The sequence below is a fragment of the Sturnira hondurensis genome, unplaced genomic scaffold (assembly GCF_014824575.4).
Source record: "Sturnira hondurensis isolate 20B ecotype Veracruz unplaced genomic scaffold, ASM1482457v3 Scaffold0006013, whole genome shotgun sequence".
Lineage (NCBI taxonomy): Eukaryota > Metazoa > Chordata > Mammalia > Chiroptera > Phyllostomidae > Sturnira > Sturnira hondurensis.
This window is the reverse complement of record NW_028078644.1, coordinates 1-519,471: the sequence shown is the minus strand read 5'-3', so window position 1 is coordinate 519,471 and position 519,471 is coordinate 1. Positions and strand designations below refer to the sequence as shown.

The 519,471-nt window shown below is 46.4% G+C and overlaps 7 protein-coding genes and 1 long non-coding RNA gene across 27 annotated transcripts; 6 read left to right on the top strand and 2 right to left on the bottom strand.

Moving 5' to 3' along the window:
- Positions 1-35,912: 35,912 nt before the first annotated feature.
- Positions 35,913-39,493, bottom strand: LOC118988152 (uncharacterized). Its single transcript, XR_005066722.1, has 3 exons — positions 38,842-39,493; positions 38,382-38,760; positions 35,913-36,977 (listed from the first exon to the last, which is right to left on the bottom strand). It is a non-coding gene; the product is annotated as an uncharacterized LOC118988152 (long non-coding RNA).
- On the top strand, positions 38,097-141,953 carry PTPN3 (protein tyrosine phosphatase non-receptor type 3). Of its 11 annotated transcripts, XM_037047565.1 has the most exons (28): positions 38,097-38,188; positions 41,305-41,379; positions 68,163-68,314; positions 73,603-73,710; positions 73,784-73,829; positions 75,609-75,687; positions 80,228-80,272; positions 82,495-82,547; positions 88,465-88,585; positions 89,679-89,766; positions 92,489-92,577; positions 93,691-93,754; positions 96,926-97,098; positions 100,095-100,229; positions 102,216-102,392; positions 111,000-111,186; positions 111,351-111,428; positions 112,505-112,561; positions 113,824-113,980; positions 116,340-116,500; positions 126,122-126,212; positions 126,497-126,558; positions 128,702-128,848; positions 134,887-135,015; positions 135,904-136,049; positions 136,555-136,690; positions 138,383-139,425; positions 139,458-141,953. In XM_037047565.1, the coding sequence occupies exons 3-27, from the start codon at positions 68,180-68,182 to the stop codon at positions 138,458-138,460; spliced, it is 2,742 nt and encodes a 913-aa protein (XP_036903460.1). In that variant the 5' UTR covers positions 38,097-38,188; positions 41,305-41,379; positions 68,163-68,179; the 3' UTR covers positions 138,461-139,425; positions 139,458-141,953. The 11 variants fall into 11 exon arrangements, with proteins under 11 accessions (XP_036903460.1, XP_036903459.1, XP_036903462.1 ...); XM_037047564.1 differs by lacking the exon at positions 41,305-41,379; XM_037047567.1 differs by lacking the exons at positions 38,097-38,188; positions 41,305-41,379 and adding an exon at positions 38,671-38,742.
- Positions 141,954-185,553: 43,600 nt separating this feature from the next.
- Positions 185,554-301,380, top strand: EPB41L4B (erythrocyte membrane protein band 4.1 like 4B). 4 transcript variants are annotated; one of them, XM_037047558.1, is made up of 26 exons: positions 185,554-185,874; positions 216,900-217,004; positions 226,466-226,508; positions 227,367-227,451; positions 229,376-229,420; positions 231,237-231,289; positions 236,279-236,399; positions 237,395-237,482; positions 237,641-237,729; positions 238,024-238,093; positions 238,191-238,360; positions 240,375-240,484; positions 241,968-241,998; positions 245,406-245,439; positions 249,407-249,471; positions 266,085-266,311; positions 268,351-268,469; positions 273,703-273,828; positions 274,864-274,931; positions 277,727-277,825; positions 283,089-283,275; positions 285,608-285,685; positions 291,955-292,071; positions 294,412-294,480; positions 300,087-300,232; positions 301,208-301,380. In XM_037047558.1, the coding sequence occupies exons 1-26, from the start codon at positions 185,569-185,571 to the stop codon at positions 301,275-301,277; spliced, it is 2,721 nt and encodes a 906-aa protein (XP_036903453.1). In that variant the 5' UTR covers positions 185,554-185,568; the 3' UTR covers positions 301,278-301,380. The 4 variants fall into 4 exon arrangements, with proteins under 4 accessions (XP_036903453.1, XP_036903452.1, XP_036903454.1 ...); XM_037047557.1 differs by having other exon boundaries at positions 283,080-283,275; XM_037047559.1 differs by lacking the exon at positions 291,955-292,071 and having other exon boundaries at positions 283,080-283,275.
- A 6,251-nt stretch (positions 301,381-307,631) lies between these two features.
- FRRS1L (ferric chelate reductase 1 like) lies at positions 307,632-336,769 on the top strand. Its single transcript, XM_037047556.1, has 5 exons — positions 307,632-307,953; positions 321,740-321,824; positions 324,318-324,456; positions 328,017-328,263; positions 330,990-336,769. Exons 1-5 carry the CDS (start codon positions 307,716-307,718, stop codon positions 331,160-331,162), a joined length of 882 nt encoding a protein of 293 aa, XP_036903451.1. The 5' UTR covers positions 307,632-307,715; the 3' UTR covers positions 331,163-336,769.
- A 4,271-nt stretch (positions 336,770-341,040) lies between these two features.
- Positions 341,041-426,356, top strand: TMEM245 (transmembrane protein 245). Of its 5 annotated transcripts, XR_005066721.1 has the most exons (19): positions 341,042-341,671; positions 354,297-354,414; positions 355,971-356,072; positions 362,195-362,311; positions 365,064-365,276; positions 367,768-367,937; positions 370,675-370,698; positions 375,491-375,595; positions 380,067-380,149; positions 383,208-383,298; positions 389,747-389,845; positions 390,796-390,927; positions 393,643-393,765; positions 393,895-394,040; positions 406,891-406,991; positions 408,351-408,525; positions 410,243-410,437; positions 422,899-423,311; positions 424,903-424,915. XR_005066721.1 is itself a non-coding variant. In XM_037047554.1 (18 exons), the coding sequence occupies exons 1-18, from the start codon at positions 341,093-341,095 to the stop codon at positions 418,005-418,007; spliced, it is 2,643 nt and encodes an 880-aa protein (XP_036903449.1). In that variant the 5' UTR covers positions 341,041-341,092; the 3' UTR covers positions 418,008-418,244. The 5 variants fall into 5 exon arrangements, 4 of the variants coding, with proteins under 4 accessions (XP_036903449.1, XP_036903446.1, XP_036903450.1 ...); XM_037047554.1 differs by lacking the exons at positions 422,899-423,311; positions 424,903-424,915 and adding an exon at positions 417,938-418,244 and having other exon boundaries at positions 341,041-341,671; XM_037047551.1 differs by having other exon boundaries at positions 422,899-426,356.
- Positions 426,357-429,438: 3,082 nt separating this feature from the next.
- CTNNAL1 (catenin alpha like 1) lies at positions 429,439-479,699 on the top strand. Its single transcript, XM_037047550.1, has 19 exons — positions 429,439-429,672; positions 441,299-441,488; positions 444,940-445,127; positions 446,791-446,910; positions 449,060-449,149; positions 450,203-450,373; positions 453,619-453,819; positions 456,195-456,281; positions 459,857-460,015; positions 461,761-461,853; positions 465,453-465,603; positions 469,783-469,820; positions 472,254-472,304; positions 472,399-472,553; positions 473,693-473,741; positions 476,763-476,819; positions 476,962-477,075; positions 477,730-477,813; positions 478,785-479,699. The coding sequence occupies exons 1-19, from the start codon at positions 429,532-429,534 to the stop codon at positions 478,848-478,850; spliced, it is 2,205 nt and encodes a 734-aa protein (XP_036903445.1). The 5' UTR covers positions 429,439-429,531; the 3' UTR covers positions 478,851-479,699.
- Positions 479,700-483,701: 4,002 nt separating this feature from the next.
- On the bottom strand, positions 483,702-488,981 carry ABITRAM (actin binding transcription modulator). Its single transcript, XM_037047549.1, has 6 exons — positions 488,811-488,981; positions 487,682-487,733; positions 486,856-486,985; positions 484,812-484,888; positions 484,668-484,737; positions 483,702-484,575 (listed from the first exon to the last, which is right to left on the bottom strand). Exons 1-6 carry the CDS (start codon positions 488,887-488,889, stop codon positions 484,438-484,440), a joined length of 546 nt encoding a protein of 181 aa, XP_036903444.1. The 5' UTR covers positions 488,890-488,981; the 3' UTR covers positions 483,702-484,437.
- Positions 488,982-489,110: 129 nt separating this feature from the next.
- LOC118988143 (elongator complex protein 1-like) lies at positions 489,111-517,848 on the top strand. 3 transcript variants are annotated; one of them, XM_037047547.1, is made up of 16 exons: positions 489,111-489,448; positions 492,480-492,671; positions 494,629-494,781; positions 496,459-496,540; positions 497,749-497,829; positions 500,687-500,772; positions 502,589-502,685; positions 503,025-503,115; positions 504,176-504,299; positions 505,211-505,304; positions 507,559-507,789; positions 508,913-509,083; positions 512,646-512,745; positions 514,602-514,910; positions 517,139-517,245; positions 517,533-517,848. In XM_037047547.1, the coding sequence occupies exons 2-16, from the start codon at positions 492,522-492,524 to the stop codon at positions 517,670-517,672; spliced, it is 2,016 nt and encodes a 671-aa protein (XP_036903442.1). In that variant the 5' UTR covers positions 489,111-489,448; positions 492,480-492,521; the 3' UTR covers positions 517,673-517,848. The 3 variants fall into 3 exon arrangements, with proteins under 3 accessions (XP_036903442.1, XP_036903443.1, XP_036903441.1); XM_037047548.1 differs by having other exon boundaries at positions 489,111-489,449; positions 492,511-492,671; positions 514,602-514,778; positions 517,133-517,245; XM_037047546.1 differs by having other exon boundaries at positions 489,111-489,449; positions 492,511-492,671.
- The last annotated feature ends 1,623 nt before the right edge of the window (positions 517,849-519,471 follow it).

The window sequence follows — 519,471 nt, the reverse complement described above, 5'->3', positions numbered from 1 at the left end:
TGCAGACATCACGGAGCGCACTTGCACCTGAGTCAGGCACAAGAGAACACAAGGTAAACAGAAGCATGAGGCTGCTGCTGGCACAACACGGCGTACTGATCTACAGCCAACTTTATAAGTAGCAAGAGTACATGCTAAAATAGCAATAAAAAGTGTAGTAAATATATAAACCAGTAACTGAGCTGTTCATTACCATGATCAACTATTATATACTGTACATAATTGTACGCACTATATTTTTAAACCACTGGCAGGGCAGTGGGTTTATCGATGTCAGCATCACCACAGGACACAAAATATCTTGTACTACAGCATTAAGACAGCTACGACATTACTGGGCAATAGAAATTTTCAGCTCCATTATGTTATGGGACCATCATCATACATGTGGTTCTTCACTGACCAAAACTTTGTTACGTGGTACATGACTAAAGAGGAAAAAGAAATACACTCAAACTTATCAAAGTCTTAGATTGGAAAAGTCACTATTGCAGCCAGCCAGCCAGCCAGCCAAAGAGCCACTGTCCATCCATCCATTCATCATCCAACTATCTATCCATTCAACCAACAATGAATGAATCCACCCATTCATCCAAACATCTACCTAGCCATTCAATAAACATCTATCTTTACTCTGCTCTGGATTTGTGCCAAGTGCTGTGTCTATAAACACAGGAGAACTTGGGCCTCATTTTTAATGTGAGAAAATATAAAGGTCTTCAGAGGGAGGCAGATAAATAATCAAAATAATGCCACAAAGGTCAAAGGTGCTGGAACAAAAGTGTGTGTTTCATGACACCATGAAGAAAATAATAGAGTAGGATGACAGTGTGTTAAACTTAAGTGCAGAGTAGAGATGACACCTGAGCTAGAGAGGAAGGAGGTACTGGGCAGAAAAAAGGCAGATGGGATGGAGGTGGAAAGTTAGGTCAACGAGCACCAAGGCCTGAACCACCATTGGCCTTTAGAGCAAGGTAAGTGGTAGAAGTTGTCAAAATGTGATGTCAGGATGAGGTCAGGGGTTCAACAGAACCCCATGTAACTAGATGGCAGGCCAGGGCCCATCAGACGATTGTAATCAGGGATGAAATCCAACCTAAATTTAAGTTTTTTTAAAAATTTTGTCAACAGTAGTATAGAGGATGGATATGGAGGTGGTGTATTTTTCAGCCTACGGTCAGGTGTACCTGTTTTCATCAGATATATCTAATGCTTTGGTGCCCTGGTGAACTCCAAAGAGCTCAAAGCCCTGGAGTCAAAGGATCTCAACCAAAGTCCATGCTCTGTCAATTTCTGGTTATGAGATATCAAGCAGTTCATTTAACTAGTTTGAGCCTCAATTTCCTCAACTGTAAAATGAGATAATAACTCACTGTATGAGTTTCTTACAAGGACTGAACAAAATAAATTGTATGACAGTATCTAGTAAACTTCACATAACCAAACAATGTGTTGTTTTGTCCTGAAGGGCATTTTTGTCAAGGTATTATCAAATCAAAATTATAATGATATTTCATGTGTGATGTGTAACATGGCATTTGGAGATAAGAGTGGGTTGTTTGAGGTAGCGAGATGGACCAGATAGAGGAAGGCTGGGCATTAAATTTTAAACAGACCCAGATGACAGGCCATCATTGGGCTATAGGAAAAGGCTAGACATATGAGTCCAAACCAGAAGATCAGGAAGAGAAAAGGCAGAAGCAGGAAGTAAGCACCACAAGCCAATGTCCAAACCAAGTACAAGGTCCAGGTGCCCATCTAGGCAGCAGGAAGCGATGATCAGCCAAGACCCAAGTGGAAATCACAAGGCAAGAGAGCTAAGCCACTAGGGTAGGTTGCATGAAAAGAGTTTGACAACACCTACGAAGACTTGGGTTTGTTTGTTCAATGAACATGTATCTAGTACCAACTACATTTTAGGGTCTAGGAATACAAAGTTAAATAAGTGAAGGAGCTATCAGTCCAATGGGAAAGACAGATAATTCTAGTACAACCTGATAAGAGAAACAATAAGGGGGAAACATGAAGTATCTTTGGAGCAACAGGAGGGGCATCTAATCCAGGCAAGCTTGTGTCAGGGCCAATTCTGGAAAAAGTAATGACTGAGTGGGGGTCTTAAAGAAGGAATCAGAGCTAACCAGGTAAACCAGATGCAGATGGAGGGTGAGGGCACTCCGGGCAACAGAAACAGCGTGATGGATGGCAGGGCAGCAAGAAGTAGGAAATGTAAGCAGTCTACGACGTGCTGAGCCATCAATCAGGGATGACAGGCAGGGCAGGGTAGCTGCAGGTGACAGGAGAGGAAGCTGAGGGCTTGATGAGAAAGCTCCCTGAGCCAGGCTAGGAAAACTGGGCCTTCATCCTACAGGCCGTAGGGAGCCATGGAAACAGGTGATTGATAGAACAAGAAGAGGAATGCTGAAACCAAGTTGCTATGACTGAGGGGACAAAGCGAAGGACTTGGATACAGAGGAAGTGGTGGACCAGGAAGACGCAAAGGAACAAGGCAGGAATCTGCATTAGGAGTTTCCAAAGAAACAGAATATATATTTAAAATTTTATTATAAGAAATTGGCAAAAAAAAAAGAAATTGACTCACATAATTATGGAAACTGAAGAGACACAGACCTGCAGCTTAGAAGCTAGAGACCCAGAAGAGCTGATGGCATCGGTCCAGTCCGTGTCTGACAGCCTGAAAACCAAGAGAACCCATGGTGCAAGTCCCATTTCAGGTCTGAGTCCAAAGGCAGGAGGAGATGGATGTCCTAGCTCAATGACAAGCAAACAGAGTGAACCCTCCCTTACTCCACATTTTGCTCTATCAGGTCTTCGGTGGGTTAGAGGAGACCCATCCACATTGAGGCGGACCATGTGCTCCACCAAGTTCACCAATTCAAATGTTAAACTCATTCAGAAATGTCCTCACAGAAACCCCCAGAATAAGGTTTAACCAAATAGCTGGGTACTCTGTCGCCCAATCACAATGACACATAAAACTTAACTACCACAGAAGCATTGCCAGAATCACGATCACACAACAGAGCAGCTCCGGCTGCTGATGGGCTTGGGTGCTGAACCTCTGTCCTAATATGTGCAATGAGGCCAAATGGGAAGAGGACCAGGGCCTGGGGAGGGAGCAAGGGGTTGGGAGTAGACAACCAAGCTACTGGAAATTGTGATTAAGACATAAATCGATATTTATTGACAGAGAAACACGTCCACTACATAGAGTCATGTGAAAGGACTAATAGGTGGCATTTCACAACATGTGTGAAATGACTTCATTTAAAGGCATGCGTGTGTGTGCTCATGTGGGTGGATGCGTACACACAGAGGAAAGTCTGGAAGAACAAACACAAGTATGTTAATTGCAGGTTTTCTCTGGGTGTTGGAATTTCAGATGACTTTCACTTTCTTCATTATATCTTTCAGAATGACCTTTTTTTAATTGTCACAATGGTCATGGATTACCGTCATAATAAAAAAAATCAATAAAGCTATTTCCGTTTTGGAAAAAAAAACATATTTAAAACTCCAAATGAGAATCTGGCCAAGTCACCCTTGGTTGTCACTCTTGGATGATTCCTCCTTGATCAAGCTCCTTGACAGAGCCCACAGGGTCTCCTGTGCCCTGGCTGCTACTGTGGGAATATTGGCTAGTTATTGGCTCCAGACCACTATTCTGGAGCTCAGTCCATTGAGCTCCCCACCTCACGCTCCGCCACCACTGAGCCAGCACATTGCTGTCTGCCTCTACGGATTGTTAGTTCTCCTTTCCCTCGGCAACTCTCCCCTTCCCCTCCTAATTCTTTTCTCCTCTTCCTAATGACTGATTATTCTCCACAAGACTCGGTCTAGGCATCTCTGCTTCCGGAAGCCGCAGCTTGGTCTCCTCAGTCTGACTCTAGTGTAACTACCCTCTCGGCCGTCTGCCTATTTCTGCTGCGTACCTCTGCCTCAGCACCGCCACGCTGGACTGAGCTTGTCTGTGGGGGGTGTGTCTGTCTTTCTCCACCACGGGGGGGATGATCTCTTTCCTCTCTCTCTCTCTGGGGGCTCTGGCCCATGGCCATACTCAAAATTTGGGGGTGGACTAAACAGATGGATTTTTTTTTTTTTTGGTGATCTGTAAGAACTGGGATCCAGGTTGCAATTTATAGTAACAGTCAACAGTGGGCCAACGAAGACTTAGAAAGGGAAGATGTTTCTACTCTAATTCACAGTAGTAGCCCTCCTCTCCTCTCCTCTCTTTCTTCTCCTGTGTTGTCTCCCGCTTTCCTTTCCTCTTCCCTCTCGCAAGGCTGCACACACCTTCTTCCTTTTATTTCTAGACTGTTTCTCAAATTTGGGGGCACAAAAGAATTGCCTTGGAAGCCTGCTAAATGCAGAACACCAGGCCCTGGCCACAGTCCTGATTTCTTAGGTCAGGAATGAGATCCGAGAATCTGCATCTGGTGTGGTTTTTTTTTTCTCATTTGTAAGGCAAACTGTTTAATCATCTATTCAATTATTCCACAAGCCTTATTCCACAACTGTAAGCCTTCTTACAGTTGAGGAAGTTGAGGCTCAAACTAGTTAAATGAACTGTTTTTTAGTTTTACTTATTAAATTATAATTGACATTTAATGTTATTTTATATTAGTTTTAGGAACACAGAATGGTGGTTAGACATTTATATAATTTACAAAAATGATCCCCTCAATAAGCCTAGTACTCACTTGGTACTATACATAGTTGTTAAAATATTATTTTTTTAAGATTTCATTTTGTTTATTTTTAGGTAGAGGGGAAGGGAGAGAGAACAGGAGGGAAACATCATTGTGCAGTTGCCTCTCGAGCGCCCCCAACTGGGGACCTGGCCTGCAACCCAGGCATGTGCCCTGACTGGGAATCAAACCACTGTTGTTTGGTTCACAGGCTTGCGCTCAATCCACTGAGCTACACCAACCAGGGCTATTTGGTTCTTTAGATTCCACATATAAGTGAAATCATATGGTATCTGCCATTCTCTGTCTGACTTATTTCACTGAGCGTAATACCATCTAGATCCACCCATATTGTCACAAATGCTAAGAATTCAAGGACCTGCATCTTAACACCAGAGGATTTTGATCCCACTTTGAAAAGCACTAACTTACAAAATGCAGGGTTTTTCATTTTCTTTGTCTACTAACATTCTCCAAGGGAGGTGTGAATGGTGTTCCCTACAACAATCTCCATTTCCCCATCACTATTCCTGATCCTGCAAACTCAAATCTAGCTCATTGATTCAGACCTCACGCATGTTCTGCATGGTTTGAGATGTGCGCCGTGGCTAAGTAACATCTTCCCCAGTCTTTCATGCACCTGACTCACAAGCCTGATGACTTTGTCTCATTACTTATGTAAGAACAATAATTATCACCATCATCAAAGCCACAATAACTGCCATATCTTAAGTTCCTACTATGTACCAGACACTGAAAAATACTTTACTAGCATTATCTCATTCAATAAAGCAATTGTATGAGGCAGATACTATCCTATGCCCAGTATCCCAAAGAGGAAGCTGAGATCAGGGAGGTTATACCCAAGGTCATGATCTTGTTAAGTGGTGGACTCATTTGAACCCAAACTGACCTAACTGAAAATTCCATGGTCTACACACGGAGGCTCCCAATTTGTTCTCCTACCAAAGATTTCCAATAATAATAATAATAACAAAATAATAATAATAACAATAATAATAATATACTGCATTACTCTTTCTTTACTTCAAAATTAATTCCATAAGGATCTAAGATTTAAAAATAGAAAGGTGATATGGGGTGGGGGATAAATGATAATGGGAGAAATAAAATAAAAAATAGTTTTAAAGAAGTAAAAAGATGAAACTTAGAACATATCAGAAAACTCACGGGACCCAACAATGTGGATAAAACCCATGGCAGCTTACCACTCTCTGAGCTCTAAATACAACAAAAACTTTGTAAAAGATAGCAGAAACAACTACCTGGAAACTCTAAAAAGTAAACAAAAGCAGAGAGAGAAGGGGAATGAAGACATGGAGCCGCAGGCTGTCCAGGAGTAAGCGTTTCAGGGTCTGCCCCTTTTCCCTTGGGCCTCAGAATGGAAGACAAGCTCAGAAAGATGGAAAATAGACATGTTTCTGCCTCCAGGAGTAGGAAGGAAGGTCCAAGAGAGAATTTAATTGAAGTTCTAGAAAAATAAAGCTGGCTTTGCTTGACAGATCTGAATTTTGAGGCCACAAAATTCACCCTCGCTACAAATGTTTGTCAACTAAACGAATGAACGAATCGTGCTGGGGGTGGGTCAGTGGAATTGTAAAGCTATAAGCTCTTGGTAGAACAGTCTCGGCTATTCCCCAAGAAAGATTAATTGCTAAAAAGAGTGTCTGCTTTCTAGTTCTGGATTGGCCACTTATTATCTGTGGCTCCTTGAGTAGGTTGCAAGGCTCTTTGGGACTCAGTTTTCTTATCTGTAAAATGGGTCTGGTGATACCTGTCCTGCCCTCCTCACAATGTTATCGTGAGAACCAAATGAGGCAACCTACCTGAAGGTACTTTGTATAGGATCGTAATAAGAGCATGTGGATCGCCCCCATTCTGTGACTCAAAAAGCAAGAGAAAAGTAAATGAACTCAGCAATCAGAGTTCTGAGGTACCCTTCCTGCCAACCAAAAGGTTCTTCTAGAATTGGCAGGGAAGAGCAACTCCGTTGCCTCTGGAACCACATCCAGGCTAACTGAAGTCTACCAAGGAGTGCATGGTCAGCATCAGCAGGGCACGCTTCGTTCTCAGGGCACAGACAGATTTCTTCTCATTGTGAAATGGTCTGTCTGCTGTGCAACAACAAATTAAGCTCTGGGTGACTATTCCCGTAAAACATGTCCTGTGCTCAGCACTGCTATTATGGGGTGGATAGACACGGCAATGAATCAATTAAAACTCTGACACACTAAATGGAGCTGGAAGACCTGTTTCACAGGTTTCCCCAGAGGAGAATAATCATGTTGCATTATACGTTGGAATCCGATCACGGCGAGATTTCTGAGTCAAGTTTCTTTACAAGGTGGACTTTAGCTTTTTTAAATCATATGTGAAGGGCTTCTTAAAGGATTACAGCAGTGGATTTTCCATTTGTCCAACAGCATTATGGTGGAGCAAGAGGGATTACCATCGGGCGAGCATCCTTCGGAAAACTGTGAGTTCCCTTTAAAAAGCCATGTAAAGGGAGGGTGAGAATATGGCAATGTTTAAATGTATAGTAGTAAGCAAGTGAAATCAGAGGGATATTACAACTAAATTTCCTCTTTATTTTATAATAGGGTTCTGCCATCAAAAGGGGCAGGCATGGCTTAGGCTCTGTTTTAAAGGAAGTTCTAGAATTTCAAGAAAAGCCTCACCCAGAAAATGAATGAGAGAGTTAACAGTGGAATGTGAATGATGTTTGTGGTTGCACTGCTTACACTGTGCTTCTCTGCCGGCAAGGAGGAAGGTTAATGATAGAAACAGTGCATTTTTCTGGGCTAACTCGGACATCTGTGTAAACCGTCTTCAGCCTCAGTGCCTGAATGACTTCTGTGCCTCAACCTGAATAAATAGAAAAGACTTTGAGGTTCGTGCTGTGTCCTTTCAAAAACGTCACCTACAAATGAGCTGCAGCAGAAATAAAGAAGTGAGGAAGGCCACAGCAAGACAGGCGTCAGCAGTGGTCATTTTGGAGGGATGCGTTATGGCCTGTTGGAGTGATAGGCGTGTCAGGAAATGGTCTGGGGGACACAGCTGACCCCCAAATTCTGCAGGCTAATTCAAAAGCAAAGAACTAGAGAGCAAAGAAAACATGAGGGTGGATTGTAAATGTCACGCTTTCAAGATGTTCCAGGGTGAACGTGGAGGGGAGGGAGAGATAGAACCGAGACTCAGAAAGTAAGGACAAGGCTAGGCCTGCCCGCGGATATGTTCAGCTTCTGTACAGAGCAGGACGTTTTCAGAGGAAATGCTGTCATGTTGCAGGAATCTGTTCAGTTAGGAAAGTTCTGTTCATGAAGTCAACCTGCGACACCTTTTTAAGGAAGAGGAGGCGAGAAGGAGGTTAGGGGATTCCCTTTTTAACTAAGTGCACAAGTCACTGTAATTTTTCACACAGACCTTCTGTTCTTCTCTTGTTTAATTTGCATCTAAATCCTTAAACTTTTCTTCATTGCTTAGAAAAATACTTCTTTGCAGAATATTATGCACGTGTGTAAGTTAATGCTTTCTTAATCTTTGTAGAACAGAGGTCTCTCAGAGCTACCAAGGGGCACTTAAAATGTGCTAGGACCTTGAAGTCTTGGGGTTCTGCCAAGGTCCTTGGGGCTGCAGGGACAGAAGGTGGCCTACATTCTGGTTGGTGCCCTGCCCTGCATTCTGCCCTTGCCCTTAACCCTCTCCCTCCAAAAGCGTACCCCAGCCACACTGGGCTTTCACCTGTGCATTCATATTTTTAAAAAGTTCCCATTGCTTAAAGCAAATGAAGAGCTTGCCTGTCACTAAAGGGTTTAACCTTTTTGTAGAGAGGAATTTAACTCCCCGAGAATTAGAATGAGTTCAAGATAAACCAGCGATAGAAGCCAAGTGTGCAAGTCCCTAGTTCTACCACACCGGTCTTCCTTTCCCTTTGTTCAGAGGAGAGGGAAGGGTCTTCTCTGCCTCACTCACCCACTGCCTCCACTTAGCTCGACACTCATATTCAAAGCCCTCCCATAGCCACCACTTTTTCCTGGAGGTAAAACTGTGTGTAATCTCTGTGTAGTCGATCGAATTCCACAAACTTGCTGAGACTTTCTCTGGCCCTGACCCAGGTCTTGTAGATTCAGGGATGAATGAGATAGACATAACTGCTGCTCTCAGATAGACATATAGTTTGTTTTACTTCAAGGGCATATTATAATTGTACTAAGACAGAAATTCTCTATTGTAGCACTGAAATACAAAAGAAAGGTGGGGGAAAGAGTTGGGTGGTTCCTCAAAACATTAAACATAAAATCACTCTATGTCCTAGCAATTTCGCTCCTAGATATATCCCTCTCAGAAATTGAAAATAGGAATTCAGATAACTATGTGTACACACATGCACCGTTCACAATACTCAAAAGGCAGAAATAATCCAAATGTCAGTAAACGGATGAATGGATAAAGCAAATCACGGTATATCCGTACAATGGAATATTATTCAGACATCAACAGGCAGGGATTCTTAATACTACCACCACTCCGATGAACCTCAAAAATATTACATTACACAGAAGGAGCCCATTTATTATATGATTGCATACAATGATCAGGATATCTGAAATATATCCACAGTGACAGAAAGCAGATCGGTGGTTGCCAGAAGCCAAGGGGAGGGAGGGGGAGGGAGTGACTGCTTAATGGGCACACGTTTTCCTTTTGGGGTGATGAAGATGTTCTGAAACGAGACACTAGGGATGGTCGCACAACATCGCAAGTGCAGTGAATGCCACCTGAAGGTTCCGGTGAAAATGGGATTGTATGTTCTGTGAATAAGCAGAGAGCTCCGAAGAGGCTGGGGGAGAGCCAGGAAGTGACTTACAGAACCACTGAAGCATCAGCGCCTGCAAGCCTGAAAGGTCTTTGGACTTGTTCTGGGAGAGGTGGGATAGCTTATGAGGATTGTTAGGCAGGAGAACGACTTGTTCAGGTCTATGTTTTAGGCTGGACACTTTGAGCAGAGGGCTGACTGCAGTGGGGAGGGCCTGGGTCCGGGGGACCTGGACACTGCTGGCCACTGCTGGCCACTGCTGGCCGCTGCTGGCCCAGTGAGACATCATAAGAATTGCACCAGGGTACAAAATACCTGCCTGGTCATGTTCGGCGGAGTCACTGTAACCATCTCCCACTAAAGCTGGACTCAGAAATAATAGCCGGGGCGCAAAACAACAGCCATAACTCTTTTTAAATCAGTTTCTAAAACAGTATAAGCTCCTATTTCTGCACCAGCTTTGACACCCAACACAGTTCTTAGAGGAAAAGTAACCTGCTCCCTCTTTCTCTGAAGAGTATTCATAAAGATGTGTTTTTGAACAAATACGGAGTCCTTCACCAAGGAAGAAGGCCCGGTGTTAATGAGAGCCAGCCACAGTCCGAATACAAGGTTAGAAAAGGAGCTGTGACCTGAAAGTAATGTCTGTTTCCTGAGTCTCCATCCGGGCCACAGTTGAATGTCAAGAAATGCTGCAACTTTTCAAAAGTAGCCAGTGGAACTAGTTTCTACAGAGAATAAAAATTGGAACGAAACCAGAATGAAAATCTGACCTGCTCCACATTGATCTAAATACTAAATTCAAGGTAACCTGTGGCAACCATGCAAAAGCTATCAAACCAATCTGAGGACGGAATTCAAACGCTCCGGACCTCGTAGTCAGTGTATCGGTCAGTCAGCTACCCAACACTTGTCTTTGTAGAACAGCCGACTGTTCTGAGGAAGACCCCAGAACCGAGGGGTTTCCAGAACTTGGGACACTCAGCACTAACACCAGAACACTTGGGTTCCTGGCTTGCACCTCCACCTCCTCCATAACCCTGTCCAAAATCCCACCTTCAGTGTAAGATCAGGTTCATTTGGACAAGAGGAGTAGGGAAAAGATGGGCAACCTTTGGCATCCGTAATGTGGGAAGAAGTGCATTTGAAGAACAAGGATGCATTTCACATGAGTTCTCAGACCCACAGCTCGGACCTGGGTGTCGTGACAATGGCGTGGCTTTCAGGCAGGCTGCAAGGGAATGTTTTTCACCTTCCAGGTCATTCACTCAACTAACACCTGCTGAGGTCCTCCCATCGACCAGGCCTGGGATCGAGTGTTGGGATCCAGAGGTGAAGATGTGCCAGCCTGGCCCCAACCGACATCCACGGGCTAGAGGCCCTAGTAGAGGAGATGCACAACCCAATCTAACACAATTAATAGTTAGAGCTCCCAGTTCTCACGAGCCAGACATTTATATCCATTATCTGTCATTCCTACAACTATACCTAAAGTAGGTATTATTATCCTCACTCTAAAAGTAAAAAACAAAGTAAAAAGTGAAGCTCAGCCCTGGCCAACATGGCTCAGTTGGTTGTAGCGTTGTCCCTTAACCAAAAGGTTGCAGGTTAGACCCCTGGTCCAAGTGTGGGCACACGTGACTCCCCACCCCCAGACCAGATGTGAAGGATTCCCACCCCACCAGGTGCAGATCCCCAGTCGGGAACGCCCACACCCACGGGAGGCGACCAACTGATGCCTCTCCCATCGATGTATCCCTCTCCCTTCCTCTTTCTCTAAAAGCAATGGAAAAAAGAAGTCCTCAGATGAGGATACATTTTTTTCTAATTGAAGCTCAAAGAACTTGTCCAAAATCACCCAGGAGCAGTGGCAGAGGCAGGCTGTAAGCCAAGGTTTTGAACAAGGTCCCCTTGATTCCAAAAACTCCGCCTACTCTATTCCCAGGACCCTTGCAGCATGATCCGGGTTAAGATCAAAGTCCTTGAGATTTCTGCACTTACTCCAGCTTGTCTGAGCCTTTCGTCAGAGAGCAACTACATCGACACTCTGAATAGGGAACAGAATTGCCAGGGTGTCAACGTTCATGCTAATGACAGGGGCGCGGTGGGGTGGGAAATAGCTGGGTAACTAGCAGATAACTGGAAACTGCTATTAGAGGCGAGATCAAGGTGGCCTACAGAGAAGAAAATACCAGGCTTCGTGACATTGGATTTGGCACTGATACCCTTGAATAAGGCAGCAAAAGCACAAGCAACAAAAAAAAAGAAAATAGACAAATTGGATTGCATCAAAATGAAAAACTGACAAAGTGAAAAGGCAGCCAACAGAATGAGGGGAATATTTTCACGTTACATATCCAATAAGGTATTAATATTCAGAATATATAAAGAACTACTAAAACTCAATGACAAAAAAATAACACCACAATTCAAAAATGAGCAGACACAAATGTCCTATAAGCACATGAAAAATTCTCAACATCATTAAACATTAGGAAAGTGAAAATCAAAACCACAATGGGATATCACTTCACATCCATTAGGCTGGCTATCATCAAAAAAATAAAATGAAAGCAAAAAAGAAAAGAAAAGAACAAGTATTGGCAAGGATGTGGAGAAACTGGAACCCCTGAGCACTGCTGGAAATGCGAAATAGTGCAGCCACTATGGAAAAGAGTAAGGCAGTTCTCGGAACACTGGAAATGGAACCACCTGATGACCCAGCAATTCCAATTCTGGCCATACACCCAAAAGAATCGAAGGCAGGAACCTGAAGAAACATTTGCACACACACACGCATGCTTTACAGCAAGATTATTCACAACAGCCAAAAAGTGGAAGCAACCCAGATGTCCCCTGAAGGATGAATGGGTAAAGAAAATGCAGGATGCACATATAATAGAATATTATTCAGCCTTTAAAAAGGAAGGAAATTCTGGCACATGCTCCAAAATGAATGAACCTTGAAGACGTTAAGTGAAATAAGCCAGTCACAAAGCAACAAATACTGCATAATTCCACTCATATAAGGTACATAGAGTAGGAACATTCACACGGACAGAAAGGAGAACGGTGGATGCCAGCGCACGGGTGGGGGGGCGAAGGACAGGGTCAGGAATGAGAGTTGGTATTTAATGGGTACAAAGCTTCAGTGTGGGAAGAGGAAAAAAATCTGGGCATGGATAGTGGTGATTCTTCCACAACGATGTGAATGTGCTTAACGCCACTAAACTACATACTAAAAATGGTAAATTTTGCTTTGTATATATTTTTAAATGGCATACAGAGCAATGCATCTACAGACCTCAAGTTCCATGTAAAATTCCTTTTAACGGCAGGGAAAAAAGTTTGTAAAAATCCATTAGCTAGAGAGCCATTTCATTGGTGAGGAGTTTCAGTTTTGCAAGATGAAAATAGTCCTACAGATACACGGTGACCGGGGTCTCACAACAGTGTGAATGCATTTGACACTGCTGAGCAATGCACTCAAAAGTAGGTAAGATGGTAAATTTCATATTGTATGTAAATTACAATGAAAACACCAGAAAGGAAGGAGGGGTGCTGTGTACCCACCATAAAATACGAGGAATTTCTGGATGCTAGGAAGCAGATGGAGTTGGACTGCCAGTCAAGTAGGAAGGAAGAAACTTCAGCTTACACCCAGGCACATCTCGGAAATACTGTGGGTTTAGCTGCAGACCACCACAGTGAGGCAAGTCGCAGGCATGCCTCAGCGATACTGCAGGCAGGGTCCGGGGCTACTTCAATAAAGGGAGTATCAAAATAAAGTTTGTCATCATCTTTGTGCTAGCAGAGAGCCTTACATTCCATTTCTTTTAAAAAAAATGCACACCTGTGAAGTGCAATAAAGCAAAGTGCAATAACACAACGAGGTATGCTGGTACTTGCAAGAATCCCTCTGTGAAAAATTGCCGAGGAAAAGAAAGAGTGATTGTCCGGGAAATTAAGTAGGGTGCTCCGTCAGAGTGGGCTTCAGTGTCAGCTGGAGGGCGGGCTCAAGCACAGATCACTGCCCCGCCCCCCCCCACCCCGAGTTTCCGATTGCTGAGGCTTTGCATTTCTGATAAGTCTCCAGGTGGTGCTAATGCTGCTGGTTCAGGGGTTTCGAGTTAAGCACCACTTTGAGAAGTAGCTAGACCTGCTGGCCCTTCCCCCACTTCTCAAGGAGAGACCCCCAGCAGCATCTCTCTCAGGTGCAAGTCCTGAGAATCTGTGGCCCCAGATTTCTACAAAACTCGAGGTTTGGAGACGAGGAATCTCCATCCTGAAGCGACCAGTGCAGAGCCTCCACTGTGACAGGAGGCAGTGACTGGGACCACACCAAACTCCGTCAGAGCTTACCAGGCATCCCCAAACTCAGAGAGAGGAGGAGGCAGCCAAGAATTGCCAAATACTGCAGGAGAAAAGCATCGATGTTAAGAATGAGGATTCATTCAGAAGGAAGTAGAATTAACCAAAGTAAGAGATGCTAAACTACGCACCACTAATACTCTCAGGTAGACTCTATAATAGACACCCACACGCACCAGGAAGGCGGAGGAGAAGAAAAAGAAGGGAAGAAGAGGCTGTTATAAACACACATATATATATATTTGAATATTTTAGGCATTATATATATATGTACATATGTATACATAGTCCATCAATATCAGTAGCATAGATCACTGAATTTTTATATTTGCATACGCCTTTGAAACCACACCCAGACCAAAATAAACACATCCAGCCCCACAGCAGGCTCCCTTCCCTGTCAGTAGCCCCCAAATGTCATCAGCAGTAGGCCCTTGGTCACGCAGGTGTTGGGTATCCTTGAAAAGCCCCTCCAGGTGATGTGCATGGGCAGCCAAGCCTGAGAACTACTTGGCTAAAGACTACATAATTTTGGCAGGTGGGGGGCAGCTTTTCTTAAAATTGTGAACAAGAGACACTGCAGGAAGCTACTAAAAAGGAAAAAATAATCCTACACAACCCTTGCACTCTTTCACAGCAAGCGTCCTCCTTGTCCACAGGCAGACGTATTTTTGCACAACTGTATTCACCGTGGTGATGCAACTTCACTTTTACTCTTGTACTTACCGTTCCCTGTAAACTTCTTGCTGATATCCCTACATGGGGAGGCAGTTTAGGGTAGTGGTCCGGAGTTCGAGTTTTTCAGGTACGCACTGGGCTCTCTGGAAAACTCCGTCAGGTGAGCTAGTCACGTGAACCTTCTGGGGAGGTTCGCGCCAGAAGTCAGGAACAGCGGGGCCTCGGGTTTACCCAGAGGGCTGGCGCTTGTAAAGCTGCAGCCACAGCGCAGACTCCAGGCTTTCCATCAGGGGAACTGTTCACATTGTTGGAATAAGTAGGACTATCCACCCAAAGGGATGACTTTCTAGGTCAGCAAATGTAAACAGACAAAAGGCTGGGAGAGGAGAGAGAGGACCCCCTTCACGCCCAGCTGCAAGGACTCAGGCTCCCTGAGGGAGTGGCGGCTAGCAGAAGTGGCTGTGCGTGTGTGTGTGTGTGTGTGTGTGTGTGTGTGGTAAAGAGCTGGGAGTCTAGGCCTGTGTGGGGTGGAGCTACCACAGTGGAGCACAATTCTGGGGGGTGGAAGGACTCAAGGCGCCTGTTTCAACGGTCGCCCCACAACAGCCGTACAAGCCGTGGAGAATGGAACGTACAGGCCACTGAGCAAATTCTCTTGCCTTCTCCCCTTGAGGCTGGAAAACCAGGCTGACTGCCAGGAGGACTGAGGGAACGTTCCTGGGGGTCCCTGCCTTGTCACGGAAGGTCAGGCCCTGTGGAAGGAAGAAACGCATTCTTGTGTCACAGGACAGGAGTATCGGGCCATTTAATTTGACTGTAAAATATAATAAGAGTAATATAAACGTACAGAGAAGTACTATTCCAGGCACTTCCATTCATTTAACTAAATTAAATCATGTAATCACCATGACAATCTCATGACCCAAGTATTGTTAGCCTCCTTTCACAGAGGCAGAAACAGAGGCATCGGGCAGTTAAGTGCACTTGCCCAAGGTCCCACTGCACATGCTAAGTTCAGAACTGAACACCCAGACACCTTGCTCCTAACCACCAGTGTACCCCAAGCAGGCGAAATGAGACATATTAGTTATATTACAATTAATTTTGAATGGGCTTCATGAAATACCTTTTTTTTGTATTTTTTAAGTTAGTATTTTTTAGTACTTTCTGTTTCTAGCTGCAGTAACCATCTTCATGCATACAGCTTTTCACTTCTGTTTAATGAGTGGCATTACTCAGTCCAAGGAGATAAGCAAGGACGCAGGCGTTGAGGGGCGCCCAACCTGCCTCCCCAGGTGATGGTGTCACCGCCAAGGTGTGAATATACCACTTTCACCATCACCTCCAGTAGCACGGGTGGAAGTCTTTGTGCAAGTTAATACATGTTTATAAAAATATGTTCTTTTAATTATGGTGAATTCTATTTTATTTTAATATTTGATTAAATTTATTTGTTTTATTTTTTATTCTTACTTTTTTAAGATTTAATTTATTTTTATTTTTAAAGAGAGGAAAAGGGAGGGAGGGAAACATCAGTGTGTGGTTGCCTCTCATGGGGCCCCTACAGGGGACCTAGCCTGAAATGCAGGTGTGTGCCCTGACTGGGAACTGAACCTGTGACCTTTTGGTTTGTAACCTGCGTTCAATCCATGGAGCTATACCAGCCAGGGCCTATAAAAATGTTTTTTAATTTAATAGCTACAAAAGTTGGAAATTGGCACCACCAAGCTCTGCTTGTAGGAGTTTCCCTCACTGAAAGCTCCTTCACTCACCTCACCTGAAGTTCAACATTTATCTTCCATCAGGCCAGGCCCTGGACTTCCAAATCATCAGGGACTCTACGAGGTGAAGGGCTCACAGTTTATGCCTTTCATCTACAGCATGCAACGAATGCCACAATATTCTGGCTAGGTTTTCTTTTCCATTTTACCAGTTGGCTTTCCTGCATGAGTTGGAATGACCTTGAAGCCAGGCACGCTGTCCCGTGGTCACTGACATTCGTGCTTCTCTAACTTTATGTGTCTCCAACGTACTTGGAGATCTTGTTAAAATGAAGATTCTGATTCAGTGGGTCAAGGGCAGGGCCTGAGAGGCTAACCCACTCCAGGCGATGCTAATGCTGCTGATCCTGAGACCCTCAGAAGCCTTCATTTCTCAGTTAGACCAACAGGCAGCAAAAAAAAAAAAAAAGCCCAGAGAATCGCCTTCAGAACCTTCTAATGTCAGCTCTGCCCTGGGCAGCCTCCAGGACCCTGGTACAGTCGAGCCCTCTCTGAGCCTCAATGTCCCCATCTGTACAATGAAAGGACCAGACTGGACACGCTCTGCGTCTCTGCTGTGGTTTTCATTTCCAGCTTGGATTTCTTTAGTCCATTTACACTATTTTCACATAACGTTTATTCAACGAACAACATGAGCACCTTTTCCAACACTGGGAAGCAGAGGCTGAACAAAATAGACATCACCTCTGCTTTTGAGAGAGCTCGGGCCTCCCAGGAAAGACAAGCAAGTTAGAGTCAGAAAATAGGAAGAGCACAGGGTGCTATGGGGGCAAATAACAAAGGGATGCCACCCAGACCAATGGGAATCTGAGGAGACTTGCCAAAGGGCATCGGTCCTAAACTGGCCCCTAAGGATGAGAGGCATGACCCAGGGGAAGTTGGATGAGGGAAATGGGCCTGGATTCCGGGCAGAGGGGAAGGCATGGCAAAGGCCCAGGGCCGGAAAGAGAAGCTGAGAGAGGTTCGTGCAGGCAGACCCTGGAGCAGAGTGGTGACAGGGGCAGGAGATGCCACCAAGTCCTGAAGGTTGTGGAGCCTGAGTGCCATGGACTTGGATGTTCTCCTAAGGGCAATGGAAGCTCTTGAAATGCCTAAAAAAATAATCAGAACAGACCTGAATTTTGTGAAGTCATTGTTTTAAAGCCTCAATATGTAGGTTAGACTAGAGGAGACAGATCGGATGAGGAAAGAAACCAGTAAAAAGACTTGCAAGAGTCCAGGTAACAAATAATAAACACCCAGACTGAGGCCATAGCAGTGGGAAACAGGAGTGCTGGGTGTTCAAGACAGGCCTACGAGGTGGAATTGACTGGCCTCACTTGAATGTGGAGGTGGGGTGAGGAGGTATAAAAAAGTACATACATCTTAGTGGTTTACAATAACAAACATTTATTTCTTGCACATGGGTCTGTGGGTCAGTGAGGCTCAATCTAGCTCAATGGGGCTCAACTCCAGGCTACAGGTCTGAGGGGACCCACATCTGTCCCATTCAGGGGCCCAGGCTGAAGGAACAGGAGCCACCTGTGACATGCTGCTCTATCTGTGACACAATGGATGGCAGGAGCCCCAGGAAGAGCAGAAACACAGATGCCTCCTAGCACAACACCACTGGAGTCTCTATGAGGAACAGCCACCCGGCCATTCCTTCGGTTAAAGTAAGACCTGTGAACAAGCCTGAGGTCGGTGGAGTGCGGAACTAGACTCTGCTCTGAGGCAGAGAAGGGAGAATATTTGCTCAGCTGTAATGCAGTCGGCCCCGAGGAATTAAACCCAAGCTCCAGGTAGATGGTGGAGCCATTCACTGAAATAAGGAGCATGTTTAGACAAACATGTGTTTGGATAGGGGTGTGGAGAGAAAGTGGATTCCTTCTACAGACGTACTGCATGGAGTTACCACTAAGACGTTCACACAGAGTGTCAATGAAGCAGTTGGATCAGTGGTCCACAGCTCAGGAGAAAGGTAAGGGCTCCAGATTCATCCATGAGTCATTAGCACAGGCTTGGTCATGAGAAAGGATGAGATCACCCCCAGGAGAATCTGCAGTTGGAAACAGTGCAGACCGAGCACAGGGCACTCAGAAACTTCAAGGAATGGTTCTTGGAAGGAAGGCCTTCAAGAGAGATGGAGTTTCAGCCAAAGACAGAACAAGAACACTGAGTCCTGGAAGCCCAGGGGCAGGAGTATCTCCAGAAAAGGGCAATGGGCGAGAGTGCCAAACACTGGGAAAGTCCAGCGGGTCCAGTGAAGGACACAGATCTCCATAGAGTTGGGCCATCGAGAGCCAGACTCGAAGACAGCAAACAGATGGCTCTCTCTCTCAAAGGAACTCGACCACCTGCCTCCTGCCTCTGCTTCCGGAACAAGGAAGGCCTGAGGAGACGTATCTACCAGTCCTCTCAAATGAGGTTTATGTAAGCCTTTTAGCAAAGTACAACGCACATGCAGAAAGATGCACAAATCGCAAGGGCACCTGAGAGTAACGCTCAGTGCGTTTTCTCAAGATGAACACATCCCAGTGCCTGAGCCCTGAGCAGCACCCCAAAAGCCTTCCTTTTGCCCCCTTCACAAAACCCCTTCACCCACTCCGACTTCAAAGATGCCAGTGTGAGATCAGCTGAGAGCTTGACTGTTCCGAACTCAGCAGCACTTCCCCCCTCACTGCTCCTACCACCCCTACCTTCCTCCAGGGGGCTGGCCGTCTCTTCTGTTTCATTCATTCTTCCCTCCATTCATCAACCATTTAGTAAACTTGAGTCGAGGGCCTCTGTGTCACACACTCTATTAGGGGCCAAGGAGAGAACACAAAGGTGAGCAACATCAGGCCTCACGCTTTAAAAGACAGACATGTCAACAGGCCCATTACCATACAATGCGGGAACTGTAATAACAGAGGCAGTGCTGTGTGTGGGGGTGCAGGGAGTGTGGGCGCGCATGCACTCGGGAACAAGCACTTCAGAAAACAACTGAAATTATGTGGGCAGGATCCGCAGAACTTCTAAGTCTCGGATGGGTTGGAACAGGGTTGGCTTTTGCGATATGTCATGGACTTCTGTGGTTGCTCTTGGTTACTCGCCACTTATTTCAGGCTCAGGTTGCCTTCCAATCTAATAAACCACTCCACTGACAGTGCTGTAACTGGACAGTAGAGGGCGCTAAAACACTGTGCATGGTACACACTGCCTGGTGCTTCCCCATCGGAAAGGAAACATTTTCAAGAAAGCTCTGGAAGGAGATAAATGAAACCCAGACAGGGGAAGAGATGTGCCCAGGATCACAGAGCTGCTCAGCAGCAGAGGAAGCTCATTGCACCAGGCCCATGAAATTTACTCTGTAATGGCCTAAATTTTCCAAAGCTCTAAGTTTGTATAATTTAGGATGCTTCTAGAAACATTCTTTAAAAAAAAAAAGAAGAAGAAGAATCTTTTTTTAAAGAATCTCTTCTTTACTCTTTTTAAAAAAATTAGTGTGCTCGTTTTTGCCATGTGCAGGCATATTTCTCTCTGTAAATGTCTTACAAGCCCAACACTGGGCAGGCCTTTCTCTTTCTTCCCAAACCTGATGTTAGACCTCAGGTTCTGGAAGATGTCTGGGTGTGAACACAAGCGCTGCCTCTTTTTCTCGGTATCCACGTGACCTTGGATACGCATCTTAACCACTTCAAATCCCGGGGCCTGAGCGGTCACATCAGGAGACAAGTACACACAGAGCCTCACAAGGCCGTGGTCAGGACTCAGTGAGTTGGTGCAAAGGAAAAGCTCTGAACAATTCCTGGCAAGAAGTGGCGGGCACTGTGATTCTGAAGCTCCTGGCTGAGCAGCACTGGCCTGCTGCGCCCGGTGCTGTGCCCTGGGTTGAGAAGCCCAGCTGTGTATCCCCCAGTCCTCGGAATCAACAGGTCTGTTTGGTTTCGCATTCCGGCTCTGCCCTGGCACCTACAGGCGGTGTGATCATGAGTAAGTGCCTGACTGCCCTGGGCCACAGTTTCCTCATTCCTCAAATAACACTGATAATTCGCTGCTATTGTTATTACTATATCTTCTAATGCAGCAAGAATTCCTTCAGTTCAACAAATATCTCCTGACACCCTATTATGCCCTAGACCCAGGGCAGGGTACTCAAGAGAAAGAGACAGGTAAAAGCCACGAGCTTGAGGATCTGGTAGTCAATGGGACAGATGCGATAGCGATCATACAAAGTACCAAAGACTATGATGAACACAAGAGAAGGAGCGTTAGTTAGGGAGGTCCAGGGAGTCTTCCTGGAGGAGGTGAAATCTCAGCTGGCTTTTGAGGGATGCATAAGAGTTTGCCAGACTCATCTCTCTTCAAAATCAGTGGAAATAGTTTGTGGAGTCAATGAGCACCAGATGAGGAGTCTTTGGCACATTCCAGCCAGAGCTTTTCTTTCGTTTCAACCTCATGGACCCCAGGCCCATTACTCCATGGGGTCTCCCTCTTTTCTTTCAGACACCCTCTGAGGGCGGCAGGGGTGGTGAATGGGGCCTACTTTAGAAAGCAAGGAGCCTAAACTATGGCAGCAAAGAGAGGGTGGAAGGCCCACAGATCCCTTGGACGGGGGCACCTTGACTAGCACCTGTCCCAGAGGAGCCTTGCACAGCCCGAGGCTCTGCTGACCCCTCTGCCTGCCAGCAGAGCCGCACGAAGATCCCGGCCTCTGTCTCACCTGCTGGGAAGCCGCCCCCAGCACTGGCGTTCACATCTGCGTGACCCTGTGTCTGCCTGAATCGCTCTCGCTCTTTCTCTGCCTGCTCAAATTCCACCCGCCACCTTCTGTGGGAACCTCTGCTGGCTGCCACTCCAGGCCTCCTCTGTGTTACCCTGAGTTACCCCATCATCACCCTATATTCTGGGCCTCTCCCTCCCAATAAGCAGGAACCCTCTGCAGGGTGGTCCTAGGCCCGGATCACTCTTTGTATTCCCAGCTCCTGGCACAGAGCCAGGCTCAGAGGACCTCACTCGGTAAATGTTTGCCAAATTGAGCTGAACAGAATGGAGCACAGAATTTCTGGCTCTTTGCAGGCAATGATTTTGTCCCCCCGTCTTGGCAGGTAGCAGAAGGCACACTCAAAGAGGTCATCGGAGGGAATGTAATGAACAAAAAGATTTGGAGGTCTGGATAGGGTTAAAGGAAATGAAGACAATGATGCACCCAGAGACTAGCTGCTGTGGGGAGCCGTCCCCCTCCGCCTGAGGGGCAAAGGCAGGGAGCTAGTGCAGACCCTGGTGAGAGTCACGGCCAGTGGAGAGGCCCAGCAGGAGCGATGGATGCAGCTAGAGCCAAACCACAGCCTGGCAGGGCAGCCAGACAATCAGAGCCCACCCCTCTCCTCCCATCCAAGTCCTGCTGTTGCCTCCCACCGGCTGAACCCAAACAGAAGCCAGAGATGGAAGGAGCCCAGATGGTGCTGGCCACAGAAGGCAGCTTCCCTAAGTGCAGGGCAGAGTGAGGGAAGGTAGAGAGATCTGCATGGAGGAATGCGGCCCATCCAGCACAAGTGGTTTTCCTAAACGCGGTCCATTTTGCATCCGCGTCAGGACCACTTCAGGGGCTTGGTTCAAAAACAGACTCCTGGGCTCTGGCCTAGACCCACTAAACCAAAATGTCTGGGGTGCCTGGGGATCTGCAGTCTCAGGAAGTTCCCCCAGGTGATTAAAGAAATCACTTGAGGGTCTTCAGAAAGTATGTAATGATGGGGATTCTGAACTTGGTTCATTCATAATTTGAACCTATAGAATCACTTGAGGTCTGGGGGCTGACTACGTTGGTGCTCCATCTATGACTTCCAAAGGACCTGGGGACAACATTCATCCATCCATGCACCCATCCAACATCACTGAGCCTGTGCCAACATCCCAGCCCTGTGTTGGGTTGTGGCAAATGAAGGTGAACAAGGATGCTCTCTGCCTGGGATTTCCTAGAATAACCTCTTAGGTGACACACAGGGATCCTTCTGGGGCTCCAAAAGTCACCCCTACCATGTGGGCATGACTGTTTAGTGCTTCTGCAAGCACCAGCTCTAGGCAGGCAAAGTAACAAACCAAACCCATAATTTCAACCTCAGTCACATGCTAATGACACCCAGATACATCTCTCCTGAGTCTGGGTGTATAGCTGCCTGCAAGACACCCACGTGCAGGCCCCACGGTCCCCCTTGATCCACAAGACTCTAAAGGGACTCACCTTCCATCCCCCACCTCCACAGCTCCCAGCCTCAGCGAAGGGTCTCAACACCTGCCCGTAGTTTAAGCGGAAACCTGGGAGCCATTGTTGCCATCTCTCTCCCCCTCCCTCAGCGACCAGGTCCATCCATGCAGCCTCCTACCTCTCCCGTCCCTTCACGTCGCCTGCATCTTCCCTCTTTTCACTGCAGTCATCTGACAAACTTTCCGGTTGCCAACTCATTGCTGCCAGAGGGATCTTTTAAAAATGCAAAACACGAACGGGTCACTCCCCTGCTTACAGCCTTCAGTGCTCCCCAGGGCCCTCAGGACCTAGTCTAGACTCCTGACTGCAGCACACCGGGTTGCCCCGTGATTCTACCTCATTGCCCACCACTTCTCACCCCCTTCCCTGCCCTTACGCCCTCTCTCACCCTCCTTCTCTGGCCCTTGTGCCCTTGAAAATTTTATGCTTGTTTATCTTCTTCCCAGAATGTTCTTCCCTTCTGTACCTGCCAACTGATCCTTCCCTATCAACTCATCTCAAGTCTCATCTTATCCTTACAATCTTCTGACCCACCAAAATGGATTCGTCTGTGCTTCTTGGGATCGTGTGCTTATTTCTCTGATACATTACATCTCAGCGCCTTGGAATAGTCTATGTGTCTCCCCTGTTACTCTGGGATCTTTATAAAGACGAGAATCAGTGATGCCTGACTCGCCTTTATATCCCAGTGCCCGGCAGAGTGCCTTTCAGTCAAGTGAGTGGGTGAGTGGGGACGTGAACATATCAACTGAACTAGTAACAGTCTCTGGCGTGGAAAGGGTCTTCTTCCAAGGGAGGACCCAGGGCATACTGCCTCGTTGAATTCACCAATTTTGACAGTCCCATCCGGTTCCACAGCTGGTGGAGTACACCACACACTGTCCTGGGCTCTCTGCCAGCCCAGCGTTCAAGGACAGTCTCTGGCCTCAGGACGTCCTGATGGTAGGGGGGACATTGTCTTTGTTAGTCTCTTTCAGGTTGCCAGAAGAAAGACATAGGTTACTTAGATACCGATGTAAATGTCTAGACTAAGAAACTTCCACATGGAAGGGTTTCTTGTGAGGAAGTAGGGGAATATGAGACCCTCCCACCCCCAGCAGCAGCCTAGTCCCTCTGGAACATACCTCCAAAGCAAGGATGTCAAGTAGCTCTCATGGAGGATAGTACTAGAGTTCTTTGTATCTGTCAGCTGTTACCCCGAAAATGCCGTATAACAAACAGCCCTCCAAAACAACACCCATGTATTCACAGGTTGGGTCTACTTCGTATTTTTCTCATTCTTCTGGGCCCAGGCAGGCTACCTGGGGCAGTCCTTTTTGTGGCAGAAGCAATAGGGACAGGCTCAATCACGGCATACTTCAAGCCTCTAATTCCATCCCATCCGCTAACACCCCATCCACCAAAGCAAGTCATGTGGCCATACCCCAAACTGAGCAGAGTGAAGTCTATCTACTTCTAGTGTAAGGAACTTCAAGGTCATGTGGCAAAGAGCATGGATGCAGGCAGGAGAGAAGAACTGAGGCCAATGCAAGCTGCATCATCTCACACTCCCCACTTTTCAGAATTGACATCATCATAAAAGCAGGTATCTATAGCTCCATTTTTTGACTCCTGACATATAAAAATCATAAAATCAAGGACTTCACACTTTCCGCAGAACCTACAGCTATGCATGGCATATAATTGGCACTGACTTATATTTGTTGAATGGACAAATGCCTCTTGCTGCTTCCCCCTCACATACTCACTTCCCAAGAGGTGGCATCTGATTGGATAGGTCTGTTACCATCAAACATGGTACGGACTAAGGAGTTTGAACTTTATTCAGTAAGTGAGTCCTGGGAACCACCGTGAGTTTTCAAGCAGAGGAGTAACTTGCTCAACCATGTGCTTTAGCGACATTAACCTGTTACCAGTGTTCCAAGGGGGAGAAAAATGAGAGGGAGCTGGGAGACCAACGGCCAAGCTACTTGCAAGAGTTCTACTGAGAGCTGAGGCGGTCCTGAGACAGCAGAGGGAGTTTGGGAAGGATGTGAGGAAACGGTGGCAGTACAAGGGAGAGAACACCTCATCCCCTTAGTTGGCAAGAGGGAGGGAAGTCTTGATGCTTGGAACCCAGGCGACTGAGCATGTGGTCAATGGATAAAGAGCAGGCGGAGCTGTTCTCTTAGTCTGGGCTTAGTTCAGTTTGGGGTCTTGCAGAACATCCAGCTGGAGGCATCTAGCTGGCATCCAAGATTCAGAACTAGTCTCAGAAGAGTTTCTCATCAATACCTCAAACCATTCATTTATATCACATTTACATGTATTACACTGTTACACTTACTACATTTATACACAATACCCACTAGGCAAACTCTTCTAAACCTGCTGGATACCCCCACCAGCTAGAGATCAAGATAGCAGCTTGTTGGGAGTTGTTTGATTTTCATAAGTCTCTGCCTGGAGAAGAAGAGGGCAAAGGACATAACAGGAAATCAGATTCACAGAGACACCCGAACACTGCCAGGCTCCAGCACCTTTCTTTCCCTAGAAATTTAACCCCGCCCAAGACATTGAACCCACAAACCTTTATCCATCCCTTCTCTGTACCAGACCCTGTGCCCAAGGCCTGGGGGACCTGGGGATGAACAAGGACACACCCCTGCCCTTGAGGTCAGGGAGGGGGTGAAGACTTATGGATTCAGATAACTACAAGCAAGTAATACAGGGGTGTGGATAAATGTTCCATGGGCATTAAAGACCGGAGCTTGCCCTGGCTGGTGTGGCTCAGCAGATTGAGCGCTGGCCCGCGAACCAAAAGGTTACAGGTTTGATTCCCCATAAGGGCACATGCCTGGGTTGTGGGCCAGGTCCCCAGTTGGAGGGGGTGTGAGAGGCAGCCACTTGATGTATCTCTCATACACCAATGTTTCTCTCCCTCTCTTTCTCCCTCCCTTCCCCTCTCTCTAAAAACAAAAATAAATACTTTTTTTTTAAAAAAACAGGGGCTGGTTGGTTCTGTCTGACTAGAGGGTGGAAGATAGCAACAGACACCAAACATTTGGGAGAGGTCCGGGTGGATGGGAATGGACAGCAATGAAGAACTTTCCCGATATAGTGCCCAGCTGGAGCCAGGGCTGGTGACAGAGGTGGACAAGCATTCGTGTCCTGGAAGAGCTGACACCTGATGGCAGGAAGAGGAGGAGGGAGGCAGAGAAGGAGAGACCAAGGTGATTCAGGACGGAAGTCATGCAGAGCCCTGGGCACCGTGCAAAGGAGCTGCAAATGTGGCCAAGGTTTCTGGTCCTTGAAATATTTACACAGGGGGTCTTGTCAGTCTGAGACCTGCATGGCATAGATACCCTGTCTTAAGAATACAAGATAACTCATAATGAATCCTGATTGGCTGTCTAAAAATAGGTAAAATATTTGAATCCCTTGCATGGCACAGTCATGATCAAACGATGACGAATCACGTGTGTGGTGTTGTCAGTTTCAAAGTTCCATCACACGCCTCGCCTCACTCCGTCCTCACAGCACGAGAGAGGCAGGTGTGACCCGGCGTCCGGTTGACAGATGAGACGTTTCAATTTAGCTGGAGTACCTAACACATGCATCTCACAGTAGTCACGGAAGCCTTTCTTCAAAAAGCCTTAAAGATTAGCCCGGGAACGTCTGGCTAAACAGGTCCATGCCCTCCATTCTCAGGAATGAGAAAAGTGTGTTCGGTTCCCAGTGACTCTCAGAGGATTATATTGCTTGGGCCAGTGCTTTCCAAATGCCCTTCAGTCTGTGCACCAGCTGCACCCAGGAGTTTCTTCATAACACAGATCGTGAGTCTCCACCCCCAAGGCTTTGCACATTCAGTAGGTCAAGGGTAAGGACAAGGAAGTGATACGTACAAGCCTTCCAGGTGATTCTGACGCACAGCCTGCTGAAAATTGGTCCACTGGCCTTTTTCCGTCACTCGGACAACCTGAGGCCCTGACAGTGAACAGGTGCTCCACATGGCACTTGCCACAACATCACCCAGGTGGCTTCGTTGCCGTGCAGTTTCCCAGGCCCGACGCAGACTTGCCAACTCAGAGTCTCCAGAGGTGGGCCCTGGAATCCATATTTCACAAAAGCTCCCAAGATGCCCTTGTTCATTGACTGACGAATACGTCTTACGTTCTTGCTGTGTGATAGACCCCATTCCAGGCATGGGGGCGGAAAGGGGAAGACGCTCTCCTGAACACGCCCACTCACAAGCTCTTCCCTAAGGACACTCACGTCTTGGTTTTCAGCTCAGTGGAAGGCTGCGGTCTGACAGCTCCTGTCTTAAAATATTGCAGGGTTGAGTGAAGGCCATGAAGACCAATAGGAAAGATTGAAATCTCAGAGGATCCCAGCTGGGCCCCGTGGGCCAGGAATGAAAGCAGTGGGGAAATGGGAGGGTGCAAGGCAGGGGCCTCCGCGACAGGAATTTCTGTTGTGAGTCCTCAGTTACCTATTGCTGGCAACAAACCCCTCCCAAGACTTAGTGGCTGAAACCAACCTTGTGTTTTTGTTTTAATTCCCCATGATTCAATGTGTTGGCTTGTGGTTCTGCTGGTCTCCTCAGGGTTCAACAGAGACAAACTGGGACCTGTCTCTATGGTGTCCTTCATGCAGGCTTCCTCGCAGCACGGTGGGCTCAGGGTTCCAAGTGGGCCAGCCCCCAGTGCGCTGGTGCTTCGGGTCGGACCCTGGAAAGTCCCTTCCCTGAGTGTGATCAGCGTAACATTTGTTCACAGTTACTCTGGTGGTCTCTTGATCTTGGGATGCCTTTTGCGTGTCTTCTCACCTTCACCCCTGTGTTCTCCAGTTTAAATTCCCAAATGAGGGAATCCGTTTGACCTTGCTGAGCACGTTCGTGGCTCCTGAGCTTCCTGGCTCCAGGGGATCCCCAGACTCTGCAGAACTACCAGGACGAAAAGGACAACGGGGGGGCTTGTGGGTATATGAGGTTCCGTAGTTAAACCTTCTGTGGGAAAGTGGTGAGATTGCTGTGGTCAGTGCTGTAGCCACGCTGTTGTGCACACATCCTCCTATACAATACCTGGGAGCAAAGTTGGAGTTTTATATGTACTATTGGTTACACAGATTTTTAAAAGATATTTCCTTCTTATTTCCTAAGTGCTGTATGTCTGTCGTAGAAGCCCTGAAAAATACGAAGAAGAAAATTTAAATCACTAGTTGCAATAAACTGACTGGTTGTGCCCCTCTCGCCCCCCCAAATTTATGTTGAAACCTAATCCCTGATTTGGAGGCATTTGGAAGTGGGGCCTTTGGGAGGTGATAGGTCGTGAGAGTGGAGCCTTCGTGAATGAGATTAGAGCCCTTATAAAAAGGCCCCAAAGGAAACTCCCTCACTCGTTCCAGCTTGTGAAGGTAGCTCGATGACTGTCTATGAACCTGGAAGCACGTCCTCACCTATCACTCAGTCTTCCAGCACCTTGATCTTGGACTTCCCAGCCTCCACAAATATAAGAAATAAATGTTCGTTGCTTATAAGCCACCCAGTTTGGGTATTTTATTATAGCAGCCAAACAAACAAAGACGCCAGTCTTTGGGTCATCTTCACCACCATCTAGAAACAACTACTTTTTATATTTTAGTGTACTTTCTGTCGGGCTTTTCAATGCACATAAGTGTGTTTTTCTTTACAAAGTTCTGCTATGAAAACAGCTTTATGTCTTACGCTTTTCATCTAAACTGCATCACTAGCGTTGTCCCAAGTCATTACAAACTCTTTGTAAAATCGCTTTGCGTTATATAATAATCAATGGGACGTACACATTATATATTCATTCAGACCTTTATTTCTTATTTTTAGCAATGATCAACATGCTAAAATTACCCATTTCTGTTCATAAGTCTTTGTCTACATTTGGATTTTTCCAGTAGATTGGATGCACTTTTTTTTTCTTATACAGCCCAGTTTCTAAGATTACTTCACTGTTTCTTAACAAAGAGCTAAAGAGGTATTTTTCCTCCTGGATGGGATGGATGTTTTTCCCTGCTCCCTATGCCAAGGCGGGCTCCGCAGAATGGGCCTATTTCCTCCTGCTTGACAGTCCCTGTCTATCCCCGCTTCCGTTTGGGCGCACAGGACACACGGCTTTTCAGTGACTTCATGTTCCCACGGCCGTCTCATTATCCAAACCATGGAAAACTGGCTTTTGTTTTCATAACTGGCACAGACTGTGTTTGGGTCAGGAACCCAATGTTAACAGCAAAGACTGACCTCCACCCAGGGAACCTGAGAAGAAAGTAGATAACACTGTTGAAAAGTTGTTCCCTCCCATTAACTGGCATTTGAATAATGTACAAATATTATGTACATCTTTTAATGCTGCTGAACCAACTGTAACGGAAAAGAACACACCTCCCTTAGTAAGTGGAGAGACTTGGCCTGAATTGGGCAGATTAATAAGGCAATGCAATTTCAACTGAGTGTCTCACTCATTGCACTCTTAGGAAGTACCAGATTCTGTCTAGGCTCCCAGCATAAGAAGAAAGAATGGGAGAAAATTCACAGTTGAGATAGCAGACTCGCTCAATTGTATATAATGTATTAAGTGTGAATCTATCGGAATCTAAACACAGGAGGAGGGGCCTCTGAGCCGGCCTGGGCCATCGGAGAATGCTGGTTACTCAGGCTGCACAAGACTGAGAGAGGTCTGACGGCTGCCCTCCATGCATGCGTCCTGTAGTTCGAGGATAAGATATTGTCACGGGTGACAATATAAAATCGGGCCCGCTTCCCCGGTGGAGCCTGCATGTGACAGACTGCAATGAAATGGACACCATGGAGACACCAAGAAGGGTTTAGCCCTCCTCTGTTCCCCGGTCGTGTCTACGATGGATTTTACTTGCCCTGTTATTCCTTGTCCTTCTGTCAAAAACTGGATGTCGTGGGCCCCAGAGATGGTTGGGAATTAGCTCACTCAGTACTGCAGGTAGATGACAAAGGGGTGTGCCCCTGACCTGTAGACCTTCTTCCGGCACAGCTGGGTGACGCCCAGGTGTGGAAGGGCAGAGGCCATGTCCTAATTCCTTTAGTTGTTTCTGCATAGAAATGGAGAGTGCAGAGTGATATCTAGTCACAGAATTCATTATACTTTATTTGGGACACCACTCATCCCATTTCTCCTTTATCTGTCTACCTACTTTTATTTCTATCTCTTTTCTATCTACCTATGGGTGGATTAGTCATCAAGCTCTAAAGCAAAATTCCAGAAGGAATTCCAGAGCGACTTCAGATACCACACAGCTCTTCCTGCTCACTGCAGAAAGGGCAGGCATTTTTTCCGAAAGGGCGCAGAGCCCTTTGCGTACCTTGCATAGAAATAATAGTCGTAGCCCATGGCATCGGGAAGATCTCTGGCCCCTTTCAGAGGATTTTCCAAGACCCTACCTACCACCAGGGGCATATACGCTAATAACTAAATGCATGTCCAATGAAGTGAGAAGTAGAAAAGAACAGACCAAATAGACTGGGGTGTGGGGATTAGAGAGCTCATATCCAGCTGGGCTAATCCAGGAAGAAGTTGCTTGTACCTTGAACCTTAACGGATGGGTAGGATTTCAACCGGCAGAGATGGTAGATTGAGTTGTCTCAGGAGGTTGACCTGGGTGGCCTTTATCCTTCACGGGGAAGCAACAAAGAGGTTTGTGCCGGTGTTGAGGCCAGATGAGCGAGGCTGAGCTAGCTGGTAGCACCAAAGGCCAAACAGAGAAGCCTAAGAAGGTGAAGAAATGGGGAGAGAGTACAATTTTTCGATACAATAGCTGGAGAACTTCTGCCCGGAAGGGGCCACTGGGGGTGAAGGAGAGCAATATCTGCGCAGGCCTTGGTGGCCGCTGTCATCCGCTCGGGCGTCTTGGCAGGAAACCAGGGGACGGTCCTCAACCCGTACCCCCTCTGTGAAGATGACACGCTGCTTCTGGCCGAACACAGATCCCTTTAGCTCCACATGTGACTCATGTTTACAGAGGCATCGGGGGACACTCTGTTTGGACTGTGATGCGGTGACGATGTGTGCCATGGAAAAAGTGAGAAGGACGTCCCAGCAGGACGGCAGGGCGCAGTTGAGGAAATCCTGTGGTGTGTCATGCCTGCAACGCTAGAAGGTCACCAGAGCATCGGGCTGGCTGAACAGTGTCTCCGGCTCTTTAAATGTCACCAGGGCTGGAAACACAGTTTTCTCCTGGGATGTGATCAAGTTTCCAGCCTGGCAGGGACGGAATGGTCAGCCAAGCAAGAACAGGTTTCAGATGACGGTCTTTTCATGGCTGGGACTTCCGGTCGAGGACCAGGGAGACAAAGTTCTCCATCTGACCGCTCTGGTCGTTTTGTTGCCAGCTGCGTCGGTAAAGCATCATTCTCGATCCTGAGGTCACTGGAATGATTTTTCTTTCTCTTTTATCCTCATCCAAAGCCCTGTTTCCTGTCCCATCTCTCAGCTACACGCATGCCCAATAGGAGTAAGAGCTCTCGACCTGTGGCTGTTTCTTCCACAGACGTTATACAACTGCTGTGCTCTGCTCGTAGCGACAGCCTTGACTTGTCAGATAACATGGGCTTCGCACTTGGTCAGCAAAACTTAGAGGGAGCCAAGACATAAGACAAAATAATTTTTACAAAACAGTATACGTATACCATTATTCTCTTTCCAGAGAGAATTGACTTCTAAAGAGGTTACACCTCACAGAGCAGATGTAGAACCCTGCCCTGCCCCCCACTTACTCTGTTCTTCTTCCGGAGGCAATGGCCTTTCCAGTCTCCGTTTTGCGTGTACTCTATGCCCTTCAATGTGTTTATTTTAAGGTCTGCCCCTCTTAGCAAACACCACCACCCCTGTGACCACCACCATGACTACCTCCTCTCCAGTGACATGCTCAGCTTGCTCTTGGCCCCAGCAGAGTATAGTCTGATGGACGGAGTCAGAAATTCAAAGAGCAGAGAACCTGACAGCTCTCTGCTAGGGGGTCTCGTTTTTCTGTCGGGCGTGCCCTCCTTCCATCTCCTCTTCTCCTCCCCTCCAGCCCCTTGAAATGTGCACTTTCTTTAAGAAGCTAATGCTTTGGCTCTGAATTCCCATCCATCTAAGCATCAGTACTACACAGAAGACCATGACTATCTCTTGGTAGAAATTCCCATCCTCTTAGTTGAAAACTTGGACTGTGTTCCCGGTGGACCTACATTGGCAACTGTAGGACAGAAGGTATTAAAGCATCAGTGTGCCTAAGACTCCTATAGCACATTATAAAATGTAGGTTCCTGGGTCCCACCATCAGAAATTCAGAAGGTCTGTACTGAGGCCATTTTTCACAAGGACTCTTTCCTTAGTTAAACTTCAAGACATGCTGTTACCTTCAGTATTGTTCCTGACTCTTCCGCCTAGAATCTTCTGTTAAGGACCGTTGAGGGTTTCTTTTATCACTGCTGATTTTTTGAAGCCATGACCTCTGTATAACTACACTCATTGCCTGTTCTCCTTCTCTCTCTCCTCATGTTGATGGTGTGGTTGGGGGGCTCGGCAAACCTATTTTCCCTTTCAGGGAAGGCCATTGCTTGAAAAGGGTCTGCCACAGTATGGGATGCCAACTTTCTTTCTCGGCATTTCTCAGCATTTCTCTTCACTTCTGAAGCCACAGGCATCTATTGATGGGAACATCCTCAATGCATTGAGTTCCCAGAACAGGATCTCAAAGTTGCTAGACTTACATTTCCGTTTTTCAGCATCCCTATGTGGTGGTCTGTGGGTCCATCATGGCCCATTCGGTCTTGTGCTGGAAGAGAGTCTTTGAAACTCAGGTCTGTGTATCCCCGAGGGTTCGCTCAAATGTTCCTGGAGGTCTGAGAGCCCTCTGAGGTCATTGTTTCATGTTATCTTTCTATTTCTATGATAATATTAAAAATATATCTAGAGTCTGGACCACTTGGCTGACTCCCTTATAACAAAAGGCTGCTACATGATTCTGGTTCCCTTATTGAAATCTGCGCTCACTGTCAAGTTGGCATCAAGTGACCATCCGAAGGAGCAGCATTTGAACTTTTGATGTGTCGTCAGGCACATTCGGCAGCTGTTATGTGGGCTTGACTTTTGTCCAGCTCAGGCTGAAAGGCCGAGTCCTTCCTTGGGCTGGCAAAGCGGAGGACGGGAGGGCTTGGGTTCTGGCCCCGGCTAACTCTCTGGCTTCACTCTGCAGCTTTTCCCCTCGCTCCACCAGACCCCTTAATCTAGACATGCTCCCCTAAGGGCCTTGGAACTGGCGATTCCCTCTGCCCAGACTCTTGCCCCAGATATCCGCATGAACGACTCCCTTGTCTCCTTCAGGTCTTTGCTTCAGTGTTTGCTTAAATGATTCAATTTCTCAATCCTATTTAAAATTGCAACTCCCTCCCCCCTCCTCCCTATCATTCTCCCTATCACCCTTAACCCTGGTCTCTTAACGTAAACTGTGATTCATTTATTCATAATGCTTGTTGTTCAGTCTGGCTTGAATGCATACCCACAAGAGCAGAGATTGTTATTTATTTTGGTCACTGATGTCACCCAAACACTTACAGAGCTGCCCGATAGACAGTAGGTGCTTAATAAATGTCTGTTGAATGACTGAATCGACAGCAATCACCTCATCACTGCTTTTGTGCTCACGTTAAATTTAAATTTGTTCATCCGTTTTGCAGTCAGAGAACTCTTCAGCAGTGATAATTTGCGATGGAAAGACATTTTTGTTGCAATGCATAAAACTTTAGGCTTAAACATTGGTGTTTCTCAAAGTGAGACCCATGAAGTCCTGGATTCTCGGGAATGCAGGTTGAGGGACCTAGAAGTCCTGAGCTGGACTAACACTTTTCTTCAGGCTTCTGGTGTGACCACCGGCCATTTCTTCCTCTGCCTCTCCCCTGGGCCAGGAAGAGACATCCCGTTGCCATCTGCCACTGCCGGACAGGCAGGGTGAACTTCTCCCTCTGTGATAAGAACTTCTCACATTTTTGTACAGTTCCAGAGTAGCCATTTTTCCTCTCTTTACATCATTTTCTGCGGTTCATCAACTTTTAAGTTTGTTTCATTGTTCCTGATAACAAAAGAACCACAAATGATCTGGGGAACTATAAAGACATAGTAAGAAAGAGACTTGAAATTCTCCTGATTTCTAAAAGATACCTTCCCCATCTTCTTCCCTCTGTACAGGCAATACTCAGTCACCATTAGTATTTTGGTGCCGTTCTTTCCAGTCTTTTTCCCTATGTGTCTGTATTGAAATATAGGAAGCTACCAACGTTCACCCACTGTAGACCTACAAAAGGACCATTTTATATGGTTTAACCCAGTAATTCATACAGCTGAAGCCATAATAGGCAAGTATTCTTTTCACTTGTCATTATAACAGCACCACTTGCCCACGTATTTACGAATTCCTGAGCCCTTCGTGAGCTTGCATTAACAGCACAAATAATTGATGAGCATTAGCATCTCAGCTGGGAGCCCTGTGCTGTAAATCATTGGAACAGCCCTCCCAGTGACCAGACTTCCTGAGTTTTGATGTGCATGACAATCCTCAGTGATTCTTCCAGCAAACTCTTCCTGTAAATGCCCCCAGCCAATTGCCTGTGTGCTGCACTTGGCACCAGCTCTCTGCCCAAATGGCAGCTTCTGGGAATGCTGCTAATAACTGTGTTCAGCTGCTCATCTGTCGTTCCTCTTAACTTGCATGAATCTGCTCCATTACCAGTGATGCATTTTGGGTTTGTACAATTTCTTCCTTCCCAATGAAAAGACCTGCGTTGGCTTTGTGCATTTGTTATTGTTTCGTGATTTCTGGACCAGGTACAGTCTACAAGCATTATTTAAAAAAAGAGAGCTGAGTTGTTGGGTTTTTTTTTTAAGCTTTTCAGGAGTAGGAGGGCTGCTTTTAGGGCTCTGGCTTTCTCTCCACAAACATCAGACATGTTTTTATTCCCTCCATCACAGCAAAGTCCTGAGGAGTCCATGGACCGTGTGATTCCATTATACTGTGATTCTGCCCCCAAAATGGAAATATGTACTGTCCCATTGCCAGGGGCAGTAATCTGCGGGTCCTGTCTGGACTGGCCCATTATCTGAGACCTGGTAGAGTGGCCCCAATGGGCACTCTATTTGCTACAGATAGGGTTGGGTTCAACCACATACACTAAGAAGATCAAGTGTCCGTCCAAAAAACCCTCTTGCATAAGGTTTGGGAGCTTATGATACAAGGTCAACTGTCATTCTAGGTGCAACAGCTCAACAGGATGGACTTCGTTGTTTTGGCCCCAAGAATAAACTAGTAACAGGAGATTAGAACATTTCAAGGCAACCCATGGCCTGCAAACCCAGCAAAGGGTAGAGAAAAGAAGGCAGAAAAGACACAAAAATGAATACGTGGTTTATTTCATCATCAAAACATGGCAGGCCACGACACAGAGAGGCAGTATTGTAAAACCGAACACGCTGGCTTTGAGGACAGACCAGCTGGTGTTTGGGTCTTGGTGCCCTCACTTCCCAGGTGTGAACAGCTCTTGATGTGTCCCTTCTGTAAAACTGAGGTGAAACACCCACTCCGGAGAGTGACTGCAAGGATTAAGGACAGCGCACGAGTAAAGTATTGATCACACTTGGTTATTATTGTTATTGTTATTTGAATTGCAAAAAACTTTAAGAATTTTTAATTTGATCTTTTAAATTGCTCTAACTGGCAGCGCTACAAGGTGACATTAATAGCTTAAAAAGAAAACCCAACCCCACGAACCCCCAAATCAGACTATTACATATTTCCATATTTCCTTCTAAGTCTTCGTGAATGTGCAGTTTTTATCCTGTGCATTAGTGTTTTCAGCTTTTTTTTCCCTAGCATGGTGTGTAAGTTATCCCCTGTGGCAACATGGTCTAATTGTGTGTAAAAGAGTTATTATTTCAACAAATGTACCATAACCTAGTTAATCATTCCTCTATTTTTAGACACTTATTTGTTTCTGGTTTGAGGGATATTCTTTCTTTTTGTTCCTGTTTCTGTTATGGTCATTTGAAATGCACAAAATATTTAGGACTTTTTTTTCTTAGTTATGGACATTTTTAAAATTTATTTATTTATCTTTAGAGGGGAAGGAGAGAGGGAGAGAAACATCAATGTATGGTTGCCTTTCCCGCCTCCCCTGCTGGGAGTTGGCCTGCAGGGAACTGGCCTGCAACCCAGGCTGTACCCTGACTGGGAATTGAACCGCGATTCTATGGTTCGCAGGCCTGTGCTCAATCCACTGAGCTACGCCAGCCAGGGCCAGTTGTGGACATTTTTTAGTTCGATTTTGAGAACACTGTTTCAACTAATGCCTGTTAACTATGGAGAAAGAAAAGGTAGTTTCAATCTAGTTTCTTATGGAAGGCAAATTAACACAACTCCAAGAAATCGCATGCCCATTTACTGCAGGTTTTTCCTCATATGAGTGCAACATCCATTTATCGTTCCACCCATCCATGGGGCGGGGGGGGGGGGGGGGGGGGGGNGGGGGGGGGGGCGGGGATTGAATGAAATCAACGTGAATATGCAGGAGTCGAACATGTTCATGTCCTTGACTTCCTTCGATCCCCCCACACAGGCCGGATACAAGAAGTAGGTATTCGTATTATTTGAGGCACAGAGAGGTCAAGGTGCATGACCCAGGTCACCCAGCTGCTGGGAGAGGGCAGAGAACGCCTTTCGCAAACTCTGAATTCCCAGCTTTCCCACTGAGCTTCAGAAAAAAAAAATGTCTCCACACCACCACCCCTCGCCTAAGAACGGGTAGGATCGGACTGGGGCTGAAGGAACAGCGGGGTTCCATTGCCGCGGTCGCCTGCTGAGCTAGGTAGCCCCTCCTCGCCGGCGCTCAGGCGCCGCCCGGCTTCGAGCATGCCCAGTGCGCTCCCCGTCCGTCCCACTGGTACCGTCCGAGCGCCCCAGCTCCAGGTTTTTCGGACGACCAGAGGTTGGTGCGGGGCGGGGCGCGGGGCGGGGCGTGGGGCGGGTCTTCTTTCTGGGTCTCCTGGGCTCAGTCGGAATTCCCCGGACACCACTCTTCGCGGCGCGAGGTGCAGTGGAGCTATCACGGACGTGCAACGCAGGGACAGAGATCAAAGTCGGGTACCTGGTGCTGCCGGCGCCCGCCCCATAGCCTTAGGCCTACCGGCCCCCTGGACCTCAGGCATCGAGTCCGGACAGGATGTTTTCAGCCCTCTCTACATCTTTTCATTCACATCTTCATCCAACAGATAGTTTTTGAGCACCCACTGTGTGCCAGGCTCTGCTGTCGAGTGTGGGACATGGTAGCCAAGACAGGCACCATTGCAGTCCCACAGCTGAAATTCCTAAGGTGAATAATACACAATAAAAAGTAAGCAAACTAGAGGAAGTCAGTTATCGACCTCATCTGCTCCGCTGCGCTCCTTGACATTGCCTAATCGGTCCTGCGCCTTAGGGTCTTTGCACTGGCTAACCTCTCTGCGGGAAATGCTCTTTCCAATTTATCTGCGTGGCTGAAATGTCACCTCCTCGGTGTTACCTGATCTGACCATCTCATTGAAAACTGCACTCCCTCCACCCCAATTCTCCTTACCCTGTTTTTCCCTCGTAGAACTTCTCACCTTCCAATATATGATACAGCTTGCTTACTTGTACGTTATTGTCTGTCGCCTGCCTCTCCCCTCAAACTCCACCAGGGGACATGATTTTTGTCCATTTGGTCACCACGCGTAAAGAACCGGAATAGCTGATCAGTAATTATTTGTTGAATGAACTAATGGATAAATAGTGATAAATGTGAAAAAATAAAGCGAGGAAATGGAGACAACAGGAGGAGGGAACTAGTTTAGTACAGTGGTCAGGGAAGACCTCTCTCAGGAGTTCCTTTGTGCGATGAGAAGGTGGCAGCCACGTAAAAAGCTGGGCAAAGACGTCCCACAAAGAGGGAAAGGCGTGTGGAGGCTGGCCAAGTTCTGAGTGTATGTTGGAAGAAGGGTGCTCCTAGAGCTGCAGTAAGGCAGGTGTGAACTGAGGTGGAAGAGAGGAGGTAGGGGGCCCATAAATCTTCGGAAGAAGGTTTACGCCCGGAAGCTTACTAATGGAGGGCGTGAGCACTGGACTGGGAGTCAGCAGGACCCTCGGGGCAAGACTCCTCCGTATTTAGCAGATTTGTTAAGCTGACTGCTTGACTTTCCTAGGTATGAAATCTTTGAGGGCCGGGTACTTAGTAGGTGCCCAATAAATGGTTAGGGGACGAATATGTTCGTGCACGCGCGAGGGGACTCCGTGCTGCCCAGAGCCCGGCCCAAGAGGGCCAGTGGCTGGGAGGCGCGTCCCGATGAGAAAACTCCGGGCGCGGAAGCCCCGCAGGGCAGCCAGGGCGCCCGCCCCCCGCCCAGCGCGCGGGCCCGTCGCGGCCAGCCCGACCGGCGGGAGCCGCCCGCGGGCGGCACTGGGCATGCTCAGACGGCGTCCAGGTCGCGCCGTGAGCGAGCGAGCTCCTGCGCCGCCCGCAAGCGCGACCTACCTGGGCGCTCCGCGCCCCCGGATGCTGCAGGTATGGCCCGGCGCGACCCCAGCGGGCCGGGTGCAAGGCGCAGGCCGACCAGGGTCCGGGGTCGCGCTCGCTCCGCCCCGCCTCCACCCGTTCCCAGGCGCACGGGGAATGCGCGGGCGGGCTGGCGGACGCGGCAGCCCCGGGGTCTCGGCGCCACGTCGGGGCGGGGAGGGGGCGCCCCCGCCGCTCTCACCTGGCGGGGCCAGGCGGGAGCTACAGACCGGGCCGGGTGGGGCTCGCTCTCTGGCGGGTGCTGGGACGCGGCGGCGGCGGGGCGTGGGCGTGCGCTCTGACCCGGGCTTGGGCGGACACGACTGGCGGAACCCGCGCGGCCGGCGGCTCTGGAGGGCCCAGCTGCACAACGACCCCGGCCCCCGGAGGTAGAGGGGCGCACAGCTTGCTATGAGCGAGCCACTCCGGTGGTCAGACCTTCGCCCAGCTCCCAGGGCGAATTCGCCTCTCGGCTTTCAAAGATGGCATTTCCTGGGCCTGGCACGAACTCCAGCGCCAATAAGTCTATCCTGTTCCGCGGGCAATATGGATTGGTTTATCAGGTACCTGCGCGGAGACAGCTGCAGTGAGAGAGTGAATGTGAGCTCCCAGCCACCCCCACCCCGCGCCTGAAATTCCCATTTTCAGCAACCTAAACTTACTGAGAAGTTGCGGTTGCCTTAAAAATTCATAGGAAGTTGAGACAACTTGACACCTGGGTTGTCCGAGGTGGTGGAAAGAACTTGTGACTTGGAAACTGGAGACTTCTGGTCAAGTCGGTCTCCCCCCTTGGCCAGCTGGTGACCTTGAGTGGGTTGTTTAACCTCTCTGATCCTCAGTTTTCTCCCCTGCAAACAGCCGGTAATAATGCTCATCTCACTGGGTTGTTGGGTGGATTAAGTGGGATAAATTATGTGGAGGTGTTTGGCTCTATGCCCGGCACAAAGCAAGCGAGCAGTTGGCGTGATGTGAATTTAATTCGTTTAGAGACCCTCGTGGCTTCCATTTCACCAGGAAATTAGAATTAGGAAAGCATCTTCAGGGTCTAGTGACAGAGTGACAGCCCCTCTCTTTGTGCCCTGGAGAACTTCACTGAAGTCAAGGGCTTTGGAAAAACAATTTAGCTGAATTGTAATTGGAGAGCATCTTTAAAAGCAGTTTCATACATTCAGAAACTCCAGAAGTTGGCAGTTCAGCTGTACTTACAAAAGAGCCGTTTTGTGAGATCTGTCCTGCAAATGTTTAAGCATATGATGCTTGAAAATAAAGCCTAGTTAGGAAGATTTCTGTTCTAAAAAGCTTCTTAACCCAAATTTTAGTAATTATTTAGAGAGGGGTTTCCTTTAAAAAATTGTATTTGTTGATTTTGAGAGAGAAAGAAACATCAATTTGTTGTTCCGCTATGCATTTACTAGTCGATTTTTGTATATACTCCGACCAGGGATCAAACGCACAACCTTGGTGTCTAGGGTGATGCTCTCTCTGAGAACTGAACTACTTGGCCAGGGCCTCCATCAGGGTTTCTTCACCTCTTGGCTGGGGTTAGTTAATTCCTGTCGTGGGGCCTGTCCTATGCATTGTGGGATATTGAGTAACATCCCCCTGTCTCTGGCCCCTAGGTGTCAGTATCAGCCCCTCTCCCTCAGTCGTGCCAACCCAAAACACTTCTAGACATGGCCATATGTCCCCTGAGGGCCGAATATCCTGCCTGGCCTTTTAGATCCACTCCTGCTTTCTGTCATTAGCCTATTGGAGTTTGAGAATTTTGTCTTACGTTTTGACTATAATGATAACCTTTGTATAACCTTACAGAACCGCACAGAGTACATCCACATGCATCAACTCATTTAATTTTTACAACTCCCCCTTGAGGCTGGTGTTATTCCCATTTTACAGACAAGGAAATTAAGGCTTTGAGCCACTGATTACACATTCCGTGGTGTAGGCGGGATATAACGCAGGTCTTCTGGTTCCATGGGCAGGTCTTTTTGTTCTGCATCAAGCCGCCCTTTATTGTAGGAGACCTTCAAATGGATGACTTTCCTGATGATTAAATCAAGATGTAAAGTCGATTGGAAACTGGAAACCTTTCTGAGATTGACTAGTTGAACATTAACAACAGGAGGCTATTATCTGACAGAGTAGGTCGTTCTAGTTAAATATTCTAGTTTATAGTGAGCTCCCATAAATCCCACGTATAGTTAATGGAATACCAATTTGCAGAGAATTAGAGTAGAATAAAATGTGCCTACTACTGTGTATTGATCCTGAGTTGTCTCTGGTGATTTGCTATCTCCTAAAACGGATTCCTATATGCAAATTAGACATTAGCTGGGGAATGTAAAAGGTCAGGTTACTGAAGGCATTTCAGAGTGCCTGAGGCATTCTATTCAGCCAGCATTTATTAATTAAGCTGCTTCTATATGGCAGATGCAGTGCTGGCCAACACACCCCAGCAGAAACAGGGTGCAAGGGGAGACTTCTGTGTAAGGGGAGGGCGGGTCCTGGCCCAAAAGGACTGCTTGGGGCAGAAGAAAGAACCTGAGTTAACCCGGAGTCCAATTCAGGGTCCCACACTGCTTCGACACTCCTGTCTGGCTACAGCAAACTGATTGTCGAGGATGCATTGGGAGATCTCACATATGTTGTTTAACATTTCAGTGTCCTCCCTGTCCTCATTTGGCAGCTAAGGAAACAGGAAAGGTCGTGTGGCTCCCTCCAGAAGCAAGAGGGATGAATTTTGAGCTTTTGAACTGTGGGTCCAGCCTCAGGAGGGATTCCCTATTCCAAGATGGACAATTCACAAGAGAGGCTCATTTGGGGGGACTTGAAGGAACAGGAAGCCCCTCGGGGTTTTCGGCAGGTTGGGAGGGGACCAGCAATTTGTGGTCCCTCCCTCTCTACCCAGAAGAGTGCCAGTTGATCATAATCCCAGCACTCACCTCCCTTCCACCAGACAGTGGTTCCTGGACAGCAGGGCCAGTCCCATCTCTTCTCAGGGTCTGTTTCAGGGGCTGGCATGCCTAAGGCACTCTGCACTTGTCCTGGTGTTGACAGGCTGGTGGGGGCAGGGCAGCCTGCTGGTGTGCTTCCCCAGCCTCAGATCTCCTTACCAACTCTAATAGAGACAGCTCCAGATCTGGTCAGCGTCCACACTGCCCTCGCCTGGGTCCCGGCAACCACAGCCTCTGTTCTCACAGGTATCTCCTTTCATCTGCCTGAGGGGGAACTGAAGGGAGGAGGGCTTGGTAGGCGCCTGGCTGAAATCTGATCTGGTCATGGGTCCCGAACCAGTGATCTTGCATCACGTAGCTTCTGGTTGTGCCTTCAGTGAACACCAGCTGTGAGCACAGATTTAGCAGCAAATTCAGACATTTATTGAGTCTATACTATATGTCAGGCATTAGGGTTAGCGGTGAAATTCGAACCCCTGTTGTGGGAGGATTCATGGTAGAGTTGGGAAGACTGATCTGTGTATGTGATCTGTCTGTCTACCTGTCTATCTGATAACTGCTTTAAAAGAGGATAAAGCCAGATACAGAGAGGCCAGTGGTCTGATGGGCATCAGGGAACATCATAGGGAGTAGCTGGCATTTGATTTCAGCCTTGAAGGTAGAGAGAGATGGTATTCAGAGGGCAGACAGAACAGCAGGTGCAAAGGCTCAGAGGCATGTAGAGACCTTGTGTGTTTCAGGAGCAGCGACTCTTCCCCAGGTCCAGGCTTCTGAGCTTGGTTGATGCAGGACCCCCCTCCTGTAGTTAGGTGCACTCCCATCTCGGGCCTGGCCGCACTCAACCCAGGGGTAAGAGCCGGTTCTCCCCCTTTTCCTCGAATAGGAGCAACGCTTCTAGGTTGTCTTCGAGATATGAGCACCTCCTGCCCAGGATGCCTCTAGTTTCAGTTATTCCACACTGATAAAGCACTTACTGGCTGCCGGGTGCTATTCCTGAGTGCTTTCCAAATATTACCTCACTCATTTAACCTTCATAGCAGCCCTCTGACCGCGCTGCCTCCCTGGGTAGCGGCTGCTGGGTAGGCAGGTAGGGGCAGAGCTCATCTCCCCAGTCTGTGCCCCTCTGCGGGTGATGCTCCGATTGTGGTCCGCCTTCTCCTGGCTCGCCTCACGCTGTGGTGCCAGAGAACAGCGGAGGCTGAGAGTTTTGGCGAAGTGCTGACTGCCGCAGATCTTTCCCCAGCCCCGCTTCCTTCGGGGGGCCTGCAGGGGCTTCCTGGCCGCCCTTTCCCAACCAGAGATTGGGAACTGTGGTCTGAGAAAGAATGTTTGTGTTGCGTTTTTTGTGCAAGAGGAGGCCTGGGAGGTGTTGTTTGGATACTGAGAGAGTGGAATTTTTGAAACATTTCAATGGTTTATGTGGAAAGTTAGGAGAGAGGATTTGAAATTGGGATAGTCCTGGAAAATTCAGGTCCTATGATTTATGGTCAGGATACACAAACTTTTAGTAAATATTTAAGCAGTGTGTTGTTTGGAGTGAATTTTCTGCACCTCAGCCTGTTGGAGCCTCAAGAGGGGATAAACAATACCTTCTGGTCCCAGAATCTGGCGAATTCCCACAAACCCCAATTTCAAGATGGGGTCAGAAAACCGAGGCTCAGAGAGAGGAAGTGATTGTCCGAAGGGCACACCTTGTTCCTAAGTAGGACAGCTAAGATTTGAACCCACGTCTGTCCCTAGACAAGTCATTTAACTGTAAAATGAGACTAACAATAGAACCTGTGTCTTTAAAAAAAAGGATTTATTTATTTTCAGAGAGAGGGGAAGGGAAGGACAAAGAGAGGGAAAGAGACAGCAATGTGGGGTTGCCTCTCACCCCGAGCCAGGGACCTGGCTGAACCCAGGCATGTGTGCTGACTGGGAATCAAACCAGTGACCTTGCTGTTCATAGGCAGGCGCTCAGTCCACTGAGCCACACCAGCCAGGGCAGATCCTGTGTCTTTTAAATTGACTATTTTAAATAAGCTAATGGCCAAAAACCTACTAAGGCAGAACTCGAAACAAAAGGTTCTGCGCCCTTTGTAGTCAGGTGCCTGACCCTGCAGACAAGCACTTTGTCTGGAGTTCAGTGCTGAGAGTCGCGTGGGCGAGTCATGGCCCACTCCCAGGGCAGGGCTGCAGGTCCAAACTCTTAGCGCTAAAGGTATGTTCCACAGGGGCAGGATCCAGGACCAGACAGGGGCCGTGGCCAGCTGGATGCTGTGTGGATGAAAGGCATTGGTCTGCCATTGGGAGTGGGGTGTGAAGACCTGGCCCCTGTATCCCACTTTGCTCAGGTGAGTCAGCCTCAGTGTAGACCTGAGGTTCTCAGTGAGAGGGGCAGCAACCAGCTCTGTCATCCGACTCCTGACCACTGGTGGGCCTGGAGAGGGCGTGGAGACAGCCTGAACCCAGGTCTTGCCCACTTGTTCCCCCCGCCCCCTTCCTTCCCCGATCTGGTGATCGAACTTACACATGGTTTGTTTTAGAAAATTACAATTAAAATGTCAGGGAGAAAACAAAATTGGGTGTGAGAGTCTGAAGCCTTCTTCCCCCCTCCCCAGTTGATGCCTGTTTTGGGGCTTTGCTCCGTGATTGCGGGCGCCTGCCCTCACCTTCCCGGTTAGCCTGCCTGCCAGGAACGCTCATGCCACCAGCGCTGTCTCCTGTTACAGGGCTTCGCACGGTCGCAATTTTGCAGTTAATTAGTATCATTAGTTGTATTATTACCTGTCTCCCCAGTTACACTGTGAACTCCGCAAAGTCTTTCTTTAAAAAAATAATCGTCTCTGAGACTTACTGTTTTCTTTTAATTTTTTATTTTGACCTAATTCAGACTTAGAAAAGTTCCGAGAATAGAACAAAGACCTCCCGTCTGCCCTTCATCCTGATTCCCCAAATGGTACCATTTAATCACCTTTATTTTAGCCGTCTCTCTATGTGTGTATTTTACCTGAGCCATTTAAGGACTAGTTATAGGCTCTTCCTTTCCCCCCAGGTACATCAGCTCATTTCCTTAAAATGATGACATTCTCCTTTATAACTGCAGTACAGTTTTTAGAATCAAGAAATCGGTGTTGATACAGTACTATCTATAGACCTTATTCAGGTATTGCCAGCTGTCTCGATGGTATCCTTTGTGGCAAAGAAAAGCCCAGAGATGGGTTGCATCTGGTTGTCATGTCCCTTTAGTCTCCTTTATACTGGAAAGTCCCTCCGCCTTTCTTTGTCCTTCACGACTGTGAAGTCTTTGCAGAGTGCAGGCCAGTGGTTTTGTAGAATGCCCCTCTATTTATGTCTCTTTGTTTTAACTCTCCATTGGATCCCCATTGCCCCCCGAAGCATCAAATGCACTCAGTAAGTATTTGCCCAATGAGGAGACCATACGATGGAAGGAGCCGGGAGGAAGAAGCTAGTTTCTCCCATTCCCGCTCTTTTCCTTGCTGAAAGATGTTGTCATTAGTTGCAATCACACTGTGTGCAGATTTGAATCTTGCTGTTTTTATAACATAGCTTTCCCCGGAAAAGAGAGACTTCCTCAGGGGATAGTGAGCCTGCTGTCCCTGAAGGTATGCAAGCAGACACTGGGTGGTGGCTTGGCAGGGATGCCGGAGAGGGGACTGGAACATGTGACCAGGCATGGGACTCAGCCGGCATGTCCTTCCCAGCCCCTAGCAGCCTTCTCTAACTGCAGCCCTGACTTTGCAGGCCTGGGCACCCAAGAATGGGATTACTAGAATTTCTTTTCTTTTTTAAAAAATATTTTATTTATTTAGTTTTAGAGAGGAAGGGAAGGAGAGAAGGAGAGAAATATCAATGTATGGTTGCCCCTCGTGAGTCCCCTGCCGGGAACTGGCCTTCAACCCAGGCATGTGCCCTGACTGGGAATCGAACTGCTATCCTGTGGTTCGCAGGCCTGCACTCAATCCACTGAGCTACACCAGCCAGGGTGGATTACTAGAATTTCTCATCTGAACCAGAGCATTCTGAGAATAAAAAGGGCAGCTATTAATAATTGCATCTAATCTGTTAGCCTTGACTGGGACTACCCTAGGCAAATGAGGATGTGTGGTCACTCTACCCAGTGTGACTTGAGGTTGGAGGTCAGTGTAGGGAAATCAGCCCGGAAAACTTTTCCAGCAGGTTTTTACCCTTTCTACCCTTTATTCCTTTAGAGGAATTCCTACCTGGTGGAATCCTCTACCTGGATAAAGACAAAACTAATCTCCGTGGCACTGCCTGCCAGGCCCACGTTCATGGCCCTGGTCCCTCTGTGGTCGCATCCCCCTGGGCCTGCCTTGTTCCTGGTGCACCAGCCTTCTTGCAGCCCTCGCCTTACCTGCTCCTTCCTTCCACGGGACTGTGACAGCCTAAAATGTTACTTGTGCATCCAGGCTGGATGGAGAGGGAAGGACAGGGTCTGTGATAGATGCACAAAGGGGACAAGAAAGCCAGCTGAGCTTCTCGCTGACCAAATTCTAATGGAATGTAAGAGCCAGGGGGTCGGAGTGAGGTGGGGCTGGAGATTAGCATCTCCTTAGACCTCAACTTCCTTTTCCCCCTGTGGCTCACCCTTGCACCCTGTCCTTCCTGCACGAACACCCACGGCCCTCTCCCAGCCCTAGTTCTGAGACCAGGACCAAGTCACTGGCCTTTGGCAGAGTCAGGGAAGCAGGTGTCAACTTGGGACCCAGGCACAAGAGGACGAGCGTTGGATGAGCGGTAGGTGTAGACAGGGCCTTGGATACAGAGAAACCAGGCAGAAGAGCAGCCTCTGGGAATCCCGGTAACAAGGTCAATAGGGAGCCATTTATCAGGAAGCCTGGAGTGGCAGCGTTGAAGGCTCAGGCTCTCTGGTCAGAGGTGGCAAGCTCCAGGGTCCGTGTCATCTGGCACATTAACCCATTTTCTGCCTAGCAACAAATGTAAACCCTGACTTCCTGGGTTAAAGAACCCTGTAGGATGAAAATGCAAAGGTATGTCTTTCTGGGACATCCCAGTCACGTGGACTTCATAAACACGGTCCAGTCCAGTATTTTTATAACTCTACGCATCAGTGGCTGTAATGGAAAAGCCAGTTAGTGAAGGAGAGTTCTAGTTCTTAGAGTGCACGACACTACCACATACTGAACATTGGGAAGGTTCCCTAGCTGTTATATTCTGTTTTACTAGTTAAAACTGTTCTTTTCCACCCTCAGGCTCAGCTGTGTAAAAGCATTTACTTCGAGGTCACTTTTTACAGGACGGAAAGAATCGCAGAGCATCAGAACTGGAAGGGATCTCAGAGCCTTTTCCAGCTCCGTCTTTTTTCAGGTGGGGAAACCGAGGCCCAGAAAAGGGTGCGGCACACCCCAGGGCACACAGGCAATCCCAGAGCAGGGACTGGTACCTGTGTTGTACGGTTTCAGGCCCCCAGATCTCAGGTTTGTTTTCTAGATCTCATTTCAGGAAGTTTATTAGATTATATATTTCTATAATTTTGTTAACATGCTTTGGCGTTTCTCTAACTATAGAAATAAATTGTGTTGGCATTGAAGCAGTCGTGAATTTCCTGCTCTTTTATGTAGAGGCTGCTAGGTTGGGTTTTTTTTTTTTTTTTCATATAAAAAAGATGCTATGTCCTGGCTGTTGGATTTCTGTATTCTATACAAGTGTTTCTCATACTTTGGCACATTGGAATCAGCTGTTAAAACGCAGGCTGCTAGGCCCCGCCCCCAGAGTTTCTGATTCAGTGAGTTTGAATCACACTGCCCGGTGGGGCCTGAAAACGTGCGTTTCTAACAAGCACCCCAGTGATGCTGCTGGCCCAGGGGCCAGGGACTGTGCTTTGAGGTCCGCCGCGCCAGGATTAGTGATAGTTTCAGACAGTGTGACCTGCGCTTTGCAGCCAGTGGGCCTCCCTGTATTCCGTCCTCTCTTGTTACCCCCTGCCCCCAGCCTCCTCCCACCCTGCACCCACCTAACCATTTCCCTCTTTCCAGATCTCCTCCCTGTTGTCCCCACCTCTCCAGATGACCCCAGCGCCTGTGGCCCTGAGACGTCAAGGCCATCCCATGGGAGCCTCTTCACCTTTACCACTCCTTCTTCATTCTCTGGCACCTCTTGCTCCTTTCCTCCAGTCTGAGAAAAGGCGTGTTTCGGGCTCAAGCTTACCTCTCCACTTACCATTAAAGACGGTTGTCCCTTCACCTGAGGGGAAAAAGCTGCTCCAGGCCTACTCCCTTCCCTCTCACTGCCGCGCCTGCTGACAGGTGGTCTGTAGTCACCGAGAAAGCTTTGCTCCGTCCTCTTGACACAGACACACTGTTCAGTTCCCGGTGTTCAGATGTCCTGTACCTATAATGAAAGCCATGCCTTTTTAAAATTGTGCAAACACACACGTATTGTAAAACTCGCTGTGTTGACCAGTTTTAAGTGTGCGGCTTGGTGGCGTTACGTACAAAATGCAGTGCCGCCATCTCCCCGTGCAGCCACTGAACGCTTGTCATCTGGCAAGACAGACCCGTGCCCATGACACACTGACACTCCCCATCCGCCTCCCCCCGAGTCTCTGGCAGCTGCCCTTCTACTGTCTGTCTCTGAATTCAACTGCTGTGGGTACCTCACATAAGAAGAGTCATACAGTATTTGTCTTCTTGTGATTGTCTTATTTCGTGTAGCACGATTGGTGTCCTCCAGGTTCATCCCTGCTGTAGAATGTGTCGGCATTTCCTTCCCTTTGAAGGCGGAATAATGTGCCCTTGAATGTGGATGTCCAGACATCCATGGGCACTTGCTTGGGCTGCCTTCACCTTTTGGCTGCTGCAAATAGTGCCACTGTGAACATAGGTGTAGAGAAAGGGAGTTTTGATTAAAGGGGACTTGGCACGTCAGGTGAGATGTTTAGACATTTGCATAGCAGTTCCAGCTTTGTCTGCCCTTGCATCCGCCAGCCTGCTACCCCCAGGCTTCCCCACTGGCCCCATGGTTAACATCACCTTGCTGTGATGGCCAGGGACCACTCAATTGTCAAGACCATGGCCAGTTGCCCCTTCCTCATGCCAGGGCCTCTGTGATGCAGCCTCCCTCCTGCTTCCCCATCTGCCTTGGCTCATCCTCTGCTCTCTGTTCCCTTTATCCTCTGCTCTTACTGTCCCACACGCTTCCTGGGTGAAGTCACCTGATACCCTCATCAGGGGCTCAGGGGTCTGAGTCTCTAGCCCAGTCATCTCTGGGCAGTTCAGGTCCTGTGTATATCACATCTGAACACCTCCCCAGCTCCTATGCACGTCCAAAAGAGACCTCAGCACCTTCTTCCTTAAACACACCCTCTCCCTGAGTCTTCACCGTGAAATGCCAGGGCCACACCTCACTCACCCCACACCTGCACTGGACAGATCTGCCCGAGAAACCTGTCCTCCAGCCCCCCTCCTTCTCAAACTGGGCTAGTTCCTAAGCGTCTCCCTTTTATTTTCACTTTTGCTTAGTGTCCCCAACAAGGCCCTCACACCTCTACCTCCTTCACATTGCTACCAGAGAGTGTCCCCTACAAAAATGCCTAAGATCACTTCATTCTCTGCCAAGTCCATACGACCTGGCTCCATCTGGCCTTGCTTTCCCCCATCTCCACCCAAGTCCCCACACACGGAACGCACTCAGCCAGGGCTTCCCTAGTTTGGTGTGCAAATGCAGATTCCGGTTCCAGGGCTCTCACCAGCTCCCAGGTGGTGCTGAGGCTCAGACCACGTGCTGCTTAGCCAGTCTCTAGGTCTGCATTTCACAAATCAGGTTCTGCCAATGTGTTTTCAGCCTATAGATAATGCAGGAATTAAAACATTTTTGTGTTATAGTAACGTTTCTTTTTTTTAAGATTTTATTTATTTATCTTTAGAGAGGAAGGGAAGGAGAGAGGAGAGAAATATCAATGTATGGTTGCTTCTCGTGAGTCCCCTGCTGGGAACTGGCCTGCAACTCAGGCATGTGCCCTGACTGGGAATCAAACTGCAATCATGTGGTTCGCAGGCCCGTGCTCAATCCACTGAGCTACACCAGCCAGGGCACGTTTCTTGTTTTCTACAAAGTTAGTCTTAAAATTTTCAGTCATAAGGGCAGATTCGCTGTTGCAGTGATTATATGCTACTAAAAGGCATTTTTCCCAGGCTAAGGAAGGCTTCGACTTCTTTGGAATTTCCATGTAGGTCCAGGTGCACAAATGTATGGCGGCGAGGGGGCCATGAGACTGGTTTCCCTTTAGAGGGGTATGAACTCAGGGCCAGGGCTCCCTCCTGTGAGCTTCTCCAGGGCAGACGCGTCTGTTATTCTGCTCCATGCCCCAGAGCCCGGCCAGGCCTCCTCTGGCTGTTGTCTGAAGGGGAGGGCGAGTCTGGGCTTCCTTAGGGGGTGAGTGTGGAAGCACGATTTGGTGTGGGAACACTGGGTTGGAGGGGGACCCCCTGTCTATCCTCTGGGGAAGGTGCTGCCAATCACGGGAAAGGAGGGAAGGGTTCCTGGCAGCTGGGCTTTGCTGGGGGCCACGTGAGGCCATTTGGTGACTACAGCTGAGGCTTTGCTGTGGAGGTTCCGGGCTGCAGCCTGCAAGAGCAGGTGGGGCCAATGTGTATGGGAGGCTCAGAGAAGCAGGTCCCCAGTTGTGACGAATCAGGTTCGTGGGGGTGAGGGGATGGTGGATGTCAGGGGAGGATGTTGCGGCTTCTAACCGGACTGCTCCAGGAGCTTCCTCTCCTGCCCCCCCCTCCCCCGCCCCCGGCAGGTCTGAGCTCTTTTTTCAGCCTGTCACTGAAGAGGTTCTCAGTCTGGCCTCCGCCCACCTGTCCCATTGTTCTGAGCTACTTTCCCTCATTTCTTGGTCCCAGTCCAGGGACTGCTCCCCACATGAAACGCAGACAAACTTCCTCAGCTCTTCACCGCCTCGTAGAGAATTCTCTACGAGGTGGCAGCGCTTCTACTTAACCTCTTGGTGCAGGTTGTAAGCCTGGGGTCATCTGACCCCACCCCCCATGAACTCTGTGACCCCAGTTTCCTCATCTTTATACCTGGAGTGACAAGTATGTCACCCTCACTAGGGAAGGTTGCATGATGACAAGGACTTCTGGTGGCATATGGCCATCAGGAGGCGCTAGTTGCTGGTCACTACCTGCCACCTGTCCTCAAAGTAAGCTTGATGGAGGGCCATCGTGGGCACGTGTCCACAGGTGGAGTCCGCAGGTGGAGCCCAAGGTCCCTGCGGGGGAGAGAGCTGTCATTTGTGTGTGCTGCCCTGGGCAGGCGGGCTGCGAGGGTGGGGTGGTTGGGAGGTGAAGGTCAAGGGAGCTGAGGAAGAGGATGTGGAGCCAGAGGCCTAGGGGAGTTGACTAGGGGGGTGCAGAGCAGAGCCCCTCAAACTTTAATGCACATGCGAGGTGACTCAGATTCCGTAGGTCTGGGGCGAGGGCTGAGATGTTGCGTTTTTAACCTGTTGCGTTTTCAACCTGATGCCGATGCTGCTGGCTCAGAGCTGCACTTTCAATGGCATCGGCCCAGAGCGTGAGTTTTGCTGGGCAGGCTCCTGGGGCAGAGAGTGCAGAAAGAGCAACAGAAACACCACTGCACAGCTTTGCTCCCGGCTCCACGGAGGTGCATTAAAGTGGCAGGTGCTCCCAGGCACCTGGAGCCTGGTGGGTTAGATTGGCATCAGATGATGGATAATGGTGGGTGGGGCAGTATCGACCCCCTGAGGGCTTTGGGGTAAGTGTTGGGTGATTGGATTTTGCTGTGTGGTGCTCCACCTGCAAGGTCTAGCTTTTCCATTAGAATCCCCCCCCCCCAAGCTATCTCAGGCTGAGTCCCTGTCACAGCCCAGACAAGGCCCCAGCAGCCAATGGCACACGCTTGTCTTCATTGCGCTCACCACACTGAAAGGCGAGTATCCATGCGTCTCTCTGACAAGCCTGTGAGTTCCCAGAGGACAGGGACCTGAGGTGGCCTCTTCCCTCAGGACCCCAGCGCCTGCCATGGAGCCTGGCTGTAGCTGGTGCTCATTAAATGCCCGAGGAGTCAGAGAGAGGGGCAGATACCGAGTGTTCCTGGGGGAGGAAGGTGTAAAGCCCTGTGACTAAAAGCACCAAGAGCCAAGCACTGAGTTGGGGTGCCTGGGAAGGTGTCGGTGTGGATGGGGGAAGATGGTTTAAGGAGTCAGTGGGGCCTCAGGTGAAAATGCTGAGAAAGACTCCGGGAGGTGGAGTGGGGGCTGTGGAGGGGTGAGTGCTGGGGTGGGGTTGGGCGTCAGGTTTGAGGGACGGTACTGGGCCGTGTGTTCCCTGAAGGAGTGGAGGGTTCCACCGGGGAATGGGGATATCCGTCAAGAAACCACTGTGGTGGCCCAAGGCCCGAGGGCAAAGCGATTTCAGGAGAGGACAGGTGCCCACAGTTAGGCAGATGGAGAAGTTCAGCTTCGCAAGGCTGGGAGGGGGAGCCAGCAGGTTGGGGCCCAGAGCGTGGCGGTGCTTGGAGCACAATCCTAGCCGTTAGTTAGCGTGTGGAACCTCAGCCTCAGACGCCCTGTGAGGTGGGGTCAGCTGCATTTCCCTGCAGAGGAAGTGAATTCTCAAAGAGGCTCAGTGACTGGCCCAGAGCCACAGGGCTCAGGAGTGCAGGGGTCCGGCCTGGCCTGGGGGGTGTGGGCCAGGAGAGCGTCCAGTGGGTGGGGCATCCCAGCCTGGGACTGGATTTCTCAGGAAGGATGGTTGCAGACCTTGTGATGACTTCTCTTGTCAGGGCTGTGGTGGGGTTGGGAGGCCTGCTGGCCTCCAGGGCTGGGGAGGGGGGCGCTGGAGGGAGAGGAAGTAGGGTTGCCACGGCAGAATTGGGGGGGGAGGCAGCCGCGAATGAGGGGACAGCGGTGTAAGCAGATACACCCCCTGGCACCAGTGAAGCACCAGGTGCCCTGGCTTCCAGTAAAGCAGGACCTCACTTTAGGAAGTTTTGTTAGTTTGAGTTTCTTAATGCATTATTGCTCACAGATAATTTAGAAAATACGGAAAGGCGGGAAGAATAGAAAAACTAACAATTCTACTTTACAGTCTTGTAAGTTCCCTTACCTTTATGTCATAGATGTGGACATACTGCAGACACAGTTTTATAACCAGCCTTTTAAATTTACGGTTCGAGTCATTTTCCACGTCACTATGATGTCTGCACGGACATCCTGTGGCTGTTTTGTAACTTACTGTACTGGCCCCCTAAAGGTGGAAATGTGCCTTTTTGGTTGTAATTTTCAATGTTACAAATGTCTCTGGGAGGAGGATCTTTGCAAGGAAAAGGAAAACCGACAGGTCCCTAGGAATGGAACTACCAGGTCAGACCACCTTCCGGCCGAGCTGGAGAGATACGCTGGCCGGATCTCGGACACGCCTTCTCGAAGTGCCAGTGTGAGTCAGCCCTGTGCGCATTAGCTGTTCGCTCACTCATCGTGTGTGCAGTTTGCAAGCCTTGATTAAGTGCCGGTGTGGGGAGAGACTCCGTTCTCTGTGGCCAGGTCAGTGGAGCTGCCAGCATCTGGGCCACACGGGGGTGGGTAGGAGTCTCTGATCACCCACAATGTCCCAGGTGCCCGGGGCCACCTGTGGGCCCCTCTGTCACACTCAGTGACAGGGTGAGTACTGAGAGTGGTGTCCCCCGTTTTGTCCTTTCCACCCGTGCGTTCCTCAGATACTAACCGCACATCTCATGCTTGCTAGGCACCACTCCAGTCGTTAGGGTTACAGCAGTTAAGAAGTCCCTGCCTTCAAGGAATTTCACTTTAGTATTGGGAGGTAGGGACAAGGGAATTGGGAGGAGGAGGGTGGTAAACTGGTGGGTGATTAAGTCTGGTGGTGACAGGGGCTAAGGAGAAGAATAGAGTAGGGGAGGTAAGGAGTGTCGGGGAGGCCTCCCCGAGGTAGAATCTGGGCAGACTCCAGAAGAAAGTGGGGGAGCGGGAGGGCCAGCTGGAGGATGTCTGAGGGAAGGCTGGTCCATGCAGAGGAACAGGTGTGAACACCTGAGGTGGGAACCAGCTGAGTGCAACCCGAGAACAGGAAATGGGGCAGCGTGGTGGGTGCAGAGAGAGCAGGTGAGCTGCCGCGTGAGGAGGGCAGGAGGCGATCTAGGACCCAGGGATCGTTTTTTCTGTTCAGAGGTTTTGGAACTGGACAGCCATTCCTACCGTTTGAAGGAATTCAGCCTAATCTCTTAGCGGTTTGTTGCTTATCTGTAGTGGGTGGTCACTGAGGCCTGCATTTGGGCGTGAGGCCCGGGGTTTGGGAAGTCAGTGCCTCCAGGGGCCCTTGAGGGTGCCCCTCTGGGCACTGAGGGGCTTGAGCTGGGACACTGGTGAGGCTGTGCTGAGCTTTCCAGGGCTGGGCCCTCTGCCCTGTCAGCTAAGCAGGCTGGTTAGATCTTGGGTCATTTTCGTTTAACTGATAACATTGTGTGAATACAGTTGTTGCTGTAGATTTAGTTCTCAACATGTTTAGGTATTGGATTTACTACTTTGTTGCGAACAAGAGTCCTTCAGCCAGTTGTGGGTGGTCTTGTAGTTGGGGGTGGGGGTGGAGGGTATGCGCTCAGCTGTCCGTTTATCTCACTTACTGAGCACTAGGCACTGGGATGGCTGCTACGTACTCCACGGCGGTGGTTTTTAAAAGACCCAGACCCTGGCTTCACGAAGGCCATGATCTAGTGCCAGCCGGCTCTGCTGGAGAATCGTGGAGGGGAAGGGACCCTGGTCAGAAAAGACAGGGTGGTCCCTACCTCACACCATATACAAAAATCAACCCCAAATGGATCCATGACCTACGTCCAAACTGAAGCCATAAAACCCTCACTGGAACAACTGGGGTAAATCTTCACGATCAGGGTTTAGCAACAGGTTCTTGCGAATGACACCAAAGGCACGAAAGAGAAATAAATAAATTAGGCTCATCGAAATTCAGAACTTTTGTGCATCAAAGGACATTATCAAGAAAGTGAAAAGACAACCTACAGAGTAGGAGAAAATGTTTGTGAATCATATATCTGATAATGGTTTAACATTCAGAATAACACAGAGACCGCCTATGACTCAACACCCCAAATTAAGATAAACAACCCAACTTAAAAAGTGGGCAGAGGACTTGAATAGCTATTTCTTTGAAGACCTACACATGGCCAATAAGCACTTGAAAAGATGCTCAACATCCCTAGTCACTAGGGGAATGCAAATTTAGAAAATACAGAGAGGTGGAAAGAACAGAAAAACTAACAATTCTGTGTTAAAACCAGAGTAATGTATCACTTCACACCTAGGGTGATGGTCATCAAAGAATGGGGAAAAGTATTGGTGACGGTGTGGAGACGGCCCCTCTTAACATCGCTGGTGGGACTGTAAGGTGACGCAGCTTCCGTAGAAAAGTAGGGCGGGTCCTCGAAAAGTGTTAACGTAGAACCACCATGTGGTCCAACAGCTCGCCTGGGTACAGGCCCAAACAGGCTTGCACGGCGGCGTGCGTTGCAGCACTGTTCACTGGCCAGCGGGGGCAGCGAGCCAGGTGTCCAATGGATGGACAGCAAAAGGTGATCTATCCATGCCACGGCGTGTTCTTTGTCCTTAGAAGGGAGTGAAGTCCTGACACACGCTACAGCGTGGGTGCACCTTGGAGACATTAAGCTAAGGGAAACAAGCCAGATACAAAAGGACAAATACTGTGTTGTCCCACTTACAAGAAATACCTAGAATAGGCAAATTCACAGACAGGGAAAGTAGAGGTTGCCGGAGGCGGGGGGGTGGGAGGGAACGAGAAGTTATTGCTTAATGGGTACAGAGTTCCTGTTTGGAGTGATAAAAGAGTTTGGGATGTAGATAGTGGTGATGGTTGCACAACATTGTGAGTGTAACTGAAGCCGATGAATTGTACACTTACAAGTGGTTAAAATGTGATCTCTCTTACCGCGATGAAAAAGACCAGAGCGGGCAGTGTTCAGTGTCTGCCAGGAGATCGACTGTTAGGGGCCACAGGGGCCCCGCTCGGAGCCAGGCCTCCTCAGCCACGGTCCTTGCAGGCTTTCGCCAGTTCTGTCCCCGTGGGGGAGTCACGACGATGAGACGTGTCAAGTGTCATGTGTCACGGCAGATGCTCAGAGATGCTTTTCCATTCCCTTCAGTTTCGCCCTTCCCCGTGTAAAAAGGTGATTCCTCCTGGTAGAAAAGACAGAAAACAGTAAGTCCAGTGGTTTTGCCCCCGGCAGCGGTTACCTACTCATCTGTTTTGCCTTTTCCCTCCAGGCGGTGACCTACCCCACCCCCTCGGCCCCGTCTTCATCTTCGGTGCTTTCGCCCTAAAGCAGGCCTCCTCTGGGCCTCACTTAACCACTTCATGGGTTGGCGTTTGTGCATGCCCTGGGTCCCATGCCCCTCCCCTCTCTGGGCTTCCTGTGGGTTCTCTGCAAGTCTGATAAGCCCCACTCATCAGAAGCCTTGCAAATACCCCGCCATGGCTGTGATCCCATTGGGCAGGAGATTGTCAAACTGTGACCACCAAGGCCAGTGAAGTGTTTGAACTGCATGGACAAATGTTTGACCGTGGGGGAGTGGGACAGGGTGGGCTGTGTGACTGTAGAGACAGTACAAAGACAACTTTCTAAAAATCACCGCAAACAAACAAGACAGTGCTGCCATTTTTATCTGGCAGGAATGCAGCCGAGTGTGCCCCATGCGGCCGCTGGTCTGCGGGCTCCCCTCTCCTTTCTCCCTGCAGGGTCAGTCACCCTCTGGGGGTCCCAGCCAGCTTGTTTCTCCACTGCTGTGGAGGGGCGTCCTGCACTGCACCTCCTGCAACAGGTCGAAAGACCCTGAAGGTCTAGAGGCTGTGAGGCTGTCCTGGGTCCTCCCGGAGACCTAGGTTCCTGCCACACCCAGGATGTGCCCCAGTTTATCAGTTCCCCCACCCCCTGTCTGTCATGAGATCCTTGGGTGAGAGCCAGCACATCTGCCCTGAAGGTGAGCTGGAGAGAGTCTGGTTGAGCTCAAGTTCATTGAGAAGCCCGCCCCCCCACGGGGTGCAGTGCACCTGGGCCTCTTTCAGGAGCCCTTGCAGTTCTTCGGTCCCCGGATGCTGGTGCCGCAGAAGGAAGGGGCCTGGTGCTGGAGGGAGGGCTCTGAGCTGGTCACGGGGTAGGAGCGGCCTCAGGAAGGGAGGTGGCCCACTCCTGCTCTCCCGCCACTAATAATTAACCTAGGGGTGGCCGCCTGTGCAGCTGGAAGGGCCTTCACATGTCCCATGCCCTCACTCCAGCCCACACCTGTTGCCACGGTGAGAGGAAGTCACGCACTGCGTTCCCCATTTTAACTATTCTGAAATTGGTGTTTTGCAATCTGAAATACCTGTTAAACCAGTTGTCACCTTAGAACGGAGGGAATATGGTAATAAATACCTAACCCGTTACTCGGGTATCTGAAGTTGCAGAATCAATTAGGGGGAAAAACAGCTTCCTGGACCATTTCTTCCCTAAGAGGAAATTTACCAGCACCGTGAGCTGTGGGAAGTGTTTATGAAGATTATCTCAAAGGGTAAGGACATACTTTTAGTCAGTAAATTAGATATAATAGTGATCAAGTGGGGCCTTTTGCCCTCAGTGAATCACCTATAATTCACCTCCGTCCCAGTAACGGGAGCCAGTGGACTCCCTGGGCAGGTATATGATGCCCTGCATTGTGCTGAGGGTCATGACCTTATGCGGAGGTCGACTGTGTGCCTGGAGCACGGCTGTCGAGTCTCACCTACCAGTCTGTGAAATGGGAAGAGCAAGGCTGCCCTTGGCAGGATGCTCCTCACGGCAGGAAGCCTGGGAGTGGGGACAGGCCAGAGAGCAGGGGCGGGGTGGGCGGAACTGGCGGTGATAATATGGAGTCAGTGCTCACGGTAGCTGGTATGGAGGAAGTGGGCCCAGCCCTTTGCTAGGTTAGGAGCAAGGTCACTGCTCCCTAAAAGGATTTACAGATGAGTACATGGAAGCTTAGAAAGTGAATTTGTTGCCTTGAGTAGTGTAGCTCCATCGGTTGGGGCATCATCTCGTAAAACAAAGGGCCACGTGTTTGATTCCAGGTCAAGGCACATGTCTGGGTTGCAGGTTCAGTCCCCCGCTGGGGCCCTTAGAAGAGGCAAACCAATCGATGTTTCTCATATCCGTGTTTCTCTCCCTCTTTCTCTCTCCCCTTTCTAAAATCAGTAAGCATGTCCTTGAGCAAGGATTTTTTAAAAAGAAAGGGAGGAAGTGGACTTGTCCACGGTCACACAGCTGGGAGTGGCAGAGCAGAGACTGGAACCCCGGTCGGGTTTACTTCTCAGGCCTCCAACTGGCCCTGGTGTCAGTTGGCCTTTATGGAGACCCCAGGCAGCTTCCAGGCGGTGGTGTTCCTGGTCTGAGTCACGGTGGCCCCTGGAAATCAAGAAATGGCTTACATCTGTTTGTTGTGTGGTCCCAGCACGTGGAAGGCTTCCGTGCAAATGAATGCGTCCATAGCAGCAACAAGAGATATTTTCGTTCAATGATTCCTGAATACTGTTATCCTGATTAGTGTTATTTGCACAGCTTGATACCTCTTTCTTAGAGTTAATGTAGTTTCCTTTCATTCATTTCCTGAGCCCCTCTCACTGAGACCTAAAGCCCTGGAAATCTGACTAGGCTGCCTAAAAATACACTTTATCTGGGTTTCTAGAGGCGCTGGCTGGGTTTCTGTACCTGACAGAACCTGAGATGGCCCTCAGATTAAAACCTTACAGGCAGAGGGTTTTAAAGCTGGGAAGAGCCGTAGAGGCTCGAAGCTGGGAAACCCAGCAGAAAAATGATGGAGTTGTGACTTCCCAGGGCACTCGGCTGATCCCAACAGAGAGCGTGATGCCCTGTGGGGGAGGAGTTGGAAGGTGTTTTTCTGTATTTCCTTGAGATTAAATTATGGCGAGGGCTGCTGGTGGTGAGGATTGGGTTTCCCTGGCCAGGCTGCCACTGGCTTCAAGCTCCTTGGCAGGAACAGCGCTGGCGGGACGGTCCGGTTGTGAGATTCCAGGCTCTTGGCTGGGATGCGTGGCGATTAGCGCATCTCACATCTCTCAAAGTGACTTTAGCTGTTTTCTGAAGGCTTCGGCTGCTCTGAGCTGCACAGGGGTGGGGACTGGAGCCTAAGATAGAAATATCAGGGGCTGACACCCAAATGGGCGTGTCCCTTTCCTGAGGGCAAATATTAGCACAGTGTTTTTGTAAAGTTTATGCAACTTGATTCATGTCCCTGTAGAGTAAATTTATTCCATCCTGTTTTCCAGTTTGTTTGGGCCCAGTAGATCTACTCAGAGGAGAATGAAAAGACTTTAATAGTCTTTTAGGTAGAAACGGCTCCGTGTAAACCCATCCCATCGTCTATATTTGAGCTTTGTGCATTGCTTTTAGTGTGTTCACGTTATTTTGTATCCCTTGTGCCACCGTTTAATGGGCCATTTAATTTTTCCCCCAGGATTGAGGTGGGAGGTATCTGTTTAGAATTATTTCCCGGGAGAATTCCGTGTAAGAAAATCCCATTTTGAGTAGTGCTGTTCTGAGTAGGACTTACATGTACGGAAATTTAACTCTGGCACTGTTGAAACAAGTCATAATAGAATCTTGGTCCTGGAAGCTCAAAGTTCATCTGTCCTACCCTTCCAGTTTTATTGAGCTTCTCTGCATGGTTACCTCTAGTGATGGGAAGCTCCCTCTCTACCAAGGCTGCAGCAATATGGGGACAGCCTTGGCTGTTCAAAAACTGTTCCTTCTGTTTCGCTTCCTCTTCCACCCCTTGGAACTTTGGGGTCTAAGATAATCAATCTAATGATTGTAGTAAGCATAAATACCCTTGATTGGTTCCTGCTAGGTGCCAGTTAATTTGCATAGGTATTATCTTCAGTGCGTAAAGCAAGTTTGGAAAGCCAAAACAAAAATTCCCCCTTTTATAGGTAAGGAAACCGAGTCTCAGAGAGGGCGAGCAATCTCTGTAAGTTTGCACAGCTAGGGAGTGTCCAGGCTGGGCTTCCAGTGTGTGTCTCTTCCAGGTTCCATCCCTGCTGACCGTCCCACAGCCTCACGCCTTACCCTAGTTCCTGTTCTGTGTCACAACCCCTTGGGTTTTTGAAGACCCTTCAAAATCTCTTCCCTGAGATTTCCCCAGGATTTCTGTAATTCCTCAGACACTCCAAAGAAATGTGTTTCCATGGAGTTTCCTAATGTCCGTGCGTTTCTCCTCCTGTCCCTTGCACACGTTTGCACATGCCCTTTCTGGACTGCTGCTTCTACCTGGCTCATTTCCCTTTATCCCACAAAATGCCTCATGGAGCTTTTGTGAACTGGCCTGCATTCCACCCCACCTCGGCTAGGACCCTTCTCCTGTTCCCCTGGCTCATGGGCTTTCATTCCCTGCACACAGCAGGTGCTCAGGAAATGTGCTAACGAAGACTGAAATAAGCACAAACAAGATCGATGGGTCTGTGAAACTGTAGTCCTGCAGCGGGGAGGGGGGGGGGGATTTGGCCCGTTGCTTGGAGGCTGTTGGGATAGGCCGCCTGCTGCCGGGTCCTGGAAGTCCGCATCCTCGGTGTGGTTTGGTCCCATTCCTCCTCGGCCTGGCGTGTGTCTCCTCCTTCTCCCAGGAGGCAGGCTTGCTGGCCTCTAAAGTTTCCAGGTTCACCGAGTTGGCAGCTAATGGGACTTTACCAGGCGCCGTTCAAAAGACATCTTTGAGGGAGGCCGAGTCATAGCCTTTGTCACTTCTGTGCAGTCCATGCAACAATGCAAGCCACCAGAGCGTCCGCGCGCATACTGAGAGGATGTCGGGGGAGACGTGCAAGGGGTTAGCTCTGCAGCGCAGTAACTTTTTCTTAACCGTTAAAAACAGAACAAAACCCTTCTAAAAATCTTATTAAAAAGATCTCATGAGCCCTGGCTGGTGTAGCTCAGTGGATTGAGTGAGGGCCTGTGAACCAGACGATCACGGTTCAATTCCCAGTCAGGGCACACACCTGGGTTGCAGGCCAGTTCCAGGCAGGGGCCAGTTCCCAGCAGGGGATGCACAAGAAGCAGCCATACATTGATGTTTCTCTTCCTCTCTCCTTCCCTTCCCCTCTAAAGATAAATAAATAAAATATTTTTAAAAAAACATCTCATGAAAGTGGTGTTAAAAGTTAGGAGAGTGGTCACCTGTAGGGAGAAGAGTCATGTTTGGGAAGGGCCCTGAGGAGTCCTGCCAGTCTTCTGGACTGGCTTTTAGAATTTCTTAGAATTTCTGCTTCTTCCCTGTGTGTGATACTTGGAGAAAAAGGGCAGGGGGCAGGGGAGGAGATGATGACTTCTTGTACTCACAATTTTCATGTGAGTTGTCTGATCTCTTTGGAAGCAGACTGTGTGGTTAAGTCAGCTCACTCCTCATCCCAACCCTGAAAGCTCAGCTCATGGAACATAAGAGGCTGGTTTCTCTTTATAGCAACATTACCTCTTTCCCCAAACTGCCTGCGACTCCCACGGCATTCCTTGTCTTGCCCTTCAGGCAGCGCGGGGCGACTTCTTGTTACCCTCCCAGTATCAAGTATAACTTTTATTTTGTTAGTTTTGCGAGTGTCATGGTGTCGAACCTATAAATAAACCCAACTCCATAATAAGAAAACTATTTGACATTTTGAAGTTGTAGGAGACCAAGGACGCTAACAACAGGTCTCTCTTGGAATAAATGAATCCTACAAATGAATTACTCCACCCTGCCTCCCCGGGGGCTGCAGTTGGAGATCCACTCCCTGAACAAATTACAGGATCTGTAATCTGAGGGACAGACGTTTTGATGCCAGGCTTGTGCTGCTGGGGTATTGGGATTGACGGCTGCAAAATCATTTGAGTGCTGAGCTGTGCCATTAAAGTGACTGAGCATTTCCCCCCCTTTGGTGGAGGACAGTACGGAGCCAGAGTTAAAGCCCTTCATACATGCATTTTCATAAACAAAAGGTATCAAGTACTTTTATATGTGCGTACCCAAATTAAAAATAAATGTGGCGCATCAATATTTCCGTTGTTAGTCGGGATTACAGAGTTCATGAGCAAGCTTTAACCTTTAAAGATGTTGTTTAAAAATTAATTTTGTGGTTTATAGACTCAGGACAAATTAGTTGGTTGGCCCTCATGTCGAATGAGAAATAAATACGAAAATACCTGCCTTAATGATATTTTTCTAATTTAGGAAGTGTTCAGTAGTGATGTTTACATTATAAGCTAGTTTTTAAACTAAGTGTTTTTATCTTTGTTATGCAGTGTTATACGTTGGAAATTTTAAAAAAGCCAAATAAGCGGAAAAAATGGCAGAAGGAAGTATTGATAAGTTTATGGAAATTTTAGTCATGAGGAAAATTAAATTTCCTGTACCAGATTGTATGGCAATTTGCTTATTAGCTGCACATAATTTAAAATTAATAAAGTAAAATAGCATTTATGGAAGTGCCTTCTAAGTTATAGGGGCATTTCACAAATGAAAGCTAAAATCACTGATTTTTCATTCTTTGGGCTGAGCTTCATTAACCACATTTGCAAAGCCTAATAAGTCATACACAATGCACACATCTCTTTGCCTTTGCTTCCCTTGCTTATGACAACTGCAGTTGGCTCGCCCACTTCTGAGAAAGTGTGCGTAACAGGCACTGTGGTCTCTTTTTATAACTTGAATATTATGAATCGTTAAGAATTGCTGTCTGTGAAAGACCTGGACTAATTCGAAGGAACAAGCCAAGTCATTCCGGTTATATAACATGAAGTGAGAGAATCCTTCCGAACTGCTGTTGCTTCCCGTCGCTCCCTTCCTCTCCATCATGCCGGCGGTGCTAATCCAGGCACTGACATATAGACTGGAAAGGCTGTTGCCGCGACGCCGTGGGAAGCGCTCTGCCAGGACCCAGTGCTAAGCTGTAGAAACTCTGTTTAGCTCTGGGATCGACTGGTAATACAGGCAGGAAAGCTGACCTAGAGGGCTGACCTCCCGAAGCCCCTGGCGGTAGGCGTAGACGGTCAAAACCAGAAGGAGCCCTGGAGATCATCTGGCTGACTGTCTTCCGCCACAGGGTGCTTTAGACCCTCCGCTTCTGAGTCCCCTGGGGATACTTGTTACAAATGCAACTTCTGTGTGACAGCGGAAGCAAGGCACCGTCCCGGGTTGGAGTCCGGGTCAGGAGGAAAGAAGTAAAAGACATCATCAGAGCCATGTGTAAGATCGTAATATGGACGTGTGTTACTTGAGCACTTTGTCAATGTGAAATTGCCTCAGTGCAAAGACTGTACTGTGGGCACAACATGTCCTTGTCCTCGGCAGATACATGCTAAGATATTCAGCAGCAAAGGGGCATGATACTTCCAGTTTTCAGGTGTTCAGTTAGAAGCCTGGGTGGGGGTGCAGGTGAGAGGGAGAAAAGCTTAAGTGGCAGAGTGTTAACAGCTGAGTCCAGGCCAAGGCTGGGAGGGAGTTCTGTTTGCAGATTTTCTGAGGGCTCCAAATTTTTTTTTAAGTTTGAAAATGCAGTTTCCTCCGTCCTTACTAAACCCAAATCTCTGTGGGTGGTGCCAAAAATCTGTATTTTAACAAGCTCCCCAGGTGATTCTTAAGTACACCTAAGTTGTATTTAGGTCTCTGGTTGAAAAGAACGTCTCATTTGAATCACTCTCTCTCTCTCTTAACTTAGTGAAGCACGCATTCTTACACTTGGATCTAATCTTAATCTAGCGCTTGATAAATGATCAGTCCTCATCCAGATATTTGTGAGTCGTATCTTTAGAAGGAAATACCCCACTCACCTAGAGAAAAACCTAAGGAACACTCAGGCCTGGCCCTAGAACAGACCAGAGCTAGAGGCTGCCCCACGTGAGGGGTAGGCAACAATCCGGAAGTGTGGCCCATGTTTTCCCCTTGGCGTGCAGTCGGTCATGAGGGATTATGAGGCTTGGTTTGCCCCCCGGAGGTGTGGTTAACCCACGAAGCAGCCCAGCCAGGGTGTGTTTACGGTGAAAAGGAGGAAGTGGTATTGGTGTGTTGTTAGCAGCTAGAAAATAAGACATTTACTATTACATACGGGTGTCTGACGAGAAGCACACTTGAGTTGATGAGTCGCCCGTCTAGCGTGGCTGGTTGCACATGAGTGTTTGTTTGTTTTCTGTGCCAGACGTGTCCCTCTCCAGTGGGTCAGGTCTCTGCTGGGGCTCCTAAGTTCCCAAAGAAAAAGAGCTCTTCTGAGTTCACTAGGGAAGGAGAGTTAGGGAAAGGGAGGAGGGAATTGAGTCATGGGGAAGGCATTATATATTGTTGAGAGGTTTATTTCTGTTTATTTTAAAAAAATTTAAGCTGGCCTGATAAGGGAGCAAAGCTGTCCATATTTCCTTTGAAGAAGGAAGTCAGGGTGGAAGGTGGTGTGTTTTCCTCTCATGACCGCTAGGTGGCACCATTGGCCCAGGTCAGCTTGATGATTCAGGTAGAGTTATGTGTGTGGTTCACCTGTGCCCTTTACTCACAAATTAGGTGTTTATAAATCAGGACTCTTTGCTTTCTTTCATTTTTATATGGCCCTTGCACTTGAGCAAAGGAGTCTAAGTTCTTCTTTTTAAAGGGTATTAAATAACCATAACACTTTCTTTTAAAACGATCAACATTGAGTTGAGTTGCTTTCTTTCGCTAATGGAGAAGAGTGTGCTCGCCTCTCTTCTTTGTGTCTGTGGTCATGGACTTGGGAAAGAACATAGTTCCCCAGATTAGCACGTAGACCCTTAGGAAAGAAAGCATCACCTCTTCCCAGTCTGGGCTCCAGGGCCAATGCGGAGCCCAGAGGCGACCGTGGTTAAACCTTGTTACCCACCCCTGAGCCCGAGGGCTCTGGTGTGTCACGTGCCCAGGGCTTGGCGGTCTGTGGCTGCACGCTGTTGCCGCTGCTGCTGCCGCCGGGTTCACTGAGTTTGTCGAGAAGCTCAAACATATCTCTCATACCTGTAGCAACTCTCTCTTAACTTCAGCAAGTTGTCTTTATTAAAACAAATACAATTTTAAGAAACAGAACATTACACATTGGTTAGGTATTTGAAGTCAGACTTCCCTACAAAATACAGAACCTGCAGTCTGCACTTGAGGGCCTTGAAAGCTTGGTATTATTAATAGAGTGCCTTTTATTAAGTACCTAAAATATGTCCCCCGTTGTGTGGGCACTTCCCACGTGCTAATCCTCACACTCGCTGTACCTACTGGGCTTCTCCTGTGCCCAGAGTGAGATGTGGCCTATTCCTGCATTTTGCAAGTAGAGTCTTTGGAAAAAACTGTAGTCTCAGTAGAAAACCTCTGTTGTTAAGAGTATGGAACAGATTCTAAAGCTATAACCATTTGATTTTTTAAAAAACATGCAGAGGACCGGCTTGGCTGCCATGTTGTGAAATGCATCGGCCACAGCTGTAACCACTTGTGGTCGAGAGGCCCGAGTGTTCCTGGTTGGGCTGTGGCTTTGTTTAGAGTTGAGAGGCTTATAGAGGAAGCCATAGAAACCCCGAGTTCCCCAATTGCTGTGGTTCAGGAAACGGGGCAGTCAGTCAGCATCCATTGTTCTGCCTGGATTGTTTAAGATTTCATTTCCAGACAGCCTGCAAACGCTTCATGGCTTGATTATGTGCTTATTATCAGGCTTCCTCTTTTCAAAATTTGCTTTAGAAACAATTGTGGGAAGTTTGTGCAACTATCATGAAATACCTAGCTGTGATGTTGTCATTAAGTTCTAAGGCCTTTATGTAACAGAGATTGATGTGAGGAGGAAAAAATGCGTCTCTTCTGGGTTGCCGGTCTGTGGTATTTTGTCAGCGGGCTACATGGTGGTGCCGGAAAGCACCATTAACTGTGGTGACGTTCAGAGACCCACTGGTACCCACACAGGTGTTCCAGTTTGAAATCGACTTTGTTTTTTTTCCCTGTCCAGTGCCATGGTGTGATTAGGTCTCTGTGTCAGCTGTGCTGAGGACCTGCCTGACTCCCCCAGGGGTCCCCAGAGCACGGCTCAGATTCTGTGGAGCCTGTGGTCTAAGCCCCACCCTCCGGAGCACAGCCTGGAGGTGCCCCAAACATGGACTCCTCCAGCCCTCGAGTGCCCACCCTCCCTTTGAGAGCTTCCCAAAGAGAAGGCCATGGTGGGCCACACCCCAGGTGCTGAGTCACCATCTGCTCCTGGGGCCTGGACAGGCGTGTCTTTGAAAAGCTCCCCCCAGTGACTCTCCCGTGTACCTCCCACTAACTCTTCCCAGTGTGTCCTTTTTAAAAAGTTATAGCCACCTGAAGTTCTTAGACAAGGACTAAATGGTAATGAACTTGACATTTTAAATTCAGTATGGTTGAGGCATTAGGGAACAAACTTGTTTGTTGTCTTGATAACTTTGGGTATTATTCACAAAATGCATTCCCGCTTCTGATGACATTTTCATTGGAAATGGCAAGGTGGAGGTAGCAGGGTGGGTGGAATGTTATAAGCTTCAGGACAAATTTCCTTCCACTGCCAGTCCCAGGAATTTATATGATGACGTCGGCGATGACGAGATTCCCTGTTCCTTCCCCTGGAGCTCCTTAAACAGGATGGGGGATCACTGCACCCTTCTTTCTCTCTCGGATGCATCTCCTCCACAGCTCTCCTCTCCTGTGTTTTCGCTTCCTGCAGCTGCGCCTCTGTTGCTCCCTGGGGCTTGGTTCTGCCTTGTCCTCATCCCTTTCTTGCTAATGATTCCCGAGTCTGGCCCTTCCCTGGCTTGGGGTGCCGCTTGTCCAGGTATGTGTGGCCTGCCCTCACAGCATGGACCCCAGATCAGCTTCAGTGTCACCTGGGAGACCAAGAAACGCAGGCTTTAGGGCTCCACCCCGCCTGCGTGGATCCAAGTGTATATCTTAAGATCCCCAAGCCAAGGCATCCAGGTGCATGCCACCGTGTGAGGGCACTGGTGCCCGGGGCATCGCCCTCCCATCCTTCTGCCTGCCTGCTCTCTCTAATGCAAGTTTGTCTGTCATGACGGACTGCTCTTTTTCCACACTATTAATCTGGGCTTTGTGTTTCATTTCTTTTTGCCTGCCATTCATTGATTCATTCAGAAACTCACGGACTGCTTCCCAGAGCTAAGTGTTGGGGCTACAGGGAGCAAAACCAGACCTGGTTCCTACCCTCATGAAACTTACCCGAAGTGAGAGAAGCAGCTGTTAACTAATCACATTATTACTTATAAATGTGAAATTATGGGGAGCACTTCACAGAAGAGCGCCTAGAACACAGCTGGGTGGTTAGGGACTCTGGGGAGGCTTCCCTGAGGAGGTGACACCGTGCTGAGCACCAAGGTGTGGGCAGAAGTTGAACAAAAAGCAGGGATAGCTTTCCAGGCAGAAGGAACAGCATGCGTGAAGGCCCAGTTCACGATAGAAACCTTGCAGAGAATTAATGAAAAGGAACATTGCATTGCTCTTGAGTCCTTCATCTTTATCCCCTCCTCTGCCCGACCTTACCAGATTGACACCCTCATTCCTTGAGCTGGCCTCCATCCTCGGCTTCCTACCTGCACGATGCGGCCGTGTGCCCAGCTGCACACTGTTCAGGTTGTGAGTCTACCACTCACAATTGCGTTTCCTAGTTGGGCCACTTCCCTTGTTGTTTCCTGACTGTACCACGGTCAGGGCCTAACCTTGCCACTAATCCCCTGTGCATCCATGTATTCTCAAGTAAACTCGATATCGAAATATGCAACACATACACAGAGGTGTGCTCAAACCGTGTTCTCAAAGTGAAGACCGCAGTCTCATTAGCTCCCAGATCAAGAAATACAATAGTGCAATATCCCAGAAAACCCTGCGCCCCCCTCAGTCCCTGCACCCAGAAGTAACCTCCTTCCTGTTTTCTCTGAGCATGGATTGGTTGTGCCTGTGTTAAAACTTCATGTGACTGTGTTCATGCTATAGGTAATCTACTGTGTCTGGCGTCTGTTGCTCAGCCTGATTTTAGAGGAATTCGTTCCTGTCGTGTGTAACAGTCATCCCTTCACGCCCTTTGTTGTGTAGTCACGTGTGGTGTGCCCCCACCACAACTTACCCATTCTGCTCATGGGCCTTTCGGTCTTTTCCAGGTTGGGGCTACCAGGAAGATTCTTGTAGGCCTATTTTAGTGAAACAAATGGTACATTCCTTCTGTTGGGAATGTGCCTTGAAGTAGCATTGCTATGTCACAGGATACACGTAGGTTCAGTGGAGTAGATACCGCCCGACCGTGTGTACCACCAACAGCGCATGAGCATGCCAGGTGATCCGCACCCTGCTCAGCGCTTGGTTTTTCAGACTTCATTGGAGCCGTCCTGCTGGGTGTGTGGTCCTGTGGCTTTGTGGTGTTAATTTGCATTTCTCTGACAACTACCATGGCTCCTGTATTCTAATGGGTTGTTTTTTCTCTTGTTGATTCACAGGTGTAGATTTGTAAATATGTATTGCAAATATTTCTGTGGGTTGCCTTTTTATTCTTTTAAATAGTTTCTTTTAATGGGTAGAAGTTCTTAATTTTAATGAGATGGAATTTATCAGTCAATGTCTTTATATTTTAAATCATTTTCACACCACAAGTAGTTCTGTAGAACCTTAGGGGAGAGAATGCACAAATATATAAAAGAGTAAAACAAAAAATTAAAAGCTTAGAAAGATTTAAACCAGGGAGATAATAAAACACACACACAAGCCGTGTAACCTGGTGAACATGTTATAATTTTACAGTAAGTTTTGCATAGAGCTTCTTAGACGTCAGAACTCAAACAGAAGCGTGGTCCGTTATGTAGTTCTCATTGTTAGTGTCGTCCTCGTGTTGCGAAGATCAAAGCGGACAGGTGCGGGGTAGGTAGGCGGGAGGTGCACTCGTACACAACTGGTAATTTGCATGTCAGAGAGCTAACGGGTACATCTTCTGTTACAGGTTATTCAGCGATAGTTATGACCTCCCGATTACGAGCGTTGGGTGGAAGAATTAATATACGCACCTCAGAATTACCCAGAGAGAAAACTCGATCCGAAGTCGTCTGCAGCATCCGCTTTTTAGATGGCTCGGTACAGACCTTTAAAGTTAATGTAAGTTCTCCCACTTTAATTTTTTATGAGCTAATGCACCTAAGAAAGAATTTTTTCTTCCTCTTGAAAAGCAAGAGATGGAGACTATTTTAAAACGGAAGCGTGAGATCTCAGATCTTGCATGTTGAGGTTGGACTGGAAATAGCCTTAAAAACTATGCCCACGTTCTCACCTCCACCTGGACGGTCTTTCTCCCTCTCTGTTGGAATGTGAACTTGTGTGGTTCTTAGATGTTGCTTCTTCTGTGACGTTTCTGTCACCTTCCGGAGCTAGTGCTCTAGTCACTACGGTGTCCTGCAGGTGCCCTATCAGAGCCCGTGTCACACTGCGTGAGCAGTAGTCGTGTTTATTGGGGAACGTGTTGCTCTTTAAAGCGTGCGCTCCCGGAGGCCGAGACAGTGTCGTTTCCCCAGGACCTGGCACGGGGCTGGGCACACAGCTGGTGCTCATTGAATGTGCAGGCGGGCGGGTCCTCTGTCGGGGGTGGTTGTCAGTTGGCCTCACAGGAAGGCCTGCTCCCGCAAGCCCAAGTCAGGGCAGGCTTAGGAAGGAGGGTTCTGGCGTCCCTGCCAGCAGTGAGATGTGTGCGCGGTAGCCATCCCCACTGCTCCGCCCCACTCCACCCTGCTCACCATGTAGCTCATGACCTTTGCCTGCCTCTCCCATCCTCTGGCCAGTCCTAAAGGGCCCAGTCCCCGCCCTGGGCCGGCCGCCAGCCTCTGCCCCAGCCTGGAAAGTTCAATGTGTAAGGAAAGGTATCAGAGAGAGAAGGTGGGGGACAAGAATATCTAGATGCAATAAAAGGTCGTAAGACCTTAAAGGGTAACAGAGAATGACCCCTGTGTCTCCTGCCCCCTAAGAAGTTTGCCTGCTGCTGCACCCACCACGGTGGCCCTCGGAGGCTGAGCAGGAACAGGGAGAGGGTGGTTTCCGTGAAGTCCAGCATGATGGGTGCTGATCCCCCTTCTTGTCCAGACGCTGCCTCGTCTCCCTTTAGGGGACAAGACTCAGGCCAATGACTAAGGACATGGGAATTTGGGCCCCTCGGCTGGCAGAGAGTGGAAATGGGCAGGAGAGATAGGTATTCCCCAGCCTCTGCCCGCCTCGCCAATCTACTCTGCAGGCACCGAGGCGCAGGGCCCCCATCTTTGGCAGGTGGGGGACATTATTGCAGTAGAAAGACACACCCCAGCAAGGGCATGTCATTGTCTAGTCAGTTGTCTCTAGAACCGCATTAGGGGCTTAGGACACACACCAGTGGCGTGTTTACTAGGTCAGTTTGTAGGAAAACCTTGCTGTAGGGCGGCACTGCCCAGGAGGACGTTCTGCAGTGCTGGGAAGTGGTCTGGATCCACGCTGGCCCACGCGGGCGCCACCAGCCACGTGTGGCTGTTCAGCACTGGGAATGTGGCCAGAATCCCCGATGCACTGAAGTTATGTTACTAAATTAGAATGTAAGTCGTTTTCCTGTACTTGGGGTAGTGCAGCCCTTGTGAGTATTTCTTGGAGCACATCGGACCCCCTCGGGTGCTCTCTGGTGGTGGGGCATCTGCCACCCATCTGCCTGAGCATCTGCATCCTAACCACCTGCCAAGCAAGTGTCATGCGCATTGCAGTTTGGAGGACCGCTGACTTCGGGGCCTCTGTCAAGGTCATACAGACTTCCTCAGAAAGCAGCTGCTTTGGCTCACTGAACTTTCTCCTACATTCTAGTTCCTTTTAACATCATCATCTGTAGAATTTTGTGGTTGAACCAGCTCTGCACAGGTCACATGTGTCTCTTCTAGTTGCTGTATACTGACAGCTTAATTTCTGTCTGCCTCCCTGTTAAAATGTGTGCTGTCAATCTGGAGCTCCTCCTCAGCCCTGTATCTTCTTCCTGACGAGAACAGGAATGTTCATTTAAGGGATGTTTACTGAGCACCTCTGTGCCAGGCTTTGCTTCAGATACAGAGGACGCAGCACTGAATGAAACAGCAAGATCCTGTAAAGGAAATGGGCTGTAAACAAATGTATACTATGTTGGTGGTATTATGTACTTAGTGGGTGGCGAGTGCCAAGGAGGGACAAGGGGGTGGAGTTGTCATTTTGCAGAAGAGGTCAAGGAAGACCTCACCTAGAGGAAGTGAGGGAAAGAAACCTGTGCTCCCTGGAGGAAGTGTGTTCCAGGGGAAAGAAACAGCAGTGCAAAGGCCCTGAGGCAGAATCCTGTCAGTGCGTCACAGCCCAGTATGTGGAAGTAAATGCGTCAGGCACAGAATGAGCACAGAGGAGAGTGGTGAGAGAGGTCAGAGAGGTAACGGGTGTTGCAGTGGTGCGTTCTGCGGCCCTGGGTTTGTTCTGAGGGAGGCAGAAAGCACTGGTCCGTTTGGGCAGAGACCCAGCGTGAGCTGACTCGGGTGTCGCTCTGGGTGCTCTGTCGACAGCGCACCGGGGCCAGGGGCTGAGAGGCTGTCAGAACAGTCCAGGGGAGAGATGGTTGTTGGACAGCGGGTACAGTGCAGGGGACTGCGTGAACCAAGTGTGGAAGTATTTTGAAGGTGGAGATAAGGGGACTTGCTGATAGCTAGGATTTGGAATGTAGGGAAAACCTCAGGGTGACTCTAAGGTTTTGGGCCTGAGCAATGGGTAGGATGGAGTAGCAATGGACAGAGATGAGCAAGGCTGTGAGAGCAGCCGAAGTAGCCAGTCCTGTTGTGACCAGAACCATTGCATTTGAGTCGCTTGCTGCTCATCGACAAGGGACTGTGTGGACATGGGTGTGGTAGATACAGGCCCTAGTCAGGAGTTGCGAGAGCAGGCTCTAGGCTGGGATGCATGTGCAGATGTCAGCAGGACAGGGATGGTATCCGAAGCTGTGAAACTGGGTGGGATCCCCTGAGGAGTGAGCCAACAGGCGGTACGAAGGAGGTTCGCTGTTCAGAAGTTGGAGAGATGAGGAAGGAGCGCTAAAGGAGACAGGACTATCCAGGGAGGGAGGAGGAGGCCAACAGTAAGAGCCTGTGCATTCCAGGTAAGAAGGTGTTTGAGGAGGAGCGATGAGCCCTGTAGATGGGGACGAGAAAAGCACCCACCCAGAGCGGTAATCACATACGCCTCAGAGCAGAGCCTGGTCTCCCGCGGGTGCCCAGTCGTTCTGAGTCGTGGATGCCTTTGTGGTCATCACACTACTGCCAGGGCTGCTTCTCCAAGCTTGAGCAGCCTGGTCAAAGCTTACTCTACTCACCTTGAACTTGAATTTGAGGGCCTGATGGTAGTCTAGACTCTACAGTGCTTTATATTTTTCTCCCCATAGGGATTGTTCGTGCTGCCTCATGCAGACTCTTTAGCCTGGACCATGCTTTGACCAAGAGTGGGCATCTTCAGGGACACTGACCTGGATGTCAGTTGTCCTTTGCCAAGCCTAGGGAGCAGGTCGGTTGCTGACAGTGACCTGGTATAACAAAGATAACCTGTCATGGGATGGGGACTGGGCTGGGAGCCTGGTCTTGATTATAAATGGGTCCTTTATTATATTTCAGTTTCTTTTGAAAACTGGGCGAGTTGTGCAGAGCAGATATGGACCGGATGAGCTGTGCACTCCAGAAACGAGAGAGGCAGACTCGTGGGCACATGCAGGTTTCGACGTCACACGGGCCTGAGTCGGGCAGTCGGACCATTTATCTATCCACTGGCTGACTGCACCGGACACAGAGTTTCCCGGGGCCTCTGTTTGCTTGTCAGCCCAGGATGCTGGTGACGACTTTGCAGAGTTGCTGCAAAGATGAGACATGCTGTATGAAAAGTGCATGTAGTAGTAGCATGTCTGGTTCTTGTAGATGTTCAGTAGATTATAATTGTTAGTAATATAAAATAGAAAGTCATGGAAATAATAAGTTCAACCAAGGAAGCAGGCAGCTCTTGGGTGCATTGAGAGAGTGTCTCATAATTTAGGGGGAGAGAATATCTCATAGTTCAGCATATGTGCCAGTCATCTTTTCCACAGCGTCATGATTCCCTTGTGATGGAGATGTCCTGGGCAGAGGATGGAGGTGGCAGGGACAGGGCCCTCGGGCAGGAAAAGGGGATGTGTTCAGGAAATGGGCGTGTCTCATGTTCCCACACTTCAGGTCCCATGATTTGAGACCGTGCCAAAGAAGAGGCTGCAGGAGGGGGCCTGACAGTTACCTAATGTCCTCCTGGTCACTGCGACCTATTTTTCAGGTACATTATCTGCACTCAAAAGAGCTGCCTTTGCTTCTCTATCCAGTCTATTTCTGACTCATATTGTCCGGAAGTTCAATGGTTTGGCTCAAAGGATTCCTGAGAAATCAGCCCATTGAAGTAGAATTTGCAGTTTTCTGAACATCCCATGCTGTTTCCCACCCCTGTGCCTTTGTGCCGGGCTGCCCGCTTGAGATAGCTTTTCTTGGCTCCTATACCTGGAGCGAAGGGGTGTCACTCAGCCCTGTGACCCGCGCAGACCCAGGTTGGGGTTGTTTTTGCTCGACCCGAGACTGAGTTGAACGTCTGTGTTGTCCTTTTGTGTGTTCGCCCTGCCCTGAGTGTGTCAGGGCACTTGACAGCGTTTGACACACCACGTGAAAGTGGCTGCTTCCGTGGCGTGCCTCTCTGGGAGGGCAGGAGAAGGACATTTACTGTGGCTTTGTCCCCGTGCCCAGCATCATGCCTGCTGCTCCATCAACTCCCAGTGCTGAAGGTGGCCAGGCACTGCTCTGGATGTGAAGTGTGGTTGAACGTCCCCACTGGCTTCTCACTTCACAGGACGAGGAGCAGTGAGGCAGATAATCCCCCAGCACGTCACATGCCAAATCCCTTTGAGGGTATTTTGGGTGGCATTTGAGTATTCTTAGCCTCTTCCTTCACTCGGTTAGCAGAGAGCTTTTTCTTCCCAAGCACAGGGCCATGCCCCTGAGGAGCCACAGCAGCCCTGTGGGATTAGCGTTGTGCTGGGGATAATCCATGGGTGGGTCACGGAGCCTGCGATCCCCGAGTTTTCCAGTCCAGTCGTCATCACTTGGGCATCTTGGCTGAGGGGAAGAATTCTTACAATATTAAACTATACAGTCTCAAGCTGTATTTGTGTCGTTTCTCTTAGCCCTGCTTCCCGCAGGTGCGGTGTGGCCTCTGAACTTGAAATTCATGGAAGCATTTCTTATTGTGGGACGTGTGTGCACACAAAATCTCTCTGAATGTTTTTGCTCCTTTTCCCATACAATAACGATTTGTTAACCACCAGTTCGTAATTCATTTTAAAATTTTGCCCACTGGGCTTTTTTTTTCCCTAGAAACAAGATACCGGTCAAGTCCTTCTGGATATGGCACTCGGCCGCTTGTGCGTGACCGAAAAGGAGTATTTCGGGTTGCAGCATGGTGACGACGCGGTGGACTCTCCCGTGAGTGCTCTGCTTTTGGGATGTGCGGGACCTCTGCATGGTTTGGTCTTACATCTTATGTTTTCTTACCCAGCAGAGATGGTTGGAATCAAGTAAACCCATCAGGAAGCAGTTAAAAGGTGAGCGTGACCTCATTTCGCTAGAACACTCGGTGTTCAGGTATCATGACCCAGTTCTCTTCTCCAATCAGAAGGGTACCTACCACATCGGGGTACCTGGATTCCAGGTGGTCCAGGTGACGTGAGTGAGCTGACTTCTCCCTGACTTGTGAGAGAGGAGAGATGCTTCCAGACCAGCCTCCAAGGGCCCTCCCTAGCTGTGGGCAAGACAGAGAAGGGTGAAAGCAGGCAGCCAAGAGCTGGGGAACCCACGCTCTTTTTACAAGGGAAGGAGGATGGCCTTTCTTAGCCCAGTTTTAAGGGGCAGGCTAGGAAAAGACACACACACACACCTTCAGCCCTTTCCAACAGCATAGTTCCAGGCACTGGAGCCCAAGGCATAGGCAGGCGATGTCACAGATATAACACACAGTTCATCAGCCAGGGGCAGGTGCCAGCGCAGGTTAACTCCCAGGCATGTGGGCTTTCAAGGTGGCGTTCTGGTCCTCTCTATGTGCCTTGTGCCCCAGACGAACCTGGCTGACGTGCTGACAAGGGGAGAGACCATTGTAGGATAGTTTTGAGCACACGATAGGATGCTCTGGGTACACAGAGGAGGACAAGGCAGACTTGGAGGCCTGTCTGGGACATGCAGCGACAGCTTGCCGAGGTAGGGAAAGGCGCTGAAAGGGCACCCAAGGCAGTGGGGGGACTTAGCTATCCCCTGACGTGCAGCTGGTCGGCCTGCACCCAGAGTGACAGCACCACCCACTCTGGAACCAGGCATCTGCACAGAGGTGCATTCATTGGTGCGCACACACCAATGAAAGTCTTCGACACAAGGCAGAGATGCGGAGAGATGACACTGAAGAGAGGGAAGGGTGGGGCAGGAGCGAACCAAGGTAGAGGAGATGCTGAGAAGAGCCTGGTGGAGAAGACTTGAGTTTCAGAGAGCAAGTGCGTGCCGAGCACTTGGATAGGGCCAATGGGTGTTTACCGAGGAATGGGGAGGGGTGACGCTGGCGTTGCGTAGAGCGCAGATCTCGGCAACCCAATCTGAGGCTCTCCTATTGCTCTGCCTAGCAAAAGAAATGGGCTCATTTTATCTGCGCAAGCCGGCTGACTCTTGATATTGTTGCATAAGCCATCTCTGAGTCTGTTAATTATGTGATATTTGCTAGTATATTAACTCACTTTGCATTCAGAGCATGACAGTCTCCAGTATAAAAATGTTTTGAAACACGGTCTAGCAGAATCAGAAACCCCAGTGCTCCAATTTGGGGGTCAGCTGTGTGACCTAAGGCAGGTCACGCCTCTAGGTCTGTTAGTTAGTTGGCCGCTGGGCAAAAGGCTGGTGTCAGTAACAGCCTCGCCCGGTCACAGTCGTGGTGGTGTCCAAGTCAGGAATGTACGTGAAAATGTGTGAAAAGTATACAACCACTATATATGGGACGTAGCATTTCTTTGTGAATTTTGTACAGTTTGCCGATTTAAGAATGTTTTCAGTTCCTAAAACTGATCATGGAGCAGACTGCTCGAACAGCCCTGAGTCAGACATGTAATGGGAAGCAGATAATGCCTCGTTCAATGCCAATGTTGCAGAAATGTTTTACTTCTTCTAGACATGGAGGTTTCTGGACAGTCACTTAACTTAATGTACTCCTTTTTCTGAAATTAATGCTTCTATTGATGGAAAAGCTGTGATCTAGTGAAAAATGCGTCACTTATGGGAGAGTAGCAGCTTACATACCTTGACTTTTTTTACGGGAAAATTTAATTTGTTTTTAAAAAATGTTGTAGGAGGTTTACCCTGTACCCTGCATTTTCGAGTAAGATTTTTTATACCTGATCCCAACACACTGCAGCAAGAACAAACCAGGTAATCCTTTTTTTTTTTAAGTTTTCTATTTAGTGTATAAAAATGAGTAATCACTGAAACTGTACTCTGTGTGTTATCACTGGGGCCAAATCCTTCATTTGGGTATAACTGCACCAATAATTGTGATCTAAGTAAGCATTGGGGTACACAGATTGAAAGTTTAATCCGCTAATTCATGTTCAGTCTCAGGCCTGCTTCTCTAAAATCCCCGCCCCCCCGCCCCCATCTGCAGCCTCCTGCCTTGCCCCCGCCCCCACCCCCACCCCCTGCCTCTGGTGCCCCTGTGTTCAGAGAACGAAGTTCCCTTCTCCTGAGGAAGGCAGGGTTTAGAAGAGGAGCTTGTGAGACAGTCCTCTGTGGATCGTGTGGCATGGTGTCTCTGCAGGGCTGGGACTGAGGCTCTTCAGGCTAACAGGAGGTCTCGAAGCTAAGAATCCTCTCTCAGACCCCTCCCTACTTGGTAGGAGCTGGAAAGCTGGCGGGCCACTTCTCTCCTCAGTGACTCAGCCAGCCAGGGCAGGCCACCTGTGAACCAGATAAGGGAAAGAGGGCTGTGATAGGAGTTGTTTATCCCTCCGGGCTTGGTGTTTGGCGGAAGCTTTGTGCTGGCACCGGTGGGTTTCCTGGGTGGGGAGCCGTGTTTGGAATGGAGGGTGCGGGCACGGGAGAGCTGTGGCTGTGCTGTTCCAACAGGTACTGTGCAGACTCAGCCGTGCCTCTGCTGTCCCGCCTGGCAACGTCGGGCCCTTTTGTTCTTGATACTTTTTTCTTGAGTGGGGGTGGGGGGAGCTCTTCCAACAGGGATAGTGAATCGGTTCTGTGCTCTCAGTGGCCATGAGCCTGCCACCAGACGCAGATGCTGTCTTGTTTTTCTTCCTCCTTTCATTTTTTAATGGTAGTCACATGATCACATTTTAACTTACAGTGTGTTTAAAGGCCAAATATTAGTCTGTTACTCTGTTTTGCCTTCATTGGGCACCTCTTCGCCCTACAGTAGCAGACACTGGGGGTTGGCTATGTGTGCTGTGAGGTTAGACTTTAAGCCGGTGTGAGAGAGGTCCGTCACACTCGGTCAGTGACTGTGGGCAGTGCATGCGCTGGTTCGAGTTTCCTCCCCTAGTGGTCCTGTGCTCTGGTGGACTGAGGGGTAGTGTGGAGATGCTCAGCCCAGCAGGTCAGTTCATGAGCGATGGTCAGTCCATGAAGTGGTGACATTGTCTACAAGAATATGTACTTGAAATGACTCCAGGCCATTGCTAAGTATCAAGTTCTATTCAAGGGCTGCTTTAATAATGGCATGATGGGATACACGTATAAATATATAATATATATAATATACATGGGTACAGTGAGGTTTTTGATCACAACCCCACAGTAAAAGTGTATTTTGATTCATTACACAGGTACTGAATCAAACTTTTCATAAAACAGTAGTAAATGCAAAAGTACCCTAAAGTTTTTTGTTGTTCTTTTTCCTCTTGAAATGCCAGTTGTGGCCCATGAAATTGATTTTCCCACCAAGCAGTGGGTTCCAACCCCACGTGCGACTGTGCTGTCTGCACTGGTGGTTGCTGCCCCTCACCCCATCCTGTCCCCGTGGTGCTCTCCAGAGAGAGATGGGGTGGACGGTTTGCTGGGGCCAGCCCAGGGCACACGTCCCTCTCCAGCACCCCTGGGCACTGGACGTTCACTTCCATAGCCGTGGGGAAGAAGCTCGCTGCCTTCGGCACTAGCCGTGGGAATCCCTCTGCTCCACCTCCCTGGAAGGAGAGGGGAATGTGGGGAGTTCAGACAGAGGGACGGCTTGGGGGAAGCGAAGGCAGCCTCAGGCCTGCAACAGCATTCGGGGCAGGGGGAGTAGATGTGCTTGGTGGTAGAATTCCGCCGGTGAGCGGAGGCTGCAGAGGGGCGGGTTTGGGCTCAAGATGAGTAATTGTCAATTTTTGCTTTTACCTAAGTCCCATATAAACTTCAGTTTGTCCATGTGTGTCTCCTAAAGTTCGGTTCTACAGGACGGACACCCAGCCCCAGCACCCCGCCCCCCTTCCTAAGGTCGGTGGTACCCACAGGGTCTTGTGGGATATGGCTGTCACCTCCCGGGTTTGGGCACCAGATTTCAGCGCAGCAAGGGACCGTGGCAGCAGCCACCCCTGTGGTTCCTATACAGCCGTGCCAGGCTCCTACCATTAGCTTATTACATTAATTTATGTGTGTGTGTGGTGTTGGCTTGTTTTTCTTAAATGAAGAGTTTGACCTGTGTTCCTGGCACATAGTGTTTTAGGAAGCCCCAGCTCTGTAGCTTGTCCAAAAGTTAAGTTCCCTTTTAGAAATTCAGCTCTTAAGCGTCCAAGAAGGGCCCAGGGTAGTGCTTGCTGCTTTCTAGGGACCCGGGCAGGGACGCGTTTGCTGCTTTTTCTGAAGTTGAGCTCACGGTGGGGTACGGTCTGGGAGTGGTCACGGCAGTTCCGAGGACAGGCACGCCAAGCACCTCTCCTAGGTGACGTTCCTTTATTCTCACCGCCAAATAAACGTCTCCTTGATGGCGAGCCTTCCCAGCTGCCGTTTCTGATCAATTTAGATCTTTGTAAACAGAATTTCATTTCCTGGCGGACTCGGAACTAGGCTCCTGTGACACGTCCAGGAGTCTGCTAGGTTTGGGTCCCATCCCACCCTCTGACCTGCTCCCGATGAGGTCACGGGGCTTGCGCGGCGGCAGCTTTGCCGACGTTGCACGACAGTGAGCATGTGCCGGATGCCACCAAATGGTACACTTTAGAGGAGTTAAAGTGGTACGTGGTACGTTGTGTGGATTTCACTACAATGAAAAAATTGCAATGACAAAATCAGTCCCCAAAAAAAGCTTTGCCGAATGTGTGACAAGGTAGCATTTGATGAATGGTGGTGTCCAGGCTCAGGTTCTCGTTTATATCCCTAGGAAGACACCCTGATTAGCTGGGCTCATCAGCGAAAGCCCAGATCTACCATCGGATTACCTCTAATTCTCTCCCTTCTCTTCTTTCTCTCAATAGCATTGTGGGAGGAGAGAACACTTAATTCTGGTTGAATGTCAGCTTGGATAAACATAGCAACAAACTAGAAAGGACTGAGTATGTTCTCCTAGGTGGACAAGGCAGAGCTTCCAGCCTGGGATAAGCGCCAATCAGCAAATCTCGGTTATACCGTCTCTCAGTGCTGGCCTTCAACCCATGCAGGGTAGCCAGCCGATGGTAATTATAATCAAAGTAATAATAGCAGAGTTAGGAAGCTGACCCTAAGTGTTTTGTCATCAGATGCATAATAAATTTGTGGCATAGCCAGATATATTTTCGTAGCATAAGTGTCCAGGTTAAAATAAGACATGACGGATCCCACATAGCCTATCTGCACATCAGTCGCCTCGTCTGTAAGAAAACAGAGGTAGCGGTGCCTGCCTCGCAGAGCTATTGTGAGGCCGCAGTGAGACAGTAAGTTATAAAACACCGTGTGCACGGCCCAGAGCTGTGCAAGTAGGAAGTTGTAATGCCGTGGGAAGCATTCACGTCTCAAAACACCAGCACCTTAACCTTTAAACATAAATTTGAAGGAATAATGAGAATAATCTGTTTAAATTGCCAAAATTATCTCTCCCTGGCTCCTAAATTGTATTTTAAGAAGTCTCACTTTTGTCCTCCTGGCCAGACACTGGAATGTCTATCCCACTTGAGTCCAGGCTTTAAAAAAGAGTGGGACCTCGCGGCCAAGTGTCACGGGTACGCCGCATCTCTAAATTTAATGCTCTCCAGGGCCCATCCCAGCCTGCACAGCACGGCGGGGGCGGGGGGGGGGGGTGGGGCCGTTACCTGGGTGGAAGGCAGACTCACAGGACGATGGGGCACCTGTGACACCTTCCTGAGCTCCGCCCACGAGTCAGGTCCTGGGTTTTGAAGTGACGGCAGTTACAAGGAAGTGAGGAATCCGGCACGGAGGTCTTGGCAGCCTCTTGGTGCCTGTCGCACCAGTGCTGCAACACCCACAGTTCCTGGGACATGGGGAAAAAACCCAGCTGGGTGTTTGCGCCCCCGCCAAGGAGATGTCTTCACAGACCCTCCTCCCCTCAGCCACTTCATGCAGAGGGTACGTGGGTGTGCAAATGCCACGTTCAGAACAGCAGCCCCTCAAGCGTGTGGAGGCTGCCAGTGCAGAACGTCGTAGGTGCTGGTGCCCTCAGATCCCCCAAATTTGATTGGAGAGGTCCAGGCTGAAGGTGGGGCACTCACTGACCAGCTGATCCTTGATGGGCTATGTCCACCCCACCCATCCCTGCCCAGCCATCCCGAAGATGGCATGACCTGGCACGAGGCTGCTTGGAAACTGCCCCGGCCAGTCAAGACTGAGGCAGCCACAAGAGCCCTCGTTGCTGAAGGGGTGGCCTTGAAATGTGCAAAACGGTACCTGATGCTTTAGACAAAAAAAAATGTGCCTTTGTGTATTTTGTTTATCAAATGTACAAGTCATATTTCAATTTGAGCATGATGAATTAATGAAAATAATTGTTTCATAGGCATTTGTATTTCTTACAACTGAAGATGGATATCTGTGAAGGAAGGTAATGAGAATTTTGCATTCCTCTTCCCCTGTCAGTTGCCAGCCCAGCGGAACCGCTGGTTCCAATCAAATGAGCGTGCCTTGCTGGTAGCAGCACCAGATGTGGACAGGGTGGATGTTGAAAACAGCATCCTGTATAATATGCTTTGGACATCCATCCAAACTCGGTCCTGGTGTGGAGAGGCTAAGGACCAATAAAATTGGTTTCACGTTATTTCAATTCCATTACAAAAGGTACAGTTATCTTTCTGGTAAAGACCTGAGAAATATTAAAGGGAGGGAGGGGCCCCGAATGTAAAAGACTTCCCTCAGGGAGGCGGATCAGGCCTCAGTCAGGTCCCCTGAGAGCCCCGCAGTACCTGGGGAGGGTTCGGTTCCTCCCCGGGTTCGTTTCCGCTCAAACACATGAGCGCCCGCCCGTGATTCATCACTCCTTGTGTATCAGGGCCGCCTCCATGGCTGGAAAGTGGTCCTCTCATAACTCAGGAAAGGAGAGGAGATGCCAAGCCAGTGGTCGCTGAGCCGCCTCCTCCCAGTCCTGAGTCTTTTCTTGACTTGTGGGAGGAAGCGCAGCAGGGAAACTGGAGGGGACAGCCGCATCTTATTCCCGATCTCCTCCCCTTTCCTCCCGTCAGTTTAGTTCTCCGAGGTGGGTCTTCAGAAGCCTCTGCTGTGCTTCCATAGTGGGGCTTGCGGGCTGGTGGGGGCAGGGAGACCAGAGCCCATGAAGCAGTTTGGACCCATATGGGCAGTGGAGACCACAGTGTTCATAGGTTGCAGGAGAAGGAGACGCGGGTGTGGGCTGCATCTGTTAGAGGGATGTCCTCTGTTGATGGCTGAGCTGAGGGTAGAACGCAGGCTTGCAGTGTTCTTCAGCTGGTGTGTACACTATTTCTTGGAAGTGTTTTCCTTTCTGACTCAATCACAGGATGGCTTCTTCTGTCTAAACTGAACCTACTTAGCCTCTCCCTGAGTTGTTCCCCAAATCCCATTCAGCTGCTCTTCCTGTCGCAAGGACCCTGGCTTCGGTTTCGCTGAGGCCCATCTCGGTAGGAGAGCGAATGGCTGATGTTCACTCTCCCCACGGACTCTCAGGGTCCCCAGACAAACGAAGAGACAATGAGTATCCCCAGATGTGTCTCCAACCTTGGAGCGAACACTTAGAAGTTCCAATTGATACCAGAGAGGGAAGGCCACCTTCCCATGTGGCTACAGGGCCCAGTACACAGTGCAGGGATTCAAAGGGGACCCTGGCAAGCCAGCCGAATTAGTCAGAGAGGTGGCCATGACTCACATCTTCAAGGGCTGCCATGGAAACCGCATGTTTTCTCCACTTCCCATGGGGTTGCTGAGAAGAATGCTTTTAAAATCTCTCCCCACGCTGCAGGCCCTCACCCCTGCTGCAGGGTTCAGCCCTCCCCATTGCCCCCCTCCACCGGGCAGTGATCCCTGCCCCAGGTCTGCTGGCCAGGCTCCGAGGAGACCATGGAGCCCCAGGTGGAGCGGAGAAAAGGGAGCACTCAGAGGGTTTGAGGTGTGACCAGGACAGAGGTGAAAGCAGGGGCAGGAGCTGGAGGAGGCGGAAGAGTAAGTCCAGCCTGGAGTCTGGGTCCCAGGTAGGTGGTGGGAAAGCTGAGGGGTGGGCAGCCCATTCCCTGTAGATCGGAAGCTTCAGAATAGATAGACCTGGGGGTCTTAAATAACTATAACTCATTGAACAAGATAACTTAAAACTCACTGGGGCTTTAAAATTCATCATGCTTTTGTATTTTCTCCCTTTAAGAGGGTGCCACCCTTCCAGAGAGTGGGTGGTCCGGAACCCTAGCGCCAGTGGGGGGCTGGGGTGTCGGCGGAAAGCCCTGTGGATTCTCAGGTCTTTACTGGAAAGATACGACGGTTGCCCCGCGGTCCAGGAGCACAGTTTTCTCACATCTGTTCTTAGTGGTGTGAGCTGGCCTTTCTTAACCAGCCCAAACCCTCACCCGCCGTGGCCTCCAGGGTATAAGCATTAATGTATATTACTTTAAACATGAAAAAGTTTTAATTTTTAGAAATCTTTACTGTTGCACTTACCTTGACTGCCTGATGTTAGTTGTGTCATAAAACCGTTTTCATCGTGACTCACGGTGTGTTTTAGTGGTTAACTTGGGAGAGGAAAGACAGGCGGTCCGTGAGTGTTCCAGGCCCCTGTGCCTTTTTGCCAACGTGTTTTTCTCCTGACAGGTTGACCTGCCCGCTGAACTCGGCAGTGGTCCTAGCCTCCTACGCAGCACAATGTAAGTCACCGCAGGAGTGCTTCGTGCGGGCACAGATCGCTGGCCTCTCCGGTTTGACTGTGTCCCTGCCCCTCTCCCCCGGGGCTCCTGTTGTCCAGAGAGTTCCACTCGAACCCCGACTCACTCTCTCTTTTGGCTTGGGGGTGTTGGTTAGGGAAGGCAGTGAAAGGACAAAGGGGGTGGGCTGTGGCGTGAGGTTTTCTCCCAGGGGAGCGCATGAAACAGAAGACCCCCATCACGCATTACGTTTTCCAGAGGCTCGGCTCACGGTCTGTGCTTGTTCTCCGTGACAAGCCCCATGGGGTAGGTATTTACACCGGTCACCTCGCACAGACTTGGAAACCAAGGCCCACCTAAGTTACGGAATTTGCCGGAGGACGTTCCTGCTACTTGTTTGATGCCTCTCAGAATGCCACTGGGATCTTAGGAATTTATTTTTAGAGTTTCCATAGAGCTAATGGGTTATATATACTTTATTCAATAGCAGTACTGCCCAGTAGAAATGCGTATGAGTTGCATGTGTAATTTCAAAGATTTTATTTATTTTTAGACAGAGGGAAAAGGAGGGAGAAAGAAAGGGAGAGAAACATTGATGTGTGGTTGCCTCTCACACAGGCCCCCAACTAGGGACCTGGCCTCTAACCCAAGCATGTGCCCTGATTGGGAATCGAACCAGCGACCCTTTGTTTTGTGGGCCAGTACTCAATCCACTGAGCTACACCAGCCAGGGCACATTACAATTTTTTAAATCTTCTAGTAACCGTATTAAAAAAATAAAATGAAACAGATAAGATTAGTTTTAATATGCTTTAACCCAATATTTCCAAAATACTATCGTTTTAATATGTAATTAGGGTAAAAAATTATTAATTAGATATTTTACTTTTGCTGTACTTCCTCTCTGGAAACCAGTCAGATTTCACACTGCCAGCGCATCTCAGTTTGGACTGCCGCATTCCCAGTGCTCAGGAGCCGCATGGGACCAGTGGCGGCCATACTGGGCAGAAAGTCCAGACAGACTTTTCCAGCAAGGCCTGTGGAAGCTGGAGCACCGGTCTCCTCATTCAGTCAGCAGAACTTCCCTGAGCCTGTGTTTCGTGACAGCCCTGCAGCAGGTGCTACTGCACGCGGAGAAAAGGCGACCCGCCAGGTGGAGGGCGAAGTACGGCTTTGTGGTTAGTTTGCTGTGTGGCGCCAGCACAGGATGCCCACAGAAAGCTTGTGCAGAGCCGTGTGGAAGCTCAGGACTTAAGAAGGGCCCTCTACTTTCTCCTAAGCCCCACACCGTCTAGGCCTGCTACCTTCTTGGCTGACCGCATGGTAGAGAGTTGAGAAAGCAAGATGGGCCAGGCATCGAGCAGGTGTGGCTGAACTGCGCACCCTACTGAGGTCTCAGAAGAGGCAGGGTAGCAAGAGAAGGCTGATGGAGACTCCTGAGGTGGCCTGAAGTCTGCCTGCTGCCCCAGCAGCAAAGAACAGAAATGGGAGAGGCGAAGAGCAAGGTGGTGGGCCTGCAGCTTGCCTGCCGACCTGCGTAACACCAGGAAGTGGAAGACGTTTAACAGTGACCCTGCTCACTAGTGAGACAAGACCCAGTGTTAGTCTGTCTGTGTAGCCTGCCTCTCCTTCTCCCCAATGGGAAACCGAGAGGAGGTTGCTGAGGTTGGCCTGGGCGGGTTTGAAACTTCGCCTTTCCCTGAGGTATGTTGAGAATAGACCTGGCCACGTCATATCTGTGTGGGAAATGGCACATCACTGGGTGGCTCCATGTGTATGGCTCTCTTGACCTCAGGGACTCCGTGTCTGCCAGGCTGGTCAGCTGGGGTGACCACGCTTTCCCACGCCTCAGAGGGTGCTCACAGCCGGAGCTTTAGGTTCAAGGGACAGGAACACTGGAAAGGATGCACTACGCAGTCGGGCTTGATTTAAATCCCGGCTTCTGCGTTTGTCACTCACATGAATCTCGATTTTTTTCACCGTTGAGATGGAGGTGATGATGGTGATTGTGACAGTTTGCAATATGACTCCTTGGTCAAACAGCATGTGTGAAGGTGATCTACAACTACGAGCGTTTCATAGTTGGACAGTTGCTGTTAACCGAGTCCGTGAGAGCACAGACAAGCCATGTTGCCTGAGTTTTGCTTCTTCCACTTGCACCTGCGTGACCTTGAGCCCCTCCAGCCTCAGCTTCTTCATCCATCGGGTGGGGATGCCCAGAGGACCAACCTCAGAGGGTTGTAGTGAAGATGGGATGGGTTAATACGGAAATAGGCCTTAGAACGGTGCGTGGCACGTGGCAAGTGTACTATTACTGCATGTCCGTGTCTGTCTGGTAGAAAGCTTTTAGAAAGTACTGCCTGTCACAAACAAATTCTATTTGGAGTAAAATTTAAGAATAGAAAAAAATCTTATTTTAAGCTTCAGTCCTCAGGTTCCATTCCGCAAGAGACTGATGGGTTGGGGCTAAAGAAGGTTGTTAGCATCTAAAAAGTGCAGACGGGCTTCGGCGGAAATAGTAGCTCGATGGTCTTGCTAAATAATATCATGGACGTCACGCAGCCGTTTTAAGGACCAGTTCTTTATTCCTCCACCCTCAGTAAATACATTTTTTTCTGTACTCTGTAGATACACTTCTGTAGCGTTAATTTTTAGATACGAAATTGCTGGATCAAAGGGAACGCCTACATTTTATCTGGTACATTTTGCAACATTGTTCCAAGACAGGTGTCTATTATGAAGACAAGCCCTACCTACCAATGAGCAGCCAATCAGCGGTCGAAAGGCACATTTTCCTACTGGATAAGACAAGTGATCTGTGGGTGAGATACCCGAAAAGTCAATGGTGGAAGATTGCTGGCTCTTGTCAGGAGTTTACGAGGCTCGAAGAATAATGTTTTTAGAAATACGTATTTACTCCATAATGCCCTCTGAGTCTATGGCACATGTGGGTGCTGCACGAGGCTCACTGTGCACACACAGGCGGCCGGCTGCTCTACACAAGGGGGCCCGCAGCCTGCTGGGAAGGCAGGGCCAGACTGGATGATGCTGGCCCTGAGGCTGAGCACAGAGGCTGTGCTGCATCCTGACTGGGAAGGAGAGGACAGAGTCTGGAAGAGCCTCAAAGCCCAAGTGGGAGGTGGAGGAATAGCTTGAAATGCCACGCATTTGAGTTCCTGTGACATACTCTGTCTTTTTTACAAAATACAAAATATGAGCCAGAAGAATGCTTGGGACTTAAAAGACAAGTCCCTTATTTCTTTTTCTTCCTGCCATCATTAGCTTTGGCACACATCGGCTGGGCATGTGGTGTAGTAAATGTGCAGTGTGGGCTGTGCTCAGAGTCCAGCCTCTGAGTTACCAGCTGAGCGACAGTGGGCAGGTCCCTCCGTCAGTCCCAGGTCCATGATCTGTTTAATGGGGAGGGACACGTGGCCTCCCACTGGGTCGTCAGGAGCATCTCCTGCAATGATGTCCTTGAAGTCAAAGTGGGAACCACTCTGTGCCTTGCAAATCTTTGTGTGTGGCTGTTAATGTTGTTCCCCTCTAGTGGTTAGCACAGGACTCTGCACAGAGGAGCCGAGGAAGATTTGAAGGTTTCAAGGGAAAATCTTGAAGTCTTGAAACCTCCCTACAAGGAGGTTCATTGGCCCTGTGTTACGTTCAGATGTTTGTCGATGACTTGACTAAAGAGAAAACCTTGCTGTTCATCTTGGGGCTGGGACTGTTAGTGAAACAATGGATGACCAAGTCAGGATCCAAGAGGATCTTCTGAGCTAATGAAACCAACAGAGTAAAATTTAGTAGGACTCTGCAGGAGGCTCAGGAAAATCATTTGCAGCATTTGGTTGCCCTTTGGGGATGTCACCACTGTCATTGGCAAATGGCCAACAACAGCTCAGGCCTGGCAGGCAGGCTGGTGGGTGGGTAGGAGCACTGGCTGAGGTGTAGGTCACCTGGGTTCTGATCCAAAATGCTGATAAGTGGCTCTGTGATTGGGGCAAGTCCCTTCTCTGCTCTGGACCTTCATTTCTCCCCCTTTCACATGAGGGGTTTGGATGAGGGGATTCTTAAGCTTTCTCGAGCTCTCCTCATTGAAGACTCTGCCAGGGCATCTAAATCACTTCCTATAAATGCACTGCTGATCACTTCACTGTGCACAAAATCACTTGTAAGCCACACTGTGCTGACAACATACAGCCTTGACACTTCTGTCCACAGCTTAGCCTCACCTGGCTGGTTGTCACGGCCTATGGGCTACACTTAGCCACGTCCACATGCATAGGCCGCTGGGCTTTCCATCTTCCTCCCCTTCAAAAAGTGACCTTTGCAGTAGCCTGTCTACAAGTCAGTGCCAGGTACCACATCTCTGAGCACCTACTGTGTGCCTTGCCTAGGATCTAGGCCCTAAAGATTATTCAGACCCACTCCCAGCCCTCGAGGAACAGCATATGGAGGAAATAGCTCCCTTCATTACTGTGTGATCTCAAAGAGTGGCCCTTGTGTATGATAACAGTTGAGGGTCTGCAAGGCTGAGTGGATGTAAAGAGAGATACCTTGCATCTGACTTTGTGTTTGAAAGCCACCTGAGCAGCCACCTGGCTCACATCCTTCTGGGACTGGCCGTGAAGCACTGCCCTGGTCCTCCCCAGTCCAGGTCTTTGTGAAAAAGGAGTTGTGTTTGCTTTGGAAACCTGTGTTGAACGGGTGCTCCGAGAGCCTCGTGAGTCTTCAGAAGCCCCCTGGCATTGAAGCCAGCTGCAGGAAGAATTCATTAAAACCTTTGGAAAAATCATATTTTTCAGAAACAGATGAAAAATAGTCTTTTTTATTTTGTCAAGAAAATGAAATACTAGATTAATTGCCCATCAGAGCTAGAAGTTGTCTCTCTCCTGTTTTTATGCAGATGGAAACACTGAATCTTGGGGAAAGGAAGTAGGTGCTCTTGGGTGCCCGCCCAGGGTCCTCTTTCCCAGTCTCCTCCGCCGTCCAGACGCCCGGGTGGCGTGAGTCCCCAGGGCAGCCAAGAGCCCCTGCACGGGTTGAGCGCTGCCCAGCTGTCAGGAATGCGCATCACACCACAGAGCTCAGTGGGCCGTGTCTGCAGAGGACAGTCCAGGGTCCGAGGGGGCGGGGGAGCAGTGCCATCTGGACCAGGGGCCAGTCTGGGAGTTCCTCTGTGAGGCGCCCCCTTTTCTCTTCCCTCTCTGGCTGCAGGTCCCCAAAAGTATTTCTCTGACAGCCCCAATACCTGTCTTCCTTTCTTCTGACTCCCCCTGAGAATGTTTCCCTCTCCCCCAAAACTCTCCCCTCAGCCTTGCCAGGGCCTAGATCCTTCAGCCCCACCCACCCCCATTCCTCATGCCCCTCCCCCCACGGCCTCTGAACACATCTTAGTTCCCTCCCTTCTGTGCCTCCTGGATTCCAGGACTGAATCAGGATGCAGGCAGTGAGAAGGTCAGCATGGCCCCTCTCTGCCCTCCCTCGTCTTTTGGAGCAGGTGGGCCCAGGGTTCAGTGACCGCGGGGCACTGCAGGAGCCTGCCCAGTGCCTGGCATGCAGAGTGGCATTTTTCTGAGTGGGTTCTCTTCTCTACCCAGGGGTGGGGACACAGAGTGCTGTGTGGACCAGCCATGGACGAGACTAGGAAGGCCCTAGACTCAGACAGTCTCCTCCTTCCCCCTCGTGTGGCCTCAGGGACCAGGAGCGTGCGGTTGGAGCGCACGTGGGCAGGCCTCGCCCACAGGGAGAGTTCAGGGAATAAACGTGGATTCCGGAGCTAATGGGGAGCTCAGGTTCCTGTGGTGGCAGAGCCTTGGGGGAGAATATTTCCAACCTGTGTTTTTCGTCTGATGCCATAGATGCTTGTAAATCCAGACCACGTTGAAAAGGCAGTTTCCTCCTCCTTCTGTCTTGATAGCTCATTTTGGAGATCATGATCCTTGCGTTCATCAGCCGGGCTATCTTTGCGATAGTCAGTTTATACCAGATCAGAACGAAGACTTTTTAACGAAGGTGGAATCGCTCCACGAGCAGCACAGGTGAGAGGAGGGAGGGTGGCCTACTTTGGGGGCGGGGGTTGGGTGCTGTCCGTCCCACATGCCCTGTGTTGGCTGTGTTCTCCTCTCCCTTTTGTTCACGAGTCCTCTTTCAAGATGTCGGGGGTTTGTGGGCCTTTGAGCTTTATGAGGGCATGTATATCTGGCATAACTGGCCTTCTGTGAAGTGTAAAAATGCAGCAAGAGCTTAGGGCTATTTGCTGTGTTCTCTTTTAGGCTCTTGTTGAAATCGGTTAACTCCTCAAGGACAGGTCCATTTTTAAAAGACGGCCCCCCACCCTGGCCCTACCAGGCAAACCTTTTCATGGTTTACCCCATTTAATAAAATGGGCTGTTCCTCAGGTAGGATTGAATACACAGGCTGATGGACAGAAATGCTGACAGGCTGGGGCAGTCCGAAGCCCTCTCTAGCCTCAGCTCAGGAGGTTGCCTCACTCCCAGAAGGGAACCCCAGGCTTTTGCACTGACTCGGGCCAAGCTGTTTCTGCAACAGACACAGCCCACTGGGCCTCCACTTTCCTCGCCTCAGTTATGGTAGCTCCCCAGCCCCCCAAGTGGAAGGCTGGGCCTCAAGGGACCCCATGTGCTTGGGAAGGCCATAAAAGCAAAGGCCAGCCACCCGGCGTCCCTTCGAAAAGGCTCTGCCAGTCCTCTCCCAGAATTGCTCCCCAGGCAGAACCAGCGTCCTAAAATAGTACAGTGACGTTTGGGAGTTTGAGGCGGCTGCTTAAAGGGTGGATAAAGGCAGAAAGACCTCAAGAGCACCTATTAAGCAACTGGGAATAAGTAGGTCGCAAATTCCGGGAGATGACCGTCTTCTGTGTCTGAATATTGAGAGCCTGCTGAATGAGAAGTATTATTTAGTAAAGAAATGGGTGGGCTAGCTGAAGTCTTGCTCAGTGGACAAGAGGGAAAACCTGGTTTAGTAGAATATAGATTTAGATTAAGATTAGTAACATAAGGCAGTTAGTAACTTTAGAGTAATGCTCTCAGATTTTTTGAGGTTTGTATTAATTTTTAACCTGGGAGTTAACATCCTCTATTGGGTAAACTCTGGATCTCCTCTCTCCTCTAGTGGGCTGAAGCAATCGGAAGCTGAATCCTGCTTCATCAACATAGCGCGGACCCTCGACTTCTACGGAGTGGAGCTGCACAGTGGCCGGGTAGGTGCCCCGGGCACATTTTGCTTCAAAAAATGGTTTTAATTTCTGAAAATTTGAAAACATCTTCTGAAACTTTTTCATTTGCAAAACAAACAAAAAAATGCAACGAGACAAACCTCACAAAACCTTTTTTTTTTTCAGATGTTTGGAAGTTTATAAAGTAATGAGTTTTGCTGGTTATTTATTCAGTTGCTTTTTTTCATGTTTGCCTTTGTACTGAAGGCTTTATCTCAGGCGAGGGTCAGAGGATTACAAACAGGTAACTTTTGTGTGGCCCTTTTATATTACGGATGAAGAAGCCAAGAACTGTTTTCTAAGTAACACTTTAATGAGCTAAGGTTTCTACTATTTAATCTCAGCACTGCTCAAATTAGAACTAATGACACAAATAGTATTATTTTTTAAGTTATGTGATTATGGACATTCATATTTTAAGTTGGTTGTGAGTTTTTTAATAAAATTGACTAGTATCTATTATTTCTTGAGCAGTTTCTGTCTGTCACGCAGTAGTTTATTTATTTCCCATGAGGTGTTATCGTTACTCCCATTTCACAGTTGGAGAAACCGATACAGACTTTTCAAAGGGACTTAGAGCACGTAAGTAGTAGCTTCAGTGCATGACCCCAGCACTGTCTGATTGATAGCTGGCCTTTCCTCTTTCTGCCTGTAATTGGCCCACATCGTATCCAAAAGGAAGCCAATATTGGCCGAACACCTGATATGTACTGGCCATTGTTCCAGGTGTTCTCATATGAGACCATGAGGTCCCCTTTAAAAATTACAGGAACCTCATGAAGTTAGTATTCTAATTATCTTATTTTGCAGATGAGAAAACTGAAGCTCAGGAAATTTGAGGAAATGACCAAATTTTATATCTATATAATATTTTTGCAATTCATAGCAAGACACTGTTCAGTCCCAAAACTGTGGCAGACACGTTATAACATAGGGAAGAAAGTAGGAAAAAGATACTGGATCTTAGAAAATATCAACTTTGAGACTTGACCACTAAGTCCTAGTTGCAAATTATATTCTGTTGCTAGTGGAACATTGTGGAGAACTAAAGTAGGCTTGGTATCTGCCTGAATTGATCCATGTTCTCCCCAGCCCCAGTGCCCCCCACAGGGGTCCTGAGGCCAGGTGATTACCCGTCTGGCTGACAGCTCCACAGGACCAGAGGCAGCTGGGTCACCCCCAGTTATGCTGCATCAGCTGGAACCCCCTGAATCTCAGACTTGACTCCGCAGAGCTTCTCAGGAGCTCAGAGTCTGCAGTGGGCCTTGCTGCCTCTCCAGGACCGCCCTCCTCCAAGGGTGACTCAGCAGTCTCAGCTGCTCTTGGCTGTGGCTTCAGCCTCTCAGCTCAAGGCCTCGTGCTCATCTCGAGGAGAGGAGGCTGGAGGCTGCACACCAGCTCTTACATGACCTGGCTCAGAGGAGACACACTGTCACTTCTGACGTTAGCACATCAGCCAGAACTAGTCAAATGGCCCTGCCTTGTACAAGGGGAGCTGGGAGCTATGGGGATGGGCGTGGGAGTTGAGTGGTCAGTAACTGTCCATGCTGCTGGGTTGAAGTCCAGACTGACAGACCATAGAGCCAGCAGATTTGAAACCCAGGTCGCTGCCCACCCAAGCCATTCGTTTATGTCCTTGTTCTGCACTCAGTTTTTATTTTATTTGCTCATTTGTTTGTCCTGCCTGCCTAGTATTTTCCCCTATATTTTGATCCCAGGTGTCACGTTAAAATGCAACCCTGGTTTCCACCAAACAAATTTGCTTTTGCTTAAGCATGTGATTTCAGTTGGGTGCTCGTCAGTGTCTACTCCCTGGATTCTCACTATATCGGCACTGTTTTCATTGGCCAGTCTCTGATTCATCAAATTCACACCATTTTTTTAAAAAGCCGTGTCCTACGACCTTTAGTTATATTCTCTAATCTCAGCCTGGTAAACCCTTGGAGGTGGGTTCGATAATCCTTGTCGCATAAAAGGAAACATTAAGGCTCAGTAGTCCGAAATGACACAGCTAGTAAGTGCCATCCGAGTCAAACTCTGCTCTTTCCTTGTAATTACAAGTATCTGGGTAAATAGGTATATAGATAACTTAAGGGAAGGAACTGTTTTGTTTGAAAATTTTATGTACACGTACTCACCATGTTCCCAAACGGATTTAAATAGCTTAATGGAGCTGCATCTTTCTTCCGTATCTTCATTATCTACAGCAATGCCTAGCACATAGGTTCTTTATAAATGTCAAATTTACTGGATTTATAAGCAATGTTTCTGTTTTCACTGGATTTAAAGTCAGTGGATATACACTTCATTATAATAGCTAAACCTTTCCAGTGGTGAGAGTCAAGGTTTATATAAAGCTGTGCAGGGCATAAGAGCTTTCTGATTTTCATGTGATATCTACTACTAATTGGTGAAAAGGTCAAATCGAATTTTGTTTCAGTGATTCGGTGGAATGAGTGAGCTAGCCCGGTAACTTTTGAAACTGGTGAAGCAGGTCTCAGGCAGTGTGCATTCACTTTAGAAGAATCTGGTGCTGAGTACCTGGATCTTAAGTGTGTGTTGAGATGGGATTTTTGCCTCTTCACCATGACATTTTGCCTTTGAAGTTCATGCAAGTTGCTGTTTATAAAAGCGTGGGTGCTCAAGGCACCAGAGGACACGAGCCTGACCGTAACGTGCTGTGAATCTGAGGTCTTCCTCTTGACAGGATCTGCACAACTTGGATCTAATGATTGGGATTGCTTCTGGGGGCATTGCTGTGTACCGCAAATATATTTGCACGAGTTTCTACCCTTGGTAAGTACAAACTGGTTCTAATCATTCCTGCATTGTGCTTTTAAAATATGCTGAGCAAAAGTAATGTTACCTTTAATTTTAAACGTGGGGATAGAGACTTTCTCCCGAGAGTTTACCTCTGATCTCTGAATTGGATCCAGATTCAGAACTCGGGAATGTGTGTTTCCATTGGCATCCCCTCCCCACCCCCGGTCACCCTATGGTTTGAGATGCTCAGTGGAAACGTGGATGAAATGGTGTAGGGCAGGTTTTGGAGATGAGGAAGCCTGGGCACTGCATTGACCAGAAGTCAGAGAAGTTTCTCTGGGAAGGAAGTGTATTTTCAATGTGGTTGCTTAGTTATTAATTGGACTTTTACAAGGGTTCATTTCTGGTCCCAAAACTCAGGGGACCCAAGACCTGAATCCTCACCAGAGGAGTGTGTAGGAAAGGCTTCCTAGTGGAGAACATAGGAACACAGACTCTGATGCTGGCTTCAGGTATTCCTAGTTGAGCACTTAGGTGATTTTTCGGAGCCTCAGTTTCCTTGTCTGAAAACTGCATCTAATAAAACATCCTTTTCAGGACTTGGTGCAGGGCTTAGTTGAGGGACTGCTTGGAAAGCGTTCGGTAGGGGACCAGGCATATGAAAAATGCGCAGTTAATGGTGGCCTTGATTGTGTTGCTACACCAACAATCAGGAGGCTACCGGATGCACAGCTATAAATAACAAGAGTTAAGCAACTCGGCTGGGATGTGAGTCTGGGTCCGGCTGCTCTGTCTGTCCTCTTTCTGTGGCTCCACACTGCCCTCACCTGTCTTCCCCAGGCCCACACCAGCTCATGCAGAGCCGCTCGGTCACAAAAGCAGCTGACAGCAAAGAGCGTGCTGCCCGTAGCTCCTGTGATTTAAAAGCTGCATCATAATCCAGGGGCCCTTATGTGATACTCGGCTTCAGTCAGCTGCTTGGTGTTTGGCTGAGGCTGTGGGGCCGCAGTCATTTCCACACTGAAGTAAACTCCGGTCACCCCCATCAAGGACTAGAGGACTTTCACTGGGAGGCATCAGCTGCAGCCCAGCTGATCCTTGAATGCTTTCCTGTGTTTTTTTTTTCCTGTGTTTTCCTTTTTGCAGGGTGAACATCCTAAAAATTTCTTTCAAAAGGAAAAAGTTCTTTATACAACAACGCCAAAAACAGGTGAGTTATATCTATGCTTGCTTTGCTTCTCGTTTTTTAAATATACTTTATTGATTATGCTATTACAATTGTCGTGTTTTTTCTCCCCTTTGTTCCCCTCCACCTTGTACTCCCCCTCACCATCATTCCCCCACCTTAGTTCATGTCCATGGGTCATACATATAAGTTCTTTGGTTTCTTCATTTCCTATACTATTCCTAACTCCCCCTGTCTATTTTGTACCTACTAATTATGCTTCTTATTCCCTCTACCTTTCCCCCTGTTCTCCTCCCTTCCCCTCCCCACTGATAACCCTCCATGTGATCTCTATTTCTTTTCATCTATTCCTCTAGTTGTTTGCTTAGTTCATTTGTTTTTGTTTTTAGGATTTTTTTAGGTTCAATCGTTGGTAGTTGTAAGTTTGTTGTCATTTTGCTCTTTTGTGGTTTTGATCTTACTCTTTTTCTTAGATGAGCCTTTTTTAACATTTCATATAAGAAAGGTCTAGTTGATGATGGACTCCTTTAACTTGACCTTATCTGAGAAGCACTTTATCTGCCCTTCCATTCTAAATGAAAGCTTTGCTGGATAGAGCAATCTTGGATGTAGGTCCTTGCCTTTCATGACTTGGAATACTTCTTTCCAGCCCCTTCTTGCCTGCAAGGTCTCTTTTGAGAAGGCAGCTGACTGTCTGATGGGAACTCCTTTGTAGGTAACTCTCCTTTTCTCTTGCTGCTTTTAAGATTCTTCCCTGATCTTTAATCTTGGGTAATGTCCTTTGGTGTGTGCTTCCCTGGGTTCAACTTCTTTGGGACTCTCTGAGCTTCCTTGACTTCCTGGAAGTCTATTTCCTTTGCCAGATTAGGGAAGTTCTCTTTCATTATCTTTTCAAATAAGTTTTCAATTTCTTGTTCTTCCTCTTCTCCTTTTGGCACCCCTATGATTCAGAATGTTTAAAGATGTCCTGGAGGTTCCTAAGCCTCTCCTCATTTTTTTGAACTCTTGTTCCTTCATTCTGCTCTGGTTGAATGTTTATTTCTTCTTTCCGCTCCTAACCATTCATTGATTTGAGTCCCAGTTTCCTTCCCTTCACTGTTGGTTCCCTATGCATTTTTCCTTTATTTCACTTTCATAGCCTTCACTTTTTGCTCTATTTTGCAACCATATGCAACCATTTCTGGGAGCATCCTGATTACCGGTGTTTTGAACTCTGCATCTGATAAGTTGGCTATGTCTTCATCAGTTAGTTGTATTTTTTTCTGGAGCTTTGATCTTTTCTCTCATTTGGGCTATATTTTTTTATATCAGCACACCTGTTAGTAGTAAGGGGCGGAGCCTTAGGTATTCACCAGGGCGAGGCAACCCACATTTCTGCACTGTGGTGCTGTGTGCGGGGGAGGGGTCCAAGAGGGAACAGTGCTGCTTGCTCTGCTCTCTGCCAGCTTTCAGCCACTTCCTCCACTACCCACAATCAAATTGGGCCCTTCCAGTGCTGATTCCTGGATGGGTGGGTTTGTGTATGTCGGGCCCTGTAGATCTCTCCAATGAACTCTCTAATGAGGCTAGGAGTTTCTCCCGCTGCCTCAACCCCCACAGGTATTTTCAGTCAGAGGTTTTAAGACTCTCTTTTCCCTTCTGAAACCCTGGGTTGCGTGGTCTGTCTTGCTCCCTAGTTGTTCCTCTGCATTTATCTGCATGCGAATGTGGGGTCATCTGGGCTGCCCGCAGCTGCCTTGCTGCAAGTCCTCTCCACCCAGCTGCCCGTCTCCACCCCTCCTACCGGTCTGGGTGAATGTTTCTTCTTTAACTCCTTGGTTGTCAGGCTTCTATACAGTCCGATTTTCTGGCAGTTCAGGTTGTTTTTTGTTTTTAAATTTGTTACTATCCTTCTTTTGGTTGTGCGAGGAGGCAAAGTCGATCTACCCACACCCCCATCCTGGTCGCTGCTTCTCGTTTTTACTTTAGCCACCCCAGCTCCTTCCTGGGGGAGGCAGTTTGCCACACACAGAACAGAGAGGGTACTTGGCGGGAAGCAAGCAGAACGCGGAGCCTGGAGGACCTAGCAGTTTTCTGTGTAACTCACTCTGCTTGTCTGGCCGGAGAAGTAACTTGCTTTGGAGTCAGACGATGGATTCAGGTTACTTCACCTGAGCCAGCCCAAGTTACCATCTTTACAGAACTGCAGTAATGCCCACTTCTCAGGGCATCGTGAGGATTAAATGCAAGAGCACTGGTCAGAGGACCCGGCACAGGAGAGCAGCGGGAGAGTCAGCAGGGTCGGTTCCTGCCCTCGATGCGTTTCACATGCACGCCGGCCATTGCATACACCTCCTAAGAGGCTCCGGCTCCCCAAGCAGCTCAGTCGGCTTATTCACGAGGGAGAACAGCTTAGCCGCGGGGAAGCTGAGGCTTCCGCAGCTACAAAGTGCAGGGACTGGAATTCAAATCGGAGCTGTCTGCTCGTTCCACGACACCACTCTCCATCGTGTTATGCTGTGCATTTTTCACTTCCTGTCACTATGTCCATAGTGTTTCCCAGGATTTCAAAGATAGTATGTACCTAACACGGCTCCCCATCGCAGTGGAGGCTTAGAAATAGGAACAGCAAAGCCCAGAGGAAAGTAGGGCTAGAATCTGGGTCTCCTGACCACCCAGGACAAGAGTCAAGGTGGCCCAGAAATGCACGGGGTGGTAATGTAACAGGAAAACAGAAATCCTAAACTCAGGTAGGCAGAAGGTAAAGCAAATAATTACAGTGATTTTTATGTGTTAGTGCTGGATTTAACGCTGCTTCGTGGGAAGCAAGTAGAGCGATCTAAAGCATTATGAAGTTCCTGTTGTCTGAGAGGTGAAAGCTTATCTCTCCAGGGGAGAGAATGTGCCAGACAGCCCTTACGTGGTTGTTCCGAATATATCCAACCTAGAAATGTACGTGTGCTTGAGGTGAATGTGTTCACGACGGACCACAGATACTGATGAAGAGTAGGCCCTGGTGGTCCTTCCCACTAATGAGATGGCTTACAGAGCCGGCTCTCGGAGATCCCCGTAGCCCCGGGCTGCGCCCAAGGCCTTGCGAGGCCGCTTTTCTGCCATCTGTCAGTCTTCCCTGGCTGCCACCGACGTGGTAGGAAATGCTGAGACCCTGCTTCTGCACCTCTGCAGATGAAATCTCTACTCTGTTCTTCCTCCCAGACTGAATCCAGGGATCATATTGTGGCCTTCAACATGTTAAATTACCGATCTTGCAAAAACTTGTGGAAGTCCTGTGTCGAGCACCATACATTCTTTCAGGCAAAGAAGCTACTACCTCAGGAAAAGAATGCTCTGTCTCAGTACTGGACGCTGGGCTCTAGGAACCCCAAAAAGTGAGTACATCATAGTCTCTATGCTAGACTGAGATGTAAACATGTCCTGGTCACCCCTGGGTCATGGTGGTCCTCAGTCAGGGGGAGGGACGCCGTTGCCTGGAGGCCCCAGGCCCTGGAGCTAGAGCTGCTGGTGGGTGTCGGGACCGTGGCTGCAGGTCTCCCTGGGGGCAGCCGTGTCTCTTTCCGCACACACTCAGACGCTGCTCATATTCCCGTCGTTTGTTTCTGCCTTCTCAACCCTGCCGTTCTCCGAGCTCCCAGGCAGCCGAAGTTACAGCTGCTCTCACTCCCTGTCACAATCAGGAAGCACGTGGCCATGACTCAGGGTCACCGTGGTGCCTGGCACGCACTCGGGCTTCCCTGGCCTCTTGCCACTGAGACAGCCTCTCCCACAGACTGTTAATCCCCTGAGGTGCTTCATAATAATGAACAAATCAACAGCACTAAAGGTTTCCAGGGTCAACTGACTTTGGCATATGTTATATATAACAATCATGACATAACTGTAATAATTATAACTGATAATTATTTAGTGCCTACTTTGTACATGCACGCACTTAATTATATTTAATTCTTCAAATGACATTATCTACAAGAATAAGACTCAAAGCAGTTAATAAGTAGTACAGTAAAAGAAATTACACTATAAGTTTTTATCTTTTACTATAGATTAGGACTTATTCTCTAAACGAACTAACCATACAGTTTATATTTTTGTGTATTTATTTGTCCTAAAACTGTCTTCTAAGTATAAGATGTAGCAGACATTGTTCATCAGTGATTCTTACAATGTCTAGGTTGATTTTTGGTGTGAAAACATTGTTTTTGTGGGTTTTTGCATTGTTGATATGGCCATTACTACCTAACGTCCCTGCACGAGCGGGTGTCTGATGTGTGGGACTGAGTCAGACTGTCCCAGGGACCTTACCGTCCTGTTGATGACCATTAAGTAACTTTACAGAGTCAGTAAGTAGGGAGTTCCTGTTAGTGACAGTATTTTTGGTGGTGAATGCTCTCTCTTGGCTTCTTATAAACCAGGAACAAATATATTTTCAAAGGTTTTTGCTCCTGTAATACCTTCCAGTATTTCTGTCCATTCAGTCTTTCCATTGGTAAACAAGTCATGAACACAACTTTCTGGAATGTAGTATCTACTTCCGTTGGACCCAGTCCTTTGGGCCAGCTCAGAGCTGCCATAGCCAGCAACTGAGGCATGATTCTGGTGCCGAGCAGCCTGGGTTCAAATCCCGCCTGTGTCTCTTCAGTTTCAATTTACTTTGCTGCTTCGGTTTCCTCTTCTATAAAATACAGCCAGCATGGAATGGGGTGGGGGAGAGGGGATCTGGTTATCCACTGCGGCATAAAAAACTACCCTTATTTTGGTAACTTAAAGCACCAGCCATCCTATGATTTCTCAAGGGTTTGTGGGTCAGGAGATCGGGAAGGTCCTCGTCCTGAGTGATGTAGCCTGGGGTTTCTCCCTGACACGCAGCTGGTGGCTGCACTAGTCTGAGGGTCCAAGACGACTTCTCTCGCATCCCTGGTGTTGATGAAATGACTGGAGGGCTGGACTCGCCTGGCTCCCTCACCCCCTCTCTGTGGTCTCGGGGCCCCTTCACCCAGACTCCCCACAGGGCAGTTGTATTCCATACACAGAGGCTCAGGGCTCCAAGAGTCTAAGACAGAGTCTAAGGCAAGGCCCAGAACTGGCACAGCTACTCCTGGTCGTAGCAGTCGCCGGCCAGCTCGGGTTTGGGAGTCAAAGACCGTGTAACCATCTTTCATCTGCCACGGGGAGGGGCTCGGGGGCACAGGTCAGCAACGCTGGAGTTTCAGCTTCGGTGGACTGGAAAATCTCAGTCCTCCTTATCTCCATTTTATAGGTGAGGAAACTGAGGCTTACAGAGGTTCCATGACTTGGTCAGCCCCCAGAGAGACATCTGCACATTTGCACATTAGACCCCCCTGAAAAGGTCCGCATGAAGGAAACCTGTTCTGTGTTCTCTAAGCTCACAGGGCCATGGAACACTTCCCCTCCCCCCACAAAGAGGGCCTATTAATAACCTATGACATAGTCTTTGGGGAACATTAAGCCTTTGAATCGTCTAGCTTGCTTTCCTCCTCCTGATGCTGTGCTCCCAGTCGATGGCCATTTGGTTTCTGCTGGAGAGTCTCCCAGCAGGGCTGCTGGGAGCGATTCGATGAGGGTGACGACAGTATTTCTTATTGTAAATTGGTACGTTTTTGTTCTAGGGGGTGTTTTGCATTGTTTGTATCCTTTTGGTTGTTGTTGCGTGTTATTGTTGTTGGTGATTTTAGACTGCAGCAAATGTGTGGACTGTTTTAATAAGACATTGAAATACTGTTTAAAATTCAGAAATTCCAGAACTGAGTTTTCCCTAAACTGGCTGCAGACTTCATCTCCTGAAGTAACAATTTGTGTTCTGAGGGGGTCTAGTTAGCTAAGATTTAAATTCTTGGTGCAAATGAAATTCCAAAGTAACCTTCAGCGTGGCACAAAGGACAAGACCTGGTTCTCCTGTCTAAGTGAGCACGCCCCCAGGTCTTCTCTCAGAGAGTGACCCAGGTGGACGTGGCGGCCTGTGCCAAGAGGCTGACCGGAAGCGCCTGGAAAGACGGTCGGCGTGTGTACCCATGCCAGCGTGAGTCAAGTGAGAATTCCTGGGAGTGACTTGAACTGTTTTTCTATGTTATCCTGAAATTCTTTCTCACCTGGTAAGATCTGGAAGCAGCTTGGTTGCTTGCAGTAGCAAGGACAAGAAAATGTCTTCACCAGAAGCGAAGACGTGACGTACGGAAAAACCAGAACAGAAAAGAATTGCTTCTGACCCACACGCCTTTGCTCCTGCTCACCTCGGCTGGTGTCACGCAGGCCCGGGAGGGACTGTGTTGCGGACTGTTCCATTTGTGCTGTTGTCTCTTCCTTGTCGAATACGGCAGTGTAGAAAGTGAACCTGCGTCTGGTTTTTCAGGTCTGTAAGTAACCAGTATTGCAGAAAGGTGATTGGAGGGATGGTCTGGAACCCGGCCATGCGGAGATCCATGTCAGTGGAGCATTTAGAAACCAAGAGTCTGCCTTCTCGGTCCCCCCCCATTACTCCCAACTGGTATGTCCTTTTTATTTTAATCTGCACCCCCCACACTAAACTCTTTATCTTCTTCAAAACTCAGAAACTCAATACATTCCTAAACTAGAAATGGTCTACAATCAGAGTTTACATCAGCAGGTTTGGCTCTTGAACTGTTTTCCCTGAAATGCTCAAGTTGGGCCAGACGTTTTCCTTGGTGTGTAATGCTGGTGTGTTTGGGCTGCACAAACCCGAGGACCGCAGCCTCCTGCAGTGCCCCTCTTGGAATGGTAGTGCACGTGAGCCCGTGCGTGCCCTAACCAGTTCTGAAACAAGGAGCACATTTATTTTTGTTTAATCTCGTCTCTCCCATTAACATTGCTCAGAGTGAATTTGGGGGAAACTTGGTAAAGCTGCATGATGTGACTGATGTAAGGATGTGCGATCCTCAGCAACACACAGCAAATGCACTGGGGAGGGAGCCTGCCAACTTTTAAGATGACGGACTTGACCGGAAAGGAAGGAAGTGGCAGTTTGGCAAACAGGAAGGGCGCTGGGTTTGTAGCTGAAAAATCTGGACTCCGATTTTGGCTTTTCTGTTCATTAACAAGTTTCTTTACCTCTCGGGTCTCAGTCACTCCAGCTGTAAAAGGGTTATAAAAAAAAATCACCCCAAATGAAATAATGTACAAGTGCTTTGTAAGCTATAAACATAGGATGAGGTGAAATGACTATTGTTATTTTATTATAATGGTCCCCCAAAGGCATCAGGCGATTTTTGTGGATGCCTCCAAAACAGCCTGGCATCAGCAGCAGGAGGGGAAACCGATCTGGGAATATTGCCCCTGCTCCACGCTGGAATGCGAGTGTGGGTTCCTGTCCGTTTCATGAAAGACGGGCGCACCTGTGGACTCCCGAGCTGGGACTTGCTGGGACTAAGGGAAATTCTCACGGGCCTCTGGGTGAGGACCCTCCGCTGGGGCCACGTGCTCTGGCAGGGAGAACGATGGCATTTAGTGTTGGCATTTGTCTGACAGTCTCTTGGGCAGCAGTGCCAGGGACAGCAGAGGCCCAGGACAGCTTCCAGGACAGCGGGTTTGATGTTGCCACACCCTTGGCTGGGAGCTCTTACTGCTATTTATAGGTCCTCTCCTGAGGATTTACGAGCCTTTCTGCTCTACTTTGGGCACAGTGTTATTGATCATCCAGGCCCAGGAGTTTGTGGATAGTGGAGGCCCTGACAGTCCTCAGGAGAAGTGGCTAAGAAGGGGAGAGTGGAAAGACTGAGGAAAGGTAGAACTTAGCTCAGCAGGCTGGAATCGCCCACTGCAAGAGCCGATGCCCAGGTGCTGCCCCGGCCATCCTGAGGACATTGCCTCATCTGATGCATTCTCAGGAGCAGGGAGGTAGGTACAGCTAAGGCCCAGAGAGGTGGTGTGACTTGCTTAAGGCCACACAGTTACTGCTGATGTCGGAGGGAAAGGATGGTGCTGTTATGTCCTTCTAATATCACGTAAGGGATGGATTTTTACAGAGCAAACCTTTCTTCTTGGGTCAAGTGACATTCGCATGAAGGGAAATTGAAATAGGGTTTGAGTTTTGCCAAAACTGTACCTGGACTTCTGAACCCCTTGTTTATGCTGTTAAAATTAATCAGAAAAATTATCTGCTCAGGCCCCAGTATGGCCTGTTATTTATGCATTGAGAACTTGACTTCTCCTTGAAGAATGACTCACCCTAAATCAACGTTCATTGCCTTCCCAAAGGGCATAAACCAGACTCCTCTGCCTGTTTATATAAAACTGAGTTTACTGGCCTGGGGGCTGCACCACTGGGCTGAGAGTTTGGGGGCCCAGGGGGCCCTTGGTGGATTCTGGGGTAGCCATGGGTTAACTGGCTCTTAATTTCCAACAGCATCAGCCCAGGAGTCTGGTGAGAGCACAAAGTTAGATCACTGGTGTCTGATAGAAACTTTTAAGTGGAATTTGCTTCCGACGCTTCTCGCTCCACCTTTCCCCCACGCAGGCGAAGTCCCCGGCTCCGGCACGAAATCCGAAAGCCGCGGCACTCCTCCGCAGATAACCTCACCAACGAAATGACGTACATCACAGAAACCGAGGATGTGTTTTACACCTACAAGGGCTCGCTCTCCCCGAAGGACAGCGATTCCGAGGTTTCTCAGAACCAAAGCCCGCACCAAGAGTAAGTAATCGTGTTATTCTCTCTTTTTACCGGCTTGTTTGGGCTGGCGAGGCATTTGCTCTGGCCCCGGGGGCTGGGTGAGGGGAGCGCAGGGCTGGAGCCTGCAGCCAGCTCCCCAAGCTGCTTCTGCGGGGCTGAGGACAGGCGTCAGACTCTCCCTTCCCCCATGAGCAGGCAAGGTGGGTGCCTGGGGTTTAAGGCTGGACTTCCCGAGACCTCCTGCCCTCCCAGGACATGTCATCTGCTGGGACAGAACAGTCTGCTCTCCGTGAGCAAAGCCGAGTCTAAGTCACTCCGTATTCCAGAGGTGCAGGCGTATTACCCACACTGGATTTCTCTGGCTTGTCAAAGTCTTACCACTACAGGGTTCCGCATCACTAGAAATACACTGCCCCCAACCCCGTGGCTCAGTTGGTTGGGCATCGTCCCACAAAGTGAAAGGTCGCCGGTTCAATTCCCAGTCCGGGCACATGCTTGGGTTACAGGCAAGGTCCCCAGTGGGAGCTCATACGAGAGGCAGCCGATCAATATTTCTCTCTTACATCGATCTTTCTCTCCCTGTCTTCCCCCCTCGCTTCCTCTCTCCCTAAATAAGTAAGTATTAAAAAAAAGAAATATGCCTATTTCTAGCTCTCCACAGAAAGCCTTCTCAGAACCACAGTATGCCCTTAGGATTTCTGTTTTCATTTTGTCTTCAGTAAGTAGTTAGTATAAAGAAAAAAGATGCATAGAACATGTCTGATTTTTTGTTAGATTTTTGTCAAGGACGGTTTGTGTTAAATTGTTTTATGTCCCCACTGTCTCTTTTTATTTTTTTTAAATATTTATTTATTTTTAGAGGGGAAGGGAAGGAGAGGAAGAGAAACATCAATGTATGGTTGCTTCTCGTGCATCCCCTGCTGGGAAATGGTCCCTGCCGGGAACTGGCCTGCAACCCAGGCATATGCCCTGACTGGGAATCGAACCGCGATCGTCTGGTTCGCAGGCCCGTGCCCACTGTCTCTTTTTAAATTTACCAACTCCTCTCAGGGCCAGGAAAAAAGATCTCTTCTAAAATACTGGTCTGAGTTCTCTTATTATACAATAAGATGTATCTAACGCACCAGTTCTTTTTTTTTGACTTGATTACCAGGGAGCTCAGAGCTACATATTATGCTCAGTTGCATTGGCTTCCCTTAGCCCAGGTTTCTGAGAGAGTCCCTACCGTTCCTTGCCTTATTAATTTTAGGCTTAATTTGTTTTCATTTTAATGAATTCATAGTTCTGCCATCCATAGCTCTTCATTTCAGAGTAAGCTATGAAATCATCTTTTGAAGTGGCAAAGATACAGATTATCAATAAGTAAAATGACATTTTAAGCTGAAGCGGGATAGGATCAACTGTTAGGTAGTCAGCCGTAGTCATCAGTTCCCATTCTGTGACGTTCCATACTTGGCCCAAAATATAAACATAACGCCTCCCCCAAGCAGCATAGGTTAGTAAGGAGGCACTTTAGTTAATCTGTAACTTTTTACCATTGTAGCTACTGGCTTAAAGCAGCAAATGCAGCCTGGTTGTAGCCTAGGCCTCAGGGGTGAAGTGCAAACCTCGTTGCCTGCTTACGTGCGGTCGCTGCCTCTCTGCTGTCCCAGACCACAGCAAACATGGTTTCCAGCTTATCTGAGTTCTTAACACGTCTAGTGAGATAATCCCTCTTGTCCTGATTTCCTTGTGACCTGACCGTGGATGTTGCTTCTGTCGAAATGATCACTGTCTCTTGCTTTAACTGCAGCCCTGGTGGGGACATGGTGGGAGGGTGTGTGTTCCTTTGGGTGACACTGGCTTCGCAAATCCGACCACGTGAGGCTGGAGTGCAGGGATGCATGACTCGAACCAGGTGGAGTCCCCCGTGGGTGGGGTTCCGCTGCTATGCTGAGAGGAGGAAGAGGGTGTAGGGAACTGACCGGGGGGCTCTGGGAAGCCCGGCTCTGCTGTGGCTGCCATCACGCCCCGGGAACAGAACGTGCAGCGTCTAGACTGCCAGCAGCTCGGCGGGGGCCACTGGCCACGTACGGCTGTGTGAGCTGAAGTTCATTAAGATGAAATTTCAGATGCACTTCCGCAAGCCCTGCTCACCCCTCTGCATTGCACCTCAGTTCTTTCCGAAACTCCCCTGTGAGCCCTTGTACGATGTCATCCTGGGGCACTTCTGATTTTACAGCTCCATGTTAAAAGTAGCAACTAACAGTGATTCAAAAGCAGCCTTCCTTGGCGGAGCCTTGCCAGCACGCCGACGATAGACGTCTCACAAGTCGTGGTGGTGGCTGTGCCCTGCACGCGGGGTGAACAGTTGAAACTCTGCAGCGCCTCCGACCTCAGTCAGGTGGGGGGACCCCTTCTTGCTGATGGAAAGCCTCCCTCTTCTGGGCCGGCAGAGGCAGCTGGCCTCCCTGAGCGCTGGGGTGTGGGGGCTCGCCATTGCCCAACGCGAGCAGGAAAGGTTGATCTGTACTTGGTGAAAAGAAAACTGTGTGGTTAGTTCAGTGAGTATTTGCAAAATGTTTAAGAAACGTTTGACATGTTTTATATAGCAGATTTGTGTTAAGAGGCAAAAAGGATTCTGTCAGAGAAATCCGATGAATAATAGCACAGGCAGAGACGAGAGTTCCTTTTAGAAGGAAGACTCAAATGCAGTGTTCTGTACCCATTTAAGCCAGAAGAGGAAAGAGAAAGGGAGAAAATGAGCGGTGAGACATTAGCTCTTAACCTCAAGTGGCAAGGCTCGGGTCTGTGAACAGTACCTGGGCAGATGGGTCACCCACCAGTCTGTCTGCTGTGTACAGCCAGGTTTGGGGTTGTGGGTGCGAATCCTTGGCAGCTTGTTTTGCACCCAAGTGGGCTGTGCTCGTTACTCGGAAGCTTCCCTCGGCCGTTCTGTCTTCCTTTCCTTGTTTCAGAGCAAAGGCTAAAATCTGCAGAGAAGGAAGATTCCTTCATGACAGAACACCCAGACCAACCAGCCCCACCACACCCAGAGGAGTGGAGGGGCAGTGCCCTAAAGGAAAGACGAGTTGGCAGAGCAGACCTGGAGGAAAACAAGTGTGCGGGCAGACTAGGGCTGTGTGGAGGAGAATTCTGTTGTTTCTTTATCACAGTTGTCTGGGCAAGTCACCAGAGGAGACACTGCTGCCTCAGAGGGAGTCGGGCTTCGTGTTGACATGGTGCCTTGGCCCTTTGCTTGTCTCCTTCTGCAGAGCTGCCTTGTGCCACGGGCCACGGGCAGCTGGCACTTTGTATTCCAGAACGTCTGTGCACACAGTGAGAATGCCCTTACTGCCACTGCCCTTGGAAATGGTTATGATGATAGCTTTACATGTGCATTTTACCACTATTAACAATGGTTTTTTAATTTGCTTTTATAATGGCAGGCAGAATTTTTTTTTTAGCAATTTGTGTGCATTGAAGGAGACTTTGGGAATCTCCCTTTTTAGCCCCTCTTTGGCCCCTCAGCCTTGTAGGAATCCCCTAGGCCCCATCACCAGGCGTCTCTGCCAGTAACAGGCAGCTCTGCCGCAGCGTGGCAGCCTGTTCTGCTGCTGGACGGCTCGGCTGTCCAGACTGTGCAGGAAGCCACCTCCGTGGCCGTGACTGAGTGTGAGCGTTGCCGTCCCCAGATCCCTGCCTCCAGCCCCTGGGGCACCCCAGAGGGTGTCTGTCTCCAGTTCTGCCTGATGCCTCTTCTGTTCACCTCTCCTTCCACCACTCAACGGACAGAGGACAGAGAAACAGAGAGTTATGGGAAGCAGGACAGGGCCGTTGGGTAAAGTACACACCAGCCCCCAGGTGTGCACAGCAGGATACCCCCTGCTACCTCCACGCCAGGCGCCCGTGGTGTATAGTAGCCTCACGTGGTGTCTGTCTGCACACCGAGGAACCGAGCAGAAGACTCGGCTGAGTTTCGGTTACTTGTCGTCTGTGAGCAGGGCCGTGTGGTAGGTGCTGCTGCAGCCCGTGTGTTGCTGAGTTCTCATCACAGAATCCTAGCCCCACCCACTGTCCCTTGAGTTAAACAACTCCAGTTCCTTTGGCCACTCCCCACCCTGCCCCCTCTCAGTCACCATTCTCCGAGTGCAGGCTGCTTTTACTAGAGGTGGCACCCAGGTTTCATCGTAGTGACAGACAGGATCTCTAGGCCGTCCACAGAGACCAGCCAGCGACAGTGTTTCACTAAGTGTTCTGCACTCCCTCTCCCTGCACCATGCCTGCCCTTCACTTGGTTCGGGCCACTCGCATGTAGACAGATGTATGACGGAGATCCTAAACTCAGCGTGGCCCAGGCTCGGCCCCTCTGGGGCCGCACCGCAGGACTGCCCAGCTGCCACCTCTTGGAAACTTCGGCCATCCTTGACTCCTTTTCTTCCCCCTTGCTCACCATGTTGATTCTTCCCCCCCCCCCCCCCCCCCGGCACCTCTTGAACTGGACCCTCCCACATCCCCACTGCACTGTCCAGTTCATCCACCATCATCTCGGCAGGGCCTGTCGAAGTAGCCTCCACCTGTCCTGGCCTTGGTCTCTCCCCCTTCCAGACAGCCCTTGTCAAGGAAAGCAGGCTTATCTTTCCAAAATCTACGCCCAGGCATGTCACTTCCCTACTTCAGTGCCTTTCCTGTGCTTTTCCAAGGCATCATGCCTCTGCATGTATTGCTGCTTTGGCTTGTTAAATTTTATTATACTTATATTTTATATTTTTATATTGGTGTTTTGCCTAAAGTACCTTCTTCCCTCTTTACTGCCTGTTGAAACTCCTACTGAGTCTCTCCACCTCCTCTGTGAGGCCTTTCCTGGCCCCCTCCAAACCCCTGACATGGGAGCATCACCATGACAGCGTGGCCTCATTATCGTTTTATATCTTCTCTCAAACTAGGCACGAGCTCTTTGAGGGCGAGTCCTATTCACCGCTCTTTCCACCGCTTAGCAGATACTCAGTGACTAATCGGGAAGTTCTCATCCCAGAATTCAAGCACAAATCGACTGCAATTTAACCAGTGCTCTCTTGCCATTGAGGTGTCTTAATATCCGAGGGGGGCAGTGAGGGGCAGCGAGAGGACAGATGCATAACCCGTGATTCCGTTAGTGAGGACATAGAGCTCAGAAAGCAACAGGTCTTGAACCACTTACTCCTGCAGCCTCTTCTGCGCCTTCTCGAGTTAAGTTTTGGTCTTGAGCCCTTGGCGTTTATCGCAGAGATGAGAGTGTCACACGAAAGAATGTCCCCGTATCATAAGAACCCATACTTAAGACACTTTCCTTTTTGTTGCTCAATGAACCTTACACGAGGATCCATGTGAGACATTTCTCCAGGAGTTTTATTCAGAAGAAACTTAGCATTCTGAGAGAGCCCTGCCTCGGAGTCCCCCACAGCTGCAGTTTCGGCCACGGCTCAGGAATACCAGCCTCCCCAGGGAGCTGTTGGGGACTGGGGACTCCCCGGCCCACCGCAGGCCTGCATTTAGTGAGACCCCCATCCTGTTCCCAGGCACCCCGATCTTACCCGTGCCAAGAGCTGTCGAACAACCGTCTCTTTTCGCCCGAGCGTCCAGGTCACCCAGTGAATGCCGGGCTCTTTGAGGGGAACTCCACGAACCCCAGGGGCCTCGGAAAGGCGTCTTTTCTCCTTCACTCAGCATCTTCACTGAGCGCTGGCTGTGTGCCTGGCCGAGCATTAAGTGCGCTGGGAGAGGAATGGAGAGAGGACTGGGGTCTCTCCCTCCTCCAGGAGGTCAGAGTCTCCAGAGAGGAAGGTGACAGGAGACGGCACCCTGTTCTGTCACGTGGCCCCATCAGAGCCGTGGAGCCCCCACCGTGGGAGCACAGCTGCGCTGCTGTCGGCGGGTTTGAAGGGCAGAGGTCCTTGTAGCTGTCCCCGCAGGGGGGATGGAAGCATCACCCAGGACTTTTTCTCATGGGCAGTCTTGCCATTTTTAGTCTCTTTAACGTTGTTTTCCTTCAGAGAAAAGAATTCTGTCATGGCTTTCGTTTCTGAACCCTTCACGTTTACAGTTCTGAAGCACGTTTCCAGGGGTGTGTTACCTGCCTGTCAGCCTGTCTCTGCACCTTTATTCCCAGGGAGCTGGGGGAGTGAGTGGGTCACTTCCACCCTGGCTGCTCTGGATCCCGGACGGGTCCTAGACGGCCGTGACAGTCCCCCTTCTGTGTGTCCCCCCCTCTGCCTCAGGGACAGACCTCTTGCACCTGCCCCCCCTCCCCAATCACTGTCTTTCTTCCCTCCCCTACTCCTTACCCCAGGAACCCTGGTCTACCCCCCAGTGCCCCTCTCCCTTCACCCCTCCCTCCTCAGCCACTGGGTTCCCCCTCAGTAGCACCTCGTCCCGCCGCGAGGAGAGAGGAAGCCCACTTGGTCTGGCAGCTTCGCTCCTGGCATCGTGCTGTGTCCAGCTGCCACCTTCTCACTGCATCTCGTCATCTGGTGTCCTCCTCACCATCTGTCTGTCCGTTCTCCACTCCGAGTGGAACATTCCTACAGCCTACAGGGAACATCTGTGCACAGTTGATCAGCCAAAAAATACTGTCCTGTGTTTAATAAGTTGCTGTCAACAAGTAACTCCCCGACCCTGCTTAGAAAATAGTACTGGGCACATAATGACTTTGGATATACTCTTATTAGTTCTGTGGGCTGTTTTAGATAGATCGTTGTGTTCTATACTGAAAAGAAAAATACTTTAAAACCTTGGATTATGTAATTCACACATTAAAAATTTAGGAAAATAATGAATATAAAATGCATTAGAATTTTACTGAAATTTGTTCTCTTCTGCTTCGTCACCTTGCTCTTCTGTTCTTTTGTTTGCATGCTTTTCACCCTTTCCATCACTGTCACCCTCCAGAGTCTTCCAAACTTTTGAACGTGTGTATGCTGTTGGTACTTGCAACTTCTTCGTGTTAAATGTTAGGTCCACCCTGGGACTGGACACAGCATTTTCTGAACCCTCTTTGCCTTGATTCTGCCACTAGGTGGTGCTCTTGTAAACATTATAACAAGAAAGTTGCACTACTTGGGGGAATTTTTTTTTAATTTGAATTAAAGTCTCATTTATTTTTAGTCTGAAAACTTACCACTAGCATACAGCTTCAATTCCAAAATATGCTGTCTTTGAAATGCCTTCCATCCACAACACCCTTCCCTCAACTTGAAAACCGTAAGACCAAACTCTTCTGCATATGTCCATATTCCTACACTGGTCTGTAACTGAATCTTTATATTCAAGCGAATGAGAATTATTGTGACTCATGCTGTGTGAATATGATGCAGACTTTACATTTAAAGTAAGCTAATTTGAACTTTCTAGGAAACAGAGAAGCCCTAACTTAATGAAAAATTCATGAATAAGGGCTTGAAATAAAGATTCAGTAAGAGGCGGGGGCAGCTGCCTTTTGTCTCTTTCTCAGAATGTCTTCATCTTACCTCTCCCATCACTTTACCCGGCACGTAGAACACAAGGAAAGCCCCACATTCTGCGAGGCACCTTTTGCCAGGCCCGGGGCTCTGACGGTGGTCCAGTGCAGGGAGGGGTGTGATGCAGAGAAGTCGAGCGTCCGGCACTGTGATGGCTGAGATGGTTCCTCCCTGTGAGGTCTGAGACTGTGTGGTGGGGGCTCGGGAGGATGTGGGGGGCGTCTTAGGAGCAGACTCGGTGTGGCCTGGAAAGGAAAGAGGTGCTTGGGGGCTCATGTCCATCAGGCTTCTGTCTGTCAAGTGAGAGGAAAGCTGTGACCTTGGGCCACTCAGTGTCTCTTGATGACAGTTTCTTCATCTGTGGAGGGGGGGTGGACCAGATGACCATAGAGGCCCATTTAGTTCTGATGGCCTGCAGTTCTCTCAGACAGTGCCGTCCAACAAAACTTACTGCGATGGTGGGAACATTTTATGACCGTCCCACACAGGTGCCACTAGCCACATGTGACTATTGCTCATTTCTGAAATGGATAGGTACAATTCAAGAACTTTCTCATCTTTAAATTTAAGTAAATTGACTGATGGCCACCACGTTGGACAGTGCAGCTCTAAGATACAGAAGGACCTGTATTAGAGAAAAATAAAACATGCATTCTCAGCACAAGCAATAAATGGATGTCACAGGCAAATAAAGCAAACTAGGATTGATATAAATTGCCCTGGATATGCAGCATCAGTCCCATTTCCTCTGGGTAGCAAAGAGTTCTGTGAAGCATTCTGTTGGCAGGATTGAGACGGGAGGGAAGCGTTTGCAGAAGGGGTGGATTCATGCCCCTGAGTGAGCTTCAGTGGCCAGGCCTCCAGAGTGGCCGGCACGTCTCCCCGCCGCCCTTCTCGTGTGGCTGGGAAGGGAGCTGAGTTCTCAGCAGCTCCTGGGTCCGCCCGACCTTCTGCCCCTTATCCCCAAAACGAATGGTGGTGATATTTATACCAGAAGGGGACAGGGCAGCCTGTGGCCTCAGGTGTGCCAGAGCCCTGAGGTGCCCAGGGTTTGTGACCACCATGGGATGTGAGGCCTCAACAGTCAGCAACATTTGCTCCGATAAAATATTAATCCAGTTATTAAAACATCTCCTCCCCCCCGGCGATGAAGGAGTATATCGGAGAACAACCCAGCACAAAGCTGCCTGACCCGGACGTCATCCAGTTCTGTGTCTCCGTCTTCAAACGCTCCAGGCTCCTGCTCGCCGGATGGCGTGGATCAGCAGTTCTTAGAGGACTTCCACAGGGTGACCAAGGGGGGCTCCATCGAGGACTCCAGCCAGTACTACTGTGACAAGGTGCGTGAGCGCAGGTCCTGGCTGGGTGCCGAGGTAGCCAGGTGACCCACCGGCTTCCGGCGCAGAGGCACCTTGTTTAAATAGTGATGACCAACCAAAATCGTATTCTTATCAACCACTGGAGAGGGAAGTTACATAATTGACCACTGTCCCACATTTTCCAGAATGATAACGGTGATGGCTACTTGGTCTTGATCCGTATCACGCCAGATGAAGATGGAAAATTTGGATTTAATCTAAAGGTATGTTGCGTGGATTTGTAAGAAGTTTGGTGCTCTGAGGCCCACTGGAAGCATGCCACGTCCCCGAGGCTACGTGGGAACCGGGCCCATCCCCCGGAGCTGGGAGTGTTTTGATGTGGCTGTACCAGCTGCCTCATCGCAAGTGCCTGCTGTGTGCTTGGTGTTGCTAGGCACTCATTTATATCACCCTCCTGAGCTCTGAGCGGTGAGAGTAGCATTTCTAACCCATCTGATAGATGCATAGAGGGATGGGGGCCCACAGTTGGCAAGCAGATCCACCCCTGGCAGAGGAGCTGTGAGCAGAGCCCCTGAGCGTTGCTAAGCCAGCGAGAGAGAACAGCAGCGCAAGCTGCGGGGCCATTACCCTCCTTTGTCCGCCCCTAGGCAGGGCCTGCAAACTATGGCCTAGGGGCCAACCCACCTATTTTTACAAATAAAGTTTTATTGGAACGTGGCCACACCCATTCATTTACGAAGGGTTTATGACCCCCTGGGCACTAAGGTGGCAGAGTTGAGCGTTTGCAACAGAGCCCTCTGTCCCCCGAAGCCTAGCATACGTACCCTCTGGTCCTTTCCCAGAGAGTTTACGGGCCCCAACCCCAGCTCTCCGTGAGGGCAGGCAGTCTCTGCTGCCCTTCCTGCAGCTGCTGCCATGCACTCCCTTCCTGTAGCCCAGGAGCCCAGCTGATGACCTGCTCTCCAAGGTCAAAGCCCTCGCCGCAGGTGGCCTTGTCTGTGGCTTCTGTCTCGAGACTCCTCTGTCCAGCATCACTTAGGGGCTGTGCCTTTGGAGTCCTTGTGCTGGAGTGGTTTACATTTTTTTAAAGGAGCTTGCTTCCACCAAGTGCAGCTGAAGTTCACAGAACGGGGGGATGGCAGTAGGAGCGTGGAGTGGTCTTCCGGTTTGCCCACTAGACCCAGGCTCGGGGGCCTTGTTCTTCTGAAAGGTGCCGTCCCTGGGGCCGGAACAAGATGAAGTGAAGTCGCACCCCTCCCCTGTGCCAGAAAGAGCTGCGTGTCTTATTGCTGTGAACTACTCACGTGGTTTTTTTCCCCTTAATTTCACATGTTTACAGGGAGGAGTAGATCAAAAGATGCCTCTCGTGGTATCGAGGATAAACCCAGAGTCACCTGTAAGTAACCATGTTTGCTTTCCGCTAAATCTAACAGATTTCTATTTCCGTGTCCGGTTTCTCACCAGCCAGTAGCACAGTGTGTGTAAATGCATGCCTGTGGATGGAAGTTAAAAAAGGACAGAGTCCCTGTTTTCCAGAACCTTCTGCTCAGTGTGGTCCCCGTGGCTGCCGCTCTAGGGTCACATGGGAGCTCATTAGAAATGCAGAGCCTCAGGCCCCACCCCAGACTGCCTGAACCAGAATCTGCATTTTTAACAGGTTCCCTGGGTGATGGGTGTGCACATGAAAATTTAGAAGTGCTGCTCAAGAGACGGGAACTGAGGCACAGTTTGCTGTTCTGCTCACTCTGAGTGGACGCAGGGACCCTGTGTCCCCTCCCACTGCCCCGCACTCAGCCCTCTGTCTAGGCCATTTCAGCAGGTCCTGTGCTTTTTTGGAGCGGTGAGCACCAAAGGGTCACCATGCCTCCTAAAAAGGTACCAGTGGGGGGCCTTTGCTCATAAGTGGCCATTAAGCTGGCAGCTGACTTTTTCGTACTAATTGTGGCGCCTTCCAAATAAGGAGGCTTTCATTTTACCCCGTTCCGTGTGTTGCTTCTCTCCCTAGTGGTTCTTGCCTTTGGTGTTATGCTTACAAAATCCTTCTCCGTTGCAAGGTGGATAAATTTCTCTCAGCTGGGGAGTACCGTTATCTTTTTCTTTTTTTTTAAAGATTTTATTCTTTTTTAGAGAGAGCCGAAGGGAGGGAGAAAGACAGGGAGAAAAGCATCACTGTGTGGTTGCCTCTTGCAAGCCCCCCACTGGGGACCTGGCCTGCAACCCAGGCCTGTGCCCTGACTGGGAATCAAACCGACAACCCTTTGCTTCACAGGCCAGCACTCAGTCCACTGAGCCACGGCAGCCAGGGCTCGAGCACCATTTTCTAACAGCCCATCTAGAGAACAAGAGATCAGCAGCTTCCTAGTCATTACGTGACATTCACAAGTGAAGGCTGCCTGCTGTAGAGAAATGGCTTCCGTGATTTTGTCAGCCTTGTTCCAAAATGTTTCATGACTTACAGTGTGAGCAGCACTTGGTTAGAATCCTGCAACCAGCTGCCATGGCATCAGAGCAGAGGATGGAAAAATAACGACGATAATTCCTGAGGGAGAGAAGGCAAACCCGGCCGCAGCTCAGGTGTCAGGGCCCAGAGAGCATCCGCGGCCTCCCCGGAGGGCTGAGCCCTGGTAACGGGAGAAACCCGCTCTTCCCTCCCCGCAGGCGGACACCTGCATTCCTAAGCTGAACGAAGGGGATCAAATCGTGTTAATCAACGGCCGGGACATCTCCGAACACACCCATGACCAAGTGGTGATGTTCATCAAAGCCAGCCGGGAGTCCCACACCAGGGAGCTGGCCCTGGTGATCCGGAGGAAAGGTAAGGCCACTGTGGGGGCGGAGGGTTGCTGCTCTGGCCCGGCGTGGCCAACATTCGAGAAAACCGAGAACTTTCACACAGCAATCTTCATGTCTGACCTCCCTCCTGAAAAATGTGAGGTTCTGTCCACAGAGGGCCGGGCCCCTCCCGGCCAATCCTCTGGAGGTAGGCAGCGCCAACACCGCCCTTGTGTACAGGGCATGACCCCCCCAGTTCCTCCCAGACCCCACTCGGCCCACAGCAAGCACTGACATCTCTTAGCTCCCTGGCCCCGCAGGCATTTGCATTTCCAACCCTTTCTGGAAGGATCAGGTTATGTTTTATTCCTGTGGGTTGGGCTTTGTCGGAGAGGCAATAAGCAGAAGGGGACAGGGGCCTGGCTGCCTCCCAGTGGTTCTCACTCCACCTCCTACCCGTTGAGGGACCTTGAGTGAGTCTCTTGCCCGGTGTGTGTTTTGACTTCCTCCAATGTACAGTGAGGATAACCACAGTCCGCCCTGTAATGGTGCGCACACTGGAAGGCGGACCTCGAGTACTGCCTGATGCATGGTAGCTGTTTGCAGGAGGCTCCTGTTGAACACCCGCACTGTTCTTGTTGTTACTATAAAACAATAAGCCAAGTCCCTGAATGCTTCTGCCCAGCTTTACAACACTGAAGAAAAATGCTAGCAGGGTGTGACTCAAAGCCCTGGGCTTACATTTCTATTATGACCTTCACAGGTGAACGCACAGCAGCCCCCTCACCACACGAACACACTCACACTCACACTTACACGCTCACACACTCCTGCCTCCCTCTGTTCCCACTAAAACTTACCATCCAGACCTATCCGGTGTCAACCTCCTCCCCGCTCCTTTCGAGGCTTCCTCGACCCTCCAGGTCCCACCTCTCCCCGTCCCCACCAAATCCCAGCAGCCTGCTCTGCACACAGTAGGTATTCAGTTGCGGTAGAGGCTGATGTCCGTGGAGCGCCAGTGAAGTGCCTTGTACCCTGCTAATTATTTTAATAATTAACCTTTTTAATTCTCATGACGCTCTTACAGTGTCAATATTATTATCCACAAGTGAGGAGATGGGGGAAGGAAGTCACAGGAGGCTAGGTGGGCTGCCCTGCTGCTGTGTGGCTGGTAAGGCTGCAGCATGATAGGGAACGAAGGAGTCCCGAGACTGGGAGCCAGGCCCCGGCTGCGCCACGCACCAGTGGTGTGCGGGCCCTCACAGGGGCCTCGGGGTCGAGGTGCGCTCGGCCTGTCTGAGGTGAGGAAATGGATGTCCGTAGACCCTTAAAGCCACAAAGACCGTGGCTACTAGTCTTCTGTGACTAAGTTTATTTTTTAAATATTTAACTAAAAATATGAGCTGATTGAAAGAAAAATAAGTCAACAGCATAGGGAGTAGCTAATATGGCAGAAATCATGGAAGCAGCACCAGAGTTGGACTTCTCTGCAGAAGAAAGAATGTGGCCTGTAGGGTCAGGCCGGTGTGGACTGAATTCCCGTGCTCCACCCTGACAGCTCTGGGCAGCTTATTTGCCCTGAGGGTCCATTTCTGCTTCTGTACAATGGGAATCACGAGTCTAGTTCAGCGTCGTGGGGATTCAGGCCCACACATCATTCCTTTTCTGTCCTTTCCTGTTCTCTTGGAGGTAGTAAGGAGCCTGGAAAGGCTTTTGAGGAAGGGCGTGAGGTCCCCTTCTGGGTGACCCTCATGTTTCCAGTTTGGGAGATTGAAGGAGGAATGTCAGGAAGTGTTGTGCAGGCGGACGGCGTGGGGTCCTAGGTTTTTTTATTCGTGTGGAGTCTGATGTGCAGGGAGGGATCGTGGTGAAGAGGCAGGGCTGGTGCATAGAGGGAACATTAGGGCTGCACACGTTTACCTGGGAGGTTTCCACCTGAAAAGTGGCCCCGGCTGAGAGCTGGGCTGAGTTCTGGGGGCGAAGGTGACACGGACAGCATGCCGGACCTCACTGTGGTGACCGGGAAAGGGCCTGTTTTAAGGGAGCAAATGAAAAGGAACCAAGAACGGGGGTGCGGGGATGGGGTAGAAGAACCAGGTCAGAGCGAGCAAAGAGCGAACTTGTTTTCTTTTGAAACATCCTTTCCCTTTGGCAAAAGCCTCTGAGTACTAAACACCATCCCCAACTAGCCAGAATTGTACATCATTTTGTGTAATCAACACACATTGTATCATTCAGCGAGAAGCAGTGTCTTCGGTGAGCATGATTACTGTGTGCTTAATCCCTTAGTAAGGTGTTCTAAACCACCGCATTCAGGTGTCACACGTGTAATGTGGTTGGGGGGGGACTGGTCACCAGAGCTTTGCTGCACAGCCAGACGCACCCTTTCTTGCCCACTACAGCTGTCCACTCCTTTGCTGAAATCAAATCTGAAGATGAACTGAACCAGCTCTTCCCAGATGCCATTTTCCCCACGTGTCCAGAGGGTGCGGACACATTGGAGGGATCCATGGAACAGCTAAAGAAGGGCCTTGAAAGTGGGACGGTGCTGATCCAGTTCGAGGTAAGGGAGTCTGGGGGCTCCCCTGCTGCCTGGGCCCTGGGGCCTCAGTGGGCTGCTCAGGTGCTGCCGAATCAGCCCTGACACCAGGGGGCCTGTGCTCATCGTGGGGCACAGGGGCTCCCAGCGTCGGGGCAGTGGAGCGGGCCCGACAAGCAGGACATGAGGACCACAGCCCGTCTCTGCACTCTGCCTCACCTTACTCTGGTAACATTCGGTAGTCATGGAGAAATGCATCAGAAATCAAGGAGGAGGGACTCTGGAGCTATTTAGCTGCCAACGCAGAAGCTCCAGACGCTCAGCAGTAGATGGTAGTGGAGGGGCAGCATGGGTGAGTGCCCACGGATGATGAAGGAGCCCTGTCCCTGACCCCACCGGGCATCGTGTGTCATTTGCAGCAGTGTCATCCCATGGGGCATAGTGGCTCTCCCTTCCAAGTCCCCCAGAACCTCGTGAACATGAGTAATTACCAGAGTTGGATGCCTAATCACAGGGCAGCGACTATTAGCAAAAAGCACACCCAGACTTCAGAAGGCAAAGCAGGGCCAAAGAAGGCTCAGTTTTACTGATGTGATTCCTCACAGGATGAAAATAGAATGTGTTTATCAGGCAAATTTTTTTCAAGGTAGGAGAAAGCAGACTAGTTCATGCAATAAAAGATAAAAGAGCACAAAGAAGCATGAAATAGGTCGATTAAAAAATAGATCATGGTTAACGCCAGCATGCACAGTTTGGGTTCATAAATTATGAAAGACGGTCTCAGATCCAGTTCAGAAGCAGAAGTCAGCCATCCACTGTTTGTGTAAAGGAAAGAGTCACAGAAGGAGAACTAGGCAGTTTATCAAATGCATGTGACTGCACATTGATTCAGCAAAGGGTGGGCTGTGTGGATGTGGAACAGGAAGGAATGCAAAGCCTAGAGTGTTCGGTGAGAAGTTCACCTTGTGATGGCGTAAGGAACAGGGTGTAAACACAGGACGTTATTAGAGCAGCCTGTGTTGAACAACAGTAGAAAGTGAAAACTCACAAGTGAGAGGTGAAGGTAATTGATTTCGCTCCCCAGAAAATCAATAGGAGATTTTAAACTTCACAGCCGTGGCAAATACTACAGACAAATGAAACGTAAGTGCATATCTTGTGGAAATAAAATAAGGAGTAAAGGATAGTAATAATACAATTACTTGGGTAGAATTGGATAGACACGTCCTGACTATCTACAGAAAGGGAAAGAAAGCTCTTCTTTCTCGTGGCCTGCAGGAGGCTACGTAGGCTTAGATTTTCAAAGAAGAAAATGTAGTGGTTATGTTTTCTGGCCTTGCCAAAAGTTCAAAATTGAAATATATGTTTAAACACTGAAACTGCATACTTTTACACACTCTCAAAAACAATTGAAACGAGGAGACCTTAAAAGCCAGCTACAGAGTAATTCGTTTTATCCTGTTCAGTGTTTTCGGAAGCGACAGGGAAGGGGAGAGGCAATGGGCAGCCATTCGTTTTTTCAGCGGGTGTGTATCAGGTGTTCACCTCATGCCAAACCCTGGATCAAAAACACAGCGAAGGAGGGAGAAGGTAGGTTTCTGGCTCCAAGAAATTGACAGTCTAATTTCAGTGTATTTGAGGGGCTGTATCATGAATCCCAGAAACAGCTTAAGACCAAGACTGGGCAAGACTCCATTACATAGGATGTACGTTATGTAGAAACCGGAGGTGGGAAATTAAGCTCCTAAGTGTCGGGTAGCAAAGGGAAACAGGGCTGCCTGCTGTGAAAAGTACAGCAAGGAGTCCCTCCTGGTCCTGGGAGCTGTCTCCAGCTGACGGAAGTCCTTCAGCCCAGAGGGAACCGGTTGTCTTTGATCACACTGTCCACAAGGAGGCGCTGTGTGTTCTCAATAAGGAATGAGAGCAAACTTGGTCTTAACCTGTGCCCCAGAAAATCCCCTGCACTCAGGATTTACATATGGGGTCCCACGTGAGGTTTTCCTTGAACGACATTCACTGGACTATATTAAGAAGTTTTAAAATGCTTTAAAGAGAAGTACCCACCTGTCCCCCGTGTTTTTGAGTAGTATTTCTCAAAGGATAACACTCAGCCAAATGGATAGTGCCCAAAGAGCTTGTCACACTGGGCCCAGACCACAGCTCCAGAATCAGCCACGCTGGGAGGGACGTAGGTGTGGACACTCTTAACCAGATCACCGGGAGGTTTTGGCACCCGAGCTGGTCCAGAGGGTGATGGGGGAGGGGGTGGAGATCGGACCAGAAACATTGCCCCACTGCTGCCTGTCCCAAGTCTTGCCTTTATTTTGCGCTTGTAGTTGGACTATAGCATTCGAAATGGACAACAAAGAAATTTTGGGGTTGAATTTTAGTTGGGTGCACATTTACTTTTTCATTTAGTCAGTGTATTTCCTAGAAGTTAAATAGGGAAACCCTCTTTGTAAATAACAGTTGCAGAATTGCAGAATGAAGAACAGATAAAAACAGCTGCTCTGTGGTGGAGCAGGCAGGATACGTGGGCCTCTGCCTCGGTCTCCCCACACTGCCCCACGGAACCCTAGAGGGCGGAACATGATTTAACAACCACTTACCGGGGAAAGGTGTCCTGCACAGCTGCTGGAGGAGAATTCCAAAGGAAGCCAGATCAAACCAGAAACAGAGACGGAGGGAAGCCTTTAATGAGCACTGACCGTGCGCCGAGGGCTCTGTGTGCATCACCCCTCAGAGTTCTCACGGCAGCCCGTCGCATAGCTGAAGGGTCAGAGTCCAGGAGGTGAGTGCACAGTAAATGGCACCGCCTCCCTGGGACCCAGGCAGCCTCACTCCGGAGCCCGTTCTCCTAACAACCCCATAATCTTTGCAGACAACACAGTGTGTTTACACGCGAGAGTTGTCATTAGACTAGGACAACATCGGAGCAGGAAAAGATCTAAGATGCCATCTGGCCACATGGAGCCTTAAACAGGCTTGAAGTCCTGGCTCTTCCGCTCACTTCCCGTGTGGCTTCAGGCATGTCCCGTGACCTCTGTAGCCCCTTCTTCCTCGTTGGTCAGTTGGGTGTCTCACGGGTTGGTGGTAAAGGTGAGATGAGATAAATACTTAACAAATTGTCCGGCACTTGGTAAGGGCGCAGTAAAGCGTAACAACGATCATTATTTGTAAACAGAGGCTCCAAGGGTCTCCACAACATGCCCCGTCTCCGCACAGAAAGCGGTCATGTCACGTTGGGGTTGGCACCCAGGGCGTCTCAAGTTCCGGTTCTCCACGTGCTCTCCCAGTGCTGTTGGCAGGTGGGTGGCTTGGCTGATGGGGCAACATCGCAGGGGCAGGAAGCGGTGGCTGGCTCCAAGCAGACGCCCACACTCCGCACTCTACCCCCTACACCACACAGAGGGCCCAGCGGGGGACGCCGGGCCGTGATGGCCCGTGGTGACAAGCCGGTTTTCGGCACAGCTCCCTTTGAGGCTCATTTTCATTCAGGGGATTTCCCCGCTCCTCCTGTGACTTTTGATAAACAATTACGAATGTGTTCTAGAAAGCATTTGGTCCCAGCTGTAACAAAATCCCACTTAATAGTTAGCATTTCTGTGGCACTTGGAATCCGCTGAGTGTGTTTCACACATGTTGTCTCTGCTGACTCTCGCAGCAGTTCTGTGAAAGAGATACGGCCGGAATGACCGGGGCCACTCCTTCAGAGATGGGGGAAATGAGGCTCCGAGGCGAGGGGGCTTGTCCAGCATCACACTGGTGAGGGAGATCTAGGGTTAGAATCTGTGCTAAAAAGTCGAACACGTTGTCAGAACCCGCCATTGCCAAGTGTGACCAGCTCTTCACCTGACCTCCAGCGTGAGGCCTCCACTCTAGCGGCCGCTCTGCTTACCTGCCCGGTGTGAGCCATGCGGCAGCATTAGTGACCGGGCTCAGACTGCCCAGTACTCTCTGTTCAGCCAAGGTAGGGCGTTCCGCTGGTCTCACGTAAAGGAAGAAGATCTGGGGTTCACACAGCTTCAAGTTCATTATCACCTCCAGGACACTCCCTTCCTGAAGGGACTCGTCCATTCAGCCCCAGCTTCATTCTCTCCTGAGAATGACTTGTGGCTCCATCCACGCTTTCCCTGAGTCGCACAGTCTGTCAAAGGCAGGAGACGGCTCTGCACTCAGCATAGGTGTCCCTGGGTAAGCGCCAAGTGACAGTGCTGCCTTGTCCTCTGAGCTCCAGTCTCCCCACAGAGGTCCCTGTGCCCATCCTCACCCAAGACCAGGTGACTCACAGCTTCCTTGTCTAGTAAGACCTCTTTGGAGACTTGCAGGATGTGGTTGATAGGAAATGAGGGACAGGTCTCCTCCCTTCCCAGCTGGTGAGGTAGAGCAGTGGCCACAGGACTCGGTCCACCAAGGGCCACGTCACACTCAGCCCCGCCGTCCCACGCTGGCATCTTCTGTCCCCACCCAAGTCCAGAAGTCTTCTTCTGACCTCTTTTTCCTTGACTCCCTGGCTCCCGTGGTTGTGGTGAAAGTTGGTTTGGAAGGACAAAGGGAAGGGAAGACTTAATGAGAGGTTTAAATTGACACAGGTAGGAATTAGGTAAGGCCATTATTGTACCTTCAGAGTTAGAACTCACACCTTAAAAAAGTAGGCACCTAAAAAATATTCCAAACCGTTTTTTCTTTTTTGTTGTTTTTTTTTTTAGGAGCGAAAATGTTCTGTGATGTGTTTAGAATACAGGGAGCACACTGTGAGGGCTTTACATTGCAGGTACCGCCCCAGCCCACCGTCATTTATCTGTGAAAGGGACCCCACGAGACTACCTCGGTGGGCCAGGGACGGCAGCCACCTCTGGGATCCTGCACTTAAAGCCATACTATTGAAGGTCCCCAAATTACTAGCAACAATGTCAGGTCATTTCAGCAGACCTTTATGGCGAGGTAGGGAGAGGCCCCAAGTCCCCTCGAGCTAGTCTGTACCTGCTGGGCGAGGGAGAGTCCCTGGTGTCGGTGAGCTGCTCAGGAGTAGTGAATGACAGTGACTGTGAAGTGGCCCTTGGGGCCTTCGTGAAAAATCGGTCACCCTTTGCTTATGTGATTCTGTGCCACCTCTTGTCATGCCTCACTCAAGTGCCTTCTATCCTTTGTGTAAAGCAGCAAGTACCATTATTCCTTAATGCTACAAATTTCCATTAAGCACCTACTATGGGCCAGGCTCAGTGCTGACCTCCAGTTTAGGGTGGTGATCAAAACAAGCAAGGCACCCGCCCTCGTGGGGACCACAGTGCTTGATCCGGGAAGCAGACTGTCAATGGGTGTTTTGAGTCATTGCCTACGGTAGGCTCTGGGTCATTGCCAAGGCCATGAAAAGGGATCTATTTCTACTCTTTGCTCTCCTTTTCTATTTTCCCTTCAAGTGCTCCCCCCTGCTTTTTTTTTTCCTTTCTTTCCCTTTGTCTTCCCCCTCGGGTTCTCAGCCTCCAAGATTTCCAGTGGGAAGTCACCTTCATGGGATCGTACAATTGGTGCAGTGCTGTGGGCCCTGCTTGGAGACCAGCTGGGTGTCCGGAGCCCTCATCCGAGGGACGTGACTAGATTTCACGTCTTCGGCTGGGCCAGAAGTCTGACAGCAGAGTCATCTCCTGATACCCTCTCTCCCATATTACATGGCACTAAAAAAAAAAAAAACCCTGTGTCATCTCACCCATCCTGCTCATACCGCGTGGCACAGTTCCAGCTGCCGACATTCAGCCAGAGCTGGCGACACGGACATGTCAGCAAAGCTTTTTATAACGTACCTTAGTGTCACAGCTTCTTCAAACTACACTCTGATAAGATGAGAACAGAACCTTTTAGGACGTGAAAATTCATGGTTTTGAATGGAACTAAGCAGTCTCAAAACTCCCGTTGCTGTGACTCAGTCTCCGGCCTCCTGATGGCTCTCATTCTAGGGCAGAACGTAAGGGGTCTGCTCTCCCCGCCTCACTGTCAGCCCAGGACTAAGCGAAGAAAATTGTGTTTTCCCAACAAGCACTTGAAAGTGCCTTGTCTTGAGTTCTGACTAATGTCTTTGACTCCTTTTCCTCCATTCCTGGCTCTTCCAGAAAGGAGAGATCCGTGTTTCCAACAGGTCACTTTGCACTCGGCACCCCCTCCTCAGGGCCTTGTTTTCACACCCAGCCTGCAGGGCAGCTCACAGGGTCTGGAGAAGCATCAGCAAAGTAAAGGAACTTGGAAACCGGCCCTTAACCCCTTCAGGAAATAAGTGTGCGGATAGGGCTGAAGCACGTCAGTGGATGGGTGATTCGGTGTTAGCCTTGGCAAGGCAGACATAAATACGAGTGTATTGCAAACCTTCCAAAGGCCCCCCAGAATCTTAGCTTTAGTCACCCAGCTTTTTGTAAAAAATTTTTTATTTTGCTCTGGCTGGTGTAGCTCAGTGGATTGAGCACAGGCTTGCAAACCAAAGCATCACCGGTTTGATTCCCAGTCGGGGCACAAGCCTGGGTTGCAGGCTATATCCCCAGTATGGGGTGTGCTAGAGGCAACCACACATTGATGTTTCACTTCCTCTCTTTCTCCCTCCCTTCCCTTCTCTCTAAAAATAAGTAAATAAAGTTTTTAAAAATGTATTTTTCAAATTAAAAGAATATTCTATTTATTTTTAGAGAGAAGGGAAGGGAGGAGGAAAGAGAGGGAGGGAAACATCGATGGGTTGCCTCTCTCAGGCCCCCAGCTAAGGACCTGGCCTGCAACACAGGCACGTACCCTGACGGAATCAAACCAGCAACCTTTCAGTTCACGGGCCAGCACTTAATCCATTGAGCCATACCAGCCAGGGCTATTTTTCAGTTTTATATATAGATTTTTCTATACCTCTTTCTTTCACTTTAATCATTTGAATATAAAAAATAATTCACCTTGTAATAATTCAAGGAATTCAGAAATAGCCAAAGTAAAATTAATGGTCTCCTAGCCCCCATCTCCCTCAGCTTCTTTGTTATAATTTACAAATAATTTCGTGGGTATTGTTCCATACTTGTTCCAATGCTCATGCAAATATATTTTTATATGTGGATACAACTATGGGGTTACTACTGTACATATTATTCTATAACTTGCACTTTTCACTTAAAAATGGATAAATGGAGATCCTACCAAATGTGTGCTTTTAGTCAATTTTTTAATTGCATATAATTTTGTGGTACGACTGTACCATAGTTTAAGTCAGCAGTCCTTCCTCCCTGTTGGGAAATATCCAGATTTTTCTGGTAATAAAAAATTAGTTTCCTATAGACAAACTTCTCTGATATCTATCTTCGTACGTTTCTGTCAGGTGGAGCCCTGGGTGTGCACATGGAAAACATTTTAAACACCGCTGTAGTCGTGTATTTTTTTTATTTTTAGTGTTCTACAGTCTTATCAAGAGATCGTTATTCGTCCGAGATACTCACATATTTACTGTGATTAAAGCCTTTTGATAGGTCCGTGCTTTTCTGCTAGACCATCTCAAGTCGATTACATCTACATTTTTATTATTTGAAAAAAATTTTCTTTTTACTTCCAGTTTCGCTTTACGGATTGTATTTGCTTAATTAGATTTCACTTCCGTGCAGTTAATCAGAGCTGGTGTTATTTAGGGGAATTCGATTCCCACAATTTCCTCCTTTCAGAATCAAACCAAAACCTCCAATAAACCATGGTGTTTTTTTCTAGAAGGAGCTTGGAGAGTCCATTCTCCCTGAGTTCACAGGTATTTGAAGAAGTTGTCCAGTGGCTACTTGATTGTTATGAACTGAAATTATAAAGATCAGCAACTGAGCTCAGGGAAGAATGGGAATTCTACAAACATTTGGTAAACGTGTAAGATATGACACAGTTATCATTACCCCAAATCTCTGTACTAGTACTCTCCTGGTGATTTCTGTGCAACTTGTTTGTTTAATAATAATAATAAAGAACTAATAAGAGGAAAAACCAACAGAGGCTGGTTTGCCAAAAAATAATAATAAAATTTGCAGAAACATAAGGGGCAAAATAACGTTCAACCTTCCTATTCAAATTGCAAACACGTTTTAGTTGATTTTACTGACCACAATCTGCTAAACTAAGCATTCTCATATGCCCCTAGGGCAACCTGGTTATATGAATCAAAGCCTTCAAAACATGCTTTGGTGCAGTAGTTCTCTTTTGGGGAATTTATAAGAGTAAAAAGTATTAAAAACAGCCTAATAAAAAGAGAGTGAAAATTCAAATAAATTATGAGGAACTGTAAGTTATTGAGACAGTAAAAATTGTGTATAGAGAATACTTAGGATATTTAATGGCACAGGGAACTAGACACTGTATAATAACAGGCTTCAAATTATGCTAGTATTTTCCAGAACACTTCTTGTGAGATGTGAGATTCTCCATGGCCACATTAGCTTGAGAAACGCTTAGCTAATCATAATTAAATACGATTATGCACTGCAGGAGTTGTCTTCTTGGAGGGACGTACAAGATATGATGGGTTTGGTTATTTCCCAAACTTCTTCCACCTTGAAACTTTTTTAAAGTAGTATCTATTAGCTTCTTTCAAGGAGAAAGTGTTTCTTTTCTTTCCCAAGGAGAATAGCATTTCACTTTCCAGTTCAAAGTGAGAGGAATGGTTGTGTAGGAAAGACAGCTGAAGGGGGCGAGAGGAAACTTGGGAACAGGAGGGACCTGTCCTTGGCCTTGAGGGCAGTGGTTTCACTGGGGCAGCGTGTGCTCACACATCCCCGAGCTCACTGAGTTGTGTACAGTAGGTGGAGACCACCTCTCATACGTCCATCATGCCTCTGTCAGGTGGTTCCGAGGGAAAAAAGAAAACTCAAGCCTTGAGTTCAGCCTGCAGTTTGTGATCTAAGCATTTAATCTCTGCCTCTGCACTTGCAAAATAAAGATCCTATTAATATCTCACAGAGCTATTGTCAAAATCACATCAGGTGCTGTGCAAGGGCGCTAATATGTCTTGCAGGCCTGCAGAGACGGTCTCAGTTGAATTTTTTGCTAGTGATTGCATGCACGGGGAAAACCTCTTTATGTGAAGTTTACTGTATGGGAATAAATGCTTTTACTATGGAAATATACTTGAGAAATGATGAATGAAATGCTCTTGTGTTTAAGCAAAAATATATTTTTTAAGTATAAAATATATTTTACATATTTTATACTAAAAAAAATATATATATATATATATATATGGTTCACTCCACTGAATTGGAGGGAAATGTTTTTAGACTAATGTAAATGATTTCCACTTACTTTGACTCATAATTTTTTTCTTTACTTGCTTTTAGCATTTGTCAAATAATTGTCATAGAGATGAGGTTTTACTTTCTGTGATCCATTATCTGTGATTCAGACAGAAGAGAGTTTATTCCCCCTCAAAGATCCTCTTGCAAAAAAAAAAAAGATATCGAAGAGCTTAGCTTCTGAAGGGATTGTAGAATTTCTTATTGGGAGGATTTTTCTCTTAATATATGACCCATGATCCCTTTGAAACATTAATATTTTGGTACCATGCATGGCAAACTTTTACTGTTAAAGTATGTTTTCATGCCCCCTTCGTAGCTGATTTCTCTGCAATAGCCTTTTCCTTCTCTGTTTATCACACAGCAACTCTACAGAAAGAAGCCAGGTTTGGCCATCACGGTTGCAAAGCTGCCTCAAAATTTGGACAAAAACCGATATAAAGATGTGTTGCCTTGTGAGTATCCGGCATGACTGCCTCCCCCCCCACCCCACCCCCACACACACACTGAGATAATGTTTCCCTTTTTAAAACAAACTGTCTGGTATTCTGGGACGGTTTTCAGTGTGTCTGTAAACACCACCATCTTTACTGCAGCCATGGCAGACTCGGAACAGTTGGGGAATAGCGTTTATGCTAATGAGGCGAGCACTGCAGATGGGGCTGGGGACTGAACGCTTGTTTACTGGGTAGGATAAAAATAACGCTCGGAATGATCAGAAGGTTTTTTTCCCCCACAGATGACACCACCCGGGTATTATTGCAGGGAAGTGAAGATTACATTAATGCGAGCTACGTGAACGTAAGTTGGGGCCCTGGGTAATGGCTGAGAGCCCATCAGTCCTTATAACAGTCATGACCGTGGCGTGTGTGGTGCTTTGCGGCTGACGAGGTGCTTTCCTGTCTGCTCCCCTGTTTCAGCACAGCAGCCGGTGAGGGAAGGCAGAGTAGTCTCATTTTACAGAGGACAAAACTGAGGTTCAGGGAGAGTAAATAATTTGAAAAGTCACAGAGCTAACAGAAGGTGAGACCAAGACTCAGATTCCGTGTCTCTTGACTCCATCGTCCACGTGCCTCCTGTCCTCACCTGCCGGCATTCAGGTGTTTGGGTTTGGATTTGGCTGTTTGTTTTGGGTTTTTTCCCCCGCTATGTTTGCAACTCTCTGTGTTTCCCCTGCGTTGTTACTGTATACCACATCTAAAATAAGAAAAATAAAACTACCTATGTGCATAGAATCCAAAAAGATAAGGTGAAGCATTTCACACGTTGTAGAAAAAGCATTCATTTCACTATGAAAATACATCCTGGGCAACTTAGTGGACTTCTCTGAACCTCAGTTTTTTTCCTCTAAACCAGAGATTTTCTGTCAAGAGCCAGATAGTAAATATTTTGGTCTTTGCAAGCCAGAAGGCAAAATTGAGAATATTACTTGGGTACTTACACAACCATTTAAACTAAAACTAAGTAAAAATGTAAAATACCACTCTTCGCTCACAAAGCAGTGGTCAGATTTGGCCCTTAGGTCACAGTTCGCCAACTTGCCATCTAAATGTGTTCACAGATGATTTCTCAAGTTAAGTTCTCAACTTGCAGAAAAACAGCAAGCGCTTCCCTGATAAAAATGCATCTGGTCAGTGAGTCCACTTATCGCCCAGCATCTGCGGGGTTCGCTGACTCACTGAGCCTCACGGTAACAGTCCTGGGGTCCTGAAAGCAGAGCATCAGAAGTGGTGGGGACACCTGACTTGAGGCGGTAAACCCCCAGCACACAGATGATGTGTTAGAGAACTGTGCCCCTGGAACCTGTATAATTTTATTAACCAGGGTCACCCCAATAAATTCAATGAAAAAATTAAAAAGAAAGAATTGGTGGGGGCAGTGAGGCCACACAGGGCTACCTCTTCGAGTGATGGGGGAGGGGGGCAGGAGCCCCAACGCCGTGACTGAGCAAGCACGCCAAACCGTGAGTTCGGTGCCTCCGTTGCCCTTCCTGCCTGAGAGTGAGTGACTTACGCTTGGCAGGTTCTGAATGTTCCCTCGTAGAACGAGAAAGCAGAGCAGGATGGCAGAGAGACCCTGGGCATAGCTGAAACATGTTAACGTCTAACGTTCATCCACTCAAGTGGTAGCTCTGAGGTGATGGATGTGCTCATTAACTGGACTGTGGTCGTCATTTCACAATGCAAATGTGTATCAAACCGTCATGTTGTGTATCTGACGCACATACACTTTATGTGTAAATCCAGGGTGGTGGGGGGCAGGGCAGGTGGGACTGATCACCTTGGTGACAACAAGCATCGGTGGCCACACAGAGAACCAAGTGCAACAGTGGTTGGTGGTATGAGCCCATATAGTTTAGGATTTTTTTAGGGCTTTAGTCTTAATTGTTTTTTACATTCAATGTTAATTTCAGGTGTGTAGCATAGCAGTTAGGCAGCCATAGACTTTACAAAGTGTTCCCCTGGGATTTCCCGTCCCCACCGGGTACTGAACATAGTTAGCGCGGTATTGACTGTACCCCTGTGCTGTGCTTTACATCCTCATGACTCTTCTGTAACATCGGTCTGCATTTCTCAGTCCCTTCACCTTCTCCCCCACTCCCGTCTGGCAGCACTCTGTCTGAAAATACAGATGCCCAACATCGCTTAGATTTTAGGTAGGGCAGTGAAGATTATTTAAACTCTTCTGGTACCTTCTAGGTACATTTCTAATCATCACCTACTGGGTATCACAGTTTTATCTTAAATATCCAATGCTCGCACTCTTGTCAGATATTTCAAGGGTTTTTGAAAATAGCTTTTTAAAAATTTTTCTTACTGGCCGTAAATTGGTAGAGGGATTATTCTGGAGTGATGTCAGTTACCAACAGGAAGAGTCCGAGATCCACCTCCCTGTCCGCCCTGTGTCAGTCGCAGACTCTAAGGCCTTAACGATCTCTTGCCAGATGGAAGTCCCTGCTGCTGACCTTGTGAACAAGTACATTGCTGCTCAGGGACCCCTGCCACACACCTGCGCCCAGTTTTGGCAGGTCGTCTGGGATCAGAAGTTACCGCTCATCGTCATGTTGACGACTCTCACAGAGCGAGGGCGGGTAAGTGGCTTGATTTCCAATTCAAATGTGTGCATGTCACACTGTGCTCTGTGGGCACGACTCTTGGAGCTGACAAAGGGTCTTGAACGTCACCCAGCCTGGCCCCTCCAGGGCCCACAGGTTTCTGTAAGGAGCTACTGATGGACTTCTCTAATGAGGGAAAAAGCTCAGCACTCCTGCTGCCCACACGCTGGCCTTCCCCAAGCCCAACGGTGACTGGACAGCTCCTCCCGCTCCTGGTTCCAAACCACTGTTGGCAGTTCCCCTTGCCTCGCCTGCCCAGAGCCCCCACATGGCTTGTGGCCTCACCCACCGGGGCAAGTGCTGGTCCTGTGAAGAGCAGCGTGGGTGCCAGGTTCACGGTGGTAGTAAAATGTAGGAGAAATGACAGCCTCTGTCATTTTTGCAGTGGGTTTGCTTGTGTTGCCGCAAAACCCACTGCAAAAAGGGGTAAGAGGGGCTTAGTCAGGAGAGTGATGGACGCCATGCTGTGCTCGGCGGGGCGTGCCTTTTCCACCGGAACAGATCACTGATTGCATCAGAAATCAGCACGCAGCAATCCCTGTCTGGCGAATGCCCCACCTTGTGCCTGCATCTGGGTAGCGTCATTCTGAAACACGTACTCAGAAGCACATTCCAAAATCAAATATAAATTAACGTTGAGCCACCTGCTTTGATGATCCTTGTGCCATCTCCTCCCAGGCCTTTCCTCGGTCGGTTTCTAGCTCAGAATGCCAAATTGATCCCCGCTGAAAGTCAGTGCACAGGACCAGGACGGATAGTGTGTTTGAGGGGACCAGTCTGCCCTCTCACCTGGAGGAGCAGAATAAGAACTCCGTTAACTGATGGGTAGAGCCCCACAGATTCCAAAGGGCCTTTGCATGTGGTGGTCCAGGCAGAGTGCTCCCCACCTCCGCGAAGCACCCCAGTAGGTGTTCAGTCCTGGTATTTTAAAAATTGCTCCTCACAGTGCGTGAAATCCCCATTGCTTTGAACGCTCACCCCACCTGCATTTCTCACCTGGAAGACACAGAACAAGGCCTCCCTCCTTCCGTGCAGCGTCCTTTCAGGTGTCTGAAAGTGATCTTAGCCTTGTGAGAGGATTCAGGTGCAGCTTCCATGAGCCTTATGGTCAGTGGGCGTTTTCTGGGCTTTGTCTCAGTTGCCATGAGGCCAGTTTCCCTGTATGGTGCACGTGCCCTCGATCCTTGAAACCTTGCACCGCCCGCTGGCGAGGCTCAGGCCCAGTGACCTGTGTTCCAAGCATGGTTCCTCTTGAGCAAGTGTCTTAAACTCTCCGACCACCTGCTCCCTGTGTGGACGATGGAGATGACGAGAGTGCCCACCTTGGGAGGGCTGTGAAGACTGAGACAATGTACAAGAAGCTTAGAGAACTGCAGGTGGCAGGTGCCCAGCAAAAGAATTGGTGGCGTGTGTCATCTGCGTTGTCATTATCATCGTCACTGGTAGGAACCAGCCATCCGACCTGGCATTCAGAGTGCCCTTTGCAGCTCTCCTGTCGTTCTTTGTGTGGGCAATCACTGTTAGCTTCTTGTCACGGTTTTCATCAGAGTTTCCTCTCTTCACATACATCACTGTTAAAAACTGGGAAGGTCCTCACGAGGCTGTAGAGACCTGGGAGTCAGAGGTATGGAGGGCACTCTTCGGGGAGCCGTTCCTCCATCTTCTCTCCCCAGTTCAGAGGCTGTCGGAGGCTTGGCTGAGACCTCAAGGTGGTGGGTCTGTGGCATCACCTGAGCTCCTGGTCTAGAGGTTTCGTTTTTGTCTGCTTTTAATTTTTGCTTGTGTTTTGTCTTATGTGATGTTTCTAATCTTGTTTTGAATAGGGCATGGAGTCCTGGGGACATTTTTTGTCTCTCTGGAGCACTTGTGGCTCCCGTTCTGTGGTGTGGTGGGTGAGAAGGCAGACTTAGGGCCATGCATCCTGAGTTCAAACCTCAGCTCCACTGCCTCCTCCCGTGAGAGTTAGGAAAGCTGCAAAACCTCCCTGTGAAATGGAATAACGATGCCACCCAGGGTGCGGAGTGGTGGGGAACTGAATGAGTTGGTACAGGCAGCCTTCTTGGGAGAGTGCTCAGTATGCAATAGATATCACAGAGCCGTTTCCATCATTAGTAGTTCAAGTGCCACCTTAGCAGTTATTGCCGGGACTAGACTATATGTATTTTACTGTAGTGGTTTTCTTTAAATTGACTCACTTTTTTTTTTGCTTTAATAACCTTCCTTTGGATGATACATCATTTTTAAACTTTTTAATTTAAGTGTAGTTGGTATATGGTCTTACATTGGCTATTATTAGTTTCAATATAGTAATTTGACATGTTTACTACAATATAGTAATTTGACATGCTTAAACCTTTACAACATAATAACCCCACTAATTCTAGTAATCGTTTATCACTGTGTAAACTTACCACAATATTATTGACTATATTCCCCTTCCCTGAAAAGATGCATCAGTATCCCTTGTCATAAGTAGAAGGTAGTGCTATTAAGTTCTAAATAGATACGCTTGCCTCCCAGGCTCTGGAGCTGAAGTGGCTTATTGGCTCCCTCCCTTCCTCTTGAAAGGAGAGTTCAAGTTTTATGGCCGTAACATTAAAGCCATCCTGGACCCGAGCTGAGACTGTCCATGGTGCACGTGAGGAAAAGTCGTCTCACCATTGGTTCTGTGCTGCCGTATGCAGCCCTGGTCCCCTCCCGGTGCGCCACCAGGCATCCCATACTTTGCAGGCCCTGATCCGGGGCCACTCTGGTATTTCGTAGATAACAGACATCAAGTTTATTGCCTTGTCCTTTCCCAATTCTACCAGTCTCCCCACTGGAAAACTGTTGTATTTGCCTACCTATTATGTTACTTCTGGATGCCTCGATGCTCCAGGTTTTCTCGGGAACTCTCCACAGAGGTTCTGCTCTCCTCTGTCATGAGGTTTTTCATTTCATGATGCAGTTCCTCAGAGCTGACACCCGAGCCCGTGCAGGGTGCTGGGTGCCATCTCTGGGCCTGTGGTGGCCTTCTCTGTCCCCTTTCAAGTCGGCTTCCCCTTCCAGGCTGTAAAGTCATTCTTCCCCGCAGAGGAAGGGAAACCTCAGGCAGGAATGCTTAGCGACAGGTGATCTGCCCCTGGTTGCACTCCCTCCGCCTCTCCCTGGTTCTGCTCGTCCCAGCCCAGCAGAAAAGGCCCTTTATTCCACCCAGGATTCCTCACTTCCTCCCGAGGCCCTCGCAGGCCCTGCCCCGCCTGCTCTGCCCCAGTTACATCCCCCTCCTCTCTTTTGTTGGTGGCCACTCTGAACCTGAGCTCCCCTGGTCTCCCTGTGAACCAGCGGTGTCTTTGTCTCCCAGCCCTTTCTCTCTAACTGAGCCCATTCTGGCTGGTTCTCCCATGGGTCACAGCATTCCCTTCCCCGCTTCCGGCCCTGGGACCTCACCCCTTTTGTTTACTGATTATTAGAGACCTGTTCCCATTAAAATCCGGGCTGCGTGTTTCCTCCCTCTCCTGTTACAAGCTCTCAGGTGATCCCAGCCCTTCTCCCTGAGGTCCCTCATCGGGTCCTCGCCAGCATCCAGCAGTTGGTTCTTCCTGGTGTCAGGAGTCAGTCACTACAGGCCAGTTGACATCTTCAGCAGGTCCCATTTGTTTTCCCCATGTTACGCATTTAGCAGAGTGGGCTCCCTCGCAGCTATGTGGCTGGTCGGAGTCGGAGTCCCCCATCACGTCTGCCAGTGAGAGGGTCCTCCACAGCCTGGCTGCACCCCGTGGTCTCGGAGACACTCCCACTGCTTTGAGTTCTCCTTTTTTCTTTTCTACCCCAAATGTTTTTTTATTGTGTTCTCCCTTCAGGTTCATGATGTCCTCATAAAGGACGTAGAATGGTAGAGGTATAGCTTTCCAACTGCAAGTCATTTCCTCACCTTCCATCGAGGGTATTTCTTGCGGGGGGGTGGGCGGTGTGGAATGAGTGTTTACATCCATATATGCCCCAATACATGTGTCACCTGACACCAGTTTATTTCCTCTGGGAGCTTCAGTTTACTTGTATGCAAAATAGAGCCAATAATAGTTGTTTTGAGCCTTGGCTGATGTAGCTCATTGGGTTGAGCACTGGCCTGGGAACTGAAAGGTCTCTGGTTCAATTTCCAGTCAGGGCACATGCCTGGCTTGTGGGCCAGGTCCCTGGTTGGGGGTGTGCAAGAGGTAGCTGGTGTTTTTCTTGCATATCAATCTTTCTCTCCCTCTCTTCCTCTCTGCCTTCTCCTCTCTCTAAAAATGCATGAATAATATCTTTTTTAAAATGTCCATAAAAAGTACTGCTTTGTGCTTATGTGTACTGTTCAAAACAGCGGGCTTGAGCGTCATCCCTCCCCTCGGCAACCACATGAACGTGGCACCTGCCGCTCAGAGACATGAAGTAACTGGGTCGTAATCACACAGGTGGTTCCTGGGACTTACCCCCAGGGTTGAAACCCAGGACTTCCACAGACTTCGTCCTCTTCCCCCAGTGCTTTCAGCTCCAAGGAAACCTAAGATCCAAATCTGACGCAAGTGGTAAAGGGAGAGGCCAGTTCCGGTCAGATGCCCTGCAAGTCTCTAGAAACAGGCATTTGCGGCTCTGCTGCGCATGGGCTGGTCAGTTCAGAAGATAGCTTCCCATCGGTTGTTTTGTGGGCAGGACCCTTGGCAGCCTGCAGCAGAGCCCTGCAGCCCCCTCGCAGAAGAGGGGGCATAGGTAGGTGGTGGGTGTCGGCTCTGCCTTGGGTTCTGCGGACAGCAGCCCCTTCGTGTCTAAGCAAAGTCAGGAAATGGCTACTGACCAAATGCCCAGGCTTAAGGTTTACAAGTAAATTCTAACTCTGACTTCCCAGCAGCATGCTTTGATTTCAAATTGTTAAGTTCAAACTGTGACATTTGAAAATAAGAATTGAAAAGCTGTTTCCATGTTTCCATACCCTCTTCCAGCTGTAAACAAATGTAATTTTTACATTTGATGCAACTGTAGGCTTAGAGAAAAAAATATTTTGAGTGAATCAAAATTTTTGACACGCAGAACTATGATGAGATGGACAGGTTGCCCTGAATTTTGCTTCGCAGCCAGAAGCAGGAGTGTGCTCTCTATGGGAAAGTTTGCAGGTGGGGAGGTGGTGGATCTGCCAGCAGCAGGTTAGCCACAGCAGCCCGAGACCCCTAACCCCGCTGAGCCTGGGGTTTCCTCCTCTGTTGTCTGGGAATATCAGCTTCATGAGCCCTATATGAAACCATTTTGCAGGCCTAGGAGCTGCCGCTCAAATGCAAAGGGATGTTCCTCTCGGTTTAGGAATTTCTTTCATTGGATTTGTATGGAATCCCTCATCATCCCTACTCAAGCTGATCTGGGGCCCGGAGTACCAGCGGTAATAATGGGCACCGTTGACTCCATCCTTCCCCCACAGGGAGGCAGGCACTCTCCCCATCTTTCAGGTGAAGGATATGAAAATCAGAGCAGTTAGGTAGCAGGTTCGAAGCCATACTAACTCCAACAGAGTCCTATCTGACTCCCAAATGTGTGCTCTTTACCATGGTGCCTTGAGGCCTCTACCTCTGGGGTAGGGGGAGGAGTGAGGCAGAAAGAGGGTGTTGAAAGCAGAGAAGGGGGCCTGAGAGACTGGAGTGGGTTTGACTGGGGGTGGAGGCAGTGGGGGTGGACAGGTCGCTCCTAAGTCCAGGGCCTGGTGATGAAGAAGGTAAGTCTCCATACTCATCCTCTAGCTTCCAGCCCCAGACTGGATTGTGAGCTGTGGCCCGGCTCCTGGCCAGCCAAGCCCCAGCCCATGCTCCGTAAGAGGAAGGTGCATTCCTCTGTCCCCTTGGAATGGACACAGAGCAAGTCAGGCCCTCGTGAGTTCCTTTTCTCGAAGCAGGAGAACCCGGTGTGAGTGCCAGGGTCCTGGTCAAATGCCCAGCCCATCTGTCCAGTTGCCTGCTCCTGTGCACCGCCCCACAGTGGAAGTTAGCTCATACCTGGGGGTTCCCTTGCAGACCAAATGTCACCAGTACTGGCCCGATCCCCCCGACGTCGCGGAGCATGGCAACTTTCACATCCGCTGCCAGTCGGAGGACTGCACCATTGCCTATGTGTTCCGAGAAATTCTGGTCACCAACACCAAGGTGAGCAGCCCCCTGGCAGCGAGTGGCCTGGGGAGGGCGCCGTTTAGAAGCCGGCACTCAGTCAGCATCCTCAGTGGTCCCTGTAGAGCTGCCTTCCCAGTCTGCTCCATGTTCTCACCTGGTGAGCATTTCAGTAAAAGTGGAGCTCATGTTCCCAACAGCACTGTTCACAGTAGCCAACAGGGGGGACCGGCCCACGTCCATGGAGGGGTGAACGGATAAACTGAATGGGGTGTAGTCATACGATGGAATGTTATTCAGCCTTAAAAGGGGAGGAAATTCCAACGCTTCCTACAACATGGGCGAACCTTGAGGACATTATGCTAAGTGAAAGAAGCCAGACACTAAAGGACAAATACTGTATAATTCCCTTACATGAAGCGCCTGGAGTAGTGAAGGTCTTGGAGACAAAAAGAATGGTGGTTGCCCGGGCCGTGGAGAGGAGGGAATGAAGGGTTAATGTTTAAGGGGTAAATAGTGGTGGCTGATGTACAACACTGTGAATGTGCTTAAAACCACTGAGTTGTACACTCAGTACTGGTAAACTTCGTGTTATATAAATTTTGCCCATTACCGAAAAAAAAGGAAAAAGAGCTACTTACTGTATGTGGCCCTAATGGCAAAGGCAGTAGGAGCAAAAGGAAGGAGCTCCCTGTGGGCAGAAGTGGAGAAGCAGCCCATGGCGGTGGGGGGGTGGGGGGGTGTGGCCTGGGCTGAGCTTAGAGAGCGGGTGTGGGAGAGGTGAGGAGCCTAGGTGGGAGTTGGCCGGCCCGGCAGGGCTGTGCACAGTGGGCAGAAGCGGTCTGCGCAGCAGCTCCTGGCTGCAGCGGGGCTGGGTTTCCCCGCCCACTGTCTGGGTTGCCTGAGCCCCGCCCGCCTGGCCCGCAGACCGGAGAAGAGCACACGGTGACGCACCTCCAGTACGTCGCGTGGCCTGACCACGGCGTGCCCGATGACTCCTCGGACTTCCTGGAATTCGTAAGCTACGTGAGGTCCCTGAGGGTGGACGCCGAGCCAGTCCTCGTGCACTGCAGGTACCGGCCTGTTGGTTCGGGGTGTTGGTTGCTTCCGTCCCCACTCCTTGGCCTAGAGAATGATGGCAGACGTCAAGTCCACCCGAGTCCCACAAGACTGGGCAGTGCTTTTACAAGGCTCTGTTTCTCTGCTGTGACAAAGGATTCAGGGCTTTATGAAAGCGTGAACTTCCTGAGTTCAGTGCAGAGTTGAGGAAGAAAGTCCCTCTCTCACCCCCCCACCTGCCCTGAGGCAACCGGCCTTCCCCCGAGGATGTAAATAAAATGGGGGGGTGGAGTTTGTACTTAAAGGTGGGTTTCTTTCCTTAGACTTTTAAGCCCCCAGCCTCAGGCTATCAGAGGAGAGGATTTTTCTGCCCTCCGTGTGCATTTTGTACGAGTGAAGGTCAGGGGAGGAAGTCTGGGTAAATGTGGGAACTGGGGAGGAGTCGAGCTGGGCTGTGCAGAAATGCTGACTGACCACATCCCAAGTCTCTGCTCTTCTCTCCACCTTCCCCGCCTCCAGCGCTGGAATAGGTCGAACTGGTGTCTTGGTCACCATGGAAACAGCCATGTGCCTGATTGAGAGGAACCTGCCTGTTTACCCGCTGGATATTGTCCGGAAAATGCGAGACCAGCGCGCCATGATGGTGCAGACATCAGTGAGTGGAAATCCAATAATAAGAATAATTGCAGTGGCTAATGCTTCCCTTGGGCACATGCCCTGGGCCAGGCCTGTGCCAAGGGCTTTCCAGGACAGGTGACCGAGGCTTGAGGGGACTGAGTCACTTGCCCACAGTCAGAGCTTGACAGGCCGAACTACTCCGCAGCCCACTGCATCTGGCAGCCTTTAGCTGCCTGCACAACTTGCTTCCTGCCAGCCACTCGGCTGGGAAGCAGCCCTGGTCGCATTCTGCACTGTCGACCACTGGCCCATCATTTGTCCATGAGAGGTAAAGTAAGGCCACCCAAGGGGTTCACCCCGCTGCCTTTTTCGCACGGCCCCACCCACCCTTCCTGCGTGCTTTCTCCCACCTGTCACACTTGGGTCCCTGACCCTGCCCGTGTCCTGAAGAGGAGCTCTTGTGGTTTTGCCCCAGATCTACCAGAAAGGTGATAGGGGACCATGATCCAGGCTCCCCCACTGGGCAGCCTTTGAATAATCTCTTACCTCTCTCCCAGCCTCAGTTTCCCCATCTGCAAAAACGGACCATTCCTTATTTATTCAGGTAATCGGATAATTGCACAAACGCAGAGACCCGAGCTCGTGTATATGGTAGGAGAGCTGGGTTAGTCTATTACAAATCTCAGCAGCACTACGGGAAGCCAAGGGATAGCTAAGAACTCAGTGGGAGCCAATCAAAAGCCGGCTTTGGAAAGTCAGGGAAGGCCTTCTGGAGGGGCGGCCTCTGCAGAAAAACCCCTAGAGGGCGTTAACAAAGGAAGGAGTGGAGTTCTGTGTTGTATCCTCATAGGCCCGTGGGCAGTTTATACGATTTCTCTAAAAATTCTGAGCTCTTAACAGTTTTATATTCATTTGTACCCAGAAAGTCTGGTTAAAGGGGGAAATCAGGGGATTAAGGCTATTTTCTACCCTGTTTTGAGGTGTGGAAGACCTCCTTGCTGGCTTAAAAGTTTTCAAGTTCATCATTTTGGTCATGACGAACCAGCTAGTGAAGCTCAGTCTAAATGCTTCCTCGCAGCCTGTGCACATCACTGAAATGGGGTTTGTTAATATAAAGAACCATATTCTGCAGAGCACCTTTCAGTGGCTTTTCTTTTTAAAATTTTTTTTCAATTTATTGAGTTGAGAGAGAGAGGAAGGAAGAGAGAAACATCGATTTGTTATTCCACATCCTTGGCATAGCAGGGCGATGCTCTAACCAACTGAGCTACCCAGCCAGGGCCCAGTGGCTCTTCTTTAAGACAAAAATCCAAATTCCCCAGTGTAAGGCCCCACGTGACCTGGTCCTGGTCCACCTGTGCGGCCTGTCCTCCCGTGCCCCGGTGTTCTGGACAAGGACTGTGAGCCCTGACCGCACTTCTCAGGACGGGTCACTGTCTTCAAAGCTTCCCCTGGAGTGGCCACCCCCACCCTGACTCCCACAGACAGCCAGTCCCTCCCTCTGCCGGGATTCCGTGACACTCCGCCCGCCCCTCTCTGGGAACAGCTCCCACCCTCATCTTACAGCAACAGTGGGTTCTCGGGTACATCTTCTCCACTCTGTTCCCGTGGTGTGTAGTGCAAGGTGTCGCCTGGCCTGGCCCTGAGCTGGAGTTCAGAGGGGACTTCTTCAATGACTATGCGTATGGTGTGATGTAACCTTAACGGGGCTGCTTTCTTTTCTTCGCAGAGCCAGTACAAGTTTGTCTGCGAAGCGATTCTTCGTGTTTATGAAGAAGGCTTAGTCCAAGTGCTGGATCCCAGTTAAAGACAACTGTGAAAATGTTCATTCCTCTTTCCAAGGGCATCCTCCTTATGGACAGACCTTCTCTCTGGAAGCAGCAAGAGGAATCTGTAGACTGTGGTGTGGGGAAGGACAGGGCGCATTTGAGCCCAGGCACTTTAAATCTCTTTGAAAAGGTATCGTGTACATAGGAACCGTGTAGATACGCATGCAGTGATAGCGTTGTTTAGGCCCATTGTTCGTCCCGAGAGAAATGCAGAAAAGGGGATTCCAGTCAGGGCCTGTCCTAATGCCTTCCTCCCTAGACATCACCGTGGTCCTGTAAACCATCCTTGGGCAGTTGAGAGGGGACGCCAGAGGCGCAGTTGACCTCCCAGAAATAAGATGGTGGGGCAATTCCAAGTTGTGTGGATGCTTTGTATATATATGTGTACAGGACTCTACGAGCCAAGCTTTCCATGTGCTTCTAGACCGAGCTGGAATAGTTAGCAGTCACCTGCCCCACTGCTGAGGAATCCTGATGAACGTACCAAACTCAGGGGGGTGGGCTTTCCAGCTGAAGGAGGAGCAGCCCCTTTTCTGCCCTCCCTTCTTTTTTCCCATCTGCCCCTGCCGATCGTGTCCGAAACCCCCCACTGTCTGCCTGCATTCATGACCCTCTTCAGATCGACACGCGGTGCCTGAACTGGGTTAGTAACGTAGGTTCGGGTGTGTTTTGAATTGAGACTGAGAACAGGTGCCGCTCGGCTGGCCGCCTCGCTGCCTCTCGCTGTGCGCTCAGCGCCCAAGCCTGGAACCATCGACTACTGAATCTACTACATGGATTGCTGCTACTTCGCGCTCTTACACTTGAAACATTACGATTTTCCTGAGGGGAGATGGGATATCATCTGACTGTTCAGAATCTTTGGCCCTGCTGAGGAAAGATCTTCTAGGCATTGAACCGTGGGAAACCCAGCTTCTGGAGGGCTGTCCGTGGGTGCGGGTCAGTGTGTGTGGGTCAGTGTGTGTGTGCCCACAGCTGATGTTCTCAGGATTCCTGACCTGATTCAAATGACAGTGGCGTTTCTATAAAGAACAAATGTGCGTATTCACCCTCGGTTACAGTGGTCTCCGTTTCATTTCAAAGGAGAGGATCAGACTGTCTGAATATAAATACAATTTGATGTTAATTTATTCTAAATGCACCATGATTCTGACTGTCCTAAAGAATTCTGCCTTTGTTAACACTGTGTTAAATTTTTTAAAAAATTTGTGACAAGATTGTAGCAAATTATTATTATTTAAGGAAAATAAATTACAAAAATCCCTTTAAATGTGGCATGTTTAAATAGTGCTTTATATGTATCCAGAAGAGGAAGCTAGGGCAGTTTCCTAACAGGATTTGTAAAAAAAAGGATGCTCTCATACTACAGTGCACAGAAGTGAGTCCATTTTGATGTCAGCAAACCACTGAGTAGTTTCCTGGTTGCAAAGGGAATGAAGACCTTGATCTCCAGACCTAGTACATTTACTCACACACTGCCCATCTTTCCCCACCAGTAGTGTACTGCTAAATGGCAGGGGCGGGAGAGAGGTGTTCTGTAGTGCTGTACCCTTGTGCTGTGGGACAGGTAACCGCCTGAGCCCCGGCCTTGCCGGCATTTCTGCCCGGCCAGCAGGAGGAAGAGGAGAGATGAGCCGCAGGGACTTTGGTTCCTGGGACCACTCACCAGTAACGCGCTCTCGGCCTGGTCACTTAAGAACGCCATGCCTACGTCCTCATCTGTACAGTAGGAGAAATAAAACCGAGGGCTTGAAGTTGAATATGAGGACGAACTAGAGCGTTGTTGGTGTGAATTTGCATCAATCAGCTGGAGTCTGACACGGCTGTGGATGAATTACTTGGAAAAGTTAATTTCACCAGTGATTAGTCCAAACACCCAGGAAACAGAAGTAGTCATGTGGGCTTTCATAAGAGGAAATTGTTTTTCTTCTGAAGAGAACGGAAGCACAAAGGAATATCATGCCAGTCAGTGCCTTTGCTCAACCGGGACTCAGAAAAGGTCTCTCCACAAAAGAGCAGAAGGGAAGGGAAAGCTGATGTGAGTTCAGATGCCATCAGAATACTTAGCAAGTCATTGCCGTTTGATAAAAATGCGCTGCTGCCCTGTCTGGAAAAAGCTTGAGAAGTCTAAATGGGTTTGTAGATTCGTATTTTATTGTTTTTTTTTAATTGTTTAATATGGTTGCAGAAATGTTGTTATCACATGATTTTCCAAGAAGCTTATCAAAGGTTGAACTAGCTTTTTCTGCCTCTTGCAAGACAGTACTTCAGACCCGGAATATGTACCCTGGAACAAAACCCATGAAATGTCGGGGACGAACAAGACGAGATAATCATCTAAAAGAGCAGAAATATGCAAGTAAATGCTGTAGATACGACCGATTAAATTCTGTAACTCGAGATTTCTGCTTTCCCACCTTATACACTTAAGCAATTATACTTCAGAAGCCTTTTTTTAGTTCTAAGTGAAGAACATCAAAATCAGGGTAAATATTTTGCCTGAGAAATTCGGCTGGGAATGAACGGAGGAGACACTTGCATGCTGCGCTCTGGCGCTCTCTGAAAGATCTCATTTAGATGCCTCTGTGTGCTGACTGATTAACAAATGAGAGTTCCCTTCTGGTTCGCCCATTGGAACCTGCACTTGGTGTTCTGACCTTCCAGAAAAAAAGGTACCTAACTCCATTTGGTTGGGGTGATGTGGGCGGTAGGGGAGCATGGATTACAAACCTGTGTTGGTTTTCGATTCCTACCACAGTCATTTGTAGCTAGCTATGCTTGCAGCTCAGGGTAGATGGTATCGCGGCTCTGTTGCTACTTGACGTGTTTTTGTTGCTCAGGAGTGACCGTTTGAGTGTGCGCAGCAGGCCTGCCTCTGCCTCCTCCAGAAGCGCCAAGAGGCAGCGTCAACAGGGAAGTATCACAAGGGGCGGGTCTTTGGTTTCGACCTAGACTCAGGCCAGGTCTGCTGTCCTCTGCCTCAGTGTCCGTGCGTGGAAAGTAGGGAGGTTGGGCTGGACTAGGTGAGTTCTTTGGTTCTTTCAACATTTGCCATTCTAGGAGTCTGTATGCCCGAGATTTGAAATTAAATGAAAGCTGTATAGCTTCTGGAGAGAGACCTGTCTCACTTCTGTAACTTGTCCCCAAGAGATTGTCCCTCACGCCTTGGTGTCGTTGAATGCAAAGATAGGGCTTGCCACCTCTGATTCTCGCCATCCTTGCCATCCTAGACTGAGGACAGACTCAGTAACGATGGCAAAACTCTGACCTCAGACTCTCTGCCATCTTCATAACTCACATTCTGTTTGGAGCAACGAAGGATTTGTGTTCTATAGTTTTGAAAAGTATCCTTACTGATCGGCAATATTTTTTTCTGTAAATTTGGAATGTTTTCCATTCAGATCTGTTCTGCCAGTGACTCTACCAAAAACAGTTTGATCCACATAAAAACATTCAAGCTATGCAACACTAGCGTTGTGTGTTGGCATTTTTATTCTAATAATTGTCTTGCCTTCTGTGTTTTCTTATTTCGCTTGGTTTCTTTTAATAAGTACTGAGTCTTGGAGGACACTGCTCCCCAGGAGCAGGACCATGCACAGCACCTGGCTCTGTGTTGCCCTCTGGTGGCAAGTCTAAATCAGAATTAGGTTCGACTCTCAAGACAGCAACAGGTTACACAGAGTAGAAGGCACTTTACCCTGTATCGTGCAAGGCTGCCCGGTGGCTCCAGGGTCCCTGGGTCCCAGGTTCTTTCCAGCTTGTGGCTCTGCCATCCCCAGTGTGCACTTTCTGCATCGAGGTCCAGGATGGTGGCTACAGCCACGTTCTCACAGCCAGCAGGATGGAGCAAAGTGAGAGAGGAGATGCAAGACCCCTTCTCCCGGATGTTGTACCTTCCATTGGTCAGATCTTAGTCACAGGGCCATACCTACTACAAGGGTATCTGGGAAAGGTAGTTTTTCTTCCAAGAGCCCATGTGCCTAATGGAAATTCAGGAGTAGTGTTTCTGAGAAACAAAGAATGTGCTTGAAGGGCAAGTAGCGGTCCTGCCCTAGTTTGACCCTTTGGTCACCTGTCTTGCCTCACGTAGAGGCCACTCTCCCCAAGATGTGCAAACCCGAACCCCATGCAGGTAGGGCATGAAGCTAAAGATAAAGTCACCTTTGGGTGATGGGTGCTCTCCATCAGTTCCAGGTGGCTTCTTGGGGTCTCGTGGCCTGTGAACTCCAGAAGTTACCTTCTCCCAGCACAACCGTGAACAGTAGTGCAGTAGGAAGAGGCAAACGGCCATTGGAAATTCACGTGGAGAGAATGGGAAATTCCACCCTGAGTGGCTGTCAGAGGCCACCACGCAGGAAGAGTGAAGACGACCCTGGCCCGCCCGCGAGTCCCTCGGGAATCGCGACAGCCACCCCAGCTCTAGACGGAACTCCTTGTCTGGTGACCATCGGCCAATCCAAATGGGACCTGCAAGGGGAGGGCTCCTTGGGGACATCACAGCTCCTGTAGGCTGCTTACTCTTGGGGCAGTTCCGGGGGTCCTCAGCGTTTGGTTTCCTTGCTGGTAGAATTTCATCCAGTGCCCACAGCTAAAGATTGGTCTAGACTGGCATTGCATGCTCTGCTTATGCCTCTTCCTCCAAGGGCATCTGAAAAGACAGCTACGGTGGGAAGGCAGTGCCCTTGGTTTATACATGGTCTTGTATTTTAAAATTGTGTATGACAGAATATTTTAAACATATCCCAAATTAGAGACTAGGATAATGACCCCTTAGGCAACATTACCTGATTTCAGTGGCCAACATTTCGTCAATAATGTGTCCTCTGAAGCACCCCTTCTGTCTGTGCCCTGTAACTTTTGGGCTTTTCCCCCTCTCTGAGGCAACACCCTTCATCCGATCTTCGGAACTACCTGGTTTGCGGAGAAGTCTTGAAATGGCTTGCCGCCCCCAGCCTCATCCCTGCTAAAGCTGCCACTTCAAGGCCACTGTTCCATCAGCTGCAAGCTGGAGAACAAAGCAGCCGAACAGAAGCATTTCTGTACTTCAGAACCTTGGTCTTGAGTTCAGGCTGCAAACAGTGCCCCCCTCATCGAAGCAGCATCCTCCCTCCCCATCTCCGCTGCGTTTGGTCGGCTCTAGCCCCGGCTCGTGTCTCTTTCACGGGACTTTGTGAAAAGCAACAAGGAGCAATGGTCATACGTGTTGCATCCTCCCTCCGTCGTCTCTATTTTCATGGCTCCCATCAGCATGTGGTCTGTCATCCAAGTTACTGCAGATGACAGTCTCATCAGATGTGCAGGCATTGTGCAACAGGCAGTTCTATTCCTGCTGTCCGCTGGCCTGCCAACTCCACTAAGCCAGTGCTGCATTTTAGATGTTATTTGCAGCATCTCACTCACTTTGGGGTATAAAATTTGAATCTGAAAACCAAAGTAAAGGTGGCTGAAGCAAAACAAATTATTTCTCTCTCAGATAAACACAGGAGTCCAGGCCTGGTACAGTAGCTTCATGGTCATTGGGATCCATGTTTTTCCAATCTGGTGTCTTCACTGTCCTCCATGTACATCTTCCACCTCAGTCCAAAATGACTGCTCCAGCTCCACCCATCACATCTATATTCCAGCTGGAAAGAGGAAAGGGGAGAAAGACCGCCCCTTCCTTTAAGGATAATCCCTGGAAGTTGCATAGGTTTGTGCACAGCCATGACTTAATCATGTGGATCCACTTGGCTGCAAAGGAAGTTAGGGCATGCAGCCTTTATTCTGGATGGCACTTTACCTAGCCGACATTTAGGGGCTTTACTACTGAAGAAGGGGGAATACTTGTTAGGGCACCATCGGCAGCCTCTTCTGCAGATCCCTTGACTTCGGATCTGCTGAAGGGCTGATTTCTAAGGCGGTACCTTTCTCAAGCCCCAGCACACAGGAGTAAATGCAGCTGTGTCATTTCAGCAAGGCAGAGCCACCATCTTGAAGTCTAACACAGCTCCTTGAAGTCTAACACAGGATCCGCACCCATCTGCTACCTACACGAACCACTGGAATCAGAGTAGACCGATAACACAAACTTTACCTCTTCTAGAAACCCCAGGTCCCTACCCATTCCCCACCCCCCAATTATACAGGTCAGTCTTCATCTGTGGCCACCCGTGTATCCTTCGCTGGTTAAGGCCTAAACCTCTGGATTCCTCTCTGGTCAAGAAAGGCCCCAGGATTTCTCCCGAGGCCACCCCAGGGCTTCCAACATCATTGTCCAACCCAGAGCCAGGTAAGAAGACCTGTTGGGATGCAGTGGCAGAGGTCTGAGGAGGGACGGTGGCCATGAGGACCAGGTGAGCTGTCTTAGCCTAGACATTGAAGAGGAGGAAGTGAGGATAACTGTGGGTGCACAGAGGGAGGAGCTCAGGGTGGGGCCGGTTTCTAGGTTGAGCAACTGGGTGGGCGTTGGTGCCACAGACTAGGAAAACCAGATGCGGGGAACATGATTGTTCTTTGGGTCTGAATTCTAACATTACAGACACACAGGTAACTAATCTGAGGAGTCTCACACAGCTGTGTTTGAGCGTGGAAGTTTATTCCTGAAAATGGTGTAGGTGCTTCTGGGCCCCGAGCACCCCGATCGGCTGCAGTGAGTGCCTTTCATGCCATCCTGTTTTCAGTCTGATCCATTACAGACAATCTCTGTAATCGAACCTGGGTATTAAAAAGCCTGACGGGTGAATATGCAGCTGTCCTAGTCTGCTCGTGCTGCAGTAATGAAATGCCATACACTGGGGCCTTAAACAACAGATACTTATTCCTCACAGTTCTAGAAGCTGGGAAGTCCAAGTTCAAGTGCTGACAGGTTCGGTTTCTGGTGAGAGTTGTCTCCCTGGCTTGCAGACAGCCACCTTCTTGCTGTGTCCTCACGTGGTGGAGAAAGTGAGCCCTAATGTCTCTTCCTTCTCGTCTTGAGGTCACCAAACCCATCACGGGGGCCCTACCCTTGTGACCTCATGACCTCTTCCGAACCTAAGTACTTCGCAAAGGCTCCACCTCTAAATACCATCCCAGTGGGGATTAGAGCTTCAACACAATTCGATCCACAGCAGCAAATTTGTATTGTAATCATAATAGTAGTTAGAGGTCCAGTTCTCTCTGGACTTCCTTCCCCACCCTGCTCTGCCAGAGCTCTCAGAGGCTTCGCGCTTCCCTGCAGCCCCACAGGCAAGGGGGGTCAGCATGCTGGGCCTGTGGAGAGGTGCCCAGCCTTGGTCCCGTTGGTGGCCTCTGCTGGTTGGTGGTCGTGGCACAGGCACTGTGTGTGATTTTCTTTAGTAGTGTTCAGCTTTACACTGGCCCCCTCCAGCGTGGAGGAACAACCCTCCTCCTCCCTATCTGGGGGCAGGAGGGGATATACCCACCCCAACCCAGGCCCTGGGTTATGCATCCCGTCCCTCAGCCAGGTGGCTTCTGGGCAGCCTCACATGTTCAGCATCCCTGTTCCTCCATAGGTGGCAGTGTCATCTCTGTCACAGACACATCTGCAGTGTTCCTTGCACGCAGTGGTACTACTGACCACGCCTCCGCACATAGGCCACAGAAACCACTGAGTTATCTTTTGCATTGCCCCACTGACCCATAGAAAACTCGTCAGTGGTTGATGGGTTTCTGACCTAAGCTGAAAACCTTGGCCCCACCTGAAACTCCATCCGTTTCTCACCTGTTCTTTGAAAAATGGGTTCATAGCTTCTGCTGTCTTCCCACCCAGTGGCAAAGCCCAAGATTCTGATTGAATAAACATTTGCTGAAATTAAGTCTCATGCCTTGCAGTCTTTTTTTAAAGATTTTATTTTATTTTTTAGAGATGGGGAGGGAGAAAGAAAGAGAGGGAGAGAAACATCAATGTGTGGTTGCTTCTCACACGCCCCCCACCAGGGACCTGGCCTACAATGCAGGCATGTGCTCTAGTCTGGGAATCACAGATTCTCTAGACTGAGAATCGAACCTGCGACCCTTTTGCTTTGCAGTCTGGTGCTCAACCACTGAGCCACACCAGCCAGGGCTTGTTTTAGAGTCTTTAACTTTCACCCCTCTAATGCCAAGCAGACAACTGTGAATAAAGGGAGGCAATGCTCCACAAAACAATGGGAGCACTTCAGGCAGGCATGGCAGTGCCTCTAACGTGTGGTTGGTAACAATGTTAAGATCACATCTCAGAGCCAATTCCTGTAGACTCCATTGCCACTGCCCTGAAGCACAGAGCATGGCACATGAACAGCTGGCACCACTGAGGCCCATCCTGCCCTGGATGCTGGATACAGCTGGCCCTGCAGCTGCTACCCTCACCAAAATGTATCTACACGGTCCCTGCTGCCTGGCAGCTCTGACCTCTGGGGCAGATGCTTCTTATTGGCAGAGCCCTAGCCCATGTGCCCTCACCTAGCTGCAAAGGAGGCTGGAAAAGCAAACGTGTGGCATTTTCAGTGTCTGTAATGGGAAATGTGGGAGGTGATCTCTGCCTCATGCAGTAGAAGTGTTTCCAAATTTAAAGGCGGAGTGACCAAACAACTGTCCCCGGCAGTCCATTAATGTTGCAACCTAATATCCTCCCCATACTTCTAAAACACAGCAGTGTTGCTGCCTAACATAGAACAACCATCCCCTGTGCAACTAAGTCTGTTCACCCTTCCCAAAAAGGGTCAACCAGAACTCCTATCAGTTACAGCTCATAGCAAATCCTGGATATCAAATCTTTTTTTAGTCAGTCACGATCCTACCTCCTTTGCCTGTACCGTATGGACTAAATTTTCTATGACAACGGTGAGCATATTGTAGAACTGTAAAGGGGAGAATATTAGATGAACTATTTAAAAATATATATGAACACAGCAAGACACAACAGAAGTACCTGACATTGCCCACAAGGGGATGCTGTCTGGACTCTGTCCAGAGTGTGAGGTCATTGTGACCTAGGCCTTTGGGGCTCCAGCTAGGAACTTGGCCCTTAGATTTCACGGAGGCCAGATGCAGGGTTTTGGTTGTGAGAGACCTACCTGGCAAAGGCAGGAAGTTTGTAAATGAGAACAGGCTTGATAGTAATCAAAGCCAGTAAGTCAAGTTTTCAAACAAAAGACATGCTATTTATAAACTAACCACAAAAACTCAGAAACTTGAAACGGGGACAACCGAGAAATGCCTAGAAAAATACATTCTGGAATAAATGTGAAAGTTACAGTCCTTCAGCAGTCCCTTGTTTCCTGTACCAAGTCCAGATTGTCCTCGATGACAAAAAAGCTATTAGGAATTCTCACCATCAAGAACTAAAAAAGGTATTCACAGCAGGATTCTACATAGTGGCCCGAAAGTGGAAGCCACCTAATGGTCACCCGCTGAGCAATGAATGGATGAACGAAAGGCGGCCCATTCATAGCATGGAATATTGTTTGGCCATAAAAAGGAATGAGGTGCTCGTCCGTGTTACAACATGGGTGAACCTTGAAAAAACGCTAACTGAACGAAGGAGGCAAAAAAGGTTACCTATTTTATCATTCCATTTACATGAATCCTCCAGAAAAGGCAAATCCATAGAGATGGGACGTAGCTCAGAAAGTTGCCGGGGGCAGGGGGGGGGGGCTTGGAGGGAGGGGAATGGGGAGTGACTGCGAATGAGCCCGGGATTCCTTTGGAAGGCACTGAAAATGTTCTGAACTTAGAGAGTGGTGATGGTCGGTCAGGGTTGTCGCTGTTCTAAACACCACTGAATTGCACACTTTGACTGGGTGAATCCTATGTGAATTTCATCTCCATCTTTAGAATTGCAAGCAAACAACTCAGAATGTCATCAGTCCCTAGGGAGGAGAGCTGAGGGGTAGGTGGTGACAGGCATCAAAGCCATAACATCTGTAAACCCGCCCACCCAAAACTCCACTTCTGGGAATCTGACCAATAGGAATAATTTAAGGGTTTTGTGTCTTAATATCAAGACAGTGCTTTAATATGTTGTACAGTGACGTACTTTTGTGACAGTGAACATTTGGGAACAATGTCAGTGCTCATCAGAGTCTGTCTCGATGATGTTTTATGGGTTTGTGTTACACACCAAGGTTACTGTGTGGCTCTGAAAGTTGAGGCAGGGCCTGTAGACATCCACACATAGAATCCACGATGTTTCAGTAAGGAAAAAACTCAGATTATAAAATAGTACTCGTATGTGACTCTCATGTTAGATGAAGCCAGTATACGGTGGTGGCCAGGAATACAGATCATGGAGCCAAAGAGCCTGGGTTCGGATCCCAGCTCCTCCCCACGTACTGGTTGTACGTCCTTGGGAAAGATGCGTAACCTCCCTGAGCCTATGTTCTCTGACCTTTCTGTGCTTTTCTGAGCTTCAGTTTTCTCGTCTGTAAACTGGGGGTAATAATATCTACCTCATAGGTTTGCTGTGAAGATTGAGTTGTTACGTGGAAAATTAGACCATTCATGGTGCATAAGTGCTGTGTTGGCTAGTACCAGGATGGATAGATAGATAGATAGATAGATAGATAGATAGATAGACAGACAGACAGAGAGGAGTGGGGGAGAAAAACAGAGATTAGATCCCAGATAGATACGTAGATGATGGCAAATCGTCAGGGAGGTGGTGGGACATGCCCGTGTGTGAGGAGTGTCTGTCTCTGGGCATGAAGTTGTCGGTGGAGACCCTTTCCTTTTTTCTTATTGGTGTAGTCTAAGTTGCTGTCTTGAACATACGCTACTTGCATAATTTTTAAAGGCTGAACTACTGCTACTAGTGCACATGTATTGAAGGAGTGAAAAACATTAAACTTGGCAATGAAATTAGATGTAAGAATCAGAGTCAGAATTCTTTTGATCGCAAGTGACAGGAACCCAACTCAGGTTGGATTAAACCCCAAAAGGGAACTCCTGGTCAGGGAGGTGGGGTGCTTCAAGGATGCAGCAGAAGTCAACAGAAGGATGACTTCAAGAAGTAGGGCAGCTTGATGGAAGGATTGGTTCCTTGGCTTCTTTTGTTTCTGATTCTCTAGTCCTTTATTATATTGGGTGTCTTCAAATGGACTTGGTAGATAAATTGCTCTCCCTCACAGCTCCAAAGTCAGAAAGGTTCGCTCCCTCCACTCCCATTCTCTGTTGCTCAAGCGAGCATTCTGATTGGCCCACCTCAGTTAAGTGCTCACCGCTGGGACCAATCACTATGTCCAAGGGGTTGGTCAGTAAGTAACAGGCCCACCCCCCACAGAACTGGACCACTGGACTCAGAAGTGAGAGACAAGAGCATTTCCCAGAGAAAGAAAGAGTTGTTCTGAGCCCTGGCTGGTGTAGCTCAGTGGATTGATTGTGGGCTGCGAACCAAAGGGTCACGCTTTGATTCCCAGTCAAAGCATATGCCTGGGTTGCGGGCCCAGTCCCCAGTGGGGGCCATGTGAGAGGCAACCACACATTGATGTTTTTCTCCCTCTCTCCTTCCCTTCCCCTCTCTCTAAAAATAAAAAAAGAAAGAAATTAGATAAAAGAGTTGTTCTGAGTAAACTCTAAATGGCCCTGACATTTTGCCACACCCCATAATGAACCTATTATTGGCCAAAGCACTTGACATGCTGGTCTCATTTCATAAATGCCTGGTGAGTGTCCAGAGGTCTCCCTCAGAGTCACAAAAGACTCTGAGTTCATGCCTCGACTTATTTAAATTAGAACTGTATTATCTCCTTTGCTCATTTTTAATTGGATTGTTTGTTTTATTGGGGTTGAGCTTTGTAGATGTGTAAGTTCTCTATAAATTTTGGACATTAACCCCTTATCATACGTATTGGTGATATGTCCTTCCATTCTGCGGGTTGTCCTTTTATTTTGTTGATGCTTTCCTTTGCTGCGCAAAAACTTTTTCATTTGACATAGTCCCATTTGTTTGTTTTTTCTTTTGTTTCCCTTGCCTGGGGAGATACAGCAGATAAAATATTGCTACGAGCAATGTCAGAGAATTTACTGCCTATGTTTTCTTCTAGTATTTTTATGGTTTCGGGTCTAACATTAAAGTCTTTAATCCATTTTGCATTTATTATTCTGTGTGGTGTAAGAAAGTGGTCTAGTTTCATTTTTCTACACGTCTGTCCAATTTTCCCAACACCATGTACTGAATAAACTTTCTTTAGCCCATTAGATGTGCTTGCTTCCTCTGTCAAATATTAATTGACTATAAAGGTGTGGGTTTATTTCTGGGCCTCTATGCTGTTCCATTGATCTATGTGTTTGTTTCTATGTGTTCAGTTCCATGCTGTTTTGATTACTATGGCCTTATATTATAGTTTGACATTTGGTTAGGGTGAGCCCTTCAACTTCGTGATTTCACTCATATGTGGAATCTCATGAATAAACCGAACTAACAAGCAAAATAGAGACAGACTCATAGATGGAGAGCAGGATAGCAGCCATGCGGGAGGAGGCTAGGGGTGGAGGGATCACGCAAAAAAGAAAAAATCTCATGGACATGGACAAGAGTATGGTGATTGCGGCAGGGGCTGTGGAAAGTAGGGTATAAGGAGGCTGAATGGTAATGAAAAAAATAATAATAAATGTTTAACTGTATTATCTCAAGGACTGGTCTTTTAAAAAGATAGAAAACCTTTCAGTCTGTTTCCATTTTGATTTAAGTCGCCATCAAAAGGCATTCTACTAGTTAAGGTAGCCAATGTGGCATGGATTAAGTTGATAAGTCGGTTTGGAATTCCAAATTTTCCGATGATGATGGCCTATTTTAATACAACTTTTTCTTTGTGAGCTGGGGACAGCCTATACTTACCAATCACTCTAAGGATGAGGGATTTTTCTGTTTTCGTTTTTGTTTGTTTGCCTGAGGGCCCCACTGGATTTTCTTGCTCCCTTTCGGTCAGGAATACTACAATTCCTACCTTCACCAGTTCCCGCAGCGTCTTGTTTCCTCACATCCCTGTGCTCCATGACTTCCCAGCCGCCCAGGTGGGTCCAGCTCAAAAGCCCTCTTCTCCAGGAAGCCATCCTTGCCTCCTCCCTCCTGAACGGAAACAACATTTCCTCCTCTGGCCTCCTCTGATGGCTCGGAACACCTACCCTCTCTCGTGTTAGAATCACTGGTTACACCCACTTATCTCACTTCTGGAGAGAGAATCACGGGTGGTTCATCTCTGTGTCCCCACAGACACACACGTGCACAGTGATGAGTGGATGTCGACGAATGCCTGTTGAGTGAACATAGGTCAATACTGTTTACACGGCCGATCTCAGATAGGATTCTGCTCTCCCTGACACTCTTCCCTCTTATTTTACTAAACACCCTTGTCCCCATGACACGCATTTTTATGGGGCTTGGGGAGATAAAAGGAAACGTTTTCTAGATCTGATCACGTAAAAATTCAGACCACCATAAACAACAAGAAGGCAATCAGAAAACTGAGGAAAAAATATTGGCAACCAATATGACAAATTCAAATAAGAGATGACATTTTTAGCTTAAACTTGGCAAGAATAAAAGTCATGTTTTTGGAGATAATGACAATTTTATGGAAAATATTTAAATAGAGGAGAGCCTGGGAAGAAAGTCAACAACATGTTAATAGTGATTAGACCAAAACTGGGAGATTATGGGTTCTTGGGTCTCTTTTAAGTTTTGCCTTTGGTGTATAATAAAGAAACGTTACATGTACAGTCATAAGAACAAAGCAGCAGATGCCACCTTTGCTGGGTTTGCTGTTTCCTGATAAGACGAGTGCTGGGAAGGGAGTAGAGAGATGAGGGTGTGAGGACATGCAGGGCTCCACCTTCCCAGAGGGCGGTGCCTATTACGTACGTATTAACAGTGTATGTTAACAACTTGTAAAATGTTGATATTCCTCACCCTAACCTCTCCGTCTCATCACTGATTCCAGTGACTGGAATAAAACATGACCAGGAGAACCTTCTACTTCCATCATTGATTCTGATGATTAGAGTAAAAATGGACTGGGAGATCAAACAGAAATGAGAACCATGATTTACATGCAGCAACATTCCCTGCAGAGGTCTGTAAAAAATGAAAAAAATGGGAAGCAACCTAAGTGTCCAGTATGGAGGATACGGGTCAAGTAAATGATGATACGGTCATACGGAGTGATACACCATCATGAAACGCATTTGTAAAGAATATTTAAATAAAAGTTAAATGATCATGTGGTAATATGAGTGTTAAGAAAACAATAAAAATGTAGGTAAATAGTGTGCTCTCCAAGTGTGTACGTGTACATGTGCATAGAGGTCTGCATGTAGAAAAAAGGGCTCAGAAGAGTATGCCCGTAAGTTAACAGAGAGTGCCTCCAGGTTTATGCATTATGGTTCCATGAACTGCCTCACGTCTGAAATATAATACTATGTTTGCTGTGTTTAAGGAAGCGACTGCTTTATAGTACAACCTAACATCACAAATGCACATGACCTTGACCAAACAGTTCGACCTTCAGGAACAGAGTCCTCACATACCTCCCGTTAGTCACTACAGCACCGTAATGGCAGAGACCAGAAAAAGCCCGGGGGCCCGGCATAGAGGTCCAGGTAAGTAAACCTCAATACAGACCTACAATGGAATGTCCTACAGTCATAAACAACAATGAGGAAAGCCTTTATTATTTTATTATTGTTCTCTATATTATTAGTCATAGTGAATTCTCTTTATTATTCTATACCAATCCAGAAGGCTCTCCAAGATAGAGTCTTAAATGAAAACAGCAAAATAAGAACAACGTGTAAAGAACACTTCCAACTGGATAAAAAGGGAGAAAAGAATATCCACCCACGTAGATAGACTTGCATGTAACTGCATCTATAGACACTCGCTCCTGTAGGCTCAGCACCAGATGGTTACTCAGGCCCTGAGTTACTCCCACCCCTGGCGGGACCCAGGTGGGAGGCGGATGTGTCACTCTAGACCTTCCGGTACCCTTTGAATCAGTGACTGCCTTGCCTCTTCCAGAGTAAATAACACATAAGATGAAAGTCAAAATGAACACCTTAGCACTGTCGTTAAGAGATTGGGTTGTGGACTCAACGTATCTCCGTTGAAATCCCTACTACAGTGCTGGGTGACTGTGAACATCAGGGAATTTCCTAGTGGCCGTAAGCACAGTCCCTTAACCACAAATGCAAGTGAGAATCACACTTGCCTTAAGGGGTTGTTCTGAGGATGAATGAGGATTCAGTGGGATAATCCTGGATGTAAATGGAAACTGCTTTATTTTGCACATAATAACGTGTACAGTTTCATTATTATTCCTTGACTGTCTCCGCGCGGTGGTCGGTCTGCGAGTTTATTGGAATACTCCTTGCCTTCCTGGTGTGGACAGAATCTCCTCCTCCTCTGTGTTTGAAAGGAGCTAGTGTATTCGAAAGTCCTGAAACAGTGCATGGCGTCGAGGGACGGTTAACAACGTTTATCAACAAAACACCCTTGAAAAGGCCATCCGCGTTCTTTCTTCACATCTCTGGATTCAAGGACTCGCTTTATTTCAATACTTATATCTTCCCTGGAATTTCTGCATAGTCCCTTTTCAAACCTGCCTGTTCTTTTCTCACACTGTTCTGCTCTGGCTATAAAGCTTAAAGCATCCGTTCCTTTGTTTATTGCTTCAAAAATTGTAAACCTGTTTGGTTTAAGGTTTCCTTCAAATCGTTTTATTACCTCGAGTTCTTGGAGTACTAAGTCTTTTGTGTGCTGCAGTTGCTGACTGTGTGGGTTTCTTTGCTCCCATGGGTTTAGAAATGCTTTGTAAGCCCTTCTTCACCAGGTTTCTCTGGACACCTGCAACCTTGACCATGGAAGTGTCCCTATCCCACGGAGTCAGGGGTCCTCGGATCTCCCAAGGTTGACCAGTTCTGGGCAAGTTTTAACACTGAGTTCATCACCAGGAATCCCCATCCAGTCAAGTGATGAGCTCAGACCCCATCACACGACATGACATGGCCCAGAGTCAGGGGCGAGTTTCCCAGAGGGGCAGCCCTGGTGACTCCTGGCATGTTTTAGGCAGGCAGCTCATTTTCACGTCCCTGAAAAAAACCTCAAAACAGAGCCTGTGACTGGCCTCCCCTCATGGGCAGGTGGGAAATCTCCATCCCCAACCACCCAGTTTTGTTTTTCAACCCTCACCCAAGGATATGTTTATTGATTTCAGAGAAACAAGAAGGGGGGAATGTAGAGAAACGCTGATCGGTTGCCTTCTGTATGCATCCTGATTGGGGACTGAACCTGCAACCTAAGTATGTGCCGTGACTGGGAATCAATCCCACAGCCTTTTGATGTACAAGACGACGCTCCAACCAACTGAGCAGCCCAGCCAGGGTTCCAGCCATCCAGTTTTAATACCCTACTAGCCCCTGCCTTCAGCTCTACCACATCACCATTGGGGCCCACTTCACGGAGGGGAAATGAGTGAATTCAGGACTATGCTGACAGCCAAAGAAATGGGCCCAGAGGTTTCAAGGCAAGTCTGGGAGAAGCAAGCAGGGAACGTTCTGGCCTTAATAACTGCCTAGCTTTCCAAAAGCAGATGACACAACCCCGTGGACACCTCAAACAGGTCTGTGTTGAAAAGAGATTGGGAGGAAACATCCCCAGATGTTCACTGAGCTGGCTTTAGTGTTAGAAAAAACTGAATAACTTTTTACTTTCTTTTATTTCCCACATTTTCTATTCCCTTTACCTTGGGAAAAAAAAGAAATCATGAGCCATTTTTAACACTTAATCTTAGCCAAAGGTTCAAGAAGCATTCATCAGCCATTTTTTTAAGTGGCTTTCCTATCAGCTAGCGGGAGGTCACTACGGTGACAGCAGAGGACCACTGCCTGCTGTCAGAGGTTGGGTGCAAGCCAAGGCAGCTACCTGCAGGCAAGGGCTGCGCAGGGCTGGCGCTTGGGGGTGGGAGGACTGGGTAGGACTCGCAGCTCTGTCACATGTTTGCTGGACCAGGGAAGTTACATCTCTCCCAGTCTCCCTTTCCTCCTCTGTCCATGGCGACTTGTGCAACAATTCATTCATTCATTCCACGTTTTTATTGAACACGTGCTCTACGTGCTTGGCACTGTCACAGGGCCTGTAGCTACCACAAAGAACAAGACTTACACACACTTGAAGTTCACATTCTAAGGCAACTCTGCCTGATAGAACTTCCTGGTATGATGGAGATAGTCTGTCTCCACTCTCTAACGTGGTAGCCACTGGACCCAAGGGACTACAGAGCACCTGAAATGTGACTAGTGTGACTGAGGGCCAGAAGTGGGTTTTTTTATTATTTTATTTATTTATCTTTAGAGGGGGAGGAAGGAGAGAAATATCAATGTATGGTTGCCTCTCGTGAGTCCCCTGCTGGGAACTGGCCTGCAACCCAGGCGTGTGCATTGACTGGGAATCGAACCTCGATTGTGTGGCTCGCAGGAAGAAGTTTTTATTTAAGTGTAATTTAATTTAAGAAGCCCCTGGAGGCTCATGGCTACCATTTTGGATAGCATTATACCGAGCAGACAATGCCTCTTGCCCTGTGTCTCTCAGCATGTGTGAGGGTCAGAGCTGTGGGCGTCCTCAGAGCAGACTGCGGCAGGAAACTGAGCTGTCAGGCCCTTTAAGCCCCTGAGGCTTTTTTGTGGGCCTGGGAGTTGGAAGAAAGCACTCTACCATGCTTGTGGTCTGGGACCGTCTGCCCCGGGCCAGCTGAGGCCTCCCTGTGGGACACACCTGGGCTGTAGAGAACACTAGGGAACTAAAGCTGTCCCGGTGCCTCCCGACTGCTTGCTGGCACCCTTTTCTCTCTGCAGTTGAGCTTGGGGCCCCAGCTGCTTTCTTCCCATGGTCTAACACCCAGAGTTCCACTTCCCTTGAAACAGGTCAGGGCCAACCCACGTGGTCTCATTCCATGCATACCCGGTCTTCTCTCTGCCTCCCCGAACTCTTCATTCTGAATCCAGATGGTTTTCTACTTAGCCAAGAACACGGGCCTGGAATGACCTTGTTCTTTGTCTTCACCTGTCAAACTTATTTTTAGCCTTTGAACCTCAGGGCAATTTTGCAATAGTAAAAAATATTTTTAAAAAAATAGATAATTTCAGGGCAGACATCAACTCCATGGGAATGCATTTCCTCCCTCCTTCCCTCTCTCCCATGCGGATTACATATCCCTCATCGGGGATCCTCCCCGAAAAGCACACCGCTGGATGGTCAGTGAAGGCAAAAGCTTCCTTTCCTTCTCACCAAGTGCTCCCGAGTCCAGAGACAGATCCCAGTGCCTTTGCCTTTCCTGATTATAATCGCTGCCTACTGCTCAGTTGCATTTCTGCCATTTGATTCTCAAAGAGACCAAATCCTTTCAGTTCTTATAGTCAAGTTCTTTTTTCGTTCATGCTAACTCAAGCCAGTTTCTGTTACTAGAGTCCAGAGAGTCATCGTTAATGCGCCACCCCTTGCTCACTGCTGGCATAGCATGGCCTGCGGGGGCACAGACAGTCAATGCACAGCAGTATCTATGAGCTTCCTGAGTCTCCCAGCTCCCTCTGTTCGCCCTGGGGTGGCCAGGTGACTGGTCCTAGGCCATGGACTACAAGTGGAAGTGACATGAGTTACTTCTGGGCCAAGGCAGTTAAGAGCCGACATTCCTCCTCCATATCTCTTGACCTCACTGTGACAACGTGTCCCACATGTTGTGGCTTCAAGAAGAAAGAGGGCTTCCTGATCTACACTGGACTTTGCATAAGCAGAAAAACAAACTTTTTTCATGATGACCCGCTGAATTTGGCGGGTGGTTATCGCAGACACCACCATTAATGATAGAATTATATCCATTAAATTATAGCAATATGTTACTGATCTCTTCCATTAGAATATAATCCATCTGAGACCAATGCCAGGTGTTTGTCTTATAACTCCAGCGTCAGCCCCTGCAGGGCCTGAGACGTGAAATGCGCTCATTAAATGCCTGTTGAATGAATTACAAGTGAATGAATCACTCCTCCCGATGTTTCAACACCTCAAGTACATACTTACTCGAAACTTCTAGAGCTAGAAACTGAGCCTAGGATCTTCTGACTCTAAGCCAAGGGCTTTACGTGGAGAGTGGGCATCACTGTAGACAGATGATAGGAACTGTGAATTGACTCCAGTGGGCGGCAACTCAGCAGACAGGCGGTCTGTAAGGAGCTTTCTAGGACAATTATTCTGGAAAGTCATTTCTGGGCAAAGGCCCAAGAATTTACAGTCCACAGAGGAGAAAGACTTCTTTCAACGTTGCCTGCTTCCGTTGCCCTGGTCATGAATCTCTGAAAACATCACAAGTCAGAAGCTTCCCAGGGGCACAGAGGAGCATCTGTCCTTTCAAAAATGTCAACATTCCTGCTAAACAATTTCTCTGGAATTGACAAAGGGGAAAGTGAGTAGGGGAATTCTTAAAATCCCACAGTTAGGCTCAGAAAAGGCAGTGCAGGCTTGGGATGGGAAAAGGAAATTTGTGACAGTGTCTCTAAATGTCTGAATTAACCACAAAGTCAGTAAAATAAAGATAAAATTTGCTTTGCTGTTGCCAGTGGGGTGACTCTACCGTGTGCCAGGTACAGAACTGGGCTTTGTATACCTGTTTCTTTCTTATCCCTCACAGTAAAGTCACGAGGTACCGAACGCTATGCCGATTTTACAGGGGAACCTAAAAAGGGTTCTGAGTGACTGTGAAATTTGCTACAGGCCCCGAAGCTGGCAAATGGTTGATGCGGAATTCAAACCCAGGCCTCTTGAACTCTAAAGTCCATGCTCTGAGCTTTCAGAGGTGGCCAAGGTGATTCTCTCACCCAGAACTCTCAGAAACCCGTTGCGAACTGCACACTGGTTTGGACAAAAGGACTTGATTTGTTTACAGAGTTCAAGAAGGATTAAGGGACAAGCCGCTGGAGGGACGGGGAAAGCACTGGGCTCTGGGGACAACTGCACCCGGCTGCCTGAAAGCTGCCGGCCATCCCTCACCCTCCACCCCTCTGCCTCCCTCGGGTCACCCTCACTGTCTGTCTTGCACAGCGCATTTCCACCACCCAGCAGGACACATGGCTGCCGACTTGTCCCATACCTCACATCCCTCAGCTCCTACCGGGAGAGAGGATCTGACTTGATTCAGTGCCAGTTTGAAAATCCCAGGGCAGGGACCTAATTGGCCAGCATGGGCCCAGTACCTTCTCCGTACCAGTCCACTCTTGGCCATGGAGATGGGTCATCTAAGAATAAGGCAGGTCCTTGTTTGGAGGAGGATAAAGTGTCTGAAAAAACAACAATGATCAAAGGGAATAGAAAAGCTTAGCCCGAAGCAGAGAAAATATCCAGGGGGTGTTCCTGTGAAGGGCAGTCATGATGGGGAGGTGCTCTGGGTCACTAGGGGACCCAGGGCGATGGGTTTCCAGGAAACAGATTTCAGGACCAGATTTCAGCATCCATGGAGTGCTTCCCATGAGCTAGCTGTTAAGTTCCTTACCATGTATCATCTCTTAATCCTCACACCAGTATGTCAGATAGACTTTATTGCTCCTGTTTTATAGGTGATAATCAGACCAAGATAAATACAGATTGACCAAGGAGCAGGGGTTTGAATCCCGGTGTCCTGTCTCTGCGCTTTCTGCAGCATCGTTCTGCTTCCTCACAGACAACTCTCTGATAGTCATTTCTGTCCACCAAGGGGCAGGACTCCCCAGATGCCCGTGCCTACAGGTCATCTCTGCAAAGGTCGGACTGCCGTCTTCCCGGGACTTGATAAAGAGGCATTCCCAAATGGGAGAGAGGTAGTTGGACTAGAAACCCCCTAAGATCCATCTCGACTCTGAATCAATAAATTCTTCAAGCTTTTGAACATTCTTTTAAGAATTCTGCTTCTAGATGGTCTCTCCGGACCACTCTCCACCCTCTGCACTCCGCGCTGAGCCTCGCGGTGCGGAGTGAGGGCTCCCTGCGCTGCGGCTTCCTGTCCTTGGGATACCGTCCAGCAGGGGTCCCCAGCAGGAGATAGAGAAGGGAGGGGAGTGACAGAGAGGTCACCTTTGATGGGCTGCTGCTCCAGCTGAGGGTCCCTGCTCCTCCCGGTGTGGCCTGCTCTGCACAAGTCTTGCTCCTTATCAGTTCTGTCACCTTGCTAGCCTCTTCACTCAGCCCAGCGATGGTGACAGGTCTGTTGTTGCTACACCCCAAATCCTACAGCATCCCGGGCGCCCCTACACCCCACGCCTTTGTCAGTACACCTCCTCAGACTGTTCCAATTGGCGTGCGCCACCTCTGTTCTCTGTGCAGACCCTGAGTGATAAAGCATCTTTCTCCAGCTTGTAGATACTATAGTCTAATTACATTTTTCTACATGCTTAGTGTGGGCCTTTCAGATAAGGCTAAAGAAAAACATAAAAATCATCTATATTCTCACTCCCAAAGATAGCTCATGTTTGGAGGCTTTTCTTCCCAACATTTTCAGAGCATGCATTGCATATGTTTTTTTTTTAAGAGATAGGGGAGTTTTTTTATTTTTTTAAAAGATTTTATTTATTTATTTATCTTTAGAGGGGGAGGGAGGAGAGAAATATCAATGTATGGTTGCCTTTCGTGCGTCCCCTGCTGGGAATTGGCCTGCAACCCAGGCATGTGCCCTGACTGGGAATCGAACCACAATCGTGGTTCGCAGGCCCACGCTCAATCCACTGAGCTACACCAGCCAGGTGGCATTGCATATGTTTTTAAGGGTTTATTATTTTTATTTTTGGTGTGTGCTAAAATATAAACAACATAAAGTTTACCATTTTAACCACTTTTAAGTATACAACTCAGTGGCATTAAATACATTGAAATGCTGCATAACCATCGCCACTATCTATTTCCAGAACTTTTAGGAAAAAGACAACCACTCCCCCCACACGCATGGCCTCCCCCATTACCAACATCCCCACCAGAGGGGTGCATCTGTTACAGCTGATGAACCTACACTGACACGCTGTGATCACACTAAGTCCCTAGTTCATGTTAGGGTTCCCTCTGGATGTTGTCCATTCTGCCGGTTGGGACAAATGTGTGGGGACATGTGTCTGTCACTGTGCTGTCACACAGAGCATTTCCACTGCCCTAAAAATCCTCTGTGCTCCGCCTTTTCACCCCTGCCCACCCCGTGTTTTTCACGCTGCAGTGTATATGCGTGTATATATGTGTATATACATGTATATACGCTCCTACCCCAGTGTATAGACGTGTAATTGCATTAACATGATTGTATCGTGAGCATTTCCCCATATCGTTAAAACATCTTTCATAAACACCAAATTTCTAAGTTGTATACCGTAATGTATCCTGATTATTTTTCTACTTCTCTATTTAGGTTCATTCTGGCTTCCATAAATGTTGCTGCTCTATCATAATTTGTAAATCTCAGCCCAAATTTCTAATTATTTCCTTAGGTCCTTCAAAATTTTGGTGCTCAAGTTAATGAGCAATAAATGCCCAATCTATTAATGCCTATTAATGCCCAATAAATCCTACGCGCTAGAGGGAGCCTGAGAGTTTTCAGAGACAATCGTTTTTTGTGCCCTGGTGAAGAGTGGAAAATAACCCGCCAAGACTGTCAGAAATATTAAAGGCATTTGAGGACTTCCCTTCACCACTGGGCAAGCTGTGCCTGATGTCATAATAAAACAATGCAGGCCTTTTCCTCCCAGGCTTCGGCCCAGCTGGGGTCAGGCGCCGAGCTCAGGTGGTTGTTCTGGCTGACCGAGAGTGTGGTCAGGAGTCTTTAGATCTGTGGCTGACCAGTGGCTGACCAGTGGCTGACCACTAGGTCACACTGAGTCTCTGAAGAAAGGCAATGTGAAAGGGCCCAGAGAGGGCCCAGCCCAGCCTCACGGTCCCAGACCCACAGGCCAGATCGCCTGCGGAACTCGTTGTACAACTTCTCTGCAGCTGCAGGGGCTGAACTTGAGAGACTGTGGTGGGTGACTGTCCTCAGGTCGCGGGCAAATGAGCCAGAGGCAAACCAAGTGACCGGGGCTCCTGGGTGGACTCAGGAAGGGGGCGGGGCAGGGGCCTGAGCTCTGAAGCCTTTAGCGCCTCCTCCTCAGCCCCTCCTAACTTTCTTCCGTGGTTCTTGGAGCACGAGAATGTGACACGGGAGCCTGCCCAGAGCCCGTGGAGCCCAGAGGGGCTGGGCGCGGGCAGCTGGCCTGAGAATGAGAGTAGTGCAGTACCAGCCCTACCACCCCCAGGCAGTAAGGTGGCGTCACCGTCTATTGCCCTTGGACCAAGGACTCTGCCTCTTCCTCCCAAGGCTCTATCTTCCCAGAGATCGGCCCCACCTGGCTCACCATGCTTGACTTGCTATGAGTGCAGGAAATACACTAAGATCCTCTCTCCTTAAAACTGTGAATGCAGGAAAAGTTTAACCTAGGCACCAGAGTACTCCCAGGGCCTAGGACAGCAGAGGGGAGCTTTGGGAAAGGCGGCTGTAGGCAGGCTCCGGGACCTGCCCATGCTTTTACCCACTACAAGCAGCGCAGGTGGGGCTAAGGTAGGCCTTTCCCTTAGCAACTGTGGTTCCCAACCTAAACTGTGTAAAGTCCCCCGGGGAGTTTTGTAAAAAGCCCTGTCCCCAGAGCAATCACATCACCAAGGCTGGGGATGGGACCCATTCGCCAGTGATTCCTAAAGGTCCCCAGGTGATTCCCAAGTGTAGCCAAGGCTGAAAACCACTGGCCTTAAAAGGATAATAAAAGAAGGACAAGGCTTTGATGGTCGAGGGCCATATAAATGTAATAGCCATAGTTCCAGTCTGTTCTTAGGTGCTTTATTTCTCTAAATCTTGCTTAATAATGCATTCTGGCTTTCACTGGCAAAGCCAATTAGAGATCTATAAACAAGTTATAATTATAATAATTAGATTTAATGAGGAAAAAAATACCTTGTGTCACTGTGCTCTGTGAATTCCCCCCCGTCCGAAGACAATTTCATGAACTGGTCCACCCAAGGCCACCTTTTTTTCCATGGAACAGGCAGATAGACAGCTTGGAGGACGAGAGGGAAGGGCACAGTTTATTAAAGCAAAAACTTACAAACAGCAGGTTGAGAACCTAGGGGAATGTGAGATAAGCACCCAAGCAGAAAACTCTTGTGCTTCAGGTCCAGCCGTTTAGCCACCTGCAGCGAGAGAGTGGCACAGGGTCAGCGGGGCACCTGGGTGGCGCACCGACATTCAGAAGCCCCATGAGGCGGACTGTGGTTTGCACTGCACGCAGGAAAGCCGAGATGCATCCAATCCCAGAGCCTCAAAATTCAGCCCGCTGTTTTCTGCATCCTCTTCTCTCTTCGATCTCCATCACCCTCCTCTTTGCTCTTTCAAGGAGTAGGGTCTTGTTAGTATGTGGGGTCTAGAAAGACCTTGGGTCAGCCCGACGTGTGTCCGCAGCCTAGCTCCATCGATTACTAGCTGTGTGGCTGTCGTGAACCTTCTAACCTCTCAGGGTTCCATTTCTCATCTCTGAATTTAGCAGGTGATCTCAGAACAGGGTGCCACTGTGTCAACCCTGCATGGCCCATGGGTTAAGATGGGATCTTCTGTTCCCCTTGGGTGAAGGACTTAGCCTCTTCCACGTGGACTCATCTTCCCAGGGACTGGACAGCTATATTTGACCTGTTCATTTGCGCAGGAGGCGAATAGAACCAGTGACATCTTTAGGCTTAGACAAGAGCCTCCCTTCTCTGGTTCCCCTAATCTATAGGGTCCTGTTCTGCATTTTCTTTGCCTCTGTTTCTCCCTCCTGGGTGAGGGGTGCCTGAGGGAAAGGGACCTGTTCCCTGGGAACCCATGCTCCCTAGGTAAGCCACATCACACAGGTCAGGACCCCGAAATTCTTTGTCCATACCGGCCTGAACCCACTTCCGGGGTCAGTGGGGGCTGCTCCCAAATCTGTCCTCTTGCAGATGTGCTGCCCTGCCCGTCTGAGGTCCGATGGAGGCCTAGGGAAGCTGTTGGGGAGGGAATGAGGTGGACGGAGCAGAAACATCGGGTCTCCGCACAGGCATGCTCTACTGATGGCTGAGGACAGAGTCAAGGTTGAGAAAAGAAGGAGCCGTTCTCCTTGCATTGCCACATTTCAGCTCCGATAAGCCTAAGAATTCTGTATTTGAACTTGGCCTCCCATGGCGTTATGAAGATATTCATCAATTTAGGAGGTTAGCACATACTTTATTTAATAGCTTGTTAGTTTGATTTTTAACTTTAAAACATTAAAGCGTGAAGTATGTGGTGCATAAACCTCTGATCGTACTGCTGGCCCTGCCAAGGTTAGAGGCAGGCCTGGGGAAAGTAATCTTACCGTTCAGTTTGTGTGAGGATTAAATGCAAAAAATTACATGGGTACACAGTAGATGCTGGGCAGGAATTATTCTCTTTTCCTTCGGGCTCATCCGTGTCACTCAAAACATGCAGCTGAAGAAAAGAACCCTTCCCTAGGTAGGACCACCACCTCCCTTTTTCCACTCTGGGGGGTGGGCAGCCTCTTGCTGCCCTGACTTACTGGGGCTAATGTGCCCTCAGGCCTCTTCACTGAGACTCAGAGCCATGCTTGAGAGCTGTGCACAGATCCTTCAGTTCACTGCGGCCAAACATAAATAAATAAATACTAGGCTCTTCTGCCAACCAGGAAGGCTGCAGGCCTCCTCTGCAGGCTCTGAGGCGAGGCTGTCTCACGGTCTGTGGGGCTTTCAGGAACCAGGGTCTTCCACGTGTGTCTGGTGAGCTGGCCAGAGAGAGATTTCTGGGTATGGGAGACAGGGAGGGTAACACAGTCCCTTCGGGGACTCTAAGAGCTGTCTGCAGAGATACATGGGCTCAAGTTAAACTGTCAGGGCTTCCTCAAGGGCCAGGGAGGAGGGAGAGGGGGAGGGGACCCGACTGATCTGGGACTTGGCAGTTCAGAACTCAGAGAAGCTGGACTTCCCAGATAAATTGGAACCCGCAGAACTGGTTTGCTCTGCTACATTATCTGCGATTTGTTGCGGTGTATCTGCTTTGTACTTTGAAAGAACCCACTTGTTGTTTGCATTTTAAATAGTATGTAGGAGTATGCTAAGCCGTCAGAAAATAAGGCTGGGTGAAGGAGGTGTGTGCAGAGAGCTGGAGGCGTGGGAGAGGGGAGGGTGTCAGAGGAGGTGGTGGGTGAAAGAAGACGGAGCCTGGTGAGGGCAACCCGGAGGCTGGCACGGTCAAGGGTTGCAGTGGCCTTGAAGCATCCTGATGTTGCTTCAGGGATCACTGAGAGAGACGCACTTAAGACTCTGTAATATGATTTCTTTCTCATTAGAAAACGCTCCTGTGAACTTTAGACACTTGTTCATATTCATTACTACCTGGCAAGGAATGTTTAACCCGTGTATTGGTTGGACCTCTTGCTGGTTGAATTTTAAATCTATCATCTATATATCTGTATTTTTTCATCACCAGAAACAAAACTATGTTTAGAAATGGGGAAGTTTATTTTTCAATCACAGGGAAGCTGATCTGTTGAGTCTGATGTCCCACTTAGTTCAGGGAAACAGATCCTGGAAAATCACTGTTAAAAATATTTCCTGGAACCTCAGGATGTCAAAAAACAAATACCTCTTACAAATATTTTCAATGATCAAATGCTAAGGAGGGCTGTAACTTAGGAAAAAAATATCTGTTCAGTCATCTAGGGTAGCATGATGCTTCTGAAAGAACAAGCAATGTGGGCTTGCATCGAGGCGAAGCGTAACAAGCCCTCAGACTTTCACTCTGCCAAATTTTATCTGAGGGCCTGAGGGCGAGAGAGGCAATAAATCCACCTTCATAGCTGCCACCCACTCCCCACGCACACACGTTAACTCCTTATTGCCCTTCGTGTTAAACCCAGGGTGGGTAATTTTGATGATAAATCACTACTAGTTCTTTAAACCTATTGTTGGTATAAATGCAACATTGTTTATTTGCCAACTCCCCAAGAGGCGAAGATCTAATTAATCTATTAAGGCTTCTGTTGGAAGGAAGTCAAACCCTTCGGATGGGAAACCTGGGTGGATCCCATTGTATGTTTTGCAGTGGGGCTGGTGGGGTTGCTCTGGACAAATCAGACAGTGGCTGGGAGCAGGGGCTGGGAATGTCGAAGAGGGAGCAGTTCCCTTGTGGGATGTCAAGCAGGAGGAGCCTACAGCATCCAAGACCAATGCCCAAAGCCCTCGGCAGCAGAACAGCTGCGCATTAGACTAAGGGGAGATGCAGCTGGAAGTGGGAGCTCGGGCGCCCCATAATCTTCCAAATGGTGCCCTTGAGGGGAAAATCCCCCGAGGCTTTTCCTCATGGGCACGGCCACTGGTGGGGAGGGTGTCAATGTGACCCCACCCCCACCCCGAGGCTTCCCAGGGCACCCTGGTCCTGGCAGTTGGCCTGGTGGGGGTGGGAAGTGTGGCTTGGTTGGTTTTCAGCTACAGCCTTTCATGTTTTCCCCACACCTTCGTGGTGTGTGAACCCTGGACTGATCGGGCCTTTTCTTTTCGTTTGTTTGCTTGTTTGTTTGGTTGATCTCCCCTTTCAAGGCTCCACCCTCCGCAGGGACACAGAAATAAGCCACGTGCTCATTGAACTGACTGTTGTGGCTGCATTCCTAGAAGAAAAGGGAAAGGAGGAACCAACAAATCCTCCCTCTCGGCAGAGCAACAGAAAACCTGGGGCATCCTCCACGCAGGAAACCCCCAAATGGCGACTTCCCCTTCTCAGAGGACTCTTATTGCATGGCTCCAGCTGTCTGCTGGCTTTGTGACATCTGTCCCCACAGGACGGGCACACGTGACCAACATTAGGGAGGGGGCAGTGGGAAGGGAACACAGCCTACTCTGCAGATCTCTCCCACAGAACTTTCTGGAATAATGGAACTGGTCTACGTCGGCACTGATACCGCAGCTGCTGAACACGTGCGGCTGTCGGGCACGCGGATGTGGCTAGTGCCACTTGGGGACTGAGTTTTTCCGTTCCGTTTCTGTTTTGTTCATTTCATTTTCATTCATTGGAATTAACTTAAACGTGAGGAGCCACACACAATCGGTGGTTCTCACGTTAGACAGCACAGCCTGGAGTTTGCTGCCCCTGAGATGCCAAGGGAGGGAGGTCCTCCTGGGCTCCTCCTCTTCTTCCTTCCCTGGAAATTCAGCTCCTTCTTGTTCCTCTGTCTCTGGCAGCTCCACTGCTGAAGCCTCTCCTCAGTTAACCCTCCTGCTCTGGCCAGACTTTTCAGCAAGCAGCAGCATTACCCTCTGTGCTTTGGGAAGAGCGAGTATGGCTTTCTCTGAGCGGATGAGACTGGCAAGGACGGCCCAAGCTGAGCGTGATACTCCTGCTCATTTGCCCGAATCCCTTGGGAAAGTGGTGCTTAAAAGCCCTGGTGTGAGTGAAAGCGACATTCTGAAATTCACGGGAGGCACCCTATGGGAGGCTGGGCTTGCTAGTCGTTTCCATGGCTGTTTATGAAATGGCTATGAAATATTTCTTTCCCTCTGTCAAAGACCTTGGAACGTTTCTTTCTGCCAGAAAGGAGGCTCGTTTGCTGAGATTTTTCTGCTGTGACCCAATGGAAAGCTTCAGCCTGATTCCTGATTGGAATCACAGCACCTGCTTTCCCCCCAGACAATGCACAGGATGTTTTCACGGTTGCCTTTGCAACCCAGGCAAAGGGTCCTGTGCACAGACCCTGCTGAGAAGAGAGGGGCAGGCAGGCATAGGGGACTGTCTTTGTACTGTCCTGTTCAGCCTCCTACAGTTGGTTGGATCAGGGCTGGGCATTGACTATGGAGCAGCTGATTTCCTAGGCTGGCCCATGGCCTGGCACAAAAGATTGTTTTCCAACCAGATTCCCTCTCTCTGGACTCTGAACCAGAAGCAGAAAGAATCTGACACTAGCGATGGCAGGTGGGGGGGAGGGGGACGGACTCTAGTGCAATGGCTGAGGTGGGGAGCTCTGGGCCAGGGCCAGATTTTGCGCAAATGGGGTAGAGCCTTGAAATCTGTTTTTAAAATTGTTCAGGCAATTCAAAGGCGCTGATATTGATTTTGTTTCTGTTCCGTCAGTACTTAATCACTTCCAACAGGATACTTCTACCTCAAGTCACACCTCCCATTTGACACTTTCACAGAGGCATACAGCCAGTATTTTGCTGTTGTTGTTAGTACTTCAGTGTAAGGCTTTCTGTTTGTATTTCCTTAGGACAGATGGCTAGGAGTGGGATTATAAACCAAAGAGATACTTATCTTTGTGGTTCTCGCTACGTATGGCCTTCTAATAGGTTGTGTAACCCTACAGAGTTGGTTAACAGAGTCTATCAGTTACACCACAACCTCGCCAGCATTGGGATTATATTTTGCATTTCTCTTCTAATCCCCCCCCCGCCCTTTTTTTAGTGATGCCTGACAATGCTTCAAGTACCCTTTAATTTGCATTATCTTTACAGTTAAGATAATCACTGAGATAATGTTTGCCCTTAATGTGTTTACTATTTGTGTTTTCTCTTCTCCCTGAGTTTCCAAAAGTAATGTCTTCTTGACACCCCTTCTCCAACTATTAAGCTTTTCCCCCCCTATATTTGCAAAAAAAAACCCCACAGTATAGCTTTCAACATTTCAGGTGGCAGCATCCTAAATATACCCCACTGGTCAGAAAAGTAGCCTTTTTCCATTTTATTGTAATGAACATTACAATAGAGATTGAGTGAAATGAACACTACATGAACCCAGCAGGGTTTTGCATACAATAACTCACACACATGCTGTCCTGTGATCACAGCATTTTGGTATGTAGCCACAGTGTCCAGTGCTCACAAAAAAATGAGGAAGCTGGATTAAACAAGATTAAACCAATTTCTTAACTGCAGGACTTTCCCAGAGCCTTCAACCTGCCTTTAACAAAGGTCAGAGAACCTCTAAGAGGAAAATATGCAGGGTGCCTTTTCCAAATCGCATTGGCCTGTCATAGAATCCTCGTATGGTGAAGCATACTGAAGGAGTGGTGTCCTGAAGAAGGTACTTTGAAAAACCCTGCTCTGCCAAAGAGGCCACGCCCACACTGAATTCAGTGTGTGTGCCACAGAATGGACTCTGCACACATAGTGCACTGGAGCAGCGGAAACACGCCTGTCCCACTTAGGCACCAACACATAGTGACAAAACACAGGCGTGTCTTCGGGAATGTTTACATAGTGTATCTTAAAAGTCAGGAAAGGTGTTGGAAAGCTATTGCATGGTGTGAAAAGGAAAGCTATACCACGACATGTGCAAAAGGATCCCATTTCTGTTTAGAAAAACACATATTTTATTGATTACTTGTTTGCCACCTCCAACTCCCACCACCACTAGAATATACATTTTTGAGACCAAAGATACCAAATCACACAGACCATTCTAAGTTTGCTTAAGATTTTAGAGTATGTATATATTGAAAGACTATTGTGTTTGTTTATTACACTGTCATGCTATGCTTTGTATTTAAAAATCTATTTATATTATACTTTTTTGTTTTACCCACGGAATGGTATTTACTTAATAATAAAATTATGTTATATATAAAAAATAGAGCTGGTGGGGAAATCGAGAAAAATGTCTGAAAAGATAGCAACATGACGACTGGTTTTCTTCGAGTGGTGGGGTCGTTACCAAATGCAGGTCCAGCTGCCGGCTCCAGCCCAAGGCAAACTCATGAGACAGTTGCTGGGAGAAGGAAGGAGGTTTATTCAAGGGCTGGCCACCTGAGAAGATGACAGACTCTCAAAGCCCATCTTAATATCTGGTTCAGGCAGAGGTTTTATAAGAAAGGAGAGGGAAAACAGAACAAAGAGACCAAGGGAAGGGCATTGAAAAGTTCTCAACATGCAGATCAGCACAGTCTATTCTGAAAAAGACCTTGAAACTGGTCAAGTGATGGTCTGGTGTGCGTCATCCTGGTTTTATAGTTAAAGGTCAGCGAATCTCCTGGAGCTGGAATGCCTAGGGTCAGAGTCTGCGTCTTTTGAAGTTAGCTGCTAGGATTCTTATACAACCACGTTATTTATCTATAAGCTATATATTAGAGTCAGCATTTACAGAAGCAATGTCAAAAGAATGGTGGGGTGGGTTACAATTCCCCACTGTTGCAATTCCTCGCTGTCAATTTTTCTTCCATTTCCATGGAAGTTAGAGAGTTGTAGCCAAAACACTTAAGAACACTGCAACAATTCAGGATTCAGTGTAGTTCCTAGGTGAAAAATAAAATCTAACAATGAACTAGGGTCTATTATTCATAACAGTGTGTCATAGATTTTATTGAAACACAATTTTTGTCTCTAAAATTATTTTCATTTATATTGAAGAGCCAAATCAGGACCAATTCATTGACTGCATGAAGTCCGGCTTCAATTTGGCCCAATTATTTGCAGAAACACAACAGGAATAGCAACTGATCACATAGGCTCTCTTAAACCTACTGTGCTGGAATCTCACAGTTTCCCGACTGAATTTTAGCCCCACAGGCCAGAGAGGCCAAGACACATAGTTCCCATCAGGCTTTGCTCGCAATGCTTATAAGCTTGGGTAAACTCCTTAAGTTCTCGAGGTCCCCCAAAATGTCTTGAGGTTCCTTCCTTGTCATCCCCCAGGAAAGTAATCTTTGCTCCTTACCTGGAAAGACCGCCATGAACCATATGCATAAGCAAGGGACTGGGTCATTTCTCCAAGGAGCCTTTATTGGCTTCAAAGTCAACCTTCATTCCCGAAAGCTTTCCGATGGCTCCCGAGCCCAGGCATTTCTTTCTTAAACATGGCGTTCCAGTCAAAGTCTTGGTTAACAAAACCTCAAATGCAAACTGGCTTTATGTGTCCTATTATGAAGAAACCGGACTCTTACTGGATTTATGCAAACAAACATATTGTCATGAAAATAATAATACTCATAAAGAATTTTTAAATTCTGGAGGGACCAAGTAGGGTGAAAAATATAAATGCCTCGGTACTGCTTACCAAGATACAATTCATCAAACTGTTCTAAAAAAACAAACAAGTTTCTTTATATTAGGAAAACAAAAAAAATTACAATTCAGCAATATTTTGAACAAAGTCATAAGAATAATTAGCTTTAGTACATTTAGTCCCATAATAAATTCTTGTTTATCTTATTTGCCAGTATTTCTATGAACCCAGTTATTTCCTAAAGTTCTATAAATCTTTGCCCAGTTTAAAGGTGTAATCTAAAATTTATTCTCAGAAATTTATATTTTAGAATAAATCAGACTCCTCTCCATGGATTTTTCCTGAAGGTGTAACATTTTTGCAAATGCATGAGAGTAAAGTAATGATGGTCTCTAAATGACAAAAAAATACTTGAAACGACATGGTTATAGATTTGATTCTAATATCATTGACAAAAGAATTTACTTTCTTTGTAACACCAGTTTAAAAATAACATTCAGAATTACAAATGAGAGTGTATCAGGCTAAGAAACCAATTAATCTGTTTACTGCTGTCCTCATGCCTGGAGTTTCTGGAGGAAATGCAGTTGGTTTTGACCAATCGAAGGGCACTCCTGGGCCTTTTCATTCATCACCAAGATCACCACTCAGCTTCACTATCTGCCTGTGTGTCTCTCTCCCTTTTCTTTTATTTCCTTCTTTCCATTCCCAGTGGTCTTTCTTTCTGCAATACATATGTCCCTTTCTTTTAGATCCCTTTCTCATATTCTCACTTCCTTGATATTTTTGTTGTTTCTTTGCTCTACACAACTCTTTTTCAACTTACAGACTCTCTGTGACTTATAGGACCCTCTGCAATTGACACTGAACCTCTGTGACTCACACAGAACTTCTGTAGCTTTTCTAGTCCCTTTTAGTTGCCCCTTTTTAAAATCATATGGTTCCTTTCCGACTTAATTAGAATTCTTAATTCTTAGAAACCTTGATTTTTAGTGACAATTGAAAGTAAGTAATTATCATTCTTCAGATCGGCAAATTTACGAATATATTTTATAATGTTCAGAAACAGTTTTTTCACTGGCTAACACATTCACATTTTCAAGAGACATATTTCAACTAAACTACAAGATATATTCATCAACAGATCCAAATGTGTTCTCTAGCTTCTTTGCAGTAAGAAGTCCAAAGTAGGTAAGCTCAGATCAATTGATATTTTAGTAGCTTGTTATTTCTTAATATCCAGATGTTTAATAATTTTTACCATTTAATCCAGAAAAGATCTAAAGTTTCACATTACCAAAACTTTGAAAAATTATATATATAACTGAATAGCTTTATCAAAAATTCTTTATTTTAGTTACAGCTATTTATCAGTTCTAAACAACTTTATAAGATTGTAAAGTCAATTATTACTTAAGTCATTTTTTTGACAAATTTTGTTAACAGAGATGAATACCATTTTGCCATGTATAATGGGCACCTTTTTGCCCAAATTTTTGAGGGACAAATAAGGATGTGTATTATACATGGGTAGTGCCTGAAATACCTTGTATCTGTTCTTGTGTTTTGTAATTATTTATTACATAAAATTTCTTGTATCATAATATGTTAAACAATAAATGCTAAAATTCCTTCATAATACAAAAAAAACCCAAGTATCTAAGTATAAATAAATAAATAATGGGAATAAAAAATTAAAATGAAAGATTGTTTCCCTGAAAGTTTGGGCCCAAAACATGGGTGCGCTTTATACATGGCAAAATACGGTAACATGAACTTATTTTTGTAAGCCCAGGCATAACAAATATTTTATGTTAATGACTTTAAAAGACATCTATTAAACTGAAATCATCCATTTGGATTCTTGGTCATTATTGCATTCCTTTAGTGTGTTCAAAAGTGAGCTGTTTAATTACCTAGGGTCCCTGACAACTTTTAAGGAGGCCGGAGAAGAGGTAGGGGAGACATCAGGCTTGGGCAGCTTTCGCCACTTGTGTTGTCCTATTGTTCCTCAGACTGCAGCAGCTCCTGGGCTTCCAGGAGGAGGACTGAGGGTGTTTAAAAGACTCTTTTCCTCATTTTTTTCTTTGTTCCGAGTTTTACAGTCTGAAAGGGGAATGAGATCTTTTCCCTCTCTTTGAACCATGAATTTAAATCATTTCTGAGTAGGATCATTATGATGTAACAACATGAAAGCTTGCGCATAAGAGATCTTACCCTATTTAGCAGATGCTTGGCAAAACAATTCTAATTAGTCTAAAATGCGACCCAATGGACTCTCTGGTGGAGTGGAAACAGAGCTGCCCATTTCAAAACAGAAATTAAAACAAAATCTAAAGCACAGACAAAGTTTAAACAAATGCCTGCAAACTAAGTCTTCTAAGAAGAGGGACAGGGACACTAGCCTTAGAATCTTATCTCACACCAACTGGTACCACAAATGACCTTGAGGAGGTCCAAATGGCACAGAGACAAGACAGTGGAGACAGAAGATTCCCTGTGTGCCCAAAACAGCAACAATCAAATCAAGTTTCCAAAAGATAAGAAAGCCAGCAAAAGACAACTGTAACCAAAGTTTCAGATAGACAAGAGCTCTCAGAGAGTTCTCAAAGAGATAGAGGAGAGCTCTCAAACAGAAACTGACTTCCTCCCATGGAAGAACTGGAATAGAGTTCATGGAGTCTTAGCTCCTACCAAAACAGTGCTATAGATGACATGCTGCTGAGTCCGGATAGCTAAAAAGCCCTAACAGCAGTGTGTATACCTATTTGATGTACCCAGCCTTGGAGTCCGTTGAAGGCCCAGAGACCCATTTCCTTTCACCAGCTAAATGTTTCAGGCAGCTGATGCCTTGAGAGGGAGAGCAGGGAAAATCCCAAGATAAAAACTCTCGGCAGTTGCTGGAGAATCCCTGGAGTCCCTGCCATGGGGTCAGCCTACCACAAGCAGCTGGGACCCCAGATATCTGTTGGGGGGGTTGGTATTCAACTTCTCTTGCCTGGCTCACCAAATTTTGTTAGTGAATGCAGGGCTGGCTGCCTGACACAACAAAAGCCAAACTTGTGAGACAGGTGCTGGGGAGAAGGAAAGAGGGTTTATGCAAGGGCCAGCTGCCTGAGAAGATGGTGGACTGTCATCCCAAAGCCCATTTTAACATCCCAGTTCAGACAGAGGTTTTTATAAGGAGGGAGAGGGAGAACAGAACAAAGACATCAAGGGAAGGGTGTTGAAAAGACTGCATAGATCAGCACAGTCTATTCTGACAAAGACCCTGAAACTGGTCAAGCGTCCATCATCCTGGTCTTATACTTGAAGGTCTGCGAATCTCCTGCGGCTGGAGTACCTGAAGGTCAGAATCTATGTCTTTTGAAGTTACCTCCTAGAATTCTTATAGAAACACATTTTTTATCTATAAGCTGTATATTAGTCAGAGTCAGCATTTACAAAAACAATGTCAAAAGAACGGTGGGGTGGGTCACAATTCCCCAATATACAAGATATTCCCCAATATACAATCACCTATGTTATTCTTTAAAATATTTGTCTCTGTTAGATATTGTCTGAGAAGCATGTTTTCACAATGAGTATGTGTTAGTTTTATAATCAAGGAAGAAACAGGTATTTGTATTTTAGGGACGGAAAGAAGTAGCAGGGGAAATAACAGTAGAGCATCCACTGTGCCCAGGCGCTTCAGCTGTCTGATCATTTAATGCCCCCGATGATTCCCAGTTCACAGATAAGGAAACTGAAGCACAAAACACCTTAACTAACTTGTTCCAAATCATATTGTATGTGGTCGAGCAGGATTTTTTAAAAATTGTGGTAACATATACATAACATAAAAATTACCATTCAACCATTTTAAGCAGGCAATTCAGTGCCATTAAACGCATTCACAATATTGTGCAACCATCACCACTATTTATTTCCAGAATTTTTTTCATCTCAAACTGAAACTCTGTATGCATTAAACACTAATTCCCCATTCCTTCCTCTCCACAGCCTCTAATAAACTCTATTTTACTGTTTATGAATTTGCCTATTCTAAGTCTCCCCTATATGAGTGGCTTTGTCCTATATTTGTCCTTTTGTGTTGGACTTATTTACTTAGCATAACATCTTCAAAATGTATTCATGTTATAGCCTATATCTGTACTTCATGCCTTTTTACAGCTAAATAATATTCTATCCTGTAAATAAACCACATTTTATTTATTTGTTCATCTGTTGATGGACATTTGCTTGTTTCTACCTTTTAACTCATGGGGGTAATGGTGCTATGAACATCATACAAGTATGTATTTGAATGCTTTCTTTCAATAATTTGGGGTGTATAGAACTGTTGTGGATTTTTGGATCATAAGGTAGCTGTATGTTTAACTTTTTAGAAATTGCCAAGCTGTTTTCCCCAGCATCTGTGGCTTTCTCCATTCCCGACCAGCAATGCACAAGGTTTGCAAACTTCCACATCCCCATGAACATTTATTTTGTGTTTCGCTTTGTGTCATAATAGCCGTTCTAAAGGGTGTGAAGTGTCATCTCCTCACAGTTTGGGTTTGCTTTTCCCTGATGATAATCGATGTGGAGGGCCTTGCCATGTGCTTATTGGCCATTCGTGTGCATCTTCGTGGGGGGAAAGCCTTTCCAAATCCTTTGCCTACTTTTGGAGTGGATTGGTGGTTGTTGTTCCTGATGAATTTTAGGTGTTCTTTATATGTTCTGGTTGTTAACCCCTTATCGGATATATGATTTGCCAATATTTTCTCCCATTCTGTGGGCTTTATTTTTACTCTCTTAATAATGTCCTTTGGTGAACTCAACTTTCTCCTCTTGGTGTTGATTGAACTAAGTCCAATTCATTTTTTTTTTTTTTGCCTGTGTTTCTGGTGTCATAGCCAAGAACTCACTGTCACATGTCATGAAGATTTCCCCCTATGTTTTCTTCTAGGAGTTGTCAGATGACAAAAAAGAACACTACTTGGTCAGGAGTTTGATGTCCTTGACTTAAGGGAAAACAATCCATGAATGGGGAAGTACTGTGCCTCCCGAGCAGACCCGTTCCCGAGGGATCTGGGGCAGGAGCGCGTTTTCCAGAGGAGGCGACATGGAGACAGGGCAGGATTTGGCTGGAAGTTGCNTGTCACATGTCATGAAGATTTCCCCCTATGTTTTCTTCTAGGAGTTGTCAGATGACAAAAAAGAACACTACTTGGTCAGGAGTTTGATGTCCTTGACTTAAGGGAAAACAATCCATGAATGGGGAAGTACTGTGCCTCCCGAGCAGACCCGTTCCCGAGGGATCTGGGGCAGGAGCGCGTTTTCCAGAGGAGGCGACATGGAGACAGGGCGGGATTTGGCTGGAACTTGCGGATTTCCTCCTAAGTCTAGCAGGTCCTGTTTCTTAGGGTAAGGTAAGCTGGTGAATGCTGAGTTGGACAATTGTGATGGGTACATACAAGGTTTCCTTAAACAGTGAGGCATTTCCTGTAAGTGCAGACCTACTTAGGTTTATAATAGTGATGTGGGCCGGGCCACCAAAGTGGCCCCATTTTGTGGGACCCTGTGTAGGAACTACCTGTGTCAGAGTCTTATAGATTTAGTTTTTACATTTAGGTCTTTGGTTCATTCTGAGTTCATTGTCATTGACAGTAGAACGTAAGGGTCCAGCTTCATCCTCCAGCTGGCCCAGCACTGTTTATTGAGAACACCATCCTTTCCTACCTGCTCTCGTTGGAGCAGAGTTAAGGATCCAGCTCTGTCAGACACTGAGCAGTGCATGGCTTTTCTGTAGTACAGTGTGTGCCCCAGTTTTCACTGAAGCAGTCTTTCTCTCCCTCCCAGAGACCCAGAAGGGCTGTCACAGGCCAGCCCGGGAGAGCTCCGGACAGGCCTCCCAGATGGCAGGAGGGGACCGCGGGCATCGCCCCAGGGCGGCCCTACTCCAGTCGGGCGGCTCCCTCTGGGTGCCGCGGCCTCCGCCACACCTGACCTGGCCTGGCTCTGGGACTGGCCAGACCGGTCTGCAGGGTTTCTGTTCTCTGGGAGCTGGTTCCCTGTGTACAGTGGTGGCTTGCTCTCTCTCTCTCTTTCTCTCTCTCTGTATTTCTTCTCAAATTCCCCTCCCTCGCTCTTTCTCTCTCCCCTCTCCTCTCTCCTAGTCCCTGCCAACCCCCAAAGGCTCTGGGCCACCAACTTCACCTCCAACTCCCACGCCCAAAGTTTGGGGCCCCTTCCCTCCCGGGGCTCCCTGCCAGGCCAGCCAGGCTCTGACCCAGAAGGCTTTTTATTTTTTTAATGCACATAAAATTATCAATAATTACATGAACAGAAATGCTAGCAATAATGACTCCCGTTTATTAAGTACTCAGCAGACATAGTTCCCGCCGTTTATTTCCCTCGGCAGACCTGCAGGGTCGGTGCCCGTTTGTGTACTCCCTGTTAACAGATGGGAAGCTCAGGTGAGAGGGCTCGGATTCTGTGCACAAGGTCGTACAGCCATGAGGTGGTGCGGACAGGGGTCAAAGCCGCCTCTGAGCCATGCTTCTGGCCTGGACTGTGTGATGCCCACTCTCGCTTCATGACTGTGGATATTTAGTGAACATCTCTCTGTGTGCGTGTGTGTGTGTGTGTGTGTGCATGTGTGCAGCGCGTGTGCGTGTGTGTGTGCATGTGTGTAAAGACAGCAGTTATGTACGAGGCAAGAGAAAGGCAGAGAGATCACCACCAGGACACAAAGGCCCAGGGAAGAGAGTGACAAACTGAGGTCAGCAGGGAGTGGGTAGGGGTAGAGAATTAAGTACCAACGCTAGTTTCCAAACTGCAGATTTTCCTGCATCCAGTGGGCACTGGCCCATCTCTAGTGATGGAGGGGTAAGTTGGGCAGACAGCCAAGAACTGAGATAATTTGTAATGAAAGTTCTGGAACACACACACCTGGGACCACTCAGCAGGGACCCTCCCCCTTCCTCAGGTTTGGCTCGGTCCTCTGCCTCAGTCCTCCCAGGGCCTCCTGGCTGGACTCACTGACACTGCTTTCTCAGTAGGCTCAGGGTTGCCCTGGTTCTGAATAAATTCCCCCACCAGTCCTGCATGGGACAGGGGATGGAGAGGTAAACAAGACACACTTCCACCTTCAAGGGGCTCTGAATCTGGGAGGGGAGGGGACTCGATGGCCTGAAGTGCCCTGACGCCTGCCTCCACTGCCCCACAGCCCATCCGTCTCCACATCGCATTGAGTTTACCCCCTTATTATCTCTCAATTCTCCCCATTTCCACCCCTGCCCCCACCGCAGTCCAAGCTACCATCATCTGGGAACCACTAAGGGCTGACAGCTCCGAGCACAGAGAGCTGCCCCATTTCTGCAACAAAGGGGGAGGCCTGTGCAAATGGCACAGAAAAGGGACGGGGAATGGAACAACCGTGTCTATCTAGGGAAGGTCAGAAGGGGCTTTAGGGAGTGGGCCCCTCTGGGGTTCTGAAGGGTGAGCAAGAGTTTGCAGGTAGAAACTACATCTGAGGAAGATAAATTTACATACAGAGTCTTGAAGGGAACTTGGTGTGTCTGAAGAATGGCAATAATTGTGAATCGGGGGTGGGAGGCTGAAATGACAGAGCTGGGGCTGCAGCGGCAGGTGGGGCCGGATGAAAAAGGCCTGTTCCCTGCAGGTGGTAGGGAGCAGCTCGCTGAAAGGCAAGACTCTCAGACTAAGGGTGGGCTCTGGGTAAAATGTGTTCGGCCTCCCCAGCACACACAGGCTGGCTAAAAATCTTTACGTGGGATTTGTCCAGATGTGAAACACTGATGGCCCCAGGCCTCCTTCCAGACTCCTTGAATTCTGTCATTTTTACCAGTGTCCCTTACCATCAGCCCTGCTGCAAGATTCTAAGTGGAATCACTCTATTTCCTTTTGCTCTGGGGGTTGGATAAGGGATGGGATGGAGAGGGAGAGACTGCAGGGGGCGCCAGGGAGTGGTCCAAGGGACAGAGCAACGCCTGAGGACAAGTTGGGGTTGGAGGGTTACAGAGGATGAGGGACCAGGGAGGAGGAGGAACTGGAAATTTCTAGCTTAACCTGCTGTAACTGTCAGAGAAAGGCCCTGCCCAACTCCCCACACCAGGAAAGTCTCCTTGACACTTTCTCTCCACCTTCAGATGGAATACTAATCTGATTGGTCAGATTCCAGGGCGACGGTTAGGTCGAGTTTACTTGTGCATGGGGTCACCGAACGTGAAAAAAAATGACACACAGGAATGTGATTCTTCCTCTCACCCACGCCTAAATATACTTGCCTTTGCTTCTCCAGTCAGCTCCTGACCAGAAGGGAGAAACATCCCCCAGGCCCAGCGGATTTAGGCAGTGGAAAGGCCCTGTTAGGCAGTGGAAAGGCCATCCCAGCTGTAGCAGAGGGTCCTCACTGCTAAGTAGGTCCCACAAAGACAGAGCCCAGTTCGTGTTTCCTAGCATTTGTCCTGGGTGCCTGGTTCCCTCGGGAATCTCTGGGCAGTGGGGAAAGGCAGGGCAAGGCAGGGCAGGGCAGGTCCCAGTGACTCCCATCTAATATCATTAAAACCCCAGCCTTTATTTCTAACTGCTTAATCAAAAGAGAGAAAGGGGCCGGGGAAAGCGAGATGGAGGGATGAAAGAGAGGGTGGAGTCTGGAAGGTCAGAAACCGGCTCTGGGGAGAAAAGAACCAGCCCCTCCCAGTGAGTCAGGGAGGGAGGGAGCTGGCGTGGCTGCAGGGAAGGGCCGGGTTTCACTCTAGAGAGGACACCAAGCGAGAGAAGGAGGCCCTGCCAAGTAGCTGTGGGATCTATGGGTTCCCATCCTCATTCAGCTGCTGCTTACCAGCCTCGTGACCTCGGGCAAGTCCCACAACTCCTCTGAGCCTGGTGTCCTCAGCCGTAAACTGGGATAAGAACGCCTCACAGCCAGGGTTGTCATGCAGGGTAATTAAATGTGGTCATGTCTGTGACAGCGCTTCATAAACCAGAAACCTCCGCACGGCGTAAAGAAGTGTTAGCCTTTTCATTATTCCCTTGGGAATGAAAAGCAGGGTGCTTCTGAGAAGCTTTTGTCAATTCTCAGCTCGACCCAGCTTCTGTCTGCCCCGCCTTCCCTCCGGCTTCAGAAAGTGTCATGTACTCTTTCCTCTGCACAAATACTCTCTGTGTTTGTTCCTTGATACCCATCTCTCCACAGGCATCCTCTTCTTTTCCTCCTCATTAGGATTGGCCTCCCCAATATTAAAATAAGAACCGTGTCCCCTAAACCTTGGCCTGGTCCCCTTGCTCCTTCTAGCTACTTATCCTGTCCTTCTTCTAGCCTTCTACTCTTCCAGCGTTTTGCCATTTGTAAAGCTTTGTTTCTTTTCTTTTTTGCATCAGTCACTTGTTATGCCGTATCATTAACGTCATGACAAACCTTTGAGGTTAGCAGTGCGCTCACCCATTTTACAGATGTGAAGAGTGAGACTCAGACTTGAATTGAGCAGGCTTCCCATGCTCTTTCTTTGATAACTCGCTACCTCCTTTTGATGCTAAGCTTTTAAAATGAGTCATCTGGATCTACCATCTCCAGTTCCCTGCTAGCATCCTCTCTTAACCCCATGTGACCCATTCACTGAGTCCACCATTGTACTGTCCACAGGATTGCCCTGGAGACTAGCTTCTCCCCAGCTGGCCCACTCCCAAGGCCCCTCACAGGCCCTATTCCTCTCAAACCCTCATAGATGGCATGCATCTGACTGTACCCGCTACCTTCACTTTCTTCAAATTCTCTCTTCCCTTGGCTAGAACTGGGACCGGAAGTCTGCAACAGAGAAGGTGGTGGTGGGAAAGGTTCCTTTGGCGTCTATGGTCCCTGCACCTTGGTTGTTTGCAGTGTTGCCCCGGGTGAGTCATGGGACCCTCACTGTGGAATGCCACTTCCACTCTGAGGTAGTGCCGGTTTTCAAAGGCACATTGCACCACCAGCAGCAGCCCAGTTGCTAAGGGCTTTACCTGAAAGAACAACCTACCTTGGTTTTGACCAATTTAGCAGAAGATGGGTTTTTGATTTGATGGTAAATAGGATTTGATGGTGACTTGGCTGGGCATGGCCAAGTTAATGTCATCAGTTCGGGACAGAGCAAAAAGGGTCACTACTTGGAACAAGACCTGCCCAATTGGTGGGGAGCAGGGACTAGGCAGATGAAGCCAGCTGTGGGTAATGGTGGCAATGCCTAGTCCTGCGTTGTCCAGTGTGGTGACCACTAAGCATAGGTAGCCATTTAAATTAAAATGAAGTACAATGAAATATTTAGTCCTCTGGTTGCTCTCATCACCTTGCAAGAGCTCCATACTCGCATGTGGCTGGTGGCTGCCATATTATACAGCACAGATACAGCCTGCTTCCAACATTGCAAAAAGTTCCAAAGACAGCACTGATTTTAGACCAGTGGACAGAAGAAAAGAAAGGGTACGCAGTTGGCTAAGACGGAATAAGAGACAGGCAACCTCATCAGGCACGTCTGGTAACGGGGGCCAGGGTGGGGGGTGGGTTTGACATCAGAGATGCAGGCCAGGAGGCAGCAGCCTGGGGGGCACCATAAAGACGTACACATCTCCACTGTAAATGCTAGGGCAATCGAATCCGACCCACGCGTTTCTCCAAATCAGATGCACGTCCTTCGGGGAAGAAACGTGTCCTCAGATAGGACCCCCATGCTGGGGCTGCCATCAGGAAGGCGAGGGACACTCCTACCTCCAGACGGTGATCGCTTGAGTCCAGACCTAGGGCTGGGAAGTAGATGTTTGGAATGGTGACCTGGGGATTAGATGCAGAGGAGGAAGCAGGGGAAAAGATGGGCGAAAAATATAAATGTGGCGCTCAGCTGTAGTCACCAAAAATCTAAAAGTTTAGATCACTTATTAACTCTCCATTTATTTCTATACAATTCAGTGATGGGCATTGCTTTGCTAATTATTTGTTTGAAGATGAGATCTTTAAACCCTGACTAAAGTGAGTGCTTATTCAGAACAATGTGTATGCCCTGTGCTCAGGAAAGAGACCTGGAAAAATCTCCATTCTAAACTGATTCACTCCTTCACTTGTAAACTCCAGGGCGTAGCTTCGGGCACATCTGGATCCAGGTAGTAGTGGAAATCAAATTGTCATCAGCAAGCTATGTCTCTCTACTTCTTGGCTCCACTTCTGTCTGTTTTGCCGTCATCCTCAGGCTTTCTCCATGTGGTGTCCGGGTGGCCCCTCCGCACACAGTTCTAGGCTTAACACTGCTGGTTGCCAATAGTTTCAACCAGAGTCCCAGGGCTGACCTTCATTGGCCTGGCATGAATGCCTGCCCATTCCTGAGCCAGCGACAGGGCTCCAGGAAATGCAATGCTCTGATTGGCCGGGCCCAATCATGCACCACACTGACTGGCTGAACAGTGGTGGGGCCAGCTCCACCTAGAACACTAGGCCCCTGAGTAGGGGTGAAGTCGTTCGGCATGGTAACCCAGAGTAGGAAAAGGGACACTAGGCTGGCAGTCTTCGATCAGTATTGTTATCCTTGTTGTGAAATGATAGCAGACAGGCTAAGTCAACTTTTTTTTTTTTACTGTGGTAAAATTGGCATACCACTTTACATATACTTCAGGCGTACATTATAATTCAACATTTGTATATCCTACCTGGTGATCATCACTGTACGTCTAATTACCATCCATCACCATACAGCGATCCCCTTCACCCGTCTCGCCTGCCCCTAGAAGCCTCTGTTTGTTTGGAAAAGGCTTTGTGATACATAGCAAGGTGTTGATGGATGTTTATGGAAGGAACAACTCACGGGGGAGTAAACAGTAGAACGCATGAAAGTGTGATCTTGTTCTATGGGAAAAAGAAAAGGAGTCAGAAGGAGGGCACACTTTTATTGAGTCTAGGAAGCGAGCCAGGAAACAAAGGATCGGGATAAATGGCACTTTTCTGAAAGGAGTCCCCGAGAGACAGGGCAAGGGCTGCTTAATTAACATGTGAGCCTACTCTGGAGGAAGGGAGAGAGCGCACAAGGAACTCTCTCCAAGGTTTGCTTCTGGAGCAGGGATGGGAGGGACGGTGTGCAGTTCTCCAGAGCCAGCCGAGGTGGGTAAAGAAGTGGTGGCCGAGCTCTAAGGAGGAGAAGGAGAGGGCAAGCAGGTGACTTTGGGATCAAAATCCAAATATTGCCCATAAAGTTGAGGAAGTCAAGCTCCTATTTCTGACCACGGAAAGGACCTGGAATTTAGTGTAGACTGTTTCTTGAGAATGTCAGCCAAGATGGTTCTAGATGGAAACACGGGTGAAATGCGGGGTGGGGGTGCGGGTGTCTGAGGACCAAAAGGCCCGTAACAGAGGGATTGCGTTGATGAACAGGTGTGTGTGCGTTTCTGGCCCACTGACACAGAGCAGGGAGGTCTGAGAAATGGCAATGAACCAATCTGAAGGGCTGGTTACAGAGTTCAGGTAACAGGTTCAGGGACCTTTAGGTCAAAAAAGGCAAAAACCAAAGCACATAACACTGTGAGCAGACAACAGTGCCAACCTGCTGATCAAGTTTGAAATTCCGAGCTTGAAATCTGCATGACATGAAGTTTAATCAAAGAGAGACCTAAGAAATTGAAATGAGACATTCACCGAACAAGCATTTATCAAATACCTGCTTACCAGACAGCATGCTAGGTCCTGGGTGGGCACACATCTAAGAAAACATTCCGTCCTGAGGCTGTGCTCTGTCTGGAATATCTAGAAGATAGTCTGTGCCTTTCCTGGCTTCTAGAAGCTGCCCACGTTCCTTGGTTCCTGGACGCATCACTTCTGCTGCCAATTGCCACATCGCCTCTGACTCTGACCCTGCTGCCTCCCTCTTATAAGGACCCTTGTGATTATGTGATTATACTGGGCCCACCCAGATAACCCAGGATAATCTCCCTGCCTGAAACTTCTTAAATTCTGGGGGTTGGGACAGGCATATGCTGGGGGGGGGGGGGCATTATTCACTCTGCCACAGAACTCTTGGGCTATGCAGTAGGAGATGGGCTCTTCCTAGAAACCGGGAAGCATTTCAGGCTACCTCTGAACACCAACTTGTGGATGACATTCTATAGGTCAAGTCTTGAGGGGAGGGGAGCAGAGTGGGCACCTGCAGGCTGATTGCAGATGGCCCCTCAGAGCTCACTGTCACACAGTCACACATTGGACTCCTGTGGAGCGAGAAAGGAGACGTGACATGCTGGCTGCGGCCACTCAGGAGCTCTGAGACCTTGGGCAAGGATATATATAACTTTTCTAAGCTCCAAACGACACCTAAATCAAAGGGGATAAATGGAACCACCGGGAAGGATTGGGGTGAAGATTCATGAAAATATCCTCCATGAAATCCCCTAAGATAGTGACTGATCCTCAATAAATATCTTTTTTTTTAATGCCTCCTGAATTCATCTCTCTGTGTTTCTGTGTCCCTTTTGCTGCGGCCACTGCCCCTGTCCAGGCCTCTCAGAAACCTTCACTGATTGCCAGTCGCGCCACATGCCTTGCCCTGGCAGCCACAGCTCCGAAGCCCTGCACACCAGTCCCGATTAACCACCAAATCTGGAGCAAGCTTTTAAGCTCTCTAAGTTTCAATTTCCTCCTTTGTCCAATGGGGATAAAGTTGTCTATTGAGCCAGGTCATCCTGAGGATTAAGTGAGATGGGGAATAGAAAGGGCTTAGCACAGTGTGAGGCACAAAAAAAGGAGTGTTTTTCCTCCCAAGAGGCCTGACCCCCTTTCAGCCTCCTCATCTCGGACACTCCTTCCAGCAGCACTGGACAACCCACTTCTCCCTGAAGCGGGCCTTGGACATGCACTCCTCAGGGGCACTGTTTATCAATACTTCCCTCTACCTCCAATATTCCCAGCATGTCCTGTACTGCGCTTTCTTGAGTCTCAGTTCTATTCTGCTTCCCAGTAACTGGTTCAGCCTTCATTAGCCTTCCCCTTGCCTACTTACGCTGGCCTCTGCGTCAATAAGGGACACAGAACACGAGTTCCTTGAGGAAAGGCATTTTCCTGAGTAGCAGGTTGCAAAAGTACTCCCTCTCCTTGCCTGGCCTATTTCCTTGTTTGGAATGAGCCCAGTGGACTGGAATGGCCGAAAGGGCCCTAATAGCTCTAAGACCTTAAACTGGTAGCACTTTAAACAGCAGGGATCTTGTAGATTACCTGGTCCACCCTCTCCTTTCCCGGAAGGGGAAGCTGAGGGCGCAGGAGGGCCTTCACTTAATGCTATTTTCTCTCTGGCCTCCGGGGCAAGGCTGCGCAGAGGGCATAGAGCCCTGTTTTCCTAAGTAGGCAAGGGGGGACTCTCTGGCGTCTCCAGGGCTTAGGACGCCGGAAACACGTGTGTGCTCACCTACGTGTACACACGTGAGCACACCTACAGCAGCAGGGGGCGCTCGGGCCGGCAGGGGGCAGCATAGACGCGGTTTGCAATTACCGGGCGCAGCCCCCAGGGAGGAGGGCGTGCTGCAGTCCCGGCGGCGGCGGTGGTGGTGGCAGCTGGAGGTGCAGTCTCCCAGGTGGGAGGCGGGGGCTGCGGGCGCAGGAAAAGGCGCCTAGGGAGCGGGCGCTCAGCTGGGCCTCCTCCGGCACCGGGCGCGGCGAGGCGAGGGGGAGTGAGCGCGCTGGGAGCACGCAGGCGCCCTGCTCCGGCTGGCCCTCGGCCGAAGCGCGGCGCGGGAGCAGCCCGCAGCCCGCCCCCACGCCCCCGGCAGCCCCGGACCCCCGCGGCCGGCTGTCGGGAGCGATCCCTCAGCAAGCGCAGGCCGCCGGCCCGGGAGAGCGCGCCGCGGCGACCGCGGGACGGCTTCGGGGCTGCCCGGAGCGCACCCTCCTGCCCTCGGCCACTCGCAGGCGGTGCTGGCCCGGCCGGCGCACCCCGCAGGCAGCCGGAGCGCGGCCTTGGCCTCGGCCTAGGAGGGAGCGAGACCCGGGCCGCAGCCCGCGGGCGGTGGCGCGGGCGGCCGCGGGCACTGACGGCGTCGCGGGGTGCTCCCGGGCGGCGGCGCAGCGGCGGCGGCGCAAGGGGCGGAGGCAGGGGGCGCCCCCAGCCAGGATGCTGCGGTTCCTACGCCGGACCTTTGGCCGCCGCTCGATGCAGCTCTACGCTCGGGGAGCTGCAGGGCGCGGAGCCGCCGGGCTGGGGGACGAGCGCGACGGGGGGCCGCGAGGGGGGCCGGCCGCCGCCGCCGCCTCCTCGCCGCTGCCCGCCGCTCCCGGGGGCAGCGTGTTCCCGGCCGGCGGAGGGCCCCTGCTCACCGGCGGCGCGGCCGTGCACATCTCCGCCGCTGGAGCCGCCAAGGCCACCCTCTACTGCCGCGTCTTTCTGCTGGACGGGACCGAAGTGAGCGTCGACCTGCCGGTGAGTGACGAGGCGGGACCAGTCCGGGGAACTGGCACCCCGCGACCCCTGGGTTAGCACCCTTCCTCCTATGTTTCTCTCTGGGGCGCTCCCCTTGTACCTTTCCGGGGATCCCCTCCCCCCTTCTTCTGAGAGCACTCCTTAACCCTGTTCCCTCTCGAGTTACCCGCCCGGGTCTTTTAGGGCCCCATCCCTGGCCGGCGCCCCCTCCTTGGCAGGTGCTGTGTTACCCCTTGTCTGTCTCCCACCTCGTCCTTTGGGCCTCACCCCCTCCCTAGCGCACCCACTCCCCGAGTCCCGAGTTCCCGCCCCTAGGCGCTGGTGACAGGTGTTCCCTTTCGTCCTCCAGATTCCAGCCGGGGCCTTCTTGGTGCTGGGTTATTGGTTAGAAAATGTCAAAGCAATGCGGGGCTGCCGTGTCGTGGCCCGCTGGTCCTCCGCCCACCAAAGTCGCCACCAAGCCTTGATGAGATGGCAGGGAGGAGAATCCCCCACGCTTGCTGCTTGGCAGGTGCCCAACTTCGGGAAGGAGTCGGGGGACCATTTGCGTTCTCGCCTCATCCCCTCTCCATGTTCTAACTCCCCATCCCCCATCCCAGTGAACCCCTCGGTTCGCATACTCGCAGGTGGTTGGGCGACTTGGGAACTAACTCTACAATCGACTCTCTTGGACCTGGACAACTTTGAGCCTGCAGAGCCCTTGCTGGGGCGCTAGGACTCGGGCTGGGCTTTACCCGAGTCTATGTGCTTGCGGCCTCCGAGGCACCTCGGGGTGGCGGCGGCGCCCGGGCTTGAGTCCCCGGCCACCCACCTACAGGTGGTTGCACCCCGCCCCGCTCTGGGAGAGAGCTAGGCCAGCACTGCTGTCCCTGCCGGGACATGCAGCTACCAACTCGTCTTTCTAGCCTCTAGGCGTCTTTCTAACCCAGGGGCCAGATCTGATCAAATCAACTCTGCACATTAATGGGGCACCTACTGTGCACCCGGCGCTGCAGCAGACGGTGCTTTTGGGAATCTGGGTGTGACTGACACAGCAGTGATTGAGCTTTAGGTGAATGTTACAGGTCTTCTCCAGTCTCCAGGGCTTCAAGGGAGGCAGGCGGGGCGGGAGGGGGGGCACGTGGGGGGGGAGGGGGCGGGGGGCATTAATATTCCCAGACTTCCAAAAAAGAAAAAAAAACATTTAGGCCCTCGGGGTGGGAGAAATTCATTGGACTTCACTGGAGAACTAGGAACGTACAAGGAGGGTTTGAGATGGGAAAAATCAGAGCCTGCCTGGCCTGGGGTTTAATACGTCCTTGTGTAGGTTTAATTTTGAGACAGTTTCAATTTGTGACAAATTTATTTTTGTGGCTCTTAGTGCTCTCCATAGGGTATCATTTTGTTATGATAATACCCTTTGGGGGATTTTTATTCATGGAAAAGGAGCCAACATTCCCGTGCTTTAGAGCTGTTGTCTAAAATAGCATTAAATGCTGCCGCTGCTGCCCAAGACTGAGGCTCTGTAGTTTTTATTTAGCTGGGAGAGGAAGCCTGAAGAGCCGGGAGGAGTGCAGAGGGGGGCAGGCTGCCTCTGGAGTGGGCAGCTTGCGTGAGGAGAGGATGTGGCGCATTTTGCATCTCGGATCTGGGAAAGGAGCGCTCTCTTTGGGAACTTTGACGGTGCTCCTTGCTGATGGGTTGTTGTTGGCTTTTTTTCCTCCTCTGTTCCCTGGGGATGGATGGTTCATTTATAACATGCATTGCTTCTGTCAGGTTTGTGGTACAGGCTTAAGTGGGGTTTCCTGGATGAAAAATGCAAGCTGAGTCAAGTGCATGCATGGTGCGGAGACACAAACAGGTACTCAAATGAGCAGGGCAGGGCAGGAATGCTGACCTCTTCCAGCTTGGGGAGCCCTTGGGGGGGGGCAGGCAGCCTGAAAGCTTTCTTTACTTTATAAAATGCTACTTGATAAAAGAATTAACCCGGCTTTCTTATGATGGCAGATACCTTCATGCTTTAATAAGGTGTGATTTAGTGAACCCCAAATTTTATTTACACACACACACACACAATCTCTGTGCACGAGCAAATAAAAAGCAAATGCTGGCCTTTGTCATGTGAGTCCTCAGGGAGGAAAGAGGAAGCAAAGTCACTGGTGAGCTCAGATGTAGAGATTGGGTAGGTGTCACAGCTTCATCAGTCTCCTCCGAGGGCCTTCCTAGCTCAGGGTTTTAGTTCTTGTTCCCGGGAGTTATGGTGTCAGCGCCAGGCTACCAGCTCCCCGTGGACTCATGTGGCACGTGGGCTTCTGCCTCAGACCCGTCTCGCCAGACTCCCTCTGTGTGCCGTCAGGCCTCTTGTTGTTATTCTCCTCCTCTGCAGCCCTGGACTTTTACCGCTTCCTGGGCTCTGCTGTCTCTCAGCTACCTGTCGCATAGATGGGATTTACCTTTGGCCTATGTACCGCTAAGCTGGATTTTCTGTCCCCAGCCACTTCCACAGCACTTGCCAAGCTAACTATGGCTCCTTTGTAATTAAAACCCTCCCGTGGTGTTTGCCTCAGTCTTTGTTAAGCACACAAGAAGTGGTTATGCATCGCCATAAGCCATTTTGGTTTTAAGCTGTGGTCCAGACACTCCTGTTCTGAAACCGCCTCGTCCGGTCAGCATTTATTGGGTGTCTCTGATGTGCTGAGCGCTGGTGGACAGACAGGTGAATGAGAGGTGGCCTTGGGGCTCCTGGGAAACACGTTGTCTTATTCTGAGTGATGCTAGGTGATCTGTCTGGCTCATCCGGACAGTGTGCTGGGGATGCACAGCCTGGCGGAATCGGGAGGACTTCCTGGAGACTTTGACATTCGAGATGATGGGATCTCAAATCCAGTGTCCCTTGCGCATTTTTAGAATAGCTAGTGTGTCACATGAACTTTTTGGCCAAGCCACAGCCCAGTAGTCTTGTCCAACAAGGGAAGAAGCAACTGCACTTGTCTTCCCCAGTGACCCTCTTCTGACAGGGCCTGGAGCCCCCTTGTCTGGGGTGGGCTGCATTCCCTAGCAGCCTTGCTCTGGCTACTTGGTGGTTTCTCAGTCCTTGATAAAATGTGAATTAAAGGATCTTTTAAAAAAAATATCCATCTATAAAGTGCAGTCTAACGTGGGTTGGCTTAACAAACCAGTTTCCAAGGGAATTCTTGGCTTCCTGTACCAACCAGACGGCCACCCTGAGACATTCCTCTTCCGAAAACCTGGGCTTGCCTTAAAGGTGCTACTCCTTGGTTTGCCCAGCCCTCAGGAGTGGTCTGGTCAGAGCAGGGCAGGACTCCCCCGGCCTGCTCCAGACACTTTCCTTCTACTAATGCAGCTGAAGATCCCATTCGTGTGCTTGGCAGCGGCACCCACTGTTGACTCATATTAGATCTGTGTTGACTAAATCCCTGGCATCGCTCTTGCTCGTGCGGCTGTTGCTCAGCCCCGTCTCTCCACTCCCCTGCGTGCACAGTCTCCCGGCAGCTCCGTGTGCAAAGCTGCTAGGATGTGTGGTTGGCTGGTGTGCACTCCCACTCTGCCTCGGAGGGCACGGCTTTGTTGGCCAGTAGTGCAGTGGGCACAATTGGTTTCATTGTCTCTGGAACTCCACGCTGACTTACAGTGGTGCTGTGCAAACGTGGCAAGTTCCAGGGTGAGCAGAGCTGTGGTTGAGTCTTGCCGGTTGCTTGTGCAGCCTAGGGCAGCTTAAGCTCTCTGAGCCTGGATTTTCTGGTCCTTAAAATGGGGATGTTGGGAGGCTTGTATGGCAAGAAGGATACAGACTGCCTCAGTACATGGCAGGATGCTGAAGGGTTGCTCTCAGCTCATAGTCTTAGGCCGCACACCTTCTCTTTGGCCCGTGGAGAGGGCTTGGACAGATTTGTGGTCATGAGCATTACGCTGGGCCAGGACAGTTAAACCTGGCTGGGCTCTCCTTTATTGGAAATTGGAAGTTAGATGTCCTATGAGAGATGGTTTTTAAAAGTTTCACTTTGGATGAGAAAAGTGTACAACCCCTCCCCACCCCCCACCCCCAACAGAGAAATGCAAGATCTGAGGATTTTACAACCGGAACCTCTGATCCAACAAAACTTACATGTGGCAACATAGAGATCATATGTCTGTGGGAGTCGAAAGGGACCCTGGGCAGCTGGTGTCCCACCCATTGTGCAGATGGGAAACTGAGGCCCATGAGTATAAAGTGACTTACCTGCAGTTACTCAGTGAAGAGTTGGAACGGGCTACTTTGGAAACCCCGATTTTGTCGCTTTTAGAGGTGAGCGCAGGAACAGTGGTGGGAAGGCACTCCAACCCCCCAGTCCTAACACGGGATCATGGCAGTGGGGCAGGTAGGTTCCTGGCAGTTACCAGTAGGACTCAGTCCCCTAAACAATGGGACACTCCAGCAAAATGGCTCTCTAATGTCAGCGGACACAAAGTTCATCTGGGATTTTCTTTTCTCTGGCTAAAATCCTCAGAAGTTCTGATTTAGCAGTTCAGAAAGTTGGGTTTTTTTAAAACAAGGACCCCGAGTGGTTCTGACGAAGGTGTTTTTCTGATGAAAACCACTGGCTGCACCATGCATTCAAACCTGCCGGGGCGGGGCTGGCGGCGGTGGGTGGGACTCGGGGCTGGAGGAGGGACTGGAGACCGGTGATGCTGTTGCAATAGACCAGGTGCCTGGCGAGGAGGGCCTGGCCAGGACAGGGGCAGAGTGCCAGAGCAGTCCGCAGGTGGAGTCAGTCCAGTGTGTGGGGGAGGAGGAGGGTGGAGGCGTATTGGAGTCTAGCTTGGAGGGCAGGGGTAGCCTCACATTGGTTGTGGGAAGAAATGGGGGACCGTAAAAGATACCCCTGGAAATAGGAAAAGGCAGCTCCTCATTTGCCCTATCTCCCAAGGTTCTGGCTTCCACGGGCACCTTGCCTTATCCCAGGTTCCTGGGTGGCTTGCTTCTTCCTGCCCCTGTGGGCAAAGGTGTCCAACACTCCAGGTGGCCCTCCAGGGTTTACCCCACACCCACTCTGCTCAGACCATGAATGGGACCATGGAGGGGAAGCTTTGGATACCTATATGGGTCATGAGTTTGTGTACTGTTAAAAATACATTTTTTTTAAAAGGAGGGTTTGGGGTGGGGGTGTGGATGGTGAACAGCCTTCCCGAATGGATGCAGGTGCCATCCCTGACTCTGGTTCCACACTTGCTGGATAGTCAGTATCAGTACGGGGTGGGGTAGGGGGAACCTGTCCAGCCTCCCCAGTGAGGGTAATGTGACCCTGCACTGGTCCAGTGCTGAACAAATACTACCTCACTGAGCACTCCCATGGGGATAATCTCATAATCTCACTGAATTCCGCCTCTAGTACACCGCTGTGGATGAAGGCACATGTCTGTTTAATTTTGAAGTAACAAAGGTGGAGGCGGGGGACAAGTAGAACTTTCTCTTAAATTCTTGCACGGGACTTAGAAAAAAATTCACAGAATTTTTGTGCACCACCACAGAAATGCTCCACCCACCCTTTGTCCTCCCCAGGGCCTGGCCCCCTGCCTGCGCCCTCCATCCACTCTGCCTGGATGGAGTGGTCCTTGGGCAGGAGCCTGGTCGACTTTCCTCCTCCGGTCCGTGGCAGCTGCCTGCGGGCGGGGTTGGCTGCTCATCCCTCTTGGTGTTTTTTTCAGGTTGGCGTGTGCTCTCCCCCCTCCCTTTTGTTTCACACTAGAACAGGTTTCCAGCAGAACGATTAGAAAGTGTAGAGAAGCCAGCAAAGTTAAAACAGCCCCTAAAAATCTCATCAGAGATGACCACTGTTAAATTGTGGTGTGTGTCCATCTGTACCTTCTCCTTCTGTTTTTAGGTATAAATAGGCATTTAAAATGGTGAATTTATATGGGCTGATGAATGTCCCTTTCCCCGCTTCAGCACAGTTTGCTAGGAACTGTACGCAGACACTGATTTTGTGTCTCTTTGGGCTGGGCCCTCACCACCACCCTCCTTCCACATTCTCGGGGACCTTTAGCTGGGTGGGGCACCCCCAGTGGCCACCCGAGCTGTGTGCCACCTGCCGCCCTGCTGGGTGAGTAGCAAGCTCCCCAGCCTCGGAGTCCCTTCCCACAATCACCTCTGCTTTCTGGCACGTTAAAGGTCCTGCTACTGTGGCCACACGGAGTCCCCTGGCCTCCCAGGGCTTGTGTTGTGAACACGTGATTTGGGGTGGTGCCCATGCTCCTGCTCGCCCAGGGTGGCCCATGCTCTGCTGCCAGCCACAGCCGGTCTGGCAAAGGGGGGCTGTAGCCTTGCAGCGTTGCAGCGTCCCGGGTGTGTCCCCTCTGCCCTAATTCCCTCCTGCGGCCTCTGGCTTCTCTCTAGAGCTGGATGTAGCTCACTGGTCCCACGTTATTTTAATTTTGGGTTTCCTTTTCATTGTTGCCCCCAGTGTTTCTGTTTGCCCACCGTCTATTCTTTTCCATCAGCGAAGGCTTCTTGAGCACTTGGTTCTCCAAATGCAGTGAAGTGACCGCTGCAGTGACCACTGGGGAGGGAGTCAGGAAGGACGAGGTAGTTCCCATCTAGAAGGGCAGACAGTGTGAATGGGTAACTTGTCACCCCACGTGACAGTGTAGTGCAGGGGTGAGCAACTGGATGCAGGGTGGCATTGGGGCAGGTTTGATGCCCACAGTGACACCAGGTCATTCCAGAGGATGCATGGGAGTTCGGCTGTTAGATTTGCTGGCGTGGGAAGGCGTGGGGGCCCAGCAGGTACAAATGCATGGAGCGTGGCAGCCAGAAAAGCCCCTTCCCCGGCTCTGGCTCCTCGGGGTAGGGGAGGATTATGCACCCTGGCTGTGACCCTGAATTTTAAAGTGCGAATGAGGAAACTTTGGAGAACAGGGGTGTCTTGAGCACTTAGGAAGGGCCAAGGCTCACCGAGCACTTTGCCTGGTATTGTGCTCAGTGTTTCAATGACTGTCTTGTGGAACCCTTACAAAACCCCTATTGTCATCCCTGATTTGTAGCAGGGAGAACGGGTTTAGCAGACAGGTGAAGGCACTCGCCCATGCCACAGGGCTACTAAAGTAGGCACTCTGGCTTCTGGCACAGACAGTCTGGCTGGAGGAGATTTGTGATCTGGGAGGGTCCTCCTGCTGTCAGAGGGGCGAAGGGGGCTGAACCTGCCTCCCCACCCCCACTTCCTCCAAGGTAGATGGGGACCCGGGGTCCCAAGCCTCAGAATGTCGGTTTGCCCAGGGTGCATTCTGCTTGTGATGGTCCTAATCTGTCAACAGTGCGTTCAGGAGTAGATTGTGCTTTTAAAAAGTGCTTAAATAGAACCATATTAAAATGATCTTAGAGAAAAGCGTTTTACATATTCCCGTTCTGCTGCGTAGTAAGTGGTTGGTTTCACTTAGTTCCCTGAAATCTTGGTGCTTTTGTATGTATTTGTAAGCATGGTGTGCCTTCTCCCCCCTCCCCCCACCCCCCATCCAAGCCTTCCTGACATACTTCTCACCAGTTTGTTGCCTTCTTTTTGCTTGTTGTGCTTATTCTGAATTACTTAGACTCACCCCTCATTCTGTGTGTGGGGTGTGTGGGGTGTGTGGGGTGTGTGTGTGTGAGTGCGACATGACTAATACCTATCTCTGTTTGTCTCTTGGCCTTGGAGGTTAATCGCAAAGCACCTGGTACCTTACCTGCTGGCACTCCTCCCCCCAAGGCTGGACGAATCTGTGTGTTTCTTCCCTTAATTGCCATGTCTGGGAAGGTCTTACTGTCCTATTTGCGCATGGTCTCCCAGGTGGCCTTGGGCCACGCAGCTAGTTAGTAAGTGTGGTGGAGCCGGAGTGGAGTTTAGGTCCCTGACTCATCTTCCAGGGCTCCTCCCCGCAGCCTTGCTGTGCACACCCCGCCTCCCCCGGGGACCTGTGTGCGCCTTGCAGCTCCTGGGGAAGGGCAGAGTGCTTCGTGATTCAGAAGATCAGACTTCCCTACGATGAACCCCCATCTCTCCCCAACCACTTTGCCTTTCAGCCCCTTGGCATCTGGGTTCTGCCTACTGCTACTCAGCATTTGTTTTGCAAGTTCTTTTTCCCAAAGTCATTGCTTGCTGAGTGCCCAGCCTTTTCTTTTTGAAGTTGAGAACTGGAAAGTGATGTCCCAGGGGCCGGGGGCTACCTGTGGGATCGCCCAGAGCTTCCTTGTTTCCCAGCACTGAGCTCAGCCCCAGGCGTGCAGGCTGGGGGACCAGGACTGCTGGCCGTGGCATGCAGTGCCTGTGGACTCGGGTCTCTTGGCTCTGCCTCTGGGGGCCTTCTCTGTACTGGGTTTGTGTTCCGAATATTGTCCGTGTGTCTTACAGGTGCTCAGGCAGGTGAGGTAGGCCTGACAGTGCCTCTCCTTTATCTTCCCTGCTCTCTTGTTTAGCCGCACCTGTCTTGAATTATGGATTTCTGAAAAGTGTGGTAAAATGAGACATAAACTGTACCATTTTAACCTGTGCAGTTTCATGGCATTTAAGTACCTTCATGCTGGGCAGCCATCACCACCGTTCGTCTCCAGAACGTGTTCATCTTCCCAAACTGATACTCCGAGCCCGTGAAACACTAACTCCCCTTTCTCCCTGCCCCCAGCCCCCGCCACCGCCATTCTGCTTTCTGTCTCTGTGACCTTGACTTCTCCGGGTGCCTCATGTAAGTGGGCTCATACAGTACTTCTGCGTTTATGTCTGGCTTCTTTCACTTAGCACAGTGTCTTCAGGGTTCATCCTTGTTGCACCAAGTGCCAGAACTTCATTCCTTTTCATGGCTGAAGAGCATTCCAGTGTGCGTTCATCGGAATTACGGATTTCTGTGCCCGTCTGGGCCTTCCTAACTCAATCCTGCCCATTCACTAGTGGCACTGCCCTTGGAGACTTGGGTGTCCCCAGCCCTTCCTGTTTTATTCTTGTCATTCTGGCATCTGTCCCCTGGGACTGTTCTCTGGGCTTGTCTCCCTCCCAGGTTGTCGGGTCTTAGTTTTTCTCTTGTATTTTTGTCTGAGTTGCTTGGTATCGGCTAGTTCTTTGTGTAGCATATTCTCCAACTTTTTAAATGATGAGATATAAATACAAAAGGGTGTCTACCACATGAGTAGTTTAAAGGAAAATCATACAATGAACATTCCCATCCTCACCACCCAGTGTAAGAACACAGACCATCACCACACTACTAGCCTCCCCCCACCCCCATGCTCCCGGCTCCCACTCCCCTCCCTCTCGCTTCCTGAGTTTGTCTTCCCTCCCTTCCCTTCCTGTAGGTTTGCTGCACCTGTCTGTTCCCCTAAACACTCTGTTGTTAGTTTTGCATGTTTGTGAACCTTATATAAATGGAGTTTTCACTCAGTACTGTGTCTGTGAGGTGCATACATGTTAATGAGGGAGCTGTAGGGATTCCATTGCAGGGCTGTGTTTAAATGTGTCTTTGTTGGTGGTTTTGGGGGATGTTTTCAGTTTGGGACTGTTGGAAAATCATGCTGCTTTGAACCTCCTGGAATTGGTTTCCCGGTGCCCACACACGAGCAAGCCTTTCTCCCCGGTGTGCACCCAGGAGCGGAACAGTGGGAGGGGGATGGGCAGTGCCTTTTAAGAGTGTGGGAATTTTTTTTCCAGAGTCCCAGCAGCGTGTTAGCATGTCTGCTGCTCCGTCTTCTCCATCACTTGTTTCTGCGCGGCTTCTCTGTTTCGTTTTCAGTCTGATGAGGGTTAGCGGGAACTCCTTGTGGGCCCCACTTTTCCTCAGTTATCAGTGGGGTGGCGTATCTCTGTGCCTGCCGACGAACCATCTGCTGTTCCTCCCAGAATACTCAGTCTGTGATTTTTGCCCTTTTTTTTTTAGGTCAAGTTGTATTTTTTTCTTGTGTCTGGCCCATCCCCTGCTTGTCTGCTGTACCACCTTCCTCTTCCGAGGTAGTGACCTCAGCGGAACCAGAGAGAGCACTTCTCTGAAGTCTTAATATCTGGGTGCTCACAGGCCCTTCCTCACTGAGTAGGAATTAAAGTTTTGGCTTCAGTTTTGCTGTGAATGACCTGAAGTTAGTTGCCGCTGGTGGCTTTTGGTGGGCCTGGTGCAGCCTGTCATTGTCACTTTCATTGTCAAGTTGGTGCACAGAACTGGCCTTATTGAAGGCATTGGAGTCGGGCACACAGAACGAGAAGACAGGTTGCTCATCCTAAAGAAATTTGAGTGGAAACAAGTCACTCTACCTGCTGTGCAAAGTGCTATTAGAGGCTTTTAAATAAGCTCAAAGGAAGACCCAAGGTGAGGAGAGTGGAGGGGAAAATGCATGACCTGGGAAATTTCAGAGAGAACAGCAGGAGAACCGCTTTCTCGGTGGCCAGATGGGAATTTGCAAAAGCACTGAGCCTTGAAATAATCCCCCCCAGGGGTCCTGCTCCTTGCTCCTGGCACTGCCTGTGAGTGAGCGCCCATTGGATGTCGCTTTGAAAACTTTGGAACTCCATCTTTAAAAAGTTTTCAGTAGGTTTGTTGCAAGTGTCTTTTCTTGCACATCCACCTTCTTGACCCTGGTTTGGAATGTCTCCTTGACCTTGGATTCTTTCTCTCCCTTATTCTACACTCTCCGGGACGGGGGAGGGGACCCAGTGAGCCCTTCCTGTCTCACCTGGATGGAGTGCCAGTAGACACTTTAGGGAACTCAGATGCAACGAACACTTCAGAGACACGGGAGCTTGTGCAGACAGAAGGGCAGAGAGAACCACTGGGTTTCACCTCTCGAGGGGCACTGAGAGGCTGCATGGTCCAAAGCCCCATTCCAACCCTTTCCTGTCTGCCTTGGAACACGCCGCTGCGCCGTGCAGCCAGCTGCTGCTCACCTGTGGCAAATGAGCAGTAATTAGTGTGTAATAAGAGCAGTTTCCTGCACGCAGCCCTCCAGGCTCCTACTCTCCGTGGCCAAGCGACATTCAGCAAGCCTGTTGGCCTCCCAAACTCCCCTACCTCTTCTGAAAGCCGACTGTGGTTCTTCCCCTAGCCCAGATGAGAAACATTGCCCGCCCCAATGGCAGCCCATGAACTGGACGTGGGCTTTGCGCAGGCCAGCCCCAGTACCCTGTGGAGGGTCACGAGAGTTAGTTATTAACCCGCTGTGCACTCTGGCAGCATTTCACTGACCTCAGTCCTTTTATTGTTCCTGCTTGCCGGGGCCTGAGACCCAAGGCCTATGCCATGTGCTCAGTCCCTGCAATCTGTATCGGGCGGCATCAGTGACAGGAGACGGTCAGAGTGAAGGCTGGCTTGGAACTGGCCCCAGTTCGGGCCCACAGGCCGGCAGTGGCAGATCCCAGGGAATCCTCGAGGGCAGAAGCTGAGCAAAGGAGATCTACATGTGGGATAGTTTAGTGGAGGAGCAGGGAACCCAAGGTCAGAAGTATCTGTTCAAGGTACTGCCGTATTCTGTGTAGCACTCACTGTGCTTTGAAACCCCGAAGTATTGTATTTAGTTTTGCTCTAAAAGCTGTGGTGCATAGTTCCTCTTCATTAAAGAGACCCCTGAAGAAAATTGTAAAAATTTCATTTTCTGAAAGGGAAAGAAGAATTGTATGTACTTGAATTACTGCGACATGTCATTCATCTTAGTAACTCACTTCAGTGCCTAAGCCCGTCCACATGTGTGTTTTCTGGGTGGTCACGGTTGATTCTGTTTACTGACAAAACCTGTTTTGCTTCAGTTACGTCATCATTTATTTACTAAAAATGACAACAAAGATTATGGATCATCTAGTATGTGGAAGGCCTCGTGAGGAATGTGACAGTGGTCAAAAATGTGGGCTCTGCGTACAAGGAGCTCATGTGGGGTGGGGCGCGTAATTGTTCCCTAAGTGCATGCCTGTTGCCAGGCCCTCCTAAAAATGAGAATGAGCAACTTTAACCATAACACCTGGCAGAAGGACTTGGGCACCATCGAAGCTGGACAGGTGAAGCCCTGTGGGGATTCCTCAGAAGTAGCCGTGGACTTCCGCTGGGGATGGCTTCGGGGGAGGGGCTGACTGTTGGGTTGGCTGATTTTGACCTTGAGTGGCAGAGGCTGGCCGGGTAGAAGAACAGTGTGACCAGCCTCAGTGAGGAGGGCAAGGGGAGGATGTGTTTGGAAAACAGAATGCAGCAGATGGGACGCTGAAGCAGGGGAGACGGGAAAGGAGCATAAAAGACCCCTTGCGGTTTGACTCTGCCGGGTGATTGAAGGTGATGGTCAGGCCAAGAGGCTGTTAGCTGCATTGTGGGTGTCAACTAGGTGGTACTGGGCATGGGCGGGAAGGGCAGGTACAGTGGAGTCTGATCACTTGGAACCCAATGGATTTGGTGGCTGGATTTAGGAGTGGGAGTGATGGAGGAGCCGAGATGTTACCCCCCCTCCCCCACCTGATTTGTGTGTGGCAGGGTGGTGAGACTGAGAACCTCGGGGCGGAGCAGTAGGATGGAGGGGCCCTACCCGGTACCATATTTGCTTGGTTCTTGGTTTTGTCAAGTTTGCAAATGTAAGATGTTTTTGGCATTTTCTTTCTTTAAAGATTTTTTTTTTAATTGATGAGAGAGAGAGAGAAAAAAACACCGATTTGCCATTCCACCCATCCATGCATTCACTGGTAGCTTCTTGTATGTGCCCTGATCGGGAATCAAACACACAACCTTGGTGTATCATGACAGTGCTGTACCCAGCTGAGCTATGTGGCCGGGGTTGCATCTGATTCCTTTAAGAGGTCCTTCAGCTGGTATAAGCTTTAAGGTGCCGCAAATCCTGGATTCACTCCTGGTTGGGCTTTTAGCTGAGGCCAGGGGGAGGGTCCAGCAGGCTGGACACCTGGAGAGGAGGGCTGGTAAGGGTTTGAATGCCAGTCACGTCTCCCGGGGCCAGTGGGGAGGCTGGAACCAAGCGACAGGTGCTGACGCCTGTAGACTGTCGAAGCTTGCTCTCTGGGTGGCTGCTGTGTGTGGATGATCTCTGCTCCCAGAGCCCCCAGCGTGCTCCTGAGCTAGTGCTCCTGTCGCTATTTCCAGACGAGCGAAGGAAGGCAGTCCATAATCTAGGCCACTCTGCTCTGTCGTCTCCTGAACCTGGCTGGGGTTGACGTTTTCAAGGCAGTAATAAGATAAAGAAAATGTCAGGAGCAAATAATGAAGAGGCCCAGGCATTTAAGGGAGGTGGGGCTGCTGTGCGCACAGAACCAAGCTGGGGGCCAGGTGGATACCAGGCTGAGTCAAAGATGCATTGCGTTTTCTTAAGCAGCTGTCAGCTTAGGGAGAGGGCAGTGTCTTTTGCATTTGGGGAGATCGCTGCAGCTGTTCAGTGCTCCCACCCGGTTTCCTTGCCTAAGGAGGAAGAGCCAGGGCAGAAGACCGGGGAAAGTGGTGATCTGCCTCGCGTCTCCGAGGACAACTGCGAGTCCTCTCTGGTCATTCAGCCCCAGGATGGCTGTTGCTGCAGTTCTCGGGTGCAGAAACTGCTGTCTGGGAAAAGGGGCCCAGGGAAGGAAGCAGGACTTGAGTAACTCACCGAACATCACAGCTCTGAACCCCAGTGTGGGTCATTTTCGTCTACAATGTTGATCTCAGAAAGGCAGCGGTCCCTGGGCGATGGCTGGAGGAGGGTGATGAAGATGTGTCTATGCAGTTTGGTCCAAACTGCATTTTAAAACTCATCTTTTTGTATTCACACTCATTACACTGTGTGAAGTAAACCTCACACAAGGTTTATTTGCGGCTCCGTGTACGTGCAGTTCCGGAACTGGCAAAACTAACCTGTGGAGCAAATAAATGGGGAAAGCTGTTGCTTCTGGGGAGTCGGGAGGGCCGGGAATCGACTGGACATTGGCCCCAGGGACTCTGTGGGGAGATGGGAGTGTGCTGATTGGCGTGGGTGTGGGTTGCACAGATGTTTTCCTCTGTCAAAATGGAATAGCTCAGATTTGTGCATTTGGATGTAAGTACCTTTGCCACCATCCCCGAAAAAGTCTTATTAAAAAAAAAAGAAATTGAGTGGAAGGCCAGGGGAGGAATGAATAGAGGAAAAGATGATAGAGAATGTTGCTAATCATGGAGGTTGAGTGACAGGTGTTTGCTATACTGTTCTGTTTTCTTTGGGTTTGTTTGAAATTGTCCATAATAAAAAGATTTGTCAAGAAAGGGCGTACCAGGTGATCTTTGTTAATTCTTCCAGGAATCCGCCCGTTTGTTGTCCCGGGAAAAGGCAGACTCTCGGGCCCTCGGGCAGATCCCGGCCACCCTGGCCATGGTCTGGGCTTCTCACTTGCTGCTGTTTGGTGGCCATGAATTTTGAACTTTGGCTTCTTCATACTGGCACATGTCACCACCCTGTCCTTTGGCTGCTCCTGTGGTCCCGGAATGGGCCCTCCCACCCCTTCTGTGGGACTTTGACCAACGAACTCCACCCCAGGCCAGCCTGTGGCCCTCTTATCTCTGGCTCCCCCAGGCCTCTCAGCTTCCACGTGCTTGGGGTTGTGAGTGAGTCCACAGAAGGTGAATTCACTTGGGTTTTGTTTCCTTTCCACCACCTGTGTGCCCTTGCTCAGAGATACAAGGTCTGTGACTCGGAGGAGCACCATCTCCTTGTCCCCATGTAGCTGTAAAAAAGTATGTGCTGCGTGATTCCAGGCTGAACAAATCTGTGGTACCAGGAGGAAGGAAGGAGAGGAGGAAAGAAGGAAGGAAGGAGTGGGCAGAAATTGGAAAGAGGCACCCAGGGGCTTTGGGGAGGCAGGTAGTGTTCTGTGTTTTGACCTGGGTGGTCAGGACACAGGTATGTTCACTTTTGCTAATTCCTTGCAGTGCACACTCATGGCCTGTGCACTTTTGTCTCTGTGTGCCCAGTTTTAATTAAAGTAAACTGGCTTTAATGAAAAGCCTGTAAGAGGCTTTTAAAACCAGTCCCATTTCATGTTAAAAAATTCAAGTTTGTAAGCCTTCTTAAAAAAACCGGAAGATTTGATTGCACCGTCTGAATTCCCATAGAGCATCAGTTGGCAGAATCAGTGTGGGGACTGCCCCCCCATTCCTCACGACCCCTTTCACTCATGGGGTGTTTCCTCTCTGTGCATCTTCCAGCATGAATTTCTCAAATGCCTGGCATGTGGGTGACCCCTTGTGACCCCCAACAGATATTCCTCCAACTCTGATAATCTGCAGGTCTTTCCGAAGGTGTTCAGGCAAGGCAATTCAGTGCCTGGCTCAGGGGCAGTCTGGTCGGAATACCTTCCGAGGCGGATTTGAAGTCCTCGGGTACCCTGGTCTTGTGTGGGAAACTGTTCCAGCCAAGGCAGTTCCGCCTGAACTGGGCAAATTGGTGTGAGCTTACGACCCACCCCTAGCCGTTCAAGATGACAAGAAGTGACTGTAGGTATACCTACTCAACACTGTAGGTTCTGTTAAGTCACCTCCTATTTGTGTTTTCTGTTTGAAGAAACATTTTGTAACCATACTAGTTAGTGCTTTTAAAAAACGTGGATATGATTGGAAACTTTTCTTAGTTAATGAGTAAGGAAAGGCTAACTTTTTGTAGAGTGAACTGGCAGGCAACATTCTTCTCTGGACTGCTCACACTAACTAAACCAAATACCCCAGGGGGATTATCCTGATAATTCCATCTTTACAGTCCAAGCCTACGTGAGGCTGTAAGCCTCACACACTGCTTTCTGCACCTGCATGTGTCATTCTCTGCCTTCTTGAAGGAGATGTTTTTTTAAAAAGACACCTGACTCACCCAGAGAGAGAGAGAACAAGTAGAAAAGAGAACAATTAAAGGCCAACCATCAAAAGACAGCTTTATTTGGATACCCCCATCAGATGAATGGATGGTGGTGCCTCATTTATAGCTTTATGACCTTAACTGCCAAGCTCACCAGAGACAAGGTTATAGGTTTTATGTGTTTTTCTACTCATTAACCTTTCTGATACTCTTAATATGGACACAGAGCCAAGTGAACAGCCCCAAACTTCTGTGCCTTAGCAGTTGTTATGATCACTGAAAACCCAAAAATTCAGGCACATTTGCTAGCTGGGTTCAGTGTGCATACTTAAGGGTACCAGCCATGGTGGGGGGGGGGGCCTAGGAACAGGGGCTGCAAGGCTCTGCCGTGGCTCAAGCAGCGTCCAGACTGTTGGGCACAGGCCTCACCATCAGTTCAGTCCCAGGAGCACCATGCAAAGTGTCCACAGGTCTCCTGCTACCCAGCAAAGGGTCTGAATCTCCAGAGAGATGTGGTGGGGAGTTCCTGGAGCTTAGAGTCAGTGGTCCTGGCACAGCCCTGGCTGGTTCTGCGGGGAGCTGGCCATGGCCTTGCTGGATGAGGCCCTCTGCCTGTGCTTTCTCTCAGCTTTGCTGTAGCGCGGGGGCACTGGCGCGGTGTTATCTCCACTTTACAGGTGGGAGACAGGCTCTGAAAGGTGAAGGGGCTTCTCTGGGATCCTGTTGTGTGTGTGTGGCGGAGCCCAGATTCACGCCCGTCCTAACTTGAAGCTGTGCTCTCTCCTGTGTGACTCAGCTCGGGCTGCCCTAATTAAGTATCACAGATTGGGGGCTTCAACAACGGGAATTTCTTTTCTCACAGTTTTGGAGGCTGGAAGTCCAAAATCAAGGTTAGTTTCCCCCGAAGCCTCTCTCATTGGCTTGTAGGTGGCCACCTCTCTCCCTGAGTCTTCAGGTGGTCCTTATCCTGTGCAAGACTGGGTGCGGGTTGGGGACACAGTCAGATAGGATTAGGGCCCACCCTAATTAACTCATTTTAACTTTATCCCTTCTTCAAAGGCTCTCTCTCCAAAGGCAGCCATGTGCTGAGGAACTGGAGCTTAGGGCTTCACCTTATGAATTTTGGGTGTCAGCCCGTAACACTCCCCTGTCACTTACACCCCAGAGAGGTCATCTTCCTCTGTGAATGAGCATGCAACCCAGAATGGGGCGCCCTCGATGCCAGGCGTGTTCTGTGGACGACACCTGGGGCCAAGCCCTGTTAAAGCCACCTTTTCATTTCATTCTCAAATTTCTCCCCAGGTAAAAAATTTCCTGACACCAGACTCGACCTGAGCTGAGTAACCAAGGTGGGACAGACTCAGACCCCCCAGAGCCCCTGCCCCATGGGCTGTGTCTCGATACCCAGACTGTGCTTTTGGAACTGGAGAGGGCTCCACCGAGAAAAGGGGGGCGCAGTCCTGCCAGGGATGCGCAGTCCGGGATGCTTCCCGTGTGCAAGGCAGCACTGACTCGCCTGACTTTGCAAATTCAGTTGCATACCTAAGTTGCAGGGTGGGTGGGGTGGTCGTCCACTCGAAGTTAGTTTTTTCTCTTCCGGTCTCTTGGCTGGGCGTTCTGGGAATTTGCCTCGTGTTTACTTGTGTGGAGTTATTCGCTTTCCGAATTGCACGGAGGGCGAGCCTGAAATCTGGCTGCGAAAAGTAACTTGCCAGTTTATTTTCAGAACTGCCCTTCTTCCAGCAGCTTGTTTCAAACTCAACCTCTGGCACCAAGACATCCATCATTTTAATTGCATGTTTCTGTTTAGTCAGGCACAAATTTGTTTCATTTTGTTTTTTCCTTTATCCTGTGTGGTTTAGGATTTTTTTTCCTGGTCCACCATTTTAAAAAGCCAGAAATACTTCCCCCAAACAAAGCACTTTTTATAGTCAAAGAGTTTTTAACATTGAGAGAATGCTGTGGGCTTGCTTTTTTTTTTCTTTTCTTTTTTTTTTTTGTGCTGCAATTTTGGTTCTTGACCTTTCAGAAGCAGGAAGAAGCTTGTAATCCTAAGAAAGAAAAAACCCAGCATCAGACGGCTCACATTCTATTCCAGGCTTCGCTGCAGCTTTCTGGCAACGAGACCTGCCTCTGGCCTCACTTTACCCATTTGTAAAATGGGGGACTTGAATGGGCTGATTCCTAGAACATCACTTACTTGGTAACTTGGCTGCTCCGTGACTTGCTTGGTACGGAGGAGGGCTCCTATGTTTTTACTCTGCTGGGTCGCAGGTTATGGTGCTTTAGTTCAAGGTGAGAAGTCAGTCCTTTGTCCCTCAGAAACGTTCCCAGAGAGGAAAACAATGTGTCCATAAAATTAGGTATGGTAGAATATTAACTTTGGTATCCAAAACTTAAAAACGTTTGGCTTTCCCTGCTACAGATGCTTTCTTTCTCGCTGTAAAAGTCTGGTATTTGTGACGAAGTTGGGTACTGAGTGCAGTGGCCCATCCTCCTTACAAGCTGCACCAAGGACACGGAGGGGGTGAATTGTGAGGGAAGGCCCCCAGGTAGGTCCTGAGTCGGATCCCGACAGAGGCCTGTGTGTCACGGTTTGTTGTGGTGACATGCAATAAAATCCATTGTTGACCCATCGGAGTCATTTCCCCCACCGCAGCCACAGCCCTTTCTCTGTCACTGTGGCTGCGGGCTCCTCTCGCAGCCAACAGCTCCAATTCTGTAAGACGGGCCCAGGCTGGGCTGGGCTGCGCCCACCACCCCCAGCTCCTTGGCAGTTTGTGGGGTTTCCTTTAAGTGCGCAAAGCCGAGAGAGCATGTGATGAAACCCTCGTGGACACAATGCCCTTTTGTTATTACCTTTCTGGAGTGTTTTAAAGCAGCCCCCCCCCCACCCCGCCAGCAACTTGCCATGTCACCTGTAAATATTGCAGTGGGCATCGTTTAGATATAAATGCACAGACACACTGTGTGTATGTGTATAGCAGTGCCATTGTCATACTCAACAAAGAGAACAGTAGGTCCTTACTGTCATTGAATGCCAAGTCCTTGTTCCGTTGTCCCCAGTCATCTCAAAAAACTTTCCACACTTGCTTTGTTTCAGTCAGGAGCCAACTATAGACCACACTTCTTCACACTTGGAATAGTGTCTCTTAAGTCCCTTTTAATCCGCCAAGGTCTCCTCCTCTCTTCTCAGCCCAGTTACTGAGTTCTCAGTGTGTGGTTGGGGCACATGGAATACGACCCCCTCAGATACTCCAGCCCTCAGGTTTAATGTCTTTCTCCTAAACAGAGTTAATGGCCTTCAAAGAATAGTGTTTTGGTTTGTTTATCCTGTTGGCTTTTTGGGAGAATTCATATGCTTATTATTCTGCTTTCTTATCTCAAGCAGATGATACCAAAATTAATTATTGCAGTGCGGGGATTTCCTGAAAAAGGTTTTAAAGTTACAATAAGCTTTTCCGTACGCACACGTATGCCACGCACACGTGCTGTATCTGAGTGTGTGTATGGTTTTCATTCTGGGTGTCTGGTGTTGCGTAACTAACTCTCCTGATGCTCGGTAGCTTAAAACAACAACCATTTTTCACAGCTCCTGGGTTTTGTTGCTTAAGGATTCAGGTGGGCCTCAGCTGGGAGATTCTGTTGCTCCTTGTGGCATTGACCAGGCACCCAGCAGTACTCCGTTGGAAGACGGGCTGGGGTGGAGGGTCCAAGGGGGTTGCTCCACCTGCTGTGCACCTGGCAGCAATGGCTGGAAGGCCAGGCTCAGCTGGGACAGTTGATGGGAACACCCGCTTGTGGCCTCTTCAGCAGCACGGCCATTTCGGGGTAGCTGGACTTTTTACATGCTGCCTGCTCTACCCCCAAGCAAGCATCCCAAAAGCAAGAGAACTGTCACCTCCCCACGGAATCACAGGACATTGCAAACACCATCTTGTACTTGGTTGAAGCAGCGCCATTCTCTTCCAGGTTCAAGGGAGAAGTGCAGAGGCCTTGCAGCCCTGTCGGTGAGCACCGTGCCTTAAAAGAAATAACGCTGAAACTAACATGTTAGATGCTTGCTGCCTGGGACCTTTTTAAAATACATATATACATATTTATTTATTTATTTATTTATGTTTAAAGATTTTACTTATTTGTTTTTAGAAAGGGGAGGGGAAGGAGAGAAACATCAGTGGGTGGTTGCCTCTCACATGCCCCCTACTGGAGACCTGGCCTGCAACCCAGGCACGTGCTTGGACTGGGAATCAAACCGGCCACCTTTTGGTTCACAGGCCGGCACTCAGTCCACTCAGCCCTGCCAACCAGGGCTATTTTTCTTTTTCTTTTTTCTTTTCCAATTACAGTTGACATTCAGTATCATTTTATATTAGTTTCGGTGTTTTGCACAGTGGTTGACATGTCTGTCATTTATGAAGGGATCCCCCTGACGAGTCTAGGACCCACCGGGCACCACACAATTATAATAGTGTTATTGACTCTATTTCCTGTGCTGGGCTTTACATCTGCGTGACGATTCTGCAGCTATCACTTTGTAACACCAAGTCACTGCGTACTTGCCTGTCTTTTGCTACAAGATGGGGGCCGCTGGTGTGGGAAAGGGCTGCCTTAAGAGGCCGTTCAGGGCAGTCTCCTGCCCCTGTTCCCATTCCCTAGGGATGCGAGAGGACCCAGTAGGGCAGAGGGCAGTATGACAGGCTACGTGACTTGCCTTGCCTCATAATAAAGGTGGCACGGAGGGGCTCCTGGTCTGGAATTCGTCCAGTGGAGCTCTGTGTTAGGGGTGTTCTCAGGGAGTCTGTTACTGTGCCTGATGGAAGGAGTAGTGTGTTGAAATGGTCCTGATAGTAGTACCACCCAAAATCGAAGAGTATTCCACATGGGCTGTTTTGATGTTTCATGTTGTCACAACCATTGGAGTGTTGGGTGAACCCAGTTTTCAGGGCAGCCAGGGTCCGGTAGAGTTAGGTGTCTGGACTTCGTTCAGCATCTTGGGGAATAAAAGGGAAACCCTCCCTTAAACCGACTGTTACCCCTTGTGTGAGGCATGCATGGGAGGAGCCAGAAGGAGGGAGAAATCGAGGTCACGAGGAGGTGTTAGGCGTTCCATGTTGATTGAAAAAAGGTTCATACAGGATCGTGGCCAGTGGGGTCGTTGAATTCCCAGAGCAGCCCTCTCAGAGAGGTGCTGTTAGAGGAACCAGTGAGAGTCTTGACCCTCTGCTGAGATGTCACTCCAGCTTGGCCCGAAGACGGTTTATCGACAGAGTCTGATCAATAGTCGATCAATAAAGCAACACAGAGTATCGGTGCTTTAAAGTGATCTCTCTGGTGGTTGAAGGTGATCTCTCTGGTGATCTCTCTGTGTCCTTGTGGTGCCGTGGTGAAACCGGAAATTCGCCTGCCCAGACCTCTTGCAGCCCAGCGAAAGCCCCTTGCCTGTGGGGCACAGAACGAGCTCTGGTTGTTGGCGGAACTGACCAGCAGGCGCCTCCTTGCACTGACTCGCACACCACGAGGACAGTCACTGTCTTCTACGATTGTTCGTGCTTCCCTGTTGGTCAGAATTAAGGGCAGTTGTTTTTGTTGTTGCCTCTGATTGCCAAGAGACTGTTAGCCAGGCAAGTCAGGAAATTAATGACATCTGCTCTGTTTTACCGGAATTGAATTTCCAGGAGCTGCTCTGACTACTGATGTCACCCCCCCCACCCCGCCCTCACTGCAGCGTCTTGGCTTCCATGTCCGTTCGTGAGCCAGTAATTTACTCTCCACTCTGCCCCCCTTCCGTGGGATCTGTTTCTGTCAGAGCCCGTGGCCTTGCATCCCAGCTGTAGCTCAGGCCTTGCATCCCAGCTGTGGCTCAGGCCTTGCATCCCAGCTGTGGCTCAGGCCTTGCATCCCAGCTGTGGCTCAGGCCTTGCATCCCAGCTGTGGCTCAGGCCTTGCATGAAGTAGGCACTCAGGAACTGTGTGTTGAATTGGGCTTGAGAAACTTTTCTTGGCTGTGGGACATGTTGCGTGTGCTTGGAGCCAGGGAGGCAGGTGAGTGGACTAGAGAAGCGGTGGGGTGAGAGAGAAGGAACTTGGTCCCAAGAATCTGAAAGGCTGGGTCCCGATTGCAGTTCTGCCACTTATAAGCAGTATGGACTCAGTCACATCAGTCTCCGAAGCCTAGGTGTCCTTCTCTGCAAAACGGCCTCATGCAACCTCGATAAACAATGAAGCACTCTTCAGTTGCAAGGTGGCGTTTACAACCTGCACAGCCTGGCCTTACCTCAGCAGGTGAGGGGCCCTTGTGCAGGGTCTTTGCACCGTTACGTTCCAGTGTTGAGTCACCAAATCTTGCTGTTGGCTGAGATGATACAGTAGTCCCCCTTCATCCACAGGGAATATAGTCCAAGACCCCCAGTTCCTGCTGAAACTGCAGAGAGTACCAAACCCTAGATATACTGCTTTTTCCTGAATGTACATACACTTATTATAAAGCTTAATTGACCATAGGCACAGTGAGAGGTCAACAACAAACTCATAATAAATGAGAACAATCATAACAACACAGTGTGATACAAGTTATGTGAATGTGGTCACTTGGTTTCAGGGGGACCCTGACTGACACCTCTGTGGAGGTTATAGGCTCAGTGCTGTCTAGTGCAACAGTCAGCGCACCTGTTCTGTCTGTCCTCCACCCACAAATTTCGTCCTTTCTCCACCTTAACTAAACACTTATCATGTACTGAGGCTGTTAACTCCTGTAATTTGAAGTGTGACAGCAAAACTAACACAAATTTTTTTTCACAGATAGGAGATGCATTCTTACCGTCAATCTTAGCAACCTTACCGAACAATTTTTTTTTTCTTAAGTCAAGAACTTTCACCTTTTCACTTCAGGGAAGTGCGGTACTTGACAGCGTATCTGATTGGCCAGCATCTGCATATCTGATTGGTCTTGAGCTTTGGGTTCATTATGAAGTAAAGTGAGGGTGCCTCGGCCTCGAGCGCCGCTGTACTGTGATGGCTGATGCGATAACTGAGATGCTGACCACGTGACCGACAGGCAGGGGAGCCGGTGCCGTGTCCATGTGCAGGACAGGGATGAGTCACGCCCTAGGAGGGACAGAGCCCGACAACTTGAGATATCATCACGCTGCTCAGAATGGCACACAATTTAAAACTTAGGAATTATTTCTGAAATTTCCTATTTGATATTTTCAGGGCTACAGTTGACTGCAGGTAATCAAGACTGTAGAAAGTGAAACCTTGGATGGGGGGCGGTGCATGCTCCTGGATGTCTCACTCAGGAAGAAATTTCAAGCTCTCTTTCTTTGGTAATTTCAGATACTTGTGTTTATGACATCCTGGAGTGAACAGTTTATATTTGTTTATGATGACTTAGTTGCAAGGGCAGTGGGGACAGAGACCCCTGGGCCACTTTGTGTGTGTGTGACAGAGAGCTGGTTTCCTAGTGAGACGCATAGAAAACTAGCAAGTTTTCCAATTGTGGGGGTGGGGAGCTGGGCGCTGATCATGAAAATGAGCACTTCCTAGAAACCATTGAAACGGGCCTTGAGGCAGGTGCCTTCTGGAAACTGCCGACCAGGAAGCCAGATTCTCCTGAAATCCACCTGAGGTTATTTAAACTAGGGGTGTGAAGAACTTACAAAGGAAAGAACTGATGTCTAGGGACCATAATGTGTTTACAAAAATCCCCAAAAGACACTGGCTTCAGTTTTTCTTTAGAGGGGACGTCTAGACGGGTGTGGACCATGGACGTCTATGCCTTGGTTTTTGTTAAGCACCTGGCAGAAAGCACATTTTGTTATCCCTGCGGGCAGGTGAGAGAAATAAATGGAACTAAACGTTAGTTCCTCGGTGTGTGTAGGACACCACGGTTTACAGTGCACGTGCCATCGCTTTCTTGCTTTTTTATTAGTGCAAGGACTTAAATGAACAGGGTTGACAGGGCAAAGGAGAGCACTCCATTTTTCAGGTGAAGAAGCTGAGACTCGGCGCCGGGGGAGGTTGCCAAAGATCACTGTCAAACTGCTTGAGACGAGGCAGAACTGGGTTTCCAACCCAACCTTTGCCTCTGAGAGCCCCACGCGTGGCGCTGCGGTGCCCCAGTTGTGAGGTCGCCCCACACATGGGTGGCTTTGGTACCGTGGGACCAAGATACCACACCCATCACCGACCCTCCGCTCGCCCCCATGCATCAAGTTTCCCACGTGTTGCAAAACTGGGATCCGTGACTGATACGCGGATAACAGTCTGGGACTCGTATTATTCTTAACAGGCTAAGTCATGGGGCAGTTTAAATTAGATGAAATTTAGTTGGAACAAGTACAAAAGCCGGCACTTTGTTGTCGAGACCACCTATCACACAGGAGTTTGGGTTATTTTGTAATCCGTATATAAACACCCAGAACTTGATAATATTTTGCACGTATAAGGCGTGGCATTTTCATTAGCCATAAGGACAGGCTGCAGTGTGGCATGCTTTCCAAAACACCAATTTCTAGTCTGCATAGAGCAGACCGGGGTCCAAGTGGGGAGATGGTGGTGCCAGGGTTCTGCACCCAAGTCCCAGCTTTCTCCAGAGAATTCCTGGCAGAAACGGAGCGAGAAGATCAGATTTCTCAACAGTGGGGCCTTTGAAGACTGCTGTGGGAACTGAGGATTATTCTTACTGCATATCAGCGATTATGTCTCTTGAAACTCAGAACATCAGACGGTACAGAAGCAAAGATGAACGTCCCAGGGTGCTGCCAATGAGACGTTTAAAAGGGGTGGTTGTTACTTGAAACTAGCCGTGGGGATTGGCTTTGCTGTAGGCAGGGATAGGAATGGGGGGCTGTAGGCAAAGGAACAACCCAGGAAAAGCCTTGGGGTGTGGCTTTATGTAGGAGGACACGGTCTGGCATTTGACGGAAGCCAGGGTCCGTGTGGGGAGGTAAGGGGGGTGTTGGGTTGGGCGCTGCTGACTGTGCGGAGTCTCTGCCATGGGCCGAGGAGCCTGCGCTGCATCTGCTGGTGGAAGTGCTTGTGCAGAAGAGGGACCGAGATGAGAGCTGCAGTGTGTGAAGGCCGTTCCAGCAAACAGGGAAGATGATTTTAGCGGGGAGAACCTGGGGCCACTTGGGGCTGTTGCTATGGTCCCTGTGGGGTGATGTGGCCTGAACAATGATAGGGACGGGAAGGGAGAGCCTTTCTGAAGGTGGGTGCAGAGGGACATGCCACTTGCTGGATGGGGAGTAGGGGGACACATGAGAGCCTCGTGCGCCTGCAAGGAGGTGGCTCCTAAAATCCTTCCACTGCCCAGATGTCATGCTTTCCATTTTAGTTCACAACTAGGGTGCACATGCTCAACTGTCACACTCGCTCACAGCTTATTTCCTCCTTTTAAACCTGCCTGCAATGCCTGGTGTCTTGTGCTGTTGAGACTCATGAGACTTAGATGGGTTGGTTCTAACTTCTTTGTTCTTCCAGGACCACAGTCAGCCCGTTACATCACCATCCGGTCAGCTTGCAGTGAGACGCTGCCAGTTGCCTCTTATCTAAGAGAGTCTGGATAGCGCATTCATTAGGTCAGACAGTTAAGACATCAGCTGTCCAGCAGCCTTCCTTATCAGGAGCGTGGCTGGGAGCTCCTGACTGTCCTGCAAAGATATCACAATGTCCATACCTTTCCCTGCTGGCCGTCTGCCCTGGCCCAGTCTTTAGCTGGTGACTCTCAACTCATATTTTACACACGATTTTAATGGGTTTGGTTATTTTGAGCTGCTGTTAGAGCAGAAGGAGCCGCTACAGAGGGACATGCTGACTCAAAACCACTGGTAGTTGGTCCTGGTGAGAAAGCGATGTGTCAATATGGGAGGCAGAAAAACAAGGTGACGTGGGTGCAAGACTCCAGGGCAGAGTTCACTGCCCTGCAGTGTTGGAGACAGCTCGCTCTCTGGGTCTTAAAGGAGGTGGAGCATTGTGGGATTCCGGAAGAGTGACCCAGACCTAGGAAGGGCCTACATTTGATATATCCTGCTTAGGGAGGCAGGGAGGTAGTGGTGTGGCCACCCATGGTTTGCATGACTTGGCTTTCCAGGGAAGATTCACTTGGGGAGGCTTCCTGGAGCTGTTCCCTCCCAGACTTTGTGACTCCATTGGATGCCAGTGCCTAGTATGAGGGCTGGCATTGGATGAGCAGTTGGTAAATATCTGTTGAGTGAGTGGATTCGTCACAGAGGGGGAGACCTCGTTGACAGTGAGGTGGCAAGGAGTGGCTTCTAGTCTAGTCACATTAGTGGATTTCCTGTTGTAACCGCAAGATAGCACTTCATGTAACAGCCACCAACGTGTGCTTAGGGAAATGGCTTTGGAAGCACAGCACGCTTCTCTAGGCGTTTGTACCTGAGGACTCAATTTGAAAAGGTTTTAGTGAGTGTCTTCTCATTTTTAGGTCTGCCGCTTGCAAAGTACCGGTTGGTTGTCTGTGCATGGCCTGTCCTGGAGGCCTGTTTCTTGGCCCCAGACCCCACATGCATCCCCTGTCCATCATCCATCCATCCATCCTTCCTTTCATCTATCCGTCCATCCATCCATCCTTCCATACATACATCCTTCCATCCTTCCATACATACATCCTTCCACACATACATATATATATATATATACACATATATCCTTCCTTCCTCACATACATACATCCTTCCATCCTTCCATACATACATCCTTGCATAATACATATATCCTTCCATATATACATCCTTCCACACATACATATATATATATACATATATCCATCCTTCCTTCCATACATACGTACATCCTTCTATTTTTCCAGAAATACATCCTTCCGTATATACATGTATCTATCCAGCCATCCATTCATCGTTCCTTCCTTCCTTCCTTCCATCCATCCATCCATCCATCCACCCTTTCATAGATATATATATATCTATATATATATATATACACACACACATACATCCTTCCATCCTTCCATACATACATCCACACATAATACATACATCCTTCCATCCACCCATCCATCCTTCCATCCATCCGTCCATCCATCCATCCATCCATCCATCCGTCTGTCCGTCCACCCATCCACTCACCCACCCACCCACCCATCCATACATCCATCCTTCCATCCATCCTTCTATCCATCCTTTTATCCATCCTTCCATCCATGCAGCAAACAGACATTTATGGAGTGCCTACTGTGTGCCAACCAGATGCTGTGCTTTGAGGATGGTGGGAAGGGGGAGGTGGTGCTCAGATGACCACATCTGGTCCTGCCCCGGGGAGTGATCAGTCTACAGTCAGTAACACAGGAGCACAGGCAACTGCGATTCAGTGTGATAAGTGTGCATGTGACAAAGGCATGTGTCTGCTTCTGGGAACACAGAGGAGGGGCACTTGCTGCCCTGGGTGGGGTGAGGAGAGGCTGCTAAAGAAGGGAATGTGTGAGCTTCTCGGGGCTACCCTGGGGGGGGGATGTCCTGACTGGTGGTGCCGGTGAGTCACGTTATCCGGAGCCTCCTCGCTTTTGGGAGTGAGTGGCCACTCTGCAGTCCGGGAGGAGTGAGAGATGGGGTTCACGTGCTGTGGCCCTGACCCTCCCATCTTCCTCCCACCCCTAACTTACTAAAACCTCTGTTTCTTCTATTGCAGCCCTCGTAATTTTGCCAGATTCTTTTTAGAGCTGGAAAAGGGCCATGGGGAATTCTCTCTTCCAGCAGAAGAGACCAAAGAGCATACTTGGTGAGGGGAGCTAGGTGGGGGGAAGTGTTTATAAGTGAGTAAAAATGTTATTTCTTATTCACCAGACCCTCTGTCTGGCACCTCTCAGTCCAGCTGAGGGCCCGCCAGGAGAGGAGGCAGTGTGGCTTGGCAGAAGGCACTTGCCGCCCCTAGGAAGGTTCTCTTTCCAGCCTCCACCATGAACTCTTTCTAAATTAAGAGCTATTTTAGAAAGACATCACAAAAGTAAGGGTTGGAATGCCTTAGAAACTTAGGCTAACCCATTCATTCACCATGTGCAGAACTGTGCCTTTTCGGTTTGTACTCTGTGTGTGTTAAAATTACACACTTGGATGGTGAGCCCTGAACCAAAATAGAGAGCGGTAGGGAGCAGGCTGGTTACAGGGCCGGTTGTGTTCGGGTGGCACTGTATGTTCAGGACACCACATCTGATCGGCAGCTGCAGGAGAAGCCCAGGATGGCCGCCTGGATTGGGGGGGGGGGGGTTATGGATAGTTTCAGGTAACGGTTTGTGGTGCACCTGGGACAAGAGCCCAGGCCTCCTGCTCCCTCCCAACCCAGTTCTTTCTGCTGCGTCCTGCTGCTCAAGCTGTGCACCAACTAGGTTTGTCCCAAGGACACCTGCTAATGAATCGTTGGCATCAGGCTAACAAGTGTTCCATAGGGCCAATAGCACCAGATCGTCAGAGTAAAAAATAGAAGATGGATTTTTTTAAGCAAGGTGGAAGCATGCCAGAACAGTGATTTTATTTAAAAAAAAAAAATTGCATTTGCTGTCGAACAACTGCCAAATCGTCAGTGTGAAAACCTGGGCAGAAAACCATCCGTAGCGTCTCTACCCTAACACAGCTGTTTCCGTTTGTGCAGATTTCCTGTTTGTATGAAGCAGTCCAGGAACAACGCATGTGTATTTTTATGTAGTTGGAATCACAGCTTCTTCCTCCTGTCTAGTCTCCTGAGCTAACGTAGTCCTAAGAATGTTCCTTCTTTCTATCTTCATATTTTTTTTTATAATGGCTGAACAGTCATCTGGAGTTTGGTGGCCCCGGATCAGTGTCCTTGTGATTGGAATCCGGTTGTGTGTCTCCTTGGGTACCTCCCTCCTCCCATCGTATTTCTCCAGGAGAGCTGTAGGGACATCGCCGCACACCAAGCCACCTACTTCCGTCAGGTCGTTGCCCTCCGGGCAGTGTCTCCAGGAAGGAGAAAGTCTGAAGGAAAGAGGCTGAATTCCAGTGGCTTTGATTTGATTTTTGTCTCTACTTTTTGTTATTGTTTCGCTGTTGTGTTTTATGTAACGCAGTTACAGACGAGCACATAAAACAGAGGTACAGGTTAATGAGTTACTAGAAGGCAAATGCCCCGGTACCGCCCTACCCAGGTCAAGAGCTGGAACCCTGTCTGACAGCCACAAGTTCACCCTGTGCCTCTGCAGTCATGTCCCCTCCCTGTGTCCCCTCCCAGGCACATCCCTTCCGGGCCCCAAGAGCAACCACTCCCCTGGCTTGATTGTAATCACTTCTTTACTCTCTTTCCAAGTTTTATCACCCAAGTGTGTATCCCTGAACATCGCCGTTTAGATATCTTTTAATCTGTAGGTGTCTCCTCCATCTCTTCTTTTTCGTATGTTCTGTTTATTGAAGAAGCTGGGTCATGTGCCCTGAGGCGTTTCTAGAATTTCCCACAGGCCAGGCATTGCTGGCTGCAGTTCCAGGGGGTTTAGATCTAATTCCTCTGTGTTTCCTGCCATTGGCAGTTGGACCTAGTGCTTGACCCCAGTACTCGGCTTGGTTCTGCCCCCACCCCGCCCTCCCGCCTCACAGTGAGAGAGGCAAGGGGAGCAAGATTGTGTGTTGGGGGGTGGGGTGTTCTTCGTCAGAAGGTATGTAACGGCTGTCTGTCTGTCTTGGGGGTGCTAGTAGGCACTGGCGCCCGATGCTTAGAGCCTGTCATTCAGTAGAGGTTGCAAATGCGTGATATTGCAGTTCTTTTATTTCATCTTCATTTATTGGGAATAAATGAAAAACTCTGCCCATCCACTATGGTCAATGGCTTTATTGGGATTTATATATGATACAATTTACCTATCTGATGTTTACAATCCAGTGATGTTCAGTATATTCTTAGAGTTGCACATCTATTAACGCAATAAATCTTAGAACATTACATGAATGCCCCCCTGCCCCTCCAAAAAAACCTTTACTCACCTTAATGGTTGCCCCACAAACCCTACAGCCCTAAGCAACCACAGGCTTAATTTCTGTTACTAGACTGACCTGTTCAGGACATTTCATAGACTATGGGATCCTTCACAATGGGCTTCTTTCACTTAGTCCTCAAAGAGGTCCATTCATGCTTCAGCACGTGTCAGAACTTCATTCCTTTTGATGGCAAAATACTAGTCTGTCTTATGACCAAGGCCACCGTTTCTGCATCCACCAGTTAATAGACATTTGAGTTGCTTCGACTTTCAGGCGGTTATGAATCATGCTGCTACAAGGATTTTTGTACAAGCTTCTGTGTGAACATCATGTTTTTAGGTTTTTTGATTGTATACCTCGGAGTGGAATTGCTGAGTCAAGCGGTAGCTATGCTTAACCGTTTGAGGACCCGTAAAGCTGCTTCCCAAAGGGGCTGCACAGTGTGGCTTGCCCATCAGCAGTGCGGGAGGGTTCCAGCGTCTCCGCCGTTCGTCGTGTCTGTTTGATTGTCACCGTCCCAGTGAGTGGGAAGTGGCGTCTGATGATGGATTTGATTTGCATCTCCCTGGTGACCGATGACGTTGAGCACCTTCTCAGGAGCTTGCCGGGCTGATGGAGAACTCTGTGTCTATACCTTTGCTCATTCTTTAGTTGGATGTTGCCTTTTTATTAATGAGTTGCAATAGTTCTTTATTCTAGATAGAGGCCCCTTGTCAGATATGGGGTTTACAAAATCTTTCTCCCAGTCTGGGGTGTCTTTGTGCTTCCCTGATGTCTTGGTGTCCTCTGAGGCACAAAAGTTTTACATTTTGAGGATGTCTAGTTTACTTTTTCCTTTGTTGCCTGTGCTTTTGGTGTCGTACCTAAGAAACCATTGCCTAATCATGGGTCACAGAGATGAGGCCCTGAGAGTTTCATGCTTCCAGCTCTTACAGTCACATATTCAACCCACTGGTGCATGCCCTCGTCCACTCTCCGATGACCCAGTGCTAGAGTCAAAGGCGGGATTAATGCCCGACTTTCCCCCCTGTATTTACCAGTTTTCATGATAAAGGGTTGGTTCTCTAACATCCTGTGAAGTTGTTATGTGGTGGGTTTTTTTTCTTTTTTCTTTTTTTTGTCTTTGGGAGTGCTTCGCTTTAATCATGAGTTTATATTATACTAAAGCCAATTGAAAATTTAAAATCTTGCATAGTGTGACCCATACATATATACAATATACAGAGAAAAGTGATTTTTTAAAAAATCTCTTGGTTTCTTACCTAGCTGTCACACTCTAAATTTTCGTGTACCCAATTGCCTTCCAGAAACACGCCAAAGGCCAGGATCTGTTCGATCAGATCGTGTACCACTTGGACCTCGTGGAAACGGATTACTTTGGCCTCCAGTTCCTTGACTCCGCCCAGGTCACGGTACGTACCCCTCTGATTCATTGCAGGGCAGATTAGCTTTTCGTTGCTAATCACAGAGCGACAGTTGCCAGAAGCCGGTAGAGAAACAGAGGCATGAAACTGTGATGTTGTTGCCCAATGTTCCCTAAGCATTGGGCTGGTGGTGACGGTGCTGCTCCGCCCCCAAGGTGGCCATCAACCAGGAGAGGAAGGGAAAAAGAACGTGCGTGTCCGGCGTGGAGCGGCATTAGGGAAGCATTTCCAAGCACAGGGAGGCACGATGGATGGGAACATTTCGAGAGGAGGTAGAAATTATCCCCGGAATTCTTTCAGCAGGGCTGCTTTTATTTTTAACCAGCAGAAGAGGCTGCACCACCATCTTCTTTGAAGATTTGCTGGGTGCGGACAGCAGGTGCTGTGAACACAGCTGAATCCCAGCCAGGCTTGGGGCTGGGCAGGGGCGCAGGTCTCGGCTTTGCTGGAGAACCATCTTGCAGGCTCCAGGAGGTTGTCTTAGGTCAGCAAAGACTTCCCTCACTTTGCTTGAGACAGAAATGTTCACCGTGGCGATGCAAACTGGACGCAGCTCAGGTTCCGTTGTTTAGGAAGCAGGACTGACTTCAGAGTCTTCCTCCCCAACACAATCTAGCTTTGGGTTTCAAAAGTAACTTATTCGACAGTCTAAAAATATTGTGGGTGTCTCCTAGGCACGGGTCCCATTCTAAGCTTTGTGGATAAAGCAGTGTACACACACACACAATATGACAGGTAGGAATGAGTGTTAAGAACCGTAAAGCAGAGTAAGGGGATAAGCAGACAGAGTACGGGTCTGTGCTGTTTTAGACAGTGTGCAAAGAGGTGGGAGGTGTTGAAGCTGGAGGCCAGGAGCTCTTCCTCCATGGTAAAGCCTTTTTACCTGAGAGACAATTTTTGATACTTCCTGGGTGCCCCATGCAACAGCCATAGAGTGAAGATGCTCAAAATTGATGCCTGCGAGCTGGGACTGCTTGCAGATGTTAGTGTGATGCTGAGAACACAGATGATACATTGGAATCGGGATTTCAGTGCATCCTGGTTACAGTGCCTCCTGGGCCGACCCTCACCCCGTCTGAAGGGATGTCCCTGCTGCACCTTCAAGATGTCCTGTCTGCTGTCACCTATCCCCTTTCCACCGGCTGTTGCTGTGAACATTCCAGCCACCTCTTTGAATTACCGCCCCGATTCCTTCTCCATTTCCCAACCACAGATTCTCACTCGGGGCCCACCGGGGTCCTGGGGAAGGGCAGGCCACCCCTTCTCTTCCCACCTCCCTGCCCTATTCTGTTTCCTTTGAGGTGAGGTCACCCAGTGCCAGGCCCTCTGGCCTCAGCACTGTCCTCTGCATCCTTCAAGGCCTCTGGCAACCTCAGAATTCAAATTTTTGATGCTTCTAAATATTCTGGACACCGTTTTTCTCCTTGAAGCTTCATCTGACCAAACTTCACCCAGATTCACGGTGCGAGCCCCGGAATTCTTTTTCCCTGTCCCATGATAACTTCCCTTGTTTCTGTCATTCCCGTTCCTCTGCATCTGGCCTTGGCCCTCAGTGATCCCTTCCTGCCTTGTTCTCTCCTCTCCCAGCTTCCTTCTGCTCTGGCCTTTCTCTCGGCCTGGCGGAGTCTCAGCCATCTCACCAGTGTCCTTACTTGCCCTCTGATTCTCCCGCCCCCACAACTGTCCCCGGGCCTCCCCCTGGCACTCAGGCCCATCTCTTTCCTCTGCTGCTTCTCCCGGACTGCCAAGTGTCACTGGTGAGTCACGGGCTGCACCTGTTGGCACCAGCGCAGATCACAGGTTCGGCAAAGTCCAAGCCCCAGGTTGCTTTTGGAGCCTTGTTAGCTCCTAATGGGCTCTTTTTTTTTTTAAATCCTCACCCAAGGATACGTTTATTGACAAGAGGGAGAGGGAGAAATGTCGATGTGAGAGAGAAACATCGAGAGATTGCCTCCCGTACCCACCCTGACTGGGGATCAAACCTGCAACCTTTCGGTGTACAGATGATGCTCCAACCAACTGAGCCACCCAGCCAGGGCACCTAATGGACATGCCCCACAGTTCCCCTTATGGGTCTTGACCACAGACGTGTAATCCAGTCCCCACAAAGACTATCCTTGAAGTTGGCTTTCCCTCCTTCTGAAAAGACCCAGATCGTTTGGCTAAAACTTTGTGTTTTCTTTCCCGAAGACAAAACTGCCTTCAGGGAGTACGCCTGTTTCTCCAGCGCTGACACCCCCCCAGCTCCATGGTCAGTTCAATTCCCAGCTGCTTCTTGAGTGCCAGAAGTAGCTTTCCTTTCTGTCCTCAGCACCTGACACTCGTCAGCCCTCCCCTTCCCTGATGCCCTTCTTCATCCTGCCTTCTCCTGTGTGCCTTGGCCTGTGTGAGACCTGTGTGGTATTTTTGACCTCAGCGTATCCGTGGCCCTGGGCCAGGAGTCAGACCTGGACCTTGTTCCTGGCTCTGCACCCATCTCAGTTGGTGGGCTTTGGATGAGCCACCTTTTCTTCCTTGGTCTCAGTTTCCTCATCTATAAAATGGGCTTCTTGGACCTATTCTCCCAAGAGCTCTTCCAGTTCAATGTTCAGTGATGCTGAGTCTAAAGAGGAGGCAGCCATGTCTGCCCACACACCTTTTCTAGTTGGAAGGGAGAAGATCTCTGCCATTTCTGCCATGAGAGCCAAGTGCCTGTTGCCCTAGTGGCATGTCCTTGTGTCCAGATGAGCCTTCTCTGGCCACTCGGATTCCCAGAAAGCCAAGGATGTGACTACATTGAAAGACTTGACTGTGAGCCTCTGCTTACTGGGCTGCCGGCTGTCCTGCCCGCCCCGCCTGCCAGTGCCCTGTCCCTGTGCAGCAGGACGTGTGCTCACCACGGGCTCCAGGTTTCCTCCCCGGGCCAAACACCTGCAGGCGTGCGCACTCTGCAGGCTCTGACGCCTTTCCAGGACCCAGCTCTGTGATGCACGTTTCTTCCCCACAAAAGCAGGTGCAGGGTCCTCATTCATCTGACTCTGGACCCAGGGGAGTTGCTGCAGTAGCAGCAGCAGCAGCAGCAGCCCCGGCCCCTTCTGCTCATTGGTCTGATTTCTAAGCTGGGCTCAGGTCATGCCCGCAACTCACTGCTGCGCTTCGCTGGTGCCAATCCCTCACCTGGAATGCCCTTTCTTACCCCGTTTCAACTCCTGGCCACCCTTCAAGACCACATCAGGTGACACTCCGTCACAGAGTATGTCGTGAGCTCTCGCAGCGCTTTCCAGCTCTGTGTAAACCTCTGAGCTTTTTTTGCCTCCTGTGACAGCTTGCTCGTTTGGCCTCGGGTTCATGATTTGTGTATATAAACAAAACCTTTCTGATCAGGCCCTAAGACTTTGTACTTCCTCTTTTTAAGTCGGTGGCTCTTGGTGACAAGGCACACACACCTGAGAACCTTAGTCATTAGCCCCAGGAAGGACCTAAGGAGCCATCTGTCCAGTATTTCCATCTCGATGGTGGACCCCAAAGCTTGGAGCGCGGCGAGTCAGTGAGCAGTGGAGCCTGACTCAAGCCCGGTGTTCACAGGTTCAGGTTTAAGTGCTCTTTTCAGTTCCCTGCACTCTCGAGCCGCAGTCTTCGTCACTGTGCAGTGGAGGTGGTGACATCTGTTTCACAGGGAAGTTGAGGGGCTTAGTGAGTTATGGGAGCAGAAAGGACTTTGTAACCTGACATGGGTGGGGATCTCCTCTTCCGAGCCAGACATTCTGAAGGCACCACCCCCCCCCCCCGCCCCGCCCGTAGTTACCACAGCCCCGGGCAGTGGCACGCTGAGGTTAGCCAGAACCTGCCAGGCCGTCTTGCCTGTGGGAGACATCTTAGCAATTCAGACAAGAGCCCTTCAGCTTCTGGGGGATCACTGATTTTTGGGGGGACCTGGAACAATGCTGGTGGTGGCAGGCGTATATTTGGGGAGACTGGGTAATAGATGGGGGCCTGGGGGAATGAACAGTTCACTCGTCTATTGGTTTATTACTCCATAATCGAGGCCCCCGCAAGGACTGACACCCCCACCCAGCCCCTGACGTGCCAGTCAGAGTCTGGCCCAGGCAGGGCTCTCGGCACAGCTCTCTCCCTAAGCAACCAGCCTCCATCCCAGCTCCCTGCGAAGAGCCGGGCCTGGTTTCCATAGAGCCCTGCCCAGCCCTGAAGCAAGGTCAGAGACTGTTGGCATCTCCTATTTTTAGCAGTTGGGACCGGGGCCTCCTGTTTCCTTTTCCGAATCAAAGCCATCAAAGCGGGAAGGCCACCTGGGAACCCTCTGTGCTGAGCTCACTTCTGCACAACTCCAGGCAGGGCAGGGGTTTGAATTTTACACAGCAGAGCCCTCTTGCTGAGAGCCGGCTCTGCCTGCTCCCCCGAGCTTTCTCACAGCCTGGTGGGGTAGCTGCTGTTCACTGATTTCTCCCCCTCCCTGCTTGGCATCTAACTAAAGGCTTTAGGTTACTCGGGTCTAACACGCACCGCTGGTCTGTGAAGCTGACCAGAGAACAGGCCCATTTTACGAATGATGAAGCTGAGGCTCAGAGACACTGGGAGCCTTGTAGAAGTGAGGGGACGGAGGCGGCATTCAGTGCCTGGCCTCATTCCAAAGGCCAGCACTTTGCACTGTGGGCCCTACTGGTTGCATTACACATGGTAAAACACACACACACCACACCACCCTCCACCCCCGGAAGAGAACATTTGGTCAGTAGCTGGTCAGCAAACTTTGACTTGGAGCTTACTCAGTGCTGGGCTCTGTGGTGCAGAAGCAAGCTGGACACTGTCCCTGCCTGCCACATTCGGGTGACGGGCCCAGATACTTGATCCCTAAAATTGAGTGGGTTCAGTGCTCCACTTGGGGAGCCTGGAGGAACAAAGCCTAAGTGTGAAGAGTCAGGTGGCCACGGTGTCCCAGGGGGAGGGTGAACATGGGGTGGGCCCCAGAGGGTGGGGGAGTGCCAGGCAGAGGGGCAGCGGGGATAACAATCTCCTCATGGAACAGGAGTCCTCCCCTTCCCCTGGGCGGGTACACCAGAGGGTGGGTGTCAGTCCCGCCCCACGTGAAAAGGGAACGTTTTTTGTTTTTTACGGTGATGTGTTTTACAGCAGAGAATGCAGAAAAGGCGATTTTGGCCTTTCTTTCAAGCCCTGGGCGCTGTTTCTCCCCTGGTCTTTGTAGTGTGGAATTGGGTAGATGGGGCATTAGAGGCCCGGGGCTGGGAGACAAGGATGACGACTGCGGGAAGGGCGGAGTGGCCGCCTCAGGAACCGTTGCAGCTTCTCTCTGATGCTTGTCTGGAGAGTCCTCGCATTTGCTACCTGTGTGGACAGTACTGGGCAGTCCTCCCACTTCAGATGTACCTGGAAGGGAAGTGGGAGAGTATAAACACTAATAGCAGATACGCCACTGCAAAAGCTTTGAAACCTTCCTTCCATTTGAATGGTTCGTTATTGTTTCCATGGACACTCAGCTGATTCTTCAGACAGTGTGCCAGGGGCTAGCTCAGTGCACAGATGAGGAAACTGAGGCTGGGGCCTTGCTCACATACCTGGTGAGTGGTAGGACTGGGATCTGAAATCTGATCTTCTGCCTCCTTCCATTTTAGTATGAGTGAAGGTGAAACAGCTTAAGAAATGCCTCAGGCCTCCCAGCAGCCTGTTTCTGAAGGCTGGCAGGGCGAGTCTTTTCCTGCCCATGTGCAAATATTGGCACTGAGCAGGACGCTATTGATAATGGGGTCTCTGCAGTTGATTTAGACCTGTCCCCAAGGAAACCTCAAGTAGCTGGTGTCTATGGTGAGAAGGAGGAGAGATGCCTCCAGTGGCAGGGAAGGCATTCCAACCAGTGTGTGGTGTGGGAGCCCAGAGCGCTGGCAGCGCCATAGCCAGAGTTAGACTTCTGCCTCCTCCTCCTCCTCCTCTTCCTCCTTCCTTTCCTCCTCCTTCCTTTCCTCCTCATAGCACTGTGATCCTGGGCACCTCATGCACCACCACCCCCAAACCCCATCCTGTTCATGAACACCTTCATCCACTCTGAGGCCTAAGAAAGTAGGGATGTGATATGGTCCAGTGGGTATTTTTTCTGACCCCACCAAACAATTAATTCTGATGCTCTGCCTGGAGATAACAGCTTCAGGTCCCAGAGATCAACAGCTCAGTCGCACAAGATACCCCGCCCCACCCCCCCAACCAAGGCTCACACACATTTCAGGTGCCAATCACAAGATCTTAGGCAGTGACACTCTGCAACCAGCCTCACATACGCAGTAGTTCCAGAGCTGCTTTGTACTGTGAGAGCAGAGAGGCTTTGCCAGGTCATCTCACATCATGGTTTGTGGGAAGCATTTTGCCAGGTGGACTTGGATGAGAAGTTCAGATCAGAAACCCCCTTTCGAACACCTATTAGAGGGTTTGAGATAAATGTCTTGCCCTTGGACCTCAGAAGTGCACCTGTGTGTTGCCAGGGTTTGCTTTAATGGTCAGTTAGGAGGGCTGGGGCCATTCGTGGTGGCCTTTGCTGACAGGCGGCCTGGCTGTGTTTAGGTAGGATGCAGGTGAACATCTGAGGCAAGTCCTGCTGCTACAGGCCTCTGAACCAAACCCAGGATACGATTCACTAAACACCACTCAGGGCCTCCGTGCCTGGCTGTCCGCCACAAGGTGGTTTTGTTGGATGAAATGCAGGTAGGTAGGTGATCAGAGTCTGGGCAGCCCGTGCAGCTAAGAAGAAAGGCAAGTCATTTTGAACTGGTTGGATACAACACAGGTTTTATCCTCTCTCATTTGAGGATGGTGACCGGGTTTCTTAGCAACTCTCATGCAGGCAGGCAAACCTGATCTGGACACCATGGGGTCAGGAGCTTTTAAAAGGGAGCTGATTCTGATTTCTTTCCCAGTTTAGCAAGCCCCAGATTTTTCACAGGACTCCCTCCTGGCAGGTCCTGCTCCAGGCAGGGCTCCAGGCCGTTGCTGGGCAGGAAGGAAAGGGAGCTCCTTAGCAGTGTGGCCAGAGGGAAAGCAGCCTGCCGTCCAGTGGAAAGAAGCATCTAGCCATGATGTGTCTGTGCGTTAACACTGGGGGTAGACACCTGGCCGGTAAACTGCGAAATCGAGATTTTACAGCGCTCAAAGAGAAATTTTCAGAAGGGGTTGTGGGTGTTTCAAGATCCCCAAGATCATTAGGACACGTTTCCTGGGTAGGAGACGGTGTGGGAAAACTTCAGCATGGAATGGTTTTAAGGGGCACGCTGGGCACCTTTAAAAAACACTCATGCTCGGAGATTCTGTTTAGCGGGTCTTGGGTGGGAACTGGGTACATTCGTGATGTGATATCCGGCCAGGTTTGAAAACCACAGCTAAGGAAACAACACAGGTTGGACTTGGATCAAGACAGGAGTCTGATAATAGGTGCAGAGGAGTAGTGGGCTTTCAGCATGTTCTGTCTGAAATAGGAGAAGGAGACTTGAGGCAGGAAGACACGGGACAAGCTCTTTAAACTCTGAGACCCTGGGCCTGGTAAGCTCCGAAGGCTGGTTTCAGGGAGGACGTCCTTTGCCAGGTAATGGGGAATTCTGATGAAAGTGGGAAGAACAGGTTTAGTCGCAGCCATTAGCATGACATGACCCGTCCTGCGGCAGGGAAGTAAATGTTATACTGCTCGAGTCCTCGAGTCTTTATCTGATCTCCTCCTGGGAGATCCAGGGAGGTCCAGGGTTCTCCTTGCTGGTTGAGGGCAGTAATCAGACCTGATTCTCATGGGGCAAATTGATCGCCAACAACTGCCTGATAGGCAAATAACGAAGGAACGAATAACGAAGCGCCAACCCAGCCCACCCCCCGTGGAAGTAATATTCTCGGTAAAAGTAAAAAAAAAATCAGGCATGCAAGTCAAAAAGAAAAGAGTGAACAGTATTCCTGGCCCTGTATCCAAAACAACCCCTCAAAATCTTTCTGGACCTACCTGGATGGAAAGTGTTCATTTTTGCATCCGTGGGATGCCACCTGGTTGTTTTCTTCTGACGTGGTGTGTGCATCTGTGCCACGTCAATAAATGCAGGCCCCCATCCGTTTCAAAGGCCGAATAGTAGTTCATTGTACGGATGAACCATTTTTTAAAAATCCGTCTTTGTTGGTGGGCATTTAGGTCATTTCCAACTCAAAGCCATTAACAAGGAGAACGCGTCCTGTATGTGTGCCTTTGAGATGCGCATCTGGCCTCGGTGATGTACTTCTTTTATGACAGGCGGCTGCTGTGCGGGGAGCGGAGGTGACAGAAGCCCAGGTCCCCCCATTGTGCTGCTTGCAGCGCACTGTATTATAATTTATCTGCAGTTTGCTTTGCTGTTTCCTTGTCCCGCTCCTCCGACACAGTCATGGGGGCCCGTCCGTGAGCGGTAGAGTACACTGTACTCGGTTATCCCGTCCTCCTACACTGTTAGCATGTGCCGGGTTGCAGTCGCCTCGGAAGGTGTATTGACAGGCAGCTGAAGGGCCTCTGATCCCGAACAGCTAGTGAGAAGCCCAGTCTGGCTGTCATTCCAGCCGTTGCTCAAGCAGTGACGTTTCACTGTGCAGCCAGTTTGCAGAAAGCGATGGGGAAAGTTTGCCACGCTGTGTGCTTGGCACAGGGAACGTAGAAATGATCACGGGAACCGACGGCCCAGAGCGGCGCACAGCGCTATGTTCCCAGCGTCCTTTTCCACGAAGTTGAGCTTTCGAGGGTCCTCAGCACTGTGGCATCAACCACTTTGACATTCTAGAAGACGTTCATACGGGGGATGGTTTTGTCATTTCCTGGGATGGATCAGGCTGACGTGGTCGTTCTGGTAAAAAACGAGAGGAGGTTGAATTGCTTTCAATGACCAGAGCCAAAGTGTCTCAGGCAAGTCCCTGTTGGTCTTTCCATCTTCAAATGTGGGTCATTTTCCTGGCGGAAGACTACAGAGATCATGGATGGTGGTTTTATAGTTTTAGAGTTTAGGGCGACAGAACCACAAGACCAGCGTGTGGGGAGAGGGTCTCAGAAATGCAGCGTGTAGTCTTTACTAGCTTACTGGAGACTTGGGCTAGTTAGGGAAGATGGACTGTGATTTGAGGAACTCGGGAGGAAGAGGCAGTTGGCTGCCCTGACTTCACAGGTCAATTAGATAAAGGGTTTTACGTCCTTTCAGGCTCCTCATTGAAAAGCTCGTGGAAGCTGTGGGCCCCGCCCCCCAGAAAAAGTGCACCGGGGTGCAGAAGCACAGACTTTAATACCATCCCAGGCAGTTTGCAGATCCCCAGCCTGAGAGCTTGTGACCCGTTCCAGTCCCTGGTTTGTGTGGGCAGAATTACTACAGTTTGAAGAGGAGGCTGACTCCGAGGGCTGTGCACGCTTGCTGATGCACTCTATTCCTAAAGAAACGTGTTTTTTTTTTTTTTCCTTTCAGCACTGGCTGGACCATTCCAAACCCATAAAAAAGCAGATGAAAAGTAAGTAAGCAGAATTTAGCCAACTCATGTATTTCTCTTATCGGAAAGTGAACGCCTGTGCCAGTGTTTTGAGGTGTTCCGTTTTCATTAGAACTTGGGAGCCTTGTTAAGATAGATTCAATTTTAAGTGGGGGATTTTTAATGTCTCAAGGCTGGCCAAGTGTTTGTGTTTAAAACTCGAAGCACTTTTAGTAGATATTAAAAAACACACTGTGCTCTCATTTGCAGTCAGACAGACACCCTGCCAATGAGGACTGATTAATTTGCTGTTCAGCAACAGGACTTTACCGCTGTAGCATGGTCCTTTCCGATGGGTAATAAAGTAGACTCAGAGAAGGGGGGCGGGGCAGGGAGGGCAGGAGACCCCTGTGAGAGCAGGGGCAGCTCTGGCGTTCCAGGTATGGTACCCCGTTTCTTCAGTGTGGCGTATGCGTGTCTGGGTGATGCTTTTCCCATTTAATACTTGCAGGTATGTTTCCTGTGATTTGGGTTACAGAACTCTCGGCTGTGTCGGTGTCACCTTCCTTTAACCCACTTAGTATTTTGTAAAAAGTTAGCATCTGTTTGGAGGGGCATCAGGGCGCTCAGGGGTGAAAGCAGAAGGTCGGCTCTCGGCAATGCATCTAGCTGAAGCTGTGTTTCCTCCAGAACGAGGTGCCTCGCGAAGCCCCCTGTGCTGACAGAGTTCCTTGCAGCTCGCCAAACGAGTACTGGAAAGAACTCACTAGCACTGCGTGCACTGCTGTGCCCTTCCCGTGTACCGGTGACTGTGTTAATAGAGGTCATGTGTTTTTCCTTTTGTCCATTCCATGATCTTCCAAACCGGGGGAAAACCTCTTCAACCTTCCATCGCCAAAGGTTCCGTTGGGCCTGCTTATGCTTTGCACTTTCGAGTCAAATATTATTCTTCAGAACCGAACAACCTTCGTGAAGAGTTTACAAGGTAGGACAAAATGCAGACCAAGACCCCACCACCACCCTCCCAGCCTCACGCAGCACTTGCCTTGCTTATCATTTGCAGATGCTTCTAAACTGTGGGTTTGCTTCCCCCGCTCCCTGCTGGCTTTACCTTTGGAGCAAAAGTTCTTAGCACTTGGCCTGTGCTTATCTCTGTATTTTGCTGAAGAAGCCACACTTTGCCTAATTTGACCCATTTCTTAGTTAATCAAAATGAAAAGATGTATTTTTCTCATCACATTTCTATGTGGTTGGACCTTGGGTAGTTTGGTTCGTTCCGTGGGACTTTATTTTTGTGTCAGATTAGAAAAGGGAAGGCAGGTATGGGAAAATCATTTCTCAGTCCAAAATTGCCATCTCATTTTTTTAAGGGACTGCAAGATCTTCTCTCACTGGTTACAGTATCACTGTTGTTAAACTCTGTGTTACCTTCCCAGCGCTCCCCCCCCCTGAATTTCCTTTATGGTGTGCCTGCCTCTGTCAAATCAGGAATGGTGTTGAAGCAGCAGGGACCTCAAAAACATGGGGAGTATGGGGTTTTCTCCCAGCCACCCCTTTATCAGTGAGATTCTCTCCCCAGTCAGTCCTGCATGACATCCTCAGAACCTCCTTGTCATTGCCTGTGTGATGGACAGTAGAGGTGCCATGTAAGCTGCTGGGCACGCCATGGTGTTGACCGCTACCTTGGAGATGACCCCAAAATAACACTTCACCTTCATCCCCACACCAAGAGGCCCGTGGGGCTCCTGCAGTTAGGTTTCCCTATAGGGACTGGAAGTTCTGGCCACATCACAGTGGGTCCTCCTCAATGGGAGTACTCAGTTCAATGGTGGTTAAACACCTGTCGCAGGTGGGAGCATTCTGGAATGTACCAGAACCTTCAGGCCTACTGTTGGTTTCTGGGCCACCTACATGGTCCTATATCCATTCCCCAGAGAATGACTATCTGCATTGCTTTCAAAGTTCAAACAAGTTAAATTCTTCTAGTATTTTTTCCCAGAGTCCTCCTAGCTGTCATCAAAGGCAGTGATTCTTAACCAGGGTTGTGTGAATGGAAACACCCGGGAAACTTTTGAACCAATCAGATTCCTGGGGACCACTCTTGCGTGTGGGATTCTGATTCCCCAGGTTTGGAGTGGGCAGCGTGGGCAGCTTTCTGTTCTTTTCATGCACTCAGAAGTGGTTCCAATGCCCACATCCATCTGATAACAAACAAACAAACAAAACACTTATTTAAGCCAAGACACTTATTTTTTTACTTACGTGGACCCCACCTGTGTTATTTGCTGCCTTCTTCCCCATTTTTCCTTACCCCTGTGACCAGCAGCTACCGTGAAGCTCCAGGATTCCCATTTTTGTGTGTGTGTGTGCACGCAGGTGTGCACACTCGCACGCGTACAATGTTTCAGATCTGAGTCTGCAGTTAAACTGCATTAGGAAAAAGTCTTGGGCAGTTGCTAACTACCATCAGCTGTAAACTCTTCCATAGACTCAGATGCAACCTTTCTGGACTCCCTGGTGGGGCTGGCTGAGGGCCTCCTGCCCTGGCTCCACCCACCCGTTTGATTGGACAGGTCTCAGGCGTGCGCACGCCCTTCGTGCAGCGCTTGGCTCTCTTCCGGGACACCAAGCAGCTGTGGAGGCTGTCATTGGACCGTGCCGTGTTCCACGTTCCATCTCCAAGTATCTTGCGAGTTCCGTACATGCACTCCCCTTTCTAGCCAGGGTCTGGGTGCCTTGCCGGAGACTCAGGAGGAGATGCTTCCACCACCGTTCTCGTCTGAGCTGTACTCTCTTCTTACAATGCAGAATGCCGGGCTGTGCACGGGGCAGGGTTTATGATGGGCAGTTGGGATCGGAAGTGGCTGAGAAAGAGTGACCCTCTGTTGACTTTTGTATGTGTTTGTCAGGTACCTGTTTGTTTTACAACTCAGGCATGACATTCTTTCAGGAAAGTAAGTACGTTTTTGTTTTAATTCTTAAACCCAGGATAGATACTAGTGTAATTCTAAATAATTCACTGTTTTGTTTTTTAACTCTCTTACCCTTGTTCCCTTTTCAAAATTCAAAAAAAGTACAGCAGGCATTGTAAAGTGAGTCTAATACTTGTATCACTGTCATCATCTTATTTTAAGTGATTACTCTATGGCTTGAAGCATTTCCAAGAGCATTTAATATCTTAAGTGATGTGTATTTGGGAATAATTCTCTCCCTGATCACATCACTGGCCCATTCATAATGGCTTTTGTCGTATTTGCAAGCAAGATGCGTTATTAGTATGTATACACTTACAAGCATTTGGACAGTCAAAAAGTCTCATTCATCGCCATTTGCATTAAATAATGTAAAGAGGTAATGTTCCGATTCTGATAGAAGGAGGTTTAGACATCTCATCTCATTTCCTTGGCCCCTCTTAAAAGTGGTTTTTAAATACTAGGCCTCTGGCCACCCAGTGAACGTTGGAGAAAGGAGCATTGGCAATGGAGTAGCAGATTTACATGCAATATTGATTTATTCTGAAGATACAAGATTTTCAGCCAGAACTAATACAGTTGTGTTATTTTTCAGCGTGTGTATTGACTATTTTCTGTTACTTGAAAAACAAAGACTATACTCAATCTAAAAAGCAATACCTGATACTGACCAGAATACATTTTGATTTTGAATCTCATCTGAAGGAAATTTAAAATGTGATTTCCGAATTTGCAAACTCTTCAATAGAATATGTGCAATAAAAATCTTAGTGGAATGTACACTATAGAACAAGTAGATTGTACAGTGTATACATTTGCCTTATCCAGCCATGCAATACAGATCTTTGACATGTGTATTATGAGTATGTGTGTATTTTTTCTCCCTCCCTCTTTCTCCATACTGTGCTCCTCATACTAAAGGCCTCTTAACTCTAGTAAATGTCCTCAGTGTGGAAAAATATTAATGGCGACATCTTGCATTTGTATAGTACTTTGCAGTTTCCATGCACTTCAGCCCGATTTACTGTACTTCAAAGCAGAATGGTGCTCTGGTCCCAGCACTGCCTCCTACCAGCTGGATGACCTTGGGCAAGTTGCAGGACACTCAGTTCCTCATGTCCGAAGTGGGGAGGGGAGCACTGTCAACCCCCGTGACACAGGTCTACAAACTCCATGCATTGACCAAATTGGACCATATAGATGACAAGGCTTTGAAAACTGTGAAGTGCTATACCAATGTACGTCATTATTATTTTTCTAACCAAGTTTGTAATATTAAATACGAACGAGATCCTGATTTGTGGTAGTGACTACACTTCTGTGGCTCTGCCTCTATTATACGAGCGTATCCAGCTGTCCTGGCAGGCTTAGATATTGTGTCTGTCTGTTTACTTTTAATATTACAGTCTTGTCTCGAAGACATAAGGCAGCTTGGAAAGGCGCATGTACTGTGTCAAGATAAAATGAGCTTTAGAATAATAAGGCAAAGGGAAGACTTTTCACTCTGTTTCCCAGGCTTCCCCACTTTTGGGAAATTCGCTCAAATTGCCCACAGGTTTGATAGAACCTACACCGAGATCGGGTTATTTTACCATAGGATAACTGACTTTGGGAAATAGGTAGAGTTAAGTCCGCTTGTTTGCATTCTTTAACGTGGATAGCAAACATAGAAACCACAGAGAACAAAAATCATCTAAAGATTACTACCTTTTGACAATAATGACATTTTGCATGGTTATGAGTATTTAAGTTCCTATATAGAATTAATTTCTTTTCTTTCTTTTTTTTTTTGGTCAAGATTGAAATGCCCATATGAAACAGCTGTGGAATTAGCTGCTCTCTGTCTACAAGGTACATTGTTCTTTAGGGGTCATTAGTATTTTAAGGTTCTTGCTTTCATTTTCTGCAAGTGAGTGTCTGCTGTATACCGAGCCCAGCACTCTACTCTGGGGGTACAAACGAACACGCCATGGTCTCCGTCCTCAAGTAGCTGCGGTCCCGTGAGGACCATCTGTCAGGACCACGTGCTGTGTATGCACAGAGTGCAGTGGGGTTCCTCTGGGAATACAGACCCGGGAGGCTTGGGAGGGGAGGGCCCATCAGGGGTTTAGGAAACAGTGTGTGCGGAGAGGTACTGGCAGCTGAGCGGTGCCAGAGGATGACGTTGAAGAAACTGGGTAAGTGGGTGGCTCTGGGCCCCTTGAAAGAGGGTGAATAGCATGCTGTCAGCAATGGGGCCTTGAAGGCTTATAAGAGGGAGGCAGGCCTGATTAGAAGTGCCTTTTATTAAGTTGGGAGGCCTAAGTGAGGACATGTGTACAAAACTCTGGTATTATAATCATATTCCTAGCCCCTGATTTTGATTTTTTGCTTATTTGCCAAATATGACTTCTTGGATAGCTCTGGCTTACACTTTTGGCTGACTCATGTCTGTGTGCTCATGACTAGGGGCTAGAGGAAGACCAAGCCCTCTGCTGGGGGTGCAGTGAGGGGGTGTTGCTGTGATAAAAGATTAAACTGATCAGGGCTGGGGGTTCAGTACACACACACACACACACACCCCAAAACAAACACAAAAAACAGCACTGGTAATGCAAGAGGGACCTGGTCTTTAGACTTAGGTGTTGAGAGAGGAGTCAGAGATGACTCATAGGCTGCTACCAAGGTTAGGGGACAGAATGGTTAGAAGAAGAATTGGGCTTTGGTGGAGGAGAGGCCGGAGGAGAGTCCCTTGGCTGAGAAGTGCCAGTGGAACCCCCAAGAGCTTTTTAAGGATACAAGCCTGACTCAGTGGGAAGCATCGAAAGGGGAGTCGTCAGCCTGTGGGTGGGAAGTGGATAGTAAGGGGGTTGCCCACATGACCACCCGCGTTGACTGTTCCATCCACGTGACACTCTGGTGGACCTTCCAAGGGCACAAGGAACACTTGCCAAAGGCTCGAGCACTAGTTATGAGGATCCTAATGTGTGACTGCACAGAATGAAGTTCGTCGGCGCATCAGAAAGACGTACGCTGTGGGCCCACTTACTCATGTGCTCATGGGCTTCCACGGAATAATGAATTATTCATCCATAATCACTGATTATTTTTTGGACACCATAATAAGATTTGGTGTCTCACTTTTGTATTTACCCATTTCTAAACGTCGATGTAAATCTTCAAGGTATAAAGTCAGCACATGCTTGTTATAGAAAACCAGGACGACAGGATACAGCAGGCACGCAGAAGGAAGGCGGCAACCCTCTGTCCTGCCAGCCACAGCCAGCAATTGTGTCTGCGAGTTTTGAGTGAAGTTTGAAAAAGGAGTTCTGTTCAGAAGTCATATATAAATTTTTTTTAAGATTTTATTTATTTATCTTTAGAGGGGAAGGGCAGGAGAGAAATATTAATGTATGGTTGCCTCTCGTGAGTCCCCTGCTGGGAACTGGCCTGCAACCCAGGCATGTGCCCTAACTGGGAATCGAACTGAGATCGTGTGGTTCGCAGGCCCGCGCTCAATCCGCTGAGCTACACCAGCCAGGCACTCAGGGTCATATATAAAACTTTTGTGTGCTTTTCTACTTGGTGTTTTGGGGGCAGGCCTTTTGTCATGTTTATACTTGTAAAGGCAGTTCTTACTCCATTCCTTAGCTTTCTTGTTCTCTAAGGAGTACTTGGCCTGTGGTAGGTGCTCAGTGAGTGCAGAATGAATTGAATACAGTTGAAGCGGCCCCAAGGACTGTGGTTGCAGGGGGAGCCTGTCCCTGAGGTCTGAAGGCATTGGTGGTGGAAGTGACAATATTGTCACCTGTAATTGCTCTGCCAAGTACAGTGCTAAGTGTGTCATGTCCGTGTATTCCTAATACAACTGTCCTTATAGTAAGTGCCATGAGGATGTGTGGTGGCTGGGGGAACTTGGAAATGGACTGTCTACTTTCACCAGGTACACATTTCTCCAGGTCAGGGAGCATCCACCCTTGAGTTTCTGAGTTGCCAGGTCATACCATTGGGCTTGGTGGCCCAGCAGCAGATGCCAGGGTATAGTTACTGGGATAAAAGCATCTGTGTCAGACCTGGGGCCCCCAGTCCACTGGAGAGGTTTCTTCCGAAGGCCCTGGGTGCAACATGTAAGCCTGTACATCATCTGGAATGATTAGAGGAGGAGGCACACACGTCACCACCCCCCACCCCGTGTGATGAAGGCATCGCCACGTTCGCCAAGTCCAGGTCCAGTAGAACTGTGTATGCCTTGCCCCAGAACTAGCACACATGAGAATATCAGCTGTCCGTGAGCCCTTCTTGAAGAAATTGCCCCTTTGATTGGGAACAACATCAGTGTGATATAAGATGCATTCATCATGTCAGGTAGAAATAAAAAGGCTAAAGACAGACAGGCTAATGTCTATGGCGAGTTCTTGTTCCACTGTCCCCCTGCCCCCCGTTTCCCTGTTCCATCGGTTAAAAGCATTAGCCTGCTTTTCAGTTCAGCCACAGCCGAGCCAGCTTTCCTCAGACGGCAAGGTCCCTAGAGCATCTCTGGGGGTTTGAATAACATGAAAGGTGGTGTTTCTTCTCGTGTTTGGTTGTCCTTGAAGGAGTGATGCTTCCAGAGTTAGGATGCGCTGGCCCTGCTGCATAGAGACTGTGCTCTTTGGGGAACTAAATGTACAGTAGATTTGAAATTTAATGCAGGTAAGAAAGAAAAACAAGGGAGGAAGGAGAACGGGACCATTGTTTGTTGTGTGCCCGGGATCTCGTTTCATCCTTGTAACAGTTCCTGTTTTATCAGAGACTCCAGAGAGGCTGAGTGACTTGCCTGGGTCATACAGCAGAGACGGAGTTCATGCCCTTCTGGGTCAGGGCTATATCCGCCACCCTCCACGGCTCAGGCCATACCTACTGAGGTTGCAGACTGAGTGCAGTGTCAGGTTTTGCCAGCAGGCTCTTGGAAGGCAGGCATGCTTTCGCAAAGTGGGTCTCCCTCAGGCCTGTTTTAGTCCAGTTGCAGGAGGAGGGACACCAGCCCCCTTGTCAGGTGCCAGGGAAACCTTGTCATTGTCTGGCCTTTCCCAGTGCTTGATGGCATCGGCGGACTTGTCCAGACATGACACCAAATGCAGGACTCTGTTGTCTCACTTTGATCCAAGGGAAGAGTGGTTCATAAATGGGAGATCTCACCCTAGACTGCCCCTCTGCACTTGCCAGGTCCCTAGTTTCAGGGTGACCTCTTGGTCAGAGGTCACTGGTGGCCTTTCACCTTGGAAGCCCAGGCCTCACCTTCTCTGGGCAAGGATTTCCAGATCAGTCTTTATTAGTGACTTTGCCCAAGGTGCCAAGCAGCTGCACACCCTGACCCAGTCCACGTGGTGGTCTTCAGGGGGGGCATCCACTTCCAAGTTGCAGGCAGGGGCTGCATTCAGGTGAGGAGACATTGACCAGGTCCCTGCCCCGTGTTGGACACGGTCCCATCCAGCCCCCACCATTCCTCCGAGTCTGTGTCAGTGCTGACGCCATGTGATCGGGGAAGTTTTGTCCACTTCTGCAAGCCAGCCGGAGTGCTCAGCAGCCCAGGCCGGGCCCGGTGTGGCCCACAGGGTGTGATGGACAGGGCTGCTGGGTACAGAGTGAGGCATTGTTAGTGAAGGTGCTCGGGCATATATGCCAGTGGGCCATTGGATGAAATTTGTTGTGTTAAGTGGTGGTTCTCAAAGTATGTTCCCTGAGTCAGCCACATCAGCGTCTCCTGGGAGCTTGCTCGAAATGCAAACTCTGAGGCTTTATTCCAGACCCCGGGAATGGGGTCTAGGGCTGTGTGCCGTGACTAGCCCCACAGGTGACCTGGTGCACGCTCACGCTTGAAAACCACTGTTGTAGATCAGTGCTTTTCAAAGTAACGCGTGCACCAACTGCCTGGGCATTGTTAGAAAAGGCAGGTTTTGCTTCAGTAGGTCCGAGATGGAGCCCAAGATTCTGCATTGTGAGAAGGCTCCCAGGTGATGCTGCTGCTTCTAGTCAAGCGGGGTTGGGGGTGGTGACCCCCTTTCTGCAGCAAGGTAGTGGAGAAGCCTCTGGAGGGTTCCTATTCATCTGGGGCCCACTTCCTGAGCTGCAGAGGTGCAGTGTTTGGGGTGGGGGTGGATTTTCCTGTTTGTGTCCTGGAAGAATGGGGGCCCCTGGGTCCTCAGGTCCTCCATTCTGCAGGAGGACTCGGTGAGAGCAAGGACCTGGCAGCACGCTTTGGTCTTTTTTCAGGGATTGCCCACGTGGCTGCCCCTCCTCTGCCTGACCGGCTTTCTCTCAGTCTTCCGTTCCGCCTGAGTTGCGGCAGCCGCTCCTGCAGCCCTCGTTCTTACCCCCTCCTCCCTCGCTCCCTCCTTCTCCCTCCCAGCATATCTGTCTCCTGGATGCTGCATGTACTGAATTCTTGATTGGTCCTCTCCAGCACTGCAGACCCTGGGGTGCTTCTCAGACCCACCTACTTGAGGAGAGCTTTATTAAATGGATGTTTCTGGGTGGGTCCTTATTCCCTGCAGTGGCCTTTTATTGCAAATTCAGGCTCTACCACTTTGAGGGGGAAATATAAAGAAGGGGCCTCCCTGGGTGGGGGAAATAGTCGGGAGAGAGACAGTAATCACCAAGATGCTGGTGTTGTGCCCGATGGGGAGGGCACTGGAATGACTTGGGGATTCTGCATGTACATGTGGGTACCGAGTGGGAGTCACGTCGTTCCGAAAGGCGAGAGTTAACACATCTGGGGTACTTGTGCCTTCTTACCGGGCCAAGCGCCTTTGCACTCGGTTGCAGCAGTGATGAAAAGCATTCACTGTCTCCTGTGTTTTCTCCCTCTCATGAAACTTGCAGCGGAGCTTGGGGAGTGTGAGCTTCCAGAACACACACCAGAGCTTGTGTCTGAGTTTCGGTTCATTCCAAATCAGACAGAAGCGATGGAATTTGATATCTTCCAGAGATGGAAAGAGTGCAGGTACCTTGATGCATTTATTTTGGGGTATGTAAGCGTTTGTAAGATGCCTGTATCTACTGTAAAACTGCAGCCCCAGTGCTTCACCTCTCTCCTGGGCTCCCGTCTCGTTTACCTGAAGGCCCACACGACGTCTCTCTTTCCAGAGATGTACATGCAGTAGAAACCAAAGCACACTCCCGTTTCTCTCTGAATTGTACAGCCCGGTCCTGATCCGCTTATTGCTCCCAGGTTCGCCTCCCAGAGAAAGCAAGGAGGCGCTACCTTGATACAGCCCACAGGCCTGGGTCTCTGTCCATGGTCTGAACTGAAGAGAAGCCCCTTGGAGGGACACTCCTGTTTGAGACCATGGATTGTGCGGGATTGTATTCCAGGACACGGGGTCGCCGCAGCTAAAACCAACCCTGCCATTTCTCTCTGGGCTTTTTCCTCCTTCCCCTCAACAGACACCCCAGTCTGGCGCTTCTATGCCTGGACGGCCAGTGGTGCCTCCACTCCCAGGTGTCCCAGACTTGAGCCCTTCTTCCTTCCCAGCCCACCTTCCTCACACTCTGCCATTCCAATGTCTGCCTCTTGGACTCGGAAACTTAGCGATGTTTCCTGTTGTCCCTCAGTCATTCCGGAGGTCGCACGCCCTTTTGGAACATGGAGGGTGATGGTAGCACCTGCCTGTATCTCATAGATATGTGTGGTTGCAGGGTCATCTGTACCCCTGCGCACCAGCCCCCTGCCCCCTGCAGGCAGCCCTTGTTAGCCCATGTGTGTTAGAGACACACACCCATGTCTACACACCAAAAAAGTGTCCCCCAAGTCACATTATAAACACTGCTCTTTCATCTTCCTAGTCAGGTAACGGTCTGTTCTGGAGGTATGTGAATAAAAATGGGTGTCCCTCGTCCCTTTAATCGCTGCATAAAATCCCTTAGTGTGTGGCTGTGCCCTTCGGAATGTGGGTACACGAGTTGCAGTTTACATGTGTTTCCATTGGTTTTTCTAAGGGGAAAGAGCCCTGCCCAGGCGGAACTCTCCTATCTGAATAAGGCGAAGTGGCTGGAAATGTATGGGGTAGACATGCACGTTGTCAGGGTAAGAACTGGGTGCGTTTAAGTCATTGGGTCCCGCTGTGACTGAGCAGTGTGTAAGCGGTGTGCACACCAAGTAACGCGGTGAGCGAACTGTTTTACATTCTGCTCTGTGACGACCTGTTAGAACCTTCTACCGATTGTCACTTCATTTATTTGTAGGGAAGAGATGGCTGTGAATATTCTCTTGGACTGACCCCGACAGGCATATTAATCTTTGAAGGAGCTAACAAAATAGGCTTATTCTTTTGGTAATTTAGTTTTGTCTAATATTAAAAATGTCTTTTCCTATTCTGTGGTGGAATTTTATGTGATGGATGATTATTGAGGGGTATTTGCAACACCCTGATTCATTTTAAAAACACACCATTCTCTCATCTATGTGGGTGTGTGGCAATGGCAATGAAACTTCTGGATAATCACCCTTAAATGAACGAATGATTTCTTAGCAAATTCGAGCTTTAAAAGTAGAGAGGAAACTGCTGTTTGATGTGTCGTTTTCCTGCAGACTGTATGTACTTTTACAATGTTTTCTCTCTGACCAGGCCTAAAATTACCAAAATGGATTTCAAGAAGAGCAAATTGACACTCGTGGTGGTGGAGGACGATGACCAGGTAATCCTTGCTCTGGTGTTCCCCCCTCGCCGAGAGTGGTCCTCCGTCCGTGCCCCGTGCGCCCACTGACACGGGAACCCCATGCTTCCCCACGCAGGGCCGGGAGCAGGAGCACACCTTCGTGTTCCGCTTGGACAGCGCCCGGACCTGCAAGCACCTGTGGAAGTGCGCGGTCGAGCATCACGCGTTCTTCCGGCTGCGGACACCAGGAAACAGCAAATCCAATAGATCAGACTTTATTAGGCTGGGGTCTCGCTTCAGATTCAGGTAGGAGCCTGTTTTAATGACATGATCGCTTGTTTTAAAAGAGGCAGCAGTGCTGCTTTCTGTGCGGGGAGCCATGGATCCCCAGGCCAGGGACACGGAGCGTGTGTATCCTGCCCATGCTTCCTTGAGACCTGACCTGTAGCCGGGTCCCCAAAGCTCCTTCAACCTGTGTTCTCGTTGATGTGGTGGGGATAATAATAACAAAGGTATTACTAGCTGTCATTTAGCTTTAGCTAGACTGTCTGATACAGTCAGCACCAGCCATGTGGGGCTCTTTAGGTTCATTCATAGTAAAGGAATTTTAAGATGTAGTTTCTCGGTCTCACTAACCACGTTTCAGGTGCCCGGGGCACACAGGCAGGTGGTGACCACCTTGGGCAGCCGCGGCCGTAGGATGTAAGCAGCATGGCACTGCACCAGGGCTTCCCAGGTGCCAATGCACGGTCCTCCTGGCAGCCTTCAGAAGATGAGTCCTCTGGTTGTCCCCATTTCACAGATAAGGAGACTAAAGCCAGGGGGTTACAAAATCTGCCCAGAGTCACAGACAGTTAGTGGCACCACCGAGAATCAACCCCACGCTGTCTGGGTTTTAACATTTTAACCACTCCCCTGTTGCCTTTCACATGCTGACATCAAGAAATCCGGTGACATTTAAGAATGAGAGCCAAGGTCAACATGTGTGTGAGTGACCCAGGGTAGGCTCAGTAAATACTTAAATCTAAGAAGACCCTGAAAAAATGGAGAATTTATTCTGCTCTGTTTTTCCTTATGAGCGTGAGGCCGTGTCTCTCAGTGTGCACGAACACCCCCTGGGTGTTGGTTAGAAAGGAGGATTTATGACCTCATCTACAGCCCTCGTCACCGGAATCTGTGGGTGCCCACCTATGCATGTGTGAATAAGGCCTGGGCACGCACCTCCAGAATGCACTCCCAAGGTTGATTTCCGAGGCCCGTTTACAGATCTGAGAACAGCGCTTACCAGATCTAAGACTGCACATGTTTCATAACCTCTACCCACACACGGCATGTCCTTGAACTTCGTTTCAAGTGCCAAAAGATCTGCTCGTTTCAAATCTATCTACCGTGCAAGGGAATGGCTGTGCACTTGTGTTTCAAGAACTGTTTTGTTTGAATGTATCTTTAAATGCCGCAAGGCGAGGGGAGCAAAACCAACTCCTTCCTGAGAATCGACTCCCGGGCTTCCGTGGAGGATGGAGGATGTCAGAATGGCAGAGGTTAACGGAGACGTCGCGTGGTGGGCTGATGTGTGCTCAGAGTCGCAGTGAGGAAGGCAGGCCTGTGGGGGTGGGAGCCAAGGCAGGATTTTCCATCCTGGGAGGCAGCTCCCCGAGTTTTTCGCCCAGACCAGGCTCCCTTCTGCTCTTTGAGAAGAAGCTTAGAAAGAAAGGGGAGTTTAGGGATGAGGTTGCCTTTTGGAGGCTCGTAGGGCAGGTGACCAGTGGCTCCTTCCTTGTGATAACTCTGCAACTGAGAGTGGCTGGAGCGAAGCCGCGACCGTCAGAGAAAAGCAGTGTGCCTGCTGCAAGCGGGGCGGCGCGTGGGTTGGAAGCCGTGGTGAGAACAGCAGGTTGCCCTCAGCGTGGCAAGCGAAGCCAAGGTTCAGAGTAAGTGGTCATTGATAACAGCCTTTTAAAAGATTTAAATGTCTGTGCAATTTGCTTTATGAGAGGTTATTACATGTGCGAATTGGTGCTCTCTCTGTCAAATGTTCCAAGTGCTTGAACCCGCTTGGACTGTGCAGCCAAGTAGCTGGTACCGAAATTGTAGGTTTTGTCCTCTGATGGCGATACTTGCCTCTGTCGTACAGCCTGGGTTTGGCAAAAGTGGTTTTATTTCCAGATGGAAGGCGAAATTCAGTGTGTTCTATACCAAATGAGTCACCAGAGGTTGCAACTGACATTGGAACTCTTGGAAATAAAAGCGCACTTTCAACTGTGTGTGACAAGCTGATATCCTCATATTGGTAACACATAGTAAAATATTTACTTTCCAGCGGGCGGACGGAATATCAGGCTACACACGGGGCCCGGCTACGAAGAACCAGCACCTTTGAGAGGAAGCCCAGTAAACGCTATCCGTCCCGGAGACACGCGACGTTCAAAGGTGGTGTTTTGTTCCTCTGCCTTGGAATTTCACATTACGGTTTTAGTTCATTAGCCCCTGAGGAGCTGGGTAAAGCAGATGTTGAAGGAACGCCCTACTGTTTGGCTCTGTCATTCTGGAGCCTTTATTTTTAAAAAAATTTTATTTTTAATTATAGTGACATGTAATACTATATTAGGTAAAAACAGTTGTTGAGGGAACTTCCTACTGTTGGCTCTGTCATTCCAAAGCTTTTTATTTAAAAAAAAATTTATTCTCAATTATAGTGACATGTACTACTCTGTCAGTGTCAGGCACACAGCGTAGCACATCAGCATGTATATCTGATTGGCCCGGCACCAATTCCTTCCCCTCTGGAACCTTTAACCCACTCCTTCCTCTACGGACCAAACGCATGATAGCCTGGCATCCAGAAATCCTCTGAAGTTGTCCTCTGCCGCTTTAGTGGAGAGAAAAAACACACCCAGATCCCAGGAAATATTGACCTCACCTTCAAGAAAAACCCAAGGATGACAGATGAGATGCGCGCCGAGAGGGGTGCCAGGCAGGGGGGGGTCACTGATTGCAGGAACAGTGACGGAGGGAAGGGGTGGGAAGAGGGGGCACTCCCTCTGTCCCCAGGGCTCTGTTACCTCCCTGGCGAGCATCATGTTTGTGCGTGTAGTCCATGGGGTCAAAGTTGAACAGAAACTCCTCAGGATAAGGAGGAGCTTTCGGGTGGGGCTGTCCCAAGATACTGCTATCTCAAGATAGTGGTGAGCTCCCAGCCCCCACAAGGAGTGTGCGGGCCCAGGGGGGAAAGACCCCAGACCCCTTGCTGTGGCTGCCTCCGAGGGGAGGGGGCGTCCTCATGCTCGACCCCGTGCCATGGCTTCGGGGCTCTTCCAGGCTCCAGGTTCTGTGTTTCTCTTCTACTTTCTTTCCTGGTCTCCATCCTCTTTTCCTCCTTTATTTTACTGACAGTTTCTCCAGCCAGAGTTCTGGCATTTTTGTGAAGCTTTTAATGGTTCCCCGTGCTGCAGCCTTTTCAGAATGAGGTGGAGTCTAGATAAATGGGCTCTACGTCTTCTCTGGCCCCTTCCGCAGACTCACACACTGGCCCCGTCTGCAGGGACTGCCCTGAGCTCCCCAGGAGGTTCAGCCTTGTATTTAGCCTTTAGCACCATACACCTCCCTGCCTCTGTGTCAAGCCTGGGGGGCTCCTTGACCAGGAGGTCTGTGCCTGTCATGTCTGCATCCCAGAGCGCTGGGCCCTGGGACCGGGCTTGGTGAGCCTTGACCGAGAGACTCCGAGGCCAGGACTCCGAGGAAAGGCCGTTTGCTTTTTCTCCAGGAAGGAGAAGCTGCCGGGGTGAAGAGGCCGCCTCCTGGCGTGGAGGCTGCTCTCAGATCCCAGAAATCTCTTCTGTGTGGTAAAAGTGATAAAGCTGTCTAAGATGTCATGCCTCTCTGTTTTTTCTTTTGTTTTGTTTTGTTTTTAAAGCAAGCAACCCGGTGATGGCAGCTCAGCTCTGGTAAGTGCCCCCAGGCTCTGGGGTATGACTCTTTTCTCTATTATATTTACTTTCAATATTGACTTTTCCCTTGATACAATTAAATCACCGAATGAGTCTGCGGATCTTTCTCTTTCTTTCTTTTTCCTTTTCTGCTGCCTGGCTATACCATCCCCCTGGCTTTCACTAAGTACACAGTAGAATGTTCCAAGACAGTTTATTTCGTTTTAGAAAACACAGCTGCCTTGTTTGAGTAGCTCTGTGCTTTGTTTATTATACTAGTGGGTGATAAAGGTGATAGGAATGTGAGCAACACACGGTGCTCAAGGCGTTGTGGGCGGCGGTGGGGAAGGAAGGCCATGCGGTGCTCGGGAGCAGGCACCAGGTGAGCGCAGATGCCAGGGTGCACTCGGTGGTGGACAGCGACCAAGCCATGTAGAAGACCTTTAGTAAACACTTTGACTGGAATTCCTGCAGGAGAGAGCTTGTCCCACGACCGAAACTCGAGCACAAAGTCAGCCAACTTTTTTCTGTAAAGTGCCAGATAGTTGATATTTTTTTACTTTGCAGGCTGTGCTGTCCCTTTCACAAGCACTCAGCTTTGTTGCTGGAGCACGAAAGCCACCGTTAGACAACTTGTAAATGAAGGACCACGGCTGCGTGCCGATGAGACTTGACTCACCACTACAAGCAGGCCAGGTTTGGCCCATGCAGAGTGGTTCGCCGCGCCCCTCCCTAGCACAGGTGTTCTTGACCTTTTGTATACATTGGAATCACCTGGTCAGCTTTGACACCTTCCCCATCAGCCAGGCCACAGCCCAGGCTAAGGGACAGTCTCTGCGGGAGGAACCCAGGCACCTGTGGTTTTGAAAGCTCCCGGAAGATTCCAGTGTAGGGCCCAAGTGGGAACCACCATCTGACTTAGCATGTGCCTCTTTTCCTCCCTCTGAAACTGTTCCCTTGGGTGGGTTTTGACTTATTAGGTGGACAGCTGGTAGAGAATCACAGAAGGTAGCTGTTTCAACCCCTGCATCCAGGCCCCAGCGAGTGACCAGTCGCCCAGTTAGTCAGCCTCTTGGCTGTCGGAGGCACAGGCCTCAGGCTGCTCGGGAGGGAGGGTGGCTTTTGAGGCCAGCACATTTCGGCTGTGCCAGGCATGCTGGATGGTTGGCTGAGCACGTGGTAGAGCCAGTAGCCAATGCCCTGGTTGGTGGTGAGATCCCTGGCTGAGAGATCAGGAGGCCTCCATCTTTCTTGTTTGAAAACAGGGAGGTTGGGCCAGATAGTGTTTCTTTGTTTGTTTTTCCAGACTTTTTTGGCCTCTGATTTTCAGCCACTGCCCCCAGTTGTAACCTGACAGAGAACAGAGGAAAGTCGCCCTCCTGGGGATGAAGCTGAGTGGGGAGGGTGGGGCCAAGGCCTGCTGATCACTGCACCCCACCCCCAGATAGCCCCCCAAGGCTCTAGATCCCCAGGGTTCTAGAGAACATAACTAACCCTTTTATCACCCATCTGGGAACCCAGCCTTGAGTCTCAGGTTTCAGACTCTCTGCAGGACCATTCTGCTGTGGTCAAGCCTCGGACTCTATGTGTAGATTCAGCTCTCAGCACCTGAGGACGGGGCTGGAAGGGGCTGGACGGTCCTGTCGAACTGCTGCTTCTCACGCCTGCCCACGGCCCTCTCCTCCCCGCAGGGAGGGGGAGGTGGCAGGACTCCCACGTGGGTTAGCTTTAGACCTTCCGACTTGTCCCATTTCTGGCATCCCCGTGGCAGGTGGTATGCTCACAGTATTTTCTCCTTTCTCTGCCTGAAGAGTTTTGCTTTTGATTCTCAGTGGTTTGTGAGTTACAGCATTTCTTTCTTTTGCTAAGGAAGTGATTATGTCGTTTGTTTGCTTTTCCCTAATGAAATTACATTTTCCACTTAGCGTCTAGTGGAGATTATATATTGGGAACCAAAACAAACTAAAAAAAAAAAAAACCCTCAAGAAAAATAAATAAATAAAACCCCAAGTAAATACACCCTTTAGGAACAAACGAGCTAATAACCACTGTCCGCAGCTGTTGCATTGTTCTCCGCAGCCTGCGGCATCTGGGGTGGATAGGGTTGCTGTGGGGGCCGGGAGCGTGCTCCGGCTGCAGAGGCGACACCAGAAAATAGCAGCTTGCAGAACACCGCCCCTTCCTGATGCCTGCAGCCCGAGGTGCATCTGGTCCAGAGCCTGGCTCTGGGCACCCGCCCTCCCTGAAAACTGGAGCACAGCGACGTTTAGACCCCAAGCAAGGCTCATCACCACGATACTTCCCTCTCATTGTGGGAGAAGCAGGAGAGCTTGATTTCAAGCTTGCCACCCTAGCGACACAGCCCGCCGATGGTGCCGTGCTTGAGGTTTTCCTAGCAGATGCCGAGCTTGCCTGTTAAACATACACAGTATGTTTTACACCGACCTTTGCTGTTCGTCCTTTTCACTAGAGCAGTTATACCTGAGAGTCCAACAAATGGGACTGTGCATGAGGAGCCTGGAACCTGGTTGGCTTTAGTGGAAGCAATGTAGGCTTTAGGATCGAGCAGACAGTCATTCCAGTTCCAGCTCTGCCTGTGATTAGCCAGCAGACCCTGAGCAGGTTTCCTGACTTCTCTGTTGGGCAGTCATTCCTTTATCTATGAAATGAGGCGGTGACAGTGATCAACCTCAGAGCCCTGCTGCATGGATTATAATAACAGCAGATGTGAAGTTCCCAGTACAGAGCCTTATATGGAACACACATTCCAGGGTGGTAGCCAGCGCCTGGCTTCCTTGTCCTTGGCAGGGGGACCCATAGAGTCAGGTGCTCGGAAGTGGCTGGTGGCTGTCCCTCCAGCTGTAGAAAAATCTGGGCATTGGTGGAGCTGCCTGGCACCACGGGCCAGCCGGCAGGGCCCGGGCAGATCTGGAATGGGAGCTAGCACGACTGGGTTTGCCTGATTGGAAGGACCTCCTTTTTGCCACCAAGACATGACGTGCCAGCCAGGATTCTGGGAACGTTACCCCTTGTTAGTATTTGTGAGCTCTGAAGGAAAGCTGCTTTTGGTCTCTGTAGTTGTATGTTCGTTTAAGCAGCTAATGACCAAGAAGAAAGAGTAAGAAGAAAGAGTATCTGTGAAAGATCCTCACAGAGTGGATAGGGCTCAGCATTAGTTTATGATGGTTAAATATGGGCATACCTCGTTTTATTGTGCTTCACAGATGTTGTGGGGGGGTGTTTTTTTATAAATTGAAGGCAAGACCCTCTGTCAGCAAAATGATCATGACCCCCTTTATTGTGAGACTTGCTTTATTGTGCTGGTCTGGAACTGAACCTGCACTATCTCCGAGGTATTCCTGTAAATCAGGAATAATGCCCCTGTACAATCTATTACTTTATCATTTTTCTTTCCTTTCTTTTAGCTCTAAGGCAAATCCTGAAGTTCATAATTACCAGGTAAGATCTTACTTTTAAAGGTTTTCATGTAATGCTTCTTAAAGTTTCCAAACTTTCCACACTGAGCAGTCATTCTGTTTATAATCGGATTTTAAAGAAATAATAATATGGTTTTTTTTAAAGATTTTATTTATTTTTATAGAAAGAGGAAGGGAGGGAGGGAGAAAGAGAGGGAGAGAAGCATCAGTGTGTGGTTGCCTCTCGTGCGGCCCTTACAAGGGACCTGGCCTGCAACCCAGGCATGTGCCCTGACTGGGAATCAAACCGGCAACCTTTTGGTTCACAGGCCGGCACTCAATCTACTAAGCCACACCAGCCCAGGGAATAATAATATGGTTGGGTTTTTTTTTTTTTTTTTCTTGAGAATATAGTAAGAGGAGCATCTTTCCCCCCACCCGTGGTTTCTCTTAGTCACGTGAGCTGCCTATTATTCTTTACCTTGTCAACTGGTAAGCAGCAGGGACATGTGTTTTAAGTTTCTGGGTGGTCAAACAGCCTTCTGGGGCACTCACATGAGGCCACTTCTTGTCTAAGCGTGTCCCAGGCCCAGGGAACGTGAGTCCCTTGAGCCGTGCCTCCAGGAAAGGATGCCTCGACCGCTCGTGTAGGGAATGTTGTGTCCTTCATTTCCCTTTTTGGATCTTGCAAGCGCGCACTGGGGTGTCCAGCGTACGGAGAAATCCTGCAAGAAAGACACATTTTTTTTTTAAAGCCAGTGTTTCCCAAGACCATTTGATTATTGGACACTTTCCCAGTTAAAAAACCTAGCCTTTCACCACACACACCCCTTTTTTTGGGTGGTGCACCATTCACATCAGTGCAGTGGAGGTTTCTAGAACCCACTTTGTAAAGCATTGTGCTGGGCCTGTTGCCTGTAGCAAGGGCACAGATGGGTTTCCGTGGCTGGCGTTCTGCTCTTTCCCCTGGTGGCCAGCAGGGCCCGCAACCCCCTGCCTGCCTAACCCCCACTCCCCGTGGGCAGCTCTTGCTGGCTGTTCGCTCTTCTACAGCCTGCCTGGGACGTACTCTCCTCCACGTATTTCTCACTGCCGCCCGTGATACCATGCGTGCTCCGCTCCCAGAGAATTACACCATTGTGGCCCCATAATTTCCTCCCACCGGTCCTTCGCCACGTGGTCTCCCTGCAAGTCCTTCGTCTCCAGTCTCTGTGGAGCCTCCCTCAGGAGCCACCTCGTCCCCAGAGCCTCTCGGCTCCCCTTGATTGGGAGGCGCCGGCACCAGTGGTTCTGAGCCCTGCCTGCACCATCTGGCAAGCTGCAAAGCAGTAAATAACCAGTGCTTGGGCCTCACCCTGGGCTGGCTGAGTCAGGAGCTCTGGGGGTGGGATCTGGGGGTGAGAGAGCCTCCAAGCTCCCAAGGTGGTTCTCACAAGCAGCCCGGTGGGGGGACCCTGGGTCACTGAGGTATCCCTCGCATCCTAGGTTGTCATTTGTTTGGGCTTAGAGGCAGCGTCCATGTCTGATGACCTCCTAACTCAGGATCGGCTTTCCTGTCCTGGGTGGTTTGGATGTCTAAAGGGACATGACTCCCAGGTTTCTGTGCCCTGTCACCAGTCCGGTTTTGAATGTCACAAGTAATGAAGTTAATTTGTAATGAGTTCCCATTGAAGCCTTACTCTGACCAGTCTCCTTCTTGATCTTCCGTTGCTGTGGATATTATTAACTCCCGAGGTGGGGGTGCGATCCCATGTACATTTTCTTTACGAGGCCTCCAAATTATGTTCCGGAAGGAATTGGTGATAGCGCCCTCTGGATGTGAAATCGTGTTCCCCATGTGCAGAACCTGGGGCGTGACGTCCAAGTTTTAGGGAATAACACCTAAAAGGTGCTTTGTACCCACCAGGGGACAGGCCAGGTTTCCCTATCTCCTTGCCTTCTTTAGGTTCTTGAATCTTCTTATTCCCATTGGGTTTGTGTTTGTTTCTGAAAGATTGTCAGATGCGAGTGGCTGAAATGTTGTGGGGGAAAGAAAGAGTTATATGTGGGTGATTACTGTTTGAAGGATGGGGAAAAAAACTAAGTGAAGCAAAGCAGTCCCAGCTCAGGGCTGCCCGCCCTCTTCCCCTGGCCCCCTGAGCGCTCTCTGCTTAGAGTGGCCCGGAAGGCAGTTGTTAGTGGACGTCAGATCTACAAAACCTCTTCCCCGTGTGATGGTGTCCCCCATATCTTTGGCAACCACTGGTCCTCTGCCCCTGGCCCGTCTTCCAGGTTCTATGTTGCTCTCTCACAGTTGGGGGGTCAGTTGACCAGGAAGAGGACATGCCGAGAGGTGTGGCCAGATAAGCATCTGGGTGCTGAGCTAGGGTTCAGGAGGACAGGGTAGAATTGCAGCGTTTTGTCTGATTCTGAGCTCAGCAAGGTTAGCTGGCCACAGAGGGTGGATTGCCGTGTCCCAGAAGCGGATGCTGTTGGCGTTGGGAAGGGGACAGTTCTTCCTTGTTTGGGCGTCTCTGTAGAGTCACCAGATGTTTCGGTAACCCTCCCATCACTGTGACAAGCAAAAGTGTGCACATGTATTTCCAGTTATCCTCAGGGGGACAGAACTGGCCTGCTTGAGAACTGTGTGGATTAACAAAACCCCAATACTTCTGGACAGCTTTTGAGTGTGCGTAAATTAGCAAAGGACACCAAGGAAGGTTCTGGAGTACCTTCCTCTAGATGGTTGTGGTCGAGGTCCCCACCCTGTCTCCCATGACTGTGACCTGGCCCTGTCTGAAGACAGGGAATAGGAGGTCCATGTCTAGTCTCGGTTATTCTCTTTTGTTGAAGCCCCAAGTGGGGCAGCCTCGCTTGGGGCCACAGCGGTCTGGGCAAATCATCTGTGTTCCCTGGGTCCCGTCAGGAAGGGAGACGTGAAAAGACTGCATCAGGGCGATTCTGAAGCCCTGGTCAGCTCTCCGATTCTGCTCCCGAGGGCTTTTCTCCTGCAGCATGTCTGCTTGGGGGCTGCAGACAGAGCCTGCTGACAGGCATCTCGGAAAGAGAGAGGCCTCTGGAATACAGAATAGGCAGGGAGGGCATCTGAGGTCCATGAAGATTGAGTGAGCAGAATTGCTGAGAATTTTCCATAACAGAGAGCAGCCCTCTGCTTATTAACCAAAGCAGCAGGAAAGGGAGTCGGAGGGGAAGAAATAATTAAAAGAGGGATGGTAGCAAGACTGAGTTGCCTTAAATGTCAGGAGGGCCTAATTTGCCAGGTAGAAAGTTTAACCTGGAGAAGCCCTGAGGCGTCTGACTGGGTCCCAGGCCACTGCCCTCTGCAGGCCTGTGGTGGAAATGCACCCGCCACCCAGCCAGCCCCGTCTCATCTTTCCCCTGCGTCATTTTGCGAGTCTCCAGTCTGGATCTGTTTTCTCATCTTAAAAGGGACACATTTCTTCCTTCCCTTTTGTCAAGATAAATAAGTGCTCTGGATGATTTGGGGGGGATTTTTTATCAGACTTTAAGAAATTATTTTTCTCTTCAGACAAGGGAGAGAGAGTGCATGGTGCCCCAGCCCTTGGGTGCCCCTGTCCAGGCCTCGTCTGTGTCAGTGCAGACGTAACTGTTACCCATGGCTGTCGTCACTTTCAGCAACGACAGACATTGTTTCTAAACATCGCCGACCATTCTCTCCGGCTTCCTGGCACTTTCCGTCTGTTCCCTCGGGAGAGGCGATTATATTGCCACGCCTGGGCATTCGGAGGCGGGTGGGGGGGCCCCCTTTCAGTAGCTGATGCATTCACCTTTCTTCTACAGCAGCTTCCCAGCCCCCAGCCTTTGTCTGGGGGAAAGGAGATCATCCTGGGAAACAAACGTCCCTGCCCCCACTCCGGGCCCTGGCCAGGGTTTGGTTAGAGCCTTCCCATTCACAGCCCCTCAGGTGCGTGCCAGTGGAAGAGAACGTGAATGAAGACCATTGAAATCAGAAGGCCATGGACTAACCATGTTTGGTGTTTTATTTCTAGCCTCAGTATCATCCCAACATCCACCCCAGCCAGCCCCGGTGGCACCCTCACTCTCCGAATGTAAGGTAAGTAAGTGGCTGGCCGTTCACAAGTTCTTATGTCTGGGAAAGTGCAGATTCAACTTAGTCATGCCTTTAGGTCCGCAGCAGCAGTGGCTACTAGGGCCGCCTCGTCACGGCAGAGATTAATTCTGTTGCAAAGCAGAAGAAGCCAGTAGACAGTCTGGATTTGCTCAAGATACACTTTTGGGGCATCAACATGAATTGGGTTTTGTTTTTTTGTTTCTTTTTTAAGATTTTATTTATTTATCTTCAGAGGGGAAGGGAAGGAGAGAAGGAGAGAAATATCAATATATGGTTGCCTCTCGTGAGTCCCCTGCTGGGAACTGGCCTGCAACCCAGGCATGTGCCCTAACTGGGAATCGAACCGAGATTGTCTGGTTCGCAGGTCTGCGCTCAATCCACTGAGCTACACCAGCCAGGGCTTTGTTTTGTTTTTTAAGTCATTCAACCTCAGATAGTTTTGAGTTGTTTCGGTGTTAGAAATGTTACTTAAAATTTCTAAGTCACCTTTTCCCGTCCTGAGAATTCTTTCACTAAGAATGTGACTAGAGCTTGGGGACTTTTGTTGTGGGTTCTTGGACAGGATATTTTTTCAGGGATGGGGTGATGAGAGTTTGCTTTTTGTGACAATGAATCTTTTTTTCTTAAACCCAGGGGTCAATAACCTGTCTTTCCATGAAGGGTCAGATAGACACTATTTTGGGCTTTGTCACAACTATTCACCTCTGCCCCTGGAGCTTGAGAGCAGCCACAGACAATAGGAAGTGCATGAGTGTGGCTGTGTCCCGGTAAAACTTATTTATGGAAGTAGATGGTGAGTGGAAGCAGATGGTGGGCTCACCTCTGCCCTAACCTCCCACAACCCTCCCTAAGTAAACTCGCACCTGCCTTGTGTGTGTAGTTAGGCTCCAGTGTGTTTTAGTGCGAGCCTTGCAAAGGCAGACTCTCCTTTCAAGATCAGCATTCATTGGTGTTTATGTGTGAAGCTCTTTCAGAAACGTAGCTGGTGAATTCTGTTGCACAGTTATTTCTTGGTGAGGGAGCCTTGCTCTTTGCGAAAGCCCAGAGGATGGAGTAAGGGAAATGAATCCGGTTAGAGCGAGGCAGGTGGGAGCACCTGGTTCTTGACAGTTCCGACCACGATTGTGGGGGACCCTGCAGAACAGTGCTGATCCAGCATAAACACTGGATGGGACTTTTAAAAGCAAGTTTAAACTGGTGGAGTAAAGGAGTCGCCGTGTCTCTGCATCACAAAGGCAGTTTATTTTCCAGACTGAGAAACAGAAGAGATTTATGGAAATGCTATTTTTAATAACCTTGTTTTGACACAGTTTTACACTTCTAACTGCCTAGTTTACCGTATTAATTTCCTCCGGAGGCATGACCTCGCTCAGCATCTCACAACAAGAATCGTGAGGAAGGCTGGGACAGGGCTCCTGGTACAGGGCCCTCGGGCCTGACAGCAGCAGCATCAGTCACCTGGGGGCTTGTGAAGGCAGAGTCTCAGGCCCGTCCAGACCTGGGCCTGAGCTCTGCAGTGGGGCCCGGCATTCTGCGTTTTATCAGGCTGTCCAGAGTTAGAGCAGCTCTGTCTGAGATACCTGCTCCAGGAAAAGAGGATGCACTGGCCCAACACTTTTGGTAAATGCTGCATAAGACTTTCATGGGGTGCATTTGCAAAGTAGCCCTGAGACTCCCCCAGCAAAGGCACCTTTTCACCCTCACCTGGCTTTCCCCAGACCGACCTTGCAGGGGCGATAGCACAGCCATAGACAGAGCTTTTCTCCACACGGAAGTTGCCAGATGACCCACATCTGACCGTCCACAATACAGTAGGCGGTCCATTCATTTCAGTGTGCAAGCCATTCCCATTCACACTGGTCACAGTTTTCCCTGCGCGCTGCCTTTGTGCTCATGTTGTTTCACTCACATTTCTGAATGTTCTTCCATTCCCCCACTAACCATTCACTCTGCAAACAAAACAGGCCATCCGTTCAGGATGACAGGCCGCCTTGGAAAGCGCCGGCCAGTGGAGATGACGGCCATTTCGATTATGTCCACAACCAGAACCAGAAGAACTTAGGAGGCGTGCAGAGTGCGATGTGTCCAGATAAACTCATGACCACGCTGTGAGAGACCAAGCACCTCCCCTCCACTCACCATCCCAGTCTCATTCCATCCCATGACAAGTGTCTCGGCCTCACATGGATGTGTCTGTGAAAGCGTCTGAGGAATAGTTCGGGAAGGTGTTTCCCGTGTCCGTGTAAATGTCAGGAAACAATCAATAGCTAGTCGTAACTTAACCGTTGACTGCATTCTCAATAAAATGAAGGTGGGTAAAGGCTCAGGAATCACTTCGATGTTCTGGTTTTAAAACTGGAGTGAAAGTCTGTGTTTCTTGTGTTTCTATGTATCTGATATTTCTTTGTTATTTAATGAATGGGACCAAACAAAACCAGAGAAACGTGGGAAGATAGCTCTGCAGAAAGTACCAGGAATACGGTGAGGCTGGAGAGGGACGGGGTCCAGCCCCTGCCGTCGTGTGATCGTAGACAAGCCGTTTCCCCTCCATTGGCCTCATTTTCCTCATCCGAAAAGATTGGCTTGGACTGACCGATCATCAAGGTCCTTTCCAACTCTAAAATTCGGTGATTGGTTAACCTTTAGTATTTTTAGGCTATCTCCTAGGAAAACTGCGGTTCCCCCTCTCTCATAGAGGGTACCCCACCCGGAAGCTAACCAGTGTGTGTTCACTTGTTAGATGTTATATAATGGCAGGGAGACTCTGAATTGCAGATCTTGACAGTGTAGCCACTTTGAATGCTAGAGATTTCACTAATCACAATTTGCATAGCGTCCATTCTGATAGGATTTGCTGCTCGAGGACAAGAATAATCTTTTACTGTCTTAATGATTGGTGCTGCTACCTTGCATGATTTCAGAAGACACGATTATGGATATACACTGTCGATATTTGTAGAATTCGAGGGTCGGTTTTCACCCTAGATTTCACTCTTTTAAAAAGCAGCCTGCAATCCGAGATGCATATGGCTTAAATTGTCGCAGACAAGGTTTTACAAAGGCGTGCCAAAGCTCTCTGTGGACTAGCAGAGGATGGATATTGCACAGTCTTACTGCGGAACCAGAAATTAATATGTTGCCCTTTAGGACAGAACTCACACCAAAATATTTATTTCCCCCCATTTCAAGCCATGAGTCCGCCATTGTTTCTCTTAATAGATAGGCCTGAGATATTTTCTGTTCATATTTTTGTGAAATCACTTCCCGTGCCATTTTTATATATGTCATTGCAATTTGGCCCATTTCAAGCCTTTAAAGCAATGTATTGACATCTCTTGAGATCTCTTATTGCTAAAGTCCAATCTTCTCTTGGGTGCCCCCAAAATCTATCCAGAAGGAGGGAGTCAGCTGCCCACCCTGCACAGGGGAATCTGTGTCCCGTATAAACTCCCCAAAGAGATTTGTTTACAGTTACAACCCATTTTAGCCGATGTCCTGATGCCCACTGTATGTGCTGTGTACAAATACATGTGTTCTGAAGCTTTTAATCTTATTGATACGTTTTTACAAATGTGTTTCCAAGGAATAAAGATTATTCTTGCTTGTTTTGACTCCATCTTCATTTTGTGCTGCACGGAAGTGTCATTCATGGATGACGCAGGTGACGCAACAGTGAGCGTCTAGGAGTCTGTTCGGTGGCACGGAGCAAGCTCGTGCTAGGACGAGGCTGTTCTGGGGGACAGGGGCTCTTGTAGGCAGTGGCTGAGGCATTTCTCCCCCTGGTGCAGCTCTGGCAAAGGTTCTGGCACCCGGGCACAGGTGACAATGGGGTTTCTCCTGTCACAGCCATCCAGTGAGGGTGGGTGTCCGCAGCTGCTGTCCCTGGTGGAGTGCCGTCCACCCCAGTGTCTGTGGCCTCTTGCCGATCACGTGCTGTCTGGTGCCCAAAGCAGCTTGAGTGGATTCTATTGTCTGCCACCAAGAATGACGAACCAGTTTGTGTATCCGTGGCTTCCTCATTGTTGGATCACAGGTACACTGTTTATTCCTCAGCTCTGGGGACCTCTGTCCACTACCTTTGACCGCTGTGGTGACTCACTCATGGCTTCTGGACACTGTTCCCTCGGCCTCTGCAGTAGCTGATCCTGTAGCCCCCTGACTTTTTCTTCGCTCTTTGGAACAGCCTCTGCTCCTGTCATCCTGCGAAATGTCACTCTTTCCAGGAGTCCTTCCCCTGCCAACTGCTTTTCTCGCTGTCACCGTCTACCTGTGTCTTCTCATCTGTCATGATTTGGCAAAGCTGCTGCCTCTGAAGCCATTATCTCTCTCTCAGATTCCTGTGCGTCTCAGACTGACTTTCAACTTGTATATTCCATGTTCACCTCACACTGCACATGTCAAAGATGAAAACTTCTCTTTTACCCAAAGGGGGAAAATACTGCCCCCGATTCTCTCCTTTCTATCTGTGGTTAGCATCTGTACCTCATCAGCATCTCCTCTCCCTCTTGCCACCCACTTCCAGGCAGTCTCCGGGTCTGCTTAACCCTCCGCACTGCTTTGGGCAGCTCACCCTCTCTCCTTGCCACCGTCCATGAAGCAGCCTCTTTTCTCTGGCTGACAGCTGGTCCTCCCGAGCTCCCTGACCCCAGCCTCTCCTGACAAGCTGGGTCTCCTCCCAGCCACCAGAGTGATCGTTCTGAAACGCCATCTGATTGTGTCGTTACGTTGCTTGCCACCTGCCAGGGTTCTCCATCACCCTTGGGCTGAAGTCCAAGGCCTGCTCCGTGGAATTCCCCGGCTCTCTGCTTCTGTCTCGTCGCCCTAGCTAGCATATTTTCTCATGTCCCACCCTCCTGTTGAAACTCCTACAGCACCACACTGCTCGTAGCTCCTGACTCTCACCATACCCCGCTGTCACTCCCATCTGCGCCTCTGCAAATACTGCTCCGTCTGCCGAGAATGCCGTCACTGCCCTGCCCTGTGCCCAGCGTCTGCTCATCACTCAGTTTCCACTCGGCCTCGGCCTCTCCAGGGGCTCCCACTGCTCCAGCTCCGTTCCACCGTCCTCCAGCTCCCATCCATTTCACGGGCGCACACACCACTTTGTATTAAAACTGCCTCTCGTCTTTGTCTCCTCCTGGAGCCTGTTGCTGTCTTAAGTAGGAGCTTTGTGCTGTATCTGCCTTTGTTCCCCGATGCCTGACAGATAACAGGTGCTCAAGGAATGTCTGTCCGTTCAGTAAATGAATTACTCTGCATTCATTCTAGAGGGAATGTCAAACCAGATTGCAGACAGTTAACACGTCAACCCTAAGCTGGCCCAGAGGCACCTGAACAACTGTGTCCAGTCCGCTGCCCTGCGTTTTGAGTAGGCTGAGGATGAATGGTCTGGCTTCAGCTTCATCATCTGAATATCATTCAGTGTGTCTGTGCTGTTCTCATAGGCACCATGAGGCGTTGGTACAATGTGGAGTGTTACCACCTGGCAGAGAACACTCCAGCCGCAGGGCGTTGGAAACCCAGGTAGATTGACATTGATCCATGGTAATATACGGGTGGGGCTGATAACCACATATGTGCTTCACACTCTACAAATGTCACTTCGCTTGATCCTCTGACCACTCTGTGAAGTCGGTGAATCCTTTTCCCACACGGGTAGCTCAGGCTTAGGGTTTCACTGGACACCTTGTACGTGGTCACATGGCCAGTAGGTGGTGAGTCAGAGTTCGGACTCCAAAGCCCGTGGCCTCCCCCTCTGTGCTCCGACGCCTCTGACCACTAACCATCCTACCATTCGGGACCCCGTGGACCCCCATCTCCATGATACTCTTAGATGACGGTGAGGAGTTCACGACACTGCAGTCTCGTTACTTACTGGAAAGCCGCCACCCCCACCAACAGTTTAGCCTGTGCACCGTCTATGCCATTGGTCTGTAACCTTGTCTGTCACCTTTGCCAGTGAGCCAGTAACCCCATTACTCCCCCCACACCCAGCTGTCTAGGAACTTCACACCCCACCACTCTCTCCCAGCAATGCGGTGACCGTGTCCACATGGGCACTCAGTCAGCAACAGCCCCCTTTCCCCAGGAGCAGAAAGGGAGCCTTGCTTTCTTAATGAGCTGCCCATTCGGCATGACCCACTGCCTCCTTCTGGAGGGCTCACACACCAGCCTCTTCTCTGGACCACTCACCTGACAGCGAAACCAGGCTCCGTGTTCCTCAGTAACTAATGGAGTTTGCTTTTTTTGCATTTTAGAAACTTGGGTACTTTACTGGTCTTGGGTCATCCACTATTTTTCTGAGGTCCCTCGGGATATCTGACCGTGGACTGACAGTGTTGTCAGATGGATGTAATTCCAAAGGACTAGAAGTCTTGAAATCGTGCCAGCTAGTTACCTTGGCCTTCAAAACCCTCTTGCCTGTTTCGGTCCTTGGTCTACCGTTTCCACTGAAAATGGTTCTCTCTAATAGTGAAGATGAAGGAATAAGGACATTGCGGAGTCCTTCTTTGTTTTTCTTGCCGTTAATATTACCCCATCCTTCCAGGTCCATGACTCCAGCCTCCTGGGTCCTGCTCTGAACACAGCTAATGATAGATGGCTTCGGTTGCCCTTAGCTTTCCAGCTTTTAATGGGCCTTTGAAGATCTGAGCTCATCAAAGAACTCCCTGAACAGCTGCATTGATCCCCTTGGATCAATATTTCCCAAACTTAGCTCTAAGTTAATTCCCTGACTCTTCCAAAAGTACCAGGTAAATACCCTGAACAGACCTAGGGTGATCTGGCTTCTGCCATTTTCTTACAGAAGGCAATAGTCAAATGCGGAGAACAAGGCAGAGAGGGGAAAGAGAAAAGGCAAACTGCTGTTAAAAATAGGAGAGACCCTTTGTTCAGGAAAGGACACATTTTAAGTCCTGAGGGTATCTAAAGGTGAAACAAACATGAAATTGGCATTCTGCTGAGCCTGGGCAAAAGAAATCCTCAGCAATTCTGCACATAGGCCCCTTTCCCCCCAAATTAGGCAACCAAGGAATTGCTTGGACAGCTGATTAAAAATTGAGGTTGTTGCCCTGGCTGCTGTAGCTCAGTGGATTGAGCGCCAGCCTGTGAAGCAAAGGATTGCGGTTCGATTCCCAGTCAGGGCACATGCCTGGGTTACAGGCCAGTTCCCAGTAGGGGGCACATGAGAGGCAACCACACATTGATATTTCTCTCCCTCTCACCTTCCCTTCCCCTCTCTCTGAAAATAAATAAATAAAATATTTTTTAAAAAATTGAGGTTGCTTAACTGTTCCAGTGGTCAGGGGTAAGGCCTAACCACCTCCATTTTAACAGTTGTCTCAGGCGAATGAGGTGGGCAGGTGTGGGGCCTAGTTTTGGAAAAGCGTCATTTCCTGTCTGGTTATGTTTGCCCTTATTTCGTTGCTCAGTTTTAACTCTTCAGTGGAGGCCAACTTTTTAAAAGTGGACATGATGTTAATAAGTAAATGGATGGGCATCACGGTTCCGCATGTGTTTGTGATGGAGTCGGAATGAGAGAGGCGATACTTCCAAGTCTCAGCCCAGGAATGGAGTACATGGAGTCTAGAGGTGGCTTCACATCTCTGAGGCAAACGAGGTTTTCTGCCACTTTCCATCGTTTTCCTACGAAAACGCACGATGGCGCCGGCCACAGTCATCCTCTGTCCCCTCTCCCCTTGAAATGCTGCCGTTCTCTGGGCAACATCGAGCTTTCAGCCCTGATCCCTGATCCCTGACCACATCTTCTACATTTGCTGCCGCATCACCCCGTTTGAAAAGGAAAAACTTCCATTTCGATGACTGTTTTTAATAAGGTAGAAAAGTTTGATGTATATCATCTTTCAACGTTGAAATGCAGGGCATCACTTTCGCTCGAAAGCACCCTTTTTCACTTAAATTACATTTTGTTGTTGTTTAGAAGGTAAGATTCTGATTGGGAGTTTACTGAGAACTTTTCACTCAGGCTTTTTAAATACCCGCCTGGGTTTGTTCTGACGGAAAGAAATATAATTAAAGTAAATGGATGGATACATCACAACAAGCAGCTCGATCTTTCTTCTCTGTGTGGTTTTGCGCTTCCTGGGGCTCACGGTGAAGCAGAAGAGTGTGAGAATTCTAGTGGTTCCGTTACGGCTTTAACTCGTTATGACGTCCCTCCCCCAAGTCTGTCCAACCAAGGTTGTGTCCTCGTTCTGCTCTCCCTGCCAAAGCAAGGGGCTAGGGAACTCCAAAGGACAGAAGGGGTTAGGGCGTGGGGACACCCCAGCCTACCAACCCAGGCTAAGATTCGGGCCCATGTGGGGAAGTGGATGGAGGTCTGCCGAAGCAGAACGACAGGACTGACGAGAGGACCGCAGGGCCCAGTGTGGAGAGCAGGTTTTTCCTCTGGCCAGGGGAAACGTGGGCCCCTTGGAAGCTCACATGGTTTGAACCCCAACTTTGCCACTCCCTAGCCATGTGACCCTTGGCCAATTTTTTCTTCAGTTCATTTTCCTCATCTAAAAGGGAGTTTAACAATATCTATTTAGGAGAATTAAATGACGTGTATGTAAGGTGCTTTGCACAATGTTTGATGCTAACTGGTAGCATTTTTTTGGGAGGTGGGTTTTGGTTTTTTGATCTGGTTTTTTGGGGGGGGTTGTTGGGGTTTTTTGTTGTTTTGGGGGGTTGTTTGGTTTTGGGGTTTGGAGTTTTTTTTTAGATTTAAGGCCTTAGCAGTCCATGTGGTGAGAAATAGGACAAGGAAGTTCAAAGTTTAGTTCAAGGAATGGTATCCCTCCAGGTGGACAGGCTGAGATGTACGATCTAAGTTTAGCAACAGACAGAGGCACTTGCTTCTGAAGGAAAGGTCCCATGGAGGAGGGTTAATACAATCCATGAGAACACAACCCTGAAATGCTAACAAGCAAAGAGCAGACACACTGTGGGGAGTTTGAGAGGGGATGAAAAGAAGTAGAAGGGATATTTCTGTCTGAGAAACCTGGGGAGTCACTGTCCGGGCAGAATGTGCACAGTGCTTGCCCAGCTGCGAGTGACAAAACAGGCAGAGAGGCTGGCATTGGCGAGACCACGGAGAATCCGTCTGCTGGTACAATTGGGACTCAAGTTTGGAGAGTTGAAGCTTAGCGTCTGCTCAGTTCCCCACCCCCACCAATCCCCCCGCCTGCTCGCCCTAGCTTGGGATTTCATCTCACACAAAGCAGAGGAACCATTTAGCTATTTGGAGACTAAGGGAAAGTAATAATGGGAACCCCTGTGCTTTTAAACTTTTTTTAGTAGGAAATACAGAGACAGTGGTAAAAATACAAACCAAGGTAATCTGAAAGTTACTTTTTCTTCCCATCCTCTTGTTCCCCAGTTCCCTAGCTCTTCCCAGAGAAAAACATTGTTAGCCTTTCTTCTTGTCAATCCAGAGCGATTCTACATATAAACAAGCATGTGTGTTTATTTGACCAATCAATATTGATGGCCATTTGAGGCTGCCTCGAATCTCCTTGTGCATCCTGTTTTATGCACTTGAACAGATCTCTCTGTAGAACAAATTCCCTACAAGCAGAGCCTTGGGTTAAAGGGTATGTGCATATTTAATTGGGATATTGTCTGATGTAATTCCCCTCCAAAGACATTCTAGCTGATTATGCTGCCATCCCCCCGCCCCCACCCCAGTGGTCTGACGGGGCCTCTGTGATCCCGCAGCAGGCAGGCTCTGCCCCTTACTTAGCTAACCCTTCTGGACCTTTGTTCCACTGGTGGGTAAAACCCAGATTTTCCTTGTGAACTGCATCTCTCTACGTGTAGGGTTGCCCAGCTTTTCATGAAGGCCACTGGTGGCTTATTTTCTGTGAACCGTCTAGAATCCCTGTTCTTGAGTCATGTGCTTTAATAAAGATCAGGCTGATGAAGTAAAATGAATCATGTCATCCTAGCCCTTTTACTGGGGAAGAAAGGGAAGCCTAGGAAACGTTGATATTTACCAGACATTTTTTGAAAGCAGCTTTCCAGAAGTTCAGGGAACCATCAGCAGGACACCAGGCCCTGGAGCTAGAATACGGGCAGCGTAAAAATAGACAAGCTAAAGAATTGACTTCCGACATCCACGTTTCCTTTTCTGCTTGGGAGTTTATCGAGAACTTTCCACTCAGACGTCTTAAATACCCACTCAGACATTGTGAATTTCCCGGGTGCCTTTGATCAAAGAAGGGCGCATTTCCTTTTAGGTACGATTAAAATTCTAATACACCGGGTCTAAAATCACAGCCACATCCCAAGACCCAGCAGTGGCATTATTGGAGGAAAGACTGCAGGACTGAAAACACTGGAATGGCTGCGGTCTCGGTGACCCACTAAAAAGGGGGTTAGAATAATCAGAGGAACATCCCCGCAGACGCGTGTTATGCGAAACCCGCAGAACTCTACCTCGTCATCCCCTCCTGAACGGAGGATGGTTTCCACAGCCACTTTCTGCCGCCGAAACCTCAAAAGCCAGAGGCTTTGCTGTGCTAATGGCTCCCCCAGCATCATCCGCAGCTAAATAATGGACCTTGGACCAATATTAAAGGCAATTAAATAAGCCCCTAAAATATGCTTCAGAGGCTTACAGCATGGATATAATAGAAGCTTCCGAAAAACCTACTAGAATTGGAGAACGGAGAGAGAGGATATTAGAGGAGATCTTGAAGCACCCATGAAAACCGAAAGAGGTTTATCCCATCTGTATCACCTCAAAAACACATACCCAGGTTCAGTTCCAGCTCCTGCTCACACTGGTATCTTGTGCAGTTTGATTGTCTAACGCCTGCCCTTAACAGAGCATGAAATGGATGCATATAACCTGAATTTCTTCCTGGGATGAATGATCATGTCATCCATTGGGTGGGTCGGGTGATGTCTGTGAGGAGGGAGAATAGCACTCTTAGCTCGTGCCCACATCTGCCATAGCTCCTGCGAAGTGCGAGGGATGGAAAACGACCGACTGGCTCTTCGAACGTGATTTTACACACTAGCAGCTGTGCTTTCACGCAGTGATTGTTTTGTTTCTCTCTTCCTTGAGGGCTCCTGTGTGACACTGTGTAGGATGCATTTAAAGCAGTGGCTGGGGGCAAGCTAATGCTGTTACCCACTTGGAGAAAAACAAGCTTCATTTAAGGCAGAGTGGGCACTGGCATGAGAAAATGAAAGCCTCCGCGCAAAAAGCTGTAAGCAACGAAGAAGAAAAAGCACTGTTAGATCGACTGGAAGTGAATGCTGTAAAGGAAAACAACTATACTTATGTCTGTATTTTGTTTAAGGCAGGAAAGAAATGGAATAAACTCTTAGCCATAAGCCTCAGTGCAAAAATGAGCTCATAAAATATTTATTCTTCGGACTCAGATCCTGAAGTTGATCTGGAATGGCGGAAACCCTGGGCCTCACCACGAACGGTGTAGAGCCCTTCCCCATGGCTTCTTGGTGCCCCACGCACAGTTAGAAAGCCATTATAAAAATTAGCAAGAATATTATCCGCACAAGATGAGTTGTTCTGGCAGGACATATTCAGGGCCTACCATCTGCCGACAGCCATTCACTGAACCCATTTGATAGCAGTTTCGCCAAAGGAAAACTCCAGACTCTGAGAAGGAGCACACGTCCTGTTGTGGTCCACACAGGACAGACACGTGGTTACCACTAAACCGTAAAGGCTCTCGTCGCTCCTTAAGGTGTGGAATAGTTTACTCCACCGTTTGACACAGACTGGAGTGTGATGTGAGAGAAACCTGGGAGGTTCGTGACCGAAGGGAAGCTTTGATGGAAAAGAACCCTTGATAAATCACCGAGGGAAAATGAAAACTTAATGCTCTCTGATATTCATTTAACAAATATTTACCCAGCTCCCGCCCTGGGCCAGGTGCTGACACCGGCCCAGGAACTCACACTGAGATGAGGCCACCTTCGGCTGCAGGTAGCTAATGAACTGATCAGAAGAAGTGCTCCCTGTTTGTAAGGATTTAGACATCCCCTGCGCTAACACCAGAATTGGACACGTCCAGGTTGATTGCTTGGAAGATGTCTTCAAAGAAATACAAATTGGGAAAATTCCCTTCTGCCAATTAGTAGTCTATATAAAGACATCTAAACCATGCCAAAAAAATGTAATTTTGACCTTTTCAGAAAAGAGAAAAAATGAGGGAGGACATATTTTCTCTCCAGTTGCTCTTTAAAAAAAAAATAAAACTGCTAAGTTACTGAAAGAAATCATCTCTAATTAATAGCTCTAACATTTGGGATGTGTCACATTTCTAAGATGTTTACACAATTTTCTTCTCAAACCCATTATGAAAAAGATACAGTTTTTCAAATATATTTTCTATCTGTACTCACTGCCAAATGGTGTGCTTCCAGTGAATTCAATAAGAGCTTGTAGCAAATATGGTGGTCTAAGGGTCCACTCTGTGTAGTCTCCACCAAATAAAAACCAAAGAAAGTGACAGGTATCCTGGAAACCACGATGAGTAAATGCACCTTGTCCTATCTCTCAGCTGGACACAGCAGAGATCAAAATATGTCCTTAAGCTATACTTCCTGGCATATAAATGCTTAATAAATGTTGGCCCACATATGCCGTGTCTGGGTCCCAGATAAGTGAAATGAGTTACCTAAGGTCATATAGCTAAGTGGCAGTAAAACCAAAGCTAAGTGCCCATCAATGTTCCTTTAATGTCATTAGGCTCCTTCTTTCGTCCACAAAAAGATGAAACAGTGTCTCTTAGTGCCTGAGAGAGCACAGTGCTCTAGAGTCAGGTTGCTTGGGTTCAGATCCCAGCTTTGTCATTTGCTAGCTTTAGCTGTGTGGCTTTAGGGAAGTTGATTAGTCTCTCTGTTCCTGTTTTGTTATCCGTAAATAAAGATAAATAATACTTGTTCCGTTTTCAAATGGTTGTTGAAGATAAAATAAATTAATAGATGGCACAGCGCTGGCCACTCAACAAAGGTAGCTTTTGTGTTGTTTTGTTTTGTTTTCCTCTGTGAGTATTTAGAGAGCATGGTGAATGCACTGGTGTTCATTCAGGATGTCGGTTCTGGCTGACAGCGTCTGGTATAAAAATATGGTGCTTGCATCGATTCCACTAACAGAGTCCCCTTTGGAGAGCCACAGGTCCAAGCTAATGGGCAGGAGTATGGATGAGTGCTAATACTTCTAAATTTTTTCTCCTCCTTGGCACACATGGAAAAAGATATATTTGTGTAGCACACGGAGGTAAAGCAGATAAGGCTGCTTGAGGCTCCAGTCTCCCAGGTTCGGTCCACTGGTTTTAACGACTGAAAGAGCAAATGGTTCAACCCACCTGCCACCCTTCAGAGGCCCATCAATTGGGAAGAAGCTCTGCTGAGAGGTGTGTCAGCATCTCCCAGATGTATTAGTTCTAAGTAGGAATATGGGGTTGTCCCCGTAACGAGGGGCCAGTTTGCCCCAACCAGGCTCCTCTGGAAGGTGTCTGGAGAATTTCTGGGCTGCTTGGTGGGCTACAGAGAAGCTGCTCCTCCCTCCAGGATCCTGCTATGTATGAAGCTGCCATGTGCCTGGGTAGGTACGAGTCACTCAGCGTACAGGCAGCACATCAGTGTGCCGTGAGCAATCCAGAGAAGATGCCAGCAGCCGTCTTACCCACTTCCTGTTACAGGGAAGGAAACTGGGGCCCAGAGCAACTGTCCGAGGTTCCTCTGGAGGTTGGGGCAGAAGTGACACTGGGACTCTGTCAACAACAACTCAGGGTGCTTTTTGCTGCCCCCTTGGGGACAGTGGATACCTTGGGTGATGTTTCAGGTTGGAGAGACCCACCTGCCCCCAGAGGCCAAAGTCACACCTTCTTCTGCACACAATGTGGCACTGTCTTGGAGGCAACGCCTCCAGGTGGCAGCCAGGGTGGACCAGGGACCCAGCTCACAGGACAATGTGGGGGGACAACCAGCACAGTTTCTTCTGGAATGTCTCCTCCATTTGCAGCAGAACCCTTCTCCATCCTTCCCTCCATGCCCTAAGCGCCAGGCCTGCAAGCCCTGCTTACTCTGCTCTAGAAAGCTCCCAGAGGCTCCTCGCCTCACTCACTCCACTGGCTTATCCAGGCCCAGCGCCATTGCAGAAAGGGACTGGAGTCTCTCCACCAGTCTGTCCTCTACACAGCATGCAAAACGAACTTTCTGCACTGTAACTGCAGTCATGCTGTATCCTTGCTTAAGCCCTTTCCCCAGGGCCTTGTTACTCTCCAGAAAACCCGGCACAAGTAATCTTTCTTAACTGGCATCAGCTTGGCTTCTTAGCCTCACCTCCTGCTATTTCATCCTCACTCCTGTTCCCCCTGCCACCTTGCTCATTCAACCACCATTCCTGTGCTCATACTAGTTTGTACGCCTACAATAGCCATTTCTACCTTTTCACTTGAAAAAGTTCCACAAAACAAATTAAAAAAACAATAGCAAAATAACATACCTCCACTGATTCAGAGCCATCCGAGTTCTAAATGCAAGCAATCCAACCATGTGAAGCAAAAATAAATGACTAAATAAATAACAGGAAAAAATTTACTGGACTGTATCATTGAAAAGTTCAGTGGTAGATGCAGCTTCAGGTGTGGCTGGAACCAGAGGTTCAAATGATACCATAAGGGATTTGTCTCTCTTTCTGTCTACTTGTAACCTCTGCTCATCTTGTCACCTCGCCTCATCTTATCTTTCTTTTGTGCATTGGCCTCATTCTTACACATACTTCTTTGTGACCAAGCAGCATGGTCATAAGTAGCCTCAACTTATAGCCAGAGCCAAATTATTCATTAGCCTAGTAGGCACAGTACCTTGGGCACACAATGCTTTTAGGGGCCCACAGAAATGTTTAATTTCTTTTAAACTCAGAAATAAAAATGAACCTGTAGTAAAATAGTTTAATTTAATATGTGGTATTAATTTTTATACAAATGCAATAATAAAGAATAACTTTTCATTTTCTTATAGAGAAGTGATAAAGGCACAGGTGCTCACTTCAGGCACATAAAAGTCATAGTATGGCCCCACTTCACTCTCAAAAGGGAAGAGAAACCCTTCTTCTCAGTTTCCATGTGATAAACCTCAGGGTAAACTCCGCTGGTCCCTGATTGGATCATATCCCACAACAAATCACCCTACGTGAATGGATGGAGAACTTTGAATGGCCAGGCTTCTGTCTCAGGTCCACCCCGGAGGGGAAATATCAACCATACAGACATAGGAATGGAGTTTCCCGTAAGAAAAAGGATTCTGTTTCAGGAATGGTTGATAGTTATCAACACATAACTATCTGACCGAATGCTCCCCTCCTACACCTATGCATTCTCCTACACCTTCACTAACCCTCAGAGAATCAGTTACTTCCACCTCCGTAACTGACTGAATCATGGTGTTTCCTACACTGAGGTGTGAGCTCCTTGAAGACAGAAGGAGTAGGCAATAGAATTCTGGTCTACAGGGATGAGCAGAGAGTGTGTTTAGCTCCGCCCGGGCTGTGAGCAGGAGACTTTCCATCTGGTTCTTAATGGCAGGAAGTCTTCCTGGAGGAAGGGGTGTTTTAGCTGGGTTGAGAGATGAGGAAGGACTCCAAGAGACAGAGGTAAAAGGCACCAGGATGGGAAGGAAGTAGGGTGCAGAGAAGAATGTAGCAGGAGATAAGCTGAAAAGACAATGGGATGAGATCTCGGGGGACCGTGAGTGACACACAAATGAATTTGGGACTTTACCCTGCAATCCAAGGCTCTTAATCGCAGTCCACAGAGGGGCTGTAGAGAGCCTGAAATGGAGTGTGAAATGTTGCATCTTGGGGCCTTTTTCTGCAGGGAAGGTCCATGGCTTTTATCAGATTTCCAAAAAGCATCTCTGTCTTAAATGCTTGAGAATCACTAGTAATGGACAGGTGTGCAAGCACCTGGAGCGAGGAGGGCCACAAACGGGATCAGCACAGAATGTTCTAGAACAAAATCAGCCCCGCTCTGGCTACTGGTGCATGGAAGGTGGGCTAAAGGAGAGCACAGAGTAGGGCGAGCTGTTAAGAATCTGTTTGAGGCCTCGAAGTGGGAGGTGATGTGGACTTCAAATAAAGCAGTATTGGTTAAAGAAATAAATAAAAATGAGAAATCATTGGAATTCGAAGGTATCACAGCAGTGACGTGAACAGGGGCGTTCTGCATGGGGGAGCTGATGGCGTGGGAGGGAAAGTAACTCTAAGACTTCCAGTTCATTATGATCTTGTCGCAGGATGGTTAACAAATTATTTTTGTTATTGCTTTTCATTTCCTCCTTCCCATTTAGAGAGCGTCTTTTTAAGCAGAAGTTATTTAATTTCAAAGTGAAGAATGTTTTAAGGGTGAAGGTCTCTGATGTACATAAATTTCCACTTTCTGCCTTTTCTTTGAATGCAACGCTACCCTTCCGTCTTGCTCTACCATTACCCCGTGCGTCCATTTGTTGAACCGATTTCTCTCAGTTTTTCATGCTCTGAGAACATCTTTTAAAGTACGCACAGGAATATCAAGGCCTTTTGCTTTTCTAAATCCTGACTTTGACGCCCTCCACAGCTACCCGCTCCCTTCCCCAGGGCTCAGCAGCTCAGAGCGGCTGCCTTTCAGCATCGAGGAGAACGGGGGCACGCCGTTCACTACCAAAGCTTCGGGAAGACACCACCACCACCACCACCACCACCAGCACCAGCACCAGCATCACCCCAGCTATGGCCTCTCGCTGACCCTGGAGAACAAGGAGGGGCCTCTGAGGTCCCCAAACTCCAGCACTAAATCGCTTACAAGTGAGTAGAGCTCAGGGAGGGTAGGGCGAGGGGAGCTACAGGTCGTGGCAGGCATCCCTACATTCTCCAGACACACACTTCAAGTGCAGCACGGGCCGTTGGTAATGGCAGTGCTGGGTTCCCAGGTCTGGGCAGGGGCAGATGAGAGCCTTGAGCACTTAGGTAGGAACAACTTAGGGAGTACGGTTTACCAGTAAACTCTGATTTCATTGCAAGGTAGCAATCCTCTCTCCACCTCCTCATTCCTTAGCAGACCCGGCACTGGCTCAGAGCGATGGACGACAGAAGGAGGGGAGTGAGGCAGCCAGAATCTCTGCTTTCCTACTTTCAGGAAAAACCACTCTACCCCCTTTCTGACATTTCTCTTCTGAGAGCAATGTGACCTCAAGTGGACCCAGAGTGCAGTGACAGGTCCCCGCGAGAGAAGTTATGGAAATGCAGACAAAGCAGTTAGAGACATCCTTAGCAATATCTGTTAAAACTAAAATAAAATAGGCTTGGATGTTGCATGTCTGTATTTTATTTTTCTAGAAATTCGCTTTTTTTCTATTTCACCCAAGACTTGGTCTGTGACAGGCGGGCTGGAAAGAACTGATTCTTTATCATATGTGGTTTGAAAAGGCACTCAGATGGAGGCAGGAGCCAAGAGGCTGTGATTCTTATCCTCACTATTGAGTCAAATGCCCTTCTTGGATCCTCAGTTTTCTTGTCTGGGAAGTGGGGTAGAGGGTGTCCAGATGGATGGCCAAGAAACCTTCCAGCGCTGACATTTCATGAGTCTGTGAGCTGGTGAAAAGAAAGAGACATTGTACCTTCTCCCTCTGACAACAGAAATAATTCTGGGTTGGCTGAGCCAGAAATGGGACCTCGTTGTCCCCTTGGTGTTGAAGAATCAGATCTCTGTCCCCCCCCCCCATCACTAGCCACACTGCCCTTGCCCCAAGGGCAGTGACTGATCTGTTGGTAGCTGGGTAACTGCACCAGCCTCAAAAGGGCTCCTCCAGCACAGTCTCTGAATCATAGTGACCAGGGCAAGAACTTTCACCAGCGAGCTCTGACCAGATGCCTTGAGACCCTCCCATGGTTCTTTGCTGTCCTGGGATAAAGCCCACACTTCTGAGCGTAGCCACACAGACCTTCACAGCCTGGCCCCTGCCAAGGTCTCCAGCCTTCCCCCGACTCCTCACTATACATCAGCCACAGGGAACTATTTCTCTCAGGGAACACTGTGCTGTGTCCCAGCTCTGTTCTTCACACCTGCTGTTCCCACCGCCTGAAATACGTTTCTCCACCCTAGCAAACCCCTACACATCCTTCAGGAACCAGCTCAAGTGTTGTCATCAAAAGGGTCTCTAACATCCGTCTCTGATTCCTAGCTTTAGAATACCTTCCCTCTCACTCCCATAGCAATTAAATAAGCCTTTTATCACTCTTCTGTGGAGTGATCCGCACATGTGTCTCTCATTCATCTCTTCATTCCAGCTCCCCAGGTCCCAATTGCAAACGATTCTTGGCACGAGTTTTAGTATATAATGAGTGTTGAATATTTAACGTCTTAATGGGTAAAGACTAGCTAGTGGGAGGAGTGGTGGTGAACGAATCCAAAGCAGTACAGAAATGGAAATCAAAATGAATTTAACTTTGGAATTACACCTGAGTTTTCAAGGGCACATTCATATGCCTGGTAGCCTGAACACTCATCTTTCCCATTTGCATAGTGCTTTACCATGAATAAAGCCGCTGTACATGAAGGACCTTGTTTTTTATTCACAACAATTCTGCAAGGTAAATAATTTTATTTTCAATTAAACATGGCTTAGAGGCTCAGAGAGGTAGAGTGATTCACCCAAGGCCACCCACCCAGCTCCTCTGAGAGGGAGTTAGGCACATCTGCTAGTGTGTACTCAAGAGATCCGAGCTGCCAGGGGAGGAAGCAAGCAGAAAATGTGCTGGTGGCCAGGCTCTGACAAGTGTCTTTTACCACTCGTATCCCTCGGTCCTTTCCACCTTCCCTTATTCATCCCCCTTGCCTCTCGCAGAACTGACTCCGGGAGCACCTGCCCTGTTCAGTGAGACGGTCACCCATCTAAAGAAGCTGGAACTGGAGACTGTGAAGGCCGCTGGACCCTGGTCTGCTCTGCATATCAACATAAATAAGGTGCTGCGGGCTTAGCGGGGCGATGAGCGTGGGTCTGGGCTCACTTCAGACCGCTGAGTATTACCCCGGCCTGCCTCCTAACCCTGTGCCTTGGTCTTGGAGGGGTTTCTACTCAATCCTTTCTGACGTTTCTGCCCAGTGTGACTTAGTTCTGGAGGCTGGGAAGTCCAAGATCAAGGTGCGAGCTGGTTTGGTTCCCTGGTGAGGGCTCACTTCCTGGTTTGCAGAGGGCCACCCTCTTGCTGTGTCCCCAGTTTCCAGGACAGAGTGCCCTTTCTCTCTTCCTCTCCTTACAAAGCCACTCATCGCATCACGAGGTCCCCACCTCATGACCTCATCTAAGTCTAATTGCTCCCTAAAGGCCTCGCCTCTGCCTATCATTACCTTGGGGGTCAGGGCTTCTACATAGGAATTTTTGTGGGGTGGGCACAGTTCAGTCTGTAGCGCTTCCTGTCTCTCTCGGACTGACGTTCAGTGACTATTTGCGGATGGAAGGAAGGGGAGGGTGGAAGGAGGGAGGGAGGGACAGGGCAGAGCCAGGCTCTCTGTTGGCTAGATCTGTTCTCATCCAGATGGAGAGCCTTATAAAAGTCGAGTTTTATCTTAGAACTGCAGAACATTGGTGCTGGATTTGGTCAGTCATTTAGTTCAACCTTCTCAACAGCAGACGAGAGGAAGGGAGATTACTTTCTCCAGGTCACACAGTGGGGACTGAATCTGAGCACCCCTGACGCCTTGGGCAGGTGCCCTTTGTTCTCCACGTGGTCTTGATTTTCTCCTCCAGGTTTCTCCATTTCAGTACTGGTGACATTTCAGGCTGACAATTCTTTGCTGTGTGTGTGTGGGGGGGGGTGGTGCTGTCCTGTATGTTGTAAGATGTTTGCAGCACCCCTGACCTTGACCCACCAGATGCCAATACCAGCCCTATCCAAGTGTAAAAACTAAAGTGTCTCCAGACAGTGCCAAATGACCCTGGAAAGGCAAAACTGCCCTTGTTTGAGAACCGCTGTTGTGAACATATTTTCATTTTTAAAGTCCCCAAAGGAACAGCCTTTGTCACTCCCCAGTCATTTCTTCTGCTCTAACGCTTAGCTTTGCTCTTTTGCAAGAGGGAATAGGAAGAGTTTGGAGGATCTGGCCTTACCAACTCCTCCTCCTTTCCTTTGCTGGGGACCATGGAAGTGTCATACCTCCCACCTGGGCTGTTCCTCCACCCTAGCTGCCCTCTAGTCCACAGCAGACTTCCAGAGCTTCTCAGAAGACCCTCACTCCCTTGTGCTCCTCTCCCCTGCCAAAAGTCCTTTCGATCCTTAATGGGACCCCAACGTCAAAGCCCCCCTCGCCTGCTTTTCTTTTATATTACCCTCCCTGAGGGCCAGCTGGAAAGAATTCTCCCTGCGGAATGGCACTTACTCATTCGATCCACAACTCTTTGTTGAGCAAAGTACCTGTACCTGTACCAGCACTGGGGCATCAACCCAGCACATCATTCATGTGCCCTCCTAGACTTGTCTTTCTCCATCTCTTGGCTTTCCACTCTTCTAATGCAATGAACACAATCAGCGTTTTAACAGAGGTTTACCCAGAGTTTGACAGAATCCAAGCACATTTGGTGAGGAAGTATAGCATCTAATACCAGAGAACTCAGAAGCTGCATGTAATTTGTAGTCGCCATGAGTATTGGTGGGATGTGGACAACAGTGGCTTGATCTGGGCTGAGGCGAAGCTGAGACAGCTGTGAGTTATTAAGCTTCTCTCTGGAGCTTAAACTATAATGTCCCTCCTTTCTCTTCCACTTGAAGAAATGTATCAGTAAGCAAATACTAGGCTAAAGTGATGTCAGATAACCTTGACTTTGGCCTCGCACAAATATATTAGTGGCCTTGCAAAGTATATTACTTCACACTGTAATTTTTTATCATTAATAAAACATTCCTTGGATCAGACTTCCTTACTGATCATAATACCACAATTGGGACCAATGTCTTCCGATGACCCTTAAGGTTTTTTTCCAGCCTCATGGCTCAGGAATCTACTGATTCTTTTAAGCACCTATTCTTGATTTAATAGTGAGAAGACATTTTCATTTCCCAGTTCCAAAGCAGTATCCAAAATTATCACAAGGATTTAAATCTCATCAGAGTTCAAATGTGTAAACAATTTGTATCAACAATTTAAAAATGCATCTGATCATTTCTCTATCCCCACGCACATTCCCAAATAAGTGGACCATTTCCAGTGATAAGCCCGAGTGTCATTCATGAGTACATTTTGAAATCTGTATTTCCACGTTGAACAAGAAAGCAGCTTTTCACAATTCAAACTGAATGTAAAACACAGACTATGGCCCTGCAGAAGAGAAAGCTCAGTGTTCTCAGAGCCACCCTCCAGGCCAGAATTGGGGTCTCCTTGTCATCTAGATGGTTCTTGCCCCTGAAGACGCCTTTTATGCAAACATGCTCACATGCTACTCACATTTTCCAAAATTTAGATTGACCTCCACCCAAGTCAAATCGGAGAGCTGAACAGTAGGTCTCACTTTGTCCAGATCAAACAGGAGCAAGCCAGCTTGAATTTTATGTCTGAAAATCAGTTTACAGTTACTAAATTCAAGGGGGGAATCAACTGAATTCTCAGTCTTTTCTTAATTTAACAGCATTCAGTTTTTTTTAAAAGCAGGTCTTCGGTCATGACTGTGAGTGTAACTGAATTCCCTTAGCAATGGTCAAAAACCTCAAATGGGCTTTGCAAAGTATTTAATTTTTATGTTCCAGTATATCATTCACCAAAGTAAATCTGATCTTAAAATTAGCTCTTCATATACTGGGGAAAACACCCATTCTGGTAGTAAACAATTAATCTAACAGGATTTAGAAAAACAAGGTAAATTATCCTAAACGTGTACTGTAAACCTCATCTTTCAAAATAAATTTCTTATTTCCCTTTGGAAACTTCTAAATCTCCTAAGATAATGATTCCAGTCCAATGAGTCAGTTTTTTCACACCCAACTCGATGGCTTAAGATCATTTGTGTCCTCATGTCTGATGTTCTTTCTCAGTTATGTATTTTCTTTCCTCACCAAAGAATCTAACATGAAAGCGTCATTCATATCTTACTTGCTCATTTGAGCATCATCACAGTCTTGTGAAGGAAGAAACTGAGGCTCAGCAAGGTTGAGGGGAGCCAGTGCAGCTTCGAGGTCAGGGCTCCAGCTTCGGACTCCCCCAGTCCTGGGCGTGAATCTCAGCTCTTCTTTGGACTTCCTGTGTGACCTTGGGCAAGTGACTTACTATCTCTGTGCTTTGTTCTTTCCATCCATAAAATGGGGACAGTGATGGTATCTCCCTCCGAATGGAATTCAGCACAAAGGAGATGGCTGGTCAGTGCCTTGCCCATAATAAGGGGTCACAACTATGAGCTACTAGCATTGTTGTTCTCTTTGCCGTCATCACCTTGTTTTTTATCACGCTAGTCCGGGAAAGGGCTGAGATTCAAATCCAGGTCTTCTGTCTCTGCTAATCTTGCTGTTACATGCAATTGCTGAGTTCTGCTCAGTGGACCAGATGTCACTCTGTGCATTTGGAGGGCCCACTGAGTCTCTAACCCACAGGTGGCAGACACAAAGCCCACGGGCCAAGTCCAGCCCTCCACCGTGTTTCATTTGGCCCGGCACCTTGTTTCTGCCCGGTGGCAGCACCGAGCTCTCGCTTAACTGTTAAGGAGTAGTTATATTTGTACAGTCCTAAAGTTACATTTGGCCCTTTGAAGGCAACCACGAGGCCGATGTGGCCCCCGATGAAAGTGAGTTTGACAGCCCTGCTATATTCTAGGCCCTCTTTTCTTTATTAAATGATGTCAATCAGCTAATTGCCTGATAATTCCTCCAGGGCCTTCATAATGCTCCTGCGATGAGGAGCGGTGTGCTCCACAGGGCTTTTGAGTGAGTGCATGAGATTAATTTTGGAACCTGCAGAATTTGAGGGCCTTTAGATCATTTTTGTTCTTGCCCTGGTACATTGTGGCTGATATGCTGCATTTAGTCCCAATATCATGAAACTGAGTTTTAGCAATCATATCGCCTTGTATCTTTCATATTAAATACATGTCTTCTAGCCCTGGCCAAGTGACTCAGTTGACTGGAGCATTGGTTCATGCACCAAAAGGTTGAGAGTTTGTCTCTGCCTTCCCTGCCCCCGCCCCGGTCAGGGCACATACCTACATTGCAGGTTCAATCCCCCGTCCAGGGCACATTTAGGGGCCATCGATTTATGTTTTTCTCTCTCTCTCTCTTTACCTTCTTCTCTCTCTAAAATCAATAAGCATGTCCTCAGGTAAGGATTGAAGTAAATAAATACATAAATACACAAATAAACAAAATACATCTCTCTAATGATAACTATATATCATTATCATCTGCACTGGCTGTTTACTGAGTGCACACTGTGTGCGCCCTTGGAATAAGCAATGACCACAGTAGGCAGGTTCACAAGAAGACATTATTTCCCTGAGTGTGATGTGCCATCCAAGATGATTTCGGGTTATAGACACAGATGAGTATTTTTTGTAGTTATGTACCTATCATGATGTATATAATAATACAAAGAATGGTCACCAGCCTATGGTGTCCGATATTATTGCCCAGAGCACACTTAAAATAGGTAGCTCCGGGGCAATCCACCTTAACTGGATCGGACGGCAAAAATGGTAAACTGGGGAAGTCTGGGACACTCTATGGTGAGGCAGCATAGGGACACATTTCTCATTGAGAATCTCATTTTTCATCAAGATTTACTGTAAATACACCAAGGAATATTTTGTACTTTTTCCCTTGACCCAACAAGTCACAGAATTAGATCTTTATAGGTCGAGGTAGCAGTTGTGGTGGAGATAGCACTGCCCTGGGGTGTGGAAAACTCGAAGCTTGGGCCCTGGACCTGCCTCTGGATGTAGCCACATGACTCTCCATGAGCCTCTTCCCTTTGAACCGTCACCCCATCTTCTGGCTCCTGGGCTCCCTAAAGTACCCTCCCCCTACTTCTCACGAGAATGAAGGGAGGTGCTCGCGAATCCTTTGCAGATAGTAAAAGCGCCGATGCTAGTGTAAGGATTTGGTGAGAGACCTGTCTATATGCTCAAGGCTGTGTTATTTGCAGTTATGGTTAATAGGAAAGGCTAACATATATGCTTTTCTTTTTCTTTGCTTCCAATCTGTTGTGTTTTGGCTCGTCACAGGCTGAAGAAAAAAAAGTTTCTGAGAAGACTCTTCAGACCCCACTCTTGCCTTCCCCCGTGGCCGATCATGTGAAGTGTAACATTTTGAAAGCCCAGCTGGAGAATGCTTCCCGCGTGAGTGCCCAGGTGTGTGGATCACATGCATTCCTTTGACTTCACCCAGCAGGATTTCTTCCAGGCCGTAGAGAAGTCTAGGATGTGGGTCAGGGTCCAGCCAGGAGGCAGGAACCACACCTGTTATGTGAAGAGAGATTTTATTGTATTTTATTATTTTAAGATTTTATGTATTTATTTTTAGAGAGAGGAGAAGGCAGGGAGAAAGAGAGGGAGAGAAACAGTGTGTGGTTGCCTTTCATGTGGCCCACACTGGGGACCTGGCCCAGGCATGTGCCCTGACTGGGAATCGAACTGGTGACCCTTTGGTTTGTAGCCTGAGCTCAATCCACTGAGCTACACCAGCCAGGGCAAGAGAGATTTTAATATAAAAAGTTATTAACTGGTGTGCAGGTTTGAATTGGAAAGTAAAGGGGCCAGCTCTGTATGTCGCGATGGGTGTCTGTATGTGCAGAGGGTTGCGCGTCTCCCATTGCCTCCCAGTGTGTGCTCAGCCAGCCCTGCTGGCCGAGTGGGTGTCCTTTCCTCCCCTACCATTCTTTGTGGGACTCACCAGAAGGAGGAGGACAGGCTTCTATCAAAGTCGTATGACACAGTTCCTCCCAGGGTGTTACACTTGTGTGAAAGGACCGATTCTGAAACCCTTTATAAGCGGTAAGGGCTGTGTGAGAGCTGGTTATTATTCCAGATCTAATAGGCGAGGTGGGGGGGGGGTGGTTAAACTGTGGGTTTGGCTTTTCCCGCACCATCCTCTTCTCATTCAAGCATGAGCTGGCACATAGGAGGTGCTCAATGAAAGTATGAAGGCGAGCAATGATTGCTTTTGAATGATGAGGTATTAATCCTCGTGATGGGGAATGACTCAAGAAAACATTTTTTGTTAACTTACATAAACACCTGAGAATATTTGTTATTGACTGAGTGCTTGATAACTACCTCCTTTATCCACCTTCACATTTCTATAATCCTTTGAATGTAGGAGACTTGAGAACACTTTTGCATGCCAAGATTGTTCGTTTTGACAAACCTGCCTCTTTCCTTTCACAGGCTGGAAAGGAGGACTCGACGTTTGTAAATATCAATAAGAAATCGAGTCTTCAGGACGCGAATGTAAGGTCTGTGGCTTCTTGTTTGAATGGGGAAACTGTATCATCAACATGGTCCTCGAAACACTATGCATGAGGGTTTTGCTAATAAAAATCAGAGAAGAAGAAGAAAACTAGGAGAACGGGACCCTGGAGAGGTAGAAAAAGGCTGGCTTCCACAATTTCCTGTAAAAGCTTCAAAAATGCCTTTTCTCAGTTTTGATATTGCTGTACTAACAAAGAAATCACTTCTAGTTGCTTTTCAAGTGTATAGACCTGACGTTGTTACTCAACCCTGCTGAAGTCCTTTAAAGGCTCCCCTGTGCTCTCCATCCAAAGTGGGGTGCAACCCAAACTCCTTAGTAGGGCATGGGAGGCCATTTTTGCCCTGGTTTCTGCTTGCTGTCCCCGCTTGGTTCATTATTGTTCCCCTGGGCCATCAGTGCGCTACTCATGCTGAGCTCCTTGACAATACTAGAACCACAATGTTCTCGCACGCTTCCTGACCACCAGCTACCCAGAGGAAAACCTTTCTCTCCTGATCTCATAGGAAGCAGACATGCTTCCCTGCTCAACCCAAGTGAGTAACCGCCTATAGATCATGGCACACCCCCAACACCTGGGTGGCCTACACCCGGGTGGCATGGTCTTCCTATCATAGTTTTCCGAAATGGGTCCAGGGATGACTGCATCAGTCTCTTGTTAAAAGCAGAGACTCTCAAACAAACAAAGATTCTTGGGTCCTATTCCAGACCTTTCAGATCCTTTGGTTGGGGGCAGGGTGGGAATAGGAACTAGAGTTTCAATAAGCACCCAGGTGATCTAGGAAACTGCTGTGGGAAATTCTTATACTTGATACTAAAAATAAAAATTAATAGTTCTCTATGTCATCTTATAATGCCCAGTTATTCTTGGTATACATTTTTCTTTGCTCCAAAGACACATACCCTGCTACCTTCTGGACTTTTCAAAACCTTAATTCACCTGTTCCCACCCTATCCTACTATCTCTTTACCTATTTTCCAGTGGTGGTTAATAGCATTGTTACCTATTTGTTATCCAGACCTGACACCTGGGAGTCTTTCTCCTAACCTGTCCCCCTCATCCAATTGGTCATCAAATTCTGCCGATTGGGCTTTCATATTTTCTCCCACATCCACCCTCTCCTCTTCATAACTCTAACTATGACCTCGAGCCCTCACCGTGTCTCACCCTGGGTAACTACTGCTGAAGTCTTCTCAGATTCCTCCAGCTGGCCTCCTTCACCAGCGTCTTCTTGGTTGCTCTCAGGGCCTTTCTAAAATGCAAGTCTGACCTTGCCACTCCTTTGCCTGGAACCTTTAGTGACTGCCACTGCCTTCAGTGTAAACCCCTCAGTCTGAGGTCCCTCAGGACCTGGCCCTTGCTCTCCCTCTTCTCAAGCCCCTGCCCTTCCACTGAGACCTTACCTGTCGGGAAGTCCAGGTCTCCACTCTGTCTCCTGCCTGGGAAGTCTTGCCTCCATCTGGATGAATACAGACTTCTCCACGAAGCTTTCCAGATGCTGGCCATTCCACACAAGCAAAGTTATAGGCTCCCTTGGGAGACTCTGAATTCTGCCCGGACTGTGTCCAGTTGGGTCAGGGGTTCCAGCTTGAGGAAATCATGAACCCAGAATACTCTGACTCTAATCCCTTATTGGCTCATTCATGTGTTTATTCAACAAATATCTACTGAGCACGGGGCACATACCTATCACCCTGTTAGGCCCCGAGTAGAAGAGAAAATGGACACGGTAGCATTAACTTGCCAGAGGTCCCTTGCTGAGGACCTCAGCTTTCTCTGATGTCCTTTGGTCTCAGGAGGTAATGTCTTATTTTTGAAATGAAAGCAGTCATGACCACTACAAAAATGTGTGAGAGCTTTTCCTTAAAATCACCGTGTGTAGTAGGGCCCATTGCTTATCTGGCACATTTTCTTGAGGAAATCTAAAAGTGCTGTTTACTGTTTCACATTTTCACATATGCATTGAATTAAAATGTTTTAAAACAAGTCTTAAAGGCCTTCTGGTCATGCATTTTTTTCACATTAACTACTCTATGGTTATAGGTATAGATAAATAGAGATATAGATATATTTCTGAGAATATGTTTAAAATAAGATGACTACAAGATTACTTGGAAGCAAAAATTGGTTCTCCACAAATACATCATTTCTCACTTTAGTAGTAAGGCCTGGTAATGAATCAAACCCTGATATTGGGGACGGGTGTTTTGGGCGGGGAAATTTTGTCGGATACCTCAATAGCACTCAGTTCCTGCTTGCTGTATTTTCTTTCTTGTGAGTTTGGGTTTTGTTTTTGGATTTCCTATGACATTCTTTAAAAATTGTATTTAATTAGTAGGGTGGGGAGGAGAAAAAATGGGTACCTTGACTATCATTTTTATCAAGGTATAAATGAACTGAGAAAGCAGTCCCCCTACAGCCAAAACAATGCCACAAACGTTTTTGTTGAGGTTGTTCTGTTCTGTTTTGTTTTACATCTTTCATTTATTTATTTATTTATTTAAAAAGGATGGTTCGCATACAATATGATATTAGTTTCAGGTGTACGACATAGTGATTTGATATTTATGTACCTTATGACGTGATCACCATACTAGTCTAGTAACCATCTGTGCAAAGTTGTGATGCAATTATTGACCGTGTTACTGATGGTGTGCATTACATCCCTGTGACTTATTTTACAATCCCTGTCACCTTTTTCACGCATGCTTCCTAACCCCCGCTTCTTTGTCAACCATGCTGTTCTGGTTTTTTTTTTTTTTTTTTTGGTATGTCTTCAGAAGCCCTATTCCTATACGTGTGGAAACGACCCAACCAGCAGTGGAAAAGCCGGAAATCAAGCCTCCCCGAGTGAGGAAGTTAACGAGACAATACAGTTTGTGAGTTCTTACTGCAGGTTTTCAATGATAACGACAAAGGTGATGCTCAATGTTCAGTTATGAATGCTCGTGAGCACTTCAATCATCCCCAAAGAGCCATCCCTAAAAGACAGTTTATTTCCATTTTAGGTTATAACAAGACCAAACCTTTCTCCCTGAAAACACTGCATAGTTGGCATCTGTAGTCATCATGAAACTTTGTGGACAAATCACTACAAAACTTCGTGGCTTAATGAAAACAACCCACAGTTATTATCTCACCATTTCTGTGGGTTGGGAGTCCAGGCATGGTTTAGCTGGGCCGTCTGTGTCAAAGTCTCTCACAAGGCTGCATTCAAGGTCTTGGCCAGGGCTGCAGTCTCCACTGAAGACTCATTCGTGTGGTTTGGGATGGTATTCAGTTCCTCGAGGGCAGTTGGACTGAGGGCCTCGGTTCCTTGCTGGCTGGTAACTGGAGGTTGCCCTCAGTTCCTAAGTGATGAAGGCCTCTCTAGCTTTCTCCATGAGAGAGAGCACACATAAGAGCCACAGAGAGTGCCAGCAAGCCAAAAGTCACAGTCTCCTATCACCTAATCACAGAAATGACATCCCATCATCATTCATCAGAAGCATCTCACTAGGGCCAGCCCACTCTCAAGGGGAGGGACTTCCACAGGGATATGGATACCAGGGGTTTGTATCACGGGGAGTCGTGTCAGAAGCTGCCTTCTCGTCTAATCACTGAACAGTACGAGACCTGTGGGAGGAGCCAAGTGGCCCAGAACCACCAAGGTCTGTCCACTTCTGTTCAGCTGAACAAAAGTTTCTAGGCTACCTACCCTTTGCACTGGGCTGTTCTAGGTACCATGGGGAAAGGACAAAATGACTTTGAGAGTCCAAAAAACAGATTGCAAATACTCATAATCTGAAGAAGGTAGGTAAATGCCGTAGTGAGGGTGGCAGTGGTATTTGTAATAGTAGCAGTACTGACCATCATGGCACGTTTTACTTCTTGACCTTGGCCGCGACATCGTGTCTGGGTGCAGAATTGGTCTGTGAGCTGCAGGAGGATCTTTGGGTGCAATGCAAAGCTTGTGGAGCTCTGATGTGAGATGGAGCCTTGTCCAGTTTACGGCTGGAAGCTCTTGGGGAAATTAGTCCACAAACTTTTCTTCCTTCATCTGTAAAGTGGGTGAGGTGTTTCCTACCTCTGAGGAATCTTGGGAGAGTTGACCCGAGCTAATGTGGGCAAAGCCCCTAGCCGGTGACATGGCCATAGGGTAAAATAGGTGCACTTCCTTTCTTCTCAAGGACCTGCAAGCTTCTGAGAAAAGGTCAAGTTTAAGGGTTCCCAGCACACAAAGTGTAGGACAGAGAACGTGACTCTCAGAGAACGATCCAATTCTGAGGGGCAATTAGGGCAGACACGCCCCACCTCATTAACTTCAGTAGAAACTCCTAGGCAGTATAAGCAGGGCCTTTCCTAAGAAAGCCCAAACGAGTAAGATTCAGATAATTAACAGTCCGAATGATCTCGCAGGGACAAATTAAACCTTGAAAATTCTGCTCCCCCAAGGGTAAAGCTGGTGGGATTCGCCTTTCCTTTTACATTCTGAAATTCAAAGTGTTACTTACTGTCTGCCAGTCAGGATATGTAATCATGTTGGAGACAAAAGCTAATGCATGGCCTAGGAGGGGAGAAAATTTAACCAACTTGCCAAATTGCCTCCTTTAAGAAAACCCCGTGTAAAACCTAGTGTGTTCAGAAGGTGATGAGCTGCTTTACTGTTCCGCAAATAGAGCTTTCCTGTTTATGTAAACATAGTGTAAAAGTCTAAAAAAAAATTCACGCAAGACAGAAAAGTCCAAGGAGAGAAGTAACCAATTCCCTAGACTCACGCCATTAAAAATCAGCAACGTTCCCATTTGATGACTTACTTTAGACAGTTTTCTATGCATATATACTTTTCAAATAGAAAGAAATCATTTTGAAGAAAATAATAGTGCCACACATCAGCTTTTACTTATTCAAGTGTCGTTTCATGAATTTAGCAGGAATTATTTACCTCAAAGCTGAGGTAAAGTTGAAAGACCTGGTGAACTTTAGATATATGTTTCTTTGCCATAAGACCTAAGTTAAGACAAAAGGTTATTTTTCAAAAATAAGAATTTGAAGTCTTTTTAATTTTAGACAGTATCAGTTGACTTTCTTCTGTGAAAGATGACCTATGTTTTTTTATTTTTATATTTTTTAAAAAATATTTTATTTATTTATCTTTAGAGGGGAAGGGAAGGAGAGAGGGAGAGAAATATCAATGTATGGTTGCCCCTGCCAAGGACACACAATGTATTGTGTTTCCCCCGCCAGGAACTGGCCTGCAACCCAGGCATGTGCCCTGACTGGGAATCAAACCGCGATCCTCTGGTTCACAGGCCCGTGCTCAATCCACTGAGCTATACCAGCCAGGGCCAACCTATGTTTTTTTTAAATGGCTTTTTATATAAAATTAAATAATAACTATGCTTTTCAAGTTGCAGTTTTTTTTAATGAGGTAAAAAGAAAGTTTAGTCCCACCCTCCCACTTAACTAGCTGTGTGACCTTGGGTGAGTAATTTCACAACCAGCCGCTGAATACCATCTGTTTCTCTAAAAGTGGAAACCACAATATAGCGTGTTGTGAAAACTAAATGGGCTATTCACGTAGCTGACCTGATTTCGTTCGTCAGCATGAATCCCAGTTCATAGCATCTTATTGATTTTTCCACTTAACTGTTCAAACCCTCCCTGTCCTCCTTTTCGTAATCAAGTCCTAAGTCCTCCTCTTGAGGCCTCTCCATTCACAGAATGACCTCCGATGCCCAGGGCCCCCTCAGGCTGTCCCACCCACACTGCCGCCATATACCATGGCCACATGTTTCCATGAGGCCCACCACTGTGGTGAGGCCACCGTGCGGGACCCCATACAGGCCACATTAGTGCCCACTGGCCACAGGTCTTTCATCTCCACTTTGTCGTTCAGCTGCAGTTCTGAAACTCAACCCTTGTGCCAGGGTGGCCCCAGAAGTGCCACATGGAAACCAACCCTTAGGGGAAGTGTGTCAGGGTCCCCGAGATGACTCTCATGTTTGACACTTCACTAGAGGACTCACAGAGTTCAGAAAAGCTGTTCTACTCTCAGTTAGGGTTCATCAGAGTGAAAGGATGCAGCCCAAAAGAGCAAAGGAAAAAGGTGCACAGAAAGGAGTCCAGAAAGACCAGGCACAAGCTGCCCATTGTCCTCTCTTGGACAGGCCACATGAGCAGTGCTTAATTCTCCCAGAAACAACATGTGACAACATACATGAAACATTGCCAACCAGAGCAGCTCACTCGAGACTCTCGGCATCCAGAGCTTTTACCAGGGGGTGTGGTGGGGGGTGTGGTTCAGTCATGTAGGCATGGAACACTCCTGTGACCAACCTTAGTGACTCAGTCTCTGCCCACCCCTAGAGATAAAACTAACACAGTGTGACCCAAAGCCCTGGGCGTTCATACAAAAACAGGCGTTCGCTGTAAACCACATTGCTAGCACGGACTCTCCGGCGTGGCTCAAGCCCTCAAGTACACACAGATACTCCTATCTGTGGTAGGAGTATAGGGCCCGATAGTCCAAGGGCCCGAAGGCCTCAGCCCAGAGCTGTCTGTGACCAGTGCTTCATCTGGAACGTGCAGCGTTAGTTTTGCACACCCAGGCCTGCTGAGCTAGCTACTTACTGCTCGGGCAGCAGTCTGCTGGCATTAGGGCCTGGAGGCTTGCGTGAATTTCTGTATGTTTGAGAAAGGACTGGGCATACTAAAAATGGGGCATTGATGCCGCTGCTCTGGTCCTGTGCCCGGGTGATCAGATCAGAAGGACGTACCCTTTGGGAGGTCAAACCTCCCCCGCAAGTCCAAGCCTTGGAGATGAGCCAGGGTGCCAGCTCAGACTTCTCTGACCTTCACGGGACGTCCCTTCTAGTGTTCTTTTTCTGCCCGTGTCATCCCATTTCATCAGGGAGATTCTAAGACCAGAGCTACTTGGCCCCAAAACAGAGGTGCCCGACTCCTCCCCATGCTGTGACCAGCGTATCACACCAAAGGGACACTAGCTGTTAGGCCGCAAAAGGGCTTTTACATCCTTTCTCAGAGCAGTAAGTTCCAACAAGCCTGGCACGTACCCTCCAATGGGAGGCCACTTAAAATAATATCCCTTCGCCCTGGTTGGTGTAGCTCAGTGGATTGAGCACGGGCCTGTGAAGCAAAGGGTTGCTGGTTCAATTCCCGGTCGGGGCACATGCCTGGGTTTCAGGCCAGGTCCCAGTAAGGGACACATGGGAGGCAACCACACATTGATGTTTCTCTCCCTCTCTTTCTCCTTCCCTTCCCCTCTCTCTAAAAATAAATAAATAAAATATTAAAAAATAATAATAATATCCCTTTGTTTGCTGGTTCCTTATAAAGTTACACACAGAACTACGGTATGACCCAGGAGCCCCACTCCTACGGGGAATTTCAGTCCAAAAGCATCAAAAGCAGGGACTGGACCAGATACTTAGGCACCAACGTTCATAGCAACACTCTTCATAATAGCCAAAAGGTGGACACCTCCCCAGGCCACTCACTAACAGGTGGGTGGACAAACAAAGGGCCTCCCCTCCGTGCAATGGAACCTCCCTCAGCCGTAAAAGCAGTGAATTGTGTCATGTGCTGCAACACGGGTGGCCCTTGAAAATGTTGTGGCGCATCAAATAAGCCACCTCCAGAAGGACAAATGTGGTACAACTTCACTTCTCTGAGGTACCTAGAGTTGCCCACTTCACCCAGACAGGAAGCAGACCAGATGTCACCACGGGCTGCGGCAGGGAGCAATGGAGGGCGGTTGCTCGGTGGGTGTGGTTACCGCTGGGGATATGAAAAAGTTTGGGGCCGAGATGTGGTGAGGATCGCACAACACTGTGAATGGATCTGTGCCACTGAGTTGCACATTTGCAGATGGATAAAATACTACTGTTTTGTATACCCTTCTGTTAAAAAAAAATCTTTCACTCCCTTGGCAAGTGACAGAAAATCCAGCCCCAATCCAGCCCCAATTTGCTTTGGCAAAAATGCCACTGGATTGGATCCTGTGAGCGGGACCGCTGGGAGACCTCTGTTTGGGGGAGCCCCCCCTGCCCTGGCTGTCCTGCCCCTGCGCCCCCCACCCACTCCCCACAGCCTGCTTATTATTGTAATGAGCAGAGCTGCATGTGCTTTTAGTAACCGCAGTGATGAAGACGACCTCCCTCCAGAGCTGGCCGAGGCAGTAGGCGTGCCCGTGACCACCGCGCCAACCACCACCACCACCACGACTGCCACCACACAAGTCTCAGCTCCACTGGCATCCCCGAAGGTCCACAAACTCAGCTCGCCTCAGGATTCAGAAGGCAAGAGCCAGCTGTCCCCAGGGGCCAAGGTATGGGGACGGAAAGCCCTGAGGAGTGGCTACACTTGCTGGGACTTGAGTAGAAATTAAGTGTATGGCATCCGTGTGCATTTAAAAAAAAAATTTTATTGCTGTGCAATTACAGTTGTCCTCATTTCCCCATCCTTACTCTCCCTTGCCCTTCCCACCCCTCACCTCCCACATTCAATCCTCCCCTTCTGCTGTTCTCAGTGTCCATGGGCCTTCACACATGCTCCTTGATGCCCCTTCCCCTTCTTTTCCCATTATCCCCTCCCTCCTCCCCTCTGGTCACTGTCAGTTTGTTCTGCATTTCCATGTTCTATGTTGCGTGCTTGTTTGTTTTGTTGATTAGGTTCCACTTACAGGTGAGATCATATGGTATTTGTCCCTCACTGCCTGGCTTGTTTCACTTAGCGTAATGCTCTCCAGTTCCATCCATGCTGTTGTGAAGGGTAGGAGCTCCTTCTTTCTTTCTGCTGCATAGTATTCCATCGTGTATTTAAATTTTGCATAATCAACCCTTGTAGGAGACTTGAGCTTGTAAAACAACGTAACGACCACCAAAGCATGTTTTTGCTATAACTGCCCCTGGAAGATAGGCTAAGCATTTGTGAGAGATAAGCAGTATAATATGAAACCATTCGTACTGTACTTTAAGGGAAATTAAAGAGATTTTTGAGGGCGATTTTGATGTCAGAATGTCATCACTACATAGACTGATCACAGGAAAGACAGAACGTGAGAATCGGTTTCCTCCCATAACGGGACGCTTGGAGGAGTAGAATGCAGAGGCAGCCCCATCCCAGTCCTCGTATTGGAGAGCCTGTGCATAGTGTGACGATGGGAAACAGCATTCTATTCAGTAGTTTGGAATTTCAGGAAATTGCCAGCAACGTGAATGGGCTGTGACAAAGGCCTCAAACAAGACATTTCTTTTGGTTTCCTCTGAGTGATGCTTCGCTGTGCTCACTCTTCAGCATCTGGTCCAAACACAGTTGAATCGATCACTCTCCAGGTAGATGTTGAGATGGAGGTGGCTTGGTCCAGGGACCCCACTGAGGCATGGGATCTGCAAAGGGTTGGGGGACACGGGAGGACTGAAGGCAGGACCTGAGGCCCAGACTCAGTTCACAGCTGCTCCTTTCTGATGCTTTATGGCGGCTTGAAATGAGCTGTCAGCCTGCAGCCCTTGTTTCTCCCAGCCTCAGTTTCCTCCTCCTGAGAGTGGGAATAATATCTGCCACCCTGCCCAGCTCATGGACTGGCTTCCGGTCCAGAGGGGGTTAAAGCGCTTATGCAAACCAGAGGAACTGGATGTGGGAGGCTTCTGCGGCTTAGGGATGATGACTCCTGGCAATGTTCCAGTGCCACAGTCCTGGCTCACACCTGCACGACCAACACCCCTCTTTCCCAGGATCCCTTCCCAGCATCTCCGGGAAAGCTTTCAACTCCTCATAGCAACCTGGCCAGCCCCCTCAGCCAGGACTGGCCCAGACTGAAGTCCCTGTTTTTCTGTGGGTCACCTCCTGGTACCTTGAGCTGGGGTCCCCTCTGCTGTGCGGAGCCCCTTGTTCTGCTGTGCCCCACATGTGGACACAGGCTCCTGTCACGTACCCCACCCCCGCCCCCGGGTTGAGACCAAGTGAAAACATGCACAGAACAGAAATGAGTTCAGGAAGGGTGCAGGCGGCAGCATCCTACCAGAGGCCACAGGGCTCCCCCTCCTGGCCGTCTGAGTCCTGGAGGTCCTGCTTGTGTCAGGTGGGTGGGATTCCCCCCCTACCCACCCCCCCGCCCTGCAAAAGGCCTCAAGGACCCCGTGGTGCTGAAACCGGCCCCCGCCCCCCCCCCCCCAGGACAAGAGAATAAAAGTGTTTTCTCCAAAAATAAACGTGACTTTCAGAGGCACCCCTCCTTCATTGTCAAGATTGTGCCCATTACTGTGCTGGGGAGTTAGCTCCTGGAGGCCTTGACCCTCTCAATCCAGGATGGGGGCTTTGCTCTCTCCAAACACGCAAAGGACTCTCTGCAGCATTTTCCCCTCAGCAGACCAGTCAGAGAGCATTCGAAGTGTCTCAGAAACATTGTTTGCGGCTTCCAATAAAAGGCAGTTATCCACCCTACACCCTGCTCCTGCTCATTAAGACTTCAGGGAAAAAAACACGGGAGCTTGCTTTGTGCATTGCCAAGTGAGAGAATGGCGTGGGGAGTTGGCCTCTTAATGAGTTCAGTATTAGAAATGGGGGAGAAGTGGGGCTCGGGAACCTCTTTGTTTTCTAGTGACATTCCACTGTCAACCCCAAAGTGTCACTAACCGGGATATTTTTGTCTGCCTTCCTAGAGTCCCTCTGACCATGGAGGTGCCTTTACCTTGGAGCCAGGCGATCTCCTGATGGACTTCACAGAAGCCACTCCTCTGGTAAACTTCCCATTTTGCTAAAACCAGAAAAGCCACAGTCCATAGAAACGCCTTGGCAGGGGGACAGATGGACAGAGGTGGGCATCGCTGTTGGGAAGGCCCTTCCTCTTGTCCTGCTCACGGCTGGCAGGCTCGGGGATCAGCTTTCTTCGAGGGTTCAGGCACCACGGGTCCCTCCCAGAGTCCTCGAGGAAGGGCGGTGCTCCCTTTCCTCTGAAGGGGGCCACCAGGGTCCCGCCCCCACCTGTCCACTGCTTCTCACCCCCGGGTGCTTGGGTCTTGGCTTCCTGGCTTCCTGGGCTGTGCCCCCCGCATGCCCACCCAGAGGGCATCACTTGTTGCTTCCAACAACACGTGCTGGTCTGAAGCACCTGCTCAGCCCTCACCCTGGCTCTCCAGGCCCCTCGTGCCCCCCCTGCCATCCCCCATCATCTGCATCCAGGTCTCCCCTCAGGGAGGGTGGCCTTCGTGGGGCTCGTGCCTCTGAGGAACCCTTTTGGGAGAGAGAGCACCGAGCCTGGAGTCATGCAGGCCAGGCCTGGCTCCAATCTCTGCTTGCTCCCTGAGAGCCTTGTCATTGGATGGTTGCTGCCTTCTCTGTTGAATGAGGCAGATCTTCTCTGTCATTGTTTGCCCTGTCTGCCTAAGAGTGTGTGTGTATGAGAGAGAGAGAGAGACAGAGAGACAGAGACAGAAAGACCTTCAAGAATGCAAAACACCATAAATAGGTGTAAGATATCACTCCCGATATTATTAGAGGACACAGGCAAACTCGGATGTATCTTCAGGCCAACCTAATATCCAACTGTACTTGAACATAAGTCATGGTCCTCAAATTGGGGGCACAAGTCAAAACGTGAGTCAGACTAAAAACTGTCTCCCGAGAGCTTGCTGTGCGCCCAGCCACGCGGAGGCCCTGGGAGTGGAAAGGGCAGCTAGAGGTGGGCGGGGAGTCAGGCTGATAAAGGGCCAAGGCGGACGGGCGAGCCATGTGGAAGATGAGCCGGGAGAAGCCCGAAGTGGGAGTCATTCAGGTCTGGCTTGCGGGGGAGGGTGTGGTGCCTAGGAAGGCTTTCTGGAGGCTTTCAAATAAGGCAAGATGCCGTCCGGGCTTTAGGAACGACCACCAGTCCGGCCTCAGCTGGCACAGGGAAATCATCTGTGATTTCTACAGTTTCACTTCTTACCTGGAGATTGGTACCATCTCAGAGCTTCATGTCAGCTCCTTTGGACAGACAGTGGAGAACCAGTGGTTCTGGGAACCGAGTTGTCCCCCATGTACAAGTCAGTGGAACCAAGCTATGCATGGTCTTTTCATTAACAAATTGTCAGGGCGGGTGACTCAGAAACAAAGGGCCCTCCTTCATCGCCTCGGTGCTCCTTGTCCCAGGGCAGGAGGCTCAGCCCCAGAGTGGGGAAGTCACACAGGGACCGAGCTGGAGCCCCAGTGTCCTGACTCCTCTTCCCATGCTCTGTCCGTCAGGTTGGGCTAAATCTGGCCTCTTCTTTGGGGAACTGCCACTTTGGAGAAGAACCTGGAAGAAGGGCTGTGTGTACAGCACTCCCCTGACTGAGAAACTTTGACAAAGGGCCTGGAGGAAAGGACAGCAAGTTAGGTGACCTGAGCCCGATGCCACATCAGCATCCCAGTGAGACACCAGTTGTGTCCTGGAGGGGCCGAGTTGTGGGAGACGGAAGCTTGGTAGCAAGCCGAGGACAGCCAGTCTAGCTAGGGGGCAGCATCCCCCAAAAGACCTGAGAACCCTCGGGGTACAACCTGAAAGCCTATGAAGGCGAAAGGGGAGAAAGCTGAGTTCTTAGGCCTCATGGTACCAGGGTTTTAAAGTATGACTAGGAGGAGCTGGAGTTGGCAATGTGGAGGAAGTAGACCAAAGCATTCTGTACAGAAGGCACAGCATGAGCAAAATGCTGAGAATTTATTTAAAAGGCCTGATAGATTTGAGAACTAAGATTCATTTACAAAAAAGTGTATTGTGGCTTTGACGGGAGCCATGGGATTCTCCTAAAGAGTATCATGTTACAGATGCAGCTCGGAGATCGAATTGCCCATCTTCTCTTTGAGTGGAACAGACTGAGACTGGGAAGGAAGCAGCATCTGGCAGGGACCAGAGGTCCCATGATGAGATGCAAATGCCTAACAAGTGGCTGTCCAGGCTGTTTGCACCGATCCGGCAACAGGGAGCTCGTTCCTTCTCCCCGGGACATCCCACTTGCATCTCGGGGGCCCCCTACTTGGCTCTGACACAGGGTCCCAGGTCCCCCGCTGCCCAGGCACGGCACAGCTGAGGTCCTTGTACTGCACCGAGACCCAGCTGCCCGCTTCACAGCTGAAGTTGGCAGGGAATGCGTGTTCTCCGGGTGAAGCTTCCTTTGTCTTGCTCGTGTGCATTTGAGGCCCAAGTGCACGTTCACACGGAAGGGAGACTGAAGGGCTGGGATTTGGGAGACAGCCCACTCCATTTGGGCTTCCTCAGCATCCCTGGCTTTGCCCTTTCTTCGCTCCAGAGTCCTGTCTTCCAGGGGTCCCTAGGGGTCCTGGAGAGAAAGAGAGGCTCTGGCAGCCTGCTTCTCCCTTTGTCTGGTCCTCCTCCCTCCCTCCCCTCCATCTCCTCCGTCTGCCCCTCCCAGTGTCAAAGGAATGCCAGTGGCAGTCTCTCTGCCCTCGTGGTCAGGGTGATGGAGGGTCTGTGTCCCAGGACAGCAGAGGAGAGGCAGGACTTAGTGTCTGCGGCCAAATGAGACTCCTACAGCCACATGACTGGCCTGGTTCCCTGGAGAACGGAGGAAAGAAGAGAGATCTGAGCTGGACAGACAGGGAGCTAGAGGGGTGAGGGGACAGCTGATCTCAGTTTCGTTGGACAACATTCCACTGAGACTCTCTCAGGGCTGGGTAACGCTGAGCCTCTCCCACCTCGTGAGCTGGTCTATGTGGGGCAGTTTCCAGGGAAGCATAGTCTAGACAGCCAAGAGTAATAAAAAGGGTTTCAATCTTGACTGGTATCTCTAAAAACAAACAAAACCACTCAAGGACATTAAATTCATACCTGGTAACACTTCTCGAATCTCTTTTTGCCGCCTTCTTAATTCTCTCAGCCCCTGTACACCTCCAGGAACTTTCATCGGCAAGCTCTTCGCAGACACTTTGTTTCTGGCTTCACTCTCGCAGCATTTTCCCCTGCCTCCCAAATCTGTTCTTCCCCAACCCCAGCTCTTCTATTAGGTAGCTCCATTTAGCAATCTAAGTCCCTCCACATCGGCAGCTTGTTGTCTTCCCCGGGCCCAGAATCGGCATCGCAGACTTCCCCATTGGATCAGCTTCTGCCTGGGATGGAGGAGGTGGGGCGTCGGGCTGGGGAGAGAAGGCGCGTGAGTGAAGACAGCACCCACTCTCCGTCTGGCGTTCGCTGCAGGGGTGTGAGCGTGAGCCGTGCGTGGAGGGTGTCGGCGTTGATAGAGGAGGGCAGTTGGAAGGAAAGTACACTGACAGGGAATAATGCCGACCCCCAGGGATGCAGGTTCCTGCCCCGCTGCTCCAGGTCAGCCATGCCAGCTTCCCTCCCCGGGAACACAGACCTTAGACACCCGTGTCCCTGTGTTCCTGATGCTTTCTTTCCCTTTGAGGCTTGTCCCTCCCTGGTCCCTGTGCTTCCTAAACCACTCACCCGACTGCAAAGCAGACCTGGTCAGAATCTGGATCTCTTCTGGGTCAGGGATGGTCGGTCAAGTTCGTGTGTCAGGGACGAGAGGGGTCTAACCAGAGGCAGGCTGTGAAGGGCACAGAATGGGCCCTGCGTTGGCTGTCAGAAGGACTGGGTTTCCAATGGTCTCAATAACAGTTTTTATTTTGAACTTCATTCTATCATGAGGGCCAAAACTTCATCTCCAGTCAAACCAGGGGGCCTCTGAGTTCTCCAGGGCGTAGGCAGAGGGAAGGATGATGTGTGGTTTGTGATGTCATCTGCGTTCCCATGCATGGGGGCACCCCGCTTCCCTCACGCAGACAGTGGAACGGAAATCACTGCGCTGCTGGGATGGAGCCCCTGTCTACTGGACACACCTCACAGCCCTTCTGCTCTGGGCCCTGCCGGTTCCCTAGCTCTCCCTGGGCAAAGGGGCACAGGTCCTCCCCAGCTTTCATTTCTGTTCCCCAGCCTCAGCCCCTGGACAGGGACCTAGGGCCCCTTTTCTCAGTACTCCCTAATGTCTGCCCCACCTCCCTTCCGCTTTGACTTTTCTCCTCTGTCCTCCGATCGCTTTTCCAATTTGGATGGTGAAGCCTCACACAATGTCATCATCATTCATCCAGGCCAGACTCCTTCCCAAACATCGGATTTGGAAACCTCAAAGCACTCTAGGACCTAGCTGCCTGAATGTGGGAAAGGCCCAAGGAGCAAAGGAAGCACCAGGCAAAAAAATGAAAATGGCCTTTCAAAGTAGTATCCTATGACATGTGTTATCTTATTTCCTGCTCGTGTACCAAGAGTCAAGAGCGTGGAAGCCTCAGGAATGTCCTTTTGTTTAAATACACTCTGATGCATATTTAGAAAGGTCAGAGATGCTTTGGGGATCAACATTTCTTGACCATAAAAGTCCAGTGCTGGGCAAAATCCTAAATCATTCACGATAATCTTCAATTCAGACATTGGTGGGCTGTACACATTTTGGCTTATCGGGAGCATGCCCGTGTGTCTTGGTTATTTATGCCTGCTTTTATTGGCTTCAAAAAGCACACACTGGGTGCCTGCTGTGCTCTGCAGAGGCAAAGGCCCCATGACCTGGGGTCCCTGCTGTGGTGGTCCCAGCTGTGAGCGAGGGGCAGTGGTGGGAGTCGAGGCCGAGGGCAGGCAGGAGGCAGCCCCATGCAGGCTGTGGGTTCTGCCTGGGCAATGTAGGATTTGGCCTGAGAACCAGAGAGAGCAGTGGGGGGATTGTAAGCAGGCAGGTAAAACCTAAGTACAGGGGACTAATACGGACTCACTTGTTTCCGGAGAATAGGTTTAGAACCAATCACAAAAGGGGTCTAGACCCATGGATTTAGACTTTGCAAATGCCGTTTCTGCACATCCCCGATTTGAAGAGGGAAACCAGGCTGTCAAGAAGGCCGTGGTGAGACGGTGGCTATGGAGGCCCCTGGAAGCTTACCAGAACGGCATGGCTGGAAAGGGGGTGGAGTTAGCCCACTTTGGAGACCGGAAAGGGGCCTTCGGTTCTCTTGATCCGTTTTCAATGCAGCTGAAATGCAACACAGCCTTGCTTTATTCATTACGGCAGGATCATACCAACTACTTAAGGAAACTCTCTTGAGATAAAAGATGCATGTATTTATTCTGTGGAGCGAATGGTTCCTCTGTGAAACCCAAACTACCCCCGGCAGTGGTGGTCCCCTCTCCTAACCTCAGAGCTTTCTCTCTTCACCATTGTCATTTTCACCAGGACAAGCTGTGGGACCTCTGCCCAGTGCATGGCACAATTCAGGGCTGCGCTGGGGAACCTGGCATCCCAAGTGACGTGGCATTTTCTCACAATGCTTGGTATCTTCCATCTAAGCAGCAGGGTACCCCAGTGACCATACGAGATGCCCAGGCATGGGCCCATGGGTCTGGGAGGGGGCTCAGGGCATGTATGTTTTCTGAACACAGATAAAAGATGCGACAGATTAAATCCTAAAGTCTGTGTTCCTCCTCGCTGATATATCTCTTTCCTGGGGCCCTCTGCTGGACAGCTGCTCACCAATTCACCATAATGTGGACCCTTATGTAGCAGAACGCAGAAGGCCACCAGGCACCGGAGGCAAATACTCCCACGTGGGTGGCCCCTCCTCATAGCGCCCCCTTGTGGTATCACTGACTCCTCACAGCTTTCTTTCTGGCTTGGCCTGGGCCATGTGTCAGATTCCTCCACAGCATGCCAGGAAGCCACTGCCAGTCCTGTGCAGGTGGCACAGGAGACGGCCCCTACCTGCCCACCCCGGGAATGGGGTTTCGATGTGGTGTTCTGCTCAGACAGTATAGAGAAGACAGATGAGAGCCAGAGAGGAGGAGAGCAGGTGGAGAGCGGAGGGAGGCGGGAGGGGCTCGCCTCCAGTCGGCCAGGGGCTGGAAGTAGGCTGCGGGTGAGGCCGGCTGGCAAGCAGCACTTGGCAGATCCGTCTTGCACTGTACTATCTTTCTCTCCTTCCCCCTCCCTTATCTCCTCTGTCTCCTCCCCCTCTCTCACCTCCTCCCCTTCTCTCCACTCCTCGTGAGCAGGCAGAGCCCGCCAGCGCCCCCCACTGTGCCCACTCTCGCTGCTCTCCTCCACTCTCTCTCCCCATGAAGGAAGAGACCACTGGAGTTTGCATGCACCCTCCAATCAAAACGAGGCTGGTAGGTACCTGCCAGGGAGAGGGGCCTGGCCAGGAGAGGCGAGAAGGCCCCAAGGGCGTGCAGGAGCGGCAGACCGCGGGAGAGGCCCGCTGACTGACAGGTGCTGTCTCTTCAGGACGGATGCAGAGTTTGGGGACCAGCTGGCTCTGGTCGGACGGAGACAGGGGGCCGTGGTCCTGCCCCTCATCTCTAGGTCTCCAGAACCAGGAAGAGTTTGTTTCATGAGAGCGTCAACGAGCCGAGATGTTTTCCCAGAGAGAAAAGTCTTAGTTGCACTGCTCTTGCCAATAAAAATGTTTCAAAACTCGTCTTTCTTGCTATTTATCAAGACGAGTCTCACATGATGACTTGAAAGGAATCACTCATAACCCCAGCCTAGCACATTTTTTCCTTTTTGCATGTTTCCTGCTAATAGTTCTTCATATTTATTCATGACTTTACAGGGTTAAACTGCAGTATCCACAGCCCCTCCTGTTTTTCGCCTCATGTTGTGTACTCTCCGTCTCGTTACTCCATTCTCTCTAGGGCCTTGTATGTCCCATGAAGTGAGTGGCCCACCATTTGCCCAACCAGCTATTTTCCTGCAGGCTGTGTACTTGGTCTCCAGGTTCACTTTGCCAGGGAACGCATGGAGGCTTTCGCGTCAGGCATTTTGTTTTCTCAGGCTAGACCCTGCCAGGTTCGATAGTGTGACTTTGACATTGCTCCCTTGCTAAAGTGGCTATACCAAGGGACAGTGCCCTCAGATGGGTGAACATGCCTGGCCACATTGGCACAACACAGGGTGGAACTGTTGGAATGCATTTCTTCTTATTTAGAGCAGGTACAACAGAATTCTTTGGAGTTGCCAATTTTCACATTTCTTTACTAGCAATAATGAGCCTCTTTCCCCTTCTCCTTCATGAAGGTCTGAGAGTCTTATCTGTACGTTACTTTTCATTGGGCTCTTGGTCCCAGAACACCACGTGGAACCAATAGGCAAACCTGCAAGAATGCACCACGTGGCTCTGCCCCCAGTCCCAACCCCGCTGCACTGCAGGCGGTCTCCACCAGTAGTCTGAGTTGGCGCCTGAGTCTTAGGGCAGTGTGGGGTCCATTCTGGGAATCAGGAGTTGTTGAAAGAGGCAGAAGAGAACTTGGGAGAGGGGAGCAGTCTTGGACTGAACTTCTCAATATAGATTGCAAAGACATTGTCATCCCCAGGCCAGTTGGACTGAGACCTATGCCACCCATTCAGAAACCTCAGAGAATTTGGGTCTGGTCTGATGTGTTTTTGCACATTCCTACCTTACTCCCCATTAGAGTGACTCAAGAGAATGAGGCAGTTGCCCCAGGGTCCATAGACAAGACCCCGAGGGACACAAGGGCTGCTGCCCTCTGGTGGTGGGTGGCAGAGTGTGCATGCATGAGCAGGCATGCAGGCAGTTTCTATGCCCTGGGGCTGCAGACAAAGGTAGTGCCAGAGTCATCAGGTCCCTGGGTCTGCTGGCAGTTCTTTTAGGCCAGCTTAAAGAAATAAGCCTCTCCCCCCATTTCCCAGGGCTCCGGGGGGCCAAAGGGGAAATGACCAGACAGAGGAGTGGAAGCAAAGATTCTCTGGGCTACTCACCACGACCTGCTCAAGCTGGGGTACCCACCCTCTCTCAGACCAGCCCTGTGCTGCTGCCACCTCGGAACTGGGCACTTCTGATCACCATGCCTTCTGTTCCCAGAGGCCACAGTGGCGAGATTCTCATGTGCTTCTGTGGGTTCCTTCTTTTGCCCAGAGTTTACAGGGAGTTTACCAACTAAAGTGGGCAGATAGGGAATGCTTTCTGGCCCAATTAGTCCAGGTCAGGACTAATGGTATGACTTTAGGTAAGTCACTTCTCTGTCTACTGTGACAGACTGTGTCCCAGGATGTGACCCTTCAGCGGTCACTAGCCCTTTCCCTTCAGCCACAGAGAAGCCATTAGCAGCCACCCCAGGCGTCTCTGGCCTGTCTCATCATACACCCTGATCAGTGGAGCAGGCCGCGTTTAGGGCCCCGCATGCCTGGGAGGCCAGGCAGACCCCAGGGAAGGGGGTTCCAGGGCAAGGTAGGCGTAGGGTACCCCCAAACACAAGGCACTAACTAGCCTCTCATCCCTACTGCGTCCCGCCCTACAGTACGATGACCACAGATACAACCACTGGTCACACTCCCGAGGGACCTCTGTGTGTTTCTTTGCACGAGCAATGGAGGCTCTGCATGTGTCCCCCCGAATCTTTCAGTTTGATTTTGAAAGCACACTGCCAAAGATCGCAAAACTTTGTTTTCTAATCCGAAAGTAACACTCTTGTCTCTTCTCTTTTTTGAAGATAAAAGCATTCCCGGTTGATACAGTGACCCCGTTTCCCGATCCTTTCATTACGGGGCCACAGTTTACGGTAAGTAGCTCCAGAAAGCCAACCTGCGTTCAAAGGCGTTGTCCCCACGGGGCATGCTTTCCTGTGGGGCGCCAGGCAGCCCTGCTCACAGCTTCTTAGATCCCTGTGAACTCTGTGAGCGCAGGAGGTTCTGGGGCGTGGTGTGTGGGCGGGGCAGGGGGGTGTTCTCCATCTTTTAGTTATTTTATTGAGATGAGCTTCACAAGATACTATGAACTATTTTAAAGTGACAACTCAGTGACATTTAGTACATTTAGAGTCATGCAACTACTGCCATTGTCTAGCTCAGAAACATGTGTTTCACCCCCAAAGCAAACCTCGAACCGAAGAAGCAGTCGCTCCCCGTGTCCCACCTTCCCCTGGCTTGTGGCAGCCACCAGTGTGCATTCTGCCCCTGTGGACTTACCTAGTTTGGGTATTTCATATAAATGGAGTTATGTGATATGTGACCTTTTGTGTCTGGCTTCTTTCATTTAGTGTGATGTGTTTGAGGTTTGTGCGCATTGTAGCATATATCAGTACTTTGTTTCTGTTCATGGCAGAATAGTATTCCATTGTATACCCACAGTGCAATTTGTTGATCCATTCATTTATTGATGGGTATTTGGGTTGTCTCCACCTCTTGGCTGTTATAAATGGTGCTGCTCTGAACACACACGGACATGGTATTTGTTTATTGGCTCTTCATTCTTTTGGGTTGGATCTGCATCTTAATAATGGTGTGATGTTAGGTAAGTCTCTTTATCACTTTGAACACCACTCTCCCCTTATTTAAAGTGGACACAGTGATAAGAATATCCTCCTTATATCCAGCTGAGGCAAGAATCAAAAGAGATCAAAAACTTGAAGAACGTTCTTTAGTGGCCACAGAGATGGCACTGTGGCCACAAACGTCAGCTATGGTTATTTTTCAAGGCTGGAGAGGCAGGTGTTGTAATTAACAAGGGCTGGTAGCCGTGACAACCGGCGTCATGTCACCACCTCTCTCCCCGTCACTGGACAGCTTATTTACACTCACTGCAGACAGGTGGAATGTTTTTTAACATATAAGTATAGTTTTCTTATCTGCAGAATGAGTGTTCAGTGGTTTCCAGGCTCCTTTTCAGCTGCTCAATTCCTTCCTTAAATGAAAACTTTGCAGGAGGTCACTACAGTGTGGGCATCTGTCTGGAGCCCAAGTGGGGAATCCAGGGTCCTTCCTCTTTCCCCTCCCCTCCCCTCCTCCCAGGGATCAGTGGTGATGATTCCTAGAACCAAATGACTCCCGAGACTCCTCCCAAAGGGTTTCTGGCCAATCTGGAGGATCTGTGCGGTGAGCTATGGGTGTCCCGGGAGTGGCTCAAAGCACGGCCTCATGAGCAGCAGCATCCCTACCTCAGGTGGTTTGAGTCACAGGGAGAGGGAGGGTGTGACCCGTGGCTGATTCAGCACAAACAGAAGGGAAGGTGTTCAGCAGTCCATGAGGAGGCAAAAAAACAGGCTTCCAGAATGTCCATTTCTAGGGTTATAAGCTACTTACAGCATCTGCCTCTTAAGAACCACAGGGCAGAGACACGGCTGGGCCAGGCTGTTAAATGCATCCCGCCCCTGCAGTTCTGCTGGGCACGGTTCCCCAGCTGGAAACTCCGGCTCCTCTTCCCTCCGCTGGCCATAATGGGCACTCTGGCCTCCTGCCCAGCCTTGGCAGTGCTGTGGGACACCCGGGAAGCCCTTCCTGAAAAGCCGGGGGCCAAGGTGGAGCAGGAAACCAATGTTAGAAACCACCCCGGGACTTTCAAGAACTGGGCAAGTGTGGCTCGAAGACAGCTGCAGTAGGCAGAGGGAACAGCAGGAACGTCAGGCAGGAGGGATCCTCCCACGTTCCAGGGGCTGAAATGAAAGCCAGAGAGACTAACACGCAGAGCACAAGGGAGTGGGGCGTGAGAAGAGGAAGGGGAGGAAGGAACAAACACGGAAGGGCCAAAACCACGCGTGGCCGTGTAGGCCACGGTAGGAATCCTGACGTTTATCCTAGGAGCAATGGGAAGGCTTTGGAGGACTTCAGCGGGGCAGTGACAGGGCAGGTGCACTTGGAAACATCCCTTGTGACAGGCAGAGTGGATTCAGGGCAATAGTCTGGAAATTGAGGACAGCGGGCAGAGGGCAGAGAACTTGACCCAAGTTTTGGTGGTGGCTGTGGCGAGAAGTGCAGAGATGGGGAGACATTTAGGAGACTGGTAAGAACTGGATTGGATAAAGAAGTGGGAAGGTCAAGAATGGCTTCCAGATATCTGAGCTGCGGAACACAGATGGATGACAGTGGGTTCGTGACTGGGTTAAGGAAATCTGGAAGAAGACTGGATTGGGAAGGGTAATGAGTTGGTCTCTGGCCATGATGTGTTAGAAATGCCTTGGAATGGAAAACATATAATAAAAATTAAGTCAAAAAAGAAAAACATACTTAAAAATGCCTGGGAAACACCCAGGTGAAAACAGTGAGTGGGCAATCGGATATCCAGGTCTGTAACCGAGGAAAGAAACTAGACTGGAGGTCATAAACAGGAAGTTACTGACAGCCCAGTGCTAATGAAGCCAAACTCATGGGCTTCAGCCTCCATGATTTTCTCACCCCTGGGTGTCATGTGCTCTTCTCCTCCCCGCTGAGGTTAAGAAACTTGAGCTTGCTGCAGGACTGGCCTCCCCACAGACCCCCAGACATATCCTAGCCCTAGCTGTTGGGGAGTCCAGCAGTATCAGGGAACTCTGCACCAAGTTGGTCTGGCAATTGATCTAGCATTGACCTTGAGCCTGGTTTCAACAACTGGGCTCCTTGCTTGATCCTAAAACTAGTTCCTACCTTATATTCAGGCCTGTTAACCGGGTTTCTGCTTTGTACGCAGCAGCCCAGTGCCTTGACCTGTCTGGGATAAGGGCCCCAGGCTGGTTCTGGTCAAATTAATATCCTATGTTCTCCCGAACCTGGGTCTGTCCTTCTTTTATTTGCTTTGTTCAATGACAGTTCATTCATTCATTCATTTCTTCATTTAACAAATATTTTAAAAACTCACATTGAGATTCAATAATACTGGTTCTTCGCGTATCCCCAAAGTCGTTCTTAAGTGCAGCTAGCTTTTCTTCCTGGAGTGCATGACATTGACGAATATAGTGACTGCTAACATAGTTTGGCGTCACTACCTTGGTTCATGCTGAGGCCCTGGCACTTGTACCCACCATTGCCTTTGTGCCGTATTTCCCTCTTTTTTTCCAGAAAGCATCAAAAGCCCAACCTCCACCCACTCCACTGAAACAACAACAACAACGAAAAAACCTTCTTACCCTCCCAGCTCCTGTATTAGGAGAGATGAGGAGCGAATTCCTGCTTTAAAATGACAAGTTGCATTTCCTGCTCACGCTGCACGTCTGTCTGTCCTGGGCGGGCTCCGGGCTCTGCTCTGTGCTCTTTCCGGGAGCCGGGCTAAGGGAGCAGCTGCCATCTGGAGCATTGCTAGTCACAGTGGCAGAAGGGTAGTGGGGGAGAGGTAATAAATCACATACCAGCTCTTCCATCTTTCAAAGGAGATGAAATAGGGCACTGCAACCCACACTCCCTTGGCCGCAACAAGGCACGTGGCCACACCTAACTTCACAGAGGGTGGGGAAGTGCAGTCCTACCCAGTGCCTGGGAAGTGGCGAGCCAGAATTGCCTGCTGGACTGAACAAATGACTGCCAGAACAGTGAATTTTCTGTGAAAGCTCATTCATTCATTTGACATGTGTGCAAGCTCCTTGTAGCAAGCACGGTGTGCTGGAAGATGTATGAGGCTCCTGTTCTCACGGTCAGCTCTTTGGCATTGCTTTCTCCCAGGCCAGGTTGGTCAGTTCTCCTTCTGGAGACAGGCGCAAAACAAATAGGCGCTTGCGTTTTTCAGCGATAGCCTCTCGTGACACCCTCAAAGCCTTTCTCCCTATGGCTCAAGCCAGATATACCGTTACAGAACTATAACTATACTTGGTATTTTTAGGGGCCTCATATTTTCCTAGAAGGGATAGCTTGTCTTCTGTCGAGTCACTGCAGTGATAATGCACATTTGGGGACCAGAGCCTCTTCTTCAGAAAGCTACATGGTCAATTCCTCCAAGTTTAAGGCCAGGAACTAGTGTGAAAAACCTAATCATAAAGTATAAATGTGGCATTATCCAAAAGATATAAAACAAACAAAAAGCATGCATAGAAAAATACTATGAGGAAATATATGGGGGGACCCAAAAAACCCTGGAATTTATTTATTAAAAATTGTGTATTTATTTTTACATGTTTAAACTTCAGTCACCTTCAAAGTACTCTCCATTTGATGCAGTACATTTATCGAGACATTTTTTCCCTGCTCAAAACAGTTTTTTGAGCTTCGGGATTTTGAGGCCTTTAAGTGTTTCTGCTACTTTTTGTTTCACCTCTTCCACCCCAGTAAAATGTTTCCCTTTGAGGACCTTTTTCATCTGGGGAAATAAAAAAAAAGTCACTTGGAGAGAGATTGGGTGAATAGGGAGCGTGGGGCATGAGGGTCATGCCATTTTTGGTCAAAAACTGCTGAACACTCAGCATGGTGTGGGCTGATGCGCTTGTAAACCACCTGTCATGAAATGGGCAAACCTGTTGAGTCTTCAAAAAAATTTCACTGAGGCCGAACACAACCTCTCACAACAACACCAGCTGGTGCACTGGTCAGACAGGTTCCTAGAACATTCACCTAGTAGGGGAAGTCTGTGGTACAAGGGGCCCGCCCTCCAGGAGATAATTCTGGGTTTTGGGGGGTTCCCCCATATACTGCCAAAAACGGTAAGGGATTATGGACTTTTTATTTATTTGCTTTTATATATCTTTTAATTTTTCTATATAAAAGTAATAAGCATATCATGCTTTGTAATGTGAACAACAATAATCAGTTATTCTCTCCAAATGAGGTAGTGTACCTAAAACTTGACCTTGTTTCAAAATCATCTCGAGGTCTTGTAAAAACACAGATTGCTGGACTTCCCACACATTCTGTTTCCAGAGGTCCTTGGTGGGGCCTGAGAATCTGCATTTTGACCAAGTTTCGGGGTAAAACCGATGCTGCTGGTCTGGGGGCCCTACTTTGGGGACCATTGCTGTCCTGGTGAAAACACCAGTTATGGCATCAGCTAACCTTGCTTCTAAATACTGGTTCTGAACACACCCTGTGTGACCTTGGAAAGATACCTAGCCTCTCCTAGCCCACTTCCTTCTTCCATAAAATCAGTCCTAAGATGCACATTCTTTTCACCTCTCCGAAATCAGAAAGTCGTGACAATGGTGGGTGTGACAAAAGCTCACACGGACACATTTTTCCTTCTTTGGGGCAATGCAAATATGGTGCATTTTACAACGATGGTGTCTCAGGTGTGATGAAATGTCATTTCAGGAGGTAATGTATATAACGTACTTTGCATAGTGTCTGGCACAAAATAAGTCATTGTATTAAATGGCCATTGAGTTTAACTGTTATCAAAAAACACAACAGAATCGTTTGGTAAGGCTCAGAGAGAGCTGACAGCGTGGAAATGGAACTGAAATTGAGATGGATTTCTTCTTTCCCGTTTCCCCTCCAGGCAGACTTCAGAGACGGTAAGTTACCGTGCTGCCCCGGCCAGTCTTCCCCGCTGATTCCCGCAGTGACCCTGAGGCCTTTGACCGAGACCATCTCCACAGTGCAGACCATCTACACCGCTCGGAAGCCCGTTTCCCTGGCAGCCAGGTGAGGCGGGGACACCAGGTGCAGGCTGAGGTTCACTGTGTGTGTGATGTCTACAACACTCTCATTCATTCTTTCATTCCTTCATTCTGTATTTGCTGAAATGTCTTCAAAGGCTAGACAGTACTCTAGGTGCTAGGGATGGACAGTGAACAAAACAGACGAAAGTCTTACCTTTATGAAGTTAACAGTTTAGTATCAGGAGAGGGGAGACAGACATTGAATGAATGTGTGTGCGTGTGTGTGAACAGTGGAGACAGATTCCATACAGAGGCAACTGGGCCTGAAGGCCAAGGAGTCAGAAGTAATATTTTGAAGCAGCCAATTTTAGTTTAACTCTATTTATTAAAACGGTAGGAGGGCCCTGGCCAGGTGGCCCACCTGGTTGCGCATCTCATTCACCAAAAGGCTGCAGGTTTCATCCCCAGTCCGGGCCCACACAGGAGGCAACTGATTGATGTTTCTTTCTCTTTCTCTCTCTGTCTCTCTCTCCTTCCCCCTCTATCTTCCTTCTTCTCTTTCTGAGGTCAATGAAAACATATCCTTGGGTGAGGATACAAGAAAGAAAACGTAGAAGGGAATTCCAGGAGAAAGTGCATCCGAGACCAATTGAAAGTGTGATTTAAAGAAATCTAACCTCTAGACATCTTCCCAATCACTCAAAAGGCTCTTCCTGAGAGGTCCCTAGGCACCGGCTCCTGTGCTGGGCTCTAGGAGTTCAGAGGTGAATGACATCTATGCAGTCAGGCCCCTGAGGGGTGGTGCCTGGAGGAGCTCCCAGTCTGGTGGGGGAAGCCCTTAGGTCTGCAGATGATTTCAGGCAATTGAAATGCAAGCCAGTGTAGGGGGTGCGTGAGGAGCCTAACGGAGAAAGTCATGAACGGCAGTCGGGAAAGAATCTTTGAGACATCTTCAGCCGAATTGCTCTCGTGATTTTCCAGGGTTTAGCTCACTATTTTGTCACCTCCTCTTTTTCAGTGCAGAGACGCTCCGGCAGGAACTGGAGAGAGAGAAGATGATGAAAAGACTGTTGATGACCGAACTGTGAATTCTCCCCTGGTTGCCTGGAGGATGGCATGGTGCCTTCTGTCATTTTCCTTCTCCGGGTTGCGTGGGCTCACTCTAGCACAACATGCTGATGTGTGCTCTGTCCGCCCAGGTCTCCGTGGTAGTTGCAGCCATGGTAGTTGCAGCCAACCTCTGGCTTGACCTCTATTGGAAAAGTTATTATATGTCTCCTGAGTATTAGAGTTGTTCTATTACTCAATGTAGTTGAGACAGGATTGGTAAGCCTTGGAGAAGAACAATGGAAAAATGTGGATTCCTTTTCAGAAGCACCTGTGTGTATACATCAATGACCACAGGGGTTAATAAGGAGCAGAATCCTTTGCTATCGATCTCAACCATGTGATTTTGTATGATTGAAACTTACACCAAGCTTTGACTGTTTGTTAAAGTCATTTTTAATGAGAGAATAATTCTTTTTGCTGGTTTTTCATTTACACTAGTAAATACACAGATCTTTTAAAGTCTTTACCATTCATTTGTATTCAGACACGAGCTAAAAAGGAAAGCTGCATTCACCAGGACTTAAGGTACTTCAGCTTCACCGGAAACACAACTTCCCTTGTGACTTCGTGAGATATGATCTTACTTGGGATACATATAATTTATCATGAAACCCAAAGCAGGAAATTACAGCTTAAATTCTAAAAATCCTTACGAGGTGAAGGTGATTCGGCATCAGCCTTCATTTGGGCGTTCCGTAAAGGAAAATCATTTCTAAAGTTGGTCCGTCCCGATCCCGTCGATAGGACCTTGATCAGAAGAAACTCTACTCTCTTTTTATAAGTTTCACAAACTGTGTTTTTAACTTTTTATTATGCACTTGAACAACTTTGCAGGAATAAAGGAACCCCCTAACCACACACTAGCCCTCCAGGTTGTTTCCCGAGCTTTCTCAATGCACATGCACACCGTGTTACACAGGTACGACCGATGTGTACGTGCTGTTTGGTTGTACTCTTCCACCTAACACAAGGCTTCTCTTTTCAACACAGAGTCTGCTCTCACCCATTTAAATGTCTTTATGTCCGTATAACATGGCTAACCTCACTTCTTCCCATTATTAGACATTTGAGATATATCCAATTTTTCACTCTTATAAATAGTGCTGCTATGAATGTCTTTGTAAAAATATATATATATCCTTCCTTTGGATTCTTCCCTTGGGAATGTCTCCAAAGAGGGGATTACCAGGTCAAAGAGCATGAAGTATTGTATAGCTCTTGCTTTATATTGCCAGCTTTCTAGAAAGATCCAATCTCTGGGTTGGAAGGACCTTAAAGGTTACCTAGTTCAACCCGCCCCCCCCCCACCCCCCTCTGAATGCTTGAATTCCTTCTACAATTTATGATGCCACCAGCAATGTGTACGCATTTCTATTTACCAATAGTTCTGCCAGTATTGGGTTTTGCCGTTTTTATTTATTTTTGCTACTTTAACAGGTGTGCATTGTTGTTCTTGAAATGTTGTTTTCTTTCATTAATTGCTAGCAAGGCTGAGTACTTTTCCATGTGATGATTTACTAGCTGTATTCCCTTGTGTGTAAAATGTCCATCCATTTCTTAAGACCACTTGTTAAGTGGAATTGATCCCATATATTTGTATTAGAACTGTATTTTTTATGTTGTATTGTATAGTTTGCTCTCCTGTCCCTGTACTTACAACTGAATGGTGCCAATGATTTCATACTAATGATTATTTAAAAAGAACAATGCCTCATTGACTAGCGTTGTTGTAACATGAGGTATGTAAGCAAATATGCCAATGTCAGAGGATTAGCCCTGGAAGTGCTGAATCTTTAAAATATTAATATTTTTGAGGGGAATCTTTCTAAAACGTACCACACACTTCCCTGCCTTAGTAAACAGAGTACACTGGAGAGTATTTAAGCTTTTCTTGATGAGTCATGGCCATCACTGTAAACATCAGCCCCTTTGGTACCTTGCTGTGGTGCAGTAACGTCATCAGAAGCTAACAAAATGTGTGGGGCTTGGCTTTGCCTTTCACAGACTATTGTGCTGTTCTCATTGATGGCTTTTACTTCTGTCTGCTCCTCCGGGGAAGCCACCTGGGGCAATTGGGGTACTTGGGACCTTTTAACCCCCATACTACATGACCCCTGGCTGTACTTTTAAAACAGCTTTTGCAGTCTTATGCACACAATGATGCAAAATGTGGTCTTGTACATTTTGGGGGGAGCTATCTGTGTCTGGGCTCGTCGCCTCCTGCCAACCCAGCACCCTCCCTCCTCCTCTCCTAACTGCTTTCTGACTCTTTTGCTCTTCACCTGCTGCTCTCTGATGGAAGCCTTTCAGGTGAAATGGAAGTTTTCTTGCAGAAGCCAGGAACCCCGATGTTCCAGGGTGTCAGGCGGGCTCTGCTTCTGAGGAGAGATGCATGGGCTTTTTGGCTGCTGTGCTAGGGGGCTCTCGGCCTCCTGCTTCTTCCCCACGTCCCCCTAGGTCCACCGATGTTCAGAAGGTTGATGTCACTGGAAGTCTGATCACAAAGCAGTTGGCTCATACTGTATATGAAAACCCAGTACTTTTGGCAGCTCAACACTAACCAGTAAAATCAAGAGGATTCCATTGTTTCAGCAGTTGTCGTGGTTATTTGCCTACATTAATGTATAATGGGTGCCTGGCATGGTGAGCTGAGCAGATGACCTTGGGTTGGGTGGATTTATTGGGCTACAAGTGAATTGGTAAAACCGCTTCATCTTTGTTGTAAACTGAAAACCCAAACAATAGCACTACCAGGTTACACAACACACATCTTATTTTGGGGGCTGGGGGGGGGGAGATCAGCCTGCTGACATGATCATTGCAGAGCGAGGGCCCCAAAGTGTGGGCCCCAGACTCCTGGTGGACATGGGGTTAGTGCAAGGGGTCTGGGACGCCGGTGACCCACAGGGTGGGTGGACTGTAGACCTCGTAGGAGATTCTTATGTTTGAAGAGTTTTAAAGCTACGTCCTGGAAAATTCAGAAGATCCCACTTGCACGCAACCCAAATTTTATATTTCTCAAACCTGATATCCTTATCTTTATCTTTATATTTTTTCACCGTCTCCAAAGTCACTACTTTTGAAAAACTCAAAATTCACCATTACCACTTTAAAGTGTACAATTCACTGGGTTTTAGTGTATTTGCAGTGCTGTGCCAACATCCCCATTAATTCCAGAACATTCCAAAAGGGAACCCCACATCTAGAGTTACCACCAACTCTCCCCTTTCCCAACCCCCAGCAACCACGAATTGACTTGCTGGTTCTGATTTACGTCTCTGTATTTGTCTATTCTGCACACTTCCTATAAGTGGAATCGTACAGTATGTGGTCCCCTGTGTCTGGCTCCTTTCACTTAACATCATGTGTTCAAGGATCACCTGTGTTGCAGCATGGATGAGCACTTCATTCCTTCTCATGGCTGAAGAATATGCCACTGTACGGATAGACCGCATTTGTTTATCCATTCATCCGTTGGTGGACATTTGGGTTGCTTCCCCCTTTGGGGCTATTCTGAGCAATAGAAACATTTGTGTATAAGTTTTTTGGTGAACATACATTTTCAGTCCTCTTGGGTGTATAACTGAGATTGGAATAGTTCGGTCGTATGGGAACATTTTGTTTAACTTTTTGAGAAACTGCCAAGATCACAGCTTTTATTTCTGAAACAATTGAGACTGAAAAAGAAATCACAGCTATTACTACACAGTGAGAGCGTGGGCAGATCTGTTACTGGTCCGATAAGTGGGAAGCAGCACTAATTTGGGGCAGTTTTTATAACAGAAAAAAAAAAGTTGTTTTAGGGAAACGGCATTGATGAGAACAGAAAATAAAGGTGGTGTCTTTTAAAAATGAAAAAGAACTCAGGTGTATTTTCTTGAATAGCTGGCTCTTGTACAGCCAGTGGTCTCGGGATATTCAGGGAAGTCCCCCACCCCCACAACAAAATGTGCACATAGGAGGAAAAGAGCAGAGTGTTTCTTGGCCACTCAGTGGACTCACATCACTGAGGAGCAAGGAGTCTCTGTAAAACCTGCAATGTGTCTAAGCTCAAATATTAGAAGAAAAGATAAAGAATAAGGAAATCTCTGAAGGCAGTTTAAGTGGGTAGGAGAAACTTTTGAAAAGAAGCAGCCCAGTTGGTACAGAACTGGGAACCAGAGTAGGCTCCAAGACCTCGGAGAGGCATGAAGACTGAGTGACCCATGAAACCTGTGGGTGTTCTCCCTAGAAAATAACCATACACTACAACATTGCCCCAGCGTGTTCACAGGGTCTTCACGTCACCCCTGGAGCCCATGTGTGGCCCCTGTGAGTCTATGGACCCCGGGTCCTTCAACATGGGGAAATCACTGAATCCACAGATGACCGGCAAGCCTTATTTTAGGCCGAGGGTGCAAACACTCCCACAATGTCATCTCCCTCATCCTCTGCAACCCCCCCCCCAAAAAAAAACCCATGGTTCTATCAGACCAATTTACCAAAAGAATAACCTGGTTTTCTTTTACTTTATTTCTGGCATCATCACTGTTAATTGTAATAACTGAAATCAAGGCAATAAAAAGGTAATAGAATCAACACTGAAATCAGAAATGTGGTACTTCATTTTTCTTTTTTTGCTAAATTTCAGTCTATTTAAAACTGACTATATCTTTCCTGGTGAACAGAAGAAAAGGAAGGAATTTCAATTTTTAAGAAGGAGAGTTTTTTGGGTTTTTTTAGAATTATGTGTTAATAGATTTTCAATCAATTGGCTTTTTAGTATTTTAGAATTTCCTACATTGCAAAGCTCTTTTGGGGGAGAAGTCTCTTTGCCTGATTTTTTTAAGTAGTTGTAGTTCATCTAACCTTTTGAAAGCAATAAATCTGATTTCTTGCAGCTTTCGTCACACCGGGGGCTCTCGCGAAGCCTAAGGTTTTTAGGAACTACACCTGATTCACCTGCCAGGGTAAACATGCTTCAGCTGTCCCTGCAAGCCCACTGTCTGTGTCAGCTGACACCTAACAGCGAACACGTGGTCTCTGGGTCCCATGGCACTTTTCACTATCTCCACCACAGGACTGTCTCCCATCTCCCCCGGGCTGAGAAAGGTTGAGATCACTAGTTTTGTTTTGTTCTTTTTTTCAATGTTTGTATAATCTTACATATTCATTCATGCCATTGGTATCCCTGAGCCCTATTGATTCTTACCTATATCACCTTATTTCATCTTTATGGCCATCATAGAAGTCACTGATCACCACTCCACCCCAACTGACTTCCGGGTCTGCATTTGGAGCTTCCATGTCTTTCTGCCTTCATAATTATTTTATTCGTGAAAAAATAAAATAAAGTAAAACCTAGAAAAGGCAGGCAAAAATGCTGACTCTGCACCACCAGCACAAAAGGTATTGTGTTCATATTTTCTGGCAGAAAACAGCTTAGCAGTTTGAATGTGTTATGGCTCCAAAAAGCACATTAGGGAAGACGTGGCCTGTGGCTAAGGGCTTGGCACGAATAAAGGGATGGCTGAGTAGGCAGCCAAAGTGAATCGCACGTGGAGGTGGGGACGAGCCTGAGAAAGCTGAGAATTCAGCGTGGCCATCGGGCCTGGTATAAACTTGCCAGGGCCTGAGTGTGTTTGCTGTGGGGAAACCGAGTAGACCAGCCCGCCCAGTTCTGAAGGAAGCAAGTTATGCAGAAGCACCAGCAGCCTCTACTGATTACACACTCCGAAAGTCTGGAGAGGGAGCAGGTGTAGCCAGCCCAGAGAGAGGGGCTCTAGTTTCCCTCTGGCTCTAAGCGCCTCAGGTTACTTACAGTGAGGATCCTCCTGTTTCAACTTCCTTCTGTGATGAGCCCAAGACATAATGGGTGATAGGAAGGGCTTTAAAAATATATGCATCAAAAAGTTCTTCAACAAGGTGGGGGAGGCAGCATTTCTGACAAGGTGTGTCCAAAGAGCTCTTCTTCTTGAACCTGAACGTACATTGGGGTCTTTGGTCAAATGCAGATCTTGATTCATGCGTCTGCAGTGAGGCGAGGATGCTAACAAGGTATGTGGGGACACTGATGCCGCTGACTTGACACATCTGAGTAGCAAGTCTAGAAGGGACAAACTGTGTCTGTGGGAGACGTGTGGAGGGAGGGAGCAGAAATGGAGAGGCTGGGAGAAAGGACAGAGGAAGTTAAGAAGGAGAAAGCTTGGCGAGGAGGAAAAGATGGTAGAAGAAGGGGGAGGCTTCAAGGCCCAAGCGAGGATGCGCAGACCGAGGCCAGGCGGTGGCGGGTGCAGGCGGCTTCGCGGCTGCGCGGGCCGCGGGCGGGGGACGAACTGGCGCGTGCTGGTGACAGCGGAGGTGGCGAAGTCCCGGCCCCGCGCCAGTGGCGCCCCCGCTGCGGCCGCGCGGCCTGACTGTGGGTTCGGTGCGCAGCGATGGCGCGGCCGCTCCGGCAGAGCCCGGGGGCCTGGCTGCCGCTGCTCTCGCTGCTGCTGGTCGGTCCCGTCGCCTGCGCCGCCAGCCCCGCGGACGACGGCGCAGGAGCGGGGGGCCGAGGACCCCGGGGCCGCGCGCGGGGGGACGCGGGCACAGACGAGGCGGTGCCGCGCCACGACTCCTCCTACGGCACGTTCGCGGGGGAGTTCTACGACCTGCGCTACCTGTCCGAGGAAGGTGAGGGCACAGGAGGGTAGAGGGTTTCGGAACGGGAGACTCGGGATGGGGGGTAGGGATGGTGGCAGGAGCGGAAGCGAGGGCGGAACGGTGGTACGGATGCTAAAGGAGGCAGCCCTGGCACAGCCGAGGCCGGGACGGAGAGCGCAGGGCTCAGACCCCCATCCATCTGGGGACGGGGCCCGAATTGCTGTCCGCGCTTTCCACCCACTGTCTGCTTTGCAGATGGGGAGACTGAGGCTAGGAGAGGGAGGTGGCCGGCCAAGTCCTGCGAAGCTGCGGACAGGTGGGGCACCCCGGGATCTGGCTTCCATATCTCTGTCAGGGGGTGGGGGTGGGGGTGTTAGGGGAGGAAGCCGCCGTTGGTCTGGGGTGTGTGAGATCAGAGCGGTCGGTGGAAAGCAGAAATAACGAATTAAAGAAAGATGTTGCCTTATTTCCACCCTGTGTGTATTGACCTAGATTTGCAATGGCAAGCTCCCTAACCTCTTAGTGTTCTGCCGCCCGAGCTGGGTCGCGTCTCCTTCCCTGCCTCCATCCCAGTTCTTTTCTGTCATCGTGAATGGTATCGTCCCCCGGTGTGAGCCACCGTTGTTGAGGCCTGCTGGGCCCAGAGACTGGGGGTTTGTCAGCCACAGACCTCCGGTGGAGATGCTTTAGTGAACACAAAAGCCAAGCTGATTCTATTCAGAAAAACGGAAACTGGCCTATTTTTTTCCTGCAATTTGGAAAGTAGTGATTTTCTTTCTCTTCTGCTAAGAGGAATCCTTTTTTTTAAAAAAAAAAATGAAATCTAGAAATAGCAGTCAGAACTGATCTTCAAAGACACTGGATCCCAGTCTTCTGCTTCTTTACAATTCTTAGGCTGTAACTTCATGACCCAAAAATGGCTGCTTGACCTCCTGCCATTACATTCACTTTCCAGACAGTAGGAAAGAGAAAATGGGAAGAAGAAGGTCACTGACTATGAGCAGATTACTCAGAAGTCCCATATAACAATTATACTTATACTTAACTTAGTCGTGTGGTCACTCATAGGTGCAAAGGAGGCTGGGAAATGTAGCCTTTCCATTGAGAAGTAATATGCACAATTAAAAAAAATGGAATTAGTGTATTAAGGAAGATGGAGAGAAGAGATTTGGGGAAATAAATTAGTTGGGTGGAAGCTTAACTGCTGAAACAGAGATCTCAATGTACAGTGGCTTAAATAAGGTAGATTGTTTTTCTCTCAGGTGAGTCTGGCTGGTCTGGGCTGGAGGGACAGTTCTGCTCCACAAGGTCATTCAGGGACCTAGGTTCCTTCTGTCTCATTGCTCCACCATCTTCTAAGGCTTTGTCCTCATCTGTATGGAATTTGAGTTGCTTGCATGTCCTTGCTTAAGCTTGAGGAAAGGAGAAACAAAGGAGGCAGTTTCCTTTTAGGCTAGTTGCACAGATCACTGCTGCTCACATTCCTTTGGCAATAATATGATTATATGACCTAGCTGCAAGGGAGGCTGGGAAATGTAGTCTTCAACCTGGGCAACCATGTGGCCAGGAAGAAGGAAAGAATGTATAAAGGGAGTGTGGGGGGACAACGAGCAGAAGAATCTGTTACTCTGGAAAACAATAAATATTCCAAAGTCCATCTGCTTCTGAAAATGTCTGATACATATTTATTCTGTTTGTAGTCAGCCTAATACACTGCCAGGTAACTCAGATGTGCCATGTGAGAGCTTACATTCTCATGGGGCACATGGACCTAACAAATGAAGCACGAGGCCAGATGTTCTCTGTCACTTTACACCTGTGGAGAGAATGAAGTTAGTTATGTAGTCCAGTTTTATGAACACGGACCAGGTGGGCTGCAGCCATAGACTCCTCTATAGAGTTAGCTGAGAAGTATAAAGCCCTTGCTGGGACAGAAGAGGGAGGACATTGAGGTGAGGTGGCTGCGCAGGGGCAGCAGAGCCTGTGATGTGCATACAGATCCCCAGATTGTGTGCTTGCCCCTCTCCCCGATTCTGCAGGTACAGCCGGAAGCCTGGCCTTGACCCTCAGAAATCTGTGACAATTCCACCCTGCTCCCTGGATGGCGCTTCAACTCGTTCATCTAGAATTTGCTCTCTGGCCCAACTTCCTTTTACAGCCCTTCCTCACTCTGCTGCTTCTCTCATCCCGAGCTTTCACTATCCATTCTTCTACTCTTCTTGCTGACCGCCTCACTCATCTTCACATGCCAACCCTACCATCGTCTGGTGGGTGCTAGCGGGGTGTTTGTAGGGCACGCCTCTCAAGGGGCAGTGCTCCACTAGATTATCCTGGGCCGGGGCTTTAGCCCTGTGGGTCTTGAATAAAGACTTTCCCGAGGTCCTTAGAAATAATTAGTGACACCACCTTCAAAGGGGACTGCCAAACAGGGAGAAGCAGAGCCAGGAAATGTCCTAGAGGGCGTCCCAGCCAGAAGGTGCAGGAAAGAAGGGTGTCAGGAAACAGAGCCCTGTGCCATGGGGAAGCCCAGTGGTGTGAAGACTCAAAGTAAGTGGGTGGATTCAGGAACTGAGGGGAAATGGGCAGACCTTCCCAGGGTGGATTCAGTGAAAGAAGGAGGGAACCTGAGTGATTTTCTGGAAGTAGCAAGTGAAGAGGTGGAAGTAGTAGGAGTAGCACCTTTAAACTATTCTATCTGTACAAACAGGGCTGCCTTTTTCTAGGGACTGGGCTACTTACTTTTTCTATGCCGGGTACCTTCTTCTGAGGGTCAAAGTAGCCAGGAAACTGAGTTTTTAATGAAAAGATAGCTTAGTATTAAGAAATTGGCGAAAGGGAATTAAATAATGGGGGGTGGGAATGGAGAGTTCACTGAACCTGTGGGCGAGCCCACTGACCGTTACCCGCCCTCCAGGTGCCATTTCTGCGGTGTGTCCAGATTGCCTGAGAACCCCAAAGCCAGAGGCTGGACACTGGCTGATTTGGTGTCCTAATCACCTCCTATGTTCACTTTTTTTAATTAAATTATTTTTTGGTTTAACTATGTTTTCAGAATTTTTAGGGGTTCCCACTGTCTTAGTCTCTGCTGCTCATTCCCACCGTCCCAGCTCAAACGTCACCTGTCTTGGGGAACCTCCCTAATTTTCTCCCTCGCCCATGCCCTGCCACTAGGCGAGGATGTTGACCCACAGCCCTTTATCGAGCCTGCCATGGCCCTTTTTGCTGTCCAGAGTCCCGAGTGTGAATAATGTCTTGATGCTTGAATCCTACCACTCTCACGCCTCTTCATTTTGAAGTTCTTATCCCAGAATCTATATAGTATTAGAACAACAGAACGTGAAACAGATTACCGCATGGTTATGAGTAAAGGGCCTGTTCTGAGGGTGCTCTGGAAAAGAGACGGAGCTGCATGTTGGCGTAGGGGGAGTCCCATGTGAGGTGTCCTGCTCACTTCTCCCTGCCACTGAGACATGCAGGCCAGGTCCCAGGAACAGACCCTGGAACAGACCCTGAGTCTGGCCACAGGCAGCCCAGTCCACGAGGCTCTGACCACCGAGTGCCGACCAGGATTTCCCCTACCTTGGGAAAGAGCTAGCGTGGCAGCAGAGAGAAGAGCAGAGCTTGGGGAAGGGCATGGTTTCCTTCACCTGCACGCATCCTCCCTACGTCGACCATGTTGTGTGGGTGGCTGCATAACTCATCACCCTACACGTGAACATTTATGTGTAGATGTGCCCTCCACACTTTTCCCCTGGCTGTGATACATAGACATTTACTCTCTGAGGTAGGAAAATAAAATGGAAACAAATCACCAAAAAAGGTAAATAATTTATAAAAATAATCTATACCTTTAAAGATAAATAATCTACATCTAATTTGCCTTCGTATCCCCCATGAATCTAGCCCAATAATAACACTCATTGGAGCTAATTGTTAATAAGTGCTTACTATGTTCCAGGCACTATTCTTAGTGCATTCTACATATTAACCTTAATCTTTATAGCAATACTCTGACCTAGGTACTGTTATTATCTTCACTTTAGAGTTAAGAAAACTGACCTACAGAAAATTTAAATATCTCAGCTAAAGGCTCACAGCCAGAAGACAGCAGAGAGCTGCATGGGCTGTTGATTGACCTTATGGATGAGGTGCCAAGGTGTCCAGCCTGCCTGGAATAGAGGGTCCCTGTTGACGTGCACTAGGAAATGCAGTGGGGCAGGCAGACTGGAGTAGTTTTTTTTGTGAGTGAACTTGAGAAGAGGGGTTTGGAGTTGGTAGGCAGGCGGTTAAGAATCGCGGGTTCCTGAGTGGAGGAGTGCACAGTGAAAGCCTTGCTGACCAGGCTCCGGGTGGGTGCGGAGTTTTGAATGTTCCCAAGTCCTATGACATTTCCACTTTGTTACATGACTCCGATGAGTAGAAACGACATCTCAGGCAGTCCAGAAAGAGAAAGAGGCTGATGCAGTAGCCCTCAGAGATTGGAACGGATAATTTCTGGTTAAAATATCAAGGAATCAAGTCCTAAATTAATACCTGAGGGCTGTGATCCAAGCAGTTAATTAGAGGCAATAAATAGCAAACAGGAAGCCATTAACCACCCAGTGGAGTATAGCAAAGCAGGCCCGCGGGATTGCAAGAAGGGAACAGATAGGATCTGTGAATAAGACAGAGATGGAAACCACGAAACCATACTGAGAACCTGAAAAAAATCAGCCAAGAAAGTAAGTACCTCTGTGGTATAGAAATACCTGAAGGGAGAAAAAGTAGCTTGATTGTTCTCACAACAGAATCGTTGTTGGAAGGGTTTTCAGGGCACCTGTGAGAAGGAGGAGAGAGAAAGAAAGAGGAAAAAAAAATTGGCCCTAAACTAATATTATTTGGTCTCAGTAAGTTTTGAAAAATGGCACCAAAATGGAGGGAAGGGAACAAAGAAAAGCAAACAAACAGATAAAATTTAAAAATCAGTAATGAAAAATGGGGAATGACAAAATAAGGGGAGGAGGAGCTGGCTCTATCTTGGATGTCTAACCCAGGGGCCCCCAAACTCTGGGCCACAGACAGGTGCCGGTCCAGGCCTGTGAGGAACCAGGCTCCATGGCAAGAGGTGACCTTGAATGAAGTGCTCTCGAATCACCCTGAAACCCTTGCCCCCAAACCAGTATCCATGGAAAATTTGTGTTCCACAGAACTAGCCCCTGTGACAGACTCCATCCAGCAGAGTCCGCTTGTTGTGGCTGATGACGAGAATAAATGCACAGGCAACAAGAATCCTATGGAGAAAAAGGAAACGGCATGACTACTCTGTCAAGGGGAGAGCACCTGTGGGTGCCTTGGCCACTCCCTCAAGAGGAGAGCGCCCTGACCCTTGCCTAGACAGGCTTTTATTGTTTTCCTGGAGTCTTACAGCAGAGAAAGATTTATTATCTATCACATAGATTATTATTGTCTACATTTTAGGTACAATCAAGAAAATGAAAATAACATGCAGAGGGGAATGGCAATGAGCTCAGTAGCTCTGTCCTTGGGAGAACTCATACAGGCCTTGGAAATTACCTTGAAAATAGACAATACACATTTGTTGTTTTAGACCAGGATGATAGAGTTTTAGCAAGAGCAAGCCATAACAGTCTGTATGCATTTTCTAGGCCTGATTCCCACGGGAAAACTCGGTTTGAAGGTCTGGCTCCTGCCCACCACTTCGCTTCTGTAGGTTTTCCATACAGAGCTGAGTCACATTTGTCAGACCAAAACAAACCAGTCCCCTATAAGCCCCTGACGCCAAAAAAGTTGGGAACCGTTAGTCCAACCCATATGTCTCAAGACCAAGGAATAGAACAAGTAAGTGTAGGAAAGAGAGAAGGGAGGGGCAAGGGGAGATCGGTAAAGGTCTTTTAAATGGTGTTGTGGCAAGATCAGGTTCCTGTTCTAGAAAGATGGCACGTGGAAGAAGGAGGAGGGAGGTGGGGGGTCTGAGGGAGATCGACTGAAGCAGAGGGCAGGCCTGGGTTTCTAAGGTGGGATTAGAAGGAACGATGAGTAAGTAATGGACCAGGTGGAGAAATCTGGAACTGTGACTTCAGGGTTGGGAGACTGTGGGTGGGCAGTGGCGTTCTTCACTGCAACAAAAAACAGAAGGAAGAGCGTCTGGGGGGCGGAGCTCCATGTTGGGCATATGTAATTGATATACTTGTGGGATATCCGGGTAGACACCCCTTGTCTGATGGTGGGGCAGAGGTGTAATGGCCACTCTAATGAGAAAGTATCTTTAGACTGAAGGACAAAGCAAGTGATTCCATAGACTAGAACAGAATTTATTGTAGGGTAATTTCCTTCTGGGAAGATTGGGCCAGAGCGGACAGATGGCCCAGCATTTTGCACGAAGTGTTCTCCACTACTAGACACGGTTACAGTACTTTTTTTACAGTATAACTCAGGTACTAATGATTGACAAGACAGGGGACAGAGGATGCAATAGCTCCAGGGGCCATGCCTCCTGTGGTCTTGTGACAGAACATTACTGTAATCAATACCATTACCAGTTGGATATTGATCTCCATTGTCATGTCATCCTGGCTGTTACCAGGAAAAATATCTATATATGCATGTAGATATGCATACATATGCATGCATATCTACAGCATGACTACATTTGAAGGAACGCTGATAATAACCAACTAGAAGGCTCCGATATGCTTGCCAAAGACAGTGGTCAAAGGTCACAGCAGGAAACAAAAATGAAATGAAGTTGGAACACAGAGATGGACTTGGTTTTGTTCACATCGACATCGATACACCGTGGAGGTGATCAGTTGTTGGGCCTACATGCTGCTATAAGAAAAGAAGAATTAAAAAATATACATGAACATATAAATAAAGAAAACACAGCCCTGTGAGATTGGTAGAGTGGGCCCAGAGGGTCTGAGGCTGGCCTCCAGATTGGTAGTAGTGTGTGTGTGGGGGGGGAGTTGTTCACCAATCTGTCTTGATATGAACATTTATGCAGAAAACAAGAATCGACAAACAGATATAATCAAGAGGATGCAGTAAGGTTCCCATAAACACACTAAACCAAAAGCTCTCTTCTAGCAATAATAAACTAGGGAAGGTAAAGAAAACAAGGTGGTGTTTAAAATAGCAGCAAAAATCTAAAGTATTTAGGTTTTACCTAACCAAGGACGCATCAGTCCTGCATGGAGAAAAACTTAAACTGTTAAGGGGTGTAAAAGAGGTGACGGAATGGAGAGCTACACTTCATCTGGGAAGGAGTAACTTGGTATCCTGCGGCTGCCGATCCTCCCCTGGCTTATCTGAACATCTAACGCAGCCCCAGACGTGTGCCCAGCAGCAGTTTTGGAAAGAATTTGATGAACCGATTACTATACTTCACATGGGAGAACTGAGTTTTGTGAATTGCTAAGATGGTTTTGCCTTGCCAGATACTAAGACATGTTACGAAGCCTAGCGATTAAAATAGTGTGGTCCTGGCTCAGGAACAGTCAAATAAACCAAAAACAGAGCAAACAACAACAATGAAATGCCCTTACGATTCAGAAATAGATCTACGTTTGTATGAGAACTAGTAAATTACCGAGGTGCTGTCATAATTCATTGGGGGAAAGATGAATTATTTAGTAAGTGGTGTTGAGAAAAACTGATTCAACATAGGAGAAAGAGTTAAACATTTTTTACTTCATACCATAGGAAAAATAAATTCCAGCCCTGGCTGGTGTGGCTCAGTGGATTGAGTGCCGGCCTGCAGACTGAAAGGTAGCTGGTTCAATTCCCAGTCAGGGCACATGCCTGGGTTGTGGGCCAGGTTCCCAGTTGGAGGCACACGAGAGGCAACTGATTGATGTGTCTCTTGCACGTCTCCCACACATCAATGTTTCTCTCCCTCTTCCTCCTTTCCCCCCTCTCTAAAAATAAATTACTTAAAATCTTTAAAAAAATAAATAAACTCCACATGGGTTAGATCTAAATGCGAAGGCAGCACTACGAAGTTAGTAAATAAACATGTACAAGAATATCTTCATGTTCTTAGAGTGGACGTTGATCTCTTAGACAAGACTGTAAAAATGCACAAGCCAAAAGATGAAAATTATTTTCTCGAATACATCAAAGATTTTGGTCCGAGAAAGGACATCACAGAAGAAAGTAAGATCAGGGGCAGACTGGGAGAAAAAATTGCAACATCTGAAATCAGCAGTGAATTTACATCTGGAATGCACACAAACTCTTATGAAAAAGATCCAACACCAAGGAATACAAGGACCAAAAACCTGTATCACTGAGCTTTGTGGAACTAAAGATTCTTCAGCTGTTGCTCCCTAGGGTTTATTGAAACAAAAACCTGTTGTGTATTCTATAGAAAATGTGTAAGGATGTCTATCACTTCATTATTAGAGAGAGCAAAGATTGGAGGCACTTTCAGTGTCCAAACCTGGGAGAATATTTCAGAAAATGTTATATGCACATCACAGAATACTTCTCAGTCAGGAGTAACAACAGGTCTCATGCTAACATTGTATGGATAGGTTTCCACAGGAAATAATGAACACGATGACATTCAGTGCACAGTGTCATTTGTGTGAGTAAAAACATACACAAACCATATATTTTCAAGATGTACACAGGGTCCAGCAGGAGTAACGCCTGCTTGAGTGTAGTTGGTAAGATTATAATATGGGTATAATAATTTATAGTTTTAATTTGAACATTTCACCTAAAGTGTCATATGATGTGCTTGAGTGTGATATTATTAGGTTACAGAATTACACGCTTATGATTTTGTAATAAAAGGATTTTATAATAAAAAAGGGACATTCTTTGTGGTGGATCCTATGGTCCAACATAGGGACAGTGGACATTAGTCTGCCCTGGTGCTTCCAGACCTTGGGCATGGCCAAGGACAGGCCAGTGCAGTTCAGCTGTGGACAGCAAGGCAAAGCAGCAACTGTTGGCACAGTGAGAAATTGTGCCTGGAACCTGAACTTCAGACCCAAGTTCTGCTGAAGGCACTTTAGGTAATTTATACCTTACAAGGTCAAAGTACAGGAGTTTCAGGACACTGGTGTTGGGAACATAAAAGGCTTTTTGCATCTTGGCAGGATCTTAAATACTGGCACACGGTCCAAAGGTATTGTATGCCAAACCGATCATTTAATTCCAGGGGAAAATTTGCAATATTATAAAATCTGCTTATTTCGGATGCCAACCCCAACGAATATACTGAAATTTATTTCTGGTATTAATGACCCAGAGTTATTACAAGTTCAAGGGCATGCTCCACAGAAAGACTGTCCTCACTCGGACTAGCTGGCTACCAATGCAGGAGCTACCCAGCACTAGCATGTCTCATAGTATCGTTTTGTTATGAAGGAAACAACTCAGGAACAGTCAGTGAAGACACACACACAGGGCAAGGTCCAGGGGGCTCTCAAATGCAGAATTTCCGAGCCTCCTCCTCGTGGAATCAGGACATGTCACCTTCCTGGTACCTCAATGTATTCACCAACTAGGAAGCTCCACTGAGCTTCAGTGTCCAGGGGGTCTCCTGGGGCTTTATGACATAGGCACGATTGATTTAATCACTGGCTACAGTAATTGAACTTGATTCTCTGTCCCCTACTCCCTCTTTGGAGGAGGGGCCACCTCAAAGCCCCAACCCTCTGATTACGTGGTTGGGCTTCTAATGACTAGCCTCCATCCTGAGTCATTGCACCTTGTAGCATAAACTCAGATGTGATCCCAGGGGCTCATGAATAAGAGACAATCATTACTTGGAAAGTTCCAAGCACCTAGTCTTTCAGGAACCAAGGACAAAGCCAACCAAATTCTTTAACACACAACAGTTTACAGAACAAGAGAAAATGTTGTCCTTAAATGGGTGCCCACGTCTGTTCGGCAGAGTCTCATTGAGTTTTAGAAACATATGAAATAATGTAACTGGAAAACGGTAACAGGGAATTGTAACCCACCCCACCATTCTGTTGGCATTGTTTCTGTAAGTGCCGACTCTGACTAATATGTAGCTTGTAGATGAACAGCATGTTTGTGTAAGAGTCCTAGGAACTAGTTTCAAAAGATATGGACTCCCACCTTCCGGCATCTCAGCTCCAGGAGATGTGCTGACCTTCGGCCACGGAGCCAGGATGACATGGAGCCGGGATGGCTAACCCGGGATGAGGCACACCGGACCATCACTCACCTCATCGGAATGGACTGTGCTCGTCTGTACATAGAGCACTTTTCAACCCCCTCCCGCCTCCTAAAAACCTCTGCCTCCACTGAGAGGTGGAGATGAACTTTGAGAAGCGAGTCCCCCATCTTTCCAGCAGATGGACTTTGAGACAACAGTCCCCCATCTTCTAGATGGCTGGCACCTGAACATAAACCACTTTCCTTTACATCTGCACCCGCCTCTGAAGTATTGGCTTTCGTAGTGACAGGCAGTCGGACCTGCTTTCAGTTGTAATGATGGGAAATCAGTCCTAGAAGAGCCCCAAGAAATAACCTTTTTGCCAACACTATGAAACTAGTACAGTACATATATAAATTAGTTTTGTCCCAAAACTTGCTCTTATTTGGGACTTAGAAACCTGTACTTTTTATAGAGACAGTTTTACCCGGTAGTTATTAGTTCTCAGTCTAGTTTAGAAAATTTAATAATAACATCCAATAATAATAATGATGGTATTTTTTGAGCTGGAAATCTGCTGTATGCCAATGTATTATTCTAGGTGCTAGGAAGTAGTAAGGATAATATATTTGAAAAAATAGAAGAAGATAAGGAACCTGAGTCCAAAACCACAAGACATTAACTTTCTCAGTCAGCTGTAGACTCTTAAAAGCATAAGTAGCCATTGCTCTCCTGGATAACTATTCTGAGAAAAAAATGGCCTCCGCATTGTAGGGAGAAATATGAGGAAGAACACTGTGTGAACATGCTTAACATAATTTGCAGTATTCAGCGGTATATTCAAAGTATAGTAAGAGAGAAACAAAAACTCATGTAAGGCAGGATTCAGTCTACGGTACTTTATAGAACTTAGCATAAAGTAAGCATAAAACTAGAAGAAGCAATGCGTTTGGCCCAGTTGTTAAAAAGTGGTGGAGAGGTAGGGCTATATTTTAGCGTGTGGTGAAGGTCTAGGGCTGTAGAGATGAACTGTCCACACTGCACAATTGTGTGCCAGGAATGTGCAGCCCAGTGTTTTTTTTTCTTTTCTTAAAGGATAATTAATAGAACACAATACACAAAATCTCACTTAAAAAACATTGGACAGTCATTTATTCAGTGGCCAGTGCCAGGCACAGTGCTGGGCAGAGAATGCAGGATGAACCGTGCATGGTTCCTTTCTGCGTGGAGGAAACAGTCCAGGAGAAAATGACGTTTGTCCCAAATGGAAGCATAATGTAGGCTTGCCCCTCAGTGTATGGTTTAATGCGTTGTGACACTAGGTAATGTTACAAGAAGCATACGCAGCTGTTAGAAGCAATGTGTTCAAAGGATTTGGTGAGACATGAAAATGTTACATGCAGCATAATGCAAAACGGAAGTTCCTCTTCTCTTGTAGCCATCTTTTCCGTTATATTAAACTCCCGAAGTTCTAGAGCTCTCAGCAGCTTCCTTCCATGATGTATCTTTCTTTTTTGTTTGTTTCCAAAATGTGAAGCTTTAGGCCCTAATTGTTGGAAAGCATCAGGATTACCAGTTATTTCAAGGAAATTTATTGGATTTTAGAACACATAGCATGACTCTGAAGGATACCATTATATGTTTTATATGTTGAATGTGAATAATTACTGTGTATGATAAGGACATTACTGTTGAATATTTAGAGAATCATTGTTAATTTTAAAATTAGCAATTTCCTCATTGAATAAAGTGTACCAGGTTGACTTCAATAAAAACCTGTGGCAACCAGCCCTGGCTGGTGTAGCTCAGAGGATTGAGTGTGGGCCTGGGAACCACACGATCCCGGTTCCATTCCCAGTCAGGGCACATGCCCAGGTTGCAGGCCAGTTCCCAGCAGGGAACTCCTGAGAGGCAACCATACATTGATATTTCTCTCCTCTCCTTCCCTCTAAAGATAAATAAATAAATAAAATCTACAAAAAAAAAACTTATAAAAAGAGCCCCAAAACCTGTGGCAACCAGGTTTGCCAGTTTGTAGAAACTATCTAACTCTTTTTTTCTCTCACATCGAGTTTTGTAAAATTTAAGTGGAAAAATAACATATGGCTTAAACAAAAACTTCATTTCTGACTGTTTTTTAAAAATATAACTGGCCGTCTTTAAGAAAAAGATGATATATATAAAATAATTTTCTGAATTATTTTACTTTTTTCTTTGTAGCAATGAATGCTAAATAATTTTGGGCATCTTTTTATTGTAACTTATTTCTTCCTTATTCTCAAACCTGGTGCCTTCTTATTACCTACATATTTCAAGTGTTCATATTTAAATTTCTTTGGGGAGAATGAAAATCCGATGGCCCACGGATTTTGAAAAGCCGGAATACAATTGGAAAGGCCGGTAAAGTTAAGGGAACTCACCAACTGAACTCCTGTAATGTACAATTTGTGTTACAAGTAGTATCCTGGAAGGGAAAAGTAAAACTAATTATTCTTCAAATGAGAGCAACTTTTTACAGGCAATATATTGCCCTGTTCTGAACTTCAGCAGCAGGTCTATCAGTAGTATGATTGAACTTGGATGTACTTATATTATTTTCAACCTTGAAAATAAATTTAGGTCTACCCTTTTTCTCTAAAATACCAGTGAAATTTTGGACTATTTATTACCTGGCCACAGTAGAACTCCTCATAAGGTGAAATAATACCGTATTTACTGGTAGCTCTAACATAAGGGGTACATGTTTATGCTCCTACCCAGGTTTGTGATGAGCAGATTATGTGACTGGAGAGCACAGCCCAACCATTAGCGGCCGACATTTTTAAGATTGCTGTTTAAAAAGCTTTACACCTGTTTATGATTTCAAGCTGAAAAGGCAGACGTCACTTTTCTTCTGTTTGATGAAAACTGGCTTAAAATATTTATAAACAGAGTCAAGAGCAAAACTGTATAAATGTGCCTGTTGAAAAGCGCAACATGTCACTTTGAGTGTGGTACACATGTTTACTGTTCCAAAAAATGAAAATTGGAGACTTAGCCCGGAAGATGAACTCCGAAGTGAGCCAGTTGTTGAAATGATTGGAATTCCCCGAGCCAAAGTGATTGCGCATCCTCATGTCTCTAGTTAGCGTTCCGTGTCATTATATACAGTTTACAATACCTGTCGGCCTTGTAGCTACAAACAGTCTGTGCTATTAAAGCTCTCCCAAAACTCAAAAAAAAGGAAGTTCACAGTAATGGAAATATTCTGTTATCACGTATACATGTGGAGAACCTCTACTGTTGAATGTATAAATGGATCATGGTTAATTTTTTGCTCTCACAGCATGTGTGTGGTACTAAAGCAGTGATTTTTAAACTCCCGGTGCACCGTGGGGAGCGGGTGTTTATATGAAATCATGCCTCCTCTCGGGGCCTCAGGTTCCTGGCCTGTCAAAAGAGGAAGACGCCACTTATTTTCAGTTAACATGGAAGACTCTGTTCAAAGATGGGTACCCCGCACTCTCTATTCACGAAGAGGGTGGTTAGGCTAACATAGCGCCCTTTTCTGAGATCGGGCACGCCCCTAGGTAGGTGTGATAGAAAATGGTAATGCATTTTTAAAAGTTCTCCTTGGGAAAGTTGTTATTGGACTTGCTAAGCATTCTGTATTCTCACTCTTGCCCTTTACTCTCGCAGGTTACCCTTTCCCTACTGCTCCTCCTGTGGACCCGTTTGCCAAAATCAAAGTGGATGACTGTGGAAAAACAAAGGGATGCTTTAGGTGGGTAGATGTGTGAGTTGGAAGACTTTAAGACTAAGGTGTTGATTTATTTCTCAGGGTAGCATCGACATGGCAAGCCATCCATTCTAATTGGGGCCCTGTACCCCTCCCTAACTTCGACTGGGATGTGGCCTGTTTCCGATCGCCTCCTCAGTTTTCGGTCTTAAAGGCCTTAAGCTCTAACGCGCAGCTTGACCCTGGAACATTCTTCATTTTTGACTGTACCACCATTGGCACAGGAGTCCACTCCAAACCGATCGGCTGTAGGAAGGAGAATCGTGTGACACAGAACAGGTCCATGCTCGTTACGAGGGGGCGTGGTTGCAACAGGCAATGGTGGACATGTCTGACACCCAATTCCTTTTCAAACAGTCATGACTCACTGACCTCTGAAGGATGCTGACTGGTCATTAAGCATCGATTAGTGTGGCCAGCACGGCATCTCAGGTGTAGGGAGTCCTTACAGGATTGTTAGTAGCGTTCTGTCCAGACATGGTGGGCTGGAGCCAGAGAACCGTGGTGCAGGCAGTGTGCCCCCCATGTTGCTAGCTCTGTGCTGTTGGAAAAGCCTTCTTAAGGGAGAAAAACTGAATTATAGGGGTTTTAAGCTTTGTTTGGATTACTAGAACATTTCTAAGGAATTTTTGAAAATCCAATAATACTAATATTAGGGAAGATGGCTAGTAATATATCATTTTGGTGATTGGGGGATATTTTTGAAAAGTGAAAGAATTTTAGTGCCCTGCTGGCTTCAGAGTGACCTGTTTCCTGTCTCATTCGTTCTTCCTTTAGCTTTTTGTGACCTTTTCCACCCCAGTCCCATGTTTTCTGGAACTCACATCTCACCCTGGCTGCTCAGAGCACCTGTCAGCAGAGTGGCCTGGTCCTCGCCTCCCTCCCCCATCAGCACATCGCAGATTCGTGTCTTGTTCCCTCGGATACTTTCCATCTGAGTTCAGACTGTCCCACCCAGTGCCACAATTTTCTGTCCTTCTGAAAATGGTGTAAAGCAGCGTTCCTCAACCGAGGCTTGTCAGTTCTTAAAGGACCCACAAGTTCTTTGTGAGAAAATGTAAACTTGTGTTTTCAAGACAGAAACAGTCTGTCTCATAGATATAAGAACGGGAGGGGGTGGGTGAAAAAGGTGGAGGGATTAAGAAGTAAAAATTGACAGTTGCAAAATAGTCGTGGGGATGTAAAGTACAGAGTAGGGGATGTAGTTGGCAGTATTTATTCAATAATAACTGTGTGTGGTGTCAGGTGGGCGATCACCCAGGAGATCACCTTGGAAGTTATAGAAATGTCTACCCTCTGTGCTTTGTGCTTAAAACGGATGTAATCACAAATGTAATAAAAAAAAAAACTTTCTAATTTTTTAATTAAAAAATTGCTCAGGCAAGTTAAAGATGACATAAATTTGTGTCTTCATTTCATTGATACTTCACTGAATGCATGAAAAGATTAATGAATTCATAATCTGAGGATGTGGCTAGCCGCCTTGTACCGCTGCATGCTTTAGTGCCTGAAGCCATAGTTGCATTAGTACAAGGAGAGCAAATAGGCAAATCTTATGAACAGATGCGGCATCCACGCCTGGCGACTACGGGATGGGGTGTTCCTTTGGTGCGTTGTGCGTACGAGGGTTGTGCAGGAGTTCAGGTGAAAGTGGAGGAGAGTGCATCATGTTGCATAGTGAGAACATGCTCAGTCAGGAGGCCTGCACGGTATAGTCAGTCATACCACATACTCGTAAGCAGACTTTTACTGTAAGTAAAACCGCATCATCCATCGCATGAGCGATGGAAGTTTAGATGTTCCTTGGTTTTGTAGTTCAGTTTACGCATAGACTTAATTCGCAGCTTGGTGTTAGCTTCATTGCAGATTTTAAAGTAAAAAGAATCGGTACACATTTAATTAACAAAAATAATGTAAGTGATTAGTTCAGAGGATCTTTCCCTCTACAATGGATTCAGAAATAATTCAGTAATGATTAGTATTTGAGAGACACTAATCTAGTACGCTGGAACACTGGCTGGGAGTTTGGAGACGCGGGTTTGAGTCCTGCCGCAGCCGCTGACTTACTGGCAACCTCAGGAAAGCCCCTTCCCGTCTCCAGACCCCTGTTTATATGCAGATAAAGTGGAGCAGATCATCTCCGAGGTCCCTCCTAACTGAGTGGAACGGTTTTGGGGGCCCCAAGGGGCAAACATCTAGTTTATTCAATAATGTTGCTCGGCGTCCTGCCTGATACAAAGATGTCCTCTTAATGTATTTTGAACAAGAAGATGAAAGAGTGATGTGTGTTTTATTTATTAAGTTTATTGGGGTAACATTGATTGATGACATTATATAAACCTTAGGTACACAATTCGCTAACACATCATCTGTATATCCCATTGCGTGCTCACCACTCGAAGTACAGTCTCCTTCCATCACCATGTATTTGACCCCCTTTACCCTCTGGAGTAAGGGCTCTTTTGATGTTTCCTACAGGTACGGCAAACCAGGCTGTAATGCAGAGACCTGTGACTACTTCCTTAGCTACCGGATCATAGGGGCTGATGTGGAATTCGAGCTGAGTGCGGACACAGATGGCTGGGTAGCAGTTGGATTCTCTTCAGACAGGAAGATGGTGAGACACACTTCATGCCAGAAGTTTATTTTTCCCTCTAGTTTGCTGTGTGACTTGAGAGTTTAGAGAACTGGTATGGTTATGTTTCTCTAAGCTACCATGCCGCTTTTAAATGGGAGACGATAATTTCTGGCATTAGATCGTCTTTTGCAAAGCATCACAAAGCAAAGAAATTCATCATGGGAGGATAACGATTATATTAGTGTGGCTCTCTGCCTGCGAGTTAAAAATTCAAGCTAGCTGAGACAGAGAAGGAAGGGTTGGTTATGAAAACACAAGATGTTTCCTGGTACCTGTGTCTATTAGCTATTTGCACAGAAATGCTGCATGAAAAGCCTCACAGAGTACATGGTTTATAATAGTGAACACTTATTCCTTGCTCACATGTGTGTGGATTGGCTGGGAATCAGCTGGGCTCCAGTCCACAGGTTGGATTCAGGTTTTTTCCTAATCATTCTGGGACCAGCAGGTACCAAGGCCTGTGATTTTTGTGGCAGAGGCAGGAGCCCAAGAGCAATCCAAACGTATCTCAAACCTCTGCTCACGCCATGGCTGCTAACACTCCATTGCCCAAGGTCAGTCACACAGCCAAGCCCGAAATGAAAGGGCAGGGACACACACTCCCTCTACCAAGAGGCCCTGCGGAGGTATGGGTGTATAATATCACTATAGGGGACTGAAGAATTGGGTCTAATAGTTCAGTCTTCCACTGTGTCCCTGGGCAAGAACACATCCGGACCTCAGAAAGGACTGTGACCAGGAAGAGCTGGGGCATCAGGAGCCCAGATAGCTGTCCGTCGCCTGCCTCTGCTTCTCTCTATGCCTCTGCTGTGTTCTTCCCTCTTTTCTCTGTAGCCCCATCACTTGCTGCTTCGATGTGCCAGGATGCTTCCCAAACAGCCCGACTTTCTTAGGCCTCTGTACCTTTGCACGTGCTGCTGCTCTGTTTAGAGAACCCTTCCTCTTCTCATTACCTGGCCGGCTGCTTGAGACTCAGGCCGTGAGAAGAGGGCAGCTCAGCGCAGGGTTATGGCATTTGTGGTGGTGAGTCATACTCAGATTTTGGATATGGTTTTTTTAAAGATTTTATTTATTTATATTTAGAGAGGAAGGGAGGAAGAAAGAGAGGGAGGGAAACGTCCATGTGTGGTTGCTTCTCAGGTATCCCCTACTGGGGACCTGGCCTGCAACACGCATGTGCCCTGACTGGGAATCGAACTGGTGACCCTTTGCTTCACAGGCTGGCACTCAAGCCATCGAGCCACACCAGCCAGGGCACGTTTGGGATATGCTTTGAAGGTCATGCAGTAGGCTTTGCTAATGGATGATGGGAAGTTGTGAGTGGGTGATAGGAAGAAACCAGGAGAGCAGTCCAAGCAGTCAGAGCTCCAGGGGCTTTGTTCTTGGAGACACCACCAGGAGAAGGAGCCTCCATCCATTCCCAGCCCAGGCAGTGAGACAGTGGGTCCAACTGGTAAGATGGTATAGCTGTGAATCCACATCACGTGCCTCCTCCTGCAGGGCAGTGTTGGTGGGAGAAACAGAGGTGTGTGCCATGCCCAGAAGCTGGCTTGGGTTGCAGTTGACTGTTTCCTGTCCTGGAATGCTTTTGCAGTCCTGTCACAGCTGTTACGATTGTGGGGCTCGGAGCAGGGGGCGTTGAGGGAGGAGCATTCCAATATGATGTGTTGACATTTTGCTGCCTAAAGAGCTTTACTGTAGAGATTTCTTTCCTTCTCCTGTTATTTCAAACACAGGTTAATTTTTTTTCTAAAACCTGATACATTGGAGAAACAAAATGGAACCCCTTTTAATTAGCCTTTACCTTTTTTTTGAAATAATGCATTGTTTTCATATTAGACTTTATTGTTTAGAGAAGTTTTAGGTTCATAGCAAACTTGAAGAGTTGGTTGGAGCCCTGTCCCATACACCAAAAGGCTGTGGGTTTGATTCCCGTCAGGGACATACCTCGCTTGTGGGTTTGGTCCCTGATTGGGGCATGAATGGGAGGCCACTGATCACTGTTTCTCTCTCATGTTGATGGTCTTGTCTCTCTCCCCCTTCCTTTCTCTAAGTATATCCTTGTGTGAGGATTGAAAAACATTGAATAACGGATACAGAAAATTTCTACGTACCCTCTGCCCCCATACAGACAAGTGGCCTCCCCCATTCGTGACACCTTCCACAGAGTAGTAGGTTTGTTAGAATTGATGCCAACTTATATATTTTTTGACTTGTTTCAAAAACATTTTTAAACCCATAGACAAGCTGCAAGGATAGTTCAGTATAGTATACTTCCCCTAGGGCTACCAAATAGTAACTTTTTTATGGTGGTAAAATGCGCACAACATAAACTCTATCATTTTAACCATTTTAAAGCATACAATGAAGCCCTGACTGGCTTGGCTCAGTGTGTTGGGCATCGCTAGTTCAATTCCCGGTCAGGGCATATGTGTGGGTTGTGGGCCAGGTCCCCAGGTACAGGCGTGCGAGAGGCAACCAATGCATGTTTCTTTGGCACGTCGATGTTCCTGTCCCTCTCTTTCCCCCTCACTCTCCCTCTCTCTAAAAATAAATAAAATAATAAGTAAAATAAAAAAAAATAAAGTGTACAATTCAGTGGCCTCAATTACATTCACAGGGTACAACTATTGCCACTATCTAGTTCCAGAACTTTCTTACAAATGGTAACATTTTGCCACACCTACTTTATCTCTCTACTGCTTCTACTTATTATTACTTTTACTCTTTTCTGGAAACTTTGGAGATGCCATCAACTTACTTATTAAATTCAGGAAGTTCAACACTGACCTGAGACTATTATCCAATATACTGTCTATTTCAACTGTTGCCAGTTGTCCTGATACTGGTGTTGATAGGAATTTTTATTTTATGACCCAGGATCCTGTCTGGGAACACCACACCATTAGTTGTCATGCATCTTTGGTCTTGTTTATTGTGAAATAGTTTCTTAAAAGCCTTTGTGTGTGTGGTCTTTTATGACACTGACCTTTTTGATGATTATAGGACAATTTTTCTTTTATAGAATGACCCTCCATTTGGATTTACCCAATTGTTTTTTCATGATTAGTTTAGTTTACCTGTTTTTGGAAGGAATAGTAGGTAGCTAGTGATATATTCCTCTCAGAACATCACAACAAGAGGCAGTTGATATCAGTGTTTGTGATGCTAACTTTGGTCACTTGGTTAAAGCTTTTTAATGGCATTTAAAATAATTGGGGGATGGAAATTCGAATTACAGAGGTAATGGAATATGCAGGGTCCAGCATAAATAAGGCCCCCTTTTCATTACAAAATCTTTTGTTACAAAAGCATAAGCATGTAATTCCGTAACATAACAGTATCACACTCAAGCACACCATGTGACATTTTAGGTGACATGTGCAAGTTGCTGTCAATCTTGTGCGGGACATTCACATTCCCTACCAATCACACTCAAACAGGAGTTACTTCTGCCACACCCTGTATTTTTCTGCGTGAAATTTCTTTTTAGCAGAAAAGCTTGCAAAAATGTCTTTCTTTGTTATTTTTCACATTAGGGTGGCGACGACGTCATGGCCTGTGTCCATGATGACAATGGCAGGGTCCGCATACAGCACTTCTATAATGTAGGCCAGTGGGCAAAGGAGATTCAGAGAAATCCGGCCAGAGATGAGGAAGGAGTTTTTGAGAACAATCGAGTCACCTGCAGATTTAAGCGCCCTGTGAACGTTCCCAGAGATGAAACCATTGTCGACCTGCATTTGAGTTGGTATTACCTGTTTGCCTGGGGTCCGGCCATTCAGGGTAAGTTTACATTTTGGCATCTGGATGAAACACCAGACACCGCTGTGCTGGTGTTCATTATTTATTGGACAAGAGAGTGATAAGCACTTGGGGTAATATTTTTATAAAGGAGATATGATCCTGCCTTCAGAAGGTTATAGTGGACTGATCACACACAGGGACACACACATGGACAAGCCATGCACAGGCATGGGCAGAACAGTACAAGATAACCATGATGAGCTAAGTGCTTAAAGAAACAGGTCATCTGTCTGCTACTTGTGGGCATGGGGGCCGTATTTTATTCTCTTCATGTTCCCATTCATTCCTCACCACATCCCTGAGAGGTGTACCTTGTCTTAGAGAGATTAAGGAACTTGTGCAAGGTTCTATCACTAACTAATGAGAGAACTAGTATTCAATCCTAGGGGTGTCTGGCTCCAAAGTCAGTGATAACTCTTAGCTATTATGCTTTAAATGTAAAAAACACTGAGCAGAAAAGGGCTTCTGGAGACTTCTCTAGAGATTGATAAAGGTGTCAATAGTACTCATGTTGTGACTATCCTGATGGTTACAACTCCACCAAATTATCCTATAATTCAGCCCCTTACTGCTTGAATTTTAACGGCCATAGAAATCGCCTGGCTGTGTTGTTGAAATGAAAGTCAGTAGGTCTGGGGTGAGGGCTGAGACTCTGTGTTTCTAACAAGCTTCCCAGTGATGTTGGTCCATGATGGCCTTCCTTTGAGTGGCAAGGCTCTTCCAGCATTTCCCCAACGAAGACCCGAGGATACCATGAGACCTTTGGGAGATGTCTTCAGCATTCCCCGGGGCGATCAGCCCAATGGCCTGACCAGGAATGGACTTGAATTGTTTGCAGTCCTGTATGAGAGCCTTCTGGCTCCTGAGAGCTGCATCTTTCTTTACTGTGTGCTCATTAACTGTGTGTTACCCACTCAGATCTGCCTTTTCTTTCCTTCAAATTGTTTCCACTGGTAGGTCTGGAGATTTCGTACCTTTTTTTTTTTTTTGCCTGTTTCTGTTTGAGAAAACGTTTGGATACCTTCAGATTTGTGACATCTTTCCCATTTGCTTATTTCCCAGATTACCGAACAGTGGATCTGCAGTTACATCTTCACGTACTTTTAGCGCCCTGGGAAATTAATTATATCTTCACCCGGAGAAATGAACTCATTTAAAACGATGTAATGTGGCATCTAAAACTTTGTATTCATGCATTATTTTTGCCCCTTGGTAGCTGTATCTAGCCTTTATCTAAACTCTGAACTCCAATTTCTTTATATCTAAAACCGGGATCATAAAGATACTGCCTTTATAGGCTTATTGTAAGCATTAAATGTAAACAAGTATTTGAAATTGCTTTACAAGTTGGAAGGTGCTGTACTTCAGAAGGTCATCTTCTTACATATTCGGACCTTTGACATTTCAGGCCTTCCTGCCTGGCCTGAGAAGATCACTCAGGACTTTTGTTCACTGTCTCCAAGGGAAGCAGGCACATTCCCACCCCACAGTCAGGCTCCTGCTCTTCCTGTTTCTCGAATGCCCTTCTAACTCCTCTCTATTGATCAAAACTTTTCATTCTCTTAAGGTCTCTCAGAAGTGATCAACTTTGGGCCAAGGTTTGAAGGAGGAGGGTGTGGATTAGATTTCTCTTCAAGGGAAGCATGAGCTACTTGGTTAAGCCTAGGAGTCTATGCAGGTGATCAAGGAGCCAGTGAGGTAGAACAGGTGAGAGGGACCCATTGGGAGGAAATTCTCCGGCCAACCAGTGGAGTTTGATTTGTGCTGATGGGAGCCAGCATGGACACCGGGACAGGGAATTGACGTGTCAGGTTCGGCACGGCTCCCCTAGCAGATAGGACTTTAAAAACCTGCACTCTGAGCTGTGTTTCCAAACAGACCTTTGCCCTGAACTCTTCTGCCTTAGTTTCCCTAACCCAAGTTTCATGTGGATTTTTCCTTGGGCTTATACCCATATGGATTAGGAGGTCGGGCACTTCTAATCAACATCAGTTCATTAAAGCTGCCTTTACACGCAGCCTTTTCCTCTTTCCACTCCTGCTCACATTAAAAAACAACTTTTCCTTCCAAACATTTATTCGGTACTTCAATCCTCCTACTTCCTGTATCGTTCCATCACACTCTGCCAGAAAGACATGAAGACACACGCGCATATGCAGGGCACACAGCACATCACACGCTCCCCGGTCTGGCCCAGGCAGGCTCCGCTTTGTCCCACAGACAGCGTGAGAGAGGCTTCCCCTGGAAGGGAGTGCAGTGTGTTCAGGAGTTGTTGATAGTCCATGTATAAAAATTTATGCTTGGGGGCAAAAATTAGCAGCTCTTAGGAATCAAAATATAGTTTTCCCTTTGGTATTAACAAGATAAACCTCATTAGAGACCTTAAAAGCAGGCATTCATACCATACTAAGTAGCAGGCTTAAAAGCGGGGTGCCATGGAGAGACCCATGGCGTTATTCTGGTAGAGGGTGTGCAGATTCATGACAGCCAGTCTTTTTGGATAAATTTAACTAATTTCTCTGTTCTTTACTATAGGTGCAATTACAGAGAATTCTGATGGTTTTGTACCTGATTCCAGGTCTTTATGATCGCTGCTTATATATTCAACACGAATGACTTTGTTGCATTTTTCTGTTGTCTGTATATATCATTTTAAATCTGTGCCTTTTTTTGATTGCTCCCTGCCTTCTTATTTCTTTCTAAAGGCTCTATCACCCGACACGATATAGACTCGCCACCAGCTTCAGAGCGTGTTGTCAGTATTTACAAGTACGAAGACATTTTCATGCCGTCAGCTGCCTATCAGACCTTCTCTTCCCCGTTTTGTTTGCTTCTCATTGTTGCCCTGACTTTCTACTTACTGATGGGAACCCCTTAATCACAGCTGCAAAGCCAACAGGTTAAATGCATTAGAAAGTATATATATTCTTAAAATAATATGCAGGATAATTTTAGCTTCTACTATTTAAAAAAAAGACTCATATGAGTTCAGCTTTTTGGAAGAAAAAACAAGCTTCTTTTCTAATCAAAGAGGATTGTTTAATAATGACCCCATACTTTTGGACAGAAGTGAAAACTTTTCTAAGCACTGTCAGATGTTTTCTTATTTGAGTTTCACAACATCTCTGAGTTGGTTTGATGAAAATGATTATTGCTATCGTACTGAATAGGATCTGAGACTCAGGAGGGGTGCCTTTTGTGACCCACATGCCATGTGTCCTTGGCCACTTGGTCACGTGACACAGCAAGGTAGACAAAGCTAAGTGTAGAAATCATGTCTCTAAACAACCTTTACTCTTCCAACTCCAGCTCAGGGGACTCACTTGGAGTGTTGCTAAAAAGAACTTTACTGGATGACGTAGTTCACCGCCAGCTGAACTGTTAGGCAGAAGAACTTCCAAATTTCCATAAAGCTGAAGTGTTTTTGGATAATTACACAGCTAATGGGGATAATGGGGGAGCTTACAATGGTTTGAAAATGGTTCGTATTTATTTGAAATTTCTTCTCAATTAGTGAGTAGGTACAATAGAACATTTTTTTTATTGCTGTTAGAAAGGTTAGGAATAAAGTTGAGTGTTCCTGAAGATGTAAAATTACGTTAATGATAGAAAATATGGTCATTTTCAGCAGAATATGGACTCTTCTACCACCGTGTTTTATAAATGAAGGTGTTCATCTATGGCTATAGCTAATTCTGTTGTCAGAGTCGGCATACACTGAGTATAACTAAACAGTAATATGATAGACAAATCATCTTAATAAAAATTTTAAGCATTTTGATAATAAACCAGTTTTGCAGATTGTGGACTTTGGAGTAGACACTTTTTAAAGATGAGATCTTTTTCCAAAATCAGAAAATGGGAAATGGCCCGTAAAATGAATTCACCTGGATGATCCATTCAGACTTGCTTGGACTTGTAAATTGGATTGGCAGGCAGCATGAGTTATAATAATGCTTGGATGTAATGGATTTCCTATTTTTTTCAAAGGACTCCAAAGGTTCCTTTGTTCCCCATGTCTGTGTTAACAACCCGTTTAGAAGAAAAGACTCTTGTGGTTGTGGTTCTACTGCTGAGGCACCTCCATTGCAGAGTTTTGGGGTCCTCTTGGCTTGCCCCCCATGGCTCTAAAGCTGGATCCACCTTTGTGGGTTTTTTTATTAAACAAACGGGAGACGGTGATGTCTGTTGCCATCCCTGGAATTCACGTCAGAGGTGTAAGTTCCTTTGGGGAGAGCTTTCAAATTCTTCTGGAACGGAACAAAAAGAAGAAAAACATGGACATTCTGCGACATCACACAGTTCACCAAGCTCATCTGAGGAATGTGGGAGAAATAACCCTCATTGCAGGTGGGTTAGCTGACCTCAGGTGAGCAAAGAAACTGGGTAGGACTTAAAGTGGAGACATTTGGTTGAAGTCCTTGGTTCCACGTGATGACCATCGCCTCAAAACTAAGCCCTCTGGCTGTGGCTAAGGATGGTGGTTTAGCAGTGAAGACACTGAGTATGCAGGCACCCACATTGTAAATAAGAGAGCAAATATTTTTATATTCCATTCTCTAATGTGTATTATAGTTCAGCTATAAATATTTTAAAGCTAAAGGGAGACTTCAGCTAGTCCCTGTAGCTGGCAGGGAAGAAGTAAATGAATGGATTTTTCTTCTGCTTACATTTCAAGTCAAGCTACTTCTTTCACGAATTGGTCCTACTACGGTTACCAATGTTGCATGTTTGTGCTCAGAACTTTCAAAGATTTCTCACTGCCATTAGTGTAAAACGCAAGCCACTTTGATTACCTCCAGTATCTTCTTCTGTCACCACTCCTCACTTGCTCTGACCCTGCAAGACTGAACTGCTCTCTGCTCTTCAGACTTGCTTTCTTCTCTCTCGTATTGCGTGTGCCCAGACGTTCGTTCTCCACCCACTTCCTGTGCTTGCTGAACTCCTGCTCATCTTTCAGGCCACAGCTTAAATACTTCTTCCTCCAACCCCCTGGACCAGGTAGGTTTAGGTCCCTGCCAAATGCTCCTGTAGCAGCACACTGGGCCTCCCTATCACAGTTACTGTAACCGCTGGCTCCTCCTCCCTGCTAACTCCCTGTCACACACTCTACTAAATGGTAGGTATTTGGCAAACATTTGTTGGATGAGTAAATAAACAAAATGGTACTTCTATGGCAAGCTTCTTTGGGTCAGAAGATGTGTGTTTCACAGACATTGCCAAACTGGCCAGGCCAGTATTTTTATATTTTTCCACCTACAGTCAAACCATAAACCATCCCTTTAGTAAACACTGAATTCTGTCTTTTCAAAGATAAATACAAGATCATTAGTAACAATGCTGTTTTGCAAAACATAGTTGACATTCTTAATAATAATCATGGTTCAGAAATAAAAATTCACAGAGCTGGGAGGGAGGACGGCGTTTAACCATCATCTCAGAGAATCATCAGTTCACAGACACATTGGAGTTAAAACTCCGCAGACTTCAAATTCATTCATTCTTAACTAAGATGAGGTAATCAACTTCTAGTTTATCTTTGCATTCCACTTTCTAACATTGTACTTGTTGCAGGGAGATACCCAGCTGTATTTTTGTAGAATAATAATGTTAGCCATATGTATAGTGCTGTTCTAAGCACTCTAGGTGGATTAACACGTTTAATCCTCACAACCACCGTGGGAAATAGGTTCTCTTATTAATCCGATTTTACAGATGAAAACACTGAGGGTAGGCATTTGGCATAAATCACCAGGACTGGCAAGGACTTTAGAGCCCTTTGAATCTGATGCACTTATTTTCCAAAGGGGCAGCTGAGGCCTAGGGAGGTGGTAGGATTTCCTACACATTCATGCCTCCAGGCACATTCTTTAAAACTTTTATTAAATGGAACCTACTATCCACGCTCAAATTAGCTAGAGTAACTTACAATGAAAAGAAGGACTTTATATAGTTATATTTGGGGAAAGGGGTGCATTTTACTTTCTATCAGCTTTTTTATTCCTTTATTTTATTTTGATTATTTTGCTGGCCATGTTAGAGCGTTTAATGGTTTCATTTTAAATGAATACACAAATCGGGTAATACACATTAGAATGTGTTTGTCTTGGTTCATTTTTAAAAATGGCCTGCCTAAACCCTGGGTCTTCTAACTTGGAGTCCAGTGTGCTTTTATTACTCCCCAGGAGTCTCAAAGATAAATCAGCAAACACGATTTCAGACAAAATGCGGGAGCCATGTTTAATTAAGTTAGCTTTTGTCATTAAAGAAATCCCCAGTGGTTTTCACTGCTATTTCTACAGTTAAGTTTACTCTGTACACATAGAATTTTGTGCCTAAAAGATATTACCACTGAGGTTGTGTATCATTCTTAGCTCTAGCCTAGGGGGTCAGCGAACTTTTTCTAAGAGGGCCAGGCGGTAAAAATGTTCAGCCTTTCAGTCTCTGTTTCCAACTGTTCGACTCAGTCATAGACCCTTCAATAAGCCAACGAGCATGGCTGTGTTCCCATAAGCCTTAGCAGGCACTGAAATTGGAATGTCACCTAACTTTTACACATAAATATTCTTTATATTCAAAAAAACTTTTTTAAAATGTAAAAACCATTCTCAGCTGGCAGGCCACACAAAAATGGGCAGCAGGTTTGGTTGGCCTGTGGGCCAACTGCAGGCCCCCCTTGCTCTCCCCTGAGAGACACACCCGTGTCATGATGGATTGTAAAGGACACACTGCCAGGAATGTGTTGCTGGTTGATTGTAAAAACACTGAAATTAGTGAGTCATTGGTTGATAAAGTATAGTTGATTGTTATCTCAGTAAAAGCGTTCCCAGGCACTTCCATTCAAACAGGTTGTCCAGAGTTGATACGAAAGTGTTGGCCATTAAGTCAGGCCTGGGTGGGCAGCAGCTTCATGTTCTCTGCGCTGCCGCGGTCATGAGTGACTTTCATTGATGAATTGTTCTTCGCAGTGGGGATTACCATGTTGCAGAGTCATTTCTTGTCCTTTAGACCTTAAGAAAATTTTTTATCGAAATCTGCTATTGCTACCGGAGTGTTTTACACATGTGACAATGACGTCTGCCTTGTGTAACATAATGGAAAAATGTTTGAGAACCACTGGAATGGGGCAAATGCTGAGGTGTGTATACTTTGTTGTATATAATTGTATTGTATGCCTTTGTTCTCTAAGCAGAATTGGTTATGTTTAGTGAACAGTTTGCTTATTCTTGGTGTATATATATAGATATTTGTACATACATGATGAGGTCTGTGTGTGTTTACACATAAATGCCTAAAGGTGTGTACACATGTATACATACCACGGCTATTTGAAGGTCCTTGCTAAGATTGTTTCTGTTTCTGATCTCTTGACTACTTTAAAGCCTAAGAGATAAAACATTGTGTGTATACAGGCAAAATGACCCTGGAATTTATAGTGACTCAGTTTGTGAAAAGGATTCCTAGGTCTTTTATTAAGCCTTGCCTCCTCCATTCAACATTATGTGAATTGTTAAGAACACTTAAAGTATCGTTGTTGAGTATAGCTTTTCTATACTGTTAGTTAAGAAACTAAGACTCGTGTTAACGGAGTACACAGCATGTTGATGCAACCCATACTTGGTTTCTGTTTAATTAGATTCTTTATTTAGCTATTTGGCTGTTTAGTTTCAAGTTGAAGTTCTTTGTTTTTCTATTTAATAGATGACTTGAGTATAAGTTACTTTTCATGAAAATAGTGGCTATGCTAATGTGATTTGAAGTATGGCTGAAAAACTTAAGTGAAGCATTTGTCTCTGGAATTTTTCATGGAAAAATATCCTGATATTTGATCAATGTTTTTAGACCCCCCCTCCCACCCCGGATATTTGCTGTTAGGCAAGTAGCTGTTTGGTTCCATTCTTCTGGAGAGTAAGCGATTCTCTCGGTTTGCGGGGTGTTGCAGGGGTTGTGGCATCCGCGCAGGTCACTGGGGTGGGTACCATTTCATCACACAGGATGTCCTGGCCGCCTGGAAGAGTACATGCAGCTTCTCCACATGCCTTATTCCCGCAGCTGCGCTGATATGCTGCAACAATCTGGTTCCAGGAGTATGAATATACTTTTTTGAGATTGTCTATAAAATACTATTTTGTAAAAATGATGCCTTTAACTAGACATATTGATGGGTTATATTTGTTTTATAATAATTGTGTACCTAATGTTCAACTGTGATTGATTTTGAGATTTCTGTATATTTATAAGCCTGTCCCATGTGAATTTTTACTCTAAGATGCGTGGTACCTTACTAATAAAGACAAGGATTTCTATTTATGTAAAGTAACTGTAGCAATATTCCTAAATGCTACCTAAATGATTGTACTGTCGATTTGCCATCACAAATACTTTTATCCTTAGAGGATGATATCACAGTTAGACTATATTAACTAGATTTAAACTTTAAAATATAAATTCTCAACATGGTTTGGAACTCATCCTGTTAATGTAATTAAAGTAGTTTATAATTCCTTAATGCTTTGCTCTGGTGCATTTTTGGTTTGCTGTTTGTTTATTTTACATCGTTTAATCAGTAAAGTCTCCCTGAAGTTATAGACCTGGAAGAAGATGACAGCCTTCTTGTCCGACAAAGAAGAAAATCATGTCGCAGCAGTCAGGAAAAAAGTCCTTGGGGGGAAACAGTTTGCAAAATAAATCTTTATTTATTAAGCTGAAGCTTAATACCTTTATCAAATAGTAAATGGGGGCCTATAGTAATCCCATTTGAAGTGTATTACTTGGTTAATAGTGCATAACTAGCTAGAAGAATTTTAATTATTTGTCTTATTGGTAACTAAATCATTATACCCCATTAAGAACAGTTAGAGTTTGGTTGTAGAGCCTTATGAATCATTGAAGAGTTACTGAGATTGCAGGGTGCACAGCTGAACTGCTGGTACTACCAGGGCTAGGTTGAGAAACTCAAGGAACACTGATAAAGAATTATGAGGGGAGGACCCCCCCAAAATAGAATTATCTTCTAGAGGGACCACTTGTAGTACAGGCTTCCCCTGCTAGGTGAGTGTTCTAGGAACCCATCTGTATCAGTAACCAGTTGGTGTTGTGAGAGGCTGTGTTCGGCTTCAGTGAATATTTTTCGAAGACTTTGTCAGTGTGTTTGCCCATTTCATAATGGCTTATTTACAAGTGCACCTGACCACACCACACTGAATGTTCATCAATTTTTGACTGGAAAAAAAAAGGCATGACTCCAGTGTCCCACCCTCTCTATTTACCCGATCTCACACCAAACAAGTTTTTTGGCTCTCCAGATTAAAACAATCCTCAAATGTTTTGCTGATGTGGAAGAGGTGAAACAAAAAATGGCAGAAGCACTAAAAGGCATCAAAATAGAGGAGTTCAAAAACTGTTGTGACTAGTGGAAATAAAACGTCTTGACGGGTGTATTGCATCAAATGGAGAGTGCTTTGAAGGTGACTAAAGTTTAAGCATGTAAAACTAAATACAATGTTTTTTATCAGTAAATTTCAGGGGCCTTTTTCAAATAAATAAATTCCTGCCTCATAAGCATTACCACATTCTTCACGTAGGCTCTAACCCTCATCCCCCCAAACAAATATTTTGTTTTGTTTGGGGGCATTAGGTGTTCCCTTCGGCATTTATTTTGCACCGTGCTCAGTAGGTAGCCCAGATGTCAGTCCTAACCCTGGTTGATGTTTGACCTGGAACTTTCTTAGGGCTCAGTCCCAGGTACAAGGGCCAGGGGGAAAACTATAAGAGACAGCGGAAGTGGAGAGCATGGAAAATTCACCTGCATCCAGGAAGTCAGGAAGCTTTCGTCACTGTTTATTCACTCGCTCCATACATATTTATTGAAAACTCTTATGTGCCAATCCCTATGGAGGGCTCCAGGAAGAACAGCTTTGATTGCTGCCCCGAAGAGACTCACAGCCTAGTTGGGGAGTCAGACACACACACGCCATGCAATACCTGTTTTGTGACTGCCGCGGTAAGGAGACGCTCAGGTGTGGCGCAAACCTGGACTAGGGACACCCTCGTCCAGCCTGCGGAGCCAGGAAAGCAGGAGGTAGCAGCGACGCTGCATCTGAAGGAAGGGGTAGGAAAGCAGGCAAAGGGTGTGAAGCAGCATCCCCACGAAAGGGAAGAGCAACCCCAGAAGAATAACCAGAAGGATGGGTTTGGGAACCACTGTCACTGGGCAAAGGTTTGTCCTTAGTTCCCTATTGCAGCTGTAAGTAAATTACCATAAACTTGGTGGCATAGAACAACAGAAATGTATTCTCTTGCAGTTCTGGAGGTTAGAAGTCTGAACTGAATCTTACAGAGTGAAAATCAAGGTGTTGGCAGGGCTCCTTTCCTCTGGGAACTGCAGGGGAGTGGATCCTTCCTTGCCCCTTCCAGCTGGTGTAGCTGTGGTTATTCCTTGGCTCATGGCTTCATCGTGCCAATGCCTGTCTCTGTGGTCAAACCACCCGCTCACCTTATGATAAAGATACTTATGATTACATTTAGGCCCCATCTGGGTATTTGAGGCTAATCTCCCTATCTCAAAATCTCAATCTTATCTGCAAAGTGCGTTACCATGTAAGGTGACACACTTCCCAGGTTCTAGGGATTATGCCCTGGATATCTTTGGGGGCCACCACACTCTGGGAGATAAAGGATGAGGCAGGGAGTGGGGAGAAGTGAGTCAGATCCCTCACCTTGGACCTTGGATGTTGTAGTAAAGAGTCTGGACACCTTCCCTCAGGGTAAGGAGGCTTTGAAGAGATCACATTACATGAGAAAGATCACGCTGGCTGCACTGCAGGGAACAGGGAGTGTGCGAAAGGACAGAGACATCAGTGTGATGCCAAGAGAGTACAAACAAGTGCATACGTCAGTTCCTGTTCACATCCATCGATAGATACATTGATGCAACAAGAAATCTTTCATTTTGTCCTTAGAGGAAGAGAGCAGAGACTTTGGTTGGAGGAGGGCAGAAGAGATGGTTTAGTTTTTGTTCCTTCACTGACCCTTTGAATGGGTTTTGAGATGCTGTGGTTAGAGGATTCAAGGTCAGGCATGGAAGGAACTCTTCATGAGAGGAGATACAATACACTGGGCATAAGTAATCTGGGTTAGGGCTTGGGTGACAAAGGGAGCACTTCCTCCCCATCTCTGAGTGTAACCCGCTCTGCTTTGGTACCCTGAGGATTAGAAGTTTAGAAGTATCCAGGATCTGAGAATAATGACACAGGCTCTGGCAATCTTATGACAGGCACTGAACTCAGTGAGCTGTGGGGGTAGCAGGGTGTACATAGGGTGTTCAGTGGTTGACTCATGTTTCTAGGTATACATGAGTTAGCCCTTGGGGACTCCCTAGAAATTACTGAGGATTTTTTGGGATGGAGACTGAGGCACTGTTGTTATATACATGAGAATTTGAGTCAGTGTAAAACGGATACTGAAAACAAATGTGACCACAATTTGTCATCATAGTCTCAACAGCCCTAGAAAAAGCAGTTAAGAAGCAAAGTAAAATGTAGGACAACTGAAGCAAAATATTTGCAGAGTCAGAGTCCATAGATCATTTGAAAAACAAGGACTGTGACCTGCAAACCAAAAAATGAGATGGCAAGGAATTACTTTTTCTTTTACTTTAAAACTTACTGAAAATAGGAAAGCGATAACTTGCAGGATTTCAAAGCACTCACATATTGGGTACTCAGTAAAAGCTTCCTCCTTTGCTTTTCCTCCCTCCCTCCCTCCCTCCCTTCCTTCTGCCTCTTAAGTAAAAATGCCGATTTTGAGATACAGCTTCTTGGCTTGGATTTCTAGGCCCTCCGCAACAGAGCAGAAGCACCTTGCACTTCCCCAGAGCTTTTTTTTTTTCTCTTCCAAGACAAGAGCGTCTGTTATCATCATTCTCCTGTGACAGAGAGGAAATTGGGATTGGGGGTTTAACTGACCTGACATCAGGCCTCAAAAAGAGACAGTGACCGTGTGAGACTCTGATCTAGCTCTCTTTCAGGAATTTAGATTGCTCCCACACTGACTCTTAGGCCATTGGTTGCCAACGGTAGTTGCACATCACAGTCCTCTGAGGAGCTTTAAAAAACACGCTAAAGAATCCCTGTTAGACCAATTAGCGAAGTAGTTAAGAGAATAGATGTTAGGAGCCAGATTCGGAGTTCGAATCCTTCCTTTGCCACTTCCTAGCTGTGTACCCTTGGCAAGGTACTGAAATTCTCAGTGCTTCAGTGTTCCTCTTTGTGGGGCTGTTCTAAGGATTGAGTTAATAGGAATGAGGCACTTAGAACAGGGCCTGCCGTATAGTAATCGCTATTTAAAATCCTGCCAAATAGACCAGAGCACATACTTCGTGTTTATTTATTAAATCGATAAAATAGAATCTGGAAATCCGTTTTTTAATCAGTACCCCCTCCCCTTCGGGATTCTAACGAGCAATGTGGGTTTTCAACCTGTGAATGTAGTGCCTCTTTAGGGATTCCGCTTCCCGCAAAATTGATGTTAACCAATGGGTGAGGGGAACTTTTTTTTTTCCCCTCTTGTAAGATTTTTGAGCTCAGAAACCTGTTACTTGGCTCTTGCAGGGACCAATGGGAGAATGGAGCGCAGGGATTTGCCATATACTCTCTGGGAGTTGTAGTTCGCTAAAGGTCCTGTAATGCTCGGTGGCCAATCAGAAACTACAACCCCCACAAGGCCTTGCGCCGTCCGTCCCGCCTCTCGCTAGCGGCACTCGCCCGGCTTCCCAGTACGGCCTCTCGGAGGCGGCAGCAGCGCTACCATGGCTGACGGTGGTGGCGGTCCTGCCGAAGCGTTCAGTCCGCGGGACTCCCCAGACCGGGCGCCGCGCGACGTCCGGCCCCGTAGTGGCAGCGGCTGCGGGGAGACCCCGCGGACGCCGGCGTTGGCGCTACGCTTCGACAAGCCCATCAAGCAGGCCTTCTACAACACCGGGGCGGTGCTGTTCGTGTGCCTGTGCTGCGGCGCCGCTGTGCTCGTCTACTTCATTCTGGAGGCCTTCCTGCGGCCGCTGCTGTGGGCCGTGCTGTGCGGCACCTTCCTGCACCCCTTCAAGAGCTCGCTGACGCGCCTGGGCCGCCACTGGCTGCAGCGCCTGCACCGCGCGCACACGCCCATCGTGTTGGCCGCGCTGCTGCTGCCGCTCTGCTTTGCCGACTACGGCGTCGAGGCCCTGGGCGAGCAGGCGTTGCGCCGGCGCCGGCTCCTGCTGCTGCTCGGGGCCGGCGGCCCGCTTCTCTACGGCCTTTACAACCTGGGCAGCTACCTGGGTGTACAGGTGCTGCTGGCCCACATCGGCGTGCTCATTTGCCGCGGGCTGGACTACTTCAGCAGCCTGTGGGTGAGTGAGCCTCCGCCCGGTCCCTCCGGGGTCCCGGCGGACACACAGCACCCTTCTCTGCAGCCCCAGTGCACTGGGGTGTGATCCTGCAACTCCTCGTTAATGTGCACGGACGACCAAAGGTCCACACCTGCGCAGCATTGTCAGTCTCCGCTTTCCTTCCCATGCGTTTGAGGAACTTGGCACACTTACCTCCAAAGAGAGGGCGGGTGTGATTTGAAACAGCCTCCTCGCCCCCCCTCCTCATAGACCCCTTAAGGGGGACGTGTCACCTGTTGGGAGTCACTTTTCCACTTTGCAAGTACGGGCTTAAGAGCATTGGCAAGTGGACTTGAATTTACCCCTTCCTGGTCGTAGGCAGGAGGGGTGCTCTGGCCATCTTCAGTTCTGCTCAAGTGGGACTTTACTGGATGTCAGAGCTGGAAGGGACCTTAGAAATCCTAGTTTAACCTGTCATGATATGAGAGGTGACTTCTAACCCGGCTAGGGCTAGTTAGGGACAAATAGGGGACTGGTTGACTCAAGTTTCTCAAATCCTAAAACAAAGCTTTTGTAATAGTCCAGGGCTGCCTCTCAGTTCAGTATATTTTGTGCTTAGGCACTGGGTGCTGAGCCACCTGGGGTTCTTCCAGGCCACACTCTGCTTCTGGGGAACTACTTGTGTGGGACAAGGACAGCTGTACCACTGAGGCATTCTGAGTGAAAGAGAGGTAGATTCCTGATTCTTGGATCACCCTGGTCTTACTCTTAGAACATCAAAGAGCTTTAGAATTGGAAGGGGTTTTCAAAATCATCTAGGGACACGTTTCCTCACTCAGATCAGGTTGTAGACTGGTTGACCAGGACCATTTAAAAATAACTGTATTCACTTTTGTCAGTGTTCAATGCACTTTGACATCAAGTTGCAAAATAATTCTCCTTATCTGTCCAGCAGAGTTTTGACTTGCTCCAAGTTATTGGTAGAGTGATGATTGATTTGAAAACTCCTGTCTTCTCTTGCTCTATCAGTAGCACCTCTCAGGTCAAGTTAAAAGTGGATTGTGTTAGGGGCTGAGCTTTGTTAAGGATTTAAAAGGAGTCAGGTGCAGGCTGTGACTTCAGGGTGCATGTAATGATATGGGAAAGTAATCTCATGGGAAGTAACAGACATCGATATACAGGGTGGGGCAAAAGTAGATTTCCAGTTCATATGGAAAATAATTCATAACAGTACAAGAATAAACTCGGTGTTTCATGTACTCATAACTGTACACCTAATTTTGTTCCATCCTGTATACTCATCACTCACCAATTATTGGGGAGCACCTTTTCTATAATTTTGTGATGCTGCCTGTGTGTGCATTTGTTAAGTGGTCAGACGGAAGCCTTGGTCTCTAAGGGGCCTGGGCCATTTCCATTGTAGGGGGAGAGATGTGCAGTCATCCCCTTTCAACTCCAGGGGCTTGCTGGATTGTCGGTAGAAGTGACCCTAGAGTTAACTTACTCTGTACTGCCTGATGATTGCCTCTCTTTAGGAGAAGTTTCTGAGGTCCAGAGAATGCGATTGTCCCAAAGTCACTCATGTCGCGAATAAATCCGTGGTTCACATTTATGGAGTCCCGGTTCAGTGTTCTTTCTTCTTTACCTTGCTTTGCATTTCAGTTAAGTTCACGGAATGCCTCTTATCTAGAAAGCACACTACTAAGAATATAAAGATTATGGTGACTTGATTTCTGTCCTCAAGAAATTCAGTCTTGTCAAAGTCAGACATGTTTATAGATTCTGCTAACATTTTTTCACTGTTGATAATACGATTTACTGTAAATTACTATAGCCAAGACCAAGTGGTTTATCCATTACATTGTGGGAAATCAGAAAAGAAAGGTTTAATGTATATGGTGTGTTTTCATACTACAATAAGATGTTGAATACATAAGCAAATTGGCATGATTAGTGGAAAATGAAGCATTTCTGCCAGTCACTCTCAGATAGTGGAAAGAGTTGAGGAATTGCATGCTTGTAAAGAGGTGCTCACAGCTCAGTGTGTCTAGTTTTGAATATCTTTTTACTGAAAATAAACCCTCATCTTTGCATTTTACTTAAATGCCCTCGTATGGTTTGTGGATGAGCAGGAGAGAAGAAAGGCCAGTATAATTGGGCTAGAAGGAGGGAGGAAGGTCAAGTCAATTAATGATTTTTAAAAAGACTTGAAACTCAGCTCTTTGGCTAAAGTAGTGGGGGCCAGGGAGAAGAGGAGGTGCTGAAAAAGACCCATTATAAGAGAGACCCTATGAGATAATTAGAAGTGAGTAGGGAGTGGAAGAGGGCTAAATTGGAAGTAGAGCCAGGATGTTGGTCTGAGTTTGAGAGAAACAGGCTTTCAGTTTCATTTCAGTGCTGGGGTGGGTATTTGGATGGGGCTGAGGGGCACCTGGGAAGCAGAGACAAAGAGCTGTCAGCTGCCATCCCTCAGCCAAAGGTGCTGGTGAAGGCCTGACGAGACTGGAAAATGGGTCATGTGAAGGAGCCTGGGGCTCACTCTGTAACTTTTCTGTCTCATGGTTCACAGCCAGTTTGGTTTTATAATCCCAAGCAGAGCTTCTGTTATAGAAAAAGAGTGTGCTTTCTGGACAGCTTGTAGGTTTGAGCCTGCTGCCAAACAGAGGTATAGGTGGGAGAGGCAGAGAGAGAAGTCACATTTAGGGACATCTGCATTTTGGAGAGCCCATAATACATGCATTCAGGATGCAACTTCTGAGTCATGAGCCAGGCCCTGGATTAGGCGCTTTCACCTGTACTGCTTCATTCTTGCGATAACCCTGTGTGGGAGGAGGGATGTCACAGGTGGGAAGACTGATCAGACGTTGATCTGCCTTTTCTGTTAGTAAATGGTGTTCAGCACACCTGTCAGCTATTGCAGTCCCTTTGTCACCAAGACCTTCAATAGGATTTTGAAGTCCCCCAATATATTGTATTTAAATTTTTAGTTTAATTTTTTTAGTGTGATTTGATTTTAGTCATTAGGAAAAAAAGGACATCAGGATTGGACTAACTCCTCGTATTCCTTGAAAGACCCCTGAATTCTTGTCATCTAGAAACCTCAGCCATCTCTGTGTTCTTCTTTGCTTTTATCCTTGAATCTCTTGACTTACTTCCAAGACCTGTCCGGCTTTCCTTTGTCGTGTCTTCAGTGCCTGTCTTTTCCTGTGCTCTCAGTTTATCTTTCCAGTTCAGCTCCTGTTCCCTGCTCTTGTGGGTACTTCAGTGACTCCCAGCTCTTTTTCTTGATGCTGGTCTCCTAACACTCCATCCTGCTTACATTTGTGGTATGAGTAGTTCTTTTTAAATAGTTTCAGATATATTAGAGTATTGTACTGACTTAGTAAGTGATTTCTAAACACTTTAAAAAGTGATCTGTTGCACCAAGCTCTCGCAGGACTCAGTCCTTAGGGTTCTTGGCATCTCCCATGGTGTAGAATGGTCAGGATAAATCCGAAAAGCTAATGGCTGCCCCTGTGCCACCATCTCTCTTTCCAGGAGTATTTTGTTTTTTCTCTGTCCATTACTTCAGACCTCTTAGAAAATTTGAAGACTGTTCACAGTTTCTGCAGTAGTAACAGATTTGTGTTCTCCCTGGTCTCTAATCCAATTGTTTTCATTTTACTTTACAAAGAACCATGAGGTGGAAAAGAACCGTGGCTGAAAGATGAGAAGAGTGTAAATTCTAAGCTAAGCTTTGCCAGGAACTTGCTTCATGACCTTGAGCAGATCAGAGCTCTTCTCTGGGGCACACAGCCCAAGTTGTGTCAAGTGTGGGAGTAGCTTGAACGATTGTTAAGGCTCCTTGGTGTTCGGCTTTACAGATCCCGAGAGTTTGGCAGCATTGCAGGGGAGCTCTTCGGAAGGGTGCAGTCACCATCCAGGCCTGCGCAGTTCTGCTTCGGAGCCCCTTTCTAGGTGGTTTGGCTTGCCCGGCAGCAGTAAGGAGGACGCTTTCCAGATTGTGATTTTGAAAGATTCTTGGCTCTTAGGTTCCCGTACCATAAAGAGAACAGTTTTCAAATTAGCATTAAGCTGTCTTAAAGAAGAATGAAGTACCTGAAGGTGCAGTTGATTGGGCTATAATTAGGGCTGATGCACCATAACTTTGGGAGAAGTCTCTTGTACAAGACTCAGGAAAGTGTTTTACAAAAACATGTAACAGAAGCTAGCCAAGTTGATTTTTCATTTAATGCCCAGATGACAATAAATAAAACAATGAGCCCTGGCTGGTGTGGCTCAGTGGATTGAACACCAGCCTGTGAACCAAAAGGTCACTGGCTCGATTCCCAGCCAGGGCACATGCCTGGGTTGTTCCAGGTCCCCTGGAGGGCGGGGGAGTGTGCGAGAGGCAACAGGTCCATGTATCTGTCCTTCACCAATGTTTCTTCCCCTCCCTTCCCCCGTCTGTAAAAGTAAATAAATAAAATCTTTTTTAAAAATGCAAAGAAAAATCAATGACATAGTTTAAAAGGTTTAGGGTTTAATAGTTGTGGTTTGTGCATTTAATATTTTCAGTCAGAAAGTGGTTTATGCGTTGTGGTTTATACATTTAATATTTTTCAATCAGAAAGTACCTGTGGGTAGTAAGTCAGATAAAAGGAAAGTGTGATCATTAGTTTGCTCTACTCGTAGTGCTAAATAAATGTTGCCAATTTTTATGCAGAGTCTTATATAGTATCTAGGACACATGATGCAGAGTCTCACATAGTGCTTTCAAGTGAGTATTGACTGTATTTTGAAGGGACACAGTGTTTTGAAGAGCATGCATTTGGGAAAGTATGACCTCTTACATATAAACTATTGCTCATTGATGGTTGCTAGGAAGGAAATTCATACTTGAACAGGTTTGCTCAGAAGCTAAGCATATCACTCTGAGAGACAGAAGTAAAAAACACTTAAAGTCATCCTTTTAGGAGTCCATACTAGAAATTATGAATGAAATTTGAATGTACAAATCCTCATTTTCAGTTTCAGTTATTTTAAAGAATACTTGGCAGTTTAAAAGTTGACTCAGGTAAGACATGCTTGTTCTGTAAAAACAGCATAAGCAGTGCAGACAGTGACTGGTCAAAGTGAGTGACCATCTCTCCTGGGCACCATTCCCACCAGGCGGGCGCTGCCATGGTTACTGGTGAGGAGTCCTCCGAGTTTACTTCTGCGCCTGTGCAGGCGTATCGAGCATAGGGTTTTCGGTTTTTAAAACAAAAATGGTACAGCAAAAAGCTGCACCTGTGCTTTAACTTATTGTTGTATTGTGGATATCTTTTCTTGTTAGCACTTACAGATATACTTCTTTCTTTTTAATAGCAATATAGTGTGAAAACTTTTTTTAGATGGCTTTTAGAAAGTGTTCCTACCAGATTATTATTTTTAATTTTTTAAAATTTGTTTATCTTTAGAGAGGAAGGGAAGGAGGGATGGAGAGAAATATCAATGTATGGTTGCCTCTCATGAGTCCTCCACTGGGAACTGGCCTGCAACCCAGGCATGTGCCCTGACTGGGAATCGAACCGCGATTGTGTGGTTCGCAGGCCCATGCTCAATCCACTGAGCTACACCAGCCAGGGCCCTACCACATTATTTTAACTCTCAATTTGTGTTAGGACAATCTGATAAACATTCTTAAATATTAGTAATTGTATAATTATAATGGCTTAATAGAAACTCTAAAGTGTTTTATAAATGGTAATACTCTTTGAGCTAATAATTTTCTGTGACTCTTCTGAGGAAACACTTGAAAATATTGAAAAAAAATCCAAAATAAGCCAAAATATTTTTTAGGTAAAAACATCCTATTTATAAAAATAGTAATACTCAGGAGAAAATTCAGTATTTGAAGAAAAGCATAAAGAAGCAAATTAGAGACAACTATACTTGAAAAACATTTAAAACAATATATTAAAAACAAATTAACCCTTGAAATGCAGCCATCCAGATATAATACAGGGTCCAGCACAAGTAATGCTCCATTTTTAATTATAAAATCATAATCATAAGCACGTAATTTGCAACATAACAGTATCATACTCAAATCACACCACATGACATTTTAGATGAAACATTAAAGTTAAAAATATGCATGATGACATATATTATTATCCTGCCAACCACACTGAAGCCTCACTTCCGCTGGACCCTGTATATTGTTCAACATTTATGATAGTACATTTGTGCCATTATAAAGTTACACTTGCATAAATTTATACTGTGTTATTGAATATAGATATTCATCACACCTTTGACAGTCTGAATAATTGTTCCATTTTTGGAGATGCCATTATTTAAATAGTCCTCTATACAATGATATATGGCTTGTTATCAATTTTTTAATATTTTAAACTGCCACAGTGAACATTTTTGCATGAGAAAGCAGAAAATGGCACAGTATCACCATCCCTGGACCACGGTCTTGAATTCTTAAAGCACTTAACATAAAAATACCAAAGCTCCGCCACTTCTACCAGGACCAAACCCTGAAGGGTGGCTCTTCTAAGAAGCAGCACTTCATATCTTGGTGAACCCCGAGTGGAAAGTTTTAATTTAAAACTGAATTTCTGACACTTTCACCTCTAAAAAAAAAAGCAGATATGAGTGTCTACACAGTGTATAGTGAGTGCTTCAGTAAACCAAATTCCCAGCAGTGGAACTCAGGAGTATATTTCAGTGGTTATTTTAAACTGAATTGAGGTTATTTGCGAGTTTAAAGTTCACTTTGGACCATGAGTTTCCCTTAAAACAATCCTGAAGTATGCAGCCCGTTACCTTTTGCTCTCCCTGATAGTGATACTGATTCCTAAGTACTGGAAAGAAACAAAAAGTCCTAAGTAAGTACTTTCCTAAGTACTAAAGATTCCTAAGTACTGAAAAGTCTTGGTTTTAAAGTATAGACTTAAACTCTGCAGGTTTGTACTTTCTCAGTTTGTCCGGTTCAACTTCTCACTGGGGGCAGACTCTCCTACTTTGTCATCCCTGACTTAGGGTCAGCTCTTGTTCAAATACTTTTAGCGATCGTAGCTAATTCCGTTTTTAGATTGCTACAGTTATTAGAAAGATTTATCCTCACATTGAGCTGAAATGTGTTGCTTCCTAATCTCACCGATTTCTGCCTTCATAAGCACAGAAAATTAAGTCCTGGGCTTTCCCAGATGACATTTCCCCAGCTATTTAAAGATAGCTATCAAATCTTGACACTTCCTTTTCTTTTCGCAGCTAAAACAGCTTTATCCCCTGGCTACATTGTATCTCTTCTTCTCTTGGGATTTTCATTTCCTTTCCCAGACTGAATTTTATTGCTGATGTGGTTCAGTGGTGCGAATGTCATTAAAGCAATCACTTACCTTGATGTGACTGTTGTACTTTTATTAATAGGCCTTCACACCAGTTACACTTCTGACTCACAAGGAGGTAAAAGGTGGCTGAGCTGCCCTCTTCCCATTCTGTACTTGTGCAGTGGAGTTTTGAATCTAAAAGCAGAACTTCGCATTTCTCCCTGTTAAATTTAATCTTACTTGAATTAGCTCACTGTTCTAACTTCAAGACATCTTTTTGAATCACCATTGTCATCTCAGTTTTATTGACTAAGCCCAATTTTGTAGAATCCATGAGTTTGATTAATATTTCTTCTAGTCTTTCATCTAAATGACTGACTTCGTGTTTAATAATGTGGGGCTCATTACCCTGTGTAGCCTGCCACTGTAGACCATCCATTTGTAAAGGATCCTTTTTTATTAAAATCAGATTGATGGTTTTTTATTTTTCCTTGTAAATATTGGAGCTGCTTTTTCTTTAAAAAAATTTTTTTGCACCACCCTTCTTTCTCCTTCTGGTTAAGAAAGCAGGCTCTGGAGCCAGATTTCTGGGTTCCGATCCTGCCCTGTCACTGTTAAGTAATTTCTTTAATCCGTAAAATGGAAATAATAATACTTATTTCTTGGGTTTATGAGAATGAAATGAGCTCATGTCGACAGTGCCGTAGAACAAGGGCCTGGCGCGTGGCAGAGGTGAAGCACTGTCCTGTTACTATTCTCTGGTTTTGTTCTGAGCTCCACAGTCACACCTCGGTGTCTGAATCCCCAGGGTTAAGTCTGTGTGGTCCTGCCAGCTGGTAGCGGCTGCGCTGCCACTTCCCATGTGATGTCCATGTATCCGGGGCTTATGAGCTCTGTAATGTTTCACCCAACAGATTGCTGGAGGAAGAATATTTTAACCCCTTTTCATTATAAAAGAATTAGTGCTTATGAAAGGCAGTTTGGAAAATACAGAAAAAAAGTAAAAGGAAAAAATCTTCCTACCACAAAACCATTAATTCTTTTTTTTTGATTTTTTTATTTAACTTTGGTTCAAGTACAGTTTTCTTTCTTGTATTCCCAGCCCTGCACCCCCCAGTGCTCCCCATCCCCCTTCCATCTCCGCCCCCCGTCTTAGTTATTGTCCATGTGTCCTTCATACTTATTCATGTGAGTCCATCCCCTTTTACTCTGGGCTTCTCTCCCCTCTCCCCTCTGGTCACTGTCAGCCTGTTCTCTATTTCAGTGTCTTTGGTTATATTTTGCTTGCTTGTTTGCTTTGTTGTTTAGCTTCCTGTTAGAGGTGAGATCATATGGTATTTGTCCTTCAACACCTGGCTTATTTCACTCAGCATAATGCTTTCCAGTTCCATCCATGTTGTTGCAAAAGGTAGGAGCTCCTTCTTTCTTTCTGCAGCATAAAATTCCATTGTGTATATGTACCATAGTTTTTTGATCCATTCATTTACTGACGGGCACCTAGGTTGCTTCCAACTCTTGGCTATTGTAAATTGTGCTGCTATGAACATTGGGGTGCATAGGTTCTTTGGGATTGGTGTTTTAGGGTTCTTAGGATACAATCCCAGCAGTGGAATTGCTGGGTCAAAAGGCAAGTCCAATTTTAGTTTTCTGAGAAAATTCCATACTGTTTTCCATAATGGTTGTACCAGTCTGCAATCCCACCAACAGTGGACCAGAGTCCCCTTTTCCCCACACCCTCTCCAACATTTGTTGTTTATTGCTTTGTTTATGATAGCCATTCTCACCGGTGTAAAGTGGTATCTCATTGTAGTTTTAATTTGCATCTCTCTGATAGCTAGTGATATTGAGCATCTTTTCATGTGTCTCTGGATCCTCTGTATGTCCTCCTTGCAGAAGTGTCTGTTCAAGTCCTTTCCCCATTTTTTAATTGGGTTAGTTGTCTTCTTAGAGTGAAGTCGTGTGAGTTCTTTGTATATTTTGGAGATTAAACCTTTGTCTGAGGTATCATTGGCAAATATGTTTTCCCATACAGTTGGTTGTCTTTTTATTTTAATGCTGTTTTCTTTAGCTGCGCAGAAGCTTTTTATTTTGATGAGATCCCATTTGTTTATTCTTTCCTTTATAGTCCTTGCTCTAGGGGACATATCAGTAAAAATGTTGCTGCGTGAAATATCTGAGATTTTCCTGCCAATGTTCTCCTCTAGGACTTTAATGGTGTCATGGCTTATATTTAAGTCTTTTATCCACCTTGAATTTATTTTGGTGTATGATGTAAGTTGGTGCTCGAGTTTCATTTTTTTGCATGTAGCTGTCCAGTTCTCCCAACACCATTTGTTGAAGAGGCTATCTTTACCCCATTTTATGATACTGCCCCCTTTGTCGAATATTAATTGACTGTAGAGAGTTGGGTTTATTTCTGGGTTCTCTATTCTGTTCCATTGGTCTATGTGCCTGTTTTTATGCCAGTACCAGGCTGTTTTGATTACAGTGGCCTTGTAATACAGTTTGATATCAGGTATTGTGATCCCTCCTACTTTGTTCTTCTTTCTTAACATTGCAGCTGCTATTCGGGGTCTTTTATGGTTCCATATAAATTTTTGAAGTGTTTGTTCTATGTCTGTGAAATATGCCATTGGTACTTTAATAGGTATTGCATTGAATCTGTAAATTGCTTTGGGTAGTATGGACATTTTGATGATGTTAATTCTTCCAATCCATGAACACGGTATACGTCTCCATTTGTTTGTGTCTTCCTTGATTTCTGTCTTCAGTGTTGTGTAATTTTCTGCATACAGGTCTTTAACCTCCTTGGTTAGATTTATTCCCAGATATTTTATTTTTGTTTTTGCTATATCGAATGGGATTTTTTTCTTGATTTCTGCTTCTGCTGATTCATTGTTAGTATACAAAAATGCCTTTGATTTCTGGATATTGACTTTGTAACCCGCTGTTTTGCCAAATTCATTTATTAGTTCCAGCAGTTTTTTGGTAGAGTCTATAGGATTTTCCATGTACACTATCATGTCATCTGCAAACAATGACAGTTTTGTTTCCTCCTTTCCAATTTGGATGCCTTTTATTTCCTTTTCTTGTCTGATTGCTGTGGCTAGAACTTCCAATACTATATTGAATAGAAGTGGTGAAAGTGGACAACCTTGTCTTGTTCCCGATCTTAGTGGAAAAGCTTTTAGTTTTTGTCCATTGAGTATGATGTTGGCTGTAGGTTTTTCATATATGGCCTTTATTATATTGAGGAATGCTCCCTCTATTCCCACTTTGCTGAGTACCTTTATCATAAATGGGTGTTGTACCTTATCAAAAGCTTTTTCCGCATCTGTTGATATGATCATGTGGTTTTTGTGTTTGCTTTTGTTTATGTGGTGTATTACATTTACTGATTTACGAATATTGAACCATCCTTGCATCCCTGGGATGAATCCCACTTGGTCATGGTGTATGATCTTTTTGATGTATTGTTGGATGCGATTTGCCAATATTTTATTGAGGATTTTAGCGTCTCTGTTCATCAGCGATATTGGCCTGAAGTTTTCTTTCTTTGTTGTGTCTCTGTCTGGTTTTGGAATTAGGATGATGCTGGCTTCATAAAAAGAGTTGGGGAGTTTTCCCTCCTTTTGGATTTTTTGAAATAGTCTGTGAAGAATTGGGGTTAGTTCTTCCTTAAAAGCTTTGTAGAATTCTCCTGTGAAACCATCTGGTCCAGGGCTTTTGTGCGATGGGAGTTTTTTGATTACTTCTTCAATTTCCGCTGCTGTTATTGACCTGTTCAGGACAAAACCATTAATTCTTAGTACATTTCTTTTTCCTTACCATGTAGTAGATATAATCATCTCATATGTGTTTTTCTGTTTTGCTTTTCCTTAATATCCTTTGGAATATTATATATTTTTAATTATATAGTCTTGCCTACAAAACCTATTTTAATGATTATATAACATTTTCTTAATTGAATCATCTATAATTAACCATTTCCCAGTTGTTGAACATTAGGTTATCTGCTTTTCAGTATTCTAAATTATACTCTGGTGGGCTTTTTAAAAATAGAGTTTATTATTATTTAGTAAGGTCCCAAAGCCAAATTCTCAGTTCTGAAGTTATAAACATTTGTGAGACCTGAAGACTATTTTTATTGATATATATGACCAAAGTAAAGTAGGAGGTAGTTTTTTCTGTCTTTTGTAGTGATCATATCCGTTCCTTTTTCTTCATTTTCTGAATTATAGCTTGAAGTTTCTTCTTTTGTTTTAATTTTCCTTCTCTTTTTAAGGTTTGGGTTATTTTAATGTGTTCCTGGTATTCACATTTGTTCTGGATTATATATCCCTTCCACCTTTTGTAAACGTTCTATTAAAATACGAGGTTATTAGAGAGCTTATATGCCTGCCGTGCCGATGCTTCTGCGATGCCAGAGTCATTTAGGCCTAGTGTGGGGAAGACTGGGGAGGGCCCCTGGCTGGTTCTTTGCTTTTTGAAGTCTTGCTGTTTCTTCCTCTAGTAGTATTTTTTTCTCAGCGGCCTTGTTCAAATGTGCGTGTAACTCTGGGCAGGGTTCAAACCCTGTGTCACGTAGAGTACCTTATTGGGGTCGCACTTCAGCTGCTGCCTGCTTTTAGCTTAAAACATTTCTTTTCACAGTTAGAAGCATATTTTATAGGCTGTAATGGATCTTTTAACCTTATTCTTTTTGAGAAGCTTTTCTTTTTTTCTTTTCTAAACATTATAGAGAAAACTTTAAGAATTTCACAAGATTAAACTCTTAAATTCATGGCTTGAAAATGGATTATTTTAGCCCTGGCTCGTATAGCTCAGTGGATTGAGCGCGGGCCTGTGAACTACACGATCGCGGTTCAATTCCCAGTCAGGGCACATGCCTGGGTTGCAGGCCAGTTCCCGACAGGGGACACATCGGAGGCAACCAAACATTGATGTTTCTCTCCTTCTCTCCTTCCCTTCCTCTCTAAAGATAAATAAATAAAATCTTTTTAAAAAAAGAAAAAAAATGGATTATTTTATCTTAAACATATTTATGCATACAGTAGTTTTTTAATCTTAATGTATCTGAAAGCTATATGTATTTTTCTTGAAAACTATTTGAATGGTATCACTACATGGGATTTAAATGCCTGTTTCCTTTAAAACTGGGTTTACCTAAACAGAGGGAAGCTGCACATGCTTGGGTGAGCACCACCTGCCTTCGACTCACCTGTCTTGTAACCACAGCTCCCATGTAGTATAGATGCGTGTGCAATTTACATAATTGTATGTTTATTTCCCTGCGTATGTATTTTACAACTGTGTCTGTATTTCATTTATTTAAGATCTGGACGTTGGTGGTTGGCTATGTGTTGGCTGTGTCATTCAAGTGGAATGCAAGCACGGAGCGCTACTTGAGAGCAGTTTCAATTCCCGTCTGGGTTATACTGCTCTTTCATTTAGGTGGGTCACTTTTTCTAAGAAAGTCTAGCTTAAGTAAGCAGCAGCTGACTGTACAAATCAAAGCAGTTTTTTCATAGCATTGTATACTACATAAAATAATCTTTAGAAAATGTTCTGCTTTAATATTTTGTTAATCTTTAATGAAAATGTTATGCTATCTTTTAATTGTATTGAATGTTCATTTTCAGAAAGGTCCTTTAAAAACAAATCATAAGAAGTAAAGCAGACTTGGGCTCTCAGGGCCATTTCTGAGCGTCACATTGAAGAAGGATATAGATAAGCAGTCAAGGGCAATAAGAGGTGCTCAGAATCAAGTGTGAGAAACAATGAAAGGAACCAGAGATGTTTACTCTGGATAAGAGAGAGCTGGGCCGCAGGGGTGGGGAGCGGTGGGGGTCCGGAGGATACAGAATAGGAAGCCTCCCCTGTGAAGGAGTGGTTCAAACCGGTAGGGAGAGATGTTGGAGCAGTGAGTAACTTCAGAGAGAAAAGTCTCTGTTCAGCATTAGAACGATCAGAGTCAGAGCTGCTCAAAATAGTTCACCATCATTGGAGACTGCACTGCTGGCTGAATGGCTGCTAGGTGGTAGAGTGATTTTTCAGGGACTCTCATCTCCAAGTATGAGTGTTTGGAAACACTTAGTTCCAATTTAAACACAACATCCAGTAACTGAGAGCAGTAGATAGTTTTTAGAGTTACTTACTGTTAAAAAAAGTTTTTAAAAGAGTTGACTTAAAATAAGTCCCTGGTTAGAGTTTGGTGTTGAGTAAAGCCTTGCTTCCTGGCTTTGTGGACTTGGAATCTTCTGATCTGCAGTAGGTAATGCATCTGACTAGGGGTCAGAAGGTTGCAAGTCCGAAAAGCTAGGGAGTAATGCTCTATTTAACACCAAACTCTAAGCAGAGACGGGGAGATCATCAGCAAGATCCCCTAACGGAGGGATTTGTCTCACTTTGAACTTGAGAAAGGCAGAGGAGGGAGGGAGGCAGGCGGCTGTATGCCCTTGAGGCTCTAAGCAAACTCAAGGAACTGCAAACGGCCAGTGGGTAGCCGCTTGCTAGCATTTTTTTGCATTATGCACCAAGGAGGATACGTTGAAGCCTTTTGCAGTGCAGTTTTGCGCCATTCCACCCTTTCTTGAGAGAGACCACACCCAGTGGTATTTTCAGGAAATTCAGTTGGGTATAAATTCAAGTCAGGCTAAATGACTAGGATCTATGCCTGGTGCAGGTAATTCTGGGTTTAAGTGGGGGTGGGGCTGCTCAATATGCTTCCTAATGGGTTTGGATCCTCAGGGGAGCAAGCCTGTTGGAGGCAGGCTGGCGCATGCCCACTCCCTTGGCCCGTGGCCTGGACAGCAGGATTGGACTTACTGAGAGAAGTCCAGAAGTTAGGTTTCACCTGTCTGATGGCGGGTTTTTCAAATTTTCCCCTGTGAAACAGTTTTGTTAACATATATGCCAAATTGTTCTGTCAGTCTACTATACAGATTCTTTTAAAGACAAGTACTGGGTTTTTAATTTCATTAAGAATGTTAACTCTTAATAATTTGCAGCATCTCTGGCTGGCTCCTGGAGAATTCCAGTATTCCTGGTCATTGTTTTCCTGATGTCTGTGGGCACCCTTTATGAAAAACAGAGTGGAAAAGAGTCTTCTGGTAAGAAATAGGGCATTCTGTTAATAACTACTCTGAAATATTTGGGGGAGTAGTTTTATTTTAAAAACATGCTGTGATGAAACAGTTTTAAGTCTGTTTAAAAACCAGTGGTATTTTCTGAACAATAAATTTGTTTAACGTATATGAGGTTGTTTGACTATACCTCACCCCCCTTCTTTTGCAGATTTTATTGGGGTATAATTCATAGAACATAAACTTAACCGTTAACTATTTTAAATGAGCACTTAGTACATTCACAGTGTGTGCAACCGTTACCTCCATCTCTTCCTAAGATACTTCATCACCCCAAAAGGAAACTCTGTAGTTAGTTTATTTGAGGTATTTCTGTTTTCTTAATGTCAGCATTTAGAGCTATAAATTACCCTCCTAAAGCTACTTTTGCATCTCATAAGTCTTGATGTGTTGTGCTTCCATTTTCCCTGGGTCAAGATACTATGTGATTTCCCTTTTGATTTCTTCTTTGACACATTGATTCATCAGAAGGGTGTTGTTAAGTTTCCACATATTTGTGAATTTTCCAGTTTTTTATTGCTTGTACTTTTGGTGTTCTATTTCATTGCCAAATTCAAGGCCATGAATATTTACCTCTGCTGATCTTGTATGCTGCAACTTTGCTGAATTTGTTTATTTACTAGTGTTTTTTTTGGTAAATTCTTTAGGGTTTTGTGTATGTAATAGCATGTCATCTGCAAATAGAGTTGGTTTTACTTCTTTCTAATTTGCATGCCATTTATTTCTTGTGTGATTACTCTGGCTAAAACTGCTAGTACAATGTTGAATATATCATGTTTTTTCACAGATTATTTTTGGGTGCAAGTGATTTTTATCCAAAAACAGTTTGTTAAAGGTACAGATTTCTAATGACTGGTAAGGGGGTAGCGAGGGTGTGGCTGGGAGTGTGGCCAGGTGTGGTCACAGTTCTCCTGAACTTCTGGTTAGCCAGCCGTGTGGACGCAGCTGTGTCTGAGAGGTAATTCTGAAGAGCACACAGTTTCCACCAGTGGTCAGTACTTGTCCCTTGCTTCTTTCTGATGGTTATATATAAACGAATAGAGCAAATTGTTAATTGTAGCAGATTTTTAGAAGAAAAAATTAATTTTTCAGGTATGAGTTTGTCACGATTAGGTTAGGAAATACAGAGAAACAAAAAGAAAGTAAAAATCACTCAAAATCCTACTGCCCACAGATTATACCAAAATGTTAACTAGTGGTTTTTATGCCTTCAGAATTTTAAAAACACATGTAGCCTGGATCATAGTGAATCTGATTCTCTTTTGTGACCTGCATTTTAAACTTCATTATGTCACAGGCACCTTCTGTGTCATATATACTTCTGTAACATTATTTTTAGCATCTTCATTTTATGGGAATCACAAGGCTATTTGTGGTACTTTACAGTGCCTTACAGAAGTTGTTTTTAATTTAAGTTGCTTTCTAAAATTATTTTATTTGTTAAATTACTAATGTCTGACAATTGTAAGATGTCTTATTCATAAACAGTTGTGTAGAATTTTTAAATAACTACCTGAAACAAAGAAACCTTAACTACTTATCTTTCTGATAGTGGAAAACAGGAAAGATTTTATCTTATATTTTGCTGTCTTTCTGTTCTCTTTGCTCAGCTTGTCTCCCTGTTCACAGTATTTTAGACTCAGTGGTTATATAGCAAAGCAGAAGTAAACTTTCTGTTTTGGCAACTAGTGAAGAAAGCTTGGTGGTCTCCATTTGTCCTTCTGGTTAGCTTTACCTCCTTTTTTTCTCTCCTTTCCCCGAGTAGTAGTGATTCAAACAGCTCTGCTTGAATCACTACTGGACAGTTCTCCTGCCTCACCCCAGGACAGGTCTCTCCTTTTGACTGCCTTGTCCAGAGCAAAGTGAATACTTTATTTCAAATATTTATTTGAATAACGTAGGTCTAAAACCAAAGGTTTTTAGGTGGGTCTTTTCTTGGGTATAAATTCTAGTCAGCTGGTGATGGCAGCCTAGAGAACTGTGAGAACAAGAATTCTAAGACCCAGTTCTGAGCCATGTTTAATTATTACTGTCAGGCATATACCCAGGATAATGGCGCACTGGCGTGGGGGCCAGATTTCTAGTATTTGTATTCTAGACACTTACAAGGGAGGGAGTCACAGGAACAGAGTGCGTTTGTGAGCAGACTTGGAAATGTGGCAACCACCATCCTGTTCTGTTTACTTTTGTTCCTGCCTACTTCAGAATAGGTTATTCTCGATCTAGAATCCTTTTATGGACTTCTAGTCTAGATAGTCCTTATCATAAAATACATCTGTGAAATATTTCTTGTTAATTTCTGAGTATTTTTTCCCTCCTGTCCCTAGAACCTTGTTTCTTTTAGGCACCAGAAGCATCTAGTCCATACCCGGACAGCCTTCTCCTTTGATCAGCGTCCGTTCCCGCCTGTTGGTGTCACAGTAACGGGGTCAGGACGGGGCACTCCGGTGTACTGCTGTGGCAGCTGGTGCATTCCTTCCTTCCTCGTCTTCCCACTGCCCCGTGGTGGGGCCCAGTTACCTATGTAGGCGTCTTTCTCTGTGTCTTCTGAGCTTTGACTCTTTTGCTGCTATGGACACTTTTATGATCTGTGGTTCACTGGATTCACAGAATTAATCCTTTGGATTTCATCAGAATGCGAAGCATGAGTTTATTTATGTCCAGAAAACTCTTGTGGATTATTGCTGAGGTAGTTTTAGAGGTTCCTTCTGAACCCAGGGGCCTTACTCAGTGATTTTCTCTTAGACCTCAGGATCTCTTACTTGGTATTTCCTGGAACCCCAAGATAATGTTGGGAAAAAATGTGAAATGCCTACCGTGCTTTTAAATGTACTACCTTTTTAAGAAAAAAAATAAAAATAAAAATGAATGTACTACCTTTTTAAAAACTCCACCAGTAAAACAACTGTCAAAACCTTACAGAATGGTTGTCTCTATTTTGCAGATGAAGGCATTTTATTCCAGAGATTAACTGACTTGCTTACAGTCCTACATGTGACTGGTGGAGCTAAGACATGAACCGAGCTCCTTGACCCTAAGCCCAGTGCTCTTTGAACAAGCACCAGTCACCCAGCCATCCTAGAGGTACTGACGGCTGATCCTTTTGGACTCCGTTGTGGGTGTCAGCTCCTTCAGTCTTCTCTGTTGGCCCTGGCGGCTTACTGCAGCTGCAGGACCTAGCTTCTCTGTCTCCTGGATCCCAGAAGTCTCCCTTGGTAGAAACCTCAGTCCAGCTTTGATGTGCTTCATTAGCCTGTGAGCAAAGGGGAACGCTAGCGTTATTATTAGTAATGACAGCACGGGCAAAGCCCTGTTGGGCTCTTAAACCTGCTGTCTCATTTAATTTTCTTAGTCATCCAGTGAGACTGGTATTGTACTTATGTTACAGATGGAGAAACTTAGGCTCAGCCGTTCACTCTTAGTATGAGAAATGCTTTTTCAAAAGCGAGAGTGAAACATCAGATGTATCTTCAACAGCTGGACATCCAGCCTGAGAAGTATGGCAAGTGGAATATAACTGGGTCTGTTCCTGCTGACACTGGTAATTGTGTGTAAATGACCAGGAGTATCTCTTCAGGAAGGCTTGGTAGTTGCCTTATTTATTTTAGGGTAGCATGTATTCCGAGTGAAAATGTGTGGTCCACTTAAGCCCAAATTGGAAGAAGAAAAAGAACAAACTAAGGTGTTTTACTGCGCATCTCCCACTCCCCATTTCTGACACTGTTGGTTAAATAGACCTAGAGAAACTCCTGGTAATATTTTCTGAGTAATCCAGTGAGATTGGTGCATACCCACGTCCTCGTTACTGACCAGAAGGCTGATGAAGTGGTAGCAGAAGCCACTGAGAAGGAGGTATAGTTTCTACATTAGCGATGGAGGCACAGGCCTCCTCCACAGGGAGCTGTGCGTGCTGGGGAGGCCTGACTGGGCGTGCGGGGCCTCCTTCCAGTAAGCGTCTTTGGATGATTCTGACAGTGCCGTTATCTCTGTGAAAGAGAGCAAAGTAGATCAAGTCTCCTTATTTAGACTGTCTTCCAAATAGATTTCCCCCGATTTTTAAAAATGTTATTTTGCCCATTGCTGACTAACAGACACTGTTTGAACGCGTGATGCATTATTGTTATGTGATTCGCTGGACTGAAAGTTGCTGTCCCCGGAGCGAGGCTGCTAATGTCAGTGGCCTGCTCCTTGGGACTTGCATAGATCCCTGTTATCAGGCCTCCTCCCAACGTTGGCCCTGCCCCTGGGCAGATTGGCACTTGAAACCTTGGGTGCTCTTGTTTGTTTATAGTTCTTGGGCCCCAAGGTTATGTTTCCTTGTCCGTGTGTCTGTTTTTAGCTGGGACTTTTTTGCTAATACCAAAACTTTGTCTAGATTCTTAGTTCTGGGGTTTTTCTGTCTAATTTATCATCCTTCTTCCCAAATCCTTACGGATTTTGAGGTACAGGTAGATACCACTAAGACAGAAGTCTTAGTGATAAGATCAGTATCCAAATCTTACATCCATAATTTTCAGACACTCTGTTGATTTTTTTGGTGTGCTCTTCTTTTTATTCCTTTGTGAAGTGCAGGCAGTCTAAAAACATATTGACTCATTTATGTATTAACTACGATGATATTGCATAGTTTTCTTTGATTTAGCTGTGGTTTGCTGAATATTTACTGTGTATTTTAGTGATATCAGCAAGTTGGAAAACAAGTTAGTATTTGTGAAGGTTTCATTTATTGGGTACATGTAGTTCATTTGGGGCTGAAATTCACTGCCTTGTCAGAACTCTGTGTTGTCACATTGTGTATTGGCCTACCCAAATAAGGTCCCAGGTGTACGAATGTGGGTATATTGTTTGGTAATAAGGAATGATCAGTGTTCTCAGTTGTGGATAATGGAATCCATGCTAGCTGGTCTAAGTAGAAAGAGGTACTGATTAGCGTACAGAATTTTTGCGTATAGAATTTTTGCGTATAGAATTTTTGGAAAGACCAGACACAGGTCTGCTTGTGTCCAACACAGACAGAGTAATGCCACCAGGAGAAATGCCCATTGATGCCCAAGGACTGTTTGAGCAGAAGTTCCATAGCTGCTGCCACCTGCCACAAAGTTAGAAGTTGGACGGCAGGACATTTGGGACTTCTTATTAAGTTTCTGTGGAAAAGCCATGTGCCTTTGTGACACTGTTTGACATGTATGTGGCTTCCAAATTACAGTGAGTCACTTAGGGCTTCAAGTCTTGCACAGGTGTGTCTGCTTGTTAGAAATGGCGTCCACGTGGTACCTTAGCTGCAAGGGAGTGCAGGAAATACAGTCTTTAGCTTTCCAGTCTGTAGGGTGCAGAAAAGCACCCTGGTATTGTGTTAGCTAGTCTGTGCTGTCTGCCATATCAGGTTAAAGGCTAATAATTACTGACCAATCTTACTGGCCAGTAAATGTTTTATTTCAGGCCAGAGCAAGTGGTTAATCTTGGTGTACTACTTACGAAGAACTTAACATGGGATCATGTAACATGCAACAGGGTAACAGTGTTCTTTTAGATTTTTAAGTAGTGGATTTTGCCTGTGCTGAATTATGTACTTTATAGATGTATATAGTTTTGTGTAATACCCATATGTGTATACATATTCATTTGTAGAATGTTATAATTAAGAGCACCAAGTATGGGCTGTCCTATTCTGTACTCCAAGCTAGTAATACAAAAGAGAGTGAGACAGTCTGTATGGCTAAGTGGTAAGTATGGCTCCTGGTTGTGCTTGGTATGGCAGTGTTTTTCAACAGAATGGTGTATTCAAATTTACCAGTGAAGTTAAAAAATATAAATGTGGCATTCTGTGCTTGTATATCCATTATCTGCCACATGTACCAGCATGAAGTTCCCAAATGAGAAAGACAGAATCCAGGAACCTGCACAGTTAGCTGACTTTCCTGTTGATTCTCAAGCATTCTCCCTTGGCAAATAACCACTGATCTGGTGGGTCATTCATAACCATTTTGTTTTACTGCTCCTGAAAACGTAGAATCATGTTTATCTGCAGGTTATTTTCCACTTTGTTCATGTGCTTTGAAAAGCTTTTTAAATGCATGCATGTTTTACAGGGGCAGAGTTACCTGGGCAAGTTATCTCCATGGCCGCCTCTACGCTGGCCACTTTGGCTATCTCTATCACAGGATATGAGTCCAGCACAGAAAACCAGCCCTCAACTCAGCCTGCAGGTGACTGACCTTTTGACGGAATGCCTTCAGAACCATTCTGGGAAATGAAATGAGCATCGAATATAAACTGTAGAAAGACACTAAGATTACAGTTGTTAGTAGTGCTGGTCCTTTGTTTTTCCCTCTGATTCCTGTTTTTACACTTTCGGCTTCTCAGCTTTGTTCTCATGTATGACCTTTTTCATGTATTTCAATATTTACCTTTTTAGGTTCTTATCTTGATTCTTCATTCCTTACCTCTCTTAAAAATGCTTCTTTTTCTTTTCCTTTTTTGGTTATTTCTCACCCTGATTTCATATTATTTTTCCTTTTCTCAGTTCCCTATTTACCTTTGTCCATATTTTCCCCCACTTAATCCTTATATTTTCTATTTCTTCCAAAGCTCACAATTCTCCATTGTTCTGTTTTGCTATAACTTTTTATGTTGCTTTTTTGGCTGTTGCTCCCTTATCTTCCTTTTGGCTTTTGCTTTCCAACTTCTAGTCGTCCATTTCTCTGGCATTACTTGCTTCTCACAGTTTGCTTTGCATGCCTTGTGCTGTTTGTATGTTGGCTGTTTCTGTTACAACAGACGCCTCTGGTTGTTCTGAAGTCAGTGCTCCTGTGAGATCCAGTTGGTTGATTTAGGTCAGCTTTAAAGCTACACGGCACTCACACAGAGTTCAAGAACATGAAAGGCCGCCTATGCCAAGAGGTCCATTAGTGCCAGAGGTTTTGGAGTTGAGGCTCGTGTGATTCAGTGGATTAAGTGCTGGCCTGCAAAACAAAGAGTCACTGGTGGGTCGCTGGTTCAGTTCCCAGTCAGGGTACATGCCTGGGTTGTGGGCTAGGTCCCCAGTTGGGGGCACATGAGAGGCAACCACACATTGCTGTTTCCCTTTCTTTCACTCTCCCTTCCCCTTTCTAAAAAATAAATAAATAAAATCTTTTTTTTAAAAAAGAGAAGTCTCGAAGGAGGGGGTCGGCTAAGAAAAATCCATTTGGGGTAGCAGGATAGCTTACTTTTCTTGCATACTGAATCATGTTTTCAAAGTGGAAAGGGGATGGTGTTTTGGTTACAGACTTATTCTAAATGTCTGCTACATCCGCCAACATGAAGTTTCCAAATTAGAAAAATAACAGAGAGCAAAGTGAAGCAGATACGTAACTAGCTTGGACTCAGGAAAGGGTGTTAGTTTTAGTAACTAACAGGCGGGCTGACTTACCATGGTGCTGGTATATCAGTAGTAAAAATTTACTACAACTAAACATTTAATGTTCAAGTGTTAACATTATGTTAACAAATGTTTAGCGTTAAATGTTAAACATTTAATGTTAAAATGTTAAAAGGAATGGAGTACTGAGGGCGTTATGATGTAGCCCTCAGAGGGCTACTATGTACTTGCTTATGGAAATTTTGAACACAGGGAAGGCATTCTTTCAACACATATTTACTGCACGCATTCTATGCCAGGTACTGTTCTGTGCGCTAGGAATTCAGGGGAGGGACAGCAAGACGGACACGCCCTTCGCTGTCCTGGCGCTGGCAGTCAGCTGAAGAGAAGGTGGACAGGGCTAAGTGGAGCATGATCCAGCTATGTAAACTCTGAAGACTGGGGCAGGTACAGGGCTGGGACGATGAGTGATCGTGTGTCTTTTTTCTTTTGGTTAGAATTCTGAAATAGGGTACACTTTTGTCAATAATTTTATTTATGGCAGACAAAATGCAAGTTTTAGGATCTAACTCATTTGCATCATCATGGTATATGCTGAGTCATATTGCTTTTAAGAGTTACATGTTTTCTGACATATGAGTCGTGTATGCTATGTTTTGATAAAAATAGGAAATAGAAGTAATATAGCCCTGAAAATTACTGCCAGCAATCTTGTTTTATATCTCCTTGTAAAAGAAAATCAGAAACACATGTTTTGAAGCCCTGGGTTCTTGTAAGTGCAGTTAGCTCCATTTTAGATGAAATGACAACGAGGAGCCACATTGTCTCAGAAATATATATAAATGCATCTAATATAAAATTATATTAAAAGAGGAGAGCCCTAGCTGGTGTAGCTCAGTGGATTGAGCCCGGGCCTGCGAACCAGAGGATGGCGGTTCGATTCCCAGTCAGGGCACATGCCTGGGTTGTAGTCCAGTTCCCTGCAGGCCAACTCCCAGCAGGGGATGCATAAAAGGCAACCATACATTGATGTTTCTCTCCCTCTCTCCTTCCCCTCTAAAGATAAATAAATAAATAAAATCTTAAAAAAAAATAAAATAAAAGAGGAGAAATTTTTAAATACAGGAATTCTATATGTTAATGCTTGTTGCTTTAAAACCATAAAGTTTTAAAATGACTCAAACCAGAGTCATTTTCACAGACTAATTATAATTCTCAGCTATTTTATTACATATTTTTCTTTAGTTTTTTGTTTGTTTAAATGATGATTATATTAATAAACATATTAATGTTTATATGTGTCATAAAAAGCTTGAACAGTATAAAGTAGAAAAAAAACATTCCCTGTACCCCACCCTTCCCCCAAAAGATTTAATTAGTTTTCCTAAATTTAAACACTGTTGGCATTGTTAATTCATCACATATATTTCAGTGTATATGCAGACATATATCCAGATCTTTTTTTTAACCCGACGAAATCATACGATCAGAGTACATTTTGGAGGCTTTGAAGGGTTGAAATAGAGTAACTGAGTGACTCTGTATTACTGTTCACTGCTGAGGACTGAGATGGGGGGTGATTTGTTTTGTCTCTCCAGAAACCATGGACAGAGGAGAACCCCCGCCAACATTGTCCTCTTCCTCTTCCTCCCCTTCACCCACACTGGGCAGACAGAAGCCTGAAATTGGGACGTTCCTCAGGAAGAAGAAAACGAGCGATGTCTACTTCGTGGCCCTCGTTTGGGCCATCATTGCGGTCCAGCTCTGGTTGAACCTGTGGATTGTGCAGCTGCTGCCAGTGCCGATTGCGGGTAAAAAATTTTTTCTTAATTTTGGACTTTAATACTTGGGATAATTTTACTCTTTTTTAAAATTAAATGGTCATATGTTTACATTTAAATAATAAACATTATTTTGAAATTTATTGCTTGATTCCTTCTTAATATTTTTCTTTTAAGCTCGAAAATACACTTGGCCTCTTGCAGTTTTGTGTGGCATTCTACAGCCTGGTGGTGCTGTGTGGGGAGCTGACGGCCCCGCCATCCCCGACTCTGTGGGCGGGCAGGTTAGCAGTCTGGATTTGGGGTTTCTGATTGAATTTGAGAGCTGCTCTTAGTGAAGTGCATTTTACATTTTACATTGCGTTTTTAATTAAGTAGAAATGTGGGTTTTAAGAAATATATGCAAAATTGTGATATTTTTGTTTGACAGGAAATTATATTACATATATATTACATGTTTTATATCAAAATGGAATCATATGGCTTTTCATGAATCATTAAAGTAGGTCTTTGTACCTGAATACCATGGTAATTTAAGGCCCACCTCAGTATTTTCTAAAGGCAATCTTTAATGCTGGCAAGAGCAAGGACGAGTTCTCTCTGACTCAGGTGCATTGTAAAAGAGTCTGTTATAATCTCGTGGTCGTTTGGGCTTTTTTGTTATTGCGGCCACAGTCGGCTAAATTTATGAAGTCCTCAGCTGATGCCCAGGATCCAGCTGAGTGGATACCTCCTACATTTGTTGGTCCTGTCTCCCAGGGCAAAGTTTCTCACTGTTGATTTACACATAATCAGATTATTAGAAGCCTGTGTCCTACCATGCTCTAACCTTATTGGACCTTTATCTTCTAGATCATTACTTTTAAAACTTAATATTCTAATTAAATCGGGCAGTTAACTAAATACCATTTCTTTAAAGACTTGTTATGAACAGAACACTGCGTAGTGCCTCTCCTTAGGGAACATGAAATGGAAGTGGTCGAAGTTTGTGTCTACCTCGCACATCTTCAAGCAGAGCTTCTGTTTGGCAGTTGGAGCAAGACCATTTGTCATTAAGCAAGTCGCAGAGTTCATGCAGCCGTGCTTTCTGTTAGTGACAGTTTAGATTGCTCTTCTGGATTGTTCCATACTTCTGTGGTTTTGCCAGATGATTTCTTTTATGCTGGGAAATTATGCGTCAGGCGCTATTGGAAACCCTTTTTCTTTAAAGTTTATTGTTAGCAAGAGTTACTTTTGTTTTAGTCACTTCATAATGCTCAGGCCATCATAGGAATTTGACATGGCTCAGGACAGCAGGCTGGGAACAGGGTCGCCTCCGAAAGGTTTTCTGCAGTCTGTCAATGCCCTGGGCTTATTCTAGAGACTATAGGAACTTTCCTAGGACCTCTATAGAGATTTTAAAATGCTAATGAAGGAATTGTGGAACTGGTATGCAACACTGAGCTCATGGTTCAAAATAGTAAACCGTGAAGCATTTAGGAACCCCTGGAGTTAGGGAAATTGTAGTGGTTGGATCAATGATTCAAACTTACCTTCACAGGTAAGTAGTACTTCTTTCTAGTTTCACCACTTTCTTAGTTGGCCCCTAACAGGAATTTAAATCCTGCTTGAAGGCTCACCTCACTGCCTAACTGCAGAGGGGTACATTCGTATTATGGTCTGTGGATGAAGGTGTGTCGTGCCCAGCCTCAGAGGCCATTCAGAACAGCCCTGCCTGTGCCCAGCCTGCTTCTCTACTGCATGCTGGTGAAAGATTGAGATGTACATCCCTGGCTGGCGTGGCTCAGTTGGTCGGGCATCACAAATCTAAAGGTCCTGGGTTCAATCCCCCGGTCAGGGCACATGCCTAGGTTGTCATGTGCCCCCTGCCCTCACCCCCACTCCACCTGTCTCTAAAGTCTCTCTCCCTTCCTCGTTCTCTAAAAGCATGAAAAAATCTCCTTGGGTAGGGATTAAAAAAATAGATGCAGGTGTATAGAGCAACATCAAGTAGAGACATAGGAAAATAAATGAAACTGTTACCTGCAGTGGTATAAAACCATGATGCATGTGGAACACCTTTATGTTCTTGGTCATTAAACATTAAAAAACAAAACCCTAAGTGGCAAAAGCAGCTGTAATAGCCAAAGAGATTAGGACATGTCAGGGGTTAGTATTCTTTACCCCAGAAGGGGCCAGGTGTGAGGGCCTTAGGTTGTAGTCACTGAAATTGTCATGGTCAGAGTCTCTTATGTGTATGCAGGCTGTCAGATAACCCGGACAACTTCAGGGCTTCAGGCTCCACCAAGAAGGTGGTACGTATATGGGCAAGTGGAGGTCGTGTGAAAAGTTGTTTGTCCCAGTACCATCAATTCAGAATACCTTGAATTTCCTTACCTCCCCCTCTCCTTTTTTAAAATTGATTTTCATTTAAAAACTAGCTGTACTGTTTTAGAAAAGTCACATGAAACTAAAGGACCTTTTCCCATTATGACTTTGTAATCTGTTTTCTTCATGCATGCACTTCTTTTCTTCTTTGTAGTCTGGGTACTCAAAAAGCTTATCATCCACTTTGGAGTCGTGAACTTCCTGGAGCAGCGCTGCTACGTGTGGTGGCAGGCCGTCGAGAACTTCCTCAAGGAGCGGCAGGAAGCTCTAGCGCCGTGGCCAGTCATCGGGCTTGGGAAATTCTTGCTAAAAGTTGATAGCAAGGTATTGTATCTTAAGAACTTGGGGTGTTTTAGTGGAGTTTTTATACATTTCATTGTAGGAAACATTCTATTTAGTGTTTATACTAGAATTTTTGACAACACATTTAAAATCTAATTCTATGAAGACATTTAAAGTTTATAATTATGGTTTATGTAAGCATAGGATATATTTAGTTTAAATAATTATAAGGATCAAATGGAAATCCAGAGGGGTTAACTGACTTATACAAATTATAGAGCCAGGTAGTGGCTCAGCTCAGGAAATATTTTTGGAATAATTCCCGTGTCTCATATTGTGCTAAGTCCTAGGGACGAGCAGATGAATCATAGCAACCTGGATGCAGAAGTTCCACTGAGGGAGAGAGAGTAGTCCATTACAGTTTAGATGCAGTTGTTAGATTCAGAGGCTTAGTCTGGGCTCTGCATCCAACTCTGTTTCAGGTCCCAGTTCAGCTGCCTGTTAGCTGTGCAGCGTTGGATGAATTTCTTAGTCTGTCCATGCCTTTGTTGCCTTTGTTTTCTTATTAGCGCAGTGAGTGTAAAGCGTGTACCTCATCGATTGCTTTGTGAGTGCTAAGTGAGTTAATGCATACATGATTCCCAGATCAGGGCCTGGTACACAATGAACTCTATACAAGTGTTAGCTGTTACAATTTGTAGAGGAAAAGTGTGGGGTTGGCCAAAAAGTCCATTTAGTTTCCACTGTAAAATAAGACATTTTTCATTTTCACCAACAACTTCATTGATTTAGATAGTTGGAGTATGTTGGTTATCTCCCACGTGGTATAACACTGATTCTTCTCAATTAAAGTCTTGATTTGATCGCTGTCATCTTCAACTGGTCTACCCCACAGTGGAGCATTGTCCAACGAGAATCTCGAACACGAACCTTCACAAACCACTTTGACACATTCGATCAGTCACAACTTCTCCATACACTACACAAATTTTCTTTTTTTTTTTAGTTTGTTACCTTTTTTCCTTTCTTGAAATACTAAAGCATAACATGCCAAAAATGTTGTGTATTTTCTTCCATCTTCGAGATTAAAATGGCTACACAAAAATTCACCAATTTTGATGAGTTTTTGAAAATTCATACTGCTGTGACAGTGGTCACAATGCAATCTAACAAATTGTTTCAAATGATGATAAAAGCAACTAAATGCTATAGAGCCATTTCGGGGGAACGGAACACACTTTTTGGCCAACCCATTATGGATGGGATACAGTGGTAGTACTGAGGAAAAACTGGCTCACCGCTGGTGAGGCCGGGGGAGGGGTGGTTTTGGAGCTGGGGCGACGCCAGGGCAAATTCTGAAGCACGAGTGGGAGTTTGTTGTGTGGATAGAGCAGTGCAAAGGCACAGGGACTTCCACGGCGTGGATGCTCAGGGGTGGCCGAGACACTGGTCACGGCTGGGATGCACGAAATGGTGATTACTGGGAGGTGAGCCTGGAGGGGCAGGTGTGGCTGGATCAAGCAGGTCTCTGTGTGCCACGCTGTGCGAGCTGGACTTCATCACAGCGGCTAGTCACTGTTTCCTTTGCCAGGTCTAATCGTGACTTAGGTTGGGAAATACTGTTAGGCGAAACCAGTGTAGATGAAGATGAGAATAGTACTGGAGTGCATGTGGAGGGAGGTGGTAAATCTTTCAAATGCACAGTAAAATGTCCTGGCTCAAAGGAGAAGCAAGGGATACATTTTCTTATGTATTGCCTGTCTTCCAGAGACTTCGCCAGTTTTATAATTCCCACCAGTGCAACATATGGAATACCTATTTCCTCGAGCCCTTTCCAAGGACTATCATAGTAACAAAAAGGCCTTTTTAGTTTTGTAAAAAGTATCTCCGTGTTGTTTTTAATCTAAAATTTTTTAAAATAAAAATTAGGCTGATTATCCTTTTATATCCTTATTGGCTAAGCATATTTTTGTTTTGTAATTTGCTTATTTGTATTTTCACTATTTTTTAAAACTTTTTTTAAACAAGAAGAAATCTAAGATTTTGCATAAATTTCAACATATTTACCACATCTCTCTGGTCTTGGGATGAAGCTTTATCTTACTAGACCAGATTTAGCAGTTCAAACTGTTTAAAGAATGTAACTCTTATTTTCAGTTAATATCTTTGTCTTTTCACTGTAATAACTTGGATTTTTTTGTAGAAAAGTGTGTGTGTTTAAAAATTGGGGTGGAAGGAAATACACCAAATAGGAACAGAATCTTAGATACGCCTGCATTTCGGCGAGGTGTCCTCTGTTCCAAAGGAGCACTGAAATGTTTTACTTTGAATAACTAATACTGTAAAGCTGCAACTACAAAGTTCGATGAAAATGTAACATAGAAGCACAGACTGGTTTATATAGGGACTAAAAATCCTTTTGGTGCATGATATGTGGAAGGATCTTAATAATTACTCTAATATTTGGAATTTGGTGTGGCTATTGAAGGCTACAAACCTTCAGCTTATTTTATGTGTTTTTAATTGTTGAGTTGCCAGCAAAGCTTGTGGTTATCTTCATTGTAATCATTGTATATCTTACAGGAATACTACATTCACGCAATTTTGTAATTTTTGTTAATGCATTACAGTTTTTTCCTGGTTTTTCTCTTGTCTGGGATAATTTCCTCCTCATGCTGTCAGTGACTTTCTTTTCTTTCTTCTCATACTGTTATTGCATTCTCTAATGATATTCCACTGTTCTTATCTTCTCTTCCTCACCTTACCCCCCATCCTCAAGCTCTGGCACTGGCTAAATAAGAAGGTAAATGAACACATGGATGTTGGTTTTTACTGTTCAGTTCTGTAACTTCTTCCCGTATCTCCATTCTCACTCTGTTTCTGTCCGTATCACAACTAAGTTTTTGTTTTCAAAGTCCTAATTGTAAGCTATGGAAGGTCATGAAGCATTGGTACTGTCACAGTACAATTTTCTGAAATCCCAAAGCTGTTTTATTAGGGATATTGGTGGTATCTCCTTGCTGGAGTGTGTGTAACAAGTTCTGTCTCATGGTCCTTTTGTGCACTGTGGTTCCCACGCCTTTTCACCTCTGGAAGGTCAGTCCGACCCTGGTGCCCCCTTGGAAGTGTGTGAGCACACCAGCAGTTGTTCCTCACTGGGCGAGAGGATTCGTCACTGCTGATTTTCCTTTATATGACACAGGAAGTTTTCCAAAGATGCAGTTCACCCTCCCTAGGCGGGTGATTTTGTGTATTGTCTGTTTTTTATAACTAGTATTCCCAAATTTTATTTCTAACTTAAAAAAGATGATAGTCATGGCCTGTGACATCTAACTTCCTGTGTTTCCCAAGATATAGGTTGCTGGTAAATGATTGATGATAAATGATTCCCATGATTGGCTTGGAATTTTAAAGGTACATTTTTAGTAACTTCCATAGTGGCTAATCCAGACATAATCAAAGTGATACACCTCTAACATACAGTCTGAGTACAGTAGTTCTAGACTTAATGTCATTGAATCCCTAGGACAGGTAGCAAGAGGTAACATCACTTACATGTATTGTGTTTGAATGCAGTGAGACTCCAGAAGTTTTCTGTGGACATCTTATCACAGGCTTTAAGAAAGAGATGGAAGAAAAAAAAGAAAGATCGAAATAGATCAGAATGACACTTTTATGTATAGAGATTAGAAATTCATTCTGTTGGAACAGGAAAGGGGAGACTTGATAATGCCTAAAGGATTGAACTTTGGGTTGAAAATAAACAGGGTGTAAACTGTGAGCAGACACACCACCACCACCATACACACATACACACAAACACACAAACACATGCACACATGGATGGTTTATACACCTCCATTTCCTACAAAACTGGTCTAAGTAATTTAGTTTAATCCTTGGCAGGTGATAGTGCTGCAAACATGTCACATTTTCTTATTCTGATCAAAGTAGGTAGCTTAATGCTTTTCCCTGGTATATATATATGTGTGTGTGTTGAAATAAAATTTTCCTCAAGAGATGATAGAAAGGAGGCCTAAAGTCATTAGGTTTAGTTTGATTTAAAGCAAAATGAGTTAGATTACCTAATTTATGAGCCTAATTAACAGCTGACTAGTGAGTGAGTTGTAAAAGATTCCTAAGAGACCAAGTAGCTTTTTTCTTTTCCTTGCTGATTCCAGGTAGCGCAGGTAAACTACCGATGGAGAGGCGGAGTGACTGCTGGAGTTCTGAGAGTGTGTGCTCTAGAAGAGCATGTCAGTGGGTTGGAGATTATTATTTTAAAAAATATCTTCACCCTAAAATATTCCCATTGATTTTAGAGAGAGAAAGAGGAACATCAGTGTGGAGAGAAACATTGATCAGTTTCCCCTCCCTCCCACCACATACCCTATCGGGGAACGAACCCGAAGCCCAGGCATGTGCCCTCTCTGGGGATCGAACCTGTAGTTCTTTAGTCTGTGGGACATGCTCCAACTATTTGAGCCACCTGGTAAGAGTGAACTGAAGATTATTTTATTACTTCCAAGATAAGAAAATAGCAGTGTTCCGAGTTCCTGTAGAGTGAATTAGGAAACAGAAGAAGTGAGGGTGAGAGACAGCATATCTTATGGTTAATTAAATTGCAGCCTACTTCCAAGACTTGATTATTTCTTCGTGTTGACTGTATGTACTAAGACTCACCTAGATTTAGTTGAAAAACAAAGCAAAATGAAATGCTACAGGCGTACGTTCACGGTAGAATAGAAGACTAAGTAGCGGCATGACACTTTGTAGATAGCTTGATAAATAAGACCAGGAGTTTAGAAATTTGAGTGTCTTGATATAACTATAAATTTATCGGCACCTCTAAATTTTTACACTTAAAACATTCAGAATGTCATCTGAAAATCTCTCCTCTTCCCCTTTTAGAAAATAAAGTTCAGAAACCAAAATAATTCTCACAGTGTGGAAGATGGGGGAAATTTCTAGGCACTGCAGTTTCCAGGAGCAAGGCTGCGGTGACTGGGGTGTCGTTTCCTTTGCCCAAGCAGAGCACGGGCAGGGGCAGCCTCGGGCACAGAGCCTATCGCGTTCTTCAGGATTCTCCCCGCCCCCTCCTTCCCCTTCTCCACTGAGTCTGCTTCCCCGTGTGTGTTTCTCTTTCTGTGTCTGAGTTTGTTTCCTCTGAGTTTTGTTCCATTCACTCTTTCAGGAAGTTCTTTCCTCCAGAAGAGTCTTCTATTTGTTTTGTCCTTAGTTCTACACACCAACTCCCTCCTCCCCACATTTCTTTCTTCTCTTTTCTTGACCTTTTCTCTCTCCCTTTATTCTTTAATAAGCCTTTACCTGTCTTCCCTGCTCCTCTGTCTCTTTTGCAGTCTCTCTTTTTGTCTGTTTTTTTTTCCATCTAATGTTAGCCAGCCATAATGTGAAGAGAGACCCCTTCAACTTTTTCACTGTATGTGTTGAGCATCCTGAATGATTTTGTGTATTTTAAACTTTGAGTGAAATATCTAACCCTTACTGTTATCCCTTGAATGTAAATTTTTATTTAGGTGGCTCTTAGTGTGGATTTTTTAAATAACCCTTTGTTACACAGTTTATGATAGGAAAATTCTACCCATGTTGAAAAACATAACATTTGATTTTGTAATGTTGATGTACATAATATTTGTGAATATTCTTTGTTTTATATGTTAAAAATACCCAGACATAAACTGAGATATTTATACTTTGTAAATAGAGCATCATTTATGTTAAAAAATACATTTTAGGATATGAATTTTCTTTAAAAAAATGGAGGCTCCCAAGCTATTTTCAGAAATTGTAATTTGTGAATACAAATCTGGTCCTAATTCTAAAATCATTTTATTTACACTGGCCTATTTAGATATGTGTTAACTGAGCTTTTACCGTGTGCCATCCACTGAGATTTTGAAGAACAAGAGGAAAAATACAACACTAGACTTTTCTTCAGGAAGTTGTCTCAAGAATGAGGTGTAGAGTTGGTTTCAGATTGTGAAACTTTCCAGTTTCACTGATTTTACAACTTATATTCAAAATATGATGTCTGACCTTCCATATCTTAGAAACCTATTATTTTTTTTTAATCTCTGCATTGTCTTCAATGCTTTGGTAGCATGCACTGAAAATTAACTTTTCTGTTTGAAGCTCTAATTGTCAGGATAGAGGATGAACTTTTTATCTTTGAGTTCACAATAGCATTGATCTCTTAGTGACAGTTTCCTTCACAAAAGATAAAGGGGATGCAAACTTTTAAGCCTTGAGTGGAAAATGTTTTAGAAATTGTGTCCCCCCAACCCCCTTTAACCACAATTTTTTGCTTTTGGATGCTTAACTCACTGTTTTAGAGAGCATATTTCAGATTTAAGTTAAGAATAACTTCTTCAGCAATACTGTAGCTCATGTTGGGGTTGAGGGGTGCAATGTGGTATTTTAGCAGTCATAAGTCTGATTGCATTTTGTAAGTATTAAGTAATAGCTTTGCATGGGAGGAATTCTACAACTCTATCAGAATGGCATATTGTGAAAATAAACTTTTTATGTGTAAGATTATTTGTGATTGTTTAACATAAGAGAAGTTATACTCAAAACAGACTGTCAGATAGCACTTATGGCCCTGACTGGTGTGGCTTAGTCAGTTGGGCATCGTCCTGCAAAGTGAAAGGACGCCAGTTCCCATGTGCCTGGGGGGTGGGTTTGCCCGCTGTGTGTGCGAGGCAGCCAATCGATGTGTCTCACATCGATGTCTCTCTCCCTCTCTCTCTCCCTCCCTCCCTTTCCCGCTCTCTAAAAACAAATAAATAAAAATATTTTTTAAAATTTAGGGAGAGCATAATTTTATTGATTATTTTTCATTTTTAGTTGATTATACTTTTTCATAAAGCTAATGTTTAAAAAATAATATAAAATTTCAGTAGAATATTGTATTTTTGGAAGTATTTTATTATAGATATTTCAAATATTAAAAGCTGTAACATTACTTATATTATGGAAGCGCACTTTGTATTTCTCCCCAATCTTTTCCCACCCAGAGGGACTGTTATTCTGAAATTGGTGTTTATCATGATCGCAACATTAACTTTTCATTTTTACTGTTTTTGTGACCCCAACGTCATCAGAGGAAAAACATAGAAAGTAATTCCTATTTTAATTTGCTCCTATTTTATCTATATATAATTTGGGGCATACCTGTTTTATAAAAGACATCCTTTTTCTAAAGTCATCTATATTTTCTCATTGACAGTAAAATTTCATAAAACTTGAAGTTGGCTAATGGTCATTATTTTATTTAGAATATTTACCAGATTGTAAATTGTTATTTGAAATGTGAATATGCCACAGTATGAGAATTCAAACATAAAGGTTATGTTCAAATTGACTGCTTTTTCTTAGATACAATAATAATAAACTCTTTATACTGTTTGTTAATTTTATAAAGTTGCTTACAGCTCTCACTGCTTTAGTCACTATACCATAGTTTGCTTTGCAATGCTGAATAGCCTGTTTTGTCTTCGTTGTATTTGAATGCATGTGTGTTTTTATTAAGTTGTACTTTAAGCTAAGTAATTTTCTTTTTCATTTCTGTGCAGATGATCATCTGGTTGGAGAAGATGTTAGACAAAATAATTAGCATTTTCATCATATTTTTGTTAGTGATAGGAACCCTTCTTTTAGCCCTGCTCCTGACTGCAAAGGTAGAGTACAGTAATTCCTGTTACCATTAATCAATTCTTAATTGCTAGATTTGTATGGATAAGTGGCTGGTAGAAACAGTATGGAAAATGTTAACTTTGCTGATGAAAATGTAGAGCAGCTAAAGCATTTGTAATTTCTGTGTACTGGTTTTGCCATGAATTTGCCTGGTATATTTTTACGTGCATTTTTATTTTGTCATCATCATATACCTCAGAGGTAAATACAGATGAAAACATTGAGATACAGAGGAATAGGCGGCTTCTTCTGTGAACTGGAAACCCATGATCTGGTGTTACAGCTCATGATCTAGTTAGTGCCCTGTTTACCAGATCAGAATTTTTTGACTAGCTTCTTCCCTTCTTGTCTCATTGGTCCTTCTGCCTCTGCCGACACACCATTGGATCTTTATTTCTCGCTCTCCAGGTCCTTCCAGCTTGCGTTTCCTCTTCCCCTTCTTTGTTCAGACTGCTGTAACAGAATACCACAGACTAGGCGGCTTGAACAACGGTGACTTCTCACAGTTTCGGAGGCGGAAGCCCCAGGTCAGGTTCCAGCATGGTGAAGTTCTTGGTGAGGGCCCCTTTCCTGGTGTACAGATGGCTGTCTTCTCTTTGTGTCCTTACATAGTGGAGAGGAAGGTCCTCTCTCCTGTGCTCTTACAAGGGCACTAACCTCATTCGTGAAGGCTCCACCCTCACGACCTAATGAATTCCCAGAGGCCTGACCTCTTAATCACTGCATTGGAGGTTAGGATCTCAGTGTATGAATTTGGGGCAATATAATCATTCAATTCATAACACTCATCAAAGAAAATCATTCTTCCGAGTGCAGCTCAAAGTTTCTCTCCAGTGATAACTCAATGACTTTTGTTTTTCTGATTTCTACAGTGTATTTAACCTTTAGTTTATCTGCCTTCGCTGAACTCCACAATCCAGATTTTGATATGCTGTGTTCAAAGAACCATGAAGTCATGGATATGAAAGATGTTTATATAGTACTATAGAGATAGAGTAGTACTTACTGATACACACCCTAATGTGCACCCTAATGTACTTACTGAAGAACCATGAGTCATGGATATGAAAAATGTTTATATAGTACTATAGAGATAGAGTAGTACTTACTGATACACACCCTAATGTGCAGCCATTTGTTAAAGGATTGTATTGGGTTTTGCTGCATGACATCTCGACTTGGACGTCCTGTTCTTTTCAGTCTCTGTGTGCCCTCATTCTTACCTTTTGCTCCTATAAACCTGCTCTTTAGTACTTCTGTTTCCATCTTTATGTAGTTCCTATCTTTTCTTTGGGTATTATGTATAGTACAGTCACTTATATGGACTGTATAGACCTGTTTAGAGACCTTTGTTTTCATCATATTTCACCTAAACCTGTCACTGTACAATCTTATCTTCCATTCTGGATCTTAGAGAAACCTTTTCACCAGTATGGTCTTTTGTTTTCCTTTTTTTCCTTTCTCCTGTTTGTCTTCTATTCCACTTTTTCTTCTTTGCCACTTTTCATAGGGTCTTCTCGCCTGCCCATCTCCCTTAGTTCATCTTTCAAAGTTTTTTTTTTCCTTTGCTCATTTTACTGAATGAGCTTTTGCTTCCTTGATAACATATGTTACTGAACTGCTCCTTTGTCCTCTAGGACTCAGGCCAACTGAGCTTTTGAAGGAAACTTCCCAGTTACCTCATTTATTCTCCTGGCCAATAAAGGGGTCATTCTGTAAAACACCGTTCACATAGGTACACCACGACGTATCTGTGTGACTGTCTCCTGGGCAGCTCACATGCAGCAAGTCAGAACTGAATTTCAGATCTCCCCTTGCTTGTCTGTTCAACGTACAGCCTTCCCATTGTACTGAACAGCAGTTCCATCCTGCTTGCTCAGGTGAAAAGCCTCAGGATCATCCTTGACCACTTTCTTTCATTTGTGTCCACATCCAGTTTGTTAGAGGGTCGTTTTTGGTTCTACCGTCCTAATATCCTGTAGGGTAATAGCAGGGCGAGGATATCAGGTAATTGCTCTCGACAGAAAACAAGAATAAAGTGGTATTAAAAAATGTTAAAACACCATATCGAGGCATTGGAAAATGATCAGTTAGCCACCTTGAGGAGTATGTGCTCATAAAAAATACTACTGCATATGGTAAAAACAGGTAGTTTGTGGCTTTCTTGCCTGGAGGTATTCTCATCCTTCCTCACCTAGGCAGCAAGAACTTGCAACTTTAACTTTCCCTGTGGGAAGTGAAGGTTTGGGGCTGACAACAGAGCAGCTCTAAATAAAGCAGGAGATTCTGGAAGCAGGAAAGCCATACAGGGGCTGAAATTAATCAACTACACATCTTAGACTGATTGCTGAACTGTGTATGTGTATGGGAGCCCTGTGCATGCTGAAGCCTGGGGGGGTTGCAGATTTGTGCCCTTGATTGCATTTCTCCTTGCACACGTCTTAGGTTGCAGAGGAGGAAGCTTTCTTATGTGAAGTGCCTGGCATGGTGTTTGCCAGAATTGTTTGCTGACTGCTGAGCTATGCAGGTCCAGGGAAAATCCTTAGGGATTAGGCTTTAAAATAAGTGGTTAAATTAATGAATAAAAAGCACTTAGCAGAGACATCAGTGGCAGGGATGATCGAAATTTTTGTATTTTGGGTTGTTTTTTTTTTTTTTTGGTTTGAGTAGGGATGAGTTAGCTACTTACTGAAACAAAATAACACAGCTCTTAGAAGAAGAGAACAATCCAGAGTTGCTACAAATGTTTTTAATGTCCAGTTTTTAACCAAGAACCACTAGACATACAAAGAAACAGAAGAATGTGACTGATATTCAGGGGCAAAGGAAAAACAGTCAAAGAGATGGACACTTAGGTGGCCCAGGTATTGTATTTAGCAGACAAAGGCTTCAAAGCATCTATTGTAAATATATTCAAAGAATTAAAAGTATGCTAAGAGCAAAAATATGTGGACTCTCAACAGAGAAATGGACACTAAAAACAGAACCAAACAGAAATCTTAGGGCCGCAAAGAATAACAAGTGAGAAATTAACTAGATAGGCACACCAGTACATTTGAAATCAAAGGAAAAAAAATCCGTGAACTTGAGGAAAGATCAATAAAAAGTATCCAATCTGAAGAATATGGATTTCTAGAAATACTTTACTGGAAGTAAGTTAGTATTAGATTGAAAAAGATTGTGATAAATTAACAATGGTAGGTGTGATAAGTTTAAAATAAATCACAACCACTAAATAACCCAAGTATTAGGCCCACTAAAATGCTATATAAGTAATTGCTTAACACAAAGGAAGTCTGTAAAAGAGGAGCCGTAGAAATGAGGTGGTTAGAAAGCAAATAGCAAAATAGCAGACCTAAGTCCGGTCATCTCAGTGCTTGTATTAAATGTGAGGCAGCTGAACAATTGAAAGGTACAGATTTTTCAGATGATGTAAAAAAGCAGTTTCCAACTGAATGACATCTCACATGAGATACACGTTAAACTCAAATATCTTAAAAGATTTGGTAGTAAAGGATTAAAAAATGATACACCGTGTGGACTATAAACATAGATGTGGCATGATTATATTAATATCAGACAACATAATTAAAAGAAATGTTACGAGAGGCAAATAAAAGACTTTTATAATGCCGAATTAATACCGCAGTAGGAAACAGCAGTTATGCACGTGTGTATTCTGACAGTGGAGCTCTGAAATACGTGGAGCAAAATATTCAGAATGAGAAGTAGACAATCAAAGATTACAGTTAGAGATTGAATAATACTCTTGCAATAATTGGGAGAATGAGTAGATTGAAAATTAATGAGGTTGTAAGTCTTGAAAACACTGTCAGTCAATTTCATCTAAGTGGCAGTAGCAGAATCATGTTTTTTTCTATTAAATATTGAATACTTATGGGGATAAACCATATGCTCAACACGTGTAATAAACTTAAAGTAAAATCCTGCAGAGCCTGTCCCCTGACATTGGCCTGGGTTTTTTTTACCTCCCTCATTTTGCTGATTATTGAGCAAAGCAAGTTTGGAACAGTCTCAGCTGGCTTCTCGTGACTCAGAAACCTTACTCAGTTGCTTATATTTGCCTGTGGATCTCACACTGCATTATAATTCTTTAGGCTCATGTAATGTTGATACTGCTTACATATACATACACATGTGTGAACTAAATATATTTATGTATTATTGTGTGTATGTATTTATTTACATATTTTCGCTTAAGTAAATTGTTGAGTTTTTTGAAGGCAAGGGGCATTATGTACATTTATTTCCCATAGTGTGCGTCACAGGGTATTATATACAGCAGCTGCTGAGTGCAGGTTTCTAAATTGTTTGTGACTAAGATGTGTGGTTATCTGACTCTAAAATATTGTTCCAATAATAATGTAGAAAAATAAATGTTGGGTTGCATTCTCTTTTTATTGAGGTTCTTTTCTCTCTTCCTCTGTAATGCAGGTCCATCAAGAGAGTGTACACATGATCGAAGTCACAAGCAGCTTGATTAATGAAACTCTAGCAAATCACCCTGAGTGGGCAAAGTAAGAATATTGTTTTACAATGACAAAAATAGTTGCATGACCTAGGTTCAGTATGCGGTGGTCTTCAGGCAGCTGCCTTGGAAGAGAAGAGATCGGGTTTGCTAAAACTTTGATGGAAGTTGTCATTTTTGCATAAGAATTGCACGTGATGTCGGAGAGGGGGCGTTGGGGCAGTGCTTAAGATTTCAGACAGTTTATAGTACTTACATCTGAATCGAGGTTTGCAGTTCCCAGCTTGTTTGGGTTTACAAAGTACTCTCACCTACAATGTGACCTGTCTTCCTCACAGTGACTGTGCAGTAGGTTAAAGAGATTATTGCCATTTTCCAAACCGGGAAATGGGATCAGAGGTTAAGGACTTGAGGTAATGATCCCCCAGTGCAGAATCAGCACTTCACCCTGTGTTTCTGACGGAGTATTCCTCCATGTAGGAGGGTTTTAAAGAGCTGGTTCAAGGAAGGTCTGATTCTTTTGCAGTGAATTAGTGGGGTTGGACATGAATTAATAGCAGTGGTTTCTTACAAATTTCAGTATTCAGTCGATTCCAGTCCTGAAGAAGGCAGTTGACCTTGTGAGAAATTCTGTGGGTAGTCCTAGTGGAGGGGATACAATGAAGAATTGATCAAATATATTTTCTTCCAGCATGGTGCACATGCTATATGTCTCATGTAGGTGCCCTGACTTCCTGTGGATGTGCTTGGTGAGCTGGTGGATAAATTAGAAAGATTTAGGGTAGGGTCATCTTAGCAGAGCTTCAAAAACAATGAATTAAAGTACATCTTAATTCTTGTCTTGGGCAATTCTGTTAGTCTGGAAACTGTTTTCTACTTTCTACTGACTAGAAAGTATGTAGAAACATATGTGGTATGTCAGAAATTTCCCTTCTGCATAATTCTTGGGGCTGTTCTCTTGAAAGGTCGTATTGTGGTGGAGATTAACCTTTACCCAGGAAGGTGAGGGTAGGCCATTCCTAACCGAAGGAACTTGGTTTCTGCTGAGAGTTGGAAAGTCACTGTATTTTTGCTATATATATGCACACCCATGTTTTTGGCCCAAACTTTCAGGAAAAAATCTTTCATTTTAATTTTTTAATTCAGTTATTTATTTATATTTAGACACTTGTTTTTTATATTATAAAAGAATTTTAACATCTATTTTTGAACATATTATGGTACAGGAAATTTTTTGTCACAAGTAATTACAAATCACAAGAACAGATAGAAGGTATTTCAGGTACTACCCATGTATAATACACACCCTTATTTTTCCCTCAAAAATTTGGTCAAATTAGTGTGCATTATACGAGGCAAAATATGGCAGTAATTTGCTGAGGTAGTGACTATCCTAAGGAGGGAGCTCAGTACAGAAGCTGTGTTTGATGTAAGATCAGGGCACATCGCAGTTGGTCACAGCCAAGGTTGCTCAGGCGTTTCAGACCCCACGTCCCCTGGAGGGCCCTTGTTGCAGGGAGGTCTAGACTGAATAAGGCCTTTGACTCGGCCTTAGGACGGCTTCTCGTGTCTGTTGCTGTTAAGACACCTGTGTGAGTAGTCAGTGCAGTGTCCTCACTGAAGGCAGCAGGACTGTTCATCAGGCCTGACAGACGTCTGTTTGTCATTCAGGGTCTCTCCAGAGGCCTCTGTGAGTCCTCGCACTTTTGAATATCACTGCAGGATATAACTTGCCCCGTAAACATATAGGGCCACGTAATTCAAAATACTTCACAGTCCCTTCAAACCACTGTTGAATCTATGAGCACTAGAGTAATTTAAAGGCTATTTAAATTAATTCTCCCAAATCATATCTCTATTTAGAGATCCAAATTTCCTGGTTATATCCTTGTACTGTAAGACTATTATAAGTATTTCTAAAGTTTTGTCTTGCTGAGAAATTCTTGAACTGACTGAGAATTTGCAAAAGCTTCATAAATATTTTGTTTTTGTGGAGTGTGTGATGAACTGGTTAGTATTAAAGATGCAAACCGGTTTGTGGATGTCAGCACCTTTAGTATACAGCATCGTGAGGAGCAGTGAAGAGAACATGTGCCTTAGTGGGTCGAGCGCCGGCCTGGAAACCCAAAGATCGCGGGAAGGGTCCTTTGACTTGCCCTTGACTGGGTTGTGGGCTGGTCCTCAGTTGGGGGTGTGCAAGAGGCAGCCGATCAGTGTTTCACCCGTAGTGTTTTTCTCCCTCTCTTCCCTTTTCTTTAAAAATAAATAAAATCTTTAAAGAAAAGGAGAGAGAATATATGAAAATATTTTCTCCTTTGGAAAACCTTGGGCATATGCCATCTATTGTTGGTGAAGGGAAAGCCTGTTTAGTGGACAAGGAAATGGGGAGGTCACTTCTCACTACCGCACTGGGAGGAAAGTTTGTAGACTGCAGTTCTTTGTACCGATGGGACTCTGCTCAGGAGTTCCTCACATCTTAAGGAAAAAGATCTTCAGTAAATGGAGAGCTGAAAACAGTGACTCACCCTCTTGATTTTCTTATAGTCTCCCTCAGTTCTCCAGTTCCTCAGATCAGTGGCTCTCCAGTGGTAGTGTGTACCAGTCACCTTCAGGGCTTGTTAGGTACCGATGGCCGGGCTCTAGCCCCAGAGTGACTTTTTCAGTGGGTCTGGCTTAGGGCCAGGTTTCTAAGCAGTCCTGGTGTTTCGGGTCCATGGACCACAGTTGAGAACCACCATTGCGCATCCCAGATGCTCACTATTGTAATTTCAGAACCACTTTCTCCGGTGCTGTTTGAATACAGCAAATGGCTCAGGACTTGAGGGTCAGAAAAACCCAGCAGAGCAGAATGACTGAGCGGTTGTAGGGAAAGTGGATCTAAAAGATAAGGAAAGCTTGAAGAGATATTCCACGTATTAGAATTTGTCCAGTTAGGCCTAGAAGTCAAAGATTCCTGCGTGTGATGCATTTGTATCTCTGCGTTGATGACCTATCAGCAGTCTGCCAGTTACTGATTAGTTAAATGCATTGAGTTCAAATACTTATTGGTGCAGAGCACTAAAAGTGTAGTAATTTTTCTTTTTTTCCCTTTCTTTATTTCAAATTAGTTGGCTTCCTGAGGCTCAGGTAGTCCAAAGAGCCCTCAATTCTGCAGCTAACAATGTGTATCAGTATGGACGAGAATGGATAACCCACAAGGTAAGAGAAGAGCCTGTTTGTGGCTTTCTCTTTGCAAGGTCTTTATTGGTGTTGATTTCTTGCTTTGATGAAGAAAAAATAGAGATTATGTTTAGAATAATTTTCATTTTGAAATATATCTACAAGTCGACAAGCAGCATATACTCAAATTAAACCTTCTGGGTAATTATGCTGAATAGTGCTAGTAGCCTGAATAAACTTAGTTGGCCATTTGCGTCTTGTTCAAGATAGATATGATTCCTTATTTGTGCATTAGGAAGGAATGATCACTAAGCTTGGTGGTCAAATAAGGCTCTGTGGGGGAGTATTGGGACATATTACGTTTTATTATTTGATACCTGTGCTTTGCAGTTTCCAATTCGTTTTCTTTTCAAGAGAGCTACAGTAGTCTGAATTATTTTGCTTACTTACAGACAAAGAAACCAGCTCATTAAGGCTAGGTAGATTCCCAGTGATCAGTAAATTGCAGAGCTTGGTCAAACTGAGGACTGATTCCAAATATCTTTCGCTCTTTCTTAGTGTAGTATGCTAGAAATGTGTGCTGCATCTGAGAGTTAGATGCTTAAAAGGGCAGTGGAGATAAACTACGTGAAGGAATGATAGGTCTTGGATGAATAGAGAGGAGGAAGAGTATATTTTAAGAAGAGCTATTTATGTAAGCCAAGAGGAGAAGTCAGAGTGTGCTTGAGGAGGCGAGCTTGACCGAAGCTTTGGGAAGGGGAAATGAAGGACGGAGAAACCCTGCTGTTGTTGTGAAGGGTCAGATCCAATGATGTGGATTTGGGATATTCTTCCTCTCACCCCTCGTATATGTAGTCTGTAGGAATGAAGACGATCTGACGTTTTAGTGCAGTGAAGTAATCAGGATCATCTCGGGAAGGATAAAATTGGTTGCAGTGAGACACAGGCACAGAAAGAAAGGGCTAATGTGTGACTCTGTGTCCAAAAGCCAAAACAAGTCTCAAAAAAGAAGAGTTACCTTGAACATTATACTCTACACACGTGTATAATAATCCACTAACAAGGATGTAATTGTGGTCAAGTTAAGAGAAATACATCTTATTGATTTTCTTGAGTCCATAACAGGTAATCTAATCAGTCAGCATGTGGAATCTTTGAGAGCCAGGTAATCTAATTGATTGGTGCATGGTAGTATTTAAAAACAGTTACTGAAAACTGAAAGGTTTTAGGGATATAGATCTCAAAACTGTCACAGAAGGAAGGTCCAAGCATTGCAGAAGGCATTCAGTCTTCTGAAAATGTTTTGGCTGAGTTATTTTGTTGAAAGCATGATGTTTAGTTGTTGATTTATCTGTTTGGGAAAGATTTTATTCTGGAATTCTTAACTATTTGGGAAAAGGATAAAGAAAGGGAATTTGAGTAACTAAAGAAATGTGACTTAGATTCTAAAGAAGTAAATTTCAAATTACTTAGAGAAAAGATAAGTTTTAAACCTTTGCTCAAGGTTCTAAAAGTTAAGTAAGGTAGTTGAAAAGAGATGGGCATTGCTAACAAAAATTGTTTGTGAAAAAAGTATTTGTGATCTTGACTTAGAAGACATAAGGATGATATCTAAAAGCAGCTATTGAATGTCTGTCAGCTGATGAATACGTAAATCCACATAATTTGGCCATAAGGAGGAATGAAGGACTGATACATTCTACATCACGGATGGACCGTGAAAGCACTATGCTGAGTAAAAGAAGCAGTCCTAAAAGACCACCTATGTGTGCTTCCCTGTATGTGAAGTGCATGGAAGAGGCGTGTCTGTAAAAGGTGGTGTTGTGGTCACCAGGGCAGAAGGGCTTGGTGAGGAACAGGGAAGTGATTGCTAATGAGTGTGGAGTTTTCTTCTGGGGTGATGAAAGTGCCCTCAAATTGATTGTGATAATGGTTGCCTAACTCCGAATATCCTGAAAACTGTCGACTTGTACATTTTAATGACTAAATGGTGAGGTGTGTGAATTATATCGCAATAGAGCCAATTAAAAAAGAAGGCCTGTGTAGTTGAGGGGTAGCTTTCTGATAAGCTCAGGACTTACACAGCTAAGAATCGAGTCCTAAGAGCCAAAGCTAGAAAAAAAAACACCATGCTCAGAAAAGGAAGAGAGGTTTTTGGGTGCGCTTAGGTTTGGATGGAGAAGGTTCCTGTCTCTCCACCCCCAGGCGGCTTAGTCAGCCGCGTGGCCTCTGCCCCCAGTGCATTGTTTGGGTTCCCCTCCCAGGGTGCTGTTTTCTCAATAACAGGTTTACTTCTTCACCCCCATCCTTGTCTGAGCTATCCTTTCTGCTTGGCGTGCCCATTCTAAATTTGTACCTGAAGGTGCTGCCCTGAGACAGCACGAGAGTAAGTGATGTGTTGCTCTGTCCCTTCTCCCGTGACTCGAGTGAAGACAGTGACTGCTAGTTCGCAAACACGGGGGGCACTGTTGCATGTGCTAGGGAAAAAGCAGTAAACCAGAACGTTACCGCTCTCCTGGTGCTTGCACTCTGGTGAGAGGAGACAAACCACAAACATGTAAACAAATAGGTCTAAAAGTGCTGTGATAAGGTAAGCAGGTAATGTGGTAGAGAGTGCCTCGGCGGATGCTCTAGCCAGGATGGCCAGAGAATGTCTCTGAGATCTTTCACTAAGACTTGAGTGACGAGGAGGTAACAGTTTGCGAAGGTCTGGAAAAATAATGTGTCAGGCTGGGAAACAGCATATTCAAGTCTCTGAGATGGGAACAAGCTGGGGAGAGGGGAACAGGAAGGCCGGTGTGGCTGCAGTGGTGAATGTGATGACGCGACAAGCCGGAGGTCGTAATAAGAACTTGGGATTTTCTTGTAGGTGCAGAGGTAAACGTTAACGGGTTTAAAACAGAAACCTCATGTGGGATATTGACGACTCATTTGGGCCGACTTATGGAGAAGGGGGCAGCGGGGGAGAAGGCAGGGAGACCGGTTAAGAGGTTGATATTTCAGCAGTCCCGGTGAGATGTTGGTGATTTGGATGAGGACTGTGGAAGTGGAGATTCAGGCAAATGGTCATATCTGGGATATTTTGAGGTCGTTTCGACTTCAAAATTCCACGAGGAATTACTCATGGATTGGAATGGAGTGAACAGGAAGGAAGATTTTGGTTTGCTGAACTGGGGCAGCTGTGCCACTTACTGAGATGGAGGAGCTTGAAGGTGGTAGTGGGGTGTAGGTGTTACAGATACCCCGGCACTGCTGCTGGGGCCATCCTGAGTTTGAGACACTCGCTAGATATCTAAGTAGAGATGCCACAGAAGGCGACTGGACAGACACAGCCCAGAAGAAAGATCTGGCTGTAGGTGAAGGCTTGAGTATCCTCAGGTGTCACTCATGGGATTGGAAGAGATGGCTTGCATTAGTTTGCTGGGGCTGCCATAACAGAGTATCACGGACTGGGTGGCTTTCACAACAGAGCATGTGTTCTCATAATTCTGGAGGCTAGGAGTCAACATCAAGGTGTCAGCAGGACTGGCTTCTTCTGAGGCCTCTTTCCCTAGTTCGTAGATGTCCTGGGTCTTCACATGGTCTTCCCTCTGAGTATGTCTGTGTTGTACTCTTTTTCTTTAATAACGACTGGATGAGGGCCCCTCCTAGGGACGTCATTTTACCTTATTTACTGCTTTACAGACCCTACCTCTAAATAGCCATATTCTGAGGTGCTGGAGTTAGGACTTCAACATGGATATTGGGAGGGGTCCCAATTCAGCCCATAGTAATGGCTTAAGAAGAGAGTATAGCCCCTGGCTGGTGTAGCTCAGTGGATTGAGCACAGGCCTGTGAACCAGAGGATCGCGGTTCAATTCCCAGTCAGGGCATATGCCTGGGTTGCAGGCCAGTTCCCTGCAGGCCAACTCCCAGCAGGGGACACACGAAAGGCAACCATATATTGATGTTTCTCTCCCTCTCTCCTTCCCCTCTAAAGATAAATAAATAAATAAAATCTTTAAAAAAAAAAGAAGAAGAAGAAGAGAGTGTAGATAGAAGAGAACCAGAGATAGATGCCCCGAGCACTTCAGGTCCTCAAGGCAAAGAAGACTGAGGAGGAGTAGCCTGTGAGGTAGGAGGAAAACCAAACTGTGTGTGTCACCGAGGCTGAGAGAAGGAAGTTTCAGGATAGACTTGGTCAGCTGTGGCAAATGCTGCAGAGACTTCACACAAGATGAGCACTGACTTATCCCCATTTCATGGATGAGGGGGTTCGCCTTGAGTCAGTTGGTTCTCAGATGGCATTCCGACTGCCCTTAATGCCTCATTGTTTTTGGTATATAAAGAGCATGTCATGTTGTCGCCAACGGTATGTTGTCATACAGAATGTATGCTTTAGTAGTCCTTTTAATAGCAGTGATGCATGCATTAGACTCTGTGCTCCCTGGCCAGTCATGTTGCAACTTGCAGCGTGTATTGCAATGTTGCAGGTGTTGACGGCACCGCGATTGAGAAAAGAGCGTCTTATATAGAATATGCTGTAAGACCGCGCCGAGCTCCCCTTTCCTGTTCTAATGGTCGTGTTTCGGGTGTTCGCTGCTGTGCTGGCGTGGGGACTGCTGACGCAGAGGTCAGTTTGAAATGGGGTTGGCGCGCGATACAGGTCCCCGTGCAGACAGTCTAGAAAAGAGGGTGTCGGTGGCCTTTTTCAGCCTCTTCTGGTTAAAGGGAGTTTTCAGAAGCTGATAGGAGAAAATGATGGAAAGAACTGGTAACAGGGTTTGTGAGTATCTGACAGTCATAATACATAAAATAGAAATTTAAAGAAACTAAAGGGATTTAGACTAGCGGAAATTGTGTTTTTTAATTACTTGGGGTGATTTGCTCTGGTGGGTGTTCTTTGTTTGTAGGTTACAAGGCAGTGGTTGGAAGAACCATAAAGAACTTGTAATTCTGACTCTGCCATTGGCGGCACTGGCCCTGGACCTATCTTAGATCCTTTCTAAATCTATTTCCTCAAAAGAACAAAGGTGACAACAAAACTATTTTCTGTCTAACGTAAAGTTATCGTAAAGATTACATAGAGTAAGTGAAGGTCGTTTATAAATTGTAAAATATAACGAAAGATAAATGGCTTTGCTAGTCATTGATTCATGTTTGATTTATGAATAAATCGAATACATATGAAGGATAACACTGGGCAGATACATTTGCATTGAACATGTCTAAGAACTGGTGTAAGTATTTATAAGGCCAATATCGAGATGAAAAATATGTTGAAAAATATTAATTGGTACAATCCTTATAGAAGACCATTTAACATTGTATAGCAAGAACCATTAAAATGTTCATTTCCTTTGATTCCTGCACATTTATCTTACTATTAGAAATAAAAAATATTGTGTTTAAGAATGTTCATTGCAGTGTTACTTGTGACATTAAAAATTGGGAACCATGTACATATCCTGTGATTTGGTAATGATTAAATAATAATATCAAAGCTTAGTAACTATTGAAACCATTAAAAGTAAAGCTGGAGGTCAGTGTTGAAAACAAAATATGAAATGCTTGCGATGTAAAATATAGAATTGTAAATTATGTCTATCTATGTAAACAGGCAGAAAGTTACAAAGAAACAAAGAAGTTGCCAGTTTTATTAAGTGGAGCTACAAATCAGTGATTATCCCTTAAAAAGTGTCTTTAATGTTATCATATGGTTTTAATAGCAGATAAAATGTTTAATAAGATTTTTTAAAAGACTTTATTTATTTAGTTTTAGAGGAAGGGAGGGAGAAAGAAAGAAACATCAATGTGTGGTTGCCTCTCCTGGGGACCTGGCTTGCAACCCAGGCATGTGCCCTGACTGGGAATTGAACTAGCGACCCTTTGGTTTGCGGGCTCAATCCACTGAGCCATACCAGCCAGGGCAGTAAGAAAATATTCTAATGAATAACCTTTCTCTAAGTTACCACAAGTGTACTTAATTCCCATACATCTTGAAGCCAGTCTAATCACTCACAACTCAGACCTGACATCTCTCAGCAAGCTAATGGAAATATTTACTTTTAGGGCTAAGGTTCTAACATGTCACTTAAAGTTCTGTGACTGTTCTTAATAACAGGGATAAGTCTAACAGGAGATTTCTGTATAATGGATGGGCTCTGGGGTCCCTTGGGAAGATTTTACTCTGGGCAGATGTGATCAGAAAAGCCCATAATCATGGCTTTATTTGTACCATTTTTTTCCTACAGCCTAAAGTAGCTCTCCTAGACACCTAGTGATAGAGGAAAGAAAAAAGAAGTAAAAGATGGGAGAGGAAATTTACTGGGAATGTTGAAGAGCAGAGTTTATGAAGAGAACATAATGTGGCTAGAAGCAATGAAATAAATAGTCTGGAACATTTCAGTTTGATTTGGAACAAATGTGAAGACCCAGAGTGTATTCATTTTACTGTAATATTGCCTGATATATGAAACCAGATTATATCTCTCCGTGTTTCTTCCAGCTTCATAAAATTCTCGGAGATAAGGTGAACAATACTGCTGTGATTGAAAAGCAAGTACTAGAACTTTGGGACAGACTGTATCATTGTTGGTTTGTAAAGGTAAGTTATTTTATCTAAGGATTTCAATGGTAAACTAAATAGAGTCTTTTTTTTTTTAGAGACCCAGTGACTAGATAGGATTGTATTAGTACCGAGATTTCCTTTATTGAAATTTTTAATTTGCAGGGTCTAAGCTTTAGGTCACTAAAAGTTGGAGTGAGTTAATGGTTAGTTTCCCAGGAAGAACCCACCAGTCCCTCTGGTATATCAATATTCCGTCTTCTGTTCCTTATCATCAGTAGCTTCTCATCGTCTAGACTAGCCATGTGCAGGAGAAATGTTATGCAAGCCAACTAATGTTAATTTTTCTAGTATCTGCATTAAAAAAACAAAATAAACAGGTAAAATTGTTTATTCATATCTCTTTCAAATCTGGTTATTCCTGCATTTCTGGCAATATAATTCTCTTACAGACAGACAAGTGAGATCCCCTTGTTCCTTTTTCATATTCTTTTTCCTTCGATCTTTTAGTGAGAGATAATGGATACATATCATCGTATTAGTTTTAGGTGAACTTTTTAATATTCTTCTCCCTCCTCCACCCCTCTCTTTGTGTTTTGCAGAAGATTAATAAGGGAGATGAGGAAAGAAGGGGAAAAGCAAAAATGAGAGACTAAAAAAGTAGAGCGGGGGCTAAAAAGGAAGGGAAAGTGAAGGTAAATGCTGTAGTTTGGGGCAGTTGAATGCACAGGAATGAAGAGTGTTCACAAATGTGCTTAGGGGAGAAGCACTTGAGCTAGGCTGAGACTCGGTAGCATGTAAATGGAAAAATACATCTTCTATGTGTCTAGGTGGAGTTCTTACTTGATTTCTTAAAGAATGCAAATTTTCTCACTTTTGTGTATTTACTAAAGTGCTGTCAAGTGGACCTAAAACAAAATAGGTGATTTATACTTTCTGTTCTTTAGGTTAAGATGGAGATTTCACGTGTGCACTGTTTTATTCCGTAGAACGTGACCCATTCCGGAAGACACAAGGGACACAAGATGCACATGAGCCGTCAGAATAGCTGGCTGGGGGACATTCTGGATTGGCAGGATGTCGCGTCCTTCATCCACGAGAACATTGAGACATTTCTTTCTGTAAGAAGTAGTATTCATAGTTAAGCTGGACTCAGAAGTAAAAACAGGAACACTGATTTCCAGTTTTGTTTATACATTTAAAGGTGTTTAGTAACCATACCCTGTTTTCAGTGCCACAGCATTTGCAGTTTTATTTATTTTAATCCACACTTGAGGATATGTTTCTATTGATTTTAGAGAGAGAGGAAAGGGTGGACAGAGAGAGAGAGAAACAGAAACATCAGTGTGAAAAACATCAGTCAGTTGCCTCCTGTATGTGTCCTGACTGGGGATTGAACCTGCAACCTAGGTATGTTCCCTGACTGGGAATCGAACCTGCATCCTTTTGGTTTACAGAATGATGCTCCAACCAACTGAGCCACCTGGCTAGGGCAACATTTGCAATTTTGAAAATTCTAAATGAACTAGAAAGATGTTCAAAAGCCATAGACCTCAGGTGCAGCTGCCCTGGTGTCTCCTTTGTGACAGAAGAATAACCTAGAGATGCTGATTCTGGGATAGGTGTCCTCATCCCCATAGACTGACCAGAATGTCCCCCGGACCCCTGGAGAGGGAGCTGTACTTTTGATGAGTGAAGCCCTTTGGCAGATGGAAATACAGTTTTCTCCCCAGTGCACCACCTGCCTCTGCCTTTTTTACAACAGAGGGGAGTCGGCAAGGATCAGCTAGCAGGTGTTGCTAGGTTTTACTGACTGCTCTTTATCCATGGGGTACTTTGTGGGGTATCTCAGCCTGTGACTTTCCACAGAGATGAGAAGAATGTTAGTGAATAAATTTAGGACTTTCACCAAGTTAACAAAAGTCAAGGTTTGCAGTGCTGGATTTTTTAAATTTAATTTTTATCAAAATAATAGATGAGCATAACTAAAAACTCAAAAATGCTTTAAGACTTTTAATTTTAAAAAAAGAAAGCAATGCCCAACTTTGTACATACTTCAGTCTCATTCTCCAGAAATAACTGCCAGTTTTTTAAATTTAATTTAATTTTTCATTTGTTTATTGGATTTATTAACCAAGGGTAATAAATAATGTACTAGTAATGCCCAGCAGCATTTTCTTATGCTATGAACCTTCCTTCCTAGCCCCCTTGAATACACAGAAAGGTTACTTGATCTTGGCAACTACCAAGATCAACTACCAGTCTCCAATTAATGCATTCAGTTAATTTCTTAAGAATTACCACAGGGCATTTCCTATCAGTGTGACCCAGAAACTATTCAAACTCCTTTTTGATAAAAATTCCAAAATGACTGAGGCTCCTGAAGGAATGCTTGTCAAACTCACAAGCAGGGCCATTGTTGGTTTGCTTTTTGGAATCAGTGCTATTCATCCATTCCTTTACCCCACAGGTCAAACAGTCAGTCATGCATATTTTTGTAGGCATTGTGAAACATTTTCAAGATTTTATGTAAGGAGTTTTTGTAAATGAAACCCATCTGCCAAGTTGTCCTAGGAGGACTGAGCTGAGGTTTGCAAGAAATGCCGTGGACAACAAAATGCGCCTTTATAAATGGTGCGTTTGAGGTAGAAAAGGACTGGGTAGGCCTTTCACAGCACAGATGGTGTCACTTGAATGTCTGACAAAACACAGAACTGCAGTTTTGGAAAGGGCACCAAAATAAAATTAGGCGTTGTGAGTTCTGGTCCTGGCTCTAGTTCCACTGTGTCTTCCATCAGCAGCGCCCTGCCTTGGGGCAAGTTTCTGAAAGGCTCTGAGCTGCAGCTTGCCTGTCTGTGACATAAAGATGTCATCTGCATTCTTCTCGTGTAGCATTGTTGTGAGGTTCATGGGAGTATTTTGAAATCAAGGGGATGTTTTTTTGATCATTTTGCTTCCAGATTTTTAATTACTTGGGGAGAATTGAATAGACATCTTAAAGGATTTTAGACTTATGAAGAAACAGGAAACAAAAACTTGCAGGTGTGCTATAGATATTATGCATCTTCCTTTAGTAATATTTAACACACATTAATAACCTTTAACACCTGGTTGTAGTAAACATGCAGGTGATGGAGTGGTTGAATCAGGAGGTCTTAATATAAGGTCATCAGCTCTGCGAGAACTGATCCTCAGCTGCAGAGCTCTGCCCTTGATCCTCTCTGTTCATTTTTTTGCTGTGATTTTAGTGAAGATGCTTTGGTAGTTGTAGATGAAGCCAAGTTGAAGGTGGCAAGGGGGGAGGAAGCTAATTAGACAAATGCTGTATTTTCATGACCACATTCTGAGCCTTACAAGCTAAGTATAACCACAGGTTGCACTTTGACATATTCTCCTGTAGGTATTTTTTCTGTGCATAATCATTTTTACATAATTATAATCATGCTATGTATAAAGTTTTCCTATCCTGTTTTTTAAACTTAGCATTTTGTCATAAAATACTTTCCTATGCTATATAATAGAGATGGTTTTAATGGCTGCCTAATATTGTGGCTTCACCATAATTCACTTAATCATTTTCTTCATGAGAACGTCATCCCTATATACCAAGGTTGCAGGTTCAATCCCCAGTCAGGGCATATACAAGACTCAACTAACAAAATATCAACAAATGCATCAGTAAGTGGAACAACAAGCTGATACTTCTCTCTCTCTCTTCCTCCCTTTCTCTCTGTCAAATCAATGAATTTAAAAAACTCAAAAACAAAAAGCACACTAGATGCCTGTAGAAACTTCTTTCCTGAGCATTAGTTCTGATACTCAGTTTTCCGTCCCAGATCTTAGAGTCCCTGTGGATTGTGATGAGCCGGAACGTGAGCCTGCTGTTCACCACCGTCACTACACTCCTGACCATCCTCTTCTACAGCGGGACGGCCCTTCTTAATTTCGTGTTGTCCCTGGTATGTACGCACAGATACGAACACATCACGTTTCCTTCCACAGGAAAGCATCGTCTTGGCTCCATTTGTGTTTCCTTCCTATAATTTCCAAATGCGATTCTTTAGGAGATACTGTCCTTTGTTTTGCAGATAATTTTCCTGACCACACTATTTTATCTATTAAGTTCCAGTGATGAGTACTACAAGCCAGTGAAGTGGGTGATAAGCCTGACACCACTCTCTCAGCCAGGTCCTTCTTCTAATATTATTGGCCAATCTGTGGAAGAAGCTATCAGGTAGGGGTAAGATTCATGCTATTCTTACTTCCTCCAGAATCTCCTTTCCACAAGAAGCCTGTTTTCTGTCTTGAGCCTTCCTAGGAACATTCAGTGCTAAACTAGTGAGGGAACTGGTAGCTTCAAAATTTTTAATCTCCTTTTACGAGAATAATAGGAGCAGTGCAAATGTCAATAAGAAAAAAAATTAAAAAACGGCTTCAATATCCTCTTCTCCAGCCTGTGGTTTACAAAGGTTCGATGGCCTGTCCCCATTTGTTTTCCTCCTCAGGCTCTGCTCTCGTGCTAATCGTCATGCCAGTCACTCAGGAAAGCCCTTCTCGCACACACGTGCACCTCACCTCCTCCCAGACCCCTCTGTTCCCAGGAGTCCCAGCTTGGCTCCGGTGGCCTCCCTGGTCCTTCCTCTCACCCTGGGCAGCCAGGCTGTGCCTTCTGCAGGGGCCAAGTTGGATACCAGCAATGCAGTGTTTGGTTATCTCTTAAGTGTTAGGCTCTGTGTGCATTGCTGGTTCTGGCCAGAAACTTCCATCGTGCCTTCTGGGATCCATGTATCGCAGGCTTGGTTTCTGAATGAGAGGATTCTTCAACAGCATTGGTTCTTCCTGTGCCCTTCCCAGAAGGGCTCCTGCCTTCCTTTTACTTCCCCCCTCATCGTTTTCGTGGGAGAGACCTGTTGAAGGTCTGCCTTTGTCCCTTGTTGTTCTGGATTTATCGTGAATACTTTACTCCATTTTTACTTTTTATGAATAGCTCCACATAGTAAATTCTCATGTTATGCATTGGTGCTACTTTTTCTAATTAGTTGTTAGCCAGTTGGTTGTAAGTTTCCCTTGAATTGTGAATCTTTGGCTGGCTTTTCTATTTCCACATATTTGTAACAATTACCATGCTTGGAACCAGTCTTCTGCAGAAATCTTAATTTATCATAATCCTGATAATCCTGTCTGATGGAGCTTGGCTTATTTTTTCACTGTACTCATGTAACAGTTGGTAAAGGTCCCCTTTTGAGCTTTGGAAAACCCTCTTACATTCATACAGGATGAATGCAGCTGAAATAGCTTCTCTCTAGAAACTTTGGTAGGTTTTCTCACGTTTTCCTACTAGCGAAGCCTGGGTAAAGTCTCCATCAGTATCTTACTTCCTTAATTAGACATTTTTTTTTATTTTGAATTTTGGAAAAAGCTCTCATCTGCTCTGGTGCCCTTGGGTACCCATAGGGGCATCCGTGTGACTACGCCAAGTTTGGGAGCTTTCTGGGTGGAGCCGTCCTTCACAAAGGACTGACCAGCTTTAGCGCGCCTTCTGAGCCTGCTGGACGGTTAGTTACCATCTTTCCTGAGTAAGTGAGTGATGAAAACTCCAGTGATAGGGTAATTTTAGTTTATCTACGTGACGTCTGACTCAGAAAAATTAACCAAAAAGGAAAATAACCCTCTATCTTGCCAGCGGAGTAGAGCTGTTGAATCAGCCATCTCAGAGCTTGGCAGAACCCTCTGTAGTCAGTGTGGCTTCAGCCAAGCTTTACAGAAAAACGTCTACCTTGTTTATAAAGAACTTCAGCCCTGGCTGGTGTAGCTCAGTGGATTGAGCGCGGGCCTGCGAACCAGACGATCGCGGTTCGATTCCCAGTCAGGGCACATGCTTAGGTTGCAGGCCAGTTTCCGGCAGGGGCCAGTTCCCTGCAGGGGATGCATGAGAAGCAACCATACATTGATGTTTCTTTCCTCTCTCCTTCCCTTCCCCTCTAAAAAGATAAATAAAATATTAAAAAAAAAAAAGAACTTCAATACAGATGCTACTGTATTTTCCTAAAGCAGTCTTCGTTAGCGCCGACTCTTACTCTCACAAAAGTCTTTCTACCTTCAAATCTCAGTGTTTGAACTTTCTCTTGTTCTAGTTTCTTTCTTGTTTGTTTATTTACTTATTTTTAGAGAGAGGGTAAGAGAGGGAGAGAAATATCAATATGTGGTTGCCTCTTGTGTACCCCTTACTGGGGCCTGGGCCTGTAACCCAGGAATGTGTTACAGGCCCTCAATTCCCTGACTGGGAATTGAACCAACGACCCTTTGCTTCACAGTCTGGCACTCAATCTACTGAGCCACACCAGCCAGGGCTTGTTCTGTTTCTTTGAGGGAACCGCTGGCTAACCATCCTCTGAATGTTGGTCATTGAATCACCTCTTTTTCATGGCATGTTTGGTGTGAAAATCAAGTTGTCTTTTGTTTTAAACTTAATTTTTCAATGTCATCGTTGCTTGGAACTGGTTAGCAGAGCTGTGGCCTGCACCTAGGTCCAGCTGACTGAAAGCTCATTATCCTTTTGGTATACCATGATACCTTGTTCCAGGAGGAGCCAGCTTGGGGAGAACATTGTGAGTTAAATTTGTGGTTCCGTTAAGACTCGTCAGTGGACACAGGAAGCTGACAGCCAAACGTTCAGGTCTTTGGCTCAGGAGGGAATATGAAATTAGCAGAGCGTGGTCATCTACAGATATACTAGGAAATCAATGTCTTTCTACAGATTAGAGTTGCCTTATCATCTTGGGTTTGCACCCACTAATCACGCACTCTTAGTGTGGGAGCCCTTGTCTTGGTTCCAGAGTGTACTTGGACAAAACCCATTTATTTTATTATCTTATTTTTAATACAGAAAATAATTTTTAATAATCCTTAGTACCAGACCTAAAATCCTAATGGTTGTCAAAACTGGTAGTTTTTTGTGAGTCTGAAAATAATTGCATAGACTAGAGAACTTCTTACTGCCTGGGCCATTTTTCTTACCACCGCTGTTTGAAGTTATAAATTAAAGGTTGTAATTCAGGATGGTTTTAAGCAGTCTGCGAGCTTTGGGTCTATTTTTGTTTTTACTGGGTCAAATTCAAGACTTAAATAAAAACGTGCAGGTTTAACACAGATGCCTCTGAAGAACCCCCTCATGTGTCTGAGAGCAGGGACTTCTGGTTCCTCGGCGCTCGTCAGCCTTTTCATTCTGAATGATTGTGTTCAAGATGGAACATAGTTCTTTGTGGAGAAACATTTCAAGTGGAAAAATACACAAATGATTATGAAAATATTACTATAGTGTCCTGGGTGTGTAATTTAGGTTGCAAATTACTAGCGATATCAGTAAGCATCAATCTGTAGTCATTACTGATATTGCAGTTAAGCCAGTCATTAAACTCATTTTATATTTATTAATGTATTAATAAATTAAAAGTGGATTTGAAATTGAGAGTGATGTGCATGACCAGACAGTGAAAATGTCTTTGTTCTTCAGATTTTGCCTTTTGAAATACATGGCTACTTTGTAACCACTGTCTCATTGAATTTTTGAAACTTAGTTGTTTTGCAAGCCTCAATAAGTACTCTAAATGAAATGCATTTGTGGTTGAGTGTTCAGTCATGAACTTTTGAGTCAGTGGCATGCATCCTTCATCCTCACACCATTTTCCTACCCTCAGAGCATGTTGAGTCCTGAATGTTTGCATCGCACCCTTCCTCCCTGACGCTCCCATTCTGCTTGCTCTGGTGGAGATATTGCACATTACTAAGTTGCATGTTTCACGGCCTCAGTGCAATTTAGTGTGTGTGATATTTTCACATGAGTGCATGCACACGGGTATGGCTCTTGCTTGTGGGATCACAGCTTTCAGTGCCAGTGGGTGGGACTCCTACTGGTGAATTCGATGGGAGAATGTATGTATTGTGAGATTTTCATTTGGAAAGTGAATGTGCTTCCCCCTTTTATTCCTCAGTTTTGTTGGATTAAAAGTATTTGGTCTTTAACAAAGTCAGCGTTGGTAATTGAGTAAATCAGTATTTCTATTTTTTACTTGGAGCAAATTCAGTGTTCATTGGAAAAATTCTCATGGGTTTAAGTTGTGAACAACATATGTTTAAAATGTATAAGGAAGAGTTTAAAGCTGTAAGAAAGTGTATTTTCATTTATTTGAAGAGATGTCTCTTAACATCAGATTGTGAGACAGACTCTTATGCATAATTGAGAAATTAAATTAGAGATATTAAATTAATATCAGTAATAATTAATAATTACTTTATAATTATAAATTCTAATTAATTATCATTTAATTACCTAATAATAATCAAGTAATCAGTAAATATAATGCCTATTTAACCTATTTGATTAAAGATCAGTCTAATAAACCTAATCTTTTACTTCCTTAAGTTTCCAAGGGAAATGACCTTAAAAAACTTTGCCTTGTATTTAGTATTTCATTGCGTTGCTTTAAATATTGCTAAATTTGGACTTCCGCCAAGATGGAGGCGTAGGTGGAAACACTGTGCCTTCTCCCACAACCAAGTTTGAATACAACAAAGGTTTAGTAAACAGATGTAGCCCAAGAACAGAAAACTGAACTATACGGAAGTCCAACAACAACGAACCGTTCAACTGGACCGGCAAGAGGAGCGGAGCCAGCAGCAGAGCAGGGTCGGGCAGGAAGGATCCCCCGACCCAGGCGACCCAGGTGACCCAGGCACACAGGCAGCCGGGGTACCATTGCGGACCCAGTGAGGGTGTGGGGCAGGCTGAGCGCGGTCACACATTCGCATGCAGATAAACCAGCAGAGGTGTGAGCAGTGAGACAGACCCCCGCAGGCCCCAGTGGGCAAACTGCGTGGGCCCCAGCGGCAAACCCAGTGAGGGTGCAGAGCAGGCTGACCGCTGTTGCACATTTGTGTGCACAGATAAACCAGCAAAGGAGTGAGCAGTGAGACAGACCATGGTGGGAGGAGGCAGAGGGGACCACCATTGATTTGCTTTGACCCCGCCCCCACATACAGCATCATAACCCAGCGACTGAGTTGCCCTACCCTGGTGAACACCTAGGGCTCCGCTCCTCATACATAACAGGCACGAACAGTCCAAAATATGGCTAAAGAAGAACTCAAAGCCCCAGAGCCGATAACTCTAAGCGAAAAAGAAATAGCAAACCTCTCAGATGCACAGTTCAAAACACTGGCGATCAGGATGCTCACAGAACTGGTGGATTATAGTCACAAATTAGAGGAACATGTGAAGGCCAAACTAATTGAAATGAAGGCAAATGCACAGGAAACCAATAGTGATGGAAAGGAAACTGGGACTCAAATCAATGGAATGGACCAGAAGGAAGAACAAAACATCCCACCAGAAAGGAATGAAGAAATGAGAATTCAAAAAAATGAGGAGAGGCTTAGGAACCTCCAGGACATCTTTAAACGTTCCAACATCCGGATTATAGGGGTACCAGAAGGGGGAAAGAAACAGCCACGAGTGGAAAACTTATTTGAACAAATAATAAAGGAGAACTTCCCCAGTCTGGCAAAGGAAATAGACTTCCAGGAAATCCAGGAAGCTCAGAGAGTGCCAAAGAAGTTGGACCCAAGAAGGAACACACCAAGGCACATCATAATTACATTAGCCAAGACTAAAATGAAGGAGAGAATCCTAGAAGCAGCAAGGGATAAGGGGACAGTCACCTACAAAGGAGTACCCATCAGACTGTCAGCGGATTTCTCAAAAGAGACCTTACAGGCAAGAAGGGGCTGGAAAGAAGTATTCCAAGTCATGAAATCCAAAGACCTACAGCCAAGATTGCTTTATCCAGCAAAGCTTTCATTTAGAATGGAAGGACAGATAAAGTGCTTCTCAGATAAGGTCAAGTTCAAAGAGTTCATCATCACCAAGCCCTTATTATATGAAATGTTAAAGGGACTTATATAAGAAAAAGAAGATGAAAAATATGAACAGTGAAAGGACAGCAAACTCTTGGTTATTAACAACCACACCTAAAACAAAAGCAAACCAAGAGGACAGCTAGATCAGGAGTGGAACCATAGAAATGAAGAACACATGGAGGGTTAGCAACGGGAGTGGGAGGAGGAGAAGGGGGGAGAAGATACAGAAAATAAGTAGCATAGACAGTAGGTAGAAAATAGATGGGGAGGGCAAGAATAGTAGGGGAAATACAGAATCTAAAGAACTTGAGACAGGTGGTCATAAACTAAAGGAGGGGGAAGAGTAGGGGAGGGGGTGTTCAGGGTGGAGGAGAATGAAGGGGGGGAATAGAACAACAACTGTAATGGTATAATCAATAAAATATATTTTTAAAAAATAAAAATAAATATATTTTTAAAAATAAATAAATATTGCTAAATTTATTTTAATAGGGTTATAATATAATATAATATAATATAATAATAATATAATATAACCCTATTAAAATTAGTGTTGAGATACAAATGTTTGCTATTTGCCTATATTATTGAAACAGCCCCTTATTAATTATTTGCTTAGCACTGGAGAAAGCTTCGTAATGACTGTGCATTGTTGAAGACACAAAACCATGTATTAATGAGCTGAAACGACTGACTTAATACACCTGCTGCCAAGGTCTCCGGGCGATCTAATGCGATGGCACTGTTGTGTGCTGCTGTGTGTGACCTGCTGTTCCCAGTGAGAACGGAAGGCTTCCCCGCACCTGCTCCCCAGGCCTCTCAGCAGTGCTCTCGGCCTGCACGCACACACAGCTTGACCAGTCCGTCTGGACTGGGGTCCCCAACATTCACCAGGTTTCGTACATTTTACTACAGCAGACAAACCAGGAAGGGGAAGGAGATGTAACTTCTCCAGAGGTTAGATAGTAATGAAGGGAGCTGGGGGGATACTTTTCCTGGCTGGTAATTTTATACGGTAGTCTTCCCCTTATCCTAAAGTTTTGCTTCCCGTGGTGTCAGTTACCTCTGGCCAACTATGGTCTGAAAATACTACATGGATAATTCTAGAAATAAACAATTTATAGGTTTTAAATTGTTTGTTGTTCTGTGGAGTGTTAAGAAATCTCATGCTGTCTTGCTTCATCTCACCTGGCGTGTGAATCATCCCTTTGTCCAGTGTGTCCATGCTGTGTGTGCTTCTGCCGTGAGTGACATAGTGCCCTTGCTGGTTATCAGATCGGCACTTGGGGTACAGCAGTGCTGGTGTCCACATCACCCTTACTTTAATGGCCCAAAGCACAAGAGTAGTGAGGCTGGCAGTTTGGACATGCCGAAGAGAGCTGTAAAGTGCTTCCTTTAAGTGAAAAGGTGTGCATGTATAGGGAAAAAAACACAGCATATGTAGAGTTTGGTACTACCCGTGGTTTCCGGCAACCATTGCAGGGCTTGGACCATGTGCCCTGTGGGTAAGGGGAGACTACTGTAGGCTGTGTCTCTGGGAGCTGGCCTGTACCCCTCCACTAGCTCACCTACTTTAGGTACATTGTATTGCAGAGGGTCAAGTACTGATAAGGAAAGAATGTCTGTTGTTTCCTGGGGTATGGTAGTCTGGTAGTCTTCCTGTTTGGCCTTGAGGAAGAAAAGGGGGCAGAAGCAATGTAAGGAAATGTTAGAAGTAGGTAGAATTTTGTTGTGGACACTTCCTTCTCCTTCTCTTCATTTCTTTTCTTCCTTAGACATGTGCTCCCTACTTGTCAGTGGTCAAGGGCCCTGTGTGTTCTGTGGGCTGGCGCTTCTTCACTCTGGCTTACCGTTCTCCCTACTCCCTTTTGTGCTTCAAATCTCATTCCATTAAAAGCAGGTTATCTGATCAAATGCTAAGTTGTCTGGCTGGTTTTCTCTCATTCAGCTTAGAAAAGTAACAAAGACTATTTTGGTCAGAAATGAGAGAGGGCTGACTACTGAGGTTGTATTAGGGAGCTTATGAAAGAGTTATAGTTTCAGCCTTGAGTTTATGAAGAATACAGGTGGGGGTTATAAAGATGAAGAAGAATTAAAATTCTAATTAATCATTTGAAATTAGTTCAAGCCCCCGGTGCAGAGGAGTTAGAGATATAGTTGTGTTACTGAGGCACACACATCTGTACTGCTCTGCAGTATCAATATACAGTAGAATTTATTAGGGGAAAACTTAGAAGCATGCAAAGAGCTTGGACCTGCAACTTTTCTTCTCAGGTTATGCTTTGTTGGGCCTAACTGGATTGGATGCACTATGGCTTGCCTTCCAGTAGGGGGAACCCTGCCCCAGAGCAGTCTGCAGTGGACCTGGGTCCCGAACATCCATAAGACCCACATCTAACAGTGCAAGGTGTCTGTCTGAGTGAGGATGTGACCTTGTAGAAACACTCAGTGGCCAGTATCAGTCTCGTCTTCCACTGAGCTAAATCAGACTCGTTGAGGGAGCACAGCTGAGCTCCCAAAACGGGGGAGGAAAAGAGCCTCTAGAGCCTTCAGAATTAATTCTCTTCCAGAGCCTGGAGATGTAGTTAGAAAGCAGCTGTCAGTAATCTTTGAGAATCGCTGGAAGGAGAGGTCCCAGAAGACTGGGCACCAGAACTATTCAAAATAGAGGCTCAAGGCAGAAAGTGGAGGAACACTGTTTCATACAGAGTAGACTGGTGAGCTCAACATCGGTTTTCTGTAAATTTCTACAGTAGAGGCTTGATACATGATTGTGAGCATTTATGAAGGGAAGGGTAATTCTGGATGGTACCGTGCGTTCACCTAGCGCAAGTCATACGTAACCACTCTTAGAAAATGCCACAAGTCATAGCTATTGTGATTTTTGCAAGGAATTTGATGAAGGGTGTCATAATATGTGGCTTGTTGGTAAGATGAGAAAATACTCCTCCGATCTGAGGATCCAAAAATATTGATTAATGGGTTGGTATGGACAAGAAGATGATCTTTCATTGGTGTGATTGTGAGAATGTGCTTGCAGAGATTACACTAATGATTTCTTGTGACCCATTGAAACTGTATTGTTCATGTCATTAGTTATTTGCCAGCTAAAGCTTCGATTGTGAAAGCAAATCATTCCAGCAAACTGAATTTTAGATTCCTGAGAGATGAGTGATCAATCACATACTCAGTATTTTGGGTTATTGCTCATGTAGGCTGATCAGTATTTTATAATTTAAAATAACTGATCCATAACTCTGTGGTATGCTACTTGAATTTTCAGTATTGTCATACCCTGTACCTCTTAGCAGAAAGTAAAACTAGGTGTACTTCCAAAACCTGAAGGGAGAAAAGAGAAACTGTGCATTATTGCCAGCCTGATTGTAATGCTAATTGGAAATAACGACACAATTCTACAATAGCCCCAATTTAATTGAGTGCTTACAGTGTACCAGGGATTAAGCTTAGCACTTTAATTGCGTTATTAATCTTTATAATAACACTTTGAAGTGACTGCTGTTACTTCTTTTACAATCAAGGAAAGTGAGGCTCTGAATTTTATATGGTTTTCAGGTTCACGCCACAGTTAAGTGACCGGACTGGAATTCCAAAGCAGTTGGTNCTCTTACCGTCCCCGTTGAACGGTTAGATGTAGTCGGACTTCCGTATAATTCAATTTTCTGTCCTTTGGTTGTGTCTTTGTTTCTCCAATCCTTTGTTTTATTCAAACTTGGTTGTGGGAGAAGGCACAGTGTTTCCACCTATGCCTCCATCTTGGCGGAAGTCCCCATTCCCCTTTTCTTTCCCCTGAATCCATGTCTTCTTACTTCTCCTTCCCTAACGTTTCTCATTCACTCACCTCATCCCTGTCTTCCCCCTCACTGCCACTCCTTTGGTTCCCACTGGTCTGCCTCTTAGTGGCCTCCTAAGCCCTGAGCCCTTGATCTCCAGTCTCATCCTTTCTTTCAGTCCAGCCTCTGCCCTAACATTTGTGTCAAGCTCTCTGTTACATGATGCATATGTAATTTCACAGATTTCCTGTTAGGTCCCCTTGTTCATTCAGAAAAGAGACCTCTGGTCAGAAATCAAGTACATCAGTGAAACCGGGAATGTAGTTCAGTTAAAAAACAACAACAATAAAAACTTCAAATGAGGGCCTGCGCTATTTTAGATGAAAAGGCAGGGATGACCTGCTCACAGTTGTTGGGTCTATGAATTCCATCACTCTGGCATGCTGCCTCCCATTCCAGGCACCCAGCTCACTGAAGGCCAGAGTGGGACACAGGAGTTGTACCTTACATTGTGCCAGCAAGCATGGGCACATATGCTGTGGGCATCATTCGTGGCCTGTCCCATTGCTCCTGTGTCTCCGCTCCTCACCCGCAGATCCACTTCTGTTTTCTTGAACATTCCACTAGTAGGATGAACGGGACCCCAGTAGTATGTACCGCTGAAGAAGTACATACTGAGCTCCCGTTCCCCTTCGAAAGTGCTGGCTCGCATAGGATAGCTATTATCCCACCAAGGTCCTACTCGGGACCAGATTCAGGCTATAATGCAACTGACCAGGCTCCCTTTGGGTGGTGTCTTGGCTTTGAGGATCATTAAGTATCCAATTGACCTGCATGAGAAAATACTAGTAATATGTGATAGAAATCTGATACCAGAAATAAATTTTCACCCAACATCTTGGCCTTTACTGAATTGGGTGCTTGGATTCTGAGTTAGTGTACCAAATGAAGTACAGAGATTCAGAAATAAATAATCATCATTTCCTTGTCTTCTCCAATTTCTAGAGGCTGCCTGCAGTCCTTGGCTTGTGGCCTCTTCCTCTGCCTTCAAGGCCAGTTTGCTTAGTACCTTCATATCCCTTTTTCTCTCTGACCCCTACTTCTGTCCCCGTTTCCTCCCTGACCCTTCTCTAGAAAAGGCAAAGCTGGAGAAAGCGCATACCGTGGCTTTCCGAGGTCCAGGTCTAGGGAGGGAATGACTGTAAAAGGGCACGAGGGGACACTTTTTGGGGTGATAGAAATGTTCTGTATTTTGATTTAGTGGTGGTAATGAAAGTATGTTTGTCAAAATTTACTGAATTATATACTTAAAGTTGGTGAGTTTTATTGTTCATTGTTTATAGTTCAGTAAAGCTGATATAGAAAAGAGAAAAATGGCTAGGAATTTGGAGTGAATTAAAAAATTTTCTTAGTAAATTGTTAGAGGATTTTCCTTTGCTGTTTTATAAAGCTGTGTATCAGATCACAAGTCATAAGATAGAGGGGAACTGTTGTCTTTTCCTCTCCGTGGGTCACATGAATATGTTAGTGACTGCAAACAGCGTGTGATGCGTTTAGCGTCCACAAAGTTACTTGCACGTTGCCTCAGTGAGAATATTACGAACGATCAGTATTCCCGAAGACAGAAGAGGGAAGACCGTGCTGTTTGCTGGAGCTGTCCTTTTGGATTGAGTGGTGCTTACTTGCCACCCGGACAGGCCATCATTCCATAGTGATATTCTGTTGCACCTTTGATGTCAACTTATCTTCAGCTTCAAATTATTAAAATAATCTAAAGTTTTAAAAAAATGACATAAGGTTGATGATGGTAGTATATATTTTTTCTCATTGACTTTATTCTCTACTTTTTTCCCCTCAGATTCATTCTCCTTAACCTCTCTGTGATATTTGATCTTATTATTCCCTCCTCAAAAGCTTCTTTCTCCCTGGTCCCTGGGAAGACTACACTGGTGATTTTCTTCCCACTCAGAAACGATTTCCTTACCTCTTGGCTGGCATCTTTGTCTGGAGTTCCCGTAGGAGAACGCAGCCCACTGCCCCCTTTTCTAAGCTTCCCACTTGGGATATCTTATCCTTCCCTGTGAGGGATCCATTCTGGTCCGTCTCAGGTCTTTGGTCCTCGGTCAAGCCTTGTCTCTTGTTTCAGCTCCCTTAGGGTACTGTCATCATCCTTTTTTCTAACCCTCAACCGGACTGAATGTGTGACCTTTTCTTCCACGTGCTCTCCCATTCTGGGTTCTCCGTGTCTGCAGGGTGTTGCCATTCTTCCTCTCTGCCATTTTCCTTTTTCTCGGTCTCCTCCATTCAGTTACCGGTCACACCTTTTCTGTTTCCTGTGGGCCATCTCCCTTCCTTTTGGGCTTTGTGATAACCACTTTGATTTGTGACCTTACTGCCAGAGGTCACATGGCGCCTTTAAGACATTCTTGAGTGAAAGCCGCTGGTCGGGATGACAAAGAAGTTTTCATAGTTTGGGGAGCCACTCTGTCACCAAATGCCTATCTCCAAGCCCTGGTGAATGACTGAGTCACCAGGTTTCAGAGCTTGACTGTGTTATTCCAGTAAACCTGTTGGGACACTTTGGGAAAACGTGGTGTGTTTTCTGTGTTCAGTGCCCCGTTGCTGCCATGGCCTATTGCTTTGGCCACTGCAGATGGCTCCCCCTTCCCTCGAGAGTGTGTGAGCGCCCCTCTCCCGTGCCCTCCGGAATCGGGGTCCTGGCTTGTGCCATGCCTGTGGTGGCCGAAGGCTTGCTGCCTGTGCGCCCTCTCCGAGCAGGTCCGTATGTTTCCTCCCTGCGCCTTGCTACCTGTCTCATCTCATGGAAAAGCGTAAATGCAGTGCCTGCGATTGCCGATTTTTATGGGCTTCAGTCCCATTAATCACGGAATGTGCGTCTGTTTCACCCCTCTTGTATTTTCGTCTCTGACTGAGGAGTTAATTGAGTTCTGTTGTCCCTCACTTGCTCTTCCCAAAGGGGAGGGCTGGCCCCAGCCCGGAAATCTTCGAGTTTAATTTAGTTCTCAGAAATACGATAGTCACACTTCGTTTCCTTTTCATCTATTTTGGTGGCACAAATATGCTTTAGAAGTGAAAAGTTGATTCATTATTTCAGTGACTAGAGTACTTAAAGGTGCTTCATTTGTTATCTCTTCATCAGAAAGAAATGTAAAAGTAGTTTAGAAAACATATTTCTGGGTTCTAAAATACGGTCTTTATGTTTCTGTGAAACAAATAAAAGCAGCATGCCAGGCGTTGGTAAAATTGAAGCTGTTGCCTGATTTGTGATGAAGTGGCCGGAAGCCGAGACATAGTGATCTTTCCGAATCTTGTGCCGCTGGGTTTATTTACTTTCCCTTTCATCTTCGGGCATTCCAGGGGGGTGTTCGATGCTTCCCTCAAAATGGCTGGCTTCTACGGATTGTACACCTGGCTGACTCACACTGTGTTTGGCATCAACATTGTCTTCATACCATCAGGTAACAGTTGTGTCGTAACTTCCACTGCCCTCGATTTAAGGAAAGTTAAGCCATTTGACATACATTGGGAAGTGTCATTTTCCTCGAATTTAAACTACTGAATTTTGAGATCTAATCTAGTCCAGATTAGGAGCAGGAGTATGATTTGTAATGCTTGTTTATTGCTGTATCCCCAGTAGCTAGAGCAAGACCCAGCACACAGAAAGCACTGCATAGTATTTGTTATATGAATGAATGCCCTATCACACTAAGCACACCTAGCACGTAATTGGCACTCAATAAATGTTTGAATTGAACTTATTGGCAGGGAGCAATGAGTTGGTCAGAGAGCTTTGTTCCATGAAGGAGATGGTCCTATGGGCAAGATGAGTGCTTCTGAGGGCCCATAAACCCTCTCCATACCTCTTGAGGTCTTTTTTAATAATACCCATATTCCATAAGCACCAGAATGGTTTCATGACCTTCTTTTACTTCTCCTTTTTTATCTCTGCTCCTCTCCTCCCATTTTTTTCTTTATTTCTGTGGCCGCTTACCTTCCTAGATACATCTGCCTTCCACATATGCCTGTACCACCATTGTTTTTCCTCTTTGGTCTGTGCTCCGATCTTTCCTTACATTCCCAAGTTTATCCAGGTTCTTTCCTACCTTGTTGTCCACAAAGCCACCCTCTGACATGTGAGCACCCTGAGAGCACGTGAGGTAGTTTCATGACAGGCCTGTGAAGCAGGCAGCGTGAGTGATGTCCCTGTCGTACCGATGAGAAACCCACGTTCTCCAGGGTTACAGACCTGGCTAATGGATCCACATCTGCTTGACTCTCGGTCAGGAGAGCCACGCCCAGTGTAGAGCGCCCTAACCTACTGCTCTGGGGTGGGCAGTAATTAGGTGCTTCGGCTAGCTGGATGTTTGCTATTTTTAAATTACATTTCATTTTTTATGAGAAAGAATTAGGTAAAGAATATGTAGTCATATCTGAGCGAAAGAGACTAATTTCTGATTTGGCTTTGGGCTCAGTATAAATTTTGACCAATGTTCTATAGTCACATTATAAAACTGTATATTAACTAATCATTGATTCACAATAACAACTGTAAGATGCAAAGACTTTGTTGCTAAAGAATAGGCTTGTGAAGTAAACACACCTTTTAGAAAGATTTTCAATACAAAGTTTTAAGATACTGGACCTTCATTTAACTAGCAAAGTCAGTTCAACAAGGGCATATCATTCCCTGAGTATTTGAGTTGATATTTAACTTGTTTGGTGGACATTTTTGAGTAGGAGAAGCTAGTGTTTATGTTCTGCTCTTTTCTTATTGTTTTGATGATGATGTTCAGTTGCATTTCTTAATCTTTTACTAGCTTTAGCAGCAATCCTGGGAGCAGTGCCATTTCTGGGGACGTACTGGGCAGCAATCCCTGCAGTCCTGGACCTGTGGCTCACACAAGGCTTAGGATGCAAAGCCATCTTACTGTTGGTCTTTCACCTCCTGCCAACATACTTTGTAGATACTGCCATCTATTCTGATATATCAGGGTAAGTATTCCACAGGACTTCCAGTGAGTCGTATCCAGGGATTTCTGCGTCCTTTTGGAAGAGGGTTTTCCTTGTCTTCTTTTTCTGAAAATAGAAGAAAGGAGAGGTGGTAGGAGTTTTTAGCGAAGTAGCCTTCTGTGATTCCACTGACATAACCAAAGTTTACTCTAATGTAATTAATGCTGTTTGCAAGATATTTTGGTGTTAGATGTTACTTATAATATATGAGAGCATGGGTTACAACAAAATTGTGAATAGTCTTCTGATTTAGTGACAGTTAATCTAGGAAAGAACTATTACTAGAAGTATGTGAAACATTTAATGAATTAGTGATTATTTTTAGAACTTCTTTGCTTTCGGAGAAAAACATCATTAGATTGTATGTCTGGCAATTTCCATATAAAATCAAATCTCATCAAGCTAATACATGGCGAACAGCTCTCTTACAATATTGTATAGTATGGTTCTTTGATGAGTACAAATTAAATATAAGGCAGAAGCCAAACTTAGTTAACTAGTTAACTAGTGCTTCAAGCTGAAATTTGAACAGTGGGGGTAGGTACACGATTGACAGATAAGCGCTTTCATTTCTTTAAACTTTACATTTTATATTAAGGTTTCTAGGGGAAGTTGAAGACTTATGTGATTTTTTTTTTTTCCTGAAAAAGGTAATACCTTACTTAAGCAGCATCATTAGGACATGAAAGGTTTTAGATAAATTGTTTTACTTTTTAATGAATTAGACTTTTATCGAAAAGCTCTCAGACATGTTTTTAAGCGGTAAACATTTTTGATAGGAACTTTACTTAAATGTATCATTTAGGGGAGAAGATTTTTGACATAGCATATATGGATTATTACCCTGGATCTTTTTTTTTGGAATAAGGAAGACAAGTAAATATAATGTATTGGTTTCCTGAAGACTGGCTTACCTTAAATACTACTCATTGAACTATAATATCCTTCTGGGGTATTTGTTACTTGCCCCTCACTAAACTGTAGTCATGCATGTTTGAAAACTAGAAACACCCAGAACCATACTTTTTCCAAGTTCCCCTCCTGTCAGGGGCCATTGTTTTCGTGACCAGTGTGCTGGGCTGCCGTAAAGTATCTTATTTCATCCAGTCTGCGAGTGATACTGTGATAAGCAGGAGGGCAGTGCCGACTGTCCCGTGATAAAATATTCAGGTTTGTGACAGCAGTTTTTTTCATGAGGACTTTATCACAACCTGTATTAAAGACTGTGTTTTAGGAGGCTGCCAGAAGTCTGACCTGTGAGTCACAGGGATGCTATTGTATTGTTGTCATCTTTAAAAAAGGGTAATTAACTAATTACATTCTAAATTGGGCTCACTTAATTATTCTTGATGGAAATGTCTGATAGAATCCAATCCTAAGCCAGCATTAACCCACTTCAGGCAGCGATGTAATGGGTGCCAGGTACCAGTTAACATTACCCACTTCACGCCTTCAGCTGTTGGGCCTGTGTACAAGGCAGATGTCAGACATGTTGTGTAGGCAAGAAAATTCTTGCATTTCAATATTATTACAGTGTTCAGTTATCCACATCGAGATAATCTGAAGAAAGCTGATAATGTAGTCAAAAGCCTGTGTATCATAGAGAGTGCGCATTGTGTTAGGGAATGTGTGTTTCACATGTACTCCGGGGTTCATGTTTGTTGAAAGTCATGAGCTAATCCTGTGCTCTTTATTCCAGAGGTGGCCATCCTTACTTGACCGGCTTGGCAGTGGCTGGTGGAGCATACTACCTGGGCCTCGAAGGGGCGATCATCGGGCCCATCCTGCTCTGCATACTTGTGGTCGCTTCCAATATCTATAGTGCCATGCTCGTGAGCCCCACGAATTCAGTGCCCATGCCAAACCAGACCCCGTGGCCTGCTCACACGCAGCGGTGAGTCACAGCAGAATGACCTTGAACAGTGGAAGGAACTACCCTGTCTCTGTCTTCTTGACCTGTGTAGTCTGTCAGGATGCAGGTATTTCAGTGCCTACACTCTGCTACAGATTGTAGTAGGCACTAGGGAAGCAAAAGCATTGGATTTTGTACACCAAGAACAGTTGAAAACTAAATTGGGTCAGAATTGTTAATGTTGTAAATGACCAAAAATAAATGAAAAATATAAAGACTGGGGACATGGTATATACCAGGTTAAGGGAGACTCAGGATGTGGGATCTTTAAATGCAACGCATGACTCTGTGATAGGGTCTTGGACTTGGAATGGGAAGAAGCTGTAGAGAACATTTCTGGAACAATGGAAGACATTTGAATATGGACCATACATTAAGTTGTACTGTTACACCACTGTTACATTTGTCAGGCATGATAATGAGACTTTGGCTTGTGGCAGAATATCCTTTAGGGGTGAGATGTCATGATGTCTGCAACTTACTTTCAGATAGTTCAGCCAAAACTGAGATAGGGTGAAAGTGACTAGCAAAATGTTAACAGTCAGTGAATCTGAAACTAGTCTTCCTGATAATCAGGTTTATACTTTTTCAGAACAGAAAGTTGGGAAACATTATTTGAGTGTATCGGTATGGAGTTACAAGTTGTTATTTTGCAAGTAGAGACATTGAAATTGTAATTTTCTGGGTGATTTCTCCTACTTTATCTTCAAAACCTCCAAAGAGGTTTCCATGTCTGCTATTTTTTTTTCCAGTCTGGTTTATTGAGGTATTATTTATGTAAGTAAAATTTACCTTTTTTAGTATACAGATTTATATCAGTTTTCAATGATATATATGTAACAAATTACACTAACTTAGTGACTTAAGGTAATATACATTTATTATATTCATCCCCATGGGTCAGGAGACCAGGCACAGTTCAGCTTGATCTTCTGCTTAGGATGTGACAAGTCCATGGTCAGTGTGTCACCTGCAGCTGGGGTTTTATCTGTGCATTGGGATCCTCTTTCAGGCTTGCTTATTATTAGCAGAATTCATTTCCTTGCAGTTTGTAGAACTGAAGCTTCTCGCTGTTGAAGGCTACCCCTCTAGGCCATTCATACATGGCTGTTTGCTTCTTTAAGGCCAGTGTGGTGAGTGTTTTTCTGACTTCTGTCTCCGTTAAAACCCTTTTTTAATGGGCTCACCTGATTAAGCCAACATACTTATCTTTTGGTTAAAGTCAACTGACTAGAGACCTTAATTATATCTATGATATCCCTTCATTTCTATTGTATTAACACAACATAATCATGATATTAGAGATCAGATATGGCTCTTGCCTCATAACAAGAGTGAGACCCTCACTCAAGAGCTGTGGCCAGGTTGTATGTGTACCATACGTCATCTGGCAGGGCCATTGGCTTTTTCAGGCTTCAGTGTCAGTGCTTTTTGGTTCCGTTTCGGGGCTAGTAAATTCCTCAGAGAAAGGTCTTCTGATCTGCCTGGAGGTTGATGGCTTGGCTGCCAACATCGTGGAAGCCAAGGCAGGGAAAGGGGCTGGACAGTGTTCAAGATGCAAACATTCGCTCAGTCACCCACTGTCAGTGCGCTTCCCCACCCCCATCTCTTCCTGTTGTTTCCTAGTCCAGGGACTTTTAGTTTTACCTTCTCCAGAGGAGGGGAAACTCTAATTTTCTGCCTGGGATCGGGGCGTTTGCTTGGCTGGGTAGAGGTGGGTGAGGATATTGGAGCAGTGGGCCTCAGTGCTTTTGAAGCAGACTTGAGAGTGGTTCTGTGTTTGACCCCACCCTCACCCACACTTCAGGGTTACTCGGTGTCACCCATTCCTGAGCCTCATGGGGGATTTTGCAGAATAAATTAGATGGTTTCTGGCCTTTCCCACTACTGGTTTAGGATTCTGCTTTTCAGGGTATACCGGGACAAAGCAGCTGTCCACCTGCTTTCCATCTTTTAAAAGTTTGTTGCTGTTACAATATGGGTGCTCTTTTGTTTCAGTTTTTTTCAGGTAGATTTATGACTTAAAATACTTTTACTGGCATTATAATGGGGTTTTGAGAGGACCTAAAGGAAATATGTGTTCAATGCGTCCTTCTTTAGTGGAAAGTCTAAATGACATCTTAAATAGTAATAAACACCAGCACTGGTGATATTTATTGGGACTTACTCTGTGGCAATTTCTGTGATAAAACTTTACACACATTATCTTATTTTACTTAATCTGTCTAGTGTTTTCATGAGATTAGGAATGGAACACTCTCCTGCCCTGGCCAGGGTGGCTCAGGTGGTTGGAGCTTTGTCCCGTAAACCAAAAGGTCTCAGGTTCGATTCCTAGTCAGGAGGGCACATGCCTAGGTCATGGGTTCAGTCCTGGGCCCTGGCGCCATCGAGAAGCAACAACCAATCGTTATTTCTCAACTTGATGTTTCTCTAACCCTCTCTCCTCCTCCTCTTCTAAAGTCAGTAAGTGTGTCCTCGGTGAGGATTAAAAAGAAAAAAATTCTTCTCTCTCTGCTTTGTCAGTAAATATTACCCTCCACTTCCGTGTGCCATTTCATCGTGTACTAATCCTTATTACTTCCCATCTCCTCATTCACCATCTTTACCTCACGTCTGTCCTTGCATCTTTGTCTTAATGCCGCCCCTGGGCTAAGTTGGGCCCAGCTACTGGGTTTCTCACCTGGACGATTGCTCTGGTCATCCTAGGCTCCCCACTGCTTGCTGAGCCTCCGCTCTTTCTGACTGTGGCCCATCTGATTGTGGTCATGTTACCAAAACTGGCCTCTCATTGGTTTTAGGAGGAAGACAAAATCCTCGACGTGGCTATTAAGGCTCTACCCAGTGTGACCTGGCCTGTCTCACTAAAGCTAAAACATTTCCCCAGGCCCCACTCAAACTCAGGGCCTTCATATGTGCTGCTTTCTCTACTCGGGCAGACTCTTCCCCTCCACCCACTTTCCCTTGTTTAATTAACCCTAATCGTTCGTCAGACTGCAGCGCAAATGTCAGTTCATCAGAGAAGCCTTCCCTACGCCCAAGATTAGGTTACGTCCTTCCTGCTAGTTTCATGCTCTCACAGACAGCACCTTGTAGCTTTCCCCTGCAGTACAGTTTTCATTTACACTCTTGATGGCGTGTCTGTCTTTTCCCTCTTGACTGTGGCTGCCGTTACTGCAGGGGCAGGTCGGTGTTAGTTACTGATGTGTCCGCAGCACCTGTCAACAGTGTTTTGTACTTGGAGTGTGTTCAGTTCCTAGTTGGAGGAACAAATGGACTATGAAGGAATAGTCTCTACAGAGTCATGACTTAGGGAAGGATTTGGCTTATCTTGGGAACTGATGTTGTTACATTGTGATGATAGAGGGTGGGTGGCGCGTTTCATTGGGCAGACTTAACCTTCTAATTGCTGATGCAGGCCCTGGTGGCTGAACAGACCCACTTGCAAGACTGTTTCGATGCATGACCATCCATCTTCAGACAGATGATCATCGGTCCTCCTAAAGAGAGATGAAGGAGGGAGGACCTGCTGTCCATAGTGGCGAATGCAGTATTTGATGGTGGCGAGTGTTGTGAACACAGCACAACTTTGGGCTCCCTACAGTTTTGGGCCAAGTAATCAGAAACTGTCATTTTCTCTCATCTCTGTTTACACCAGGGCTGTTTGAAGTATGGGGAAGGACAAAAACACTCCTGCAGTCATGCATCTTGGGTGCTTTCTTGATATTTGGGCAGGATGAGACTTGATTTGATGTACTTATTTCACTCCTTCCAAAAATGGAGCAGCAAGCCCTGAATATTAAGTGCAGAGAACCTGTAAGGAGGAAGTAGGAGACTCTCCCAGGAACCACTGTTCTCTGCAGTAGTTTCTTTTGCCCTTGGTCACACCTTCACGCTGCCAAAGGCGACAGACCACTGTGGTCCTTTAGGAACTCAGCTTTATCTTTCTCGAGGGAAGAGATAGTAATAACTCATTGCTATTTCAAGAAATTTTCTTTCCAGTCTTTGCAAAATGAGATACAAAGGTGTTCTCAGAGATGGTAGTGTTTGGAGAACCTGCAGACCTTTCGTTAACCTTAGGATTTTAGTTGGAGCACACTTCCCATCGTCCTGGTTTGGCATAAAGGGGGGAAAGGAGAGAAGTCTGGAGTTGGACAGGGAGCTAATGGACTCCCCTCCTCTATTGACTGTGGCCTCTTCGTTGACTCTGTTGCTCTTAAGTTACCTGGACCTGTTCATTCCTCTGTGTTTCCGGTGGGGTGACCCAGTGCGGGGGTTATCACTTCAGTAGCCCCTTCACTGGTCCTGGCCCCTCTAATCTGCTTCCCTCCGGGCTGCTCTCCACAGTGCAACTGAGGGGGACCAATGTTTTGCCACCCCAGCGTATGGCTTTTGGGGTATTGATTTCTAAGCTGGTTTTAACAAACAGGAGACTCAGAAAGAACCTTGGGCCTTCCCCCTTACCTGCCTAAAGGAATTCAGATAGAAAAACTCACCGAAGGGGAAAGGAACGTCACCGTAGCATCTTAATATAAACTAAATGTGGCAGGCCGGGAGAAATCCAGCAAAGCCTGTTTGTTGAGCTTCCTTCTGTGTCCTATTGTCTCTGGGTGGCCCAGCAGGAATTTGTTTACCTGGTTTGCTCTTTCTCAGCTACCTGTGAGTTGCCTGCTTTTCCTCGGAACTCCCAAACCCCTGCCTCCCCTCTCCTTTATCCCAAACGGCATATAAACCTCAACTGTCCAGTGCGTCTTTGGGTCTCTTACCTTATGACAGGCGAGGTATGCATCTGGAATTGAGTTTGGGCATTGTTCTTGTTCATCTTTCTCACGTTAATTTAAATTTGATCATTAGCACAGATAGAGAAATTTAGAAGGTGGGAGGAGAGTTGGTTTTCATGCTCCCACACACCCTCTCCGGTTTTCCCGAAATGTGACCGTTATGCCCCCTACACTTGAAATGCCCACAGTGGCTTTCTCTGGCCTTAAAGATAAAGTTGTAATGTTAAGCTGGCCTGTCAGACCTTCTGTGCCTTCTTTCTATTTACCTTTGCAGACTCAGCTCTCTGCTGCCTGCCTTGTGTTTTATTTCTAGTCATATTGAACTTGTTCTCGTTCCCCGAGGTCAGTGTCAGTTTTGCATGTTTTCCCCTCTGTAAAGAACACCACCCTGTCCTAGCTGAACCCCAGTCTCATGGTCTGCACTTAAAGTACTTTTCTTATGAAGAGTATTGCTGGAACTCTCTAGACTGGGTCCGATTGTTACTGTTGGTATTTAAATGGGTATTGGTAATGGAAAAAGAGGGAAAAGGAACTTGGTATTGAGCTTACATCTTGGCATTGCTCTTGCTCTGCCAAGCGGATTAACACTCCTCCCATGCCTCTCCAGTACTGGGTTGTTGCAGGGCACACGGGGGGGGGGGGGGGGCATGGGGGGGGATGCTTGACCATAGAGGCCTGTCTGTCTAACCTGAAGAGAGAAGGGATTGGTTGGGAGGTAAACCCATCCCAAGTCCACAAAAGCCTGAGAAGTTGATTGGTTCTTTTGCAAAAGCACTTTGTCCCAGGCCAAGCTAATATATTACCAAGAGTATAAAGCGAGGGTGCCCCCACCCCTTGCGCCGCAGCACCCTGTGGTGCAGTCACCGTTCCTTTGAGCACTGTCTCACCCTGGAGCAACTACCATGTGGGCCTAGCAGCACCTGGGCCCACAGCAGATGGCATGGTCTCCAACAGGACAGCTCTTTCTCTTGCCACTTGGTAGTGTGCTTGCCTATGCGCTTGTGCATTCTCTCTCCATACCCTTGTGGCCTCAGCAGCCGCTTGGCCAGCAGCTTTATGGACTCTGCCACTGGAGCTTCTGGGAACAAGCTAAGTAAGCTACCTGGATGGGGACTGAGACCATTTAGCAGCTGCCTGTGGGCTCCAAATGACTAAGCACTAATATGAAGCAGAAACTCTGGACACTGGCTTTTGTCTTGGTCTTGCTGAGGACACAGTTGGACTTTTCCACGGCGGGACAGAGGGAGATGAGACTTTGGGAATCCAGGGGTGAGCTTCTGTTTCCACAGGAATAAACCATCTCGTCACCCCACAGTCTCCCGTGCATGGGCCCCTGGAATGCTTTCCTTGTGATCCTGCGGAAGAGCCTAATTTCCACCGACAGCAAGATGTCCCTGCTGTGTGTCCCCACAGCAGTCGGGCTTCTCCTGTTGGCACCCAACACATATAAATGTGCACTTAACTAATTGTCTTTCTCACTAGTTGGTAAGCCTTCTGAAGTAGGAACTATGGCAAACATGTTTACCACTGTTCACCATTCCTAGCTTGCTGTTTGGCACACGGAATGTGCTTGGTGAAAATCTGATGAATTAATAGGTTCATGAAGCCAAGATCCAAATTGACACAAAGACTATTGGATTATAACCTTGAGGTTGATAAAGACAGGTGGAACGTGTAAACCTCACTCTTAGAACTTTATTCCGTATTTATTGGAAGGGAGGGATATGCGTAATGGTGTGGACGTGACACAGCAGCGATCACAAGGGCCGTGCCTGTGTGCTGTGAGGGCTTAGGAACTCGGCATGCCCAGCCGACTGAAGTTCACAGCGTCACTTTAAAGCTTTGTGTTTCCAAGTGTTCAAAGTTTATTCTGCATCTCTGCGGGGCTAAGAGTCAATAGCTCTTGAGTTGGTAAATCAGAAAATATTTAGAGATTTACATAAATGAAATTTTTAAAAATCGCATTGCAACTTTTTGGGGAAGCAGATCCCTGAACATTTTCGAGTCGCGAAAGGTCGTAAGTGAGAAACCACACTTCACAGTCCCCAGTGCTGTTAAAGGAGCAGCTGTCCGCTGTTCCCCGGCCACGTGCGGTCCCGTTCTTCATTGCTTGTTCTTTTGACCACGAGACTCTTAGGAACATAATAATCCTTACAGTTTAGGAAAGAAGGCTGTGTTTTGGTAGTTTAGTAAGACATTACCATAGTGTCAATATAGTCTTTATTTCTTGTTTCCTCCTAATCTAGAGAGTTACAGTTATAAGAGCCCTGCTAATTAGTTAGCTCTGTGCCTCTTGATGAGGCCAGAAAGAAATCAGAGAAAGACAAATACCTTATGATGTCTCTTATGTGTGGAACTGAAAAAATAAATAAGCCACGCTCATAGATAGACAGCAATTTGGTTGCTGGAGGTGGGGAGTACAAATAAAGGGTGAATAAACTGTTTTTGTTTTGTATTTTTGGTTTAAATAAATTCAGTTTTAAAAAAATAGTTTAAAAGAAATTATTTCTCCAAGTCTAGGTTTTTAGGTTTGTTTTCTAGGCGTTAATTGGAAGTTTGTTTAAGATGAATGTTAACGTCTGTGGGGTTTTACACACATACCACCATCACCACCTTAAACATCTAAAGAATATATAATGTTGAGATGGAAAACCCTTAGTAACTGTTTTCTCAGCTTGTTTAATTTTGTTTTCTTTCTTCCGAGTCCATTCGGAAGCTTTCTTGGCCTGGAGGCAGAATTGAATAGTAGGTATGAATTTCAAGGTTACAGCTAAGCTTACTTGTCAACGGAAGGCAGTCACCAGGCCAACCACAGTCTTAATCTTATTTCATGCATCCTTGCCCTGAGGCAGAACTTTTCATTCATCATTTAGAGGAATTTAATAGAGATTAAAACTGCAGGTATCTTAGAAATTTGAAAAGATGTCAAAGGATGAATAAAAACATGTTTTTATGGAAATGCTTTGTAGTATTTGTCAGTTTTTGGTCATTGGTTATAAAGCTTTTCCAGGGCTTCGCAGAATTGAGTGCTACCCAATTCTGTGATTGGGTACTACTCAGATTCTTGTCATCTGAGACAGTTGGTAGTCAACTTTGCCTCTGTGCAGATGTTAAACACAAGTTTTGGCGTGACTGTGAAAAATACACACACAAATAAACTGATACCTAGAGCAATGATATAAATAAATAGATATCTAGATCAATGGTTGGAGGGGCGTACTTTTGCTCCCTTTGAGGGACATTAGTCAATGCCTAGACACCTTTTCATTGTAGCAACTGTGGTTCGTAAAGACCAGGATGCTGCTTAAACCTTCAATAACGTACAAAAATGTCAGTAGGGATGCTATTGAGAAACCCTGATTTGATAGGTAGATAGATAGATAGATAGATAGATAGATGTTAATACATATAAGACATGCATGTGTGTATAAATCTTACTTTGGTGGAATTTTTCTCAGAATGAAAATACTTAAGGACACAACTCATTTCAGTTCCCAGAACAGTCAGCATCTGTTCAATGTGGGGGTTTTAGCTATGCCGTACACATAAACCCTATTACAGCCACAGGCGCCATGGCCAGGACGCTCACTCACCTCTTCCTCCAAGCTGTTCCTTTGGAAGCAGAGCCGTGCCAGTTAGAGGCGGGCTTCAGACAGAGACTCGGGGCACCGCCCACGGAAAGGGCCTTGGACGGTCGCGCATCCTTGGTACAGTCTCTTTCCTGTGACATTTCCCCTGTGCCCCTCTTGATAGTGGAGTGCTCCTAACCTTGTACGAAAGGGTTAGCCTTTAATCTCTGCCCTCTCTAGCTACCATGGTCACCCCGAATATTTATATGAACTGAACAGTAGGACGACAAAAGGAATAAGAGGGGGCATGGGTGTGGATTTGAACCTAATGACAACTTTTGGTTGTCTTTAGTTTCTGTAACTGAGTATTTTCCTAAAGTTTTGGAACACTTCTTAGATTCTATTTGAGGCCTATTTCTAATGAAAAAGTTAAGTAATTTTTTTAATGCTTGGTTATAGGTATGAAAATAAAATGAGCTTTATTTGAATGATAATGTAAGAAAGAAAAACATGATCTACTGATGTGACTACAAGTTAATATAAGTTGGAGATTTTAAAATTGTTTTGAGGCAGACTTCTAGTCAAGATGGTAGTGTAGGCAGACATGACTCACCTCTTCACACAACCACATTAAAATTACAACTAAAATATAGAACAGCCATCACTCAGAACTGTCAGAAATCAAGTTGAATGGAAGTCTGTCACCTACGGATTTAAAGAAACCACATCCATCCAGACTGGTAGGAGGGGCATAGCTGTGGAAGGGGCTGGTCCCACACCCACGTGTGGTAGAAAAAAATTGTGGAGGGATATCTTGGGACCAAGGAGTCCCAGCCCCACACCAGGCCCCACAGCCCAGGGTTCCAGTGCCAGGAAGATAAGCCCCTATAACTTCTGGCTGCCAAAACTAGTGGGATTGAGTTGGTGGAAGAAACTGCTGAATCACCTACTCAGACTCACTCTCTTTGAGCTCCAGCACCAGGATAGCAGCTTGAAAGGCACCAGTGGCATACTGGAAGATACTGAAATATCTGATATCAAAGCGAGCAGAGGCCATTATCCCTTTTCTAAACCCCCCCCCCCCCCGNAACCCCCCCCCCCCCCCCCGCCAAGGAGCTGGCAGGCTGGTGCCATATCTGAGACTCCCATCAAGAATCAACCTGGCTAACACTGACTCACCGTGGAGATCCCCAGAGACTTTGCCCCACCCACTTATATGGGCCTGCCCAAGCGGCTTTTCCATATGAATGGCTGATCTTGGCTCATGCTTCATAACTTCTTAAATCCTCTCAAACAAGCAGCACCATGGCTACAGACCATATCACAGCACCACCACTCTGCCCCTGCACAGCTGCTCCTCCACAAATTACGGAGGTTGATGGTCAGTGGTCACAGCCAATCCTTGCAGCTGGCTAGCCTGGGAAAATCTCTCCTATTGACCTACTAACAGCAACAAAGGCTCAACTACAAGAGGAGGATGTATTCAGCCCACACAAAGGTCACACCCTGAGTATCCTACTTGGGTGATAGGGGAGGCTATGCCACTGGACCCTACAGGACACCTGCTACAATACACCGTACTGCCAAGGCATAGCATCAAAGCAGCTCTATCAAACATGTAGAAACATACACAGGGAGGCTGTCAAAATGAGGAGTAAACATGGCCCAAGTGAAAGAACAGATCCAAACTTCAGAAAAAGAGCTAAATGAAATGGAGCTAAGCGATCTATCAGATGCAGAGTTCAAAACACTCGTTATAAGGATGCTCAGGGCACTTAGTGAGGACCTTACCAGTATAAAAAAGACCCAGTCAGAAATAAAGGATACACTAATTGAAATAAAAACAATTTACAGGGCAGCAACAGTAGATTGGATGAAGCTGAGAAGAAAAGCAATGATTTGGAACATAAAGAAGCAAAAAACAACCACACAGAACAACAAGAAAAAAAAAAGAAGTAAAAAAACAAAAACACCACCCTCCCCAGAGGATAGTGGAAGCAGCCCCTGGGACAACTTCAAGAGGTCCAACATTTGAGTCATAGGGGGATTAGAAGGAGAAGAGAAAGCAAGAAATTGGAAGTCTATTTGAAAAAGTAATGAAAGAAAACTTCCCTAATTTGGTGAAGGAAATAGACATGCAAGTCCAGGAAGCACAGAGAATGCCAAAGAAGATGGATGCAAAGAGGCCCACTCCAAGACATAATTAAAATGCCAAAGGTTAACGATAAAGAGAGAATCTTAAGAAGCAGCAAGAGAAGTTACTTTCCTATAGGGGAGTTCCCGTAAGACTATCAGCTGATTTCTCAAAATAAACTTTGGGGGCTAGGAAGGGTTGACAAATGGTCAAAGTCAGGAAAATCAGGGACCTGATTGCTTACCCAGCAAAGCTATCATGTAGAATTGAAGGGCAGATAAAGAGCTCCCCACACACGCAAAAAAAACTAAAGGACTTCATTGGCACCAAACCATTATTACATGAAATGTTAAAGGGACTTATTTAAGAAAAAGAAGATTGAAACTATGACCAATAAAATGGCAAAAGATACAAATCTCTCAACAATTGGATCTAAAAAACAAACTAAACAAACAAGAACAGATGGAATCATGGATATAGAGAGCATTTTGATGGTTCCCAGATGGGAGGGGTAGGGGGAAATGGGTGAAGACATGAGGGGATTAAGCAGTACAAATAGATAGTTACAGAATACCCATGGGGATGTAAAGTACAGTATAGGAAGTGGAGTGGTCAGCTTACATGCATGACCCATGGACGTGAACAGTGGTGGGGGAGTGCCTGAAGGAATGGGGGGTACTAGGGAAAAGGAGGAAAAGTCAGGACAACTATAATAGCATAATCAGTAAAATATAATTAAACATTAAAAAAATAAAATTGTTCAGAAAACAAGCTGCTTAAGCTCAGGTGTGTTACTGTCTTTCTAATTTGCAATATTGTGTAGGAGCAAGGTAACTTCTATCCAAAAGGGTGGTAATGAACTTCTGCTTCATACGTGTACCCTTTAAGATAGAGTTGGCTTCATAGAACCCAAAACAAACTCAAAATACCCGCTGTCAACAGAACTCAAGTGACTTAAACAACCAAGAAGCGTATTACTTTCAAATGAAAGCAGCCCATAGGTAGGCAGCACAGGGCTGGTATAACTGTTCCCGAAACAGGCATGCCAAGCCTCCCTCCTTGGTACTCCAGCCTTGGTGTGAGGTCTTTTCGTCAAAGATGGGCGCTTTGAGCTGACGTTCATTGAGAAACTTGGACCTGGCCATTTGGCTGCCAACACAGATGCAGACCTGACTCGGTGACATTCCTAGCCTGGGCATCTACATTAGGCAGTAAAGGCAAACTGGCTACTGCAGTTCTGAGGTAGGCACCTCACAGGTGCAGCACACCACCTCTATCCAACCCGGGTATTACCTGCCAGTTGGTAATGTTCACTTAGCTTGCCCAGTGTGGGTCAGATGCAGTTCAGTGCCAGGTCATTTGATGAGAAGACCTAAGCCCACTTTTCCTTCCCTGAACCACATCCCTCAGAGCTTGGCCTCTGCTGGGTCAGGTTTCCTGTTTTGCAGTAAAACTTATCCACTTAGAGTTTGCTCTTTGATCTTTTAGTGTTTTTCTCTTAAAGTTGTTATGTACACTTTCCAGCCAGCAAGAAGGGTGGGGGAAGGGAAGATCACCCTCTCTTTTTAGGACACGGCCCAGAAGGCACACAACATGTGCACTTACATCTCATTTGCTAGAATTTAGTCACATGGTCATTAGTTGCAAAGGAAACAGTGTTTTGGATGGGAGCTAGCAGACTCAGCAGAAAGAACTGGGCTTCTTGTTACTAAAGAATGAGAGACAACCAGCAGACTTTGAAACAGTATTCAAAATATCAACTCGTGAAAATATTAAAAATGACTGTCTCACCTCATCAAGGCTCTCAGATGGTAAAAGCAAGGTATTATTATTCTATGGCAATTAATTACTGGTTAGATGCTCTTTTTCCTTTCTTTTTTTAGTCTCTCTGTGGTTTTATTCTTCCCACTCCCTCGTTTCCAAAAGCAAAAGTAATCATCAGTTCATCTTTTCTTCTCCTAGGACTTTCCATGACGTTTCCGAAGATGTGAAATCTTCAGTAGACTGACGTGGCTTCCGCTGCAGTAGTTTCTCTGGGAAGTTTAACCTTGACTGTGAGTTCAGCTCAGCTGTGGCCTTCTGTCCGTTCGGCTGTGCCTGGCAAGCAGAGCCCAGGAAGAGGAGCAGAAGCCTCCTGGCCTTCCATACAGACTACGTGGACAAGAGCGAGCTTGCTGTGGGCCGCTTTGCCACTTTGAAGCACAGCTTTAGAGCTCTGAAATGTGGTTTGCACACCTCACCGTGGCTGAGATGGCTTGAAAAGTTTCAGTTTGTACACTGGTACCGTGGCTTGAAATTTCCCCCCTCTGCTTATCTATATTATGATTAAAATATGTATATATAAAGTTATTTTTGAGAGCCCTAAACTACCTGCTGTCAAGAGGATGTACAATATAATCTTTCTCCTGTTTTAAGAAATCTGTTCGTACACTTTTCGATGGCAGTCACTTGTCGATGAAAAGGGCTTTCACTTTTGAGTATGGAGTTGCTTGAGCAAGAAAATGAGTCTACTTCCCACAGTATACAGTCCTGTCCGAAGAAGAGCAGACCTTAAGTGTAAGGGCAAAGTAGCTTATTTCAAGTTCAGTTAGTTGTATGTCGCAACCATAGGAGAGACAGACGGACTAAAGATCTTTGTCCACTTTCTTTTTCCTCCATCTCCCATTACGCTGTTGCCAGAATTCCAAAACTTGGCAGACCACACTGAAGTGAAATATGTGTAAGCTGCTATTAATGGTAACAATATGCTAGAATTCAAGTTGTATTTTTTTTCTGTCAAAATGTTTTAAGTGAAGAATCTCAGGTGCAGCAGGACTTTGGTTTGTTAATGTGTCCCTGTTTCTTTATTTGGAATTCTGCCACTTAGTTACCGATAGGCTAGAATTTGGTCTTCATGCAGCATTTTTCCATCACTCAGCACAGTGCCTTGCACATACGACTCTCTAGGTGAACGCTTGGTGACTTAAATTGTGACTTTTTAAGTATGTCAGATATCACAATTACCAGCATAGTGCTTTACATTTTGCAGGGTCTCGTTGAGTGTAATTATCTCACAACAACATCACATAACCTTTCGTACAGCTTTGTCTTGTTTTGTAACAGTTTCACACAGATGGGGAAGCCAAGGTTCAGAAAAGTGACCAACACAAAGTCATGAAGTTTAATAAGATTTGACCTCAAATCTTCTGACTCCATAAGCCTTCAAACTCTGCTATACTGTAGTGTTTCTTCTTAATATCTTACAGTGTTTACAGTGCAGTGAGATAAACTAGGTATCCAAGTCCTTGGACTTGTCCTACAGTTAATGACTGGGCTGGCACTAGAACCGAACTCTCGGCCTTGTGCCCTTTCCATTATGTAGAAAATGGTCCTCAGGCTCCTTCCCTGCCCCTAAGGGAATATGGAGGGGAAATGGTTCTTTAGTATCAGAGATCACGTTTTTTGGAAAACAAAAGTAGAAACTATTTTTTTCTAAAACCCTTCCGACTAAGAAGCATTGTTAGTGATAATTAACTGAAACTTATTCTGATATTTCTTAAGAAAAACTCTGCCTAGAAGGGAGGCTACAATAAGGTCTTTGACTGTTTGTACAGGAGACTACATGTAGGTCTCTTATTTTTACTATGAATCCTTCAACAAGCATAATTTGATATATCACCAGGTGTTACATTCGGCCACTGTATACCTCATTATTTTCTGCAGCCTGTTGTTTAATCATTCATTCAGTAAAACCTTTACCGAGAGTTTGCCAAACTAGGTTGCCTGCCAGATGCTGTGCAAGGTGCCGTAGGGAGTAACTCATGAGAAGGCCTCTCACGTTAAAGGGTAGATCATATGTATTGCTAAAAAGAAAATTTTGTATTAAAGGAGTTAAAAGAGAAATCAGGTTTGTTTTTGTTAATTGCGTAAAGGAAAAGTTTATAGCTATAATTAGCACATATTCGTATGAGGTAGATATACACAAAGATTTAGAGTGCGTATACAGATTATGTTCTTCCAAAGTGCTTTGAGCTTTACAAAGTGATGTTGCAAAAAACTGAACTTGAGCTAATGTATGGCTGTAGCCTGTCGTAATTATTTGTGTGAATACCACAGGTAGTGGGGAGGACTCTGTGCTCTGAGAGAATGGATTAGAGCTTCCCAAACGGGTAGTGATATAGTATCATCACCCATAGTATCATCACCTTGAACATCAGCAACAGAGGTGCCCCGCAGGCTGCACCATCCTGGTTGCTAAATGCGAAGTAGCCCTGAGCCCCAGCAACTGCGAGGATTGGGAAGCCAGACTGGGTAGAGGAGGGCTTCCTGGAACCCACAGAGACAGAAACATGCCCCCTCAGATACGGAGAGGTTTTGCAGAATTTTCACAGGGCATGGAGAGCAAGCAGTATGAAAAGGTAGGAATCTCAAGCTCAAGTGTCAGAGATGACCAACCCTGAGAGTCTTAGTCTTTGACCCAGAAAGAAGGATAAAATGCATTGATGAAGCAGAAGTAGCTTCAGTACAAACTGAGTACAGAAACCCTACTGCAATGTCCTGCATTTTACTGCTGTGTTAAAGATTAGTTCACATGGACTATTCAGTTGTGAACTGAATGGAGGAGGAGAAGATAAATGCTCTCCACACAAATATGGCCCCCCCCCTCTCAGAAGGGCAAGGCATGTGACATTCAGCATAACCTCTATGTCATGCAAGTCCTTCTTCAGTTTCACAATTCTCACCACACTCAGTGTTTCCGGAAGTGATCTCTGTCCGACTGCCTTAGGTACCAGTCTTATTTATTTTTAAATTTGCAAGAACCCTACACTGTCTTCCGTTAGAGGTGGTTAGCTGGCAGGGCGTTCCTTCTGAGACTGGTGGAGGTTTACTCTGGACAGTGGGAAAATACCCAAGAATTGTAATGGAGGTGCTTTACTTAAACAGCCTCAGTAGCCCTTGAAAATAGCAGCTGTTTATCCGGTGTAAAAAGGCTGGCTGCTCAAGGGCTTGCAGATAAGGACCTCTGGCTCACCTTGGTTTTTTCAGTGGGAACTCAACCTGAACCCATCCTGACCCTTCAGGGCTTCCTAGTACTGCTAGTTCTCACTTTCATTGTATTTAGTGCTTCAGGACCTGGCACTGCTGGGTGGGAAATGCTCGGAAATTCAGGCCAGGAGGGTTAGATTGGAGCGCAGTAATTTTAGGTGAGCTACCCAGAGCTTTCACCCTTGAGTTCATAGCAAGCACCCTGTCTCATACTCTGGTCCTGGTGTCTGGTCTCCTCCGAGGGTCTTCCAAGACCCACAGTAGAAATACTCTCTAACAGCAGACTTTCAAATGCTAGTTCCAGCCAAGAACAGGTACTTTTGTTTTTATTAATTACTTGCCTTTGCATGTTTACCATCAAAATATATTCATTTTATTAACTGTGAGGACCTTCCCCCCAAAATCACATACTGCCTGAAACCAGAACAGCTATTTTGATAGACTTGATTTACAATCCTCTGGTTTTAAAACTATTTGCTAGCATCATAGACATTCTGTGCTAGAATGGGCCTTTATACTTCAGTGATTCTGTCATTTTCTAGAGAAGGAAAGAAATCCATAGGTTACAGTGGCTTTTGTAACACACGCAAAGCCAGTTAGTAACAGAGTTCACAGAATATAGGTCCTTTTTTCTCTCCATTGTTCTACTTCTCTTTCCTTTTCCTTGTAGTTGAGTAGCTTTTGGAAAAATGTGTTCCTTATAGCAGTAGTTCAAAGGTATGCTATTAAATGGTATAAGAAAATAAAAGTGTGTGGGGGAGGGACTCCATGGTTAATTCAAATTGAGAGATGGTTGGTTTGTTTTCTTTCTGTAGGACTTCTAAAGGTTTTAAACATGACATTGTATAGTGTGAGTTTATAAGAGGGGACAAAGACTGTTTCCTTAGACTTATTTGACCTTAAACTGCACCCCGCATCGTCCTTTTCTCAGAGCGTCTCAACATACTGCTTACTGGTCCTTTGGGAAACGTGGTTCTGCAGTAAGTTTACAGCTCTTGTAGGAGGTGACATCCGTGATGGGAAGTCTGAATGGTAAATCTCTCTCCATGGTACCCAGTAATTGTAATGAACCTCAACATTTAGTGTGATACTAGAAAGCAAACTTATTTGCCCTTCAGAGCTGTATGTAAAGTAATAGAGTCTTTCCACCTATGGTGTGTGAAATCAGTATTTGTGTTTAGTTTTGCAAGTTTTGCAAGGATCAATTAATGTGCAGATGCTGTGGTGACATATTGATATTACTTTTAATGATGCTTTTGTATGGTGCTTTCGGACTACTTTCGTAACAGCCCTGTCTACTTTTGTGAGACAGGCAGATGTTACATATTATCAGATGAGGCCCTGGAGGCTCAGAAAGGTTTCTGTGGTTTTCCTTTAAGTTCACACCACACAATAATGGAGCCAGAATTCAGTCAGAATTTCTGACTCCAAGTCCAGAATTATTCACACCCGGTTTCATATTTTCCTTCTAGATTTATATTTTACAATGAAAGGTGTGGAAGCAATTCTTAAAATAGTACATTTTGGCTTATTATCAAACACTGTTTCTTCTTCATTGTGGTGACTCAGAAAATGTAACTCCTTTTATAACTATCCCAAAGAAAACCCTTCTTAGTTCCTTGCACTGCCATTTGTGTAGGTGACTGCCGTGTATTTCAAATACCATTTGATTTTGAAACCAAGATTGGACTATATAGTGTGGTTGCTTATGTAATTTTGGAAAATGTATCAACCCAGCATTCTCATGCAAGCAAAGAGGTTCGAAAGTAAAAAAGTATTCAAATCCAACAATAGGTCTTTATTCTCTCACCAATGCTGTTTCTTAGCTTTAACTTGCTTTGACAACCTATTGATGTAACTTCTTTGTAAACGTAAAATATTTATATTTTGAAATAAAATTGGTGTTGAATGAATCAGGTAGTAAACTTAGTCTTATTTCTGTTGAGAAATTCGATCTTTGATGAAGTCAGACTTTCATAAATACATCCATCTGTCTCTTACGTCTTATATCTTTTCCTTTGGCACCAGAGCTTACACTGAATTTTTATGAAATACGGGCAATTTACATAAAGGAAAATGTGTCTAGGGAGTGGACACTGGGCGCTGTAAAGAGGTGAAAGAAAGGGTCCTAGGCTGAGGTTGGAACCCTCAGGGCACAGGATACAGGGGCCTTAAGGTAGGGAGGTAAGGAAATGGTGAGGTGGGGGTGGCTGAGGAGGAAGAGATCAGAGGGTAGAAAAAATGTATAAAGGAACAGCACATTTTAAATGAACAAAACAAGCGTAAGTTGTGGCTATGTTCAACACCAGGGATGTCAGCGCAGCACTGGCAGGTGGTGCTGAAACCCTCAGTGGAAGTACTGCGGACCACCTGTCAGTGATGCTTGGGAAAGAGCTTGCTGCCACCTCGAGCTAGTGGTGTTCAGCTCACCGACTGGACATCGTGGAGGGAGAAATGATCCTGGGCAAGAGCCACACAGTGTTTTCTACTCCAATGGTGTCTCGTTAGCAGATGAGCTGGTTCACAAAGCACTTCTTCATGCTTCTCAGTCTATTGCTTATGCCCAGACCCCTTCAGAGGGAGTGTGCTTCTGACAACCTCCTCTTGGCTTTGCTTCTGGAATCCTTAGGGTAAGGGGGTTCAGCTTTCCCATCCCAATCACACAGGGACCCTGCTTCTTAGCCTTACCCTTCAGTGAGTTTAGTCGGAAATAAACAGTAATAATCTTTTCAGTCAATGGACAGCTGTAAAGAAACAGTTCTGTGCTAGACACTAGGGGGAAAGTAATTTTGAAAACATCGAATAGTAGGTGAAGCTTTTCCATTTGCTCTATGTTACTTCCTTCTCAAGAGTAACTCTGAACAGTAGGCCAAAAGATACCCAAACCACTGCCTTCTCGCCGAGCACCTAGATACGACTTAATCGCATAATCAAATACTTAATCTTCAATCCAGCTCAAAGGAGCAGAATCTCACTAAAGGTGAGAAAGTGGAAAAAGGAGCGGCGTGGAGGGGAAATGGGCCTCGGAAGCACCATAACCGGTGGAATTCCCACCGCACAGTAAAAGCCCGGCTTTGTAGCCTTGACTCTAGTTCTGCTGTTAGTTTCAATCCCAGCGCAGCTTCTAGAAATTGTCACTGAATGGGAGTTAGGATGAGTCATCTATCTGGAGGACAGGAAGCTTTGCTGACGGCGGTTGTCCTTGTCGTGCTAAGAGGACACGTGGCCGTGGGAGGCCCTCATGTGTCCTGTTTATTCCAGTGCAGCGAAACATGCGTGGAACCCACCGAAGAGGGGTCTCAAAAGAGTCGGGGCGGGCCAGGGGGCGGGGCAGAACGGGGGCGGGGCCGGGATAGGGGCGGGGCTGTGGAGCGGACCCCGTAGGAAAGCACTGCGGAGCGAGGCAGGGGCGGGGCTCGGCGGCGGCGGCCGAGCAGTCTGGGGGCGGGGCCGCCCCGGGGGCGGGGCCTCGGGCGGCGCGGGTGCAGTGCCGCAGCCGCGGGCGGGCTGGCTGGCAGGCGGTGGGCCCGCAGTGGCGCGGCGTCCGGGCTGTGCGACGGGCGGAGAGCCATGGCCGCCTCTGCGGGCCCTGCCGGCGTTGGCGGCGCCGGGGCAGTGCAAGGCTCGGGCCCGTCCGGCTTCACCTTCGACTCAGGACTTGAGATCAAAACTCGCTCGGTGGAGCAGACGCTGCTCCCGCTGGTTTCTCAGGTAAAGTGGCTCTCGGCGCGGCCCCTCGTCTCCGGCCGCGTCCGGTGATGGCGGCGGTGCTCGCGTTGCGGGGCCGGGCCGGAGACAGCCGTAGCCTCACGTTCGGCACCCTCGCTACGAAGTGGGCGTCGGACCGCCTGTCTGGGTTCGGGGACGCGCCTCGGCGGAGGCGGCGGGAGGCGGGACCCTGAGAGATCCCGAGGCGAGGCCGAGTGGGCTGAGCCGCAGGGGAGGCTGCGGGGCGCAGCTTGCGGTGCGGCCCGGGGTGCCCCGCCGGCAGGTGCGCGGCCCGGCCTGTCCCACACGACACGCTTCGGGGCTGCGGGTCAGGAGCTGCTGGCCCGGCGAGGCCCCCTTGGAGTGCGGGCGGCCGAGCCCACCTCCCGGGAGGCAGAGAGGACCCCCGCGGGGGCCCTGCCAGCACACAGGGACCTTCGTCGCCACTCCCGAACCCCCCGCCGGCTCACGTTTGCATCCCCAGTCCAACCCCGGACCGGTGGCCACTCGGGCGGGGGCATTCCTGCCCGCCTCCGAGTCCGGCGTGCTCTCCCCGAGGCCTTTGTCCCTCTCCCCTGCGCGCGCGCGCGCGCGGGAGTGTGTCGGCTCGCCCGGCTCCCGTTCAGCCCCGGGCCACCCTGCCCCTTCCCCCGGACCTGCCCGCTCCCTCCCGTCGGCTCTGGCCTCCGGAGCGCGAAGGGACTGCCTGAGAGTGAATCCGGACACGCATCTCGTTGGCGAATCCCACTGGGGACGTATTCTCTATTGCATTTGTCGGTCCTAACAGAAGTCTGCAATCAGCTCACTGACGCGCCGAGTGTTAGAGAAGTTTTTGTTCCGCCAGCCCGGTTCACGCAGCCCGAGGGCTCGAATTCCTCACCTCGCTGCGCGGTCCTGTGCCAAGTGCGGCGGGGAGCGAAGAATTCTGTGCCTTGGGAGCGCGTTGGCGTCGTGTGACTCACAACTAGATCGCATCGTCTTGGTGACTCACACTGGCATTGCCAAAATTTTAAAGGTAGAAGGAATGTTAAAGATGATCTGACTCTAAATTTAAAAAAGAAAAATCTTTCTTAAAGGATCCTTGACACCTACCTGGTCGCTGGTCCCTTGCTTAAACATATTCAGTGATGGGGAGCCCGGAGCTGGTCCATAAATTTTTAATGCTTGAAAACGCCTGTCACAGATGTCCCTGGATTCCTGTTAGGCTGATTAAAAGAACAGCTCCATTATCTTCGCCTGGGTTCATTTTAGCCTGGCTAACAGAAGAGTGAATGAGTACACCTGACAAGCCCCCCCCCCCCCCCCGCCCTCTTCCTTCGGAGTCTGAGAAGCACTGATCCGTGGGAAGGATTGCTAGGATCAGGTAAGGTGTGTGCACGCACTGCCTCCCACCGCCAAAATACAGCCTCCACCACCAATACAACCACTACCCAAAATGAGACATGCCGGAGTAGTTTTAAGAGGCACAGAGGTAAGAAGAGAGTGGTGGTGTTCAAGTTGACAGTATTTTATTCAGTTATTTAACGATGACTATACAACAGACCATGTTCTAAGCACTTATAAATATTAACTCATTTAATTCTCATAACAATGCTGTGAGGTAGATAGATGTTGATTCTCATTATATAGACGAGGAAGCCAAGAATTAATGAGGTTAAGTAGCTTGTAGTGGGACTGAACTGCACATGTCAAACTGGGATTTGAACCCAGGCAGACTGGCTCTGGAGTCTGTGCTCTAAACTACCCCATATGCTGTGTCCTTTCTAGAAATTAGAAGTAGTGATGAGGTCAGCTAGTAGCAGGTACAGAGAAGAGAGTCTACCAGGGAAAAACAAGCTGGAAGGTGGTTGTAATCTGAAGAAATGGTAACTTTTTCACAGTATCACTGCTAAGAATGTATCAGTCCTACAGCTCTGCATTGTGTGATTCTGGGGTAAAAAGGGTGGTGGGAGTAGGCGAGTGGAGGAGGAATGCTGGGAGTTAACTAGAGGTCAGTTTCAAAAGGGGAAGGGCCACTTTTTATTCTTCCCTATTCAAGACTCATTCAGGCTCATAGCTGAGGTTCTGCATTCCACACATGATATATCCACATCAATATCTTTAGCACAATACCATAACTGATGATCCTAATGATAGATGAGCAAGAGTTAAATCATGCATAACATTTTTTAAGAGGTCTATAAAGCATGGCCAGAATACTGTTAACAGAGCAGAAAATTATGGAGTACAATTAAGAATGATTTTTAAGTTTCAGTGAATGTTGGCAGATTAAAATTACAGCTCTCTAGAAAACCCATGTCCAGGAGTCTCCCATTCTAGGATGCTGCATTATTTTCTAACCCATACTTCATAATCTTACCCATACTTCATAATTTTACCCATACTTCATAATCTTACCCATGGGAATATTTTATGTATTTTAAGAAAGCATTTGTTGTGTGCTTACTAGTTGTAAGGACACCTGTGTGCTTACTAGTTGCTGCTCTCTGAAGGTCTCTTCTAGTTGGGAGACAAACGAGGTACAGGACAGCACATGCCAAGTTTCAAATGAGCATTTTCAGTAGGAAATGATCCAAGAGCTCAGAGAAGGCACCATGAGTCGGGAATAATGCCGTAGAGGAGGTGGTCTTGAGGTGAACAAGAGAACTAGCATTCTACAGTTTGGTGGGTTTCTATCTGATACCATCTAACTTCCCTGACCCTCCACGTAAAAATTTTCGGGTTTACTGGGCTTTACTCTAGAAATGCAACGTAGAGTCAATATTAGACAATTGTGTGCAATTTTCTTCATTCACATATTAGAAAAGATATTTTTTCTTTTCAATAGATGCAGAAAAAGGGATTCAATTAAATTCAACTCCTAATCATGATAAAAAGCACTTAGCAAACTAAAAAAGTGTATCTGCAGAAAACCTACAGTTAACATTATAACAACAAGTCAAAATTAAAACAACCATTTTCTTTAAAACTAGAAGCAGGAGAAGGATGCCTGCTGTCACGTCTCTGATCAACGCTCTCCGGGAACTCCTAACCAGTGCAGCCAGACAAGGAGAAGTGAAAGGTGTAAACATAGAATCAGAACTTTCATTGTGATGCGATTATCTACATGGGAAACTCAAGAGTTTGCAAATAAGTTATAAACGTTAGAAGGTTTAGCCTATTCACTGAATATAGGACACTAAAGTCACCTCCATTTCTTTACATTATTAACACGGAAAAATAAATTCTAAAAATATATTAGAATAAAAATGAGGCTCCTAGGAATGTGTAGCAAAAGAGATGTCAAACTTCATGGAGAAAATTTTAAAATTTTATGGAAAGCCAAAGCAGGTCTAAATAAATGGGAGAGGGGCACTGTTCAGATGCATTGATATTATAGGCACATCAGTTTTCCTTATTAGTCATACATTTAATACAATTCCACTGAAAATTTCAACAAGATTTTTATTTTTATTTTTTTAAAGATTTCATTTATTTATTTTTAGAGACGGGAAGGGAAAGAAAAAAAGAGGGGGCGAGAGACATCAATGTGTGATTGCCACAACCCAGGCATGTGCCCTGACTGGGATTTGAACTTGCAACCTTTTGGTTTGCAGGCCCGCGCTCAATCCACTGAGCTACACCAGCCAGGGCTTTCAACAGGATTTTTAGAGGTAGAATTTAATGAAGGTAACTCTAAAATTTATATGAAAGAGTAAAGAGCCAAGAATACCCAGAAGAGAAGCAGGGTGGATGCATTTACTCTACCAGATTTCAAAATGTGGGAAGCTATAGTAAATTAAAGCAACGTGGGTATAAGATGAGATGGGCAGATAACACTAGTGAAACGTAATGGAGAACCTAGAAAAAGAGCCACACGCATATGGAAACTCAGTAAATCACGGAGTTGGCGCTGCCGGTCAGTGGGAAAATCGGGTTTGGGACAATTGGTTATCTAAATCAAAACACATGAGAGTGGATCCATACCCTTAAGAGAAACTGCTGCTTCTGTGTGTTAGAGACATGCATTAACTTTGATCTTTTTTTTTTCTCATGGCCCTAAACCGGAAACAACCCAAATGTCTTTTAACAGTGGGATGTTTAAATGAATTGTGCTATGTTTATACAGTGAGATACTATACGGCAGTGGAATGAATGAACCACAGGTATGATTATCAATACAGATGAATCTCAAAAACATAGTGTTGAATGAAAAAAAATTAAAGGTTCAAAACCAAGCAAAATAAAACCATATATTATTTAGGGATATAACTAATGTGCAGTAGTTGTAAGGGACAGATGAACACAGAATCAGGATGGTGTTTTTTTTCTGGGGAGAGGGATGGGGGTGACGTAGAAAGGGAGGGGCCCACCACACACACGGGCCGTCGGGGCCTCTGGCAATGTTCTCTCAAGTTTGGCAAAGGTTGCATGGTTGCATGCATACATCTTCGTTTCATTTCTTTAAGCTGTGTGTATCTGTTATATAAACTCATTTGTTACATATTTTCTAACTTAGACTTTTTTTAAAGCTCTGGGCTAAGTCCCAAACATATTTTCTGCAGTACAGCTCCCTACCTTCTTTAATAATCACTTTATTCTTCCTGTCAAAACTCCCACTTCCAGTCTTAAAATGTTTTCTTGCAAGGAAGGGAGGAGGGGGATCTGCCACACAACTCCACCCTAGTGTGGAATGTTATTCTACCACCCACGAGTCTTTTCCTGTCTGTGATAGATTCAGTCCATTCACCAATGTACAGACCCTTTACATTTCTGAGTAGCTCACCCGTCTTCCCATTTTCCTCTGCAATATCCTGCAAGCTTTTCAGGATCCTTGTCTCACTAAGCTGGAGATAAATAGGGTGCACCTGGGGCCCTCTTTGCCAATTTGTGTGTGTGAATATATATGTGTTTTTGATTGCAAAGATAAAACACACAACCCTGGCTGGGTGGCTCAGTTGGTTGGTGTGTTGTCCTGTACACCAGGCAGGTTGCAGGTCCGATTCCTGGTCAGGGCACATACCTAGGTTGCGGGCTTGGTACCCAGCTGGGGTGTGGAGGGAAGGCAAGTGATTATGTTTCTCTTTCACATTGATGCTTCTCTCCCCCCCCCTTTTCCTCCCCACCCCAGCCTCTCTAAAATCAATAAACATATCTTAGGGTGAGGGTTAAAATAATGAATGAAAAACAGAAAGATAAAACACAAAATTCAAACAATAAAATGGTGTATAAAGTAAGTGAAAGTGCTCTTCTTTTTGCTTCTTAAAGCATCTCCCATGGTTTGGTGTGCTTTCTTTCGTGTTGGTTTCTATAGCTGATTAGCTGTTTTTTGTGTCTCATAATTTTAAGCATTTACTGAAAAATGTTGACAAAAGAACATCCAGCCTTAAGAAAAAGTCTTATAAGAGTTTGTTTGAGCCAAATTGATGACAATTGCCGGGAAGCAAAATCTGAACGGATTGAGGAAATGCTCTGGAGAATGGCAGTTTTGCAGCTCATTTTGGAGTAAATCTATCACAGACAGGAAAAGACGTCAAAATCAAAGAGGGAGATATAAGAAGGGATTACATGAAATCCACGGGCAGTGGATTAGGAGGTAGGAAAAAGCAAAGCAGAGAATCTCTGGGATTAGATAAAAGTCAAAACAGGGAGACACATACTTCTTTTACATTGGTGAGTACAGGACAGTCAACATTCACAGAGCAGAGAGAAGGTATGTGGGGAACAAGGCATGGATGTGGTTGGTGCCCCAGTCCTGCGGTTGTGCCTTCGAGGGTTCTGGAAAAGATTATTCTGACATTCCGAAGGTATGTCATTCTAGATGCAAAAAGACAGTAGACAATTTCGGAGGTGAATACTGACCCTTGTGAAGGATGCTTACCAGCCTAGAACGTGACTACCCACCATGACCCCCTCTTGGTTAGGAATTTTTACGTTTAGACCACCCCATGTGGTTACTTTCAGTCTCTGGGTTTGTAAGACCCACCATGCAGGCCTCCCCCGAGCTTTTCAGGCTTACTCTGTGGCCCGTTTGTCATCCACCTGAGTTAAGCCCAGAGACAAATGTCTCTGTTCTGGACTGGCTTCCTTACTCTTTAGGTCCCAGGGAAGTATGGCTTTGTTCTTTCATCTGGGCTATGGCCAGTTTCGTTTCATTTAGTTTGTTTTTTCTTCCTGGTCTTCACTTACTACTGCCTTGCCTCCCCACAAAATAAGTAAGTAAACTAAGAAAATCCATTTCGACCAAGAGATTGCTATCCAATATTCTAGAAAATAAGAATAACAGTACAACCAAGAGGAAAGAATAGAGATTCTAGACGTTTAAACAGTATGTTATCTAACAATTAGGTGGTGCTTACTGTACACCAGACACTCTTCTACGTGCTGTACTTACATTGACTAATTTACTCCCTACAATGACTTGACGGGATGGGTGTGCATGTCCTTCCTGCTTTTACAGGTGAGAACACTGAGTCACAGAAAGGTGAGACGACTTGCCACATGGCAGGGCCCGAATTCCAGCCCAGGCAAAGTGACACCAGAGGTCACGCTCTTAAGCGCAAGGATATACTTTGTTAGAGATTAGTACTTCTTGACACCCTCTGTTAGAAGGTATCAAGTAAGCCCCAGTTCTTACCCCACAGCAGAGTTCTTCAGTGTATCAGATTCTCTTTCTTTCCCCATGGGATGCCTTCTCTGCCCCCAGTTTTGCTTCGTTCGGGCATCCTCGAGACCAGTGTCCGGGCAGCTCCAGGTCGTGACTCCTGATATAATATGCCTCCCACTTTGCAGAATAATAGCTAAATTATTATCGGGCACATCAAGTAATTTACAGGGCACTTTCACCAGCTTTTTCCCTTGATCCTTAACACAATCCTGGGAGGAAAGAGAAAGTGTAGTGATTAAGAGTGTAGGCACCTTACTGGCTCTGTGATCTGTCTTCCAGTTTGAGGTTCTTTATCTGTAAAATGAGGGTGATAATAGGATCTCCCTCCTGGAGATAGAACCGCTAAATGACTTAATACATGTAAAACAAGTAAAATCGTGCCTGCTGCTGTTGGCCTGAATGTTAAATGCTGCCTGTTATTGTTTTCATGATGAGGAAACTGAAGTTAGATCTGAATTTTGTAAAACTGTGTGTTTAAGTATATGCACAAAACAAGACTGAAAGCATTAGGCCCAAATGCTCACGGGGTAGTAGAATCATGGGTGATTGTTTTCTTCAGCCTTTCCTGATTTGCCAATCTTTTTTTTTAAACAGGTATAATTTTTGAAACTCCCTTTTTAAAGGTTTCAGTGTAATTTGAGGAAAGAAGTAGAACTTTTAGTATGGAATTTTGTAAATTTGACTTGGCTCCTCCGTCCATTTTAAAGGCATCCCTGGGTTGGGACTGAATGCTTTCTGGACTGCTTGGAGTAAGGGGAAGACAGCCACACCTAATCAATCGAATGCACTGGGGAGGGTGCTTGTAGTGACAGCTAAATGGGTGTTTCAGAACTGAACAATAGTTGGTATCTTAGCGTAACTGCAGGATCCTTTCTTCACGATTGCATTTTTAAAGTTTTATGTAAATAAAGGATTTAACAAACAGCTTATACTCTTTTTTACTAGGGAGTCTCTTCCAAGTTGTTCCTCCTGTCTCCAGGTGGTAGGAAGAGTTCCCTGGCCTGTCAGGTGTGGAGAAGAACTAAGCCAGTGCTATAGGATTCATATTTGTTTCCCTGCTCCCCAGCAGCATGTCCCACGTCATCCTCAAAATTCAACCATAGCAACTCCTCTTTGACATGAAGACCTAATGGCTTGAGAGAACACTTTATTTTAAAGAAAATGGTCTGCAGCCCTTCAAAATAGATTAGGAACTTTGCAAACCCCCCCCCCCCCCACTAAAGGGCGTTGCCTAAAGTACTGGGCGGGCTTCGGTGTCAGACAACCTGGGTTCACATTCCAAACTAGGCCACTTCTTAGCTGCGTGAGCCAATACTTCATTTCACTCACCCTCAGTTTTCTTATCTTTAATAATACCCAAGGATTAAATAAAGGACCTAATTATAATATATCTTGAGTGCTTACCATAGACCAGGTACTTTGTTGAACAGAATAGACGTGGATCATTTTATTTAATTCTCTCATCAACATCCCAAGGCAGCGGAGGCAGCGTGGCTGAGTGGCTCAGGGGCGAGGCTCTGGGGCTCGGTTCCTGGAGGCAGACTGCCCCCTTGATGTCCAGTTTCTTTACTCTCCGTGGTGTCCGCGTTCCTCATTTGTGAAATTTCTGCTTCACTGGGGGTTTGTGAAGCGTTATAGGGTGGTATTTCTTTTTTCTTTCTTTGTGTGTGTGTGTATATGTGTGTGTTTTGTTGTTCTAGCGTAGTATTTAAAAGTATGGCCTTTGCTACCATTACCCTGATATAAAATCCAGATGAAGACACTGCAAGCAGAGAAAACTATAGGCCAATATCCCTGCTGGAGGTGGGCAAAAAATTATCAACAAAATACTAGCAAACCAGATTCAATAGCACATTAAAAGGAGCATAAAGCCCTGGTTGGTGTGGCTCAGTGAATTGAGTGCTGGCCTGGTCGCTGGTTCCATTCCCAGTCAGGGCACGTGCCTGGGTTGTGGGCCAGGTCCCCAGTAGGGGTCACGTAAAAGGCAACCACACATGGATGTGACATTGATTTTTCTTATAAGAGAAATAAGTTTCGGGGATCTAATGTAGAGCATGGTGACTATAGTTAACAATGCTGAATTACATACTTGAGAGTCAGGAAGAGTAGATTTTACGTGTTGTCACCACACACACACACACACACATACACATTATGTGAGGTCTTGGAGGTGTTAATGAACCCTATTTTGGTAATCATTTGCAATATACACACGTATCAAACTTACACATGTAAGCTTGGCACATTGTATACAAACTTACACAATGTTATATGTTAATTATATCTCAGTAAACCTGGAAAAAAAGTATGGCCTCAGAGTCAAGTTATCTTAGCTTTACCGCTTATTAGCTGCGTGACCTTAAAAACACATCTTTTAATGTGAGTTTCCTTACCTGTCAAAGGAGGATAAAGTAGTGCCTGGGTCCTAAGAGTGTTGTGAAGATTAAATTAGATTACTTACGCAAAGCGCTTTTCTGTGAGCCTGCCACACAGAGATGTGAGTGTGTGGTCAACGAGCCCTCTTTCTCATGCCACACATTTAGAGGTCTTCCTTGAGAACACCAATCTAACCCATTAAGCAAGTCATATACAGGGTCCAGCACAAATAATGCCCCCCTTTTATTACGAAGTCTTTTATTACAAAATCATAGCATGCAATTTTGTATCATAACAATATCATGCTCAAGCACACCACATGCCATTTTAGGTGAAATGTTCAAGTTAAACTATAAATTATTACGCCCATATTAGTACCCTGCCAACCACACGCAGGCAGGGGCTACTTCTGCTGGAGGCCGTGCATCCCAGACATGCCCTGTTAGTCCATTCTCTTCCATCCTGACTATTGCCACCCGGGTCCAAGCCAGTGCCATCTTTTACCCGGGCTGCTGCAACAGCTTCCTCACTGGTCTCCCTGCTCCCGCTTTTGCCACTGGAGCAATTACTTCTCCCCCAGCAGACAGTGTTCTTTTTCAGCACGTCCATTTGGGAATGCATTAGTTATTTACTGCTGCTAAATAAATTACCCCCGCATTAATAGTTTAAAACAGCCACCATTTATGATCTTGATTTCTGTGTGTGTCAGGAATTTGAGAGTGGCCCGCCCGGGTGGTTCCTGACCACTCATGTGTGGTGGCCGGAGGCCTCGGTTCCCGGTCACGGCAGCCGGCCACACCAGGCTGGTCAGTCGTCCTCATGACATGGCCACTGGCTTCCCCTAGAAGTGAGTAACCTCAGAGAGGGAGTAAGATGGGAACAGAAGTGTCACTATGACCTGCCCTCAAAAGTAACATGCTGTCACTTCTTTCTTCTAAGTTCAGCCCGGACCGAAGGAGAGAGGAATGAGGCTCCACCTCTTGAGAGGTGAAGGCCGGAGAATCTGTGGAGACACATCCAAACCCTTTCCTGCTCAGACGCCCTGCAGTGACGTCCCATCACTCTCCCCGCAAACACAGCTCTTTACTCCAAGTCGCAGCCTTAACAGCTGGTCCCTGCCCACCTGTTGGTATCGGCTTAAGCCTTGCTCTCTGGCCCACCATTCTTTAACCACTTCTGCTCTTACCTCATTCCCGAGGGGAGTCCCTCCCTTTTCAAACAATTATTTCTGCCTAGAATGCTTTATTCCCCCAAGGTTTGCCAGCCTGGCTACTTGGTATCATTTAGGTTTCAGCTTAAATATCATTTTCTCATGAAAGAAGATCAGCTGATCTCAGGTAGCTACACATACTTTTTATCACATTATCCTATTTTAATATTTTTGCATAGCATGTTTACAAAAGATGTTTTATTTACCTATTTACGTGATTATTGTATTTCCCCAGACACTAGAATATAAGCTCCATGAAAGCATGGGCCTTTCTTGTTAATTGCTGTGTTTCATCATTATTCAGAATTTTATTTGGCATAAGACAGTTGTGCAACAAATACATTTTGTATGATTAAATTACTGTTGTTATTATTCCATTAGACTGTTCACCAGATGGAGGCAGGGTTTGTAGTGTTTACTGATGCATCCTCGGGACCTGGCATCTTGGAAATAACCAAAATTTGAAAAACAATATTATAGATGAGGAAATTTGGAGAAGTAAAATGAATTTGCATAGGTCCTTTAGCTGGTAAAGGTACACAGCCAGGTCTTCCCGATTCTAAACTATTAGTGTCATAGCACTGCTCAGAGAGGGATTCCTTCCCTCTTCTCTTAACTGTCTGTCTGGCCTTTGTTCATGTACTTACATAAATCATTTCAAAGTCATGCTCAGTGGACATGTACTATTTGGGATCTGTATCTTTTTATGTAACATGTTTTAAATGTATCTGTCGGCAGAGTCCATGTGCTAATTTTATAAGACGCCTTGAAGATTTTCTTTCAACCAGCTCGTCACCTTTTGTATTTTATTTCAGGGGCTGGCAGCAGGTGTTCAGACTCTTGGTATTTCATTAGCTTTGAGTCTACAACAAAACTCAGAGAAGCATGAAACAGATTATAGTGGTTATTCTCGGTACCTACTTAATTCAGTAAACATGTAGGGCACACGTACCGTTTTGTACGAGCTACGGACTGGGCAGTAGAGTGGGGCGCAAGGTGAAGGTGCTGTCTCCACCCTCATAGCAGCCCAAGTCTAGCAGAGGAACTAGACCTGAAGTGCTTTGATTCTCTGTGGATTCTTTGATTGTAATCATCTGGCCTCTCCTACTTTTCTCCCGTCTTAAAGATTTGGTGAAATAGCTGGAGGGTTTCGGGAACTGTATGCCCCAGATGTCTGCCCTTTCCTAAACTTGGGGTTGTTATTAATGGGAACATCGTCCCGAGGAGGGATACAGGATGCTTTCCTGGTTGCCTCTGGGTCGGAGCATTAAACTATCGGTTTAGTCTGTCAGCCTTGTCCGGTACGCTGGGCTTCATTGACTTGGTCTTTGTGATTTAGCTTTAAAAAAGTTATTGATATAAAATTTAAACATGTTGCTCTCCTATCTTATTTTTAGATTACCACACTTATCAATCATAAAGATAATACCAAAAAGTCTGATAAAACTCTGCAAGCAATTCAGCGTGTAGGACAAGCTGTCAACTTGGCAGTTGGAAGATTTGTGAAAGTAGGGGAGGCGATAGCCAATGAAAACTGGGATTTGAAAGAAGAAATAAACATTGCCTGTATTGAAGCGAAACAAGCAGGTATGTGGATGTCGATATCGAAGCCTGTTCATAGCAATTTTATTGCTTTGGGTATGGTAACAAATTATCGTCTTATTTTGAATAAAGATGTGTACTGTGATTTAGCCCCATTATTACAGATGCCAGGGACATTAAAGGCCTGCATAGCTCCTAAGACTGTTGAACTTCTCTAGGCTCAAGTCCTAAACCTGAAAATTGAACTCTTTCCCTGGGCATGGTAGTGGTCTACCACCATCAGCCATTGAAATGCAGGAGAGAGAGGAGTTTGAGGCCTGGACTCCACCTCTGAGGAGCACGTTAGCCTACTGGTCACCGTGTAGGGAATGGAAATTAGAATTAGCATGTGCCTGTACCCAGCAGCAGACAAACCTTAGGGACCTCAAAGTTCACGATGTCTCACACATTCTCTACAGCTGGTGGCTGAGAAGCCTAAAAGAACCTGGGGTTTTTGGTAGATTCAACTTTGTTGAAGTGTCATTTATCCATTTATTCTTTTCATGAATATCTACTGAATGCTGGCTCTATGCCAGGCATTTTTCTAGGCCATAGGGATATAGCTCTGTCCAAATTGGTCAAAAGCCTGCTCTCATGGAGCTTGGATTCTAGTAAGGGAGACATACTTCTGTCCAGTGAATGAGGCCATAAACGAATGAATGAATAGATACATAATGTCAGGTAGTGATAGTTATCACTGAGGAAATGATGAAGCAGAGTAACGGTTAGGAGCCAATGGAAGTGTATTTTAAACAGGGTAGATGCCGTCAGCACTGTGGGCTGGATAATTGCTTGTTGATAATTCTTTGTTAGGGGTAGGAGCTGTCCTGTGTGCCGTAAACCACAGCCACACAAGGCCCATGGGCCGAATCCAGCCCTCCACCTTGTTTCTACCCAGCAACAGCGCCGAGCCTCACTTAACTGTGAAGGAATAGTTACATTTATACAGTCCTAAAGTTATATTTGGCCCTTTAAAGGCAACCATGAGGCTGGTGTGGCCCCTGGTAAAAATGAGTCTGACACCCCTGCCTAGACCGTTGAGCAGAATCCCTAGCTTCTACCTATTAGGTCCCAGTAGCTCCCCTATCATGACAACCCACAATGTCCCCAGACATCACCAAATGTCCGTTGCAGGGCTGAAATGGCCCCCAGTTGAGAACTACTGAGATAGGGGGTCAGGAAGCCCCTCTGAGGAAGTAAAATTAGAGCACAGACTGCGATGAAATGGGAGCCCAGCTATGTGGATATCTGGGGGAAGGGCCTCCCTGGCAAAGAGAGAGCAAAACCAGGTATGGCCTTCCAGGCACAGGTAGGAACTTTGGATAGTGTTCTAAGTGTAGCAGGGGGCTAGTGGAAGCTTTGGTGTAGGGTAGCAGCATAATCTCATGTATGTTTTAAAGGGGTGGGTGGTGGCTGCTATATGGAGAACAGGTGTGAGGAGGTCTGAGGGTGAAATCAGAGAGACCAGTGAAGAGGCTGTGGCGGTAGCTCAGGTGACGGATCGTGGTGACTCAGACCGGGTGATAGCATTTGGCGGGGGTGAAAAGAGGCTGCATTTGGTTATATTGCCAAGGTGATGCCAATAGTTTAGCTGTGGGATATGATGGGAAGAAGAGTCAAGGTTTGGAGTGTGAACAGCTGGGCAAATGACGGTGCTATTTACTGGCACGGGCAACCCTGAGGGAGGAGCAGGTGTTTGGGGGCATCCTGGGGGCAAGGGCGTGGGTGAGATAAGGCCAAGCAGTATAGAGAGGCCAGCTGGACCGTACACGGTTCTGTATGTCACATGGATGACTTCGGGTATTATTCTGTAGGTGACAGGTTTGGGACTTTTGAGCCAGGTGGAAGACATAGAGCTTTGTGTCAGAAATCTTTCTGGTGGCATGCCTAGAGGAAATGAACAAATAAGAGCTGACTGAGAGACGGTGGGGACGGAAGGCTGGGTCATTAATATGGAAGATTTTACGTGCAAAGCAGTGTCTTAGTGATAGACGGAGCGGGAAGGCTCCACAAATACTCACTAAGGCGGTTAAACAGCTAGAACTTGGTTATTGATTAAAGGAAAGGGAGGGTTCTGGTTTGACTCTTGACTCTTTTCTCACTGGGTAGAGAATAGAGCTTGTGTGGAGGGCAGGGGGTGACCCTTATTTTATTTATAATTTATATTTTGCCACACATTTAAAAGGATTTGAAATAGCTTACAAAAAAGGTTTATGTTCAATAAACCTATTAAAAATAGGAGATGGCAATAAACTAGAAACTTCAGCCAACTGTTATTCCAATTAAGCATGAAATTTATGTTTGTACTTCCTGAAAGGCAAGACAGAAATGTGGGAAAGAAAGGGTTATGTAATTCTCGCTGTTGAAAGGAAACAAACCAGCTTGTCAAGAGGAGAGCGACTTTTTTTTTTCCCTGCCACTACATTATTGTGTGGGCACTTATACAAAAGATGTTGCCTAATACAGTGGACAGAAACGATCTTCATGTTACTATTTCTATTATAGCAACCCTTTATTAAAACAAGAGCGGAGTCTTTTAATGAAGGGCAGCCGGAGTCCTACTCACCTTACGGGCTTTGTCGTGTGTCACTGTGCTCGGGCGCAGGGTGAGGAAGGAGACGTGGGGCCCTGACCTGAGTAGGCCGCGCTCGGGACTCTGGAAGCCTAGGCAGCTCCATACATGAGGCTTAGGAAGCCGCCTGATGTCATGGGCTCCACATCCTGTCTCTTCTCATCTGAAGTGTCCTTTCCCGTCTCGAGAGCTGCCTCTTACACTCAGGGAGGAGAATGAACATGGTGCCTCCCGTCTTCTCTTAAGATGTGCGCATTTCAGACTTAAATAACTCCCGAAATGCTTCCAGCCCACTCAGCCCATGCCTATCATTGCCCACCCTGGGCCTTTAGTGTTCCTTGGAGAAAAATGGTGTAAAATAGTGGTAAAGAACTGGGTCTTCGGAGTCAGACCGCCTGGATTTTTGTCCCAACTCCGCCAATTGCTAGCCGTGTGGTATGGGGCAAGCCAGAACACTTTTTAAAACTCAGTTTTCTCGTCTATGTAGTAGGGATAATGTGAGTGTTCATAGAAGCGTTTTGATATAATGCGTGTATACATTTGGCCCATAGAATGTGCTCAATAAATATTAGTCGTCATTATAATAATTATTTTTTACTTCTCTTTCCCGGCGTTAAACTCTTGCTGTGTGTTTTCACTTTTTACTTGGCTGCCAGTCAAGTTTCATCTTTTATATGGGAGCTCAATAAATATTTGTATTTTGCTCATTTGGGTTTTGCGTTAAGGTCCAACACAAGCTAGTTACACATAAATTAAAAGCGACAGCCACGAAGCCAAGTCTCTGCCCATCGTGCACATGCCCTTGGAGATTAGAGAGAAGTCTGGATTTTAATTTCAGTGTGCCTTACCCCCGATCTGACATCTCCCCCTTGGCTTTCTTTTTAGGAGAAACCATTGCAGCACTCACAGATGTGAGCAACTTGAATCACCCAGAGTCTGGTGGCCAGATCACAATTTTTACAGACAAAACAGGAGTTATAAAGGCTGCAAGGCTGCTGCTTTCCTCAGTGACAAAGGTGTTGTTGCTGGCAGACCGAGTGGTCATTAAGCAGATAATAACATCGAGAAATAAGGTACTTCCCTTTCCGGTGTTTTTATACTGGGTCTTTCAGGGTTGCTCAAAAAAAATTTTTTTTAGGTTAGTTGCAGGAAATTTGGCAATGCTTGTCTATTTTAATTGTTTAATTAACAATTTAGTTCTCTAATAATTGTTTAATTATAACTAATTGTCTGCAGCTTGAAAGTGCTGTTTCTTCTATACCTGTTAATTCCTAAATGATGTGTGTGCTGGGCCTAAACTTTTAGAAAACTATTATCTACTCTTTGAGACTTACTGGTGAAAGCCTTTTATGAACACATATTCAGAGAGGAAAGCTGAACACCACGACAAAACCTAAGTGATAAAAGTGCTGAATCTCTTAGTACCTTTTTTTCCAAGTCAGGGAGCAACAATGGATAAGCTTAAGAAAACATTGTCTCCCGAAACCGCATTTATCCACACACCACAGAATTTGTCTATGGAAGGTCCCTAAATATTACTGAATAGTTACAAAACTTAGGGAATAGATTTAAATTCTTCCAGTGTCTCAGATAATATGGTTCCTTGATCATCTGGGAAGCCAGGCTGTGTACCGTTACTTCTTTGCCTGCATAACTCACTGGGCAAGGAGGAGAGCAATTGGCCAGGGAAGGGACAGTCCCCGTAGGGTTTGGGGACAAAGCTTCCTGATGAGTGTTGAGTGAATCAGAAATGTGAGTTTAAAGAGAAAAAGAAATTGGAGAGGCGAATGGACCGGGCAGTGCTGGAGGAATAAAAATAACGCCGCTCTCTGGGAAAGAGGGGGGTTGGGGGGTGCGGTTCTGCTCAGCGGAGGTGGGGCCGTTGCCTTATCCGCGCTAGTGGCCTGCACTTCCTGAGCTGCCCGGGCAGATTAACGCGCCAGGCATCCATCATGTCCTCATTAGAAATAAGTAAACACAGGATATCTGTGTTTTCTTTACCTATCTGCGTCCGACTAAAACTAATCCAGTAGCGTTATTTGAGAGAAACACATTTGAAAGGATGTTTCGCTTCTATTTACCTTATTTCTAATTTGAAGAATACGCATGACATTTTCTGTTGCCTCTACTGCAGGTTCTGCTCTCTGTTCACCCCTGGCTGCCCAAAGCTTCTTGGCAGTTAGTTTATTGAACAGGCAGTTCCTGACTGATCCACACTGTTTTGCTGTTCCTGAAGCCCCCAGACCTCCCTTTGCACTCTGCAGATGGCATCCTTGCACTGCCCTGAGCAGAACGGGTTCCCGATTCTGGCTCACTGAACCTTAAAGCTTCTGCAGACCGTCTCTTATCCTCACCCGCTTCCCTGTCCTCTGAGGGTTGTATTACCTTAGTCCTACCTATTCTCACCCTGTCCCGAATGTGCTGCCTAAATGATTTCTTCTCTTGTATATTTCCTTGTTTGTATTCTCCTGTATATTACTCCCTTCTTTTACTTTTTCCTTTTAATTTCCAAGTAAGCCCAAGTCTCCCCATCCTAAAAACAGATCACCCTTTAGAATTCTAACCTTCGAATCTGCCTCTGCTTCTCCGAGCCCCGCTGGCCAACTCCTTCTCAGACTCCCCTTCCTCCGCTTTCCCTTCGAAGAGAAACTCTCTTTTTTCCTTTCCCTACTTTGTCTTGACATCTCAGTCTCTCTCACACCTATACCCGATAATAAAATACTCTCTGTTTTGCAGGTTCTTGCAACTATGGAAAGACTGGAGAAAGTAAATAGCTTTCAAGAGTTTGTCCAAATATTCAGTCAGTTTGGAAACGAAATGGTGGAGTTTGCACACCTAACTGGAGATAGACAAAATGTATGTGTTGCTGCATTTTAAAGTTTTCCGATACATGCATACTTCTCTTGTGCACACCCGAGTTGTTTGTTCCCATTTCACACACTGGGAAAGGTCATACTTGCCTTCAAGGCCCAGCTCGAGTACTTCCTCTTCAGTGAAACTTTCCACTAGACTTTTGACCAGGGCCCAGACAAGTAAATAAGTCATATATATTCTTAACAGTGCTTTGTTTTATAGCTGTTACTGTTTGCTCTGTAATTTTTATGTATTATTCTGTTATCATAGCTTTCTGTAAGTATTCTACATTAGAGGCATAGTAATAACCCAAGCCATTATTTATTTGCATTGCCTGTGTGTTAGGCACTCAATATCTGTGACCTCATCTAAGTCCCAAAACATCCCCATAAAGTGGATGCTGTCATTGCTGTTTCACACGTGAGGACACTGCACCTGGACCTAAACTTTCTCAAGGTCATGCTTCCATCAGATTGAACTCAGTTATGCCTGATTCTAAAGCCTAGACTTGTCAAACTCTAGGACCATCTGGGGTTCATGGAGGCCTCTGTTTGTCCTCTGGCCCAGCCCTCGAAGAGATTGAGATGCCACCTTCTCCATCCCTGGCCAACACCATTCAGTGTATGCCATCGTGGGGGGCCTACAAGTGGCATGTATGGCGTACACACTTGGTGCACTGCTGGCTACACCCAGAGGTGGCTTTTCAAAAAGTCCTGTTCAGTGTGTCAAAGACAGTGTGGAAATTAGAAGTGACTTCAACTTCTACTTTTGGTAGATACTCATGATGGATAATATCCCTATGTAGGACACACACAGTCCTTTGGGATGACTTTACCAAATTAACTTTTGGTTCGTGGGCAGTTCCTTTTCCACTAAGGAGAGCTATATTGGGATGCAAGTGAATGAGAGTGATATTCTAGGGATAACTTCGAATCTACTATAAACATTTACTAAAACAAATAAAAAGTAAATCATTCTCAAACTTTCGGTCTCTGTTATTTGTGAGAAAGGGCTTCTCAGCCAACTCCCAAGTGAAAAAAGACGGACTACCAGGTCAGTGTCCACGTGCACAATTTCACCAGAACACAGGCACGCTAATCCGTTTACGGGTTGTCTGGGGCAGCTTTCTCATTGCACTGATAGGCTTAAGAGGCCGTGACAGAGACCACATCATTCAGAAAGCCCAACAGATTTGTTATCTGGCCTCTTATTGAAAATACATGCTGACCTCTGATTTAGGTGGCCACAGCTGAATTGTTATGAGGAGTGTTTGGTTCTAGATTTGATGGGCAATACTAACTACTTCTGTGAGAGCGCACCTGCCATCAAGGGCTCTATGAGAAAAGACTGAAAGAAGAAAGTCAAAATGTAGTTCTTGCTTCAGCCTTCATAATAGTTGGGGGAGATTATACATCCCCGAGGCATCTGAAGAACCTTTCAGAGCAGCTGTTGGTTGAGTTTGGGATGCACAAACCTCTTACTGAGAGGAGGAAGTACATGGATGGGATTAATCAGACATGGTCCCTGGAAGAGTTGACTTCTAAGCATCTATTTTGAAGGAAATAATAGCCCATAGATGCTCAATAAATGAGTCACTTCCGTTTAAGAAAAGCATAAGATGACTATCTCTGGTGAGGAGTGAGGTGAGGCGGGACCGGAGCCAGAGCCCCGCGGCAGCCTCCCCCTCCGGCTCAGTCCCTGGCTCTGCCGCCCTGCAGAGGGCCAGGCGTTTCCTTCCACTCTGCCTGGTTCATGTATTTAGGCTGAAGGGGTCACATTTTATCAAACTTTCTTCTGTTTCTTTTCACTTTGTCATTTTTTTTGAACCATGTTACTTAATTGTTGAGTATTGTCATTGTTGAGTAAATGATTTTTCAAGAAATTGGCCCTGGCTGGTGTGGCTCAGTGGATTAAGCGCCACTGGCCTGTGAACCAAAGGGCTGCCAGTTCGGTTCCCAGTCAGGGTGCAGGCCTGGGTTGTGGGCCAGGTCCCTGGTACGGGTGCACAAGAGGCAACCACACATTGGTGTTTCCTTCTCTTTGTCTCTCTCTCCCCCTCTCTCAAAAATAAGTGAACAAAATCTTTAAAAATTAAGAAGAAATGGTTGTTCACATAATCCTAGACTGCTCAGTGATTCTAGTTCCTTTTTAGGATCTGAAAGATGAAAAGAAAAAGGCAAAAATGGCAGCAGCCAGGGCAGTGCTTGAAAAGTGTACAATGATGCTTCTCACAGCTTCAAAGGTAAGAACACTGTTTGTTTTACTGCGTTGTAAATTAATAGAGAACCTGATTAAGTGCACCTAATTTACATATTTTACATTTTTTAAAAGATCAGAATGATAAATTGGAATATAGGCTCTCATAGTTTGAATCTCAGTTACTTTTTAGCAAGAATGCTAACTTTCTTCCCTGGTTCCAAACAGCAATTAAACTATGAGTCAGCTTTGCTTGAGCAGCTAAGCAGAAGATGGTGCGTTAGGTGCTGGGAATGGAGGCCTGTCCCACATGGTCACTGCCTGCAGGTTTCGCCAGCCTCCTTGGGGAGCCAGCACACGTATCTCTAGCACAAGTTAGGCAAGTTAGAATCTGCTAAGTGACAGTGGAGTATTAAGTCAGCCCTTAGTTTGTTTATTCTGTAAATTCATATCTCTAATCCCTTATCCTACTTTAAACACAGTTGTCAGTCAAGAGTTTGTAATTCCAAACAGCAGCTGGCCAGCAAATTGATACAAGTCAAGAATGAGCTAGTAAACATCTCGCTGTAGGATCTTGTTAGAATCGCCTTTTCTGCTCAGAATACTTGGCTGCTGGGATCAGCAAAGCCTCAAAAACGCATCTCACCGGAGCCCTCGTGGAAGCTCCAGTTGGTTTCTAGGCGCTTGAGTAGCTTTCCATTTGCATCACTTTTTAAAAGTCAGAGATACAGCCACAGTCATATATCATCTGTTCCTCTTTCCTCATCTTTCATTGTTCTCACACATGTAAGGCAACATTTAAAATATTTTTAATCATGATAAATATAAGACATAGAGCTTTTTCCCCCCCCAAATTATAAGTAACTGATTATTGAAGTGTAAAGATACAGTTTTGCACTCTGCCTTTTTCACTTAACCTTGCTATCGCTTTTTACTCATCCTGCTTCCACTTTTAGTGAGGAGAAGCAGCTGGGTGAGCCAGGGACGCGGGCGATTTTGGTAAAGAACCATTTTTATTAGCATGACATGTTCCCTGTAAGATTTTGTGTGTTAGGATCTGGATCAGATCTTAAAGTAAAAGGCTCCCATTGTTTTGAAGACGTGTCTCAGGCACCCCAGCTGTGAGTCGGCCCATAAAAACAAAGAAGGAGTATTCGACCGAATGAAAGTGGCACTGGATAAGGTCATTGAAATCGTGACTGACTGCAAACCCAGGGGAGAGACTGATGTCGCGTCTATCAGTATTTTTAGTGGGATCAAAGAATTCAAGGTAAGAATGAAGAGAACATATTTTGATTTTTTTCCTTTCTATTTTAAAGGAGCATTGGTAATAGGTAATATATTTTTGTGTAATATTTAAAAATAGATGCTTCACAAAAGTAATTACTTATCTTTTAAAAAATGCCATGAGGTGCAAACTTAATCATCAGTAACATCTGGCTTAGTGTGGTATGTGCAGAGAACAGTGGTCTTGGGGTGTAGTAAGTAGCGACCCTGGCCCGGCTTAGCTGTACAGGTTAGCTGTGGCCTCCTGCCGTCCGTTTAGAGTGTGCTCCTAGCCTAGTCTTCAGGGCACTGCTGTACCACCCATGGATGAGGACAGGAAGCAAATCATTTCTGCTGGAATTCCTGCTCTTCCCTGTGCTGTAGGATTTGCATTTTGAGATGATTGTAGTAGTAACAGTATTTATTATCATTGAAGGTTTAAAAGGAACAATAATATATGCTAACATTTATTGAGCATGTACTCTGTGCTAGTCCTGTTTTGAGTTCTTTGAATGGATGTATAAGTCCAATTCTCACAAGAACTATTGATATTCTCCCCATTAGACTGTTGAGGAGACTGAGAAACAGAGATTAAGTATACTTGCCAGCTAGGAAGTGCCAGAGTTGGGATTTGAAATTAGGAAGTCTGGCTCTAGAATCCCCATCACGTTAGGGCCAAACTTCTCATTAGAAGTAAGAGGGATGGTGCAGCTACTCTCTGGGTGAGAGCGGCGTCTGAGTCAGGAGGGCCCTGGGCATCATCTAGCACAACCCCCTAGGCAACAGGTGGGAAAACTAGGGCCCAGAGAAGTTCTCTGAAATGCCTAAGGGTTACCACCTCTCTACTAGGCAGGGCTGTGACAAGGACGGCATTGTTTTCATCTAACTGCACTTTGACTTTTCAGTTCGGTTGCTCTATAATTTAGTTGCAATTCCAGTTTGGTCCTGGAAGGAGCTGAGTGTGACCTTCACCTAATCTGTTGCTACCTTGGATCCTCCACTTTGATTTTTAATTGTGTGAAGGTCTAAGTAGGAACAGGGCTGAAAGAACCCCTTGTTCTTTTTAGGGACTTTGGTTTTAATAAATAGTATTTCATCTCTAACTTCCTTTTTAGGTAGATATTATTATGCCCACTTTTTCACTAAGATTTTTTATTGTTATTCTATTACAATTCCAATTTTCCCCCTTTGCCCTCTTCTGCCCATCCCCCATCCTCCATCCCCCACTCCCACAGTCAATTTCGGAGCTGCTGTCCATGTCTGTGGGTCATTCTTATGTGCTCTTTGACGTCCCTTCCCCTTCTTTCCACCATTATCCCCCTCTCCCCTCTCCTCTGGTCCCTGTCAGTCTCTCCATGTTTTTAAGGTGAAAAGCTGGTAAGTGAGGGAGACATTCTTTAAAAGCAGGACTCCCTAATCCCAATGTCCATGACCTTCCAGCTTATACCTTGGGTTTGCTCACATGCTGTGTGATACTCACAAGAAGTATTGTTATTAATAATGCTGACACAGACCCCTTCCTGAGGGAAAGAGGCTGCAAGAAGGGACTGTTCTCTTGGAGTTTTTATGGCTGAAAGGGATCTTAGAGATTATTTTTCTAATCTTCTCTTTTTATGACGATTGAGAGGGGAGATGTCTTATCAAAGGTCAGAGGATAGTTGGGAAACAAGTAGCGCTAGGGCCAGGCCTTTTGCCCCTTGACACTGCGTTGCTGGCCAGGGTAACTTGGGACAGGACTGGACCTGTGGCCCCTGGCGACGGCTCTAGCGCCTGACCCTGTCACCGTCTGGCGTTCTGAAAGGCAGAGCTGTTGGGAATAGACTGAGTCTCACTACCAGGGACCCTCTTTTTGGCATCTTGCCTTTTTTCCATGGAAAGCATAATCTGTAGGGGGAATACTTTTACTTGATTTGGTTCTGTGAATATGTGGACAAATCTTCTGAAACCCTAAAAATGAATGGCCTTCAAAAAAGTGCCTCTGCCAAGTTACTGTTGAAAAACACATCCATGTTCTCTTAAAGGGGGAAAAAAAAACCGTGACATAAATGATGTGGTCAACATGGCCGATGCTTCTGTTGTACTTCTCCTCAAATTCTCCAATTCTCAGATCTTCATCGTTGGTTCCATACCTCACTCTTCCCCGTGTTCTTTCCTAGCTTAAGGAGCTATCCTGCCTACGTGTGATGGAGTCATTCTGGAGACAACATGGGCCAGGAGGAGAAGGGGCAGGAAGCAGCCCCCTAGGACCTCTTGATTTTCATAAATCTTAATATTTTCACGGGTCCTGTAAGGGTTAACTTGAAATAGCCTTTGTGAAAGGGCTCAAACGCTGTAGGCCGCCCTCTCGGCACCTGCAGTGCGATCAGGCATGGTCGGTCCTCTCGTTGCCTCCTGGGCCAGGTTGTTTCTGTGATGCAGTTCATGGGCTAGGGGTTACCTAAGGCTGAGGTGGCAGAGCATGTCTCAGAAAACAGAGAGGAAGTTCGCACCAGTGAGCACGTGTCTGTCACATAGTGAAGGAACTCTAAGCACCTGGTGGCTGAAGTGAAAGTTGGGGGGTGGGTACGACAGACTATTAGAGAGGTATATAAAGGCAGGACCCTAGAGGACGTTATGTTACGCAATAGAGGTTTAGGCTTGATTTTGTAGGTGGTGAGGAGCCCATTAGAGGGAGGTGGCAATACCACCAGCTTTACCTTTTAAGAAAGGCTATATAGGCCCCCTGGTAGAGGATATTTTGGTCAAGGAGGTGCCAATGTTGGGCACGTCAGACAAAATACAGGGAGACCAGAAAGGTGACTGGTAGAGTTTTGCTGAATTAAGGAAAAATCAATGTCTTTCTCAGTCTTTCCCATACCTTCCACCCTCCACACCCTTCCCCTGGGCTCAGTACACATTCATATGTGGGTGTAGCATTTTCTAGGGCTCAGCATTTTCTCAGATGCAAATCCTTTACCTGGAGGCTGGTTCATTTTCTCTACCGGTTGCTACATGATAATGCTCTTCCTGCCTTAATATTCACTGATCTCACAGGAGGGTTGTATTAACAGCTGTTGGAATGAGGCTCTGCGTGGCCATTGGTGGCTCTTAAGCAACGTGTTCTGCTGGGTTAGTGAAGAATCTAGCCATCACTGGAGGCCACCCACGGGGAAGGAAGTTCCTCTTGTCTCCCTGGGCACTGCTGGAAAGCACGATCCACTCTAGTTAGGTGGGAACATTCACATGGATGTGTGTCCTTTTTGTTCTCAGGTGAATGTGGAAACTCTTCGGGAGAATCTTTATTTTCAGTCCAGAGAGACTCTCTCGGCGACGTTGGAAGCCACCTTGGAGCGGACAGAGGACTTCACCGACTCTGCCTACACCAGCCATGAACACAGGGAGCGCATCCTGGAACTGTCGGCTCAGGCGAGGAGGGAGCTTCAGCAGTTGGTTTCCGTGTGGATTCAGGCTGTAAGAACCTGTTTTCCTCAAAGTAAATTTCACATAATAGCTCTTCCCTGAAGTTTTGAGAGGTGTGGACGAGAACACGATCACCAGGAATATGAATGTGGACCAGAGGAGACCAGGGTGTCTCATTCCTTGTCTCCCTCCTGCTTGGCCCACGTAGCCTTGCCATCCAGCACTCACAGGACTTAACGTTTCAAGGCCCGTTTCTCGTCCTGGCCACTCTGGATTCTGTGCCCCTGTCACTGTCACTAGTTCACCCTGTTGTCCCTCCTCTCCCACCAAACTCACCTCTGGAACATGCCTCCCCAAAATGCTTCTTCAGAGTGAAGAGCAGAGGAGGAGAGCCCTGCCTAGAGGTTCCTGGGGCCTGAGTCCCACCGCGGGAGCGTTCACATGTGCACAGCTCTTAACTCTGAGGACAGCTTGGTTTACAGACACAGCACCGTAGGGAACTTACTGAGGTCTAGACGCAGTGAAGACGGGGTGGATCCAGCCAGCAGGCAAAGGATTTCTCACCCTTGTGCAGATTTGTGGTCTGGGACTGGTGGGCAGCCTCGACTTCAAGGGCCTTAAATAGGCTGCTCATGTGCTCAACACCTGGGCAGTTACCTGGGCCAGCGTGGTAAAGGCTGGTAGGAGTGGGGCAGCACAGGAAGCACTCACCCAGCTTCCCGCAGGGGGGGTTCCAACCTGGGAGGCACGGGGCCTGGGGTGTCTCTGGTACCGTTATTTACTTCCTAGACCTCGGCCATGTCAAAGCTGTGTTTAACATGGTTTTCAACATAGAGCATGGAGAGAACAAATCTGGGATCTTTAACAGAAGCTTTGGCAGTGAAGAGGAAGAGTGAATGTGGCTGAGCATGTACTGAACAAAACAGAGTTTATGTCCTTGTTAATAAATTGATTTATGGCCCTGGCTCATGTGGCTCAGTGGATTGAGTGCCAGCCTGTGAACCAAAAGGTCGCTGGTTTGATTCCCAGTCAGTGCACATGCCTGGGTTGTGGGCCTGGTAGGGGCATATAGGAGGCAACCACACACTGATGTTTCTCTCCCTTTCTTTCTCCTTCTCTTCCCCTCTTTATTTGTTATACAAATATTTATTATAAAATTTATTTTAAAATAAAAAAAATCTTTTAAAAAAACCTTCTAAAATTGACTTATGAATGAAGAGTAGATATGAATCACAGATTTCTCTCATATTTGCTCAGTATCACAGCATTGCAGATGTTTACAGAAATGGGGAAACTCAGCCTAGAGCAGAGTGGTGTCAGGGATAAAAACAATATTTTGCGTTTAGTTTGAACGATACCTAATCTGAAGTAGAGATTGCTTTGGTGTTAAATATGAAGGCCAACATTCAGTGAAGAGTTCCTGCAAGGAAATGCTGTTTGTGTTGGGAATCTGATTCCGTCAGTACTGAAATTTGCAGTGAGCACCTTTCATGTATTTCACAAGCACCCAGCTCTCCGATTCTGCGTACCAGACGCATTGTTCATGCGTTCACTTGTTTCAGCCGTTGTTACTGAGTGCCTTTTATACGCCAGGTACTGGAAATCTAAAGATGAAGAAGATAAAATCTTTGCCTGTAAGAATTTTACAATGTATAAAAATGTGGGAAGGGGTGAGGCAAGTATTAAAAGTTTCGGAAGTGTCCGAAAAGAAGGTGTACTTTGTGTATTGAGAGAATTTGAAGGAGGATGGATTTTTATTTGGGGAGAGGAATCAAGATGGTTTCCTGAAGATAGTGACATTTAACTTTGATTTATTCCTTAAAAGAACTGGATACGTCCTAACTTCCATTTGCTGTGCCAGGCATTGTGGATTTGGTGGTGAGCCAAATAAATGTGATCCCAGGCTTTGTGGAGCTTACCACAGCCTAGTGGGAAGGTAGACGTTAAACAAACAAATCAAAGGGTAAATATGGAATGGCATCCTAAGCACTAGGATTAGTACTTAGAGAAGGGGGTAGTGGGGGTTCGAAGAGGGTCCGATTTAGATGGCGCAATCTGAGAAGGACTTTTTGAGAAAGAGGCATTTATGTAAGGACTTGAAGAGGAAGAGTGTGTTAGTTTTTAACTACGTTAAGAGTGAGGAAATGAGGATTCCCGGCATAAGAGAAAGTAGTTTAGGGTTAGACGTGAGAAATTTATTAAAGAAAGAAGTTAGCTTTTTAGAAATTAACCTGTTTATAATTAGAATGGGAAAATTAAATACTTAAAATTACCTTCTAACCACAAACAGGCGAATTTTTAAATTCTACTTTTTTATAATGCACAGAATATTAGAAATGTATTATTATTCACAGTTCAAGTACAATTGGAGTTACGAGATGAAGGAGATGAGCTAACCCTACATGTATACTTTTTAAATTTTTTAGCAAAGCAAGAGAACAAAAAGCGTTGCCGAAGAACTAGAACTCAGTGTACTGAAAATCGGTCACAGCCTCAATGAACTGAAGAAAGAGGTAAGTCGCACTAGAAACCTAGCTTCCTTTAATTCCTGTGAATTTTCGCGTTGCGTGTGGTATGTCCCTGGTGCCTAAGTGTCACTGTGTCCCTGTGTGCAGAGAACGATGTCTAAAGTGTTCCTAAGAAGCCGCCGTTTTATTAGGGCCGTCAACCTCAAAGCTCGTACGTGAATGTTCGTAGCAGCTCTGTTTAGAATAGCCCCAAACTGGAAACTACCCAAGTTTTCATCAGCGGGAATTAATAAATGAACTTGGGTATAACTAAGCGAAATATTATTCAGTGATAGAAGGAATAATATCAACATATAGGCAACAATATGGATGTCACACCCTGACTGGGTAGTTCAGTTGGTTAGAATGTCGTCCCCATGTGCCAAGGTTGTGGGTTTGGCCCCTAGTCAGGGTGCATGCGGGAAGCAACCAGTGATTGCATAAATGGGTGGAACAGTAGGTTGATGTCTTTCCCTGCCTCTCCCCACCCCCACACACTTTCTCCAAAATCAATTAATAAAATATATGGATGTTACAATGTTATACCGAACATAAGAAGCTACAAAGAAAAGTGTGGGTGTGACTATCTCTACCTCTGTCTCTGTTTCTTTCTGTGTGTATGTATGTGCGTGTGTGTGTAATATGTATGTGTATACATATGCGTATGTGTATACATGTATATGTATATGTGTATACACACACACATACAGGGTCTGGCACAAATAACACCCCTTTTATATTACAAAGTCTTTTATTACAAAAATCATAAGCATGTAATTCTGTAACATAACTATTATTATTACCCTTATTATTACCCTGCCAATCGCATTCAGGCAAGCCTTACTTCTTCAGGGCCCTGTATATAGCTATATATCTAGATAGATGGATAGATGTAGGTATAGATATATAGCTATTGGGAAGAAGCTCTAGAAAAGTCAAAACTAAAGGTGACACAAATCACATTGGTCAGTTGTTGGGGGGCATTTACTATAAAGGAGAACTTTTTGGGGTAATGAAAATGTAAACACTGATTATGGTGGTAGGTGTATGTTTGTCAAAGTTCTTCACACTCTACTCTTGGCACGTTTTGTTGTGTATCAGTCAGATCTCAATAGTGTAATTTTTAAAAACTATCCTTTTGGTTCCCTAAATAAAAACTTGGTCCTCCCCTGACTTGCTTGGTCACTCTCAGGTGTTTGAAAGTCATTTTAAGGCAGGCGTCTGTGAACTACAGCCAGGCTGCCTGTTTGTCTAAATAAAGTTTTGGCGGACACGGTCCTGCTCGTTCGCTTTTGTCTACCATTTGTTTTGTTTTTTCACATCAACAGCAGAGTTGGGTAGTTGCAGCAGAAGTCGTGTGGCCTGAAGAACCTAAACTTTACTCTTTGGCCTTTACGGAAAAAGTCTGGCAATCTCTGCTTTACACCATAAAACACAATCTCAGTTCAATATATGAGAATGTTGACTCCAACGTTTTAATCGTTATTTCAGTCATGGGACTTGTCTCTGGTTCCCCATTCTCTCAGCCCCAGCAAGGGTTTGGGGGAAGTGTGGTGTCTTGTCCCGGGTTCACAACCTGCATCCTGCGTGACCTGGTTTCTCTGGCTGATCTCCACCAGGGTGGCGCAGGGGGGGCAGACAGAGCTCTTAGTGACTGGGGGCTTAGAAGACGCTTTGGGCTGTGCAGATGATTGGAGCTGGGTGATTGACTCGATGATTGACTCTCTCTATGGACACTCGAGGGTGTTCTTCAGAGGCATTCCTGTGGTCCCCCTCTGCTCCCCTTACTACAAGTCTCATGTCACATTGCTCCGTCCCCTTGGGTGTGCCGGGAGGTGGGACTTGCAGTCAGCCCATCAGCTCTCCAAACAGAGCCTCCCCATGAAAACCTCTTCTCTCCCTCGTCTCTCATTTCTTGATTCGTTTGTAGTTTTGAAGTAGATCAAGGGGTCAAGGGAATTAAATTGGGTTTTGGATGTTTCTTTTATGTAATATACATGGCGATCTCTTTCACCTCTTACTTGGTACCGACCTCTATTGAAACCTTCATTTTAACATCCCATCAAACATAGAAGGGTATGGTTTTCTATGGTTAAAAAACCCTACCCATTTCCCCCAGCCTATTTAATTCTAATGAAACGACTTGCAGAGAGCACACAACCCTTTGGTATTAGGCTGAGTGGCTTTCCACACGTTTCATTTTTCTTGCCCCTGAGATGGGTGTAACATCAGCCTAGAATCTTTGTTAGAATTAAGGGAGACAATGTCTGTGAAATTGTTGGCAGGGCATTGCACGGAGCAGGAAGAACCTTTGTGCTATTTACCCCTCTTCCTTTAGGGTTACTTAGAACCATCTGTAAAATCTGCGTGACCTTGGACAAGTTACTTGACCTGTTTCATGGTCCGTAAGATAAAGGGCTGGCATTAAGTATTCTCCAAGGCCCTGATGCATAAACAAAGTCTTTGAAAATTTTTATGCAGCATTTTGTTTCCAAAAGAAAGTACATTTTAGTGTCTTTGTTCCTGACTGTAATTATTCTCACTTGATTGCACAGAAGTGGACCACCCTATTGTTAATTTTGCAGAAAGTCCTGTAATTTGAGTTGATATTGGATTACCTCCAGGAAAAAAAAAGAGTCACTTCGATCAAATAGGCTTAATTCAAGGTCAGATTTTTCTGGGCACAGTGTTATTAAAAATGGTCTCTTTCTGGAGAACCTAAAAATAACCTGTCACATTGTTATTATTTTTTTTAAAGACCAGGATAAAGAGAAGAGTTGGAATAATACCCAAAGATAATCCAGTGTGAGCGAGCTGTGCCTAAAATCCACTCCCCAGTCAAACGTAACGTTGGGGGCTTTGTTACCTTTTTATGTGTTGTTCCTCCTGTGACCCCAGAGTTAAGAGCAAAGTTCTGGAAAACGACTCTAGAGAGACTGTAACCCCCACTGAGGGGAGAGGTCATGTCCTACTTGTCCGGTATGTCCAGGCTCTGGTCCAGTGCCTGCCTTGGTGTAGGCACTGGATACAATTCTGTTCACTAGCTAAATTGATTGAATCCCACACTGATACGTTTTCTGAAAGTCTGATAAAAAGAAACTTACTCATGATCACAAACTACTATCTGATTTCTTTCTTAGTGCTTTGAATACCACTGTTAGTACTGTGCTGTTCCTCAGTAACTGTACGGGAGGCAGAAGCACTTTTTAAAGTAAGAGAGAGCCTGGGGGGAAGAGCTGATGGACAGTAGAATGAACAGGGGCCTTGGCGGCTCTGCCCGGATGAGCAGGTCGTTTTATTTAGACAGCGTTACTGCCAACACAGGGACCCAAGGATGTTGACATCACCCCAGCCCTGGGGACACCTTGCAAGCTCCCCAGGTCTTCAGAACTGCTTCAGTCACCCTGAGGATCTTTCCCCTTTGTCCTTAAAGGTTCACAGAGGCGGGGGATGGGGGGGTGGGGGGGGAATGTGTTGAAGTTGCTACTCTTTGGTTTTTAAAGGGATTCTGCAGGGCTTGGTCACGAAATCTCAGGGTTTGCTGTCTTTCTCTCATCACCCCCCACCCCCCACATCCGCAGCTTCACAGTACAGCAACTCAGCGAGCGGCTGATCTGTTGAAATACCATGCCGATCACATGGTTCTGAAAGCATTAAAACTCACTGGAGTAGAAGGAAATTTAGAAGGTTTGGCTGAATGTGCCTGTAAATTCTCAGAACAGAAAGAACAGCTTGTGGAGGTGAGTCATCGGTTTACTTGTTAAAGAAATTGCGGATTGGTGCTAGCTGTGCTGTCATCGGGGATATTAATGCAAATGCAGTGTTTGGTTAACTTACACGGGCACTTTCTCACTTCTGGGTTTCTAAAGGCATTATGTTTATCTGTCTTGTTCTTACAGCAGCCTGGCTTCTAAAACGAAACAGCCAGCATGGCTAGAGCCCACAAGTGCGTTTCTTGCTCTTTTCCTTATTCTCTCAGAGACTAGACTTGCAGCGGAGCAGTGGAGATGCACTGTGCGCGTGCCTATTGGAATCTCCTTTCTGTCTGAGCGTGTTGGGTCTCAGCGGGAAAGAGATGATGGCACACTCAGTGTAGGGTAATTTAAAGAGGGTTTAATTAAGGAGCTGTTTATAATTGCAAAGACGGGGTGCAGAGGGAACCGTGGGAGTGCAGTAACTGGGGTTAGTGATAGCACAGCGGCTACCAGGCCTACGCCCAGTGGACAGGAGAGTGAGCGATTGCTGGAGAGACACCCTGAGAGGCGATTTTAGGACTAGACACAGATAGTCCAGGGCAACCCTGCAGGGAAAGAACCTGGGAATAAAGGCCCCCACTCTTCTCATCCCTGCTAGTCTATTGCTAGGGCTTCCCATTGGCCAAACGGAGCTGCAGGCCACGTGGGTCAGTCTCCTAGGAGGAAGCAGGCTTGAGAAAGAGGAGAGTGGCTATGGAGGATCAAAGAGAAGACAGCCAGTACAATCCGCCTTCTCCAAGCCCGTCCTCTTCTTCCCAAATCTCTGTTGTGTGTTACTGGTGCTTTGCCTGCCACTTTTGTTGTAATTTAAATCATTTATTGATATTTAAGCCTTCTGCCTATTGATAATGTCAAATATCTGATATGCTAGTAAAAAATTTATGTAAGCCATATGTACCTTGTGTATACAGGGTATGTCTTAGCTGGCATGCATATAAGTGCATGAATATGAACCATCTAGCTGTTTTCACGCAATCTAATGTACCTTGCTCACCAAATCTCAAAAACTGATGGTTGAAGGAACTAGCTTCCTTTCCTTTATTTGATTATATGTGAAAACTGCTAAGGAGCATTCTTAAAATGTATTTACATCTTTTAAAAATAGCTTTGATGCCATTTTGTTTGGAAACCAAATATTATGATTGTAAGCAAACTTGCTAATTATAGGAATTCTGCAGCAAATCTTTTTAAAGATGAGAAAATAGTTTTTCTAATTTTCTGTTTTAAGCCTCCAGGTTTTCAATAATTTTCACTGATAATGACCCTCTGCTCATTACATTGGTCTCACCTAGGTCAGTGTTAACTCCAGTGAAAGGCGTGTTAACTATTTGGCCATGAAGGAACGTGGTTTTTGTTGACAGAAAGAATGTGTAGCTTTTATCAGTTGACCTAGTTTAGCCAAGAGACCTTGGGCAAGTCACTTCTCTGAGCAAAGTGTCTTCATACAGAGAGTGTCTGGGTTCTGCTAGCTCCCTCCAAGACTGCCCCTGGTTCTCACAGTCTCGGACCACCTTGCCATGATTGGACAGGAAGTAAAAACACTGTTCTGTACCCTTATTTGTTCCCAGAAATTCTGTTGGTAACCAATATAGTATTATAATTTCTCCTGAATGCAAAAATCTGTTTTTATAGGTTTTAATGGGTTATCGTCCCTATGAATTATAAAATGAGACTATGTCTTGTAAAGAATGAGATTGTGGAGGCTGAACTGTGGAAATGTTTTCTTGTAGACCTGTCGGTTGTTGCGACATGTTTCTGGGACAGAACCTCTTGCAATAACCTGTGTACATGCAGAGGAGACATTTCAGGTGACCGGCCACCAGGTATGATCAACGGCAGATTGTCCCTTCCATACTAAGTCCTGTCTGAGTGTCATAACAAATTGTGTGGGAGGAAGATGTAAGTGGTTCTGTGTAACTAGAGGCCTAATCTGTGGAGAGAAACGGAGATCACGGACTTTTCCTCGGTAGTGCGCAGAAACACAGCTGGCGTTCCATTGGGTTGTCTGGTCATCTGCCAAAGGGGAGATTGGACCATTAAATTAATGCCCTAGTTTATGTCTGTTTTAATGAAGCTGTTTACAATGTGGGTTGTTGTAACATGTTTGAAAAGTAAGCTGTCATTATGTAACAGGCCATAAAAATACTCACATGTTTGACTCAGTAATTCCTAAGGACATAAGGAGATTAAAAATAACAGCAGAAAAAAACAAAACGCTATTTGTTACTACTTTACTTATATAATAAGATTCATTTGGAAGCAAAATAGCTATCTTAGGTTAGGTACATAATGTGACTTAAAATAATAATGATAGCTAGAATTAACAATATTGAAAAGTGTTTTGTTAAAATGTTAGGTGATAAAAATAATATAATTATGTACATATACTATACTTGCTATTATATAAAATGTACGTAGATAAGAAAATGACTCTATGGGAGTTTGTAGAAATAAAAGTTCTTATGTGTATTTGAGAGAATTGTGAATTAATTTTTTCTAAAATTTCTATAGTAATTTTCAAAGCCTTTTAAAAATTGACATCCCATTTAATACTGTCCTTGTCAAGTCAATCTAAGGGAAAAAGTGAGGGACAGGATTTCCTTTCCAACCCCTAAAATACAATTTACCTGGTGTTTTTATTTCATTCATTATGGTCAGCCAAAAGGATTTACTTTTTTTTAGTTACTGATTTGAGAAAGAGGAAGAGAGAGAGGCATCAATTTGCTGTCCCATTTTTTTTTAATGCGTTCATTGGTTGATTCTTGTATGTGCCCTGATGGGGGATCAAACACGCCACTTTGACTATTAGGATGGTGTGCTAATCAACTGAGCTACCTGACCAGGGCCCCAGAGAACTAATTGAAATGCAGTATTGGAAGGTAGATGTCAAGCCCCTGGATGTATAGTGAAAGAGGCTCCGATGGTGGTATGGGCCGTCCAGCAGAGGGGTGAGTGTCCACTCTCCTGTAGAGAGCGGTGCCACAGGCTTACCGTGGAAGCAGGACCTACATCCTCACGTGTGGATTGTTGCCTGCACTGAGGTCAGCACCCCTAAACCCTGCATTGTTCAAGGGTCCACTGTATGGGAGTGACTCTCCCCAGGGGTCATCTGCTGAGCATTTTATAACCAGAGGATCTCTGTTCATCGGGAGAAGCCAAGGCTTGCTTATTTGCCTGTCCAGTTGGGGGTCACCCTATGAGGCCTTGGCTAGAATGTGTTTGGTAGAACGGAAGCGTTTGACCCTCCTGCCATATGCAGTCTGCTCCTTGGTTGCAGTTCTCTGTTTACTGTTTTTGCTGTAACAGTGAGGTTAGGAAAAGCCAGATTTTCTTCCCCAGAGAGTGATAGAGCCTGTTGTCAAATTTCTGTAACTTGGAAGCTTTTTCCGTTCCCATTGCCTCGGCTTTTACCTGGTCTTTGGCATCTGTCTCACAAAGGGATGATTTAAGGAGAGAGCATGCCTCTGGGATAATTTATATTTATTTCTGCATACCTCTGCTTTAGCAATGTCATTTTTATATCTCCTTTAAAAATGTTAGATCGTGTCCAGGGCATGCACAGCTGAGCAGTTGGCACACTGCAGTGGCCCCCAGTGGAGAGGGCAGCAGAGCTGAAATCCAGCTTGTGGCCTGCAGGCCACGTGCCCACCTTCCCTGAGGATCAGAACCATGCTCCCCTCATAAGGTTGCCACCAGCTCGCCGGGCCCTTGCCCGTGGGGCTGTGCCCACCCCGGAGGAGCGAGCGCCCAGTTCTGATTCTCTCGAAGGCAGCACAACTGCGATCATGTCAGTCTCTGAGCACTCCCCAGCGACTTCCTCTCACGCTCAGGGTCCAGGCCAGCCCTGTGTGTATGTTTCTGTCACACGGCCACTGGTGACCTTCCTTTTTTTATGTCAGTCCAGTCGCACTGGCCAACTGGCTGATCCTTGAAGGCACCAGAAATGCTCCCATCTCATTCCAAACCACTTTTCCTGAATCCCTGTGGCTCCCTTGCCTTTTTCATTTCTCTGCTTATATGCCATCTTTTCATCGACCACCTAACACCCTCTGTCTCTCTTACCCTTTATTTTCATACATACCATTGTCTTCTAAAATATCTTATAATTTACTTATGTACAGGTGGGGCACAAATAACACCCCTTTTATATTAAAAAATCCTTTATTACAAAATCATAAGCATGTGATTCTATAACATAACAATATCACACTCAAGCACACCATATGGCACATTAGGTGAAATGTTCAAATTAAAACTGTAGGTTACGATATCTGTTTTATTACCTTACCAACCACACTCACTTCTGCCGGACGCTGTAATTTCAGTTGTCTCCCGCCTCATAACGTGAGCCTGTGAAGACAAGGCCCTCGGTCTGTGTCACTCACAGCTAGTTCCTCAGCACCCCGGGTGCAGTAGCTGGCACACAGTAGGTGAATGAACAGCCGTATCAGTAAGTCCTCACTTAACACTGCCGATAGATTCTATGCCTTTAAGTGAAATAAAATAAATTATATGCAACAGAACCAAGTTTCCTATAGGCCAGCTGATAGAAGCATGAGTTAAGTTCCTATGGCATCTCATCAGCTCTAACAAAACAGTGTTGAATGAAACCACCTAATTCGAGGACATGCTGTGTTAGTTACTTGGTATCTCTGAGCTTCAGTTTCTCCAGCTATAAAATGGGAATAATGCTGATTTGGGAAGATTAGTATTTTGATTGTTTTGAGAATTAATATTAGTATATATCAAGCACCCGACACAGTACCCCCAGAACGTACCCACACTGTACTCATCGGCGTGCGCATATGTTGTACTAGCTGCATTGCCACTGCCGCTACCCACCTACCGCTACCGCCCGCACCACTGACACCGGCGCGCTACTGCCCGCACAGCACTGTCTAGCTACCCCTACTACTGCCACTTCTGCTGATAGGAATACTGGCCTGCCACCAGTGCTACTACCAAGGCCACTGATGCCACTGCTGCCGTGCCTACTGTGCCTGCCGCTGCCACCACGCTGTTACCACCACCACTACCGCTGCCAGTACTGCTGCCGTCACTGCCCCGCTGGCTCTCCTACCACAGTGTGCAGTGCACACTCTGTTTGAGCGCGACTCTGACCTGTACTAGGGAAATAAGCTCGTTCGTTGGGATAGTGTTCCTTGAATAAAGATAACTGCTCCCTGAACAAAGGCTTGCATGGGAGAACACACCCTGTCTGTCTGTAGATAAGTTAGTGTTGGGAAGTTAGTGTTAGTTGCGGGAAGTTAGTGTTTTTCTACCATGTGTCCCCACATTGCCCACCAAGGGGCTTCCTGGTTAATGAGTTGATTTGGACAGTGCAGACTTAGGTTTGGTTTCTGGTGTGATTCTGAGAGCTCAGGTTTTGAAATTCACACTGGTTTATATCGCGTTTCTTTAGATCATTTCTGCTGCGGAAACATTAACATTGCATCCATCTAGTAAAATTGCTAAAGAAAACCTAGATGTGTTTTGTGAAGCCTGGGAATCCCAAATTAGTGACATGTCAACCCTGCTGAGAGAAATCAATGACGTGTTTGAAGGAAGACGAGGTGAGAAAATGCCCACGTGTTGAAATATACTATTATTTTAATGTAACTAGTAGATTTTTAATTTTGAACTTTAGGTGCAAAATAAATTATTCTGTCATAACCCGAGTTATTTTTATAGTAAAATATCTCCTCCCAAAATTATGAAAATGATGTTTGTCCTTTATTAGTATCTAAACAGTAAAGTTTGTTGTACAACAGCATAGTAGATTTCTTTGAATTGATATGAGCATTTTGGTTTTCCTATTGAAATTAAGTAAGCTTACATTTCTTCTAAATTGTTTTTTAATTTTAGTACATTTCTTCTGCAACACAGTAATTATCTGGTTTAATCCTACTAATTTTATAATGAAATGAATGTAGTTATTTGATTTTTGAATTGCTTTCCTTCCACTCGGATGGAATCTTTTTCCTTGATGACTACATTGTCTTGGAGTATTCCCTGTGGTGGGTAAGTTCATTATTTCTACCACATGTAGAATAGCACCATACGATGTAGAGGAAGGCATCATTTTAGCTTTTTATTTTAATATCAACTGAGAATTTTGTTTATTTCCCATTGTACTATGTGTCCTGTTTATATTTGTTTTTATACATTTTCCCCTTCAGATGGCTTCTGTTAGTGTCAAGCATGCTTAGCTTGTGAAATAAAATGACATTTAAAGTCACAATAACATCAAATTACATTTTTTACTGAGTGTGAACATTTAAACATTTCCTATTTTTTTCAATATTCATTTAGAACAGTTACCGACATGCTTTACAATCAAGGAATGGTAGACTTTGTAGATATAACATAACTTGTAAACTATAACCAGTTTCACCATGCTTCTGCATTGAAAGATTTCTGCGAGAGCTAGTCTGAATGGCGTATCATTTTGATGCTTTGATAAAGTGTTTATAGCTACATGGGCTTTTATGTGAGAGGAGTTTCATATAGTAAAAGGTAAAGTGATATAACTGACCCGCATTTACAGAGGAATGATCCCTTAGCCACAGGACTTGTTTAGGAAGAGCAGCCCCCCCCGCCCCCCCACCCCCACCCCCTGCGTTTCCTAGCACTAGCGTAGCTAGACCAGAATCAAAACAGGAAAAATCTTACGACTTGTCTTTGGATTACATGGTCACTGTGGTTTCTTTTCCTTTCAAGCTGGATGTCATATAAATGACCTCTTCTTTAAGTTTGCATGACCTATCCTAAGGATTACCTTCACTTCCTTAGGGATGAGCAGAAATTCTTCTTTAGGAGGGAAAAACTCTGTCACGTTCATTCAGTCGGTGGGATGCCCACTATTTAACTGGTAAAGACATCAGAAGACCCCATTTTGTGGGGTTAATTGAGATAGAGTGGGCTGATTTCTTATACTGCCTGTCCTTGTCCTTGCTATTTATCAGGAAGCTATCAAGAATAGCTTTTTCCATGAAGTCCAACTCTGAGTTAGCCATTATTTATTTATTTTTTTAAAGATTGTATTTATTTACTTCTTAGAGATGGGGGAAGGGAGGGAGAAAGAGAGGGGGAGAAAGATCAGTGTGCAAGAGATACATCAATTGGTTGTCTCTTACATGCTCTGAACTGGAAAACCTGGCCCACAACCCAGGCATGTGCCCTGACTGGTAATTGAACCTGTGACCAGTTGGTTCACAGGCTGGCACTCAGTTCACTGAGCTGCACCAGCCAGGGCTGAGTTAGCCATTATTGAGTCCAGTGTCAGGTCACAGTGTCATCCTTCCTGTTCTGTATGGTTATGACCAACCTGCCTATGACCTTGCCCTCCACCCTCTGCTTGCCACATACAGAGGACAAAAGTCCCGACTTTGCTACTGTTTAACTCATGTTTTAACTGTTACTGGAAACCTTTTGCTGTATCCCAGCCACCTTAGTTCTGCTCTGCATATCTTGACTCTAGTAACTGGGAAAATTCTCAGATAGGTTTTTAAGTATCATTGAACCAAAAAATTAAGTGGCAAAAAGCATGCTAAACAATAAGAAAGAGCCATTAGGGTTCTCAAACTTGAAGCCAGTCTGAGAGTGGGATCATTCATTGCCTTCTTTGCTGGAGACACTCAAATTTTACAATAGGGCTTCCTGGGATTGTTCTAAGAACTCAAAAATCAGTATTTGTCTTCCAGCCTTTTTGTCTTTTTGCCCAAACCTCCAGGGAGGCCACAGTCTTTGTATTAGAAGGGACAAGGTAAAAAAAGACTTCACTTCCCCTTAGTGATGAGTAGCGATCAGCACTTAGAGCTTGAGATTGTTTTGGACAAGTGACTGGCAGAAGGAAGCCTTCTCCCATAGCTTGCAGACTCTCTCCCTCCACTAAGAAAACGGAATTTCCTTCGTCCTGTTGGACCCATCTCTGAGTTCGCATGGCTAAACTCAGGTTTTGAGGATGTGTGTGGTAGTCTTGTTTCACTTCACAGGTTGGGTGCGTGGGGAGGAACATGCTTGTGCATAAATACAAGCTTATTTGGGGGATACGTACGTCTGGAACAAGGGAGTAATCCATACAAGAAGTGATGGGGCGATGATAATAGAAAAGGAAATGAGGGGACTAATAGGAGAAGATTTTTGCAAATAACGTTGGTAGGATTTGGTGAGCAACCGAATGGAGAACGAAGGGTTTGAGCTCGACAGCCAGGTTTGGACTAGACTGTTTCAACAGACCCCTTCAACCCTGCTCCTTAGGTTTGCCAGTGGTCTGCCCGTCCTTCAGTGGTTAGGGATTCATGTTAAGTGGGTCTGGGGACGTGGGTTTGTTTTCTGATTGATCATGTCATGCAGAGCCCCGCCAGATCCCCAAAAAGCTCATTGAACTTCTAATAGGGGATAATGTCGCACATCTTCAGTGAAACAATGAGGTGTATGTGTCCTTGAGGAATTTGCTTTATTTGTAGAGACACAAAAAGCTCTACTATTGAAAATGAGAACAGTACTTCTCAATAAGGTTTTCATAAAAATAATTTTGGCACTCTCACAGGATGAGAGGGGCTTTGGGACTTAATTGTGAACTTAATTTATCTTGAGATATAAACTCAGAAGTAAAGATGGCCCAGTTGGGGTTTTGACTTAGGGCATATTAAACAAGGGATTTAGTGCTTTGAAAGTAATTCTGTAAACCTAATATCTGTACCAAGTATATTTTCCCCCCAATATTTGTTTTTCCAATTACTTCTAGTGTTTATAACATGTCTTCATCAGAGACAGAAATTGTTTATACTGCCTCTTTAATTTGGTATAATAGCGAAATATAATTGATCCCATATATTCTTTCTCGGCTTTGAATCAGTGGCAATAATTCACTTGTATGGAAAAAGCAACTATAAAATTATAAAATGATTCAAACTCATCTTTTTGGTATTTTATCAACTTGGTTATATTAGAATTGGGGAAAAGAGGGACAACTTTGCCTACAGAGCCTTTGGAGAAAATTCTCTGAAGAGTGAAGGACCAGGTTTGCAATGGTCTTCAGACTTGTGAAGCATCTTGCGTCTAACTCAGGGCTGTCAAACTCATTTTCATCGGGGGCCACATCAGCCTCGTGGTTGCCTTCAAAGGGCCAAGTGTAGAGCGCCTTGCCCCTGGTTACGGAGTAGTTGCATTGACAGAGTCTAAAACTATATTTGGCCAGAAAAACGAAAGGGCAGGGATGCAGTGGGCGTTACATGTCCCCTCCTTTCCTTAGCAGCTACACTTCCTGCCACGTGTTAATTCCCAGCCAAGAGTCTGTTGTTTGCTCTGTTTCATCCTCCCCTCTGCACACTCCAGTTGTCCTCTTCCCTGACTGGGAGAACGTGCGGGTAGCTGTAAATGATCTGGCCTGGTGCCTGCAGAAGAGGAAGCAGGCACCAGATACCTGGTGCTGAGAGAAGAAGAATCAGGCTCTTTAGAGGCAGGCTGCCGTGAAAGCACTCACTGTGAATGGCAATGGCCGTGATGTAAGTCCCCGTCGGTGCGCTGCTCTGGCTCTCTGCCACTGCACTGGAGGCGGTAGAGACTGGCCAGCACAGGAACCTAAGAGGGACAGTTGCTGACAGTCTTGTGTTCACCAATCAAATGGCAACTTTATTTCTGAATCATAGGTAGTTAATAGAAAGAAACATTCCCGTTTATTTAAGAACATTGTAAAATTAAATGCGAATGATGGAAAATTTGTTTTAAGTTGTGTATATTATTTGCAGGAGAGAAGTATGGCTACCTTTCACTTCCAAAGCTAACGGTAAGTAGAGCAGTTTTGTGCGTTTCAGAATGTTTCTATTCAGAATTCAAATTATGTTCCTCTTGCCCGTTGCTGCCCACCCCCAATGTCTGATGTTAAAGAAAATAGGGTGTTGAATGTTGACTGTGCATAGTTATTCTTTTTTACTGTATTTTTTCACTACCATGCAGGCCCCTTGCACCCCTCTCCCTGCCCCACCCCCTGAATCACCACTCTGCTGTCCTTGTCCATTTTCCTTTTTGTTTGATCCCTCCACCCCCTCACCTCTCCCCATAGCTGTTATTCTTTTTTGTCCGTTGGTCTTGTATTTATTTTTAATTTATTTTTATTGTTGGCAGTATTATAGATGTCCCCATTTCCCCCAGCCCCTGCCCGCAGCCCTCTGGCCATCCCCACACTGTTGTCTGTTTCTGTGGGTAAAGCATATATGTTCTTCGGCCACTCCCTGCACCCTCTTCCATCCGGTCACCCCTCCCCTCTCCCCTCCCTTCTGACAGCTGTCACAGCAGTCATCCTGAATAACAATCTAGCTCTAGCTCATACTGTGATTATTTGTATTGGGTTTGGAGATTGAGGGAATAGGCAACAGGTTGTATGATTAGTAAGAAGCCATAATCTGAAGTCAGGGGTCTTTTTGTTTATATCTTGGGTCTAATTCACAAGGTCATGTTGGAGTCATTTTCTACAAGCTAGGGACTTTCTTAATGTTTTTTGCCTTGATGAAAATATGCCACACTATTTACACCGAGACTTGAAACGGGTATACATAGCTTTATATTACTGAACGGATGTATCTGACTGCACTCCCCAGTAGTGTCCACTAGATGGCAAGCTTGGTTGTATTACTAAGTTGTGTTCTGTATCTGTTTAGGCAATTCTCTTCCTGTCTTCCTAAAACACTTTAATACTAATTTGTAAAAGTAAAACCCAAAATAATGAATATATAACTCAATTTAAAAGAATAACATGGAACATAAACTTCTAAATAAACTAAAGCCTAAAACTCTGTAGGGTATTCTTAACTTCCTTCAATGCTTTATTAATTGCTTCGTAGCCTAGACGGAGGAAGAAGATAAAGGTGATGTGACTTTACACGGAGTGGCCAAAGAGATCAGTGATGCTCTCCATTCGTGTTCTACAGGACACAAGAGGCACCCTGTGTGCGTGTGCATGTGTGACCTTCTAGTTTCCCTTGCTCGTCTTTTGTCCTATAATTGATCCCATGTCTTCTATAGTAAACAGCATTAGAGACTTTCAAAAGGACTGTGTCAAATGAGCAAATATAAACTATGGAGTAGAAAAGGGAACTTGAGGATGTTCGGTTCTGTAGTAAAACTGGTAGCACAATAGCTGGTTCTAAGTAACACGTCCTGGTGATAATGGGGACAGCAAAAAACGGAGAGGTGCATGTATACTTCAGAGGTAGAGATCTGTTTCTTGAGCTAGTGGGCACTTGAGTGTTTTGTTTTATTGTAATTTACACTTCGTATACGTGTGTGACTGTGTGTGACTGTGTACTCTGTGTGTGTTTTGTTTAAATAAACCCTTCCTTTTTCAAAAAAGAAAAGGTCCCTGCACCTTCTGGCCCTTCATCTCCACGAGCTGCAGCTGCCCTGGAACTCCTGCCAGGGAGTTCCCGGGCGATCCCATAGTGAGACGAGTGTCCAAGCTGCTGCCATCTCAGAGAACCTCCGAATCTCTGATTCAAAGGACCGTTGCTGTCGGAGTGCTTTCTGCCCTTCTCGTAAATAGGCATCAGCGGGTCAGCCTGCTAACCTGACTGGGGCACAGTGTTTTCTACCTTCACAGGGGAAATATAGGGAATCTGAGTCCCCAGCGGCTTACTTAGGAACAAATGTGCTGTTTCAAAACTGGGGGCCTATCGAACATGTTGGTTCAAATACTGAACCTTAAATTCTAACTACTCGTGTAATCTCCAACACAGCCTGGGCAGAGGATTGGGAATCAGGATGTCAGTGAAACAAGGGTGCTGAAATTTAGCCCTCAAAGGGCAAATTGGGTAAAGGAGTTCATTTCAGTCATAACTTTAGGAACACATGGACCTCTACGGATAGCGGCTAGTTTTATTGTATCATTTCGTAGAATAATTCCACAGGGGGGCCAGGAAGGTTTGGGTGTATCATACCCGGACTCTGGAAGAATGCCGACGTCTTTAAGGCCTCCTGGGACTCTGCCCTGCTTGCCTTCACCCCAGATTTCTGACTGACTCGCCATTCCAGGCCGAACTCATGTGCTAGTAGAGTGCTTGCCACTGGTTCTTGTTTTAACTTAACATGATATACTTTAAGTAGGTACTGAAAATGTTGAGGTTAACATTTTATTACAGGTGTTTTGTTATGCTCTCTGTTACTGTATTTCCTCATGATGAACGGTACTGCTTTTTAAGTTATCTTCATCTTTATATTGTCACAGAAGAATAACGCAAACCTGAAATCATTAAAGCCAGACAAGTTGGACTCTGAGGTGAGACCTTTTTCTTTGTATTCATCTTCTAATCTCTTTTTCATATCAGTAATGACCAATTGCTGTGATTGAAATATTTTCTGCATTTTTATAGGAGAAGGCCAAGATTGCAAAGCTTGGCCTGAAGCTGGGTTTGCTCACCTCTGACGCCAACTGCGAGATCGAGAAGTGGGAGAATCAGGAGAATGAGATTGTCCGACACGGACGGAGCATGTCCAGCGTGGCCTATTCTCTGTATTTATTTACTAGGTAAATGTAATCGTGTTTCGGTCTTTTAAAATCAATGTAATATCTAGTGTAGAGGAAAAGTGCCACGTTAAATCACTGATAGATTAAAGTCTGTTTCACCTACACAGTAAAAAGCCTGTTATGTAGTTCTTACGTCAATTAAGTGAAGGCAACAAGAAGACATTTAATTGAGATTTAGATTTAGAAAAGATCCTCTTCTAGGCTTGTATCTATTCTTTTGAAATAACTTTTCATTCTGCCTTTTTTCCATCCTATATTTCCCTGTCTCTCCCAGCCAGCATGCGTAAGTTTAGGAAACATGCCTTTTAAATCTTTATGCATGTGGTTGATTAGACACAGATCAAAGAATAAGCCATTAGGCCTGCCACCTCAGGAGAGTGCCAAATCTCCTGAGTCACTATGGGTTATGTAGCACAGATTTTCCATAACTTCGCAGTGATCTGATCTGCCGACATCTCATTGACCTGTTGAGAGGCAGAACTGGTTGCTGCTGGATTTCAGTTCCCCTGGTTCCTGCTCTGTCCTGATTCATGCATTCTGCTGCTCTTTCTGATAATTCACTCTTCACTTGTAGAGGTTTTCATTCTTTTTGGTGGTTTCCAATTGGATATTCCCCAATCTTCCGATGAGAGAGGAATTGAAACATTATTAGTATTATTTTATAGACTAAAAATTACAACTTAAGTGACATGCTTCATCAAAGACAACTGAATTCCTGAATTGCTGGAGTTGAGATTGGAATCAGCAGTGAGAATCTCCGAACTTTCAGTCTGATCCTCTTTTCATTACATAACAAAGGCCTTTTGGTTAAGACGTATTATCAGATCTTAAATACTTAATTTATGGAGCAAAATGAAAAAGGTTATAAAGAAAAAAACATAAATACAACTTATCAGTTTTAAGTTTCCTTACATTGTAAAATTAAGATGTAAATGTGCACTTAAAGTTTTTCAAAGTGCCTAGGAAATAATAAATATTAAAGTTGCTTTAAGAATAAAATCCCAATATTATTAATCTATTCAATATTCTTAAAAATTTGTGATCCCTTAAAATACAGAATGCTCCGAAACTTTAATATTACAAAACCAATTCTCAGGCAATGACTTTTTTTTACTTCCTTAATAATGCATTTGTTCCAGGGGAGAAGGGCCACTGAGAACTTCCCAGGATTTAATTCACCAACTGGAGGTATGCTTCATTTCCATGTTGTGCTACTACTTCAATTCCAGGCTAAAAACGGGTAACAACTAATTTCTGAATGATTTACTGTATCAGGCTGTGTGCCTGCCTGTGCACAAATGTGTACTACAGCGAGTGGTAGAAAGGAGAGGAATTGCAGTAACGTTTTGTGGAGCCTTTTTGGTTATCTTACTGGGGAAACAAAAAACTTCAAGTATCATGGGAATGAAGTAGAATGGACTCTGAGAGTCAACAGATGAGCTAATAAGTGTTAGCTTTTCCAAGTACCCATGTCCTGTCCGCAGACGCGTGTCTCTTATCCTTTCCTGAATGCTGGAAAGGCTTTTTGGCCTCTTCATTATCGAATTGGGTGACTGATAGAGACCGAATGAGATAGCCCATCAGAGAGCATCTGTCAGGCTGGACACCGTTGGAGGCTGCACAGTACATGCCAGCTTCCTGATTTCCCCTGTTCCTGATGCTTCAGACACTCGGGAGAGACAGACGTGCCAACACCCACCCCTGTGCGCTGTGTGTCTAATGAAACTCCACACAGGCCTGTTCCAATTCCCCTCTCTCAGTTAGAGGCTTTAGATTGACAAGCAGGTTGCAGGATTCCTTAGTTTTCCTGACTCTTGTGTTAGTCTATTTGCCTCTCCAGAACCAAGAGCTTTCTCGCATCTAAAACTTAAAGTTTTTGTCACTTCATACCCTTTCTTTGGCGTGCTGTGCTTCTATCTGAGCCTCTTTAGGAAGGGGATTTCAGCTGGACAGGATGTTTGTCAGCAAACTCATAAGAATTATAGAAAAAATTTCTTTTGGGTTTATCTCTTAAAACAGTTGGAAGAAATTCTGGATTTGTTCCATTGAGTTTGACTCACATCGTTCCAAGTCACAGCACACTGTGGGGGCACTGTCTGCAGAAGGTCCGCCACTCCCCTTCTTTCTGTGTGAGCTGGTTCATTCGACCGACACCTGGCGAACTGTCTGCAGACTCTGATGAACATAAACTGTTCATCAGACATTTATTGTACCATGTGTCAGACCCTGGGCATAAGGACTCTGGGGACAAAAGTGAACAAAATAAAGCCCCTGCCCCATGGAACTTACATCCTCATGGGAGGAATAGACAGTGAAAAGTACTTAACGCCCGTGTACAAGTACTTAGAGGTACAATCATGTAGGACAAGAAGAGAGAGGTGATAGAGGGGCCGTCATAAAAGACCTCTCTAGGGAGGTAACATCTGCACAGAGATATTAAGTGAGAGAGTGGGCTGGGTGGATATCTTGAGGTCGACTATTTCGGACACGCAGAACAAGCATCAAGGCCCTGAGGTGTGAGGCTAGCTCTGGACATATGAAGAGTAATAAGAAGGCAAGTGTAGATGCAAAGCAGTGAGCCACAAGGAAAATGGTGACACAGGACATCTCAGTAGCCATGAAAAACACTTTTCCCCCCAAATATGATGGAAAACCCATTGAAGGTTTTGAGGAGCAGTAATGTGATCTGACCTATGTTTTAAAAGTTTTTGAGCCCTGGCTGGCGTAGCTCAGTGGATTGAGCGCGGGCCTGCGAACCAGACGATCGCGGTTCGATTCCGAGTCAGGGCACATGCCTGGGTTGCAGGCCGGATCCTTGCAGGCTAACTCCCAGCAGGGGACGCACGAAAGGCAACCATACATTGATGTTTCTCTCCTTCTCCTTCCCCTCTAAAGATAAATAAATAAATAAAATCTTTAAAAAAAAAAAAAAGTTTTTGGCCCTGATTGGTGTGGCTCAGTGGATTGAGTGCTGGCCTGCAAACTGAAAGGTAACTGGTTTGGTTCCCAGTCAGGGCACATGCTTGGGTTGCAGGCCAGGTCCCCAGTTGGGGGTGTGCAAGAGCCAACTGATCAATGTATCTTTCACACACTGATGTTTCTCTACCTCTCTTTCTCCCTCCCTTCCCCCCCATCTCTAAAAAAAGTAACAAAATCTTTTTAAAAATTCTCTAAAAAACAAATTAAAAAAATAAAAGCTTTTTGACTTGAACAAAAGGGTAAATGGTAGTTCCATTTTCTGAGAGAGGGGACACTGAGGGACAGTACCATATCTAGAGGGTGGAAATGAAGCACTGATTTGCTGAAGTAGAATATATGTATATGGGTAAATGAGTTGCTCCATTTGGTAGGGAGCTAGGTGTCAAACTCATTGGTTTTCCTTTTGAAGGATAGGGAAGGATGCAAAGAATGATTTGACCTTGAAATCAGTGTATCCGATGACAGCAAAGCGTTAAGGCTCTTTGACAGAGGTTTAAAGTTAACCCTAAAATTATTACCTCCTTCTTTCTGTGCTTCATCTAACTTATCACCAAAACTTGTTATTGTTCTTCACAAATCATTCTCAGATTTGCCCTGTTCACTTCATTCTCACTGCTGCCACCTAAAGCTAGGTCCCCATCCTTTTACAACCCCTGGTCTCTTTTCCTGGTCCTGAATACTCTTTTCAGTCCAATTCATTTGGCATTGTTGTTTCCAGTCGTCCTGTTCTCCCGACTAAATTGTCAAGTGCAAGGGAATCGTCAGAAACCAATGTGAATTGCTCCACTCAAGTGGCTGCTTAAGGAATGTGTGTGGGTGACACATTTTATCTTGCTCAGCTGGGAGTAGGAAAGTTCTAACCCTCCTGGGCTCACTGTCTAAGTGAGATTCATCATCCTTTTGTAATTGGAGCTACTACAAGACGAGCTTCAGATCCCTCCGGAGCCCAGACATAATTTGTAAGGCTGAGTATCATAGGTCTGTGGGATCCTCGAGTACTTGGAGGTGTCCAGGTGTAGAGGAGCCTCTTCAGGGACTGATTCTGCCACAGGCAAACCTCCTGCAAACCTCCTTTTGAATATGGTTAAAATCTCGTGTTTTCCTGGGTACAACAGAAAATTAAGGTGTTTCCATGACAGACCTTTTGCCTTCTGGTTTCCGTGAGTATGTTTCCTACCAAGTATCCGAAAGACATACACCTGAAGTAGTGATGCTTTCTCCTTTCACCAGGTTTTTGCTGAAGAAGGCTTGAAGGTTGCTTCAAGTGTTCAAGCTTTCTCAAAACAGGTAACGCAGGTCTACCTGCCTGGTGTTGGAGGAGGTGTCACGAATGTCCACTTTGGGTGTATATTGTTAAGAAAAAAGGGGTTTAATGTTGAAAAGATAGAGTTTTGTTGGAGTTGCTATAACTTCCTACATTACATTTCAGCTGAAGGATGATGACAAGCTGATGCTTCTCCTGGAAATAAACAAGCTAATTCCTCTATGCCACCAGCTCCAGACAATAACTAAGACACCTTTGCAGAATCAAGTGTTTCTAAAGGTAAAAGTGAGGGCAGTTAATTTGGGTGGGCACTTGAGAGATTTTGACAATTCTTTATCGGGTTAGCTTCCAGCCCCTTTTTCTTCAAATAAAGGATTAATAACCACAAAAGAGCAATTTATTTGTTTTTCATGACATCACTGCAGTTATAAATATCACTTACTATCTGCAGTCATAAATGACCCCAGGGAGCAGATTCACCAAATAAATGGGCTTTTTGACATGATTGATTCCATAGCATTAAGCAGTTTCCCTTAAATCTCAATGTCATCACATGTCTAACTATGGCACAGATGACTCCAAGTGTGGGCTCCACCCACAGGGGACTGGAGGGCAGAGGATGGCAAAGTTTGGGGGACACTACTACTATTTGGAGTGCTCTGAGAAACAGCCTGAGGTAGAACAGGGTGATTTTCCATCTGTCTGGTGGGGGACTCATGACCTAGGCCTGAGACCAGGGCAGCAGTCCCTCCCTGTATCGGTGTTCTGGGGCCTCCAGGCAACCAGTCAGCCCATGTGGACTGATCCATACGCCTCTGAGATCCTTTACAGTTCAATAATGAAGAAATTGTATCATTTTAAAATTAAATACTAAGTACCTTTTGAAGTGTCCCTCTGTAAAGGCATGTGATTCCCTTGCTTTTGTCACTGCAGGCTGATAAATGCATTACAAAGACGAGATCCATGATGGCTATTCTGGTCCAGCTTCTGTCACTTTGCTTTAAACTGCTGAAGAAGGTGAGTGTGGGGGAGCTTTGTCCAGCAGAACCCCCCAAGGCCATTGCGGATGAGAATAAGTCTACCAAGACATGATCTGCTTGGGGAGGAAAGGTGGCTAATCTCTTCAAAGAAGAAAGGTCAGGAGCTTGTTCCTCAGTGGGCTTTTATTGGGTTTGATTTGCACAGGAATACAGGTAAAGCACAGGCTCGCTGTTGTCAGGCAGTAAGGATCAAACAATAGATAACATTCAAAATACTTTGAGGGCTTATTCTGAGTCAGGGCCATTTAGCTTAAGGGCCATAAAACTTTGGAAAACAAACTCATTTCGTGCTTGGACCCTTATCAGAAAATTGAGGGCATTCTGAGCAAAGCAGGTTTCAGAGGATTTTACACATTCTTTCTTAGTCCTGATCGCCCCAGGGAACTGCCTGTTCCTGTCCAAGGCTGCAGCACTCTCCCCCATTGTTTCAGGCTTAAGTCAGGCAGGGGAAAGAAGGCAGCCAAGAGATTAGGAGACTTCTTACACAGAGAATGAGGACTCAGGCTATGTCAAAGCCGAGGGGTGAGGGTCCATCACACCCCTTTTTCTATAGCCCCCAAAGCCCTTCCCTGAAGGCCCCTTTGTGATCCTGTCTGTCTTAGGTCATCCCTCCCTTGAGGAATCTTACCATCATTGGCTAACCAGTCATCTGCCTGGGGCCAAGCAGGGTGAAGTAAAATGGGACAGAGCGTTGCCCCTTCGAGGAAGATAAGCTTTGTCTCCTTAGTGGCTTATGGTCCCAAGGTCTCTTACTCAGCCTTAGCCATGGGGGGTTACAGCTTCTGAAAACAGGCAAGGCGGTTCCCAACAGATGAGATAGTTTTTCTGTCTTACACTCACATTTTAGAATCTAGTTTAAAAGACAATGCAAAAGAAAATATAATGATTATTTAATTTTGCTGTTTTTATTTTGAGAGCAAGACTGAAATTGTCTTAACTCTTTTCCAGCTTCAGATGGAAAACAACAGATGGGTCTCAGTTACAAGTAAAGACTCCATGGATGGCAAAACTTGAGAACTTTTTGAGGTCAGATCTCCGGAACACCATACGGCAAAGCTGACATTTTTAAAAGCAAAAGATTCTTTATATTTTCAGAAATTCAATAATTTTATAAAGATGATGACCCTGAATTCCTGCTTTATTTTCTGATCATGAAATTGACTGTGGCTTTTTGACAACTAATAAATGCTATGTAGTTGCTAGAATTCTAATTGCAGTGTGATTTTAAAACAAGACATCACCACCAATATTGTTCTCTAAGAGTCAAGCCAAATATCCCAACTGTCTGAATGACAGTTTAATCCAAAGAAGCTATTTGGAATGTGTGCTCCCTCCCCTTCAGCATATTTTACCTTCCCATTTTCTGTTTTTTATTTGAGCTTATCATCTAGAACACTAATTGCCATCAGAAAATAGAGTGATCTGGTTGAAAGCAGTTTTCCTTAGACCCGTGGACCCCTCCTCACTCCATCCGTGCAGCAGGGTGACCAGGCCTCCTGGCCGCCCGCCCTCTGCTCCGCATCATCCATGCTCGTGGCCCACATTTGTTCTCCAACACGCACCTCGCTCAGCACAGGCTCGCTGTTGTCAGGCACATCCCTCCCCCGCCCCAACAGCAGGGTCATGGAGCTCACGCTACAGAATCCTGGAGGAACTCACTAGGAGGTGGCTTTCAGCCCTCATTCCAGCAGAGGTGGCCTGTCTGCCCTGAATATTAGCTGGAATGCTAAACCTATCTTACTGGTTTAAAAAAAAAAGTTTTTGAACTGTCCTCAGTAGGGGCTGATGGAATGGAAGATGAAGACAGAGAATGATGGAACTAAGAAGCTGTTTAAAATAAATTTTGAATAATCATACATTTTATGTATGTGTTTTTGAAATGTCCATTATGAAACAAATAAACATCTTTAGTCTTTTTAATTTTAGGATTTAAAGCTTTTGTTGTTTGTTTTTGTGGGGCGGGGTTTTGATGGAAGGCTCTGGTTTATAGATCCTGCCCTTGTGATGTAGTGTGGTTAATGGTTTTGAATTCGTTAGTGCTTGCATCCCATTGCCTTGAAATCTACCAGGACACATCAGTTGCCAAATGACTGTACTTGTATGAGCTTAGCTGATTCCTGTTACCTGGGTCAGCCATCACAATATTCACAAGATCCCAAAGAACCACACTACTACCATTATTTAGTCAATATTTAGGAAACTTAAACTGTATAGGCCACTAGGAGAAAGGGGACACACTCAGCTTGGTTAATCATCTTTATGAAATGCATCTTTATAAAAAGTACGATTTTTATTTCCCCAAACCAAAATATTCTCTTTTAAAAATATATTTAATTGATTATGCTATTACAGTTGGCCCATTTCCCCCCTTTATTCCCCTCTGCCCTGCACACCCCCTCCCACCCCATTCCCCCCCCCCTATAGTTCATGTCCATGGGTCGTACATATAAGTTCTTTGGCTTCTACATTTCCTATACTATTCTTAACCTCCCCCTATTTTGTACCTACCATATATGCTACTTATTCTCTGTACTTTTTCTCCCTCTCTTCCCCTCCCACTCCCCTACTAATAACCCTCCATGTGGGCTCCATTGCTTTCTGTTCCTGTTCTAGTTGTTTGCTTGGGCTTTTTTTAAAGTTCTGTTGTAATAGCTGTGAGTTTGTTGTCATTTTACTGTTCATATTTTTATTACCCTTTTCTTTGATAAGTCCCTTTAACATTTTATATAATAAGGGCTTGGTAATGATGAACTCCTTTAACTTGACCTTACCTGGGAAGCACTTTATCTGCCCTTCTACTATAAAAGATAGCTTTGCTGGATAGAGTAATCTTGGATGTAGGTCCTTGCCTTTCATGACTTAGAATACTTCTTTCCAGCCCCTTCTTGCCTGCAAGGTCTCTTTTGAGAAATCAGCTGATAGTCTAATGGGAACTCCTTTGTAGATAACTCTCTTCTTTTCTCTTGCTGCGCTTAAGATTCTCTCCTTATCTTCATTCTTGGCTAATGTAATTATGATGTTGTAACAGGATACAGCCAGGGGGACCCCAAATAGGGACTTGAAATGGGGTTCAGAACTCAGGGTGTCTGAGAAATACTTTAAAAATACGGGATGTCCTCACCATCCCCAGGTCTGAACTGGGAGATGGGACACATGGAGCAGGGCCATTGAATGTTGTTTTGCATAGCAAATTTTGCATATAACCTCAGGCATGGTCATTTGACATACATAAGTTTTAACTGGCTTCATGGATATGTTAAATAGCTGTGTCCATGCTTTGAGGCACGGGGATGGGAGTGACTTCCACCCAGGATGTAACTAGTAGGCAACTTCCCCTGGTTACAGCACCTGTGTGAGAACTTGGGGATGATTGGCTCCACTCCATGGGGCCACTCCCACCCAGACTTACAATGGAGCCAGGAAAGGCTGGAAAAAAATAGGGCAATGCTGGCAGGTGTAGGTGATTGTGGGAGGAGTCGGAAATGGGGCTGCAGAGGAAGATTGGCACTGGGATTAAAACCCAGGTGCGGCAGCCATGCTGGGTGGTTAGGACCATGCGGCTTTGAGGTGCTCCCTTTTGCTAAGTGGCTTAGGAAGCAGGAGAGACCTTGTTGGGAAGAAGCAGGGTCAAAGGATTCTTGCTGGTGGGCCATGAAAAGGAGCCACGTGGGTTTGAATTGACTGGAGATCTCGGTGGTGACACCGTTGATGGTGCTGGGAACTGAGGGGCTGCCTGAGCCACGGACTTCGTCTTTTCCTGAGTTACGGTACCCCAGACTGGGCTGAGGGGAAAGGAAGGACTGTGTGCATTTGTGGGGATTCTAAGGAACTTTGAGGTCTCAATGAAGACATTAAGTCATTACTCTTAAGTTTGTATAACTTTTGAATAAATTCATTTTCTTTACACCAATCTCTGCCATTGAGAGATGTCTTTCCCTGGTGGTGGGCAAGGTGAACCTAGTATGGGGTGGGGAACCCCAGGAGCACAAGGATGGGTCCACTTGGTAATAGTATATTGCTCACCACTCTCCCCCCGGGTCTGTTCTGTAACAATATGCCTTGGTGTGTCCTCCTTGGGTACAACTTCTTTGGGACTCTCTGAGCTTCCTAGACTTCCTGGAAGTCTATTTCCTTCACCAGATTGGGGAAGTTCTCCTTTATTGTTTTTTCAAATAAGTTTTCAATTTCTTGTTCTTCTCCTCCTTTTGGCACCCCTATGATTCAGATGTTGGAATGTTTAAAGATGTCCTGGAGGTTCCTAAGCCTCTCATTTTTTTGAATTCTTGTTTCTTCATTCTGTTCTGGTTGAATGTTCCTTCCTTCTGCTCCAATCCCTTGATTTGAGTCCTGGTTTCCTTCTTGTCACTGTTAGTTCCCTGTAGGTTTTTCTTTATTTCACATAATGCAACTTTCATTGCTGTCTGGGTCTTTCTTATACTGTGGAAGTACCTGGTGAGTTCCTGGAGCATCCTGATAACCAGTGTTTTGAACTGTGCGTCTGATAGGTTGGCTCTCTCATCACTTAGTTGTGTTTTTTCTGGAGCTTTGAACTGTTTTTTTGTTTTGTTTGTTTGTTTGTTAGTGTGCTCCTGTTACATAGTAAAGGATGAAGAAGCCTTAGGTGTTCACCCAGGCAGGGCAACCCACGTTGCTGGGTTGTGACGCTGTATGTGGGGCGGGGTCAGAGAGGGGTCAATGGCACTTGCCCTACTCTCTGCCCGCTACCCACAGCAAAGTGGGCCCTTCTGGTGCTGATTCCCAGTGAGTGGGTTCTTGTGCATTTTAGGACCCTGTGGGTCTCTCCAATGAACTCTCCTATGAGGCTGTTTCTCCTGCTACCTCAACCTGCAGTTTTCAGTCAGAGGTCTGAGGCTTTATTTCCCAGTGCTGGGACCCCGGGTTGCATGGTCTGTTTCGCTCCCGTTTCATCTGTGCATGAATGTGGGGCCGCCTGGTCTGCAATCCGTGGCCATGACCCACCCACCAGCCCCCACCTTACCCACCGTGGTCCACCATGAGTCCTCTCTACCCACCTGCCTGTGGCCACCCCTCCTACTGGTCTGGATGAATGTTTCTTCAACTCCCTGGTTGTCGGACTTCCATACCATTTGATTTTGTCAGTTCTGGTTATTTTTTGTTTTTTAATTTGTTTTAGTCCTTTTGGTTGTGTGAGGAGGGCACAGTGTGTCTACCTATGCCTCCATCTTGGCCGGAAGTCCCCCAAATATTCTTATAAATTACAGTGGGAATAATGGTGAATGATGTGAGGTAATATTATACGTAAAACAGCTATAATTTGTTTCCTATCTTTAGTAGCTTTATGTCATCTTCGGGAATCACTGCGCTGCTCCAGCTGGGATTGTGCGTCTGTTTTCGGTTCACACAGTCAGTGGGGATGTTTGCAGAGTTACTGCCTGTGTCTTGTCTGGTGGGTGTCCTGGGGGACGGTCATGCTGGCACGTGAGTTATAAGTTATTCTTGGGAGTCAAAAATAATGTTTAAGTTTTCCTTTCAAAATACTTTTTACATATCTGAAATGAGAATACTCTCTTATTTAAGTGCAAGTCGGGGTGGGGAAGGGATACCATGACTTCTACAGCAGAGGGGCATAGGGAACCAAAAAAATTTGCACGTCAAGTGATTTCTTCTGTATTAAACGATTGTTTTATTTAAAAACAGGTATTTAAAGGTACAGAAGTTGCAGCCCTTAAGGAAAAATAACAGTTTTTAAAGTCTCTTATTTAAAATTCAGGGAACATAAGTATACAATCTTAAACCATAAATTCAGTTTTTTTTTAGTTCAGATGCTGTAAAAGCTTCTGTTCTGTTCCAAGGCCTATGTCTTTGAAATACAGTAACTTCTCCTTTGCTCATTACCCTGTTATTACAATGCATGTACTACATGATAATACCCCACACGTTAGGAGAGCCCTTTGTATTTTAAGTCAAGCCCTTTGTCCATTTCAAAGCCCTTTTGTGCTGGCCCTCCTATAAGAACCACAGGGTTCCAGTTCTACTTTGTTTCAGAGAGGAAGGCCATCCGGCGGCATGAGGGTTGGAGAAGGTTCACTCTACATGCTGCCTCTCCCCTATGACCTGGAGAGGAATTAAGGCAGAAGACATGGGACTAGACTTTTTGGTAGGGTCCGTGGAAGCAGAATGGGTAAGAAAGGGCAGCTCTTGTTTCTTTTACCTTCAAACTGATGTAAGTTTGGGCAAAACCAGTGAACCCTGATGTAACATTCAAACAGAAGTATGTCAAAATGTAGCATTTACTAATGAGTTACAGGATGATGGGTAAATTATTTTTACTTGCTACTTAAAACTTTTGTCTTTTCCAAGGTTCCTCAAAGTGGTTTGCTTGTTTTTAATTAAAAAAAAACACAAAAAGCAAAATCCCTTTTGCTTGCCAGTGTTTAGAAATAGAAAAACAAAGAAGAGCAGCGTGAGTCCCTGGCAGGGCAGATCTGGGAGGCTGAAGACAAAAACGGGAAGCGAGGCTCCTGAGCAGAAGGCGCTGTCAAGTGTGCTGCCCGCAGTACGCCAGGGCGTCTTTACGCACCGACCCAACACCACGTTGCTTTTTATTCCACCTCAGTCCTCACGATGCAGCAGTTACGGCATTAATGCGTTTCCCCACAACTTCCTCATACTGTTTTTGTGTCAGTAACCCTTCTGTTACGCTTTTACTTTCTTCAAATTTGGGCAACACGACTGCAATGTAGCCTTCAGTGGATGGCTGGAAAAGAAATAGAACATGGAGCCTGTCCAGTGACAAAAATCAGATGAAAAGTACCTGGATGCGATTGTGTGCCCCCCAGCCCGTTTTACCTTCTCCTGAAGAATAGAAGGCTTATGGAGAATATTTTCATTCACTTCCATCAACCGTCCTCGAACACAGCTGTTGGGGAAAAAACTGTCTGTAGAATGATTTTACCTCCCCCCGCCCTACATTATGGCTAAAACGTAACTCACCTAGATACAGTATATTCTTCTCCATCTGAGCAGTAAATCTTACACAGAGGTGCAAGCTCTGTTAGAAACTGTGCCCCCTGATCACAAAAGGGAACAAAAGGGAACAGGTGAGTAACTGATGGACACTCTCCCTCCCCTTTGAGAGGCAATGCTCAGTGTTTCCCTGGGATATCGTCCCAGAGTTAGTGTTCCAAAGACTATTCATTTATTCAAATGTTTGTACAAGTGCCTGCTATGGGCCAGGTTCTAGGGGAAAAGACAAACTAAGATTCATGTAATAACAGCTAGTTTAAAGATTAAGAATATATTTTATGAATTTTAAATGAGAAAGCTGCATATAGCCAAGTATAAAGATTTCAACAGTGTAGGAAAATTCATCAATAGACAATGGAAAATTCAACATCACACAGTGTGACAGCAATATTGTACATAGTTCCATTAAGATCTCTACCAAAAATAAAAAAATAAAAAATAAATAAAATTTAAAAAAAAAAGATCTCTACCTTCGCGAAGACTTGTTGAAAAAGGGATGTTTTTCTAGTTAAAAAGTAATGAACTTGGAGGAAAATTTGGAAAACACAGGAAGGTTTTCAGAAGCAGGTAAGAACTGTTTACCCATCATCCTATAGCCCAGAAGTATGTACCGCATTTTGACATATAACTTCGAATGCTATGGCAGGGTTATTGCTTTGTGTACTTTAAGGATATCTGGGGAAGTTTCTGACAAAAACCTACAAGGATGCTCATGGGAAACTCATGCAGGTATGTTGCATTTGTTGCTCCTTTTTTCCCCTCCTGGACTTTCCTGTAGTGAACACAGGCATGAGTCACGATGCTATTCCCTATGATCTCGATTACTGAGAACGTTATTAGACAACACTCGCATATACCACCTTGGCTTCATTCCTCTGCATGTGGACACTTCATTTCAAAATACTAGTCAGTGCAACTCCCCACCTTTAGGAGGGGTTGGGTATTCAAACGCAGAGGGTTTGTCTACCTCTGCCACTGTGTCGAAGAGCAGAAGTGTTTTGACTCATTTTTATCACCTCCCTTGTAAGAATAAATGATGGGGGAGGGTGCTGACATCCAGGCAAAACCTATCTGTAGTGGGTTCTAGCTGCAGGTCCCTCTCTTACAACACTGTTGTAGTAACAATATGTTACTAAAATAATTTGGACAAAGATTTATCACAGGACTTTCTCAAGCACTAATGGTTTTACTTGTGATCTGTAGACTTTATCTTTTAAGAATGCTCCATTCTTTTCTACGTCCATTTGTTTCCTGAGTGAGGAAAAATCAAGAAGCACAGGTCACGTTATTAGGGGATTGCAGGCCTACAAAGGGAAGTATAAACAGTGAGGGTTGTTAGCAGAAATTGTTAGTATGGACTCAGTAAATGAAGGACCTAAATCATCCTCTATGGCTGATCCACTGAAAGTGATACTTTAATAAACTGTCCATCCTGCCCAGAGTTGTAGAGGGTAGAGATAACATTTTGTACAGCTGATCATGATGTGGAGGTAGAGGGTGTGGCCGGCCATATGCATGAAATTAATTGACAATGATTAAGGAATGGAAATGCCAAGGAGCAAATACTGTATATTTTTTCAGATTCATTTTTTTTAGTCTCAGGAATTTTGTTTTTTTGTGTTTAATTTACATGTGGAAATATATGATAGAGAAGAGTTGGTCACCTAAATTTTACAGAACTCTTAATACTGGCTTACTAAAACTAGAGGGGACAAAATATGTCATTTTATTGGTATTAGAGTTGTCCATTCAAAGACCCACCTTCCCCAGCCTCCATCCCGGCAATGACAGTGGTGTTGGTACAGAACCTGAAATGACAGACAGATCCTACACCTCCTGAAACACTTCATTTTTTTGGTCTGAGAATTTCTTTAGGGTTGAAGTATTCTTAAGACCAGCATCTCAAATTGCCAGGGAAGCTTACTGAGCACACATCACTGAGTGGACTGGAGACTGAGTGCACCTACCATTACTATGACATAGATTTCAGTAGAGAATTACAGGAACATACCCGTTTAAATTTCCCAGACACCTTGTTCTGGAGCCTGCTACAGTTGGTACTGATTTGATAGGAAATGCTTTTAATTGTTTTTCCACTTTGAAGAACTGGATGAGCTTCTGCCAATGTGATGACACATATTCTATGAGGAGCAAACATCGATCCTGTGTTATTCCTTGGTACAGTTCTTCCTCGCACAACACAGTAGTCTACCGATGAAAGAATATCTGAGCTGCCATTTGTTTAATCAAACTCTTTCCCACCCATTCTCCTCTGGTGACTGTAGATGGGAATGCAGTTAAAAAAGAGGAGAGAGTGGGATTTTATACCCTTCCCAGAGAAGGGACGAGTACAGGGTCTTAGGTAGCGCTTCCTCCATCCTGGCTTGGAAGGAGGCTGTCCTTCCGAAGCACGTCCAGCTGGGAGCGTATGGGCGCTGCTTCACCAGCCCCACAGGCCCCGCCCACTGGCGCCAATCACTGGGCTTTAGGGTTGACGTCACAGAGAAGTAAGGCATGCCTGCATGTACCGGATACCACCTGGGCCTCCGCCTCTCCATGGGCTTTGGCGGTTCCGTGGTTAAGCACAGGCTGGTTACTTAAGGCAGTAGCTGACTGAGGGTGTGGTGGGGTCCACTTGAATGTTTGGGTGATCAAGTTTGTTTAGCTTAAGTAGGCACTAAAAGGCTCACTCTTGACAACCAAAATCCTACAGTAAACAATACTATTTCAGCACAATGGAAGATAATCATTTATTGAAGATTTAGTCAACCCATGCCCCTACCAGGCTATAATACCAGGAACTTTTCTTGATAACTAAAAATTCCCAATTTGCTTACCGGTTAGAGTGTTGTAGTATACAGTGGTCCTCGCAGGGTTTTCCTTTGACATCTAGAGGAATGAATGGATCAGTTGGTTGTGGAGTCAATATTTACTACCACTGTACAGTATGTTCTTTGGTTTATAGAGATAGTTAATTATAAAGACCGATCACTTGTATCTCTTCGTTATTCAAAAAAGATACATCTAAAAGGCTTGCTATCAAGTATTTAAGAGATGGGCCCAGATGGAATCATTCATCCTTAAAATGATTATTAACTTTGTTCCCTCCTGCTTTATCCTCACTTTAAAATAAGTACACATTTCTATTACAAAAATGCAATTAGCTATGCATTATTTATAGAATACAGTAGTGTATATTTTGTCAGTCAATTTTTAGAGTGCCTAATTCCTGGTTTGCTTAGGACTGTCCTGATGTTAGCACTAAATGTCTCCAAATCCATAAAACCGCCCAGTGGTTGGTAAACGGGGACAGTTACTCACCCTAAACTTGGCTAAATATTTTTTTAAATGAGTGCATCTGTAATCCTTGAATGAAACACAGAAAGTATGGGTCAGAGGAAGATTCTCAACCATATTCCCACCACTGACATTTACCGGGAACACAAAAAGCACAACAGAGTACCTACTAAGTGGCAGACGCTTATAATACCAGCAGCTTCTTTTCCAGTAAAACTCTTAAATTCTGCTTTAGTCTGCGTGCCTCTATTCTAACCATCTTCTCTCCATCCCTACAGCTTCTACCGTAGTTGGGACCTCATCATCTAAATCCCTTTAGGTATTGTCACTCCTTAGAGGATTGTGCCCCTCAAATCCCGTCAGGCCCTCCAGGAGACTGCAATCCAGCCCCTGCCTACTTCGGGGCCTCGCTCAATCCAGACTACCACCTTCCTGAAAGCAACCCACCCTGGAATTCGCATAGCACTCACCGCCCCCGAATACGCCCTGCTACATTTCACTCCAACAGGTCTCTGCAAATGCCCACTCCCTCCCGCTTGCAGGCAACAGAAAGGTCCAATTCCTTCCAATGTGGGGATGAAGCGCTGAGGAGAGCATGCGCAGCTTCTAATGTGTTGCTCTAGTTCCTATGGCATGAGGCCAATGAGGCCGACATCATTCCCCACTTACCGGCTTTGTACCAGCGAGTGAAGTAACGATCCACCAGTGACGGCACCGTGGGCTCCAACGCCGCCGGCTCGGTAGCCATGGCGACCTCGGGCGCCACTACCTCCTCCCGCTCCCATGGACACCTAAGTGCTTCCTCCACCCTGGCTTGGAAGGAGGCTGTCCTTCCGGAGCACGTCCAGCTGGGAGCGTATGGGCGCTGCTTCACCGGCCCCACAGGCCCCGTCCACTGGCGCCAATCACTGGGCTTTAGGGTTGACGTCACAGTGGGGCTAAAATTCAATAGGCTGGGTAGGAGGACCCAGCCTCTTCCATCCTCGCCTGGGCAACAGCAGGAGAAAGCCGGCCACACCCCCTCAGCCTCGTGACGTCTCTCCCGCGCTAGTAGGTTTGTGTCTCGGCCGTGTGTGGTCTGTTTCTCTCGGGCGTCTTAGTCCCACGCGCTGTCCGACTGCCTGGCTTCAGCCACTTTCTTCGGGGATTGGGCGGCCCAGAGGCCCAGTACGCACCTCGAGAGCTCGAGAACCGTGGTCGGAGAGAGGCGTATTCGCAAGCCCGCCGGGCTCCGGGAGGCCGGCTGAGCGTTGCTTAGGAGGCGAGGGTGGACTCACCTCTGTTTGAGGGTCAGCGCGCCGTGTCAGGTGGGCGTTCTAGAGACTCTTCCAGGCTGGGGGCACGAACCCGGCCCTGTGCGTCGGGGGCTGTCCTGGTGGTGGGAACCCGTGAGCGCGTAACCTCTCCCTTCTGCAGGCCAAGGATGGAATGCATCATTACCACCTGTGCCCTCGAGCCTTAAATTCTTTTTGTGCAGGTTTGCCACCTCCTGTCCTGCGGCTATGGGTGGGGGAGGAGGGCTGTGCTCCCTAGCTGCACAGTTAGCCAACCGGTGGGTTCCTTGCAGGAGTAGACAATACTGCTGAAAGCCAGTCTATTAATAAACGATAGAGGGCTACGGTTATTGGAGGTTTGAATATTGTGCTGCGGTTCCTTTCTCGTGTCTTGTGACTCTTTCATGGAGATGTTGTCCCCTGTGCTTCTCCAACTAATGTGGTATATTATATGGCCCTCTCTACCGTTAAACTGTGGCCTCCGTGGAGGCAGTGACTGTCTTCAAATTTGAGCACTTAACAAAGTGCTCATTCCGTGTTTGATGTAGGCCACAGACCGGATTGTGGGATTGCCTAGGTTCTTACTACGTAAAGGATTCAGGCTGTATAGTGACAGCCACGGAGGCAACCAGTGAACAGTTTAGGATGAGAAGTGTGAGCAAAAAGTGGGCAGATAGTCTTCAGGTTCGGGAACAGAGAGTAGGATTGCAATGTCCCCAAATAGGGAAAGCATTTGGTGGGAAAGTAGCAAGTACTTACTTCTTTTTCCAGGCTGCATTTGACATGTTTGTGAGACATTCTTGTCAGGAGATTGAAAATGTGGGATTAGTGTCCAATTTAGGGAGGGTCGGGGCTAGACAGATTTCTGTGGTATATTAGTGATCTATCTGGTACTTAAAGTCAGAGGTATGATAATTAGCTCTGAGACAGATGGGTGAAGGAGCAAGGAAGAAAATGGAGAAGTCAAATTTTGGAGAAGGTCAGGATTGATCTCTGGTGGAGAGAGATCTTTACCACTTGAAGACTGAGGGCTGGGAGTTGGCGACTGCAGATGCAAAAGAAGGGATACTGATAAGTTGAGGTCCTGGGGAAATTTGGAGGATACTTACTCCCTTCCTATCCTTGCAAAGGCTTGGGGGCACTTGAGAAGATATGGAAGTAAGGATGATGGGTGTGAAAATGTAGACAACGAGTTAAATAGCTGTTGGAGGAATGAAAAGCAAAAGGGAACAAAAAAGTAACAAAAGGTAAAATGACTGAAATAGCAACAACACAGCCAGGGCTGGCGATGAAAACAAGGGAAGCCGTTGGGATTATCATGGCCTGAATTTGGGGAGAGGCATTGTAAAGCTGGGGCTCAGACTTCCAGTGTCAACACTCCTGGAATTCAGGAGAGGAGCCCACGTGTGGCTGGATTTCAGATGTCTGGAGGGGCCTGCCTGGCTATTGTTGTACCTCTGGGGATGGGGGTGATGGGGCTGGTCTTGGGAGTTCTAGAGACTGGGACCAAGGGCCCTGCCAGGGTGAGGGCCTATTGCTGGGGTGAGAGGCAGTGATGGGAACAGTAAGATAACCGAGAAAAGTGAGTCATCAGCTCCTACTGCCTTTATCCTCCAGATTCTTATCCTGAAGGATAAGAATCTCCACAGGCTATTGGTGAATGGAATAGAAGTTCACAGGGAGGGATAGGAAGGTATGTTGGTGATCTGATCATGGCAGCAGTAACAGCATGATTATTATTAGGTACAGCAGAATGAAAGACAGCCAGGAAACCACACGTTTGGTCGTCCTCTCCCCTGACCCCCTCTTGCCACTGATCCCCTCCTTACTCCTCTCTCCAATCTGCCCATCCTCTACCAGTGGTCATCTTTATGTTTAAAGATAAAAGATGTAATTTTTTATATGTTTTGAAAAGCCTAAACTTTCTGTATAGAATTAGATTTATATTTGAAACCTTCATGGTATAGTACAGGTTGAAGTAATTTCTAGAAGTTCTTTTTTTTTAAAAGATTTTGTTTATTTTTAGAGGAAAGCGGAGAGAGAGAGAAACATCAATGTGTGATTGCCTTTCATGTGGCCCCTACTGGGGACCTGGCCTGCACCCTAGGCATGTGCCCTGACTGGGAATTGAACCAACAGGCCTTTGGTTCACAGGCCGGCACTCAGTCCTCTGAGCCACACCGGCCAGGGCTCTATGAGTCCTTGAATGTAAATATCACTAAAGCTCACAAAACCATTGTTGGCCTTGATTTTTTCCTTTGCTTCTACCATGTATGGTTTTGCCTTCCTCTTAACCCGCATTATTATGTTGTATCATTCATGTTACCCTTCACATTATCTGCTGTGTAGGAGGAAGATTCACTCATCTTTCCCAGTGTCTTGTGTATGAAATGCCAAGATGGGAGAATTCACCTTAGAACATGGTGGCATTAAGTCCGGTGTGGTCTGTGTCATTGCTACCCCTAACATAACTTAGGGACCTCCAATTGTAAACCTTGAAGGGATCTGAATATAAATAATCCAGTACGTGAACATTTGTTTTTCTCCTGCATAGATAATGTTATGCATTAAGTAGCAAATCTGACTTTGTCAGACCAAAGTAGGTTTCCTATTTATCATTCTTTCCTCACCTTTCTATTGCACTGGCAAAAAGCAATCCAGGAAAGCTGAGTTACGTGAAGTAGCTATATCAAATCATGAGCTTCCCAAATGTTGGCCGTCGTTTGGAAGTGAACTGTTGTAATTTTACAGTGTCTTGTTCTCCCTCTTAGAACCATATAAGCTGACATTTATTTCTATTTTTTATTTAAATTTGAATTTTTAATGAAAGTATATCCCAGTTTATAAATAAGTGTACCTAATGATAATAAAGTAATTTGATTCCAGATTTTCTTTTAAAAATGTGTGTGTGCATACATATATATATGGATTTTACATAATTTTACAAATCTACGGGAGTATAAAGTTATCCTCATAGTCAAAAATAAAATGTTTTCCCGTTTTTTTGGTTCTCTTTAACTTTCCTGAGGAATAACTGATGTTAATTTTTTTTCCCTCTTATAAGTGATTGCTTCCTCAAGGGATATTTGTACTTTCTTTCTCCATCATGAGAAATCTGAAGTTACTTCGGACCCTGGAGTTCAGGGATATTCAGGCTCTGGGGACACCTCAGTGCTTCTTCCTCCGAACTGAGCAGGGCACAGTGCTCATCGGCTCTGAGCGCGGACTGCTGGAAGTGGACCCTGCCACCAGAGAAGTGAGTTCCGACAGCGAACGCTAGCTCCTGGCGTGACCGTTGACTTGTCTCTTTCTCAACCCACTTCCCGTGGGTAGTCTTTAAAATTGTGCTGAATTTTTACCCTCCTAAATGAGCACTCCCTTTGCTTTATACTGATGTCATGTTAGACATAACTTAAATAGTAACTTACCTTTAGCTTAACTACCGTTTTAAATCTGAGTTGACAGAACCGACCGCGTGTTTTGTGTGGGTGCCTACTTTTCACTCTTTCTCCCCGGACCGTTTGTAGCTGTGGTTCTCAACGGGGGCTGCCATGGAAACTGCCTTTTGAAAACTGTGTTTCAGCCTCCATCCCATACCAGCTAAATGAGGATCTCCACTCCTGAATCCCGAATATATACCTCTCCCTCTTTCTCACATGGTCTGTCCAGAAAATATCCAGCCATGTACTATGAAAAATAGACATTTATTGCAGAAGATACAAGATACAAGAAACATTGTACACAGGACAGTGATGCTGCCGTCCCCTTCAAAGTAGGCACCTTGGGACCTTACACAGTTCTCCCAGTGGCCATCAGCTGCCCTGTCATAATTTCCTGAATGTCATTGGTGGTCTGAAATCTTTTCCCTTTCAAAGGTGATTTTAGTTTTGGGAAAAGCCAGAAGTCGCAGGGCACCAAATGTGAGCTCTAGTGGGCCTGAGTCACCCGGGTGATTTGATGTTTCACCAAAAAACTCTTCACCAGACAGGGTGCATAAGCAGGTGTGTTGTAATGAAGCTGCCAATCACCAGTTGCCCATAGCTGTGGCCTTCTGAATCATTTGAACAGTTTCCATAGAGGAAATGTTCAAGCTTAATGCAAAACTTGATGCAGATCCATTGCTTACATGCTTAGTCATTTTGAATGTGATGGCCACACAGCACACATGCTCACTTGACAGCATCCACCGCCCCCACTGACCAGTACAGTGAAGTTGTCATTGTTCATGCATGTGCATTTCAGTCCACTCTTCTTGGCTGCCAGGTTACATCAATGTTGTGAAAACCATTCTTGTTATATTAACAATGGTTGGATTTTTTCCAGACAGACTACACACGCACCATATTTTGCTGTGCATATGCACATTTTTTTCCCAAATTTTTGAGGGGAAAAATAAATATGTGCATTATATATGGGTAATACTAATTGTGTATCCATATAAATGTTTTTAATTTTTTATTTATGCTTATGCATTAAAAGTATAACTCTAGACTAAAGCAGTTACAATATCTATACAAAAATAAGTGCTAAATTTCCCTTATAATACAAAAACCAAGTATTTAAATTTAAATAAATACAATAATTGAATTAAAAAATTAAAATGTAAGATTTTTTGTCAAAAAGTTTAAGCCAAAAAAATGAGTGCTTATTATACATGGCAAAATATGGTGCATACACAAAGGATGGGGCAAGAGTAGATTTACAGTGGTTTGTATGGAAAATAATACAATAACTAGGAAATAATAATACAAGAATAAACTGTTTCACATACTCAGAACTGTAAACCTGCTTTTGTCCTGCCCTACTTTTGTGTATATTCACTTGCTCTTTGGGTTGATTCTAATATCATCCCCTACTTATATTTTGCTACTAATGTATTTGAGATGATTATATTCTTAGTCCTTTTCCTCCATATGTAGAAATCTTAGGAAATCATAGTTATTATCTTGATGTTTTATTGGAAATTTTTAAAGGGACCAGGCTTCTTGCTTTTATTTTGCACTGGCTTGGCAAAAAGTTTGCATGAATTTTTTGTTAAAGATGGTAGGGTTGTAAGAGTTTTCAAGTGGAAGTTTGGATTTTAATCTAGAAAACAATTGTTTTTGAAAGCTTTTATATTATAAAGGAAGCACTATAAATGTTATGGAAATGTTATGAATTGTTCTTGAAAGTAGATTGGCTTAGTTTTGCTTGTGTATCTGTTCTGGTGAAAGGTGAGAAATGAAGTCCCTTTGGTGGCAGAAGGCTTTCTCCCGGAGGATGGGAGCGGCTGCATTGTTGGTATTCAGGACTTGCTGGGTCAGGAGTCTGTGTGTGTGGCTACAGCCTCGGGTGACGTCATACTTTGCAATCTCAACACACACCAGGTAAGTGCAAGAGTCCACTGAGGAGGAATCCTCATGCACCCTCAAATGAGATCTTGTTTTGCATGGAAATTTAAAAATTCATGAGCTGTAGTATTTAAGCATTTTGCAAATTAAAGTGTTTTTTAAAATACTTTATTTCTTTATCTTTAGAGGGGAAGGGAAGGAGAGAGGGAGAGAAATATCAGTGTATAGTTGCCTCTCATGGGTCCCCCGCCGGGAACTGGCCTGCAACCCAGGCATGTGCCCTGACCGGGAATCGAACCACGATCGTGTGGTTCACAGGCCCACGCTCAATCCACTGAGCTACACCAGCCAGGGCAGAGTTTTTTCATTACATATTTATTTACAAAAAATTGTTGGCATGGCTTTAGCTGCATTTCAAGGTTCTTATAAAACTCAATTTTGTCTACCGCATTTGTTAATCAGAACAATTACATGAAAAAAAAATCCTGGCCATTCTTGAGTGCTATAGCTCACCTCTTACCAAAATCTGATCCTGAGTTATAACCTGTATTTCTATAATCAGAAAGTCTGTGAAATGTTTAGATGGCTTATGTTTTCTGTTATGAATGCTGATTAAGTCTCTCATTGATGGCTAACTTCAGAGTCCCTGAATGACAGGAACTGTAGTAATATATTATCACAATGCATATTTTAGGATTACCAGAGGAGACAGATTTCAGCCATTAGCCTCTTTCTCTGCTCTAGCATGAGGCTGACTTTCTGAATTTCTAGTCTTTCTTAATAGCAAGGGTTTCACACTGTTGTTTGATTCTTTTTAAACTTCTCTGATTACTCCCTTTGTTGTGATCTCTTTAATTGATCATGCAACATGATTATATTATACTAATAATATAATAATAGTAGCTGACATTTATTCAACATTTACAATATACCAGGTGCTTTTTTGAGTGCTTTTCATGTAAAATTTCACTTACTCTTCACCGCAACCTTAGGCGCTAGATTGTGTTCCCATTCTTTAGCGCTAGAGGCTGTTGCAGCACAGAGGGCTTAAGCAACTAGGCTGAAGGTCTACAATTAATTTGTCAGAGGGGATGTGAACCCTGGCAGTCTAAATCTGACACCTTCGTTTTCACCCATTCCACGTAGTACAATAATAAATCCTACTTTCAGTTTATGGTAAGAAATACCAGAGCTGTCAAGTAGAATTTAAATAGTATTTCTCATATTTAAAAAGCATGTTTTTACTTTCAAAACATTTTTTTGTTCATGATCTCTTTATTTTTTAACTTTCTAAATTTATTATTTTTTAATCTCATTATTGTTCAAGTACAGTTTTCTGTCTTTTACTCCCATCCCAGCCCACCCCCCCCAACTTTCAAAACATTTTATGGCATTTTTTTCCTGATTACCGAGCTCCTTCAGTCCATTCATCTGATCAGAGGGTACACATCCTCTCCATTTGTGGCTTCTCAGTGGCCTTCTCAGAGGAACAAGGCAGAATCCGCGTTCCTCCTTGCGCCTTATAAGGAACACCTTTCACTGTCTGTTCCCCACAGTCTTTTCAGCCTTTCCCCTTCCCTGTCGTTCCTGTGTTTATTGAATAAATTTACATTTATGGGTTTCCTTTTTAACTGTTTTGACTAAGGGTGCAGTGAATATTCACTGAGACTGAGGAGTTTTGAAATCTCTCTTATCTTTCTCTGCCTGTCTCAGCGGGAATGTGTGGGGAGCGTGGCCAGTGGCATCTCCGTCATGAGCTGGAGTCCTGACCAAGAGCTGCTGCTGCTTGCTACAGGTGAGCTGGCCATCAGTCCCCGCTGACTTTGATAAAACGTGGCTCCTGATCTCTCACAGGGCTACATTTTCGGCTGTGTAGGCTTCAGAAATTTTCTTTGAACAGTTATACCAGCATTATAATTTAGAGAGGAGGGCTTTGTGATCTTTCATGTTAGCCTTACATACATAAATAGCTTAGAATAAGCACCATGTCAAGAGCTCTTTTTTTAAGAAATGAGAGTTAAAACATTTTGAATTGAGAGGGGGCTTCACCCACAGGACACCCCCTCACCCTCTGCTGTCACAGATGAGACTAAGTCTACCAAGACATGATCTGCTTGGGGACGAAAGGTGGCCAATCTCTCAAAGGAGAAGGGCCAGGAGCCTGTTCCTCAGTGGGCTTTTACTGGGTTCGGTTTGCACAGGAATACAGGTAAAGCTCATCAGTCATTGTCAGGCAGTAAGGATGAACAATAGATAACATTCAAAGAACTTTGAGGGCTTATTTTGAGTCAGGGTCAACTAAAGGGCTCTAAAACGGTGGGAAACAAACTCATTTCTTGCTTGGACCCTTATCAGAAATTTAAGGGCATTCTTAGCAAAGCAGGTTTCACAGGATTTTGTGCATTCTTTCTTAGGCTTGATCGCCCCGGGGAACATGCCCTTTCCAGCACAGGGCCGCACCCACCTCCAGCATTGTTTCAGGCTTAGGTCAAGCAGGGGAAATAGGACAGGCAAGAGATTAGGAGACTTCTCTCAAACAGAATGAGGACTCAGACTATGTGAAAGCCAAGGGGTGAGGGTCCATCACCCCCTTTTTCTACAGCCCCCCAGGTCCTTCCCTGAGGGCCTCCTCGTGACCATGCCTGTTTTAGGTCGTCTCTCCTTTGCAGAATCTTACCTGTCATTGGCTAACCAGTCATCCACCTGGGGCCAAGCAGGGTGAAGTAAAAGGGGGCAGAGCCGTTGTCCCTTCCAGGAAGATAAGCTTTGTCTCCTTAGTGACTTATGGTCCCAAGGTCTCTTACTCAGCCTTAGTCATGGGGGGGTTACAGCTCCTGAAACCAGGCAGGGCGGTTCCTGACATTGAATGAATTCTGTCTGCTTCATTCTGACTATGAATTCCACTGATTCATATGGAATATGTGGCTTCCAATGCCACCGATACTTATGGAATAGTAAATTTGTTACATGAAAATGAATCATTCTTGTTTATGTCCCTCCAAGGTCAACAGACCCTGATTATGATGACAAAAGACTTTGAACCAATCATGGAACAGCAGATCCACCAGGGTGATTTTGGTGAAAGTGAGTGTAACTTTGTTTGAAACATGTTGTGACCTGAAGTTCCTCTCAGGTTTGATCATTTTTCTTGCACTCTGAATCGTATCCTAAAGCCAAGGAACTGTGACGCTTGAACTCCCATTTATTAAATGTCTGTCGGCCACTTCCTTTAGCACGCCCCAGATCTTGACAGGCACACCTCTGGGGCCTCTCAGGTCTGAGAGTCGGCTTTGTCAGTGGCCTGGGGAATCGAAATCATCTAGATAGTTGTGGCCCCAAGCCTGGGAAAGGCATAGGCTGGAGGTTCGGTGAAAGAGATTGTACACCAGCTAGAGTGAGGAGAGCATTTGTGGGATCAGCTTTGGGGAGAAAACAAGAAAGGTCAGAGAGAAGGCTGATTTTTAACTTTTGCTGAGGTCTAAATCCATGCTTCTTGTTCCACCAACTCTGAGAAGTCATTTGGGAAAACTGCTGTTCATTTATTCATTTAAAAGTAATTTATTTATTCAGTAATAATCTTTGAGGAGATGAGAACTCGGCAGCGTTTGGTACTGTGGATAATTTGGCTTTTCTCTCAAGGAGTCCCATTAAGGAGTTCAGTGACTGATGTGCAGGCATTAGGGTGCCATTAGCAGAAGGAGTGATGGAGAGGAGAGTCTTGGCAGATGAGGCGACTTGTGCCGAGTGCCAGCGGAACTGCTGTTGGGCGGATGAGGTCTGAGGGTGGGGGAGTGGTCCAAGCAAGAGGACGAAGCCATTCAAGGCAGGGCTGTCTCACAGAAGCCTTGGCACATCGTGGCTTGTTTAGACAGCTGTAGACATTTACACATCGATGGCGCACAGGACATGAGTGAGAAATGAGATGAAGAGAATGCGTTTTAATTAAGTTTGGTAGGGAGTTTGGACATTGAGTTATAGGTGATCAGCCTTTAAAGATAATGAGGACGCAGGACTGACAGAGTGACTGGTGCGGAGGGAAGAGGCTGGGTAACCTGGTCCGAGGTTGCTGTAGGAATGCAGGTGAGAGAGAAAGAAGGCAGGTGTGGGCCAAAAGAGAGAATACGTTTAGTAAAGATTTGATTCTCAATGAGGATGGGAGTATATGTGTTGGAATTTACTGAGAAACTTGTTTGGAATATGTGCATGGTTCCTCTCCTGCCGTAGTAGTTTGAGAAATAACAGTTTAGAAAATGAAATAAGTCAGCTTGGATATGTAAGTGAAGAAGAAAGTTTAATGGGACTGCAGTCAGCAGCTCAGGTGGCGGGAATAAAGATGCCGGGATGTTAGAGGGAAGGGGGTGATTCTGTTTCGGGCTGCTTTCAGGGCCATGTGGGATCGCCAGGTGAAGCAGGCAAGTATCGGGCTGAGTCACTGGCATGCAGGAATTTTCATGATCTTGGGAGTAGGCGAACTTGCTCAGTGAGCTGCTATGGTAGAGTGTAGACCCAGGGTGGTGCTCTGGGACGTGCAGTTTTGAGGACAGTCATGGAGACAGCACACCTTTGCATAGGAAAGTGCCCTGGGCTCGGCTGATCCCACCGACTTTTTTATAACTTAATAGCTTAATAAAGCTATTAAGCTTTTTTTATAGCTTAATAGAGTAAATCAAGGGAGCAAGGGAATCCAGGTTAGGGTCTTACATCTTAAAAGTGTCTTTGTCAGTGCAAAACAGTCACTCGTGGAGTGGTGAGCATATATTTTTCCTCTAACCAGAAAATAACTTGCTCCGAGGTTGACAAACTTGCTCTGTTAAGGGCTTTGCAGGCCATATGGTCTCTGTTGTAACCACTCAGCTCTGATGTTTTCGTGTGAAGGCAGTTGTAGAAGATGAAGGAACAGGCGCGGCTGTGTTTCAGTAACAGTTGATCTGTCAAAGCAGACGCAGGCCGCAGTCGCTCGTTCTGGTGGTAGCCTCATGGCTTATTGTCTCATCCCACTGGAGAAGTTCCCTTGCCTCACTCCTTGGTCCTTTACCTCTCTGAGGAAACTGAGGTAGAAGCCCAGGTGTGTGCACAGGGTAGTGCTGCTCTTTGTACCCAGAAGCAAGGTAAGCTCTGAGGTACTACCTGGCATGTACCAGGTACTACAGTACTTGGATGTGTCGGTGCAGAGTAGATAGGAAATGGTCCTGCTGACCCCTAATTTATACAAATTATAAACAGCCCACTTCGTCAGCATCGAAATCAATGGTGGGAGGGACGTATTGGGCCCTGGATCTGGCCAGGGCTTTGAGGGGCACCTCTGTAGTACTTGTTCTCAAGTGGGTACCAGATCCTGTCTCCAGGACAGGCGGCTGCTTTGTTTCAGCAGCTCTGACTTTGTGTTTTATGTAAGGGGAGCATCATGATTTAGGAAGAACCTCAGCCTGCAAGGCAGATGCCCTGTGTCCTGATTTTGGCCTCTGCCTCTTGGGGGTCTTAGTCTCTGTGTGAGGAGTTGCATTCTATCTTCTCCTGTCCCTTCCTCCACTAACTGGGAGGTTGGGGACATTCATTGAATTGGACCCTTGTAATTATAATTTTATTCCCAGCTCTTTTCTTGTCTCGATTATCAGTGGATATATTGTATAAATTCTCCATGTTTTATTACTCTTACTTGTTAAGTGGGGTGGATTGCTGTGGGTCATCAAGGGAATTAAGAATGTGTGTGATGGCAGTAAAGCTCTGTCCAAAATTAGCACGCTTCAAAGTCTTCAAAATGCCACGGCATGTAGTGTGTGGAACATAGGTTTTGTTGACTGCTGGTCCATTTATTGACGGGTCTCAGGACCCACGTAATTACCAGTTCCTGACTTCTTGAAGACTAGCAGTGAAACTGCTTTTATTTCATTTCATTTAGCTTACTGATTGTCTCACCTGTTCTCAATCACCCCTTCTCCAGGCAAGTTTATCACTGTTGGATGGGGCCAGAAGGAGACCCAGTTCCATGGATCAGAGGGCAGGCAAGCGGCCTTTCAGATGCAAATGGTAAGGTTGGTCTGATGGGTAACGAAACTTGATTGGAAGGAGGAAGATGGCCACCGCGTAAGATTTCTGCCACCCTCTGGGGGCCCAGGTGCCCACCTAGGGGCTAATAATGAACAGGTGTCTTGTGCTTTAGTGAAACTGAAGCTGTTTAGAAAACCACAGGGAATGAGTCACCCTAGAAAGACTTTTTTCTTTTTTAATGCCAATCTGCTTTGTCATTTTTTTCAGTGTACAGAATAATTATAACCAATATTCAGTTTTTTAGAGAATGAATCACAGAAATAAAACCCTGAGTTTTCCCCTGATACATACACGGAGCTGCAGTCCTACATTCACTGTTGGTCTGCCACACGCGTGTTTTTATGTTTTCCGTACATGTGTAGATGTCAGGTATTCTTTCTGTTTTTCCTCCTGAATGAAACTTGTTTTCCTTCTTTCTGGATACCTTTGGCAGGTAGAGTGACAGGATTTGTTGATAATAGATGAGATGTCAGTTGTGAGAGAGTAGAATTGAGGACGATTTGGGGCCTGGGCAGATGGAGCATCGTAGGTAGTATCTGAAGAAATCTCCATGAGTTGCCCTTCTCGGATAAAGGACTTAGTAGTACATCGCCCGCCAGTTATGTTTTCTGTCCCTCCTTGTTTCTGGCTGCACTTCGTGTGCCGTGTGCTTCATCAGGCTCGTGTTCAGTCCCATGGGGCAGCTCCTTTAGAACAAACCTCATTGGGCTGCCATGTGTTCCGTGGTGCACACCATGGCGCACACGGGGCCTGTGCCATTCTGACTCGGCCTGTCCCTGGAATGTGATGCTGGGTGCTCAGGTGGATTTGTCCCCAACCCGGCAGCGCTGGCTTCTGTCTTCAAGGCCCTCAGGATTGAGATGCAAGTGACAGTGGAAGCCAGCCTTCTTCTTGGACAGTGAGCACAGAACTTGCATGTTGTTTTCGCCATTGCAGCTCCCTTTATGGCCTGTTGCTCAGCTCTGCTGGGCACAGCTGTAAAGCTCACGTAGCAGACAGAGCTCTACTCTCTTAGGTTTAGGCAGACAACATGTATTTCCTTGTGGTAGTTACCCGGTGGGTTTCTTAGGTCACTTTATTTTTTAATGGAAAATATTTTCCACTTACTTTCCTTTGTTTCTTTTTTCCCTGTTTGTTGAATTTATTGGGGTGACACTGGTTAACAAAACTATACAGGTTTCAGGTGTACAGTTCTGTAATCATCTGTACACTGTGCTGTGTGTTCACCACCCCAAGTCTGTCCATCATCACCATTTATCCCCCCCCCATACCCTCCTGCTCCTCCCTCCACCCATCTTCCCTGTTTTTGCTATCTAGAGCTGTAGCTCTTCTCTTACATTGATTGGAGACTGCTTTTTTTAATGCCCCAAAAGGGATTTTTTTTAAAAAGATTTTTTAAATTTATTTTTAGAGAGAGGAAAAGGAAGGGAGAAAGAGAGGGAGAGAAACGTCAATGTGTGGTTGCCTCTCACACACCCTGTGCTGGGGACCTGGCCCACAATCCAGGCATGTGCCCTGCCTGGGAATCGAACTGGTGACCCTTTGGTTCGCAGGCCAGCAGTGCTCAATCCACTGAGCCACACCAGCCAGGGCAGGATTTTTTTTTAAAGTTCTTTTCTCTTATTAATGATTTATGGATGTAAGGGTCCTTTTATTAGAAGAATTCCTGAGGTTTCTGTAAAGTTGGTGTTCTAGGTAGCTTAATCCTCCTGTACAAGATTTAATGGCTTGCACCTTGCTTGATTCTGGGCCATTTAAGGCCACCAGTGACATTTGGCTTTCGTCATCTCTGTAGCTCGAGCCTGCTTTGCCCTGGGATGACCATAGCCCACGAGTTACCTGGCGTGGTGATGGACAATTTTTTGCTGTGAGCGTTGTTTGCCCAGAGACAGGTATGGAAATGACTTTCAGTTCAGCAGAAGAATTTTTTATCTCACTAAGTTTGGGAAGGTTTTTTTCTTTTTCATTGAGGGTTTTTCTGCTGCCTGAGATGTTAATACATTTAGAGCTAAGATTTCAAAGTGTTCTTTGGGGATGTTTGGTTTAGCTTCCTACCTAACTCAGATATTTGAGTTAGGTTCAAACATTTAACAAGATTAATCTAATTGGCTTTGTAAAACAGTTTTTATTAATAAGGGAAGTGTTTGAAAAGTTCTGATTGACAGCATTTGTCATAATGCTTTAAGTTTGTTTTCTGTCTCCCCTCCACCCCACCCCCACCTACTGCACAGGAGCTCGGAAGGTCAGAGTGTGGAACCGAGAATTTGCTTTGCAGTCAACCAGCGAGCCTGTATCAGGACTGGGCCCGGCTCTGGCTTGGAAGTGAGTGGAAGGAGAAATCTTGTAACTCCTTCCTCAGAATTTCCTGGGACTCGGGTAGGGGTGGTAGTACTTACTGAATCTAGGTGTTTGTGTAACACAAAAAGATACTTTTTTTCATTTGGCTGTAAGCCTGTATGTTTCTTACTTAGTTCCCTGAAATTTGACTTCAATTTGAATAGTAGATTATGAGCTTCTTCAGTTATCTTCATCATTCCAAAGCTCACAGGTTTTGCACGATGTAGGCAGGGTCTCCACGAAGCCATTGTGTACAACAGAGAAAGGTGCTCTGAAGGGAGGTCACAGTGGGCACAGCTCTGCGGTCAGTGGAGCTAAACAGAGGACTGGGAAGAGAGGGGGCTTCCTTCTCCTGCTCAAACTCCCACACCGAGGGCATCGGTTTGCAGAGCAGCGTGCAGGCTGGATTCAGGCCTGATCCCCCCTTGGCCCAGGCCCCTAGTGCCGGCCACGGCCTGCCTTCGATTCTCGGCTGCCCTGAGGACGGATGGAGGAAATCTCTCTACCCCGTTCCAGCAGCACCTGTTGCATGTGAAGCCACTCGGGCGCTTGGATTTAGACATCTTGTGTCCCACTGGTATTGAGACGCAGTTGGGTGACAGAGCACAGAGAAAAATGTATTCGTATTAAAACCTAGCGACAAATATAAATGAGGTGATTGAGAAGTCTCTGTAAGTTCCTAACTGAGCGTGGAATATTGGCTGCAGTTACCTACTTGAAAAACAGGTTACGGTTTTATAAGGCATTATGATGGAATGGTTTAAATAATGTATTGGTTTTTAAACAAGTCACCCAGGTGCCCTCTAAACCTGAGGCTTTGTGGGGAGGTGGAGGTTTCGTGCAGGTGGGCAAAGGCACACTATCCTCTGGACGCGTCTAGTCCCACGCCAGGGCTCCTGCTCACCGGGAGACACGTGGAATTTGAAACTTATTTGTTTTGTTTTTTTTTTGTCTTTGCTGAAAAAACCATTTGTTTTCATTTTCCCTTGTGTTAAGCCAGCTGGATACCCTTGGGGGCCTTCTAACACTCTGCGTTTGCTCTCAGGCCCTCTGGGAGTTTGATCGCATCCACGCAGGACAGACCCAACCAGCAGGATGTTGTGTTTTTTGAGAAAAATGGACTTCTCCATGGACACTTCGTTCTTCCTTTCATCAAAGATGAGGTTAAGGTAGGTGTCTGAGTTATTTCACCATCAAGTTCAGAGGTCTTTACGCATCTGTAGAGAAGGCTTGTATTTGATGTGGGTGTGTAAATAGAAGCTCCAGTGTAGATAGTAATAAATATAGTGGCTGCTTAAAACTGAGTTTTTTCCTTTAAAAAAAAAGCAATTTTTCTCCTTGGATTGTTAAAGAACAAATGACGTTTCTTTCCTACCCTAAATAAAACAGACAAGAAATAGAAATGTTAATTATTATTGTTTGTTTTGACAAAAGCATAATTCTAGTAATAAATATATTTTTCATTCATAACATTTCAGTCTTAAGCAGCTTGTGTGCCGTTAGGGTCTTTGTTGGGACAGCTGCACATCAGACGGTGATCTTGAATACGTGAGAAGTTGACAGGGGAGGTTCACGAACTCCCGGGTGCCTATCATTTGTAAGATGCCAACATTTTGCAAAATTATTTTTGTCTGTCCACCACTCTCTGGCCTACACACACAAACACACATACACACATTTTTATTTTCTAGGTTTCTTTTAAATTCTAGAAAATGTATTTTTAATATTCATTTCTAACAGTTAAGAACATTTTTATTTAAATAATCACAATTACATTATTATCACATTTTGCAAAATTAGTAATCATTCCTTAGTATTATCTAATACTCAGTTCATACTCAGATGTCCTTGGTTGTCTTAAATGTCACCTTGCATTTGGTGGTTAAGTCTTTTTTAACCTTTCAGCATGATGCATTTTTAAAGGCCTCTAAAATCACATATCACACAGACTTGTTTAAGGGCTCGGTAGGTTAATAATTTACAGCTGGGGTCAGCTCCAGCGAGAACAGGGAATTCAGGGGACAGACTTGGAAGTAAATATGTAGGTAAAGGACAGTGACGAGTCTTTTTTCCCTGCTAGGTGAACGACCTGCTCTGGAATGCCGATTCCACTGTGCTGGCCGTGTGGTTGGAAGGCCTTCAGAGGGAAGGAAATCCCGCTCTAAAAACCTATGGTGAGACAGCCGCATCATCTCAGCCTTTTGTCCCATAAGATGTAGTTCAAAGTAGATGTGGTACTGCCCTTATCCCTCGGACTCAGTCCTGTAGTGGAATCCAAGGTGGGCAGTGCTTAGGTTTGGGTATTGATGATTTCAGTCACGGGTCAGTCAGGGGCCTGCAGAGAGACAGAATCAGGGCAGGCCTGAGCAGGCTGGAAATTCGGGTAGGAGTTGACATCTCAGTCTTGTCTGAAATGTATAGGACAGGCCTGCGTCTGCAGACAGGCAGTAGTCTACGTTCCACTTTGAAGCAGAATTTCCTTTTCCTCTGGGAAACCTTTGCTCTTCAGGCTTTTAACTCATTGGATGAGACCCACCCACGTTATGGAGGGTGGTCTGCTTTATTTAAAGTCAACTGACTGTGTATGTTGATCACATCTACAGAAGACCTTCCCGGCCACCTCTAGACTAGACTATTCAACCAAACCACTGGGCACTGCATCCTGGCCAGGTCGACATATAAAACTGACCGTTACCGGTCATCAGTACTTCTTAGATGGTACAGAGAATCTGATCATTGGCCAAAACAGTACTACACTGTGGAAGGGAAAAGTTGGATTAGATACAGGAATCTTCTCTGTACCTTTTAAGTTGTGTATATAGGTATTTTTAGTGTGTACATAGTAGGTGAAACCATTAGAAAATAAAGATGAGAGGGAAAAAGCTAATCCATAATTCTATCACTCTAATAATCACTGTTAAAATTTTCTCACCTTCAATATTTTGTGTTTATCTCATGAGAAGCCATGGTCTCATTTTTGTTACATATGCAGGTCTGATACATGCAGTTTTGTAACTGCATTTCCACTGTCACACACACGTATTTCCATCTCGGATACCCGTCTGCATTATTCTGAGTTGCTGTGTGATATTTACTTGTGCCAGTTTACCAAATCCCATTCCGTGAGACATTTTAAAGTTTGGTAATGTCTCATTATCAGCAATAATGTGCTGAACATTTTTGTTCATAAACCTTTTCACTTGATTTTTTCTAAGTGGCTCTCAAACTTTATCAGTAGAACTTTTTATTTAACTCAGATGTTACTTAGGAAGCTCATTCATTCATTCAACCCAGTGGTTTACAGCCCTGGCTACACATTTAGGAGGAAAAAACCAAAACCCTTTCTGGGCTCATCACAGTGAATTCATGGTGTTGGAATGCATCGTATTCATCAGTATTTTTTTTCCTCTTCAAAAGGCTCCCAGGTGACTTTTAACATGCTGCCGGGGTGGAGAACCACAGGGTGTGGAGGGCAGGCAGTGGGATGTGCTCAGGGTGGTGTTGCGTGAGAGTGGAGTCTCACTCACCAACTCACTGCTAGGGGAGAGATGGCGGTGGGTGCATCAGAGAACTGGGTTAGATGTACTGTGATCGGTGAATTGAGAATCAGTGAGCAAGGAGATATTTAAGGAAAATAAATTTCTTAATATCAAGATCTTCATTTATGTGTTACATCTGTTTAATAAAGTTTGGTTTTGATATGATTGGGTCTTTTTTTAAGCTTTATTTTTATATAATTAATACACAACTTTGTGTAAGTTTAAGATATACAGTGTTTGATTTGATATATGGATATATTGTGAAACATTGACCACAGTGAGGGTCTCTTCACACGATTATCGTTTTTGTTGTTGTTGTGGCAAAAGCCTTTAAGATCAACCCTCCTGGCAACTTCCAAGTACCCAGTACTATATTGTGAGCTGCAGGCCCCAGGCCGTGTATTGGGTCCCTGGAAGTTCCTCTCTTATAACCGAAAGTTTGAACCCTTTGAGCAACACCTCCCCATGTACCCCACTCCTCAGGATTAGGTCTTATTCTTTTAATAAATGAAAGATCACTGCTTGCTAATGTCCTTGGACAGCTGAATCCTAACTAGCACCATAGGACCTTGCACATAACTGCATGCAAAGCCCCTGGGAGAAAACAATAAGCATCTTAGCTTAATTCAACCTAGTGGTGCTAGTCCAGTGCTTTTGGATTGAGTGTTCTAATACTGTCAATCTATCAGCTTGCTTTCTTTCTAAAACTGTGAAAAAAACAACTCATCACAGCACTGTCTTGTCCTAGCATCCTTCCACCCTCATTAATGGAGAGGCTGCGCCTGGAGAGTCATTTGAAGAAGAAACGATTGCCCCCGTGCCCCTCTGTGGGGGGGAGGAAGTCTGGCCCTGCGGCCTCTGAAGGCCTGCCTTTTGTTCTCCCTTGCAGTTCAGCTCTGGACTGTTGGGAACTATCACTGGTATCTCAAGCAATGTCTGCCCTTCAGCGCCTGTGGGAAGAGCAAGATTGTGTCTCTGATGTGGGACCCAGTGAGCCCGTACCGGCTGCACGTTCTCTGTCAGGGCTGGCACTACCTCTGCTATGAGTGGCACTGGACAACTGACCGGAGCCTGGGGGATAGTTCCAGTGACATGGCAAACGTGGCTGTCATCGATGGACGTAAGCAGCGGGGAAGGGCGTTGACGGGCCAGGAAGGGATCCCTGCACCCCGTGCCTGCCGACATGGTGGTTTCACTAAAACGATGGGGACTGCTTACTGGGCTGGTTGCTTTGGCTGTTTGGATTGTTTTTACTTATTTGTTGTTTTGTTTGGATGGGAGAGTCCATAGGTGGGGCATGTACCCACCTGAGGACCATGGTCCCTCCTCTGCACACCTGCCCACCAACCCAATTCCTTGTGGAGCATTCACAGTCTTCATGTATTTACTGGTCCAGCCTTTGAAGACGCTGAAAATTTTGACCCCGGGTAGAGGGGCCTCAGTCGTGTTGTGGTTGTGGGTGTGTCAGCCTCACCATTTGCTCTGACTTGGGTTTGCGTTGACCCTGACCCTTGCATTATTCACCTCCCACCTCTGCCCCATGTTGCTTTGTTTTCTGATAAAATACTTGTCAATAACATGCCTCTCCAGTATGTTCAGTTGGAGTCACAGACTTCTGTCTACTGTGAAGATTGGCGTATAATGAAGTGGAGAATTGTGTTGTTTTTGTTTTGGTGAGGGGGAGGAAATTGGGGAGAGCAGTGGCCACCTGAACAGGCAGTTTATTTTTGCTGATAATAAAAGGAAAAACTTGCTTCTAAGATTGTACTGTGACTGGGTGTACTAACTCATGTTCTGTACGTTCATAATGCTGATTTACTAATGACGTGCTCTGTGTAGAGGACTCGATCGGGTATGCCCTATTTCCAAATCCACGCAGAGGGAGGAGCTTTGAGGAATTGAAACGCGCTGATCCCCTTGCTTTAGTCTGGCTGGGTAGCAGCTGAAGCTAGAACTCCGACTTCGACCGGGTGCCTGGCTCCTGAAACCTCCAAGACCAGAGATGGACTTCCTGGCCTGGAGGTGGCAGTAGCCAGATATAGACAGAGTCTGTGATACCTCCTTCGCCTCTTACATGATATTTAAGCTTATTCATGATAAAAACACTGAAATTTATTTTAAAGAATTGCTGTATATGTCCTACCACCATTATTAGGTAGTGGTGTGTGCCGTCCTGATGCCTCATGTTACAGATTGAACGTCCGTGGGTGTTAACTCTCCTTCTGTCCCTCTCGCACCTGCAGACAGGGTGATGGTGACCGTCTTCCGGCAGAGTGTAGTTCCACCTCCCATGTACACCTACCGCCTGCTGCTCCCACAGCCCGTGAATCAGGTCACGTTCTCTACCCACCCTCAGGAGAGTAACAACCTCGCCATCCTCGATGCCAGTAACCAGGTTTCTGTTTATAAGTGTGGTAGGTTCCCAGCTGTTTCCAAGACGCTTTGCATCACGTTCCTCCTCTAAAGAGCACGTTACAGTTTGGTGTTGCCTTCGCTCTAGTGTCTCTAAACATTTTGAAGTTTATAATTAATATGTATGTCATCATGACATTTATTGGGTTGGCCAAAAAGTCCATTATGTTTTTTTCATATGATGGTCCTAAGTAGTGCTCTTTAACTTCATTGAGATGATTGTGTTAGATTGTACTGTGACAGCTTTCATATCAGCATGCATTAAAAAAAATCAAAACTAGTGAATTTTTGTGCAGCCATTTTAATATCGAAGATGGAAGAAAATATGCAACATTTTTGGCGTATTATGCTTTATTATTTCAAGAAAGGTAAAAACGCAACTGAAATGGGAAAAACAATTTGTGCAGTATACAGAGAAGGTGCTGTGACTGATGGAATATGTCAGAAGGTTTGTGAAGTTTCTTGGTACTGTTGATATTTGGCCAAATAATTCTCTGCTGTGGGGTGTCTTATGCACTGGAAGGTGTTTAGCAGCACCCGTGGTCTCTACCCACTGGAAGCCCATAGTGGGAGACAACCGACATACTCAAAATATCCAAATCAATGACGTTATTGGTGAAAATGAAGACTGTGCCTTTATAGAAAAAACATAATGGGCTTTTTGGCGAATCCAAAAATAGGCATGTGGGGTTTTTTTCACTGGGGCTTTAGTTTCACTCTGGATTATAAGAACTATTCCTTTTGCTTTGTTGAACTTGAAGACTTGGTTATTTAAACAGTAACATTTAGGAGGGATTTAGAGGAACATATATGAAGATACGTGGACAACAACTGAGAAGGGTGGAAATGGGAGGGGGAACACGGGGGATGGGATGGGATGGGAGTCATAGACAGAAAACTGTACTTGAAAAATAATTAAATTTAAAAAATTGGGAAAAAAAACATTCATTCAACCCTGGAAATAAGATAGCATTTTATTACATGTTTACTGCATTTTACAGCTTCCATNAACTATTCCTTTTGCTTTGTTGAACTTGAAGACTTGGTTATTTAAACAGTAACATTTAGGAGGGATTTAGAGGAACATATATGAAGATACGTGGACAACAACCGAGAAGGGTGGAAATGGGAGGGGGGAGCATGGGGGATGGGATGGGATGGGAGTCATAGACAGAAAACTGTACTTGAAAAATAATTAAATTTAAAAAATTGGGGAAAAAACCCATTCATTCAACCCTGGAAATAAGATAGCATTTTATTACATGTTTACTGCATTTTACAGCTTCCATTGCCTTCACCCCTGGTTTCAGTTGCTCTCACCAGCCCTCCTGGGAGCTGGGTCACAGGTGGAGGTCTCCGTTGTCAGAGATGAAGGAACAAAATGCCAGTGGCCTTACAGCTGCTTGAGCAAGAGCAGCAGGGATTCCAGCCGAGGGTTCTAGCTTCCGTTCCCTTGTCTCCCGCGGCCCCATTCTCAGTGTCTGGTCGCTCTTCTGATGGACGGGGGAGCCTGACACCCGTGTTTAGTTATGAGTTCTGTAGTCACGGCACAAATCATGCTGGCCAATGGCACTGGTGTCCTTGTTTCAAATAACTGCTGAGTTCTCAGCAGTAAACTAGATAGCGGCTGGGGGAGAATAGTCAAGATTAACTGTTTGTATTGGAATGTCCTACTTGCGTATCAGCTTTTCTGTTAATCAGCAGCCTATTGTTTGTACTGGTACTACAGGGGGTCCTCGGTTCAGTAAGAGTCATTTTGTTATAATGTTGAGGAGAAGCAGTAGGAACTTAACTCTTCTTTGTGTCATTTAGCCTGGGATGAAATGGACTTTGTTGTATGTAGTTACACTTAAGGTCACAGAATGTGCTGGCGGCATTAAGTGAGGACTGATGTGCTTGGACATGACTCCAGCTTCTCTGGTTTTAGTTTCACTCTATAAAATTTGGGCAGATCCTCATAAATCCTATAAAAATCCTCCTTAAGCTTTTTAGTATTTAATAACTTTAGAAATAGTAACGTGTTCACAAATCAGACAAAGCAGAAATTCACTGCTCTTCAAAGTGGATTTTCTGTCAACTGGTACTAGCAGAAGCGAGTGTGATTGTTTTTATACTTGACCACCGTTGGGCATCCCACCGCTGGTTTTATGAGATTAAAAAGAATCAGATGCAGAGGACCTTCTGCGGTGCTTAGTGTGCGATACTGACTTGAGTTTGTATATCGTTTTACAGTGTACAGACTATTCTGTCCTACATTCACTTAAAAAATAACTTTATTCATACGGCTCACCCATATAAGGTGTGTAATTCTGTGGGTTTTAGTACGTTTACAGAGTTTTGCAGCCATCCCCACAGTCAATTTGGGACGTCTGTATTTCTGTGGAATGAATGCCTGTGGCACTCTGCAGTCGCTGTGCTAACGCTCACAGCTCCCCGGGACCAGATAGGGCGGGTCGGGAGCTCTGCCTTTGGGAGATTTGTCAGGTGTCCGTGTGTGGGTAGGCCAGGGGTGTGGGCACTTCGAGGCAGGTAGCAGAGCGTCCAGGCAGGAGATGGTGAGAGCTTGAGCCCAGGGAGTGTCTGCAGAAATGCGAAGAAGAGAAAGATCCTACAAATCCAGGAGCTGAAAGACTTTAAGAAGTTAAGGAGCGTGCTGTAGAGTGTTTGCATATAAAAGAGTTCAGGAAAAGGCTGTGGGAGTTTTCATTAGAGCATAGGACTTGGTCTTCAAACCTGGAGCCGGTTCAGCTGCGGGTGCTGGTGCGGATGGCTCACGTGGAGCTGGAGCTGTTGAATGCCAGCGTTGGGCACTGCTCAGTGAGCAGGATGTTGGGGGAGCAGGAGGATAAGGGCTGGCAAGGGAAGGTGGCTTTTGCATTTTGTGTGACCGGGAAGCCTGTCTGTGAGGGTGACATTTAAGCAGAGACCCAACAGGAATTGGAGAGGGAGCCATACAGATGTGGGGTGAGAACATCCAGGCAGAGGACAGAGCAACTGCTAAGGCACTGGTCATTTGTAGGAAAGAGCCAGGAGTTCAGGGTGGCAGCAGCAGAGCAGGTGAGGGGAGTGTGGTGGGCGGGGTCACAGAGGTGACAGGAAACAGCTCTTGTCGCCTTTGAAGGATCTGGGAATGTTAGTGTTCTTTCTGGTGAGACAGGAAAGCACCCAAGGAAGCAGGAGAGTGTGGTGTTCTGACTCAGTTTTTAAAGCATTGTATTGGCTGCTATGCGGTGTGTGCCCTGGATCAAGGATGGAGGGAGAATGGCTTTTGATCAGAGGTGTGGGGTTGGGGAGAGGCGGTTGTGGGACAGTGGGAGGAAACAGCACTGGGCTGAGAGGGCAGCCCCACCCGGTATTGCTGAGGATGGGGCGATGTGGTATAAATGGAGAAGCAGATCTTGGTTCTCCTGAAAGGCAGGAATAAATTTTAAAAAGAGATTGAGATGTGATTTTTTTCTAAATTGCTTTTTTTGTAAAGTAGTTTGACACCTAGAACCCCATGGCCTTGTATCAAGAGAAATGTTTGTAGTTTACCATGATCATATTTGCAATTTTGTTTTCTAGGTGATAGTCCAAGTGCAGATCCTACTGTGAAACTGGGAGCTGTGGGTGAAAATGGATTTACAGTTTCCCTTGGGACACCTCGTCTGGAAAAGAGATACGAGTAGGTGGTTCTTAATTAGAGCTACAAGTACTTGGTTCTTAGGAGTAAATTCACCCGCTGTTACCCTGTAGTGCAGCAGGTAGATACAATACTGTGTGCTGGTTTTTCAGCCTCGTTGGGGAAGCCATGTACTTATATTCCGAATGTCATATATGCTGATGGGTGGCAGGAGAGNGATCCTACGGTGAAACTGGGAGCTGTGGGTGAAAATGGATTTACAGTTTCCCTTGGGACACCTCGTCTGGAAAAGAGATACGAGTAGGTGGTTCTTAATTAGAGCTACAAGTACTTGGTTCTTAGGAGTAAATTCACCCGCTGTTACCCTGTAGTACAGCAGGTAGATACAATACCGTGTGCTGGTTTTTCAGCCTCGTTGGGGAAGCCATGTACTTATATTCCGAATGTCATATATGCTGATGGGTGGCAGGAGAGTACAAGTAATAAACCAGCCTAAAACCTGCTCCTCTCAACAGCCCTTGGTTCTCCAGGGAAAGATGGAGGCGAAGCTGACAGGGCAGAGCTGCATTCGCGCAAGTCGGTGAGGAGCGTAGGTTGCTAACGTACAGCTGACCCCACGCAGCCTCTGTCTCGGCCTCATCCCGCACTCTGAAACGCCGGGTGCTCCTGGTTGCAAATCAGAATGCATTTTCCACTGGAAGTAATATAAATGAACATGGGTATAATTGAATACCTCAGGAACACTATAGGCATTGTAAAATGACCCAGAAGCCAAATTAATTATAATGCTGTTTCTGTAAAAATCCAGGATTTCAGTGTATTCTGTTTGATGAGCCCATGTTCCTAATAACCTTACTATTCCGTCTCCTGGGAGCTTTTATTCCTAAGTTAATAGGAATAGTAAATTGACTACAACAAATAACTGAATGTTTCTTAGATACATGCAGTATGTTTAATAAATGTACAACATATATGTATCTTACTGGTGTTTGATTTGGAGTCTGCTTATATGATGCTTAATAGTTTTCAAAGAACAATGGCATGGATGATTTTTATTTCACAGACTGGAAACCATGAGAGGACAGAAAGTATAAGCCAATTTAGAATATAGGTTCATGTTTTAGAAATCGAGAGGAGAGCTTCCAGTCATTCAGAGACAGTTTCGTGAAAGACACAAAGACTTACCATAATCCTGGAAGAAGGGCTAGGTTAGGATTGGCAGAGAAGGACTGGGAACATCGGAGCAGAGCACCGGTGAGGACCAGTTGGGGCACCCCTGCGTGGGGCTGAATGCAATGCAGAGACTGGGTCCTGGAGAGCTGGGTGAGGAAGATCAGGCTTGGGAGCAGCTCCTTCAGTGTGCACGGAGGGTCTGCTGCTTCCGCTCGCCGGCAGGAAGTAGCCGTAGGAGATCCTGCCCCAGGTGGCAGAGAATACTCCCTTCTGGTGTATAAATGCTGTAGAAGGAAGACGTTGGAGGCAGGGAAGCTCACTCTCAAGCTAACGTGAACTGCTTAGGAAAGGACCCATTCTGCTGAGATCCGAGTGTCTGCTGCAGTTCAGTTTGTGGGGACAGTGGAAAACCTCTGGGCTTTATTAGCGCGGGGTCAACCCTGGGCAGGAGATTTTCTTGTGTGGTCAGTTTCACGAAGTGTTCTCTTCAAATCTATAAAGATCTCAGAATATAAGAGACAACATTAAGTGAATAGAAAACATGTTTTAGAACCAGGCAAATGTTATCTTTGGGTTTTTAGTATTTGAAATCACTTCAGGTTTGTCCCTCCAAATAATTAGGTGTTGACTGTATTCAGGGTGGTTTATTCTTCCTTCATTCAGGAAATTCTCGGTGGTGTTAAAAGTTTTATTCACATCTTGCATATTGTCGATATTTACAATAGAATTCAGTTTGAGAATAGTGAAGATCAAGAAGTAAATCCACTGAAGCTCAGCTTTCTCACCTGGGTCCAAGAAGACGTCTTCCTGGCCGTAAGCCACAGCTGGGCCAGCCCACAGTCTGTCATTTACCATCTGACTGTGGCCTCTTCCGAGACGGATGATGAGCACGGGCAGCTCACTGTGGCCTCTTCCGAGATGGATGACGAGCACGGGCAGTTCACTGTGGCCTCTTCCAAGATGGATGACGAGCACGGGCAGTTCACCGTGGCCTCTTCTGAAACGGATGTTGAGCAGGGGCAGCTCACCGTCAGGTACGACAGCACTTTCGTGTAGTTCATATCCTACTAGATGCAGTTGTGCTTTGTCTGTATGCACATTGGATGTGTTTTGGCTTCAATGAGCCAAGTTGAGGGGCAGTAGCTTCCTTGTTAGATACTATTAGCAAGTGGTTAAGGCTGGTTTTGAGTCATGTGAAAATAAAGACTAAAAATGTATCAAGTGGTGAAAAATAGGACTTATACCAATAGATGAGGCAAAACATTTTAAGATATGTTAAGAAATTTATTTTTGAGATTTTATTTATTTATTTGTAGAGAGCGGGGAAGGGAGGAGGGACAAAGAGGCAGAGAAACATTGATGTAAAAGAGAAACCTCCATTGGGTGGCTCTCACGTCCTGTGGGAATCAAACTGGTGGCGACCTTTCACTTTGCAGGACAACACCCAGCCAACTGAGCCCCCCTGGTCAGGGCGAGATGTGTTAAAAATTTTAATTGAACGTACACTTACATCCCACTGGGGCAATTGCTAGCCCATGGGAATCAGCCACTCTGATTACCCTTGGTAGTTACGATCAGTTGTGAGATCGATTTCTCTGTGCTGCATTTTGATGTCTGGCCACCTCCTCTTTACATGCTCTTTGGCACTCAAGTCCACTTTCTACTGGAAAGTCTCCTCTGTTTCCTTCGCTAAAATTTCACTGCTGCCTGACCCCATTTCGATTCGATTCCTGACTGCTCCTTTGTCCCAGGTTTGAGTTAGTGAGCTGTCGTCTGCAGTGCAGGGCCTCGCTCTGCAGTAGAGCCTTGTGCAGACAGCTCTGGGAAGGCCTGGGGTTTCCAGCATCGCAACTCAGCACTGTGGGCGTGCGCTGATGTGAATCTCCAGCTTCATTTGTAATTAAAGATCTGGTTTCATGTAAACTCTGGAAAGCTCGTTGCAAAATTAGGACCCTTTCCTTATTGTATACACAACACATATCCTGATGCCGTCATTAACTCTGAATCTTTGACTCATAATGCTGTATATTTTTAAAAAGCTTTTTGTAAATATGTCTGGGTGCAGAAAATGATGTAGCTGCATGTAGCACTTACAGGTAACCAGGGATTTACTCTTGAAAAGCAGAACAGTTTCCACTAGAAATGTGTAAATTATGCCAGTTCCTACTTTCCACAATTAAAAACTCTTTGTAGAAGAAAGAGCTAGATGCAGTCATCTCCTTTACTGTAAAGGGAATGCAAAGCCACTTAAAATGTATATATGTTGCTTTGATTTTTGTTTCTCAAAAAAGACTGTTTTGTTCACGTAAAGCGTCAGTGTCTTTGAGGACTATAAAGTCTCAGTTAGCTTTGAGGTCTTAATAGCTTACATTTACTACAGCTCATGCTTGGTAAAAGGTTCTCTTCTTAGTGCTTTACCTAGATTAACTCATTTTTCTCTCACAATGCCTCTTCGGAGTCTGTGCTGATAGTGTGTTGCAGCTGAGACAGCTGAGGCACAGAGCTCGCAAGTAAGTTGTCTGAGGTCACAGGTGAAGCCGGGATCCATTCCCAGCAAGTCTAGTTCCAGAGTCTGCTCTCTTAACTTGCAGATAATTTGCCCTCACAAAATCTGGGGCTTTGGGGGTATTTTATAGATTGGCTAAACACTCTGAGTAAATGTTAGCATTGGCACCATGTGTATTTATCACTACCTCTTCCACCGCCTTTCAAACATGACTGGTGTCTTTTCACTGACGCAGGTGGAAGCATAACGACAATAGCACATGGCTCTCTTCCCGTAAATGCGACCTGCAGACTTCCCTGAGTGCGTGTGGTAGCAACAGAGACTGCTCTGCTTTCCTACAGACTGCTTTTTAAATGCAGTTTGTGCTTTAGGAAGACAAATAGTATTGGAACCAGGCATATCTAATGAAGGCGATAAAGTATCAGTTGCAATAAGTTACAACAACCTGCTGCCAGAATAGGAGGGATGCCTTCACAGCGTAGACACCTGGCTTATTTGTAGTGTGGGAAATAATGTGATATGACAGGAGTTGCTTTATCTGGGCTTGTGATTGCAGTGGTTTATCATTGTGTGTGTGCACACTATTGTGCTTGTGTGTATGTATTGTGTATATAATTGAAATAAGCAGAGCAGCACCAAAAGGAAAGTGCTCGTTTCTTTCTCTGTTTTGCAAAATGAAATGTTTAGTGAAATGCCACTACTTTGGAGAAAAATGGTCTGTTCACATCCCCTTCCTCCCTTTTTTTACTTTGTCAGTTCATCTGTGACAGTGGATGGGGTCGTAATCAGCCTGTGTTGCAATTCCAAGACCAAGTCAGTGGCATTACAGCTGGCTGGTGGCCAGATACTTAAGTACCTTTGGGGTGAGTATCAAAATGTTGGGAACCATGTTCATGATTTAGTTCTTGAAAATGTGACTTGTATCATTTCTGTGCTGCACTGATCATTAGGGCTTTTAAGTACTCTGGAAAACCCTATTCTGTAGCTTGGAATTGGCATGTGTTTTCCACCTCTCTTTTCTCTCGTAATGAACTGCAGTACCCTAATGAGTTTCCAGGATATATTTGGAAAGTGATCCAAATTGTATGTTAAGTGTTTTAGCAAGTTTCATTTGCCAGTTTTTTACAAACCTCACCTGCCAATCCTGCAGAGTCCCCCTCTGTGGCTGTTGAACCCTGGAAGAACCCGGCTGGCTTTCCTGTTCGCTTTCCTTATCCGTGTGCACAGACTGAATTGGCCGTGGTTGGTGGGGAGGTAAGTGAACTTGGGGCAGACAAACTTACCAGCTAAGGCAGTGACCCAGGATCTGATGGCGTTAGGTAGAAGAGTCTGGGCTTTGAGATGCACCTGGGTCTCACTAACTCTTAAGGCAACAATGAGAAGTTACCCATTTTCCTGAGCCTCAGCTTCTTCATCTGTGAAATGGGATTAAGAGATTGACTGGCAGTACATTAGTTAGTTGATTCCTTTTCTTGGAAGTATAAATTTACAAATAGAAGAATGCGATAATGTTCTTAACAGCTTCCCAGTTGGGTCTAATGTGTAGTAGCCACAGTAGAGAACTACTGAATTTTGTCAGACCTTGTATTCAGAAATGACTTGTGGACTTCCAGTCAAGATGGTGGCATAGGTAAACAAGCTCACCTCCTCGCACAACCACATCAAAATTACAACTAAAATACAGAACGACTATCACTCGGAACCATCAGAAATTGAGTTGAATGTAAGTCTGACAGCTACAAAATTAAAGAAACCGCATCCACCCAGACTGGTGGGAGGGGCAGAGACAGAATGGGCTGGTTCCATATCCACGTGTGGTGGATAAGAATTTGGGAGGCATACCTCCAGAGTGAGGGGTCCCAGCCTCACAGCAGGCCCCTCAGCCCAGGGCTCCAGTGCCAGGGAGATAAGTCTCCAGAACTACTGGCTGTAAAAAACCAGTGGGGATTGCATTGGTGGAAGAAACTTCTGGAGTCCCAAGCAGATCCTCTTAAAAAATGCACACATGGACTTACTCCCTCTGAGCTGCAGCACCAGGGCACCAGCTTGGAAGGCACCAGTGGTGCACAGGGAGAAACTGAAGTGTCTGGTGTCAGGACGAGAGCTGGAGGACAACTTTCTTCCAAACAGAAAAGTGGGCAGAGGCGAATGTCCCTTTTCTGACCCCTCACACACCACAGAGCCGGCAGGCTGGTGCCATATCTGAGGTTCCAATAACCTGGCTAACACTGTTTGCCCCACTTTGGAGATCCCCAGAGACTCAGTCTCACCCAACTTACTGGCCCACCCAAGCTGCTTTTCCATATGAATGGCTGGTCCTGGGTTTGTAGTCGTAAATCCTCTCGAACAAGCAACAGCCAACCTCAGTGAGCCCCCAGCCTCTGTGCCCCTTATGAAGTGGCCCCAGGCCTGGCACTAGCACCAGCCAGCCAAGATTCACCGCTTGGCTTCACCTGGGAATCTCCACACCCAGCACAAGTAGCAGCTGTCTCAAGTTGCTCTATAGCTTAGGCAGGGTGGCGACAGACAAAACACAGGTGGGGGCTGATGTTGGTCTATACCACCCAGGAAACCCCAGGGCCGGTGTACCCAGTGGGCAGCCACAGACCACATGAGAGCACCGCTGCCCCGCTGCCACACAGCTGGTCCCCCGTGGAGGGTGGAGGTTGATGGACAGTGGTTACAGCCAGTCCCTGTAGCTCACTGGCCTGGGCGGCTTTATTTGCCTTTGGAGAAAATGTTTAGGCAGGACTGACTTGAGAATTGTGGTTGACCTTTTATGCACTCACTGTTTAGCGAGCACCGACTCTGTGCCTGTCCCTATGACAGCCAGGTTTAGAACAAGGAGAGCAACGGATCTGCTATACTCTGGGCACATCACACACTTGAGTAACATAGATTCCACTGGGGGAGGAGGGTCACATCACTGGCGAACTCGGGCATATCCAGAGGGAGCCCAGGATGGCAGGTGTCTGGGCTGCACCCTTCTCTCCCATTTTTTAAAACTTAAGGCCTGAAGGTAAGGCCTCCAGGGTGAGGAGATGTCCTGTTTTGATCTAACTAGAATCCTTTGCCTCCTTATTCTGGTA

Bases quoted from the DNA above. Each gene is read 5' to 3' on its own strand.
- LOC118988143 (XM_037047547.1), top strand. From the start codon at position 492,522: ATGAGAAATCTGAAGTTACTTCGGACCCTGGAGTTCAGGGATATTCAG. The intron at 504,300-505,210 runs GTAGGTGTCTGA...TTTCCCTGCTAG, and splicing joins TCATCAAAGATGAGGTTAAG to GTGAACGACCTGCTCTGGAA. The intron at 509,084-512,645 runs GTAGGTTCCCAG...TTTGTTTTCTAG, and splicing joins GGTTTCTGTTTATAAGTGTG to GTGATAGTCCAAGTGCAGAT.
- EPB41L4B (XM_037047557.1), top strand. From the start codon at position 185,569: ATGCTGCGGTTCCTACGCCGGACCTTTGGCCGCCGCTCGATGCAGCTC. The intron at 238,361-240,374 runs GTAGGAGCCTGT...TTTACTTTCCAG, and splicing joins GGGTCTCGCTTCAGATTCAG to CGGGCGGACGGAATATCAGG. The intron at 249,472-266,084 runs GTAAGTAAGTGG...CGCCCTCCACAG, and splicing joins CCTCACTCTCCGAATGTAAG to CTACCCGCTCCCTTCCCCAG.
- ABITRAM (XM_037047549.1), bottom strand. From the start codon at position 488,889: ATGGCTACCGAGCCGGCGGCGTTGGAGCCCACGGTGCCGTCACTGGTG. The intron at 484,889-486,855 runs GTATGTTCCTGT...TTTTGTGATCAG, and splicing joins TGTCTGGGAAATTTAAACGG to GGGGCACAGTTTCTAACAGA. The intron at 484,576-484,667 runs GTAAAACGGGCT...TTTCTTTTCCAG, and splicing joins CTTCTATTCTTCAGGAGAAG to CCATCCACTGAAGGCTACAT.
- PTPN3 (XM_037047561.1), top strand. The intron at 68,315-73,602 runs GTAAGTTCTCCC...TTTTTTCCCTAG, and splicing joins TACAGACCTTTAAAGTTAAT to AAACAAGATACCGGTCAAGT. The intron at 88,586-89,678 runs GTGAGAGGAGGG...TCTCTCCTCTAG, and splicing joins TCGCTCCACGAGCAGCACAG to TGGGCTGAAGCAATCGGAAG.
- CTNNAL1 (XM_037047550.1), top strand. From the start codon at position 429,532: ATGGCCGCCTCTGCGGGCCCTGCCGGCGTTGGCGGCGCCGGGGCAGTG. The intron at 473,742-476,762 runs GTATGCTTCATT...TCCTTTCACCAG, and splicing joins ATTTAATTCACCAACTGGAG to GTTTTTGCTGAAGAAGGCTT. The intron at 477,076-477,729 runs GTAAAAGTGAGG...TTGTCACTGCAG, and splicing joins AGAATCAAGTGTTTCTAAAG to GCTGATAAATGCATTACAAA.
- FRRS1L (XM_037047556.1), top strand. From the start codon at position 307,716: ATGGCGCGGCCGCTCCGGCAGAGCCCGGGGGCCTGGCTGCCGCTGCTC. The intron at 307,954-321,739 runs GTGAGGGCACAG...TTACTCTCGCAG, and splicing joins GCGCTACCTGTCCGAGGAAG to GTTACCCTTTCCCTACTGCT. The intron at 328,264-330,989 runs GTAAGTTTACAT...TTCTTTCTAAAG, and splicing joins CTGGGGTCCGGCCATTCAGG to GCTCTATCACCCGACACGAT.
- TMEM245 (XM_037047554.1), top strand. From the start codon at position 341,093: ATGGCTGACGGTGGTGGCGGTCCTGCCGAAGCGTTCAGTCCGCGGGAC. The intron at 362,312-365,063 runs GTGACTGACCTT...TTGTCTCTCCAG, and splicing joins GCCCTCAACTCAGCCTGCAG to AAACCATGGACAGAGGAGAA. The intron at 375,596-380,066 runs GTAGAGTACAGT...TCTGTAATGCAG, and splicing joins CCCTGCTCCTGACTGCAAAG to GTCCATCAAGAGAGTGTACA.